Source organism: Aphelocoma coerulescens, chromosome 8 (assembly GCF_041296385.1).
Source record: "Aphelocoma coerulescens isolate FSJ_1873_10779 chromosome 8, UR_Acoe_1.0, whole genome shotgun sequence".
NCBI classification, from domain to species: domain Eukaryota; kingdom Metazoa; phylum Chordata; class Aves; order Passeriformes; family Corvidae; genus Aphelocoma; species Aphelocoma coerulescens.
The window spans coordinates 14,572,929-15,108,778 of NC_091022.1; the positions used below are offsets into that span (position 1 = coordinate 14,572,929).

Genomic DNA, 535,850 nt, shown 5'->3' on the forward strand with positions numbered 1-535,850 from the left:
GACATTAGTTGATGAAAGGATAGGAAGGCTTGCTAGGGCAACACAAAATGGGATCAGAGAAAAAAGTCAATAAGTGGATCAAATAACAGAAATGAAAATACAAGAGCAATAATTAAGACAGGGACTTGGAAGAGAGGTCAGAGACCTAAAGAGAGTAACAGTTTTCAAAGCATGCAAGACAAAAGTTATGTAGCAGTGCTTCTATGACTGACCCATGACACGTGGGTCTCTCCAAGACAGTATTGTAAACTATGGTAAAATGATGGTGCTTTGGCTGTTTCTGTCCTGTGTGATGCAAAGCCTTTTGGGAAATGATAAGAACAGGGGAAACTGAAACAGGCTCTCCCATTCCATCACCCATCATCTATCTGCTTTTCAAAGCAGAAAAAGCAGAGAGTGCACTTCCATGCAAAAGCAAGTTTTCCAGCAATGTTTTTTAATCTAAACAAAGCTGCATAGTATTCTGGATTATTTTTAGAAAATTGGTATGAGAATTTCAAAGGGAAGAAGGGGCACTGATAATCCTCTGCCTAGCCTGAAAGCCAGCATGAAAATGCCTTAAATTAGAGCAAACCAGGGCAAATGCAAATTCTGGATTGGTAAATCTCAGACTGCCCTTCCAGCTCTTCTGCCTCTCTCAGGAACCTGTGCAGTGGTTTAGGTGTTTCCATGCTCACTTGGCTCAGACCAGGTTTTTGCCTTGTCACTTGGCTATTGGGCTGTCATTCATTGAAGTATGTAACTGATTCTGCCTCTTATCATAGAGTGTTCAGAGCATGGGCAGATTTTGCACTGACTTAAGGATGCGCTGCCTCCCTTGCACTGCAGTGAAGCCAGACTGAAAAGCCAATGGGGTTCAGTAACTCAGATTTGGCTCAAGGAGTGTCAGATGGAGCTTTAGTCACATAACTGTTTTACGTTTGTGAATCAGGTGATCTGCTTTGCAAGGTGGCCAGGCTGATGCAGGGAGGCACTGCACAAGAGGCAGAGTCCTGAGGCCAGAAAGCAGAGAAAAAAAGGCACAGGTAGTGAGATGGGAAGGTGCACATGGCTTTGTGCTGGGCAGGCACATAGCATTCATAGCTCACCCACTCGCTAAGTGCCTGAGACATTTGACTAATTTGACATGGAAGCACTAATAAAATAAAAAGCTTCTCCAATTAATGCATATTCTCTATTATTTCTGACTTGTCTTCTGACCCAGTCCCTTCCATATTCCTAATTGCCTGTGCTGCACTAAGTGAGATCGCCTTCCACACACTTTTATGAGCTGTGGTCTCCTGCAAGAGGAGAGATTTGGGAGTAGCAGCCTCCATGATTGACTTGAAATGACACTGTTACTTCAGCTGGCCAAATGGAGTATTTAAAAACTATGGAATATCTACAAAGACAGACTTTAGAGGGAGGGAATGATCACCTACTGGGACAGTGGGCCTAATTCTCAGCTGGTCATGCTTGTGTATCTATCATGCTTGCTTCAAAGCTCTTCACAATGGCAATGAATTTTGTTTGGGTTTTTTGTTTTGTTTTTTTTTTTTTTTTCAGTCTGGGTATAAACCTTGGGAGAGAAAGGAATGTTGACATCAGCCAAATAGCTCCTTATTCCCTCATGCCTTTGGGACTGAAAAACTGCTGAAGTAAAACTACTGGGTGTGCTGAAACTAAATGCAGGGGGGTTTTTTGTTTCTTTAGTTCTCCATTTCTAGATACTGAGTCTTCTGTCTGGAAGGAGTAGTTGCCCGCTCAGGATTCATTCTGGAGATGAAATGTGTAGTGAAGATCTCTTTTCTTTCTCAAGGAAAAGAATAACCAAAAAATCTTTCTCCATTAGTATTCCTTTCTTCTGGTTTAACCCCTATATGGGGCAAATAATGCATTTTCAATTCAGCTTTTCTTTTAAGGAAGCACATAGGCTGAGCAATGGAAATAGGCATCCCTCAATATGGCAGGGAGCCAAAAGTAGTTCTAAATTTCCCTTAATGGACTGGTGGAGGTTCTGTTTAGCACTCCTGAAATATCTGCTGGCTTTTCAGCACTGTTCCCAAGAGACCTAGCAAAGAAGGGCTTCTGGTGGAACACAGCAGGGCAAGGATGTACCAGATTTTTGATGGCCAGAACAACCCCAGAACCCAAGGTATCTGGTCAGAAGCCAGTGGTGCAGGCACTGCAGAAATGGGCAGCCTGGATGTGCAGATACTACTCAGCTGTTTTGTTACAGATCTTCGTGCATCATCATCTCACTTTGAGAAACTGGATGATGTTTGGATCACAGGGAGTGCTGCATCTCCAGCATCCAAGAAAGGCTGTGGTACACACATGGCACCATCAAATAATGCTGCTTGTAACACATCAGCACAGCTCCTGCTATGTGGTGCATGTGTTTCAGTAGAGGGTGGCTTTTGACAGACCTGCTTGGCAGTGAATTTAAAAACTATTTTTAAAGTCTCATAAATGCTTTTATGGGCCCTTTTAAATGTCTGAGACATGTAGGAAAATGTCATCGTTTATCCCATAACTAACCACAATATTTAATTTAATGATGGCTATAAAACAAGTGCAACAAAGAGAAAACTGTTCTGAACTTTCTTGACACTGTATTCGGCAGATACTTGCTCTTTACCCGACATGCCATCATTTACTCCCTCAGCCCTCAGAGAACAGCAAGATAGCTGAACTATCAATACAGTAGGAGAAACAGACAAGGAAAGTAAACTGTGATATTTTGAAATTAATGATGTAGTTCATTTGATGCAGTGCATGCCTTATAATGAAAAATCTAGAGGGAAGAGCTTAATGGAATTTTGAAAATCCCTGCATTTCAGTCATAGACTGTGTGATGTTATTTGTGTATATTTAAGGATATGTCTTACATGATCTGATGTGGTAAGTTTATGCAGACAGTACTTTACACACACATCAAATGCTTAACTTAAAATAAATGCCCCTTTTCGCTCCTCTCTGGGTTTGGGTATGTTCATGTGTGTGCATATACATGCATACAGAGGGGCTAGGAACGGGTACCCTTTTTCATTAGGTAAGTGACATTTTCATGCTGGTACAGCATATATCTATCTTCTTTCTGGCAAAGCTGTGTGCCTTTCAGTCAGCATCTGACTAAAGATCAATGAGAGAAAGCTTTTTGAAGGTGCTTTCAGGTCCTGCGGCAAGGGAGATGATCAGAAAGCTGCCATAAGCTTCGGACCCACTTGACAAATGAGGAACTATTTTGGTGCTCTGTAAACTGCTGTCACATCAGTTAGAAACACTAATTAGAACTACTTTGCTGTTGAAAGTGTCCAGTGCATTAAATACCACTTCTGCTTATTGCAATTAGCTTATCCATTGACTTACACTTTATACCACAAGACTATCAAAGATGGAAATGCATAAGGGATTGTTTAATAATTTATGAGGGAAATTAGAACTGAATGGCAAATAGCTTTCGCCTGCTACCCTTTGACCTTTCATTCCTTGCAGAGCATGAAACTCACATGTGAAATGTGCTCATCCTTGGTTTTGTCTGGAGAAGAGTAAACAAACCAGGATGCACAAGTAAGCAAACTTCAGATTGTCTTTTTCTCAGTGATGTGGAGATAAAATGATGTGGGTAGCTTCTGAGAAGCAATAGGGCATCATGGTACCACACAGTCTGTAAAGAGAGAATTTTATATGCTTCCTGTACTGTTCTCCAAACTGGTTATTGATAAAGCAGGGAGATTTTGTTCAATAATTTATACCATGTGGAATTGGTGATAATTTTTAATGCCATTTTGTCTTTTTACAGACCAAATTTTCAAATGAAACAATCTAGTGAAGAAGTGAAGTTGTAAGGGCTGAGCCAACTTCATATTTTTGTTTTAAAGTCAACTTATGAGTCCAGAATATTTCAACATGCCTTAGGAATAAGAACAAGGAAGCAAAATTTTCTCATACTGTAAAAGCCAGAAGTAGTCCCACCATTAAGAATGCCATGACTCTACATTGTACACAGAAGTTTTTAGCAGAGAGGGGAAAAGAAAATATCATTCCAAATAGCTGACTTGCGATCTAGCACACAACATAAAATCATGAGGCTTTGTTCCTCATTCTGCTTTTGTTACCTTGGTCTAAGCACTTATTCTTTCTGCTTGGATTCCCACTGATGATATTAGTTCTTAGTTCTGCTGCCAGGGTGTTAAAGATCAGGATTTGTAATTCATTATTTTAAATATAAGATGGCAATCTTACCACCACTCATACTTCTCAAGAGCTGGAATTATTTTCTCCTTAAGTGATTTTTGGGTTTTTGTTCTCAAATTATTTTTGTTCTCTGGGACCAGTCCAAAGAGTGTCTGTGTTCTGTTCCTTAGAAATTAGTAAGGTATAACTGTAATGCACAATTTTTTTCCCAAAGTGCTCTTTTAAAGATGCAGACAGAAAACATAAAGCAGCAATAGGCAGTTCCATCTAAAAGCTCCTAACAAGAGTCACCTTCAATGATCTGATTCCAAATACGTGAAATTCTCTGTTTCTTCAAATTCCTTCATATGCCCATGCAATGATCAATGCAGAATATCTGCCTGAAGCCCTATATTTCATCAGGCTGCTCCATACAGAAATAGTTCTGAAAAAAGTAATTACTATTTCATTTTCAAAAACTTTAAATTATAGAAGATAAAATACTATTAACAAAGGAACTGGCATACATGCACTTACCAAAATGCAAGTATAAATTACAGTTTAAAATGGTTTGGTTCTTTGAAGCTATTTACAAGTTTGGTTTTTTTGTGTTTTAGGGAAGAAAAATCTCTGGAAGAGCAGAATAGAATTGCGAGATCTCAAGCCCTAACTGAGCCTCCTCAGCCTGCTAACATCAGAGAGCAAACCAGGGATCTCATTTGTGCCGTTCGCTTTTGCTGCCTGTAACTGGGAGAAGGGAGAGAATTGGTTTGTTTTTTTAAATTAGATTAACTAAAAACCAAACCCAAAGATGATGCAACAGAGCATATCTTGGTGTAACTTGCAGAGCTGTCTGAGGTTTGCTTTGGTTTGGAGCACTTTAGCTCTTTGGTCCCTTGAGCAAGCTGCACTTCCTTCAAGCGGCTCTGCACTTCTGGCCACCATAGCAGGAGCACAATGCAGACATCCATTGTTTAAATTTCTTTTCCAGAAATTCATTGCAATGTTGAGAGTTTCTGCCCATTAGGGAGGTCCAGATCCATATGGGGGTTATGGAAAACTTTTGAGGTTCTGCTGTGAAACCGCCTTTGCCACCGGCAAAGTTGCTATTGATGCCATTGGAGCCAAGAAATAATGCCTGGGCAGGAGGAGTGGAGTGTGTATGTACATCCCAGCCTGAGCCTTTGCTTTCCTTCATTTCTAATTGTCTGCTGCCTTCTTTTAAGACTGGTAACCTTAGATCAGAGGGAAAAAGAGGATTATTTTTAAGCATGATGAAATTTAACTTGTAATTGCTGTTTCCACAGCAGCCAATTGAGAGGTAAGAGCGTAGCTTTACCAGGCAGCTCCTAATCTCTAGGATTTACAGATGCTGAAAATGAGCAGGAAATCAGGGCAGCAGTGACCTACCTGCAGTGCAAGTGCAACACTCACTCAGATATTCATGCTAAAGACACAACATTCTTAGCAAACTTTGTCTCTCCTGTGCAACTTCCAAAAAATCTCATGGTTTGATGTTTGTGTCAGGTTTCACATAGTATTTTTCAGACCCTGCATTGTATTTAATGTCAATTTTGGTATCCCTCTGCTTGAGACAGGGTACCACTATATATTTCATTGCTGGAAAGCTTCAGCAGGGAAGCAGTAACTTATGCACTGACTGCTTCCCATGAGGTTTCATGTTCCTGTAAAATCAGATATTTAGAAAAAAGCACAGTATTAAGTTAACTTGCTCTTTCCCATGAAACTGCTAAGACAATCCCTGTAAAAAGCAGCACTTCTTCAGATGTCCTGTGTCTATGGCATGTGCTGCAATGCACATTTTGAGAGCCAGCACTGATTTGTGTTTGTCCTTCATTTAAAGCCCCTCTATGGTGGCTGGCTAAATATCTTCAATTCTAAGAAGCAACTTGGTTTTCCTACACCACACAAAGTAAGTAGAAAGTGTGCTGTCATGTATATGAAAGCCTGCCCTCCCATGAGATGTGCCATGCTGGAGAGTTGATCCCCTGTGCAGCCCTTTGCTCCTTGGAAGCAGTAGGTGCTCCCAGCCCCGAGCACAGATGCTGGTGCTGCTCTGCCCTGAACTTGTTTATCTGCCTGCTGTTTGCCAGCAATGCAGGTGCAGCACATGGGCTGCTCAAGGCCAAATGAGAAATGTGTATGTGTTGGCCAAGACTATTGATTCAGAGTTGCTCTGGCACGAGTGTAAGTGTTTTCTGTCCTAGAGCATTGGTAATGTTAATCAAATTCACATGTACTTCTCAGAGTGATCACTGAGCAAATCTTAAAAGGCTCACCACAAGTAGAATGTTCTGAAAAAAGTCTTTGTTATTGTCATTCTGTTCACCAACAGCTTTTCTGCGTTTGTGTAATCAACAAATATCTAGATGAAGTATTGGCAGTCTTCTTTTTTTGTGTAATCCCAAAGAAAACATGAAAGAGGAAGTTATAAAAAAGTAGCTTTAGATAATGTCTATTTCATGATATCAGGGGATTTTTTTGTTGTGCTTTAGACATTTTTTGTGATTTTGTGTTTGTTGCTTGTTTTGCATAGAAGATTCCTAGCCCAGCAGGGAGAGTTTGGCCTTTTCCCTAGAAAAAAAGGTTTATTTGTCAAATTATCTTGGTTTGTGTTTCCTTCCCCACTTGCTACTAATTTTAACATGCCCCTCACTTGAGCAGTAATAAAGCTTCAGGTGACTGTGTGGGTGTATGTAAGTGTGGCTGTGTCTAAGAGCTGGTGCAGGGACAGGGAGCTTGGCCGCTCAGGTTTGTGCCTGATGGGGGTGTCTGGGTGGTCTTTGCCCCTCTTCTCCTGCTAGAGGGCAGGATGTTTTGAGGGGCACCTCTCCAGTGCAAGGTCCCCTCCTGACTGTTCCCAGGTATTCTTCCATGGAGTGCTGCTGGGGCTCCCACTCCTGCTTGTGCCCCTGTGGCCAGTCTTATCCAGCTGCTCTTGGTGCTCAGGAGGTGTAATTACACAGTAAGGTTATTTTTCTAATCTGATAGAAAATAGCTAATATATTAGTTTTGTTTCATTTAACCAGTGTATGTATTAAAACTCCCAGCAGAAGCATGCATGTCTAGGACAGCCCAGTTGAATGCAGTTGTCTTGGAAGAGGCTGTTTTTAAATTAGAACTGAACCAGAGGTAAGTCATTTTATGCTCTGAATTAGTTGGACAGCCAAACTCTTTGTGTCAGCTTTCCTTACCTGAGAAAGCTCTTGTGAACTTAGTCCCCTATAACTTCTGTAGATAGAAAAATTCCTGTGAGAATTTTAAAATGGTATTTGAAAATAAATATAGGGTATATAAAAATACTGAATAAGCAGTTGAGCAGGAGAAGACTCTAGGAAAAATTACTATTGTGTAAAGATATATAGTTGTAACAGTGGACTGATATCCAATAATTTACTACTAAGTTCTAAAAACCAGATGACTGCAAAGTGTTTGCTAAACCATTCTTTTTCATCTGACATGTGGTTGGATTATGTGAACTGAGTCACCATTTAAATGGGGCTACTGAGATTGGTGTGTTATTGATTCAAACAATCCTTGACCTCAGGGATAACACTTGCTGTAACAGAGGAAGCTGGCTTTTAGAATACTACATCTCTCTGCATCTATGTTATTTGACAATACTGAAAAAAAAATATTAGGGAAGCAAAGAATGAGTTAATACTGGCAAAGTCAAGCAGCTTGTTTGATGAAATAGTGCTGGTACTCTCCAGGAGAAAAAAATGAGAGGTGCTGAGACTTTACTCCTTTGGATTCAAACTCTTCTCAAGAAAGCTATCAGTGGGCACTTGCCAGGATGCCTTCAGAACCTTTTCTTTGCAGGGAAACCTCAAAATAACAAATAAGTAATGTAGCAGACTGATAATCATGGTCTTAATTAACTAAAAACTTGCACTTTTTTATTTTAAGAATATCATCCCTAGGCATGTTTGTAGTCCAGGCACTATGTCTACCTTCTCAATCTGTCATTCATCAAATTCTGAACAGTTATCAATCTCCAGACATTAAGCAGGTAGCCTGGCACTTGCCCAATAGGTACTGGATAATACTGCAGCTGTTGAACAAGTACTTCATCAAAAATTATTCTTTGGCTTTTTATCAGCTTTTTCAAATCCCAGGTTGCAAATCAGTTGCTTCCTTTTTAGTTACACACAAGCAAAATGAGATGCACCTGAATACTTTTAAAAATAATTACTTCTAATACTATTTACCAAGGCAAACATTCATCCATCCTCATGTGTTCCTCTGTAGACTATAGCACTCACTCCTTTCTTACTCTTTCATATGCAAACACTATGACTGTGTCATAATCACTGAGCATAAGTCCGATAGAAGCAAAATCTGATGTATTAACAATGAAAATGTTCTTCTGAATAAAAGCATGGATTATGATGGAATTTTTGCTAGGATTATGCTAAGAGCCTCAGAACTTGTCTCTGAAAGACTTATTCTTCTAATCAAAGTGAACATCCCATTTTTTCTATGCCTTTTTCCTAAGCAGGTTGACGAATGATCTCTTTATATGTGCAGCTTTTCCTAGGCACAAAATTTCACTAAAATCATTTGGGGAAAGGACAGTTGGCAATGTCTTATGGGTGATCTTGGTTTAGTCTCTCCAGTGCTATTGAAACAATATGCAGACTGGGTTGGTCTTTGGGAGCCTGAAATCTCCCACTCTGAATGGTGTTGTGAAAACAAATCCCTTTTGGTGTGGGAGTATCTGCACAGAACAGCTGATGTGGGCTCTCCTTGCAGAGCACTGGCTGCCATGTTCACACTACGTGGCTGCAGGTTCCGTGGTGGGAGGGAGTCAAATGTGGATCCCGGTGGGATATGTGTGTGCTAGGTTTTGGAGATATTTCTCTTGGAGTTTGACAGCTCTGAGCCTTTATTTGCTGACCTTTTGAAGGATTCCTAAAGCTGTTAGTCAGAAAGCATTAGTGTTAGATGCTGGCAGTTCTGAATGGGTTACTTACAATATGTTTCATTTGCTTTTACAAGCTTAGTGCCAAGTGGTAGCAGACCAAAAATTATCAAAAATGGGTATGAGATGGATTCAAGGAAATGCTATGTGTGCTGAAATCTTGCTTTTCACCTCAGACCCAGGACCACTGTTCAGTGTCACTGCAGTACTGATAACATGTCATACAACAGGCCTGCCCATGCCCACAAAATGCAATGGCAATGTCCTACTGCCATCTGTGACTCAAGTCAGGGCACAGTCAGACAGCACAGTTCCAGTGCATTTTTCCTAGTGGTAACAAAATTCGGTAAAGTATTCACAATAATTCCTAGATGGATCAATGTAGCATAAAATAGTAGCACACTGATCAGATGAATCATATTGAAGCTGACTCCATGCTGACAGTGAAATGCTTTCACTTCAGCAAATTCTTGAAGCACCTTGTTTCCTGTGAGCTAGATTATTTTTTCATAAATTGTTGACAACAAATAAGATGAGTTTTAGCCCTTGCCTTTGTTGCTGATCTGTGAGTAATGGAGGCAAAAAGAGCAATCTGTTCCAGAGCCTCCACAAAGTTTTCCATTGTTTGGGGAACGAACCGGTCCATTCACTACGTGAAAGGGAAGTCACTCTTGGGAGCTTGATTTGTTGCAATGATCTTCTTCAATTATTGCACTGCTGGTGACATTCTTGCTGATATTGGGGTCCTTTGTATGTTTTGTATCAGTTTTATTTTCTTTCCAGGAAATTGACTTCCTTCCATATGTAGGTGTTTCAGTCTTGGATCCTTTTGAGCCCAGAAGTGTGCCTGCTAACACGCTTCAGACCCAACTGCATTCACAGTGGCACAGAACCAAGGTATGAAAAGCTTGTGTTAAGGATTTTACCCCATCTTCCTATTGCAGAGTTAAGTTTCTTCTTAATTATATGGGGAATAAAGAGTCATTTGGGAGCTCAGAGTGGCATTTGGAAGGGCATGGCTTCTGCCATGCTCAGGTAGTTGCTAGACTGGAGCTGGTTCAATGTTTCTTCTATACTGAGACAGGACTAAGGGAAAAATGTAACTTGAGTTCATGTGATTTGCTGAGTACTAACCTGAATGCCCACTCCTCCCCAAGAAGAAAGATCTGGTTTTACAGGCAATTCCTACCTGGACTATCTAAATCTAAAATAAGTAGTAGGCATCAGCATTAAGAAACCTTTAACAAGAAGAAAGAAAATGGAGACAGAATTGAGAAAGAAAGGGGAGGAATGTTGCAACCGCTGGACTCTGCCTAGCAGGCTGCAGCTCCCTGTGAGCACAGGGGGGTTTCCTAGGGCCGTGCCATCAGTTGCATCCTAGAGTCCATTTTGGACAGCCCCACGATCTGGCTCCAGCAGCATTACAACGCAGTGGTGATAAAGGAGGTAGAGAAGGGTCTCCCATGAGGGCGGTAAGATGGCTTTATTCACAGCTTGTCCCAGCCCCCTCAGAGGCAGACAGAGAGAGACCTCGTGGTCTGAGTGAGGGATGGTTTTGTCAGGGGCCCAGGGGCGGTCCCTGGGTGGGGTTGGGGTACAGGAGCAAATAGGAAGAAACCGAGGGAGTGGCCAAGGCTAGGGCAGGGAACCGGGGAAACATGGCATCACAGAATCAGGGGTTAACAGGCTGCCACAGAGGAAGAGGGAAAGGTAGTGAAGAGGAGGTGAAGTTAGCCCATAATGGCAGCTTCATCTACAAAGATGGGGAAATGGAGAATGCTGGAATTTCCTTTCTCATGAAGATGAATATATATATATATATATGTATATATATATACATATTCCTTAAAAGGATATATATAACCCTTAAAAGGATTATATTGCATATATATAAAGTCATTCACCATTGTCAGGTGTTACTGTAGCTGCTGGATAGTGTGCAAGAGCTCATTCTTCCAAATACATCAGGACCTTGAACAGGGTATGTAAAGAGTGATTAAGGAAAAGGTGGTAGCCACCATTCTTCATTGTCTAGCAATGTGGATTGCTATAGGAACTGAGTTGAAGGCCCTTTTGGGTTCAGAGGTAGGCATTTTTGCCGTCTTGTATAGGACTATTGATGTACTAGTCTCTTCTCAGCCCAGAAAAAAAACCTAATTAAATAGCTTCTCTTTCTGTGGCAGCACAGGCAAAGGCCAGGAGGACAAGGCTCATGCCATTATCCTAACCTCTGGAGTCAACAGAGTTGAAGTCAGTGGTGCTCAGCTCAAAGCTTTCATCGTCTCCTCCAGGATCTTGCCATTCTAGGGGTTTTCTTTCATGGTCAGACTAGCTGGGTGCAAGTAAATCCAGGAGGTCGAGGTTCCACACAGCATCTCTCCTGTGACTTGGGGAGGAAAGTCTGAAGTCTCAGCCTACTGGCTGAGAAATGGCAGTGTAAAGGAAAACTTATTTTCTTTAAGGTGGCTTATAAATCTTAGCAGTTTTAGGGCAAACTCACCACAGTCTGAGGCCACCCTCAGTAAGTTTGGGATCCTAGACATTTGCAGTGCAATGCCCCTACTGGCCCCTGTATGAAGCTATGCTGAGGTGGGGTGTCTCTGTTTCTGCTTGTCAGGACATCTGTGACTCTCCCAAGTCCTCCTGTTGCACCTTTTACACTTCATGGAACATTTCTGTTTGATGCATCCTACAGAAATGCCCTGGTCTTCCCGGGACCGGAGCCCTGTAGCTCCCTGCCCCTTGCCTGCTAATAACCCAGCATGTGCCTCTTTCAGCAGGGGGAAAAAGGACTTACTTACCCAAGGCTTCCCAGCATCTCAGGAACTGTGCAAAGTTGGTGCAGGGTCACTGGTGTAAATTCCAGATGTCCTCTGGAGGCTGGAAATGCCTTCCTGAGCCACTTCAGCTGAGCTGCAGCTGAGTCTGATCCATCAGCTTAAGAGACTGAGAAAGGCTTGTGAGAAGCTGCTGCTGCTGAGGAAGGAGTTAATTTTTCTCCGATTTTTTTTTCTTTTTTTGTTTTGTTTTACTTTTCAGTTTTTCTGTTTGCTCCTCGGAGAGGAATGTGGGCTCAGTTTACAATGAGTTAGGACTAGATCAGGCTCTTTTTAAAGAAAAGCCTGAGATTCCAGGGAAGGATTTTGTTCCTTTTGTCTGCTTTTCTGTAGAAGATGCTCATTAAAAGGAGAGTCAGAATTTCAAGAGCAGTTCTATTAGAGAGGTAGAAAGCAACTCTAAAGCTTGACTTTGGATCCTGATTTCCTCCAAAGTCTGCTGAAATTGAGATTTAGGCTGGCCTAATGAGTGCTGCTCAGAACTATGCCATGCAGAATATTTCTGGGCTATACCAGGCTCAATTAACTCCTGGCAGCTTTTGGTGGTCGTTTTGAAGCACATTCTGTGGGGTGTTTTTTCAGGGGTCACTCAGCAGTGTCTCACTACAGAGAAGAGCACTATTGAACTCCTTGGAAAAGCTATGAAATTTCATACACTGGCTGTAACCCCAGGAGACTAATCCAGCCCCAAACACTATCACTCTTAGATTTGTGTTTCATTCAAGAAGTCATGAAGCAATCTATTTTTCTAGGGAAAAAAAAGAAATCATTATTTTATCGTCATTCTGAGTACTTTCCATAGGAACAAAATTTATCAAAAATGCCGGAGATCTTTGAGGAATATCTCAATTGTGCAGAAAAGCATTACATTGATTGTGAACTTAGCCTTTCTTTGGGTTTTTCTGCTTGTCATTTTTACTTAAATACTAATATTAATGAAGACCTAAATGTGCCCTTTTGCTCTTGCCCTTTATTTTGCTTTTCTATAAAGATTGCTCATAATCCTACAGCTATCTTTTTGCACTTTAAAAGGTTCTTTTTTCTTATCGCTGTCAGGATAATAATGCTGCATCATTCCACCTAACTACCAATAAATAGAAATGCAGAGCCATGACATCTATTCAAAAGCATGCAGGCTCCTTTGTATGTTTTGGTATATATAAATACATCTTTCAACTTGCAGCTGTAGTACAACATCTGAATTAAATCATGACTTATTCTTTCTATTAAAGCTGTGTTGTCCTTGCCATTATCCCTTTTTCCAGTAAATGAGTACAATGAAAAATTGATTCTAGCTGTATTGGACTGCAGCAAAGTAACAAAAGATGATTGTTACATTATCAAAGTCCTCTCTGCATCCATAACATAAGAATTGAAAACACCTGTCTTTATCTTCTCAATCAATATTGCACCTGAGTCACATTTGCCTGGAAAACACTTTAAAAGGTGTCCCACTGTATGTTATTTAGATTTAACAAATGCATTATTCAGGCTGTCTTCATTTATTTTGATTACCTGAGATTGCTCTGCCATCCCTGTGAGTTATAAAAAGCCTAATATTAAATGCCACACTAGACTAGTATGTCAGTAACAATATCAGATGACTTCTCTTATGTGAAGCAGTGTGACAGCTGAACAAGTACACTTTGTAAAATGTATGTGGAAAACTTGCATTCAGGGGGGACATTTCATGTCATGGCATGCCCTTCCTAAAAGGTAGAGCAGGGCAGAGGGCTTCAGTTAAGGGTATGCCTGACCAGTATGACCCAACTGGCAGTAGATTTGGGGGAAGTGACAGTGGACATTAGTCTGCATTTGTAGAAAGGATAAGCCAGAGTTGGTTGCCTAAGGCTGTCAGTTGTGCTTTACAGACATGCTTTCTAATACTTTTAACAGGCAATGCTTAAGAGCAGCTATTTTACTGCATGTCTCAATAGCAGTCTGAAGCTGTTGAGCATCGAGTAAGAACAGAGAAATAAGTGAGCAGCTCTAGAGACACGGCCATCATTTCAACATGTGCATTTGCATATTCAATCTAATGCCTCAAGTCAGATGCCTAAAATTAGTAGATTTATTTGGATGTGTGGAAATAATTGTAATTTGTTTCACAGCAATCAATTTGTGATGCTTTGATTTCCCTTTCTACAGAATTAAATTATTAAGGGGCAAATATGATTTTCAAGATACTTTTTATCATTCTCTCTGCTTGAAGTTTTGGCAAGTTTGACACACTATAACCCAACATTCTGCCATGAGTAATAAATATTAAAAATACCCCCAATCAAAAAACAAATTAAGTATGAGAAGTGCAAAGAAATGAGGGACAGCAGGCTAGTACCTTGCCAGGAAACGTGACCATAATAGGGGTCCATTTTCCATATCCACTAATTATCTGCACCCATGTGAGACAGTAGCTGTGGTCTGAGTGAGGAGAGTGTGTCCCTTAGGTTCTGTTGGGAGTGCAGGGAGTTGGATGAAGGGTTGAGCTGTCCTTCAGAGGTGCCTTCATGTTCCTCCACACACAGACCTGCTCTCTGGCAAGTCCCATAAGGCACAGGCTAATGGGAATTGCAGCAACTCTATCCCAGCAGAGCCAGTTAGGACTGCTACAGTGGTGCTAAGAAAGGGACATTTGCTCCAGGATTTAAGGCTGCTAACAGTCCTGTCCTATGCCATGGGGAGAGATGATGGTCATCTGAGTCCTGCTCCAGCTCCTCAGTTCCCTGACCAGACCAGGAGCAGAACTTGAGGCAGAAAGGATGTGCTTGCTATTCAGAAGTCTTGAACTACACCTGAATTGTGTTTGTACTGTCCCCAAGATGCCTGGTGGTGACCCACAGTGACATGACACACACTTGGGAAGGAGGAGAAAGTTCGTTCAAGTGTTCAAATTTTGGTCAGTACCTGAGGCTAACTCATGCCAAGCCCAGGGAAACCCCTGAGCTCCCCATGTCCTGAAAAGCAAGAGGCCACCCCCTGTTCTAGCAGTGAAACCATCAAAGCCCCTGCCTACGCCTCTCTTGCTTTTGGCAGGAGTACTCATATTTTTTTCCATCCTCTGCCCTCATTTTGTTTCTCTGTTTAAAAACCTTGCTTTTTGTTTTAGCAGAGGAGTAAAAACATCTGCTTAAAAATTAACTTCAAAGCCCTTAGTCATTGCACAGCTACAAGCATAGAAATATTCCCTCTCAATCTTTTTTAATCTTGATTTTATTTTTTTAACTTATTTTTTAGTTTGTTACAGCTGAGCACAGAAAGACTGGTCTGATAAGTCCAAGCTTCACCGTGCCTGCACACAGCCAGCACTGCAACCTTGCCCTGCTGCTGCAGCCTGCCCTGGCACCACCCCATTCATGCCCCACTGACCCATCAGTCTATCCATGATCCAGGAAAGCTGTGAGATTTCCTCACTAGTTTATGCCAGTTCCTCAAGTCCCAGAGGGGTCAGACCATGCTGTGGCTGTGAACATGGGGGCACCAAAATGAGAGGAGAGCAGAAGAGCCCGTGCAAGTGCAAAGCCTTGTCTTTAGCTGTCCTGGATATTTAAGGGGATAATTCAACAACATCTGAAGTTTGCCTTGGTTTAGAGAAGATCCTGAGTCCCAGGATGCCTCTGTCAAACGTTTCTAACCTTTAACTGGCAATATCACATTGATACCTTGATGGGAGCAGGCTTTCTCAGGAGCTGTGCACATATCTACTGCCAGCACAGCTTTGCTGGTGGCATTTTGGAGCTTCTACTTCTGATCCTAGCCAGACCAAAGGTAAGGAGGAGAGCAAGAAATAAGAAATTACATGGAAAAAGTGTATCTAGATCTGGTTAAAGGCTACCCCTATTGGAAGTTGGCCTCTGTGCATCTATCTGGCCCTCCCTCCATGTGCCTGTCCCCTGCACAGAGGTGTACACAGAGGATATCTCAGCTGCATTTCTTCCTCTGCTCAGGCTGTGAGTGTTCAGGAGGCTCTGCCTGCACCACTGTGGGGTGGTGGGAGGGGGCTGCACACCTGGATCCGTGGGAACCTGCAGTCCTGCTGTCTGCAGAAATGAGCTGCAAAGCTGCTGCTTGGCTCTAATCCTTAATATATTCATGTTTCCTCATCAATGCAACTAGAGGGTGAACTAAAAACTGAGTTTATGATGGGATTCTGGCTTTCATTAAGGAATTTTGTACCTATTTAAAAAATATATGCAGGAGCATGTTGCTGATTATTTTGAAACCTATGCAAATTTATTGATTTGCAGTAGGAAAGGCTTGCTGTGAAGTGTAAATTAAGCCATTTAAATCATCTTGCATGGTAACTGGAGCACCGGCTCTGTTTATTCAATGAGTTAATACCCTATTACCTTCCACAGTTTTACAGTTGCACTTGTGATCCTTGCTGGCCCAAAAGAGCTAGCTGCTGTCCTCCTGCTTATCTTTGCCAGCAGATAACACTCCTGCTCTCTGGGCTGGGTTTTGTTTGTTACTGTTTGATGGTGTCCCAAAGTGTGCTAGCTAGGCAGGAGTGGCTCCACTCAGCAGAACAGGACATGGGGACATCAAGAAGGGCATCAGTGGCTGTGTCCAGCTGTGCTTTTGATTGCTACAGATCACTTAACAAATATCTCTCTATGGGCAGAGTTTCTACCTAAATACTTCAGCCAAGTGTGATCAGGGCTATATTTGGTTTCATTCCCATCCCAAGTCACAGTAGGTCAGATGTAACTGAAGATTAGATAGACCCTAAATTTTTTTCATGTCCCTGCATATGAACATATGGAGGCAGTTTCAAAGATAGACCCAGGGATATATTAACACATAAATCCTGTAGATAGCCATATTGGTTCTCAGGCAAACATACACATGAGCATGTTTTCAGAAACATGGAGCTGAAGTCTGAGGTAGTGAAAGATGTTCTCTGGAATTTCTAACTGAAGCTCTGCTCTCAAAGTGGGGGATAGCACAAAGTAACACGCCAGATAAATGAGGGCTCCTTTAGCAGGTGCTCTTCACTAATTGAAAAGTTGAGATGAAAATTTTCTGTGGTGAAATAACTTTTCCCTTCACCTATGTTTTATGCTAACATCGTAGTTTAGGCTTTTAATGAGTTGCTCTCAAATCTGCTTTTTCCTAACAATAGAACTAGAGTCATTCAGTAATAGAGTGATACACGAATAATGCACATATCCATCAAGGCAAAACCACCCTGACTTTTGAAGGCCTTGCACGTGATGCATGTAGCATTTGCCTGTTTAGAAAACTACAGGCTTTTAGGATAACAGACCATGGGCTGAGTCAAGTGATATTGAGTGGCTCAAAACTGTAACTGAGTCCTGGTAGGCAGTGCTGCATCCATTCAGGGAAAACACAATGTTCTAAAACTTCCAGATGAAACAGAGAAAAAAAAATTAAATGCAAATGTTAAAATGCATGTTTTAGTTCTCACATTTTACAAATTTAAGAGGTGCTGAATTTTACTGACAGTTTTCTTGGCAGCAAGCGAATTCCAAAGATGCACATGCAAATATTTGTCAAAACTGAATTTTCAATTTAGCATGCATAAGGATTACTCCAGAAGTGCTGGCATACTCACTTGCTCACAGAAGAAAAGTAATGTCATGTGGCATGTCTGGCCAATCACAGGAAAACTCTGTATTTTTAATTTTAAATATTCTGATTAATCCATAGAGTAAAAAAATATAGTGAAAATAAAGTCACTGAATATATTTGAATAATAAATTCAAGATGGTGTGATTGGCTTATATATATTCCCCAAGCAAGGAGAGACAAAATTAATCAAATAAATTATTCATTTTGAATTATTTGTTCAGATCTGTTTTTACAAGTAATGCCTAATAGTGATATCTGAATTTTGCAGTTTGCTACAAAAGCTCTTGTATCATGTGTCCTGTTGTCCTGATACCCACTGCTTTGTTTGGGTCTGACTTCTTCACACATGAGCTCTGCATTTGCTGTGATGGTGCATCTTCTGTGAAAGAGTTGCTAAAAGCAATTAGGCCCTTAGTGGCAGTCACTGAAAGTCCAAGGTGCTCGTTGACCAAAAGTCATTAGAAATGTAATGGTGCCTATTTCCACAAAATCATTACAACACAAATAGCATTCCTCTGCCTTGGCCTTTGAGCAGAATTAGATTCAGGTTAGAGTGCATCCGTACACTTATCCCGAGAAGCACTCAGTGCTGCTGTCCTAATTGCACCCCAGATATCTAGACCATATTTAGAGAGAGGATTTAATGGCTCTGCTACCAAAAGTCTGTTAGTCTTTCATTGCATTTATTTTCATCAGAAAAACTAATCACTGTGTTCTCTGAGATAAATACGCTAATTAAAATATAATTCTTCTTTCTTTGATAGTGGTGTATGGTACTTGTCTACAGTCCTGTTCCAAGCTCATATAGGAGGGAAAGCATGAAGTTGAACTACTTAAACATATATCAGTATTCTGCCATTAATAAAGCCCTGCACTGAGAAGGGGACAGCAAGTTGCTAAGCAGAACTGTGCCTCCTTGGCAGCACAGTGCTGGGCCAGGAACAGCAAACCACCCCTCGTGGTGGATGGGGAGCTAAGTGTATGCAGGCAGACTGTGGGGCCTGCGAAGGGCAGCATCTGCAGCTTGCCTGAAGCCCCAGGTCTCACTGCTTTTGTGAAGCAAAGCAACAAGGTGCTAGAGAATCATTTTCCTCCGTCCGCTAAAGGTGAGTGGTGGAATGACAATTGATGCTGCAGCACAGTCTCGCTGAGGGGAATTTAAAGTGATAAACAATATGTCTCTGCTCCAAAACCCACATGTGAAGCTGGGGGCTTTGAGCAAGAGCCTGCCAGCCACATCCTGCTGCCCAGGCAGCAGCCAGAGCTGGTGCAGAGGGGGGACTGTGACAAGACTGGCAAAACCTGGAGCAGTATGGTCAGCTTTTTTCATAAAAACTGCCAGATGATTGTGAATTTCGTTGCCAAACATGACTGTATTTGAAACACAAAAGTGCACAAATGTAAGTGGCACTGTCATCTCCCTAAAAATCACATTTTTGGAAGTCTGTAATACTTGTTCTGTTCCATATGTGGAGGGATTTTTATGAAATGTTCCAGGCAGAAAGTGAAAAACTCTGTGGCGTACTGGCACGATAAAGCTATCTTGCATGAATGCAGTGCTTTCCACTTAAAGTGACTTGCATAAGTGGAAATATTATCCCCATTTTGCTGATGAAGAAACTGAAGCCCAGCATTTCCTTTGAGTCACATCCAGTGAGCAAGGATAAAGCCAAGAATGAATGTGCTGACATGCAGGATTTCCCATTGCCACCAGACAGGTTGTCACCACTGAAAATATTTCATTCTGACTTTATAGTTGTCTTCTCCCTGATTAAAGCACCATCTTACTAACCACTTTATTTCAACATGATAGAAAAAATGAATTGTCTATATTTGTGCCAATCTGTTTTCCAAGACATTTCTTAATGTGGAGGGAGAGTTTGCAAGCTCCACTTGCAGTGACCGGGCACAGCAGAGAAGAGGCCATGTCCTAAATTAGCTGATGCAACTGGTGCCTGCACTAAATCTGTATCTGTGCAGGTCTATGATACATGGAAGGCAGCAAAATGTGGCTCCTGGAAGACTTATGTTGTCTGTAAGGAATCATTATGGCTTTGGTTAGAATTGTTAACAATTCAGCAAAATGATACGAGACGTAATTATGTGAGCTATTGATCAATGCATATTAAGAAAGACCTCAATTTATAGGTCATTATGAAGCATTATTGGGGCCTTCGAGTGCATCAATAAAATCATTTATTTCTTCACATGGATACTAAAGAAGACTTAGAAAGATGCCATGTGCAGAAAGCTGCTTGTGCCAGTAAATTATATTTACATCTGCTGCATATGGATAGGCGGGATACAGGCCAAGTATGTGATGGTGGGAAGCAGCTTGCTGCTTCTGTTTTGGGAAAGTTCATCACGGTTGAAATTTTGGACAAATTAGATTCTGAATCAAACTAGAGAGACAGCAGCAGATGAGCTCAAAACTTTAGTTGCTCCAGAAACTCCATTCAGAATAATATACTATCTCACGTGTCTTGTCTTTCCATCAGAGTTTTGAGGACATTTTCTGGTTGCCGATGGGAGCAGGGAAGAAGAGAGGATCTTGCACTGAAAGGGAGAAAACCACACATAATCTGCTTCTCTCTGAGTTTTGTGTTTGGAAAATGAGGACATGGAAGAGGTCCATCTTTGCTGCCATTTGGATACAGCAGCAAGAAAAATTAAAAAGGTGTGAAACTCAAACTACGCCAGAGGTGAATCTGGTCTTCTGCACTGGTTTGTGACCAAACACAATATAGATGATAGATAAATTCAACTATAGTTTTTGGGTAATATGTAAGGCTTGGAGATGAGGGATGCGGATACAAGCATTTTGTACTCAGAGGCAAATGAGTGCAGTAATTTCCCTGGTACAAAGCCAGAGCTGAACAGACATCTTCCACAAGGTCTTCTGGCCTGGTTTTCCACCTTTTTAGGCTCTTGTCCTGCTGCCACCTCGCTCCACTGGGCAGCAGCTGGGGGCTGGTGGGGAATAACCTGGGGTGTTACCATTAGGATCCAAGGTTAGACCTCCACCCCAGGACTTCCCCTCGGGGAGGAGCTTCCCCTGTATCAGGAGGATTCCAGGCAGGAGCTGCTGAGGCGTGGGCAGAGAGCAGCTTTTGCCTTTGCTGGTTGTGCGTTTCATTCCTCTGGATGAGTAAGAAGCTGGATCTGCCTGCCAGTGCTGTGCCCAAGACAGGATGAAAGCACCCTGACCAAAGGATCCCTGCAGCAATGCAGCCTGAATGTTGCTGTTGTGAATCAGGAACACAGTGCAGACCCTGATGTGGTTTTGCAGTGCAGAAAAAGCAGCCTTTTTTTTTTAGAGAACGTGATAAAAATGGGCTGTGGCTTAATCTCCGCACCTGAGGTTGGATTAGTGACTTAAACAAGCAGAGCTACTGCTCTGTAACCCAAATAATGTCTGAAATGCAGCTCGGTGGAAATGGCTGCACTGCATGCTTGGGGAAACGTAAACACAGAAGGAAAGGGGAAAATGAAGGACTTTTCAATCACTGTGCTGATAGTTTGTTGGCTTGTAGCTGTTCCATACGGAGAGCTGGCTGAAAGGTCACCAGGTGCTTTCAGGGTTGGCTGCTGACAGGTGAGAGGTGTGTTAAAGTGAGCAGGCTGTGTGCAGCTGTCCCTCACTTGCTGGGCATGCAAGCCCCACGTGGTGGCAGAGGGGCTCAGGGGCTTCTCAGCATTGCTGCTGCTGGTGGGCTGCACAACAGGGCCCTTTTGCAGCACTCGGCCCCTTGCCTGTGTGCAGCAGCACCCGCCCAGCTACCAGCAGCCATGGCTTTGTACAAAATCATGGACACCAACTGATCCCTGTGCTGCCCTGGTCAGGGAGGCTCTGATATCAGCATGGAGCATCCTGCAAGGATGCCACTTCCAGCCTTTGCTGCCCAGGGCATACCTGTGAATTGTCTCACAGCACCTACCTCTATTTCTCCTGCAGTTATTTCACTTTAATCCATTTTCTGAGTCAGACCCAGACAGTGACAGCTCACCATAGTAGATCACAAATGGTGAATATTTTGCAAATCTAAAATAAAATTTGCCTGCCACTGATACAGGGTGGAGACCAAAGGAGAATGAAGACCCTTTCCCAAGCCCTTGCAGGACGTGCTGCTGAGGCTGGAGCAAACATGACTCTAAAGGCAGACTTCTGCCTTAAACTCAGTGGCTCCTGGCAAGTAAAATTACAGCAAGTACCACAGTGATTTGCAGATGTAAATGTTTACTTCACCAGTAAAATGCCAATGTCTGGTGTAGTCCCCCAAAGTGCACAGTCCTGCTGATGTCACTTGTTTGTGGCTATCCAGTTTTGAATTATGTTTGCCTCTCAAATTTAATAATTTTGACAAGTTAATTTCAGCCTGTTCTTGACAAGGAAAGTAGCTACAAGGAATAATAAAAAAAAAATTTAGAAAGGGGAAGAGTGAAATGCTCAGGCAAGGTTAATAGGAAGATATTGCATGGCGAGTTACTTACATTTCGAGACTATTGAGAATGTTAACATTCAAGCGGATCTGTTCTGCCCAGAGAAAGGAACATAGTGGCAACTTAGCAGGGACTGAAGGTCCTGCAGCAGCCAGTTTGTGTGCTCTTGGAAGGTGGCACATTTAGGTTAAACCAAAGGGCCTCAAAAGAGATAAAACAATAATAAAAATTCTTAGAATAGCAACTGAAGAATATCCTAGGTATTTTCTTTCCATGCCATCAGTACAATGGCTACAGCTCTTCAGGTCAGCCTGGTGCAGCTAAAGCAGCCATAAAAACCTCTGAAGTGCTGATCCTGCAGTCTTAGGCTGGCAGCTGCTGGTTCTGCTCCATCCTTGGGCTGTTTGCCCTGCCCACCTGCCCTTTGGCCTCTCTGGCGATGCTGTTCCCACCAAACCCTGGGAACAATTGCAATTTGTTTTGATGTGTATCAGTGCCAGCCCTGGGCTCTGGAGCTTGCCTCCAAGGCTGTTTCTTTCGGTAAGGGGCACACCCCTCTCCCTCATGGGCTGCTGTGACCAGTACTTTCTCATTAGCTGGAGGGAATAGTTGAGCCTGTGACTAAAATCCACCATGCCAGAGACCGGGCAGCTCCCAGCAGATCTCAGAGGAGCCGGAATGTGGCTGCCAGGCTCTGCTCTGGTTCCAGGGCTCCCTGGCAAGCCCCACGCCCAGTGCCCAGCTCCCCTATGGCCAGGACCCCAGGCACAGGCTGCCCGCCTCTGCCTTGAGCATCTCTGGCTGCACTTACCCTATCCAACCCCCTCCTCAACAGGTGATGAATACTTGGGTGTGTAAATTAAGAGAAAATTTAAGAAAAATTGGCTAGAGAAATTAAAACTGCCTCAGGCAGCTTAACTTGTACAGCAACACATACAGTACTTAGCACCCTAGATTTCATTATTCTTAACAGCATAACTGGAGTCCTATTTTCACACATTAAATATTCTTGGATTTTTTTCCCCAATGAGCAGACATATGATTTTTTTTCTTTGCCATCAACATGCGTGTTTTGTCCTTTCAGAGACTTTTTTCAAATTGGAATACAGATTAGTTTTACCTACGATTTAAAGAACTCCAGTGCTTGGTAAGGCCTTGATTCCTGTTTTTTTTTATGGAAATGCATGGCTGTGGGGCTATGGGGAGCTGTTCACTGCTTAGCACTTCTGAGAGTGGAGCCATGCAAGAATACACTATTTTCACATCTAGGCTTTCACAGACAATGTGAAATTTGACTGTTTGCTGTGAAAAAACAATCTTCTTAAGTAGGAATCGGCATGCTCTTGTGCTCTCCCAGGCCAGATGTGCAAAAACCCGAGAGCATGAAGGGAGAGGAAGTGTCAAAGCCTGCAAGAGGCAGGGACCAAACAACCAAGGCCCACTGTATGTGTCTGAGATAGAGGCTGAGGGTGTATAATGAGGAGACTGGCAATATCTGAGATTTCCACTTGCCACTGGAAACAGTGAGGGAAGAGACCTCCCTAACAAGCCCTGTGGCAGGCAGTCTCCCAGGTAAGGTACCCACAATGTGGGTGGGAACACACCAGAAGGCATTTGCTGAAGTAGACTGGGGGGAAGCTGGGGGTGGCCAGCCTGAGGGGAGGTTGGGTGAGTCCTGTCATGGGCTTTGGGAGGGTAGCTCGCACTGGTGTCAGTACTGTCTTTGCATTTCCCCTTCTTGGGTTAAGACAGTGTGTGCAATGAAAACTTGTGTGTCAGGGTTTCAGTCCAAGGCAGTTTTTGTGTGCATGTACCCCCGCCTAGATCTTGCTGGGCTATTTCCTCACGTCCTTCTGAAGCCCTAGAGCCTTTCAGGGTGAGATTTGGGCAACAGAAAGCTATTAATCAGTGAATAGAACACAGAGAATCTGCCAGCTCCCCAAACATGGGTGTCTTCATTTGGGGGTGCTGAGCAGCTTGCTAGGCTCGTCTGCTGTCTAGTGTAAAGCCCCATGGACTGGAAAAAAGCCTGGGGCTGCTTGTGGAACTGAATCCCATCCTTGGAACTCTCTGCTGTGAAACAGAAGGTCCGCTGGCCCTTGTCTCTGCCTCACATATCTCACCCTCTCCTGGCACTCCTGGGGCTGTGGGTTGGTGCTGGTGCAGTGCTGTCCTGCTTTCAGACATACCAGGCTACCCCATGTGAAGTGTCAAGTGGCACTAGACATTAATGATTAGGAACTCAAATCCCTCCGTAACTGTCCTGGGACCAGAGTGAGTGAGTGCTCTGGTGCAGGGTATCATCTTTCCTAAGATGATCTTCAGGTGTCTCCGTCCTACTGCTCACTAAACTTAAGCCTCACCTGCTGGGATGATCTGGGCATATCTCATCTAAATAATTCTTTTCTATTCCAGGGGGCTTAGATATTCCTGGCAGATTTGTCTGTCTTGTTCTCAACCAGTGAAGCACAATTTAATCTTAGGACTTGAAATGTTTTACTCTAATGAAGTCTCTGAGTTTAGACCACGGGTGAGATGTAGTAATCTATATGGTACAAGAGGTCAAACTAAATGAACTAAGAGTCCATTTTGGCCCTAAATTTTGAAATTCACAGGATGATTTCTAATAATGAATGTGTTTGTAAAACTTGGATGCCTTCTCAGGAGTAATCTGCAAACAGAAAAACAACTTATTTTGTTAAGCAGACTGTGACAAACAGTTCTTCCAACTTTATGCTGTGCAGACGTGTATTTTTGGATATTCTTTGGGGGAAAAATCTACTGCAGTAAAATCTACATAACCTGCAAGAAAAGAATCTCAAACAAAACAAAAGATATATGTAGATTATGAAAGGTAGAGAATCAGGTTGGAATTCTAATGTAAATGTATGTCATTATCAGTAGAGATCACTTGTAAAGCACTATTTTAACTTGAAAAGCCAAGAACTAGAATATTAAAGTGAAAGTCTTTTTACATGTGCATTTAGAACAAAAGGTACCCTGTCATTAGAAATGATATATAACAGGCAGATGAGGGTTGTTGTTTTCAGTGTTTGGTTTAAATGCAATAAAGATGAACAAAATTAAAATATGTTCATTGATGCATGAGGATGAAGTCAAGATCAGAAGTACAATTTCCTAATTCTTAGATTTATTCAAAGACTCTTCCTTTGTATTAACTGCTACAGATGTTTAATGAATACTTAAAACCAAACAGTGCTTCCCCCTCCCCAACCCCCCCCCCCCCACTGTGTTCAATGTGTTTTGTACAGGCAACCTGATAAAAAGAATATCTAGGAGGAGGGGAAGGCGAAATCAGAGTTGATGTATCAGAACATCTACTGCATGTCTAAATACAATGAAATTTGAACTGTGTGGGTGTATTCACTGATTTTAAAGAATGTTCATTGATTTTAGTTTTATTATGTTTGGAATTGTGGTATGTTACACAAAGACCATTTCACTGATCTTTATGATTCCATAAAGGCCTATAACAATTTGGATCAAACTGGCTGCTCTGTATTTTTTCTTTGTTTCTGCTGTCAGACTTTATGCTTAGCTCCAGGTATAAGGACCACATGGAGCTTTCCCCTCATCTCACTGAAAATTATAGGAACATTGCTGCAGACTCCGGGGCATCCAGACGCAGGATACATCCTGGACCCTTCAACAAAGACACCTGGTTTGGCCATGTGTGGAGTTGGAACAGCATGAAGCTGACGTGAACTGAACCTGTGGTAATGACAAATGCAGAGTGTTGGAAAGGTATTGGTATCTGGAAGATTTAAGTTGGTAAAGATCTGTGACCAAATTTCCATGAGATTTCAGAGATGCGATGCCCTGTTCTGATGAGATTCTCTCCTCCAGCCACCTGTCTGAAAGTTCATTCCTGATGTGAACACAGAAAGAAGGATAAGCTTGATGAAAAGGTGAGTCAGTGTCCAAGCAAAACTATGAATTTTTCCTTTTCCCTTACAAACAGGAGGAGTGAATTGTAGTCAGAGGGAAAAGTAAGACACAATATCCAGGAGTGTCATATATAGCCAGGGAATGGTAAGAGGACTTAGAGCAGGGGAGTGGGAGTCCTGAGAGTTGGGATATATTTATAACTCTGTAGAGATCCCACTGTGTGGACTTGGACAAAGTGCTCCAGATTGATGTGAATATCAGTAGTGATACATAAGACCCCTGTTGGCTTCCAAAAGCTTTGAAGTATGTTTGAACCAGACTTCAGTGGCTCAGTACGCACTGCACTACCTGCTCCCGTTCTCCCAGGCTGAAGCACAGACCTCCTGTGTGGAGCTGCCAGGCCAAAGTTTTTTTTCTCTAAGACCCAGAGGAGGCAGAACAAGGATGCAAGGTATTGGAAAGAAAGGCTTTTGTGTTGAGAGACTGGACAGCGAAGGACTGGAAAGCGTCACTTTTATGGAAACAGACCCCACCTGGTTGGGCACTCCTTGCCTTGGGTGCCCAGGGCAGTTTTCTCTGGGCACAGCAGGGTCTGTTGGACACACTAAGACATGGCAATTAACCCTTCTGTGCCATTAGCCAGTACTTGCAAGGAAGTCTGATAGGAGAGAGTTCCCATGCAGCTGAAAGCCAGGGGGGACAAAAGGCCGGTTGCTGCCAGGCACAGGGGAACCAGGAACAGTGTAACCTCCACCTCCCGACTTGTGGTTGGCAGCTGTAAAGCTGCAACTGTTTTTCTGTTCCATGAGTGAGGTTTTACACTATGCTTTCATTTCATCTGCTGCGTTAGATATGTTTCCTATAGTTAAGTTGAACAGACAGAGCATCATCCTGGCTACATTTTTCAAGGGTGCTTTTGTGCACACAGGTTTTCCACAAGGACCCACTTTTCACTCACACTCCCATTTTGCTAAGTGGTAGCAACCAAGCCATGCTACATCCAAACTCCTAAGCTTTGAGATAAAAAAGATTTTCTGAGGAAGGGAGCTTACAGTCTAATTAGTTGATGGTGTTTCTCCTCACACAGTTTGTACTTCTGGATCGAAGGTTGATGCAATTTAAGCGCTGGCTTTCACCACAACGAGCACCCAGAGCTCAGCTAAATTCAGGCAAAGCCCAGGCTTCCCAGGCACAGATTGTATGCCCAGTAACACCAACCACTATAAAGATGGAGACCTTAAAACTGATGCTGTTTTTGCTGATCCCGGCTGGAGAAATTTTGGTGTCAGAAATAAGCTCATGTTTAAAGAGATTTTTCTCTAATCCTGGCATGTTTCAAAATCCTGGGTGAGATTTAGTTAAATCCATGAAGGGAAAAGAGATGAAATTCTAACCTCAGTATCCACAAAATTCCTGAACCAAAATGGACACCACACAGTCATTAATCAGCTTATCTCCATCTCACAGGCAGGCCAACACACACACAGTCACAGGGAGGTGTCGCACACCAGGAAGCTGGGTGACATGTCAATGTGCCAGGGATACCCGTGGCAGGACAGCAGTAAACCCATGCCAGTACAGTGAGTGCCACTGCTGCCCAACCTGCCTTCCTCTTCTTTTATTATTAGCTAAACACAGGTATTTGTTCATCTCCCGTGCCGAGACCATTGGGGTTGGGAGTAGAGGGGGGATGCAAGACTGCTGTGTGGGAGTTGGGGCTGCATGGGGCAGTATGGGTTCCTCGCCTCCTTACTGGCAACCATGCACAAATTCATGATTAATTACCACCCGGAACTCTACTATCAACAGTCTCAACTGAACTACTGTGAGAGGAGAAGAGGCCCAAAAAGGAAAGTTACTGGTTTTGTGACACAAACATCCTTCAGGAAACTCTGGTTCAAAGGGCACTGTTGGCATTATAAGCGTGGGGGGGGAGGAAGCCACATGCTGAGGTGCTCCTGGTGCTTTGCCATGTTATTTATCTTTCCCAATTAACTTCTGGAGTGCTCTTGCTACAGCAGCACCAGTTCAATATCTGTGAACAGAAAGTCAGCAGCCCTGATGCAACAGCACAGCAGCATACTGCCATTAGATTTTTCCAAAAGAGACTCTTCAGGCTTCTGCCAGAACATATTCATGACTTCTTGTGTGTAAACTGGTCTCTTTCAAGACACTGAGTCGTGTTCATAAAAAATGTCCTATTTAACCCAACAGCAGTGAAGCTGAGGGCTATGGGTCTGTTTTAACTAACTGGTTAATGAATTCTTCACCACCACTTTGTTTCACACATTGTCAAAACAAGAAGCTCGTGCTTCAGAGGGAGGCTGGGTCATCTTATCTAGACTCTTTCAATGCTAATTTTAAAATTTATTGAGGATATCTGTAAGTTTTTCTGTTTTGAAAGTAACCAATTGTGCTTATTTTTTTAATTTTTTTTGTTTGTTTTTCAGAATTCTGCCTATTAGACTCTACTTTTCAAAACAGTTTCATTTCTATATGGATTTAGTGTGTGGTGTGTCTGCTCAGGGTACTCAGTTTTCTTTTTATATGCTTGTTCTTTTGCAGGGCACGCACCACAGACCCTACATAATTTTGCTTGGTTTTAGGACAGACAATCCTGGTTTGCGTGAGAAATAAATTTATCTTACATGATGTCTATCTCAATGGCCAGTAGAATAGTCTGTAAAAATGTCAGACCTGTGGCATGTGTGATTTCTGTTCTCAGACTGGCCTTGGTCTGCAGGTACAGTCAGAACCTGCACTTGAGTAACGTACAAACAGAAACTCCTCTTCATGTAGACAGCTCCCCTGGCTGAAAACATCCATTTCCTTCCCCCTTGCCAGGAATATTGCAGTAGTCTTGCCGAGAAGCCAAGGACAGGAAAGTTCTGGTGCAAATTCTACGACGCAGTTTTCCAGGGCGGTATTTTTGGACAGCATTATTTCTTGCATTCGTTGTGCTCTCCCAAAGACATGACACTATGGAGAGCATTAGAAAGTAATATTTGTGTTAACAGCATTCAAATACACTCTGGTTTTTAGTCTGATTTGCACCCACATTTAATTGTTGCAAGATTTTTGTGCCTGACTATAATTTACTGCTGGTGCGAATGTCAAGATGTAGCCATTTAGCTCACTGATTTGTGGGAGCAATGAGGTAATTTTATGCCTAGGTCCTCTCATTTGTACCTGCCAGCAATGCAGAGGCAGTCTTTCCTAATCAAGCATTAAAAGTTCTTCTTGATTAATCTCTGACTTTGTTGGAGACATTCCAGATTTAAGCCAGTGTAATTCATTTCAGGATCAGACCCATTAAGCGTTTTCCAATGAGTAATATACTGTGTCACTCTTCTGCTCCTAAAGATTTTCAAAATCACAGAGGGATTGGTGTATTTCTGGGAGATACATGTATCTTCTGACTCCACTGGCATATTTTCTCCCATTTCCTGACTTTGGAGATTTTTCTCTAGGTGAAATTTCTTTATTTCACTTTCTTTCTGCATTCAGCTGGAAGAATTAACAAATGGTGAAGTGTGATACTGTCGATCCAGTGCTCTGTGTGGCCAGGCAATCAGGACAGAAATAATTAACACAGAAAGTGGCCTGCCAGTATCCTGCTGAATGAAATTGGAAGGAGTTCAAATACAAAAAGATTTTTTAGCTTACCACTTCTGGGCTACACATAGCAATAGCCATTTGGAAGGACAACTGCCAGCTTCCATTTCAGATTGCTTGACAGCACTAACTAGAGCACTAAGAGCATCACTCCATTTCAGCAGGAGCCGTTAGCCAGATTTGGGATGTGAAGCATTATTTCCAGACAGGGGAAGAGATCAAAGAGGGAACCAGGTGCTGCTCTGATGTGTTGTAAGAAGGTGAATTCCTCTGAACATGGAAGGAAAGGTGGTGTGGGGGGTGCCTCTGGTTTCTAGCCTGCCAGGCAGCTATGCAGGACGCATGGAGACCCCCTGCTCCCCTGGGTCCCTGCTACTTGTTGTGCCTCCTGCCACCTCCCTGTCCCTGTCTGTTGCAGTATGCCACCACGCAGGGACGATGGCTGGGCATGGGCATGGCCACACAGTGCCCAGCTGTGTTGTAGTGTCTGTGCCTGTGGGGCAATACAGGGGAGGGGAGGAACTCCTGCATCTCTGAAGACAACTCTCCCCTTCCTCTTTCTGTTGGTTTCAAAGATGGCTGATGCAGCATGAAAAAAAACAAATGGTGGCTGTAAAGGTTAAGAAATCTTCCTTAGGAGCAGGGATTTCTCCTGCTGGAGATGTCATGATCCCCTCTTCTACCATGGTGTAGCATGATGTACTGGGTATCCAGATAAAAGATGTGTTTGTAGACACTGCTGTGCTTTAGCTCATTTCTCTGGCTTTGCCTCTCGTAACGCTTGCAGAGCCATCCTGCTATAGGAGATTCCCATGCAGAGAGTAAGAAAATAGTGCTTTACTTGCTGTAAACTGGTTATCTGCACTGATAAAAACTACAGCTGTACAGACAAAAATTAGTTCTGTCCTGGCAAGCAAAGGAGCTGCTGCATACCTTTTGTGCCCTACAATTAGCAATGTGTTGCTCTGTCTTACATCTGCTTACATATTTCTATCAGGAATATGCTTGGTGCTTTCAGTGTTTGCAGAAATGGCAAAGGAGCAGACAAATAGGAAAAACAAGGGAAGAGAAAAAATTAGGAGTAGCAAGCCTCTGAAATGGTTTTCCTCTGGAAATTTTTCAGACTGGTGAGCTGCCTGTGGCAAGACTGCATTGCTCTGTGGTGCCTGCCAGTTTGCATGTACAATGAACTGCACGGCATTTCTTCCAGGATTCCTAGTTCTGCCTTCTGCCTTCTCCAGCTTAGTGGTCCTGAGATGGGCCACTTGTATCTCTGCCACTGGTATCCATCATGGACAAACCATTACCCCAAGGTCTGACAGACCATGGCCTCGCTCCTAGAGCCACTGGACACCCGAAGAGAAAAAGTGCCATGCAGAAGTTATGCATTGTTCATATTTACAGGTAAGTCATGCCCTTCCTTTACTTGTGTTCTGTGGCTCTTCTTGTTGAGCATGAAAATGATGGTCAGTCTCCTCTGTCTGTTGCACAGAGATCTCATGATGGACAGCTGAGGAGAGAGGAAGAAGCACTGGGATTTAGTTGAGTATTAAGTTCAGAAAATGGCTTTGTTAGCTCCTTGTGAGAGTAGCGTTTCTCACTGACATTTTGTCACTTGCTTCCTGTCAGACGAGCTCTGTTGTCTTGGCCTGCAGGTCTGGGGAGCTGTACTTCTTCTTAGAACAAGGCCTGGACTGAGATGCTTTATTAAAATAGCACCTCAATTACTATGAAGAATTTGACTATCCATGACTTCCATCACATCTTTTTTTTTTTTCTCAATTTGTACTGAATGCATGTATTTGCTTCTTCTCATGCATCCTGAATTCAAGTTTTAAAATGGACCTTGCTTAATTTGACCTTATCTAGCTAATTTATCTTGTGCCTGCGTTTCTAAACAATGTTAAATGGAGTACGTTTCCTTGTATCTTCCCAAGTAACTAAGTCTCCTGCAAAATTCAAACCATTAAAAGTGAGTCTGATAGGAGAAGCTCCAAGAAATGAGTGAACTTAATATAAAAATTTATAATCATGTCAATTCCACTTTTTAAACCATTCCTGAAATGTTAGTTTGCTTGAACGGCTGGTCAGAAGCACAAAGGTTAGGTTAAGCTTCCTTCGTTAATGGTTTGGCTCAATGCACCCAGCAGTATAATGTATTTTATCAGTGAGGGAAATGATATTGGTTTAAGAGGTTTCATGTAACAGTCATATCCTGGCCAAATGTAATTTTGAAAACAATCAAGGCCATTATGGCTCACACAGAAAGAAAGATAAAGACAGATAGCTGTATATGGGTTTTTAATAAGTAATTCACCCTGGGTCTTGAAACATCAGATTGCCAAGTAATATTATTAATGTATAAGCATGTTGCTAAAATCATGTATTCTTTCCTATTGGTTGACTATAGATATGTTTCTGATGCAAATGTCATGTAAGTGTATTGAATCCACGCTATGTAAATAGACTATATAGTACATCCATCAAGCAGTTGACTTGATTATTCCACACACTAAAGAGCATTTTCTGACATCAATCTACATTCTGCCTAAATAGAACATTTTTCACCAATGATATTATGCATCATTTACTGTATATTTGATACTAATTGTTTAGCATATCGATCACCTGTCACTCTGGGAGTTTAGTGATCTTTGCAACTTGTCCTGGCAAGTTACAGGCAGTTGGTTGCCCATCGTCTGTGGTAGCAGACTGAGCTTTCCTGGACAGCGCTGAAATCTTGCCCTGGGCAGGCAGCGTGGAGAGGAGTTAAGTGGGGGTAAGGGCCTGCCAAATTGGTACTTGAAAAAATTACACCCTTTTGATTTTCACAGAGATTAGGCTGTGGCAGCACACAAACACACTGCAAAGGTTAACAGATGTCACTTACTCTGTGCCTTTCTGTTTGAAAGCAATATTTCATTGAAGGGTCAGGATGAGGGCTGACCAGCACCCTTTACGTGGATGAACTGTGCCATTTTGTTCTGTGTGCTTAGGACACAGAAGGTCTGTGATCTGTTTCTCTTTCACAAGTGGTTAAAAGGGGGGATATCCAGGGTCTGAAGAGTCTTTTCTGCATGCAGAGTCTGCATAGAAGACAGTTACTCATTGAAGGACAAACATATTGATAGCTAAAGGACATGGCTCTAACTATCAGAAAATCTCCAACCACCTGATAAAAAAGGATCTGTTTTAATATAAATATGTTGAACTCTGATCAATTTTAAACATCTACTTCATATATGAAAATGTGGAGATTATTTTAAAATAAGTTTAACTGCAGCTGGAGGGGGGCTGTTAATATTGACTGTTCTGTATTTCTCACAGCACATACGTTATCGAACTCAAAAACTACTGGAAGCAAAGGCTTTATAAATAGGAGAAGAATATATTGATTTAATAATTTCATTCATTCACCAGTTCTTTTACAACATTTTTTACAGCACAGAGTGGGGACTGTCTACTTCCCATAGGCTTTATTCACCAAGCAGGTAATTTCTTTACTGTATTTTGCTTTATAACCCCTCTCTGTTCCAGGCCTTTCCCTTTTCAGGCTGTCATAGCTCCTACCCCCTCCATCTAAATTCTTTGGCTTTACTCCTCTCCGAATCTTTGCTTTAGTTCCAGGAGTGCTGGAATGCCTGTAGGGAGCCTTAGGGGCACTAGGGGCAGTTGGGCATGGAAGGACTGAACTGAGCAGCCCACAGGAAGAGGAGAGGAAGGGGTAGATAGACAGTTTTTTTAGTGGTGAACTTTAAACTATCTGGAAAACAGCATTTCAGGGAAATTAAAATAGGTTAGGATGAGACTCAACACATTCTCAGCCAGGGAAAACATACCTGGGAAGTAGCAGGTGGCAAAAAATTTTGAAAACCTTGAGACAATTCACTCTGACATTTGAAAAACCCAAGCCTGTTGACTCTTTGCTTTGAAATGCATTTCTCAATTCCAAACTGAACTGAAAAAGGGGAAAAGATTATAGAAAGGATTAAAATGATCCCAAACTTGAAGGAAAACTTTGTCTGGAGTTGAGTTGAATGACAACAAGTGAGTGATCTGATTTGAAAAAACCTGTGGTTTTTTTTCAGTTGCAGAACTCAAGTTTGTGTTACGTTCCCAGCTGCACCCATTGAGCCCCTGGTGACATATACAAACCGTACTGAATGTACATACTGGCTGTTTCTTTCTCAGTCTGACCCCCAAACTGTAGTCATCTGTTTCCACTCCTTTCCCACATTTTGCCTTTTTTTTTAGAAGATGAAAGGACTGTGTATTAACTCAAAAACTGGGCCAAAATCACTGATATTAAAAAATATATATATGCAAGAAGTAATATTAACACTGTCTCAGCGGCTTTCCTTTTCTCAAAGGCATGATCCTACACTGCTTCTATGGGGATGTGGTCTTCCTCCTGCTCTGGGAATCTGCAACCTCACAGGTGGAGGTTGTCCATATTTCTCATGAATTCCTGACTCTCAGGTTCCAGACTTCTGCAGAAGGCTTCTCTGAGTCATTCTGGAGTCATCTATAACCCATCATCAAGCAAGTAAAGGAAATTCTCATATTCAGGTACAGGATTGCCTTTGCCATGTATGTTTTGCTTTGAATCTTTTCAGTTGTCATTGTGGAGACCTTCTTCCCAGGGGTTATTTATAAAAGATGCTTTGATTCAGGCAGCGTGTGGGTTGTATGTGTCAGGTAGTGCACACAGTGCGCTCCCCACCGAGGCTCCTTCTTCCTCTCTGCTCTTCCTTCCCATTCTCTGCACAGTGCCTTGGCTTTCCCCTTCATCTCTGCCTCCTGTCTCCCTCCCTCCCACCCACTGCTTCTGTCCTCCAACACTGAAGAAATTTGCTAGATCCACAGCTGTTTTTGGAGGGAGAAAATTGTGTAGCAGCAGCTGTAGCAGCAGGCATAGCAGCGAATTACATGAGGATACAGATTATCTGAGCACTTGTTTCAGAGAGGTACAGCTTATCTCAGATGTAGACTCTGCATAAGCAGTATGGAAATGCCAGCAGCCCAGAATGACGCTGCTGCCTCCGTTCATTTAGGCTCTTCTCTGCCGGCGTAGGCATGGCCCGTGTGGGGAGGTGGGCACAGCGGGGTTGGGGGCTGCAAACAGACAGCTGTCCTACCTGCACCTCTGCTTGACCCCATGCATGGTCATGGCACCTGGAGCAGCCAGTGTAAGCTCCTCAGGGCAGGAAATGTTTCCCTTACTTACCCATGAAGCATCATGCAGAGCAGCAGTGCTTTATAAATAATAGATGTTTAGAAACACCCAGGAAAAAACCTTCTGTAGAATATACACAGTGAAACCTTACTGAGGCATCCCTGAGACTGCTGGAGCCACAGGCATGGTGAGCAAAGCCGTCATGTCCCCCTGTTCATCTCTCTAGCAGCCATCACTCTCTGCTTTACATAGCTGTTTACTTTGCCAGGCATCTTATGCCACAGCATTAAGACACAACAGGGTGTGCTTTACTGGGACATTAATAATACATCGGGTGCATTGTGAGCCATGACTGCAAAGGCTGAGTGACTTCAGTAGCCCAAGAAATGTATTAATGCTCCAGTAAACCACATCCGAGAGTGGTAATTCAAGTTTTATTTTGTCGTTTTGTTAATGACGCAACTGACACGATATTATATGTGACTCTGTCTAATGGCACACGGGCAGTGAGGGGACAGCAAGCCACAGGCAGTGCCAGGCACATCAGCTTCTGTCCCCTGCATGCAGGGAGGGCAGCTCTAGTCAGGGAATTCTAACCAGCTGCATATGCTTTGGAGAAATAGCACAGCAGTAGTAGAAATAGCCCATGCAAACCTGTCTAACACATACAGCGAGGCTGGTAATGTTATGAAGGGCACATACACTACCTGAAATGGGAAGATGGATCTTTTGCACGTGCCTAATGCTGTAACTAATCATATCCTTTAGTAGAAAAGCTGGGATACTTGTTAGTCAGAGAAATGATGAAAGATAGGAAGAAGAAGAAAGAAAATGATATCCTAAAGAATGTGAACAATAAGGAAAGACAGACACCAGTTTATAGAAGCATCTCACCTCATTAAGCATCTTAATTCCCTTTTATTGTCCATACTGCATTGAAGCCTACAAAGATGTATGCATGATTTATAAGTAGTGCTGTGCATCAGCTGAGCAGTTTTATATAGGGCTCTGAAAGGCTGAGGCACATGTGACGCTTGGGTTTGGGTGGGTGTTTCTGCAGTGTAAGAATCTTGCCTGATTTCATTCATGGTGTCACTTGGCTCTGCCATGCTTGCATGCTATTATTCTGATAAATAAAATAACCTCTATACCAAATGAAGCCAGGTAAGTATGAGCCCACTTTACTCTTATATGATTTTAAAATTAATTCATACCTGGATATACCTACATTTCACTAAAGTCCACTAAAGAAGTCATTGATGTTTATTTGGAGCCAAGAAAGCTTTATAGATAATTTTATAGTGGTTGAATATATTTGTTCTCTTTAGCATATTTTAGGTTTTCTTATGCTCTTGACTGTTTAGCTGTACAGTCATAAAGAAAATGTAAAACAACAATGAAAAATGCTGGTGTTCAGATCCCAAGATAAATCCAATAACTGCTGTGACAGGATTGATTACAACAGAATCAGCAAAACCTCTAGACCCTCTTTAACGTGGTTTGAGACATAAAGAAGATCATGAAAGATGCTATTTGGCAGTAGTAGGATCTATGTCCAGAGCTAAAAGCAAATGGCTCTGAATTTTTGGGGCTTTTTGTTGTTGAAAGGTTTTTCCTCTGCAAAATAAGGTTTTGGTTAAAATTGACATATTCATGAAATTACATTAATTTTGATGACATTTTCTTCCAAAAAAATGAATACTTTTCAAATGACCCTTTGGAAAATTCTATTTGGGAAAATTAGATAAAATCAAAAACTAAAAGCACTTTTGGAATTAAATTATTCATGTGTATTTATTGTTTCAGTGTCATTTTATGCTATGTCACTAGTGTTACTATTTTCTGTGCTCATTTTACAGAGCCTAGTCCTCTTTACCTTCTCTTTCTTCACCTTTCTGCATCTTTGGGTAATTTCATCTGCAAACACACGATCAGCTGCTGTCCCTGCACGACTAACTTGCAGATCTACCTGTGTGCTCCTGACCTGTCTTCTCTGTCCAGCCTCATCTCTGGGCTTGTTTCCCTGTCATTTCATGTAGAAGACAGTCTGTCAACTCAAGCCCAATGTGGAAGAGACAGAACTTTTAATCTTCCCCAGTTCATGTCTTCCCTGCTAGTCCCCTCTTTGATCACAGCGGACAACCTCACCGCCCTGCTTGTCACTCAGGCCCGTAATTTGTGTGTCATCTTTGACTCAGACCCTTTCTCAGGTCCTCACATCCAGGATACAGCATAATCCCGCTGACTGCTCCTTCTTAGCATCACTAAGATGTTGCCTTTCCTGTCCATCCCCGTGGCTGAGGCCCTTGTCTAGCATCTTCTATGTCTCAATTAGTGCAACATATTTTTTATCCAGCCTTGACAAATGAAATATAGGCCTTTTGGTGCCCACTTAAAATGACACTGTAAGTACTATTTTCTTAAGCCATCAATCTCCCATTTTTATGTCCATCCCTCTTCCCTCTCCTCTTTCAGCATTGCACCAAAAGTTACCTATTTGTCCTCATTTTCATGCTCTATCACAGTTTGGTTCCAGTTATCTACAGCTGCTTAGTACTGCCAGCTGGGGTAACCCTGATGCCAGCTCCATTTGCCCTTGTGCTGGGGGCCCAGATTTGCATCCCCAGCTCCTCCCACTTTTGAGGGGACCATCCTGCAAGCAGCCACCTTTCATCCTCCTCCCCATCCCACAGTGAAAGGCCCTGTGCCCGCTTTTCCTAACTAGGGCTGAGCTCTTCATTTCCTGCCTGTCCTGTTGCTCACCTATCATCCTACCTTCCCTTGTGTACAACACCATTTATTTTCTGTGCCCCACGTTTGTATCTTGCCTTATGTTGTAAGCCTTTAGTAGCATGTACCATCTTTCTATTTTGCCTAATAGTTTGAGGCTCAGCCCACAATCAGGTCTCATGGGGTAGAAGTCCATTATACTCATACACACACACACATACACATTATGATAATATAAGCCGTTATTCTTCATTAATATTATTAGTGTGAGAATATGGCAAGGTATTTATCAACCCAGGCCCTTTTATTACTTATTTAATATTCTACTGTTATCCTCAACTTTTATATTATTATTTTTATTTGAATAATTAGCTTTGATAGCTATTAAGCAAATATTTGAAGCCTCTTATTCTCTAGATCAAAGCATCTCCCACTTCTGTTATAATGAAACACTTGGATTCTTGGACAGGCTGAACAGAAAACTTAGGTAAGAGTCAAAGTGTTTCATTACAAACAATGAAGAGATGCTTTGATCTAGAGAATAGGATTTTAACTATTAATTTTTCATCTTTAGGATAAGATCCAGCACAATAAAATACATTGTAAATATAAAGTGAGATCACAGGAAAGTTCAGCTATTATATTGCATAATTTGTAGAATACGTTGGGGAAACTTACTCATCACATGAGGTGTGTCAGAAGCCTCCCTGCCCCCCCCTCAGATGCTGTGAGTTTCACTATTCAGTACCAAACTCTCTAACAAAACTTGAATTTAAAGCTGAGGGGACACTGATAGGAGCTTCCTATGATGGAAAGGTCCAGCCAGGCCAATGCTACAGTTGGTGGTGGTCCTGCTGTGCAAAGGGTGATTACAGGGGGTTTCTGTGGATCCAGCTAGTGCAATCCATAGCTGCTGCTAGCATGACACTAGAGCCTCTTTGTGAAATCTCAGGTTTGCACTGTTATAGTTGGGTTTTTTTAATTCTTTCTATTCTGGCACATTTTGATACCTGACGATGCTGTCATTTACAGTGGGTGTGAAATAGCTGCCTTTCCCATGAACCGTTGTTCAGGTTCTGGGTTTGGACCAACTCTTGCAAGTATATCATTTACACTTCCACCTAAAATACACCATTTTGCCATTTTACTTTGCTAACAGAATGCACTTTAGTGTGGATATTTTGCAATGTCACCAGAAAGTGGGAGGAGAAAAATGTTGAGGACTGCCAACAAAAAAAAAGGAAAAAAAAATACTCTGAAAGACATATTCACTGTACACACATGGAAGAGCTCTCTTCCTGCAGAGATTTCCCCTAAGCCATGGCAAAGGTGACCACTTCTTAGAGAGTCCTCTCTGTTCCTGCTGAGAAATCCATAGCTATTGCCTCTTTCAGGGAGTGTGAGGTCCATGGAGGTGCTAAAAAACTCCCAAAGATCCTTTTGGGAACCAAGAGATGATGGATTAATATATTTCATAACAATCTCCATGGAGACCAAAACCAGGCTGGCATCCTCCAGACTGATGGTGATAGCAAACCCTGTTGGCAATGTGGATTAGTGGGTGCTCCTCTCGGAGTCAGAGGCTACCCTGGATGATGTTGTTTATCTCAAGTGTAAATCAGATGTGACTCAGCGGCAGACGCTGCGCAGCCAAACATGCAGAAAAGTCGCGTCAGCGTTGAATCAAAGCCTGAAACACAGATCATTATTCAAAAAGAGTTATGAGAATGCCATGAGTTTCAAGAAGATGATCAGCACTGCTGAAGAAGCAAAAGCCAAGAATTAGAGATATACTGATAGGAAGCTCTTTGAATTTATTAACTGTTTTGTTTGGACTTATTAAAAAGGAATGACACCCATCAAAGTATATCACAGGAATGAGCTATCTACCAGCCCCAGGGCTGTGGCTGAAGGGGAGCTCCATGATAAGGTGAGGGCTATCTATTGCTCTCCAATGACAAGGCACTCCGTTTAAAAAAAGATGATTTTGCTTTATAGATTGCTTATTCAATTCAAGAGTTTTCTCAAGCAAATGGCCCAATTCTCATGAAATACATATATTTGGGCATCGGTCTGAGACACTTCTGGTGTTTTTATGACAATTCAAAGCACTCCCGTAGCTGTGTTATTTAAGGATGATGTGCACTGACACATCAGCTGGCCACTGGCCTAGTGTGATGGGGGGGGCAGGAGCCAGCCCTGCCAGGGCAGCAGGTCTTCCTGCCTCCTGAGGGGCATTTACTGTGCAGAACTTGGCAGCCCCCAAAACATTGGCATTGCTGTGGACGGACACATTGTATCACGGAGAAGTGATAGTACTTTGATCATTCCTTTTTGCTGTCTTTTCACAGTGGTATTTCAGGTTGCTGAACTGCAGGCTGTGCCCTGTGTCTGTATTTACTGAAGCATTTCTGTATTTACCGGTGTGCTTCAGGTGCTGTAGGAAACAGACACGCTCCCTCTCCTCCCCATCTTTGCACTAGCCTCCTCATGCACAGCTTGCAAGCTTTGCATAAGCAAGAGCCACAGCTGAAGCAGCTTGGGGCTGCCCCCACCAGCAGGAGTGTCCCATCCCTTTCTGTTCCCTCTTGCTGTCTCTCATCTCTTTCAGTGTTTAGTCACTTTTTGGTGTCAGCAGCTTTCTCTCAGTGCAGAAGTGAGCTGGGTACTTGGAGGTTTGATTCACTCACTGTACATACACACTCCCGGGTCCTTTCAGAGAGGTGTTTCTAATCCCCTTTCCATGAGGGTGTGTTTGCCCCACTGCTGCCCACCGTGCCCCCTGGCACCTCGCTGCCTCTGGGCTTTTCTGCTGTGTGTCTTAATAAGCGAGTACAAGTCACAAGGTAAGATAAATCTCTTCATCTTCTTTTGTTACATCTGTAATAGCCTTTGAGTCGTGTCAAAACAACTCTGGGCTCACTTATCTGCATTCAGGAAATTCTTCTTTACCAATGTACGCTTTAGACTGTGTAAAAATGAGGCAATTTCTTTTAAATGGTAACTGTCAGTGAGAACTTTGAGACACAAAAGATGCAATCCTGCTTCATGGAGGGTCAAAGAGCATAGCTTGATAGGTTCTGAAATACTTTTGCAGCTGGAGTTCCAAAATATACCTGAGCTATTTACCGTGCCCCTTCAACTAATTGTTTCTATTCAGATCATTTTCCTTTTCAGTTTAAAAGTAGTGATATGTTGAACCTCACCAGGATAACTGAGATTCAGCTGGCTACCTTTCTTTCTTGAAAATAATCATTCACTCTGCCTATGATATGGCAATGGGAGAATGTCAGATCAGACATCCTGTTTCACACTGTTTTCCACCACTGCCCCATGGGGATGCTTGGTCCTTTGTGCATATACTTTTTTTTTTTCATTTGGGTAAGCTTCGTTGCGTCTTATTATTATTGAAAGTTAGAGAAGAGATTAAAGACTGATTACAAGGATATGGTGTGCCATGGGAAAAGCCTAGTTATATAAAAGCTTTGTTTAGAGTCAACTGCTCCATGTTCTGAAAAAGCTACTGCAGACAGCCCTGTTGTTTTTATTGATCTTATAGATTCAGTACTGGGGCATTTAGATTTTGGCTTTGCTTTGGATACTGGCATATTTTATCTGAATTTGCTCAAAATTCAACAGATTAAAGTGATCTGACAGCTTTTTGAATGTTGGCCTAGAAAAAGAAATAGCAGTTTCTCATATAAGGTGAGACAGCTGTCTCCAGAGGAAGAGTTATCACTCCACATTGTCACCAGATTTCCCAATGCCCAGAAACTCTGGTCAGGTAGAAAGTCTCTGCCAGGGCAGCCTGGCAGGTAGCATTGGGTCCAGCATCCTGCTCTGCAGGCACTTCTCTTCCTGCTGGCACGGTGCTTCCCTCTGGGGCTTGGATCAGTTCAGATCAAGCACATCCTGAAGATCAGCTGGGAATCCAATCCCCAACTCCCTATGCCATGTACCTCACTTTCCAAATCTTTACTGCAGTGGCATTTTCTGTATTTTAAACTGAAATGTTTCAAAACTGTGATATTCCCAAGGATATAGAATAGTGTTGTAGTTGCTATTATATATTAAAAGGTTAAGAAGCCCATGAAAACATATAGCTATGTGGAAATTAATGATGCTTATCTCTTGTAAACTACTGCTGTGTATGTACCTATTCACTCATAATGTTTTAAAATATACATAGCAGAGTGCAGATAGTGATAACACATTTGATTTTATCTGCTACAAATATATATATATATTTGTGTGTCAGATAAATAACTTCTCTTTCTACTCTCTGCATTGATAGAATCCATAGAGGATTTAATCCGTCTGAGTGTGCTTCTCCATGTTATTCATCTCAACTGTGCACTCAGAAAATTCAAATATTTAAATTGGTTGAAAGTCAGAATATTAATAGCTGTTCTTAGAAATTCAGTAACAGTTACATTTTCCCAGTTGATGGATACTGTCACAAATGGCTACCGCAGGAGTGTAGGTAGTCAATTACTCTGTAACATTTAGGATCTTAGCCCAAATATATGAAGACTTTCCTAGTGTATGTAAAGAGAAACACTGGAGCACTCTCAGATCCTGATTGCTGTAGGAGTGTTACCAATCCTAGCTGATAAACCTTGGAGCAGCTGTTGACAAGCAGTGTTGTGTATCACCTAGGTGCTAGGTCTGGGAGAGTTCAGGTTACCCCCTCCGGAGGACACAGGATTTGGGGTAGATGAACGTTGTTTAGTCTTAAAATATCAGTCCTGATATTTTAAGAATGAGAGGACTGCCAAGGAGAAATACAGTTTCTCTCCAAAGGTGCAGGGTTTTAATTAGAAAGACAGAAAAATAAGCATAAAATTTGCAAAGAGAATTCAGCAGGCAAGGAAACAAGCCGTGTGCAATGTTACACTGCAGCTAGCCAGCTACTCTTACTGCAAAGACAGAACACGTGCTTCATTTAAAACCTGTTTTTAAATACACCCCTAATTATGAAATCATTACCCAAGACCTGCATGATAAGGAAAAAAGAATTATTATATTAACCTGGGGTCCTCAGTGCACTCAGAGGCATCACAAAGCAGCTCTCCTGCAGTCAAAGCCTGCGCACTCCCTCTTTTCTCTCATCCAGTGAGTCACTTCTTCCTTTTAATCTCCTATTAAAATCCTTTCTATCCTCTTCAGTTTATGACTCTGTTGCTGCAAGGTGGTTTGTGGCACTCGGTATGGCTAATCCTTGGGATCGCATCGTATTGAGAACAGAATAATTGAAAACAGCTTGAAGCAGTTGTAGTTAGGCACACAAATCAATGACAGATAATCATTTAAGCACAAACTGAAACAGACATTTACATGGAAAATAATCATGGCCTTGGAGTTACACCCTGTTCTTGCCATGCAAAATCTTTCATGGATTTGGCAGAGTACCCATTGGATGCTAAATCCCTTTGCCAGTGTGCCCCCTCCCTTGAGAGAGCCCTGGCAAATTCCTGCTGGAAACCTGAGCTCAGCTGTAAATAGGTTTGTGTGAAAGGCTATCCACCTTTGGGTGAAATAAAACTGACCTGCCCCCCAGGCAGTGTGAGAGTCATGGTCTGAGATGAGCAGTCTGGAGCACTACAAAGCCACAAAGCAGAGGAGTGCATGGGCCTGCATCTCCCCTTTTGGAGTTCTGCTCCATCCCGAGGCCCCACCAAGGGAGGGGTCATGCTCAGGTGCACTGTTCTGTGTATGGAAGTGCAATGATAATGAAGAAAAACTCCTACAGTGGAATGTTTCCTGGCTTGGTAGTGCAGATGGAAGCACATATTTCCCTGTCATTTTCCAGTGACAATCATATTCGTACCAGCTGGTTGAAATGTTTTAATAAATGATTACCTGATGAGAACACTTTCTCATGGCTATGGTGCTGGGGTTTGCTCATTTTTGCCGCATCCAAATAACTATTCAAATTAAAAAGCAGGGAAAAAAAAATACCATTTAAGTTCTTTCTTAGAATCTTTAGAAAGGCACTTGGAAACTTAAGTCCCAGCTCACCTAAAGAGCTCTAATTTGAAGAAAATATGTTGGGGATGTCCTCTGCTGTCTGTTGTTTGTCCTGGGGGGCGGGAAGAGCTGGGCCTTCATCCCTGTCTGGGGGTCCATTCTATAGCCAGATGAATGAGTGAGCACTGTTATGTGTGTGGCTCCCATAGCTCTGAATTTCTCTGGGTGAATTTCTCTACAGAGATGAAGTAAATCCAGAGTGAATGCTCCCCTCTGCTTCTGTGTGAGGCTGGAAGTTCCAGCTGGCCCAGCAGCCCCCAGCTCCTTCATTGCTCTCCTGGCTGCAAGTGCCTCTGCCAGGAGCTGGCTGCTCTGCTGCTGATATGATGCACACACAGAAACCAGCCCAAAAGGGCTGGTCTAGAAAGTTCTTATTATTCACATCTGCTTATAAGTAGGCAAGTGGGGGTTTTATCCTATTATTTAACCTTTTGCTTTGCAAACATCAACACCTGCACCAGAGAAGTTTCAAAAGTTTAGTTGTCAATTTTTCTTCCACTTTACAGGACTCTGGTGAAAGGGTATTATTTATCAAACTAAGCGTGTATTATAATCTTTGCAAAATGGTAAAGATCAAAGACTACCTTGCATCAAGCAGAATTACAGTGCCATAACATTTTTTCTTGTTACAGCTGATATCAATCACGGCATGACAGCAAGCCACAGAGAAGGTTTTTCAGTCGGTATCGCTGACACACTACAACATCTGAAATACAGCAGCCAGCTAGCATGTGCTCTGGGTGTGAAAGGGAGAGACCAGCAGCATAAGTGAGTGCCTTCGGTATTGGTGCCATTAAGTATGGCCATTTGACAGCAAAATGCATGCACACGACTTTAATTCTGCCTGTGGCTGGTGCATCCTCATAAGGGAAGAGATAAAAGCCTCCATGAGAGGAGAGGGCTTGATTTCAAGTGACAGTGGTGACATTTTCAGCAATGACCCCCGAGTGTGGCAGAGTCTGCTGTACGATACTCCTGCCCCAAAGGCATGTGCAACATCCTCCTCTCTCTGGGAAGAGGTGGGAATTTGGATGAGTGGCCAGGGCTGCCCAGCACTGGGTGGTGAGGCACCGACCCAGCGGAGCCCTGAGCAGTGTCTGGTTCTGGGCACGGTGCCACTGCCAGCATGAGTGCCTGCAGCTTTCCTGCACTAGCCGTGAGCCAGTTACTTTCTTCCCACAACTCGCAGTCATATCTTAGTTTAGTTTAGGCATGAGAGTCTTTTCACCGTGGCCAAAGACAGCCCAAGGAAAGGAATGAGATTTCTCTTGCTCCTCCCCAGGAACCCTGTCAGGCTGGCAAGTTTTACAGTTCCAGCATTTGAAGGACTGTATGCGTTGTGTCCCCCAGGCTTATCTCCCAGAGCATCTGGTGGAGAACAGAAAGAAGAGGGGAATTATATGAGATCTGTTTGCATACATATCCCTTCCATCTCGCCTCTTCACAACAAGAGCCAGCCCCATGTATTTCTCCTTGCAATACACACAAGTCCACAGCAGCATCTTTCCATGCTGTGCTCACAGGCTGTGCTTCTGCCAAGTGCCACCTGAGCCCCCAGCCCACGGAGGCCCCCCCAGGCCCTGCATCAGAAGCCTGCAGCAGTGGGACACACTGAGGTGCATCCTGCTGTGAGCCAGCACCAGCAGGAGCAGCAGGGACCAGCCTGTGGAGCCGGCACACCGCTGCACGCAGGTGGGAGCCAGGAGCTCCAGGCAGAGGGAGGCTGTAGTTGTATCGAGCAGTATTGATTCTGGCAGTGACTGGAGCACTTTGGTATCTGTATCAGGGTTATATTAACATTATAATTTCATAAAATGTAACTTTTCTGCAAATGGTCTTGCAACTGTTTCTCAGGCACTTCAATCTCTTTGCAATTTCAACATTGCAAAGAGAAGAAGAAACAAAGCAAATTCTGTTGGGAAAGTATAAGGTTCAACAAATTTAAACCTCTTGCATTTTCAGGATTCTTCTGCTATTTGAATAGAAAACTGCATGGTTTTAAACAAAGTGCTCATCTTCAATTTTTCAGTCTCCTTTTCCTTCACTGCTGAGAACCACACAATGTACTTCCCTGCCTGTTACTAAAAGGCTTCTAAAAATTTGAAGAATTATTTGAAAAAGGGCATTCCTATTCCTTATGCATAAAACATGCATGCATATTCATATAAAACATTTAGAAAAATTTGTACCAGTTATAATTAGCATGTTTTGTGCATCTATTTTCTTTGCTATTAAATAACAAATTTGTGGTAACCATAGTAACTGGAACATCACATGATACTGGTGCTATTTTGGGGATAACATAAGTACCTTTCTTAAAGAAGCATTCTCACCTCTAAGCTATGAATTTTAATAATTTTCATGATAAAGTATTTGTTGAATAGATTGTATTCATCCCTCACTCTAATGTTGATTTAACGTGGAATGCACCACCTTGTATTGCAGTGCCTATGACCACTTAAAAGCTGTGATGAGTCCTCTTGTTTTGCAAAAAGGCGAGTGACTTAAGAAAGGCAATAGAGAAGCTGCGTGCATTGAGGGGAAAAGTACAATAAAATGAAGGATTTCTCTTATTGTTTCTGGAGAAGGAGCTCACGTTGGTCGTGTGCCTCTTCATGCTTGAATGGAGGAAAGCAGAAGGAAGGAGGTGCTTTAATCCTGGATTGGTATAGCTCCTACTGGAATAAGCCAGAGGTGTTGCATAATCTCTACTGGACAATGGGAGAGGTCCTAAGGAAGTTCACTTAGGAAGAGACCATTTGGGCCATCAAAGCCAGTTCCCTCCTGCTGCAGTCAAGTGTGTTTTTCTACTGAATATGTGCCCTACACCACATCTCAGAGCCTTACAGCTAATGAGATAAAGACCAAGAGATCAAATGCCACAACAGTAACGAGCCATTAAAAGAGATTAGATGGCAACAAGGTCGGTATCCACATGCTAGGGTAGGGATTCTCTTAAATAAAATTTGCTGAAGTGTCATGTTACAGATAAGAGCAAAATGCCTGAAGAATCCCTACCAATGTCGTGATGAATTGAAAAATGGAAAAACATGGAAGAAATTCCCTTCAGTCTCTGAAATTGGTAATTCAGTTAATTGTGAGAATGCAGGTAAGATGAACCAAACAGGCACCGATGAGAAATGAATACTATTAAAAATATGCTGCCCACACTGATGTTCTAATGAAAAATTCTGGTTGACATGATTAATTGTTTTATCACAAAAGTGTCTGTAGAGATGAAACCCACCCTGAGCTGTCAGGATGGTGTTATCCATCTCCCAGAGCAGAGGTAATGAGGGGTCATTCACCCTGGGTGGCTCAGGCCAGTGATTTGGGTTAATACACACACCAAAGAGGCCATTAGGCTGGGGAAATACTTTGCCTGAGTCTGCCTGCCAGGGCGGAGTTTGGAGCAAAGGAATTTTACCAGAAGGTGAAGAAAGGTGCTGGGGTTGAAGAGTGGAGCCACGAATTGGAACTGTAAGGAGATGCAGGAGTACATACAAAAAATGGGGGGTTGCAGGGCCTGCCAGGGCTGTGATGGAACAGGGCCCCAGTGCCCAGGAGAGCATCTGGGGCTGCAGGATGGAGCCTCTGGTGTAGCTCACCAAACTGCAGGCTAGCTTGGGGCAAGTTGCAAGGAGTAAAAGTTAATGAGAATTTAGAGTTTATAAGCTCACCTGGGCCAAATCTTGCAAATCTTTGCCAGACTGGAGGTACTAGCCTGTGTAAAGATTCACAAAGTAATGCTTTACTTCTCACTCCACTCTGTTCTGCCTGCCTTCAGTTTTTCTCCATTCAGGTGTATCATTGGAAATTTTTTTAAAGTTTCATCCTTACTTACTACTGACTACTGTTTTATCACAAGATTTGTAAAAGAAAGTTTGAGTCTTCTTTATTTTAAAAAATAGGGCTTTTTTTTCATGAATAATTACAAATGGTCCACTTCAGCCATTTGGAAATTATGGATTTTGTTTCAAAAAGTGCTATAGCAAACAGATTGAAAAAGAAATGAAAGCAAACATTTAGATATCTCAAAAAATGGAGAGTTTTGATTACCCTCCGCTAACCCTTGTTTTCTATCTTAGCTTGTCCCCCCAAGATAAGTAATCCAAGATGGAGCAATACTTTTTCACCCCTCTCTTGCTAAGTCTCTGGGGACCTGCAGTGCTTTTTTGAGCAGGTTGTGCTGTGTAGTGGCTGCCTCAGAGAAGAGGCTTCCTGCTCCTCTCCATGCTCATTCCACGTGTTGTGTTATTGACCCTATGGGACTGGACCTGCTTCGTTCTGTATCGCTGCAGCTCTTGCTGTGCCACGCTATGCTCTGCCCACTGCCTGTCCTCTCCACCAGTGTCTGGGGCATCTTCTCCCTTTGCCTGTGCTCTGGATAGGGACTGGTCCTTGGCTTGGCTAGGGAACTCAGTCTCTCCTCATTCCAGCACTTCCCTCATCTTCCATTCTTGTTTGCTTCCAAATGCCTACTTCTTAAGAAAAAGTCTTGGGAAAAGGTCTAACAAGGCAGCAGTGTGGGGTTTCAGCTGAACACATACGCTCGCAGGAGCCCTGAGGGGTGAAGCAAAAGTAAACCCATTAGAGGCAAAAAGGGAAAGTTGCACAATGTGCTTTTTTTCCTTTTCTTGATCCATTCTGTGAAACAGGAACTTCCCATTCTACTTTCTGTTTGGAGGGGCAGCAACACAAAGAAAAAGATTTGGAAGATGCTGGCAAGTGATAAAATACAAAGACATTCTTTTTCTTATATAGTAAATGAATGGCTTTCTGCCTTGCCTTTTGTTAAAGCTCTTAATCCAGCCTGTAAATAGGCACTTTCCCTTTGGACTGACTGTTTAGATATGAGACTTAGGGCTGATCTGAAGTAATAGGATCAGAAAATAGGAGAGATATATCAAAGAGAATGATACATAGGCTCACACTACTGAACTTTCTCTTGCAGCACTTCTTGTATACTGTATGTAAATGTTCACAAGTACAAAGTGTGCTTCATTTTACTGCAGACCTAAGCTAAGACATGGGCTCTGAGAAGCCTGGCTGTTTGATCCCCGGGGGGCAGCCCACCTGCCTCAGGGCAAAGCACAGATTCTCTGCCATAAAGCAGAACATGAGAGGTAATTTTGTTGCGTGGCCTGGTTTAGGTTTACAAAATGCTGGAAGAACTCTGCATTTAAGGATGCTGGAAGTGGAGATTCATGCTCCCGGATCTCAGAAATGGCAACAGGAAGCCTGACCAAGCAAAAAAGTCAGCAAAACAGGGACTTGGGACTGAGAGAACTCTTAATCAAAAAACAGATTATCTTCAAAGAAAAGCTGTATTTCACATTCATGAAAAAACTTTTTACCCTATTTTTTAAGCTACACAAACTTTTTCAATGAAGCTATAGTGTTTCTGGCTGTTTCTTTGGGGCTGTTCCATGGCTTTCTGTGAGTAAGGCTGTGGCAAGGCATTGTTCTTCTTGGATTTGGAAGCCTTCCAATTCATATTCAGCTGCTGTGGAAAAGATCCTAAAAATTCACAGACTTGTCGTGTTTCCAAAGACACTTCTGACCCAGGCAATGTATTCTAAAATCCTTAATAATTTTCTGCTTACTGAAAATCTTCACTGACTGAATAGGAATTTTTCCCAAGTCAGATATTAAAATAGAGAAGGGATTTCTAGTGTGGTTCTTAAAGATTAACATATATATATGTATATAAGCACAGTGAAAGTATAAATATAAAATATGGTGCATTTATTTTTTTCTAAATTTAGAATGAATAAATTAATCACTTGCTTTCCATTTTGCATTTAGGAACATTTAGATGCTGTTTGATGCTATTTATATTTTCCAGGAAACCTCTTCATAAGAACAATTATTTTAATAGGTGCTACTAGGACTGTATTTTGGATGGCACTTAAAGCCATATAAAGAGGTAAACCCCCAACCAGCACCATCAAGGTCATTTGAAATTGATGCTCAGACTAGAGAGCTGCAAAAACAAACTTACTTTCTTCCATTTCTTTTATTAAACTTTTGAAAACTTTGTGGAACTTTGCAGACCAATAATTAGACCCAAGGAAAAAAAAAAGTACATAAACAAAATCTCTCCTGTGCTGCTTATATCTGCTTTATACATTAGCAGAAGTAAAGATCAGTATTTGTGAAAGTAGTGTCCTGAGCAGATTTTCTTCCCCATTGAAAATACTGTGTGACTAAATGGGAAACCTTTAGAAGAGGCAGTGCAGGATCTGCCCTGTGTCCCCAGTCTGAGGCTGTCAGGACAGAGCTGGTTGCTTGTAACACTCCCAGCTTTTCCACTGAACAGTATGAATAATAGACTGACATCCATGTCCGTGCTCTCTTTTTCTTTAAAATAGTCTTTATCCCCATTGTATACTCTTCTAAACTGTATGGGTAAGTTCTTCTGATCTGCCACTGGCTTTTGTTTTCTTTTCAATGTAAACCTGTTATCTGTCAAAACCACAAGTTACATTAAGAGCATTTAAATGGTTTGCAGTATTTGTATATAATACATTTTTTCCTGATCAGCTGAAAGCTGTAAAAAGTTTGCTTTGAATTCTTCCCTAAGATATCTTTTTAAATACCAGTAGAAGGGAAGTTTTAATTCTGTGCTTTAAGCAGTACAACCACTTGAATATCCCCTGTTTCAAATACAAAGCCATAGTATTTAAAACATTAAAATAAATCCTTTCTTTGACTTCAGGATCAGTATGACTGTTAATAAAAGGTGTGTCCTTCATTGCCTGTTTTAACATGACACTGAAAAGCTTTCATTTCAATTGAATTAAATCTCAACTAAGTTAACTAATAAACAGGAATATCAGGCGATGGCACGGCACCACCCAAGTTGCTAATGCAAAATGATGAGTGAGCACTGAAAGGTCAGTCCTGGAACTGGGGCCTGCAGATGCAACCTGATTTTCATATTGATTGTGTTTTCTAGTGGGCTTCAGGTCAGGTGCTGAGACCTTGGGGCTTGCTCTGTCTGCAGCTGTCTCACTGTTTTCTTTGCTTACCTTGAGCAAGTTCTGCAATATTTCTGTACTGTTTCTCCAAGGATAAAATAGGTCTAAGGTTTATCAGTGTTGCAAAGGCATCAATGTCTCGGGAAAGGTCTTAGGTGTTCCCTATGAGGAAGATGTTATGCACAATAAAATATTTACTCTGTGTCTGTATGTACATATATATATATATACACACGCATATATATAATCTCAAGAGTTAATGTTTCTCTGCAGGATATTTATTTTTACCTGTTATTCAATCCATTGTGAATTAATGTGCTTTTTTTTTTTAATCACAAAATGGGTTTACAACCAGGAAAAGAGAAGATACAGGTACCTGTTCAGAGAGAGGAGCAACACAGAACTGTATATGTTATACCAAGAGCATTTGTTGATACATAATGGATCAATATGCAACTGCATAATAAGGTTGAGAGATGAGATTAAATGTTCAAATAGATATACTAATTAGAAAGGACATGTACATCCATGTATAGAGAACCTGACGGTGAGAAAATGACAGAGATTCAGCACTACAGTGAATTATAAATGTCAAATTACAAGGATGCATGTAAAAAAAGCTTGTAACTGTTAGGAACTAGACTCTCTATTCATGTGAAAGCTGTTGCCTTTATCATCTTCTTAGATCCCTCTAAGGTGTTCTGTCATTCACTGTCAAATTTTCTACGTAAGATAGGAAGACGTATGTCACACAAGTGTCCAAAACTGCTCCTCTGCCTTTGTCAGGACACACCAATATATTTTGAGCGGTTTGTAAGCAGAAAGAATATTAAGCAGGAGATCTGCTTAAGTATTAGCAGTCAGTTACAGAATTTTTCCCCTTGGATGTGACACATGATCTAACACATGATGCCCAAAATGTAGGGGAAAAGGGAAACAGCAATGTGTGTTCGGATGGCTGTGGACTCAATAGGCTGTTAGAGAGCCATAGTATGCACAATAAAAAAAGATACTAACTAAATTTTGATGTGCAGGAGCATGTCTTTAATTTGCAAGGTATTTTTTTTAATTAAAAGGTAAATAGCATTTATAATTCTTCTCACAGACCGAGAGTAGCAATAACACAGAGCTCTCAAGACACCTGAAGAACTTCTTTGATGCATCTGATCAATGGGCTAGGTACATTTAAATGAAAACTCTTGACTACTTTGTCAGGTGATATTTTTGTTTTTACACAAGATTGGTTATTGCTTCTAAAAATTCCTAAACATCATTTGCAAGACATTAGTTGCATGAAACGTAAAATACTCAGCCATGAAAGTGTGGTGAAAATCCCTCCCCAAGTATAATTGACTTGGCAAGACAACATTTACCATGGTGCAAATGTCTTGCATTAAACCAGGACTTCACATGAATATGAAGGCACAAAACCTGTCTGCACAAGCTGTGTTCAGACCCTTCTGCATACAGGGCACACAGAACTGCTGCAGAGCAATAGCAGCTTCTGAAGGTTCCTTTTCTTCACTATATCCTCTTCTTCAACACAAGCCTCCAAGCTTGCAGAGCATATAGTTCATTGCCTCTAAGGTCTTTGAGACTCCACCCCCTGTTACAGGTTTTGGGTAGTTGTAGTTCCTTCAGCAGAACCCATCCTCCAACCAGGGTGCTCCTCGCTCCCCTCATGCTGAGGTGAGTCCATGGCTGTGCCCATGGCAGAAGCGCTCCAAAGGTTTCATGTATTTTTCAAACAGTGCAGCTGAAGCCCAGACAGGAATCAAGTGGGAAGGCAGGACCAGCTCAGTGCTGGGTGTTGTGCATGGCCATGTCACCCTACTCACCTACACGGCCGCACCCTGAAACCTGAGTGACAGAGCTGCTGTGGAAGGGATCTGTCCAGCTCTGAGACAGCTGCCTCTCTTGGCAGTGGTCTTTAGGGACAGCCTCTCCAGGTCAGCTTTTCCAGTGGGGAGCCCAGAAGCTCACATTTTGTTAGGTTGTTTTGAAGTGAGTAGAATGGCTGGGAAGAGATGCAGGCTGCTGACACCAATCTCTCTAATATGCTAAAGCTGGATCATGTTCTGCTCAGAGGGTCTGATGGTATCAGCCTCCAGAGAATCAGTGTCTGACACTCCCAGTCTGTTGTTCATATTGGTTTGGTCTCAGCTGAGCTGTTTCTAACAACAAAGAACATATCTGAGAGAGTTACAATTTGCTGTAATCATATTTTTCCAGTTTTTCTCTGTGATAATTACTCCCATAAATATCATTGCTTCACCTCAGCTCAAGAGAGTGCTCTCTGTTTCTGTGTTCAGTCTCAACCTTCCACACTTGGATTGCTGGGGAAGAACAATGATAGCATTTGTTATTACCAGAACCACTCCAGCTATGGGGCTGTTGGGGCTTCCAGGGTGGGTTCTGTTTCTGTGCAGTATTAGTTGATCAAAAATTGCCTTCTGAATTGAAAACCAGTGAAGAAAATGTGTTAAATTGTTAAATGTTTAAATTATTATTATTACTACTACTAAGAATAATAGTATAAAAGTTTGACTTGATTTTCAACCAGGCAAAGACTTGAAAACCAGAAGCCAGGATGCAGATTTGCAGTTAAATGTCTCTGGTTTTACTGCTGGTCCCTGGGCTTAGTTTAATGACAGAAGATGTCTTTAATGTAATCAAGGGGCTGAAGATCTCAGGAATTCCAGTTGCTAGCATGGTTACTGACTAAGATCTTTTATGATAGACCCTTAAAGTAGACTTTATAAGTATGGTCTATTTTTAACTGCAGGTTAAAAGTCACAGACACACTTGAGCTTCAGAGTGCCAGGCACCAGGAGTACCCAGAAAGGAGGTGCTTGGTCTGAGACCATACAATGCAAGTGAGTATATGGGAAAGAAAAAAAAAGCAACAAGAGGAAGATTGCTGTCCCCATTTTAAAAGGGGTGAAATGTGGCAAAAGACTAAAGGACCAGCCAAAAATACCTCTGTTGCCTGTGGCAGACCTGGCATTCAAAGCCACATCTCTAGATTTCTAATGTACTCTCTTAACTACAAGGCCATTCTCCCCCTCCAGAAAGTGATATATAGGTATATAAATGTGCATTGATGTAATGCCAAGTTATAAACCGCAAGCCTTTCAGAACTCATGTCCCTGATAGATTACAAAAGAACTTGAAGTCAGGAGAATTGTGGTTTGTCTGACCTTATGCTAATCATTCTCCCTACTTGTGTCTTGGTCAAACTGAAAATGGATAGAATAATGAACCCTTTTGAAAACCGTAATTTCTGGGTGTTGGTCATGACCCAGTTTTTATAAGTTGCTAGGATATGGGTATAATCAGGGAAATGAAGATTCTATCTTATGAGACAAGACTGAAAAGCTTGATTTAAACAAAAGAAATTATGAGAAGGAATATTAGTACACTGTGAGGGGAGTAAATACCAGAACTAATTAAGCTCAAGGACAAAATTGGCATCTGAACAAATGGCTATAAACGGGCCCCTAATAAACATAGCCTGGAAAACTTAAGCCAAGTTATGAGATTCTGGAATAGTTTTCCAAGGGGAATAGTAGGTCCAGAGAAAGTAAGGGCTTCTAAATGGATCTCAATCAGTTTGTGAACTGGGTATCACGCCTGAGACAACCAGAGAACTAGGCTATCAGTCCAGGCAAATCTAGTGTCCCCAGGTAACAGCCAGGACATCACCAAGATGTAACATCAGGCGATATTCTGGAAAACATTGTGACTGGCTACTTCTATCTCAAATTCCATCATGTGTATTTTGGTTTTTTTAGGCTCCTCTGTTCAGAGTCTCTTCAATTCCCTGATTATCTCACCAGCCTCGCACTTGAAGGGTTATTCAACATTTCCAGGTAATTCTTCCCTGCTCTCAAGAGCTAAGGCGGGAGCAGACCTGGAACAGGTCAAGGTAACATTGAACGAGGAACTCCTCATGTTGGCTGCTGAGGATGGGAGACGGGGTGGGTGCAAGCAGGGGCAGGTGGCAGGGCAGCACACAGAGCGTTCTTCTAGAGGCTGGACTCTACCCCCACCGAGCAGCCCCCTGGAGGGGACACCCTGCCGAGAGCCAGCTGGCGGTGTCTTCAGTGCCTTCATTCCCGAGGGCAGGCGACCGCTCCTGCTGCTAGAATAGGAGAGTGCAGATGCTGGCGCAGCCCCGCATCCCTCTCGCCCTACCACGGGAAGGGGTGGGTGATCCGGCTCGCCTCCTTTCCCAGCCCTGCCTGTGCCCACACCCTCGTCCCCTGGCGTCATCCCGGGTGGAGGTACCTCCTCGCAGCGGCCAGGGCCGCCGGCGCTGCGCTGCTCCCGGGGCCGGGCGGGGCCGGGCGGGGCCGGCGCTCCTCGGGCGGGGCCGGGCGGGGCCGGCGCTCCTCGGGCGGGGCCGGGCGGGGCCGGCGCTCCTCGGGCGGGCCCTGGCCCCGCCTGCCCGCCCGGCTGCTGCCCCTTGCGCGGCCAGCAGGGGTCTCCGCCGCTCCGCCCCGCGCCGCGCAGGCGGGCTGGGCTCGGGGCCGGGCTGGGCTCGGGGCCGGCCCGGCCCGGCTCCCCTCCGCGGGCACCGGCAGCCCCCCGGCAGCGCCGCCGTGCCCCCGCCTGCCCGCGGCCCCCGCCGCGGCGGCGCTGCCCGCGGCTCCGCGGGTGCGGAACGGGCCGGCCGGGCCCGGAACGCCCCCGCGCAGCTTCCGCCCGGTGCGGGCTCGGGGCCGGGGAAGCGGGACCGGCGGAGCGGCAGCCCCCGGCCGGGATGGGCGGTGGCTGCCGGGAGACAAAAGGCCGGCGCGTGTCCGCCTCTGCGGCAGCGCGGGGTGCGCGGCCGCTCCCCCTCCCCGGGCCGCCTGCGGCAGGGACAGGGTCCGCCGTCCGCCCGCAGCCCAGCCGCCCTCCCCGCCTCGCTGCGGCTCCGGGAAAAGACGGTCATATGCCAGCGGTGATAGGCGGCCGTGCGCGCCGGGCAGCGCGGCGCAGGCAGCCCGCGGGAGCAGGCGGCTTCGGTGCCGAGCTCCCGAGCTGATGCCGAAGCCCGTGTGCACAGTGTTAACCCCGGGTAGGAAGCGAAGAGAGGGTATTAGAGCGGGTCCTTACGAACCCGTGTGTAGGTGGGATGGGAAAAAGACAGGGAGCGGCCCCCTTTTATTGGGCACTGAATCTCCTGAATTATAAGTAACAAAACCGTAACTAGATCGTCGTAACACTGGGTTGGTTGAGCTTTTTTTCTCTGGTACAGCATTTTGTTCGTTACCGTGTGAGCGGTGCCGATGCGTACGGAGGCACGGCAGAGCGTGACTACCGGAGCGGCACCGGGCGGGGCCCAAAGTTCCCGCTGTCTCCGCAGGAGCAGGAAGCATCCCTTTGGGCTGGGGGGCGAGAGGCTGGGGCGGAGGGAGGGGCTGCTGCCGGGCTGCCCCCTCGCAGCCGCTGCCGCAGCCCGCCTGGCTTCCCGTGAGGTCGCCCTGGGACCATGGGAGTGAGAGAAGCAAACTCTCAAGTTGTGCCCGAAGAAAAGTTGCCCGACTGGGGAAGTCGGGGGGGATCCTGAGTGTCGCCACCGGCTCAATCCTGTCTGGTGCTGGGTTCTTCCTGCTTTTTCTGCAAACGCAGGGGAAGGGTAGGCTTTGCCTAGGAAACTTGCCGTAGTCATGTGGAGACAAGGGGAGAAAGAAAACAACACGTCTTCGGAGTGGCACCTCGCCTTGTTCTGTCTTCTCCTGGCTAGGGTTGAAATGGAGGCTGAGGACGGCCTGAGCAGTGTTGGTGCCGGCTCTCCCCACTCGTAGCCCCTCCTAAAGAAAACACGTCTGAGCCCTCGTGGTGAAGAACCAAACCCAACAAAAGTTGGATCTTTGTCGAAGAGGGGGCCGGGGGCGCCGAGCCCGGCGGCTCCTGTCCGTGGAGCTCTCGACAGCGGCGGAGCGCTCGCCGCGGCTGGGACTTGACCTGCAGAGGGCAATAGTTGGACGCAAATGCCAACAAAGGCAGCGGGGCTCGCTGGCTCGGCGCCGCGGCCGGGACCCGAAAATGCTGTGTAGGTAGGCAGCAGTGCTTAATTAATGTATATTGAAACAAAAGATCGTGTAAAGTGTTTGATTTGTCTTTAGGCTACGTTTTCAAGGCTAATCTAATTCATAACTGTTAGATTTATTTTAAAGAGATTAACACAAACTTCCAGGAGAATCATGCGGTTGACTCCAGAATTACCCTAAACGATAATTGTTTACCGGAACGCTTACATTCAGCTGCTTGGATTCGTATTATTGGCGTTATTATTCTTTGCGACTCAGACAGGAGATGTGGAAACGAAGGAGAACTTTCCTAATTGTTGTAGCGATTGTCAGGGCGACCGCGCAGACTTTGTAGGAGGAGGCGGCAGCCGCCCGGCGCCCTGCGCGGCGGAGAGGGGCCATTGTCTGCGGGGCCGGGCCGCCGTTCAGCACCGGGCGGGCGGACAGCTCCGGCCCGGCCCCGCGCCCGCCGCCCGAGCCGCGCGGCCCTGCCCGGAGCCTCCGCCCGGGCTTGGGGCGGGCGCATGAGAACTCGTCTTCGCTTGTCCTAGCAGTCCTTCTCCCCCCTGGCAATGGATTCATCAGGGAGTGGAAAAGAGCATCCCGACGGGCGCACTTTGTCTCCCGGTCGGTGTGTGTAGACGCGGCTGCCGGAGGCGTCTGTGGCTTGTGTACATACATGGCTTTAATAATTACATATAAGGCTCTGTAACCTCATAATTCAGGAAAGACTAGGAAACGCGACCAAATTGGAGTGTTGGCAGCAGGGCTGATTGCAGGTCTGGATGCATACTCCGTCTCTTCCCAACTCGCCGCCCCCTTCCTCTCCCCCCACCCCCCAAATCATATTTATCTGAGATTATGTCAAATTTCAGTGATCGGAAATGTCTTGCCCAAGAGCCATTCCTGCTGGAAAAAGTCAAAAGGGTTCCTGGCATTAAAACGACCTTGCGTCATTCCTGATGAAATTAGCAGAGCTGCTTGTTTAGAGCTTTGCTAAGGATGCACTTTGGTCACAGTAAGAAGTAAGAGATTTGGGGTTTTACCCCACGTCTGAGCAGGATCCGTCTGCTTTCACTAGCTGCAAAGCCTGAGACCAGCACTTGAAAGCGCCTTAGACCCGCAGTCCATTTTTCACTTGTCTTTAAGTGCAAGCGATGGGAATTGCTAACCTCGGCTAAGAAAATTTCATTTTCCCCATCCTGCTAAACGGTTCTGGTCGACATATGTTTGTTATCAGAGAGAGGTGCTATGAACACAGAGCCATTTTCTTAGCAGCTCTTTGACTCTGTGTTACCATAGTCCCACACGGCATTGGTCCTTTCCCGTTGGGAAGTCATGAATAAGAGACTATGAAGCTTGCACGTCAGATCTTCCTCAATTAATCCACCATTAGCATGTTCGGGATCCTCTACTGGATGGTTAACAGCAGCTTTGGTAACTGTATGCTGTCCATACCCAATTATGCTCTGCTAAAAATGAACTCTGCAGAACAACCTTCCTGAGCTGTCAGTGTCTCCCGTTTTCCTATTTTAACGCTTGTGTGTAGTGGCAGGCGACAGATGGTGTAGATCAGATCGATTTGATTGCATTAGGCGATTTTTTTTCCTCCTCTCCCCCCCGACTCCTTTTCTGGAAGCCCACATTCATCTGAGAGGCGATCGCCGGGGACATGGGAAGCAAGAGCAGCCGCCGATGTGTGAAAGCAACGAGACATGGCCAGCCAGAGGCGCCGGGGTCCCTTCACGGGGTTTGTTAACATGGTAATCCGGCACCAGGAGAGAAAGCTGCTTTCTGCTGCCCAGAGCCCATTCCCCATCACACATCAGATGACTCCCTGGCTTTACACACAGTTGGAGTTCTGCTCGAAACCTGGATTTAAAGGGTAAGCGCTTCAATAGAGGTGGATTTCTGGTGGTTACTTGGGTAGGTGGCAAAAGGAGCGAGCTTCCAGCGATTTTAAAAAGAGGCTCCCTTTGAGCGGGTAGGAATATTTTCTTCTTTCCTCCTTTCTTCTTCTTCTTTTTTTTTTTTTTTTTTTTTTCCTGTGCCCCCACCCCTTTCATCAGCGAGCCCCCTAATTCAGAACAATTTCTTACACGGAAAGACATCGTGCCCTTCTATTGACGGATGGGATCAATATTCCCCCTCCTGAAATTTGCTTTTCGTGGATAGCCCTAGCTCTGCTCGGAGCTCCGCTCCTGATAGCTTAATTGTTTAATTCCCTCCATCCGATCCCCTCCCTGTGTGTGTGTGGTGTGTGCGTCCCCCTCCGCGGGCACGGCGGAGGAGGCGGAGGTGGCGGAGGTGCCCCCCGGGGCCCTTCCCCGACCCCGCCGGGCTAGCGCTCCGGCACCCGGGCTCTTTCGGCGCGGAGCGGGGCGGCAGCGCCGATAAACATGGCTTTCCGGAGCCGGTGAACAAAGGTATTTAGTGCCGCGGCGCGCCGCCACGGGCACCTCCCGCACGCCGCGGAGAAGGTGCGAGGGGGCAGCGCGGCCGGGGCTCGCTCCCCCGGTGCCCGAGGGCGTGCGGCCGGCGGGGAGCGCAGGGGCCGGGGCGGGCAGGGGCAGGGGCGCGGGGCTGGCAGGGCCCCGCCGGCGGCAGCGGCGGCCCGGGAGCGGCGCGGCGGCCGGCACTCGGCGCTGTCCGTCGCCGCGGGTGCTGAGGGGCCCGCGGGCGGGGGGTGCGACGGGCCGGGCCGGTGCGGGGCGGCGGCGGCGGCGGGGCTGGGCACGGGAAGTTTCGGCAGGCTCTGTATTGGTGGGGAGTAGGGGGGGCTGCTGTTCGGGGAGGGGAAGGGCAGTGTCAGATGGACACAGCGAGAACAGCGCTGGCGCCGCGCGGGGCTGCTTTTCCCCGGGAATCGCATTCTTTAATATTAAAAAAAAAAACCAAAAAAAACCAAAAAACAAAACCAACAAAAAATCCCCAGAAAAACCAACCAACAAAAAAAGCCCCACGCAAAGTTTGGATTTCTGCCTAATTCCCGATGCATTTGTGGAGCGCCTCCCAATTTCGGAGAATATCGGTCTAGGGTATCACCGTAGAGTGTTTTCGCCACGACTCGGTGCATTTCACTTTTTCAAACGGCTTTTGTTCAAGTTGAAGGAAACCCACTGCATCAGTTATTTGAGTTCCAACGCCAGCTAATGGGGTTACAGCCTTCAGTTTCACAGCGGGGAAAAATTACAGTGTTTGTTATTTACTTTCCAGCTGCCATTTAGAATACGACTTGAAAGCTTGCTGTGCTAGTGGATACAGGAAATTACACCTAAAATGAGATTAAAATAGAGGAGAGTGTGTTGAAAATATTTTTTTAATTATTTAAGGTAATGTAGCTATCAAAGTATTTTTTCTCTTTCTCTCTTTTTCTCTTTTCTTTCAAATTCAAACAAGATTCAGTGATACAAAACAATTGCTGTCTTCTCGTATGTTTTCGTAGGAAGCATAGTGGTAATACGTCAGCGGAGGCAAGGGCTCATGTTAAGGAAGAAATCTGTAGCAAAAGCAAGCATCTTGTATTAATTTCAATTGGAATCTAATCAACAAGCTGGTCAGTCACCGAGTGCAGTGGATAATGAGAGCTCTGTGTGCTGTGTAATTACTCATGGCTGAAGAAGTGCGGAGTACCCCTGCTCTGCGCGGGTTCGGACCGTGCAGTGCTAATTTCATTGCCCCCTCCCCATCACTCACACGGAAGCTGTTCTTAGCATCAGGAGCCGGGGTGAAATAGCACGGAGAAGTTTCTTTAGCGCTAGGCAAAGTGTGCTGTGCCATGACGTTGCAGAGATCCTTTCTATTTAGTTGGCGAACAATAAACGTTTATTATCACCGCGGCAGATCATCAGACAAAGCTTCCCCCTCCCCGCCTCCCCCAGGCACGAGCGCTGCTGATAAGGGAACTGCTCCGGGTGACAGGCAGAGCCGCAGGCACCATTCGGAAATAACTTCTTTTATTATTGTTATTTTTTCCCCCCCGGTTCGCCTTTTGCAAACCTTGGCAGGGCGGCGGCAGGTGTCAGGGCGGAGGTGCGCTGCCGCCGCCCCCGCCCGTCGCCGCGGAGCCGCCTGCCCGGCTCGGCGCCTCGCAGCCGCCGGGCTCCGCCGTTCGGGCACACGCGGGGAGAGGAGCGCGCTGAATTTGTACTTTGAAGCCTTTTTCGCCTTAGATTTTTATGGCGCTAGGAGGCCTGACAGAGGAGTGCCTCTGCTGAGATCGGAGCCTTTGCTATTTTTTTCTTTGATTTTTTTTTTCCTCTCCATCGCCTTCCTTTCCGCCCTCCCTCCTCTTGGTAGCACATCGAGTCAGTGTGAGTCAGGACTTGTAAAATGCATTTCCAAAGCCCAGATGAAAAGTCTCTCAGGCGTGTCTGCTGCTTTATCGGAGCTTTCCCAAGCCCACCTATGCAAACAGATTTGTAATATTTGTGTGCTTAACCGTGCATCTCTTTTACAGGAATCTGTTGCTGCGTATGACATCTCTTGCAAGCTCCCAGAGAGAATTGATGGAGCATACAGCTAGGGAATAGGATACCAGAGAAGCACAGAGGAAGAAACCAGGCAATCACCAGGTAAACTCAGCCTTACTTTGATTTATTTCTTTTCACCTCGCCTGCAAGCCCTCGCCCGCTCCAGTAAGGGAGCAGGAGAGCAGAGAGACTGTTACGTGTGTGTATTAAATGCCTACTCCTCTCGTTCGCTTCCTCAGGATGGGAAGGTTCAGCGTCCACTGGATATGGGACAAGATCACTCGGCAACCCTTGTGGATTCTCCTTCTTCTAGAGGCGAATTATAGTTATGGATTTATTGTCCCGGTGCAGCACTTCCACCAGCAGCAGCAGCAACAGCAGCAGCTTTCTGACTCTCTTCGGTGACGGGTATTCTTGGGTGGATAATACGGATTACGTTGTTATTGCTTAAGAATACGCGTAGTCGAGGAGAGTACCGGCGGCGGGCAGGCAGGCAGGCAGCGCGACCGCCCCCAGCCCACCAGCTGGCTCCTCACCTCCTCTAGTTGCCAAGGTAGCACCTTTTCCATCTTTTCCTACGCTTTGCAATGTTTCATTCTGTGTCTCTGCCCGGGCGGGGGGAGCTCGAACGCCCTGTCTCTTGTGGAGGGGGGTGCCCGATGTGTGTGTGTGCGTGGGAGCAAGCCCAGAGCTGGGGAGGGCCGCGGCAAGGCTGGCCAAGCCCCTCGGCAGAGGGTGGCCGGGGGAGCCACGGCCGCTGCGGGCTGCGCCTTCGGGGGCAGCGCTCTTTAGACTGTGCCGGGGCCGGGGCAAGGCTCTCGCCCCGTCCGGGCAGCCCCGGTACCCCGGCACTCGGTCGGCAGCCCCCAGCCCGCTCCGTCCGCGGCCCCTCGCCCCTCTCCGGCGTGGGGCGCGGATGGGGGAACCGAGGCGGCCGGCGTCGCCTGCCGGGGTCCCTCCCACCGGGACAGGGAGTGCCCGCGGGGCCGGGGCGGCCCCGGCTCCGTCCGCACCCGCCGGTAGAGCCCGGGCTGCCGCCCCTCTGGCCGTCATGGCCCCCGCGCCCGCAGCAGCCGAGTCGTGCGGGGCTGGGGGTGCCCGCGGGCGGGGAGATGCCGAGCACCTCGTGCTAGCGAGGCCGGGGACACCCCGCACGGCCGCAGAGCGCCCGACGCCCGGGGAAGCCCGTCTTCCCAGGCTGCGGAGGGGTTCGGCCATCCAGCGGGGCCGCTCCTGGGGAGCAGCTTGAGGCCGGTTGCTTTCAATGAGAGCGATGCCCCTCTTGCTCTCTTATCCTCACCCTGCAACCTGGTGAGGGCAGGATTAAGAATCCACCTTCACACCAGCTCCCGCCCAGAAGAGCTTGTAAGCATCTGAGGCCCCAGGTTGAGACACGTGTTCAGGGCCAGAGCTGAGGGGATTTTTTCCCCTCTGCGGCTCAGGTGGTGGCTTATTTGTGCCCTTTCCAAGAGCTCAGGACTCCCCAAATGTTACTTGCAGCTGAACGGGTGGGAGACACAACTAAGGGAGCGTTGATTCCCATAACTGGCCAAGACATGCCCCATTGCTTTAACATAGAAGAGGTGCATCTGTCCCACTCTCCAATCTCAGCAGCAGGGCACAGGCTTTGGTTAAAAGCCTGATCAGTCTTTCAGATGTTGTGCTTAGGAAAGTCCAGGCATAGCATTCGTAGTTCCAGTCTTTTTTCCCCTACTCATCTGCCCACAAGCCTGGCAGAGAAAAGGAGCAGGGTGTGATCATCCCTGTGTTTTGCCATTCAAGACCTCTCCACATGCCCATATGATCCCAGGTCTTGTTGCCACGTAGTCACAACTGTGAGACCAGATTTCAGCCTTAAGTGAATTAGATCAGAAGCCATTTTAAAGCAAGATCAGGAGTCCTGTGATAAGACAGCCTTTTTGAATGGATCCTTCCCCAACCTCAGCTATGATGGGGCTAAGAATTATTTTTAATGTGGACAAGCCAGGCGTGGGGTGATCGTTGAGAGTGTGAGGTGGGATGATGGAGAATGTCTTTCTCTCTGTCTCTTGCTTAGAGATTGAAAGGCTGTCTATGTTCTACTTAATAATTTCCAACAACTGCCAAAGGAATCTTAGTCTGTTGCCTTTAGTAGTGAGTGGAGTGCTCGTTGTAACAGACGTGCAGATCTGTTATTCTTTAGACACATCTTTGATGCTAGCACTCTGATCCTTGTGTTTCTCTAATACCACTTGAAAGCAGATTTTTTTCTTGTAGTTTAGTATGTTCAACAGCCTCAGAAATAATGTTAAATTATGCTTTAAAAAGACACGATCAGCTGCTAAATCATAGTCAGTTCAGCACCATAACACAGCCACATTCACAAGTGCTGCAGGAACAGCGATGGAAACACTATTTTAAACATCCAGGTTTGTATTACAAACCTTTCTCTGGTCAGAGCTTTTAGTTGACATCTTCCCTTGAGTCATGACTTAGACTATTATTAGGAGTTCCCATTTCATCACATAAAGGACGTGGATTTGTTTGCTCTTTGCTTGGTTGAGTACCTTTTGTAGTATGCATTGGACTAGTACCCATAAATACAAGCTTAGCAAATGGTTCTTTATACTTGGTTTCTTCTAGTTGCTTTCTGTAAAGCATGATGAGATGGTTTTGCTGAATAATGCCTTAATGACAGGGCTGATGCATTTTTAATGCATGTATTCTTTGTCATTGTCAAAATTAACATTTTGATGATTGTAGATTTCTCTTCCCTAAAATCTTTTGGGAATTGCTATGCTATGTGGGTTAAAAGAGTGAAAGTGTAAGATCCGATCGGAGAAATACTGGGAATGCTCACCAAAATGATTCTAGAATATTGTGTAAATGCTCAATAGAATAAGGGCTCTTGGAATGATGTTTCCCAATAGCATGATCTCAGAGAGACTCCCCCCATTCATTAGCAGTTCCAGGGGTCTGTGTGTATTGAGGGACAGAAGTGGTCCTTTCTGAACAACAGACATCTAGGTAGTGACTACTCGTACTGTGGGTCTGATCCTGGGAATGCACATAGCTTCCCCAGGACTGGTCAGGAAAGCAAGCTTGCTCATGTTAAATCCAAAATATTTAGGGCCAAATCCTACTATCCAATGCAATAACAAAGTCCCAATTGATTTCACTGTGGGAAAGATTAGACCCCTAGTGAACGGGATTTTTTACAATGCTACACTTCCTACTTTTTTTTTGCTTTAGAAATTGTGAATCCCGTGTGCTAAAAGAATAACTCTAAAACCTCGCTGCCTCTAGTAGTCTAATGATATTTCATTAATGGTAAAAATTACACTAAAAGTTTATAGTGGAACATAATAAGAAATTACTTTATAAATAAGGGGGTTTAATTGTACCAGTATGAGCATTTCCTAGGACATTATAGAATGAGGTTTGTGGTAGCACCAGCTGTGCATTAACAGCTATTTTGGTGAGGGCATATTTAATTAATTCAGAATGCTAAATTTGTGTTTTAAAATGGTTTTTGTAGTCTGCATCCTGGTAGAAAATTAAATAAAAAAATTAGCCCAGAAATAATTACTTGAACTTAGCCTTGTCTTTAAAGGCCATAATCCTATGAAGATTTATATCTCTGGGTAATTTTCTCCACTGGAGTAGCCTCGAAGGCTGCTGCCATAGGTAAGTCTTTGTCATGCCAGGGCTCCCAGAGCAGCACAGGCATTAATGGCAGAGCAGACACTGGTGTGGCAGCGGCCCTGGTGCAGCGCAGGTGACACTGTGATACTGGCTGTCCCCCGCCCTGCCCGGGCCTTCCCAGAGTGGGGATGTACCCCAAGGGCTGTGTCCCCGAGCACAATGGGCACATCATGCCCCATGGCAGGAGAGAGAGAGAACCAAGAGCAGTTTTGCTCCCTACTGTCCTGTGCAGGCAGGGTCACAGCCCTGCCTGGGTCTGCCCATAATGTGAAGCTTTTCTCTGCTTAGCAGTACCCTAAATCAAGTGATAAGGACTGCCATTGGATTTCAGGTGCTCTTTCCAGAAAAACTTAAATCTGTAGCCCTTATATATGCATATATCCCTGAATGGAATAAATATATACACACACATGCACCCCTCTCTGAGGAGAGGCTAGAGCATAGTAGAAAAGCCCCATTCTCTCAGACCTGACAGAGGCACAACACCCACTCACCTCAGCAGGGGCCGTGCTGTTGCAGTGCGTATTTATGACCTGTGTTCCTCTTGCTGCGGCAAATTTGCCTAAAATAAATGCCCACAGTGTTGCATGTAGATATGTATGGTTATGCAGATGTTTTTCCTTGGGCTCAATTCTGCTTGCTTTCTGCTTTTAAGACTACACATGATTTTGAGGGGAGTGTAGACTTTCTTCCCATGACAAGTTATTGTCTTTTGTGTTAATTTAGGTGGCTTCTAGTGTTCCTAGGGCTTTCTTGAGGAAACTGAAAAGAGTAATATCCACACAGCTCTACACATACTTTGCAGCTGTAAGAATAAGCTAACTAGCCTTTTTCTCTGCCTTTCTACATCACACTAGCAGTAATGTACACAACTGGATTTTTATGCGTTTTTTAAAATAAATAATGTCTTTATGTACACAAAAGGCTTTTTCTTCTCTTCCTTTTAATAGATTACTATTTTTCTGAAAGTATCGCCCCCAGGTATTACCCGTAGCTGTTATGACACCTCACCATTTAGTGTTGTAAAGGTAAATCATAACACTCATTATTAAGAGCCATAAATTTTTACCAGAATCATCATCTACCTCCTGAAAGCTTTAATGGTAGAAACATTTCCTGGGCTAACGCCCATGATGATTACATGCTTTTTATTGCTATCATTTAGTAACTGAATTGCTCAAAAATCAAAGGACTTGATTATCACATACCTGCAATGCATAGAGCTATTTATAAATGTTGGCTCGATAATAACAATGACTCAAAAGAAATTTAAATGACAGGCCAAAAATAAGTAGTCTAAAAGTGAAAAAACAAGCCAGAATTCATAGAGATGATGGAAAGAGTCTGACTTCAAAGGACAGAGAGGATCCTGAGGAAGGTAAAGAGAAGAGTTCAGGAGGTAATGGTAGAAGGGAGATGTGACCCAGCTTTTCAGAGTCAGAGGGCAGAGGAGAGGTGAGGCACCAGGGACTGTAGGTGAGGAGATATCGCAGTGTGGCGCTGGAAGTATGCACCAGAAATGTTGAAACCAGGGCTGGAACATCACACACGTTTGGTAGTTTGCTTCCTGGAAAAACAGTATCTAGTTATGAGCAGCCAACAAAAAACTGGTTGAAATGTTCCAGAAACTAGAGGCAGTTGATTGATGGGAAAAATGAGAGCCCTGAATATGTAGCTGAAAGGCAGTTTATATATATATTAATATACATACCTAGCCAAAATTACATAATAATGCCCATATAGATAAATGAAATTAGTATCCTGCTTTTGAAATTGTTCTTCTGCAAAAAACCAGTGGGAATTTTCCATTGATTTCAGGGGGTTCAGAATTTCTCCTGTCTGCAGGAAAGCAGTGTAGCCTGGTGTGTGCAAATAGACCTAGAAATTATGCACGGAGAAAATGCAGTGTGGCTATCAAGAAGCATTTCCTTTCAGTGAACCCAATACCCCTCTAGCCAGTGGGGATGATATAAAGCAACAGAGAAATCTTCAGGCAGGAAAGCTCTTGCCTGGGAGATGTAAAATTAACTTGGCCAAGACACAGCAGGCAGTAGTCACCCCACCAGGGATGGAAAGCCATCTGGGGAGGCCTCCTTGCCTCTGACTGTTGCAACTCAGCTCCACAGAGCTGAAATGGCTCCGATAATTTTTCAACACTTTATACCACTAGAAAGAAAGAGCTAGGCCCACAAGAGGTAACTTATACTTTCCAAACTACTCAAGAGTATTTCAGATTAAGTAGATATTTATCTGCTTTGGGGTCAATTGTTACCACCGTATTGTTCTGTATCAGCTCATCTGAGTTGCACGCAGTGTACACCCCTCTCACATTATTGCATGAGGCATGAAATGTTGGAAAAATATAGCTGATTTTAATATTAACAATTGCTGATTCATAACCTTGTTTGGAATATTAGCAGTTCCCTTACTAAACCAGGACAATATCACAATGTTTATTTATGATCACAGGTCAAACCAATCTTTTAAATCACTGGAAATCAAAGATAAAGTGATCAACATGGGACTGGTCTTCTCTAATTGAGAAAGAGGAACATTCTGAACCAGAACAGTACAGCATGCAATTGTGCAGCCTGTTACCAAAAAAAGAACCATCTCACTGCATCTTACAGAGGCATTTACATAGATAATGTAGATTTCATATGACTACTTTTAGATTATCTGATAGTAATAGCTGTGCAAGTATTCACATTCTCCTAACAAGACGCTGATAAAAATTCAAATAAAAAGGCATCACTAATTACTGCATTATTAAGGATTTATTTTATTTCTTTAATTTAGGTGGCAAATAGTAAGAGCAGGGAGGGTTGATGCACTAATGCTTCCCAACTATCTGGAAACTCTTCCTTTAACAATCATTCTTCAGGAGATAACTTACCTGGTACTCCAAGAAAATGCATTTTGTATTACCTCTTCATCAAGTTTCCATGAAACATTCTTCTGTTACACAGTTTACTGCTTTCTGTTTTACTGGAGCAACCGTTATTACAGTCTTGATGCTCTGGTTGTTAAACATGACCACTATGGTAAAAACTGTTTCTTGTTCTCCTACTTTCTTCCACTGCCTCGCTGTCCTCCTTCCTGTTTACAACACATGCAAAAGATTTGAGGGGATTGAAGGGATTTTCTTTCTCAATGTGTTTTATTTTAGAAATGTCAGGATGATTTAATCTCCTAATTTCTTCTTCTGAAGATCTTGAACTATAGAGGAGAGCAGTGGAAATTTTCTCAGACCTCAATTTAAGAGGTGGTGATTTTTCCATTTTTAAGAAAAATACCTTTTTCCCTGCATGTTTGCGAGGGTCTGAGTTATGCAGAACACAATAACATAATTACTTTCAAGGTTTCAGTACAATCCTTTTCTTTTTGACTGCTCATTGTCCTTTTTTGTGTTGTGACATCATGTGGCTGTCGCACATGTGATAACATAAATCCATTTGCCTTTGGTTGTTCAAAGAGCCCCTTGATGAAAACTGGATCTGCAAGTCCTGCTCTATGAAGCAAGAGCCAAACCCACTCCCTTTTGCTCTTCTTGTTTAGATGCTTGTTATTTCTGTCTGCGTAAATTCTTACCAGCAAAGAAGACAGGGCCAGTCCAGACCCTTGGTTAGAGATGAACACAGACATGTTTAATTTTCTTTTGCTGGAGCTGCAGTGAGGCGGTGCTGCTCACTCTGCTCCAGCCTCCCTGGTACCGAGGGATGGAAAACTCCAGCGAGGGAAAGGATGCTGAATGGGCATGATGAGAAATGCAAGGGAAACAAATCAAATAAAGAAATCCACACACAATACCTATCTGGAGTTTTCAGGTTTTATTTTTTACCAAATGCAACTCTATTTTAAGTATTCCATGTTTCTTGGATGCAAAATTTAAATGTGTGCCCCATAGAGAGGCTCAGAAGAGTAGCTCTGCTTTCTCTAATAAAATCTCTCTTCTGAGATTAACTCTGGAGCTAGCAGTGAGGTCAGTGTTTCATTTCATATAAGTCAGCTCATGCTGACAAGGGTCTGGCCTTCTTAGTGATGGGCCGTTTGCTGCCCAGAAGTGTGAGGAATGGCTTTCTGAAATATCGATAGCTCACCTTCACTGGATTTCATGATCAAATTTAGCTGGCAAGTATCAATGGGCTACAGCCAGACTGCAGGGCTGAGAGGCTCAGGCTTGGGCCAGCCACTAAGGTCTGCTTCCTAAATCAGAGGCTAACTCTTCCATTAGTGCAAATCAGTGGTTTATAACGATGTCAAATGAGATTTGTGTCAGAGTAGCCCAGACTACAGCCTGATCTTGGGATTTGAAAAGGAATAGAAAAATTAGGCTGCAACCATTAGAATTCTTTTTTCATTTGGTTTTGTTGTGCATATTTTTAAATGTGCCTATACACAGACGCACACACGTGCAAAGCTGCATTTTGTTCCCAAGGACTTTTCTTGTGGCCGCATGGCTGCCATTTAACATGGACCTAAGAGCACAGAGTCTTCCTCCTGGTGTGGTTTGATTGACATGTGCAGAGATCTCACATAAAGGCTATGGGATCCCGCTTTTCATCCATAAAAGGAAAGCAGGCAAGCTTCATCCCTGGCTAAACCCTTTGCACAAGATACATCAATAATGAGGCAGCATCTATTTATACATTGCTCACTGGAAATGACTGAATTCAGACAGAAGTTGGTGAGGCAGCCTGAGCTCCACCAGCCTCCATGGAGTCTATTGTTAGTACCCAGGATGACTCCTCAGGCAAATGGGGAAGAGAGGCACGATTTGGAGCCTACCATGCCACGGGAGGAATACCAGCTTCCACACTTGGCAGGTGGTGTCTCCTCTCAGAGAATGCCTTCGCTGGCTCTGCCAGAACCCAGCAGTCATGGAGGAGGAATGCAGGAGAAATGGTCACAAGAGTGCAGCCCCGTTGCTGCTTCCCGGGAAGCTGAATGCTGACTTGGATTTACCCACAGCATGAGAGCTCCCTGCCTTTCTTCATGAGAAAAGGAGATGTCCAAGAGGGAATGGGAGGAAGGCAGTTCTACCTTGATACACTCTGGTGCCATCTTGCCATATGGTTGCAGAAGATTTTCACCAATATTTCTTTACCTAGAAAAAGAAAGATGCAGTACAAAAGCCCACTCCAGCGTTACGGCATTGGTTAGGTAGGTCTGTGTGCTGATTGTCCACCAACACGTGTCTGTGATGATGAAAACTTGTTTGTCTGTGGGATATTTATCATAAATAAGGTACTTAGAAGCCCTTAGCAAAGCATAATCCAGACAGTGCTTTTGCTCCATATCCTTCTCCACTCCTGCTTTCCTCTGTGGCTCTTGTGTACTTTGCCCATATGCTCTAAAGCTATTTTGTTTTCAGTTTTATGTATGTTTTATGTAAATTAGAAGAATCAAGCTCCTCTGGTTGCTAAATTATAAATTGAGTGGAAATTGGCCGACTCTCTTTAGACTATGTAAGTCACACAAGATGTAAGTAATCAAGCTGAGCAGGCTGGGCTGGGGAGGGAAAACACGTCAATAGCGTGGGCCACGTGAGCTGTGTCCACGTGTCTCCGTGTACTGCTGCTTGCCTTTGCAACCTCAAATATTTCTTTGCTCTAAAGTGCCAATCTAACTCCTTTTAGACCATTCTCCAAGATGCAGGTTTATTGCCTCCTTTGGTAGTTTGCTCGGTATATTCAGTATGCCTTGTATAAATGAACTGCTCTTAAATGCTTGTTTCCACTCTCTTGCTTTAGGATCTGAGTAGATTCAGACTGCCTCCTCTGGGAGCACTGATTCATTTTCCTTCCCTTCTTCCCCTGTAAGTTAAAATGCCTGTTGATTTTAATGTCTGTCTCCTTGGCTTACTCCCTGCTTTGGCTCTATTTCCCCTACCCCACACTGCTTTTCATACACCTGAGTCTTGCCCTGGGTTATCTTTTCCTTAGTAGCCCACTGCAATCTCACAGATTAGGATTGTGGTGCAAGAGCAGGAGCCTGGCAGTGGCTGGCAGCCTGTGAAACACTGCCAGGAGAGCAGGGAAGTTGGTTGGTGTCTTGGGTTTTGGTGAGATGGTGGAGAATCTGCTGCAGGGCAGAAAAGACAGTCTCACTCTGGCCTGTAACAGCACCAGTTAGACCAAGTTTTCAGAAAAAGGGGCCTAAAATCAGACCCCTAGGCCTATCTTTACAGGGAGGACCAGTGTTATTATAAGCAGATATGGGCATGGTGCTGCTCTAGTCTGAATGCAGGGTCCTCTTAAAACTGTCCATGTTCAGATGCTTGTGACACACCAAACTGCCCCTAAGAGATGAGACTGACTGCAGCCTCAGCACAGCATCCACATGCTGCCAGTGTTGGGCAGCACTGACCAAGAGCAGCCTTGTGCTGCGGCCAGCAGCCCGTCCACCCCAGGAGCACCAAGTTACATCGGGGCAGAGCTCAGGCTAGCCCTGCTCTCAGTCTTTTGGCTTCACACCAGCCAGAGAACAGAGGAAAACATCTTCAGAGAGCCAATGTAGTGCAGTTCTCAGCAACTGATCATTTTAAAGGCCCCATCATGGAGACTGAATCGCATTGCCATGGAAAATCTGGGTTAGAAATGTATTGCTGTGAGGGGGAGCTGTGGGCATTGGGTGGGCTCTGCAGGCATGGCCATGGGCACAGACCTTTAGTGGGCAGCCAGTTCCCAGGTACTGCTCAGCCCTGTGTGCTCTGCTGACTCCAGCAGGGTTGCAGCACATGCTCAACAAAAGGGGATCCCAACTGAGTAGTCAGATGGCCTTCAGGAGTCTCAGGCTAGGACTCACAGGGCACAAATGGGATCCTCTCTGCTCAGGCTCTGCCCTGCAGCTATTTGAGTTTGGGCTCTCTTTCACTGAATTCATAAAATACATGCTTTTTCTTTTAATTTATTAAATACTTTGATTCAGTGATATACCATCAGAATGTAGTTTATTCTGTGCAGTCAAATGTTTACTGAGGATGATAAAATATATCCAACCTGCCTTTTAAGAGCTGCTTCTTTTACTTCAAAGGGAAGGCATAACCTTTTGTTTCCTGGTGCTATTTTTATTAAACCTCTGCCTACCTTATTTATCAGGCCACATATAAATTTACTACCACTTGTGTTTCCAAATCAAAGACTCGTAGGTTGGTAAGTAGTCTTACTTAAGTAAGACTACTAAGTAAGTTGAGCTGCTATTCCTTGAAACTCATAAAAGGATGATTTTGATCCATGGAATCGCTAATTAAAGCTGCTTTTCAATACGCAAAAATTAAGTTAACAGTAATTAATGTAGCCAGCCTGGAACCTTAGGAAACTACTGCCAGGAAGTGTCTTTTGGTGCACTCAAGAGGATGCAGTTTGATTGTTGGCACCAACAGACAGGTTGGGAATTGTAAACATGGTAATTAGCATTAAGTTTCTGGATCTCAACTTGCCAGACTGCCAGTCTGATTCTTGGAGTAGTTGTCGCATGGGAGGAGGGAAAAACAAAGTAAGGGAATTAGAGCAACCTTGCATTGCTCCGCCAACATATGCCACTGGACCAATGTTTTTCTTGGCAAAGATCTCTGACAAGGCGCTTAAAACCAGCATTGCAGCCCTACTGCAAACTGTGAACCTCACTGCAGGCATCAACCAAGCAACTGTCTCTGGTTCTTCTGTTTAAACTATGAGTGTTGCTCCATGGTAAGGAATTTCAGAGTCTGAGATCCTTCCACTCCACCTCTGTGGTGGAGCACAGTGTTGATAAGGTTATCAACAATAATGGGATTAAAAGAGTTAAAATCCAGCTTTTGCGGTAATCCCGGAGTATTCTATTGTTGAGCCATCAAAGATTAAGGTTATAGTAACCTTATTAATCCTTGGTGTAGTGTAAATAAAAAGGAAATGTCAACCTTAATTCCACCATGAAATTAAATCTTCACTTCTCTAAATGATGATTCAAACACAGCTTACTGCAGCCAATGTGGTTTATGAAAATGCGTAACCCATGTGAATTGAAGAAATCCAATCTGAGAGACAAAGGGGTGATAAAAGATGACACTTGTTTTGTTTAATATGATTAAAAAAATAGCATTCATTCAGCTTGTATGTCTGCAGAGAATATACCTAGAGCCAAAAAAGTATGCAAAGAATAAGGTAGGGACTGAATGCTCATGGTGTACATCCCTGTGAGGCAGAGAACGCAGCCGGCAGACCACAGCAGAACAGCCATCCCTGTGCCAGACAGCAGCCACAGCACTGCTGGCGGTGACCCCATCCCTGTCCCCTGTTTGCAGGACACTGTGTGGCCTTGTTAGGGCTGCCCCAGTACCAGGGACAGGGTGCCCTGACACAAGAGCTTAACTGAGCATTGATCCACTTGTGCTTTCAGGGCCAGAGACAATGTGTTGAAACCCAAAAAATGTCAGAAATGAAATGGTTGCTGAACCTTCTGCAAACAGTGAGCCTTCACAGGTGCTGGTGTGAAGGGCACAGTTTTCCTGGCTAAGCTGATTTCCAGGGAGGTAGGAGCTGCCTCTTTTGGCAATGGATGGTTTCCTCCTCACCTGTGCTGGGCACAGCCCCTGGTTACCCTGCCCACAGAGGTTGAATATATAAGTAGGTCTGAGGCTGCCCTCTGGGATGAACTATCTGAAGAGAGGGAAGGACAGACAGACTGAGCTTTGCTTAGAAGTCAGTGGGATCTAGTCCAGGTAAATCTGTTTCTTTGTGGGGAGTGGGTGGGGAATTACAGTAAGCAGAAGTGGGCTGAGTACCCCTTGTTATGCATTTTTGACTTGGAGGAGAAATAAAGTACTGGTAAAATGGGGTGATTCAGAATGATTCTGCTTATTAAATATCTCAATCACTCACTCCAAGTCTAGCAGTGTGGTAGTTAAATATCAAGGAGCTACCTATAGCAGGAATTGAGCTCTCTGGAGGGCAGGAGGCATTGCCAGAGATAAAGAGATGGTTTTAGTGGGGCTGTTTCCAGGGAAAGGGGGTTCGTCACTTCAGCAAACCCATCTGCCCCATGGTCTCTGCATGTCCAGGAAATGAATGGGTTTGTGGACTGATAGAGCTGGAGAGTGGGCATGTTCTGTGTTTTCATATTGTTTGCTCTGGTCCTCATAAACTCTGGTAAAGTTGCATAATGAAACTTAGGCTCATAAAAGAGCTCATTTTAAGATGTTTTTTTTTTTTTTCTTCTTCACTCACGGAGTCACGCTCTTCTCTGGTGTGAATTGTCACAGCTCCAGAGTGTGCACCAGTTCAGATGTGCCCGCTGGGTCCTGGGCTGTCTCCATCCCCTCTACTGCTGCAATTGCTACCACAAACACAAATTGGCTCACTCTTGCTCTTCTTGTCTTTCTGCAGTGTAGGAACAGATAATGGGCCCATGGGGTTGTTCAGAAATATTGCTGGTTTCTAGTGCTAGCATAATGGTCCCTTCTAGGTAGTATCCCTTTCCTGGACAATTTCCCAGTAAAATAGTAAATGGCAACTGCAGAGCAGTAAAGGCAATGGCGTATTTGTTTGACTGACATTTCAGAGCCTGCAGAGCAAATGCAATTAGGATCCACAGTGCGCTGCAGTTTCCTTTCTTCATTTCCCTACCTTGAAAGAACTACTGTTAGGATCAGCTTAAGTCTGGTCCCTGCTACCTTAGAGTGGTGGCGATGCTGCAGGGATGGAGGGCAGCATGTGCCCAAGCCTGTGTGAGCACCCTTTGCTCTGGGAGCAGTCAGTACCTCAGAGGGCTCAGCTGGGACAGGAGCTGCTGCCACTTGCCTGCTGGCCCTGCAGCCCCAGGCAACAGTGATTTTGTTAGTAGGTGTGCACTTGCCCTGGACTTAGCAGAGCTCACACCAGGGTGGCCCTGTGGCACCCAGACCTGCACTTCTCACTGGGGAGAGATCTCTGTCTGTGCCCATGGATCTGTGCCAGGCAAAGCAACACAGGGTTTGGGCTACCCTGGTTTCCACCAGGGGCGACCAATGCTTTCTTTGGAATATTGCGGGATCAACAGTTGATGCGTTTGAACACTTTGATACAGACTTGGCAGCAGAAAGAAATTTGAAAAAACTGGTGGTAATCATTCAGATTTGCCTGAAGGAGGTAATTGAAAACAAATTGCTACTAAAAGCCATGGCCATGGTTAATTGTGGTGAAGCACTGTGGGTCACTCACCTGTAGGAAAGACTGCTAGAGGACAAATGGGATCAAAATTGTTTCTGCCCTGGTGGGGAAAGGGGGTCTCAGCCATATAATTTGGTTTGTAGGGTTATTCTGTAGCTCCTAGATTCTGACATGAAAATCTGTGCCTGCAGAGCAATGCTTTAATGGCTGGAAATAATGCAGTCAGTGAAGGTAGGGGCAGCTGTGGCTTGCCTTGGCGGCAGGGGGGGTGGCCAGGCTGTGTGGCATCCCTTCTGCCACGGGCAGGTCTGAGCTGACCCCCACAGGAGAGGCACAGGCAGCTGCCAAGTCCCCTCTCAGCAGGATGGAGTCTGCAATGTGCACAGAGCCACCACCCTACAGCCTGCTCCAGCTGTGAGTTTTACCTTTCACTTGGAACATTGCTGCCATGCATTGTTTTATTTGTTAGCACATTTAAACATTGCAATGTCTGCTGTTCCTGGTGCTTCTTGGATGTCTGGGCTCAGGCAGATGCCGATGCCTGTGTGAACTGATGAAGTGTTTTATAGCGGGTCCTCTGGACACAGGGGCAGGGGAAGCCAGGATGTGGGGTGGCATGGATCTGCTGCCTGGGGGTGACAGAAGGAGATCTACCCTTGCTGGGCCGTGGCTCCTCAGGACAAAACCTCTTTGTCTCTCAGTGAAGCTCTTTCCAAAATGCTAAAGCTATTGCAAGGATTCAGGAGATGAAAACAATGATGAAAAGGATGATCTAATTTTTACTGAATTGCACTTTTTCTAGATATTTTGATTCAGAGCTCCTGCAGGGTACAAAAAACCCCCAAACTCTGCAGCTTCCTGTATCTGGTGACAAATTCCATACCAGCCTCTTTCAGGACAGATCCTTGCTCCAGGCTCTTGCATCTTTGCTTTGTGCTCAGGGAATTAAGTATAGGAGCACACTACAGCCTGTGCTGCTCTGTTTGCTCCCTGTGCCAAGGTACAAGTGGGGGAAAGACAGGACAGCATGAAAAATGGGAACCAAAGTTTCTTAAAGCAGTCTAAATGCAGGACAACCCTGCTGAGTTTGTGATGTTAGATGAGCACGGACTGAAACGGCACTGAAGGTTGGGCCACCCCAATTAGAGCCTCAATTGCACCATTTCAAAAAGGACATTAAAGCATGCATACGTAGCACAAGTATTAGGATATGAATAACCCTACCTAACATGAGATATGGGAAGAGTCATCACCTGTCTCTCTTTGGAAGGGAGAACACTATCGTCCTTTGATAGTTCAGCATGCCCTTATATAGAAAACCAAAACATGTTGATTTATTTGAGTTATTATTATTGTTGTTATTATTATTATTGACAGCTTTTGGGAAGATTGATATTTTAGCCATTTCTCTTCTTTTACAACAAAAAACCCCAAATGCTGTCCATGCAGAAAAGCCTGTCCCCAAATAATGAGACTGGTGTGACAGTATTAGGGACATGCAATTGTGCTCCCTTGCCTGCACAGGGGCTGCAGGCTGTCAGGCTGTCCCCAGTGGTGTGGCAGCTCTGCTGCACAGGGTACATGAGCAATTGCTCTTGTTTTTAACAATTCGGATCATGAATTGCTTCTCTACTCGGTGTTGGGGTTGAAAAATACTGTCAAAATGAAAACACAGGAGCTGACTGAGACATCAGTGAGTATGCTACCTGGATGCTCCAAATTTAGATATCATGATTGATAAGGGATATAAAATAGGTGTCTCTTTCTTCAAGCCAAAAGATACTCTGTTAATATGATGCAATTTGAACATGTTTGTTTTAAGAATACAGCTGTGTTTTACACTCAGCGTGTGCACCTGCCTGTGCAGGCACACGTGAACGGAATAACTGCAGTGCTCCAGCACTGCCTGGAGTTAGGTGCTGTAGTAAGCTGGCAGTACAAAATGTACTATCAGCTCCCCACAGGGTCAAGCATAGTACCTTTAAAACAGCGTGGATGTCTGAGTGGTGCTGGGTGAGAATATTTTCCCCCACACAAATGTGCAGGTGATAAATTTGTAATTTCACAATCCCCTTATTTTTCTTTATTTCCTTTTATTTCTTTAAGCTGAACAGAAAAAGGGGGGGGGGGGGGGGGGAGAAATGGGTCTCCTATGGAAGGAAAAGGTCTTGGCAGGACAACAGCTCTATGCATGTTGCTAAAGGCTGATGGTACATGGAGCTGCTGAACACAAGGTGTGTGTGGTGGATGGAAGGGGTTCACAGAGGGCCAGGTGGGGTCACCTGGGGCCAGGACATTTGGGAGCTCAGGAAGCTTCAGTGGTCAGGGTGGTAGATTATTGTAATGAGCAGATACAACCTAATCCCCCAGAAAAATCACAGATAACCACCTGCTCAAATGCCAAGGCCATGGCCCCCTGGGTTTGTCCCGTGCCGCTGCTCCTCATCCCAGGGCGTGGTGCTGCTGTGCCTTGGCGTGGCTCTGCCCGGAGGCACAAGGGCTGTCCGGGGACAGGCAGTGCTGCAGCGCTCCCGCTCGGTGCTGGGGAGGGGTTTGTGCCGGGCCTGCCCTGGGTGGGCAGGGATGCCACCCAAGAGCAGTGCGGCAGCAGCCGGGCTTGCCGGGAGGCTCTGCAGAGCTCCCGGGGCAGCACGGCTCCTCCCTGCCCGGCTCAAAGGATGGCGGCCAGGGCATCAGCACGGCCCTGGGCTTTTCACCTTGGATTTTCTCTTGCCTATGCATAAAGCACAGTGTGGTGTAAGAGGGTGTCCATGGAAGGAAACTGAGGAAGCCAGTAAATTATTTTCTATGGTAAATATTTATACTAATATAATCTTAAGAGTTTAGTGATTTTTTTTTTCCCCCCCAGAAATGTAGTATTACCTTTAGAATATGAGAGCAGGAACTCACTGGAAATCATAAGAGAGAGGAGTCTTGGTTCAAGAAATGGCAGCTAAGGACCTCTCTCTTTAGGAACTTCCAATCTTTCTACTGATGGATTCCAAATAGCTACTCTAAAGCTCTGGAAGTTTGAGTATGATTTCCAGAGGATCTATCCATACAATGACTTAAACCTGATAGTCACAAGACAAAAGCTTTTGTTGCATTAAATAAATCCCTGCAGTTCTCTGGGTTAAGTTGCTGCTCAGTGAAAAGCTGGGAACACCAGATTACCAAGTGAGTGAAGAAAGGTAGAGGGAATTGGTCTGATGAGCTGAGGAGTCACAATCCAGTACTGTAACCCATGCAGCACCCTCTCTGCCCAGCGCTGTTCTTCCAGGAAGGATTCAAGCCCCTGATACCTCAGTTTTCCTGCCCAATTACATGAAATGAGATCAGGAAAAAAAACTGTTTACTACAGCATGTTCTAGTTTTTGGATCCAAACAGATTGCTGTACATTGGGTGTGAAACTCGCTAATGTTTTAGAAATTATGCTGGAACTTCTCTGACTGACAGCTCTGAGTAAAGCACTTTCTGAGGTTATGTAAATGCCTAAAAAGAAATTTAACCCCAAATCTTAATTGTGTAGCAGATTTGAGGCCTGCGAAGTCTAGGCACTGCCAGATTTTAAAGCCCTGCTGCTACCTTACATAAATACTCATAAATACTTACAGCAAGTGTCCTAAAAAGATCTTTGGTTCCCCAAGTGAGCTAGGAGGAGGCATTGCAGGGCTGCCCCATCTCTACTAGTCACAAGGGACATGCAGTTCTGCCCAGGGCTGCTCCAGCAAGAGCTGGGAACCTGCCCCCTTCACGTCCAGCTAGAACTGTGCATATCAGGGATCACATCCCAGGCAGAGGGAGGAAGTTATTTTCATTTATGATGCCCAGTAACAGGGCAAAGAGACCTTTCCTTCTGTGTCTGTGCTCTAGCATGACGCAGAAACAATTTTAAGACGTGTTTATAAATTCCACCCGGGTGTTGCAGCCCTTGCTATGAATCTCAAAAGTGTGTTCAAGATTTATTAGTATTGGGCTGCTTCTGACACAAGGGATGTGGGGGACAAAGAGCAGCAGCTTCTGTGCTATAAGGAAGCACAGAAAAACCTGTCAGTACACTTGTAATTTCATGCTTCTAGATGTCATTATCCAAAAGCCATTGCACTTGCAACTATTCTGTGTGCATTAAATCTGAGGTGCAGAACCCTATCTCATATTAAAAATGTGATAGTAGCATTATCATCTCTCTAGTGTTCTTGTGAGAACTCTTGTTAGCTCTTATTGTCTTGTCCTTTGTGTGACTTAAGGCAAAAAACCAAGTGTTTACTGCATTTTAAAGATGTTTAGAAAGATGTGCTTAAGTAAATAGAAGTCTTTATTTTCACGGTTTGAATAGGTATGTAAGAACAAGGGGACTGAATAATGGCAAAGTTGATGTGATAGAGCTCACTAAATAATGGTTGTGATTAATTTTGTAGAATTGTTCATGAATAACTGGCAAAATGTTTTCCAAATGCGGCAACTTCTAGAATGAGCTGACTCATTATTGCATTTAAGGAATGGTACCTTGAGTTGTGATCTGATGCCTATTAAAAATCGCAATTGATTAATTTTTTTGGAGGGATTGAATCAGGGCCCTAAAGGACCTGTGACATTTTTCAAACAAAATAGCTGTTGTTTCCTTACATTTTGGCTGCTTACCCCAGGCTAGGTAAGAAATCAACACTAAATTACAGCAGTACCCCCTTCTCCTCTCCTGAAGGGAGCAGAGGAGAGGGACAGAACACCTGAGCAAAGGGAAAAGATAGAATAGGAACAGGGTAGACAGGAATGACTGGAAATAGCAGACAAAGAGAAGAAATGGGGGAAAAAAGCAGAAAGAAAACAGAAGCAAAAGAAGACAAGGGAATGAAAAGTAAGAGAGTGCAGAGGCTCATGTGCCCCACGGCCGCCCTAATGAGCTGCTGCTGGTCACAGGCACTGTCTGATGTTCATCCATGTCCAGACAGCCCGAGGTCTACAAGGAACATGAGTAAGCACCAGTTCTCATAAGGCTTACTGTTTACCAAACTGTGGCAAAAGATGAAGTAATGTCCTATCTGGCCACACACTGGGCTGTAGGTCCTCTTTTCATTTTTTTTTTTTCTAAGAGGAGAGCTAGCTGATGTTTCTTGCTACTGTCAAAAAGAAAAAAAAAAATCAGTAATTGTGATTTAGAGGAGCTAAGTGTTTAAAATAAAACATACATTCAGTGCTTTCACATAAAGATTTGGTGATAACCAGATGACTGAAATCAATGCATCCTTATCCAAGCCCAAAGATTATTTTTGTAAGGTGTTTATACACTATCTCTGCTCTCATTGTACCCTCTTAAAATTACAGATGGGGACAATGAAAACACGTGTTCCATGCAATTACTTGCTGCTGCCTTATAAAAAGCCAAAGCCTAATAAACTTCAATATGGAGTAAACTAATACCGTCCTTGTGAAAGAGCAACCTGAGGAGTTTTGCCCTACTACTGATAGTAAAAGCAGACCTGTCAATGAGATTCAGCCTTCATAAAAAGCTAGGTTAAGAGAAGATTTCAAAGAGTTTGGCTTGGCATTTCCAACCTGTCAAGAATGAATTCTAGACTTAGGCTGGCAAGAGTAAAGAGCGTATCTTCTGTAAATCTTTATTTTGTGATTTGGAGAGACCAGTACAATTGTTCTCTGGTAATCAGAAACATTGTCTACCGTCACACAAAGAGTAGAGATCTGATAAATGCTCTGATCAGAATGTGTGCTTTGCTTTCCTCATCATCAACACAGTTTTAAAGTCATGTTTAAGAGGAAGTCCATGCATTCTTCACAGGGCAGGAATAACCCATGAGCAGGCAGAGTTAAGGTCCTAGACACAGTGCTTTGTACAAACCAGAGAATAAAAAGAATATTCCAGGAAAGCCATAAAGAGAGATGATGCAGTAACTGTTTCTGGGATGTTAAAAATACTGTTGTGCTTCCAAGCTGCTGCGTGAGCCTGACTGCAGTGTCTGGCTCGGGGTGACTCTGTGGATGGCACTGTCACAGATATCAGCAGTGCAGAGTAGTCCCAAGCAGGTCCTGAGATTTTAACATGTGATGAGGCCAGAAGGTAGTTTGGTGCAGTGATAATGATTTATTTAATGCAACTAATGTATGTAAAGATGCATCTGAGACAGTGTGGGGTCTGTCAAGAGCACTTTCTTGGACACCACAGTGATCAATCCAGGCTGGAGGTTGATGGCTTGAGTACAGGTCTGTGGGACCAAGCTGCTAATTTTTAATGGGTTTGAGCTGTTCTTAAATAAACTTTCATTAGTTAGGGTGGCACCACTAAGTCTACTTCCTACTGAGCAACAGGAAGGGAGAAAGAGCATCTAGAACAGTAATAGTTTAACACAAATTGATTTAAAATCATATGGCGTAATAGGAAGCTTACAGAGCTTGGATGAGGGATGAAGGAGGTGGGCAGAAAGAGGTGGAAACAGAAGAAGATCAGCTGACTGCAGACAAAGGAGAAACATGTCTTCTCTGTTTTCTTCTGTCAGCTGAAGCACCCCATGTTGCACACAGGAGCAGGGAATGCTTGTGGCACATTTATGAAGCCATTCTTGACTTTGTGACCTGTTTACAGTAACAGGTGAACAGCCCCTGGGCGAAGTGGGTGTGCTGCCTTTTACACCCTTTCAATGTCTCACTCAACTGGGACCCACCACAGGGTCCTTCAGGCTGTGGTTTACTGAATGGTCTGCTAAGGGGCTTAATTACGGTCTCAAATTCCCAAAGGTTTTTCTAGTCTGTCTAAAATATTTATGCCTGCAACAATTCAGACCTGTTTATGTCTCTTTTTTTGCCTGCTGGGTAAAAAGTAGTTTGGCTATTACAATGTGTCTGTATACAGGATTTTAGTAGCTTGGATTGCTTTTATATGTTTATAATGAAAGTAACAGCCCCTTAAAAATTGGATTATTGATCATGGGAAGACAGTAGATATTTTTAATCTTAGAAGCAAGACTACAAATAAATCAAATTATATGAAGTATTTTATTTAAAGGCATTTGATTTTATTAAAACCACTACATCTGGTGTTTGCATAAATGGAATAATTCTGTTTCCTCATATGAGTGTTCAGAGGAAACCATGGTAGGAGATAGTCCTCACTGAGTAAAGTGCACTGGTGTCAATAAGTCAAAATTAGACTTCCCAAATTGCAAAAAAAAACCACTGAAAGATTCAAAAGTAAGGATTTGGACAGCTGTAAAATTCCCATTTCAGCTGATAAATTATCTGCAGGAGTTGTGATCTTTTTGCACAGATGCATATGATGCCCTGGAAAATGCACTGAAAATGTAGGGCTACCATCATGTGTGCCTATACGTGCACCCACACATACGTACGATGTGTAACTGAGCATCTGTGTAAGTGTGCATGTGTATATATTTCTAAACCTAAATACCTGCGTACACATTGCACTGTTGTGAAGCACCAAAGGCTGCTTTTGGCCCTGCAGTCTGTGCCACTTCTGAGTATGCCCTGTCCCACCAGTGCCTGTAGCAGTCTCTCCAACTGTCCTGCTTGGAATGCGGCTCTTCCCACCCTAGCAATGATGAACTGCAGCAGAAAACACCCTCCCTGTCCTTGTTATGACCAGGTGTCTGAATTTGGGGGTTTGTTTGCATGTTCCAGATGTTTGCTCTGCCAGATTTGACCACAGGAATGTGAGGCCAGCGGGCTGAGCCTCGTGAAGCAGAGAAGAACAGCATTTAGCCTGAAGTTTGCACCTTCCATCATTTCCAGGAGTAAGGCAGAAAAATGGTTTCTCCCTGGGAGAAGTCAACCAAAGAGGAACTATGCATTCAAGGAGGTGGGACTGTGTGAATGCCAATGGTCTTTGTCATTAATCAGCTCTCTTCAAGCTGGCTGAGGAGCTGACAGAATCTGTCGATTAAATCTCATCTCTTCAAAAGACAGGAACAAAATCATCATTGTAACATTTTGGCAAAGCAAAATGTTTTTGTTTGCTGGCAAGAGTTTAACTCATGTGCAGCTATGCTGCCCTCTTAGGATGTCAAAGAAAGAGGCTTTGCAAGTCAAATTCTGCCTCCCTCGCCAGCCCATCTTACCCCAGTGATGAAGTGCTCCAGCACCAGAAGTCACCTTCTGTGCTCAGCTGAGCTCAACTGGAATTGTGCTCTCTGGCTGTGCTGTTAAGTGGCTCTGAAGATGTTACAGGCACAGAGCTGTGCTGCTGTATTTCAAGTGATCATAAAAAATCACTGGATAAGTTGAAAAAATGGGGCTTTTCATTGTAGGAAGTTTGGACTGTATAAGCAACTCCATCATTGTGCTAAGGCAGCAGATGCAGTCAGTGTTTGGAGAAATGGTTCATGACCCAATGATGCTTTCCAAGAGATGCAACCAGGAAACAAAGATGCTGGGGGCTCCTTGTGTGGGAGTAACACTGGTGGGACAGGAAAGGGAAGCAGAAGAATCAGACAGTGGGAGAGAGTGGACAGAAAGGTGCAATGCAAGCAGAAAACCTCGTTGCCATGCTTCAGGCTTACTCTTGCGTTCAAAGCTGAGGGACAAAAAGCAATAGCTGCAGAAGAAGCAGCTGAAGACCAGCAGAGAATGCCAGGAGGGTGCTGCAGCCACTGTCTCTTCAGCCAAAGAGAGGAGCAAAGTCACAATCTGATGGGGTTGGTCTGCAGGGGTCAGATTCAAGATCTGCATCACCCTGAGAGTTGGGTCCAATGGGTCTCTATATCCAGGGAAGACCCTCAGGCCCTGTCCCCACATGGGGAGTCAGTACCAGCTGGGATAGGGTACTGCTGCAGGCTGGGATGGACGCTCACCACGCAAGAACCACATCAAAGCTGATCCTTATCCAGGCAAATGTGGATGGGCTGTTACTAGAGTGTTTCAGTCCCTGAGCAACTAGCCCTGGGACTATGTGGGCACTGGTGCCCTGAGTGTGAGCTGTGACCTGTGCAGGGTGCAGGGCCAGGATGCTCCCCCTAGACCCTGAGGAAGGGCAGCTGTGAGTCTTGGCAAAAGCCAAGCTGGTCTTACACAAATTTTCTGCTGGTTTAGGCTGGCCAAGCTGAGCATGTCCCTTACCTTGGTTTCATCACAACTTTGACAGAGGTCCCAGGTGTGGGTCAGAGCTGGCTCCTGGCTGCCCCTGTACAGGGCCCTTGCTGGGGCAGGAAGAGCATGCAGACATGGAGCATATCAGTGTCAGGGCTTGGCCATCATGCTCACACGTGGGTGACTCACAGAGGAGCCCCTTGGGCAGTGCATGGACACAGCCTCTGTTCCCTGCTGACCCATTCAATGCAGAAGGCTGCACTGGGCAGCCACGCTGGGACCGTGGCTGCTCCCTGGAAGGAGGAGAGATCAGAGGAGGTACCAAAGGGAGGGGAAGAGTGTGGATTAGGAGAAAGGGAGCAGGTGATAAACCGGCTCCTCGAGGCAGGGGCTGAGGTTGATATGCTGCTGTGGTGAGCTGCAGTGCCTGACAGGACTTTTCCCATTCCAAGGGTAGGTCGTCTTTCCTTTGACTCAGGAGGGTGTTGGGGGATGTGTTTGCTAGACCCAGTAACCAGTCACTGCTGCACTGGGTCTTTTCATGGACAGTCATGGTATCTTCTGCTGCCCTGTGATCTGCAATTTCTATTTCGTTATTTACATGAACTCAGGCTCTTGCTGTCTTGGGGGAATTCCACCTAAGTAAACGCTGGGCAATTTTCATTCAAATCATAAGCACCAACACCTTTGATATAGTTTTTCTGCTACTGGGGTTCCTGTATTACTTTGTATAGGTCCTCTTAAAGAAGTTAATAAACCTGGCAGTGCAAGTCCATTGACTCTCAGCAGAACACTTTGCTCATTTGTGAGGTCCCTTTCATTACCAGTTTGTAAATTAGCACTATTAGTTAGCATCCAGCCAGCTTTTCTCTCTAGTATTACCACACAATGGTAATTCTTTTGTAGTACCTAAAGCTTGTGAGATAACTCAGTGTGCCTCCCAATGGGGGAGAAGGTATCTGTAATCTGTGTTTCGTGTCTTGAGTCTCTTGAAAGGACTAGAAATCCCAAACGCACTAACTTGTGGGTTTTCTGTCTTAGAGAATTAGGATGTCTTTGCATTACTGAGCAGGCAAACACTGAGCAGTGCTTGATCAATAAGAGGCATTGCCAGAGGTCTGGTATAGTCTACCACAGCTGCTGGTAAGTGTTGCTATAGGCTATGGAACTAGGAATATAAAATGTCAAATGACAGTAATAATTCATGCATCCTGGGACATATAAAACCAACAGCATGTCAATAGCTGTGGCATGCTCTGCAGAAAATATGCAGGATTTAGACGTTGCAGGAGTCTGCTTTATTTTAAACCACACTTTCCTTGGTGAAATATAGACTTTCCCTGTTCGTTAAAAGCATTTATTTTCGGTTTCATGTTGCTACTTCTCTATTAACATTCTAAGAGCCACACAGCTCAAAAGGTGCCCTGAGATTCAAAAAGAAAAATATATGTATTTACTGAAGAAAAACACATAAAATATTTATAAAACAGAGGGTGCAATACTATTTGAGATTCATGGACCATTTCAGCATTCATAAAAGCAAATATGGTTCTCATGTTGGAGTCACCTGGAAGCAGACTTTACTAGAGGGGTTACCCAGGAGGGACCTGCCTTAAAATGAAACTTATTACAATCATTAATTTTACATGGAAAATCATTACATTTTACATGGAAGGTAGAATGTCTTGTGAAATAAGTAAGAACTTCTCCAATATTCATCTTCTTTAAAAATACTTCAGGATAATTAATATAGCTTGTCTCTTATGAAAAGATACAGAAGAGGGTGAATTACTGCATCTGGGAGGGTACAGAAGGCATAAGAAGAAAGACTGTGTGTATCTGACACTTGTTCTCCCCTGTGCCACTGCTGCTTGGGAACTTAAAACTGATGGGTGCTGTTTTACTGGCTAATGCTCCCACAAAAATTCTTCAGATGAAACTTTAATGAGAAAAGGGAAAAAATATGTTCAAGCAGCCCCATCCTTATGCTTTCAGCTGTTTGCTCCTGTGCACCTCAGCTGTGGGTTGTCAGGCCTCAATTTCTCTAAATCTGCCTGAAAGTAGAGGGCAAGACACAAAAGTTGCATGTCACTCATGATTATATGAATATAGGCTTTAATGTACAGGTAATACTTCTAAAAGATTGTAAAATATTAACTGAAAAAAGAGAGGAGAAAAAGCATCACAAGAAGCCCACTATGCATTATTTGAATCTCCCCCTGTGAGAGGCTGACGATTCAAACACATACGAGTCGTCTGCTCTTCCATTTGACAGCAATCCCTCTGCATCAGAGTTGCACAGTCCTGGCTCTCAGTTGTCTACTTGAGAATGTTTTTTTAAGTTATATATTCAAAAAAAAGTCTTAAATATAATTTCACTTACTTGAAGACCATAAAGTGATTTTGGTGCAGTGGACTGCACCTGTGTAGACAGGCACTAATAGATATTTTGGCACATCTTGCTGGAGCTAACAGGAGACAAAGATGATGATTAAAATAAATAAAAAGCAAAATTAATCCTGCTAACTGTCTGAGACCTAAGAAAAGGGATGTCTTTGTTCTGACGAGAACATCTTGGCTCGTTCTGCTCCTTTGGCTTGGTTTGGGGAGGATGTATTTTACAGTTCTCCCATGATACTTGGCAAATATAAAGCTGTCACATTGGATCCTGCTTCTCTTTGTATTAAAAGAATGTCTATGGTGTTTATGTTATGGGAAAAAAGCACTATTTCTACTTATTGTATTTTCATTGTCTCTTTTCTTATGACTGTACTGTTTGCCAGCAGCCGAGGGGCCACTTTGATGCTTGCTTTGATGCCATGGTTTATTGTGTTGCACAGTTGAGCCTATGGTTTTCCTTTCAAATCAGGGCTGGCATACTGGGTGAAAAAAAACCAAACCAAAAATAAAGCTTTTCTCTAATTATGGTTATCTCATAAAGTCTACATTTGTTACAGTTGCTGGGGTGGTGGAAATCAGTGTTTGTAAATACCTATATATTCTGATTTGTTTTCAGTCTCAGAGGTGTTTTCTTCTGTCTGCATTCCTCACCCCTGGCCACTCATGCAAGCAGCCTTCCTGCCTGCATGCTGAGCTGCACTGCCTCGGGAAGAGAGCAGCCTGTTACCCAGGTTATCTGCATGGCACAACCTCACCTTGTTCCCTCTTCGCAATCTGAGGGATTAGCATCCAAAGAAAACCAAATTAGTCTTGTATCAATTCACCCAGGAAAATGAGTCGCCAAACCAGCCAGAACACTCCTGCTGGCAGAACTGAGTGCAGAAGGAGCCTGGCAGGGTGTGTTCTGTGTGTGCTGTGTGCTGCCCAGCTCTGCCACGCTGCTCTCAGAGGTACACAGGTCCTGCTGTGGGGAACCACACTCTCCTGTGCCCACAGGAAGCCTCACTTGCTGGCTCCGTGCTCCATGTGGCAGTGCCAGTTAGGATGTCTGTAATACCCACTTGGATGTATCTGTTACTTTTTTCCATAGGTCTTGTGGCCATCTGTGAACTGATGAGGAACCATTCTGTTTCCATTTTGCTGATGGAAAAGGAGAGGCCTTGAGAGGCTGAGTGATTTGTCCAGGATTATGCAGCAAATCAATGGGAGAAAAGGGGATCAGGCCATTCCACATAGGAGTGCCTTTAACTGTCCCATGGGCTTCCTAGGGAAAGGCATGCAGGTCCCCAAAGAGGCCGCTTCCTGGAGTGTTCCTCCATTATTTCTGTCAGATTATTGCTGTAAACAGTGGAGAAATGCAAAATGTATTATTCATCTCTCCTACTCCTAAAATCAATACCTATCAAAATACAAATACAATTTAAATCAAAGGGCACTTATTGAGTGCAGATCTTACTAATTAGGTATGATTTCCCAACAATTTCTTAAATTATTTATCCAAGGGATGGGTAGAAGGCACTTTATATGTCCCAGAGTGAATATTATAAACCTCTTGTCATGATACAGAAAATGTGAAATGTAGTGCAATGCAGTGTGATTTGTAACCTTGATGAACTAATGTAATATCAATGGACATCAATCTGTGCAAAGAAAAAAAATCTGTCTCATCATAACATCTAACAAGATATGTCAAAATTCAATAACTGTGTGAAATGGACACATATCAGTGAAGGTTACAGATTTTGCTGCTAAGAATCAATTAAAAATGTAATAACCTCTTGCAATGGAAATTACTACACCATCACCAAAAAGGAGGTTTACATCATGCATGGACATTTGTCATAAGAGCAGCTCCCTTCAGGCTGGCTGTTGGCTCTGTAAGCAATTCCACGGGAATATATGGGGTTTTTTTTCTTATGCTGGTATTGCTTAGTCTAGCCCCATAGTCAACATGCAAACAATATTTATGCCATATCCAGTTAAATATATTTTTTAAACCTGTACAGAAAATAGCCAATGGTTTTGAAGACTTTTGTGTGCAAATTAGGAAGCAGCTCTCCTGTAAAATGAAAGATTTACAATTGTCAGTCAATAATGTAGATCAATGTTCTTCAATTTTTAATCATAAGGATTTTTCTCATGCAGCTTCTTTGGATCTTAATTTTCAAACTTTATACTCCCATCCATACAGCAGATCTTAAGATTCCATCACACCAACCATGCATCAACTGAAAATTCTTGGTCCATCATATAGATGTGATACCCTCTCACCAAATCCTTTCAAACCAGTGATTGAAAGGAACACTATGAAATGGTAGATATGTTTTCTCTTCAATTTTTGAAGCTGATTGATAAAATATTCACTTTTAGGCATTTTACTTTGCCTTTGTGAGCTGATAATAATTTAAGGGCAAGTGTAACTTTGAGGCTAAAACTAAATATTTGAACAGGGAGGGAGTTCCTATGGCTTCAAAGACAGTGGTATGTGAGGGGCTGAAGTAAAACTATCAGAGAAATTCAGAGCTTAAACTTTTAGCTTAGTGCTTTCTTCTGTAGCCTTAATGGTGATCAGCTCACCAAGGAAAGCCATCAGCAGCCTGAGCAAAAAGCTGTAGTGGTCCAAAGCCTGTGTGGCTCAGCTGCTGCAGGCAGCCTGCGATCGCACGGCAGCGTCGGCAGTACTTCAGAGTGACTGTGCAACCAGGGATGCAAGGCAGAGCTGTAATACTGACATTTTAAAGCATAAGTCAGAATGCTAATGGTATTTCAACCTTCCTTATTAGTTGCACAATAAGTGTCTTTTCAGCCAGTCTTCTGCAAATTCCTACCTGATGGTCTGCAAAAGATACGGTTTGAAAGTCAGAGCATTGGAGGCGAATGCTGGGTGTGTGGAAATGGATCAGTGTGCTTGAATTGATGGCAGGAATAAGGGATTTTGAAAAAAGCACTGCATTAAGATAACATGGGATAAAAAGTATAAAAAAGCATGCCATGAGTAAATAGGATAGATAGGATAAATTTACGTTCAATTATTCAGCTCTCCTGCTTGTATTTTTGTTTTAATTAACAAAAATTTGTCTGGCAGGTATGAAAACAAAGTTCAATCCCAGAGTGTTTGAATTAGAACTCCTAGCTGTATCAAGTGAAAATAGGCAATACTACATTTAATGTTTTGCCTTTTGTCATTCCATTTAAATGTGAATGAGCTATCTGGAAGGAATATCAAACATTGTAGTGGTATATTCTTTTTATCTTCATTCTTTTCTTCTATCTAATGCCTTTCATCCATGCTTAAAAAGTGTGTGATTGTATCTCTGATCATGATTAGTGACTGCAAAGGTTACCTAAATTAAGACCATCGACTAATTTTATTTTAAATGGAGGGTAGGAGCACATCTGTTTCAAACAGGTTTGTGATATGCCTTTTGTGAGTTCAAATCACAAATGACCACTTAAGTGAGCTCCTACACACACAGCTGCTTATTTGCAACAGTACTACCAAATGCATCTATAAAATGTCACTAGCCTTTTGGTGTTCTGAAATAGGTTTGTCTTCTCCATTCCCCTGGAAAATTCAGCCCTCTGTTATTGTGTAGAGGATACTGAAGGAAAGCATGTGTTCTTCCTCACAGAGGATGTGTTATCTACTGTATAACTGTACTCAATAGATATTTTGTATTTTGCTTGGGTCTCCCTCTGAGAGAGGCGTAACATTTTTTTGGAGTTGTAACTAACACTGTTTTCTAGCCATGAATTCTTATATAAGATTATGAATATAATTGAGGTAATAAAAGCAAAGCAAACAGTCTAGATTACATCTCTGGATTGTATTCATAGGTTAGAAGTGTGTGGTTTTGCTGTCTATCACATTGATTTTGGAAAGGTGTAGTTTGGAAATGATCACATGTGGAAGACACCGGCTGAGGGGCTATACCTCACACATGAGCCTACATCAAATAGCTCACGTAGCCTTTTTCCAAAGATAAAGGTGTGTACAGCCTGCAGGTATCTGCAGTGGGCAAACTGAAAGTAAACAAATAGAAATATGTTCATTTGACAAATTTCTACTGTGAATGATTTTGCCTTAAACTGTGGAAGGATCTCAGAAAAGCTTTGCAGAACAACTTCTCCATCATGGAGCTGGGGTGGCAGAGGATTGCAGCAGTGCTGCCTGGCCTCTGCTGAGGTACAATCTGTACTGCACCTGTCCTGTGAAACAGGAAAATGCTATTATATTTAATTTTCAAAGAGAGATCTAAGACATGGACAGAAACCACAGGACTTGTCTGCGTGCCTAAGGGAACTCTGCAAAAGCTGAGGGGTTGAAGAAAACTGTGTAGAGGCCATGGGTAATAACATCAACCATTAGACCATCCTCACAAAATCTGTGTTGCCAAGTCTGTTGCCACTGAAATCTGAAATCAAACATTAGCAGCCAAGAACATCATGATAATTAATTGTCTCAGGAGGACACAATTTCCAAGATCTAATGAAAGACGGAATCCAGCTCCCATATGTCCCATTTGATAGCCCAAGAAAACATGCACACATTTTTCAAAGAAACAGTGACAAATGCCCAAGTATTTGTCTCTCAGCTGAATAAAACTAATCACCAGGCCCAGGGATAGAAATGGACCCAGCCTGAAAGGGCAGCCCAGGATCTGTCGCTGACGAACTGTTTTCACTCAGAATGTTGAAGGCAGCTTCAGAAGGTGACAGCTGAGCACCAGAGCACCTCTGTTCTGCCCATAGAACAGCATTACTCCTACCTTGCATGCAGCTACCCTGTCACAGTGCTGGTTTATTTAAAAAAAATAATTAGAAACAAAAAAAGTTAGCACGCCACATTCTTGACAAAATACCGGGGAGAAGACAGAGGTATCAGTATAGTCACAGGTGTGTGCCAGGGCTGCCTTGCTGTGCTATAGGCTTGTCCTCGCTTGAACTTGACATTCCTGTAGATGGGATGTTTGTGCCAGAATGATAGTGGTGCACAGCCCCAGGGAAACAGTGAGGGCTGGAGAGCCTCAGCACCCCTGGGAGAGGCAGGCCTGTGTGTCTGTGGAAGCAGAGCCCCATTGTGAATGGGAATGTCCTGTCTCTGTGTGGCTCTAAGCCATATGGAATTGTTCAGCTAGCTTAAAGACATAATGTTTCTTTTTAACATTCATTGTTTGAAGGATCCTTACATGCATGAGAACAGCTGGTACTATGTAAAGACCGCATGCTGTTGTGGCTGTACTCACAGCCTGCCATGTTCAGGGAGAGGCAGGTGTCATCTCCATGCACGGGAAGCTCCTGCTTCCACTCCTGCTTTGCTGGTGTGGGGTGTTTCACGCAATTCCCAGGTTTGTTTGGATAGAGTTGAACCATCAGCTTGCTGTAGCAGACCTGATCCTGCAGCATGAACATCTTTTGCTTGCCACAGCAACAGCCCCAGCCTGACTCCCATGCTCAGAGGTTGGTAGGGAACGCCTTGGTGCCCCCTGAGCAGACTGGAAGGCTCAGTGCAAACAGGGGAGGAACACAGTTACAGAGCAGGACTGTGACAGACCTTGGTGTCTAATCCAGGACTTCTGAGCGACCCCTTATCCACCCAAACATCATTAGAATTTGCTAAGTGATCAGTCCTTGGAAACATACAAAATTTTCACTTTCCTCGTCCACCTTTTACATAGGATTCATGTGAAACTGCTAATCTAAAAAAGAAATACCTTGACACCCTGTTTAGTAAAAATGGGCACGAGGAAAGCAAGTACAAATTGCACAGCAAAGTTTCACCCTAAATATTGAAGAAAATATATTTTATTCTGTCTATCCTGAGGAGATTAAAGAGCAAAAAAAAAAAAAAGGAAGGTCAAGGTAAGTAATTGTAGCACACCATCTATTGTGTATTTCCTCAAGATCGCTCCACTTGTACAGAATAATGGCATTTCTGAACTTCAATACCTTCCACCACAGAAAGGCACAGCATTTTGACAGGACTCAGTAAATCATTTAAAATCATAAGGGCCATTATGCAGACTGTGTGATAAAGTTAGAGACAGGGTATTTTTCTGCAACTGGTCTTCAATTTCGCTCTAGATTTTAGGTGACATAAAGCTCAAAAGGAGCTCCTAGTGCTACTCTCCCACAGATGAGATCAACACTTATGAGTACATGTTTTGATGACACAGCTCAGAAAATTGAAGGGATTATTATTATGGAAGGACCAAGGTGATAAGTACTGTGTTATATATGAATAACTGTCAGTCAGACAAGCCAAGAAAGGTCATAATCCATTATATTAATGTCATAAATGTTATCATAAACCAACATCAGGATGGTAAACTGGGATTCTTGCACTTTTTAAAGTGCTGCTGTTCTTAAATGATTCTGTGTCCTGGAAAGACAAGTTTATATTAATTTTTCTCTCAAAAGACTTCAAAGATTTTTGGCAAAATAGAAGTAGTATTCCAAATATTTGTTTGGGTTTTTTAAAATCTTATTTTAAAGAAACTTGCTGAATTGTCACAACAGTATCCAAGATACCATGAACAAATGAGAGGAGAAACACAATAATTTCTGACTGTTTACTGTCCCCCCTTGTTTTATTTGAACTGTAACTTTCACACACACTTTCAGACACAACTCTGGGAGCCACTCCAACTGAGGATAAGAGAAGCAGGAAGGCAGAGGTGGAAGTTCCTGGCCTGGCTGCTGACCACCCCAAGTCAGGACTGCATCCTTCTGCAATTCACTCCCTTGACATTAATATTTTCCCCAGTATTGAATATGAATCAGGGTGATACTCAGGAATGTATGATAGTGGAAAAAGACAGTGGAAATCATATTTTATGTCTTTTGTGTTGCTGAGCATTTTCACGCCCACAAGAGCAGGCAGCTCAATGGATGTCACCAGTGCATGGCTCCTCTGAATTCACCCCGGGCTCACAGAGGAGGCTCACCAGGGATTGAAATGAGACTTTCTTTTTGGCAGCACCACAGAGTGCTCCATCCATTGCTGATCAGCTATGAGCCAGGAGTAAATTACTATCGTCTCATGTAAATCTAATCTCAACACAGGCTCCCAAGTGAGAGTAAGGGAGGTGAACTCTGGGCCCATGCAAAACCAAATCCTTGTGTCCACACTCACTAACATTACAAATTCTACAAAAAAATGGTATAACCCTGAAAGGTTAACATCAGAGGTGAAACAACTATTCAGTTAGCACTGGACCACTTTGTTTACAGCTTTGGGGGGAATGGTATGATAAACTCCAGAAATGCAAGAGGAATTTAAGGTGAGTTTTCACATCCCACACAGAGGCCAAAAAAAAAAAGCAGGGTAAGTACTTCTGGAAAGTGGCCTGCTGTATTTACTGACCACATCAGATCAGAGCTATGGTTTTATGTCAGAACTTAAAATTCAACATGTCCAGCAGACTCATGCTGATGTATGGTTGTGATAACACTGATGTGGGCAGGAGACAGCCGCCTGTGAGTCACTGCACCACTTCCTGCAGGAGCTGGCTGTCTACAGTAGGCACCCATTGCACTGCTGATTGAGTGTGGCTTGCAAAAATCACCCATCTAATCTAGCTTGTACAACTACAAATAAGCCATGTTTGTACCATGCAGGTAAATGTTCAGGGTGAAACCAGTGTGGGCTAACTTGAATTGTATAAATAACTGCAAATCATTACTTCAAATGAGAGCATAATGTCTGGAACCACAGGCAGGAAAAGACATTTACAGACGATCAAATTATCTTGGGATAATAGAGTAATGCTTTTCACTGCTGTACTTTGTGTTCTTATAGCTGAGCAAAGAATACTACAGCTGGAAAAGGCTCAGCATTTCAAAGAGAAGAGATTTTATAAGTAGAGCACTTCCATGGAAGAGACTGCCTTTTCTGTGTTGTTTTAGGAGAACATTAAAAAACCCGCAGCAAACCAAAAAAGTTATTTTTTATGACTCGGAAATATACAGAATAACATCTGATGATAAACAAAACCTTTAGACAATTTGTCTATTTTATAATATAACCTGAAAAGTGCTTCCTTGTTCATATGAGGTTACTTACCTCTATGATTGCAACAAAATGCTTTTGATCAAATGTGTTTTCAGAACTGGCACAACCAAATCAAGGAGCTGAGCTGCTATAGCAGTTTGCATGCACAAGTGCTGTTTAAGTGTAGAATTTTTTTGAGCACATTTTTAGAGAAAACAGAGTGCCCTTTGAAATTTTGGAACTAAAGCTATATAAATGCCATAATGCTTTTTATGATAACTGTAGAAGTATATGACACTCAAAGTGCTTTTAGGATGCTCCAAGGTATATCAAAGAGCATTAACTTCAGCACAGCTGGGAATGTCCCCAGATTCACTTATGAATGCATGTTTCTTATATCCTGTATATTAACTATAGCTACATACAGGGCAACACTTAATATAGCCTTGCTCATTGAGAATAATCCACAGAGTAAGCCTATTAGGTAAGGTTTAGCATCTACATTTTTCTGCTCACATCTGCTTGCCTGACATATATAATCTGCCGGGATGTCACAGTTTACATCCTATTTTCAATGGATGCTAATGAAACTTGATCAGTGTCTTCATCTCCTTCTCTGTCTCTCCAAGAAATATTTCTGCTTGTCAGCTCCCCCTTACCAGGAGTCTCTGGTGTGATCCCTAGCCAGGTCCTTTATTAAAGGGTAGTGTATGCAGGGCTTGAAGGCAACCATACAATTTATCATTGTGCAAAATGGATGTGCTACTTCCAAGACAGTAAGGAAATAAAAAGTGATATAGCAATTCCCTAATCTGAATTTTTCTGTACTTCCTTTTCTCTCAGGTCTGGCATACCACTATTTTAGCAGCAGTAAGTCAGTAGTTGCTTTCTGAAGACTTATGTTTCTGCTGAAGTCTTATGAAACTGAACTGTAGGCACCTCAGTAATTTTAGAACAGCTTAGTCTGAGAGGTAAATTAAAATTAGGGAAAATTAGACCATTTCTAATGAGATGGTTATTACACTGAATAATGATGATTATTGCTTCTGCTTAATAAAACTGTCAGCCAATGCAAAATATATATTAAGTGAAATTACATTACATTATATTTCTATCAACTCAGAAATTCAGTGTGTTGCTTTCCCAAAAACCATGGAAATAATGAAATGCTAGACAGGGCTCCCTTTTCCAAATAGGATCAAACATGGAGCTTTCAGAAACAGCCCTTTAAAGCCCTGATTTAAAGCCCATTAAATCTAATGTGAAGAGTTCTGCTGACTTCTGTGCCATGTAGATCAGGACTTCACTAAAATGAGCAGTGTTCCCCCCAGTTGTCTCTACTAAATACCTAGACAACACAACACAGTAAATGCATGTTCATAGCCCCCTTGCCTCACTGAGCTCAGTGCTTGCTGGCACACCTGCTTTTCTGTTCTGATTTACCTGGCAAATTAGGAGATGGACTCCATAGGGTGAGACACACTGTTATTTCCAAGGTGAGAACAAAGAGGAATATTACCTATTATCTATCTATTATCTATCTAAAAATTAAATCCTGTTGTAGGATGCAGAAGCCCCAGACACTTAGAGGTGAGGCAGCTCTCCAGAAGCCTGTCCAGAGACATGACTGACTGGGAAATTCCAGTGCTCAGCATTTTTTTGTTTAAAAGCAGGCATAATATCAAACCCTGCTTTCAGCAAGAACTGCTGTGCCGAGGGATGAGAGCTGTCCCTCTGGGGGGTGGCTCTCTCCTCTGTGCTGGGAGTCTATATGGCAGGAAGCTGCCAAATGGGCAAGAAGAAGGGAGGTGGGAAGTGAAGAGTGCATTCCTACTATCACACCTTCTCCGTGTAGGGTTCAATCTAAAAGGATATGTTTTTTGTGGAATAATTTTATATAAACTAAGCCACATTTGTCTTACAGAAAGGTGTTTATCACAGCTGCAGTAGCAGTAAATTTTATAGATTCTGAGAGAGATTAAATAAGCAACAAAAACTGCATGACTCAATACACACCTATGCCAACTGATTCAGTGAACTAGGGCAGAGAGGTGAGCCAGTCTTTCTGTGGTGCAGTTAAAACCTGGAGAAACACAGATTTTCTCATATAATTTTGTTTTTTGAGAGCATTATTGCTCATACAAAGAGCAATGTATTATCTTAAATGACAACGATAACATGGTTAGTATGTCACAGCACATGTGGTTCTCAGGTTTTCATCATGCTTTAAAACATTTACTAATCAACAAGATTTCTCCTTTTATGAAGCCCATTTTGTAGAGTTCCATAAAATAGGTTCAACAGTCACAATTTCATTAGCATTATATTGTTGCCATGGTAATGTGGTACCAATTCAATTGATGGGCTTTTCATCCTGGGCTTATAGAATTGCTCTTCCTGTCAAAAATACATCTATATGGAGACAACAAACAGACCTTACCACTGGAGTATGAGCACAAAATATCACATGCTAATTTGGCTAGGAATGTATCATGTTATTGGCAGCAGACCCAGAAATCATCAGAGACATGGTAGAAGTTACTAAACACCATACATGGCAAAGTCAAAAATTAGGAAAGTTACTCGCATTGTTTGCTGCAGTATCTGAATGTGTTATTGCTCAAGCACTTGGCTCTACTGTGATCATTCTCTGAAATGCTGTTGGGAGGGCACAGCACAACTGGGAATATTAGAGGAAACAAAAGCAGCAACGCCCTAAAGAATAAAATGTGAGCTGAAGTTGTGTTTTGTCCTTTTCCCGTTCTGCAGCATGTTCTGGGCTAATTGCTGCCAAACGCAACACCTAGTTTCTCTGGTCTGTAAAATTGGGATAATGACCCCTCTGCCCCTGTGCAGAGAACCTGGTGTGTACCAAATAGTGAGTGATAGCTGCTACTGCTAAACACTGTCATTAAGTAAAGTAGCAATGCTTTTAACAGCTCCGGGAAAATGCACTGCACAGATCTACAATTTGAGAAATGTCACTGGGAGGATCTGGACTCACCCAGGGAAACACAGAAGAGGTGACAGACTGAGCAGGTAACAGTATATATAAACTTATAGAGGAAGGATACTCACATCATTAAAAAATCATTACAGTTTGTAGTTTTTAAAAAATAAATAGTGTAGGCTACAGGAGAAGTATCTGCAGGAATCTGAGCAAGGAAAGCAAAATCAATATAAGGCAACAGAGAGGTGGCTTGTTTATAATATGTTCAAACACTTTCTTGTATATTTTCGCTGTTTTTTGATGATTGTTTCCTATTTAGATAGGAAAAATCTTTTACCATCCTGACACATAATGTTCAGTCTATCATTTCTTAGCTTAACCATGTTGTGTCCTTCGCAGCAGCAAGGGTAAATTACAGACAGGATAGTATTCAGCATAATCAAAGATGTGTTCCACTTTACATAAGTTTTGTCTGATTTACAAAAGCAGTATCTTCTCCAGCTGAGTGAGGAAAGAGAGACCTTTACTTGCAGATAAAAAAAGTTAGAGAAGAGGCTTCTCCATTAGGAACCTATTGTTCACACACAAAAAGATAACTGCTGTTACCATTATTATCTATTTATTTACTTTTACCATGATATAGCCACAGGACCTACTTGTGCTAAGCACAGCAAAACCACAGAGAGTGCTGCAGTCTCTCCTTCAGACAATTTATAAGCCATAAGAGAGGCCAGAGAGGAAAGAAAAATAAAGAGGGAGAGACAGCTTATATAACCAACTCTCTAGGTCAGAGAAGTAGTCAATGGCAGAAGCAGCACAGGTCTCCAGTCCCTGTACCCTCAATTGCGATGCCTGTCCTGGTGGGGGAAGGATATGTTTGGAGATACCCTGCACCAGATTCTGAGGATTCACGCTCTAACTCGCACACAGAGCCATGCTTTATCCCCTAATTCCAATGGCTGCATCTGTGTTGCTGAGCAGGGGCAGCCTGAGGCAAAACTTGAAGTTGGCTGTGAAGCCCACCCCTATTACCTATTAAAGCACCTTCAGGCTGGCTCCAGGGCAACCCTGTTAATCCTCTCAGGGACAAAGGCTCAGGAATACCCTATGTTTTTTTGAGCATGTTCAAGGGCACCAGGGTCAGGGTACATGCCAGAGAAATATTAATGGGTTTCAACTCCACAGCTGAAGCAATAGGGATCAGGCTTTCTTCCTTTGCAGTTGGGACTTCCAAACCCAAGCCTGAACAGATGGAGGGAGGGGGGAAAAGAGAGGAGATTTTGGTCACAAGAGCAAGAAGTCAGTTTACACCAGAATTTGAAAGCTTTGATCAGGAAGCAATATGATGTCTTAGATTAGGAGAGCACTGACTTGGAGTTTTTCTTGCTTTCTCCTTCTCTCTCTGTCTCTCAAAATCCATATAAAGTAAACCCGTCAGACTCTGGGTGAAGAGGCATTCATCTTCTGGTCGGTAAATACTTTCATTCACTGTGTGGTGCCTGCTGACTTTACTGCTGTTGCAGCCTTTTAAAATGCTTCCAGGAAATCTCATTAGATTTTAACTTTAATTTTCTTTTATTAAGGAACCTGAAGAGAGTTTATAATAATCCCAATTTAACTTTTTAATAAAAACTGCAAATAATAGGCTAGCATAGATTTGATCTCATATACATATCTGATAAAAATTCTGATCTGTAGTAAAATTTGTTAGCCAGGAGTCTGTTGTCATCATATTAATGAATATAAAAGCTGGCAGCTTCAAAATGGCAATATTAGAGTAAGCCTACTTTTTTTTTTTTATAATGGTTTTGCCTTGTGCATTCAGTATTGATGAAGATTAAGATTTAGCATGCAGAAATAATATCCATTATGATGGGATTGTCCACAGTGAATTGAGTAGGACATTTGCTTAATTAAAAGTATTTCTCTTAGATGATTTAAGAAGTGTGTCCTACTACTGAACTGATGATGTAAATTAGTTTCTTATAATCAGTTCACCACTGATGACTCCTTATACTAAATAGAAGAAGAAAAAGGTAAGAGAAGAGTCAGAGGAAAATAATGGATGCCACTGTCTGAGAATTTAAAAGAACTTTAGAAATAATGATTAATTAACACTGTGCCTTGAGCAGGAAATATACATGATCACACCCCTAATGCAGAGACCGAACAGAGCCCTAAAAGGCTTCTCTCCAAGCAGAAAGTTTGGAGATGAAAACATGAACACATACCCAGATTCCCGCTCCTACCCACTGTACCTGTGCCTCAGAGGCCACTGGCATTTGGAGGGCAGAGCTTGGGGATAAGAGGTGGCACAGAGCCCATGGTGGTGAAGCCCTGTGACATGGTGTGGGGTGTCCTGCAGGAGCTCGGCACAGCATTTCCCCAGCTTTGAGCAGGAGGCCGGGAGCTTGAACTGTTCTGGCTGACAAATTGGAGCAGAGTGGAGAGCAAAGCCAGAACACCAGGGAGGGCAGGAACTGGTGTGATCTGCTCCTCAGGGTGCTTTTAAATGTGTTTGTAAAGACATACTGGGTGGTTTAATCTCTCATACAAATATACTTTCAAGGGAGAACCCCAATGGGTGGAATGTTTCAACCTCTCTCAATTTTACAGCCCTACAGCCTAAGTTTCCTGGACTAGTCCACCTTCCTTCCTCGCCAAATGACTCATGGAAAGCTGTAGATCTTCAGTCTGTGGAGACAATCTAACATCAGCAACTTTCTGGGGGTGCTGCTACAAGGTAGGGCCACATCTAACTCCTTCAAACCATCCCATCAACTGAGGTGTGCTACTGACATGAAAAGCTCGTGACTCCCACTGCTGAGACCTACTTGTCTGCTTCCTGGAAACCCTGCAAGGCTGCCCCTGAGACAACTGGACCTTCCATCAGCCAGACACACAAATCACTCACTAAATAGTTTTGGCTGAGGTTGTTGGACAAAATCTTCATAGACAGAGCCAAGAGGACAGGCAAGAAATATTTATCTTCTTCATGCCACAATTTGTTTTTTCATTATTTCTTTTCTCCTTTTTACACTCAAGGCATTTTTTTCTTTCTACATAGGCTAATAGGAAGAAATGCTGTGGTTTACTCCAGTCATTTAATTTACGTAATTTGTCTTGATTCTAATTATGAGCATTCATATAGCAAGTGACATTTGTTGATATATGTCACACTTCTGAAACACTATAAAAAATATCTGACCTATTCTCTGTTAATGCCTAGATGACATTTTAGGAACAGGAACCACCCTGGGAAGGGCTGGGCATGTGCAGGATGGGAGCTGTCAGTGACGTGCATGGCCATGAATCTGGTTTTGATCTGTCCATGTAATTTTCCAGGTGAGCCTTGGACTCTGCCTACTGTCTGTGCTTCCAGATGACAGCCCCACGATGGCAGATGGAGGGACATCCGCTCATCCCACGCCCTGCACTGGGTGTTTGCTGCTCTCAGAGCTGCCATACGCCACGGGACCTCCAGCTGCCGGATGCCTGACCCAGCTCGACTGCTGCTGGAGACGTGTTGGGGCTGGCTCGTCCCTGCTTGCTCCTGCCTGCCTGCCTTATTCTTCTGAGTTATGCCCCAGCCCTCTCCTGTCCTGTTGTGCTAGTGCCTCCAGGCTGTATTGAGTTTTCAATTACCACAATATACAATGCAGATGCTATGTAAAACAGCCAGCGTGGCTGAGCACGCTGAACTCAGTAGAAACACAGTTAAATAAAAGTACTGCTATAATACCAGGAGGCTGATTGGAACCACAAGATACCAGTGTCATATCCTGTGGCTTTTATGTTGGTAGATGTAGATTTCAGCCATTGGAGTCTAGCTATCCAACAGACACCCAGATCCATTTCCTTTAGTTGTTATCTTCAGTTGTGAGTAACTGATACACATTTGCCAATAAATGCAGAACTTAGTAAACTGCAGAAGAAAAAAAAAAAAAAAAATTTGAGATACCTACAAATATATCCAGGCATGTACTATGGGGTAGCATCTAACAGTATGCAACTTAAAGAAACTCTCTGGTACACACAATATATTTAAAGTGGTACATCAAGAGATCTCTGACTTCAGAGAACCAATGTGTGTTTACATTGTCAACTCCAAATTCAGACAAGGAAATAAACAGCAAGTGTAGGTCTCCACATCTGTATTTGTACAAGCAGTAACAAGCTCCCAGACGATAACGATATCATGATATCTATGTGGGGATAAAATACTATGACAAAAGAGGAAGAAAAAGCAATAAATGCAATAATGTCAATTTTTTCTGTTATTAACTTCTAGTAAAGCTTAGCGACTAGAATTTTAAAATGTTTTATGTAGAAAAATGTAAAGAGAACAACACATTAAGTGTGTTTTTCCCAAAGAAAAATGAAATTGGCATACCGAGAAAATGATTATATTTAGTACTCTCAGGGCAAATTCTAGTTAAGGATTGTGAAATAATTTGAAAATATTAATGATTAAGCCTCATTGCTAGCCTTCAGGTAGATAATAATGCTAATTATTACTGTAAATAAATACTATTATTATCATTCTTGCTCAGAAGAATATTGATGCATAGAGAATTATGTATTTGTCCAAAGTCTGTTTTACTACTGTAACCATCCTTCTCAAGAACTGTTATATATTAAGATCATCCTTTTCCAAGTACTCTTTGATATAATATTCAGTTTATCAGCTCTAAAAACCAACCAACCAAGCTGCCTTGTGAAACAGTGCCAGTGAACATCTCCATTTGCATGTGAATTCTCAAGCAGCAACAATCCTGCTTCAAAAAAAAAAAAAAAAAAAAAAAAAAAGAAGAGAAAAGGAATCACGAAAATCAGTACAAAATCTGTCAAGGCCCCATCTGTGACTGGGTATCAGAATATCACTAAGAAGCTCTAAGGAACAAAGTTCATTCCAAGTCTAACACATAGTGCTTTTTGGTCGATGAAATTAATTCAAGCAGGGAGAAATGAGAGTGCATACAATGAAAAACTCTGTTCCTCCACTGAGGATCAAAGGGAAGAAGCATCACTGCTGTGTGTGTGGTCTTGGTCTTGGTGCACATAGCCATGCGTAATCACTAAAATAATCAGTGTGCTTGTGTCTCCTTTTGATAGCCAGGTATGCCTGCTGCTCCTCTGAGGAGTGCCAGGGAATGAGTGACCTCTGGTCCTGACAAGGTGAGGACTTTGATTACATACAATTGTTGCAAAAAGCAAGATTTACAGCCAGCTACCTGAAGCAGTATGGAGACAAAATGATAGACTCCACCCTGGCCTTGGAAAATCCCTCTACAAACATGTTTATTTCCTTCTGAATGGGAATATATAAAGGCTGGGGACACTTATTTGTAGGCTATTTATATATCTCCTCATCAGGATCTGAATCTTGCATATTAATGAAACAGGAAACCAAACATTAACACCATTCTAATGCAGCATACTATTTTTCTTTCCCTTTTTTTAACTGTTAGAGTATGCAAATGTTCAGTTAACTGGTCCTCATGTTTTCTCTTTATTGAATTGCTTTCACTATGGCAAATAAATATTCATAAAGAAATGTGGACAATAAATCATTTCAAATAGTTCAAAGCCATTTTCTTTCTAGACTGCATATATTTTCAGCTGTAACTCGCCTTTAATATTTCATTCAAAAGACAGACTTGTAGAAGGACAATAGAGATAATGTGTCAAGTAGTAATTAAAACAGGGGGTAATGATTAAAACCATTTTGATCTACATTGTGCTCTGCCAGATTCATAATCTTCTGTGTTTGTTAGGATGACTTTCTACTTGCTTTATACAGAAACTCAAAATAAACTTCTGTTTGAAGACACTGCAGAATACAAAAGATTTCAACCCTGAGCTTGTGGGGTCCAGAGCCCTTCCCAGCTCTGGAGTTTAGGTGTATCTTCTGTACCATCCTAGCAAGATAAACTCAAGCAGGCACTGTCGTTCCTGCTAATATTGTGACTTCTCCGGGAAGCAGATCCAGATGCAGGGCAGAAGACAAGGAAGGGCCACTCCAGCATGTACAGGTAAATGTAACCTGTCTCACCATTTAGATTTAAGCTAAGAGCTTCAAAAGAAATGAAAGTTAATGAAAGTTAAAGATCTGGCTAACTTATACATTTAGGGATCTCAGTTCAAATCCAAGTAATAATTCTGTTCCTTGTCTCACTGTATGTTTTGGCTGTTAATAACATATTTGGCCCAAACTCATTATCTTTCCTGATATGTTGCTGACTTTAGGCTCTGATTCAACAGACCACTTACATACAGACTTAAATAAATTGATTTAGGAAAGCATTGGTCTTTGTGTTTAATCTTGGGCAGACATTCAACTTTCAAATCAATGTGACCTATGAACAGCCCTGACCTTTGGGTCTAAATATTTGCCAAATCAGTGCACTGATAGAAATATCGGAAAAGATAATATCCATATCTAATCAGAATTTTAGTCTCTACTTTCATGGGGAAATACCCATAGGTAACACATGATTCTGCTCAAGAAATCCATTTTATAGAATTTATCAGAAAGCCTTAAGTCACATTTGCTGTTTATTCCAAAAATACGAGATGAACGGTGTCATTCTTTGACAGTGCATCTGTAATATTCTTTAAATAAAAAAAATGAAAAACAGAAAAATGCTGGCACAGAAGGGCATTCATAATTATTTATCGATACCTTCTCAGTTGCCCAGCACATGGCAATCCTTTGAAGAGCAGGAAGATGGAAGGTGAGGCAGAGAGGTTCTGGTATCCCATGGACTTGAAAACAACTGTATAAGACATATCATGGGAAACTCCTTCCTAAAACCAGCATTTATAAGGCCATTTAGATACACAACGAATTTTGAGTGATCACATATTTTTATTACACAATGAAGGCAACTAGGGTAAAAACGTAGATGTTTCTGGTGTAGAGGTTACACAAGTGCACCTATAGCCAAATCTACAAGATTAGAAGAAGCAATTGGTAAAATAATAGATGTTATGATTCTATGAAATAAAATAGTCTTCTTACTGTTCTTAAAAACATTTCACACTTAAGTTTTCTTTATTATGTTATTAAGAAGGCAAAGAGAGGCTCTCAAATACTGTTTTTAGAGCAGAAACACAGACATAAAAGAGGAAGCAGATTAGAGCAGATCCCATTCTATCATGTAATTTGAAGAGTCATGAGTATGAAGATCATAAGAAGATGCAGGAAGAATCAATGGGTGCTATGTCTGTGTATAACCATAGAGGAATGCTGTGATCCACATTGTCCCACTGGGTTCTGTGGGCAGAGTTTGGGAATAACGCACAAAAAGCAGCTGTTCAGCATTCACCTGGTTCACACAATCACATGGATCTATCCAAATGCCACCTACATTCACTTTGGAGGTGGTGAGTCAGGAATGTGGAGCTGCTGTATTGTACATTCACTGCATGCAAGCTCTGGAGCAAGGCCCCTTCGAGCAAAAGGCAGACTGTAAGGGGAAAGCACAACGCTCTTACCCTCCTGTATGACTCTCATATTACAAAATAAAACCCAAAAAACAAAAGCTGAAGCTCCCCTTTCCATCTACTGTGCCCCAGGGTAGGGGGAGATTACAGCAAAAATAAAACAGTCACTTCCTCTGTTAGGTATTTCCATATTTAGTCATGAATTGGAGCTAAATTTGCTAATTTAGATCACCTGCTCTCAATGAAATCAATTAGTGCCTAGCAGGTGCAAAAAGCTTATAAAGCTCAAGGTGAGCACGAACAGGTCCTTGTTGGATGAAAGGCTTTTTCCAGTGTGAGGAGAGGATCTCTTTAATCAGTTCTTTAGGTTCTGCTGAAATCTTACTGCTTTAGAGAACTTTATTCTTGAGGTATGTTTTGCAATTGATTTAAAGAGTTTGTGATTTCAATTTTTTTCATCTTTCCTCATACCTTTGGTTAGAGTGTAGTAATGGTTTTTCTATGGTGCATATAACATAGAGGTCAGAGAAAAAAATGTTCCCCCCTCTCACTTCACTAGTATTTACACTGTTACATCTTTTGAGGAACTAGGAAAAAAGTCACCAGCTCTGCTACCAAGCATTATCCTTTCATGCCTATTCCTGTTGTCACAGTTTTTTTCCTTTTTAACTGATAAAGATTATGATTTGTATATGAAAGTCCCTTTGATGAATCTGCCTTTTGGCTTTATTTCCTTGGTTTTGCGTACCAATATTGGGTCAAATTCTGAAATATAATTGATTTCCACTGAGTTTGTCAGAGACAGGCAGACTTCTGAAATGCTGCATGCTTGCCTTCACATCCTAAGCAATTTAGCTTTTTTCATTACCCTTTTTACTAAAGAAAAGACTAGTTTACTCTTTCTCAAACGTGTAATAAAAAAAACACGTCAAGGCATGCTAATCATAAGGAAGAAAGTCCTACAGATGCTCAAATTTATATGCTTTTAGCAACAGTTTAGCACATATTATTGTAGTTCCCTATACAGCAAAAGAAGTTAATACCATGTTATACTACATGAATTCAGGCCCTGATGCTGCAGTCAAGCTAATGGGAGGTGAAATGTAACATGGATTAGAGTAACTTGATAGGGAAGAAATACTTCTAATGGTCACCCACAGAAGTCGGGAAAGAAAAAACATTTCCCACTACTAACATATTTCTTTTTTCCATGTTTACCTGGAAATCAGAAAAATACCTGAAATAAGTGGGGTGTAAAGAACCCATGTGTATCTTACATTGTGTTTGAATAATTTTATTATGTCCAAAGCATTTTTATCAGAATGGTGCTTGGTTATGAGTTATGACTTTCTTTCTTTCTTTTTTTTTTTTTTTTTTTAATTTCCCAGTCCTTTGGCTTTTCTCCAAGCAGGAGAATAATTCTAACTTACAGCAGATGTAGTCCATCCCTTAAGACTCCAGATCAATCAGACAGACGGTGATTGTTCTCTTTAACATACTAAGATTTGCTTTGGTGTAAAAGTCAGCTTTGTGTCCTGCAGGTCTATTATTTACTAAAATAAATACTGCAAAAAGCAGCCATACTCTGCTTGAAAATTAACAAAAACTAGATTGAGTTTCTATTCAAAGACAAACTGTTCATCACAAAGGAATAAGAAAACAAAAGGCTCCTGATGCTATGACAGAGTTAAAAGCAAAAGTTCTACATGGAACATGGGCAAGTGAGAAAAGAGGATGAAGAACAGGTGGTAGAATGGAGAGAAGGGGAGGGGATAACAAAACAGGGGAAAAGTGTATTAAGTGCAAAAGCTTAGACCAAAGAGTCACATGCAGCCCCAGGGGTATGTCTGCGGCACTTCAAAAAAGTTAGGAATAAAAGACCCCCAAACACTACTGTGATGTGTATATTGATAACAGAAGTGTTATCTGTATTTTAGAAATTTCAGATGCTCATTTATTCAAGTAGGAATTGAGGTGTTATGTACTAAAGCTTGGCCCAAACAGACTCATATTTTGAGTACTTTTCTTTACTCTTTATATTTGGTATGGTAGAATAGCAACCATTAGCTTAGCTGGCAGCCTCTAGGCTGCTGTGGAGTAGAAAAACAGCCCTAACAGAGTTGAGGATCTGGACCTAGATGTTCCCTTAAAATTGGACATGAAAGGTCTGGTTTACCTTTTAAGTTGGCAATAGTTAATCGAGAAATACTTTAATCAATGCTTCATGTGATTTAAACCTGATGCAACCAAGTAGCCTGCCTCTGAGAAACTTTCCAACAGAGGTTTGCAATCTTCCTAGGACTCAATGGTATTTCGATGAATAACGTTTCTAGCAGGCTAATTTTCTTGCTAATTATCATCAAACACCTAGACAGACTTTCTGCTGTAGTAGATATGCTTTGAAAAAAACTAAAGTCCCTTCAATCATGGGCAAAAGGAAATTACAAATTCAGTGATATAAAGATTTTTAAATCTTAAAGTAGTGTTTCATTACAATATCTTGGTGCTAAGATACAACATCTTATAGTTGATAGATAAAAAACCCCCCATAATTGATTTTGAAATTAAAAGTCACAATCCATGGAAAAGAGTCCTATTTTTTTTATTAAAAAATAAATTAGGTTATTGCAACTCTAAATGGCAAACTGTGTTTTCCTCCAACCAAATGTGTTCTGACCAAAGGGATTCTATGCATTTTTGGCTTTGTTGAGGGCTTTACTTCAACTTTAAAAGGAAAAATAAACCCTACAATACAGCTTACCAAAATTCATGGATCTATACCCTGTATACTTTGGGCATGTAAGTCCCAAGTGTATTCTTCCTATTCCAAAATACTTTGAGGTTACACTTAGTCAGAAATGTTTCTAGCCTACTTCTCTTCATTTCATTCTGTGCAACTAGTATGAGATGGAGGAATAGACTTAAAAGGAGAAAAATTCTTACTGGAAGAAACAAAGGCAGGTATGTCTCTGCCATAGTCTGCATCCTTTCAAATTCATCCTGCTGATGCCAAGGCTGGTCCTTCACAAGATCACAGCTACATCTGGAGAGAGTAGTATTTGCTTGGTGTCACAGTACTCAGGCAGTGCAAAATCAGATCCAAGGAAAATTGTGTTACCATGGCTTTAATGGGGGTGGGGGGAGCTTATCTGTAAATGGCTGGGATGCACTTGCAAAGCACACAACCCAAACTCAGAGCTGGCAGTTTGAGGCTATGATGGGAGAGTAACAAACAAGCGTACACCAAGCAGATGGGCCAGCCAGGCTGTTACAATGGGGTTCAACTGCAGCTCTGGCTCTGTATGTGGGAGCTCCTCAGTCAGTCTTAATTGTCAGCCTGTATTGACTTTGGTATTTACAATACCTTTGTTTATAGGATTATGATTAATTTCTTCTGTGATTGAGGAAAAAAATTTAAAAAATATAGGCCTTTTAAATCCTATGATATTCTGTTCCTTTCAGGCTTATAACAAATATCCAGTGACAGTGATATAGGTTCTCCCTGCAAGAAGTGTGAAATTACAAGTATGCATATGTATATGATCTCATTGTCAGTATTTGACAAGCTTGAAAAAAAAATGTTTTGGCTATAGAAGCCACTGATGTAGGTGTTATGAGGCATATGGGAGAGGTCTTTCAAATTTTTGGAATGCTTGAAGCAGGAATTTGCTGTGTGGGCTAAAAGGACTATATCTGTGGCCCAGGCAGGTGGAGATGACACTTTCCTAGCTGGTTGTTGTTGCAGTAGTCCACCTAAGCATTCTGCAGGAAGGTGGAATGCAGCATAGCCAAAAGTTGCCATAGCAATAGATTATTATGCAGTTAGAGTAAAATCTTGGATATGTATGTACTGCAATTAAAGTGATAACTGGTTTGAATTTTTGGGAAAGAGCTCTACTGGACATAATCTTAAAAAACACAAACAAAACCCCAACAAAAGGAATCAGCCAAAAGGGAAAAAAAGGCAAAAGAACATAAAACCTTTTGTTCACTTGTGTAAGAAGTGGGCAGTTCCACAGCACCATGATTTGTTTATTTTTTCTCTTGTTAAAAACTAAATTAGTGTGAGGTAAATGACACCCAGCATAATACAGTACTTTTTTTGTCAAACATATCTTTCAGTTTCTGTGAAAATTGTTGTTTTGCAGCACGAGACTTATATGGAATACACAGTAAAAAAACCACAAACAAACACAAATTTAGGCATGAGACTAGACAATGTAATCTTGTTTTATTTGGTGGGGGAAGATATTTTTTTAAAATCATGGTATGTATTCTATAGCAGTAGTAATTTTCAGTGGAGATAAGATGCCCTACATTGATGGATAATGTTTGTTATAAAGGGTTCATTTCCAAAAGGAATCTGGTTTAGCTCAGATTTTTTTTTTTATCAAATTGATTCTGCTTGATTTGATGTAGTGATCTAATATGACCTTGATTAAATTAGAGAGAAAATGATGATGCAGACTGTTCGTCCTATTGACAATTGCTACCTTAGGCTAGGATGGCAGTGAATTAACGTCTTGCCCATATTTTGCAGGGACCTTGGGTAGGAATTAATTTCTCCTATTCACTTTGACCTTGCTAAGAAGGCAATAACTGTTGCTGATTGTAAAGTTAGCCTATTTCACTGGTTCAGAAATAGCTTCAGGAACTTGTTCAAAGCAGTTGAAGACAGATGACTGGCTTGCCATCAGCCTAGTAGTTCAGCAAGGACACAGGGATGTACCACAAGTCATTTATATTATTTGAGCATCAGTTCCCCAGTCAACAGCTGAGATTGTGGATAGTCTTTATACATTATCTCACACCAGCAGCTGGGGGGCTACAGCTACATCTGAGATTTTAAGTAGAAATTTCCTTTCTTCTGTGCAGTGTATAGGTCCTGAGTAGAAGTCATCTATACAGCAAGGTTGGGAAGATATTTTCTTGAATTGTCCCATGGAAAACCTGGATAAGTGTTTGTTTCTTTTGTCCTGTTTGCTGGAAGGTAGAGAGCAAAAGATGTGCTGGTTAGGGCTTTGAGGGCTTCTATTTAATTTTCAGCCCAAGTACTATGTTACTTTACAGGAAATTTTTATGAAATGTAAAGCAATATAGAATATTTTTCTTCAGCTATATTTCATTGCTTGGCTTAAAGCATTCAAGTTAATTACCTGTGTCTGTTAGTGTTGATGGCTGTTAAACACTACTATAAAATTCAAGCTATAGTTGAGGTTTGTTGCACTGAGCACTGTGAAGACCTGTATAAGACAATAGCCTCTATTTGAAAATGATTCTCAATATAGTCTTTTAACTCTGTTCAAATCTTGCAGTAGGAGCAATACATTTTCACTGTGTGTATGGCCACAACTGCTGAAGTTACAGGACAGCGAAAATGAATCTTTTCCATGTAAAAGGAACTCTGTAGGAAGCAACTTGCAGGCATATGAAGAGTAGGGTTAAAAATGTGCAGAGTCCTGTTAATGTTTACATACAACACTGGTGGAGGGAGGAAAGGTTTGCTGTTTTAATGGCAATCCAGTATGCATTGAAGTTAACATGAAAAAAGAAAATGTTAATTTTTGTGTATTATAGTAACTAAATGGGAAGATGTCAAAGAATAGAGAACTAATATGTGTTTCAACACAGCTAAACAACTAATGTAACTTGTAAATCATTATTTCTAAGCAAGCATGTACTATCTCTTTATTCTTGTTTTGCTTCTTCTGTAAAAACTAAGACTTCTCTGGTAAACCTGCCTACCAAAGCTGATTTATGATGAGACTAGCATACAGCTCCTATTATTTGCTATGGCTTTCTGGTTTTTCTTTTGTAGTGCTCTCATTAGTGCTTTAATAATAGATTCCGCAATGACTGGCAGATTCTTTTGTTTGGTCACAGGGCATAGTTGGAGGTGTTTTAAAGGTACTAACCTAGCCTAAAACTGCTGCTGTTGGTCAATGGGCATTACCAAGTAAGGCTGGTGTCGTGTGAAAAGGGGAGACTTCCTCAAGCCTCAGTGTGGGGAGATTTACTAGATTCTTAATGTTTAATTTGTCTGTCAGTGCCCCAGGAAAGCTGAGACCCTTGTGCCTTATCAGTCTGTCAGCATCCTGTTTGGGGGATCCTTCACTGAGCAGTCCTGCTGGATAGGAGAGTGGCACCACTGACTTAGGGAAACACCAACAGTGAAAGGGAGACCCCTCAGCAGGTCTTTCCCTTCATTTGAGTATGTTACCTGCTGCCAGCACCTGCCAGTGTCCACAAAGGATTCACACTAACAGTTTACAGAATAACACTCTTAATATAAAACTGTGACAGGTTAAGGTTAGAAGGGTGTCAGTGATACTGTCTGACTGCAAAAATATACTTGGAGGAATAAAATGTTCAGCATTCACAGAGTATGATTCTTACCCAATAGGCACTTCTATGAGGGAGAAGACTGGTTCAGCTTGTTGACTGATCCCAGCAGTTGTGGTGGAGTCTTCCCTAACCTTTCCCACATTCCCGACTTACTTTTATACCATTTCTTTGTATGTAGGTGGAGCTTGAGTGACTCTAGTCATACATGCCTTTGTTACTGATTGGTGTAAAACTACCTCGCTTTCCTTTCAAAGATACAGTCAAAGAGAATACAGAACGCACATCCAGTGACGGGTTGTTGCACCTCGGAGGAGGGGAACTTTGGCATAGAGGGGTGCATTAATATTTTTATTAGGCTTTAATGATGCAAGTTCATCTAAGGAGAGGGATTTTGCCCCAGTCACTGGTTCAGCAGTGGGACATCTTCCCCTGTCTCCCCTGGTTGACAGGTGCTATGCAGTTTATCAGCTGAAAAGCACCATCGAGCTCCCTCTCCCTGAAAGGACTTCCCCTGAGCCTGGCCACGGTGTCTCCACTCTGCTCCATGTTCCATTCCATCTCTCTTAGCAGGTGATGGGGAATCATCATGGAATAGGCTTCAAGTCATGCCAACCACTTTCCGTCCAGGGAGCAGCAAGTGTAATTTAGCCAATCATTTCTGTACTGTTATAACTCCTGTTAAGATGCTAATGTAAGTCCTGAGTTTCCTCTAACTGTACCCCCAATTACCTGTCCTCAGGGTCCCCAGTCATTTGCCCACAGCTGGGATTTCAGCCATGAGAGGAAAGGATGTAGTGCAGAGACAAAGGACTAATTGCAATTATTTATACGGACATTGTATTACCATCAGCTACTGTATTTCTCTTAGAAAAACAAATCTGTTTGTTCCTTTTTGAACTACCAAATTTAGAATGATCCAAATGCAGTTTGTTTCAAGAATGTTAACCTGGTGGCAGTTTTTCTTTAAAAAATAGTAATTTAAAAAAGGAAACAGTCACCATTTTGTCTGTCAAATGTTTGTTTTATGAGGCATTTGGAAAGCTATCAAAGTTGAAACGAGTTATGGGAGTTATGGTGCAACTATGGAACCCAATAGTTTAAAGCTAGTAGTATTTTGTAAATAATTCAAGAGGCTGGTTTGTACCACATTAGTATCTCTGGAAAGCAACAAAACTACATAATCTCTTAAAATAAATAATTCTCCTGCTGATGCCATAGTTGGAGGGATGAATTCATGCCAATAGTTTAGTGAATATATTGGTGGTGTCTGTCTGTTTTGGAGGTTGATCATCCTCTGATCTCATTGCATGCTTCCTTTAGGAACTGCAAGCACAGAAGTAGTTAATTTTGCATGGTTATAAGCTAAGCAGTAACTCATGATCTCTAACATTTGCTTGAATGAAGAAATACTTGCTGTTGCCAGAAGTATGTAGTAAACCCATTCTATAATAGCTTGGCAGTCTGACTTTTTGGAGACTTGGAAGGCTTCTCTGTCCAGGGGAGGGAGGACTGGAAGGTCAGGCATCACTGCATCCAGCCAGCTGACATCTACAGGACTCTTGCATGAGCTCAGTATCATTTTCTCTACTCCAGTGCTGCACAGTGAAATAGCTCCAAACCAGGTCTCATTCAAAGGGCAGACCTCACCCTTGCCAGAAGCTGGCTGCCACAGGGAATGTAGAAGATGCAAATAGAACCTTGTATTGGGCCTCAATGCAAATGATCTGTTCCTTCAAAACAGAACTTACTTTTCTCTCTTCTCACCCTGAGGTGTGATGTCTGGAAAGCAGCACTCTTTGCTTCTAACACCTGGAGCTGAAAGATGAATGTGACACCCCTTCCACCACAACAATTATGAGATGTCTCAGAGGCAACTAAGTGATTTCAAAATTTCACATATTATAATGGATTTTGATTTTTTCCAGAAATGATAATTTTGTCTGATGTAACTGAGTGTCTGTTCAGAACCTCTAAAATTAAGTCTAACATACTCTTCCTATAAGGTACTTACAGCCTTCTTGCCCTCATGCTCAGTGCTCCAAAATCCCATCTTAATCTGAGATCTGTAATTGCTTGTATCCAATCATGCTAAATGTGTACACTTTTTAACTTATAAACACTCAGATTTCTTGACTATTCACTTAGCTAAGGTCCAGCAATATGAGAAGCATATTAAGACTCTGAAAATAAATTGGGACATATACAGAGAAAAGATTCTCAGAGCAGTACAAACCCAGGACGTCAATTTAGCAATTCTCAGTCTTAGCAATAAATATAGAATTTGTCTACAGATGTCATCACTGGAGACTGGAGGGGGAAAAATAGCCAGATTTTTCCATCCCCTAAAATATCCTAATGAAACATTTGGTGGAATTTAAATTGGAAAAAATATGCCATGCCAGGAACAAGTTTTACTTTTTAGTATTTCTTTGAATTTCATGATAGTGGTTATCAAAAGATGTTTGTGGTGTGAAAATGTGTGAGCTCATTTTTCGTAATTTTTTTCCCCCAAGATGATCATGTTGAAACTTGTGGTCCTTGCTACATCTTAAAAATTATTAAGCACTTTAGGCGACAAGCTTTTGTTTACACTGATACAGATGGCTGGAATAAATTAGTGGACTCACTAAAGAACAGCTCATTTGTAGTTTTAAATGCATTTGGGCCCACATGGTGGCCATTTTGTTACTTATTCATCTATTTGTGCTTTACAGTTCCATGCCCAAAGGCTATGTCTGACTAATGGTCAGAGCTTCCTCCTAAGAGAATTTATAATTGTGTGTACCTCACACCTAAAAAGCATTGGTACTCCTGCACTGTGCCATACCCTGGGTTATCCTGTGTAGCTGCTCCCTCTGAAGAGAACTGAAGAGTAAATCCATTTGTAAACAAGCAGATTAGAAAAGCAGTGCACGTCTTCACTACTGTGAATGTTTTAAGTTGAGCATTTCCCTTAAATTGGTGAAGAAATGCACGAAGTTGTAATTATATACTGCAACATCAATGCTGTTATTTGGGAGAGGTAGTCAGAGCAAGCTTCCCTAAATTAAGTCTTGAATTCAAGTCCTCCTGTATTGGATTAGGATGAGCGAGGAAAACGGTGGCATAGTTACTCTATGACTCTTCACTTATGCACCTTTCAGAAAGAGTACAGTAAAACCTCTCCTCTCATACTTCAACTTCTTCATGTGTATACACTTGTTTCCTCCTTGACACCAGTACAGTGAAGACATGCAACACAAATGTCCTTATGCTGATGAACCTGGTACTGGAATCAGCAGCACTACTTTCAACTTTAACAGTGATTTACCTTGTCCTGTAAAAGTCACCACCACTGCTGCTATGACTCATAGTGTAAGAGAAAAAAATCAAAATAAATCTGAGAAGCTGTTATGAGCCTCCAGAAGCAGCTTGTATTCTTCATGGCATTTTCTTCCTAATCCCATTTCTCTTGGACCCTGTGCATACTGGATATACCACCTTTACTTTGAATTTTGTTGAGCCAAACTAAGAGGGTTGAAGCAGTAAATAACTGAAATATAAATCTCTGCACTGTCATTGTTAGGTAGAAAGAAGGTAAAAGAGCAACTTGGGTTCAAGTCAGGCTTTCCCAAATCCCATGAATTTGACAGGTGAACCTGCTTAGGTGTAATGAGCAATCTGGACAGCTAAATTCGGCATTCAGATGTTGAGAGATGCTAGCTGTGAGACTGTAACCATCACTCTTCATCACATGCAATGAATGAGGAACCTGATCCTGGAATAAGACCAGCGTGGGATAAAAGAGTGCCCACTGGGTTCAAGGTACAACTACACAGCAAATTTAAGTCTGGAATGTCTGTCTCTCTAGCACTTGAACTGATGTGAATCAGTTCTTTTTGAAGAAAAAGTGGGGAGCTGCTTGTACCACCTATCAGTACACTGAGACCTCTAGGCTCCCTAATACATCACTGCCAGAATTTGAATGCTGAACTTTCAGAGTTTACAGTTTGCCCTTTAAACTTGGAGATTAACTACTGCAATGGCTGGAGGAGGAATCCTTTGGTTTAGATTGCAGGTTGTGTTCCTGGAACCATTTGAAATTGAGGGACATAGCTTTTCTCACCGTATGTTGCCCTGCCCTCCTTTGCCCTCCCAGTGAGGCAGCCATTCCCAGCACAAGGCTGTAGCTGCTCTGGTAGCAGTGAGTGCCTGGAGCTTTTTGGAGAAAGTTCACATGCAATTATTTCTTTGGCATGTGAGCAAATTTTACCTGACGAGCACAAGGAACAAAAGGTTAATGGCAATTTTTCAAAAGCCTATAACTCAACCAAACCTCAACAGCATTTCATGTCAGAAGTGAGTTAGGTCTTTAGTATCACTGCTCTGTTTCTACTGCTTTAAAAATCCTGCTAGGGGGAGAAACAAATTAAAATCAGAGGCTTAGCATTTCATGAAAAAAGCCCAAACTATATCCAGGCTGTGTAACACCTCTTATTAAAATTTCTTATAACTTCTACTTTAGAAAAGATGAAATACTTGTATTCTGATGCATGTTTTGTGTGTCTCCTTGTTTTTGTCCACTTATTCCTGAAACAAAGTTCAGCTGTAAACATGCTTAGTGCTGATAAAAGCACTATCTGCCACAGCTGAGAATCCAAAGTTCAGATGAGTGATCTACAGAAGGCCTGGGGAAAACTGGCAAACAGCAGCAGGCTGACACAGACTGGCTGACTGCCATGGTATAAAGACAGCAAGTTGATTCTCAGCAGAAACAGGGGACCAAAGGAGCTGTGAGTTAAAGCAGGGTATGGTTAGGTCTCCGAATCCCTTTCTCTCACCTGTATGTATTGACAGAATAAGTCTTGCTGCTTTTGTAGGAAAAATTTCTACTTCCATGAAATCTAAAGGTGTCACTGTTTATTAGTTTCACTGGTCAAAAATCCTACAGGTGTCAGGTTCACTACATGGGGGTAACCAAGGGTTTACAACTTGCAGAACAAGACAGAAGATGTGTGTAATGGACAGTTCAGTGCTGGTCTCTTCTATGTAAGTGCTCGTTTAGAACAAATGGAGACAAACTGTAAGAGGCTGGTCACAAAGCAGTTTATTATTTCATGTACATGAAAATATTCCTTGTAAAAATGTATTACACCTAATGTACTTGCATAGTCAATATAGTGCTGTAGGCCAGTAGCAAACACAACCAGAAAACTCCCCAGCTAGCATCAGACCACGGAGCTGCTCAGCAATGTCAGTATAAGTGAAATGAACCAAAGATTCTTGGATTTGTTAGAGGTAAGTACTAGCAATGAAGGAGATCCTGCTTCTGATTTTCCTGCCAACACTTCAGCTGCTTTACATGGGCGATTGTAATCAGCAAGAATTGTTATGCAATAGTGCTGAAGCAGAGACTTGAGAAAATATAGCTCTCACTTGAGACACAAAAGACCTCAACCTTATTTCTTCACATCTTACAAGGAAAAAAAAAAAAAAATCCCTCCACTGGGCATCTCTAAAGTGCTCCTTTACAGAGATGGAAAGAAATAAAATAATTACAAGGTAAAGAAAAATTTCCATGCTATTCTGTGAGAGGCATTATCTCTGGAGATGTGAAAGGAAAAGGCAAAGCAATTCTCTACTGCATCCAAAGGGTCACCAATGTCCAGAAGCTACTTACAATTTTCCAGGCATTTTGTAAATAGGAGTGGGAAGCCTTTTTTATTTTTTCCCCCTCTAAATGCTGTATTAAAGAGGGGAGAATAAAAGCTAACTGGATAAAATGAGTGCTGTAAAGAGAATTTTGAAGAGCAGGTCTGGGGTATGTTTTGAGAAGGGGAGGAAGAACCCAAGAACTTGCCTGGCATGCACACTGGAAAAAATCAAAGATTAGTTTTAAACTCCTCTATCCTTGTAAAATGGTGATAAAAGTGCTCATATTTTGAGTAATAATAGATGTGGCTAAATGAAAGTGCTCTCTAGAAACAGGTGTTAGTGTTTGGTTGGCTGGTTGGTTTGTTTGGTTTTGGTGTTGTTATTGCTTCTCCAAATGCTTTCTTTTTAGGCCTGTTGCAGTGGAAATGTTTATTTACATGATACCGTAAATATTGTATTTCTAGTGTTAAACACTTGCAATGTTTGGTAGGCAGTGACCTGGCCTTCGAGCATTACTCCCACCCGCTGGATGGCTTCTGCGAAGGGAGTCTCCTAAAGGGGTGGGAAGGCTCGCTGTCCCTGTGGGGAGGGGGTGAAGGTTCAGAGACAGCCCAGGCCAGTAGTGCTGGGAAGGGTCCACCCCTCTTTGCTGGGCAGGAGAGTGGTCCCAGGCGCAGCAAGGCTGGCTGCAGCCGTGGCGTGCAGGCTGCTCCTATGGCATTATCATGAGTGGATGAACACAGCCAGGCTGACGCTTGGCTCTCCCCGCGCAGTTTCTCTTCTACCAGCAGGGAATGAGAAGGGCAGGGGTGCAGCAGGGTGGGCGCGCACGTGGGGCGAGGCACAGGGACTGTGCCGCGGGTGCAGCGGCGGGGCGCGGGCCCCGGGCCGCTCCCGGCGGGGCGGTGTGTGGGAGCCCCCGTGCTGCGCTGCTGCCGAGCCGCGTCCCCGCCGCTCGCTGGCCGCCGCCGCCCGCCGCAAGCCCGGGAAGCGGGGCCAGGAGCCCGCCCGTCGCACGCCACACCGGCCCGTGCCCCGGGGAAGCCCTGCCCGGCGGGGCGGCTCCGGCCCGGCGCGGGGGGCGCCCGCCCACCTGGGCGTTGCTGCCCGGGCTGCCGGCTCCGCCTCTTCCCGCTCTCCGCTCCCTTCCACTCCGGGACTGCGGGGAGCCGGGGGAAGGCGGTGCGGACACCATGGCTCGTGTGCTGAGCCGGGACCCGGTGGACATTGAGGTACCCACTCGCCCTGCCGGGACGTGCGGCTGTCGCTAGCGGGGAGGGGGCTGTGCCCGGCGGCGGCGCCCGGTAAAGTTTGGCGGCGTTAGGAAGTGCCTCGCCGCTGCCCGCCGGCGGTGCCCGGAGCCTCGTCCCGCCGTGCCGACCGGCCGCGGCAGCCCTGGCACCGGCCCCTGGAGCTGTCCAGCCGCCCGGGCAGCCGCAGCCCTTGCGGGCAGTGGCTGCCGGGGCAGCGCCGGACGCACCGCTCCAGCCGTGCCCCTGCCCCGTCCTCTCGGCGGTGAGCGCGGCCGGCGCCCGGCCGAGGGGCGTGAGGGGGTGGCGCCCGGCGCCTCCCCTCTCCTCGCCTCCTCCCGTCACTCCCCGGCGAACTCGAGGGCAGGGTGTGACCGAGCCCCGTCTCCCCGGTGAGGTCGGGCTCCCGGCTCTGGCAGGGTTCCTGCGGGGCAGGGCTGCTCGGGGGCCGTGACCTGAGGAGCCCTGGACGGTCTCAAGCTGCGTGGCCGATGGCCTCGGGCTCAGCATCCCGCAGCTGCCTATGGGCCAGCGGAGCTTTGGGGGACCCAGCTCATCGCTGTCTCGCCATGGGTCAGGCTGTGTTCACGGACTGCACCCAGTCTCCTCGGACCAAAACAATTGCATGGGAGACTGAGCAGGAGGGCAGGAGTAGTTCCCTTGCTGCACGTGGCTTTCTCACCTGCGGCACTTGAGGGTTTTGCATGACATTCCTTGCTGCAGGTCGTACTGGGTGCTGGAAGTAGGGTCCGGACGTGGCCTTGGGAAGGTGGAGCTGAGGTGGAGTGTGACCAAGGCTGGTGCAGTAGCACACGTGGGGAGCTCCTGCTGATGTTAGCCAGGTTGCAGGGTTGGGCTTCAAGGTAGCATTTTCCCACCTTTCACAGGACCTCACATTTGGCTGTGAACTTAAGCTCTTTATGAAGAGTCTAGTAAAACAAAAGCAAAAATAAATCAACTTGTGGTTGATAGTCTTGTTCTGCCCTGACACAACTTTATGTTGTGGTATACCTTGAAGTGAAAAATGTTAAGTTTAGGGTGGGCTATTGCAGCTCATTGTGGCCCAGTCATAATACACAAATATGCACAGCAAAAACTTGAATATATCTCTAGGTCAGTTGTGACTGAATTTCATCCTTAGTTCTTGTATTGAGTTTTTGTGTCCAGTCCATTTTCTAGCTGAGCTACTGCTCATGACTGAGCTACTGCTCAAACCATGACTATGTCCAGAAATGGTCTTACAGATACTCTGATAAAACTGAAGCATGGAAGGGATGGGAAGAATGAGCTATCACAGAAGTCTTCCTGGCAATTAGGGAGGCACTGTGGTATGAAACCAGCACTGTCTTTTACTAGCTCAGGGGTTTCAGAGCAGCCAGATTTTTCTTCAATTGTTAAAAGTTCATTTTTCTATGACAAAGGTTTGATTTAAGTTGTACAGGTTTTTGAGTACTTAAATTTTTAAGGCAAAATATTTCTTGTATTACTTCGCTTTGCATTTCTATATACGTATGACTCATTCAAAGAACAATGTTATGGTAGGATCCTGTGTTGGTGATAGTAAGCAGTACAACATGATTTAGGAGATGAATTGATGGATTTTGAAAAGGCTAGTGTTTGCTTTATTCTGAGGTTTCAGATAGAAACTTTGGTCAGTATCTTCCTGTATTTTTGTTTTCAGCAGTGGCTTAAACTAGCAAGGAAATCAACGCAGTCTCCTTCTAACCAAGTGTATCGTCTTTCCCCCATCTGTTCGAATAAATTTAGACATTGTATGGTTTGTCTCCCAGATGAATATATCAATAATTACTGATAATCTAATTGCAGCATTGCAGCCCTCTGTGGTTTTTTTTTGGTTGTTTTTTTTTTTTTTTTTTTTTTTCCCCCCGCCCCTGCATAGGACTTTGCTTTTTTGGGCAGGGGGAAGTACTGCATTTTCAAAAAACTTATTTTATCTTTGTCTTTGAAGTAAGGACAGTGCATGCTAGCTAATCCTATCATTGTAGATAAATATTCTCAGTAATTTCTTTATTGAGTGGAGGAGTCTATCAACATGAGCACTGGCAGCACAACTTGAATGTCTTGGTCACTTTCTTGGCTACAGTATAAAAACGGAACCAGTGATTTAGTGAAACTTATCTCAGTGGTTAGTGTTTCAAATTCAAGTTCATATAATTAAAATATTAAAAACGATGTTTGAAGTCCTAGAGCTGCTTTATCATTTATTTAAATAGTTAAGGATAGATAAAAAGACATGTCATTGGTTAAAGAGGAGCCAAGAATGTGTGCTAGAAGTAGCTAAAATCACACCTGGTTCTGCAAGTTATTTTACAAAAGAAAAATTCCAGGAAACTGTCCCTGAGGAATCTTGTCCCCCTTGTTTGGCTTAGCCAGTAGCTTCGGCCTCTGGACCTAACTAAAGAAGATGAAAAAATTACATAGATAGTTGTGTTCTAAAAATCTGCTTTCCAAATTGTGGAAGACTAGGCGTGTTGTGATTTAAATATATGTTTTTCACCAATTTTATTTTTTTTTAACACTCAAACAAAAATAAGACCCAAAATACCAAAACAAAACAACAACTCCCTCCCCTCAAGTACTGGCAACTCCACAAACCCCAAACACTGCCTTTTTTGAATACAGTCAACTGTCAAAGTGTGCTGCTAATATTCCTTGGATGCAGATACTCCAAGCAAAAGGAAAGAAAGCTTATTTAAAAATAGCTACATGTGAAAGTACCTGCCTTGGATTTATGGTATAAGGACTTGCCTTGGATTTTTATTTATTATCTTTCTAAGTCTTTACAAGAATTTTTGAAATCTACACTATGAGAGCAGCATTCCCTTTCTAACTTGTAATGTGAGACTGTTAAATGTCTATTCAAACCCCAGAGAATGTTGACAGGCTTCATGTAAACTTCCCAATCATACTCTGGGAAAAAAAGTCTTCCCTTCTTTTTCCTTCTCTCTTGTTTCACCTGATTCCTGACTATCATTGTGTGTAAACCATATATAATTACATCTATTGCAATCTTCAGGATTCTTTGAAGAACTGAAGTTGTCTAATCAAGTACTCGGAAATTAATGAATTGCAAAACGGTTAAATGTCGAACGGAATCTTGAATGACACCGTTTAGTGTTGTTCTCTGCATGCTGTGTTTTCCTGACAGCATTCCAGTGTTTCTCTGCACTCTCTCGTCATTTCACTTGGTGGTATTTGGGTAGTGGATACTTTCTACCTCTTAGCCACCCAGAGAACAGCTGGGGAGAAGAGTAGGTCTCCCAGCCTTTCTTGGTAAGGGCTTCTTCGCAGCAGAGTGGAGGCGCTTTGCCACAGTGTTGTCACAAACCTGAAACATTCACCGAAAGTTAAAACCAGCTCCCCAATACAACGTAGAATGAAACAGTGTTATCATTCCTATAGTAGGTAGGCAGTATGTTGGCACTTCATAGATCTATCTGAATTATGTATTGCATATATTTAAAGGGGAATTGGGTGTTGATGAGTGGGTAATTCCCTGCTGGACCAGCATCTGGGTACCTAGAATGCTGTCACAGCTGTTTCCACCCCAGCACTGATGCCTGACTTGTGAGAATAGAATGAAAGGTGTGAAGGGCTAGAGCCACGTTTTGAAATTACAACTGGGGAATTGTTTGAGAACTATCAGGGTAAATTTACGTCACTTTCACTTACAATGTAATGAACATTGTCGCTATAACTATGTTATGCTTTCTCTTTATTTAGCTTCAAAAAGTATAAATGGATCTTAAATCATGTATTTTTATTTCAAAAGTTATATAATTCATCAAAGTATTTCTTTGGTGTTACTTCAGGGTTCAGAGGAATGTTTCTTAAGGGCCAGACTGTGCCCACTGGGTGCTTACCTTAGGGAGAACACAAGAGGCTCCAGGAATTCTTCAGTGCCCAGCAGGCACATTTGAGTTCGTTCAGCAGCAAGTTCTACACTGCTATCTGAAGGCCGTAATGGATGTAGGATGAGGTTATGGGCTGTTTGGGCAGCTCACTGATGGTACAGACAGCACACGTGCGCTCAAGGGCTGCAGCTGCTTTCAGAGTCAGCCAGGGGAGCAGAATCCCTTGTGCCATGCTTCCTCCTGCATGGAAGGGTCACTTGGGAAGTGCTCCTAAGCCTCGAGAAAGCATTATTGTACTACCTGCAAATTCCGTACTGTTTTAAGTAGCAGGTTTTATAGCAGTGGCTGTTCTTCATTCCCTGGGATATACTTAGTAGCTGTTACCAAGCATGGGCTATGGCAGCAAGGTAAGCAGGTTTCACTTTTCAGATTTTTCTCCCAACGCAAATGGACAAGAACAGTGGAAAACTGCAAGTAGAAAGGTATGTCTGAGAGCTAAGCTTGGTGTGCTCACAGGAGAAGCAGGGCAGGGATTGAAAAATAAAGAATACTGTAAAAAACAGGAAACCTCCGGCGAGATAGCAGGGAATTCCACTAGTCAGCATGGCTCACAAAGCTGTTAGGCAAAGTTTATGTGAATAAATAGCTGAAGCTAGCTTTCTTTGATCGAGGCTCAACTTTTATTTTTAAAAGCCCCAGTTATTACAGTGTCTCTCTCTGTTGTAGATACCTGTTAGTTTTCTGAAGTTCCATAATGAAGCTTTAATATGTAGAATGTTTTTATGCTACTGCTTTATAGCTTGTTATGATGATCAGATTGCTGTTCCAGATTGATGGCTGTGGCTTCCTAGGGTCATTTGACAAGCAGTCAGTGAGAAAACAAAACTTCCTGTTTAGCTGTTTTTGCTTAATGAATTTCTCAAGCCTTTTCATTGTTTTAGTGGTTTTATTGTAATAAACTCTTAGCTGAGTGGAACAGCAATTATAGCATGATTGCTTAGACCTCGTGGAAGATTATAGACCACAATTATCATGTCTGTCTTAGAAAATTGAACAATGATTTACTCATCAGGTTAGAATTTGATCTGGCAAATAGGAAGGAAAGTCTTCTGTATGAAACATTTTATCTTTTCATGTTTTATATGCAAATCCTGCTCATGCTCAAGGAATTATGTATGGTCTTGCCTCTACTGCCAATAGTCTGCTAGATTGTAGCAGTCAAGCCCTCCAAAATAATTACATTGGGAAAAAAATTGGCTTGTGCTTTTCATTTTTCTCCTGCCTTTGAGTTTTAATGTTACTTATGAGTTAAACTTCCAATTTTTTCCACATCCTTAGAATTTTACTCTTTATATAAGGTCTTTCAAGTAAGAGCTGCTGATCCCACTCTTCTCGTGGCTGAGACTTACGAGTAGTCACGGCAGTTAGCAACTCTGAAAACAAGCAGGAACTGAAATTCATTTCCTTTTAGTTACAGAAATTAATTTCATATTATAGACCAAACTTGAATTATAGTCTTTCCTCTGCTTAGTGTCACATCTTTTAAGAAAGTACAACTATATGTTGATGTAGGAAGCTGATATGCATGAGGCAGGATTTTGCTGATCAGCTCTGACAAGAGTGCAGCACTGCAGGGCAGGTATTTGAGGCACATTTGAAGGGATGCAGTTTTAGCAGCAGGGCAGGACTTGCCCAGTTTTCAGTGCAGCCCAGAGAGGTGTGGCTGTGTCGGATGGACTGGGATTTGCTTGGACCCAGGATTGCTTAGCTCTCTCCATCCTACTGGCCAGTGTACATGCATGGTGCAGTTTGTGCTACCCGAAGACACAAGCTGCTGCTTTTCAAATTAACACTGAAAAATTCTACTGCCCATCCCATCCCATCCCATCCCATCCCATCCCATCCCATCCCATCCCATCCCATCCCATCCCATCCCATCCCATCCCATCCCATCCCATCCCATCCCATCCCATCCCATCCCATCCCATCCCATCCCATCCCATCCCATCCCATTTTGCCAGTGTCAGTAAAATGACCCAGGGAACACAAAAGTAACTGGCACTGAGTTGAGAATGCACTTCTAGTTAAAATATTGAGAAAAGCTGAAATTCCTGGTGGCTGCAGACAAGCTGGATTGAATATGTCCTGTTTGTTCTGGCTATGCTAACCCTTTGACAGCATTGAGTTCAAATCAAAAACTGCTTTCTCTCCCTCCCTGGTTGCCTGGCAACTTCCCTCCTCTTATTAGCATATGATTTCTATTCCTTTTTTTATTTCCTCAGTACAGCGTTACACACTCTGCTCCCTGCCCTGTGCTGTCGCCTTTGAGAAGAGCAGGATTTGTGCCTTTATATGAGACTTCGGCAAGTATGTGATTTGGCAAAGAAATCAAACATTTGGGATTAGGAACCTTTGGCCATAAATGCCTTATCAGAAGCTCAGAGGGTGGTGTTTGTGTGGGCATGTTTTTCGAAGTCTTTTCATTTTCATTTGCTGTCATTTTTATACTAAGGGCAGAATTCTTGCAAATCAGCACAGCATAAATCTCTGGCATCTCTACATGTGCAGAGCATCAGTTTGTGAAACGTGCCAACAGAGATTGGCTACACAGATCTTTGGGGGCATTTTGTCCTCTTGGTCTGTATGCAGTTCCATAATGTAATATGCAATGCCATAATTCAAAATATAAATTTTTTAAAAAGTCATGTATATCCAGGTCAAACTGTGATTGGGAAAGAAGGCAGCTAAAGAAGTAAGTGGAAGAATTGAACTAAGTACTCAGATTTTCTTCTCCTAATAATGCGATTTAGAAAAAAAAGAACATTTTGCCTTTCAATTGGCCAGATGTATTCTTTTATGAAATAACAGGTGATTCAGACTGGGTCTGTAGTTTAAATTGCCTTTTTTATGCTCATAGACTCTTACAACTATAATAAACACCCCAATATTTTTTTGCTGTTGCATGTGGTAAAGAACGTAAGATTCGAGTAGGAGTAGAAAAAACCAACAGTAACAACAAAAATTAGAAGACATTGAGGAGGAAATGACAAAGCATTTGAGGGGTGTTTATATCAAGATATGTAAAGGAGTTTTTTCTTAATATTGTCCAAATCATAAATCAGAAATGAAATAATCTACTTTTTCAACATCTTTGGGTTTTTTTATGCTGTGGTCTGAGTTTGGCAATTTTGCTTTTCCTCTGTCAAAATACTTTGATCTTCCTGTGAAAAATCTGGGTTCTTACTGTGGTCATAGATGCCTCCCTAAGCCAATGCAGAATTTTCAGTGTTTTTAGGTCTTGCAGAGACTTCACCATTTGAATCAAGTGTAAGCCCACCTATAAAAGTATTTTGTTTTTAATGATGCTTCCACTATTTAAAGATATCATTTCAGAAAGCATTATTAGTTTGACAAATATTAATGTATGTGATGTTGGTATTTAATTTGTAGATTTAAAGTGATAAACACAATGAAGTCCTTGAAATGCCAAACCTTTCATCTCTGCTCAAGCCAAGGTTCAATTTTATTTTCAGTATGACATTTGCTGCCTGAAGTGTTACAAGTGACTTGACCTTAAAATTACGTTTATTTTAGTTCATTGAAATGGTTGGCCTTTCCAGTTCAACTTGACACCAGCAGTGCAAATGGGAGAAGACAGACATGCTTGCCTGTGACTCTATTTGAAAGCAAATTAAAAAGGTATCTAGGTGATGAATCTGAATATTTCCATTTAGATGGGATGGTAGTCATCAGTTAAAGGCAATCATGGTGCATTCTGACATTTTAATTTCAGGTTCAAAAACAATTATATATGTAATTAAGGAGTAGAGTGTCCAGGCAGCCAACCTGTCTGATTTACATGTCTTGTTGGTGTGTGGGGTTTTTTTTTAATAGATATACCTGTGCATACCACTTTGAGACTGTAGAAGGTGGAAAACCTGAAAGTTTGATGTTAGTTAATATGTTCTTCTTAGGGACACTCTTCTTTCAAGTATTAGTCATACACTCAGTGTCATTAGGTTTATGTTTATCATGGAGATTGGACTCTGTGCCATTTTCAGAGAGGTTGTTGTGGTACCTAGTTTATTTATTAATATATTGTGGCATGCTTGCCTTGGTTTTTGGTATGATTTTGTTAACTGTGCTCTGAGAAGCCTTATTTAAATTGAAACTTCTGTTGGGATGAACTGTCCTGGCTGAGCTTTTCTTGGTCAACAAAACATTTGGCCAATGTAGAGAGAATGAAGCAGGCTGCTGTGTAGGAGATGCATGTCCCCTAAGACAGGGATTTTTTCTTGTGCTGTGCACTCTGTACAGGGCTGTCTGCCCAGCCTTGAGGGAGGTCCTCATACTGTCCAATTGCTTGTCTGTCAGTTGATTAAGGAAGGAGAATATTGTGCTCTGAAGGGAGCCCTTTGCACTCTTGAGCTGAAAGGACAGAAGGCAGGATGTGCTTCTGAGAGAGGAAAAAAGTGCTGATAAATATGTGGAGGGATCTAGGGGGAAGGAGAAATAAAATATGCACTGCAAGCAAGCTATTGCTGAGTTTAATAATTACAGCATTTTCCTGTCCAGCCACTGCACCGTTAGCATCTCTACTAGCATCTTGCTCATTATAAAATGCTTGGGTTTTCCTTGATTGTGAAGGGCATTCTATGAAACCCAACTCTATTCTGCTCTTAACAATAAGCTGGCTACCCTTCCACCCAGGCATGTCTAGCATCCATGCAAAACTCCAGAATTCATTTGTGAAAGTAGGTAGAAGTGTTAGAATGAGTTATTAAAAATGTAGACCCATAATGGGAGTAAAGAAGATTGCAAGTATAAAGAGAGGTTTTACACCTGGAAGTTATTATAGTTATTTAGATTGAGCGAGAATAATAACCAATTGTTTTCTAAGATGTATGACACATTTATGAAAAACCTTGAAGGATAAATGGATCTTTTTAGTATGCTACTTCCACAAAGGACTCTATGAATAAAATAATAGTGAGAGAACTCTCAGTGGATGCTGAATACTGCTAATTGATGAAATTATTACTTATTACACTGCAACTGAACTCTGCTTAGAAACACTATTTTCAGTATGATTTTTTGAAAATGACAGCTGAAATGTAAGAGGCTTTGTATTGAAAGTGAATAGTGATAATTTCTTAAAATCTTTGAAATGAAGGATATTTCAATGACAGTTAAAACTGAAAAAAGTGTTTTTTCTTAAGTGTACAGATCATGGACTATGACTGTGAAAATAAAATGAAATTTTCTGAAATCAATAAAGTAGACTTAATGTGGATTTATGAGGCATTTTAAAAATAACTTCAAGTATTCTATTTATAATAAAGCAGTCAATTATTTGTGTTGGCAGTTTTCATATTATGTCACATTTTAAGGTTAAAAATTAGGTTTGCGAGATAGAGTGTAGCCATCATATTAAGGAAAACTCTTAATTCTAAATTAAATCAGTATTGAAGAATACTGCTGATTTACTGCTCAGGGCAAAAATGGGAATGAGTACCAGATTTGCCTTGCTTTTCTATTGATGAAATTAGGGCCTGCTGTCCTTCTTGGTGTGTCTAGTTAGGTCTATATACGAACTCTCATGGATTGTTATCAGTAATCAGTGTGAGCATCTGCACTCAAAAGATCACATATAGTGCAACATTTTGCAATATAATTACAGGTGAATACAAGATCTAATTTTAGCCTTAACAAATCTGTTCATCGGTGCTAAGATGAACCTCCCTGTTAATTTCAGCAGGCTTAAGAATCAGAGGGACAAAGTAGGCTTGTGCAAATTCATGCTCACACTTGTGTGTGGTTGTGTTTGTATGCTACAGGAACACAAGATGGGAGATTAGAGGTGGTTCCCAGACTTATTCTGCTTCCATTTTAAAACTGTGTTTGATATTGCCCTTTTTTCAGTTCCAATTGAAAATGCAAAATTTGAAAGATTTTTGTAAGCATGAACATAGCTTTTCAAAACAGATGGAAGTGAGAAAGTGACAAAAGAGTTGGGAGGGGAAAAAAAAAAAAAGCAAAGAAGATAACCACAACAGAAGCTGTTCTAGAATGCTGATGATGAAATGTAGAAATAAAATGAATACAGAATGGAAAAAATGAAAATATTATCTCTTCTCAAAGTATCTATAGTCTGAGTAAAGTTCAGTAGTCAGCAGTAACCAATACTCTGCTGAAGGGCCAGAACTCTTTCATTAGGGTAGGGTATGATAAGAAATAGTTTCTGGAAGACTGTAGAGTAAGAACTGCTTCTTAAGTAAAGCAGAATAGCTTGCGTGCTGCTAAAGCTTGGTACTGGGTGAGGAGATAAGATGAATTGATTTAGGAACCCTGAGAAGTATTTAGCACAAAAGCAAAGTTAGGTAATTTTTAACTCCCAGTATAATGTTCTTTATGCACTTAATCAATGTGCCCTTAGTGAAAAATACGTAAGAAGTCTTGAGAGTTGGGCTAAAACTCTTTTAGTGCTGGAGCAGCGTTCTTGTCATGTTTGCTCTGAGATTTGCTTTTATAATCTTAGCTGAACAGCAAATCAGTTCAACTTCTCATCCAGGTTTGCCTTCTATTCTGTGCAGGGCAAGGCAGAACATGGGGATGGGATGGAAGTCTTGTTCCAGGGGTGATTCCAGTAATGATTAGACTATTTTACAATAGTGTCTGTTGTAATTATTTGTGACTCTTCCCCAATTTTTCCCTGTTTCAAATAGAAGCAGGGAACTCATGTATTTAAGTAGAGGTAAGTGTTGAAACTTAGGTAGAGTTTCAGGCTGAGAACCATCATCTTGGAGGCAGCCAGTCGGTGTGTAAGTCTGGGAGGGTGAGAGAGGACAGCGGTTGTGGTTGTGTTCCTCTTGTCTGGTGTTTTATCACACTCAGCTAAGGTGTCCTGCTGTGAATCCCCTCCTCAGGTGCTGTAAGAAGCAGCTTAGTTTGCCTTGCAACTTCCATTCCTGGAGTTAGACTTGCCCTACTTACAAAGCTTCCCTGTGAATGTAGGCCCTGACTCAGGACAAGGGAGCAAACAATAGCTAAAAGAAAAGGGGACCTAAAGTCAAGTGGAAAGAGCTCAGCATGACTTGGCAACATGAGTCAACCATATCCTGGGCTGCATCTAAAGAAGTGTAGCCAGGAGTTCAGAGGTGGTGGTTCTTGCGCTCTACTTTGCCCTTGAGACCCCCACCTAGAGTACTGCATCCAGCTCTGGGGTCCCCAACACAAAAAAGATGTGGACTTTTTTGAGGAGAGATAGAAAAATGATCAGAGGGCTGGAATGCCTCTGCTTTGAAGACAGGCTGACAGAGTTGGGGTTGTTTGGAAGAGAAGGCTCAGGAGAGACTTTAGAGCAGCTTTCTGGTACCTAAAGAGGGCCTACAAGAAAGCTGGAGAGGGACTTTTTCTTTTTTTTTTTTTTTTTTTTTACAAGGAAGCGTAGTGATAGGACAAGGGGAATTGGCTTTAAACGGAAAGAGAGTGGGTCTACATGAGATGTTTGGAAGAAATTCTATACTGTGAGGGTGGTGAGGCACTGGAACAGGTTGCCCAGAGAAGTTGTGGATGCCTCATCTCTGGCAGTGTTCAGGTCCAGGTTGGATGGGGTTTGAGCAACCTGGTCTAATGGAAGGTGTCCCTGCCCATGGCAGGGGGGCTGGAACTGGATGAGCTTCAAGGTCCCTTCCAACCCAAACCATTCTATGATTCTATGAGGTAAAGACTAAATCCACATTTCTGAAGCTGGCAGGCACAGAAGTACAGGAAGGTGGCACTTACAGAGAATTACCTGGGTACCTTTCCTCTGTATAGTTTCTAAAAGATGTTACTTCTGTTACAACTTTTCCTGTTACTCTGCAGTATGTGCTTCTGCTCGTAACAAACAGCAAAGGGATACTGGTCTGAGACAATTGGTTTTTAATACTTCCATCCTAATTGAATGATAGCTTTGTGGTCTTGTATTCTAGGAAAGAGAACTTTGACCTCTCAGCAAGATGGGAATTTTTTTTTTTTCAAAAGTCCAGTACTTTGATTTTGATGCAGCTTGAATTCCACAGCCTTAGAGTCATTTCAGTATGTTTATAGGAGAAATACTTCACTGTAATTTTAGAAAACCTTACAAAGGATAATGGGAATAGTTCTTCCCTGCTCAGAGCTCTCACAGCAGAGATGCAGTTTTGCTTAATAAGGAAAAGAATTGAAAACTAATGCTACTACATGCAATATCCTTTATAAAGTGTTTAAAAGTAAGTTTTCTCTATAAGCATGGGACAAAGTATAATAGATCAGAATCCAAATGTTTGCTGGCATGTTTCTAGATTGGGCAGCCTTACCTCATTATTTTATTTTTTTTAAGAGTATCGCCTCTGCCTCCGTCCCACACATTCATCAGTATTTAATGTCAATGAGATTTGAAAATCAAAACTGTAAGAGTGAAAAACTCCAAGGAATTTTTATATTTCCTGTTACTGATATATGTTCCACTCTCATCTATAGCACGTGAGTCCCTGTATACTTACAGAATATCATGTGTCCTTGCTTAAAGGTGTCAACATCACTTTGTGCTTCAGCAAAAGTGAACAATGACATTTTAAAACAAAATGGAGAAATTGTCAACAGTTTCCTCTTGCCTTACTTACATGGGCTATTGAATTTTGTTGTTTGAAAATTAGCTGTGGGTTTGTTTTTTTTTTTTCCAATTATCAGACATTTAATAATATTTTAAAATATGACTTTACATATCAAACCCTCACTATTTATTGGATACAATTAACAAATCCTTCACATTTCCATTTTATTTCTACATGCTAATTCTTTTTTTCCTTTTTGATTAGGATGCTCTGGTGTATACACAAAGTTAGTGGAAAATCAGTAGTCCCATTGTCAATTTTGCATTTTACCATTGTATTAAACAGTTGCTACTGAAATTTTTGTAGAAGTTTGCACACTAGTTGCAAAAAGGTAGGTTTACTTGTTACTTCATGTCTCAACAGATTTAGAAAGTCAGTACTGATAGATAGTTGGCATGTTCTTGGAACAAGTACAAATGTTCACATTTGTTTCAAGCACTGAATGTACTAGATCTTTTGGATGTATATTGTTACTCTCATCCTTGCATTTCAAGTTCATTTATTGGACTTTGAAAATCACCTTTTAACAAAGTTTTCAGAACATTGCTTTGCTCAGCTAAAATTAGTTCCGCTGATTTTGCCAATGATTAAACATAAGCAGTATTAACTTTGCTAATTTCTCTCCTATGATCAAAAGTTAGCAGAGCATTCACTTGTCATTAACAGATGTGTCTCTAATGCAAGTTTGGGTTTTGGTTAAGCAAACACTCAAAACTGAGGGTCCAGTTTGGAGTTTCAGTTATGGAGATACAATGGCCTTTTTTTGGTTCTGACAAAGCTTATTTTCAAAGGCAACTAAGCTTGCTTTGTCTTGTGATCTGTTGGTCTTGTAGAAAAATAGAAGTGAGATGTAATTGTATGTGTATAATAATGATCCTTTTTGCTATATAAAATATAGAAAAATAATAAATGACTCTCCATTTGAGTGAGCAGTTACAAATAATATTTGTATTCCTCATGTAACAGAGCAATTTAATGTGCAAGCATTTTAGACATAGATCAATTTTATACTGAGGAAACCAAAAAGTTCTGATATACCTGTGATGCAAACCTAATATTTTTCTGAAGCTTTAAGTTTTGGTTTGTAAAGGAGGAAGGTGTTTTTCTTACAAAGATGAAAAAAGGTGACTTTTGGGGTAGTGGGTATCACAGACTGGAAACCATATATGTGTTGACTTCTAAAGTAACAGCAGTCATGAAGCTAAGAATCAAGGCTGTGACATGAGTTGCTCTGGTTTTTTTTGCACTTCACCAATTGGTTGGATGATTAAAGACTGTCCAGTTAGGGAGAAAAATTACTAAAATGTTAACTGTATGTGCAGAAGGAGATAGCTGCACAAAATTTTAAAACCTACTTTTAAAGGCTGTAAATTAAGTAATGTGTTATCCAACCAAATGAATATATATAGTTAATTCAACTCTGAGTACCTCAGCCAGAGCTGTGCTCAGCTATGTCTTCTCTGAATTTGCTGTGCAAAGGCTAATATTTTTGGATGTGGTATATTGTTTATAGTGTGAAAACGTGATCTTATCACAGAGTGGGGTGTCCCTGGAGAAGCCTCAGAACTGATCCTGTGGTATGGTGCCGTTTGAGCCTGCTTTAGGCTGTATGGTTTTGATGTATATATGCTTGTGTTAAATGCATGAATAATTCACTGATACTGGTACTACTTGGATATTTAAGTAAAGCCTGGAGGGTGAGTATTCGCTTTAGTTTTCCCTGTGAGGGTCAAGGCACTTCTGCAGAGATTAGTTGTGTCAAGGAGGTAGCATGCAGAGTTTCCATGAGCGTAATTTACCACCCAGAGCTCTTCCCATAGAGGAGAGTGGTTGGTATCGATGGGAAACAAGTAACACTTTTTGGGTTTCATTTTAATAAACCTTTTAGAATTTACAGTAATACCTAGCACAAATGCATTGCTGAGTTAGAGAAATCAAGCTCTAAATCTGACAGTTAAGGTAACAGCAGTATTATGTAAGCCATGCTTAGGGTTGTGTAATTTTGCTACTTTGTTAATGTGTAATGCATTAACTTTGTTTATGTAACGGGAAGTGCATGAGGTATAACACACTTTTGTTAACATAGACATATTCATAACTAAGACTTTCCCGACTTTTGTGGGAGTGATTTAGAAAACTGCTCATTTTGTTAAGACACAGTATTTACATATTGCAGGAAAATCTGAGGATCAAGAAATTCTGTAGTGATAAAATTGAAAATCCCATTCCTTAAGTATCTAGTAATGGATCCAGGACTACACCTCTAGGATACTGATACACTGTGAGGGTGTCACAGGGTAAATTGTCTTACTCTCTCTCTAAATACTAGGGGCTAGCAAGGAGTGCAAGAAACCAGAAAGGTCTTTGTTCTGCTATCAGCAGTTTGTCTTAGGGGGGAATTTAAAGCAATGTGGAAATGTAAAAATGAAGATACAGCACTTAAGTGCTATGCTAAAGGCAGTGACCTGGCAGCACACAGGTAGCATATGCTTATCACTAGATCGTCCACTGGCCTTAGTTCTTGCTCCTTTTTGAAACTATGAGCTTGTGTGGCTTGAAGAAGAAACTTGTCTTGTGATTAAAAGCTGGGACTTTTCCATCTGGGTTTGAGCTCCCCCTGCCCATATGCACGCCAGGATTCAGGGTCAGGCCTCAGTCCTTGAGCAGGTTGGCTTCTCCATCCCTGTCCCACAGAAGGCTGCAGTGCTGCTGCTCTTCTGGCACTGGTTCATAGGCTGGTTGTCTCTTCAAAGTACTGGAGCCCCATCTTCCAACTTGATGGACCTTGAGGACTGGTTCATAGCTAATAAGAGTATAAAGGGCTCAGGCATGAGCAGAGGGCCACCTGGAGAATTTATTGTTACTGAAAGAGATGAGAGGGTTGCACCTTGTCACACTGTGGTATATTGGAATAAACTATGTTCACAGTCTGCTTGTGACTTTGCTCATGTGTGCAGCCATTTGTCTCAGTAACAGAAAGCATATCTGGTAATATACAAAAATAATTCCTTGGGGGTTTTCCTTGGATTTTCCAAAGGCTGACCACATTCTTCCCTTGATGTTTCCACTCATTTCACATTTCATCAAGCTTTCTCTGGCTTTTGTTGCTTCACAATTAAACCAGGCCTGAACTACTGTGAAAGCATGGTCTTTTCACCTTTTTGAAATTTTTGCATGAATTCATGAATTCCTAAGAGACATTATCATCCAAGTTACATAAATTGTTTGTAAAGGTTCTCATCAGTTCTGATCTTCAGTAACGAAATATGTATTTGACACAACTGTCAATTTATGGGATATTCTGTCATAAATAAGCATGTGGGAGAGATTCACAACATTGTCCTATATTCTTTCAATAATGGAAAATAACACAGAGCTAGCTTCAGGAAAACATGACACCATAGATACTTTTCGAAATCCTGTATTTATCTTCGGGTGTCACAAACTCTCCTATGACTAGAACTTTCTGATTGGGCAATGAAACTTTCATGTATAATGAGGACTTTGCATGGCATGTAAAGTCCTGCATCTGACTGTCAGTACCTCATGCAGCTTTCCAAGAAGTAGAGTAGATGTGAGAAGCAAAATGTGAATTAGGCAATTCAAATTAGATATTAATAGGAGTTCACACCTTGGTCATCTTCTTCACTGATGTGATTTTTCAACACAGTTCCTTATTGTGGGGTCATCTAATCTCATGAAAACAAATACTTTTGAATTCTTTAGCCTTTGACTGAATAGCAATTACAAAATTAGTTTCATATTCAGATATACTAGAAAATATTAGTGGAAAAGCCCCAGGTATTTGTTTCTGTCAGTGAATTAACACTTGCATAGCTTTGAAATTAATTGTTTAATATGCTCATTATTCTTAGAAAAAATAAATATGTTCTCATTATGTTCACTTGGTGAACATATGTATCTTGCAATACATTTAATGTTACTTGCTGTGAGGGAGATTACAACTCCTTTTAAGGAAATTGGGTAGATTAATGGAATGGGGTGGGTTAAATTGCTCTCCGCATGCATTCCCTAGCATGCCTGGCCTACTCCAGAATTTTAATTGATATATATAAAACTTTTTAGCTGAGGAGGCTCTGTGAAGCAACTGGATTAAATCAGGATATAGCCTGTGTATTGCAGAGGCTGGGCTAGGGAAATGAGCTGTATGCTAAAACAAAGACTGACACATGGGACCTTGTTTTATGCCCACAATCACAGTCTGCAACAATGAACTGTTGCATTTTCCACAGCTTCACTGTGACAGTGTGCACATTGGTCTGTGGTGAACTTCAGCAGGTGTTTTGGGGCTGTTCATAGGAAGCTTCCCCAACAAGCTACAGGAAGTGGACAGAATCCATGAAACAAGCAAATATTTACTTTGTCTTTTCAAGAAGTTTATACAGTTTTGATATTGCAACCTGTGGCAGAGCCTGAAGATAGATTTTCTGATCCTTATTCTGGCTTCGAATGAGCAGTAACAAATATGAGGATTACTAAGGACTAAATACTCCTGGTGCAACTCACTGGTTTCAGTAAGAGGCTCTCCAGAAGAAGAGTAATCTTTAACTATTGAATTTTTCCAAATTTATTGTTTTGAATGAGAGGTAAAGTCCACATAAGCAGGACACCTTGGTAAGGTTGTTACTTTTGGGGAGAAAAAAGAAAAGCCAAAGATTTCACAACATAGTGCTTTAAAGAAAAGCTTTCAAAATTTGAATTAATGTCACATAATTTACAAAGATGCTGCTAGACTTGTAGGACTTTTTGATGACTGTCTTGGAGTTACTGCAGTCTCACCTATGAATTAAATTGTACCTTTTCCTTAATAACATCCCCTCTCTGCCTGCTCCTCTGTCCCCAGTGGCTTTGGCGCATTCTCAATGAGCATAGTGCTTCCATAACTTTTATATTTTATTTTGCTGAACATGCATTTAATTAAGAATCAGATTTAATTGAAATAGCTTCTTCCGATTTCAGGAGAAGAGTGGCTTTATGAGATGAGAATAAAAAGTGACACTTTTAATGAAATTAAAAATGAAATTAAATGTCTTTAGAAATTTATGTTGCATCACTGCAGAGCATGTGCCAAACCTGCCTTGATTTACCTGAAAGTGCTGTATCAGAGACAGGACTCCCAACTGGAGAGCGTATCCTATCCTGGATGACTGCTTTGGAATCACTTACTTGGAGTAATACTAATTCAAATTCCTGATAAATTACTCACTGTGATATAACATGCTGTTTTAAAACTTTTACAGCCTTTTCATTAATAGATGATAGTGAAAATTAGAGCTAGTATTTTTTCTGTAGATTTCTTAATCATGCCATTTAAAGTAGAAGCTAAGCAATAAACATCTAGTGAATAGCTTATGGTAAATTTAATCTCAGAAGCTATGTTGCTGTTGGCACAGATCAACATAACCATCTATCACTAAATTCTCAAAATTTAAGAACTGTAGCTACGACTTATACATGCTAGTCATTCTCAATGTACATTACATATGAGTAGTTTATTGCATTTTAGGATTCTTGCAACCTAAATCAATATCTATTAGACATAACAAATATGTTCCTTTCTAGAAGAGGATGTATTCAGAAATTGAACCATTCTTCTGTATTTTGTAGCTTATAATAATTGTTGTCTTTTAAAAGACCTGAAAGAAGTCATTGTCATGGGTTATTATTAAAGGAATTCCTTAAGGTAATTATATTTGAGGGAGTCATCTGCAAAATATATTTGAGTTGTGTTCCACAGAGATGGGCTACTTGGCTTTTCTCCCAAAGTGAAGTCTTCAAATTAATCTGTGGAAATAGTGAAAGAAAGTGTAATACTTTGGTGGTGCCCGTAATCATCAGTGCTGTGCAAAGCTGCAAGTTTAACTTGACTGTGCACGTTGTGCTTCTGTGCCACATGTCACAAACTCAGCATGGGCTCAGTCCACTTCTATGTCCTTACTCACAGCCCCATCTCTTTCTTCATCAACAGAGTACCACAATAGATTTCCACTGAAGTACAGCATCCTTATATTCTGATTTGCAGCCATTAATGATATTGGAGTTATATCTACTATTAATGAAATAAATGGGACCATTTCTGTGAAACTGTAAAGATATAATTCATAGGTTCTGCATTACTATACAAATAGCATCTTAATGGGAAATCCAAAGTTCATAGAAAGTATTATGACGTATTGAAAAGACGTATTATGTACCCGTATCCTCTGCTGGGGAACTTAAGTCTTGCCCTTTCAATATCTGGAGAGATCAAGCAACAGCTCATATGGCAAGAATGAGAACTTATGTAGCAGGATAAGCATATGATTCAGACAAGCAAGATTGCAGGTGCCCAAATAATTCTCCTCACCAATGAACTTTCCCCCTGCTCAGATGACCAGTGTGTTTGAGAGATTGAAGGTCTTAGGTTTTCTTTCTTTCATGTCCAAGTGGTTTATTTTTGTTTAGTTGTGTGTATTCATTGTTATTTGCAATACTAACTCTAGAACTTTCTTATTAATTTTGCACTTAGTGGCTGACCCATCTGAATTTTTAGTTAAATTTACTAAATGACTGACTAGCCATAAGCTATGAAAAGCCAACCAGGGAACTGAAATGAATAGGAAGAAAACACCCTCACTAATTTAATTTCTGACAGTTCAACTGACCCAAGAACATTTGCATTATTTTCCCACTTAAGCAGTTAACTTCTGAGTTGTTCTTAAACACCAGGGACCTCTAGCTAGAGCAGCAACTTTGGTCAGTAATCCAAGATTTGGGCAGGTAGTATATTATTTAGGTAGTGGAAATACAAGCAGTTTTTATATTGTATATGTGGTTTAGTATTTTCTGTGCCAATTTTATTTCAGATTTAATTCTGGGACATGCTGTGCTACGTAGTCCTTTTGGGTTTTTGCAACTGTTGCACTTGGAGCCATGCTCCTGCTCCAGAATTCCAACAGGAGCAAACATATGGGGATTCTTCCGTCCTTGGCTTGCCCCACCATTTGTTCCATGTTTTAAACCAACTGGTGCTGTACCCAGTGGAGTACATCTGTTACAGTTTATTGCTAGAAATTTGCAATTCATTTCAGTTTGCTAAAATAATTATAATATTCATGGCCAAGCATTAAGCAATTACAAAAGAGAGTAGACAAAATTTTGTTGAAGTTTGTATGTGATTCAAAACGTACTGCCCAGCTTGGGTAATTTGGGTACTCAACAGTCAGATAATGCTCTGACAGTTGAGTTTGATCATCCTGAGAAATTCAAGTATCTGCTGAGATATCCCTTATATGGATGTCCCTGCTCTGTTTTAATTAAGGGCAAAATAAATTGGCATAAACCACCACTGAATGCATTTGGTTGCCACATCTTGCTTGAGGTACTCATCTGGGGAACACCCTGAACGGGAGCAGAGTCTTTGCTGCTGGAATTGCAGAGGCACATCCAATAAAACCCTGTAACTCTTTCTGAAAATCAGCAGCATGTAGGCTGCTAAATAGTCTATACAGTTTTGAATGTTGTACCCCACTTTTCATCTCTTTGTGCTTCAGGCAGTCTGGGAGTTGCAGTGTTAGGCTATGTCGTTGTTTGCAGGTAGAATTTTCAAAGGGGTGAGGTTTCTGGTTTGTGGGAAAATCGGATTACCAATCAGTTCAGAGTAAAGCATTAAATAGTTGAATAGAAAGTGACTCCTTCACATTTAAAATAAGAAGTCCCCATAATCAGTGCAATAAAATCTTAATACAAGAGATGACTGTCATCATTATCACCCTCCAAAGCAGATTTTTAAAATTAGGAAGAATTACAATATAATATTCATAACTCCATCACACTCCTCATGTTTCTGTAAGTCAGTCTCGCACATCTTTGACATATAGTAACAGAATAAACACACACTACTCACCACAGTGGAGACATGTAATGCTAAAGCCAAGGTTTTTTATAGGTAAACTTGCAAACCAGTTCCAGAAGTTACAACCAGCAATGTCCCTGTGTTTGTTCTCCATCACAGACCTGAGTCTGGATCTGTCTCTTGAATGCCTTTCACACTCACCCCTTGAAATAAACAAGGTCACTTTTGCTATAGAAATCTGTCACTTGTCTGATTTGAAAAAGTTTTGGTTCCAAAAATTGGATTTAATTTGCGAAGTTACACTAGGATAGTGAACGTAGGCAAACTTCATTCTGCCTGTGGTGTCGGACCTCCACTATGACTTAAAAGCATAGCTATATTCTTGAGATTTGTTTGTGTCCTCGCAAATAAAAGATAAAGGAGTTAACTTATCAGCTCACTAGGCTTAGAAGGAGATTCTTATACCGAGGAAGTTGGGGTTCATACTGAAGTGATGAAACATTCAGAAATAACCCAGATATTTAAAAATATTTTTGCTTGTTTTGTTCTACAAGTGTTGCTTGACGTGATATAATGAAGCAGAATTATGTGTTTCTATATGCTGTACATAAAAAATATATGGGAATGGAAACCATTATTAAAGCTGCTAAATATAATTCTGTTTTCTAGTAATCCTAGAAAGGTCTTTAAATATTCATTATCTAAGTGGTGTGGACAATACAAATCAAAATAAATTTGTATGAAGTTGGGCTGTAATGTTGAGTAATTGCATTTAGTTTTACATAGCACTGTAAATAAGTGTGTAAAGTGTGATCTAAGAGCCTTTGAACCTTTATGGAAATTTTAATCTATAATTTAATATATTTTGTTCTCTTTCTACAGAACATTCTGGCTTTAAATCCCCGAAAACAAACACATGCAACTCTTCACTCAACTGCAGCAAAGAAACAAGTCAAGAAGCAATGGAAAAGGAATTCTGACAAAAACTGTTCAGTAAGTGCACATTTATTATTGCATCTGGAACATGTTTATCATCGCATCTGGAACAATCATTGAGGCTGAAATCACAGCTGTGTGAGAAATCAATTGGAGTTTCTTGTGTTATTTAGTAGCCACATTTGGCTTCTAGTTTGTTCCTGTAGATACAAAGTTACTTTGTGATGAGCTGTTTATTTTTCAGAACCAATTGAATTCCATACTTTTTAAATTTTTGGTGATTTTAGTAAGTGTTTGATGCAACTTTTGTGCCTTTTGTTATGGAGTCTGATCTGTCTCTCGTATCACATCCCCAGCCACGCAGAGCCCTTTGATTTCCCTGGGCAGCCTCTTCTGCTGCTCCCTCCTTTTCTTTCTGTATTCCAAGAGTCACACTGGGCAGAGCAGCACTTCACTATACTTTCTGAGACTTTTAAAGCTAATTTTATTTTGCTACAGAAATAGGGGAGCCTATTGTATGTACCTATTTTATATATAAATAAGTGTATAATGCTTAGATTAAAACATGACTCGGGATTTTAAATATTGTGTGTTGTATTTTTCAGGAAATAGTTGATTTTAGGATAATTTTTTTTTTTTGCTGTAAACAATCTATACTCTTCAGTATTTCTGCCATTAGATATCATCATTTTCTCTCTAGGTATTTGAATTCCTAGTCTCAGTGTGATATTTGACTAATCCTATCAGATGCTTTTTGTCTCTTTGATCTCTCATCTGATTAGAAGGTTTGTAGTGTTTTTACTGTCTTCCTTCAGGTTGTCTTACATAATCCTCTAAATTCAGAAGTCTTTTAGGTAGAGTACTATTTCCCATATGGGTCTAATGATACTGGTGTCTTTTCATAGTGTTGTCAAAACGCCTTCTCCCACTACACAGGAAAATTCAGATAGGAAGTTGATTTTGTTTGTAACTAAAAATATGTCATCCAAAACCCAACAAAACACAAACCCAACCAAAAATGCCACAAAGTTCCTCAGTTTCTTAAAATCATGAAATCCAGTATGAGCAACAAATACTTGCTGGGAGGACCAACCCAGGATATCCTTAGCATTTCAGCAATGCTCTTAGTACAGTTTCCTGTTTTATAGTATTGATTGTAAGAATCTCTTTCTTGCTAGAGCTAATATTCCTACCTTCTTGTATTTATTGGCTCAGATAATTTATGAACTAGAAACTTATGTATGTGAAAACCCTCTGTTTGTGAGCTTGGATGATTATTTTGGGATGTCTGATGCAGATATTGCCCACAACTGTCTGTTCCTGCAGCACAGAATGTTGGGCCACTTAGCAAGCGGCTTCTGGGCAGCTGCAGTTTGCATTGTTGTGTTTTCAGGTGACCTGAAATCAATACCAGGCTGTAAACGCCTCTGTTTTCAGAAACTGTTTGTTAGGAAGCTCAGGTATCCGTGCAGCAGGGCAGCTGGGCATCTGTGTAGTAACCTGATTATGTGTCCCACTGTAAATTACCCTAGTTAGTTAAACTGTAACATAGAAATATTTTATTAATGGGTGTATTAACACAGATTTTCTAAAGCATCTAGGCTTTTAAATCACTCTTTGTTAACCCTGAGCTGTTCTCCATGTCAGCCTTGTTTGGTTTTTGTATTCAGTTTATACATGAAGTGTTTGATATTTGCTGTTGATTTTTAAAGTGCATAGTTTTCTAGAAATTGTCCCTCTTCCCGTGTTCCTGCTATTAGCTGTTTTTACCTCATGTTGTCTCAAATATTCCTGGATCCCCAAGGTCTGAGCTTCTTGGGCTGTGCAAACACCTCTGATTTGGGTTCATTGCTAGCTTGCGTGCCTTGTCAGGATTTTCAGTTGAAAGAAATTCTGAATATTGTCAAATATTGCAGGATGATGTTTTGTCATAGGCTTACCATCTAATAAACAACTTGGCTTTATAGTTCTGTAATACTGCTGGGAGATCTGTGCAGTTATTAGGACCCTACCCTGACAAGGGTCTGCTCATGTGGTACATGGATTAAAGGTTAGAAAGAAACAAATGTGTACACGGGCAGATATAACTATCTTCATCACACATAGTTCTTATACTGCATTTTATGTATTATTTAGTAGAAACATCACATAATTGAGTTTGAAAGCTATTATAAGAAATGTAAAGTGCTAGAAGAAACTGTAAAGGGATAGTCCTTATTTTTAGATGGGTAATGGTCCTAGTTTTTAAAACTGACAAACCTTTCTTCACTCAGAGATAGTAGCTTACTTTGACTGTGTAAGATTTGCTACACAGCTTACTATAGCAGAAAAAGCCCTGAAAAATTAAAAAAATCAAATATTTGTCTGGTCTCCCATTACATAAAAGACATTAGTAAAAAATAAGAGACATTTTACATTCTCCAGATCACTGTTGTTGAGTGGTTTTGATAAAAAAAATAAAACAAGACGGTAGAATCCTTTCCTAGCCTCCTTAAATTAAGAAAGCTAATGTAGGAAAGGATTCATTGAGCAAAATTTTCTGTTTTGGTCTAGAGAGCCACTGGTGATAATGTTTAGGCCTGCTAATGAATAGATCAAGCTCCATTTGAAGTCCATACGAACTTTATTTGTTTCCATTTCCTTAAAATCTGAATTTGGCTTTTAGCTTTAGATTCTTTTAAAGCTGTTCTGATGCTGCCTTTGCAGAACTACTGTTGAAAGGAAGGTGGGAGTATGAAAATACAAAACTAATTAAATTAACAGCCCTCAAAACTCTGAACAAAAGCTGCATCTGCTGAGGCATGCACACAGTGACTTTGTAATGTCTAATACACTTCCAGATGGCAGACTTACATATTTCTTCAGAATAATTACACAAGTGAAATTTTAACTCCTAGCCTGCTCTGAGACACTTTGGGTTACCCATTTAATGAGTTCTGAAGTGGAAACTGAATGTCAGTATCTTTCCTCAGCATTGGACAAGTATTCTCCTAAAGGAAGGTTCAGTTATGCTTTCAATGAGTGCTATTGTCTATTTACTATCTTAGCAACCAAGTGTTGCTGTAAAAATGATACAGCAGTAGGTGCAAGATTAGTCAGCTTTCCTTCAGAAATTTTAACTCAGAGATTTATATCAGAGTAAGAAAACTCCTTATTGCTGTGTCACCCTCAGTAACAGCATTAGACCTAAGCATTAACACTCTTGTTTCTTATGAGTCATGCTGAAAAGGGGTATAAACAGATGCCTCTAGTTATCTGGGGGAACGAGATTTCTGTTGTCCAGAAAAAACTAAAAGTAGAAGACTTTTGTAATGGCTGTTCTAATAGCAAACGTTAAAGAAGGGTGCAAAATTTAGGTCACATTAGGTCATCAATTTACAGATAAAACAAAAACAAAGGAGTGAACTGTGAAACTGATTTGCTTTGATTTCAGGGCTTTCCTAAGGATTGTTTAGACTTTGGAATAATGTTTTTATTTGTGATATCTAACTCTTTATAATTCCATTTCTCTGTGTATTTTATGCTTGCCTACATTTAGATCACAAACTAGAGGGGCAGATGTGTGCATTTGCATTGCACCCAGCACACTGATTCCCATGCTTTATGAATAGGGTTTGTAAGCATTATGGGATGAGTTGTGCTTTTACCTTGTACATGTGCAGGTTTTTAATTTAAATGAAATTCACCTCCACAGGTTTTATAAATTGACTTGTCGCTGGAGAATTCAGTGGGATATTTTAGTCCACCCTTCTTTTTGGTAATGAAATCTTGTAGTTACCTACTAAGGATAGGTGAGAAGTTGATATAGATCCACCTATGTATTCAGACTTTCTTCAGTTTCTGCATTTAGAAATAAATGTAACATTTGCTCCAGATGGAAATGCTGGAAGTATTTCAACAAGACAAGAAGGTGAAAAGGAAATGGAGTTTAAATTGGTTTGTAGCTAATTGCCATAGCCTATAATAGTATTGATTTTCTGGCAGTAGTAGCATTGTTCTTTGTCCTTACATGTGCTAAGCCTGATCAGCATTGTGCAAAAAGAGCCTCTCTTCCATGAAATTTTGATGCTCACCTGTTTGTTTGTTTGTTTAAATTTTTTTTCCTTCTTTTTGGCAGAGGCATCACTTTGGGAAAAAGACTTTAACTGTACTATAGTTCTTTCCAGCCATTAGAGAAAACCAAATTCTTCACCTTGTCTTTTTCTGTACAACTTTAAGTGCAACTACCTGATTGCTTTGTGTTAATGATGGAGAGTGAGATCTGCAACTCATTGCAAGACATACCAGCTCATGTTGCTCTTTACATTCAGAGGACAAGGGTACTCCCTTAAAACAGTAGTAATAAGAGCTTGCTAAAATTTCCTGTGGCTGTAACTGCTATATATAAACATCTGTAAAAAGTAATTATTAAAAAAAAGGTGTGTAAGTACCTCTTGACATACAAATGTTCAAGCTTGCATAGAAAAATTTGTAAACAAGATGATCCTTTCTCAGCTATAATCAGTTTGTTACTCTAAGTGTTGCCTTCCAGTGAGGTGGAAAACGTTCACATGATTTTTGTCCCTAATCATGTATCATGCTTACAGAATAATCCAGTTAACATTTCACAAATAACTGATGGATTGAAGCAGAAATAGTGCAAATTGCAGACAAGTAGATATGAAACCCAGTACACCCAAGGCCTGAAATCAGGAACTTTAATGAATAAATGCTTTTTCAGTGAATAATTTGTCCATTTCTAGACATGTATTGATGAAAGATTCTATATTTATAAATAAAAAATAATCCCAAATATTGTAAAATAGAGAACACTCATTAAAGGAAATCAACTCAATTATATTTATAATCTAAATGTATAGTTTACCTTTGCAAATATTTATTTTTGTCTTCATTGCATATGAATATGCAAGTTTAGCTCTTTCCTGAATGGGTATACAATGGCAGATGTCTCTCTAATCGCTGCTCTATTCAAACATTAATTGGTAGAACATATGTAGAATTCTACTAGTCTGAATAGGTATAGGATAGCAGCAGTCTTTTTAATCACATCACTATTCAACCACTAATTGGTGTGATGATTAAGGGACATTAGAGGGAGCACTTTGACATCTGATTCTTTGAACTGATGTCTGCTCGAGCTGTGCTGTATTCATCATGGCCAGACTGATTTCTTAAATAAAACGCTCTGATTCCCAAATGTGGAAAATATTGCATTAGGATCTATTGAGGTGATTAGGGAATTTGAGAATGATTCTTATATTTAACTAGTGATTGACTGTATATGCACAAACTCTTCATATGAATAATACATGTGTTACTGAGTATCAGAAAGAGCTGAGAAGTAACATCAAGAGATTTTCTCTTTTCTCATAGTGTCAATAATTAAATATTAATACACATTTTAAAATGTACCAGTTTAATCATTTAGCAGTCAAATTCCTACTCATGCATTTTTTAGATTAACTAATTACTCTGCATTTTCTCTTATCGATAGCATATGCTGGCATTTATAACCCTTCCACTGGAATAAAGTGGTTTACATGTTTATATATATTGCTTATACTTGCTCTAAGAACTGCATATTATGAATTTCCTTGAATTTTATGTTTTATATTAGTTTCAATGTCTTAAGGTGTTTTCATTAGAATATCTCAATAGCTCCTAACTTGCCTGGCTGCAACAAATTAGTGGTTTTATGCATGTTTTCTGTGTATTAAATTGTAAATACTGGGTGATGGCAAGTTGTGCCAAATGCTTTCTTAGTACTCTTCTGGAGTGCTGTGCAAAACCACCTCTAACCTTTTAACTGCTTCTGTTCCTGTTCCTCAGGTTTGGTGTTCCTCATATTTGATTTGGATGATTCCTCTTCTATAGAGGCGCATTTGCCAATTAGTGAGCAGCATTTAGTTCCAGGTGTATTTCTGATCTTAGCCATTTCAAAACCAGAAGTGTTTCAGAGTTGCAAATTGTTTCGTTTTGCACATACTTATATGACAAAATGAAAAACGCCTGTCTGCTGAAAGTGCTGAATTCTAGGTAAATCCAACTTGTTCTCCCTCATTAAAGCTGAGTAAATGAGAGTAGAGATAGGATCAGAAACCATCTTCACTGTTAACTTTCAATTTCTGCTTAGTATATTCTTTCAGATGTGGACTTCTGTATACTTTCCTGTGGTTCCTGGATGGAGATAAAGGTGCCTTCTTACCCTGGTGTTTAGGAAAACAGAAAAAATACCAAGAAGACTAGCTTCTCTTGCTTCAGACCCTCTACTCCCACTTTTTTTTTATTTTTACTTTTTAATATTGCCTCCAACTGAAACTAAGATTGCTCTTTCCTCTACTAGACTTTCCTCTTCTATAGTGAAGGCCCCTCTCCACTCTGTTTAGAAAGGATCATGAGCTTTAGGTTGAGAAATTTTAAGTGCTTGTACATTGTTTCTTGGAGAATCCTGTACCATTGTTAGCCTATTAGTAATTACTCACTTCAGATCTATTTATAGTGTCTAAGTTCTGGACGACACCTGCTCAGTAGAAGTAAACGGAGCTGGGAGACCAATTTTAGTGTGAAGGAAGCAGGATAGCTTGCTGAATGCTGTATTTTAAGCATTGCTTGTAGCACTGTCCAATATTACATTGCACTGAAGTGTCCATTACAAGACCCCGCTTGTAGTTTGTCTGCAACTTTGCCATGTAGTTGGACGAAATTTTTCAGTACCAGTCCATTCATTCTTTTATGCATATCAGAAATGCAGTCATATATGCATATAAAAAGATTTGCTTGATTTAAGTATGAATGAACAGGGCTGGCAGAAAAAGCTGTGTCTTTTAAAAAATCGTGGTTGTGTCATATTTAAAAAGAACACTGACATCCTCATGCTTTGAAGCAAGGAAGTGTAACAGACTGGAAATTACAAAAGTATGTTAATGCAACAGAGCTGTCCAGAAGCTTTAAAAACCTTCTCTTGGTCAGTTTCTGTTGCATTTTTATCACAATGTACAGTCAGGTGCAGAGCAGGTAACTGCCTCATCGCTTACAATATTCAGTATTCTTTACTTACAGTAGTGTCCTGGTTTCAGGAACTCCTACATTTTTGGTAGTGAATCTCAGGAATTATTTGAGATTTTCATAATGATTTCTTTGTTGTTTTATAAACTGATACACTGTTTGAATATAGTGTTGAAAATAGACATAGTATCCTATTGAGAATCAATGACCAGAAATAATGTTTTGGGTTCTTCAGTATGCAGAGATGCTAGGTACTCCTTGTTGAGGCACATTCCCTCACAAGTCTTTCTGGCTATGTCCCTGTTCCAGCTGTCTTGAGAAAGTTACATGTATGTGTTTTCTGCAGTTACTCCTTCCACCCTCAGTCACTCCTGATTAATCAACAATTATCTGGAACAATCACTCAGCAGAACTTTCTTTTCTCCTCTCATGTGAAGAACAGGACTACAATGTACTGTTTCTTAATTGCTAACTGAAGTGGAAGATGTTTTCTTCTGCAGAACTAAAGATCCTACCACATGCATTCCATTTGAAAATGGAGTCAAGTTGTAATTCATGGCTTTGTTTTTTCCTTAGAAAAATAAGTTGAAGTATTGCTCATGTAGCATCTGAGAGGAATGTTATTAACATTGCTAAGGCAAGTCAATAAATTAAGAAGTATCCAAATGACTTCCTGTATAGGTGCTTTAAAGGATATGCACTATAGAGAAAAGACTGGTAAAGTTTATGTTAATAATGCAACAGATGGTAAAAAATAGAAAGTGTAAAACTGAAACTTTATGATCAAAATCACTTGAGGGGAGGATAAGAAACTCATTTCTTGTGCTAAGAATATGCTATAGCGTTTCCTCACAGCAGGTTTAAATTTGGCAATGGTTGTAAATAGAAATCAATCTCATCATAGAATCATAAAAATAAAGGTTTGGGAGGGGTAGTTAAAAGAATTTCTGGATTGAAGTCCAGCTAGACATTTCTTGACAGATATTTGTATAACCCATTTATAATGGCACTTGATATAGGAACTTCTCATTCTTGTTAGTGTTCAATCAGTGAAACAAAGTTTTTCCTAAAATATACTGTATTTTATTTGTTGAAGATCAAATCATAATCTTCTACTACTACTTGAAGAACAATTGATAATTGTTCACTTTTTGTATAAATTCTGTTATAAAATCTTTAATATCTCTCTGTCTCTGTCAATTTATCTGTCTGTGGATGCTCCATCCTTGGAAGTATTCAAGGCCAGGTTGGGGGTTTTTTGGACTAGATATTCTTTAAGGTCCCTTCCAACCCAAACCATTCTAAGATTCTTTTATATGAGAAGATTCCTGCTAGATATGCTTGAAGTTCTCTATTTTCCTTCAGCTCTTCTTTGCTAGTTGTGTTTTATGAAACTTTTTTTTTTTTTTGCTTTTCTTTAGATTTTAATTTCCTACATCTTTCTTGAATCATGATGATGAAAAATGACACAATATTTCACCTGGAGCCTAGTTAGCACCAATGAGAATGAAATAATTTAATTGCCTTACCACTGAACTATCAGACATGTGCTGTTCTTTCTGAAAGAGTGTTGGATTATCTTGTGTGTTTATGGCCCAAATTCTTACCTGTTAGTTTGGTTTGATTTTGAAATTCTCTTCTTGCCTTTTAAAATGTTTAATATCTCTTCCTTCCCTGTTTCCCTTATTCCACCAAACATTCCAACAGTAGAAACCATTAGTACATTAATTTTTTCCAATTAACCAAGTCACTGAGGTCTTGCATGAATCATGAATCACCTTGATTCTGGTTATTTTTTGGTAATAGAAAGCAACCCAGGGGTTGTTTTTCAGTTAGTTGCACAGTCACTGGGTATTTTCTTTATCTAGTCTACATTTTTAGTTGGCCTATGAAAACATGCTGTGGAATACTCAGGGAAAAAAAAAAAAATTATTCTAGATTTGTCACATCTGTGGTGCCAGTTATTCAGGAGTTCATTCATCCTCTTAAAGACAGAAAATAAGATTGATTTAACAATGTTTTTACATGCCCATGTTGGCGCTTTTTATGTCACCTTATAATTTTTAATAAATGTACTCCATTTTCTCTGCCTGGGGACATGATTTCTATTTTCACTTCTTTTATTCTTTTTTTTTTTTCCTTCCCGCCCCTCTAAAGGGAAGCATTATATCTGTCTCTTCTGACCTTTTGGAACCACAAGCCTTCTGGTGGATGCAGTTGATAGTGATCCATGCATTGCTTCAGTTAGTTCCTCGATGACTCAGTGATACATAAGCTGCATCATATCTGTTTAAGAATAATTAAATTCCTAAACCTCTTTTTTTCCATGCTCAAGCCTGCAATTTCTTGCTAAAAGTAATTTTTTTTAGTTGTAGTTATGGGTATACCATGCTATCTTCATAAAGAGAGCAGGGAGGGCTGTTGATTCTGCATCACTTATTTGCTCTTTTGTGTATAATCTGTACTTCTCTTCATTTTCTATTTGCTTCTCATGTATCTAGAACAGCTTCTTACTATTTTTTTACAATTTTTTCCTCTTCTTTTTTAACTTAAATTTGCATAACTTTCTGATTTTTTTCCACAGTGTTTATGCAGTTCATTTATACTTAGAAATTTATCTACTCTAGGTATGTCATAGTTTCCCTGCTTTTATGATTTTGATTTTCAGGCTGTGGAAGGAGAAATGGTATGATCACAAAGGTGTTTTAAGAACACTCTTTTGGGTGAGTTTTTGTTTTGTTTGTTTTTTGTTTGCTTTGTTTTGTTTGTTTGTGGTTTTGTGGGGTTTTGTTTTTTTTTCTTTTTCTTTTTTGCTTTGCTTAGGAATAGTTCCCCTTGTGAATATCTATAGGATTTGCACTTTCTCCTGCTTTCCTTTATTGATCAGTATAACTCTCAGGAGACATTACCAGAATGATCCCTAGCTCTATTGAAATTATATTTTCTGAAGTTCTCATCATCTCACCATCCTCATTCTTTTACCCTCACCACTTCTGTACTTGTAATTGATTGTAATCTATTTCAGAGATACATCATTGATTGTAAGATACTTTGACTTTTTAAATACAGCCTGGAGACCACAGATCCTAATAACGGTAAGGGTGTAGGTGTTCTTTGATGTCATAATTGACAAACTTTGTTAGTAACAGTCATTTAATCAGAAACACTAATATAGAATTTTAAACAGTATCAACTCTTACTAATTCTGGTATGGATCTGAATGAACTTTATCCCTAAATTTAAAAAAATGGATGAAGTCATAGAATAAACACAGACTATAATGTTCATTAATTTTTTTTTTAGTTAGTTCAAATAAATTCAATAGAAGAATTGCCAAAATTTGTTTTCTAGACAAAGTGAGAAGCTAAAAAAACTATTTAGATCTCTGAACTCACCTAAACAGTTCAAAGACATTAATTTTGAGAAGATTATTTTTAATTGAAATGTACAAAAGTTATTTGGAATTTGAATCCTAATTTGTAAAGAATAGTTTCACACTGAACTGTAAAACAATTTCAAAAAGAATATTAGGACTATGAGGATTACCCATACAGAGTTGAAAAAAAATGGGATTGATTGGCAAAGCAGGAAATACAGAGGAAAAAATGAGAACTTTCAAAAGTCAAGCTGAGTCACTCTGGGTGAAAGAAATTAAAACAAATAGTAAAAGGTTATTCAGCTATATAAAACAAATAGTAGAAGATTCTTAAGCTATTTAAACGAAAAGAACTAAAATAACAAGCAAAGTCAGTGTGAAGATAGGATTAAACATTCTAGGTATTGTCTTAAGTCTTTGTAAATTGTTGTCCTAGTTTTGCTAAAATGGGAGTAAAGCAAGAGGTGGCTTAATGGGCAGGCAAGTGCAGAAGTGGAAATTACCCCAGACAGGCCAGAAGGAAAACTTGGAGTGGTTTGTGTTTGAAGTCAAAGGGACAGAACAACACCCATAAAAGTGTCACAGAAAAATTGACATGTGAAATTACAAGCTTTGTAGTAGAGCAACTTATGTTACTTGATTAAAGAATAGCCAGTGCAGTTTGTGTATGTCAAAAGATAGAGAATTGATGGGCAACTCTCACTCTGTTGGTCTCATATCGGCAGCATGCAAAACTTTGAAAACAAATCTTGAAGCAGAGATTTATTAAATGCATTAAGGTAAAAAGAAGATAGAATAGGCATATTGGGCTTTATTCTTATGGATTAATCGTGACACACTGACAAGGGTTTTGAGTTTTTATTTTTGAGAATTAATAATGAAATGTTATCTGCTTAGATTAGAATAGTAGCATGGAAAAGGAACTGGCTAGAGAGGAAATGAGAGTGAGAAGTGCTTAAAAAAGATCTGCTGGGCTTTTAGCAGAGCTTGTTGTAGGATCAGTCTTCAGATTCATAGCATTTAATATTTTCATTAATGAGCTTGACATAAATATTAGGAACATGTTACAAGAAAGTCGACAGGCACTGTCAATACAGAAGGGACTAGAACATCATAAAGAACTATGTGGCACTGAAGTTTAGAATAAAAAAGATAAGAATAAATTTAATAGTGCAATTAGGAGGCTGTACAGCCAAGGGCTGAGGATGAGAATGACTAGGAGCCTAATGGCTAGAATTAAGCAGGAAGAGGATTTAGAAATACCAGCTGATCAGAGGGTGATGGTTCCATCAACTGGGTAAGAAAATCTGAATGTGAACTAAATGTGAAAGCAAGAGGTTAGCTGTGATCGTCCAAGTTGACACTTTTAGTTCCTGTATGCTTTAATGTTTTGGACTGTGGCATCTGAGCATGCTCAGGTATTTGTGCCTGAGCACAAATATGCCAATTGGTACCTGGTGAAAGGGAAAATTAATAGTATGTAGAATAAATTGCTTTTAAATCACATCAGATACATAATGATGAGTGTCATTGAAATGTTCATGGGGAAAAATAGTTCTGCCTTCAAGTGAGGATCTGAACAGTGGCCAGTAAACAAGGCTGCACACTAAGCCCGAATGTTGAAAGGCTAATGATTAAGTGAGCCCTCTCTGTTCTATATTTTAAGTCATGAAACACTTCTGTGTAAAACAGCATCTGATTGTATAATTAAAACTGGGTTTTCTGCATGTATGTGCAGGAGCCAAATAAAGTTTTGAAACCTTTTTTAGGCACTTTAAGTGCTTGCCTATGCAATGCCTGTATCTGTTTTATGGTCTGTATGATCTATGGGTTCTTCTGTGTTCTCTAGCCAATTCTGTGTAACTTACTTCAGCCTTTTATTTTTACAAGCATTACTTTGGGAATGAGGTTAATTGTGTACACAATTGTTAATTGTGAATATTAGTTTCTGTCCTTTTGTTTATCTATATGGTTCATTTGCAGCCTGTCTTGACTAAGAAACAAATTGTAGCTGATAGATGTAAATTGATGCTGTTAAATACCTTTTTAATGTATGTGCTCTCTGATCTGCTTTATTTTCACTTGCTACTGATGCTCTGCTATGCAGACATCAAATTGCCTTGAGGCCGATTTAGCTATATATAAAATTTCCAAGCAACAACACCAGTTTTTGATGCCCTTCAGAAATACAATGTTAACATTTTCATCATTTTGTGGGGCTTCATCATAGGTTTGACCTTAGCTAAATTATGTAGTTATATTTTGTTTTAGCATTTCTAGTTTTTGACTCCTCTTCCAATGCTCCAAATATCCTTAAAGTTTTAGTGCCTTGAATAAGCATCATTTCATCCACTTTATTTCTCAGAGGTAGTTGGTTGTTGAAAGGAATCTTTCACTGCTGTGGAACAAAAAAAAACAACTGTCGGTGAAACTAGCTTAGTATTTTTGAAACTCAGTCTAGCTAATGCTGAATCTTTGAGAAGTGTGGACTTAATAAGCATTTAGTTCTAACTTTTGAAGACTGAGCCCACAAACCTGCATTTAAAAGAAAAGGGTTGGGGGGGAGAGGATTCATTTTGCTTTCACTTCTGTCACATCTGAAGCAATTAGAAATTATAAATATTGAAAATCTTTTAATATTGACTCAATACATTTTGGGAACAGACTTCACTTTTTTTATAATTCCATTATATTTTTGGCCATGCTTGGACCATTTTTCCTACTCTACACAATCTGGAGGCTACCTACTATATTTTATTTAGTGTCTTTCAGAAGAAGCCAATGAATCTCAGCGGTATGCATCCACAGTAGCTATTTAAGAGTTGGTTGAATTTAACACATTTTAATTGCGTAAGAAATCTTATTTACATTTTGTTTCTCAAAGATTGTAACAGCAGTAGTGTTAGTGAACAGCAGTAATATAAAAGTTGCATGTGTTTTACAGAGTACATGAGACAAGAGGGCAGCGTGCATCGGAGTAGGTGGCCATTTCTTGTGCTGTTGCTGATGCTTTCTCTGGAGTTTTTCTTTCTCATTTATGTTTTCCTCTGCTTTTACTTGTCAGTGAATGGACAAACAATGTGAGAAGGATCTTGCATATATTTGTAGCAATAAGTCTGAAAAGCTCTGTTGCCACCAGGGCTCTAGAAAAGCTGTGGAGAGGTACAGGGTGTTGCTAGGCAACACCACATGGCCACAGATAGTATTTTTCTTTTAATTTATTTATTCTTCAGTTTGAGTGTGTCCTGCTTGGAGCCATTTGGGTAATAGTTAAGCAAGCACATAGAAATCAGAGAACTGCAGGAGTGGAATAAAGGAATGCAATATAAAAATGTAAAAAAACAAAAGCCATGACACATAATTAAATGACTGAGAGACATGAAATAATTAGTAAGGACTAGGGGAGAAAAAGTAAACAAGCATGAAGAAATAAGAGCAGGAGAGAAAAACCCAAGTTATGAAAAAAAAAAAGAAAAGATAGGGCACTATTGAAGAAAAATTAAAAATTGAAAGCTCAAACAGTGTATACACAAGGGAAACAGGGAAACTGCTGCATAGGAATAAGAATTAAAAATCAGAGATAAAAATGACTTCAAGAAGAAAAGGGAGAAAATTCGGTAATGATGTTAAAAGAATGATGATTTTTGTTTCTTTTTGATTTGCATCATCCTGTTCATTCCTATTACTCTATTTGCACATATATAATAGTAGCAGTGACACTCAGGAGCTGGGGACTGATTAATAAGTCCAATATGTTTCCCAGAGAGGAAAAATAATTTAAAGTAAGAGTTTCAGTGTTATTTAGAAATTATTCAGTCTGCCTGTTTTGAAATAACATTTTCAAAACTAGGTTATTGCATTTTATTGAAAAAATGTGTGTGATTATACTCAGGGTGCTAGGTTAAGCGCTGGTTGCATAGAGGGAGTGGGTTGTTCATACTCTCCAAGTTAAACAGAATAAGCAGGGGCAATCTGTCCTGTGCAGTGTTCAGGGAACTAAAAGGCCTTCACTTGCAATAGTTGAAGCCATTTATAGGCTTGAATAGCGTAGCAATGTGAGGAAAATTCTGTGACAGAGACAGCCTGGCTGGGAGACCCATTTAATTAGCTCAGGAGCTGTGCTACCTGGCCCAAATGTCTTGAGCAGTGTTTGTGAATTAGACTCCTCCAAAGAGTGCTAAGCCAAATTCAAATCAAGGAGTCTTGCATTGCAGTTCTCTTCTGGTGTATCTTGGCTCCATATGGCCCTGATTGCTTGGGAATTGCTGGGAAGGTGCTTGGCTAGTGCTTTGGGGCATGCTTGTATTGTTCACCTCAGCTTGAACATAGCAATTTTCAAGAGACTGACAAGAAGGGGAATACAGCAGCCTGAGCTGTCTGAAGGCTGGCCATAAGGTTTTGGGAGAAGAAAACTAATCAGATTGAGACATGGAAGCTTCCAAAGGAGTAAAAAGCTTGCAGGAGATAGTAAATGAGACACAGAACTGTTACAGTACAGATACTGCAACACAATGTATCAAACAACGAGGCGTGGAAAATAAATATATATGAACTGATTCTTGCTAGATGTTTCAGAGATGTTCATTTCTCCAGCCGCATGGTCGGGGATCTGCCGATGAACTGCTCAATCACGGGACCCGAGGGTCCTTGCCCTGGCAGGGGAACACAAAACAACCAGTGGGGAACAAGGCTGACCAGGGGCAGGGAAACCCCGTGCCTCCCCCCAGGGCCCCTCTCCCAGGGCTCCATGGCAGGGGGAGGGACCCCAACATTTCACCTGTTTATTTTTAACAAAAAGAAATTTAGAACTTAACATTGAAAACAACTGGATAAACATAACAAGAACAGTTTCAAAATAAAACAAGCCACCCTCCTGAGTCTTTAAATGCCCAAACAGATTCTCTGGAACATCTTAAGGCTGACAGAAGGGAGACATGACTCTCTGAGTATGCTTTGTGGGGAAACTGAGGTAGGAGAGGGTTTAATTTCTTCCCTCCCCCTTTTCATCCCCCCCTTGGCATTGGAGAGGAGTTGTAGGGAAAGGGAATTGTATAGGGAAGCCATGGGGTGAAAAATGGATTAGGAATAAACTGGGGATGGGGTAAACTTAGGAAAGGGTTAATATTGGGTATAGGGTAAAAGGGGAAAGTAGGTTGTGGGTAGGGAAGTTGCTGGGATGGATATTGTTTATAATTTTGTGCATAACGGCTGCCTTTGACAGGAATACCTCCAGGCCCAGTAACATTTGCTGCTTGTAAACCCTTCTTTCCTTGCACTATATCAAATTGTACAACTTCCCCATCTCCTACACTTGGGATGTATTTTTCAGGGTTATTCTTTTTAATAGCAGTTCTATGAAAGAATATGTCTTCTTGGTTGTCACATCCTGTTATAAAACCGTAATCTTGTTTAACATTATACCATTTTACTATTCCTAAAACCTTAGCTACGGTGATTTTTCCTTTTTTCGGAGTGGCTGCTGTTTTCTGTCTCGCTGCGTTTTTGCTTTCTCTTTCGCTTTCGCTTGCTCCCGCGTTGGAGATGTCGGGGCTGCTGGGGCCGTCGGGGCTGCTTGTGCCCACGCGCTCTTCCCGGGGTCGCATTTAGGGCCGCGCGGGCCAGGTCGGGCCACGCCGCTCAGCTCTCAGTGCTCTGCCGCCTCTGCTCTCAGCTGCGCTGCCACTGCCTTGGGCCACGCCCATGTCTTGGCCGGGCCCCCAAGCGATGGCCCTGCCCCCACGCCCTGCTCCAGCGTGTGTTTCGGCTGCGTGGCTCCGCTCCACTGCCACCAGCCGCTGCCCAAGCGCCACCCCTCTCAGTCGGGCGTTCACGGGGCTCGCTCCACCATGCGCTGCGCGGGGCCGGGCGGGCTCCCGGTGAGCCTCATCCCGCCGACACTGCAGCTCACGTCACTCCACCCGCGCGCGGGAACTGCCTCGCTGCTGCTCACAGAGCGCTCGGTCCACGTGGCCTGGGTCCCACAGTCCCTGGAGCAGTTTTAACTTCGCAAGGACACAGCTGACATTGCTCAACAGTCTCGGTAATTAAATAATATTCGTGAAAATATTCTTCCATTGGCAAATATTTTGACTCAAAAATGAACTGTGTCCAAACAGTCTTCCGAAAGTCTTTGGTAAGAATCAGATCCCAAGAAACATAGAAAAAGTTCTTAACCATGCCAGGAAATGTTTCAGTTCCTTTTGAGTTTGAATTAAGCTAAAATTTACAAATCGTTGTTCAAGAATCTTTTCAAGTTTAAGATAAATGTCCATATGTGGCTCTGAGAGCCAAGAGTCTTTCCACAGTTCCTCCATAGTTTAGATATGGAATAACAAAACAAAAACAAGAAGAGAAATCCAGAGTTTCTAGAGTTTACTCACAAATCAGTAGCTTAGGGATCGGGGATCGTTCTGCTTGCAATTATCCACCATTTGTTACAGTACGGACACTACAACGCGTATCAGACAAGAAGTCCCGTGGAAAAGAAATATCTATGGACCAATTCTTGATAGATGTTTCAGAGATGTTTATTTCTCCAGCCACATGGCCGGGGCTCTGCCGAGAGCTGAGGCAATCATGGAGGGTCCTTGCCCGCCCAGGGGAACACAAAACAACCAATGGGGACCGAGGCTGACCAAGGGCGAGGGAAACCCTGTGCCTCCCCCCAGGGCCCCTCTCCCAGGACCTCACGGAGGCGGGGGAGGGCCCTAACACAGAACTAGAAGAGTGCATAGTGCCATACTGAGATATTGAGTAGTTAGTGGTCTTGTCGCTAGCCTGGTAAATGGAACTGAGACCTGAGGCAATATATTTATCCTGGATGTTGTTTTCAAGCTACATGTGAATAAACAAGCATTACAGCAGCATTCTCTCAATGCTCTTTTGAATGCCTTGCTGAACGATGTAGCTACTCGTAAGTCCTGTTCATGTCTGTGTGTAGGAAAGTTCTTGTTCCCGTAGTTTCTTACAGAAAATAAATCCATACCACTTATTTTCTTAAATTTCTATTGGAAGATTCTAAAGCTTGTTAAACATGCATGGTATCTTCAAAGAAGGTTGCACTCATTTGAGCAGTTTTCCCTAATTTTTGATTATGCTTGTGTGTCTGTAAATAGATGGCGCAACAGATGGCAGTAACTTCATAGGATCTGCAACCATTGTAATAGGCTCCTGCCTCTGATTTTCTGAGTATTTTTTTGAGAGGGAAAAAAGCATTTTAAGTGTTTGTACTGTCCTACTTTGTTGTTCCTTTCCCACACCCTCCCCACCGAGACTTGACTTTCCGCCTTCTTAGCAATGAGTGTAAGCTTTTGTTTTGACTAACTTGGCTTGATGCATGATACTTAAAAATAGGTAGTTGTGTTGACTCTTAAACAGCTTGGTGATTCTTTCTGCATTCTTATTCTTGCTTTCCTTGTTTTTTTCATTTTGCACTTCCATTTGTTTTTTCTGACTGTATATATTACAGAGTCTGAGGTCTCTGTGTTACTGTATCTTTTGCAATAAGGTACGAGATACGAGTCACTGCTAAGCACAGTAAAGAATGCTTATAATTATAGTAGTCTTTTCTCAATTTATTTTTCTATATGGGATTTGAAAACAGAAAGAAAAAGATAGGAAACGTTCCTCTCATATTTAGGTATTTTAGATGGCAATTAATATATAATGTGTTTAAATATTTGGCTTTTGTGGACATCTCAGCACAAGGACATGTCTTTTGAATCTCAAAGATAATGGAAATAGAGCAGAAATTACAGCCTATTTTTTTTCCCAAAGATATGTGATTTGTCAACTCACTTATATATCTGCTTATGACACATCTCCTGTCATCTACAGTTACTTCTGAGTTAACATACAGTTAAAAACATAAGAGCTGAGGTAACATTTTGTTGGGGTTTTGCATACCAGTGTCCATAGTTCATGAATGAACTTCAGATTATTTAAAGTCAAATAATTCTTCTGGCTTTGATGAACAATGATAGTGATGGAAAATTTGGAACAAAATGCCAGCATGTTACCCAGCTGCACCAAGGTCTCGATACAAGGGTCGTGATTTACTCTCTGCAGCCTTTTTCCTAATACTTATTTCATTGACTTGGATAGATACTTCTCAAGTGAGCTGAATATTTCCAATTATTCCTCTGAGGAAATTTAGTGTCAATTTCACATTTTGCTTTGTTTCATTGCTACCTAAGTAGCAATGTGATACTGATGCTGCAATCCTAATTTTAGATAACACGGTAAGCCAGAATAGAAGTGTATATACTCTTCTCTGCATAATTCACCTGGTCAGATACCTGGTGGTATCTTAGTAATATTTTTTGTGGACTTATTTTAGTCACAGCAGTGAAGTATTTCACATGTTGCTGTTTTCTTCTGCTAAGCTAAGCAGAGAATGGGATTTCCCCCACTCCTTCTGCCAGACAGAAACACTGGGTTGCTTGGAGCCCAGAAGTCATAAATCCTACAGTGTTCACTCTATATGAGTCTAATCCTTTGGTACTGTGACCAGTTACTCAGATGTTGGCATTGTATTTAGCAACTCTTCAGGCTCTTTCCGGGGGAATTAAATATTATTTTATGTAAGTCTTTTAGATGTTGGGGAGAATTAGGAGCACACATGGAAGGGGGTGGTGCACATGTTTCTATAACTGTCCATAGATACAATCTAGGTGATCTGTAAGATCAGGAGAGACGGACCTTGGTATGACCTTGCTGTTGTGGCTTAACCCCAGCTGGCAACTAAGCACCACACAGCCACTTGCTCACACCCCCCTGGTGGGATGGGAGAGACAATCAGAAGGGTAAAAGTGAGAAAACTTGTGAGTTGAGACATAGACAGTTTAGCAGGTAAAGCAAAAGCTGCACATGCAAGCAAAGCAAAGAATACATTCAGTACTTCCTGTGGCAGGCAGGTGTTCAGCCACGTCCAGGAAGGCCAAGCTGCACATAATGGTGACTTGGGAAGACAAACACCAATCACAGAATCATTAAAGTTGGAAAAGACCTCCAAGATGATCAACTCCAACCTTCAACTAGATACCACCCACTAAACCATATTGCAAAGAGGAACCACTCTGAACCTCCTTCCTTCTTCTTCTTCCCCCAGCTTTATGTGCTGATGATGACTCCATCTGATCTGGGATATCCCTTGGGTCAGTTGGGGTCAGCTGTTCTGGATGTGTTCCCCTCAACTCCTTGTGCACTCCCAGCCTCCTTGCTTGGGGTCTTGATGCTGTGTAAGTGCTGCTCAGCAATAGCTAAAATATCGCTGTGTTATCAACACTGTTTTCAGCAGAAATCCAAAACACAGCCCCAGAGCAGCTGCTATGAAGAAAATTAACTCTCCCCCGCCCAAATGCAGTTTTTTTTTGGCAAGAATCTTATGCGAAGCCATGAGAAATAGCTAAAGCAGATTAGTTTCTGCAGAACTTGTTGGGAAAATTATTATTTATTTTTTTTTACAATTGAGGCAACAGCAAGATGAAAGAAAATGTTTTGTTGTAGCCTGTCTGAAAAATACTGCTGTTGGACAATAAAATGTGCCATGTAAGAGATGAGAGGTGGCATCTTGGGCTGAGGAAGCAAACCTGTTACATATAATTTGCTTTTATTCCACTACATAAGACAGGACCATACTGTTTCAGGATGGTGTTTACGCCTTTAATTATAAATTCAATTTTTAAAAAACTTTTATATTTGATAATTCTTTATCTATTGCATGAAAAATAAGAGGTATCCTGTAAGTAGGTTCTCTCAAATATGTGGGGTTAATTCCTTAAATTCTTGGTCATTTGGGTTCTAAAAGAGCAAGGGCTTTTGGGTATGAGTGTTTCCTTATGCTCTTTGTTGAAGGTCAAGAACATAATCTGTTCCTTAGGAGTACAGTTCTACCTACCTTTTAAAGATTCTTCCTTTTTTTCCCAGGTTATGAGCTCTGTAAATGTTAATTCTCAATATGAGTCTGGTCTTTACCTGCATGCTCTCATTTTATTTAATCTCAATGAGTCAAGGGAATATTTGCCTAAGCAGAGTAAAGAATCCCAAGAGAAAAGCAAGCAGGGTTGAGGTATGTGAAAGTAATAGGAGGGGAAGGGAGTACAGCATTTGGGATGTTTTTTTTCTTAGTCATTAGTTATATTTTCACTATCAAGTGGAAATAGTATATTTAGAAATTCTGTGAAGAGCCTGTGTCTCTTTATTTAAACTTCATGCTCTTAAAGAATTAGATTTTAAATTCATGTTGAGAATATTAGGGTCTCCAAGAGACAAAAGGCAGGACTACAGCCACATTAAAAAAGAAACTGTATTTAGATGAAGCTTTTGATACTCTTAAGACATGATGTATATTGTTCCCTGCTACAGAACACTATCCCATAAAGGGAAGCAGTCTTACAAGTGTCCCTTCAGATGCAGAGGGACCAGTAGCTTGTTGCCAAGTCTTCTCATTCATCTACTGATTAAGTTTAACATTTGTTTTAAGAAGAGAAAGAAAAATGTGAGTGAGGCAAAGGTTTTCCTTTTATTTTTTTTTCCTCCCTGAAAGTTTTCTCTGTCTTTTAAAGCTGAGTCACAAGAGAAGGAGCATTATAAATTGTCCTGTCTAGTTAGTGGCATCACCTGTGTTCTCTGCTCCATTATTATTTCCAGCTGTGCCTCTGGTTTCTTGCATATCTTTTGTAGCTCTTTATTCTTTTGAGTTCCTTGCTCTACTGTTCTTTGTGTTACATGCTTGGTCCTTTCAGAATGTTTTTTCTCACCCTCCCTGTATCACTACTATCTGATGTGTTACCCATTGCCAAAACACGTGGTGTCTGCATCTGCTCTGACAACAGCAGGTTGAATTCAAGCAAGATACCATACCCTTATGTGAACATGAAGGCTGTGATAAATTTGCCACTTGAAATTTGTGCGTGAAACAGCATGAAAAGGAAGTTAGCAGAATGCCATCTCAGAACTGAACATCTTTCACAGCCCCAGTAAAATTGCAAACTAAAGTGTTAACTACGTTTAACAAGTAATTAACTTCTATATGATTACCCGTCTTTAAGGATTAAATGTGCCGTATTTTAAACTGGAAAGAGTTAAAAAAATCCAAAATTTCTGCTTTCATTTCAGAATTTCCAGTTGCATTAACAGTATTTCTGGTAATTATTAACAAAACACCACACTTGCAGTTTCAGAAAATAGCACATGCATCAGTATTTCCTGGTATCAATCCCGTATTAGCAGTATATTCCCATTTGTGGAGAAAATGTGATACTTGTTCTTGAGTTTGCATGCGTGCTGTTTTTTATAAGTGCCTTAAATTAATATACCTCCAAAAAAACTCTGAGAAAGCAAACATGGTTATGCTAATAAGGCATTGATTAAAGCCTCCCACAATTCTATTCAATGATTTTTTTCTATTGATTTTTATTTGATTCCTACCACTTAGGCTGGTTTTCTGTTGGAATTCAGCTTTTTTGGATGTACTAATATCTATATTTTTCTAAGAGCTTGTCTGGCCAATATGGCTGTATCACGTAATGAAAATTTGTTATAACGAATGTATTGTGAATGGCATGCTGTCAAATGTTGTGTAAATACCTGAGGGCTCAATATACTTTCTGCAGATATTAGAAATATGTGTGTATTTAAAAATTTTTTTTAAAAGGATCTGTGTTTCCTTTGTGAACAGCTGGTCAGTTTGCAGTTTTAAGCTGCTTTTTTCCCCTTTTTGGAAAAAGAACCCCTTGAGAATGAGTCACAACAAATAGGAAGAAGGAATTTAGTAAGCAGATATTGCAAAGATCATCATATGTTACAGATAGGATCAAACAGTCCTTTTACGTGTTTAGTTTTTAAGACTGCTCTTAAGGTAGGGCCCTCTGCAAATGGCATCAGTTTTGTTTAGTTGCTCAGTATGAAGACAGTTTCAGGAGGCTTCCTGTATGGAATACAGCTATTGGTTCTTGAATAACATTAAAATAAATGCAATATTTGTAAGTCATTTTACCCTATAGCAGATGGGTGCTTAAGTCTGTGAGAGAAGATCAATGGAACCATTTAGCTTTTTGTGTTGTTTCAGTGTAGAAAGACAGTCTGTTCCAAATCAAGAGAGGAGTCTGCTAAGAATATTTAGGTTTCATTGAAATAAAGCACAGTTCACATCAAAAGAAGTAGATGTACTATTTCAAATTCATAACAATTGACTATTAGTCTGTTTTTAATATTTTTTTTTGGCATGTAATCCTGTTTAATTAGATTCTACTCTCTCTGTTGTTTCAAGATTCCATAAACTGGAGTCTTATATACCAGCTGCTAAAGCAGGAGTTACTGTCTAAATGATATTCACAATGAGTATTTGGAAGGTTTACAATTATACCCTTGCTAATAAATTGTGCTATTTTCCCCAACAGTTTTAAGTGCTAATCTTCAGAAGGCATTTTAAAATTAGCTAAAATTCTGTCAAGAGATTTACAAAAATTGTAAGCATGAAGATAATTATGTCACAGTCCTTGGACTCCATCTCTGATTGTGTGCATAAATCAGAAAATGTCAGCTGTGTTTTCCCTTAATAATTATCCTTGCAGCAATATATTACAGTTTAGATTACTATTATAGCGTTGCTTTAGGTTTATAAAACACAAGTTAGTTATTTCTGAAGTTTTCTGCTGATAAATAATTCACATTTCTAGAATAAGGAATTATTTGTGTTAAGATTTCATATATATTGATAAGAAGATCAATATGAAAAGCAGCTCTCTACACTTTTTTACGAAGTCCCCTGAAAGTACAACAAATTTTGTTACAATTTTGTTAAAGAAGATCACTTCTGCAGTATGGCCAACATTTGCAGAAGAGCTAGCTAATGTGGTCACCCTTGTAGCATGTGTGGAACTTGAAGTTTTAGGGACTTTTTGGACCAAAATTTGACAATCTTCTTGCTGAATCTGTACGGGATGTAGGTATTTACAGTAGATTCTATAGGTCCCCAACAGTTTTGGTAATCTGTTGTTGGAACCTACCTCCTTAAACATAATGAATTAAAATATCAGAGTGAGCTACTAAATCCTGCAGAATATGGACCAGGTTATTTCGTTCTAAGGACTCAGAAATCTAGGTACAAATACACTTAATAAATTAAATTTGTCTGCATAAACAGTAGGAAATAGTAAATAAAAAATTGTACAGTTGAGAGCTGTTCTGTCTTTCAATTACTATACATTCCTTATGTTTAATACACAGAATGTTTGACATTAAAAATGTGAGATTTACTCAAGCTAAGAAAACGTTCTAAAACCGTGTGGAAGCAACAAATTCCAAGAATTCAGCAAGCCTAGTACTTACCTTAAAAACCTTTTTCACAGATGAGAGAGATGGTGTTTCAAGTAGGGCTTTTAATTTGGCAGTGTATCAACGAGGATAAGAGATCTACTTCAGTGGTGCAGGCTGCGTTAGAATAGGTCTTACGGTGTTGTCAGTACAAAAGATGTTATTTCTCAACTATCTCAAAATGTGTGTAGAGACATTATCTGTAATTTTGAAAGTCTTCTGTAAAGTATTTCAGGATAGATTTAAAGTAGCAAGATATGGCTTAGTGTGATCTCACTCTTGTTTTGATGGTTAGAGGAGTTACGGTTGATTTCAGTGGAAGTGGGGTCATATTTAGCCCTACTGTATCACAGAATGAGCAAGTTTGAGTTATGGTCTTCTGAAGACTCTTGCTCCTGTTGTGGCAGAGCAGAGGCAGAAGTGCTTTTGTGGTTTAGGAGATGCTCACTGGTGACACCAGGCAATAGACTGCAGTTGGTTTCTGAGCTACTTCCGCAAAGTTCTTCATTTGACCCAAGGGGCCAAATGAAGAATTGCTTTTCCAGTAAGTCAACAAAGAAAGCTTTTTCATCTAAGACAGAAACATATGCAAGAAACCTAAGATGATGAATGTTGAGAGATGGGTTTTAAAAAGTGTAACTTCACTTTTGCCAGACTATCCGAGGCTTTTATTTAAAACTAGACGGTTTCTTTATTTCTATTCTTACTTGAGCTAGATTGTTACTTCAGTCAGTGTCAGAGTATTTTGGCCTTGTCACTTAACTGAAAATACAGAATTGCGAGCACATAGTCTTTGCTCCCAGAGCTTGGAGTTTATTTTATTAACAAAAATAAATTGTAGCAGGAAAAAGTTGTATTTTTGTGGTTATGAGAGGAAAACTTTTCAACTTGTTCGTTAATCTTCCTTCTTCCTCATCTTCGAAGATACACTCATTAGTCATCTTTCTCATTTCTGATTATACATTTTACCAGTATGCTGTGTGTGATGCCACAGATAGTTGTGGATATCCAGCCTACATCTCCATTTTTAACTAGTCATGAAGCTTAAGATCTCATATGATAAATAAGCCATTTATTTATATATAAAATATCAATACTTGCTTCCCACTCTTGCTTTTTGGTACACTAAAAAAATTCCAAGTATTTATCCTAGAATCCTATAAGAAGCAGCATTTAGACTTCTGTGGCATTTTTACACGTAATGGTATTTCAACTTATGATGACCATGTCCCTAATTGCAACTCTCTACTTATTTTTCCTCCCAGACTTCTCAAGGGCGATATTTAATTCAGTATCATACAGAACTATAGATCTACCAAAAGGGATAACATATAGATTGCTATATAATTATTGAATCATAGAGTTAAAACTTCTAGACTGTATCTATATCCCCAAAAAAAATCACTTGGCAGTGAGCCACCAAAAGCAATTTTTTCACTGCTTGCAATTTAATTTTTTACTTTAGCTGCTGCTCAAAATGAAACACCTTGGACTTGAATTGCTCATTATACTTAAGTCTGTGAAATATTGTGGCCCACAATATACTGCCCTATGCAATATGTTTATACATATGAGTTATTTGATAGCACGGATAATCAAATGAGCTCAGTTTTTGCTACTTCAGAATGTAAAGCTCACCCTGGTCATGGTCTACTGAAATTTCCTCATTTCCCAGACATATTTTTCAGAGTACTCTCATGCTTACAATTTCACTGGTATTGGTAGCCTTTCTCAGAAACTGATATCCTTTTGGATGATCTACAAGTATCGCATGTGAACTGATACTCAGACACATGAAGTGCCATCTATGCACCTGTAGCTATGCCTGCATTTGATATTTCAGACACCCTTTTCTGCTTCCTCTGAGAGGATCAGGCATGCTTGGATGAGTGGAAAAGCCGTGGGTGTGATCAGCATTTGCGTACTCTCCTGTTCAGTATGTATGCAGTAACTGATGACATGGTCCTGTGAGGTCATTTTCTTTCATGAGTTTGCTTCTGGCTCAGGTTTTAGCACATTTTCTCCTAGTGACTCTCCAACTGCTGTACCTTGCATGAGAGCTATTTGGCTGAAGTAGTTGAGGAAGATTCTGTGCAGAAACAATTCTCAGAAATGGTAGAAGTAAGTTCATCTTCTTGCCAAGTGAATTGGTACATCATCTATTCTTTGAGTCTGTAATTTTTTTTCCATTTTTTTTTGTTCTGGGTTATCTGTTCATTTTTGCATTGGGTGTATAGTTGATATGGAGTATTTTGTGTTTAAGGCTAAATGATCACAGCATTTTCTTTAGCTATGGGCCACCTTTGTTGTCCTTCATCCAATTAATACAGTATAGTCTATATAGACAAAGAAATATCAACTGAATTTACTCATTTCAGCATTTTCTACATGGACAGGACCAGTTATTTTAACTTGTACAGTCTTGAGACAAGTTAGTTGTATTTGATAAAAATCTGCTTTGGATTGTCTGTCATTTTTACATGCTTTATATCACAAGGTCAGGAATGAATTGTGTGAGGCTCAGATTTTCTGAACCTGTCCTGAGGTGCTGGAAACAGGATTGTTAAAACATTGTCCTTGGAGCAATATTCCAGATTATGTTTCCTTTGGCTTCTATTTTCCTGGAGGATGGGAAGTTTAATTTTGCTTGCATAGGTACTTTTAGCTTAGTATTGATGCATCGAGGATCCTTCAATGATTAGTACTGTTGATTTGGATTTCTTTTATCTATTTTAAATGACTGGCCTGCCTGTGCGTGCTTGGAGCTGAAGGTCAGTGTATGCTGATCTGAATAATGGAATACTTCATTATACAGCTTCCATATCTTTATTTTGCAATCCCTTTGACTCTTTGAGTATGAATTTGCTTTGCAAAGGACAACTGATGATAATATAAACAAACAAACAAACAAAAAAATCACATTAACCATGGGAGAAGAATTACTGTGACATACATAGTTTTTTACAAAGGAGAAAAAAGATGTCAAAAGATCCAAATATGTGTAGCTCTGTTAAATTTTCTGCTCAGAAATGTATTATTACATTAAAACTTTGTATTAAAAGGTCTGTAATCTTATCTAAAAATAATGATAGTTTAAATGTTAATTGGACAAGCTAAAATATCTTGCTAGGTCATTTACAAGAATCTAATAATTTCCTCTACAGTGATGCTTTTGTAGCCTCAGATAGAATGTAATTATAAAAATAAAGAATCAATGCAAAAAAGAAAAAACAAAAGGTAACTCTTACTGTATTTATTGTAACTAGTTTTAAGATGTGGTCTTAAAAATTAATTCACTTATTAAATACTATGAAAGCAATGTGACCAAATAATAGTGTCCATAATTTCTTTAAAATTATGGCTACATACAGAGCCTGACAATCCTGCCTTTGAGGTTGTTAGCAATAGGAACTGTTCTGCTTGCAACTTGTTTCTTTTACACCCATATGGCAAAATTATGCCTCCCAGAGGTAACTTTTGGTATTGGAGAAAGTTGTTGTGGAAGACAGGGGTAACCTAAAAGCCTCCTGTATTGATTAAGCCTCGAGAGAATATAAAAATCCTATGGAAGATGCAGATGATTAGAGAATTTTTGTTCGCTGGTATTTCAGATTCACTTTGCACAGACACAAATTACTGCACTTCCCAGCATCTTCTGAATCAATTTTACTGTCTTTGTGGCAGCAGAAGAAAAGGATCAGTGCTCTGAAGTAATGAAACCAGTCACACATTTAGTAATAAATTACAGAATATATCAAAGTTTTAATTCATTTATTGTGACAAAATTGTTGGTTTCATATTACTTTTAGAAATATTGGTGAACTCTAATCTGAAAAAAAACATTGTGGTTGAGGTGTCTGTAAACAATTAATCTTTTCAATTTCTGTTATGTTTTAAAAATTAAATAAGAATGAAATATGACTGTTTTTTTCCAACAACACTGTTACATTGGGACAACATTTATAACTTTTATTATAATTCTAAAACACTCATTTAGATTTCTGTTCTCCTGTGTGTATAGTAGCATTGTAGCCTCACATAGAGATAAATGGGGAAAAAAAAATTAAAGAAGAAAAAGTAAAAATTCTATAAATTTCATTACGGAACATTTATAAGATGATTTCCATGACAACCATATAATAAGATTCATGTTTACTTTAATTCTGAGTTCTCAATGTCTTTTTAATGACTCCCATGTAATTAGAACAGAATGCATAATTTGAGGTAACGTAATATGAATCAGTTTTGTTTGCGTGATGTTGAATACTGTTAATACATGTACAATGAACTGTTTAAGACCTATACATGGCTATGTCCATTTGTTGCAGAACTGTGAGAAACTGGAAAATAATTTTGATGACATCAAGCACACGACTCTTAGTGAGCGAGGAGCACTTCGAGAAGCAATGAGGTAAGTCTGGGTCACCATAGCAACAGTCACAGATGTGGTAAAGAAAGAGTCATTCTTCATTATTGGGGGAACAAATGAGTTCATTGCCACCATTCAGCTCTATTCTCTAAGGTATTAATTTGTCAGTGGAGAGGCTTCCCTTGAGGCTGTACTTTGGTTTTGAAGCTGCATAAATGTTAAGCCTGACTGCACAGTAAAAAATGTAAATGTTTAATTTGTTATTTAAAATGCTTAGGGGGTGCCTTGCTTTATATTTATACTAAACTGTGAGTGAATGAAAATATTGTTCATCTAAATTCTGTAAGTGTTAAAGCAATTGTACAATGGTGTTTGAACAAACCTGTATTTGCTTTAAATTGAATTTGATTTTTATTTATATAGTTCCTGTGTACTCTGATTTTATCACCAGATTTACATGATTTTGGTTTTGGTAACGGAATGTAAAAATCTGTGTGGTCCATTATATGTTGTAGAGATGTATAGTTTGCTTAATATCCTCATATTGTTGCACTTAATACTTATTAGAGGAGGTTAAAATTAGTCAGAAGATGAATTATCTGCCATCCTTACTTGCACTGCAGAATATCTGGGTACAGGACTCTAAAGAAACTTGCCAGCTATAGTGTCTGGAAAAGGGAGTGATTACTATGCTGAAAGGTAGTGAAATTGAAGGCAGATTTTCTAAAGTAACTCACCGAATAATCAGGAAGATGTTATTTATAGTACTGTCTGTGAATCAGAAAATTATAGTAAGCTGCACCTTTAAAGATTTTGAAATTGGATAGTAAAATGTAATGATGCAAACATAGTGCTTCATCTCACTTGCCTGATATGAGAATAACTTCTTACACTTGAACCAGTGCAGTAAAAAGTAAAAACAACAACAACCCCTCCCCAAGAATCTACTTTAAAAAATAAATACACCTATTTGCTTTGACTGTGTTCATAATCTCTTTAAATTTATGGATGTGTATGAATGACTTGATTTGCACAACTCTGACTTTATGTCTTTATGCTCATGATGCTCTTCTCTCGTATGCACTGACCATTTGAAAACATATTCTTACCTACAAGTATGCTGAACATTTCAACTACCAGTGCTGTAAAAATAATGGCATTCATTCACCTTTCTAATTGTGATTTTTGCTTTATGCTCGTTTTGCTTCATACGTTTAGGGTTTTCTCCCAGTGTGGTCGGTCATCGGTGTATCTAAATCTTGCATGTAATAAATGGAAAGTGATTAAAAGCAAAGATTTGGGGAATTTTTGGCACATGAAGCTACCTTCAGTATTTCCAACAAATTGGATTTCAAGTTGCTGCTGTCCTGTAACAGTGTTCAGGTTTGCGACATTTTGCAATACATGACTCGGCAGGGATAATATTTTAAAAATTTGGGAGCTGGCAGCTCTTTGGTGATCAGCATTGAATAGCAAGGGGAGCTTTGGCATTTCAAAGGTCATGTTTGTGTTATAAAGACTGTTTAGAAGATTCTTGTGATTCTTTTCTGTGCAAAAGCGCTTTACTATCTCATAAATTTGTATCCTGGCTATTTCTGCTAGCCATTCTGAGAAATAGTTATTGATTGTGAAGTGTGACAGATATTGTGCAATGCTGGAATTCTCTTAATTGCAGTCAGCATTAAATGGCTGTTTCCTTAGTTGCTTTTTTGATTTAAGATAAAGAAAATACCTGACTTACTGAATTTATACTGTAATGTGTTTTTATAACATACTCGAGTGGCACATGAAAGGTGGAAAATGTTAATTTAAAGAGCTATATGCATGTAGGTGTACATATTTTTCTAAATGTGTGTAAAAGACACTTGTTATTTTAGGTTGTACAGTTCTTTCAACTGCTAAATTGTCGCCTTATTTACTGGGTGGCTGCATTTTTCTGTTTGGATCCCAAGATGATCTGTACATATGTAATTCAAATGGTACATTTTTATAGATTAAAGTTCACTTCTCCTTTTCATGACAAGAGTGGACATTGGACCAGGCATGGGAGGACATAGATTTCCTGACCTCAGTATTATGAGGTACCTGCCTCCTTTTGGTAAGGGAACCTTGTGAAGAGGGTTGCACATTGCACAAAAGCACTAAAATCATGTGGGCATGAAAGCAACAACAACAAAAAATCCTAGTTGGATAGCTAAGGGGATATATGTGGATCTCAGATGAGCCTTAAGTTGAGTGGGCAGTCTGCCCAAACCCTCTTTGATTTCCCAGAGTGGTACTACTGGTCTGCCAGATGAGAAATACAATGAACCTTTTCCCCCAGTGCTCTTGTTTGGAATGAGACCTTCCATTTTAACTTCATCTTTGAGAAAAATGGTCAATTTAGTATGGGTTTCAGTACACTTCTAGTCTGTGAGTATCACTGTGCTCTGCATAAACAAATACTAATATCCAAGAAGGGTCTTGTTCTGTTTCCAGCTCTTCAGTATTCAAATTAAGGATTACATGAAAATTATCTTTCTTGTTTATGTATATAGATGTATGCAAAATAAACTTTCTGAAGGGTTTTGAAATTATCACAAAGCCTATGAACTTTCTCTACTTCTACTGCACATTTATTTTAGATTTTGAATGAGATAATGAGCTGATAGTAGTTTGCCATTATTCAGTATATAGAGAGTGGTATTGTAAGAATTTGATTTACTTGTGATTGCACATAAAATCATAAAGCATTCAATTTGGTTAATGTTTTGCTTATTTTGTTAATGTACTCCAAATGTTTTATTTATTACTATACTTTAATGCAGCTGCAAAGCTGAAGTAAACAATAAAAATCCATTAGTTTTTTGAATTGGAGTTTATAAATGGACAGACTGTTGCTTTGCTTACCTTGAATGTGTATACGATAAATTAATTGAGTATTTTATGTAGTAACTGGGTAGAAAAATATAGCTATATACCTATAATGTCAGGTTGCCTAAGTAAGAGCACTGAGCTTTTGTTGAACAAAGCTCAATTTGTTTTTAATATGTAATCACTGAGAAAAATCTGGATTCAAATCATCAGTAAAGCTTCATCTAGAATTTTAAAGGAGCTTTTAGACTGGTTTGTCTGCTATGAGACGACAAGTATTTGAGGAGGAGGAAGTGGTGTAAGCTGAGGGCTGACACTGGTAGTCTTTTCATAGATGGTGAAACCAGAATGTGGAGTGCTACAGTAAGCATTCCTCTGGGGAAGTAGGGTACAGTAGTCTTGAGGAGTCTTAAAATTAGGCAAACACAATAATGAAGCCCCTGCCTCCTCAAATTATAAAGTAACTTTTAGGAGAAGTGTGGCAGAAATCCAAAGTCTCTCTCTTTTTTTTTTTTTTTTAATGTGGTTTCTGTAGGCCTGTTCCTCCAGCCTGTCCAGGTCCCTCTGTAGTGTCACCACTCAGCAGGTGGTAGATTGCTTTTGAACACTGCATATATGTTACCATGCGTTTTAGACCTGTGTCTAGTGTACATTTCATGAGCCTGGTGTCAGACAAACTAAGCCATAGTGTTTTAAATGAAACCTTCTGAATCTAGTGTTGCAATTGCTTGCTTATCAACTGAGTTGGTAAGCCACCATGGTGGGTTAAGGTGGTGAGCAATCAGCGAGGCTGGTGAGGTGTTAATATGTAAATGGATCCTACTCGTAGGTGGATATGGATATGGTCTGTCTTGTGAACACTGACTGAGTATGTGTGAAAGCTTTGCAAGTGAAAATTAAAGCTGAGTATTTTTGTATAGTCTTCTTGTTATTAAAGGAAAATTTAAACATATTTATTCGTACTTTGAAATGGGAAAGGAAAGAGAAAGTTTGCTTATCTGTTTGAATCGGTATAAAAGATACCGAAGTTCATTTAGAATTTTCTTTTGCATTCATATATTTGCATATGGTTTCGGATAATATGAACAAGGGAGTGAAGCTTCAACTGTGATTTCCAGTTTGCTAGAAACAGTTTCTGTTAATGATGATATTCACTGTTGTCTTGACAACTGTGCAAGCTGGGGTTAGTAATAATCAGGCTTCTTTTAATATGGTCTAGACTCTCAGATGTATTTGACAAATAGTTTCTATGACTGGGCAAAACCCAAGAAAATTGCAGTGTAAGAAGTTCCAAGGTTTCACAAATATTCATTAGTTTGCAGAGTAAAAGCTGGGATTTTAAACACGTAAACAAAACAAGTCTGCAGTGCAAACTAAAAAATACGTAGTAACCAACTTGTTTGGGCTTTGGCCTGAGCCGTGGCAAATACGGGTTCATATTTCGGTTCTGAGTCAGGCAACTTGATTTTCCCATTTTAAAATGCGTCATAGAGCTCTAAAGTTAGAGAAGCACAGACATGAAGTGTAAGGTAATAAGGGCAATGAAAATGTCATGTTAAATGTATTTTTGCTTTCCTGTATTGTTCTGGGAGATGGGACCAGTCTCAGGTAAACTGAAAGGGAAGGTGAGTTAAGAGAAGTAAAGGCTTCTGGGTTCCTGATCCAGCTCTCAAGAGATTGTCTGTTCAAAGAAATCCTTTGTGTTCTGGGAAGGTGGGAGTCTCTGAAGCAAATTCCGGTATTCCAAAGTTCTGTACTTCAGTAAAGCCTTCAAGACTGTCTTCCACAGCACTCTCCTGGGGAAGCTGGAAGCTCACGGCTTGGACAGGTGTACCCTTTGCTGGGTTAAGAACTGGCTGGACAGCTGAACCCAGAAAGTGTTGGGGAATGCTGCTGCATCCAGTGGGCGGCCGGTCACCAGTGGTGTCCCCCAGGGATCAGTACTGGGCCCAGTCCTGTTTATTATCTTTACAGATGATCTGGTCATGGGGATAAAGTGCGCCCACAGTAAGTTTGCAAGAGACCCCAAGTTGGATGGGAACGTTGATCTGCTGGAGGACAGGAAGGCTCTGCAGAGGAATGTGGCCAGGCTGGATTGTTGAGCTGAGGTCAATGGTGTAAGGTTCTATAAGGTGAAGTGTCAGATCCTGTGCTTGGGTCACATCAGCCCCTGCAGTGCTGCTGGACTGGGGAACAGCGTCTGGAAAGCTGCCCAGTGGGAAAAAGCCTGGGGGTGCGGGTAAACAGCAGCTGAACATGAACCAGTGTCTGCCCAGGTGGCCAAAAAGGCTAATGGCATCCTGGCCTGTATCAGCAATATTGTGACCAGCAGGACCAGGGCAGGAATTGTTCCCCTGTACTGGGCACTGGTGAGGCCACACCTCGAATGTTGTGTCCAGTTCTGGGCCCATCACCTCGAGGAAGACATTGAGGGGCCCTCTGGAAAAGGGCAGCGGAGCTGGGGAAGGGTCTGGAGAGTGAGTCCTGTGAGGAGCGGCTGAGGGAGCGGGGGTTTAGTCTGGAGAAGAGGAGGCTCGGGAGAATTTACCATTCTCTACAACTTCCTGAAAGGAGGGTGTAGCAAGATGGGAGTTGGCCTCTTCTACCAGGCAAACAGTGACAGGACAAGAGGGCATGGCCTCAAGCTGACCTGAACCAGGGAAGGTTCAGGATGGTCATCAAGAAGAATTTTTTCCACTGAAAGTGTGGTCAAGCATTGGAACAGGCTGCTCAGGAAGGTGGAGGAATCACAATCCCTGGAAATGTTTAAGGAACAACTGGATGTGGCACTTAGTGCTGTGGTTTAGTTGACAAGGTGGTGTTTGGTCAAAGGTTGGACTTGATGATCTCGGAGATGTTTTCCAAACTTAATGATTTTATGAAAGTAGCCACTAGCCTTGTGTTAGTGTGTTTGTTTGGGACTGAGGGAGTCAGTCCAAGTTTCTCTTCTACCTTCTTCTATATTTACATTTATCTCCAGTGCGATCACTTGAATGCTTCCTGGGGCATGCTTTTTGGGGAAAAGCAAGTGATTGCTTCTTAAATATTTAACAAAAATGTTGTGCTGCTTCCAAACTGCAACAACACTTTGCTCCTTGGGTGACCAGCTCATGTTCCTCTGATGTATCTATCTCAGCACCAAGAAACAAACACTGCCTGCCACAGAGGACATATTAATTAGGTAAGCCACTGATTGGCTTATTGATTTAGACCCTTATTTTGACTGCATTAGGCTTAGAGATATTCCTTTAAAAAATTAACTACAGAGGTGTTCTCAGACTGAAAACAAAGACTCCCACAAAACTGTGGAGTTTAGGGAATGTTAAACTTGCTCGCCTTGGAATTTATTTTCTATATATGCATCTTCACAATTTTATAAATTTACCATATTATTAATAGCATATGGAGATGAGGAGATGCTGCAAACTGCGGGTGTTTCTATTCCCGTTTGGTGTTGCATAGAAATGCACACTGAATGTTAAAGCACTTGAGAACTTTTAGTAGTACTTCCATTGTAAAGACCCATGTGGCTAATATGAGTTCAATTTTGAGTGCTGTTTTGAAATCAGAACTTCACTATCATTCTTAGTTTACATTACAGATCAAACAGATTGCCAACATCACTTGCATTGACCAAGCGTTAGCCATATGCCTTCGCAGTGCAAGGCTGCCCCGGATAGGGAGAGCTATGACTAAACAAGCTGCTTATGTGGTAGAAGCTGTTTAGTTGCATTAACAAGGCACTGTTAAGCTGTGTTCATGCAATTTTACCATGCTCTTTGTTGGCTAACTAACTTCTGAGTCACCCACTAGCCACCCTCTGAGAGCCTAACAGTGCCTGGGATGAATTGCTCAGATCTGGCCATGATGCAGTAATTTCTGTCTATAGACAGAAGCTGCAACACCAAGCATGTATAGGAATGCATGACATTAATGTAATTATTTTTGTGATAATTATTAAAATTTTTATTGTCTTTGTCATTTCTATGGAGAATTATAGAACTTCATATTTCATTTTGCAGTTAAAAAGAAAAAGAAGGTTCTGATACATGTCAAGACCATTGTTTCAAGTGTCAGGTATAACTCACACTGAAAATTTTGGGAAACTAGTGATAATGCTTAACCTGTGCACTACAGAATGTAACTGCATTGCCTTATATATATTTTTCAAGTATAATCAAGAAAATTAGTAAGTGCCTTGTTTTGGGCTTGACTGTGAGATGGACTGTTCTGTTGAATATCAGCTTCATAATACCTTCCCCAGAAATTTTAAAACTGAAATAAATTTCCAAGTCTGTCAGCTGATTGCTGTACATACATTGTTCAAAATACTGTATATAATTTCTTATTTTTAATTCATGAGTTGTAATTTTCATTCTGGTCCAGTGATTGGCTTGTTTATTTAGATGTTACAGGGGAGGAGATCAAGATAATTAGATTGTTTTCCTTTAAATGTTCATTTAGTCACCTAGCGGGGATAAACTGACAAATAGAGCTTTTACTGACCTAAAATAGTGGATTGATGATGTTCCTGAATGGCAAATGTGAAAGGATATTGAATTTTTTTTGCTATTCCAATTGACAATGTAGATTTGCAGTTACTTTACATCACAGGATTGAATTATGCCTTCTAGTGTTTCTAACCCATACATGGATATAGAACAAAAGCATTGTGAGCAAAAAGCAAGCAATATAGTAAAACAGCAAAATAAATAATATTCATAGATTTGGAAACTGCATTATAATTGCTACTTTTGTTGATATACTAAAATGTGCTTTAGGCAACATCTTACATGAACATTTTTGATAAAATCTTGTATGTTTCTTATATGCTCTTTTGTATATATTACTGTGACTGAAATATGCTTCGGGTCTAGTCTGAGTGTGGTAAGTACATAGTTTCTGTATTTGTGTATAGCATTCCCAAGAAATACTTCAGAGGAGAGAGGAGAAAAAAACCTCCACTTTTTGTCACTTCAGCCAAGGAGAGCCTGGTTTTGGTTTTGAACCATTTAGTTTTATGACTTAAAGAATTGGATAAGAGTCAAAATTTTGCTTCTTTACAAACTGCAGGAGATGATGTCTGATGCTGGTGGTGAAAGAGATTTTGAAAACCACTGTGGCAGATGGATTACCACAAAGACTCCAAAGGTGGTGTGCAGGGGGTGCAGCATCGTACTTTTCAGCGACTAACAGCCACTCGTGTGCAAACAGAGTAGAAAATTGCACTGCAGAATTTTGAGTTTACTCCATGGGTTCCCCCTTCGTTACTTTTTAAAATGCAAAAGTTTTAAAATATTTCTGAAATTTCTTTGCTGCCAATAGCATTCAGGAAAATACTCTGGATTGCCAGGGAGAATGTATACAATATGGATTACCAGCCTATACACTTCAGAAAAGGTTTTGGTTCATGAAATATAAATAAAAGAAAAAAAGTACAGATATGAGTGAAAAAAATTTGCTGATGGTTTTGCCATGAGCCATGGCTTTTTTTAGATTAATGCTTGATTTTCTGTTTCAGGGCTTTGGATGGTTTAGGTAGAAGGAGTATTGTACCATTTTAAACCATAAAGAAGGTCTGGGATGTATGCAGAAGCTGGGTGTCTTGCAGCTTTGGCAAAGAAGTCAGATGTTTTAGTTGAAGATGTTGAAGCTCATGCCATTTTATTTAGAAGTTATTAGTTTAATCTGTAGCCAGCCTGTTGAGAGTACCACATTCCACATGTATTTAACAAAGCCCATTTCCTACTGTTTTGTCTACAGTCAGAAACCAGTCTGTCTTTACAAATGCTGTTTTACATATATCTGTATTTATTTTCATTTACTATACTTCTCAAAAGCCTGAAAAAGTGTAATCTTTTCTTCCTCCTTTGTGTTGTCCTTGGACTTTCTGTTGCCATGGGTGTCTTTGAGTACATTCTCTTTGGAGTTCAGGATACAAAGCAAAGCTAAGGGTTTGAGGAAGAAATACTATCTTCATTCAAAATTGCATTATTAGGTAGCGTGTCTTTGCATTGTATGTTCACTGTGGCCAGGTAATTATTATCTTTTCTGATTATGGTGGTGTGCTGATTTGGGTGGATAGAAGTTAGCTTTCTTCACAGTAGCTGCTCTGGGGCTGTGTTTTGGATTTGTGCTGAAAACAGTGTTCATAACACATGGATATTTCAGTTATTGCAGAGCAGCACTTGCACAGGGTCAAGGCCTTTTCTGTTCCTCAGCCTACCCCCTAGCAAGGAGGCTGGGGGTGCACAAGGAGATGGGAGGGAACACAGCCAGGACAGCTGACCCCAGCTGATCCTAGGGATGGATATTCCCAGACCGTAGGGAGGGGGAAGAAGAAGGGTGGGGTGGAAACTCAAGAGTTACGGTGTTTTGTCTCTTCCCAAGACACTAGCCTGCCAGTGTGACATAGTGAATGCATGCCTTGTTCTGCTTTGCTTGCATGTGCAGCTTTTGCTTTACCTACTAAACTGTCTTTGTCTCAACCCGTGAGGTTTGTCACTTTTACCCTTCTGATTCTCTTCCTTATTCCAACAGGAGGGTATGAATGAGTGGCTTGGTGAGGCTTAGTTGCTGGCTGGAGTTAAACCATGATATATATGTGCTTAGAACCCCTTGGTTATAATGACTATTATTAGCTACTGATACTTTTTTTGCTGCCTCTCAAGAGTTCTAACTTTATTTTATACTGGCTGTTGTGGTTTTTGGATGTAAGAGCAAATATCCATTTTCCTAGAAATGTGTTGTATGTTGGGGTGAGGATGTTTCAGAGATTAAACTGTGGGTCCAGCTGTGCCCTAAGATATTTACCTTCCATCAAAATTAATCTGTCCTTCCCCTGTAGACCTTTGAATTTAAATTCTGTTTATTTACTTGAGGCTATTTGGGAGACCAAGAAAAGATTATCTAAATTTAATTTTCTAGTGGAATCAACCTGTTTATTGAAAGTAAGACTGTAAATTGTATTGGCCTTTTTTCAGTAAGACAGTTGTTAAGATACACTGGAATCAGTACCATAAATTTAGCTAATTGGATACAAAATTTCACAGAAACAGTTTTCCATCCTTATTTCTTCAGAACAAAGATTCATTACATAGGCATCTGTTTCATTGGAGCTTGCTGTTGAAAAGTTGATGGGCAGCCATTTAAGCCCTAGACCACTTTAGGTCTTTCAGGACACCACCCAGAGGCTTTCACTGCTAGTGCCTAAGGCAAAGCTACTAAATTTTAGCATCTCCAGGACTGAGGAATGTTAAGATCGATCCCAGGCACCAATTTGTACAAAGAAGCTGCTTACAGAGTGAGACAAACATAAGAGGTGTAATGGAGAATAGAGGAACAAGCTATTCTCAAGTGACATCTCCTGCCATCTTGAATGCCCAGCACAGCTTGCCTAGGGTGGGCTTTGTAAGGTGCACAGAGTATTGGCAATGACAAGGTTCTTTGTGGAGCAGGTGTTTGCAGATCAATTTTTATGTATTTAGTGTAGTTAGGTTGTTCAGCATTTAGTTCTGGCTTGGTCCAATACCAAAAATCAAGGTGATTTGTGGTTTTTTGTGGTTTGTTAGTTGTTTTGTTTTTTGTGTTTTTTATGATGATGTTGTTGTGTGTTTGTTTGTTTTCCCCAGGAAGAACAAAAAAATGGTCTTTTCTGTATAATAAACCCTGAACTGTTCTAAATATCATCACAGAATTGCACCCATTCAAATGAGTTTTAATAATTGATCTGTATATGGAACAGAATGTAATGGAAAGAATTATAATGTGATTTCTATCAGAATACTTACAAAAGACTTGATTTATTATCTGATACCATTACAATACTGTATGTGTGACTACTTTTTAAACTCCTATTTATTAATAGTATTTAATATTTCTACTGTTACCACATTAAAAATTAGTGATTACTATTACTACATATAATATTTTTTAAATTTAATAAAGTTATTATGGCTGCTATCTTTGTAAAGACTATTACTTTTATTACGACTATCAAATAGTAGTGTTTAGTGGTACTGATTAAGGCTACAAATACTTTTCTTACTGCTATTTTGCCTACTGAAGATTTTTTCCACATTTGTGGTCATTAATTAGTATTAACCAAGCATTTGTTTTGTAATTGGTAATGTATCAAATGAATTAAAATATTTTTAAGTTGGTATCTGACAGTATTACTAAAAAGACAAGAAAACACACTTTGAGGAGCATTGTAAAATAGAAAAAAATATATTTATAAAATAATTTTTCTTTTTCTCCTACCTGATGTATCTTCCTACTTGAGCAAAAAGTGGCTTTTCTAGTGACTCTTCCTGCTTATTTGTGTTTTTCTAATGAAGAGAAGATGCACTTGAGCACATGTAAAACAATTTCTGTTCCCCGGGAGCTACAGTGACTTGCTTGGCTCATGCCTGGCTGTTACGTGTTGGGCTGTGCCTCAGAGTATCCACCCCTCAGTCTTCCCATTGCAAATTTGCTTGCATGGCAACTGCTAGTATTGTTAACCCTCTTCTGTCTCCAAGGGTATTCCCTTGTGCCTTCTCAGATTAAATATTTAATTGGGGTGGGAATTGTTCTTCTTGTAATTAAAGAGCTATACGGAGCTGTTTAAAAATACTTAAACAGGAATGGTTATATATTTAAAAGAGATTCTGGGTCCATTGAGTGTGTTTTACTGAAGAGAACTGTGGCAGCATGGCTGAGAACCGCTGGCCACGTGGCTGCAGTAGCCTAAACAGAAGATGTTTCTTGAGTCCATCTTGGAGCCTGCACTGCGATGCAGCTGCACAATTAGCAGCATCTGGCCTGACTGCTCTTTTTGAGTAGTTAGACAAGCATAAATGGCTCCTGTGTGGAGTCACACGTTTAGTCATGGCCTGCCTGTAAGGTGCCTCGCTGTCACCTCCCGGACGCCGCTAACAGCTGTGCAGGGGCTGCAGGGCAGCGCGTGCCCGGCGGGGGATGCGCTGCTCCTCCAAGTGCTTCTCCTGGCTGCTGTCCCTAGCATGGCTGGCACAGGGAGCTGTGATGGGGAAGCTGCAGGGACACTCATGTCCCTGTCGGTTGCTCAAGCCTGCAGGACTAGGTTAGAAGTAAGCTGAAATAAGCACTTTTCAGGAGGGGTTATGTCAGCCTTAATGCCAGTTGTTTTGTTGTAGAGACCCTTTGCTTTTGGGCCACACTGCTCACAGACACAGTCATTTTAGGGTATCTTCTGCTATTAGAGATGTAGCCATTCTAGGCACAAATTCTTCTGTGGCCAGAATCATAAGGAAAGGCTGGTTAACATCTCAGAGGAGAGGGGAGAGACCCACTCTTCACCCAATTGCAGATGAAATCCCTGATACTCTTTTTATAGTACAGGAAGGCGTTTATTTAAGCAGGGACTATAGAGAATGAATTTTTTTCCCTCTTTCTTAGTTGAAATAGATCTGTTTCTGTAAGTGTAAAACCAACTCCCAGCTTCTTTGACCAATTTTTATTCCTTTATTCTACTTGGGTACATGGGTGAATGAAGACTTTAATTCAGAAAGGCCTGAGTAATCTTTTTGCTACTGGCATTGCTAAACATTCTTTCTCCTGCTAGTATAACAATGTCATAACATATGAAATTTATTTTGTTTTAAAACTAGAACTGCAAGCAGAGCCTTGAAATGCAACTTCTCTTAATATTTTCTCTTCTATCATACTCATTTAATTCTTGATGTAAAACAAGAATTCATTGCTTTTATGCTGGGAGCACGAAGCCACAAGTTGATAATGGTAACTCAATGTTTGTAATACAAAGTGCTGTTCCTGTAGTGTGGTCCAATTACACAATAGTAAAGCAGGGATGTAACACAGCAATGCTGCTTTCCTATTTGTTTCAGTAAGTTTAGCACAGCGGGAAACGTGGCATTCTTCCAAGGTAATGCGTCAAGCTTACAGTTGGATGAGAGAGCAATGGAAATTATTCCAAGACTTCGCATGCCAGCTAATAACTCTCGCTGAATGTATGCGACAATTGTCTTGTGAAATGTATTTGATGTCTTTTCATTGCAAGGATTTTATATTTCAATTTTGAGATATTATGGTATTCTGGAGATATTTGAAAAAGTTTCTCTGTAGGTGCTACATTTGCAGCACTGTAGTTTTAGTAATCAAATGCAATTTCTATCTGGTTAGAGATCATGTACACTCTTTTTCAAAAATCCTGCTGTATCTTGTGAAATCAGAAAGAAGTACTCCATTAATGAGATCAAATAATGTACATTGTTCCTCCAAAAATGTCCTATTTTTTGAGGAAGAATATATCTAAAACAAAATCTTAACTGAAAATATATGTGTGATATCAACAGAATGTCTCCTTTCTTTTTGAAGTGTGGAAAGTAATAATATATCAGCCATTTGGCATCTGGGAGAAGCCAAGGCATCTTTTTTGGTAGTAATTTTGCTGTAGAGACCTGGGGGTTGGATAAGAATCAGAATTTTTGCAGTTGGTCTCATTCTTGACTAGTTTCACATTGCTTTAAAGCCATTCCCCAAGTCAGTAGGCATCACTGTTGTACTGTTGCAATCAACCCACTGCAACTGTCTTAAAGATACGTTGATATTCTTTACAACTTCCCCCCCCGCTCATTTTTCAATCAGTATTCTTAGAAGAGTATCTGACACCTCTTGCTCACAGCCATTTTATCTGTGGTGGTAAGTTTGGGCTTACAATAAAGATAATAATTACTACTAGTGTTTAAAGCTTTCCAAAGGTCTTTAGTTACATACATCCATATACCTTTCTTGAAGCATTTAATGTCTTTAGCAGCATTGATCCAGCAAATGAAAGGTTGGTTGTCATTGGTAGTATTTGTTGTTCCAGAGGGTGTGTTTGTTCCAGCTGGTTGGAGTTGTTTCCACACTGATATCTGAAGAGTGTATAAGAGAAAATAAAGAACAGAGGAGATACACAGAGGTTAGTAAGCCAACCATCAGCCTTGACCCATGGTCCTGCAGGCAGAAGTAGGGTCAGGTTTGGGAAAAAAGACTACTGAGCTAGCTGAGCATCAAGACTCTGCACAGGTCCAGCAAAGCCAACTGCAGACAGTTATTTATGGGACTGAAAATGGGGATCAATCACTACTGATATCCTGTAGTAACTCCTACTAGCATCAAGAGCGCCAGCAATTTCTCCATGCAGTTAATATGGTGAGTTTGCTGACTACAAATCTGTGCTGTGTATGTTGTCAGCATTTAATGGTCCTTGTGCATGAGAATTGCTTCACAGTAGGGAGTGAAAGATGAGTGTGTTGAGGGGACGAGGGTACATGCTGATTTGGCAATGGATATAGGATGAATTCCTGGGTCAATAGTGATAATGATCAGAGTGCCTTTCTGATGAATAATTAAGTATGGGGTGGTCAAAATTTTCCTCTCAGTAGTGACATGATTTGGCATAGTATATGCCAATATTTAATGAAGAATACATATTTGGGATTGTCCAAGCTGGTTTTAGGCTCTTACAGCTGCTTTCAGAGCTTTGAAAGCTCTAGTTTGGATTGCAAAAAGAAAGCCAAACCAAAAACCCTCCCACATTTGAACATCACCTGTTAGGGGTTTTGGGGACAGCAGTCACAAAAAGAAGATCAGTCAGAGATAAAGATCAAAACCACAGAGCAACAAAACATGCTTGTCCCTGGATATCCTGGATCAGAGTATCTGCTCAACACTTTGGTTTGCTTTGATGACTAGTGCTGACACTGAGATGGTGCTGCTTTTTCAGTAAAAAAACTCCAGCTGAATCACTGAGTCAGTATATGTGACACGCTGTGATTTTTTTTCACCTATTTCCTTGCACACAAACCTACAGTGAGAGAAAAAGTCATTACAGTATGCATTTCTAATGCTACAAGCAGGCCTGAATTAGAAGTTAAAAAAAATACCCAAGTTCTATGAAAATAAATAGCATCTTTTTTAAATCCAAAGCCTCATACATACTGCTGTACAAAGCAGAATGACTAGAAAGTTTAAACTTGGTGTTTTGTTTATTGTTATGAATCAGTCATAAATTCCCTCATTAAATTTCATAATTTAATGTTTTCCAGACCTTCAATTATTGTGGCACTGAATTTTCACCAGTAAATTTGTAATTTCTCTATGCATTGTGTGGCAGTGTCATCTTTTATATTTAGTGTGGAACTCCTTTTTTACCGTAGTATTGCAAAATAATTTTGAATGTTCAGAGGTGAAAGGACTGTACCTCTCAGATGAAGTGAGCATTATTCCTGAAAGCATAACCTACACTGTTGTTGCTGTCTTAAATATGTTGTAGAGCTGTATTTGCTTTTATATTTAAAATTACTGTTTGATGGTTAACGTAGGAAATTACTACAGGAAGTGAAAGGAAACTTTCAGCTTTTTTATACTGCATGTTGGCTGCAGTTGGAACAATGGGTCAGTGGCACTAAATACAAAATGGTAGTTTGCTCATTTTATTTTACCTTTCTTCCAGTGGATGGATAACAGTCAGTTAATACCTTTAACTCTTTTATTTATTTTTTTATATTAAAAAAAAAAGTAAAAGAAAAAAAAGGCAGTGGGGAGGATTTTTTCTCATCATCGTCTCTGATTGTCAAGTTATTTGTATGTAGAGGAAAGAGTCTTTTGGTATAATCAATCTGCTGCTACCCATTTTACTGCCAAGCATTCCTTCTCTATGGTAGCGTAATGTTACCTAGGGAACAGCTTAAAGCTGACACATACAGTGGTGCCACAAATTAATTTCACAGTTATCAGGATATAGGGTGATAACAACAACATGAGCTACTGTGAAATTACCATTGTTCCTATTGAGTTACAGTGTAATTATTACTTTTGTGGCAACTATGCAAATAACTCATGTCACCACTGTAGGATGGGATGTGCTTTCCTTTCTCTGATTCAGTACTTTGTGCTTCAGAGACATCTTTATGTGCTATAAACCAGAGCTCTGCTTTGAATTAAAAGCTAAGTATGGTTATATCTTCACAAAAAAAAGGTGAAAAAGAGGGAAGCAATACTTAGGAGACTGAAAACCAAAATCCCTTGCAGTCTGTCCATTATCACCTGGAATCAGGTCTGCAAATATGTGATAATTTTATAAAATAAAAATCAAACTGTTTTTCTTCTGTTACTTCCAACATGAAAGTGCAAACCTTCCTTCAAAAAGGGAGCTTTGAATTAGTTACTTTTATTATGGGACATTTTCAGGTTTCTTTGCTGCCACTTTGGTTTGGTAAAAGGGACAGGTGAAGAGATGTTGATTACATTTATTCTTATTGACAGGTAGGAAAAAAAATTCTGGAGCAAGGTTAAGATACTGTTTCCAGTATATAAGATGCAACCTTGGTCTTGAAAATTGGACCCTGGTTATAACAAAACATCTGCTGAGGCTTAATAGTGGGGGAAGACCAGGTTGGATTGTTTGGTGAGGTTGGCACAGGTGCTCCTGTAATGCTTGGTTAGAACCAAGAAGAAGCAAGTATGCTTTGGGGGCTGGAGGGCAGCTTACATGTTTTCAGAAAGGTAAGGTCTGTGAGGTGGTTTTGGTTTTATTTTTCTATTCATAGGCTGGGATCTTTGACAGTTCTTACAGAGGGCTTGGATGTGCAACTTGCAGTTATGTACAGATAGATCACTATAAGAACCTTTCAAAATTTTTATTCTAGGTGAGTGTCTAATGACCAGGTTTTCAAAATTGCTGAGAATTCAAGAGCTTTTAATGTTTAAATGCTAAAGAAAGAATATTTTTTGAGATGTGCCATTTAAAAAACATCACAGCTACTATTGCATGAAAAGAATGAGCAAATGAAACTTGAGTCCATAACCAAGTGAAAATCTGTGTAAGATAGCTCACTATTAAAAAAATTGAGGGCAAGATAAATTTCCCTGAAGGACAAAATTCTGATGATGAGCAAGTTTTCTTTCTATTTTAGAGTTTAGTGAAACTTCATTGACAAATAATCCTAATGGAATGATATCCTCTGATTTTTTTTTTCCCAATTTAAATTCTGAATTTATTTTTTATAGTATATAAAAAGATGAAATTGAAGAAGGCATTTTCTCATTTTAGTTATGACTTTTCAGATATTCTTTTGCAAAAGAATGTTTTTAAATTAAATTCAATTGTTTTAAATTGCAAGTAGCTTCCAAAAAGAATCTGTTTCCTCAGTTCTTGTTTCACTGCATGAGCAGAAATACAGAACAGCTTGATGAACCCGTTTCTGTGAAGGAATAAATATGAACAACATTCTGAAGGAGCTGTGTCCATGAGCATTTCTAAAATGTCTGTCTGTATTGTATCACCAAGATTTGCACTGTAATAGTTGGGGTATTTTTCAGTAATTTGATGGTTGTAAGTCTGTCTCTAGAAAAGCAATGTTCAGTTTCTTCCTTGTTCTGAATTTTTTTCATTGGGTCAACAAAATCTGCTCAGGTTTTGTACTGATGGAATATAGCAGTACCATAAAACCTCTGCAGCTGATGATCTAGGGGGAAGTAATCACAAGATAAATAAACCTTATATTATGGCTCATTTATTATCCATGTGATGAATAATGGTGGAAAAGTATGTGGTAATTAATAGACTGGCTTAGTGGAAAGACTCCTGTTTATCATATGATTATTGCTCTTTTTAGTGGTTTGCTGACAGGTATATTTATTGCAGTATGAGGAGGTCACTAATTAATATGGATATTAGTAAGGCTTTGTGAAAATACTCTGAAAAATCTGATTGTTTAAGACTTTTCTTTCTGTCCCCCCTATGCATTGAAGAGCTACGTCAGTATTTGATGCCACATTATTGCCCAGGTGCAGTAATCTTTAATCCATGTAAGTTACATCTGAAAGAAACAGCTCTGGAAAATGTGTTGCAATCCTTGCATGCTTTGTTAGGAGTCAGCCTTGTGGAAGCAAGCGTTAAGGTTTAGAGCCACCAGAGGTGCTCATTGTCCCGGTTTTGGAAGGACTGTGGGCTCAGAATGGGTAGTTGTGGGACTGTGGGGAACTTCTACTGGTGCCAGTAGTTACCCTGAAGCAGAAGTTTATCATAAAAATCAAATGTTGTGTTTCGTATTCCTGATGACCCAGACACTGCTTAGGATAAGTGTTATGTGTTGACAGGTTTTTTAATATAAGTAGACAAAGTTGTTGAGGGTTTTTTTTTGTTGTGGTATTTTTTTTTTTTAAGGAATGTAGTTTTGAACTATATGATGGAATTCTTGTTAAAATGGAACTACAGTCTACCACCAAAACTGCTGCATAAAAATCTCTGGTAAGCCATAGAGCAAAGAGCAAGAATAATTTTCTTGTAGAATATGTGGTGTAAGTGATTTTATTGCTTTTCATGTAACTTATTTATGCCTTCTTAGCTTTACTAGACAAATAATGATAATTCTGTGCTGCATGTTGAGATATCTGTTGTTTTAAAACAGCAAGGAAGTTTAGATCTCTTCCCACCTTTTCAAATAAGGGGATGATCTCAGCTGGTTGTTTTGATGGATTTCTTCTCCCTCACCTGTGATGACCAGTTTCAGCTATCCTGACAGGGAGAAAAGAGTGGGTCTTTTTTAGTGTTAGGCAGCTAATTTTGTCCCCTTTTGTTCCCTTCTTTGAATTTTGTCTCCAGGATACTTTTTAGTAGTTCCCTATGTGTCCTACTAGCACTTCACTATGGAAAAGGGACCAAGCAAAGTCTTGTACTGTAATCTTTCTTCCTTTGCTTATGGAATAGCTGTAGGAAAGGTTGTAGCTTTCCAGACTGATCTTACTTTTTCTTCTTCAGTCTCTGTGTGACTGATGAGTGGTCAAAGTTCTCAGCAGAAACGGCCTGAAAACTGAGGTCCAGCCCTGACTGCCTGGGAAGCTGATTAGGATGTGGTAGTTTACAAAGGGTCAAACCCTACATAATAACTGAATCACTCTCCTGCTGTATGGTCAGTTTAAACCTCTGAAGTGAGGTCTATAAGCAGAGTCCCGGGAAGGTCCTTTGACAGGTTCTCATGACCCCTCTCACATACAGGCAGCCTAATCTGAACTGGAAAGATGAGCTATATTATGCACTGTAAGTACAGATGAATGGATATGGTATTGGAATGGCGGTATGTAAAGGTGTGTAAAATCCTTTTTCGGGAGTGTCACTGGAAAGGGCATCAGAGGACAAGACGCCTGTTGTTTTTATTTTCTCACAACTGACATCACTTTTTGCTTCATGCTGTGACTTTATCCTGGAAAAAGAATGAACCATGTGAGAATGGGAGAAGTCCTTAGTTATGTTTCTCTTGATGGAAGGTGAACTTTCAATGTGAAATTTGCATCCCCCTTCCTGTTTGTCACAGGTGCTGGCGCTGAGAGACATGGCCATGTCCTTACTTGAAAAAGCTTTCCTTGGAAGTTCCACCTACTGGAAAAGACCTAAAATGGCTTGACTGAAATTTACCAGATTGAAAACTGTGGTCTTCTTGTTTCAAAATAAAAACCCTACTATTTCTTTATGCAGGGCCACTGAAAATTAACAGTTATCATCTGTGCTCTGAAGAATATAAATAGTTCCTCCAGGGAAAAATACATAAATCAGTGCCAAATCTCACTAAATTAAAAAAACAAATAACCTATTTCATTTTGGCAGGGTTGATAATGTTCTGATCCTTGGCTTCAGGGCCGACATATTTTTCTAGATCTAGATAGAAAGATGTTCATGTCATTTCTGCCTCTACAGTAAATAAAAAGCTGGATCAGCTCTCCTATGTTGTCTGTAATGAGTTCCAACTGGAGTACTATCCCTCCATGCTTGGCAGCTTAAGCAGCTTTTCAGTGGAGAATTTTCTGTTTTTCAGAAAGCAAGATTTTTAACCTCTTCCTTGCTCAGAAAGGTACAGACATTGTAACATAAGAGATTACCTTAAAATTAAAAACTGCATCAAAGTTTTGAGATTTATGGACATTAGTATATTTTGTGTTTATCCATAGAAGTCCTTCAAGTTCTGACATGTCTTATTTCTTGTTTGGAGAATCAACTTTCAGCTTTGTTCTTTGTTGTAAGATAGAGGTTCTGGCATCCTTTGCATCAAATAAAGCCTGGTACTATGAGTTGTCTCATACCAGCTACTTCTATATGACATACATTTCTTTATCTCTCTTTCTTTCCCCTCCATGCAATTACTTTGCTCAGTAGGCTTTCTTAATGTTTTTTTTTCTCACTGAAATACTAAAGCCTGCGAGAAGTTAGTTCATGATGAAATGATTTGCCTGGTCAGTTCACCTCTGACCAAGGAAACAAGTTCAGTAGTAATGAAGTTTTAACTGAAGGCAGTATGTGGCATTGCGTAGTCAAACAGTGCTAAATAGGTAAAACTGTATTAGAGCAGAAATGTGATCTATACCAGCTTCCCTAGGAAATTATATGTGATTAAGGAGTTCCTTGGGGAAGAATGAACCCTTTTCATTGTCCTTCATCAAGATCTGTAACAAGCTTGCTTTATCTTCTTATTTTGCCGGTTTTCAGAATCTCAGAGTGGATAAATTAGATCTGCCACATCACTATGCTATTTTACAGCTATGAATTCCTTCCCTCAGCACACATGGAAGACTCAGCAAAGTCCTGAGCACTTTGGCCAACACTGAGAAAGCTCTCACTCTTGCATTTAATTTTAAATGAAGCCAAATTCTTATGCTTAAACTTGAACATGAGCTTCAGTGTGTGCACAGCATAGAGCAACAGTGCTTGTGTCTGTAAAGGTAATATCTATACTTGTTGTATTTATGTTGGCTCATGGAAACAGACTCAAGCCCTGGGAATTCAGCTGTTGCTTCTTTTGAGATGATGCCCTGCCACAGGGCCAGTGACCTGCCCTGAAGCAGCTCATTTGCTGGAAGTTCTCAATGGATCAATCCCGAGTTTCATCCAGAGACTACCTACTAAGAGTACTAATGCTCCTGTAACACCATGGATAGTCCTGATCTTGTGTGAGTACATTTCTGTGAGGAGTAGGATTAATAATTAATGCATGTTCCCTCTGTGTAAAATATGATAATCTCTGACAGATGGTGGTTTTTAACAAGAACACTGCAGCAATTTAGATCAGACTAAGCATGTTTTTTTCTGTGCCTCAAAACTAAAAGATGCTTACATGGAACTATGTAAAACCTGCATGGTTTTCTTGTACTGTGTTACTAGTTTTGGATCATGGATACATTGGTTTTTTGAGAAGTTGTAATAATAGTGGTGGTAAATACGTCTAAATATTCAGACATAAAAATGTCTGAATACTTCCTGTCAGTTGTGCCTATCTGTAGGTGAACAGCTGAGAGAAAAAACAATTTGCTACCAACTTATTAAAAAAAAGGTCTTTAAAAATATTTTTTATCAGTTTTACTATTATGGGTAATATAAACATACAAAAGTTGGGGGTTTTATTCCTTAAGTGCCTTCTATAGTGCTGTTGAGGAAACAAGATATTTAATGAGTTCTTAATCTTTTTTTACTATGAAATGCTCCCCAGAGATTTAGAGGTCAAACTAGGCACCCATCAGTACAGTCAAGCTGTGCTGGTCTCCAAGGGAAGATCTTCTGTCTCTTTCTGAAAGCTGCAGAGATATTACTGAATGATAGAATGGTTGATATGCTGTCAGGAGCTCATCCAATATCAGAACCAGGCTGATGTTCTAGAAGGACTGCCTGATATGCTATAAACATGTTGTATGTTTGGATTTTCTCATTGTATGTAAAGAACTGTTATAAAAAAGCATGCACCATTGCATACATCAGATGGATGGGTGTCATTGCTTAAACAAAGGCTTTGAATCACAAATGTACGTGCAACTAGCTATAACCTTCCTTTTGTAAAATATTCAGCTAACTATTTCTCAGAATGAGTAATGTACCATATATAGCACCTTACAGTGTCTTCAGTGCTTCATATCATGCTAAGCAGAAGCAGATATGTTTATTGAATACAGCATCTAGTTTGCATCCTTGGAAGTATCCATTTGGACTTTCTTTCTCTGGAAATGGGATTTTTGAAATGCTGCACATCTGTTCAACAGAATATATCCATTTTTCAAGTTTATTGAACAGTATATAGTATTTTTCAAAGAAATGGACTGATTATTTAATCAGTTTTTATGTTGAGAAGGCTGAGAACATGTGCAAATAACTTTTTGATTACCAGGTCAGATAAAGTACCTGGTAGTTATGAGAGGAATTACTGTAGAGGAATTACTAAAGTCACTTAGGAGTTGCCTTTTACCTCCTAAAGCCTGAGAGCCCCTAAAGGCTGCTGGAGTACTTAGGTTGCACTTCCATAAAGGAGCTTCTCAACACTGAACTCTGCAGTAGGTTTCCAAATAGGCTCTCCCTGTTCCACGTTGATTCAGTCCCTACAGGTAAACCAAGCCAGATGTACTGAGGGAGCTTAGAAACTCTCTGATACTGAAAGCTAACAGGTTAGAAGTTTACCAAGTATTTCACGTGTTAAATATGTGAGTTCAAATCCCTGCTCTTCTTGATTTTTGAGTAAATGCCTGAATTTAGTACTTTCACGGCTTAGGGCTCAAACATAGTTTGTCTGATAACGGTTGCTATGAAACTGTTTTGGGTTTTTTCCTATTTTCGGATGGAAAAGCAGAGCTTAAATTTATTCCCTCATGAACAAATGCATAGTGGTAACCCTTGGAATAGGAAAGGTATGGCTCTGGTTTGTCTCTGACCATGTCAGATATTTAGCAACTAAACTATTTGCAGCTAGCATCTTGGCTGGTTTTTGAGAATCTCTTACATATACCCTTGCCTACTCTGTCCATTCATTTAGTGTGTGTTAGGAGCCTGAATATCCAAGTTGAGTTGAAGAAGTCAGTTTTAGTTAACTTTGGGTCTTCAAAGCCCAAATCTTGCCTTTGAAGATGAAACAGCAGTCAAAAATATTGCTTTAGTACTTGCATTTTGAATTCATGGAAAAGGAGTAGCATGTGCCTGAATGACACAAAAGATCAAGCAGTCAAAACAAAACCTAGTTCTCTGAATGGGAGGGTATACTGCTGAATCTAAGGTTTAGGATATTTTAAAATCCCTCTAAAGTTTTGGAACTGTGAGAAGAGCCAATCTTATTTCTGTATCTTCAAGCTTGACCCTGTAATTAAAATCACTTGGGTGATTTGAGGAAACATAATTCTGATTTGTGTAGAAATGCAAGTAGATATATTTCAATTCTCAAGATAACTGTTATCATTCCAGTCCTGTTTGTGTTGAGGTGAATTAGAAACAGCTCAAGGGGACATCTTTTAGGAGGCTGGGTTCAGTTTAGACTTCAAGACCCCTTAGACTTATAGACTTATACCCTTACCTTAGACAGGTGTTTTTTTTGTGTACCCATTCACATCTCTCCATTTTGTATACAAAAACCTCTGTTTTTCACAGGTGTAAGCAAATGGGAGAGGATAACCACAGAGAGTCTAAGAGCTGTGTTAGAAATTGCATCTTTTTCAGGAACGCCCAAGAATCTCCCTGCCTTGGGCATATTTGAGCTCTTACTCTTCTTGATTGAATAATTTGATTCAGAAATCTTCAAATGAGAGTGGATCAATAACTGGGTGTCTGCCTGGGTAACTTACTTTGTCTCCCTTGAAGTAAAATGAGATGTAGTTTTGTATTCTCTGGATTTTGAATACACACATCTTCTAATACCTTGTTTTATATTATCATTTCAGTATTAGCATTAAGTCATTAAAATAATTCCTCTGGATACATTACTTGTCCCTGGATCATGGGAGAGAGATTTTATGATAGGAGGCATCCCAATATCATCTCTGTTTTAGACTTCTGTGAAGATTTGAAGCAGTGTAAGGAATGTCTGGGAGATGTGTATGCTGCTTCCCACGCTGGTATCACTGGAATGAAAGCCTAACAATTGCTTTAGGTGTATGTGTTATTAGTTTATAGAAGGTGTGGTGTATGGATTTTTTTAGTAAGTGATCTTCTCACTGGATCTACTGGACAGAGACTGGAAGTGGAGTCTGCACTGAAAAGTGAGAACTGTAGCAGACAAATCCAGAAATACTCCACATTGCAGAGCCATTAGTGAAAGGGAAATAGTACGGTAAAGCATTGTTCAAAAAGGGAGACGTATATCTGTCCCTTCCACGTGAGGGGAGTGTGATAACGTGTTACTGAACAAATAATGGTGGTAGTCTGTAAGTTCAGTAATCTGCAAAATCTACTGTCTCTCTTTAGTTTTGTATATTACCCCATTGAGATTGACTATTACAGATTGAGAATTGTCAGCTTTACCTTTTGTGTTTACGGACTGAGATAAAGAAAAGTTGATCTTCTCTGCAGAGTAAGTTTCATAAGTGTTTTACATCTGAAAGACTACTCTCACCTTCTAGAAAATCTTTTAAAAATCCTAATGGCTACAGATTTTTGTGGAACAGTTGTCTGAAATCTGGTTTCTTTTTCCTGTAGAAGTAGATTGACTTGTAAGAACATAAAAAATTTTGAAGTTCCGAGTTATGTTAGTACATGGCATTAGTACTACAGTTTCTAGTATTCAAGTTAGTTATTATAAGAGAGTGGAAATGCTCAGAGAGTATTTTCTGTAGCATTAGGAAGAGGCTAACAGCAGTTTATTGCAAGAACAAGGAAGATTGTTCTTGCTGCACCGGTTTGCAGCAAGATTATTAAATGTTATGAGACATACGAGGCTGCACTGTTATTGCAGTGGATCTGGGAGATGTATTGAAGTTACCACCCTTGCACTCTGTGTTTATTTCGTAGCATTCTAGTATTGTGAAGTTGATGGAAACATAAGTAGTACTTTACTTTTTGTTACTCCAGATTCCTGGGCACATTTCTGATGAAGATACCTCTCTCATGAACCTGTACTGGGATGCTAGGGCTTTGGAAAGGATTTGAGTAAATGAAAACCTGGGAGTGATGATACTGCTTTGTACCTTTTCTGCCACTGTGGTGTAGTTTGTCGATATTAGTGTTTATTTCCATGCAGACAAATTGAATGGGAATTTAACCTGGAAAAATTATCATTATTAGTATACCATTGTAAAAGAAATACCAATGAATACATGTCTAATATTTTAAGCTTTTGCTTGTTATTTTTTGTGATTGTACGGCCTTCATGTTGGGAGGGCTGCAGTGCTTTTTTCTACTGATCCTGCTGTATTTATAGCTCTATAGCTCACTTTGGGGAAATTTGCGATGCTTGTCTTGCAACTGGGATGTGCTTTCAAACAGGAATATAATGTTAGTCCTTTGTTCCAAGATTGGACTGGTGAAGGATGAACAGTTTTCTGTAGCGTCCAGTATATCTTCATTGGGTTCTTGTACTAATGTTTTCTCGTTTGTGCCTACCTTTTTGCTTACAGTTAGTAGACCTGCTGAAAAGAGAAGTCATGAAAATATGTTCATGTAATAAATATTTTTCAGTTTTTTGGTTGTGGTTTTAAACAGAAGTTCTGTTAAAATTTATGTGTTTGAATCAAAGATGTTGCGCTGTTAGACAGAAGTTACAATGTCACCATGAACGGTATGATTTTGTTAGTGGTACATCTGCCACATGAAACAATTGCCAAATCAAGGTCTATACCCATGTGACAAAATTTAAAGCTTTAAGTACATCTCCCCAATGAGTTCTGGTATTTTTATCATATGGCAAGTCTGTTCTCAGTACAGATTTCCTAGTGTTCTTATAGACTGTATTTAGGCAGAGGGAGTGTGGGTTTGTACAATGCTGCTGTCTGGTGCAAGTCAGAATATGCCTCCTCCTGAGTTGACATCTGCTGCAGTAATGTCAAGAAGACTCCATGTTACCTTCCCTGTGGCTTTTCCAGGTGCTACAATGCCTGAAGGAGGTAAAACTTTTACAGATGTTAGCATCTGCACCAGAGTAGGACTCTGTTGATTAAAACTTGAATAGTCTAACCACTTCAGCAGTAATTAACCCAAAGTACTTGTGCACGATGCAAATGACATTTCATGTTACCGATAGCTTCTTTCCTCCTCCTCCTCCTCCCTATGTGTTTTAAAATAAATAATCTGTTTCCTCTACTGGTAGGAGCCCTTGACTTGGGTTTTTTTTATATAGTCAAACTACTGAATGCAGTCATACTTTGAAAAATAAAAATATTAGGGTTAAACTCCTATACACTAGAATTAGGTATACCTTTGGGGACTGTGGCATTCACTTTACAGTCCAGATACATATCACTTAATACTACATAGAGTAAACAGACCTGTAGGCTGTAACTTGCCTTCTGGATGGACATTACAGTGGATGCATGGTCTGCTTCACTCCTCTGTGAGCAATAAACATGGTCCTCATTTCAGAAAATCTGGAAAGCATCTCTTTACTCAGTGTTGTGTATTTTCTGTATTCCAGGACAAAATTTCATTCACTTCTTTGTGTAGCAGAGACTGAAGCACCAAAATTTGTTTCTGGAAAACCAAAGAAAAAGGATGAACCTTATGTGTAACTGACCTGCAAGTCTAGCTATGGTAGGGTAGGATGCAGGTGAGGTTTGTGAGGACTGGCTGTGTGAGAACTGCATGCTGGCAATTCCTTCCCCATCTAAGAGGTTCTAAGGATATGAAAGGTATGTACAATTGGAGGTAAATGGCTCTTTAGTTTCCAAACTCTTCCTGGCAGCATTTTGTGGTAGACGTATTTCCAGGCAAGCCTAGTTTTAGGTTTTAAGAGAACTACTTTTGGGATGAACTTTCTTAGTCACTTCATGTATTTTTGGTAGTGAGGGTTACAGAGTCCTACTCTCTCTGTGTCTTCTGTTAATTGGCAACAGCTTTCATTTCATACTTCTAACTGTGACTTACACCTGGCAATATCCTGGTTTTTATATTTCCTTGTTTTTTGTTCTTGATAGCAGTTCTTGATAAATGCTTAGTGGTGAAATCTGTGCATTAACTACTCATTTGTGGAAGCGGGGAATAACTGCATCGGTCTCCTGCAAGCTCGTTAGAAACTCATGCAGGACATGCCTGCATGCCACTTACCAATATAAGTATTTGCCTGGTTTTGGACAGCATTTCAGATGTGCATGTACCTATTTTAGAGAGATTTATAAGCACCAGTGATTTTTAATTAGCTGGCAAGGTGATGCTGCTCTTCTGAATGTAGCAGTACAGCACTGCTGTCATGCTGGGCAGTCAAGGTAAGGGACCATCATTCAAGTGAAAAGCTGCTCATGTAATTCCTGGGTCTGCCATGGCTTGGATTTGGTGGACTTCAGAGCATCCTATAAACATCATGTGCGTCACCAGACTTTTTCTGGAGCGGGGGAAAGCTGGCAAGAGCTTTCTGTTGTGTTCATTCTTATAATTTATTTTTTTTTCACTAGGATTGATATGTTAAAAGGTGATAAAAAAATATAAAGAGCAGGTAGGGTTACATTATGTATTGTAGATCAAAAGAATGTGCAGGTTTGTGTTTGTTTTTTTTTTTTAAACCAGGATATGAATCAAAGTTTTAGTTTATAATGTAACTGCTGATGTTAGGAACAGTTCAAAAAGTGCAGAAAATTTAGCTTCTTGCATTTCTTCTGGACTACATATAATGTCTTGCAATTTGAGGCTTCCCTACTGTAGAAGCCTCCCACTACTCCTCATAAGGACATTCTTAGAGAGTTTACCCTCTCTTAGTGCAAAGTTTCATTAAAACACAGACTTTGCAGCTCACTTGGTACTGCAGGTTTAAAAAACTCCTTGTCACCTAGCTTGGCTGCCTGTAGGCTGGAAGTACTTTGGAAATTGTAGCACTAAAAGGCACCTTTCAAGAAGGGACTGATAGTCACAGACAGGAGGGCTTCTTCTCTGGAGTACAGTTGCATTTTGGCAGTGTGGCTCTGTCAGGAAGATTTGTTTAACATGCTGGCTAAAAATAGGGGAACTCTGAGGTCTAATATCCCTGAGCCTCTCTTTATGCTACAGATGGTTTAATTTAGAGATTGCTGAAGTATTTGAAAGAATTTAAAAGTCTGATTAGGTGGAAGGGTCTTGTTTCCTTCTAACAAGTTCCCTTTTATTGAATACTTTTGGAGTCATTCAATACAAGTATTAGATACTATAGTCAAACTTCAGTTTCACTAGGTGTGCATCAGACAGATGGATGCTTTATGTGACAGTTGAGAGTGGAGGTTTCCTTCAGAATAGTTTCTTTTCAAAGTTGTTTATTTACAGGCTGCAGCCTTGGGATAGCATTAATGCTTTTGTTAGCTAATGATTTATGCCAGCCCCAGTGCAAATAAAACATTTGATTTGTGCATTCTATTTTTAACACATGTGCACATGCTTGCTCTCTTCAGACATACTGTATTTTATCAACATGAGGGGGACTTATTTCTTTTATTACCGTGTGTAGTGACTACCAAGAGACAGCAGTGTAGTAAGAAAGTTACCTAACATTAAATTCAGACAAGAAGTGAGAGTCTACCATTCAGAATACATCTTCAAAGTGTTTCATACAGCTGGAAAATATTTCATTTGTGTTAATCTCTAGAAAAAACTGAATACTGTGAATATTATGAATTTTGAATATTGTTTGGATTCCTATTTAACTGAAGATCACAGCTTCATTTTAATACTGTTTCTGATATATTCGGCCACATACTTGAGCAGGTTAAATAATTTTATTCCATGTGGTAATCTTAGTGTACAGATCCCTGTTTTGTTCAGTGTATTTTGAATATAGTCTTTAGGGTTAATTAATCTTCAGGGTCCCTGTTTTGTTCAGTGTATTTTGAATATAGTCTTTAGGGTTAATTAATCTTCAGGGTTTTTTGTTTTGTTTTGTTTTGTTTTGTTTTTTCTTTAAAACAATCCCAAAACACCCAGACTCAGAACTTAGATGTAAAATAAAACAGCTATTTAATGTTATGATGCAGTATGTACACATGCTAAATTACACCTTATTTTCTTCATGAAAATAATGCAGAATCTACTAGATACTCCCTGTATGATTGCTATTGCAGGTTGATCAGAGAATTATTAAGGGAGAGACACTTTAAACAGTCCTCTGTAGAATTTCTCATTTGTGTGTGAGTATATTCTTTATTGCAGTAATTACTGCTGTACTTAGATGTAGTGGAGAACAATGTAAAGTGAACTGAATATTGTGAATGTGTAAAGATAGCCAGTCTTTCCTCATTATTGGTAATTTCAAACATACTTTGTGCTTTTTGCTTAAAGAACCACACAAATAAGACTACTTAGTTTTCTGAAAGTGTAAAATACTGAATATGAATTTAATACTAACAGGAATTTGGCATATCTTCAAAAATTTTCAGGGAATTGTAATAATACGGGTCATAAGACCTCTCTGAGCAGTACAGAAAGCAAAATTCAGGGACTTGAAATGTCTTGACAAGTTACACCTCTGTCACCTTAAACAGAAAAATATTTTATTGTATGTCATTATGCTGATTTTTACTGTTGAGAATTCATCTGTATGTAAAAGAATTTGAAAAAAGGTAAATTCTGTACTATGAGATCTTATACAAGAAAACAACTGTTTCTTTTGACATGCATAAATATAGGGTTTTTAATAATTGTATTCAATTCATTTTCATGTAAATGTTAAAATCCATACAGTTACCTTGGTGCTCTGGTCAGTGTTCATTCACAAATATATGACATAAAAAAAAAGGTGATGTAACAAAATTATTTATTAAGGAATTTTCTTTTATCAAAGGAGATTTTAAAAACATCATTAAGGAAATGAATCTCTTGACTTCTAAATGTACTGGTTCTGTTTACAGGTTATTTTTCCTTTAAATATGTCTAATCAATAGGCCTCCGACTTCAGCAGCAGTCTAAAAATAAAACTTTTCTTTTTTACTGTCATACTAGTGTCTATGACAAGAATTCTTTATCTGACACTCAACAGTCTTGCTGGTGTTCAGTGACAGCCTAAATTCCAGGTAACTTCTGAATTGTCTGTGCTCTTCAGAAAAAATACAAGTGAAAGTAACAAAAATGTTGCTATAGCTTCACCTTGGGGTACACTGAAATTGAAGACAGGCTTCTCATTGACTTCCTGGGATCATGATTTTGTTTGCTTGGAGCAACAGATTGAGAGTTATTCTCTTGATCGCTGTAGCTTTTAGATTAAAATTTTCAGAAAGCTTTTGTTAACTTAAGACAGTATCATCTAACTTGATGATCCAGTGGAGCACCCAGGAATGAGAGAAAACTTGGTGGTTCTGGAATTGCCTTGGAAGCTGGGATGCAAGTGGTTTCTGTGCAGCAGGTTGCTGAAAACTGCTAAAATATTCTGCACCTTAGTCGTTTGTTGTCAAAACTGAAATAATGTTTCTTTGCCTTATATCTTTGATGGGGAGAGGAGTACAAACCAAGAGTGAAAGATGCTCGGGTGCTTTGTTGAGGGTGACTGCTTAGGTAAATGTGAGCAGATAAACACAGTCTCATGTACAAGTGTGAACTTGCCTTGCCTGAGTTCAGTGTTGTCGGGGGTTAGCATAGCTCTGGGGACCCAGGGAGGGCAGGCAGAGATGAATGACCTTCAAGCAGATGGCTTCATTATCTCTTGTAATATCAGAGCCACTGACTGAGATTGGAAGGGACACAGGGAGGTTGTCTAGTCCCATCCTCTTACTCAGAACAGTGTTGACTAGAGCAGGTTGCTCTGAGCTGTGTCCAGCCAGGTTTTGAATACCTCCAAGGATGGACATTTCACAGCCTCTGTGGGCAAACAGAAAATGTCTCAACATTATGCCGAGCCTCAATTAACTGGCAGAATAAGAAATGGACAGAACTAATTCTTTCGCGTGTGTTTATGGGCACTGACCTAGTTATACCACTTCCAGATGCAAAGTGAAGGGTAATGAATTTGCTTTCACCTGGTCCACTTCCCCAGGGATGGCAGATCTGAGCAATGCTGAGGGTTGGGCAGCACACTGAGAGTCAGTGATGTTTTTAGGGATGCTTAGATGTCTCAAAACAAGTCATCCTTATATTTTAAGGAACTATCTTTCTGCCTTCAGAACTGTAACAGACCATTTTCAGGTTGAACACTAATCACAGGAGTCACAATGCAGCTAAGTTTTATGTTGGCAAGAAATCATAGTTTACAAAATAACATTTTTGAAAAATGGCTCATTGATTCATGGTACTTGGTTCAGGTGTCTGTGCTTTTGTCTCTTGGTTAGTGAGGTAAAAGTTGTGTCATCTGGTTTTTTTAGATTCTGGTGTAAGGCTGGGTTCTGAGCTTGCAAAAGAAATGCTGCTGGTCTCTATTAACGGAATAGCAATTTGTAGCTGGGCAGAAAAGTTCAGACCAGTTGTGTCAAAACAGTATTTAGAAGTAAGTTTGTCATAACCTAAGATGTACCAATATAATGCTTTAGTACAATACAGCATACATGTTCATAAAACACGATGCAAATTTAATATTTGCTTAGTGGAATATGACTCAAATACCTTTTTCATTTAAAAGGAAAATGTGACATTCTGAAAAATCAGCAAATTAATATTAGTATTTTTGCAGCAGAACTGTAGGTTTCTCTGCTGTAAGCACTGGTCCCAGAATTGGTGTCTGTAGCATTCTGAAACACCTGGCCACTTGGAATAGGTTTGGCATGAAAAACTTGGCCTAGCAAGGTGTTTGTGTTTCGTTAATACTCGCTGTTGTTGAGTTTTTGTTTTCTTTTCCTTTTTCTTAATCGACATTTTTCCCACTTATATTTCCCCACCCCTGGATACAGTGTGTCAGTAATTTAATCTCTTATTTCTCCAAGAATAAGGTAGTAATGTCATACTTTATATTCATGATAAATTCATAAAATATTTAATAGATACTAGCAAGAGCCATTATGAACTGACTATGTAAAAAGATGGAATACTTGCGGGCATTTGTCACACATAATTCATGGCTGGCGACTAAACTAATTTCAACTCTTCTGGTTGAGTTGGGTTGTGTCCCACACCTTACATTGTATGTATTGTAAGAATATTGAAAATGCTAGAACTCATTAATTTTTTGTCTTAATAGAAAGGTAACATTAAATCACAACATCTGAAAATAAGTCTGGTTTTTTTGTTCCTTTGGAACATAAAAGTTAGTTAAAGCATTCATAATATTATTTGTAGTGTGTATATTGTGTAAATAGTACACATACCACAGTAATGAGGTAGATGCATTAAGAAGAACCCTTATTCCTCCAAAAATGATGGCACAAAGCGATACTGTGAACTATAGTTGAAATGATTTGGCTGAATCTAAAACCAAAATATGATGTTTAAATTTTTTCATGGAACCTGCATCTATTTGAGGTTTATCTCTACACAGTGACTTAGGCTTATACTATGGGAAGAGTGTGTGTTAGAGAAGGATTAGGACAGGCAGAATGTTACTGGTGTGGCAGTAATAGGATTCATCCAGTGAAGAAATGACTTCAGTTTAAAATACATGAATAGGTAGTGCTATCAGGAGCTATTCAGAAAAAATAGTTTTGTATTTTCATGCTAAGCAGAAAAATGCTGGTGAGTGATATACTCCCACCAGGCTGATGTTGAGAAATATGTCAGGAGGTTTTGTAGAGCTATTTTCAGGTTCAAAATAATCACCCAAGAATTTCATTTGACCATGTAATATTTTTTCATTTTCCCAAAGGCAACAAACATGCAATGTATAGTACAAATGTGTATTTTTAACTATGTGCTAGAAAATTACTGATTTGCACTAATGATAGGGAGACGCTTTTATGAATTACTGAATCGTGCAAATTAGCAAGTGAACAAACACAATAAAAAAAGAATAATGTATCACATAATGTTCTTAGTCTGTTTTGACATTTGTGGTTCAGTGTTAACTGCTTATGCTGGAACATCATCTTGTACAGTGCTAGTAAACATATTCAAGTTTATTTTAGCAAAGATCGTGCTGAGCTATCAGTAAAGCACTTTTCCAGAGCAGTGTCACTCCTTCCTCTTTGCTGAAAACTGAGATGATTATATTGCCTTACATAATGTATTGTGCATATTTCTATTGCTTTTGTTTTGAATTGAGGACAGAATTTTGCATCATCATGTTTTGTAAGCACAAAAGAGTGTAACTTAGGTTGCTGAATGTTAGCACGTGTAAAGCACCAAAATGGATTGGTAGAGACATCTTCCAAAATACTGTCAGGAGTTCTGCTCTTTGAATTGCATTTTGGAAATTGATTTTTTTAAATTTTTCTCTTTGAGTGATAACTGTCAAACTCCTGCCTCTCTGAAAAGCTCCTGTGCCTTTGAAGGGGCTGAAAAGGTTGGTCCATTGATAAGGAAATGAAGGGATGAAGAAAAGGTAGAGCTTTTACTATTCTTCATTCCTCTCTTAATTTCCAGAAACACAAACCTCTTTTCCTCTTATGATTGGAAAAATATCCTATCTGGTTATGCGAAAAATTACTTCACTGTAGGAAACAATAAGTAGAGGCTATTTCCAAGAAATTGTTTCCAGTCATAAAGCAACTAGTAGTACCTTTCACATCCTTAGTGAAATGGGAAATTAAAGAGTGGATAATTCTATCTTTCTGCTATTCTAGGCTTGCAAAAGAAAAACAAATTGCATTGACTAAATTAGAAGTGACTAAAGACCCCTTAGTTGCATTTGTTGTCCTCTGTTTCATTGCTTCATGTTACGTGCTTGAACACATACTGGCAGCACAACGAACACCCAAGTGTTGGTTTGAATTTATATTGATATTCTTTGTTGAACTGACTAATTTCAGTCAAAACTTAGAGGCTGAAGATGAAACCTATGTAGTTCTAGTATCCTTAGGAGCCTTTCTTGACTGAACAATGTTTAACACCACCCAGCCCATCACAGAAAATACAGTCCCTTAATATACCTGAAATGGGGTTGGAGTGGGATTCTAACACAAATTCTCTTTCCTTCTGCTTAAAATTTGGAAGCCAGTATCAAGATACCTTTATGGAAGTGAGCTAACTGCTTTTAAAATTGCTAATCAGGTAATTGCTAATTTTCCTGACAGAAAGGAATCTGATAAAGCAGCACCATCATTCACAATCAAAACTCTTACTGGTCTACAGTAACCCCAAATTGGAATATATTCTGCTGTGATCAGATCCTGGCCAGGGACGGGGGGGAACAATAGGTAGGCTTGCCTGCTGACATCCTGGAGCCAGGGATGGAGCAGCCTGACAATAGTAGCTGTCAAGGAGGTTTTCTTGTAGGCTTAATTTGTGGGCATGGGTACAGAGCTTCAGGATTTTTACTGCTGCGAAATTTAATAAGAGCTGTCTGAGTTTGCAGACAGCAGGCTTGGGCATTCACCTGGAGTAAAGAAAACAATAGGCAGCCCTCACTGTTAAGGAAGAGAGACACTGGTAAGTAAGCTATATTTGTGATTATGTTGATATCATAGGCTGCATTGTAGTATCCTATAAATCCTGAGGTATGAAACTCTGGAAGTTATTGGATGCATTCATTAAACCCTAATGGTTCTGGGTTAGAAAGAGCAATGCTAAAATCAGAGCATCTAAGTCTGGGATGCAGGAACTGTTGGGAAGTTGCTAATGCGTACTCTGTGATTTTTTGTAGGGGAGGTACTAATGGAGAGTAGAAGAGAAGAAGCATTTTGTACTGATTCCTGTGCTTTCTGAAATGTCTGTGTGACTAGTCTGAGAAATGCAGATCTTTGTGGAGTATTTTTTATATATAAATTTTAATATTTTTCTGTAATTGTTTTCAAATAACTGCATAAAAAAGAATTGCCAAAAGGCAGACATCTGCTCATTTGTAGCAAGCGAAACTATCTACCAAAAGAGAATATTTAAATCCTTCCAGCAGGTTTTTGAAAATGCAGTGCCTTTGGGAAATGGGGGAAGTGTGCATTTACAGCCACACTACATTTACAGTCCTGGGATTGCTGTATTTGATGTAGGTCTAACAATTTGAGCATGTACAAAGAGGAACAATGCCACAAATTCAAAAACAAGTGATCTATCAAACTATGGTGAACCAACAGATTAATGATTTTTTTTATGCATCCTAAAATTTCTTAAAGCTGTGTTTCTCTGAAAAAAAACCCCATTTCTTTTAATATTTTCCAGGCAGCACTTAACTGCTGAGCCATCACAGAAAATGTATTCATTCTTATGCCATTAACTTCAGTATGAGAGGAAATGTGACAAATACTTTGTCTTTTATATAGTCTTCTTGAAAGGATGTGAAAATTCTTCCTTCTTAGCTTGTAAGGGTAAAAACTAAAATGCAAGATTTTTGTGCCTTCCTTTTAGCAACAGATATTTGTCTTATTTTTGGAAACACTGGTTATTCTCTAGTTGCCCCACCTAAGCCTTCTTGACACTGAGAGTCCAGAGTCTTTTCTATGTTAGCTAGTAAACGGAGTTTTCTTTGCCAATATACATTGACCCAGAAGGCCATGCTGTAGTGCTCAGAAATAAAACTGTTTTTAAAATATTTTCATGTGGTTATATTTGAAAAATCCATGTATGTATTTCATATTTGAGATCTTTTGAGTATGGTTATTTCAACTACAGTCCTTTTTATTTATCCTAATTTTGGGGTGCCTGGTAAAGTGCTAAAAATAAGGATTTAATTTATAAGGAAAATGAATACTCATGTCACTCCTGTAGTTCTACATGACTTGAAGCAGACATAAACTCTTAAATTTTTAGAGTTTGCTTGTCTCTGTAGGAAACCTCAACTGTAGATAGATAAGCAGTCATAAATTTGCCATTTTAGAAGGCTGTTACTAAGCATACTAGGAGAAATTGCAGAGGTAGTGTAAACCTGTTTGGTCATCTAGTCCAGCCTTCTGTCCATGTAGTCTGGTGAAACTGTAAAGCTTGATCAGCTCTCTCCAATTAAGTAGTTTGCATGTAAGAGATTTCTACACTGGATGAATGAAACTGTGATAAGGTACAAGTATACAGTGGGGTGCTTCTGTGAGGCAGCCTTGCTGCTGAGGAGGTCAGGTGTTAAATTTATTTGGTGATCTATAGAAAGGCTCTGTCCATATGGGTTTTTTTTTGGTTTGATGTTTGTTTGTTTGGTGGGGTTTTTTATTGCTTTGGGTTTTTTTTTGTTTTTTCTTTTTTTTTTTTTTTAGTTGGGGGAAGCCTTTTGTATTTAAATGATGTATCGGTTTCACATAATGTGAAGTCTGGACTGTGACTTTCAGCTATGTCATTTATTCATATTATCATACTGTGAATATTATAAAATTTTTCTCAGTGAAGGTGGCCATAGCAAAATCTGGATATAGCACATTCAAGACCTATCATTTATTCTTAATGAGTTAGTGTATTTCCCTCTTGCAAGCAATTAAGACTGAATTTTCAACTATATACTATTGAAATGTTACTTATATCAAGGTAATTATATATCATATATATCATTTTTTTATATCAAGATATAAAAAAATGCAACATTGATTCTTAGTGTAATTTGTTCAAGGTTTGTCTTTACTCCGTGCTGACCTCTCTAGTTTCCCTCTGTGATTTCTGTAATTATATCATAAAGCACTTTTCATTTGCTGAGGGAATACTGGTTTTGAATGTTTACTTTTTGAGTAAATTTGAGGTAGAAAATCAAAGCCAAATAATTATCTTAAAACATCAAAACATGCAAGAAAATGCCACCATTTTAACAGATGCCGATGTATTATAAACAGGGTTACATTATTTTCTTATGACTAAAAAAATGTATCAATTATTTGCAGCATAGAAAATCAGAACCAAAATAGCAGGCTGATTTCCTTTTTTCTGGGTCTTGATGACTGAGCATATTAACAAGTTACAGTATCACTTATTAAGGTATCTTAGACAAACCTCTTCATTTGAAAAAGAGGATGAAAGACAGTCCTTGTACACATGCAATTTCTAGACAAAATATTAAATCTTAGAATCCACTGCTGAATTCTTGCAGTTTCCAGACCATTATTTCCTCTCAGGGAAAAGACAGGAGTAGTAGCACATGGTTCTCAACTACGTAGCAATTTTAAGGTGAGGACCCTGGAATGCTGAGAACTCACTTCTGGAAGACTTGATGGGGCTGGCTTAAGAAATTGCTTAAGCGTTTTCCTTGTAAGCAACTGAATGATCTGACTGAGTCCCACTGGGGACTACATATATTAAAATGAAGGACAGTTAAGCAGTTTGACAATGAACTGGAGTGTTCACTGTCTGGAAGGACTGAGCTGTATTTACTAAGGAAGCTCTGGCTTTCTTTCCAAGTTTTAAATCTTGGAAAAAGGTGGTCATCTGGGATCAATGACTTATCTCCTCCATTGGAAGAAGCATCTTTACCATGTTCACAGTAGAAAGGTGACTGACCTCTTAATTTTCTCTGGAGTTCTAAACTGTAGTTGCAGCCAAAACGGATAATTATTTTTTGTTTCTGCAAATCTGAAAGTGAGCAATTGGAACCTTTGAAGTTTGTTTTTTTTTAAATCCAAAATTCAGTGACTTAATTTGTGCTTTTGTCTGCTTCCCGAGTATGCCCTGTGTAGGGTCAAATATTCAGGTGACACCAACAGCAAAGCTAAAAAACCTCCTGGTCTTTTGCCCTCTTTTCTGCCTTTCTCCCACATTTCTACCCCTTGCTAATAGCATCAGGAGTTCGGAATGGTGGGAACGCAGTGTGTGCAGAGAGCAGTGCAGCTGATTTGTGAGTGGCAGGGTAATAGATCAGCATTCGATCAGATCTGTGGATAATTGCAGGGTGATGGAAAAGAGAGAGGTGGGGAAGTTTTTGGTGCTCAGACCCTAAAAAGGGAAGCTTTAGCTTATTATGCTGTTACTGCCTTTCCCAACACTAATTCTCCACAAAAGTTCTTTATTTAAATCACTCTTCTGTTAATTGTGGTAGAATTGCTTAAATTTCTAGACAGGTTGTGAGTAAATCCATTTCTTCTGGGTTTGTAGTTTTCAACTGAGAACATTTTCTTTAATTTTCAATTAATGCATTTTAGTTAGGTTCTGTTGTATCATAGATTGTTTATGTATGTTATTCTTAAATGTAATCAATGTTTTCAGTGCAAATAAATGGTAGATGTGTGGTCCTGATATTAATGATATATTGAACAGAGTGGCATTTGTAAGACGTGCATAGATGATGAAGGCATTTTGGGAGAAAAAAAACTCTTTGACTAAACTTGTAAAGTATATCTTCCCTGAACTGAATCCAGAGCAGTTTTATTGACATTAAGATAAACAGACAACAGGTGTTTGGTATTTTGGAAAGGTAATTTACACAGGACAAGAGTCATGCCACATAAAAATAATTTCTTATCTCCTAAAAACCCTAGAAATGATCGTTGATGTAAGTCAAAAAATCTGTAACACTTCTGGGAGAATAGTCCAGGCGAAAGAAGATTATTGTGTACAGGACAAGCCATAATAAAAACTGTCAGTTCTGTCAACCTTTCTGGCTATGGTCTATAGAGGATTAAAAGGATATTGAACATCGTGTAACAGCTGTCTCTTATGTGAAAGGGATCACTGTTCTGGTGAACATAAATGTACCTGCTTTAAAAGCTCCGTAAGGCGAGGTGTGGCTGGGCCACAAGTGGCTGGTTTGGCAGGTAAAGTGCTGGTTTCAAGGACTTGAAGAGCACAGTCTGAGGTATAAATAGGTACTATCAGTGTTTTATCAACAAGTGTGTTTCTTGTGTGTCTTTTGCACTACTGGAATAGTAAGGGTACTATCAAGTTTATTTTTATAATTAGGAAACTATATTGTGTTCCTATGATGATGACAAAATACTAATTAATATGTAGTGTTAAATTTAATCAGTGTTAACAGAGAAGTTTCAGATTGACTTTTAAGCATTTTGTTTTTGTAACTCTAAAAACTCTAATATATAAATAAAAATTTGTTGTTGGCAACAATAAAACCTTTAACTAGACATAGTTTTTCTGGGGCAGTTTAATGAATATTGAATGTTGGTTAATACTGTTGAAAACATAGCAATTTCATAATGCTTACTATGAAATGAGAAAAAGGGGACCATGCTTAGAATTAATGTAATGGATGGTTGAAATGAGTTTCATCATATATATAAAAAAGTTTTGATTTCTAAAATGTTAAAGGGATGATACAATTTTTCTGATTTGGCCTCAGCTGATAGACATGCTTTGTGCTACAGTATCCTGTAAGCTGAACTGTGTTTTCTATTTTTAATCCCTCTTATTTATATAACAGCTTTATTCAGCAACATTATAAATTGGTGAAATACGATTAAAGTAATGATATACAAGTTATATAAATGAAGTGGTTGAAAGGCAGCAATCTTTTAGGTTATATTGCAAAATGATTGGTGAAAAATTCTGTGTCCCAGTAAAATGACAGGAGGAATTTAAGGAGAATATCATTTCCCATGAACTGACTTGGAGCAGGCTGCTCCCTATGGTGCAGTGTGGGCAGAGGCCGGCAGTGTTCCTACTGCTCAGAAAGGGGTTAAGGGGAAATCCCACCAACCTACTTTTCCTCTGCTAGCCTCCATTTGTGTGTCTGATCACAGACCAAGACAGCTATGTCCAGAGTATGCAGAAGACATGGTGTTAGGCAGTGATGGTTTTAATGCAGAAATGGAGGTTTCTGAAGGGCTGGTGGTAGTTGGCAAAAACTCAGAAAATGGACTGTAAAGTGACTGGTGCACACTCTCCTACACCACTGTCATAGATACCTGATGTCAGACAGTGGCTTCTTTTTTTATATTATCAACATTGTCCATTAAAATGAAGTTATGATGAAAGATGATAAAAAGTTATAGGACAGAGAAGTGGAAAAGTTTCAGATGAATGGGGAAAAAAGACTACAGAAAACAGGAAGACAGCCAGGCAGAAGCAAAGAGGAGAGGAGAGTTCCTGCACTCAAAGGGGATTCAGAAGTAGATGAGAAAAGAATTATGGCTGTGTGGAGAGCCAAAGAAGAAAAGAGAAAGATGAGGCATTGATGAATAGAATGATTTGGAGCCTATGTCCATATGATTCACTACCTCTTAAGTGTCCAAAAATAACTTTGTCTGTAAGTGCCATTATTCTGCACTAGGGTAGGAGGTTTTTGTGTCTGAAGACTAACTTTCAACTCTGATCATTTCTTCTTTTCGATAAAAAGCACCTCCCTTACACGTCCTGTTACTGCCAGCAGCAATGTCATGTCTGTCTCTAATCCTGTAGAGTGCCTCTATTTAAAATTTGCTTCCTCTGGTCATGTGAACTTACTGACAGAGAAGTAGTGCCATTTTATTATGGATCTGCAGAAGGCTTAAGGGACTTCAGGTGACTGAAGAGGCAACAGTGACAACGTGGGAGTCTTTCCCTCTTTCTTTAGATATGAACTAGTATTGCAAATTTACATGATATTGAATGTTTTGTTTGTTTCTTATGGCTCCTGTGCTAACAGGCTAACAGGCTGGGCATTTCTCACAAATAGAATTTGTCACATGTAATTTTGCAATATAACCTGAAAGACTGCTGCCTTTCACCCAGTATTACATATCCAGGACCAGGATATCTACTTGCCTGTATTTCTATGTTTTGTAGTTTCTGGTGCCTTTTGGGTTCAGAGGTATTTCTTGGCAATTAGATCTGTTTTTCCTATAGCCCAAAATTGTTTTCATAGCCAATTCTAATTTAAGATTTTGTCATCTTTGCCACATTGCACATACACAACAGAGCTTGGCCTTGCATGTGAGAATTCTTTTTCTGTTTCTTGACTTTGAATATTCCTGTAAGTATCATATGTCTTTGGTACTCATCAAACCCTTATATCAACTTTTGTGGTGTTTTGGTATTTACACCTGGCAAAATATTTATAATCCTTTTCTCCTCTTCTATCCAGTGTGTGCAATGAACATGAAGACAGAAGGATGTGGGATTTTTCTCTGTGAATCTTAGTTTAGGGTGTGTGGTTGGTTGGTTGTTTTTAATTAGGAAAACAATGGCAGCTTTTTTTTTTTCTTTTTACAGCTGCCAACAGTAGGTTTTCACCAGTTGCTTACCATTTATGTAGTGGATCTTTCTTGGATCTTTATCCTGACGTCTCTTACCTTTCTGAAATGAGTCTATAGATGTTGAAATTTCTGTTTAGGTTTGTTCTTGACCCCATTTCAGTGCAGCAAGAAGCAAGTCCAAATGGGGATAAGGAGGCCTAAATTCTACAGAATTAGCCATGAGTAATTAAAAGATTGAACCTCAAGAGAAAAATCTATCTAATGCTCTTCACCTTTGCCGTCAAGGCAATGGGCATTCAACTTGGGATTTAGATTTATTTGGGAATAATAGATTAATTTCTTCCTGACATGCAGCTTTCTTATCTCAGTACTTACTGTCCCCAGTTCAGAGTTTAGAGTGGTGCAAGAGACTTGGAACCAAGAAGAGCCTTTGTTGGGTCAAAGTTGGGTCTCCTGTTCAAACTGGCCTGTTATTTATTGGGTGCAATTAGCTCTACTACTTTCTTAACGTTAATTGACCGAAGCTTCAGGAAGTACATATAGAACATCATCTGGGCTATTTCTCTGAGCAGTGGATAAAGTTTTAGAAATTTCTACAAATAGTAGAGCTGGAAGCCTTTTTTCAAAATTACTATGTCCTGCAGAAACCTGCATAAATGAATTAGGATTCAATTTGCTTCTAAACCTCTGCCAACAGTAACCATAATAAAGGTTATTTGGTCTGTTTTGTGATACATGAAGATTTGATGGGTTATCAGTACAATTTGCTGTGGAATATTACTCAGGATTATCTGTTGCACGCCCAGCCTTTCAGCATTCATGTGATTGCACTTCAGGTGATGTTATTGCCAGTTGTATAGAGAATTGTTTGCTGTATTTTTACATAACAATACAACTAAATTGCCCTTCTTTGTTTAGAAGCAAAAGTGTGTTAAGAGCTGGTCTGTGCCTGGAAATGGTACTGTTGGTCAGAGATCTTAACTTTAAGATAAAATATTGGATAATATTTCAACAACTATTCAACAAAAGCTATTAACTGAAAATTAGTCTTGACTATGGCTTCCTTTTCTCTTTTGCAGTGCAAAGACTATGGTGTTGCCTTTTATATGGAGATTAATATGCATGTGAAGTGAATGTGGTGTTTTTTAAGATTCAGCACAGCTTATATGTTTCTAAAGGAGATGCTGTTCCATGAACAAATGGGAGAAAAATTCATAATATAAGGTGTTTTCTGATAGTCAGTAGAATTTTTCTTATATTTTTAAGAAATGCTGAGATTTATATTCTCAGATTAGCACAGGTCCATATGTAGTCCAGAATGCTGTTTGGTTTTTTTTCAGTAGTGACCATGCACCTCTTCATTTAATTTGCTAGGAGTTAACAGGTGAATTAGAAACATTTAATCTCAATTTCTAATTTGTTATTTACAATATTTTGAACCAAAATCATAGTAATAAAATAACCTTGTAAAATGAAAGGTGGGATTTCACAGGGTGGGAGGACAGCTGAAGAAAAAGGAAGGAAGTGTAATACTTAATGTTTCTCCATTGCAGTATATGCATGTGGAACTGAAGCTCATGGTAATTGTTGGTGTATTCCCTTAAGCACGGTATTTTGCCTGTGATTTTTGAAAGGATCAATCACTTACAGCAATTTATGTAATAACTTTCTGGTGTGTGACTCAACTACTTTATTTATGCTTTCTGCCTGGTTCACCAGAATGCAATACCTTTGCTCCTTTGTACAGTAAATGCACTCTGTAATATCTATTATGGTATGGTCAAAAGATAATTTATTGTCATATAGAAAAATAGGTCAACACTTATGTCACTTGATGATCAACCCCCCAGGTTTAATAAAACACCTCACCAGCATGCATTCAGCACAGTGCTTGATGTTTTATTAGGACTACTGTACCTTACAGTACCTAGCTATAGCAGGAGTGTAATTACTGAGCTGTCATGGTGATAAGTGGGATTAATGGCAGCCTGGTGCACTTTAGTCTGCAGAGTGCCTGGAAGATGGTATTATTATAAGAGAAAGTCTGGACTGGCATATTCATGGTGCCCTCCCCTCCTCCCCAAAGCTCACATTCAAGTTTGCATTATCTGCCCCTCCCAGTAGCTGACATTTTCAACAGCTGTTATTTGTGAAGCAGCTCAAAAATCAAAAGAGAAATAATTTGGTAAAGATGCTTTCTAGTCTCAATGAGTAATCTGTACACAATTTATCCTTCCAGGTGCCATTCTAGTCAGTTTTGACTGACTAGAGATTGTTCTGTATATGGTCCACAGAATGTATTTTATGTTCAGTGTGGTTCCTTTGATTTTGAATACAGGACTGTTGTATTTTAAAGAAAACCACACTGAGGAAAGTGAAGAGTAAAAAGTTGTAATGGAATTGATGTCTTTTTTAATTGTGTGATTTTTGAGTTCTGTTATTTCCTTACTGCCTACACAGGCAAATTGCTCATCTGAGCCCTTATTGTGGTGTTATTTTGTCTAGTGCATCTCCTTTTTTTCTGGCTTCTGGTACTAGAACTTTACTTTCTTTCAAAGAAGAGAAATTCTTGTCTTCTTAGAATGCTAAAAGCATCCTCTTGACTCAGTGTTCTGGTCACAGCCTTTTGAGGTCCCCCAGTCCCACCTTTGCTTGTTAATCCCCTTCTAACACGTACCTGTCACAGGTAGTGCTGAGCAGTGTTATGTTCACCTGCCACAGCTAAACCTGCCAATGCTTTTCTGACATCCCAGCTAGGTGAATTAGAAACCCACTGTGGTGTTGAACCTGGGTTTGGCTTTTGCAGGTTTCCCATCTTTTGCAGCCTGTGAGCCCTGTTTGCTTTAAGTATATCCTCTGGAGCCTTTTGTCCATGACTAGTCTTATGAGAAAATCCAAACAGCCACTACCACATGTACCTTCAGATTTTGCTGGTGCCATATTGTCTGCAATACCCGGCTAGAGGATAATGAATAATAAGATGAAAGGCTAATTAATCTTTTACTTAACTAGCTTTCCCTTGTCTCGTATTCCACCCTTAATTGAAAAAACAACAACAAAAAAACCCTGGTGTGTGTGATTGACAAAGTCAGACCAGTGTTTTGCTGCAGGTATTCCAGTAATTTCCTTCCTTTTAATGTGCTCTTCATGTCTTTGTATATAGTCCACTGGACTTTCGCAGCTTTTATGTGTTTTAAAATATTCTGTCCCAGGCAGTTCCACAATGTTCTTACCTAGTGTTGGGGTCCCTCCCCCTGCCATGTGGCCCTGGGAGAGGGGCCCTGGGGGGAGACACGGGGTTTCCCTGCCCCTGGTCAGCCTCGTTCCCCACTGGTTGTTTTGTGTTCCCCTGCCTGGGCAAGGACCCTCGGGTCCCGTGATTGAGCAGTTCCTCGGCAGAGCCCCGGCCATGCGGCTGGAGAAATGAACATCTCTGAAACATCTATCAAGAATTGGTCCGTATATATTTCTTTTCCCTGGGACTCCTTGTTTGATACATCGTGTTACAGAATCCCCACTGTAACAACCTAGCACTGAATAACAATAATTAAGGTAGACTTGTGGAACTTATGTAAGTATCTAGGCTCAAATAATATGTAAAAATCAAATTTTATTTCATCTTCCATGGATTGTTAAACCCACAATTTACATTAATTCTGTATGTTACTAAAGCAGTATCAAAAGAGCATCTGGAATAACCCAACGAATTCTGAGAGAAGTAGTGAGGCATTTGACCTATGATAATCATTGATGTATAAAACCAAGGCTGTGTGCTAATATATTTGTGCTTAATAGAGAACCATTTTACTTTTTCAGCTGACATGTATTTTTTTTGGTTAGGTTTGCTTAATGCACATTGTGTAGACTGTCTTGAGGACTTAATCCTTAGATGGGACTTGTGCAGGCAACCAGATCATTGCATCCCCATGTATGACTATGCAGAAATAGAAAATCAATCTTTATTACTTAGGATGTTTTAATATACAGTTAGGTTTTGTCATTAGAAATGACAGGAAGATGGACTTAGGGATTTAGGTTGGGAGTATGTATAAGACTACTGAATTGTTTTCAGAAGTCACAGACTTATCACAGGAAATTCCTAGAAAAGTGACCTGAAAATTTATCAGCTATTCTTATTCTTTGGACATACAGTAAAAAGTAATTCCGTCCTCTGTGGAAATACTGTTGCTTTTGTATGTCTGATTGTCCAACATTCAGAATTTAATCCATAGTGAGACTTCCAGAACTTAATTAATAAATTTAGAGTCACAGCACGATTTTTTTCAAATAGTAAAATGAACTGGTCAGAAGTTTAACAATCATGGATTCCAGGGGAAAAAATCACCTCTATGTAATTTGACAGTTTCCTAATACTTTGACAGGTGGAGTCTGTGTATTTGTAAATGGTACCCTCTGCCTTCCTATGTAAAGTGCAGTCAACAAAGCATAACTAATCTGTGTTTTGATAACAGTCAGTAATGATAATGTAGTGCTTTGAGGTTTTAAATAGAAGTTCTATGAAGGTGTTATGGATTCTTACTTGTGGCTTATCTTTTAGCGTGCTAACTTGAAAACCTTACGCTATTGGCAGCACTTGTATTCTATGTCTCCTTGACACATTTTCTTTTATTCCTGTAGATGCTTAAAGTGTGCAGATGCCCCCTGTCAGAAGAGTTGCCCAACTAATCTGGACATCAAGTCATTCATCACAAGCATTGCAAACAAGGTAAAGTCGGGCTTGCAGTTGTATGTGGCCAGAGAAAACAGCAGTTACTTGCAGTTTGTGGGTGAGATTGCATTTCAAGGCTTATCTTTGTAAAGTCTTCAAAATAAAGTGTTTAGAACAGATATTTTTAAGTTTGAGCTAGCTAATTTTTGATTATTTTTACTTCTGTTCTGTGCCTGTACAGATAGTGTATAGTGCAGATCTATTTCTTCATGTCACTTTTTCTATAAAGTTTTTGGTATTAATGGTTTTCAAATACAATGCTATTCAAAAACCTGAGCATTATGTCATTATTTAACCTTTTTGTTACCTGAGGTATTACAGTTACAAACCTCTCCTTTCATTAAAGGTGGGGGGGTGGGGAGGGTTGGTGGTTTTCTATTATTTTTTTTTGAAGTGATTATGGTTTAAATTTCCTATGGGCAGAAATTTGGTATAAAGATAATAATCTCAAGGAATATTACCTTGTCCTTTATAGTAAGAGGCTCTGTTTAATGCAAGTGTAGTCACTCATTAGGACTGTTAATAACATACTACAGGAAGAAATGGGCCACCCTCTTTGGAGGTACTGTACCTTTTCTTAATAGGCTACTATATGATGATCATAATGAAATCTTAAAAACATTATTCTGAATTGTGATTTACAAAGACTTTTAATGGTCATAAATAGAAATAAATAAAGGTTACTGCATAGTTGATGTGACAAGATTAATTATGCTATCAGGGATAGCCTAGAGATGACTGGATATTGGTTGCCCCGTACCTTTTAAAGCTTACTTCCCATCTGATGGAATCATTAGCTGCCATGGGACTTATGTCTGCATGAGCCCAACTAGACTCATAATCTACTGAGGGTGCTATAAAGATTATCTGTCTGCTTTTTGTGCTCTAACATTTCTCACTGTTACATGCAGCTGAAAGGGCCAGCACAGGTAACGCTGAGTGAAGTGTGTGGGGAACAGCAGCACTTCCATGTGCAAGTGAAGAGCCATGTGGCTTTCACTAAACTGTGTGTGGTATGGAGAAGACACCAGTAAATTCTGCACCTTAACAAGAAACATTAGGATAAGAGGCGATATTAAAATGTGTGTATCAATTATCATGTAACTACATGTTGATGTGGTTTGCAGTAACTGGCATTATGCCCAGTATATGCATATAGGCTGTTTTCTTATATAATCTGTATGCTGTCACTGCTGCATTTATTTTCATGAATGTAGGCATCTGTTTGCAACCACAGTATAGTTTGTGGCATATTGTTGCTTATTACCTCTTCAGGCATCGTGAAGCAGGCAAACTGAGCAGGGAAGGTATGAGACAGTAATGAAACTGTTACTCTCTGTCTCATCATTGTGCTGTATTTGTTTAGGAAACCTAAAGCAAATTTTATGGAAGTATTTTACCAGGATGGTCTTTTTTTATGGAGGATTCATTATGCTACTGCTTTGGGTAGGATAGGGTGATATGTTGTTGAGGAAAGAAAAGGGGCCTAGTTATCAAAACATGAAGCTTGGAATAAGCAACCAGGGAAGATGGATTGAAGACTACAACAGAAGATGTCAGGAAAAGAAGTAACACTAGCAGCATCCTGGTACAATAAATTTGGTGGGTCTCTTAGACTCTGACAGCCTCCAAAATATGATGCCCCTTTGTAACTTGACAAAAAGGGTAAGTCATTTTAATGGCTGATTCATTTTGAATTCTGTGCTTCTTTTACAAAGTAGAGACAATAAAGGTGGGGTGACTGTAGAGCTTTGAGAGTTGTGTTTTGGCAATGCTATACTGGAATAATATTAGTAAACTGCTTTGAAGGTTTGAAGTAAAGCCTTTGCCTTGCTGAAGCCAGTGGGTACACTCTTACTGATTCTAATAGGGCCAGATTTAACCTGTCAGATGGTCAGGGAGGTGGATCAACCCTATGGAATTTGGGTTGTTTGATGATGGCTTTTGAATTCTCTTGGAAGCTGCAGATGCTTGGTAAGACACTGTTTTTGCAGGGTGACCTGATCACTTGGTGTTTTATCAGAAAATCCTGCTGTAGAAAAGAATTGCAGCTTATTACTATTCTCTGAGGAGATATAGTGTTGGGCTTTTTTTTTTTTTTTTTTTGTGGAGAACCCAAAGTATCTTAAATTACTGAAATGTAGTCATAGCATGTCTTTTTTGGCCCTATCCCTACCTATCGATATCCTCTGTATTCACTCTGAAACCTTTTATAAAAGGTATACCACAGCTTGGGTAACTGCTTTTACCTCATGTAGATGTCTGGTTGTTGCAGCAGGAAGCATTCACATACAGAAGTTTTGAAAAGTCAGATATTTGGTTTTTGCTGCTAAAGACGTTAGGATGGAAAATTGCATGCCTAAATCAGCACTGCTTCTGTTAAGTTTCAGGTGTGAGTTTACATACAGTCTTACCCTCTTGTTTCTCTCCTTACCATATCAGAAGAAATCTTACACAGCATGGTTGTGGAAGCATTTCTCTGCAACAGCTCTAATGCTGACTTTAAAATTAAAATCCAGAAAACGAAACCAAAGGAACAAACCCCCCAAAATTAGAAGTGAGTAAAACCCCCAGTGGGATATGCTTAGCAAGTAGCTGATTTCATGGGCTGAGGAGCAAGACCAGAGAGTCCTGCATGCCCATGGCAGGGGGTTTGGAACTAGATGATCTTCAAGGTCCACTTCCAACCCAAACCATTCTGTTTTTGTATTTGTAGCCTCCATGTCAGTGGCTATGCCTCCTGTAATTTGTGTCCCAAGCAACTTAAGGATGAGTGCATAGAGGGAACCCAGCCTTGACTTGATGGCTGCACTCTGCTGGGCTGAATTTTCCTTTTAATGTATTAGTTTCTGATGCCTTTGCTAGAAAATCTCTTATAAAAAATACTGTTTTTTCAGAAAATAACAGGAAATTCTTCTGGTTTACTTTATTAGTGGAATTGTTTTATAGTTATAGGTATGTCTTGCTGTTTTTACAGCACTGCACTTTGAAACTCCTTGCTTTCTGTCAAGCAAGCAATAGGTACAAGGTAGAAGTTGAGAGCTGGGTACCAAAAGATGAAATGATTCACCTGAAGTCATGACCTGGCAGAATATGTGTGAGAGCCCACTGCAAGAGCTGCTCCTATGGTGTCCTCTGCCATCTTTCATTCTGCTGCTGTGGTGGTACCTGCTCTACAGACTTTTAGAGCAGATAGGAGACAAGAATGGTGTGCTTTTGAACACTAAAATGTATCATTTATAATTTTGAAAGTCTTTAATGGAACTGGTAAGTAATTATATGAAAATGGTTTCACTTTGTTATGCATTTTGCTAAACTTCTATTGAAATAGTAAGTTAGATATTATCGTTCAGCAGTCTGAATATTCAGCTTGATGAAATTTTTTGCATTATTGTCACTGAAATTCTTGCTTAAGATGATCAAGGATATTTTGCATGTCACCGAAGATCGTTTTCAATATGATAAATTTGTTTTTGCTGTTTTCATCTTATAAATAAACTTCCATTTTTAATCTAAAAGCTTGTAAATATGTATGGTAGCTTCTAGAAAAAAATAAATAGGTGAAACATAGAATGTTCAGGTGTTTGAGGTCAATAAATTCAGGGAATTGGGGTACATTTTTCTAGACTTACTGCAGTCCATGTCCTGCTTCTGAATCTCTTATCACCCACTTGAGTAACTCACTTCAGCTGGTTACCCTTCTGCTTGTTTAGAGAAAATTGTGTTCAATAAATTCCCTGTCCTTATCCTTGTGTAAGCAGTATTGCATGCAGATATTTATTTAAACATGATTCATTATTAATATATTTAATATTATATATTAATATATTTAAACTATTTAGACAGTAGTATGCTGAAAACGAATTACTTTGTCAGGTATTTAAAACCTCTGTATTGTATGCAGTTTGTTTTGTTGGGAAATGGCAATAGCAATCATAAAGGGTCAGCGATTCTTGTTCTCTTAAGCCTGAGGCTTTTTAGATGTTTACAGGCCATGTACAATGTAGCTGTTTTGGCTGTTCTGCCATTAGACCTGAGCTCTGGAGTAGAAGAGGGACAGGGGAGGAGAGTTGTTCCTGGGTTGAGAGGGTAATTGAGTTGCCAGACTCAATGAGCCTTGAGCCTCTTTGAGAGAAAGGATGTCACTTACACTGTATTGTGTTAGCTGCTGTGACTCAGTAGAGTTTAGGCCACAACTTCCACTCTCTTTTTCCATACAAACTGGATTACAACTCCACTTTATAAAGGTACAGTCTATTCTATTGTGTCTTCCCAGTTCATGTTTCTCAGTTCACAAAGACCGCTTGCAATTGTGTCTCTCAGACCAGACTTCAAATTCACCAGGCATGCATTACTATATTTATTTCTAAACATCAGAAGATGGCAAACAAGTGTTCTGACTTCCAGCTGTCCTCTTTAAATACCACCACACTGCAAAATGTATATTCCTTGTTTTATAATGAACTAGTGCTGTCTTAGTTGTTTATTTCTTTAAAAAGAAAAAAAATACACTAAAAGAATCCAAACGTGTTCAGCTGCTGCAGGAGAAGCTTTGTCCCCTAGCCCTGAAGGACTACCAGGAATGATTTTAGGATTTTATGCCCTCCTTTCCCTGTGTTGATATGTCAAAGCAAGAAGGAATTTGTAAAATGGAGCTTTAACATTTGTCATCCTTTAGGACTGGCACAAACAAATGTTTTACAGCAGCAGAAATTCCTACTATTTCCCTGAAGCATCTCTCAGCCTGAACACTTGTAGGGTGTCCAGCTTTTCTCCTGTTCAGCAAAACTGTGCCAGAGAAGTGGACCTTTAGAAGGCAACAGCTCCTCACATACTCTGCCTTTGAACTGCTCAGTGAGAGTGTCTTGGAGCTTTTTGTTATCAGACACCTTTATGGTTGAGTAGTAGATGGAAAAACAACTGTTAATGCACATGGGAATATTAACTTTTTTTTACACAGCACAGGCATAAGGAGTGAGTGACTCAGCCTTTATAGTCTCAGTCTGTAATGAAGAACTGGGGGTACAGGAGTATCTTTTGTGTTACCTGTACTCGTAGAACTCACTTTGTCGCTGTAGCCCTCTGTTACTAGCGCTCATATTTTCATTTCAAGCTATGCATTATTACAGTGATTCCTGACATTGACTCAACAGTTCTGTGTTCAGAAAGACCATCTTCTCCTATATCCCTTAGTAATAAAAATAAGCTCGTTTGCACTGACACGTCAACTCTTTTTAACAGACTGTATGGAGGCTAGCACTAAAAAAAGAGCAACAGCAAGAAAAAAGAACCCAGTGCCCCTCAAAAAATCCCTAAACCAAATAAAAACCCCATATTGAAAAACAAACTCAAAAAGCAGCCCAACCCCCAAAATCAGCGAAGCCATGCTGCCCTCTGGATAAAAGGTGAAAGGTTGTCCCTGGGCTGTGCAGAACACTGGCAAGGGAAATGGAGGAGGGAGAAATGAATGTCAGGAACAGTAGAGAGAAACTTGTGGAACACGAGGGTAAGCTTTAGGATTTCGGAGGAGTCCTTAGGTTTAAATGAAACCAAAGGAAATTCGTGTGGGATTTTCAAGAGTAAATTCTGCTTTTTTAAAGGAGAAATCATAGAGGGAACAAACTGGATGATAGAGATGGATACCAAGGGATAAGGGTGAATCTGAAGTTTGGGAGATAGAGGGAGTAAAGGAAAATGTGTTTGTGGTAATACATTAGAAATAAGAAAAATGAAAAGTGTGTAGACAGAGGAAAACAAGATACAAAAAGTTGTGGAATTTCCTAGAGAAAATAAATGAAGAGAAGATTGCCACAGAGAACGGGTGTTGAGAGACATAGGATTATGACAGGTGAGAGAAACAGAATGATGGGTTTTTTTCTGGGCCAAAGGACCTCTGATTAAATTAACAAAAGACATCCATATGCCATTGCAAAGACTGTAGAAAACGACGAGTCACTGTTCTTATGTAAAATACTGTAGGTGGGATACTGTTAATACAGTGAAAGATTGTGAAAGTCAGAAAGCTGCTAGGTGACTGGTAATAATTATATACAGCTATGCATCACAATTAATCTTTAAGTACTACTTTGAGGCTCCAGGTTTTTCGAAAGTGCTGTTTTATTCATCTTTCTCTGTTAATCTTAGTGTATTTCAGGTCACTAAATAAAATAGTAAAAAAAGAAAAAAAAATTTAAAAGGAAAAGTAGGAATGATGTTAAATTGATGCACATGAAGCAGTGACTTTTCTTGAGATGTCTGTTTGTACTTAGTGTAATGGAATGGCTGACAGCTGGTTTCAGTTGCCGTAGTGTAATTATGTAGAATAGACTTCTGCGATGACACTATGTCAATTAAGGAATCTCTCACATTCTAGACTACAAAGGACAAAATGACAGTACAAGATATTTCTTCCATTCTTTTTCATAAAAAGATAGTGACACTGTGTGAAATTACAGTCCTGTTATGATGGCACAAGTCAAATGATGTGAAAGATTTCTGGATTGATTAAAAATCATCAGCATTATAATATAGAATATGTATGATTTGGTAAGTTGCTGTTATGTTTTGTTCATTCTTCTTTGGAAGATATTTGGGGGGGCTGACAGACTGAGGGCGTTTCTTGTTATATCTGAACTGGTGTGTGTCAGTGTGAAAAATGCTCCTTATATAACAACATACTTTAAATAGGGACTCTTCGGTCTGTGGAAATATTTTAATCCAATACATCTTGAGTAAATTTTAAAGCCATTGCAGAACATGAACTAGAATAGGAGGTGGTGATATTTTTCCATGTATTCTGCTATGTCTCCCTTTTTTTAAACTTAAATCCAGATGAAAAAGAAATTATGACTTCTTTCTTCTTTCTTTTTAAAGTATTCACACTGTCTCCAAATTCTGATAAAGTCAGTGTATTCATTTTTATTACAGAAAGCATAATAATGCATATTCTTCATTGTTTTTGAGAAAACTGCAATATCAAAACACCCTGATGCATAATGAATTTCTTTAAAAAGCTCTTGAATTGAATTGAAAGAAAGGATGCTATAAGCATTTCCTGATAGTAAATGCAATTTCTTCTGGTCTCTCAGTATTGATCCTATGTGTTTTAATAGGTTTTTTTCAAGTAAAAAACAGTCTAATTTGCATGCAAATTATATAATGCTTCCAAATGATACATGTGGAGATCCTCCTCTGCCTGTTTTCCTCTGATTATTGATATCTGTTTAAGGCTTGTTTTTGTTCCCTGTGTTAGCAATGTAGTATTTATTGACATTTTGATGTAGGAAACCATAAAACATCTTACCCAGTTAGATTAATTTTATTTCTATGGAAGTGCACAGGAAAAAAGATTCTATGAACAAAGGCAGGAGCAGACATTTATCTCATTAAAAAATTCAGAAACATTCTAGTTTTAGACTGGCTTCCTCTGTGACGTCTCTAAGTAACTGGCCAACTGAGTCATCTTATTATTTAAACATCTACAGAAATTACTCCAAACTGTTAAGGTAGATTGAATTATTCCATGAACTGAAGTAACTGTGTCATTTTAATGAAGCCAGCCTCCCTTTAATTGTGATCCTTTCTCATGTACAACATGTGTGCAGTTACCAGCCTGCCAGGTCTGCATCTTGGCATGTTTATTTTATATGCAGCCTACTACACACTAATTTTCTGAAGTGATCAATATTTTTTAAAAAATGTGAATATTCTGTGAATATTCTACTTTTAATGTCACTGATAAATGTAATGATCATTAATACATGTTTTCAGCTTAAAAAGGATAAAGCTGCATAAGCACAATGTGTTTGTGTAACTAAACATTTAAGACACTGTATACATACTATAAACTCATTTATTACTGTAGTAACACAATGCTTTGCAGTTTTTTAACACAGCTTGTATAACACCACTCCGTGTAACTTACTAGACTTACTCTATCTGCCAGTTTTTGTCAAGTATTGTAAAACATTTTTCTAATTGTTGAATATATTGGATAATTACACAGTAAAGACAGGATAAATGATTAAATAGAATAGAAGGATAAAGAGATGAAGCAACTCACAGCTGGGCATGTGAAGTCCTGCCCAGAGCCCGGCCTCACACTGCACTTTGCCCTGGCAGGCAGGAGGTTTGCAGATGGACTTGCTTTTGAGCCACTCCACAGCTGTGGTAGCAGCACATGGTGATATCCTTTCACTGGTAGTGAGCAGAACAGTTGTAATGGGAACAGTGGTTGCACTGGTCTTCAGGAAGGTAGAAGAGGAGAATAAGGGAACTGCAGCTCTTCTGAGAGAATGTTCTAAGTTTACCTATGGTAAAATTAGCACAGAGTAACTATTGTTTGACAGACCAGGAAACCAAGTCCACTCTGATCCTGTGCTTCCCTTTCATCTCTAGAGGTGTCCATGTTAGCGCAGCTGGAACACACTAGGGAAGCAGTGCAGAAGCCTTGCCCTGCTTTTCTCAAATGTGACTGTCTTTTAATTTATAGTTAAAAATATTTTAGTTGCTAAGATTAGAAGATATATACTGTTTGATACAGTTCAGTTAAGGTCTTAATATTTAGTATGCTAATGTGTACTATATACTTTTTGATACTCTTATTTGAAGAGGATGTAATTCCTTTTTTCTCAGGTGCCACCGCTACTAGTGGCACTGCAGGAACTCATGATCATGACAGCAATATCTCAAAGCTTCCCAAATCAGGTCTCTACCTTCATATACTCCATCACATTTCCCTCAAATTAAGAGTAAAGCACCTGGCCTTTCCCCCACTGGGTCTTCAGTTCCAACCTCCTTCTTACCAAGCTCTGGTATGGTGTTCTGAGGCAGATTTCCTTAGATATCCCCTTAACAAACTGTGATCTTGATCCTATACCCATAGTGACCCTGGGCCTGTCTCTCTGAAGTCACTTGTACTTCAACATACCCTGTCTTTCTGTAGCATAGCTGTGCTCAAAGTTTGGTTTGAGCTTGCAAAAGAAGTAAGATGTGCCAAGTGTGTTGACATTGCTTGTATTGGCACAGCTCAAGTGTGAGAATATACTTTGTATATGTAAGAAAATTAATTTTAAAAAGGTAATATTTAACAGCTTTGCTTTCTAGGCATAACTAGGTCTGTATATTGATTTTAATTACAAAGCTAAAAAATGTAGAAAATCCCTAATGAAGTTGCTTAAATGCAAATGCACTTTTTTTTCCATTGAACCAGAGTTGAAGATACTAAACATAATAATCCTGGATGACACAGGAAGGAACGCTATAAGTCTAATATGTGTGAAACATAAAAGAGAACAAAAGTTCATTGAAAACCATTTTGTCTTTGAGTTAGTTAGAAAAATCACCAGTACTAGTTTGTAATTATTCCTTTAGAGTAGAAAAAAGGAATGTCGGGATGTAATTGCCAGAGGAACAGGCATTTAGAGCCACTTAAGATGCTGCAGGGTATCTGGGCTGGTCTCCCAGTGCTGCTTCAGAAAGGTGTGGGTCTCCTGCACTGACTGTCACTTCTGCTGTCTGCAAATTTATGTGTCAGTGACATCTCCAATATAACTGGACTTCTGTATTTTGCTGCCAAATTGAGCTTGCAGTGTCTTTACAGGTTTTTTTTAGCATCCCTAATAATCTCTATATCAAAACAGTGTAATTCATCTGGAAGAGCAAAAATATTTTCTAATAAATACAATTTCAGTGTAACTGATACTCCTTTACATTGGAATAAATGAGAATTGCAGATAATAAAGTGTTTCACTAGTCACTGCAGGGGAAATGCTTGAAGATTCTCTCCGAATAGGTGTATAAAGGGATTTCCTGTTCAGCCAGGATTAGAATTTCAGTGGAGTTTAATAGTGTCTAAGGAAATCCCATGAAACTAGTCCTAGGCAGTTGGTTTGTGTTTCCAGGTGATGGACAGAGGCTCATGATGTCCAGTAGACCAGTAACTGTAAGCAAGAAGTCCAGTTACATTTGGAAATACATTTATTGAAGGTCATCATTTTCTTGGTAATCTCTGTATGTGTCTGTATCATCTGGTTTAACTTTAGAGAATTGTATGCTCAGTCTTATAATATGCCTGTAGTGAATTTGAACCTCCCAAATCAAATTCTTGTTACCCATTGTTGGTTACATTGTCAGATCTTGACACTGTTCTTATTCCTTGGTGAGTTCTTACTCTGTGTGGCAAAGCACTTGCTTTGAATAAACACACAATGTCCCAGGCATTGCACTGCTATGACCAAGTACTTAGCAGTGCTTGACCACTACATCTTCTCTCTGTTCTGGGTCAGCTGTCCTGGGACAGGACAGGTGAAGGTACTTGTTCTGGAAAACAGTTTCTTGCTGGTGGTGGTTGCTGAAGATTGGAATATGGAATAGGTGGTGGAAGAGGAAGGAGACATACTGTTTTTCAGCCTCTCAGTTTCTTATAGTGTGGAGAAAGTTGGAATGACATCCCAGCATTAATTTCTCACTGAGGAAACTTTGTGGAACCTCAGCCATGTGCTGGTTCTAAGGGGTACTGTATTGTCTTCTGGTTTTAAAAGGTAACTCTAGATTTAACCATCTTCATGGACTTCCCTTGGTGGGACTTCTGGAGGGGTTGGGAAAAGTGGTAAAATGAAGGAAGAACTACACTGTACTATTAACTACACTTCTATATTGACTATACACAAGAAAATACAATATGTAAAAAGTTTGCTTTAATTTCACCATGATTTCATTAACATAGGTGCAGAGCTGACATCAGTAGTTCCCTCCCTTTAAATGACACTTCAGGTCTCTCTTGGAATTTCCTCTGATGCTCCCTCTTAAGACAATTATCCAGCTGAAAAAAACATGAGGGGTTGTTTTCTCATGGCGTCAGGCACTTGGAACTTGCTAATGGCCATTCCTTAGAGTTTTATTATGGAAAGAAATCTTGCTAGTCCTTGTATATCACGTGGTTATTCATTTTCTGAAGAAGTCCACTGAATATTGAGAATCTTTGAAGTTGTGAATTGTACGTAACATCTTTAATCAGCTCCCTGATTTGCTATTTAAAGAAACTGGAGAATAAGTGTTTGCCCTGATCAGTGTGTGCTGAGGAAAAAAGAGTTCAAAAAAGAATTCAGTAGTGCAATATCTGCAGGTGGCTACGTGGAAAGTCTTCTCTTCATGTGTCTGGGAAAGTTGGTGCTACTGCTCTGGTATGAAGGACAGGAATATCCACAGAGATGGTCTGCACAGATGTGTAAAATAAGCCTTTCATTCCTGTGTCATAAAGAGCTGATAATGTAACTGGCACTTTCTGGTCAGACCTCCAAGGGTTGCAACTCAGCTACTGTCCAATTGACTTAGAAATGAAGAAAATATTTTCAAGTACATAATGCAGCAATTTTAGTTTGTGAAGGAAGATTTGTTAAGCTACTAAAAATCCTACAACCGCTTCAGACTGAAGATGCTTTTAACTATTTTGCAAGCTAAAAAGCTAAAGTTTATCTTTGCACAAGCCACAGTTTTTGCTGACTTTATTCTCAGTGTCTTTGATGGAATTTTGCATAACATGTTAGTACATTTGAGTAATATCAGTGTTATTTAACATATGTATTTATGTATTATTCTACTACAAAGTTATTATCTCTTGAAGGTTTTAATTTTTGCTTCATTGGTATGCAACTGTCTTTTTTATTTCTTCTTCCTTTCTCTTTTTCCTTCAGAACTATTACGGAGCTGCCAAAATGATTCTTTCTGACAATCCACTTGGCCTGACATGTGGAATGGTGTGTCCAACATCAGATCTCTGTGTTGGTGGCTGCAATTTGTATGCCACTGAGGAAGGACCAATTAATATCGGTGGATTGCAGCAGTTTGCTACTGAGGTAGGTAGGACTTGCAAATGTCTTAAATTCTTTGTATGTACTATTGAGCACTACCAGTGGTTGCCTTTGTTAACGTATTTTTTCAAAAAAATGGTTGATTCTAATAAAATAAAGGCATAGAAAGCTAGAATAATTATCATTTTTCTTACAGCACACTCAAAAGCTTAGGAATGCTTTTGTAATGCAGTACATTATAGGAACATAAGGAACATTATTTGTGAACACAATGATTCTTTAGACATACTAGTAGTTGAGACAATTTCTTTTATAATGAAAGATTTATCTCAGGTGAAATTGTGGATGTTACTCGAGTAGGCTGCATAGGGGAAAAGATCAAGTGCACCTGTATCTGTAAGTGCATATTAAGGAGATGTAGAACTGTTCCGGGCATAGGGTAGATTCTATAGCAGAATTCATGTGTGTTTATACTGGCTTTGAGACAAAGATAAGCTTCAGATGATTTTTTCTTTTTATTGTCCCATTTTGCCAAACCTAAGTAAATACGTAGTTTGAGGCTGACCTAAAACATATGTCCATGTGCATCTACTTATATAGATACAGATTCACACATGTGTACGTGTAAATTTCTTAGTTCATAAGGGTAGGTGCATGGTTTGGCTACTGAAGCAGACATTGTTACTTGCTGCTTCATGCTAGGAATTCTTCTCATGGGTTTTTGTTGAGGTTCTTGTGCATTGCTTTTGATTATGTAGTTTCAATGCTCCAATTTCCATCTGAAAAAAGAGGCAACTGCTCATTTGTTAACTTCTTTTGAGGGCATGGAGAATTTTTACCTAACTCAAGGTCTCAGATGGTATCTCATCTGATCTAGCTTAAATATCATTGGCTAAAAATTGTGATTTTGTGAAAGTGAGGGAGTTGTGGCTATATTAAAAACAGCATATGCCTGTGGTAAGATTGCACATTTCTATACAGTCCTTAACAAACATGCATGCCCCTATTTTGTATCATGAGCCATTTGGCTGATCTTATTTACAAACACACAATGAAGTTCCAGTCAACTTTGCAAAGCCTGGGGAAAAAAAAAAAAAAAATCTTTGTAGGACAGACCAAAATAGAAATGCAAATTAATTTGGAAGTAACAGATGATATCTATAAGACCAGTATTTTCTTCTGGTGTCATGCACAGACTTCACACTCTCTTCTCTATGGCTGTGGGTCATGATTTGATGAGCAAATATGCTACCTGCTGCTGCTGCTCTCCTTTTATCTGTTTTTCTTTTTATCTCTCCAGGAGACTTGTAAATCTTCTGGAGCACCTGATAAACTCTTCTGCTAGCTGTTGCTGAATCTTCTATCCTCTCTGTCATTTAGGTAGCTAACCACTTCATTTTTCTTGAGATTTGAATGCACAAGTATAAGAATCAGTGCAGCTTAGACCAAAGTTCTCATTTACAGGATGAGACTAGAGACACTGGACTGTGTTAGCTTTATGTGTATGTTCAATAGTTGGGTTTTATCTGTCAAAAGGCACTTTTCTTAGCTTTTCTTCTCATGGCCTTTATTCCATATTGTGAAAAGCTAGTATCTGTTGCACAGCAGACTTCTTTTTTCCTGAAACCCGCCACAGAACCAAAGATAAAACCCCCAAACCAACTGACCAAACAAAAAAGATTAAGCAGTTGTCAAGTAGATCATAAATACAATGGTGAAATATTACTGTTTAGGAACCAAATGCAAGTAATATCTGTTATCATTTGATTTGTATCTTCTTTTAGCCCTTATGCTATGATTAATAGAGAGGAATTATGGCTTGATAGATAATGCTAAATATCTGCCATTTTTCTTCAAAAAATCTTTAGAAATCTATTCAAAAAGCTCAGTGCTAGCATAATGATTGATATGAAAACTGCAGAGGATTAATAGTTTTGAATGGCTTTGCTCCTAATGTTTCAAGATTGTTTAAAATTATATTAGTTTCAAGAATTCTAGCAAAATAAAATTGTTATGTAGTTCTATATGGCACTCCCAACAAAAAGAACATTTCAATAAATTTTATTATCCTTAATATTTTCATAGTAGCTCTATTTCTATACATCTAGCATATAAAAATGTAAAAGAAGGTAAAAAAATTTGTTGTTAATAACCTTTAGGTTTACTGCTGTTTAACATAGAATTTGTATTGTTGCAGCACTCCTAATTAGTAGTAATAGGCAATAACTTTTGCAATTAGTACTTTTTTACTTTTCAGTTAAATTTTACGGTGAAAGTGGTGTAGTTGCAAAAATAAAATAGTGCTTCCAAGTAACAATCATTATAAAAATATAGATTATAATATTGAAGAAAATTGTAAGGTACTACTGTTCATACAAGAATTGGTCCAGATACTGCAAACAAAGTGTGTTCACAGCTCTACCTATACAAGTAACTTAGCAAATTGTGTAATTTAGGCATGCAACATGTGTTAGTCTTAATGAGAGCTGCATGGTGATTCTCATGCATGGTGTAATATTTGTCCCACAGGGGCTTATTTACTGAAAACTCCATTGTGCATGAAGCCAGTTTTAGGCTTTTTTTTCCCTTGGAATTAGTCTGAGGATCATACACTTGATGCATTACGAGAGTGAGCAATAATAAAAGGACACAACTGGTAGCTGAGATAATAGATAAAATTGCAGTAAAGCAGGAATGTGGATTTAAAATGGAAAATATATGGGTATGACGTATGCCTGTTTGTGCTCCTGAACAATGACTGATCATCTGTTCCTACTGCAGATAAAGCTCCCTAATTGTAAAATATTTGTCTTGCATACGGTAGAACAATAAAAAAAAAATGGCACCTTATGCCACCTGCATTTTCCTTCTGCCCTTTCATATAGTTTTGTAACTATGTTTGGCTCGTTCTCAAAGTGAATTGTAATCCAGCCTGGAAAAATGTGAATTTTGACAATTAAATGTTTAAGTGGAAAAAAGGAAATATCCGTTTGTATTTATGATGTAGAATGTGTATACTGGGATGCAGTTACCATGGTAACTGTTGCATCTAGAGAATAACATGGAGTAAAAGCTCACTATTATAAATGACGAGTGTCAAGCTCAGGTTACACCTGCTACTGCGCAGGTCAAAATCATATTAATGTCTTTATCTGTCTCCTTTGCCCAAATTCTTCAGAATCAGGAAACATCCATTTTTTGAACACAAGTTCAGTGAAAATATACTGAGATTGCAGTGACAATACATACAAGCTTGAGGTATATGTCTGTTAGTCCCGAAATGAACTAAAATCACTGGTTATTCAAGTACAAGTTTGCAAGCTTGTAGTAAAAAGGAAGCAAGATCTGTTACATTATCTGCTGTAGTATTAGTAGGAAACTCTCAAATTACTACATTTTTGGATAGACTTCATTGAATCTAAAGGTTCTCTTCTGTTTCTATTTAATCATTCTGAATGGTGCAACATAAGCTAAATAGAAAATGTATTATTTTAATCTCTGCATACTAGATATAAACACTAGATCATTTAGTACTGTGGCTCTTGTGCCAGCTACAGTTCTGGTGATTTGTTCCTCTTTGCAGATACATTCTGACTACTGCTGCAGCAGAAAGAAATCGGAAAAGGAGATTAGATATGTGTTTTTCCTAAAAAAGGCATTGTATGAGCTTACCTGCTGCTCACCTAGGGACATCTCAGCAGAGTACCTGTGCTGGAAGGAGCATTCTGCTTAGGAACCTGAGTGCTGAACCTCCCTTCTCCCCCTGCCCACCACAGTCAAGGAAGAAATGTCTTCCCTGAGGAATTGCCATGGAGTGGTGCACTGTGCCCTTGGGCTTAGGGTCCCTCTTTGAGTTGTTTATTGACAGCTCTGACCAGTCTGTCGTGTAGGTGAGGAGAAGGTGGTTCTCATGGGGCTGCCACTCCTACAGGTGGATGGCCTTGAGATACCAGCCTGGGCATAATCACCACCATGGATACATGTGCTGCATCAGCAGAGGAGGGTTGTTCTGGGGAGCTGAGGCAGCAGGACAAGTAGAAAAAGCCCTTTATTTATCAGTATTAATTTTAATACATCTTTAGGTAATTTTATCTTTTAAATCATGTTGAAATCCATGATAAAAATAAATAAAATTTGAGGTTTGTAGAAAGCTACACCACCCCCTTCAGACAATAGTTCAGGGGATGAACCTGGGGACTTCTAATTTCTCAGTCCAATGCTGAAAGATTTGCTGGTATTTGGGCAAGTTATATAAACTTCTCTACAGCATGTTTTACAGATATTAAATAAGTTTTGATTTTTTAAGTCATTTGCATGAATGTTGCTATGTCTGTTTAGTGGTGGGATTCATGAAACGTTGAGATTTGGACTCTGCAATGTCCTAGATCTGTGGGATATCTTTGAACTATAATAATGGAGGTTTGAAGTCTTTAATAAGATGTTTTAGGCCCTAGTTTTGTAAGCACTCACTTCCATCAAAACTTGAAGTATTGCAACTTTAGCTCTTAAATTGTGGAGGGAAAATCAAGGTTTCGTAACTAGCACATGTCTGTGGAAAAAACACTTCTTGTAACATCGTATGCTATCCACTGCAATTAAATGGAATTAATTGGGTGATCATGTAATTTGACAACTTCAACAAGATTACTGTGCATGCAATTTTCTTCATTTCGTATTAAAATGTGTGCAGAATATGATTTTCTTCTTTAAATATTCAACTGCCCCATATTGATATAAACCAGCCTACAGATAAATATCCATGGAAACCAGTGGGAAAGTGTGAAACTAATAAAACCAGTTCCTAAATGTTCCTGATTTCATTGCCTGTATTTTACTGTCTGTGCACTAGTAAAATCTGGTAACAATTCAGTGTACACTGATACATTTCACACTAAAATAAATCCCAGCTAGATTCTAATGTCTATGTCAGTAGCCATTTGCTATCACACCGCCTTAGTGAAGGATATTTAAGTGTAAACCTGGCTGATAAACTTATTTCTAGAGCCTTTTAAGCATGGGACCAAGCATTATGCCTGAAGAATATAAAGGACTTAGTTATGATTTGTATTACTAAAAGCTTAAATTGTCCTTCTGTTTGTCCTTCTGAAATGTGTCCTTCTGTGTATATCTTGGATATACAAAGTAAGTATGTTTTGATAGTCTGGTTTTGTAGGATTAGACAAAGGTTTTTTTTACATTTTAACACTGAGATTAAGCTTTCAATCTATTTACTGTTTTGTTTAATAAATTTTTTTGTCATAGTCCAAAAATAACTTTAAGCAATCATAGAAGATTAGAACAGCTTGTATTGGAAGGGAGCTTAAAGATCATCCAGTTCCATCTACCCTGCTATGGGCAAGGACACCTTCCACTAGACCAGGTTGCTCAAAGACCCATCCAGCCTGGCCTCGAACACTGCCAGGGATCATAGAATCATAAATGTCGGAAAAGATCTCCAAGGTCATCAAGTCCAACCTTTGACTGAAGACCACCTTGTCAACTGAACCATAGCATTAAGTTTGACTGAAATTAGTTACTTTGACTGAAATTAGTTACTTTATTTAAATTACATGAAATTTGAGGTAAAAATCCTAAATATAATTTATAACCTGTTTTAAATGTTTTAGACTCATTTAATTCATTCTTAATATGCCATAAAATTATTTTCATCTGATTAGCAAAATACATTTCTCTGAATCACCTGCTACTCTTTGCCAAATGTCACCACTTTTCATCAAAACATGCTAATACAAGAGTGGTGTAGTGTAGAAAAGAACCAGGATTTTATTACATGAGGGTAACAATAAGCTTATCTCTATCTGCATTCTGAAAAGCAGCTAAAATGAGTTGGCTAAAACTTTCCAGGAAATTTAAATTGGAATCAGTTGCTCAGTGGTTGAAACCACTGTAGTTCGCTTAAGTGGAACATCTTGTGGAACCTGAATACAAACTTGTGTTATGAGTTATTTTTATATATTTTGGATTATGCTCTTTGGTGAATGTTTTGGAATATGAACCAACCCCTTTGCAGTAAAAGGATGCTTTATTTACATCAGAGAATACAACAAACTTAGATTTCTTACTGTAGAGAATCATGCTGTAGGGAGCATTGAGCAAGTGCTCTCACATCTTTACACATTGAAATGATGCAAATAGGAAAACAGTAATATATTATAGATGTGTGAATCAAGAAAGGGTTTTTTTCAGTTGTTAGAACTTAGCAGAATTGATTGGCTGTTTTGGTTTGGTTGAATTGAATCTCACTTGAGTACCAAGTTTTATAAGCTGGGATATCCTGTCGGAGGACCCTAATGGACATGAGGCATAAGAAATGGACAGAATCAGTGTGGGTTTAATTTGAATAGGCCCTAGACAGTGAAGTAATGATAATTACGTCATATTTGATAAAAAGTTGAAGAATAAATGCCTAATGTTATTAATGTCTATTATTAATCTATTTAATCTCTTTTGACTGTGTATGAGAAGGAGCTAGAAGGAAAGGCAGACATGAGGACGATGATTGAGTCTTTTCACTCAGAGTCTGCTTTAAAATTCATCATTTGTTATCATTTTCCTGAATGGGTCTTGGTTAAAAAGCCCTCTAAAACAAAGGAAAAACTCCATCCAAACAAAAAAGAAATCATATTGTTGAAGGAAAAGTGAAAAGAAGGGTAATAGTATTAAATTTTACCTGCCTCCTGAACACATTCTGAAGAGATTAGAAGCAGAAAGGACAGTTGCATGTAATGTGCCACTGAGCACTTGCTTGCCAGTTACTCATCTCTGGCCACCAAAGGATTTATACAGAGGAATTCAGTGATATTTAATTAAGTGAATTACAATATAGGGAGACTTCACCATTAGGTGAGTAAAAATCCTTTGAAATACATTAAAGCAGTTTGCTATTTTCACACAGTTACCCTGCCAGCCTTAATATGCAGAACTGCCACTGAATTCCAGATGGCAAGATACTGCCACACAAGCTGGCTGTGCTGCATAAAGACAGTTTCACCCTGTTTGCAAATAGGCAGAATTAAAGCTGACCATTCAGCCTGAACTCCTAGGATTTTCTGCATGAGTGCTTGGTTTCTGAAGCTTAACACTTCACTACAGTAGTGTGGAACTTCAGTGTAACATTTATTTGATGGGTATGACTATTCAATAATACATATAAAAATAGTTATGTTAACAGTAAAGTAAATTTAGTAGTAAATTTGTTAAGCATATGCATATTCAGAGTGCTCAATATACACATACAATACGCAAGTTATATAATTTTTGTTACTGAATAGCCTTCTTAAACAGCTACATGAGACTAACGTAAATTGGGTATGATTCAAGCACATTCTTATGAATCTAACAAAGCAGACATTTTAGAAATATCATTGCATTTTGGTTATCATAGTCTAGTTTCACAGTACAATATGAGCTTTTCAGCCTGTGAAATCCATTAATAACCACATTAAACTTTCCCATATTGTATGAATTGTCAGGTTTAAATGATTCTTTCTTTAAAACAATTATCTGTCTCTTGCTTCATGCAGTTTGTTAAACCGCTGTGTCAATTTACAAAGACTGGGGGAGTTTGACACAGAAATTTTAGAAAGGGAAGGAACTAATCATTGGTTTACCTAGCATGAGTGCTCAAGTGCACATGAAGAAAATGAACATTGATTCAAAATATAAATGAAAAATTCTAATCATGAGTGGAATTGCCAAAGTTTAACTTGAAAACCCTTTGCTTCTTGCGTTCTAAGGAAAGTAAAATCTGTTGGTAAGCTTTTTAAATAGTTTAAATATGATATTTATTAAGACAAATGACAGTGTATGTATTTTAGAGGACTAGTTAGTAGTTATGGAACACAGCTCTGCATTGCAATAGGTGGGGAGCAGTGTGGTCTCCTGGTAGTTTTTGAGATGCTGCATTGAGAGTATTTGTGATATGACTGAGAATCCCCATGCAATGCTCTCTTGAATCCTTTTGTCTGCTACAATTATGTACTGTTTGGATTAAACATTTTTCCCTGTAATGTCCAAGTAAAAACAAGATTTTCTGTGCTCTTCCGTGCTTCTAATATTTAGTAGCCTCTGAGGCTGTAAGTCTATTCTTTCCTTTTGTAGCTCATACAAGATAGAGATTCAATTCCTCTGTGCAGAGGACAGTGAAGTCTAGCTTGGGGGATGCAGAATATTTCTGCCTTCACCTCTTACCTGTATGCCTGAGTAAAGAACTGATTTAATGCAGATCTGAAAAACTGTGTGACATTACAACTAGGTTAGCAGCCAACTGTGTTGAGTTCTGTAGAAATGCACAACAGTGGGCAGAGACTGTTCCAAAGTATTTTAAATAGTCAGGACAGATTGGAGCAGATCATCACCATTAGGCAGGTGAATTAATAATTGAGGCATAGGGAGAACAGTCTAATTTTCAGGTATTTCTACAGTTATTGGAAACCCAATTAAAAAGTGGACAAGATATGAAATAGATAAGAAACTAAAATAAAGTCCTATAAAAATTATCTAAGAGGAGGCATCTAAAGCATGGATTGCCAATGAAAATACTGAGGGTGGTTCCTTCAGCACTGAAGACTGAGGGTGGTTCCTAAAAAACATTTCCAACCTGCGTAAAGTTTGTTACCTACCACCTCTAAAAATTCAAGCTGTAAGTGATTTTTCTAGGATCACACAGGTTGTCTCTTGAAGAAGCAAAGCCCCTTTACTGGCACTATAATCCTTTGCACTATTTGCGGAAGTATTTTTCTACTAGTAAGAATAATTTGTTTGCAGGGAAATTTTTTGGCATTGCAGAGATTCTCTGCCATCTGGCTGACTTTGCATTCCTATTCTGTTACTGGTAGTCTGGCTCTGTCTTCTCTGTAAAATTTACAGGAGCGAAAGATCTGACTTCAGAGATTTTTAAGACAAAAAGACCCATAAAAGGACCAAACCCTGCAAATACAGCATCCCTCACAAATGCACACATCGTGTCATTTGGATGCTGTAATGTTGCGATGCAATCTGCTATACTATATCAGCTATGTGACAGTACTAGCAGAAGCTTCCATCATGTCATTCATAATAAAACGTAGGGAGGGTATGTAAAGTATTTAACCTGTTGATTGTGTTGCTTTTCAGGTTTTCAAAGCCATGAATATTCCTCAGATCAGAAACCCTTCCTTACCTCCTCCAGAAGATATGCCTGAAGCATATCAGGCGAAGATAGCTCTTCTTGGTGCGGGACCTGCGAGCTTAAGTTGTGCTACCTTTTTGGCTCGATTGGGCTATTCAGACATCACCATATTTGAAAAGCAGGAGTACCTTGGGGGCTTAAGGTAATAAAACAATGATAACAAAGCACTGTTTCCACTTATTGTAGAAAACATAGCAAGAACTGTTGTACATTCATATATTATATGTGATCCCTCTACTTTTAGCAAAGGAAGAGTGTAGAAAATTTCAGATCTGTAAAAGTAACTTTTTATTTAAATCATTGATCATTCACATTAAGAGAGATACAGTTACAGGCAAGCTTTAACTGGAAAACTGTTGGCTATCTCCTATATTCTTTTCACATGACCTGTTAAATTTCAGGGTGCAATCGTTGTTGCCAAATTAACATATTAGAAAATGGTGTCAGGAACCATTTTCCCATACCCAAAACTTTTAAAACAAAATTAAGTAACTGTAGCCATAGTGAAACAATGTTTAAAAAGTTTTAGAGACATACTAATTTCATGGAGAATTTTAGGTTTAGAATGCTTTCTTGGACTACCTTGTGCAAATAAAGGTGACAGTGACAGTCATGGGTGCAGCTTTAGCAGACCATAGAATATGGGTGAAATAAACCCCCTGCAATTCTCAACCTTCAAAGAGTTACAAATACATAAAGGAAGGTACCTTTGCAGTGTTGCTGTGTGGTAAACCCTTGGCTGATATTTGCATTGTGTCAGTCCTCTACACTAGAAAATGAATTTTTGCCACTGCAGCAATGGCTGTGATCAAATCCAGTAGGTTTTTTGGAATCCCTGTGTATAAGATAATTCAGACACTGACTAGTGGGTACCAAGCCATTCAAAATCAAAATTAAGTTCTACAATGTAAGATGTGAAAGAATACAAAATGTAGTCACAGAATGTGTTTAAAAAATACAAAATGTAACGAAACAGAGAGAAGGAAGGGTGATGCACTTACATTTCTTAATGCAGCATCACTGAAATCAATGGAGTTGACACGGTTAATGAATTTGATCCATAATGTCATAATGTCAAATACTTATTCAGTGCTCTGCAAGAAAGAGAATCAATTCTGGAGAAGTTGAACTGATTACTTGCATTTTTCCCAGTGAGGTTCAGAATTATTCTGCCTAATTACCAACGTGTTAATCCATAGGCATTTAACTGTGAAGCTGTTTTACTTGAACTAGTTACCATAGAGGATTGCAAATTTAGTATGTGAAATACCTATTCACCTGTTGAGTAGCACATGCTATCATAAATACCAGCTTAAAATCAGTTTTGTTGCTGTAAAGTAGTCAGAATTAATAAGAGGTTTTTAACAAAAAGGCTTTTTTTGGTAACAGGTTGGACTCAGGTTGGACTTGGCAATACAAAGCAGGACTTCCTTCAGCGCTTATAGTACAATGGTCCAGCTGCTTAATATGTGCTTGTGTATTTGAAGCAGTGTGATCTTAAGTTCTTCATGGTTTAAGTTGAATTTAAAATAATGTTTTGTCTGTTTCTCCTATTGCAAAAACCCTTACACGGAGTTTTGCCTGTTCTGTTAGTATCCTTAATGGTTGAGGAGTGTATTTTAAAATGTATTTCTTTCTTCTGAGTCTTAAAGAACACGTCTCAATCAAGGTCAAATTTTACTTCCATTCACCGTAGAAATGTTCATGTGTGGTTTAAGGGCATCAATTCCTTTTTTCCTTATTTTAATCTTGAAACAGAAGGGGGGCTGGCCTGTGGCAGCAATCATCCATTATTGCATTTCTAAGTCTTTGCAGCACATCTTTTAACAAGTGTTTTCAAGCCTTCATAAACTATTGCAAATTGCTAAGAAGACCAAATCAATTTTGTATTTGGAATCAGCTGTTTATAATGGTCATGTTTGTACCTTCTTAAAGTTTTTTCCAGTTGTTTTTAGTTAGGATGTTTCTTGCATCATAGCTAATTTTCATAATATTGTGACACTGGAAAGGTGCCTAGTGATTGCAGTTCCTGTGGTCGGATATTTAAATGTAACATAAATCTGTGCTTCTCTGAATGCGTCTGGATTTTCATATTTATGGGCAGGTTTTCCTACATTTCACCAGTTGTGTAAAATTTATGCTTTATAGTAGAGTAGGCATGAGTACACCATGCTCTTGCTTAGAGACCATGAACAAGCTTTACTACTTGTACTTCTAGCTCTGGCACTGCTTTACAGTGTACCAAGAGCTGCCCCTGGAGCAACAGTAATTTGAGGTTGCTGAGAAATGCCAGGCACCTGTCCAAGCACCTCTGGCTTGGGTCAGATTTGAGGTAGAGGTGAATTTGTGGGACACTTTGCATCCACTGCATTCCTCCTCCATCTCTGCCCCGTTTTCTTTTCCCCCTCTGTCTCTCCATTGCAGAGTCAGAAAGCAGCTTCTGCTGCTGAAAGAAATTGTTTCAGAATTATTGATGTATCAGTTGACTTTCATAAAAAGCCTCTTTTCATAGTTAATGTGCATGCATGTGGGTATACCTCACAGCATCAGACTAAGTAAATGTTTAATGAGAGCAAAAAAGTGTTTGCAGATTCTGACAGTGATGTAACACAACCAGTACTGTTCTGGGAGCCTGTTGTGGAAATGACAGGCCTCCAACAAATACATAGGTGGCTTGGAAAATAGCACTTTCCTTTTTTTGATTAGGTTTCTTTATTGAATCTCTGTTGCAGAATCATGTTGATACATTGGTTTCTGCCTCAGACACCTTTATTTAGCATGACCTGTGAAAGTTGTATTGACACATTCATTATATCTGATATTTACAACACTTCTCATTGCACACTGGTCAAGAAAGGTGTAAAAAGGGCAGTATTACAAATAAGGAAGAACACCAGTTTCTTATCAATATAATTAAAGTTGATGCAACTTAAAATAAATAAAACTCTTCTGGCCTGTTAGAGTTAGATGCTAAAGATGGTGTGGTCAATATCAATATGTAAAATAAGCTGCAGTGAATCTCTTGTGCCAGTGCTTTGTTATGGATATTTCAGATTCATTAATTTGAGAACAGATTAAACCGTTTGAAGCTTAGAAGTATCCGGGGAGAAGCCTTTACTTTTCTGCATATTTAGGTTTTTATCTTCATTGAACAAAAGTATCTAAAATATAACTTCACTGTGTTTATCTGCAACATGTTTTACAGTAGAGATTTTGAACCGGCATATATAGATTTCATTTCATTGGAGATAAATATATATTTATTAGATCTGTAAGAGTAGATATAAACTGAGATCCTATATTGGCACTGCAGTTTTCCTCTTCTGTGATTCTGGGAACTTGAAGATGTCATTCCTAATCTTCCCCAGGAGGAAAAAATGCCAGTTAGTACACATTAAGTCAAAAAGCAGACATGAAATCAACAGCTGATAGTGTTTGTCCATCCTGAAAAATCATAAAAAATTTATGAAATAGAAATGGAGGTGGGTACAGTTTTAGTAGCTCATAGTTCAAAATAGCATATGTAACACTTTAAAAAATTGAATGGGAAATTTCATTCTCTCTTATTGGATAGCTTAATGAAAGATTGCTATGTCACTTTGCTTTTAGTAGCCATGAGGTCCTTTTTTAAATGGATATCTTAAGTTTGGTGTTACATATTCTGGTGAACAAAAGGAATGGAGCTGAAGTCCTTTAGAACTCAAACATGATATATGTTAAATAGTTACCTACAGGTGTGGTCAGTGTTGAAGGTACTGCCTTCCTGACCTATATTTTTAGCATTGGATGAATAAAGCTTTTTTGTTACTCTAACAATTAAAAAAAGTCAAGAGTCACATTTCAGCACATTTCCATTCATATATGTCAAAATTAACTAAGGTGTGTTATAAGTATTTTGGCTAATAGTGATAATAATAAAAAACAAATTTTAAAACCCTCTTTTCCTAATAGTTATGAGTATTTCACAAGCATTTTTATTTATTTTAGTATGTCTGAAATCCCCCAGTTCCGATTGCCATATGATGTAGTGAATTTTGAAGCCGAGCTTATGAAGGATCTTGGAGTGAAGGTAATGAAAAATATATCCTGCCTATGTATAGCTCAAAGAAAAAAAAAAGAACAAGAACTCTGCCAAAGATTAACAGCAAAATGTCATGCATATTAGTAAAGAACGATTAAAAGCTATGCTAGACAGAGGCAGGAAGATGCTTCCTCTTGCTCAGGGCATTTGTCTGTCTCCTGTCTGAATGCCACTAGTTTGGAAAAGGGCAATCAATAGTTCTCATCTGGCATGCCTGCATGTGATTAATTGTCTGTAAGAAACAAATTCCTAAATTGCTTTAGGGGTTCAGTGTAGCTATTGGAATGATTTGATTTTTTTTTAATCAAGTTTGGCACTACTTAAACCATTCATATTTGATACTTCTTTTGTTCCTTCTCCCTGATTTTTTTTTTCTTTATGGTTTATCATACAGTCTTGCATCCAAGTTAATTTTATAATAAAATGCATCAAATTAAAGTGTTAACATGATCATCTGTTATAAACAATAACAGTCTATTCAACTTCTTGGAAAGCAATAGTTATGCATTATTCTGTTAAATAAATGTGTGTTGTTTATAGATAATGGGAACAGCGATTTATTGTTAATTTAGGACTTGAGCTGAAGATTTAGATAGTATTTACAATTGCTGCACATTGTAATAGAAGTTACAAACTTAGAATGTATCACTAGATCAAATTTTTGAGTAACAGGAGGGATACTTTATTTTTAATACATTACTAAAACCTTCAGTGAAGCAAGAAATTCTTCTTGGAATCTTTCATGTTGATTCATATTATAAAAGCAGTAGGCAGTTGTCACAAGACCTGAGTGAGAGCATTGTTCTGCCCAGGTTTTATAAAAATGCTGGTAAGATGCAAGATAAGGTTTTAAGTGCTAAAGGTCTGTTTTTCTACTTTAAAGTTCCCTTTGAAACCCTTGAAAAAAGTTACAGAATGGAGGTTTAGTTAGGGATGGGTTAAACAGAGCACTTAGACAACTTTAGTGAGACAAAAAAACTGCTGGGTACAGACTCCTGAGAATCCTCTGCCAATCTCAGTTCCCAGGGCTTTGTGCTATGACAGGGTCTCCAGAATGGACTGATGGAGCCACCATGTCATCTTGACCTGCAGGTCCTCTGCAGTTCTGGAGTGCAGCAGAGAATCTCAATGTAAATTTGCTTCAAAGCTCTGCCATTGGTTTGCAATTGACCCTTTGGCAAGCTGGTTAAATAAGTACCTTAGGTTTATACCTCTCTAAGCTGGAAATATTTTCTGGTGTTTACTTAAAGCATTTCGAATAGTGGAAGGTACTGTGTTGAGTAAATGCTCAGTAGTGCTGTTTATTCAAGTAATTCCACTGAAATTAGTAAGAATTAGTCAGCTGAATAAGGATTGCAGAGCTAGGCCCTAGATGTATTATGAATCCTCACATAAAATAGTATTGCTGTTTAAATTCCTTCATTAGGTTTTCATAACGTATGTACACAACAGGATAAGAAAATGTAATGCCAATTTATGGAATGTCTTTTGTTGCAAGTGAGGATGGAGTCTGTATTGTTTTAAGGATTGCAACAGTACATGGCTTCTTCGCCTCAGATAAAATTTGTACTAAATATCCAAAGACAAAGAAAGTCAGTGTTTTAAGTAGTGTAAATTGTATTTTACCTCTGCCTTTTTTTCCCCACCAACCTGAAAAGTATATTAAATGAAATACAGGCAGATTGAATAACAAACAAGATACACAGTGGCTTGAAGGCTAAACTGTTAAGATCACAAAGTAGAGAGCTTACACAACAGCATTTCATTTTTTAAAGTAAAATCACAAGTGATATAAAAAACCTGGGGGAAAGCATTCAAGTTCAGAGAGTCTAAGATGCGGAGATAAAAACACACATACCTATGTCAAGAAGTATGAAATATCAGAAGAGGAATCACACACACTTTATGTGCTCAAAGGCCTTGGGGTTAGGAGTGATGAACAAAAGGTGTGTGTATCTCCAGCTGCATGACCTCTGCACAGGGACTGCCATCGCTGGTTGCCTGAACACACAGCAAACACTATTCCCTATCCCTTACACTCTTGCAACTACTCTAAGTGCTCAGCCTGTGCAGTGGCTGCTCAGAGCAGGATTGGTGGTGGAGCATGACTCTGGAAAAAAAATTCAGCTTTTGCTTCTGAAAGTAAAAACTAACTGAACAGAAACAAGTATAGATTATAAGTGTGTTTTGATTGCTGTGAGTTATTTCTTTCAATAAATGAACACCTATCACTGCACTGTGGGCATTGTTGCTTGTCTAAATTAGAATTAACAATTGCAAGTCTAAATCAAAACTTATGTCATTCATAATTTTGAAAACCTCTGTTAGTTTAGCCTGCAGAATGTGCTGCTTCATTACAATTGAGCAGGGCACACTGTAATTTGCGAAGAGTATTCTTTAGACTTACTGTCATCTCTGACCCTGTCTTTTGCAGGCAGGTTTTCTGAATTCACAAAAGCACCATTGGCATCACTGAAGGTTTTTTGGCATACAGGAGTTCTAGATAGTGATCTCAAAAGTTGGGCTGTGAGCTCTGAGTATGCAGCAAAAAGCAATACAATCCTTCCTTGGTTACTGGCATTGCATTCTGCACATCTAGAGGCCTACCAAGTACCTGATACTGTGCAGAGAGCATTGCTTGTTTTTCTCTTCAGAATAGTCTCATGTCATAGTTTCACTAATGTTTGTGCAGTAACATAAACTGATTGGGTTTTGGTTGGAGTGCTGGCTATCTGTTCAGTGCATATTCCCTAAAGGAGGTTCTTGCTTCCATGACATGTTTCTTATATTCAGGTTTTTGCACGGGTGAAACTACAGCCTTTTGTAGTCAGCACTGAACACAGATATTTACTCACGGTAGAAAACTGCTATTTTCAGCTCTACTTCAGTATTTTGTTCCATAGACAGGCGTTATCTGTTTGTTTAGTTTGCTTTAGACCTTTTAGCTTACAGCAGAAACCAGCCTGTGGTGGTCTCCATCTGAAGATGATCTGAAGGTACCTTTTTACCCATTTGTAGTTTGTGCCACTTCTTAAATCAGAGGAATCTGGTCTTTAAAGCCTGGTTTGGGGGAAAACAATTTGCTTTGTTTGCTCACTAGATGATCCTGTGAGGTGTCTGTATGCAAGACATAGAAATAGAAGAAGAATAGAAATTATTTTCAAGTTGTCACATTGAAACAAAACAATTTTTAATTCTTTCAGATCATTTTTAGGAAAGGCCTTGCAGTGGATGGAATGACACTCCATACCCTGAAGGAAGATGGCTATAAAGCAGTCTTTATTGGAATAGGTAAGAAGAGCTCACAGTCCCGTGTTTAGTCCTGTTGAAATTGAAGGACTGGAATAAACTGGAACCTGTATGTTTGTTAATAGCATGATGGGAGAAAGCTTTAATTTGATGAGTTATGGAAGTATGGGATATAAGAAAAATTATAAAATCAGGAAGCTACAGGTACTGGCCTTAAGACAGTTATTAAAATTTTCACATTTATATTATAGATCTTTAAGTAAGATGTGAATGTAGCTGAATGGGTTGATTTATTGTTTGCTTAAATAGTTAAAAATGGATGAACTACAAATTTGGTTGTAATTAATTGCCATATTGGCCTGGAGCGATACACGAGTTTAGTTTTCAATTTTTGCGCACAGCTTATTACACCCACGCAATTACTGAGTCTATATGTAAGCCAGTGATATCATGCTTGGTTGCTTTTTTTCTTTCATCCATATAAAATTTGTAACATCCTTCGGATAGGCTGTAGTGAAATGTACTTATGGAGTGGGTTAACAAAATAAGCTGATTTTGACTTATACTGAAACTGGCATCATATGTCTGTCTTCTCTCATGTACTAGAGAAGTCCTGTTACCTCTCTGCTGTTTGAATCATTGCTTCTTTTTAATGTTAGATTAGAATTGTTATCCATTTACAAGTATTTTGAAGTGCAGCTGGACCCATTGCTGCCATATGATAGGCATGTTGAGCAGGCATTGTCTACAGTTGGTATGAGGCTTAATGCTCTTTATTGATCTAGACGTTGCCTAAGTGAACATAATAGGAAACAAGTTGTCCAACTGTTCCTCCTTCCTATTATTGATTACAGAGATGTAATTCTTAGTACAACGACAACTGTTGTTTACCATCTGGTTATGCAGTATAATAAGCTTTGCAGGTCTATTCTGTTGTGTAATGATAGCACAGTGTTGTGATTTATGTAATCCTAAATCCTCACATTGTTAGAGAACTTCCGTGTATAGGAATTCTGATGTATCATATTTTGATGTTATTGTATACAAGGCAAATGGTGTGACTTCTACTTTTCATTGTTTTCATCTGTGTCTTTCAAACTGCATTGCAAAATCTCACCAATGAGGAATTAATTCATAAGCATTTGTTTTCTGTGAGTCTAGCACTTAGGAAAAAATTCTCAGTAATTTTTTTAACATCACCATCGTTCCTGTGCATTTCTGACTCAGAAGCTTAGAATAACAGTTCAGTTTAGTGTCAGCTAAAATGACCACTGAGCACTTCGCATAGAATTGGTGTTTGGTTTATGTATGTAGGTTTATTTTCTGACCTTAATAAAGGTATTCTAATATAAAATATATTTTGGTTAGAAATAAATAAATAAATAAATAAATATATCTCCAGACAACATTTTGCCATACAGATGCTAGGTAAAGGGACACAGCCAGAATTTTAATAAACAAGAGAACCATAATTCTCCTGTAAAGCATGTGTTCATTGATTGTACTAGGAAACAGAGGGTATAAATGCTAATGAAGGATTATGTGTACCTACAAAGTTTTGTTATTGGAAGCTTCCTTGAATTTATGATGTAGTTGGTCCCTCTCTGTACCCCCTTGTCTGCCTGTCATCTCACTTTTGCAGTACTGTGTAAGACACTGGACAGTCATGTGGCCTTGCATACTGGTAGTGAGAGGGGGAGGACATGCCAAGGGGTTGCATATTTATGGAGTTAACTATATTAATGCAATACAGCATTTATAAGCTCTCAGCAACAGACGCTTTTCCATAATGAGTCTGAACTGCATTTCTTTTTGTGTTCTTTGCCCACTGAACAAACATATTCAATGAAACATCACATTTGAACATTACCCTGAATCATAGGGGTAAAATAATTATAGAGCTACTTACATAAAACAGAAGATTTATTTTTTGTTGTAATTTGCTTCTGGATGAATTTGTACCTTGATGGAAAATAAATGTGGTAGTTTTCAATTTTCCCTGTTAGTGGAAAAAAGAAAAAGTAAATGAGTGTAAAAAAATATGAAATCCTTGATGGGACGAGAGTACAGTGTGAGAGGACTTTTTCACAGCAATGTGGTTTTTGAAAAGCACACCCTTTAGTCTTGCAAATGAGATGAAACTTGAGATTTTATCAGTTGGGATTGTATAAAAGTCCATGTGTGATTCATGAAACGGAAGAGCACTTGTAAGTAACTAGCTACCTGAGGGCAGGTGGAGTTGCGAAGAGAACGTTGAAAACTATTTTTCACACTGTTATGCATCAGGGAAAATCTATTGCCAGTGGGAAAATTGTGTGCAGTAGGGAAAGTGCCCTCCACTGCAGGTTCTATCGATGCTAAAACGTAGGCGACTGAGGTCTGAGCCTTCTAGCGAGTGACCATATCGAAGAAAAAAGAATAGCAAAGGCTTTTTGTAAGAGCTGTTTGGACAGGTTAAAAGTGTGCTCTAATCAGCTATTTGCTGTGTTTCTGACATGAGAGGTAAAGAATTCCTAAGATGTTCACAAAAGGATACAGGTTAATAGACTTATTTGAAATGAATAATAATAAAAAAGGATGCTTCGCTTCAATTCTTTGCTTACTGAGGCATTGAGGCTGTGGCGGTTTATCTTAAGGGGAAATATGCTCTCCAGCCAGTAGGTCTGGTGCATTTAGTCACTATTTCGAAGTTGAGAATAGTACCTTGTTCTAGCCTTGGAAACAAACAGGTGGCCAGTATGTGACACCAACCTTTGACAACCTCTGGGGGCTCAGTATGAGTCACATCTTACCTCCATCTTACCTTTCCCAATTAGGCTGTGAAGACTGATGTGGAATTTGGGGTTATGCAGACATATGTTGAACTAGGAAAAACTTTCATAGTTACCTGGATAATCTGTAAGGATCCAGCTGGGCAATGGCAATGTAAGAGATACACCATGTGTCTGGCTTTCTCCAGCAGTCACAATTTCAGATTACAGCTAACGTAAGTATTAGAGGGGTAGTCCACAATTCTCAGTTTTTTACATTGAAAGTAATGATAGACAATAGCATGCATGATAATTATTATAGGTCAAAAAGGTAGCAGCTAAACAATGGGAGTAACAATATTCTTGGAGTCTCTACTTGTTTTTCTAGTTCCTTTTTTCATCGTCATTTAGGTAGCTGCAATTTCTAAACTTAGTCTTATTTCATTGGGCAATTAAAAATGCTAATTAAGAATTAGAGATGAAGAATTAGAGTCCTTAAAATTTTCATCTTAGAATTCTAATTCTCTTCCAGTTACAGAACTTTTGGGTTTGCTACTCACAAACATTAATGAATAGGAGTTAAATCTCCCAATTAAACATTCAAAGTTTTAAAACCAATCTGTAAAAGTACGCATAGAAAAAAATCCCATCCTGTCCTGATTTGAAAGATTACTCAATGTACTCTAGCTTGAATCAGCTCTGCTTTTTGATAAGAAGGGTTTGTGAAGAATTTGTGCCTGAACTGACAAATCAGTTTGAAAATTTTGCTTTTAAAGAAAAAAATCTTGCATCAGTTGCTGCCTTCTGTAAACACCATAGAGTCTCAGGGCAACAGAGAATAAGCATGCTGAGAGCAAAAGGAGAAATCAATGAAGGGGTGAGGGGCTAGAGGAGAGAGCACATGGTCCTCAGAGACAGCAGAGTAAGGCAGCCAGGGTATCCTACGGGGAGCAGAGCAGTCTGAATGCTTTGTGTTACTGTGTCTCTTCCTGTGTGTATGTGTCTCTCATGGCTATCAGAGCAAATGCAGAGATACCAGGCTTTTATTACTCATCCTTCTAGAAGTTCTGCTGCATTCTTTGGAAAACATGATTCTGTGGTTCTGTCTTTTAAGACTTCACAAAGCATTGTATATTCTTTTTGAAAGAGAAAATGCAAAACAGTTTCTTTATAGAACTACTTAATTGAATAAAAATGTATGAACTAAATATTCAAAGTATTTAAGGACATTTTTCACATGACATTCAAATGACTACATAAAAATGCTATCACCATAAACATATTTTCTGCAGACTTTTACACAAACCTCTATCCTTATTCTGTAATATTTTATCATAATGTAAGTGTTTTATGGAACATTTACATTCTCCTTAGATGACTATCAGATCAAAATAGATCCTCAAATATTGTTTTATTTAGTTAACTTTTTACAAAAATCCGAAGCCTCCATTCCCAGAAATTGCTTAGCCACTTTAAACCTACAAACACTAAAGTTAAACTTGCAGCACTAGCTAACTTTGTACTTAACTTCTCAGTGAGTAATGAAGATTGTTGTTTCTTCCTCCATCTTCTGACGCTGAATTGCTGTAAAGTTCGTTTTGTTGTATATGGGTATTCAGAGGTCTATTAAATTCTGTGAAATGGTGGGTTAGATGAGTGTACCAAGTAAATCTAAGCAGATTGTTGCTTAAATGTGCTCTAAATAGTATATTCTGCTTGCAAGGGTTAAAAATGTACATTAAAAAAAAAGGAAAAGAAAATAAATGAAATCCCTTGTGGAAAGAACCTTTGTCGTAATTGCAGTCATTCATAGTTAATTAACATAGCATTCAAACAATGATATAATCAGATCATGTCATTGATTGGAGTGAAATTACACACCAAAAAAAAAAAAAATTAAAAGTGCAGGCATTAATGTACCTTGTTTTAAAAAAAACTCTGTGAGATTGATTTACTCTCTCTTCCCCAAAAAGTAAGTAATCTCCTCATGCCTGTTATTATCTTCTGATTAACTATGCAGTGCCACCTGGTGTGCAGATGGGAGGACTATTACACATCAAGAGCTCTGTTCACACCCACCCACACAGATATAAACCTACGTGGCAAAAAGTGAACAGATGTTCATTTTGCTTGTGCTATAGGAAAAAATTGTGCATCGTACTCCTGATTCATAAACTAAATTTGGAGGACATGAAATCTGCATATGGGGCCCGTAGGCCCATGGCCAGGCACAGACATTTATGGAGGAGATATGTCATGTTCAAAATAGTTCTCATTTCAGGTTGTGAGCAGACATTTATTTGCTTGCTTCTCTGGTTGTGATTTACCTTGTATTTCTGAGTTTTCTTTTTCTTTTCACTTGTGATTTCAGTTATCTCCTCCAAAGGAGGAGTTTAGAAGCAGAGTCATTCGAAAACATATCCAGGATTTATCTGTTAGTTGGTTGCTTTTCAGAATTGATTTGTGTGTCTTGGTGTTTGTGATGTTCCCAAATGTTGTGGGAGGCTGTTAGGCCCTTTCATGAAGAGCTGTTTGCCTCTGTGGTAATGTAGCAAGTCATGTAAATGGCACTGCACCTTGGTTAAAGATAGAGCTTTAGGACAGGCATTGTGCAGCCTTAGGCTCTTAGGATCACCAGCTCTATTGCTGGAGTATTGTTTTCTGGTATTGTTTTGTATAATTTTATAATTTCATAAATATTTTGACACTTTATAGGTAGTATAGGTTTTGCTGCAAGGAAGCCAAAGCCTAAAGACAGGCAGATAAAAGACAACAAATAAGGGAGAAAAATAATACTTTGGAAGGTAGTGCAGGAAAGAATGATGTCGTTGGAAACATGATCAGCTAGATACTCAAAATAAATGTGTGCCTGGCTTAGTTTCTGGGTTTTTTTCATTGCCCCTTGTAGACAAGGGAGATCAGTGTTTTAGAAAGTAAGTGCTTTTCACCAAGGATTTTAAATGGTGACAATGGCCTTTTAAGCATTGGTATCCATATACAGTCAAAGATATTAAAGGCTACAGAACCAGGAAAAACACTTGAAATTATATTTTATTGTTGCAAACCAACCTATTCAAATTCATATATCTGCAAAAAGTTGTGAGCCTTTGGTATTAGAAATAATGGGAATGAAATAATCAAGATGAGTCATGAAGTCAGAGTACTTTGAACAGTTTGAAGAACAGCAGAGATGAAGAGCAGTGGCAGGATCTGGGTAAAACCAATTCAAAATATTTCACAATTGCCTTACAGTACTAATTTTAAAACTAAATTTTTAAAATGTTGTTTATAAAATAAAGATTCCATGAGAAGGGCAGTGTTTGCACTTAGTACAAAACAGGATCAAAACTGCACATTGAACTGCAGCTGCATGAGGTAAAGTCCCAAGGAAGAAGGTCTGCACAAGTCTGTGCAGTCAAGTATAGGAGTTCTTTATACTCTGCCTGCTGGAGAGCCTTAGCTCATGGCTCACAGCTTGGAGAATAAATGCATCCTTCTTTAACACTACATTTCTTGTTTCATGTCTCATGTGAATAATATTCTAAATTAATTATACAATCAATTGGTTCTAATACAAAACTTGTTAGTCCTTATTTTATTATCTTCTGCTACTCTTTAATCTAAAAAGCATTGTTATTAAAATCCAAGTACATATACTAGAAAAGGAACTCTGTGAAAAGAACCTGTTCTTACATTCTATAGCAGGAATTTGAACTTGCTATTATTCCCGATGCAGCATCTTTCCTGTAGACCAACCACGTACATAAATCCAAGAATTTTTATGCTTGAGGCATTTTTTCCTACTATTGGCATTTGTAGTAAGCTGTTATTTCAGCTCTTTAGTTCTTGGTACTGCTCTTGATGTTGGTGGAATATTCCTATGTACTCATCGGAAGCACTAGGCAGTTGAAAGCTTTTAGGGCTGAGATTCACTAAACAGCTTATTTATTATTAATAGTCTTAGGACACATTCAAAAAATACTAATAATCTGCCCTTGGGCAGCCTTATGATATTGACTTGTAAATTACACAGATTTTTGTGCTCTTACTTACTTATCTTTCCTACCAAAACTACTTAGCATAACAATCTCTCTTGCGTATGTTTTACAAAACACTCTCCTGTCTCTTTCCATGATGCTGGAGAATGTGCCTGAAGAAATGCTCATCTAAATATAATGACAAAATTAATTTGGTTCCTATTTTTTTAAGAGTAGTTAATTTTTTAATATCTTAGCAGATTATGTAATCTAAAATTATTTAGCACTTTTTCTTATTCAGGCATATATTTTTAAGCATTTTTGTGTTTGAGGTGTATAAAAAAACCCCACTGAACAAAATGGTGATGTTATATAGTGTATTCTCATATTTGATGTTACTTGAATGCTTTACAACTAAAGAAAAGAGCTTTGCTTATGTGCATGTTGTTTCCAAAAGTTCACTCCCTGACTCAGTTACCTTTATCCTTTAGATGAACCAATATTAATTATGCTGCCATCTTTTTATTTCTGCATTAATATTCAGACACAGAATGAACAACCTACTAAAGTGCAGTTTGTGAGTTGATCCATGTAATTTACTTTAGCTGAGCTCTCCTTTTTTTGTAAGAAAACTGTATGTGGTCCCATATGTGTTTAATGCAATCACTCTTTGAAATATTGTTCTACTTAATACTATAGGAGGACTGACAGAATAAAAAATCTAAATAATATTTTTGTAAATTCCTTACTTTCCTTCGTCTAGTTTTCAAAATATAAAACACTGGTTAAAAACCCAGCCTTGTTGCATTTAATTTTTTTTTAAAGATTATGTACAAATAGAGTATCAAAATCTCACTTACTTAGTGCCAATTATTGGTGAGAAGATGGCAAGCAATTTTTTGTGTTAATGAATAAAGTTTTAAGCAGTCTTCCTGTCACATTTATGTCTCATAAATATAATGTTCCTGAATTCATGTTCCTTTCACTGGCCACTCAACAAGGGGTGTATCTCCTTGTTGAATTGAATTGACAAAGCTAAGTAAACTGGATTTGTGCTGTTGATTTGGAGTACATGTTGAAGGACTTCAAGGGTTGCTTTAGGAGATCTTCTTGCTCTGCCATTTCTCTACTTCATGAGAGTGGTGCCTCGGAAGCCACGGCTAGGCATGGGCAGGGCTCAAGGCCTCCATCTGATGCAGTGGTTGTGCTTCTCAGTCATCTGTGACACATCTCACACATCTGTGTCATCTGTGCTTCTCAGTCTTGTGCTTCTCAGTCATCTGCTTCCTTTTCCATCATTGCTCAGTAGTCAGGCCTTTGTTGGTTTAGGAGTTTGATGTAATGAAAGGCAGTTACCTCATTTCCGGAGAAAACCCTGGGAGACCAGTTTTGGTTCTTCCTTTAACTTGGAGCACACTCATTAGTGATTGTGTTACTGGGTGGGATTTCTAGTCTGAGGGCCTTCTGAGTCCTGTAATGGCCTGCAATGTGTGCCCAAGGGAATCCCTCACTCCTCCCTTCAAGCTCAACACATTAATTGAAAAGCTTTCCTCTTCCAGAAGCATTTGTAAGGTTGTTGTCCAATACAGTAGTGTCCATCATCATGGGAAGGCACATCCCCTGCCCTTCTTTAGTTTTAATCCCATGGACATTTTTAAAGGGAACAAATATCTGAGAAAAAAATTTTGCATGTTCACTATAACAGGTATTCTTTAACTAAGCTACCTAAATGTTTGTGCTGCTGTGTCTCTGATTTTGAATACATTCAGATTATGCAGGCTTTTGAACCACTTGCTATTGTCATGATACTTGAAAATTCTTTTTTTAGTATTCTTATCTATACTTTTCACATAGGCCACTCATATGGTTGCTTTTAGTATGAAATTTAAAATAACTGTGCAAATACATATATTTATGAATACAAAATGAAAGGCTAACAGGTATGCAGATATTTCTCTGGGTTCATGGAATATATTGGTGTCTTCTATAGACTTGAGATCAGCTTTGTCATTCCTTGTGCATAAAGTCACTCAGATACTATAAAATGCACACAGAAGACTATCAAACCATATTCAGAATTTGACAGTTGGTGATGTCACAAGGTGTGCTTTTACTATTAGTGTTTTCAGTGTGTTAATGCTAAATTTACTGCAAATTGTCTTTATAAAAATTGTTTACAAGACTAAAACACAGAAATAAGCACATTAAGTACTTAGAGTGTTTGGATAATGCTAATACAAATTACATGTTTATCTAACAGAGGAAATTATTTTCCAAATGTTGTCCTTGACACTGTCTTTTTGGAAATTCTTTGGTTATTCATTATTTTGTACTAAAAATGTACTGAGCCGAATATGAACCAATAGAGAAAGTGAAAATGCATTCGACAAGCTAGTATGATAGCTTAATATTCTCTCAAATCATCTTTGGTGATCAGTTTCATGGGAAGAAAAAGGAAGAATAATAAGAATTTAAAGATCAGCAGATTTCAGCCAATTAATCCTTAATGTTAACAATGCTACTCTCTTGAAATGCTAGTCACCAAATAGAAACTTACATTGTATTACTACATTTCTAAGAGTTGTCAAGGTTTTATTTGTTACTGTTTCATTTATGTAATAGAAGATGGTGTAACTCACTCAGATTTCATAGGATTGTTTTTGTTAGAAATGATTGTTTGTTTATTTGCCATCATTGATAATGGATAATTGTTTATTTGGATGTGATGCATATATTTAAATAGATTCTAACACTTTAGTGGATAGTGGAATGTCAGCACCTTATTGTTAATTAAATTGAAATTAGATTATTAACCATTATTAAAGATAATTTCTAAATAATACAATATTTACAGCTTTTTCTCTAATATGTTGGATTTTTTAAATGAGAACAGAACTATCTTCCAAAGGAAACAGTTATTCTAATTTTATAGATTGTATAGTGTTTTGTAGTTAGACATTGGAAATAGCACAAATGATTACTTCAGTATCCGAGTCACTTAGACATGATTGCATTTCTGTTTGTTGATAAACACAGGCTTCATGCTTCTATTATGGCCCAGCACAAATCTGCTTTAAATGAAAAATGATGGCCAAATTTTTATCTGGGAGAAGTTTATGACCTGGAGATTAGCTCAGTTGGTCAGAACATGGTGGTAATAACACCACGTTTATGGGTTGAATCCCTTTATGGGTCATTCACTTAAGAGTTGGACTTGATGATCCATGTGGTCCCTTCCACCTCAGAATATTCTGTGGTCTAGAAATATTTATGTTTTGTTAAACTTTACCAAGTTAGATAACAGTCACTTCAAAACAAAATAAAAAAATGCTCTCAAAAAGACTTTACATACTTGGGTGACCAAATACGCACTGTTTCCATTTTTTTATTTCTTATCTCCTTACATTCAAAGTTTGAGTTCTTGACTGAAGGAAGTCTCTTGCAGAAAGAAATTTGCAGTTAGAGGAGATAGAGGGACCATTCTGTGCATGAAGCGTAAGGTGCTCGGTTCTGGTGTCTGTACTAATCTCTGGGATAAAGTTCATGCCTGTTTTCTTTCTGTAGTAGCTGCTTGATAAAAAGGCTTTTTGTTAATTTGTATTAAAAAAAAAATTCCTTCCAACAGTAGATAGAATCTGAAGAAATCACCCTGAATTGTTACAATCTATGCCTTCTTTGTGCTTTGTTCCTTTTTTCTGGAAATCCCAACAAAACTAAGTAAAGGAAATTCTGAAATCTTAGCACTTTTTAAATTGTAGGGACATAAGAGTCTTAATACAACCTCTATGTTGACAAGTTGGTTTCTTATTTTTCAAATGCAAATATGGGCCTTTGCATGTGCTGAATGTGCCCTTTATTGTATTGAGGCATAGAAAATACACATAGTAGCTCAGTCACTTCTGTAGACCTGCCAAGAATGGAATATGTTTAATCAGCCTTGGAGGGTGAATAATCCTAGATACAAGTGTGTTCAGTGTTCATTCAGAAAGATGTAGAAAATGCAAGCAAAATGTTTAGTTAAAGGAGAGTTGAGCGAATTGCCACCGTGGTAGGAGATGGTAGTTGTTTTTTACCTGAAGCATGCTCATTAATTTTTCACTTTGTTAATAACAAAAACATAAATCATGCACACCACAAGGGATCACTGGAAGGAAGCAGTGTGGTGGTCTGCTGAGGGTGAGACTTTTGGGCTCTGGCTACTGGCGTCCTGGCCAAGTTCGTTCTCTCTATTATCATATTGGAACAGTGAAATGTAGCACTAAAAGGACTGAAAGTGCTCAGTACTGTAAAATGCTGTGGAGAAGCCATACTGTGTTCTTGCTGGCAAATGTTCAGGCTGTTTCTTGAAGCTACAGAAATCTTCATTCCTAAGCACTTGCAATTTTTGTCTGCATACCCAATTTCATTTATATTGCAGCATTTTGAAAAAGATGTGTAGCAACCAACAGAGCAGATGAAATAATGCAGATTTTATTTTGCATTATAGGCATGCATCCAGCAATATATCAATGATCACAAGGAAGTTGAAATTTTTTATTAGATAACTTCTTACTCACATTGAACCATTTTCTGTAGATTTTCCCCTGCAGGATTATGCTGGTAAGGATGTATTGTATCAAACATACTGTTTTCTGAAATGAAATTTTAAAAATTTATCAAAAATGAAATGTATCTTGTGTAGTACCTAATATATATTTATTTCAACATTTCAGATGTGAAAAGATCTAGACCAGAAATAGTTTACTTACATGGTTATGTTTTACTTAGATGTTGGAAAAGAGCTTTGAAGACAATTTGATTGCATTTGTGTTGCCAATTTGAAGAGCAGCCTGACTTTGTTTCCTTCGGTTCTTAATGAAAAAGTACTTCTGCTTGTATAATACCCATTCTAAAACTCCATGTAGTAGGATCTGCCATGCAGTAGGGGTTTCTAATAAGCATGCAGTAGTGGAAGGGTCAGGGACTAACCAGTGAATAAAAGTCAAAACTCAAAATGAGGTGCCTTTCCTGTTAGCACTGGGCAGTGATAGATACTGATAGTGTTTGATTAATGAGCAGCAGACTTGCACTGGGTGAAAACATCTGTAAGAAATGATTTATTATTTCAAAGGTATTGGAAGCTCACTGTATCTTGTAGATTCAACTATGTGTGCCTGAATAAAATAAATGAGATGCAACATGTGAAAAATGAAAACACATTACTTGTAAAGGATATGTCACAAGCAGGGTATTTTTGTTCAAGTACACTTTGTCACTTTGGGGATTTTTAATGTTGGTGTGAATACAAATCATTTAACTGGCTCATAAAATCAACCTAGTTGGAATTCTTGCATCTATCATTGAGACAGAAATGAGGGTTAAACTTAATATGCTGGAACATCCCTTAAATTTTTGCATTTGGCATTATACACAGCTGTTCCAACTGTATATGTGAACAGAAAGAATTCTCTTAGCAATATAATAGGAGTGAAGAAATGTACTGATGCAGTTTTAACATTGAAATAAGGAAAATTAATGCATTTGTAGTGTCATTAAAAGGTAGGGTCATTAAAGTTGGTTAAATTTGCTGTATATCCGTCTATAAACAAGTCTGATTCTCATCTCCCTACTCAAGCTGTGTGTTTGAAAATGAGCAGTGACTTGTGGATGGAGGTTTTACTTTTGTGTAGTTGCAATTTAGTCTTGTAGTTGCTGGGTAGTCTTTTAGCCTGCCCTCGGTTTATAACGTGACCTTATTCTGTGCTGCGTGTTCGTGGCTGTCGATCTGGTGGCGTCCCTCGGTTCTGTTCAGAGCTGCCATGGAGTGGGAGAGCTGGTGATGGTGCTGACTCACCTCTATCGAGCTGCAGGGTGTGTTCAGACAAGCTAGAGTGCTCTGACTCCAGGATTAGAGAAAAGTGCCTTTTCTCTAGTTTTGGAAATAGGAAAGGTGGGACAGTGGAAATGTAGTCTGCTCTCCCAGTTTGTCCTCTTATGCTGGGTCAGTGACTGTGGGACACTTCCCTGTAGTGGGTAATGTTTAGAAATTCTGATATATGCTGTTCCATAAATCTACACCTATTACATATCTTATCCACTTTCTTACTTTTCTGTTCTGTTGAATTCAGTAGAAAGCTGAAATATTTTTCTTCTTGGGATTCATCACTGATTATTTATATGAGTATAAACAAATCAAAAAAATACATGTTTTTATGTTGTGTAAAGAAAGTAGAACCTTATAAAGGTCTTAAAGTTGTGCCAATTTTTGGTAAAATTGGATCATGCACTGCAATGTCCCTAGAACCTAAATTCACACATATTTGTCTGTGCAATTCAGTACAGAATGGCAAAAACATAGTATTTAGTTACTTAGGATCAAAATTCTTTATCAAAAGTTTTGTTTAAGATCTTTTTTGTTAGATTCTGTTCATAGCATTTGATCTGTTCTTCGTCTTGTTTTGATCTTACAGGGTCCGATATAGTGGGAGTTAAAGAGTAGAAAAAAGCATCTTTATCTTCAATTATTTTTTCATATTATATCTGAAATAGAAAGAAAAGTAATCTTGGCTTCGGACCATGCTTCCAGCCAATTCTTTAGGGTCCTTTAGTAATGTCATAGCTTTGGGTTAGAAGTTTCTCTTGTTCATGGAGGGGTTGGCTTATCCTGTCACCAGGCCCTAGAAGTTACTTTTCTAAGGTGTACTGGACAGTTAAAGCTGTTATGAAGGTGGAGGGCATCTGGTTTTACCATCACGGGATTTCATAAAACAGAGCTCCAGCAGTGACAGCAACTCTCTCTCTTCAATGTGTAAGCCACAAACTGACTGCATTAAAGGAGTGGCCTTTCAACCTATGAGCTGAGTGGAGTTAGAGCAGCTTGCCAACTATGAGATCTTGGTAGTACCTCTGCAGCAGGTGTTGGCCTAGAGAACATATGAATCAACAGCTGGATACTAACTCTGAGCACTCTCAGGATCCTGACCCATGTATATCTACAGAGGGAGAGAGGAAAAAACCCCAAAACCCAAACCAATCAAAGCTAAAGAAGTAGATAACCAGAATTTATAGTGATGCTACATGGATGTTGCAATAATTTAGTCTAGCAGCCAAATTGAAACTTCAGAAGCAAAAGCAGTCAAAAGCATTGTTAATGTGATTTCTGCACTGAAGGATTCTGAACTGAAGAATCTGGATCCAGATTCTTTGGTCAGGCAGCTAAGTCTATAAGCTATGAGGCATGGAAGAAGTCAGATCTGGTGCAGGCCTATTTGGTGGCTTCTTTTGTACAAAGTATGCAGAAAGCCAAGCATGGTTTTTCCCTTTCCCTTGTTGTCCACCAAATGTAAAAGAAAATGATAGTACACCTTTGGTTAGTACATCTTTTAATGTCCTTTTTCACTGTTTTGTTTAGTGATTACTTGCAGCTTCTGAATTAAGCTGGCTAACTGTATTGCAGGTGACCTCTAAAATGCCACTGAATTAAGGTTATGGTTAAGGACAGAACTGTTTAGTGCAGTCAGATTTTTACATGCAACATGTATTTATTTTTCATCCTTTTTTCTTTAGTATCTTTGTAAAAAAGTACAGTGAAATCTTCTTGAGCAAGTGCAAGCTTTTTGAGCTGCATTATTACACAGTATTTACAGCAAGTTTGATGCCTGGCCCTTTGTATATATGCAGAAATAGAAAGTATAAAAGGAAAACCTATCATGGCTTTTCCTTGCAGTGCTGAACAGGAACCACACAAAATACACTATCATTGCTCTCAGGAACTGTGAACTACTGCTTCTTGGCATATCACCTTTTCTAAGCACTAAATACAATTATTTGATCATCCTCATTTTGTGGCAGAGACCTTTTCTAAAAGGCACAAGATAACTTTAATGGTTGTAGAATAGGCAAGCAAAAAGCAAGACAACTCAAGGATGAAAAGACAAGTTCATTCTCCACTTGTAAGTCTGGAAATTCAGTCTTTGTTGCTATGACTCTGCTGACAACAAAATTTGTCCCAAGACTGACTTCTGGTTATGTGGCTTAGAAGATGAGGCAGGAGAACAGGAAAGGAAAAGCCTGGTTTAGGCAAATTTGTGCTTGCTTGATATAACGAGCAGACCAAAGAATCATTTAACAGCCTCTCTCTCCAGTTTGTCAGAATTCAATTTAAAAAATGGATTGCCTTTCCTCATGTATGTGTGCATCTGTGAACATGTTGGAAAAGGACTTCTCAAGGGGTTGGTCCAGCTACTATTTCAGTTTCATCAATGCACAAGGGGAAGGAACAGTGTCACATGTAGGTAAGGGTTTGAATCCATGATTTATGCTCCGTGTGTTTTGCACAGAACAAGCCCAGCTCACTAGTCAAAGCAGGTTTCTGGTACATACTTAAAATCTGTGGTTGAACATATTGGAGCTATTTCTCATATTTTAGTTAAACAATAGTAGTGCCTGATTGCATAACAAATGCTGTGTCTATAAAGGAAAAAATTTATACAAGAACAAAAAAGTATTCTTAAATTTTGAGATGATTTTTCACTATTTAAAAAAAAAATTACGTTCATAAACTGATTCATGTTTCTAAAAATATCTTATTAGGGTTTGTTTTATGGTGCCTCTTGAAGCTTCTGCCACTTTAGAATCTATACATATGTTTTATTAGCATTTTTAAATTTGAAAACAGATCCAGGACTTAGTGCTTCAAATGTGCGTGGAAATGAGTGACTAAGTATAAGGATCCCTCCTTAAGTCAGGAGTTCTTCACAAAGTAAGTAGTATTCACAGATGCTGAAATACATTTTTGCAGTCATCTTAGTGGCTATGGTATGCAAAAGTCCTGTATTGAAGCCACTGTTATTTTGAAAAGTCACTGATTTGGGGTCCTTCAACTGTCATTGTTTTCCAGCACAGTGAAGCTTAGATAATAAACTACCACGTGCAAGAATTATAAACTAATGCTGCAAGATAAAGTTCATTTATGCCACTGTGTGCTTTTAAAATCCTATGCTATTTTTGCTCATGTTCTTCAGCTGGGATGGAAGTGTACCTATAACAGTATGACTAATTATCTTTACATGCATTTATCACTAAATAAACTTCACACAAGACAGCAAGATTGTTTACTTAAGCAGTATAATACTGGCAATGGAAGATAGCACTAGAACATAGGATTACATTGCCAGAATGGCACTATTTATTAAGCTATGATAACGCTAATGTTCCTTTTTGATGTATAGCATGTGTGACTTCAGCTGAACTTGTAGAGAGCCTTAAGGATGTTTCATTGAACATTTAGTATGGCAGCAAGCCAGAATACATTTAGCCTAAACCCAGATGACAGGTTGGTAATGAGGTAGTGATTGATGACCACTGCTTCCATATGAAAACCTGCTTGATATGCTGGGGGGGAAATGCATTGCTAGCTCTTTTTATTTCATTCCCTCTGTATTAGTTATTCTTACTATAGAGGAGCAGCATTGGCTGCTGGTTATTCAATCCTGGTTTCACTTTTGGATGAGAATTGAGTACTCAGCTGAGACTGTAGAAGCACAGCCTGATGGCTACATTTATGTGTAGTTCAAATCCTAATTTCAATGGATTTTTATTGTCAAAAATAACTGCAATTATATCACCTATGAAACAGCTTTTAATATTAATACCTGCCTGTGTAATATTACAAATCTTTATGATTCACCTTCTGTACCATCTAAATGGCATTGTTTCCCTTTGATAGAAAAGGAGAGACTTGGCCCAAAGGTTGTGGCACACGGGTCAGGCAGACAAGCCTAAACAGAAGACTGCTGTTTATTTTGCCTAGTCTTGTTTAATGCTTCCTTGTAAAGACACTGCACTGCTTATTCAGAGGAGGGGCAAACTGTGGTTCTGTGCACTAAGAAGGATATTTAAGCCATGCCCTTCAGCCAGATTCCAGCCTGATGTCTGGATTAGCAGTAAGAGTTAGGAGGAGGCAGCAGAGGCCTGTAGGGGTTATATCCATAGCTGTACACATTCAGACAGAGTGGATGTTAGATGTCCCCAAAGCTGGAGGATAACTAATGGGATCACATTAAGGCCTAGTTAGAAATCACCCCGGGATGCAGCAAAGGGCACTAGGGCAGCATAAATATCTAATGTCAGAAGAGAGTTATTATTAGTGTTTTCCCAGGCAGAGGTGACTTTGGTCAGGAACGGGTGAGGAAGCTTGTCACCCTAACCAGAGTGACATTGCACTTCCTCAGAGCAAAAATATGAGCAACAAAAATTGGGATCAGTGGTAGAATCAAAAGCCAGAATAAGGAGGTAGTGAAGCTGGGCTGGGGCAGTTTCCATTCTTCTCCTTCTGCTTCCAGAGATGTAAGGGAAGTTTTCATGCCCTCTGGGGGTGAAGTGGCTGACTTTTCAATAAGGAATGAATGCAATATTAGAATGGCAGATTTGTGGGGTGAACATGCCTTGGACCCAAATGAGGGAGCCTCTGTGACTGGGATTTGCTGATGGGCCTTTATGGCAGGATGGGTTTTGACTTCATCAGGGTGAATGTCTCTAAGGCCAATTGACGCCTGTCTGATAGCGCTCGACAGGGAACTGTAGTGGTTACTGGATGTTTGAGCTAGTAATGATGATTTTGGGCAAATCCAGGAGTGCTTCTGGCATGACTGCAAGAAGGGGAAAATAAGCAGACAAGTCAGGAAACCACTGGACTGCCATGATGTATGAACTGGTGACAACTACGTTTACAAGAGGTTTGTTTGGTACTGCTGTTCATTGGGAAACGAATACACCTTCCATTTTGGGTGGGTGTTGGGTTAAACATTTTTATCTGCTTGGGAATGGGTCCAGGAGTGTGCAAAGTAAGAGCTAAAGTAATCAGTAATGCCTCTTGGTGGAAGAGATGGTTCTATTGGAATTGCAATAGTCCACAGAGCAGACAAAAAGGAAAGGGATAGTTGGTCCTGTTGTCAGGTGGTGGGAGAAAGGGTGGCCACAGTGCAGGGCTGGATTCAGATATGCAGAGCAGAAGTTCATCTCTCTATGCACAAATGGAGAATGGTTATGACAGGAATCATCATCTGGTCTATCTAGGTCATTTACCTTCCTCAGAAGCAAAATTAACATTGTTTTTTCTTACTAAACCATACCGCTCTGATGTTTTCCTTCTTCTTGTGGCTTTTGCTTTTACACTTACTTGCAATCTTTTTTGCAAACCTCTGTTTATTGCATAGTAAGCTCTTTGGGGAGCACCGGTCTCCTTTTTTCTGTTTAGAAGGTATCCACATCCTGCATGTTCAGTACCAAAAATTACTATCTTTTAGCTTAGATATGTCATTCATTTGAACTTTCCATTCATTTGGCACTTCCATTCCATAAATTCCTGTGTATAGCTGTAGCATCCCCAGGCAGGCATCCTGTGAGCTGCAGAATTTGTCAATTCACATTTGGGTTAAAAAACTGCTTTCTTTTGAATGTTTTGAGTGAGTTTGTCAAATGTTCACACCCATAAACTGTCCCTAATTGAGACAACCACATTCTGTTGTTCACTGACCAGTGACAAGATGGAACAGGTCCATTGATTTTTGCCCTTTTCCTCGAAAGATCTTAGTTTTAAAACGTAGTGGCAAGTGAGGACATAGTCTTTTGGTGGAGATTAATGGCCATATGGTGTTGTTGCTTATACACTGGAAAGCTTAGTTATTTACTGTAAAATCTGACTCTAAATTCTATACGCAAATCAGAAACTCCTACTTGGTTTGTTTCCATAACAACACACAAAACAACATCAATCACTTATAGTAGAGCTCCACACTCCATAATTAGGGATGCAGTTTTAAGAAGTGTGGGAGGAGTTCTGTAAAGTGTTTTTATGTTAAAAACAACATTAAGCCTTGTTCTCACAAAAGCTTATGCACAAACTTCACTTAACAGAATGTAATTAATTCCATTGGCATTTATGGCTATGTCTGCACAGCTCTGATGCAGTGTCTGGAGTGACTACGCATGCCCTGCTCTGCGTCCTGTCTGAATGACTGAAGTATGAACAAGGTTTGCTTGAGGGCAAGTTTGCCTTCTGTATAGGGAGCACATGTGGGGTTTACCCCAACAGACAGTGTTGGCTGACCACTTTGCCTTACCAGGCATGGATTTCAATATGAGAGTAAATGCTTGCAGTACAGCAGCAGGTAATACTGGAGAAAAGTGATATCAAGAAAAAACTGCTTAAAGCACTTCATGTAGAAAAAAAATTATAGAATTCGCTGTGTAACTTTTTAATATAGAATTTAAGGCAGTGGGACATCTACCATATATGATATTTTTCACTAGTATCAGGAGTATTCATACCATCTCCACGCTGTTTTCACTACAGCAGTCAAGGACAGATGCCGCCATAAACAGCTGTTACAACATCTTAACACCTTCAATGAGGCAGTCCCACAACCACACTGATGCCTTGCAGAACTCTACAGATTAGTTCAAAATAATCAAATACAAAGTATTATTCTCCACCCTACTTACTGCTTGGCTAGAAAATGGGGGGAAGGAGGGGGTGGTGTTGCATGTGTTTGGATTTTTTCGTTATTGTTTGTTAGTGTTTGGGGGTTTTTGTTGGGTTTTTTTAAATACACATTATCTATATTTTAAAGAACCAACATAGCATACTTTAAGTTCTTCTGGCATTTTTGAGGCACTAAGTAAGTTGTAAGAAAACATTTTCTCTAAAGCATCTTGTAGCTGACAAATCCCTGGGCCCTTAGGCAAGCTGTGTTTGAGTCTTGTTGCTTTCAGCTGCTCCAGAGACAACACGTGGTGTGTGCCTGGGAAGGAAAGGCTGAAGGAGAAAACCCTGAGCAAAGTGAGGGACAGTTCAAAAAAAAAAAAAAAAAAAAGTAGATAAATGGGAGAGAAGACAGTAGGACAGTAGTAGAAAAATGGGAGACAATTTCTACAATGAAATGGAACTGAAAAAAATTAAGGAAAAAAAAAGAAAGAAAAAGTAGATAGAATAAATAAACTGGGAAAAAAAGGCAAATTGAGGAAATAAAATCTGAAAGTCATGAAATTATCCATAAAGATGATAAAAATGGGACGGATTAAAATAAGACAAAAGCTCATATAGTTGTTCTGGCCACATTTTCAATAGTTTTCTTCCTTTGATAACCTAGATGTCAGCTTTTTCTTTAAAGAAAAATGAACAAGTGAATGGAATATATGTTTTACTGAATTTTGATCCTTTCTGTTCTTTGTAAACTATTGTCATGTGTATCAAATAAGTAAGATGTAAAAGTTAAAAAAAAAGTATTTATATAAAAACCTCTCCTGGCTGGTCAGCTGCAGTAAGTTAAAAGATGAGGAAATGTGTATATTCTGAGGATTTTTATACCAGTTTTGATTATGTTACTTATTCAACTCAAAGAATAAGCATATTGTTATGTCAGTGAATATATTATGGGATTTTAAAAAAAAAAACATAATTAAATCACAGCTAAGGTTGCTAGGTGACAGGTAAGAGAAGCTATATAATTAGACATGTCCAAAAAAAGTCAAATAGTGGAAAGTAGTAATCCTGAAGAAAGGTGGCCATTGTCTGTGCTGACATCAAATGACCATCTCGTTCAAACGTGCAGTTCATTAAAGAGTCACCTCCCGCTCGGCTTCTGCAGCTGAGCTCTTACTACTCTGTGTGGAGTCGGTGGAAACAGGGAGACTTTTAATTAAGTGTGAATTTTGATTTACTCTCTGAATAACCCTTTGACAGCATATTATTCCTTGGTTTTTAATATTAGCAATCAGATGTTTCCCAAAGATGCAGTAGCTGCCCACTGATACGTGTGAATCTTTCTACCTGTGTCAAGCCTGTACAGGCTACTGGCAAAATAGCTATGATGTGACACAGTCTGTAGGTGTAACCCATCTCCTTAAAACAAGGAAGGGGAAAATAGTTGCAAAAACAAGCATTTTACAGTAATTAATAGATGTCAGAGGCTTGATTCCTGTCTCTAGTAGTTGAGAAGCTCTCTTGGTCCCCAAGGCCTTTCTAAGAGCATAGAGAGTGGCCTTTCAAGGACATTGCTCCCTTTCTCTCAGCACCTTGATTCCTGTGTGGGGCACAGGTGGTCTGTGTTGCTCCAGTTGCAAGGAGATGAGTGTTCAGACAATGCTTGCACTAGCACCGTTGGAGGCAGGAAGTATTCTGCATGCTTCCCACACCATTAAGGTTCTAGTTACAGAAAATCCACTCTTCAAGCCTTTTAAAATCTTATTATGGGAATTGCCCAAGAGCCATCACAACCTTGCTTCTATTCTATGGTCCTCAGCAAATCACTTACATTTCTTTGCACATCTGTAAAATGCAGGGATAAATGTTGATCTCTTATCTGGATCCTGGGTATTTTGAGGATTGACTGTTTGTGTAGCACCTTGCAAATAGAAAGTGCTACAAACACTAAGTGCTATTTGTTACTCTTGGTATCAAAATAACTCATGCAGCCAAGCGCAGAGTATGGCTTGCTGTCTGCCTACCTGATTTGCATTTCTGCATGTAATGAAAATAGGAAGGTGTTGCTATAATATCAATACCTACATTTGATAAAGTTTATGGATCTTGATGTATTGTCAGAAATTCTGCATTACATCTGCTATACATTTAATTACAAAGCCTCCAAAATTTTAAATATTATATTTTCTTCCTTTCTTCTTCAGTGTCACAACAGCATTCTGTTTATGGCAGCTTTCTGATGGCTTCATTTTCTGAATGCACAGTTCTGTTAATTTCTTCCCAGGTGTTTAGTTGGATGTATGATTTACCCTTTATTAATAAATGTTCCCCCATTCTGTAAAATTTATGCAATTAGGAATTTTGGTTTCAGCCAGTATTCTAAACTATCTGTGTAAATGATTGAATGAATATATAAGTAGATAGTGCAGTCTCCAAAACCTCCCTTATAGCACTCAACAATAATATCTTTTTATCTTGCAAGGACTGCATTTAGAAACTGTTTCACTTCTTGCCCCTTCAACAGTTTTTTTATTCAGATATTCTGAAATGTGGCTTAATTCATTATTTTTTCCCTGAGCTACAAGTCTCTGAAAATGGCTTTTTTCTTTGCTGTTAAGTTGGTGATAGAGATGAGTGTGGCAAAAAAAAAAAAAAAGCTGTCTGATATATAAATGTATAACTGCTCAGCATTTAATTTTAGGCTCAAGAGTTATTATAATCATAATCCATCCCTCCAAAAATTGGAGGGCATGAGCTTTTGGAAAGACATGTACTTAAAGGTATGGAGCTGTATCTGTGTGTATGCTTGGTGATGTGGTTGTCAGTGCAGGGTTAAAAAACTTTCATCCCACATGCTGTACCTTCAACATGCAGATTTGATTTTGCATTTGAATGCATAAGTCAATACTTGTTTTCTATTTATATGTATACTATAATCAGAAATAAAGAATGCAGAATCAGAGGTAGACTTTGTTTTAGCACACAATTCTGTTTATCTGAGTCTCTCCTCACACAACTGTTGTTGTTGCTAAGGTTAATTAAAGTCATTCTATGTCTAATTTTATATGTAAAGCAAAACTAATTTATAATTTAAAATACTGGTGTAAAAGTCTTGGTTGCATATAACTGATTTGGTTATGCTGCACTTCTAAAAGATAATTTTATCAATAGGGCAGTGAATGTACAAGTCAAGTTTTTCCATCTGTGTGATGGGATTTTTACATGGACTTTAAGGAAGCTCCAGCATTGATCAGTATCAGTCGTAACCTGTTATAAAATGACATGAGAGGTAGAATTACTGTTACATGTTGCAAACATCCACAGCTGTAGGTAGTGATATTTGAGTTGTTTTTAAATGCTAACGACTGAAATCATCTGTGAATGGAGGAAAATTGTATTCAGTTTTTGGTTTAAAGTCACTGTCCTTTTCCGACACTCTGATTTTACAAGATTATTGAGTCATTTTGTTGAATAAGGCAAGCCCAATTCCATCACTTACTAGGAAAGGGACTGTGTAGTAAGATGTGCTTTCTGCAAACAAGTATGTGTGGTACTAAGTAGAAGGATGGAAGGAGGTTTTGGAGGGAAGACATTTCAGAAATTAGCTCTCGACCCTTGTGTGAGATCTGTGTTTTCTAGTTCTCCATGGCTGAGCTTTGTTTCTTTGTAGCGTGGGTGGAGGAAGAAGGGGTCTGAATCCTGGTATCCTGCCACTGGCTAGGAGAGCTCTGTAACTGATAGAAGCATACCTGCTGTTGAATTTCTCTGTTCTATGAGTGTCTGGTCACCTGATAGGGAATAATTTTCTTTTACCTAACTGTAGTAGTGGATTTTTTAAATCGCAGATGAAAACCTCAGAAATCTTTCTGTGGCTTAGGACCTCAACCAGGGCATATTTTGTAGAATTGTAAAATAATTGGAAGGGACCTTTGGCAATTGTCTAGTGTAGCCCCCTAGCTCAAAGCAGGGTCAGCTGGAGCAGGTTGCCTAGGACCATATCCAGTTTTGAGCACCTCAGAATACATAAGAATGCTTGCTCTGAAAGTCTCCTGGCACTCCTGAGGTTTTCTTTTCGTCTGCATCAGTAATGTACAGGCATACAGATCTTTTGGCAGACAAGGGATGTGTCCCAAAGGTACTTAGGCCCAAGTCAATGAGAGTATTTAGATGCACACCTAGGAAGGAGTTTGTTTCAAGTACTGTCCTGTTTGGTCCTTAACACCTGCAACTGTGTTACAGTTAATGTCAGATTTCTGCAGGAAAACCTTTTTCAAACTTGATTTTATTGTGAGTGCTTTCGCAAACATATCTGATTTTCACTACCCAACTTGCCTACAAATCCCTGCTAGAATTTTCTTCTGGCACATGAGTAGTCACAAAAGAATTCCAGTTATGTTTCTAGATGGGTTTCTGTCTTCAAAAATTTCTGTACTAATGTGAAAGTAAGCAAGTTTATTATTTTCTGATCTGTGTATTTTTGTTTCAACTCTAAACATGTTACTGTGGTTGTATTTTATAATTGCGTATAATTATGTAATTATATCAATTTTTTTACTACTGTCAGAAGATTTTTAAAAAAAAGTTTGGTGCTTGTTAAAAATTGAGTTTTACTATTATTTATAATATTATACTGAAGAGTTTTTTCTCCTTCATGCTTTGCACAGAAAATATTTCTGGTAAAGCAGATGTAGATAGAATGTGGCAATGTTTTAGCATAAAGAAATTGAATATAATATCAGCTTTCCCAATTTATTGATTAGCCCAGGAAAGTCCGATAGCTAACTGAGGGTTTCCAAACTGTCAAAATTTTCAGTGGCAAGTTGATGTTGACATAATTGATGTTGAATGTATTAATTTTGTCTTAGTGATCCAGAAATCAATACATTTTAATACTGACTTTGGTCTGGGCTGGATCCAAAGTGCAATGAAGAGCCTAATGCTGTGAACAGCTAAACTTTTTCTTTAATTGTGCAGCTCTCAGCCATTTCAGATAGTGGCAAGCATATCAAGCAGGTAAGTCTATCTATTGACAGAGAGCAGAAAGTTTCTTGACAGTGTGAAGAGATTAATTTGTGTAAAGGAAAAAAAAAAGAATATTTAAAATTAGCTTAGGCTTAGTCTGTGCTTAAATGTTGGCATTATAGCATGTTTTCGAAGCCTTTGACAGTTTTGAACAAAAGTTACCTTTTAGTTCAAAACACAACAGCAAATCAATATAATTCAGTAGATCCCCAAATAGTCTATATTCCAATGAGCCTGGTTTTGTGACTCTCACAGAAATCTGTTCTCAGTTTTCTTCTGATGGATTAATAGAAAACCAGCATTTACTAGAACTGCCAAATTCCACATTTGACAAGAAATTAAATCTTTTTTAAAAAAGAAAGAATAGCACAAACTGCATCTTAGATTTATGCTAGTGCCATTGGATTTAGGCACTTGAAAGCAATTTCAAGAGCAGATTTGCATACAACAGAAACATGTGAGCAAATTGAAAGTGCTGCTTAGGATTCATAGGGGAGCAAAATGCATACTCCATCTCTGACATAATTTGTCTTGAGGTTTATGAAATAATTTTTCATCGGATTATAATATTTAAATTAATTAAAGATACAGTTTGCTATTTAATAAACAATGTGTTTTGTAACTTCATTAAAGATGCTGCCTTTCTTAATTGTAATGGTCCAAAAAGTTGTCAGTGAACTGTACATTAACTGCAGAGATAATAATGATTTTATATGCTAATAATTTTTAAATTAACAACTCATGTAGTTTTTCAGCCACACAGGGAAAATAATTTGCATTCTTAAAGCTTACTTTGGTATTAACCACTTTACTTGGGGAGAGTGGATATCCTTGTATAAAATGTTCATTTGTTTTACATTAGCACTAATGCAAGCATGTAGGACCCACTGGTGTGAAAGGATTAAAAGCAGCAGCACTAGACAAGCATGAACATTTCAGAGAGAAATCCTTGTTAGAGAGACCTAGTGGGACTGTGTAATATGATTTTCTATTTATTGATCTGGTTTTTGTTACCATTTGAAACTCTTTTGGGAGAGACTCTTCCTGTTGTAGCACTGCAAATACAAAAATGTGCACCAAGCAGACATTAAGGATTCATGCTCACTCCCAGGTAAATTTGTGTGCCTTGGTTGGCGTTAGCATGGGTTGAATGCCATGTCAGAGGAAATACATGCTCCCTTGGGAGTATTTGCATCATCACTGCAGGTGATTTGAGGTGTCTTGTTTTAACTTCCTGACATGTGTCATAGCCATCTCTTCATGGAGTGAAAAGGGACATACAGTCCTACCTCACTGATGCTTTAAGTATCACAAAAATTTGCTGCTTAACATAAGTATAAATTTCCCATTTTGAGTGTTTTTCTTCCCCACCAAGAGCATAAATTTAAGAGGAGGAGGAAGCTTCTGTGCACGCCTGTGCAGGTATCTGAACCTACAAGCCAAGTACCTGACCCATGATCTTCAGTGACTGTGTTTCATTTCATGTTCCTGACTGTTGGTCATTGAGGAGGCATTTGGAGATGTGCACCACCATTTCTCTGTTTTCTAGATAGTAACTATAAAGCATCTGAGGTTCCACTGCACTGTAGTTCTGATGCAAAGTCTCAGATTTAGTGCCCTGTCAGCAGTATGAGAAGTGCCCAATGCAGGCATTTGATGAAAATTAGTTAATAAAGACACTCTGTCTTTTAAGTAAAATTTTATATGAAATACCGTATATGCTGTTGTTGAGAAAGGAATTCAGATTTAATTAATAGATTAAAAAAACTTAAGACAATTCATGAGTTTTTTCTGTCATTTACCCTTACTCAGAATAGGATTTGGTCGAAGTATGAACTTGCTTTGTTATTTCCAGTATGTGAAAGTATGAAGGGGTAGCTGTGCAGTCACTGTAATGTTTCTGAGCTGATCTACTTGTGTAGGAGAATATCACTTTAACAGAATATTTACATGAAACTCCTTATTACAGTTGCTTTTAAAACGAAAGGGAGATAAATATGTGCTTAATGATAAGGACATTGATGTGTAGGGGGTAAATCACCTGAGTGAGAAAGCTCATTGACCCTCCATCATGTTACAAGAATGTCATATTTTTTGCAGGGTATTCTGTACTGACACACAGTGTGTGACAATCTGAGAAGATAAAGCCTCTGATGACACATACTTATTATTCACCTGCAATTATAAAACTGTGTGCTTTTTTTCATAATTGATAGTGAACACTGGAGCATAATCATGTTGAAAGTGTCTCTTCAGAATGTTGCTTTAAAGAAATGAGTAAGAAAATCTTCTCAAATGTTTTGATAGATGATTCATGGCACTGGAGCTGCTGATGAGGAGCCAATATAACCAAGTCTATAAATATGCAGTTACGAGAACTCTGGAAACATGAATTCTGGTAGTGTGACAGATTCAAAAAGCACTTTTTCTACTGGAGTAGGTTTCTAAAGTTACTCTCTTCCTGTTCTACATTCAGATGCCGTTGTCTAATTAGTCTAATTGGCTGGCAAAATTGCCAGCTTTTAAATAAAATTAGTTTGGAGGTGAGAGAACAAATACCATCAGAAACCTGATTTATTCTTTCTTTCTGAAATAATTGTTTCTTTTTAACTCAGCAGAGCTGGCTTTATTATTTCTAGGGAATTTCTGTTTAATTTACTGTATATGACACATTTCCAGAAGAAATTAATATTGGCAGCCTATTCATAAACCTTTAAGCAAAGTAATTGTAATGGAAAGACTGACCTCCAGCTTACCTGGCAGTAATGCATAAAGCTCTAGCAAAGAACAGTTACCTGATGTTATTTTAACAAAATCAGCTTGCCTAAAGTCAGTACATGTGCATTTTCCTGTGTTTCTTATTGCTTCTGAAGATCCAAAATGCACTGAGGGTAATGAGAATGAATGATAGCTTAGATGTGTTCTTTCCTTGAGCTGCTGGTTGTATTAAACCCACAGCTCCTGTGCAGACTTACAAATCTATAACATCCGTTTCAGATGAATTCGGAAACAAGGGGGCTGCGTTCTTTTATTCTTGGTGCAGAGATTAAAATTGATCACAGCAGACACCAGGGAGCAGATTTGAGTATCACAGCTCAATGTGGTTAACTGGGATAGTGCACGGCTCCTGTACTACTTAACTGTTGCCACACAGGTTACGGATATTATTGATTGCAAGGGTCAGGGGAGGCTGCAGGGAGGTTATGTTGCATGATGCTATTTGGTAATTTTTGAGGGAGAAGAGCTATGAAGTCTCCTAGCATCTGGGACAGGTACAGTTTAAACCTGACAAATGGAGATTTATGTTTGTGTGAGCTGGCAAAGCCCTTCAGGTAGAAATAATAAATGGAAATTTGATAGGATGGTTTTTTTTATCGTAGGTCAAATATTGTGCTGTAGAAAAAAGGAAAAAAAAGATGTAATTATTACCTTTTCATCAGAATGCACTGATGATAGGTTTTCAGTTGTAGATCTGTGCTGCAGGATAATGAATAACATTTAAAAGTCTTTTCTTGAGGCATCATTTTAAAATATATGTAGAGATGGTTTACCTGAAGTGAGTAAAAAATGCAGTGTAGGCGGAACAACACAGGAGTAATTACTGAATAAGTTTTATAGCATCTTTTTGTTCTTTCATGTGGACAAAACCAGTATATAAACATGCTAAGATTTAAGGTGAGACAATATAATATATTAACAAAGAACTGGGAAAAAATATTTGTTTCCTGTATTGAAATTTCACAGAGTGCTAATTATTCATTAGCTTTTGGAAGACCTTGCTGAATTACACTGAAGACTTCTACATATGAAAAAAGAAAAGATGAATCCTTGTAATGTTTTGAAAATAGGAATGACTGGAAAGTGCTGTGCTGTATTTTGCAAATATTACTTAGCATGTGGGATTTTTTTCCTAGAGAAGTAAGTTTTTACAAATATTTAATATAGATCCAATTATACAGGGTGCAAAGCTGTGATTGACTCAGCCTATTGTTTCATGGTCACTATATTGAAACAGAATGGGAGCTATGGAAGTAGTGTGAAACAGAGGAATAGTTGTGGAGAAATGGCTGTAGTTAGATATTTCTATGATTCTTTGCTGCTTTATTCCATCAAATTTAGGAAACAATATTATAAAAATCAGTGTTTAGATTTCAAACACAGATACCACCTATTGTCTATTATATTCCTAATATATCAAAAATGCAGGTTGATTTTAGGTAATATAAGTTGATGTTGTCTCAGTATACCTCATAGCAACTTCTTCCTGTACAGTGCCTGAGATGTAACAAAGGTGTTATTACAGAATATTAATTGCTTAATTAGTCCTCATATATTTCTACAGAATGAATTTGCTGCCTTTGATAGTTTGGTTTTTTCAGCTGTTGCTTTGCAATACTGTAGAGGCCTAGTATTTGTTTTTCTTCATGATGCCAACTAAGTATTTGTGTTTTTTTCTTTGTGAATGTTTATCACCAGTTTTGCTCACATTTCTATTCTCATTGCTCTCATATCCATTCCCTGTCTATTTATCGTATGTAGCCACTATTGATCCAGCTTCTCAAGATTTTTCCCCATGTTTTGAAATGGGGAGACATATGAATACATCTTTGCTATGCTAATGTTTGATTTTCCCTATGTAAATTTTTGTTTGCTTAGATTATTTCAGTATAGCAGCATGACTGCTTATAAACAGGGCATATTAGACAGTTAAGTTATAATGAGTCTGCTTGGGGAAAGGCATGGGTTCCATTGCAAACAGGTGTGGTAATATTTTCTGCTTTCTTTTCAGGAGTCTGTTACTCCCAGTCTCACCATCCAGTTTATTTTGCTTTTGCTTCCACATATTTGGATTTTCTGTGCTGTATAAAAATCACTGTGACATGCAGTTTCTGAGATGATAGATTTTTGTGTGTCCTTCAAGTTACTGCTAGATGGTCCCTGAGGAGGTGATCTTGCTTTGTGGCCACTTCAGCACTGTTTACTGAACACGAGTAAGTGCTGGGTCTAGCTTCTTTTCCTCTAGGGTGGTGCAGTGTATCCCACTGGCAAATATTATCTTGGTGGTGTCTGGAGGAAACACAGCCCCCTGTCTTTCCATTGGCAGGTTACTGCTAGGAACAAGCTTGTAGAAGAAAGAGGGGAAGGAACTGGCAACATTAGCATGTCAGATCTGAAACTTCAGCGGTCCTGGTTCAAGAATGCTCCTGAAAAATGACAGCTCAAGTCCATGGTGGGAAGTGACCAAATTCCAGCCAGGACTAAAATCCAGTTTAGCTCTATTGTAAGCAGACTGAAACAAGCTCTGCTCCTGGGTGGAGTGATACATTCTTGAGGTAGAGATGGATTGGACTCAGACTTCTAAATGCATTTTCACTAGTGACCTTTTCAAATTTGTCGCCAGTATAATAAATGTTACCAAGATGAGTTAAGAAAGGTTTGCAGCAATATTCCACTTTATTTTTTACAGCAGATGTTTCTTCAGTTACTCTGTATTACAATTTACAGAACTCTTATGTTCTACAAATCAAGATTCATAGCAAACAGTTTCAGTGCTTTAAGTCCTACAATAAACAACAACAGGCAGAACAGAACCAGAGGGAAGGTAAGGAGATATCTGCATTCATCTTTTTCTGTGATAAGGTTTACTTCACAGTGATCTTCACATTCCAGCAAGTTCATTTGCTGGGGCTGCCAGCTAACTTCCTAGCATCCTCAACTCGACTACTTCAGATATGGTGAACATTAAGTATCAGTTTCCAAACACAGAAGAAAGGCTAGAATTACCATCTGTTTCTTAATTTAGAAATCTGTATATGTTTGTACAACCTAGTATCACTTCTTCTGGCGTGTCCTTTAAAGAATTATGTTTTAAAAACACTTAGTGATACAGTATGCTTCAGTTCTGAGGTATGCATTTTAAGAGTTCTCTTAGAGGATAAATGCTCAAAACCTTGAGTTCAAAATCTTCATGGTGCTTGCCTGAATAGCCAGATATTGAGATTTGAACAATTATTACATAATTTCTCCAGGTCTTTGTTTTACCATCTTGAAACACAGATGTTTTTTCATTAAAATACATTATTTTAGTCATGCTTGAGTATTACCCCATTAAATTTCAAAGTGCAGCTCCCGTATGTTGACCATAATAAAATTAAAAACAGCGATTAAGACTAGTGGTAGGCAGTGGAGGGTAGGCTAAAGCCTTGTCTAAGGCTGGACTGATTACAATAAAATCAAATTTGGGGTGGAGTCTATATCTGATGGGGCTAATGAGTTATGGTTCACCTTTGGACACTTTGGTCGACATTAAATGTCAGTCTGATCTGATCATGGGATCACTAAATGTTGCAAGGGCAGACCACAAGGCTGCAGTGTTTTGTATCCCATGCTCAGACAGGCAACACTGATTGTGTTGTCATAATCCTAATTTCCATCACTCACATGGATTGATTCTGCCTGTGATTCCCATCTGCACTTTCTGATGTCTAGCTCCTGTGAATTTTGGCTACCTCTAAACTGGGTTTGGGCAATTGATAGTCAAAGAGAAATTGGATTATAAAACCAAATTTAGTTCTAAGTAATCTGACTCCTTCATTCTTATTATTTTGATACCATTTGCAAGAGTTCATATATTTGTCTCTGTGTCTAATTTAGCAAAAAAGTAAGGTGTGAGATCTACAGACTGCATTGCTTCCAGGTTCAGCTACTTATTCAGATGTTTTTAAAAGCCATGGTATGGATATAGGTGTTCAATTTAGAATGCACTGCAGCAGCTGTGTATGGCTCATGCTGTAGATGGGAAGGGTGCTTTCACATATGCTTTACACACTGTTCATTCTAACTTGAGGGTAAGAGAAGGCTAACCCTAGTGTAGTTCTTTTACTTTTTTCCCTTTTATTTTCTATGAATGAGGTCTTTAGCCATCATTAGGGAATTACTCCTAAAAATCTTGCAAGCATACCTCTTCCAATGAAAATAAATCATTAATAAAAAATACAGAAAAGGAGCAGTTATATTACAAAATTAATCTACCAGACTTACAGAGAAAACAAATTTGAAGGAGCCCCCTGCTGTGGAGATGAGGCAGTAATCTCAACAGCAGGAAATAAAGGGAGAGAGGGAGAAAATACAAAAGCATAGACATTAAAAAAGTAATTAAAACACTTATCTCCATCGACATACATATCAAACAAAAAAAATCAAGCACCTAGAAAACATACTGTATTGAACCTCACAACAGGAAGTAACAAAGCTGTCCCCATAAAAAAAATCTCCAGCAAAATGAGAGAGATTGTTTACAAATACGAGCCTCAAAAGTATTTACTAAAGTGTTAATCACTGATGGACTGACCTTGAGAAAAGCTGAGCAACTACAGAGTATTTGCAACTTTTCTGAAAGACTAGATTCCCAGTATCAAACCCTTAAAACTGTAGAGAGAGTAACTCTTCAGATATTAATGGTTGTCTGTTCCATGCATGGTGAATGTCATAGCATGAGTTGTAGTGGTGTGTTTAGTATAATCAGCTGTGTGGCACAGCTTAACTACCATATTTGGATTATTCATTTCAATATAGTTCATTTCTAATGTGTGCAGTATTGATCCATGGACAGCAATGTTAGCAATATGGATATAGTGAATGTGGCTTCTTAGAAACAAATCGGTAGAGGATGTCCCAATGCATACAAGTAGTTTCTATCATGTCTAGGTAAAACTGTAAATTTGACAGTTATGAAAGTTTGCAGTTTCAGTGTTATTGTTCAAGAAAATACTTCAACATACTTAAAACTCATGGTCCAGTTTATACATATGTTGGATTGTGTGACATTAAATAAAAACTGTTTTAAATACATAGACTTTGATCTCCACTTCCCCAGCCCACAAACAAGACTTGTTCAAGAAGATCAGAGCATTCAGAAATATTAAAGCAGTGCTTATGCACTTAGATTTTACAGTCTGCCATGTTTCTTTGTAGTCACAGTCTAACCATATGGTACCTGTAGCTGCAAGTCTCTGGGCAAGTGTTAAATGTCATCAGACGTGCTATGTCTGAAATATTTTTGTATGGGAGCAGAAGAAGCGGGTTGGAACACCCTGTGTGTAAAAAGGCAGGTTCATGGGGCAAAATGGTGCTTTTCTGTTAATTCAAAAGGACCCTTTCAGAAGACAAATGGTGGATTTAGAATTTACCTTAAGAGGGCAATTACCTTAGCTCTGTAATCTACTTTAGTGCATCCTTTTAAGAAAGTTAAAAAAAAATAAACAAACTTTGTTAACAAAAAACTAATTTATCAGACAGTGTCATTTCCTCTCTAAAACTCACATCAGTCTCTGGCCATCAGCCTTCCATGGCTCCTTTGCCCAGGACACATGAAGGGGCATAGCCTATTGCTGGCCAAAGGTGAGGAACTGCTGGTGCAGAATCTGTGCTGCCTCCTAGCTAGACTGTGCTCAAGTTTCTTATGCTGAGGAGCAGGCTGGGACTCAGCTTGTCTAGGCTTGGCCTCTTGGATATTATTTCAGAAGACTTGCATTGCCACCAGAGCAGATATTTGGGTAATCAATCCTTTGTTTCTTCTCTCCAGTTTTGTATGAGATTCATGGATTTTTCTCCTCATTCTCAATATTATCTGACAGTTAAAGGCTTTCCACCCAGTCCTAGGATTTCCTGTAATGGAGGCTGTGGAGAAGAAGAGTTTTCCTTGTAAATGTGGTTTTTTGAACTCTGGTTTAACTCTGAAACAGAAGCATGGATATGGTAAAAGGTGGAAAGATGTCCTTGCTCTCTAACTTTCTAGCTCCAGATGTGTATGGCAAGAGAACATTAAAAAAAAATCCATAAATTGGTGAATGGGGTTTGATATTTGGCTTCCTTGTTTCAAAAGTTAGAAAAAGGAATGTGCATAGCCAGTCAATCACATTTTATTTGGGTTTTTTTTGATTGAATTTGGATAAATTTATGAATGCATGTCATTTCAAAACAAACTTGAAAGATTGAATGTACAAAGTGTCAGCACTTTTAAAAGGTAACTCATGGTATTTTCAAACATAGTTTGCATTCACCAGCAAAATTCAGTATTATCACAATTAAAAATGAAGGCAACAAAAGTTTTCAGTGTTCAATGTGAGGAAAACCAGGAAAAAATAGTGCTCTAGTTAGTTTTGTCCCTGTAGGCTACTGTATATTTACACTTCACCTTCAGCTCCTCTTTTTTTTTGTTTTGTTTTGGTTTTGTTTTGGTTTTTTTTTTGGTGTGTATCTGGAGATGTGTTTTCAGTCAGCTGCCAGTGAAAACTACATTTGGCCCTTATCAAGGACAAGGGCTTATTTTCTATGTCAGTTATTAAGATCAGTTGAGAAGTTAATTTGAAACTGCAAATTTGCCCAACCATGTCAGATTTAAGTAATCCTAACAGTAGGTTCAGGCTCAGAAGCATAGCTGTTTCTGGGAAGAGGGGATTTGATCAAAATAGGAGATAGATGTGCAGTGCCTGTACTCTTGCTTCAGTCTCCCTTTCCAGATCAGGCTCATAGTTACAGTAGTAGCAGACTTAGCTGATTGATGTGTTGACATGCCTGGATTTACTTGGTGCAGTAGCTGAGAGGACTTGGTGCCCTGTTGTGCAAGCCAATCCCTTACATTGTCTATGCATCGTTCTGGTATATTGCTATATCTGGTATATTGCTATTGTATATCTGACAAATTTGCTCTGATCACTTAGCAATTCATATCTCAACTGGACTAGGGAATTGTACCTAAATTTTCTTTAAAAGGAAACAATGGGCTTGACACTGTGCATGAAGAAAATTGACATGCAACAGTACTGTGAGAACAGAGAGTACAAGATCTTGATAGGAGACAGATGATGGTTTTTTCTAATACATATGTGCATGTATATATTTATATGTATCTATAAAGGACACAAAAATGGGAAGTTAGAGTCTGTATTTTCCAAAGCCACTATTACAGGGGCTAAGGACTTTGGAAAGTATATGGTGTGGCATAACTGGGAGAGACTTTGGTGCTGGGGTATTGCACACTGAAGAAGGGGTTGTGGGGACCAAATGAAGGAAAGAAGCAAAGCGAGTTGTGATGCCTACTGAGAGACAGCTGGAGCACCTGTAGATGGAAGGCAGAGCACGGCAAACCAGAGGGTCAGGAATCAAGATGAATTGCTTTCTATGCTGCACCTGACCCAGATTGGGACTGTCTAGGTTAGCTTTTGCAAAGTTGAACTAGATCTGTCATGCAAGCTGTTATTTTCACAACATTTCTACTTTCTCTATTCTTAGTAAATGCAGTTTTACACAGCCCATGAGGCTTCATTGCGTGGTTTGGGTATCAGTTGCTTCAGAAGCTTGTTTCCTGTTATCAGCAAGCAAAGGAGCTGAGGCTTGAGGAAGTCCAGGGCTTTGGATGCAGAAGATGAGAGGCTGAGCATAGCCCTCTGCTTGTATGAGGGTGTGCAGAGGCCATCCAAACATCACCAGGGGAGCTGCCTTTCTAAGCTGCCTCCTCTTGGTTGCCCTTCAAAGGAGTTGTTCATCAGTGAAGGGGAAGGAAATAATTGTTATCGCTAGATTTTGATATAGGTGGTTTAAAGACAGGAAATGTGGAATACTGATAGATTGTTTCAGAACAATCAATAACAAATAACAAATAAAAAAGTCTTTTTAAATGGCTTGCAGTTGGATTTAGAGAACAGACAATTGACTTTCTTGGCTTCAGCCTAAAAGCCAGGGAAAAGACCTCATATTTTTCTAAGCATTTTTTTTTGGGTGGCTCTTGGCTATTTTGTATTAGTGTGTGAATTCCCTTTTTCTAAAGGATCTCTCTGATTTATCTTCAAAGGGTATTTCTCTTGGTTCATTATTTTGACCTAAATTGTGTCTTTCTTAGGTGACTGGGTTTTTTTAAATTTTATTTCTTCTCTAAAACCATTTGCTCAAAACTGCATTTTTCCTCTACAGCTGTTTTTTCGTTAAATATTCTCTCTCCCAAGAGGCTGTTGGCTATTTATCAATATTTGATCTCTCTGTAAAACATACTTCTGTTGGGTGGATGTTTATTATGAAATGGTGTCTCTGAAGTGAATCTTATCTGTTCTTGATCTCTTTCTCTGTCTGCCTCGGTCTGCCTCTTTCTTAGCTTGCCTAGTGGCTTTAAGAAGTACTCAGTCTCTCTATTTTAACAAAAGTAAATGCAGTCATTACAATGGCAAATCCTAAACAGCAAAAGGCGATGCATCAGAATCCAGTACAATACAACTTCCAGCAGGTGCTTAGCAAAGAGCTTGAATCTGTGCTAAGAAATCCCCTGCATTTCCTTCAAATATAAACATCACTAAACTTTTTCAGGGAGTTTTCACAAAAATGAAAATAGTAAAATAAATATTTAGCTAATGCCATGTAAATTGATGACCTCTTTGGCAGTTGTTTGGTCATATCAGCCAGGCAAAACGTTTTTGAATCCAAGGCATTCTTATCCAACTCCTTTGATTTCGGTGATACCAAACTGGTGATGAACCTGGACCAAGAACTTTGCAACATTCCCTTTATTATACTCTTTATTCAGCCTATGGGAGCCAAATTACTGATGCTGTTAGAGACCAAATAGTTTTCATTAGGAGATGATAAAAGCAGCAAAAATAAGTGGGAAAAAATATTTGTGAGGGTTTCTCCTTGGGTTTGAATGGAGATACACATTAGATAGAAAAGAAATTATCTTTAATGCAGGCTGGACATCTCACTAATGACAAGAGTGTTTCTCCCAAGAGTAAACTGGGGCCTCTGAGTTGGTTTATGGATATCTCAATAGAAATAGTTGCATTACTCTGTCCTCTGCCTGCAGGCAGTCACTGAGAGCTTTTTCTGAGGTACTCTTTCCATAGATGATTTTGCAATATATACATAGAGGAAAATCTATGCCCTTTTAAAAATAGTTTCTTTAATGCATTTTACATATTGTACTAAGAATTTCTGGCAGCCTCTTAAGATATCCATTATTCATTATTCATTAGCTGAAATTCCAGTCTACCCAGAAGGTACAGCATTTAAAGGTCTTGAAGTTCAGGATGTGCTAGTATTTTTTAACCTTATTTTTCTCAATATCCAACTATAGATCAGTGTTGGTTTCAAAGTGAGGTATTCAGCAACTGAGTCATGATTTTCTTTATAAATAGAGATCAAATTTCAGGATTTTTTTATTTGCTTTTTGGCTTGTAAGCATTTTGAATTCACTGAGAGTGTATGTTGTTTTGTTTCACTGAAACTATTAAATCTAAAAATGTATTTTATTTTTTTAGAATTACAATAATTTCATTCAGAGTTCTAGAAGTTTTAATGAACTTCATATAGGTAGCTCATGAAAAAGTTCTCAGACTTCTCGTTACTTAATTCTGGTTGTATGCTGTAACGAGACAGATTTTTGCTGCTTAATTAATACAAAAAGACCTCAAACCTTCCCTGCTTGGAAGAGCACACCTTAACGTGCAATCCTGAATTATTGTAGATGCCAACATTTTGTTATTAGGATTTTCCAGACCAGTATGTCTCAAAGAGGAGAAATACTATTCTGCTGCCAGCCATGCCTGAGAATGGAGGGAACACAGATTGCTTTGTGTGCTCCATTTCTTCGTGCTTGCTGTGAGGATTCCTTACTTCTAGTGTATTTTCTTAGAAAAATTGTTGACATTTACTTCATTCCAGTATTTAATTATTAATTAGCATACTTTTGATAATATTTTGGGGTTTTAGATGTAAATATGAAAGTTGAGACTGTTGAAAATACCCTGATTGCATTTGCATGAGTAAAATGGTTTAACTGGTGTGTCAGCTGGGCTGGCTTTTTGTGCTGTCCAACCATTCACACAGAAATGAGAAGATGTTCTTTGGTAATTGGAAGGTGCTTTTTGCTGCTTTCCTTTAACTGAAAGGTATTTGTTGCTATTAATAGTCGTGAAGTAAATCCTTGTCTGCATCCTACAGACTTTGTCTAAATGTGTGCTTTTAATAACTAGGAATAAATTTTAGCCAATCAAGACTTTGAGGTCTTGAGAAAATAATCAAGAATGGCAAAAAATGATGGCATACAAGTACTCACAGATAGATCTACAGCACTGCCATTTTTCCTCTTCCCCTTATCAGTTAAGCTGTTTGTTACTGCCTCATTTGTATTATCTGCTTTTGCAACCTGTTCTCTCTAATCCTTTCCCCTCTGCATTTTTGTTACGAGTCATATGAGTACACACATTATCCAATAACCTGATTTTCAAGTGCCTGTACTATTAAACAATCACCAGTTATATAAGCTGCAGACTACAAATGTGGTCATTTGTGATACTCTTTTGGAAACATCCAAGGGTTTGTAAAAGTGCTTGTATTGACGATGTTTTTGAGAATGTATGTGTAATTCAAAATATATATGGGTCATTAAAATTTCCTGTGTAATTCTGGTGTGCCATAAAATATCTTATTTCAGGTTTGCCAGAACCAAACAGAGACCGTATATTCCAAGGACTGAGAATGAATCAAGGATTCTACACATCTAAAGACTTCTTACCTCTGGTAGCAATGGCAAGTAAACCAGGTGTGTGATACTCTGTTCTTGTTGTAATCACATTCAGTAAGTCATTGGCAGTTATTAATATATCCAACTGTCTACACAGCAGCTCATCCAGTTACAAAGTACCTTCCACTGAATATGTCTGGGACGGGGGTTTCTCTTGTCATGGTCAGGAAAGTTAGTCCCAAGGCTTATAAACTAAATGATCATATATACAAATCTAAACGTATGGCAAATAATTTCTCCTAACAAGTTATATTTGTTAGTTTGAATTATATTCGAAAGATGACAAAAGCTTCACATTTGTATAAAGTATCTTGAAAAAATAGCATATTTAAGATGGTCCTCTAAAAATCTGATATTAAGGAAGGTGTTTCTGACCTATATAAGCAGCTGATTTGTAGACTGTTGATAAATTCTTTTACTCGATCCCGAGTCACGTGCTGCAGGTTTTACAGACACATTTAAATCGGCACTTGTTCCCTACCCAATGAATTTACAGTCTAAGACTCAGGACAACAGGAGTAGGATAGGAGTTAATAAGAAGGTGCTCAGTTCACTGCACCAAATGCAGTCTTGTTTTATGGTTTTACATCTTCCTTTGAGCACAGAGATGGCTGCATTTGCTTCCCAAGGAGTATAGCTGCTTTCAGTGTCCCTGAATATGAACTCATAAGCCCCAAATATGTGGTTTCTATGCCACATTTCTTCATGGTCTAGATTTCTCTGGCAAAAGAGAAATTAATGTACAGTTTTTCTTTTTACTTAGGACAGAATGTGGTATTTTACATATGACTTCATATAACTTGTTTTATCTACAAACTGATTTTCATTTGAGCATTCAGAAATTTCTTTTAGTATCATATAGGATTTCCCACTTATTTAGTAGATTTTTCTTCAACACTTTTGAGGAACATATATTCTGTAGCAGATTATTCCGCTTATAAAAGTAAAGTTTATTACCCCATTTTATGCAAAATATTTCAGGAGTGAAATTCTGCATTCCATCTGTCCCATCTCTCTGCTGTTTTCAACAAATGCTCATTTCTGTCTGTTTTCTTAAGCTTAAACTAATCTTAAATGATTTGGGAGAAAAGGGTGGGTTTTTCATTTTCTTTTTGAAGACAGAGATGTTTAAAAATAAAACAGATTGAGAATTTGCAGTGCAACACATTCATAGATTAACAAAGGAAAAGTAAATTCTGCAAAACAATTTTCTCGAAACAATTTGACTAAAAATACTTTGTAGAATTCTGTGGAGCAGAATGTAGCAATGTAGCACTTGTGTACTGTAGGTCACCTGTCTGTATGAGGATCTATATGTGATCCACATCTTTCAAAATAGTGCAAAGTAGCACTCTTGATTTGCTAGCATATGTGATATATGGGGTTTTTTATGTTAAATCTACAATGGGAAAAAGGATGAACTTGGAAGAACTAACCTTTTCTGATTGACAGTAATAGATACCTCTTTGGTGTTGTCTGTTAATTAACATGGTCTCTTTTACTTAATTTTCCTAGTGTCTGTCTGTAGCTATAGCCACCTTTTGCTCTCAAAGCCATGGAGTTTTAAAATAAAATATACACATACTACATCCTACTCTATCCTCCTTTTTTCACTATGACAGTTATCTAAATAATAGACATAATAGACTTATTCATGGTAAAATACATATTCTGCCTGCTTATTAATTCTGAATGCCACTTGTTAATATACTTTCCTCCAAAAAGGGTTCCCCTTGCAGATACACAGATGTGAATTTACCTTGGGAGTGTGTTCCCTAGAGCAAAGAGGGCTGCTCTGACTGATCCCTTCTAGACTCTTACTCTAATGGCACTCTGAGCTGCCATTCCCCTGCTTCACTTGTGCTTTTTCCACTGCTCAATTTGTATGAAGTACTAAGTTCATTAAAAATAAATGAGAATAGTTTAGAGAGAATTTTAGACTAAGAATCCTATTAAATAAACACCATATACATAGGGAGGGAAAATTACAGCATTTTTTATACATTAACCATTTTTCAAATGGAGAGAGAATAGGTGTTGTTTCTCACTCTGCTTGTATTTCTAAATTAAAAGCATTGTTTACTTCAATAATACTTGTGTTCCACAATTACATGTGAAAATCTGCTGTAGTAGGATATTTGAGTTAAAGTACAGTAGGTAAATGGCCAGCTTAGTGCCTCCTGACTGGAACTGTCCTGGGCTCATGGAGAATATGGCTTTGTATTATTTATGTCATTCTTTTTCAACTTACAACCATTTGCCTAATCAACAGTTAGTTGTACTTAAACATGTGATAAAGTGCAGTCTCATCCAAGGAACAGACACAGTTCAGTTTTACTTAAGTATTTCTATTTTAATTGAATCATCAAATACAAGCTGTAGATGATAACCTCATAATGTTGTTGTTTCCTCCATGTAACTTTTTACAAATGATTTGTAGAAAGCTACTGTAGGTTAAACATTTTCTGCCAATGGAAGAACTAGGAATTACTGTAACAATATTCTTTCTCTTCATGTTCAGCTGTTGAATAGCCTTTGAGAATCATGTCACAGCCAGAACAGTGTCAGTGCTTTATAGAAATCTGACTGAGGGGACTGATGTTGGTACACTATTACACAAAACTATCAACAACTGGTCATCTTTTTTTGTTTGTTTTGGTTTTGGTTCTTTTTTAACTGGGAGGATAATGAATCTGATGAGAGAGAAACTTAATTTTTGAATAAAAAGATCTCACAATTCTAGTTTCAACCTGATAGGACCCACAATCCTAAAAAAAGGTTGTCATTTGAGTTCTTCCTCAATAAAAGATGCAGCTGCTTAGAGTACTGACTATGAAATTATGTATATGAGCATATCTTAAAAGGGGGAATAAAACTGTCTTTCAGTGGAGCAGAATAATTTGATAGTGACACTCCATGCTTGGAAACTGTAAGATGCAATTTTACACTGCTTTGAGTACAAGTACCTTTTGAGCTGTCATGCAGAAATGGTTTCTCTACTCGAAAATGGGGTTTTCCTTTTATCTTTCAGGGATGTGTGCCTGTCACTCTCCGTTGCCATCAATACATGGAACTGTGATTGTACTCGGGGCAGGAGACACTGCTTTTGACTGTGCAACATCTGCTCTGCGCTGCGGAGCTCGTCGCGTGTTTGTGGTCTTCAGGAAGGGATTCACTCATATCAGGGCTGTCCCAGAAGAGGTAAAATGGAATAGCAGCATTTCTAAGAAGGCATTTTGGTTATTTCTATGTTGTCTGAAAGTGTACTATAGATAGTTAACAGACATCTCCTAAAGGTTTTGTTTATAAAAATGCTCTTAAAATGTATGAATGTTTATTAAAGATCTGAGGCTCACTTTGTGTACTCTTTATTTAAATAATTTTCCACTGTTGTATCTGTTTCCTGACAAGTCAGAGAGATGCATTTGCAAGCAGGGGGTAGAATTTCTTGTAAATTAGAAAATGAACTAAAATTTTTAATCTTGGAATCAAACAGCCACTAGAGGATTGCAGATGGCTCTTCAGATCATGGTTAGATCCTGGAATGATACCTTCTGGTTGTTGTTTAAGGAATCTCAGTGATTCTGACATTGCCTTTTGAGCCTATAAAAGGCTTTCTTTCTTTCCTTTCCTTTCTTTCTGGTAAAAAAATTACTTACAGTGATTTTGGCTTTGAATCACTGCCAGTGACATTGAAGCAATGATATTCATCACATATTTTAGCATTTAGTCTAATGTTTAGTTTGGCTTTGGACTTCGGCATTTATCAGGTCATCTGGACATTTTGAAACTGATTCTCCTTCCTCAATTTATATGTACTACAGGAGTTTTTTTTCAGATTATGTTTTCTTATTTTGGTGGTCTTTTTCTGTTTTCATTTATTTGGTACATTATGCTTTTATATACCTGAGGATAGCAGGCCATCTAATACATCTTTATCATGAGATTTATGGTAGTTGGTCATCTGTTTCTAGAAGGTGGGCACCTTAGATCTTCCCGAGGGGAAATGGAGCTGCAAAGAAAGTAACAGAGGATTTCTTGGTGCATGATTTACTTCTGTTGCACTTCAGTCAAGAGTTCTAGACACAGTGGGATTATGGAAGCCAGTGCACAGACTCGTGTCTATTCAGATTCTTACTATAATCAGTTGTCACTCTGAACCAAAATCTTTGGTAGAAGCCTGGGTAAATTTCTAAAAGTTGTCAATGTTGGTACTCGTCCAGTCATGCAGTGGGCCTAGAAAACAGTAAAATAAAAGCAGATTCATTTAGTAATGGCCATGCTAGAATCATGTCGGGTGGGATATTACACATTCAAAAAAGTTCTGGTGTAAAATAGAGACAGTCATATTCTGAAGGCAATTGACTTAAGCAGTTTTACCACAGCAGAGATTCAGAAGATCTTAAGTCTGGATTGTCACTCAGAAAACTGTTGCTTTTTAAAAAATCCTAAAATCATAGTAAATACAAGTCTGGGCATGGACTAAGTTAATACTAGGCCATTTCTTAAAACACACAGATAATTACGTAAGTGAAGTCTTTTGCCCTCAAAGGAGTTAAACATACTCAAAGTAATGGAACAATAGTAAAATATATTGGAGAAATATTTGCCTTGAAAATTTGCCTACTGACCCTGCTTGATTTAATAGCATGAGAGGCTCTGAAGCTGACAGTAAGGTGACTTTGTATGTACTGGACACTGCTGATTTCTACCATAGAAGAATCCATGGTAGCCTCTTCAGTCAAAAAATATTTTCTGGTTGGTTTGCTTGGAGTTTTTCTTTATGAAAACACAGCATAGTTAAAGTTATATATTTTATTGCTTCTACTCTACAGATGGAACTTGCAAAAGAAGAGAAGTGTGAATTTCTGCCTTTCCTCTCTCCTCGGAAAGTTGTTCTTAAAGGTGGACAAATTGTTGCTATGGAATTTGTTCGAACTGAACAAGACAGTGATGGAAACTGGAGAGAAGATGAGGATCAGGTTGTCCGTCTGAAAGCCGATGTGGTGATCAGTGCCTTTGGCTCCATTTTAAGTGACAATAAAGGTACCCTAACTAATGCAAATACTGATTGTTATTTTAGCTGCAGCCATGCCCTGTCCTTCGACAGTTTTGTGAAATGGGTCTTGTGGAGGTTACGCAGCTTGTGACTGCTGGTCCTCTTACAGGAACTTGTCCTTCAGGCACACCTATTAGAAAAAATCTTGAGGGTCTGGTAACTAGGCAGTTCTCTGCATATTGCTGTGTAGAGCTGGAACTCAGCATAGAAGTACAGTTCCAGCATATATTTTTCTTCTCAATGCAAGTGGGATCTCAGAGAAACTCTTGGGAATTTCTTCTGGTCTCATTAATTAACTCTAGAGAAACTCATTATATTACATCTTTAAGCTGAACTGATCTGATCGTTGCGATCTCTTTATTTTTTTTTTTTTTTTTAACCTAGCAAATTAAACAGGAATTGAAACATTCATTATTCTGGTTCAGCTGGTCTGGGTATTACTTCTTGTGCATATATGAGAGACTTTTTTCTTGCACAATATTTCTTAGTTGCACTTTACAAGGTTTAGTCTTAAAAATTAGCAAATACTTAATTCTGTATTAAAGATACAGAAATTGGCACATTGATGACATTTCAGAGATTGGACGAATTGTCTGCATTTAGCAGAGAGATGAACATGCAATACAGCTAAGAACATGGGAACTGAGCAAGATTTATAGAGTGTTCTCTTCTAACACTAGGTTAGACTTAGAGTTCAGGCAAATACACTGAATGTGCCTCAAAAGTTAAAAACACTGACTCAGCAGAAGACACATTGATAAAATGAATAGGTCTTCAGCTTGGAGACGGTCATGTAGGTTAGCAGGTTCTGAAAGCCTTAGTGATCAATGTGCCTGCCTCTCCAGGGCATGGTCATGCCAGCCAATTAACCTATGACATGTTGTCATGGTCCATTGGGTATAAATGCTCTGACAGAGGACTTGGCAAGTGCGTCACATTGCACAAGACCAGAAAATTTGGTATTCAAAATTTCTTAGCATAATGTGCTTTTGTGAATCTTTGCAGTCAAGGAAAAAGGTAAATCTAAAGTGATCTAAGCAGGCTCTAAACCTGAATGATGTACTCAGCACTCCCTGCTCAACATCCAGTTGTATAGAATGGTAAACCATCATGCAACCATGAGAAGAGTCTAAACCCTCTCTTACAGTAAAAACAAGGATCAACCTGGTATTTTGAGGAACATTATCTTGTGTGTGCTACTATTGCTTTGGGATAGTTTCTTGCATCCTAGGCTGTTTCTAGATAGCAACTGCACCCAGCTACGTACAGTGCTGATTACTCAGGGCTGCCTCCTGCCCTGCCACTGCCTCCTGCTCTGCAGGGCACAGGAGGTGCAGGCTGTGTCTCTTTGAGAGAACAGACTCCCATTCCTCTTGGAGCTGTATTGCTGTGGAAAGACTCCGGCATTTGTGTGGGTCATACTTCAGGGCTCAGTCTAATTTCCAGGAACCAAGGAGAAGATAATTTAAGATTTAAGAGATTCGTTAACTGCTGTGATAGTGCGGCATTGATTGACTGAGAATTTTGGAAAATTATTTTGGTGTTGTTTTTAAAACCCTGTGTTTAAGGGTTTTGGAAGGTTTTCTAGCCCCTCATGTGGTAAATCAATATTAACCTATGCAATCAGTGTATTTTGTTGTGATTCATAGACCCTATGATACAGGAGTGATTCTGTTTTCTCCCACATTAAAAATTACCTCAGTTAAAAGACTGAACTTACTGTGTTGCTTAGCCTTAATACTGTGCCAGTCTTGTATTTCCTAGGGTGCATTCACAGTCTAAATTAATTGTTGAGAGGTTTTTAAATAGGAACATAAAATGGGAGGGGAACAAAGTCATGCAGTGAGCTGATCATGAGAGAAGAGAGTCATTTACTTTGGGGGTGAGCAAAACACCTCAGTTTCACGCTGTATATTGGGTGAAACTGCTGTTAGAAAAGCAATCAAAAAGGAAAAATGCAAGTCATTTGTTTTGGATGTTGTGAAAGTGAAAAGAAACTAAGACTTGAGTGCATAAAGTGCTTATTTTGAGCATACCATTTCAGTTGCTTTTAAGTCTTTTTTTTTTTTTTTAAGCTATCTTAATGGAAGTCAAATTTGCTTTTCACCATTGAGCTGGATTACAACCAAAACTCCAGACTACCTCAGTGTATGTAACAAAAAGAAATGAAAAAGGAAAAAAACACAGCACCAAAACGTCTTATCTTCTTAGTGCTTTGTTGTGGATTTTTGTTTGCATGGTTCATTGTTTTTTCTAAATGAAGCACACTTCTGTATTCAAGAGATGAAAATATTCAGGTATTCCCCATCAAAAGATGGAGATGAAAATATTGGAGGTATTCAAATCTGGACAATGCCATGAGCAAACTGATTTGACTTGGATCTTGATCTAACTTTGAATGGAATGGACTAGGCGACCTCCAGAGGGCCCTTCTAGTCTCAATTATTCTGTGACTGGGTGACTCAGGTGCAGGTTGAATAAACATGTTAATTGCTGCTCATACAAAGAGCTCTATTAATTGACCTAATTCATAAGGCACCTCGGGGAACTGCAGATGCAGTATTGGTATGGGCTAAGACAGCAGGTTATGTCCTATGAATGCTGGTTCTACTGATACAAGAATAAAGAAAATACTGTCAAAACCAAAGCGATTAAAATTAGACAGCCCCAGTTCAACAAAGTGTTCAGGGCAGCTTTGATGCTCGTGTTTGAAAGTTTTATGAGGAGCCATAAGTGTGTGGGTGACAGCAGAAATAGCTCAAAGGTTAGAAAGTTTTATCTAGTCTATTATCTTCAACAAGATGTTTCCTATTCTTGCATGGTAACTATTAAATCTGCAAATGAGATTCCATGCATTCACAATAGGTATTTAGTCTTTTTTATTTCTTTAAAATAAAATGTTGATTGTGTTTTTAAGCAACAGTTCTAGTGGTTATTCATCCTCCCATTGGTAATCATATAAATGCATCACTTACTTAAAAAAACTGACTCCTAGGTTCATTTTATGCTCCTGAAGTTGCTTATAGACGAAACAGGGGAGGTGCCTTCTAGACTGTTTTAAGAAGGTTACCATTTTATTAAAACCAGTAGAACAGCCCAACAAATTGTTTAAATCCAGCTACTGCAGATGGAATAAGAAAAATGTTTTGCTTCTTGAAAAAAATTTTTTTGCAAGTACAAGCTGCTTTATTTTAACTGCAAAGCTTACCAGAGCCTTCAAGCCATCATAACTGACCCACAAAATTAAAGCGCTATGAGAGGAATTTTGTACTTTTCCTCCGGTTCCTGCTTTTTTGCGGTTTGTTATTTTTGAGGCCTAAAATGTATTAGTGAATTACTGAAATACCTTCTGTCACCATTCCAAATTGCAACTCAACATACACAATTGCAGTTCTGTGTACTCCCTCACACTGTTTTCAGCCTCTACATCCTACTTAACACCAATCCACTTGGTTTTAAAGTCTGAACTTTGAATAACCCTTTTCTAATCTATTTCCTTCTGATTAGCAAAGGGAACGATTTTTTTGAGACATTCATTAACTACTGTGATAGTGGCATTGATTGACTGAGAATTTTGGAAAATTTTTTTGGTGTTGTTTTTAAAACCCTGTGTTTAGGGGTTTTGGAAGGTTTTCTAGAACCTCATGTGGTAAATCAATAATGTGGTAAATAAATAATGGACTGCAAAATTTTGGAACAAATGCCCTTGTTCTGATTTATTTTCATGAATTTCCAAGGAGAACCGTGGAGAAGGTATGGAAAACAGTGCTCAAAATGCACTGCAAAATTCAGTGCAGAACAAGGGACTAAGCTAGAATAGGGAACTGGCAACCTAAGTTTAGTTTGATGCTCTGTTTATCAGGCAGCAGTAAAGAGGAAGAATTCCCATGTAACCAGAACACTGAATCTTAGCATGATAATGTCTATTTTATTTTCCTGGAGAGGTAAAAAAGAGAAATGCAAAAATATCCAAGAAAACTCCAAGTACCGCCTTTGTAAAAAAACCCCAGAAATAGTAAGTTATTTGTGAACCAAAATATGATTTATGAAAATGTTGGTAGTAGCTAGCTCTTGCATCGTGACTGAAGAGCAAAACTTTATTTCTTAATTCCAGGAATCAGTCACAACTTTCAGATATTTTGCTTTTGCTTTTAGTACAACTGTCATCTTGCTTGGAAACTGCAGCAGCTTACTGCTCCCCTAGAATAGTTCAACATACAGTAAAGATAACTTTTCCCAAGTTGTTTACAATTTTATTCTTTAACCCACTCATACTTAATTTTTATTTCTACAGTTTGAGAAGCATTTTCTAGGGAACAAAGGAAAAGAGGTTTGCAGAGCTCTGACCTCATAAGTGAAAAAGATTTTAGTTTTCCTTTGAACAAATATAGAACTTCAAATGGCACAGAAACCAGGAGTTCCAGAACTTGGAAGGAATGTTGAGTTTCTTTGTACAGCCTGCTCAGACCACTGGGTAGCTTTGACTGCAGAGCACTGAAGCCTTGACTATCTAATGAGAGTAAAGGGGAGGAAGAGAGGCTGTGATACCCCAGCTGGGAATGCCCTGGCATCTCCCTGGTAGCACAGCATCTGCCTCACACCAGCAGGCTTTAAGTCACCAGATTTGTAAAAAAAATTTTATGTAAAACTGAAATTTATATACATTCAAAAGATTCGTATTGAAATAGGTAGGAGTTTTCCTGCTGAGTGATTTGGAATTGGATTTTTCTCCACAAATAGATTTATTGAAGGAGTTCGGGTGCAGCAGTTCCACACTGTCTTTCACACTTTCCCCCCTGGACAAGTTCAGAAACCAGCTGAGGTGGTGAAATATCTGAAAGAGAAATACAATGACAATTCTAATGAGAACAAGCTCCTTGCAGTATGTTGGGCTTTGGCATATGCCTGTCGCACACTGCAGCATGTAATGGTAGAGAGACAGGAAGATAAATCAGCAAAGCCTGCAGATACCCCAGTCACTCAGACTGCAGCCATACCAGACAGCAAGCCCAAACCAGATGGAGAGTCTAAGCCATTGACAGTGGCTCCTGTCACAAGGAAAATACACAACCAAACTGATCGCCCAGTGAAAGATAAGGATAATGCAGGGGAAGGAACCTCAAAAGATGCAGGGGAAGGAACCTCAAAACCACCATCTGACTCAGGCACAGAGACCATTACTGAGTGCATGTCCATAAAGGACCTTCACAGCCTAAGAAAGGACCACACCCGAAGGTCTGATGAATCCATAATAAGTTGGATGGTCCGTATTTGGGATGCTGCAGGTGATGGTGTAATGCTGGATGGCGCTGAAGTGAGGCATTTGGGATCCCTTTCACATGATCCAGTTATTGACCAAGCTATGATAAGGGGGGGGCTGACTCTGACAGTTGCTGGAGATGGGTTTTGACAGGCCTGATTGAAAGATATATGTGTGGAGATGATCTCTACATGCAGCAAACCCAGTGGAAGACCATAGAACAAGGATCCAGAGCCTGACAGAACTAGGGGTGGTAGAGATTGTCTTCACAGATGACCCAGGATTGAGGAGTCCAGACCGGGTCAGAGTTAATCCATTCGTGTGGCGAAAACTCATACGACTTGGGCCACAAAAATACGCTTCTGCTTTAGCAATAATGAAACTGAACTACGGTGCGAATGAGGCCGTGCAGGATATGGCAGTGAAGCTCCGAGTATATGCAGACTCTGTGCATGGCCCAACACATGCAAAAATTGCAGCTGTGGAAACACGTGTGCAGAAAATAGAAGATAAAATGGAGAAGAGTCTCCAGGATATTAAGAAGGAGATCTAAGAGGGCCTTCTCCAAATCTCCAAATCTCAGTGGTACAGATCAGAGATTCCGATACCAAATGCAGATGTTCCCAAGAGAGAAAGTACATCCCACGAAGTGAGCTGTGGGATTTCCTGTGTGACAGTGGGGAAAACATGAGGAAGTGGGGTGGACAATCTACTTCTGCTTTGGCAGCACGAGTGTGTGAATTGAAGGAGCGCAAGTCTCAGAAAGGAATTTCTACCAAAAAGGAAGTAGCTCCAGTTGCCTGTAGCCAAACTGCCGGAAATGATGGAAAAGACGATGACATGTCCGATTCCCATGAAGGAACCTCTAAGATGCAAGCCCGGGGAAAGAAGGATAACTAGGCATAGAGGGGCCCTGCCTCTAGCCAGGTAGAGGCCAGGGAGAACCGTGTTTTTTGGACTGTGTGGATTCGTTAGCCTGGTACATCAGAACCACAAAAATATGATGCCTTGGTTGACGCTGGTGCGCAGTGTACAATAATTCCATCGCAGCATGTGGGCGTAGAATCTGTTTCTATTGCTGGTGCAAGAGGTGGATCACAAGATTTGACCTTGGTGGAAGAGGAGGTGAACCTGACCAGAAATGAGTGGAAGAAACATCTCATTGTGACTGGCCCAGAGGCCCTGTGCATTTTGGGCATAGACTTCCTCCGAAACGGGTATTTCAGAGACCCAAAGGGACTCAAGTGGGCTTTTGGAATAGCTGCTGTGGAGATAGAGGGCATTAAGCAATTGAACACTTTGCCTGGACTATCAGAGAACCTATCTGCAGTAGGCCTTCTGAAGGTGGAAGAACAAAGAGTGCCAATTGCCACCTGAACAGTGCATCGCCGACCGTACCGGACAACTTGAGATGCTGTGATTCCCATCCACAAGATGATCCGTGAGTTGGAGAGCCAAGGGGTGATCACCAAGACCCACTCACCCTTCAACAGCCCCATTTGGCCTGTGCGCAAGTCTGATGGGGAATGGAGATTGACTGTGGACTATCGTGCCTTGAATGAAGTTACTCCACCGTTGAGCGCTGCTGTGTCAGACATGTTGGAGCTCCAGTACGAGCTGGAGTCAAAAGCAGTGGAGTGATACGCCACTATTGACATTGCTAATGCATTTTTCTCCATTCCTCTGGCAGCAGAGTGCAGGCCTCAGTTTGCCTTCACCTGGAGGGGTGTGCAGTACACCTGGAACCGACTGCCCCGGGGTGGAAGCACAGTCCCACCATTTGTCATGGACTAATCCAGACTGCACTGGAAGAGGGTGAGGCTCCAGAACATCTGCAGTACATTGATGATATCATTGTGTGGGGGAACAACGAAACAGAAGTATTTGAGAAAGGAGAGAAAATCATCCAAATTCTCCTGGAAGCCGGTTTTGCCATCAAGAAGAGCAAAGTCAAGGGACCTGCTCAAGAGATCCAGTTCCTGGGAGTAAAGTGGCAAGATGGACGAAGTCAGATTCCCACCGAGGTCGTCAATAAGATCACAGCAATGTCTCCACCAACCAACAAGAAGGAGACACAAGCTTTCCTAGGTGCCATAGGCTTTTGGAGAATGCATACTCCTGAGTATAGACAGATTGTTGAGTCCTCTTTACCTGGTTACCCGCAAGAAGAACAATTTCCACTGCGGCCCTGAACAGCAGCAAGCCTCTGCCCAGATCAAGCGGGAAATCGCTCATACAGTAGCCCTTGGCCCAGTCAGGACAGGACCCGAAAGTGAAGAATATGCTCTACTCTGCAGCCGGGAGCCATGGTCTGTCCTGGAGCCTCTGGCAGAAGGTGTCTGGTGAGACTCAAGGTCGACCACTGGGATTCTGGAGCCGAAGCTACAGAGGGTCTGAAGCCAACTACACCCCAACAGAGAAGGAAATCTTGGCAGCCTATGAAGGAATCCAAGCCGCCTCAGAGGTAATCAGCACTGAAGCACAACTCCTCCTGGCACCCCGACTACCAGTGCTGGGATGAATGTTCAAAGCAAAGGTTCCCTCTACCCACCATGCCACCAATGCCACATGGAGCAAATGGATTGCTCTCATCACACAGCGCACCTGTATCGGGAAACTGAATCACCCTGGGATTTTGGAAATAATCACAAATTGGCCTGAAGGTGAAAACTTTGGTCTCACTGATGAAGAGGAACAAGAACAAGTAACACGTGCTGAAGAAACTTCACCATACAACCAACTGCCATCAGAAGACACACGCTACGCTCTTTTCACCAACGGTTCTTGTCGCATCGTAGGGATGAAACGAAAGTGGAAAGCAGCCATATGGTTTCCACACGACGGGTTGCAGAAACTACTGAAGGAGAAGGTGGATCAAGCCAACTTGCTGAACTCAAAGCTGTTCAACTAGCCCTGGACACTGCTGAAAGAGAGAAGTGGCCAAAGCTATACCTCTACACTGATTCATGGATGGTAGCCAATGCTCTGTAGGGATGGCTAGAAAAGTGGAAAAAAGCTAATTGGCAGCGTAGGGGAAAACCAGTCTGGGCTGCTGAGGAGTGGAAAGACATCACTGCCGGAGTAAGAAAGCTAGTTGTGAAAATCCGCCATGTAGATGCCCATGTCCCCAAGAGTAGGGTTAATGAGGAACACCAAAACAACAAACAGGTAGATCAGGCTGCAAAGATAGAAGTGTCACAGATAAGACTTAGATTGGAAACATAAAGGAGAGTTGTTCTTAGCTCGATGGGCCCATGATGCCTCAGGTCATCAAGGCAGAGATGCCACCTATAAGTGGGCACACGACATCGAGGGGTGGATCTGACCATGGACAGTATCTCCCAGGTGATCCATGACTGTGAGACATGCGCTGCAATCAAGCAGGCCAAGCGGGTGAAGCCCCTGTGGTATGGTAGGCAGTGGTCGAAATACAAGTATGGGGAGGCCTGGCAGATTGATTACATCACACTGCCTCAAACCTGCCAAGGCAAGCGCTATGCGCTCACAATGGTAGAAGCCACCATTGGATGGCCAGAAACCTACCCTGTGCCTCCTGCTCCTGCCTGGAACACCATCTTGAGTCTTGAAAAGCAAGTCCTTTGGAGACAATGGTACCCCTGAGAGAAGTGAATCTGACAATGGGACTCATTTCAAGAATGGCCTTATAAACACCTGCGCTAGAGAACACGGCATTGAGTGGGTGTACCACATCCCTTACCATGCACCAGCTGCAGGCAAAGTGGAACGGTGCAATGGATTGTTGAAAACCACTTTGAAGGCACTAGGTGGGGGAATGTAGCGGGTTCAGTTTGTAACCAGGCGGAAACACCAATTTAGTGTAGTGGTGTGGTCCAAAATACTCATTACTGTTTACCTTCTGTGAGATAAGAATTAGGAGAAACACAAAGCAGGTACCAACCTTGAAAGAATATAAAGAAGTTTATTAACAGACCTAAAAGAAGAAAAAAAATCATACCACACCTTCAGAACTCTTTCCCCCACCTTCCTCCCTTCTCCCACTGACAATGTAAAAAGACAACCCTTAAGATGTTCAGTCTGTTTACCACTTCCATAATAACCTTGTTCAGTCCATTTAGGAAGAGGAGTCTCTCTTGCCCATGCTATGAAAACATTATCACAACGAGACAGCCGCCCACTTCCAAATAACTTTGTTCAGTCCATTTAGGAAGAGGAGTCTCTGCTCGCATGTGAGTCCCTTCCCCCAACTTGCAGCTTTTCCCACAACTGCTTTCGAGGGTCCACTCTTGAAGGTTTTTGGGGTACAATTTTAAGGTTGAGCCATTCAGAAACAAAAGTTCTCTTCACCCATCTCTGGGAGCATTTCATCTCTAAGAACAGAGGCCCTTCTCCTTCCCTGGGAGCAAAGGGTCTTACTCATCTTCATCTCTAGGACTGTCTCTGGGAGCATCTCTAGGAACTGAGGTTTTCTCCTTTCCCATTTGGAGCAAAAGTCCTCATCGCTTCCATCTCTCCCTGTCCAAACTTCTCATGAAATTACATCTGTGTCAGCATCTGCCTATCTCAGCGCAGGTGCTTTTGCTCACGAGTTGAACACTCCACCCCCCAGATCTTCATGAAATTACAATGGGATACTCTGATATATCATAGCTTCACAACAGAATTTCAGCTTTAAGCATCTCCTCTTTCTCTTCCCTCAGGTTTTCAGCTCTTCACAGCAATAACAGGGTTAATCTCACCTAGGCCTTGCACCTGGAATGTGGCTTATCGCAGTGGAGAGGGGGGGGAGATGAGCCACTCTGGCTTCCCACAGCAGCGCTGTGTGGGGGGTTCTGTGGGTGGAACAGGGCCCATCGGCTTCAGGATGGCGGTGGCCCGGCCTGGCCTGGCCCGAGCAGGGCCTGGGCCAGGCCCACTGGCCCCCACACGGGGCCCGCAGCCACCTGTCCCAGCATCGGAAACAAGAGAGAGCCTCTGCCTCGGGGTTTCTATTCTTAAGTGTGCATCACAGAGGCGGTCACAATTTTAAGTGGCTTAAAGAAATGTCCATATTCAAACTGGCCAGCTGATAGGTTCTATCAGGTCATAGAGGAAGCTGTAAGAAGAACATCACTTCCGAGACTTAGCTTGCTAACCTATGACAGGGAACTTCCAAAAATTGGGAGCAGCATCTGGCAAAGGCCACCTGGTTAGTTAACACCTGAGGTTCCACCAATAGAGCTGGTCCGGCCCAATCTGAATCCCTGCATACAGTAGATGGAGATAAGGTCCCAGTAGTGCAGGTCAGAGGTCTGTTAGGAAAGACTGTTTGGGTTAATTCCACTTTGAGTACAGACAAACCCATCCGTGGGGTTGTCTTTGCTCAGAGACTGGGTTGCACGTGGTGGGTAATGCAGAAAGATGGAATAACACGTTGTGTACCGCAGGGAGATCTGATTGTTGGGTGAAAACCACCTGTAATGTGGAATGCCTGTGTACCACTGCTTGCTGAGTGTCACTGTTCATACATAGCTGTGTATATATATATATATGTATGTATTGGTGTGTGTGTAGAGTTAGAATATATTAGTTTGGGCACTGAGCCAATGATATGGGATAAGGGGTGGAATGTCTTGGGGTGACTTTATGATGTGTATCCCATATCGCTGCCCTATGCCCAGGAATTAATTTTTAAGCCTTTTTATGCCTTTAAACCGAGCCTGAGAGGGGGAAGGAAAAACTGAGCAAAAATTTTTCAAAGCAGTTTGCAGCTTGTTCAAGGTCACACAGAGATAGGGACTTTTCTTTCCAGCTGCAGCAGGGGAGGGAGGAGGCACCTGGCTTGCGGTTGCCCGGTTTTGGCCAGTAGTTCAGTTTCTTTTTCTCCGGAGAGAGACTGAGAGTTGAACTTTTTCCTTCCATGGAATTTCGGATTTTCTCCCTTTTCTACTGGACTGCTTCAATATCAGAGCACATCGGGAGGACTTTCCACCAAGCACAGAGGGCCTGGCCCTGGGCCAAGTCCCAGCTCCGAGGAGAGCAAAGGGAGGACTCTTAACACTTTCCCAGGTTTTTTCTCCTCAGTGAGAGATTTTATTATTTAGCATTATTATCCTTTTCCTGTGTGTTTGTTAAATAAATAGTTTTTATCTCTTTCACTTTCCTTTGAGGAAAATTTATTTTTTCCCAAACCTGGTGGGGGAGGGGTGGTGACCTGCCTTCTCTCAGAGGATATATTTCTAAATTTGGCCAAACTGGTACACACATGCTGAAATGATTACCCATTTCCAATATCCAGAAGTGGCTTCATGATGATTTCTAAAGCCCTTTTTACTTAGGGCAAAAACTCTGATAGACATCCGACACTTTTGCTTGCTGGTGACAGAAAACAAAGTCAGTAGCAGCTTGCAGGATGACCCTTTCCAAGCGTAGCTGGACTCAGCTTGGTCGAGTCAAACCACTTTTTAATCCTGTTCAGTACACTAGTGGGGTAGGGAATGTTGGAAGCATGATTATGCCTTTCTTTATTTGCTGGGCATTTAGACTGGGCAGTGTCAGCAGTTAGTCTGTTAGTGCATGTGACAGCTGTAATTATACATTTTAGAATCAGAAAGTTACAGTATATTTGTATTTTTCAGAAGTAATGCTACTATTCACTTTAAAGGAATTCTGTAAGATGGATATCAAAAGTAACATTAATGAGCTACTAAAGCTAAAATTATAGGAACTTACGAAATTGGTTAAACATAAAAACCATTAAACTGTTTATTGAAGCTTCACAGATATACTGCAGCTAATGAGCATTTCTGCTATTTAAATAAGCCCAAATTGAACACACATTACATGGATGCATAATTAGTCATGGCAGTCACACAGAGACTCACTTTTAAAGCTTTATTTGAGGAATCTTTTCCATTTGATTTGTTTTGTTAATTAAAATATTTTTTCTGTATTCACTTATATTTTAATATTGCTTTTGTAAATGCTATAATTTGCTGCTGTGTTTCCATTTGTGTTTGTTTGCTCTGTGAATATAGCAAATTTGGAAAATATATTCAGCACTGTTCTTTTGTTTGGTGTTATTTGTGTTAGTATTACTTGATAGCAGTAGAATAATTAAATTGTATGTTGTCTTTCATCCAGAAGGATCTTTTCAAATGATATATAATGTCTCACTAGACTGTGGAGGAGAAGGCAACACAAACACAGGATTGTAGCTTAAATTTTCAAGAGAAAAGCTGTGTTAGTTTTAAACTTTGAGGACTGAAACTGTGAGGGTGAAGGTTTTAAAAGATACTCTTTACCTCTGTCGCAAATTGTGCACCAAACATTAAATATCTGGTTTGCTTGTTGTTCATTGTCAAACACCAATTCAGAGAACCAATAGTTCAAGCTCATGTTTGGCTCTTGGACTCTGTCTCACCCTTGCAGGGACAGAGAAGGGACTTCCCTTTGTGAAGACCAAAGTTCTCCCCTTCTTTGTGCAGGTGGTCTAGGCGGTGGCCCCTTCAGCCTCTCAGTTGCACCAGGTATCAGATCCAAATTGTGAGGATGTTAGGAACTCTTATATAAAATGCTGTTGAACCATGCCCTTTTTTTTAATATAACCTAAATCTTGGAGATTATGAGAAAGACAGAAAGAAATAGCAGTTGGATGCCATGTCAACCTTGCCACCAGGGAAATGTTCTATCTCAATTTTAAAAATACTGATCAGACAGACAAATCCCCAGGCCTGGAGAGAGAGCTGTTTCAGGTGAACATATGTTGGGCATTCTTCACATTCAAAAAGCTTTTGGTATAATTATGTCCAGACAGCTATTTTAGAACAAAGTAATTCAGAGAGATTTGAGAAATGTAATAGATCCAGGATAACAGAGGTAATACCCTATTTTTCCACAAGATGAAATAAGTAGTCAGAACTTCCAGTTTTACATCATTTTGTCTGAAAAACTACCTTTTCGACAGCATGTTGTCCTCAGACACCTTTACTGTGGTTCAGTCCTGTCTGAGAGAGACATAAGTCATCTATTAAATCCCCACTACCAAATCCTGCAGTACCAAGCTTTTCCTCTGTTTTTTTCCAAACATGTCCTTACAAGCCTGTACATATTTAAGTTGTGAGGGTTGTCTAGACCACATGCTGAGACAGTACAACTGCATGTAATAAGTTATCCTATATATGACAAATGTAAGATGATCAAAAGCTTTCTTGAAGTACAGACAGTCTGAGGCACAAAGAGAAAGTTAATGTATTGATTTCTGAAGGATTTTTAATAAAACTGCTATCAGCCAACTCTGTCCTTTAAAAAAACCCACACAAACAGAGAAAGCCCAAACCCAACCAAACCAAACCCCTCATTTTCCAGACAAAAATGTCTCACTCTAAAGGTTGTGTTTCATGTGATCTTGCAGTAATTTAGATATTTTTATAGGAAATAATTTCTTAAGTTTTTGAGTTTGTTGCTACCCGAATACTTTTTTTGTTAAGGCACATGTATATGCCAGGTGGAAGAGATTGTGCAAGCAATAGGTCTTGCAGATAGATTAAATACTTCTGGTAGAAAATCTGCTACAGTCTTGCAGCTTAAAACTGTCTTCTGTGACTCAGGCTTCTGAACAAGTTGCAAAAACGTTTTTTGAATTTGAGTCCTCTTGATATGTTTGTAAATGGCAAGGGTGAGGAGGAGAGCATAGGTGGGACAAGTAGGTGACAATGATTGTGCCTTGCTTCTGGTTTAATAATTTTGCTCCTGATTATGCACAGCCTCCACTTTGAAATACACTCCTAATATATGATTTGGACATGAAAGGAGACACAGAGCCTTGGAGGAAATCCCATCACTGCGATGCACAGGAAAGCTGCATTTGAAGCTTGCTCTGTACTGGGACATGTGCTGGGACAGTACCCTGACTTTGCCCTTTGTATTGGAGAAATCTTCGCCTTCAACTGGCAGATTTCTCTTTTACGTTTATGACAATGCAGCTACATCAGTTTAATTGACCTTGGCAATCTGCATCTGCCAGTGGTATGTCCCTGAGGGACATTGCAAATTTAAGCTGCATTTTATTGCAGAATCTTCAGTACTGCAGACAAAGCTATATAGCCCCCCCTATTTTCATAGATGCCATCAAAATTTGCTAAAAATATTTGTTGAAAACATGAGTTTCTTAATGAAGCTCCTTTGAAGTGCCTTGTGAATATAATAATTCAAAAATATTAATGGAATATTTTTCTGAACATTTATTTGTATTTAATTACATTTATATAATGCCATGCAGTATAAAAGCATTTTTTTATTTTCACGTCTACATTATTTTGAAGGACAGTAATATTTCACTTGCAAACTGCCTGTATGTGCTGTTCACTAATAGCATGAAAAGTATTAAGATCTCCTAATGCATGCTTTAAAAAACATTCAGAAATTGTAGTGAAAAAGATACAAAAATGTATTTTGTTCATGTAAGCATTTAATTTTGATTGTGATTTTATGGTTTTATTCTTAATATGTGTAACAGGTTTTGAAGTGAGCCTTTCTTCCAGGATGTTCTGAGTTTGAATATTGTCAGGATGGTTTTGACTTTTATGAGAGATATCTTTTTCAGCATTAAATTTTGTTATTGTTATAGGCATATATTTGAGAGATTTTAGCAACAGTTATTTCTTTCTTTTATTAATGTATTTGTCATTTATTTAATTACAGTCAGAGAGGCCCTGGCACCTATCAAGTTTAACAGATGGGGTCTCCCTGAAGTAGACCCAGAAACTATGCAAACGAGTGAACCCTGGGTGTTTGCAGGGGGTGACGTTGGTGGTGTTGCTAACACTACAGTGGAATCCGTAAACGATGGAAAACAAGCTTCCTGGTACATGCACAGATACATACAGGTGACTTTTTTTGAAAGTGTTTTTCTCTTCCCATTTTTATCTGCTTTTAGATACTTCTAAAAATAATGTCATTGTGGTTTTGATTAATTATACAAATTTTGAGAAACTAATACCTAGATTATCTGGTGATTAGACCATTACAGATTCATTCAGCTTGGATCACATATTAGAGTTTGGGTAGATGAACTCAGCTTTTCTTACATTATCTTAACACTAGAATTCAAGCAACATTTTCTTGGCCCCAGCTCTGAATTACACTCAAGGGTAGTCAGCCTCCCTGCACAACAGACACTTCGAGCAGAAGCCCTGATTGGGTATTTGGGAAAACTAAGCTCCAAAAGTATTAAAAAGTAAAATCTTCCAGTAGTCCATAAAGTAAAAATTAACTACTGCCAATGGTGTTACCTGGGGAAAGCATTTTTAGGTTACTAACAGTTTACAGAACTCTCAGGTTGTCTACACTGGAACCCAAGTTTGCTCTGATGAGACTGATAAACTGAATACAAGAGCTTGACAAAAACTGAGTGCACACAGGCAAATAATGCAATGGAGAATTTTCCTCAGAAATGTCAGGCATACAGACTTGAGAAACCTGGTAACTACGTGTCTCCCTTTGGTTCTCCTTTCATGTTGCTGACTGAGCACCTCTGCCCTGATTTTTCTAGTAAAAGAGCACTCCTCTAGTAGAGGAGCTGCAAAGGAACCTCCTGAGACACAGAGACAGCCTGGAGAACCAGCTGACAAGAAGTGTGTTCATAGTGCAGGGAACTTTTAAGAAACATGATACATGATTCATTCTCCCACATAAAGAGATTTGAACAACTGAAGTTGGGACTGTAACAGCTCAATGTCTTTCTCCCCCATCCATCTGCTCAAAGCCTCTCTGATTGCATGTTTGTGCAATTTCATGCTGTTGGGGTCTGATTTCACTTCCTAAAAATACTTCAACTGAAAGCTTGTTGTTAGTATCTGTGCATATTTTTTCTCACTTGTTCTAAAGCACTGTTTGTGTCCTGCCTTCTTAGACCCTATGAAAATGCTGAGTGCGAAACATCTTTAATCCCTGACCTGCTTGCTTAGTTTCTCAGTGCACAGTGATTTTGGGTAACTGTGGTAGGGGAGAGAGGGTGTCTCCTCTTTTTTGTCTTCTTATTCAACCTCTTAGAAATACAGACATCACTTATAAAACCCTCCTTTATCATGTTGCTTCCTTCTCAAAGCTTCCCCCCCCCCCCCCCCCCCGGAATGTATTTAATACTTTGGAAAAAATCTGAATAGTCATGGCTTGAGAATTAGAATTTTAAATCAAGCAGACTTGTGATATTAGAGCATTTCTGTTACCCTTTGCAGGTTTCAAGGCAGCTTATTCAACCTTACAGTCTCACCAGGAAGCTAATGGGAAAGCCTTACAGCAATCTTCACAGGAAAGTTTCCAAATGTCAAGTGTCACCTTTCCAGCTGTTAGATGAATGGGTTGCCCAAGGGCATTTATTTGGATGTGCAGCCCTTGTAAAATCTGGTTGCTGTGGTGCAAAATGCTGTAATTTGGCAATTTACTTCACCAGTGTTTGGACCTGGTAGAAATTTTAGTGACTGGAGGAGAGTTTGGTTTTAAAGAAGTTGTTTAGAGAAGGATAGCATTACCCTACTGTTTATAGGGACAGGTGTGTGCACGTGTGCGTGGCCTTGTGCACTTGTGCATGCACTCAGTTCACAGCTGAACTGTATTCTGGAAACTTCCAAAAGCAAGTGAAAAAATGTCCTTACATACCACCTTATTCTCTCTCTGCTGTGAGATTCTAAAGCAGGCAACCATCCTGTGACCTGAGCCTCTGAATCAAGTACATGTTAAATTTTAAATAAATGCATTGATACTGTCTGTGTTTCAGTTAAGGAGTAAGTAGCCATTTCCAAAATCACCAACTATCTCAGCAGCAGGATTTATAAATGATGCAGTCAGTCTTCATCAAAATAAAACTATTCCATAGGATTTCTCAGCTAATCCAAGACCATGTCAAAGTGTAACTCAAACCCACCATCCTGACAGTAACTTGCAGAATGCACTGTTTGAACAGCATGCTGCTTGTATCCCAACCTACTCCAGGCAAAAGGCTAAGCGAACAGATGGGCCTGATATGTGCCCTGAAACTCCAGTCATTGCAAGCTCTGGCACATGGTCAAGTCAGGCGTGAGATCCAGACTCAAGGACTCTTCAGCAGAAATGCCTTATGTTCAGTACTGAGAGTTATTTACAGAAGCTTCTTGGCTGCTCTTATGCTGGAAACTTTCCATCATTAGTTGCCTAAATATCTCCTGCCTCTTAACATATTCCTCCCACTATATGAGGCATAGGTTCATCTCAGAAATTGTTGCCTGCAGCTGTGTCAGGTTAGTTTCTGTAAACATGACCGGTCAAAGCCTAACTAAGGATAGTTGTAGTAGAACCTGTTAGGAAATGCAGTCAGTCTTCCTAGAACCGTTCCTTGCAAGTCTTTGGAGATCCAAACAGAATTAGCCCAATTCATGCAACTATCCACTACTCACATTTTCTCACAATTCAACCTTCTTGTGTTATTCCATGAATGATGTAAAAATTTCAATTAAATAATCTTAGTGATTTATTTAGTTAGGGGATGGTAGTCCTTAGCTTTTGTCCAACAGTGACTTTATGATCTTGTGCAGAAGCAATATAGGCTGCTGTTCTCTTCTGTGCCTCAGTTACCATTCATTTCTTTTTGTTCAGTGAATGGATTTAACAGTATAATAGTTATATTCAAGGTAACTCACAATTATTGCAGGATTAACTTTTAATTTTCTATGCCTATCTTGAGAGCAAAGATGCTCCAGTATTTTCTTCTTGGATGATTGTGCCAGTCTTAATGCCTCACTCCTACTCTATTCATACATTTACCCGTGGACTGTTTTCCCATATATGACAGTCAAGCTTCTTCTTCTTCTCACTAAAATGCCTCTTTAAAAGTGACTTTTTTGTTCTGGTTCACAGTAAGTTTTCTTTTATTTAAATCTATTCTTCTTTACTGTAATCTTCCAGTGTGGAAGTTTCTTTTATGCTTCTCCTAGACTGAAATGTACATGATACATTTAGAGAATACAGGTCTGATATAAATTGCACTTCACTAAAAACATTATTCAAGATGAACTTTGAGCACATCACAGTGTTATTTTGAACTACTATTGTATATTTTCTATTTTTTCTTTACCTATGCTGTCAGAAAATATGTGGGCTTTTTATCTGAAAAGTATAGTGTTGATTCTTTATCAAGATTGACCATTCTCATGTATTCCTTGAGCATATATGGATATACATTATTTCATAATCAATACCAGAATTGGGAGGTTCCCAGGAAGCTTGAATTTGAAGCCATTAGTTATGTTGTCTGTTTCTTTTCAGGATAACTGCAGGAAAAAAATGAATGTCTCTTTGTTTAGCTAGAACAACATATGAAACAATAGCATGCAGCAATAAAGCACCATTTGCAAAAAGGTGGATTAAAGGCAAGTTTAGGAAGCCTGGTAAATTAGTTGCTTGCCTCTGAATAAGCAATATGTCTGTTACAGAAAGAGAAAGCTAGGACTTAGAAAATCTCTGTCAAAGTGGACAGAGCCCTGAGCAAACCTGCTGTAGCTGACTCTGCTTTGAGCAAGGATGTTGGACAAGATAGTCCCCAGGCATCCCTTCCAACCACAACCATTCAGAGACTGTATGAAATAACATAAGCATGTTTACCACAAAGTTAAATAATGAATAACTGGAGAGAGGATAGCAGAAGCAAGGGAGAAAACACGTTTTAGGATCAGACTTTAAGAAAGCCAGAGTAAGATGGAAGTATTCAGGAAAACTCTTCCAGGCAGTAGGATTTGTGGAGAAGGCTCTCTGTGAAAAATAACAGTAATACAGCTACTCGCTTTCACAGTCTATCTTTGTTTAAAGGCCAGGAAATGCAGTTAGACCATATCACTCTGGTTAAGAATTTTCTCCATCTAAAGAAACTTAATGTTAAAAATTGTATCAGGTCTAAAGCTGAGTTCCTGTCTCTCAGCCCTGCACTGCAGCCCATGTGCTTTTGCCTTCAGGCGAATCCTGTTTAGGGTAAAGTAGACCTACTGCTTGCAACATGATGGGGATTTTTCACCACCCTGTTCCAGTCTCCAAAAAATTGTCATGATTGCAACAAGTACCTGCAATATTGTTAGCTCAGCTGGTTGGCATCAAATTAAGAGGAAGAATGGGCCACACTTTTTGTCCTCTACTTCTAAAAATCAAGGGAAGAGTTATTATAAATAAACTCTTGCCTGTAGGCTTTCTTTTCCAATTTGTTTGTGCAGTGTCAGGGAAATCCTTCATTATAAAGATGATTTCACTTTCAGGAAGCTATATAACATTTCTGTTTGCCAAAAACTTTGTTTTGTAGAAAACAATGCATCAAGGTTTATAAAATACATTTATTTTATAAGCATTGTGCTGAAATGAAAAAAACAGCAAAAAAATACAGCAAAAAAGGAAGCGATAGGAAAGAGGGAGATAAATCTCCAAAGATGTATTGCCACTGAGTACTGAACCATCAGCTACATCCTTCCCCTGTGTGTTTTTAGCTACTTGGTTTATTCCATTCAAACCTTTTGTAATTCTCCCCCTGCCACCTGTGCTTGGGTCACTTCATCATTAACAAACCATTAGGCACATTTTGTGGGGCTGAGTGCATGTGGGTGGAATTCTTTGTGGTTCTGCTCTTTGGGAGGGGGAAGTGAGGCAGGGAAAATGGGCCCTTATATATGGTTTGGGAAGTGGCTTTAGACTGGTTGGAATGACGGCATGCAGGAGGCAAGGCGTGGGTTATTTTCAACCATGTGCTTCAAAAGTCTTCCACTGCTTTGGAGGAATTTTTTTTTTTTTTTGTCTTGGATAGGATTTCTTTCTATTTTACAGCAGAAAGGTCACTAAGAATCACATTTAAGCAACATTCATTTTAGATGAAAACAACTTTTAGAGATTTAATTGTCCTTGAGAAAAGAAACACTACAATGGAACTTCAACTTCATATTCAGCACTGTCTGCCTATTTGTCTATAGCAAACAATATTTACAGTTGTACAAGCTATGAATAGTGTGTGAGCAATCCTCAGACTGAAATTCAAAGAGAACATTTGAACAATCCTGAATAGCAAATTAATTTGAACTAGAAAATTAGGTTTATTGCTCAGATGTGTGCAAAGAGTGGAGTTGACCAAATCCTTTTCCTGAAGTCTTTTTTTGACGTCATTCTTATGTAATGAAAATCAAAGAGTTTTTTTTAAGATTTCAGTACATCAGTGTTGATTTCAGGAGATTTCCCCACTTTCAGATGTGTAGGAGACAAAAAGTGGTAGCATTCTAAAAATGCTTTAATTTGAATTGTGTGATCCAGAATTTTCTGGTTTGGCATTGCAAACAACATTTTGCAGTTGAAATATTAGTTGAGGAAAACAAAAAAAAAAAGTTAAAAAGATGAAATAAAACTCAAAGTAAAAAAAGATTAAAAGAAAATACTTTTTTTCATTTCCCCCCACCTTTTTTTTTTATTTGCCAGTCAACAAAAGGTTTTGAGATATAGAATGCCAGGCTGTTTGGTTTTTGAAGAACTCAGATTCTCCTGGTGTAGAAAAATAGCCCTGTGGAGTATGACATGGAGGAAGCGGTGAACACTCAGGAAGGAGAAAATGTGGCATGTTTGGCTTTTTATAAAGTGCAAATGCATTGGCCTCTAGCTGAGAGAGGTCGTGATACTGAAGTGAGTTTGGTCCCAAGTGTTAGGGATCTTTAGAAATTAGCTTTTCTCAAAATTTCCACCATTAGGGATCCATTCAGGTTCGCATAATTCAGGCTAGGACAATTCCACTGCTTTCAGTGCTTTTAAGCCATCAGAAAAATTGGCCCCAAAATGTATTCTCTTTGTCTGAAGATTCAAAGATCTGGGATCAGAACAGTGTGATGGAAATCCACACAATCCCAAAACCAAACAGGTCTGAACTCTCAGGTTTCAAACCAGCCTAGGAAACAAAAGGCACTAAAACAGACTCATCCTATCTGTGCTTATCAGTTTTCACAGGTAAAAATTGATTAAATAAGTTCCTTAAAAAAAAAAATCCAAAAAAATCCAAAAAACCAAAAGGCAGCAATTTGTAAGTGGCTGAGGTTTTTACTCTGCTACAGAAAATCTTCTCCAAAGTTCAAGTACTGGTTCTTTTTGTTCTGCTGAAAAAAATCTTTTTAAAGATAGAAGAAACTGCTGTGCTGTTACCTGTGACTTATTAGGAACACAGCCAGTGTAGGACTTCTCTGTGTTGGAAATTCCTGCTTTATTTCTTTGTGATTTTATTGAGTCAACCATTTGAGTGAGCAAACATTTAAATTCTACCCACCACAGCCTGATTAGGATGCTGTTCAGTATCCATACATGGGAAAAGCTTTTCTCATTACAATTTTTATAATAGATGCAACACACATGTTGAATGCTTCTCACTGGCTCTTCAGAGAAAAGGCACTTTCAAATGAAAACAAAAGTGACCGTGGTGGCAGAGCCCTAACATGTATGATATACTTTGATGTCAAATAAGACTCTTAATTTTTTTCAGTCTTGAAGTATATTCATACTAATACAAATAAATATAAACCCAATATTAGTTTTGCATAGATGTGCTGCTGTGTAGGCTATATAAAACCTTTCAAAGTAGGGGAAAATGGTTTAGAGGTTCACAATACATGGAGTTAGGGCTGAGTAATCCTCCACATGGTTTCTCCAAATGATGCTTTCCCTCATTTTTCACTATTTCCTACACTTTTTATAGATTGGTACCTGAGAAGAAAACTAGAAAGGGTCCGTCTGCATACCCTGGGTTTTTTCAGTCTTTCTGTTACTGGCTGCTGTAGGGAACAGAGGTAACTCTTCAGAATGGCTGAACAAACCTTTGGACTGAACCAGGCTTATCAGTACAGGATGTAAAATAACTGTTTCTTTATTATTGTTGTTACTGTCATTCAGGTTTTTCCAGCATAGCATGGTATTTCAGCATGAATACTATTTGGGCAGAAGATGTTACATAGGCAAGTGTTTGCATGTTTTGCTGATTTGCAAGTCTGAACACAAAATAAAATAAACTTCGGGTTGTTATATATTAATTATTCCCTTATCAGGATTAATAATAAATTGTATAAAAATAGATTAGAAAAAATTCTGTGGTTTTGTGGTTTGTTTTGTTTTGGTTTTTTTTTTTCAGTCCTTATATGGTGTTGCAGTTTCTACGGTTCCAGAACTCCCACTCTTCTATACTCCTATCGATTTAGTGGATATCAGTGTAGAAATGGCTGGACTGAAGTTTCCAAATCCTTTTGGCCTTGCCAGTGCAACCCCTGCTACGAGTTCTTCAATGATTCGAAGAGCATTTGAAGCTGGATGGGGCTTTGCTGTCACTAAAACGTTCTCCCTGGATAAGGTGAGGAAATATTTTAATGTCCATTTTGCATATAGCCATTTCTTTGTATATTTGAAAAATCTGAATCTTTGGGGAATAGCTCTGTTATATCCAACTAGCGTAAAGATAGCAGGGAAGGGTGTGATACATTGTGTAGTTCAACTAGTCTGTGAGGTTTCCACACCGCAGTGACACAATTTGTGGTTTTGTTTGTTGTTACATTCTTCCCTTTTATTGCCCCAACCTTTAATACTAGCCACCTATTAAGTGAAAAAATCCGTTTTTTAAGATACTGCAGTGAAAGTGTTTTCTGTGAAGGATCAGAATGCAAAGGGAATGAGTAACAGCTTTGTCACATAACTCACGAAAGGCGGATTCTGTGCCAGAGGCTGCCAAGATAAGCCATTGAACTGGAGGTGCAGTTGCAATGTGATAATGTGGCTGCAAGGAGGAGGCTAGGTGGGTAGTGGAAGAGAAGGATGGAGGCAACATAAAACAAGCCTATAGAGAGAAAAGCACAGTGACATCAACCTTCAGTAACATGTAGTGGAGGAGGAAGGAGTTAGAATTCTAAGTCTTGAGGGCTATGGCTCAGTGTGGCACCATAAATAAAGCATTTTGTGTGTTTTTAAGCATGTAATTGCTTGTTTGAATTCAGGAGAATTGCAACTCCTTGTTGCTACATTCAAAATGGCAAAATAAGACTGAGCAACAAGTTTAGACAGTGGAAGAAAATAACAACTTTGATAAACAGATCACAGAGAAAAGAAAGAGGTTTTGGGCTGCAATGTAGATATGGTTTGACTTGTGGAGAGAGGAAGAAAAGCAAAGGTGAATCCTTGGACATAGGCCTGAGTAACAGTGTGAATAATAGCACCATATGGTCAACCAGTAACAAACAGCAGTGTGGGCTGAAGAAAGCTTTTGAGTTCAATTTGAATACAAGAGCCTTTATTCTTGATTCAGAGGGGGGATATACAAGTGTGCTGATGGATGGAGCAGGAGAGAAATTGTGGATTTGTTCCTCCACCACCTTTCCATGGGTAAGTACTACAGGTGAATTAACTATAGTGGGTGCCCCTCTAGTATGAGGAAGATCTAAGCACAAAATGCTGCTGTATTGCAACAGAATACTGTAAAATATGTCAGGCTAGATTCTGCTGTCACTTACACCTAAAGTAGCCCTGAGGAAGTAAGTGTTCCTCTGGATTGCAGAAGATTCCAATATACTTCACAGGGCTTCTTATTAAAACACTTTTTAGGACATAAATGTCTCTCAAGTATGTTTACAACTGACTTACATGTATAACATGCTATCAGCTGTAATTATTCAGTGCCTAGGCTACAGGCAACCCATAGCAAGTACTGAGACTTATTTTTTTATCAGTTTTATTGCTGGTATGCTGGCAGTCCTGCCAGACTGCACGTTGATTACTGTGCATCTCGAGAGCTAAACAGACACAGGCTGAGTTCCAGCTTGGGTGGGAGTTCAGGAGGAAAGACATGCATGTTGTAGGAAGTGATGTTGGTGCTATACTAAGCAGCAGACTCTGAGTCATTCCTGAAATGGCGACTGCAAAGTGTTCCACTGGATGCCATGCTCTGGAGGTGTGACTCAGATGGAGATCTTTCAAATTTTTTTTAAGTATTTGTTTCAATAAGATGTAGAATATTGCAGCTATTTCTTTTTTAAGTTAGTAAGTTCAGAAAAGTGCTATCTAGTGAATTCTAGTTCAGTGATTGTTATTTCTACCAAAGCTTCCTTCTAGTGTTCATCAGGAGGCAGTACTCTTTCTCTGTGCCTAAACTCTTGAATCATGTGTTGTGTTTAGCAGAACTGTGTCCCACCCAAGTGCTGGCTAGATTTCTATTATTGTGTTCTTCCTAGTACTTCACTTCCCTCAGGTGTGTTAAGCCTTAATATTTGTGACATTATTTGAGATGCGTGGCTGAGCGCTGCTGCAGAAGCAAAATTGCTTTTATTTATCAGAGTAACATGGTACTTAATGCTACAAAAATAACTATTTCAAATGGGAAGAAATGCTCAATTAGGTACAGCAGTTCTTATGTGAACAGAGTATTACAGAAAGGCTGCTCATGTTGACTTAATGCTGGAGCAAGTTGTTGGTAGAGAGTTTGAAGTATTACAGGTTGGCATAATGTGCTAACTTTTTTTTTAAACTTAGGTTCTGATTACGTAGACATAAATCTTGTGCGGTGTTAACCAGGGATCAGAATGTTCTCTTGGGCTGTGGTACCAGTGGTGGGGATTTCAGACTGAGCTGTTCTGCCCAGCTAGTCAAAGCAATAGACAAGAGGATGAAGAGTGAAGATTTCCTGATGTAAGGCTACAGAGTTGGTGGGAGGAGGAGGAGCAGCTCCCCAGACAGTACAGTTCCTAAGAGTGGAAGAGATTCTGGGAGGGAAGAGAGTTTGCTAGACACAGCTTTTGGCAGCTGAAGCTTTTTCACTTCAGCCTTGATTGTATGTGATACAAGTAGTATTCTGTGTTCTTCCTTCATCTCCTCATGTTATGTGTCCTGGTGAGGCTTTACTGGTGGGCTTCTTTCTGATTTGCCTAGTGTAAACTGCCTGTGTGGCCATGGGGAACTTAGCACCAGCAGAAATCCTCCCTTTTCCAGAGCCAGTGACTGAATTGACCACTGTGTTCAGACACTTGACAGTGGAAAACAGTGACTTCCCTGTTTAACACGGGCATCCTTTGACAGTTTAGCAGAAGTGACTGATGCAAGCTAAATTAGAGTGACGTATAGGTAGTGAAAAGCGTATACAGCCCAACCACAAATTTCCATACATTACCTGTGGTGTGATGGAATAAGGTCAGAGAGAAAAGCATGATAAATCTTGGAAGACGGGGATCCAAGGACAGAGATAAAAAGGACTCAGGCTGGATTCTTGTAAGACACGGAATTTATTTCATATGAGCTACTTCTCCTGTTCTCTCTTTCATCATCTAGCACAGAAAGCTTTTCTAAGAAAACACAAGGCTAGGGATCCCTGCAGCCCATGAGAGGCCTTACTGCCTCATACAGAGGAACTGTTGGGTAACAGTGCTGGATTTCAGCCTCTGGACCGTAATTTACTCCCCTAGTCCTTCTAATCCTCATATGTCATGGCCTCACCTTGAAAGCATCACATGCTGTCACAGAGGGAGTTAGCACAGAGCTCACTGTTTCGTGCCGTGCTCACTCTCTTTTTAAACACCCACGTACCTTGCTCATAATTGTCTTCATGACAGCCTTGGTAGCATTTTCTGTTTGTAGGGTGAGCATTTCAACTGTGAGTGATTCAGCAAAGTTTGTTCTTGCATACTACTGTACTATTGTTGAAACCTACAAAAAAGCTAACGTGAGCAATAGCTGAATTTCCTTCAGAGTATTTATACTTCTAAATATACTGCACTCTAAATACTTTAGAAGGTGCTGGATATTATAGTGTAGTGCAAATGTTAATCATAGGGGACTGTACCTGTATGTGTCTGTTGGAATCTGTGAGGGAGATAGTGACTTGTAGAACGTTACTTACTAAATTAAACATCTTTGCACAGTTGCTTTAGTATCAGCTAGATTTGATTTCTTCCAGAAAAGGGAATAACTGCTTTTAAAATGGACAATCACTAGGAAAGACAAATGATAGCAGAATAGAAGTGTCCCTTCACACACCTTTTTGTACATTCATGTCTTCCCTTTTTGACTGCAGGATCAATAGCTCATTGCTCTGTTGGTTCAAATAGTATTTCTGTCTTGTTCAGATAACTGTGTGCAGCAACATATTATTTATAAGTTCTGTTTGCAAGGTATTGAAGGGAAATGGGGGAGCTGCATATCACAGAGTCCACAATAAATGGATACCAATTATTATGTCCTTTAGAGCTTAGATGAACGGAAAACTACACGCAGAATGACAGATACTACATTAATTAAACACATAACTGTGAGTGGGAGGGTTTTAGGAGAAGTGTTATAGTGAGCTGGTTTATTTACTAAGAATTTATCAGTGAGTGTTGTTTAGAACACGAAATTTGCATTAAAACCTGTAATCAGAAAGTTTGTATAAACATAGTATCAAAATAAGTCAGAGGTTGTATGATGTGTGTACATCCCTATGCCATATTCACTACCACAGTGAGGAGCTTATAGCAGAAATTAGGGTTTTATCAGCTGAATTCAGGCTTTGTTGTTTTCTCACTGCAGTGTATGGGCTGTTTAGAAAGACGAAAAAACAACTGGGTTAGCAGAAATCTTTGCTTTGATTTTTAGATGCTTCCTTCACTTCTAAAATTTAATTCTGATTAATCAGATACATCTGTCTTTATTTTGTTGTGACATGCATTGATTTGTGATGCTGTCGCTTTCAATAATGCAGAAACAGTTGCCTTTATTATGAGAACCAGCCGAAATCAACATGCAGACTAACTTCATTTTTAATCTTTAATTTTTTTTTCATTATATATGGAGCAAGTTGCGTGGATGATTTTAAAAGCAAAGCTACAATTAAAACTAGATTAAATTTGAGCTAAACCATAGCGGAGGAAACTTTCTAGCCATAATATATGTTTATGCAGCTCACAGATGTAGATTTCACAATACATTTTCAGAACCATTTCTGAATAAAACCCGTTGCTGGCAGAGAATTAATTAATTTGCCCAGTATATATCACATTTCTGTGTGCTGTTATTACAATATACATATTCAGGCTCCAGCTAGTTCTTTCTCTATACATTTGCACTGTGTGCACCTCGCTTCATAATTGAAGGTGGTAAAAAAATCATGGTACAATGATGCATTGTTTTCCATAACATTAGTATTTCACAGAAGTGAATCTGTATTACAAAATGTATATTTTTGTATGATATTACAGCATAGTAATTTAGATTAAACTAGTTATAATTTATGGTGCCAAGCCAAAAAGCTATTTAAGATGCATTAAAATGCAGAACCATGACATTTGAAATTCTGATGTTCTTAATATGACAAAGGTTATTCTATGGAGTTTTGCTATAATATGAAATATTAATATTTCACAATACAGTTTTGATGAAGTACAATTTGCCTAGCTTGCATATGATAAAGAAATTAAATGCTTACCAAGGGAGTTCAGTGAGAATTAGAGCCCCGCCTGAACATCTGCTTGAAATGTTATTATCCTGTCCTACTGACAGCATCACTCCCTCATTGTTTTTGAAGATTGACAGCTGAATATTGTACTGATTTCTGCAGCAAATACGTCTAGGTGAACTTTGTTTGGTTTTTAGGAATTTAGAACATGCTTTTGATTTCCATCCTATAATTTTTTTTTTTATAACTTTGACATTTGTAGATGCCAGATTGAGGCCTGGTATGCTGTAGCAAAGATAGACCATTGACTTGCAACGAAATGCCAGTTGATATCTCAGTAAACAGAAATATTACTATTCTTTATTGTGTGGTCTGTATGAAAGCTGTATAGGCTTTCTTTGGGGAGACAAATGATCAGATTGTTAATGTCAAATATAAAAGGGACTGTTTGCCTTTCTACTAAATAGCATTAGACAACTTTTATTAACTACATTTTTTGAACAGAAAAATGAGCATTTTATGGGATTCCTTAGCACACAACACTCTTAAGTTAAATTATTTTCTTGTTTTACAAGTTTTAAAATTACTATTATTAGTTTTACTATTCTTAGGACTACTTTGTCCTTCATTTTGTTCCATATTTCTGAAAGAATTTTAGTAAGAAATACCATCCTTATTGTTTCACAATTTTTGTATTTTTAGATCAGTGCATAAAATCAGAGAAGTTTAACAGAAGAGGTAAAAGGCTATGCTAGGGAAATGCTATAGAAAGTAATTATTATCTTTTAAAATGCTGTAGTTATGCCATTTTATTTTTATACAGAAAATGTGTTATTTAGCTACAAAAAAAGAACAAATAGTTCTGTGAATCTGAGTAAGTAGCAGGAGAACACTTTCTTTCTTTTTCTCTGAGAAAAAGTATTTCTCTGATATGTTCTACTTAAGGATCAGATCTCATTTCTCTACTTAGTTTTACCCTACTATCTCTGACCCAGTGTAAAGAAGGCTGGAGACTTCTTTACATGCAAATAACTTCAAAAGCTTCAAAGTTGCTGTCTGAGGAACTGGAAAGGACTGCATTTAACCATTCTTTTTCCTCAGTCCATATACCTGATGATATCAGGGTTTGGCATATCTTCACCCTGGAAGGATCTGTCTGGAGAGATGTAGCACAGCTTGAACACAGTGAAAGAGAGACCCAAGATTCCAGAACTGAGAGCTTTAACAAAGTTATTATTGATAAGCCAATGCCTTTCTTACCGCAGCTGAAGTCTGCACCAGGTAAATGCACACCTTAAATAGTTGCAGGTGTGCATCTTGACACCAGAAAATTTGTAAGTGAGGCACTTCAGGCCATTTAAAATCTGTTTTTACCGTCAATAATTCTGATTATTTTGGCCAATTAATATTTCTAATGCTGAAGATAACAAACCACATTTTTAAAGCTAGAGTTTAACAACAATCTGTAAAAAGTCTCTCTTTCTCTTTGTGTTTGTATTTACTACTTTAGAAATTAAAAACTTCTTACAAGTTTGTGATAAAAATTAAGCCTCTGAGGAAATGTTTAGTCCCACTCTTCCTGTAGCATTAAATATCACAGAAATGCTGCATTTCTTCTGCAGTGAGAGTCCGTCTTCTGCAAAGTCTCTCATGGAGAAGTCTGTTATCTCAAGGTGTGGAGCACAATGTGACAATTCATCAGTGGAAGACAGGGATCTGTCATGCAGGGGTGTTGAACGTTGGGTCAGTAAACCTCATCTGTGCTAAAGGGCAGGATTTTTACAACCAGAGGATCTGCAATTTTCTTCCCCTATTATCACTTTTCCTGCATTCCTCATGGGGCAGAGTGAGTGTGGCTGTAACTTTTCTGCCACAGAGTCTAAGCTGCCAATGGCTTACCTTCCTCAGAGCTGCACATGAAGCTGGCCAGCAAAGGTAAAACCACACATGTGTCCAAAACTGGTTCTTGATAGGCTTCAGGATTCTCATTTATGTCTAAAGGATTTGGTTTCTGTTCATTTGGGGAATTTTTACGCAGTATTTAGAGGTTGTTTCTTTTTCCTGTCTTTTTGTTCTGGAGTTGGTGGTTCAAAACAGTGTAGCCAGAGTTCATATACATATATGAACTGTAAGTTTGAACATTAATCTTCAGCTTGAATATTTTAGGCAGATTATGTATAAAAGACTTTTAAATCAGTCTTTAAGTTATTTTTTAATCTGAAAACTGTAGCATGTTGTAATGAAACTTATAGTGCACTTAGATTGGCATAATTGAGGAGTTCCTCTGTAATTCTGAAGCACCATACAGACTGCAACACTGGGTATTTTCCTACATTAGCCTTTATATAAAAAATAGCTTCCAAAAGTAGGAGCGTTCATTCCTGCTCAGTGCAATAGGTGCTGTTCTGGTAGTGACCAGAACTTGAGAGGATGTAGTTTCTATTCATAGTGCAACTATTACCAAGTTAGTCAAACAACATATATGCAAATTTTACACTGGTTAAAAATCAGAACAGTATTTCTTTTTATATTGAAGAAGCTACTTTGCTCTTTACTAATTTTGCTTTATTTACCTAATTCTTCTGAAAATACCTGCAAATATTTATTGAGAGAGACAAGGAGAGCACACATGCCTGATTTTCCAGTCATGCTGAGGATCTGCAAGTCCTGTTGGCTGTGTCTGAAGTACTCAACATTTTTTGAATATCACATCCTGTATAAACAGGATTCTAAAAAGCAAATATGTAACATACTTGTGTAAAATATTGTTCAGCTATATTTTTCTGTAGTTGTTTTGTATGTCCTTGGAAGGTTGTTGATGATTTTGTCAACGACTCATATAAATTTTGTCTGAAAGGAATTCAGCTAAAAAGGCAGCTTGAATGTAAGCTAGAAATTGGTGTGTGTAATTCTGAAATTTAGAATTTTCTCATTTATTCCATTCTCAATTCAGATTTGTTGCAAACCTTTTAGTATTGTTGCATCATATTAGTTACATGCAACCAACTGCATCTAACTTTCTTAAGTGGCATATATTTTATAATTTATTAGAAAAGGTTCTAGGAAATTGTTTTTAATAGTTGTATTTAAAACGCAGCTATCTAAGACAATCACAGCATAAGGACATATTTAACATTTTTTAGTTTCTTAGCATAAATGAAGAACTTCCCTATTTTTTGAAATTGTTAAGATACACTTTAATAGCTAAGCACAGAGATTCAGGAAAAAATGAAATCTTTATTTTGTCATTTTAGAATTCAGAAGTTTCCCTTGTTTCAAGTCATTGAGTTTTTGACTCTCCCCATTTGGTTAAGGGCGTCTGAGAGAGTTTGGGGTTTTTTCCCTCATTTCTACATTCTAATTATAAAAAAAATCCCAAACACCATCTAGAATTCAGTACATCTACTGAGATACTGAAGTGGAGTAAGGAAAATGGTCGTCATGATTCAGGTGCTCTCATTTATAGTTCAGCATCTTTGCTGAGGTCTGCATTCATTGCTGTGGTCAAATGCTGGCTTCTGCAAAAGCCTAGGTGACACTTTGGGACCCCACCTCTGCCCACTGCCATTTTAAGGCTGCAGATGCCTTGGGGAAGACCTTCCAGTGCTGGGCCTCCTCCCCTGGCACCAGCTGGTGGCTCCTGCTTCAGCTGGGCACGTTATAAGGCAGCCGTGCTGTTAGGTGACTGCTGTTCTGCTCTGCACCATGACAGGCTGAGGAGACCTGAAGCACCTCATGCAGCAGCTATTGTCCCAAGATTCCTGGTTGGTCCATGGACTCTTGCAACATGTTTGCGGAAATGTGGTCCCGAATTGACCCTGCAGAGACACTCTTAGATCGGTGTCAAGCATGTATGTGTGTATAGCTCGTGTTAAGAATTTTGCAGGCAATAGCTGAAATGATGTAACTATCTCAGAACTGGCTTATGTTTCCACACACAGGTTTACAGGGTTTAGCTTAATCACTTTTCAAGGAATTTTTGGTTATACCAGTGTAGCTTCTATGTAAGGGCAATACACTTCTCCTAAGTGTTTGAGTTATCTCAGGTCTTGAGTTCCTGCTTGGTAAATGAAAAGGGTACGGCTGTGTTTAACATCTGATTTGCCCACACAAGAAGTTAAGAAAGCAAAGAGCTGATTTTTGAATCTCATGGTGATATAATTGCATTTACTCCTGATTGACATTGTTGCAAAAGCAGAATGAAGTCCCATATGTTTAAAAAAGCTGACAGGTTCTTGTGTTAAAATACCTATTACTAATCCAAATATGTATGTGAATGTATTCTAAATAACATTTCTTATCGTTATTTGAGATACATAATTACCTAAAGTTCTCACTACTAATTGCGATTGTGGGACTCTATCCTTCAGTCAGGAAGCATAGGATTTTTGTGAATAAATCCTCTATTTATTCAAGGAGGAGACAAGTGAATCTATCCTGTGAACTTTGGAATTACTACTTTAAGAAATATCCAAAAAGCTTTTGTCATTGCTAATTGCAGAATCCAATTTTTGGTCTATAGAAAAAGGAAATAGGAACAGACATTTTCAATAATCCTTTAATATTCATGTTATATTAGTTTTTAATTGTAATTTCTCACATCATGTATTATAAGGTCATAACTTTAGATTTGTGTGGAGGACTTGATACTACTTCAAAAATTATTTATACTGAATTACAGTAATGCTGTTGAATTATTATTGAGTATTGACATTTTATACTATAATCTATTTTGGCTTTCCTGGTGCATTTTGGATTATGAAACAGTTAATTACAATGCAAGTATAGGTCTCAAAAGTAGCTATCACCACCTTTTCACTGTTCTAGAACATATATTTAAACCTACAATATGTTAGTAAGTTTAAAAATTATTTTTGTCCTTAATTTCTACTTGCCTGACTACTCTGATAATTTAGTGCCATATAAGAGTTTAAAAAAATTAAATTCCTAAACCGCATTACAAATGAAAAAGACATAAACTAATGTTATTGCTGAATGTTTCTTTGTTAGCAGCTGACCTTCCATTCCTAGAGAAAAGAAAGTCTTGGCTAGAAGACAGTTCAATAAATGAACAGGCTATATATTGATTTTTCTCCCTCTTTCCTTGTTATGTAATATGATTTCCCTTCCCTTGCAAGGGTTGCTGTTGTACAGGATAGGGCTGGGATCATGGTCATGGAAGCGTATGGGAATGTGTAGACTAAGGAAGGCTGTCACAGCAGTCAATAAGATCTGAGAGGTGTTGACTAATTGCCTGCTAATTACACAGTAAATTGTCTAATTAAGCTGATGGTTAATTAGGGTACGCTCGCACAGCAGTCTTATGGAATTTTTGTCTGATGTCTGGGAAGCAGCTTGTGTAATTGGCAAACTGGTAAGGACTGGCAGAGAACATGACTGGGAAGCACGCTGCCAGTAGATGACAGAATAAGGATGCGTTTGCACAAAGGTTGTCATGTGAACACGCAGGGGTTTGTTAGCCTTCTCCAGCTACGTGGCAGCCAGCACAACGAGGAATTGAGCTGAAAGCTGCTGGAAGCTGTAAATAAAATAAGGCTTAAGCATGTGATATTAGAAAAGCAGTGACATGTGCTCTTATATTTTAGTCAGTTTGAACTTTAGATAAACACAGGGTATCAAAATTCTCATGTACAGAACTTCACCAAACTGTGTGACTTGACCATGGCAGTAATTATGGTATTTTGATCTATTTAGTGGAGTCCTAAAGTGATCCTGTTTCCAGGGACATGCTTTATGTGTTGTTGTTGAAAAAGTATAGCTGTTAATAAGGATGCTTGCCAGCCATCATAACCGTCATGTGTGGCATTCTGAATGCACTTTAGTTTGCATTGTGTCCATCCCTAAATGTGACAGAGTATGAGCAGGTCACAGTGGTGCTCTGAATAAAATATGTGTGCACTATGCATAACCATAATATCATTAATAAAAATCTAGATTCCAGATTCTGACCCAAAGGCAATGGAAATGGTCAGGAATACTAAGCAGAGAGAACCTGGACAGCACAGGAGTACAGACACCAAATTCTGCCACACATCAGCTTGCTGTGACTTAAATTTTTCATTCGGTAAAATGACATGGCATGTGGACTTTCTTAAAGTTAATTACAAATGTAATTATCCTTCAGAATCAAAGTTGCACAACACAGGATTGGGTCTTCACATGACATTGTGATGTAATTTTGAGTTACGTATCTGCAAGATCTATGAAAAATATAGCTCTTTGTACATCATGAGCTAAACCAAAGAAGGTGTGCATGTATATATGTGCTTATTTGTTAAGAATGTTTTGATGTCACTTGAGCAAAGTGAAACTTAATGTCCACTTTGTTTCTTGGAAATCACATTTGTTTCAGTGGTCCCCATCATTTTACTTCTAAGCATTTGAAGTATGTGGTTTAGACACAGTGTCTTTCTGGAACAAAAAGAAAAATTAAGTGAATTCCAGATCCGGTTTGCTGCTGAAACTGTTGATTTTCATTTTTTTTCTTTTAAATTTAAAGCACATATATGTTTCTTCTCCCATAGAAAAAGAATTTCAAAACAATCAAACTTTGAGGGATTAAATTGTACTTTCTTTGAATTAATAAAGCCAATCGTATCCTGTGATCTTGCTGCTTCTACTTACCTGCACAGTTAATAATGCCTTTATGTAGCACCCTCTATGTTGTGAATGTTTATGATTTTTCCTTCAAAAATAATTGAGTAAAATCACGGTACGCTAGGAGCATTCTCACTGTGCCAGCCATCAGACACAGGACTCCAAACACACAGGGGCTAATCTGGAAGGCCTTAAACCTGCTCTGAGGGGGATTATAACAATACCTGTAATGTTGCTCCTCTGCATGTATTTCCACAGAAGAAAATGCTACAGTTCCCCTGCATCAGGTCCCATGAATTATTGCATAAAACAAAAAAGGTGAGGTACATTGATTCAAGTCAAAATCATACAGGGAGGCCCTGTGTACATAATTTTCTTTCAAATAAAATATACTTTAAATTTGTATTTAATATTTACATGTATGGTTTTTCCACATCTGTCTGCACATATGAAAAAACAAACCTCCTCAATTAATTTTTCCTTACTGTTTTTAAGGATTATTCTTTAAAAGTATTGGAGAAACTATTGTTTTTGCTTCTGACAGCATATTCAGGAGCAAAGCTCACTTCACCAGCCAACTGCAACTGAAAGCATACGGTGCAACCATCACAGTTGCTTTCATTTTCTGTCATGGGGCAGCAAATGGATACATTCTAATGCATTTTATTCTCTGAAGACAAAGAAAGGAGTTCAGAGGATAATTGTTACCTTATTATATCCTTCAAAAGGAATTTCTGGCACATGCTATTATGATTTATGTTTTAATAAATCACACAAACATAGGAAAGCATGTCTCCAGTAATTCACATGGTATACTAAATGTAGGTATATAAAGCCCTATTGCAATATCACGATCTGCAATAAAAATTGTATGGCAATAATGCTGCTGTTAAACAGCATCACTAGCCAACTTATTTTAGAAATCAGTTTTTTTTAAATGTACCAATTTTTTTCATCTGCATTTATTGCTCTATCTTATATGACTATGGAATCTATCAAAATTGGGAGCATTTCCCAAACGTCCCTAATGCAGTGTGTCCCAAAGCATCTTCCTTGTCTATTTTCAAGCCTCATGCTTAAACAATGGAGTGAGAGGACGCTGTTGGCGTGGTGTCGGCGTTGTGTTCAGCTTTATTGCCTGTGATGGTTCTCTCCCTGTGCAGTTCAGGAGGGTTCCTGTTTGCACCCTTTTATTTAATGTGTGTATCAAGCCATAGAGAACGTTTAGTAAAGTGACATTGATTGAAGTGTTTTCAATATGTTGAAACTCAGCTTTATAACTCTCAACTGATTTAGCTGGAGCAGCTGATTGTATTGTTCAGTGTTTGTGGGAGACTGGGGCATGGTTGAAAGCACGCTGAGCAAAAGTCAATCCAGACAAGATAGGAGTGATGCTGGGATCATTAGAGAAAACTTCCAGAGGCTACAGCAAGAGAATTATCAGTCCTTCTGGCTGAGGGATGTAGTTCCATTCCAGGCTGTAGCTGCAAGAACAGACAAGAGCCAGAAGCCTACACCCCTTTCGTTTTCTGAATACAAGCTTTGCAATGAGTATCCATGCTTTATATTTCAAGATTAACCTACTGCCAGCCCATGCTATATTGGACTGGGTCTTCAATCTACCCAAATATTGTTAGTCTTCATGGCTTGAATTCTGCAAGGGGAATCAAAACTGCCCCCAGCCCATAGTGCCTGTTTGGGGAGCAGAAGGAGATGCTGGCAGTTCACAGAACACTGTTGTTGCACGTGCTTGGAGCTCCTGCCCAGGGTGATCTGTAACAGCCCAAATCCCTTAACTGCAGCACAAACTCAAAGAGCTTGTTTTTCCTCCCTAACTTTGCAAGAATTGAGGAAAGGATGAATACTGGGTTTCTAGTTACTACTGGTTTTTTATTATTCTGTTTAAGTTTATACTGCTGCCAAGAGCAGTGTTCTCAGAAGGTCAGTTGAGGGCTGCTCTTGTGTAGGAGGTATATTTTAAAGACTGACAGGAGTACCTGGAATAGGTGATTTCATGTGGAGGTAATGCAGGTCTCGAACACATAAATAAGCAAAATTTTATTTTCCTATATTCTGGATATAGTCAAACTCAGATGAATTTCTCTGTTGACATTCATGGATTTTTTTGTTTGATACCCAGAAACGATTTTTGCCTTTAAGAAGAACAGAATATTGGAGTCCATGTCCAAATTTTTGGAGTATGTATTTCTGAGTGTCACATTTCTTTTTTCATTTCTTATTCTAGGCTAAAAATCTGCATTTATCTTGGTTAAACTGGAACAAATCTATCAGCCAGAAAATTCATAATAGTATATTATAATTTCTTTTTCTAGAAACAGCAATGCCAATTTAATCTTCACTTTACAATAATACTGTATATATCCAAATACATGGTTTTCTTTACTTGAGCAACTTTACTCTCATAATATAATTTACATTTTCATTTCTATTTTAACACTATGGTTAGAGAAGGCTCTAAAAATGTATGAGAGAGAGAGCAAGAATATATCTGAGAGTAAAGTATTAAAATGATAAACCAAGGACCATCAATCTTATGACTTCTTTCTTATGCCCCTCTCTACAATACTAAAAGTGATGCTTTGCTACTGTAGCAAAAATTGTTCTTACTGTGTGTTGGGAGTTACGTACCTGTAGATATATAAGCTCTGTCTTGTGCTGTTTATTTCCTTGCTTTTCGGTGGTGTTTTTTGTATTTCTTTCATTCCTTCTTTTACACAATTTTAAAAAATTAGTTCCAGAGAGTGCAAGGATTTAATGAGGTTTTAAATGACCAAAAAATAACAGTTTCTACAGAAAGAGAGTGACGTATTTCAAACTTTCTTAAAATTAAATCTGGTGGTCAAATTTATGCAGAGGAGAGACTTGATTCTTTGTCCAACATCCTCCATGTCTAGCTTGCTTCAATTATGTTCCAAGGGTTCACATTCCTACCAGGTCTCCTCCTCATGTGTTTTCCTTGTCTTTTAGGAAAACTTTTTCCAGCCAGCCGTTTCTCTGCCTAACTGAGCTGGTATCATGGGCAGTGGACCATCCATAGGTGTTTGGCTTTTGCAACATGTGCTGGACTGCTTCCTGTTCCTACTGTAAATGTTGGAACACAACATCACCCAAATTCCTGCTTTTCTATCTATTACTCAGGAGTTCACAGTGTGCTTGCTGGTATTCAAAGCCATAATGTTAGTGCCTGTTACATACAAAATAATATGACTTAATAGTGTAATTGAGGATGTAGCACTTGCATTCAGCACGTGTATTTACAGTGAAGTGTCTTGATATAGCTGAGCTCTCAGGGACAGAAACATCAAGTTCAACAAAGAAAAACATTTTTTTCCAAGTGGTGGAAATGAGAGTTGTTTATTTTGAGAGATCTTATGTAAACGTAACTGGGGGAGGAAAAGTAAGCCAACGTTTCCAGCCAATCCACGCCTGTACACGCACATCTCTGCTGGCTGGAGCTTTCCCCTTTGGTGCCGTTAGCATTTTCATTTCAAAAAACGACTGTCTGCAGTGGAAGCAGTAAAAATGTTCAACCTGTGGTTTAAATTATTGATTTTTTTGAATATTGAAGCAGTATTTCAAATGGGTTTTGTTTGAGTTACTTCAGGGTAGAGGGTTCCAGAGGTAATTTGATATCTAAAAGCCTGTGTATTTCAAAGCCATTTCAGTCTTTTGAGTTCCTTCAGCTGATTGGGTAAAATACCTTATTGTCTCTTGAATTGCAGGCAATAGATAAACTGCAGCTCAAGGTTAGCGCGTAGACCAGCGTACAATGCTCCTGGTGATTTATTATGCGTACTCAGTGTCCAATCAACTGACAAAAAATACCTCATTTATTTTTAATGCAGTAACTTATCTTCACTTAAAAAAGAAAAAATCTTTTGAGATGCTAGTGTTCACAATTGAGATGGGGGAGCTCTGTTTCCTGTATCGCTAGGCAATGATGCATAATTAAAATTAGGTGAATTCATGGTATAAAATCCAGTATGTGTAAATAAGAAGTAGGTGCATGTGTTTTCACAAACAGATCATTAAGTTACTGCAGAATAGAATGGCTGTAGGAAAGAGAAGTCACCTTTAAACAACTGCAGTAGAAGCAGCGCTCACTCTCTTTCACAAAGGCTGGGTTATTGGTGGTTGTACACATGCAGTGTTTAGGAAATGAGCCATTCTCAGAACCCTTCTAGTCACAGGGGGGAAAAAGGTAAAAATGGTATTACTTTAATAAGGCTCAGATCTGGTGGTGAAGCCATATTGAAATGAATATTGGAGTTGATGGGAACTGTGTAAACTAAATTAGTTGCAGGAATGGGCCCAGTTAAGAAGGGTTATTACCACTAATGACACTAAATATCACAGAATAATGGTGTGAGTTAGATTTTAAACAGGTTTTTTGCCTTAAGGAGGCTATGGTTTAAAGAGTACCAAAACTAAAAAAAAAAGCAAAAAAAACTTCACTGAAGTATGGATTATGCAAATTTAAAAATTATGCAATTTGTTTTGCATATTGGTATATATATGGCATATATGTTTAAATAAAATTAAAATATATGAATATAAGTTGTGAGAAAATGTGTGGCATAAAGAGTTTATGTAATGCCCAATTGGTTTCCATCTTAAAATAACTCTACAACTACAATACAATCCTACAATAACTAGTTTCTGTGAGTGTAGTTTAAGAATTTGTCAGATTTTGTTGATCCTCTTGGGATCTGCACTACAGTGTTTTGCATTGTAGTTTACAAAATCCCCTTTAAATCCCACGAGTTCCTGCTGCACTAGTGTGTGTACAGAACAGTTTTATCCGTCCTGTCCTAGGTGGGCAGCAAAGAAGTCTGCCCTGCCCTGTAGTACTGGCTGCACTAGGGGAAGGTTGTCTAAAATAGCTGAGGTGTAAAAATCCAGACCCGTAATTCCTCCAAAACCAGAAATGTGCTGTCTCTGCCTGCCTATATACTTAATTGTTTGGCGCATTAATTGAGCATAGACTATGCTGTATAGATGAGTCTCCGTATGTGGGGATAGGCTTTGGGCTGAGAAGAGCCTTGGTAATTCCTGGGTGTATGAGGTAACGCTGGGTGTCGGTGTTGTGGAGCCCTCCTTGGCCCTGATGCAAACTTGGCTTCACCGCCCTTGGAGTGAGATTGCTCCTGTGATCTGGCACGTGGAAGTAATGGGTATATCCTGTTTCTTAGTGATGTTTTGCAGTGAGCTGTGCTTTAAACTCCACGTTTCCATGGTAGGAAGAAGGAGGCAAAGGCAATCCCTGTTCTGCCCTCTCTAGCTCAGGACAGACTTACTCTTAGTATTCCAGTTTTGAGCATGTACAAGCCTTTTGTAGCAGGTCTCAGCTGGCTGTGCCATTAATGGTGCCAGAGATCCAGCCCCAGCTGTCATATACTTTCTTGCACCCCTGTGGCAGTAAGAGTGGGAACATTTACAACAGATTCCCAAATGAAACCCTAACTCAATTATAGTGTCTAACAACCATCTTCCTATTGATTTCAGGGGGAATGGACTTCATATCTACCTTATCTGTGTGTGCCTGCTAGATCCTCTGATGAGCATATTTACTTAACTGACAGACCTGAGCAATGACTCCAGAGAGGGCTGGGGTTTGGGACTTGTTATACATTTGATGAAAAAGGACATGCCTAGCTTAGAATATTGTTTTTCCTTGGTGGTAAACAGGAGAATGGTCCTGCTAGGAATTTCCATGTATCATGGCTGCTTTTGGTTCTTACAAGAATATTTTAATGAGCTTTGATCTTTTTGCTGTATTAAATTTGTGCTTTATGTCCCACAGGGTGGATTTTTGAAAGCCAATAGAATGTGTCATTTTTCATGGGCATTTAAAAAAGTTAATAGGCATTGACTAAGCTACTGCTATGAAAACTTCAGGTGAATGTAGAGGAAAACCAGACTTGAGATGGGGCCTCTGTGTCTGCGTCAAACCCCGACAATCTGCCACAAGCAGATGGGAAACAGAGCTTGTCCTTTGGCATAAAAATTCTATGTGCACTTCAGCACTTCTCTACATGGATTTCTGCCTGTCAGAGAGGGTATAACATCTGCAAACACTGAATGTTTATTTATTAAGAGCTCAGTCTGGAAAAGCAGAATCAGCCCATCAGGCAGGAAATCTCCACTTTGAAGCTCTCAAGTGGAAAAAGCCATTTCTGTCTAGATTATTGAGCCCATGTGTGGTACCCTTGTGATGACTGATGGATGATCACACGGTGCTCTCAGAGGACTCAGATCTCCCGATGACAGACCCGGGTATGCTGGTTCTACCCTTCCTGAGCTTGGTCCACCCAGGATTTGCATTTCCAAATGCACTCCCTGGGATGTTTACATCCTCCCCCAAGTTCTGTATGAGCCATCCTGCTAAAGAATGCTTATCAATCAAAATATGCCAGCAGAGTTTGTTCCGTGATTCAGGGGGTCAGAAAAAACCTATTAGTCATTACAAAAATGGTAATTAATTCAGGATGATAGTTTTATTTTCAGTGCATGATTTGAGATTCCTTGCAAGTTGATTCACAGAAAAGTAATTTTGAAAGAATGTTGTCAATTAATTGATTTTTTCCTCTTTTTAGCTTGAACCTATTATGGAAAGTAGTTCAACTACTTTTATGTCTATGAACATAAAATCTAAAAGTTTTCATGCAATATTCTTATGTGGCTCCTTACTCTGTAGCCAATACAAAGAGGAAAATGCCAGGGTTTTTTCATGAATTTTAAGGTAGATGAGGCCTCCAGCAAAAATCAAAATCTATTTTAAAGATCCCGTCTAAAATGTAGTGCTGAATTAAAATTGGTTTGAATCTCTTACAAGATGTTCAAATGCTGAGCTAAAATTCACAGGGACTGATATTTTCATGGTTTGTTTATCCCCATGATTTTTGTATCCAGATCTCTGTATAATCAGGCTCTGAGACTGTGGCTTAGCCTTGAAATCCCTGCTCTTACAAAAGACCCTTTGGCTTCCAGAGGATTTTTACATAGAAAAAGATAAAAGGAGTATGTTCAAAACAAAGTTAATGTTTAAGAGCTCAGTTATCAAAGTAGTAATCTATGGCTAGATTATCTTGGAATGCAAAGCAAAATATTCCCTTAGATATTTCCATCTTCCCTGTACCTCTTTTTCTATGACTTGAAATTGTTTAATGCTACCTGGAGAATTGATACTTTGAAAGTTACATATGTAGCTATTTAAATAGCATCCCAAACAGAATTTGTATTGTCCTTGCATTTCGCACCCCTAAATACACACAAATGTTAATCAATGCTTATAGTACTTAGCATCCTTAATCCTAATGGAAAAAGAAAATATGAAGGTAGGTTCAAGACGTACCTCAGTATTTGCAATTCATCCCCAGCAGAAAATTTAAATACATGCTTGAAGGAAGTAATGTGACTCTCATCCTAATTACTCAATCCAGCAATAAAAATATTTTGGATTATACATAAATTTAAATATAACTTTGGTGATCTGTAACTCCCTGATGTTGATTCTTTGTGCAAGAATTTTAACAAGTCTTTAAATAGGACTGTAGTTAAAAGATTTTTATTCTTGATTATTGAAGAAATCATTTATTTTTCCCCTGAAGGTAGGCATCTAGTCTCCCCTCCTCCTAGGAGAATATAATAGTCTTGATTTACTTAGAGAAATCTGGAGGAAAATATTTTAGTGATGGTTCACAATTTACTAATGGAGTTTTACAAAACAGCCTCTAGGAACAGCTAGAAATACATTGATTATATGGCTTCCCTGTGAGAAAACAGTAATTAAAATTATACCACAGATTCTATCAGGACATGTTAATATTTAATTAGGCAATAAATGAGCTTGGTACAGGTGTCCAGAGTTGTTGACAGGAGCTTTTTTAATCCATGTAGTATTGTCTCTTAGATAAATAGTTACCTCTGTGCTTTTTCCAGTGTGAAGTTACATGCCTAATTAGCAGCCATTAGTATTGCTGTGTTAGAATTATGAGATGAACTGCAATTCTTTTCTATTTTTCTTCCAGAGAAGCTCATTCTGTGGTCTTGTGTGTCTTGGCTTCTAGGTCATCCTGTTAGGAACCTCCCGATACTGATGTTGCCCTATTGCCTTCCTACAGTATTTTGTTTAGCAATTAGAAAACAATGTTATGGAAACTAACATTGAGTTTTGTCTAATGATGATGTTTGAAAAAATAATATTAATTTGGTGTCCCCATCAAGTACAAGAAGAGAATTTGTATACTCCTTGTAAGCATGTCTCCCTTTAGTGACTCTTTCAAACTTCCTGATGCAAATATATAATGTATATAATATTTAATGCAAATTCTTCCTTCTCCTTCCTGGATCTTATTTTTTTAAGGGTTCTTCCCTATGTTCCTCCCTGATTTTCTTAGACTCACACTTCTTTAAAAGTGCCTTTTTATTCCCATTTCATGGGGCCATTCAGTAGCACTCATCTAGAAAGTAGTCTTAAGAATTGCTGCTCCTTTATTTGGTCAATTAAGTAGATTTACATCACATCAAGTTTTGACCACTGATTAGAGGATGATATTCCCTAACAACTGAAAATGGACTAATATTTTTAGATGTCTGTAAAATAATTAATCTGTTAATGCAAGCTAAGTTTTTATGATCTAAATCCACTGTAGTCCCAAGGGTAAGCATTATAGACTGAAGTACTGTATTTCAGTTATTATGCATTAATTTTCCACCTTTGTGAAGGTACACAGGTCCTTAAAAGCCATGGAACAGAAATTTCAGGTTGGGATACAGATCAAAAGTTGCAATCAGTGCAGGTATTTTATTTACCCATGTACTGCTATTTTATTCCATTTTCTTCTCAAATGGTTAGCATTGCATCATTTGTATTGTAGTTTTCTGTTCTTGTGACCTCTTACTGAAAATTAATTAATGTTTTAAGGAAATTACTGAACATTTTTCTCATCAGTCAGCTAAAGCAACCATTTGTTGATTAGGTAGTTTACTATATCAAAACACCAAGACTCAACAATCATAGAATCATTTAGGTTGGCAAAGACCCTTAGGATCGTCAAATCCAACCAATAACCCCGAACTGCAAAAACAGATCCAAAAGTGAATATCTGCATACAGATACAACTTTCTTTCAAGAACTGTAAGTTCTACTTCTCTCTTCTTTGATGGGTGTAGTTTTTGACCACAATACAGTTTGACAGCAGAAATTTAATCATGTCCTTCTGCTTAGACCTTTATCAGAAAGCTGATAAAATGTGTGCTCACACTGAACATTAGCAGGAAATTTTTCAAATGTCCTTCAGGTTTTTTTTTCTTTCTCTTCTTTCCATCCCTCACTTCTCTGTCTCTCACAGAGAAACTGATATAAAGCTGATGAGAATTTGGATTTGCTTTGAAAGCATCTTTTGTTCAAAGACTAATTTTAACCTTCTGATAGAAATTGCTTTTTGTATTCTGTTGAATGTGATATCTAGTAATTGTTTGTCAAGACAAAGTGCTGTAGGAAATAATACATTTTAAAAATTATCTTTCGTAATTACAGTAAAAGTGCCCTTATATTCTAATGCTTAGAAAACAAGCAAATATGCAAAAAAAGAGAAAAAAATTAAATGCTTTAATTTTAAAGCAATGTGGCCTTGTGTTGTAAAAAGTGGGGTTTTTTTAAACCGCTCAAGCAAATGTAATTGTCAGCAAAGATCAAATACTTCATTTTCTTATGAAATACACAACTCAGCTAGAAAAAAATTGTAGATTTGACATAAATATTATAGTTGTTACTCTAATTTTTTGTACTTCTTCTCATAGTTTGTATTGGTTTTGAACCTCCTAATTTATTATTTTATGAAGCTTAAGTTGCAGCTTAATATTAATTAATTAATATTAATTATTATTAATTAATATTAATATTAATATTAATATTAATATTGCAGCTTCTAGATGAACTGTCATGTCTGAATGAACAAAGTTTGGGGGATGGCTGTTGTTTTAAGCAAGGGCAGCAAACCATTTCTGTTTGACTTACAGTGGGGATGGGATTGTTCCACAATTATTCTCAGGTAAAGAGAGCAAATTTTATTTTTTTTTTTTAATACACTGATCTAGTAAGATTATCTGAAGAGCTTGGGGTTTTGCTGTCTTCATCACAAGTTATTGTACTGATGGCCTTCTGTCTGGGAATTGCATTAGTAAGGAAGGTGTGCTGAGCAAGCAGCAATGATAACAGCTTAGGTAGAAATGAAGTTCGGTGTCTGTAAATTTTGAAGTTTCTCATGCGTTCTCATGGTTAAATCTTAAAGCACTAATGAGACAGTATAGAAACACATCAAATATGTGGTAACTAAACCTCTTACTTGTCATTTGTCTTTCACACACAATATGAGTGGTTCAGCAGTTTTTCTCCAAAGTCCTGACGGCGCTGCTTTTTCCCTTGAGGGGCTGCAGTTTTCTGTGCTAACTTAGTGATTTGGAAAGCCAGCTTACTCGCTGAAGCTGTAGTGTTAAATTGGTTTAATAAACACAAATGCAATAGTTTAATGTTGTAAAAGCATTTATGAGGTAATGGACTATTATTTTTTAAAAATAGTATGCATAACTCAGCTTAGTCAGTCAAGAAATAAAGCAGGATATTAAGGAAGATTTACAAGCACTGTTTGTGTTCCACACTTCCGAAATATAAGTACAGATTTGGGTACTTTCATCTTTGCAAACACAGGACAGACATCAAAAGACAGATAAGAATATTTTTAAGGTATTCTTTTCCCCTCTGTAGCATAATAGATCTTGTATGTAAAAGCTGCAGAAGCACAATTTGTAAGTTACAGCAAGGTTCCTTTTCAAGATGTGTTCTGTACTAGTGGAGAGATCAGAACACTTATGCTTTAAATCACCAATGTGAAAAATGCTGGAAGGCTGAGGAAGTACTATATTTTTAAATTCAGTTCTTATTTTGGTGAAATAACTTAAAAATAATTATTTTACCTCATATTATCATGATATACTATCTGTCTTCAAGAAAAGGAGAGCAATGAAGAGGAGAGAGAGGGCTAGGTGTAGACAAAGCAATGAAAAAAAAGAAGTGTCTTTATGGTACTTTATTTCTCATACCTGGTGGCAGAGAGATTAGAGCAGTTTCTGCATGGTGGGAAGTTCTGAGATAAGTTTTTCTGTCAAGGTGGTTTTCATTTTTAAAAAATGCCTCTGTGTGCACTGAGGGGAAGAGAAGGAGAGTGTGAGGAAGTGACATGGATGAGGTTTTGTGCTCATATGGGAAGAATAAAGTCTGGCCTATTCCCTCACTAAAAAGATGCTAAATGCAGGTGTTACAAATTCAACAGGCAGCATTGCATGCAACATAGCAGTGGTTTGTGCACTGGAAGGTGCCAGCCAGTGGCTACATCAAACCTCCTTGGGCAGAAATCAAAAGCAAATTTTCCTGCCTTTCTTCATGAGCCACTAAATCTTCCCATGTTTTGCAAAAATCCTGCTCTACTAGATCAGGTCTTCACAGTTGTAACTGTTGGAATGGTTTTGTGTTTGTAGAGGTCCTTGCTGAGCATTTATCTTCCAGTTCAGCTGGAAAATCTGACTTGGGGAAATTCAGGAGAGCAAGTCAGTGCTTTGGGCCTCATGAAAGAAACCCTGCAGAGATGTAGTATGTCTCACTTCTGATGGAGAGGAGGGGAGGCAGCAGTCGGAAAGGTTGTATAGGAACAGTGCTGTGTGCAGTGGTATTGTTGCTTCAGGTTTCACTTGCCTTTTGTGGATGGTTAAAGCTCCAGAAGGGGTGATACTAGACACAGTCTGGCTAGACAGCTGAGTCACAGAAGAGGCAAATCATCACAAGACCTTGAGTGAGAGTTGGCAGGGAATTACGAGGACATAAGTCTGTGATGCCGTTCGTATCTATGAGGGTGTGCAAACAGCAGTGAGCCAGATTTCCAGAATGCTTTCACTGCGATATTAGGCAGAAAAAGGCAATGTCTCCTCCATATTTTCATGTAGGTGAAATTGTAATAAAGTTCTACTGTAATTAGGGAAAACTGAATCTTGATGTTGGGGGGTTGATTAAAACATTTAGAAAATAAGCTCAGAAAACATTTCACACACACTAGATTTTGAAGTCTATACAACCTTTTGGATATATTTTTGAAATGTTGGGGAGAAAAGCACATCATAATTTGGTTAAATAACTGCATATTTCAGCTACTGTACTTTGTTATTCAATTAAAGAAGGTGGTGTATTGAACATAGTAAGGTAGAAACTTATGTTTGAGCTGGTTTTTCACATTGCAGTTTATTGTGTACTAACTTCAGGTGTGCTGTTTTGACATACTGGACTAAAATACCGTAATAAGGTATTTATTTAGATCTCTCCTTCACAAAGAGGCCATTGTGGCTGCTTTGGTGCTCACATTGACGTTTAGTGAGCAGCAGCCCCAGGAACGTACAGATGCATACTCTGCTTGGCAAGTATAACGCCCTCCTTTCCTAGAAGAAAGAAAGGTCAAATAAATTAACTCTGTTAGAAATAGTAATCTGCTCATTGTGTTTAATCTTTTTTCTCATACTAATGAAAAAAAACTGACAATGGTCACTAATTCCTATCTGCTTTCATATGTTAAAGCTGAGAAAAGCTTAATTTGAAGTATGAAGTGACTTTCATTGACTTTGGGGGCCAGTGCTGCAAGGCAAGTTCTCTGTGTCTCTCAGAGTGAAGTAAGCACCTGTTATAGTATGATTAAATGTATTTTTAAAATCCAAAAATCTTAATTGTGCGTCAGCCATTTACATTGCAGAACAGCTGTATTTCAAGAGTGAATAGTTGTACAGTTGCTTAATATATTAATTAAAGCTACAATTCATTTATTTTCTTTCCATATCCAGAATAAAAATGCCCAGGTGTTCTCTTAAACCACTGTCATGTGAAAGGGGTGATTTTCTCAACCCCTTTGTGTTTTGATTAGTCTGTCAGTGTCCCAGGAAAGCTGACAGCCTTGTGCCTGCCCAGTCTGTCAGTGTCCCATTACGGGGACCCTTCACTGAGCAGTCACTGGATCAGAGGGCAGCTCCTCTGACATGTTCAGGGTCACACACTGACAGCATGAGAGACAGCCCTTCCTGGGGCTCCACAATTGAGTATATGACCCACTGCCAGCAACTGCCAGTGCCCTTGAAGAACTCCCACTAACAGTTTACAGAATAGCATTCTTTATTAATGTAATAGAAGATTGTGACAGGTTAAAGTTCAAAGATGGCTGGTGATAGTATATGGCTGCAAGATTGTATTCAAAGCTATATATGGATAAGCTCTAATTCCTAACAAAAGCTAGCTTGGAGGTAATCAGTGTACATAAAAGTACAGTTCTTACCCAATAGGCATCCCTACGGGTGAGAAGATGGCTCCCTTCAGCTGATCCCAGAAGGTGGGATGGAGTCTTCCCTATCTTCTCCCCAATTTTAACTTACTTTTATACTATTTTTTATGTTTGGGTGGAGCATGTATTGTGTGTGGGAAGTTGGGTATGTTGACTGCATTCCATCCAAGAAGTAGCAACCACATTTTCTCCCTATAATTTTCCATACTGTTATAACTGTGTCTGTAATTTTCCACTCCTCTCCATATTCTGTTTCATCCCCCTTAGCATGTACATTAACTGCAATTTTTGTAACTTTCCAGTTTTCTTTAATTTTACCCCTCTTTTCCCCACAGCAACCCTGTTATTTCAAGTGTTCATTAACGTACTGTTAGCTGAAATATTTTGAAAAAAAATTGGTCAGAAAAAGAATGTTTTGAGCTCTGCAAATCAATAGAAACACATTAGAACTTTGATAGGAAAAATCATAGAGATTTATTCTCTTGGTTATTTTTGTTATATATCTTTTATTGTATTTGCCTAGTATAGCTACATCAACTGAACAGGCATGAGGTGGCATACCTCTTGGGAGACTGCTTTTCTGCAACTGGTCTCAACGTGCTTTTCTCCAAATACTTTTTTTTTTTTTACCCTTTTTTTTTTAGTTTCTGAGGGACATGATTATGAAATAAAAAGTGAACTCAGTTAATGAAGTGCTATCTTCTTGGTTCCCTTAAAACAATAATTCTGAGAGAGAGGCGAATGGCTTGATTAATTTCTACGTGTCATTAACTTCCATGCCCTCAGATGACAGTGTTAATATTCACAATGTGAATTATTTCTCTGCTGATTGGTTTAGGAGAAACACACAATGGATGTACTTATCGCATGATCTAGCACTGCGCCCAACAACCCTTTGGATGCCCTAAAACTTGAAATGCCCCTGCAGTCCTGCTTTCATTGGTCATTATAGGCAGCATGGTTGCAATTTTACAACACAAAAATCTGTGGCAATTACCAATTGCAAATGTGGACAGTGTGAAGCAAAACAAATTTCAGAATGACTAGTAAGGTATGGACTGATATATTGATACATGCCCTTATTTAAATTTAGCTGACTAAAAGCTGCTCAGTGTCTGGACTTTAAAATGTTGCCTCAAATCTCCCAGCCCATTAGACTTAAGTAGTTTAGAATTCAATGATCTGATTGCAGAGTTCAGAGATTATTAGAGCAAATGGGGCCTGATCAATGCCTTGGGTCGTCTTTTCAGTGTGTTAATTAATTAATCAACAGGAACAGAAATATATGTGTAATGCAAATTAACTCAGTCTCAGATTACTAGAATACCAGAATTGGTCATATGCAGAAGAGGGGAATCCAAAAGCAGCAGGATGTTAGTGCTTTTATCTTTGTCACACCACTTTCTTTGGTGATGTCCTGAACTAGAGGTATTTGCAGGATTAGTGTGATTGTTTCTGCAGTGCTTTCCTGGAGAAATGAATAAGCTTTTGAGGCAATGAAAGAAATTCAGTAACTGAAATATTCATGATTCACGGTTGGCCCTTGATTCTATTTGTTGTCACTGTTTCTCTTCATTTACATTAACCCCAAAACAGGTTGTTTTGCTGTAATCTAGTACTGAATACAGTTTCCTTAATCCCCAAATCCACCTTGAATTTCAATACTTCCCCATGAAACAGAGTAATTTTATGTGGTATTTTCTGTTATCTTTGCCAATTATTTCAATTTTTCTTTTTCTTTTTTTTTTTTTCCACATGGCTTTGTTTTTTAGTGTGGAAAGATAGAAGCTTTGTTCTCCCCTAGCTCTTTGTTAAAAGTCTTCTGTCCTTGGTCTTCAGAGTACGTGAAAGTGCTGTTTTTCTCAAGGACCATACATTGTCTCCATTGAATGGGGGAGTTAGATCCTTTATTTGTTTTGGACACTGGGGACATTCTTCTATTCCTGTATGTGGACCTCTCCTCTCACCTGCATGCAGGAATCAGACCAGCTCATTGCTCAGATCATCTCTTTGTTTAGAACCGATAAAGTTTTGAGGTTCAAACCCTGAAGTACTTCTTGTCAGGCTTCTTATGTCAGTTCTGTTGTGGCTTTTTAGGCACACAGCAATTTTTATTAACAATAAAAGGGTTGTGTGCATAGTTGGGATAAAAGGAAAAAACTGGCGTTTCAGAAAAGAAAAGGAATTATCAGTGCCAGCATTTGGCCTCACAATTCCTACAAACAGGAGAAGTCAGTGCTCAATTAAAACACCAGCAGGTGGTTTGTCACAAACCCCATGGACTGGAGCACAAGGCCTATGTCAGCTGCTCTGCCCTTATCTGCTGGTTTTGGAGAAAGCAATAGCGATTGGCTAGCCACCAGAATTTCCTGTTTTAGTGAAACATGATACCTGTGGTACCATGTAAAATTCATTCCTAAGACCAAGGGTCATGAAGTTGGCTAAGCCCAGCCAATAGATCCTTTGCCCAACTCTTTCCTTGTTCAGCTTTCTCATAGCCATGTCAGGAAACAAAAGATGAAGAGGTTGGTAAGGCAAGTTCCTCAAGTGTAGGTATTTCACACTCATCTCAAAGAGACAATTTTCTGTCACTTGTGTGATTTTATTTTGTATGTACATAGACAGATTCCTTGAATGATCACATAAGTTATAAATTCCATTTTGTTTCCATGAACTGTGAGTCTCCCAGTGTCTGGGGCTGTCATGTGCTAACGAGAGACAGGAGGAGTGCCAGAGTGTCAGTCATTACAGACTCTTTCCATTTAGTTTAACTCTTAACTATGAGGGGCAAATGAGGAACGAGATCTTAAATAAGGACAGCATATTCCTCCCGGGAAGAGCCAAGACAAAGCAGCCAGGTGGTAATGTTTGGATTTCAAAGCCAGGAAGGATTTTTGGAAGCAGAAACAGCTTGGTCAGGAGAGATAAAGTGATGCATGGACACACCAAAGAGGTCTTGTGACACAGAGGCAGTAGGGAGGCAGTGAAGCTGCTTCTTCATTGGAAGAAACTGATGTCTGTGCTGCTGGGGAATGGGAGGAGAAGGTCCCTGAGCACCAAAAGGGATCTCACAAAATCTCAAGGAAAATTCTGCAGTGAGGAAATGTAGGCAGAGAGATGTATGTGTGTTTACTATTTCACATAGCTCTGTGTATCTCTTGTGGTCATTAAAGTGAAGAATGTCTGCTTTTGAGACAGTTTGCAAAGTCTGTGCATTCTCTGATTCAACTCTGTGGGATCCTGGAGAGAGAAGTTGTCACTCAGATGTTGACTATAACTGAGCTCTGGGAAAGAGTGTGTCAAAGCCATGTGGCTTCAGCAGCAGTTGCAGGGTCTGTGCAGGGGTCTCCATAGAAGGGAGAAGAGATTGCCTGGAGACCCAAGGCAAAGAGGAAAACTTGGGAGTGCTTTTGCATGGAGGCAGACAGAGGCTTAGAGAGAGGCCCACAAGAGGTATAATCTAGGCAGTAGTATCTCAGTCTTTGAATTCTTACCTGTAGTAAAATGAAAGTGAGTGGAAGAACACCAAGGCTTGTGCAGAGTGAGATAACAAACAGTACCATCAGTGGCTCTAAGCATTATCTGGCAAACATGCACACAAGCGAGCCGCAAAATGGAAGTCAGACCACGCACATGATCATAATTTGCACTAAACCCAGGAGTTTATTCCCACCAGCAGACAGGCTGTTCACTCAGGCTTAGTGCCATGCTACAGTAGCTACGTGGCTGCTGACTGCTTTGGAGCAGGGGAGAAGGCAGCCCGTGGTTGCTTGCAGCACGGTCAAGGTCACTGCCAGCTGCACGTGCCCACGTGCACCCTGTGCCCGAAGGACTCAGGTCGCACTGCCAGTCACCGGCTGCCTGTTTCCTCACAGGGGGTGGTGGCCAGTGTGCATGAACAGCTTTCTAGGATGAAGTCAAAGCACAAGCTCCTCTGAGGCAATTTAAAAGAAGCGAAATGCTCAAGAGGATAATGTGGAGCAAACTGATGTAAATGGTTCTTCTGCATAAACTTCAGTTTTCGTAATTTGTTCAGGGAGCAAGGGAAGTGCATTTTTCTGTATGGTTTTGGTTTGCATAAATTCAGAAAGTGTTCTGAATTATTTTTTTCTGAAAATATAACTTAACTGTTGAGAGGGAGGTGAAGCTTTTGCAATGAAGGGAAAATATTATAATAGGAAAAATGGGCATTAATGTGGGGTCCATGCTCCAGACTTACTAGGTCTGAAAATAGATGAACTGGTGAGATTACCTTGTATGATTTTTACATATGAAAATGGACATATAATTATCTATCAATATAAAATATTAGTGCGTATTTACTGTGTAATAATTCAACTTTATTAATTCAATTTTATAAGCAAATTAAGATTGCCTCAAATTTACATACAATGTGAAGAAAAGTCCCTTTATCCTCTGTAACTGCAGCATTTGGCAGATTCAGGAATAAATAATCTTTTGTGGCAAGGGTATGCCTTATCAAACATATGCAGATCAGTGCTAATTAATGCTAATTAAGGTTTCCTGTCTATCTAGCTGGAAAAACGTCCAAATGTTATGAAATCCAGTTAGTATGCCTATTACCCTAATTGTTTTATATGGGATGCTTCTTAATTAAAATATGTAAATTTACCTTAATTGCTATATACTAATAGAGGTTCATGTTATCTCACTAAAAATGACAAGATGGTTAGGAGGGGTACTTAAACAAATAATTCTGATACGTTTGTAAATAAATGACCTTTACTCAAAATTATTTTTAATTGGAAATTGGCAAAAGGAACATTTTGCCATCTATGTTTCTCTTTAGTTTTAAATAATGTCAGAATTTACGGTTCTTTGTTAATATAGATCTGGTGACATCGTAGCTTAATTAGGACTACTAAACAAGTCAACATTTTGTGTGTTTACTGTATGTTTCAAAATTGTTTGCTAACCTCACACTGACCTTCAGAAATGTCATACTTTACAATATTAATCTTTATTTTCACTATTTTTGTGTTTTATGTTTTGATTTTTATCTCTTTTAATCATACGGTTTTACTTGTGAAGTTTGATGTATTGGTGGACTTTTGCTCGTGCCTGGCCCCTGCCTTTGCAGCAGAGAGGCTGGTGAGCTGCACCTCTCTGAGCTTCACCTGTGAGTGTAGGACATGAACTTTGATCACCTTTGGGGGCAATAGACTGAGGCCCCCACAGGTTTCTACACAAGGTCTTGTATGCCCAACACAGAAGCACTATTTGAATGATATTTTGTATGGCTGTTCTTAGGTATTCCATATTGGCATTTCCTTCATGATTATCATACCATTTCACACACAGAGCAAACATTTTTCTCCCCTGACGTAAAGAATTTAATTGGAGAATCTGCTAATTTAGGGAACTGCCCAGTAGTTGTAGCTTTTGCTCATAATAGTAGTAGATTTTTAACATACCTGTTACATTTTAGCTTATATTATATAATATGTATCATCAACACATGCCTCACTTTTCAAAATCCATCTGACAGAATTTGCTGTTTTGCAGGATATTGTGACCAATGTTTCTCCAAGGATTGTGCGTGGAACTACTTCAGGTCCTCTGTATGGCCCAGGCCAAGGCTCTTTCCTAAACATTGAACTGATCAGCGAGAAAACAGCAGCATATTGGTGTAAAAGCATTACTGAACTGAAGGCTGACTTTCCAAACCACGTAAGTGCCACTCAGTCATAAAGATGCAACATACTTACTTGGAATCTCTAGTTTACAGATCCGTGGAAACACATAGTATTTATTCAATAGAATGCAAATTGCTTTACTGACATACAGGTACATTGTTAAGAACCAGGAAAGCCCATCCAAATATTATTTATGACAGAAAATTCTGTGAAATTGCTGTTATGTAGAGGACAATAATGATTTTTTTAGTTAGGCTGATGTTTAGTTTCAAGTAGATAATATCAAGGAAAAGAGTTGATCCAGTGTGGATGCTTGGCAGTTCTGTTGTGAATAATTTTGTATTTAAGAGCATATGTAATTTATAATAAGAGTTATTACTGTGAATTGAATTTGATCATGAAATGAATGTGTTCTTTTCATTCTTAATCCAGATATGTAAGATGCTTATGGGATTTTTATAAGCAATTGAGTGCTCTTGGTGAAAAAAACCCAATACTTAAAGTTAACTTCACTACAAGGATAGAGTTTTGTTAGAGCTTGTTTGGCTCTGGGGAGTATCTGTCTCAAAGATAGTAATCATGGTTGGGAGCAATGACACCAGCTAGCTGGCATAAATGGCTTTCAGCTACTGTTCTTGTGAATAAGGACAACGAGGTAGAAAGTAAAATTCTCCTCAGTCATTATCTTGAATGGATAGAACTTGAAATCCCAGAGCCTGCATGTCTTCTGTCTTGAAGTTATTACCTCCATGGTTCAACTATAAGCAAAATAAGTGAACATTCCTAAATACATTATGACATGAAGATAATCAAGGGGTTTTTCTTATCCCTGGTGTTTAAATGTGCACATCAGCAAGTATAAAAGTGTTTAAACATTTCATATTGATAGTAAAAGTAAGGCATGTTTAATATCCTACTTACTGTGGATAGACTGTGTTTCTCTGCTGAGATTCTTGTCATTTTATTAACTGTGACTGAGCTTCATCATAATGAAAGCATGAACCGAAAGATAATATCCCATTCCCTGATTTTGATTTTAAGTGAAAGTCCTGGGTATTGCATGCAGGCAGACTGTTGGCCATTTCTTCTGTGGGAATGCTATCCCACTGCAGTCTTCACCAAAAATCCCTCACAGCACTTTATGCTTGAGATCAAACCATTCTCTTCTGTGAGGAAAAGCACTAGCAGCATTTCAAAAGGAAGATTTGAATTTTCTGAGACCTAGCGTTGTGTGTGGGATGAGGAAGTCCCACTCTTCTAGAGTTCCTGGGGTGAACATCCTCTGATCATCCCTCATTATATGTGAGTTATTACTTTGAGAATGTGAATTCAGTTTCTGCACATTGACTATGGCTGCTACTGTGGCATCTTTGAGGCTGGCAACACCTGCGTGGGCATAGGGGAAGCAGCACCCAGCAGTAGACCTTGGCATTGCTTACAGGGATTTTTAAAACATGCCTGTGAACTCATCTAAGAACTGTCATATAATTATAATGGTAAATTTGTTGCTAACTGAAAACAGAATTTTGTTCACTGAGGAGAAGTCTCTTGGTGTTTATTTTGAGATATTCTATATAATTACAGCTTGCAGAATTTTCTTCACCCAATTGCTGTTCACTCCTCTAGAAAGGCTTTTTTCAGCTTTGTGTGTTTTGTTAAAACCAAAACCAGTTTCTGAGAACTGTTCGCGTGAACTTAATTAACAACCAAAGAATGACATTTTCTGCTCAAATGAAGGCCAAACAGATGAGGATACAAGTGATTACAGTAAAAAAAACTTATCTTACTAAGGCAAATTTTAAAAGCCCATCAAAACTTACACATAATTACTTTTACTGTGAAATACAAGTTAGAGTAAGATTTATGTTACAGATGAAAAGGATATGAGCAAAATAGGCACCTCACTAGAAGATGATCCCACAACAGCATTCTATCTTGTGCCATTGGGAAGAAGCAAACCATAAAGGGCAGCTAAATTCCCCCAACAGAGGCTAGGATGAAAACTGAATTTTGCAATGGGTTATGCAAAAGAGGACCACCAGTCACAGCTCAGTGGGCAATGTCACTTAACTGTGACATGTTGCCTCTATAAATCAGGAACTAGCATCTCCCTTGTGCTGTCTTCACCCCTGTAGTGGGTAGCCTCATTCTTTGTTTCTTCTGCGTCCTGATTCTTGCTTGTAGCTTGCAAATATTCTCTGCCTGGCAGTCTTTCCTGGTCTCCTATTAGCTTCTCCCTTCAACCCCAAATCCACTTCAAGTGGATGAGGGAAGAGCTGCCACCACCAGGAACTTGCTTCAGTTCCACTGGCAGTGAATAAAATATTGTAAGGGTCCAAGCAGAGGAGAAAGCAGAAGGTGTCTGGATTTTTTTATGTTAGCTGGTGAAGTATTATCAACAGCTGCTTACTGGGGTCACCCTCCCACAGGTGTGAAATGCATAAAGTTGTCAGTTCATGACTAGGCCATAACTGGGATGCGCAGGGGTTAAAGTGCTTTAGTTAGTGGGGTAAAAGAACTAACGCTAATGTCACAACAAGTCCCACTTTCATATTTTATTCACCAAGGAGATACCTGATTATGTGGTGTGTTGGTGTACTTTTCAGCCGAAATGTGGCTGGAAAGATGACAGTTTATAGTATATTCAAGAAATTAATTTACCTAGGAAATATGAGTTTAGCTGAGTAGAACTCACCTAATGATATGAACAGGAATGAAAACTGTGCGGAAAAAAACAATCAGTTTTACATTAGCAAATGTCTACAAAATTTAATCATTGGGAAGTGGCTGAGAAAGTTTAAAAAAAAAGTTTAAAAGCCTGGGGGGAGAACTTACTGCTAAAATTTTATATTCACATACTTACAATAGCTACAATCTGGCCATTATCTGTGCTGGGAACTGTGTATACTGGTGGTGGCAGTATGTCTTGGTGAGCTGGTAAAGCAAGGAGCTGTAAACTCTTTAGCATTTGCACTGAGGAGAACAAGCTTGAGAAGAGCAAGGTTTGAAAATAGTAAAATACTTCTCTGCAGAAAAATGTGTACCAAGGTTTCACTTAGAAGGTGATGAACACAGTTGCTAAATAGTCTTTCTACACCTTCCTATAATTGGTGCCCTGTAGATGGTAATAAGGTAAGCAAATCAATTAAAAACCTCAGTATGCAAATTAGTTTGGGTCTGAGTATGCGCAGGAGGTCACAGCAATACAAATAAGGGCTTTGACAGGACACTTCATAAAATAGATTGAAGGGGAAATGTCATTCCCTACCAGACTAAGAGAAGTCCATCACAAACAAGAAAATTTCTGAGAACTTTGTACCACAAGAAAGAACTGGGATCTTGGAAAAAGATGCCAAATTGAATATTTTTTTAATATTTCTATGCTAGTATACTGAAGTCTTAAAAGTAAGTTTTTGGCCTCCTAGCTCAACACAAATTAGTTTGATCTTCTGCATGACTCTAGGGAATGTACATAGGATACCAGATTGTCAGCTGTGACACTGAATCTGTGATTCAGATAGCAGTGTCATGATGCGTTGAATTGAGAAACCTCTTCTGCTAGAAACATTAGTACTCATGGACCCCCAAACTAAGCTGAAAACTCTTGTCTTAATGTTTGTTCTGCTGCTTGCAGAATGTTGCTGACAGTCTCTCTGACAGTTACTCAGCAGAGAGCAGCTTTTCAAGGCTGGAACTGTTAAAGATGTATTTTTGTTCAACATTTTGTTCAGAATGTCCCAGGAACACCTGTTGGGAGTAGCCATGCTAGAGAGTGTGAGAGAACAGATCACTGGATCCCAGGCTGGTAACCAACTTCTTTGTAGCATTGTGGGGGTTTTGTTGGCTTTTGATTTTTTGGATTGTTTGGGGTTTTTTTTTAATCTCTTGGAATGGTGTAATTAGTTTTTTATAATATGAATTTTTTTTCAACCACAGCAGTATGAAATAAGGCTGCTGGTTTTGTTTGGATTTGGTGTTTGTGTGTTCTTGGTTTAAGATAAGGGGCTACAGAGGAAGAAAAATGCAGTCTTAACAGGCATATATGAGTGCATTTCTCCTACAAATAAATTTTGGTGCAGAAACATGCAATGTTCAAAAAGATGAAGTTATAAGGTGAATAGAAATAGACTTGCAACAGTTATTTGGATAGTTTACATGGGGAAGTTTAATGGGTTTGCCAGTGTGATCCCTGAAGTGGTGTCCTATATTTCAGTCTTATATGTTGGACCTGCTTGGGTTTTAAGAACGGGTTTTGTCTATAGACTGGGACCAGCATTTATCTGTTTATATAAACCTTTTTCCTTGCTAAGTCTGCACTAATAGTAGACCCTGTCATCTGGTTACTGAGAGGAATTGACCAGAATATCTAAAATTGCTGTAGATCTCCTTTGAGACTTAAAATTAAGGGACATTAGGTGGAAAACTTTTTTAAGATACAGAGGAATCATACACCTCACAGCTTTACTGTGAGAAGGTCAAAGTTGGATTTCTCACTAGCGGTATTAGGAATACTTTGTTTAATTTTGCAGGTATTATTATAGCTTTTGCTTTTAATGGATATTTAGAGGCCTGTGGGATGTTGTACATAGTATTTGCATTTTGCGAAACCAGTCATGCACTTGCTTCAGGTTATAAAAAGTAATAGTTTTGCTCTTCCTAGGGCTAGTATAGATAGCTTTACCTTTCCATCACAGGGAAATGATACTTTGTACTCCAAATACCTACTGTATGATAAATCGCGTGCTTCTTGACAAGCTCAGTATCTACAAACTTGGACTAAAACATTTCTAAAAATCAGGTAGGGCCATGCCCATGGGGACCTCACTTGGTACCAGTGTCGAGTCACCTGAATGGGGAGGGTATGTGCTGTGCATTCTCAGGCTTATCAGAGGATCCTTGCTGAAAGTCCAGATGCTTCTCCACATGAACTGAAAAGGGCAGAGCACAAGGGGAGAGAACCGCAAGCTGGGCTGTCTAGAAGCCTGCACACTCCCAGAAGTGCAGAACAGCTACCTGGGTTACTTCATCTGAATTTCAGGCCCACAAATCACGTTTAAAAAGCTCCAGAAGTTGTTATTGCTGCAGCTTAAACTTCCCAAAGCCAGCCGTCATGGATGCTTGGTAGGAGGTGAAAAAACCCACGCAGCAGTTGTTAAATTCACCATATGGAAAAGATCCCTTTCACTACAGAAAACTGGAAGCAGGCCCATTCCCTTAACATCAGAGGAAATCCTAGCTGAAGAGGAAAGGTAAGGTTGGAATAAGGCACTCACACTGATTGCCTTGTCCAGGAACTAAATCACTTGGCCCTAGAGAGTGTGGAGCACAAGAACGGCCATAACTCCTCTGTTCCAGTGACTGCTGCAGTGGGTAGAAAGGAAGACATCTCAGAGCATATTGACCACATTCCCTTTTTCTCTTTGTCATTCACCACCAGAAAAAGGGAGGATGAAAAACAATAAAGAAAAACACTTTTTAGAAAAGAGAAGGAAAAAAGCTGACCAGAAAGAACAGCAGACACGTTGACAACGTACCTCTGCATGTTCCAGGGAAACTTCCACTCTTCCCCATCCTGAGGGTGTCCTCATTGCTCCTGATCCAGGTTCAGCTCTTGGTGAGCCAGCAGGATGCATTTTTTCCATGTTCAGTCTAAGGAGGAATTTGGCAAGAAGTCCAATTTTCACAGTGAGCAAAGCAGTCTGGTAACAGAAACGTTGATGTATTGTGTATTTGAGATTACATTTGCTTATAAGGAAGGAAATTTTTCTGGAAAGGCTCTTCCACAACACATAAAAAATGCTTAAGTCTCACATGACCTGAATATTAATAGAGATGGGTCTGAGCTAAAAAATATGGTGGTGTAAATTTTCACTCCTTGAGGCTTAGGTGTTAGTAAAAAAATGAGAAAATACAGGAAAATTCTCATCTATCACCAGCATGTTTTGATAGTCATGTTGGCTATAGCAGATCTGCTTCAGGCTTGAAAAGTAGCAAAGAAGTGTCATGGAGTCCATGTAAAATCTCCTTTCTGGGAGAGATCTGGGGAACTACAGGCTTGAAATCTTTTATCCAATGCAAATTGGTAAAAGCTGTTCTAAAGATAGAGCTAGTAAAAAGAAAACAAACAAAGAGTAAAGAATCCCCTTTGTAGTATGTTATGCCAAAAAAAAAAAAAAAGTTCTTTGAGGACATCAAGAGAAACTCAGATGATAAAGTGAGCTTGGGTTTCCAGAAGTGTTTGATAGGGTCCTTCACTGAAGAATTTGAAAGTAATTAAGTTATCATAAGATTAGAGGAAGAAACCTACATGAATAAATAACCAGTTAAACATAAGGAAACAATGTTAAGGAATAAATGGGCAATTTTCACCATGGATAGAGAGCTGCAGAAAAATTCTTTAGGGATCTGTACTGTGTTCTGTGCTATTTAAAATGTTTATTAACAATCTGAAAAAGACAGAGAATTTTAAGAATGTAAACTTTGCTGATAATAGTGTGTAATGTAGGGAGATAAAGATGAGAGCTGACATAAAAGGGTTGTGAAGAATCTTGCAGTACTGAGTGATTGGCCAATGAACTTCCAGAAAAAAAAAATGAAAGTAGTATGCACATGGGATAAACCAGTGATAAATTTATATGTACAGTGAGTGATAGCAAGCTAACTATACTGGGGTTACAGTAAGAGAGCACTATGAAAATCTCAGCTTAATGCTGAATAACATTGAAATAAAGCTTATCAAACACAGAATTTCTAGGAAAGGAAGAAAACATAGCAAAACCCATCACTATGCCAGCGTGTTGATTCTTTTTTTTTCCCCCTTCACATTTTGAATATACTGTGTGATTCACATCTTTCTGGATTGGAACCAGAAGGGTGATAGGTGGAAATGAGTGATAGGAGATTCTTCACCACATGGCTCGGCAGCTGTGGAGCTCATTCTTACAGGCCACTGCCAGTCCCAGAGGTACATACAGGTTGAGAAAAACCTACTGGAAAAGCTATTTGAAAGCATCACCTCTGACTCAGGGAATTCGTATGCCACAGATTTCTTAAAAGCTGGGCAAGTTTTCTAGGGAAATACTACTGTGAGCTTGCCCTAGGGAGCTGCTGCTGGTGCATGTGGGAGAAAGGGGACTGAGCTGCGTAACCATTCCTGTGGATTTACACTGTCAGTGCACAAAGAGGAGCTGTTAGGTTGGCACCCAAGATTAGAAGCCCTCTCTGCCTCCCAGTCCTGTCTCAGCCTTTGGACCACTGTTCCTGTATCACGTTTTGACAACCTGATTAGCATGTAACTACATTACTGGAACTGAAGCTGATATGTATATATTTTATTTTGTACTAGTCTGAAATGATGTGCTAACGGGTTTGTAATTGAGATGCTGCTTTCAATTCACTAAGATTTGCTCCATTTCCAGAGGGTCACCTCAGACAATCCAGTGATACAAGAAAATCTGCTAAAAATTTACCCAGAGACAATGTCTGATCATGCATGTTCAAATGACTGTGCAGTACATGTCATAGTGTTTGATCCCAACTGCACAATATTCCCACTGGGGGATTTTTTATTCTAAATTTTTAAAAAATACAGTTACTAATCTGGCAAAGAAGTGGAAATACGTATTCTGGCCATCAATTTGAGGGAATTTTATTTTAAGAAAGCACGTTATCTGTTGCTGGAAACTGCAATTTGTAACTGAAAATAGGACAACATGGTAAGTTCACGGAGATATTTACAATCAATTTATGATTCAGATGTACATGTTTGTGGTGACAAATTAGGACCTTGAGGAAAAATGTGAGGTCTTTTATGTTTTGCACTTGGAAACTATGGCTTTGTTGAGAAACGTCAGACTAGTTTAGTGGAGAACTGTAGTTCTTTCCTATGCATGTTATAAAGCCGTGACTTATTTTGTTTGTTTTACTGTCACGGCTAGGGTTTGAAAAATAGTGAGTAGTTCAGTAAGGCAGAAGACTATTTGTACATATGCTAAGAATATCCTTTTTGATTTAAAAAGTGATTTATTGATCCCTGGAAAAAAAAGAACAATTTTCACAGTTCTGTGAGGTCTATGAACCATCTTTAAAACTTTAGCCTTAGGGTAAAAAGTAGGACAAAATTAAAGCAGTTTCTGAAATAATTCACCAACCATCTCCTAGAAAATGACCCAATCTGCTTGATTACTGGAAAAGACAAACTCCTTAATGGCTAGCATCAGCAGAAGCTGCTTCAGGATGTGCTTTGGCAGTTGCTGCTAAAAATTCCTTTTCTGCAGAGATATGTGAGCGGTCATTAAGTAGGAGTATTGACAAAGGAAATGCCCTAAACATAAAGACAGTGTGATTAAAAAGATATTTCTAGAATGTAATTCTGCTGACAGTGACATGAAGAGTTGCATATTTCTTTTCATCTTATTAAAGTGTGAATATGCAGGCTATTATTTAGAGGGAAACGACAATCTCTTAAAAATCCTAACTGTTTTCTCAGTTTGGTGAGTTACTGTGTGCGTAATAGAGTGCTCCAAAACGATCTGTGTGATCTGGATGGGAATCAGGATTGTAGATTGTAGAAATGTCCTCCATAAACTGCAACAAAGGAAATGGCATCATGCATTAGACCCCCTGTATGCTCAGATGTCCATTTCACCCCCTTCAATCTGTGCTTAAAATAGCTATAACAACCTTGGTGCAGGGCATTTCCTGGCGATTAATGACTGGCCAGGGTTAATGGCCCTCAGCAGTGCCTCAGGCCATCAACTCCTCCCAGCCAGTCATTACTCCCTGGGAAATGCCCTTTTCTGGGTAGTTATTGTTTTAATATTAAGATATAGATGCCGTTAGATGGAGATAAAATGACCTTGTGGCAATGTTACAAGATAAATCTTAAAAATAAAATAATGGCAAAATTTAAAAATTATTAGCAGTCAACAGTCCATCAAAATTAAAATCTAAAGTTTGTAAAAATTACAGCATTCTGCTAGTCTGGTTATCTGTGCAAAATATATATCCCCTAAATACATCTTCCTAATTTCCATTTCATGTTTGTCATAGGCAATTGGATAAATTATAGAATTTTATCTTCTAAAATGCACAGTACCTTTGACATTAATTTTACTGTCTGTGATACGATTTTAGTCTTTTATGAAGCACTGAGCATATGTGATTTAGATAATTCTGCTTTTTTTCTCTTTTATGTAGTGTATATTACAATAATAATAGAAAAGTGAATATATACCTGAGCAAAGTAGTAAGTATATGCTGTTCCTGTAGCCCATATTCTGGATATTCTGTGATGTGGTTTACATTTTAGGCATTCTGCTAGAGCTCTAATGAAGAAAAATATGAAGGCTAGGTCTATATTTAAAAGGCTTGCTCGCATACTTATGTAGGCTAGGAATACTAAAAATAAAATGGCATCTAACTGCTGTCCTGGCAGAACCTAGTGTAGATGCAGTTATACCATCAAACTGTTTATTTTTGTTCAGAAGCAAGTGCGGCGTTTGCTGCTCTGAACTGTGCTGGTAGTAGGAGAGCTGGCTCTCTGCAGACTTGTTCTAGCTCAGACAAGAAAGGCAGAGGCACATGCTTGAATCTATCACAATTAGAGCCAGCTCTTCAGCATGATTGACAGCAGCTGGACTATATCCCAGCCTCCTGTGCTTTCTGGGGAGGGGGGCTAGGGAAAAATCTCAAATTCTGAGCGAGATGTGGGAATAAAGTGTTCCAAGATGTTTTTTTTTCTTTATCTACCAAGAGGAACATGTAGATTAGCAGAATTCTTAGTGGGCTCTGAACTGATCTTAATCTATACCCTCAATACTGCTGGTAGCTTCTAAACTTTTTATGCACATTGTGTTTAAGAACTATGATCATCAACTTTTACATAGTCTTCATCACTAAACTTCTCACATCTGTCATATTTCCATATTCTAGATCTCAATTAACCCTCATATTTAATTTTTTTTTTTTTTAAGCAATCTTGTTATCTTCATATAGTCTTAGTCTAATACAGGGTTATGTGTACATGGACATGCCAGCCAATTACCTTGGTATAGCAAACTGCAGTGTGCCAGTGGGGTAACTACCACGGTTGGGAACTTGCAGCAAATACAGGCTGATTCAAGTTAATATGAATTTCTTCCATTTTGGATGTAGCAAACCAGCCTTACCTCCTATTTTATGGGTTTCAAAGAGCACTAGAGCAGGCACTGGCTGCAGGTGTGCCCATGAGTGGTAACTCATAAATCAGCATTAACGTGTTTGTTGAAACCTTGTATGCAGAGCTAGTGGAGATGGTCTTTTAAGTGTTGAAGGAAGTGTGTGACAGCAAGTACTTATTTACTGAACACTTAAACCCAAATAAATATTTTAAAGACTTGTTTAAGGGAGACTTAAATACATCCTTTCTTGTGAGCCACGTAGGTTAAATGTAAACTAAGAAACCAGCAGAGTGCTTTTCTCTCCTATCTCCTGCCACTACCCTTCCCAGTCTCACAAATCTCAGGAAGAATGCTTTTTCACTGGTTTATTTTTACATCTTTCTCTCATTTTTAAGTGCAGTGTTCCTAGTCTATTTCAAGTTTAATTTTCTTTTACTCCTTTTTATGTTTAATATTTTTGTTATAAAATTGTACTTATGTTATTTTTTTCTGTCTATACATAATAGCTAAATAAAGTCTTATATTTGGAAAAAAAATACTGAAGCGCTATTCCTAAATTTCAGGGTAGCATTTATAAAAATCTGCTTCACTATTCTTGCAGTGTAATGAGATAAACTTCTTAGGCACACCATTCTTGGCCACCTAGCCATTTATGCTCTCTATCTAACTGTATTAAAATCTGAATATGCTTGCAGAATGCTTCATTTAAGTTATATCCAGCTCAGATGAGAGTATCTAAAGATTGTGTGATTTTATAGGTACCTCAGATTCTTACCTGAGTGCAGTATGTGCATCTTAAAGCAAAGGGTGGGTATTAAAAATGCATGTGTGTTATATTTGCATTCTCTCAGTGTGCTCTCAGCACGCCTCTGGTTCCTAGAAGGACTTCTGCCTTTGATTCTGCCAAAGGCATCCACACTTCACGTGATTTATTTTCAGTTTATCTTTTTGGGAACACACATACTCACAGCTGGGTCATTGATAAAAATCTCACCAACATTAGGTTTTTCAGTGCTTTCATTTAAATGATCATTTGAACAAGGCTATAAACCTGTACAAAATTCAATGCATTTTAATTTTAAAATGTCCAATCACATAGCAATATGCTGAACAAGTTAGGTAACAATTTTATTAAATTTCCACATATACAGTGAAAATAGTAAGGCCTCTTTCAGTTTCTCAGCATCTTCACATGAGCTTCCCTAAAATATGAAGAGGTGGATCGAACTGGCAGTTGAGGAGGAAAGATTAGTCAGAAGGTAACTGCCAACTTACAGCCCTTAATTTTGTATCTTCTTTGCTGCTGGAGTGTAGCCAAAGAACTACTTGGGTCATCAGACATAACAGCTAGCTACTTAAGTAAGTTCTAATGTCTGCACAGAAAAAAAAAGCTACCCACTCATGAGACTTTTCTGATCATACCACAGATGGGAGCACTGCAGACCTGCCATCAGGAGGTTCAATGCATAGTGGCACTCTTGTTCACTGAATTTTTGGCCTGGCTGGGAAATACCAGGGGATGATAGGAAAGATATATGAAGAGATCAAGTTCAACAGAAAACATGGATTTTCATCTTCACTTCTTGAAAAGTTCTGTGCCTGCCAGAAAGCAGAGTTCCTTTCTTTGCTAATGGACTATTTTACTGTAATTTTCACCATAGAAATATTTATACATGAAACATTTTTTTCTAAATGAAAGGTTTTGGTGGGGATGGATCCCACTGGTCTTGCTTTGGCCAGCAAAAAGATCCCATGCTTTTAACCATGTGGTATTTGCAGGTTGTCTCCGGTCATGAGGTGAGCCTGCTCCGTTGATCAGGCAGGTTTGGGCCTGTGAAGAACCTCTCTTCTTTGTGAAGTCCCATACCTAGACCAATACCTAGGGAAATAGTATTTATATACTATTTATGTATAGTATTTAAATACAAATAGTATTTAGGGACTGAGAGGTCTCCCCCATGCAGCTGTCATTTAAAGCCATTAGATAATTTCCTGAAGATAGGACGAGCCTTAAAGCCTGTTCCTACACATCTTCTTAACTACCATACCCTCACCTCCCAGAACAGCCTAACTGAAGAGTGGTTGTACAAAATCAGGTAAATTATCAGTGCTTTTTAGTGCAACACTATGAGGATGATGGTGCACAGAGAGAGAGTGGGTGAATTGTGGAGGATGCAACCTGGCTGACAAAATCATTTGCTCCATCCAAGCATCCCTCTGGCACCAGCAATGTCACATGATGAAGTAGATCACAGGGCTCTGAAGTGTAAAAAGGGAGGGGTTTTTCTCTCTGCTCTCTGAGTCACAATTTTCTCCTCGACTGGTACTGGTACTTCTAGCTTTCTGGAGCCTTCAAAATCCAAGGAAGTGAATTAAAAGAAGCCCTGGGGGTGATGGAACAAGAGAAGAGATAGGATGGACTTCTCAGAGATGCAAAGAGACAGATTTGACCTGGGGAATTGATAGCTGACAGAGGGCAGGGGTTAGGAAACTGATGAAGTTATTCATTCTGTATTTTGTCTCTTTATATTTTCTGCTGAATTTGTTTTCCAGTAAGTTAAGCAGCTTTGCTGCTAAGTAATAGGGGAAATACATCTGTATGTATCTAGAAGCAGCCAAGGTCTGGAAGGGATCTTAGGGTTCCTTTCAGTCAACAGCTGCTCGTTCCCTCCGTGGGAGCAGCCTACATGCCTTGAACATCTTTTTCTCCAGTTGGCTTCCCCTCTCAGAGGGGCACCCTGCAGAGAGTTGCCTGTGCTACTGTGAGAATAAAGAGCAACAATTAGCGAGGTGCTCAAGGAACTGTGGTAAAAAGGACTGTGTGTACCTGGGCAGAGAATTTGATAAGAGAAAAATTTCTAAAGGTGGAGGAAAAAATTCACAAATTTGTGTAGCCTTTTGCCAGCCTTGTCTTCCTTACGTGGTGTTGAGAATCAATAATGTGTCAGCACCCTGGTGTAAAGCTTTTGCTACAGGTCATAGCATGTGTCTGAAATATCATAGAATTAGATATATTCTTTTTCTGTTAGCTTCTCCAATATTGCTTTGGCCTCCTCTGCTTTCTCTTTATATTAAATCAGTGTGGAAAGTACAGAAATACAGCAGGGGTATGCCAATTCCACAAGGACTTTCAGGCATTGTTAGAAAGAAGTGCTGCCAAAAATTAGTATCTGTCTTCACTCTTCTCTTGAATTCAGCCTTTATTTCCATTCACTCATGTATTTGTTTTCAGTCATTACCAAAGAGACTAAAGGTTGAACTAGGATAGGTTTCCTATGAAAAATAAAATCCCAGAGATTCTATCAAATTTCCAGAGAAGTCTTTAGCCACATAGGTAATTTTCAATGTAATTTGAAGGGTTTACCTGAAGTACTAAAATTTTCAAGAGTCTGTCATAAAATTGACATACTTTTTCTAATCATGTTAAATATTTGAGTTTCCCTGAAGTACTCCATACAGGTGCTGTATTCCCTTTCATTGTACGTATGTTTTGGGGAACTCTTATTCCATGGTTGCTTTTTCACCCTTCAGAAGTTACCACTTCTTAATTAGAGTGCCCTGAGTCATGAGAGATGCACCAGATCTTTTTTTTTCTTGACCATTCACTTTTTTCAGTTGCATTGTGAATTAGTAGGCCTCTCATTAGGTGAGCTTTTGAATCTGTCCCCACTTTCCATGTCTGTGATCTGTGCCTGTACATTTCTGTGTAAGCAGGACCAAGGGCACAGTAGCTCAACTGCTGCCCTGGTAGTGCTGATGTGGTGCTGAGTCTGACGTGGTAGAGGAGCACTTAAGAAACCAAGTACTTCCCTTGTTTTTCTACAGGTGCATCAAGTTCTAAAGAGCAGCCTGCTTAGCCTTGTGCTCCCATCAAAGACACAATGTTGTGTCATTTTGCAAATAAAAAGGTTTGTTCATACCTTTTGGGTTGTGTTTGTCTGAGGGTGTTAGAACCTAACAGCTCTAGGCCTGATTTTGAAGTTGTAGCCCAGTGTACTCACAGAAATCCATAAAATAATCTCATTAAATAGGTGGGTGTCATTGATAGAAGCAGAGTCATCATGTGAAAGTGTTTGCCTTTAAGCATCTCCATTTAGCCTGAGAATCGAATCTTTGCCGTTTTCTGCTTACTCTGATTTCTTTTATGTGATACAGAGCAAATCATAGTATTTTCAAACTTTTATCAACTAGACTTAGTTGTGTAGTGATAATGTTTGGCCTGTTTTTGTGTTGCTCTGTTGTATCTAACTTGCCCTTCACTTTAAAAAAACGTTCGGAGATCTCACTATAAAGTAACAAGGCAGAGAAAGGGTTTGCTACAGCTGAATAACAAACATACTAAAATCCCCTACTTGTCTTATTTTCATTTTCTCAAATATATGTCTTTTAAGTGCAAGTGAAGGAGGAAAACAGTGGATGGTTAGAGATTGTTAAATTATTTACTGGAGAGTAAATTCCCTGAAAAAAGAAGAGAGAAGAGAAGGAGAATTGCAGGTCAGCAGTGTCAAGACATTCTGCATTGCTTGGCTTTATCATCATGCAGAATCTTTTTATTAAGGCAGTGCAGAAAGAATAGATTTATGGACTGAAGGTACAATGTTTCATATGTCCATATCCATCTAGATTGACAGTTCCTACCAACATGAATTTCCCAGGAGAGACAGTGTTACTGGTGTCAGTGGATGGCATCATTTACTTCGGTGTTCCATTATTAAATTGATAACAAGATAATTCCTCTGCTTCTCAGAGACATGACAGGTTTTACAATTGTTAACTTTCTTATTGCATGGGATTTGATGTTCTAGGTAGTTTTTAATAAGAAGCTTATTTTTATTTCAGTTCTGCAACAAATCAAAATTTACAAGAATGTACAAAAAAAGAGAAACCAGGCTGAGTGTACACGGCATCAAAATCAGGCTGGTTTCCAGAGGGTTGTTTTTACAGCAGCAAATGTTTGTGCTCCCGTTGTTTTCAGTACTGCACATTTGAGCATATTTGTGCAGTACAGAATGTTTGCTGCTCTTGTACTCTTGTCTTGTACAGTGGGTGTTAGAAGTGTTCTGTACATTGGTAATTCTGGCTCTATTGTTTTCAGGGTGATCATTTCATCAGCCAGTGGCCATTTTGGAAAGCAGAAGGCAGCCACAGGCAGCAGTGAATAGCATAAAGCCTCCAAGAACTTTTCTGCTGGCATGATGTGACACAGTTGTGACTTGTCCTGAACCTGATGCTGTGCAAGAGGCAGAGTTAGAGAGGAAGGCTCTTGGTGTGAGTTTCGAGAAGGCAGAACATGGGTACCAACCCAAAAACCCCATGGTGCTGTTGTTATTACCTCACTGCTCTTTGCTGTTGAGACTGCATCTTAAGAGCTGTTGTGAGGGCAGTCTGGCCTGTGGCCCGCATGTTTGACTTACATGTGTGAAGAACTATGAGAAGTCCATCTGCAGCAGGTGTTTTTTCCATGTTGATATTTGCAAGGTTATTTATTGTGTCATTGAAATTGGATATAGGAGTGCCCTATAAACCATTCTTTGTTAACTTCTCACCAAGCACCTGGTGGACCATGTGCTCTCATCACTGCACTTGTGCAGGACCTTCAGGAAGGTTCCCAGTGCATCAGCCTGTCCTGATGTGTGGGTGAGAGGTGGTGTGGGTCACAACTGAGTGCATGTACCCCACATTCTGACAGATAGGTGATTTTATTCCGTGAAACAGTGGTTCAGCTGCCCAGAAGTTCTCCTCTCCTTGTGTGTTTGTGTAGATGTAGGTACCTTTTCCACTGGTGAATGGTGAACTGAACATCTTATTTTTGCCATTGTCTAGAAAGATTATATCTTCACTGCCAAGCTCCTTCTTAGAAAATGCTCCCTGAGGAATTTTGATTTAAAATGTTTGAGTTTGTTCAGACTAAGCAGGTCATGTGGTAAGGCTGTACTGTGTTGTTTTAGAAGAAGAAACATGTCTTGAAAGGAAGACTGAGGTCTTTCCATCTGAGCCAAACACAAATACCTTTTGAAATTTAGCTTGGTCAGCAGTAATTTTTTGGGTATTTAAATCTGGTTCTTAATAAAGTCTTCCATCTCTGCACCCTCTCTTTACACACCAATTATCCTGTTCCTTATCTCTGCTTCCCAAACAAGTAGCTGTTAAAAAACCCAATCCTTCAGCCTTCTTGAAAGCTCCTCTTGATTTTACAGCTTTCAGGGGAGCGCAGTCTTTTAAAGATGATGCTAAGAATCTCTTTCTATTTTTGCAAGGACTGTGCACATAAAAAATAAAATACTGTGGATTTTTGTCAGTTTTTGAGAAATCAAAGAGGGGTGCATGTTGTGGCCAGCAGCAGAATCTAAATAGAGCATCTATGAACATGATGCAGAACTGCCCTCAAGTCTGGTACAGCAATGGGAGGGGAGAGGCAGGGAAGAGAAAGCAGAAACTATATGGTGGCTGTATTTCCTGAAGTGCAGGGAGATTATGCACAGGCCTGGAAGGGTAAGTTAGGAACAGATACAGGCTCTGGCCTGTGTGAGATGACCAAAATAAATTTTGTTATCATGGGCATGAGGGTAGAGGATTGTGATTTCATTCTATATGTTGAGAATTTTTCTTAAATTTGCAGGAATTGACAGTGTTCACATTTAAATCCAGACCCCTGAGACCTTTTTTTCAGACCATCTGAGTGTACTGAAACTCCCTTACTCCCTGCACAGCAGTGCTGGACAAATGGTAGTTGTCAACATAGAGTTTTACTGCTCTCTGGCTTTAAATAGATGTGACCCAAACTAGGCCCAGTTTTTGGTTTTTTTCTCCTTCCTTTTGTTTTGCAACCTCTTGCAGTGAATTCCATGTGTTAGGAAAGAAAGATCACTAAGAAACATATGCAGTGGCAAACCTCATCCTTTTTATTTCTTTTAATGATATTGCATTCATGAGACATCCACACAGAGATAATGGAAGAGAAAAAAAATCATTCACAAGGGAAATAGATTCTACTTGAAGCTTCCAGGGGATTATTATAAACAGGGAGAAAAATATTTTAAGGATTATGAGAAGTACCTTGTCACTGTTCTTTTAAGTAGAACAACTACTAATGCATTAGTCACAGAATTGTGTGAAATGTAGCTTTTTACTGCTTTAGCTACAGTATATTCATCTTATAATGGTGTCCTAACTGGTACATTACATATCCTCCCTCTTCCATCTCCCTTTCCTCCAACAAAAAACAGGCTTTATTGTGGACCTTTTTGTTCCATGAATTATCAGGAAAATTCTGAACACAGAACAGTGTGTGTTGTTGCAAACAAGCATTTGTCCCTTTGTAGGCGTTTGGAGAAATTGTCTCTCACCTTGTGTGGTGTCGGGGCGAAAAGCCCTTGTCTGGTGACGTCTGTCACAGTGATCGTCAGGGAGGGACAGAGTCCGCAGGGCTGCTCTGCTCCCCGGGGCAGGGCAGGGCAGCAGCATCTCCCACACCAGGCAAAGCAGCAGTTTGGATGGAGGAGAAGAGGGAACAGCAAATACCAGCTATGATTTTGATCTGTGGTAAGAAATGGGCCAGTGGTCCCCACTGTGCTTCAATCATGCACGGTTTGCAGGCAGCCCACACTCCAGCTATGACAAAGCTGCAATTTAGTCAACCTTCATTTACCACTTACTACACTTTAGCAGCAGCTTCATTGTAAGATCTGTCAGGAGTCTACTTTTGTAAGCTGGGAAGCATGGTGCAGCCTCACACTTGTGGCTCAAACCACTGTAATTAAGTTCATGTCAGGTTGCCACTGAAAATTTCAGGAATCAAAAGAAAGGATGTGCCCTCTGCAGATGCTCCTGGGCTGGGCCATGTGCTGGACTTTCATGAGATACCAGCTGTTTGGGGCTATTAAAGTTGCAGGGGTGGCAATGTGGTACATGGCATTGTAGGCACTGAAAAAATGAGTGAGAAGAGACTAAGAAGCTGAAATGTGATACAATTCTTGTTTATTACTTTCCAGTAAAACCTCTGCATTTTATCACTTCTAATTCTTACTTTCTTCTTGCTATTCTCTTTTAGGTAGTAGGAGATAATAGTCTGTATTTTCTTTATAAATTTCCATGTGTGATTTTAGGAGTAGATCCAAACCTCAGGCATCACAGATAGTTCCCCTAAATGTTCACACGTGACAGTGATTATTTTTTTGTCATGGGCACTGATTCCAAATGAAAAGACTGTGAAGTTGTTTTGGGGAAGGACAGTTTTGTTAACACAGAGTGCTGTGGGATATTTTTCCACCTAGGAAATAAGTTTATTTTCCGGTTATAAGAGAACACTGAGAAAAAAAAAAGAATAAAATCCCTACTAATTCTAAATTTTCATTATTCCCTCTGAGATCATGGCTCTCCTGTGAACAGTCATGGCAGAAACATAATTTTTGTTTTCAGTTATTTTTGTTATTGTAAACTAATGCTTCTGTCAAAAAGTATTGGCTTAATTTTAAATATGAATCCTAAAACTAATCAGTATTAAATAAGCATGTTGTCTTAATTAACAGCTCTTTGAAACATCACAGATCGTGTTCCTCCTCTTTTGTACATTCCCAGCAGAATTTCCAAATTTCATTAGTAGCACTTGATGTAACCTAACTCAACTACTTATGAATATAGTCAGCCACCCTTGTCTTACAACTTTTCCCACTGAAAAATTTGGTTTGTTTTAAAGCTCAATTGTGCAGATTTCTGATGTGCTTTGGATTGTGACTGCAACTGTGAAAATCCTTATCATGTTGTCAGTGTCTGAGCTGCTGGGTTGTTTTTTTGCTTTAGTTAGTTTTAAAAAGCATGAATTTGACAAGATGTGGTTTCTAGATAAATTCCAGTTGCTTTAAATTTTTCTCATATATAATTTCTTCAACAGATTTTTCACAATTTTTGCTTTTAAAAATTAAAGTTCTTTAAAAGAGATTTCTGTTTATTTCCAGAGCACTCAATTTATCTTGAATATTCAAACAGGACACAGAGCAAATTTTGTTTCATTAACATTTTACCTATATAGCTATAAAAGGTTTTTCCCAATTTAAAAAATTATGGTGTAGGAGAGAGACACTTTATCCCTGTCAGAGTGGAATAAAAGCATGGGCAGTGATGACTGTGTGTGCTTAATGAAAAGTTTGGTCTTATCTTTTTGCCAGAGGTGAGCACAAATGGGCACCTGCAGGCAAGGCAGGCACTTCATCAAACACTTCCCTTCTCACCAGATTCCTATCCTGCAAACAGCAGCCAGAAGGAAGGGTGGGTGGGTGGGCAGTCTGCAGGTATGTGGGTTGATTGTAGAGACTCATCAGAGCAAAACAATGGAAATAATGATGATAAGTGGTATTGTCCTTTTAAATGGGTAGAATGTAACCTCACCAGGTCCAATTTTCTCCATACCTGCCTTACTTTTCAAGGTGTGTTTCCTTCCATTTTGAAGATGCTACATATCTCCTCCTTCTTATGGAGATAATTTGGGAGTTTACAGTTTCAGCAGTTGTGTGTGTTGGACAATTTTTCTACACCATGCTTTTCAGTATTTGTTTGAAGTGAATGAGTCATTAACCCTCAGCATTATGGGAAAGTTCAAGAGAAGTGTTAAAATGAGGGGGTGACAGATTAAGCCCACCCTAGATATTAATGATGACAGTAAAACTTGTTTGGAAAACAAAAAGATTAAAATCAAATGTCATGTTACCTGTCGATCAAACTTTCATGTGAAAGTTTCATGTAAGAGGGTGAAATAAATAAGAGCGTGGCCAGATGCTTCTCTGTTCTCCTCTGCTAGTGTTGCTTTGAACACAAACTGAGCGGGTAGACTTCTATTAAGTTTTATGATTTCTTTTCTGATTTAACCTTTCAGCTGCTGCAATATAGTTCTCTGTTGTTTTTTCCTTCCAAACATCATTCTTCCAAGAAGTTCTTCATGCAGGAATTCCCGGGCTGAATTCTCTGCTCATCTTACCTCAAATGTATCAACTTCAGAATTTCAATGTCTGATCTTTGGATGCAAAATACATGATTTTATTTTAGTCTTAAATAGAAATTAGCAATGTCACTTGAACTGGTCATTGACCAGAGGAGTAGTTAACATTCATTTAACAGTAAATAGCACTGTATGCAACTGGTAAGTTGTGTGTCTAGCTGCCCCTCCACACCCCGAAGAGTCCTAGTAGAACTTATTTTACCTAAAAACATGAACCTCAAAAAAATACATTAGAGGGAGCAGCAGCTAGAGGCAGTTGTTGTTGCCTCTGGGACACAAAATAGTTCTGGCTGGCTGTCATTGTCCTAAAGTTGCACGGTATGAGACTCCAGAGGTCAGGGTTTGGTGTGTGCTGGATTCCTGAAGTCAGCTGGAATATTGTGTTCATACACTGCCACATTAGAGTGTAAACTCACGCACTGATGTCTCACCTACCTCTGAATAGTCAAAATGCTTCTTTCATTTGTATTTATGGTGAATAACGACTTCGTTCCTCTGACCTCAGGAACAAGTATGTCTTGACAGTTCCGTGGTTGGCTCTGTGTGTAGGACAGACTTTGTTCTCACTGTGTCACACAACAAAGAGAATGCACATGGATAGACCTTCTTTACAGACCAGGGATACAATAGATGAGTTTGTTCACTGTTTCTTGTCCCCAGTGAAGTCTGCAGCTGTGTTTCACTCTATAGCTCCTGGCAGACAGCTGGTAGTTCCCATATGCAGGCTGTGCAGTCCATGTCTAGAGTCACAGTAATGTACAGTATTACAAAATCTGCTAACATGGTGTAAAACGATATATAATGCATACATGCTCTTTCCAGGTTCTGATTGCCAGCATCATGTGCAGCTATAACAGGGAGGACTGGACTGAACTTTCAAAAATGGCTGAGGTAATGGTTTCCTAAATGCGTTTCTGTGTATTTTTTTTTTTTTTTAATTCTCCTTAAAAACAAGAGCTGCAGTAAGGAATTTCTTGAAAGAAATAGATTCAAAGTGAAAAATGAGAATTTAAAACATGTCCATTATAATTTGTTTATTCTGCATTTTCATTAAAATGATGGAAATGTAAATTTAAAGGAAATCTGTTCCATAAAAATGGTCCCTTGGATTTTTAAGCAGTAGCTGGAAAGCCTTTAGTCTTTGAATCTATATACTTTTTATTTGCATTTTAAGCAAACTGTATATTATGACAGATGCCCTGATAAAATTTAATTCTGCCTTTGAGAGCCTAACTTGATCTTACCTTGCCTACAGGCGCACTAGTTTGACAGCACTAGAAGAAATTTTGAATATAAAACTCTTGAATATTTAAAGTATAAAGGGCTCATTTAATGCTATTCTAGTTTTAATACAGACTTTCAAAAATGATAGCTGAGAAAGTCAGCATATATAATAGCAGTCATCAGGTTTTCTATAATATAAATCCAATCTTACAGAAAAGCAAACAGACTATGCACCTGAAATTTCTATTCAATTTGAGGAAAAAACTATTTAATAACATGTACCTGTGTCCATAGGGAGTAGTATAAGAGATACTTATCAAGACTGCACTAATTTCATTCAGAAAGGTGTCTATACCTGAATGGAAAGCAAAGTTGCTATGTTTAAATCAAAGTGTGTTTTCCATATAAAGTATCTAAAGGAAATTAAAAGCATAGTATTAACAAATTTAAGCAAAGAAAAAATTAGCTTGTCATTATTGCTAGCATTAGCTCAGATTTAAATGTTTAAATTTTAAATATGCTTTTATATATGTATGGATGGAGGTGTGGATACCTTGAATTTGTGTTTTCATATGGCGGAATGTTTGGACATCATTGTTTCTTTATTCAGTGTTCTAAGCCCTCCTGTGGTTATGTGGGATGACACTTCTTGATTTTCTTTGAGCATTTTAAACCTATGAGGAAAAAAGTCACTTTGTGGACTTAGAGAAGTAAAATTAAACATTATCAATAATTAGCTTGGTGATCTTCAGCACTATTTCAATTTATACCTTTATTTACCTAATAGACCATGAAATTATATTTTGGAATCTGTGCTTGACAGAAGCAGTACCACTTTTAAACTGACTGAGACGGATGGCTTTATTGTGCTATTTGCTCCTGATTTTTTAATCCAGTGGTACTGCTGTCCAACTTTAAGACACATGTTTCCAATCTGTGCTTGTATTTATGTTACTCCTTTAGAAAAAAAAAGTGGTTCTTTAAATGCAGTCAATGATGTGTAACCTATGTGATAAACATTCTTCTGAGAAGTAGTTGTTGGTGTCTGCCCTGTGGAGAGCAGCAGTAGTTTGGGGTGCCTGGGAATGCGCAGCTGAAGAGCAGGAATGTTTAATGGCATGCGTAGCATCCTACCTAGGAGGTAATAGATGTGGCTTTCATCAGAGCAGAAGCCCCAGAAGGTACCACAGTGTCTCAGCAGGAGGACGACCTATTCATCCAAAAGGTCAGCTTGTCAGGGCGGCCGACAGCACCGGCAGCAGCGCGGCATGGCCGGGCTCGTGGAGCCGGCCGGAGCGGGGAGCGTTCCTGGGAGTGATGGATGGCTTCTCCCCTGCTCACGCACTTTGGGAGCTGCTGAACCATGGCCACACAGCAGGCAAAGTTACTCCAGTTCAATAAGCAAAAACAAAATGCAAATGCAAAACAAAACCCTAGTTAGAGCCGCTGGAAGGCAACAGGAGAGATGTTCATGTCAGGCTGGAGCAGTTCAGCAGAAAGGAAGAGGAGCGTGTCTGTGCACTGCCCTCGGACAGCTCGGCTCCTTCCCCTTGTAATTGTAACTAATTGAGGGCGATGAACAGAATTAGCATGAATAATATGTTTGTATAGACTTTTTTTTTAATTGCTCTCTTGTTCTTCAGAAACAAATTTATTTAATGACAAAAGCTATGGCACAGTACAGGCACCTGCAGAAAATTTGGAGACTAAATCCATTAAAGCAAAAAGGAAAAATTTACTACTGAGTTACAGTTCTTCAGAGCACAGCAACACCTGTGTAATACTGACTGCCAGACCTCTCTCTCAGTGCTGCTCTTAGGCTCTGTAATTACATTTCATTTTTTAGCATTTTCCAGAACCAACTCTTTATTCTTTTCCTATCTTTTTACTTTGTTTTTTACTCTAATTCCTTAATAATTTTTGGAAACCACATCGGTTTTTCAAGTTTTTATCTCTAATGATCAACATGCTTGTTTTTTAGGATATCATAACCATAGCTTTTTCTCTTATAAAAAAAAGAAAAATAAATCAAATGTCTAAAGAAATCTATAAAAATGAACAGTAAGTGCTACAGGAAAGAGTACATTACTTGAAATTAATTTTGCAATTTTTTTCCTTTTTCATGTTTCATAGGTTGCTGGTGCTGATGCGCTGGAGTTAAATTTATCATGTCCTCATGGTATGGGGGAGCGAGGCATGGGACTGGCCTGTGGGCAGGTAGGATTGTAACCACAATCTCTTTAATGTCTCTCCAGCTATCCTGCACTGCCACATTGATAGTTGCACCTCAGGGGGCAAGACACAAGCAGCAGATTACCAGCTTGAGATTTTTAGGTTGAATGTGTTTAAATATTTAGTGATGAAAGGGAAAAAAAAAAAAGAAACTGAGAATGTACAAAATGCTTAGTTTTGCTGAGAACAAAAATGCATTATGTATTTGACAAGGAACATGATGAAAACAAATAATTTCAAAAAAGCACTTGGACAGAATTTGTTGATTTTCATTTCAGTGGCCTGTAGATATCTTTTAAATCACAACCTAGTAACTACTGCATAAGTCAGTAATGATTTTGAAGGACATGAGGTATATACACATTTCATTTCACAATTTTTAACACGTGAACCTAACTGTATTTCAGAATCACAGAAGAGACCATACATTCTGGTAGTACTATGTTCAGTTAACATCTTCTCTTATAACAAAAGCCTGTGTTCTGTAACCTACAGATCCGTTGGTTTATACTGTTTATATTGGAATTACCATGCCTGATGTCTGTGCCATGCAGAAATCTGTTGCAGAGCTTATCGATACATCCCATGACTTCAGTTAGGAGAACGTGTGTTGTTTTGCCCATTGAAAGAAAAGATACACATACCAACCCTAATTCTCATACTAATAGCCTTTTGAAGTTTGTAGATTTTTGCATGTTTTTGTTGTGGTTTGAAATTTGTTTTGGCTCTGAAAAATGCCCAAAGGTGGTGAATGGAAAGTCTCTGAAAAATCTTGGTTCACAGTCTACCAGGAGAGGTTTTCTAGAGTTTGACTGTCAAAGTTTCAGAATTATGAACCTTGCTTGCTTTCCCATCTTAATACATTTTGGGGACAGGGGGAAGAAGAGGAGGAACGGGATGCAGAGTGGGAATCATGATTATATATCCCAAAAATTGATATAGTGTTATTTGCTTGGCCCCTTTGTAGAGGGCTAGTAAGCATCTTACTTCATCCTCACTTCCTCAGTTAAACACAAAACTTCTAAGAACTGAGATGTGGTTGGATAACTAAATCATTAACTTTCTAAAACCCAGCAGGCAATAGGAGCTGTAATCAGTGCAATGCTTCCAGTGGACACACTCCCAAGTATAGCTTTATCATAGCATAGCAATACTGTCAGGCAGAGTGCACTGGGCATTTTATTGTTTTCTGTGAACAAAATTATGTCAATCTGGTCCATGCCATAGATTGTTATTTTTAATGAAAGTAATCTGGATGCTTTTTATGGCCAGTGGTCATTTACTCAAGTTATGATTAAAAATGGGAGAGAATCACAAAAGCCCTCCAGGATAACACTAGCACAACAGTAGTAGTTATTACTGTTTTTTTCTCTGAATTGCATTCAACAACAAATTGCTATTTTAGCCATCTTTATAAGTTTTTGAAGAAATTCCCACCCTTCAGTCTGCAGAGCGTAACTCAGTAGTTTGGCTTACCCCTCCCTGCCTGAGAAGGCAGGACGCTGTGGAAGGTTCAGGCTGGTCAGGGAGAGCCCTGGAGGTTCCCCATAGAACCTGAAACAGGCTCTTTTCAAGCATGGGGTTTTTTTATTTTTTTAAGTGTGTGTTATTTCCAGCTTTCAGGGGTTGGAATAATGTATGCATGTGAAGTTGCTTAGATGTATAGTCGGTAGGGAGCTGTCTGGCTACGAGAGTTCTTACGTATCTTTCAGTTATCGTAAAATCAGAGAAGCAATTGCAAAATCTGGGCACTCAGGGCTATTGTGTGGATTTGTGACTCTCCATGGAGGAGATCAGATCCATAAAGAAAGAAGATTACTTTATATATACATATATGTTTTTATAATAATAAAATTTCTGTGTTTCCCATACAATATGGATATCCTGTGGAATGCTTAATATATACTACTCTTGCTTAAACATTTTCTTGTGTTTTCTTAACTGTCTTATCAAACTGAGAGCTCAGAAAAGAATCAACTTCTCTAGATGAATAAATGAATAAAACAAGCCATGTTTAGAGAGCTAGATCCTGATGGTCTTCCTCAGAGTTGGCTAAAATTAAGTCATAGTGATTTTAAATGTAGATTATCGTTGCAAAGGGTGGGGATAAACTGGATTAAGTAATGATATGTGCAACAAGATTTATCAGTAGCCCTTCAGGGGGTACAATGTGTGGTGGCCCCTGGAGGCTCCATCAGAAGATACAAAAGTGCTAGATAGTATTTTGGTCTTTTAGTATTATTTATTTTTTTCCCCCAGAGCTGAAGTCAAATAGGTCATACATGGGTGCTGTGGGGAAGACAGGGCTCAGATATGCTCAGGAAAAAAAACACCACTCGATATCTGGAAGTCAGGGCATGAGGCTTTGAGAGGCAGAGCAGCTTTCCTGGTTGTACAGTGAAGCAGGTTTTCTTAAATCTTTTTGATAACATAATCCATGTCTTCATAGGAAATTTTTTCAAGGATTAGGCCTCTTTCATGCCTAAGCACATTAAATCCTCAGGAAACTACAGAAATTGCTGAGATGAAAAATAATGGCAGAAAAATGGGTGTTTTTACTATTTATAATGTCTAACATGTTCTGCCTTTTTGTTGTTTAAAAAAAAAAAAGGGAAAGGAAAGGTTAATTACACTGTCTACTTTTTCTTCTCATTCCAATTCCTATGGTATGCCTACAGGGTAAGTGTAGAAATCTGGGAACATCAGATTTATTTTTCTCTATCCTATTTTGTTATCTAGTCTCAAACACTTTCACTGTTTTGTATCAGCTGCAAATTAAAAAAGGTCCTGGTGTATCCAAATTATATATATAAAAATTGGTACTAAGTATGGCTGTTTCTTTTATACTGAATTACAGTTCTCAGCTTTTATTTGATTTTAATTCCAAGTCATTAGTGCAGACACTCTGGCGCCCAAACAGCGTAGCTAGCCAGAGGGTAATATTTAGAGGCATCTGTATTGCTGCCAATAAGTTACTTAAAGCTGGTTCTGTATAAAATGTCAATTATATTTACTAATGCCGATTAATGATAATAAAGTTAAGGTTTGTATTCTTTCATAACGATCTGCAACTGTATAAAAGTAGATATCATTAAAAATTTGTCATTAAGTTTACCAGCACTAATGCACAGATTTTCTTTGAATCAGATAACCTATATGTACAAAACATTTAGTATTAAAGACAATATGGTGAACAGCAGATTATTTAAAAATGACAGTATCCCTTCCCCACTGTACTTCATTGCTGTACTAATTTTAGCATAAAATCCTGAAAATAATAAATCAACCATGTGAGATGGTAGCGCTCACATTTCAGTGTCTAACTTGTGGTGTTGTATTTGTGGTGCATTTTTTGTCCTTCACTCCTTCACTGGAAACCATGCAAAGATGTTTAATTTCTTTTGTCTTACTATCTTTCTAAAAAGTGGCATTGAATTCATTCAGAATTATTAATGTCATGAAATCAACAAATTTAAGTGTTTGCCTTTTTGATTTTGGTTTAAAGGTCAACAAGTCTCTGCAGCTGCTCTGCCAAGAATGAATAAATAGCTAAATTGAGTTGGTAATCTGGATTTACTTTGCATTCCTGCTACAATGAAACTTCAGGTCTAAGAGCTTTAATGTGCATCTCCCTAGAACCATTAGAATAAGATCGATTAGGACAAATGATACCCAAAGTCTTCTAAAATATCAGAGAGTCTCCTTGGCCTAGTGGGCAGTGAAAAACGACAGAAGGAGGAAAAGAGCAGCCTGCAACTACCTGAGAGGATGTGACAAAGATGCTGCAAGAGTAGCTACAAAGAGGGGAGGATTATTCACTGTCATGTCAGATGATACAGCAAGGGGCAAATTGCAGGCTGAATGTTTCAAATTGCACATTAGGGAAAAAATTCCCCAACAAGGTGATGCAGATCAGGAACATGGTGTCATGGAGGGGCTGTGTATTCTGCATCTGGAGTTTTTAGGGCTCAGGCAGGCAAAGCTATGGCCAACCTCACTGGTGTTGGTGGTAGTCCCACTCCAAGTGGGAGCTTCCAGTACCTGCCCTCCTGGAGTCCATTCAGACAACCATTTCTGTGGATCCACCCAGTTCAATTCCTAACCAAAGGCACGGCATTCTTTGTACCGGGGTAGGAAATGAGTACTGGATAAAAGGAAGCACTAGGACTTAGGTGTTGACATGGAGTAAGATAATCAGTATGAACAAGGAGATCTCAAGTCAAAAGCAACAAATCTCATATTCAGAGATCTCAGACTAAGTGCAAGAACAGAGATTCCTCATGCTATAAGCAAATATTGTAAAAGTTAATAACATCCTGGCATATAACTCTTTCTCATTAATTAGTCATACCTTCAAACCTCCAAAATATAAAAACTCTTTGCCTGTCTCAGCAATCTCAGCATTTAATCTCTAGGTCTGGGGAATTGTTTGATTTTTTTTTTTTTAGTTTATATTGAAGAAGGAATGTATATGTCTCTTGTGAACACTGAAATCCAGATCCTCGTGGTTTAACTATTCAGATTATATGTAAAATGAACTTGTTTTGTGGTTCTTTTCGTACCTTTATTTTCATTTTATTTCAGCTGTACTTGCTACAGCCTCTGCTGCTGGCTGTGCTTATGTTTATTGCCTGCAATTAGGAGACAAGTTTCATAAAAGCCTACATTGCCTCATTCAGAAGACGACAAATCTGTCAAAAACAAAAAGAAGAAACACCCCAAAGCCCTGGTTACTCTGCAAAGATGAGAGCTGACTGTGTGGCACAATTAGATTTGCTCTGCTGTACCTTGGATATAGGAAAGATGAGGCTGCTTTTTAATTGAGGTGCACAGCATAGCATGCTAATTCGCTGTTGTTCTGCCAGCAAGGAGCTTGAAGTATTTTAAATAAATGATGCCCCAAACAGAATTTGATTATATCTGTGTTCATGTGACATTCTACTATCAGCCTACAATAATATGCTGGTTAAGTATAATTCATTGAGTCCTGCAGGCAGTATTAGTTCTTGCTCTTCTCTTCTGTAGCAGTTATTGCAACAAATTAATGCAAAGTACAGCAGAGTGGTGCTACAGTGGGCTGTAGCAGCAGTATGAACATCGTCACCCAAAATCCAGTATAAACCAGTGTGAGTGAGGTTTGTGTTGGTGTTTGGGGTGGAGTTTCAGGATTTGTATGTCTTCTTGTTCTCTTGCGCTGGCCACTTGCATGCATTCTGGCTGGTTCTTAAGAATATAAGTCCTAGCTGATCTCAGTGCCTTTGTGTCTGCCACTGGCCTCTGTTGCTTTGGGCCATATTTTGACCAAATGACCTCTTTCAGTCGTGTTTTTCAGAGTGCAGACTGTTTCAAAGGCACTGTAAGTTCCATAAAACTGGGTGGCTGGGGAGGGGAATTGCCTGCTGCCCAAGCAAATGGATATGAAGAGGAGCCTTGATAGTTCAACTGAGGGAGAAGCTCAGCAGAGGCAAAAAATTCAGTCCCTCAGAAAGAAGGACTCCTTGGCTGAGGAAGTGATGCTGTTACTCTGTGTGTTCAGGGATGAGCTGCACTGGGCAGTGTTTTGCTGGGAGGCAATCTGGGATGTGCAGGAAGAAGGGATGCTCCTGATTGCCTCCTTCAACTCCTGCAAATGTTGACCTAAGCACACATTTTCACAGGTCAGGAGATGTGTTTTGTGGACTTATGTTCATAGTCTTTTATGATAATTCCATTTTGTTGTTCAACCTCTTTGGATTCCCTTTTTCATCTTCTCTGTTGTCAGTTGTCTCTTTCTTTTCTTTTTCTATTCCTTGCTTCTTCAAAACTCTCCTCATAAACTAAACCCTGTGCTGAGTTGCTTTCAAAGTAAAAATTGACTCATGAGCTATTTCACTTGAAATCTGAACAGGAAAAGCTTGCTGGCTTTATGGTCACTCCTGGGTGACATCATTCACCTTCCTTCATTCACATTCCTCCAGTACCTGATAAATCACTTCCTTTTCTGTTACCATTGCAGGATTCAAGTGTGATTAAATGTTGTGATTTAAATGGATTTCTTGCACGTGTCCTTTATGTCCTTATATATTCTATCTTTTGTAACATGTAGAAGGAGACAATACTTAATAATGAGGTATGACAGTTAATTGGTGTTTTGTCTAAAGAATTCTGCTTTTCATACACTCAAGGAGAAATGAATTGAAATGCAAAGTTTAATAAATTCATCATCAGAACACTGTTCTGTAATTTTATATTGTGGTTTGACAACATTTAATCCACTGTTATTGCTTTGAAGGATTTCTAATTGAATTACTCAAAAGACAAAATGGAAAATAAAAAGGGATTATAAATACGGCAGTAATGTTAACAGCACTACCAACTTGCTGAAACTTTTTAATGATATGCTATGGCTGCTAATAAGGTTTTAAATACTGTTTATGTGTGGTGACTTATATTTATGTAAGGAAAGTATTCTCTACAGAATGTATTTTCTTAGCAAATGTAAAAGTGATTCTGTTTCCTTGAAAATCATGAAGACATGGAAGCAATTTGGGTTTACACTTATTTTCAATCTTACTATGGTGGAAGCGTTTCTGCTGAAATTCACATTATGGGTGACAGATTACACAGAGAAGGTTATTTTGGTCACAATATCAGTGACCTGCCGTTGTGTGGCTGTTTTAATGACACTTCAAGATTTTGGCTGTTTTAATGACACTTCAGTAGCCTAACAGCAATGAAGTATATAGTGAGTGCTTCCCATAAAGGAGCAAACCCTTTTTGTTTTTTTTTTTTAAACCAAATGGCAACCTGTACTTGTTCTTGAAGTTGTATTTTAATGCCCTGAGAAGTTTTCAGAAAAGGGAAATGTAGGAAACTTGAGCAAATGTGCAGGCCCTTTGGATTGCCTTTGGATATGTGATTGTGCCATAAGGCATTGCAGTTTTTTGTAACCATGATATCTGGTAAACAGGATTTAGTGGAAACAAAATCATCACCAACAAGTAACTGTTCAGGAAAAATGTAATATTTTAAGATTGTTTATGTTGGTGCAAATTAATAATTTTTTCTTTTTATGGTTTCAGTTTTATGCCAGTGTTTGATAAAGTTAACTAGCAGTGTATTAACTAATCTCTTCACTGCCTGCACAAGAGTTTTCAGGACTACGTTCATATTTCTTTAAATTTTGCCTCAGCTCCTAGTAAACTTAGACACTTTGTTGGGAAGCTTGCTCTTTACAGTAGCCCAAATCTGAATACGTGCCCACTTGATGACCATTTTAAAACTAAGTGGCAAATTCTTCTCAGAGCATATGTTTTAAATTCCCTAGTTTCATGTTTCAAATGTTTATGCTTTCCTCAATTATTTAGTGTTTTCTGCCTTAATATTATAGGAAGGGACAGAGCTTGCCTACCTGACCACAAGAGAAAGCTATTTGTAGCTGCAGCATTCACATATTCAAGTTCTGCACTTCCCTTTTACATATTTCATATATGACATAAACCTAATCAAACCTTTATGCCTCCTAGCAGGTGACCTCTGCATGAACTAAAGAGCTGAAATATTATTTAATCATGCTGCATACCACTTTTTACAGTGCTGTGAGAAACATTAGTTTGGCTGGCTAGGAACAACCAAGATAAAATACTTTGTTCTGTCAGGGTTAAAAAGACATTTTTATTAGTGAATGCTTTACATATACCAGCGCTGTTGATAAATAAATCCTTCCAGTCAGTGTGTCCAAGAAGTTTCCTAAAGGTAAATGTGACAGTTTCCTATTTTTCACTTGGACTGTTTAAGCCCAGTTAGTATTGGAACAAATAATTTGTTAATTTGAACTGCCAATCTGTGCATCAACCTTTCAGGCCAACTATTATTAACCTTTATTCTGACAATCAAAGAAAATAATCTGATTTAAATGCCTTTAATATTGCATTAAAATCAATAACTATAAATACTCATTGCTAAAGTTTTAACAGACCTATCACAATGAAACAAAAGGAGATTTTTCCCTATCATGTAAGGTAACCATAAACATATAAAAAGCCTTATACATAATTGTAAAAGTAGAATGTTTTCTAACAGAGATACTTCTTCTGATTGCTTAGATTAACATTTTAAAATTAAAAATAAGTGAAACAAACCCCAAACATTCAGGATAAGGAAAAACATTATGACACAACCACCTACACAGAGAGAGGAATCAGTTTTCAAAAAAAATTCAGTTGTTTTTGTCTTTGTGCTGGGGAGAAAACAAAAAGCTTTTCTGTGATCTGAAAATGGAGTAATTACAAAGCTGACTAAAGGCAGCCACCAACCTTTCAAGTCCCAGTTGTGCTTGATCTTGACCTCCCTCTAATTGTTGTTCTTACTCCCAACACAAATATGTGTTTTGTACTTCTCTCTACTGGTCAGTCAAAAATCTCCAGCTCATTTTTGACCTTGTCCACACACGGGTGTTCAGTCATGAGGTGCAGCATTATCTCAGAGGGGATGTAGGAGTGCCGTGCTGCTAATAAGATGCCCAAAGAGGATCTCCCACACAGCACTTTGATAAATGTATTCTTGAGTTTGGATGCTGACCTGTGTTAAAATTGGCAGCTTTTAGATTAGGTATGTTAAAACCCATTGGAGCGAGTTCTTTTTGTTTGGCTTATTTTTGTCTGGTTTTTGTCATACGTTAAGCATCATTCATTTGTGTAGCTCCAGTAGAGTACTACAATAAAGAAACACTGTAACAAGTTATTCTTCCCATTTTTTTAAATAAAATGAGGAGATCAAAGGTTATTTGTCTTGTGCTTTTAACATCTTTCAAATGTTCTAATTAAAGAGCTGACATAGGGAGAAATTGTGATACTAGTAAGAAGGAGAGTAAGAAAGAAAAGGGAGAAAGGGATCTCCTAAAATTGAAAAATTTCTTGAAATTCTCATTCTGTAGAAACCCTGTATGTTTCTATAAGGTTTATTTCGTTAAATGCTTTTAAATTTCAAGGGGGTTTTTTTATGTGCACCAATTTGTTCTTTCAGTTTTTCACAGTAGTCTGAGAAGAGCCTGTGACCGCTTTGAGAAGTAGGAGTCCCAGTCCCTTGTTGGCTTTTCTCAATGCCCACTGTTATCTCTCTCAGTATAGATAGGGTCTCAGACTTTTGACTTCTCAGTTCAGCCATGACCAAAACCCAGACCTAATCCAGAGTGACTTGATTTTGCCCAGTGACACATTGATATCACTGGAAGAAAAGGAGAACCTCAATTAGGCTCCCCCAAGTGGAACTTGCAGTGACAGATCTGAAGGAGCAGCTGATCAAATTTTGACACCTTGCTTGCAGCTTTACTTTAAATTAATAAAGTCCAAACATCTAGGAATGGAGCTAGGTGCCAGGAGTTTTTTAGTTCTTATAACTTACCACAGGAAAAAAAAAGTTCAGTCAGGTCTCTCAGTTCTTGCTTAGATTTTTACTTAGGCAAAAACATCTATGAATTGGGAGTCATTACTCTCTAAAAATCTTGGGGTTTTAAAAATTAAATTTAAAGATAAAAATGTGTTCTTTATGTGGTCTTCAAGTGGTAATGTTTTTGCCTAATTGAAAAGACTGTAACCAAAAGAATTAATGTAGTCTACAAAAACTAATGGGAATTTTCCAAGCTGTACTTCTACATCTTAATATGCAGTATTTTGTAAGCAAAAATGTTCTTGTTTCAGTAGTAGGACATACTTAGTTATATAAGCCATATGATATCTTTCCAGTTTAAAAATACTACAGTTTTGTTCAAATTATAAAGAGAACATTTTGCTATGTAGAAACAACATAAATGTGTTCATTAACACAGTAGACTTGTTTCAAAAGACTTTTTCAAAGAAAGGAGCATTTTAGAGTTTGTAAGAGAGTAGAAAATAAGCATGTCTTTGAATTAAATCAGTGAACAATAGTCACAGTGCATATTGTTGCTATGGTAGTTTAGTTAAATGGTAACTGTGGAATTTGATTAATTTTTCTCATCTGAATCTCTGATCATTTAGAAATGCTTCCAAAAACCCCACCTCTACAACCTCCCTTCATATTGAAAAGACCTCTTGTTTCAAAGTGCAAGTTAATTAATAAAAGCTGAAGGCTGAAATGGGATGAAACATTTTTATTCTCCTAGAACATAATATGACATTATTCATGTTCGGATGTTTTGAATTTTTACCCTGAATGGGATTTTCCTGTACCATTTTATTGAAGATATTTAATGAGATTTTGGAGTTTGGGGGTTTTTTTTGCTAAACTAGTACACTTTGGATCTCATGCCAAAAAGAAATACAGTATTGACTGGAAAAGAGTGCTGAATTCACATACTATCATTATCTCTAAAAGTTTGTTTTGTGGCATTGGTTTCACATCACATCATGGAGTCTTGCTGGAGGGATATAAGCTCTCAACCAGCAGCTACCTTTTTGTGAAGCTGACCAGGCTAACCCAAAGCCTCTGATGTAATTTAGGCAGTTTTTAAAAATTTTTCCTAATATATATATAGATAGCTTCACATACAACTGTGAAAACTGTTATTCCTGCCTTAGGTTAAACTGCTTCATTTCTTTCTTTTTGACAGCTGCGGTCAATAGATGTTGACCAAAAGCTGTCAAATTTCCTGAGAAATGAGGAAGAATTTTTACTCCAGATGAGAAGCGGAGAGTTATTCATCTTCTGTCCTGGGAAATCCTTCCCTTATTTTGACAGGCTTTAAACAAATTGTTAGCTTTAATTAAGTTTGAATGGGGACAAATGCACAACCTGAACTGCTCCTTTTGGGATGTAAGAAGGCAGTAAAATTAACCATGAGTTTCTGCAATGGTGACTCTTGCTATAGTGATTGACTGTAATTCTGTATTTAGGTACGGTCGGAATTTTGTGTAGCTTTAGAGAGAGTGTTTTATGAAGACAATGTTCTCATAGAAGGAGGGAGAAAAGATAGCTGTGGAAAGGATAAATAGTAAAATACACATATATATGTATAAAAGTGGTGAAGGCTACAGATACTGATTTACAATGCTTTAAGATGGAATTCCCATACTTTTACTTTTTCTTCATATTTTAATGAATAGCAAAAGTGTAATTCTTCACACGCAGAGCTGGGTTTTTTCTGTTGGTAGGGTTGGGGGGGTTGTTTTGTTTTTAAGTTACGATTTTTTAATGGTTTTCTGGACAAGAAATACTGGATAGACATATTTAAACTAACAGCTTATCAGGCTAGTACATCCTCATTTCATTTATGGGATCTCTGTAAAAGGTGCAGATCCATAGGTACACATCAAGCCAGCAGAGTGGATTGAATATGTGAGGAGTCTCTAGAAATGATCATTACTCACTTTCTAAACCTTCTCCAAATGCATCCTGTCCCTGCCTTTCCACACTGCAGGTTGTGGCAGGTAGTGCCACCGTAATGTTCAGAGGGAGAGTAGGATGGACCTGCTGCATGGAGGTTACCTGCAGATGGGCAGATTCTCTTCTCCTTTCTTGCTTTTCAGATGAAGGTGCATTTGAGTCCTCTTGGGCTTTCAGACAGTGATTTGACTGAGGATAGGTTTAACTCTTCCCTAGCAGACTACTGTTGAATGAAACAGTAAAGTGAGAGAAGTATGTGTATTAAATTTAACAGCTGAGTCTTGCAAATTCTCACCTAAAAACACTTTCCTACACTACATCATTCTTGTAATCATAAAAGCACTCCCTCCTTTTCCCACAGATATGGTACTAGTTTGAAAAATGTATCTACTGCTCAGAATGAGGGACTTAACTGCAGAATATTTTTTCATCTAAAAAATTTCTCCAATGCTAATAGGTACAACAGGAATACAAGATTTCTTTCTGAAAAATCAGTACAGAAAGAAAATCTGCCATGAGAGGAGTGCTCTGATGAGGGACTGTTGGTGCCACTTGCCTACTCTTGCCTAGCTGTCAGCTTCATGGGTGCTAAGTTAATAAAAAGACAAGTCCTCTGTAACTTGCTATCAGCATTTAGAATTGAAAACATGCTTACATAATGCATTATTTTAACCATAAAATTCATAGGCAAGAGATATATATGAGAATAGTCTTGTGGCCATCAAAGACTTGAGGTGTATGAGGAAGATCAGACTTACTCTTGCATTAAATATGATAAAGTATTTTAATTTCTGAAACTTTGTTGTTTAGGTCATTGTAGTCAGTGATAGATGAGATTTAAGGACTTTATATGCAAGGTCTTACTGCATCTTGCAACACTCTTTTGTGCCATCTAGAACTTCCCATCATCACGGTCAGGATAATGGACCAGCACAAATCATCAATGTGACGTGGGGTGATAAATCCAATAGTCCTATGTAATGAAGCGGTTATACATATGTAAAGTCAGGATTTTGTCTGAGAAAAGTTGCATTTTCATTCTTTCCACAAATGTACGAGTCCTTGTCCTGTTCTTAGTAAGACAGAACTGCCACCATTATTTAGGGACAGCCTGAAGATTGCAGGATATGGTCTATTTTCTGTAGTACTAATTAGACAAGATCAACTAATGTGCTCTACTGAGTGTTAACCTTTCTTATGAAGTTCTTAGGGAAAATCTTGTAACAGATTGTTCTTTTTTATGACATCTTTCAGACTGCTCTTTGTATTCTTTATATATGCATGCATGTATATGTACGTGCACTCACACACATGTGCTTCCCGAGGACTGTTTGCGTAGTTAACAAATGCGTGTTAGTTACCCTAAAGAAGTTGTAATTCTATCTTTTGCATTATTCAAATGCTCTGAAAAGCTATTTAAATCCTAGTATTAAAAATATTTCTGTTGTTAATGTGGAAAGTATCTCATGGTTTAAGGTAGTCCAGAGAATCAAATGCAGTTTTGTGCCAGGCAAACCTTTTCAGGTCATTATTCAAATGACTTTTGCAAAACTGGGCACCAAAGCAAGGTGAGTTGTAGGAGGTGCACCTCAGGCTGTCTGTCTCTCCTCTCTCCATTTATTAAACAGGCATAATAGTAATTCTCTGCCTCAGAGAGGTGTTCTGAATACAGTGTAAAGATTGTGCAGTAACAGGATAGTGCAAAAATGAGGGCCCTGCAAGAACACTGAAAATAGGTCACAATAAAAATTTCCAAAAATCTGCAGCAAGACATTTCTGTGGTAATCTCATCGTGGTTTTGTTTCTTTCCATGAAACACAAGGAGAGATGACCTACTCTATGCACAGCATTTTCACGCTTCTTTTTAAACGGGCAGGATGTATCTGCCTTGGGGGTGATAGGACAGGGGATTCATCTCATTACTGATGCCAATTGCAATCATAGACAACTTGCTGCTTTAATTTCTGAGGACTTATGCTCATAGTTATGGTTGTAGTTAAGCTTATCATGTGATCATTTAGAAAAAAAGGTGAATAGTTGTTTTTCCTCTAGTATATCTACCCATTGGCAATGAGTAGTTAGGATTAAAAGCTTCATCTAGCCCAAGGCTATAATGAATATTCAGGAAAAATGGTTCTGTACTGTTGCTTAGGGAAGTAAAAAGACAACCCCTGTAACATTCAAATCTCCTGTGCCTTTGGAATAAACAAGCAGTATTTGATTAACAGGAAGACAGACGACACGCTGATGTACAGCTTATACCAAAAGAGACTTTATATGGTATTAAATTACCAACAGATTCCTGTAGGTACAGTGCATGAATCAATATTATGTTTTAGCTGATGATAATTTTAGCAAGCTTTTATTTAGATGGGATTTGTTTAAAAAAAAAATAAAATACAGCAGATAAACAAAGTGTGCTAGCAATGGATGTTACAGTCCATTGGAGCATTTGTTCATTCTTCTGGATTGACACACAGTGCAAAATTATGCTACACATTCTGTTACAATCACACTGTATCATTATTAATGAGAGAACCAACAAACCCAGTTATGTGTAATGTAAGAAGGTAATTTTTAGCAACATGGTAGACTCTGAACCAAAAGCATTACAATCCTGTACTAAATTAAGCAGAATAATATTTTATTTAGTTCATATTGTTGGTTTTGTGAATACAAATGCCCAGCTGTTTTTACAGCTAGTAACATTTTACACATCAAGCCTTTTAGAAAATATTTCTTAACTATGCAGACTTTGTCAACCACTTTATCAATGATAAAAGCTGCAGGCACTTTCAGAAACTTAGATGGGGGTGAAAAAAGATATTTGTGTTGTATTAGCAGTGACAGTATGTTTTATAATGTGATTTACAGGCTTCGAGATTCATTCTTTCACAAGTTTTATGCTCATCCTTGAAGGTTTTATAAATCCAAGAAAGAATGGGTAAAAGCAATTTGTAAATTGGGGTCAGTCTTTCAGAAACCTAAGTAGGTGGGAGGTCCTCAGTCAGTCAAATGAATTAGGCAAAATGAAGCCTGTACATAACCTCTTCAAAACTAGTTTTTGGTATCGTGCTACTCGCTTTATTAAATTTGCACCTGAGTTTAAAACTTTTGAATGGGACAAATTAGTATTCTCAGAAATCTGAAGTTTTGAACTGCATTTCTTTAGTCAGTGATTGCATTTAGAAATTAATTCTCATTTCTAATTACTTTAGGGTTTCTCAAAATTGTGTTCTTGTGTGACCTCTGCAAACTGGTCTTAGTCTAAAGGCAGGCAAGCTTTTATGGAGAGGTTGTGCACCAGCCAGTGAACTTCCCATGGATTATACAAACGTAGTTTATTCATTTCCTATGAAAATTTTCTGTCTAGTGACATCAGCATCTTCTGGTTTCAGCCATCTGATTGCTTAGAATGCATTTCTCCAAGTCCTCAGTGCAAATAGAGAATTATGAAATTTATAAATTAACTTCTCTTAATGATCTAAAGAAGAAAATGTGAATTTTAAAAAAAATCCTAAAACCAGGTGAGGATATTATTCCTCTTTGAGAATACATTAGTAGTCTGGAGAGCACAAAAGCTCTGGTACTCTCAGGCAGTCACTTCATGACAGAAGTCCCTCTGGGAGCAGGGACACGTGGGCTGTGACCACTGGGCACTGCCAGTGCCACTGCTGTGAGGGGAGAGAGGATGGGCTGAGGTGACTCTCTGGTGTTCGCTCCTGCACCGGGAGGAATCTGAGCACGAGGGGCTGGAGGCAGAGCAAGGAGGAGGAGGGTGGAAGAATGGATCATCTGGATGTTCCAGCACAACTCCATTGTAGGGCTCGCACTGAAAGGGGAAGCAGTGAGGTGCATCACATGGGTGTGTCTTTGGGGTGTGGCACAAGGGTAAACTGACATTTTTTTAAGTTAGCATTATCTCCGTATGATATTTACTTAATGTGCAAATTAGTTCGATAAAACATTATGGGGAAAAAATAATCTTTAGAAATACCTGTTTCAGTTCAGAATTCTCAAATTTAATGGGAATTCTAATTTTTTTGCATAAAATTAATCACCTTTCCAATTTCTATCAGTAATTGTCTCGCTATGCAACAAAGCACTGTTTTAACTTTTGTTTCATTTTTTCAATGTTTACTCACTAAACATTCCTTTTTTTTTCCTTGGAATATTAAGTGAAATAGTATGAAAGATTTTACCTCCTTCACTTGAATTTTCAAATTATTTTCATATTAATTTACCAGTGATTTTATGGGTACCAAAAATGGGCAATTTTCCAAGGCTCATACAAGTGAGCCTTTCAAAAGGGCTTTGTCTAATCATGTGCTGTGCAATCACATATTTAAAGTGTTTACTAGCATGAGAAATAGAAGACTATTCCACTGCATTCATTGCATTAATCTTAGTGTGTGAGAAGTAGAACTGATTGAAAATAAAGATCTTTACTTACTTTCAGGGGGAAAAAAAAAGTCAATTATTATTTATTACAGAAGAAAAACTAGTTAAATTGTCTTAGGTAAGATGAAAATTGGGGTTTTATGAAAGACATCTCCCAGCAAGTTATTCAGTGTGGATTAAAGTAATTGTATTTTTTAAGGCATTAGTGTGTGCTGGGGTAAGAATTTTTATGGCAGCACTATAAGCACAACGAAGTCAGCATAATGAGTTATGTGGTGCCAACATCCTGAACATTATCACAAGGATTTCTAAGGAGAAGAATTAACATAAAGGATATACAATTCATGTCTTCTAGAGGGTCTCTCATTTCTGCATTGGGCCTCAAGGAAATTCAAAACAGAAATGAAAGTCAAAGCTGCAACTACTTTCATACTGCCAGTGCAGGGTTCATACATATTTCATGGCAGCTGCATGGGCGGGGAGATCACCGTTTTTATTGGGATGCCAGAGCTAAGTCTTAGGATTTTACTATTCATGTCAAGCACTGTGTACTTTGTAGGAACACAGCCTGTGGGGTTTTTGTTTGTATTTAACCATTGGTGTAAAAAAGGAAAAACAACAAGGGGATATTTCCTGTGTGTTCGCTATACTGGCAACCTTGGTGTCTTCTGGATTGTTTTAAATTAATTTTCATTTAGTCTCATCCCATTCTCAGTTACTACATAGCAATGCAGCGTTCTGAGTTTTTACAATATCCAAATGGGAGAAGATTATTCATATATGACAGATTTAATTATCTGAGAGAGTGATAAAGACTTAGTAAATGTAAATAATTGCTGCAGTACCAATTAGCCTACCCACAGGTAATACTTGTACTAAATCTTGTAATGGTACCATTCAATTTTTAACCAGAACATGCAGTACATTCTACATGCATCAGTATTGCAAATTTTAAGGTATTTGTGGAAGAGCATTATCAATTGCCAACAGAAAAATGAAACGAGTTACATTGAACAAGAACCCCTGTATGTGCCAGATGCAGGTGTTCGTTCCACTGAGCTGTCCTCAGTGGAAAGGCTACTTGATTACTGTCTACATGAGATGTATTCCATAAGGGAAGTAAATGACTGGAAATCAGGAAAAGGCAACACTTGACGATTTCGATTTCTGGCTTTAACAGAGAAGATTTTGATCTTTCATTTACACTGTGGCCATCCCAAGTTGTTCTCAGAGTTCAGAAATGCTGAATTGTATTCTGATAGCCCTGCAACCTCGGTTCATCTTTGTTGTTCTGATCAAGGCATGATCAGACAATGCTTCAGATTCACATTATTTTATAGGATACTGCTTGTTTTTAATGTACCTTACATAGAATGAGTCATTAAAACTGAAAAGTAATTTTTAAAATAAATGGGTAAAGTAGTCTCTGTCATCCAAAATGGTGTTTTCCTCTCTCTGGGAAGGCAACATTTTGTGAAATCTTTGTCTTCTGGAAAAAAAAATTCTTTTTTTCCATGAAATAGCCTTTCTGTAGTGGATTTGCAGTTACTTGATGTGTCTGAAATAAGTTAACTAATGAGATGAAGTTCAGTCTGATGTGCAATTTCACAAAATTGCAGTATAGTCACTTAAAAAAAAAGTTTTCTATTTCCTTAATGTACCTTTTGTTCATATTACTTTTAATTATGTTCTATATTTATCTGGCCTATTTGAACAGGATCCAGAGCTGGTACGGAACATCTGTCGCTGGGTTAGACAAGCTGTTCACATTCCTTTCTTTGCCAAACTGACCCCAAATGTCACTGATATTGTGAAAATTGGAGTGGCTGCGCAGGAAGGTGAGTGACTCCAGTGCACAAGTTGTGCAGATTGCTAATTTGCTGGATGAGGTAAGATAGGAATGTTTCAGGAATAACAGATAACAACAAAAACTAATACTAAAATATTTTGTTTGATGTATTTAGAATAAGCAGAGTAATCAAAGGTTTCCTAATTTTGGCCATGCATCTAGAACAGAGCAATATATGAAGAGAACCATGTTAGACTGTGAACAATAAATTGTATATGTTTTTGTGTGTTTCCCTGAATGCTCTTATTTCTGTCATATTTATATGTTTACCAGACCACTGTAAATCCCGCTATTCCCATATTTAGTAGTGAAAATGATGTGTGTGTTCTGAGAAAACAAAAATACACCATTTGAAGTTATATATGTATTTTTTTTTTCCTTAGAGCTTAAAGTACAACATGGCAGCAAGTAAGTTTGCAAGTAGGTGTCCATCACTTAGAACCATGGTAATTGTTTCTTTGTCACATTGCTACTTTTGTCTTGCTGCACAGAAGCTTGGAGGAGGTGGCCGCTGTGTTGGGGTACCTTTGGGTGTTGAGCACCCACTGTAGCAGGTTCTGTCCCACACATCTGAAGGGCAGAGATCTGCCTGTCAGCCCCAGTGTTTGCACATGCTGTCTTATAGCCCTTACAGCTCTTTCAGCCGATGCAGCCTGCCTTGAAGCTAGTGCTAGATTTATTATCCCAGGATTGGTCATAAGAACCTTTCTGTGTATCCCCTTGCAGTTTGTTGCTTTTGCACACCAGCTGTTTATTTGAGTTTCTAGTTATTTCAGACTTTCACAGGTTTTCTGCTGTATTTTATCCTCTCTTGTTCATATACGCATGATTTAACAAGAAGCGGCTGACCTTTCCTTTCACAGGTGGCGCAGATGGGGTTACAGCCACCAACACTGTGTCAGGACTGATGGGACTGAAAGCAGACAGCACACCTTGGCCAGCAGTTGGTCGAGGACTGAGGACCACATATGGTGGCATGTCAGGTAGGTGTTGCCCTTTTTGATGCATGGTACTTCCTTGGAGGCTTTCAAAACATCAGGAGGTCCTTGTAGTGGACTAGAATATCATGTCTGCAGTCTCACCGAGTCCTTAAAGCTCACTGCTGGTCAATGTTTCTAAGTCATGACAGATGGAACAGATTAAGTGTGAAGGCTCTTGGGTTGCCCTTTCCTTAATGGTAAAGCACTGCATCAGAATACTGCAATAGGGTCACTGCAGAGGGAAGGAAATCTCTTCCCTCGTGACCCTCTGTTTTCCTCAAATTTTTCATCCTGTCACAATTGTCAGGCCCCACGGTAGACAGAGGCTAATGAAAGGGCATCGCAGGGGGAAATATCAACAATCCAAATGCAGTGTATGTTTCATAGCCCAATCTCCAGCCTTCCTCCCTCCTTCCCACTAAGTGCACCTTTTCCAGGAAGGTTATTTCCTCCTCACTGTGGTAAAAATGATAGACAGTATTAGGCAAATATATGCGTATTTTTTAGCCTATTACTCAAGATATACAAGAATATCTTATGTAGGCCATATTTGCAAGTCCTGCTTCACAGTTAATTTTCAAACCAGTAGCAAAACTTTTACACTCCAGTCCAGTGCCGGTACACACTAATGTATTAATCTATTGACCCTGTGAACTCTGCTGCTGTGACAACACAAACTTGGCCCTGCAAAGACAATACTATGAGCTTCTTGACTTCACTGGTATGGACATTTGTCTCCTTTGTGATAGAGGTAGCAGTAAATATACATAAAAGTAATAGCATCCTCCTGATTGAGTCAAATGTTATTCTATTGGACCCGCCTCCTACCTCACCCCAAAAACATAATCAGAGACCAGACAGGCAAAAATATTTTTTGTGACTGGTGTTATCCTTAGAGAACCACAGGAAATGTAGCAAAAGATGACTTTTAAACAAACTTTAATTCAGATGAGTGTATTCAGTGGCAAATTGCATTCTTGCCTCAGATAATTACATAGAATTTGGAATTTTTTAGAGAACGCTGAAAAGTAAGAAAGTGATAACAATCAGAAAAAATCTTTATGCCCATCGCATAATGATTATTTCACAGTGACAGTCCAATAAGATGTTATATTTTAATATTATGCAAAATGGGAGGAAGAGGGGAACAAGAAGAGAACAGCTACAGCCCATTTCAATTTCTCTAGCCTGCCATGTTGACAGGAAAAGAATAAAGGAGGTCACAGTGGGTGCTGTGCATTAAAAATTAATAAAAGAACTATTGCAGTAGTATTTTATATAAGTAACACCATTCACATTTTCTCATTTAAGTTGCAATTTCTGAATATTCCTTCCTACCATAAGTCTGCCTAATAAAATCTGTAAAATGGCTGCATTATGAGAAGTGTGTCTCTTATGTCACAAATTTGAAACATGTATGTGGCGTAAATTACAGTGGCACCTGCATGCCCAGCTGTGAGGATGTACCAGAACTTCTGTGGTTTACAATACTAAATGGACCAGAGGAAAAGTTCGTTCTCTATTTTATGTATATGTATGTGTGTGTGTATGTGTGTAAGTATAATTTTTTTTCCCTGAAGTTTTACGTGCATCAGAGGGGAGAGAAAATTACATTTTAGGATGCACCATTACCTATGATGCAAATCTGCTTATTTAAAAAATATGTAAAACACTGAAGTGCTGTCAATTTATTATGTTTTGAAAGAGCAAAATGCAACAGACCAATATATAAACATTTCTTTCTGATAGTTGGCATTACTGGGTCCCAATCCCACAACTCCTTGCACAAAAGAAAGCCACAGAGCCAATAAAGTCAATAGCTCGGCAGCATGCTGCACTACTTTCTGCTCAGCAGTCAGGTATAGCGGTATACAAATTTCCAAAAGCAGGAAAGCAATTTTAAACCAGGAGAGCTAGCATGCTTACAAGAAGACAAAAAGTGGGAGAGCGTGTCATCTTGTCAGAGCAAGGGGCAGGGTGGCCGTACTTCTGTTCCCGGCTGTGCCGCGGCGCAGACGTGTGGCCTGCAGCCAGACACTTGACCTTTCCATGCTTTATTTCTCCTGTCTGTGGAATGGCAGGAACACCACTTACATGCCTACAGGCTTGGTGGGAAGTGCTCTATGGCATGAAAGTTGCTCACAGTGTAACATATTGGTTTCTATTTTGATGTGTGTAAACTTCTTGTTTTATTTTATTATCTGATAGAGTCAGTAAGTTTTTGTTGTTTTTTCCAAATAATTCCTCTCAAGAGAGAATTAATTTTTGAAATGAAAGACAGCACTATTATAGAAGCAATAAGTCTGCTTCGTTTTCAGTGTGTTTTCCCAAAGCACAGCTGGTTCATTGTTGTTCTGTCGTGCACAAACCTAGGGCAGATACAGCGCACAGCCAAGCTGGATCAGGCTTTCTGGATTTTTCCATGTGTGTAAATTCTGGACTGGCAGTGATGCTCACATGGCACAGAGGTACGGTGAGTGAGGCAGGAGTCCCTGTCCTGCAGGGTGCCACACTCAGGGTGCTGTGTGACCGTGGGTGGGGTGGGAGCTGGCTCCAGCCCTGTGGAGGTCTCAGCACAGGGTCCCCTTAGGTGTCCTGGTGGGGTCTGAAATGCACCTTGACTCAGCACTGGTGACCCTCAGCATTATCCAGCCCCTGTGTCTGCCTGCTGGCCCTGGCAGCGACCAGGTCATGGGACGAGAAGTTGGTCTACTAAAGGACTGAGGTTCTCCAGGTATTGATAAATGCACTGTGTCCACAGTTTGTTAGGGCAGTGCAGGTTGCCTTCTCCAGGTGAGTGCAGACTCCCTCCTCTGAGTCTGATGAAGGTTTCCAACAAAAAGCAAGTAACTGAGATGTGTTAGTGACCTGGCCTAGCAGCTGCCCAGAATTTTGACTGACAGACTTCCCTGTCCTCCAGTGTTCAAAAGTGTGCTCCTACGTGGCCATGTACTGAAAAAGTATTTTCCACATAACATTTCCCCTTGGCCTCCTCATCCCTTCTGTTCTTGTCTGCCTCATGCAGAAGCAGCTATATGCAGGAGGTTCATTCATTTTTCTAGATGAGAGACATTGAAGCAGGATTTTTTTTTTTGTAATTCCTTTTAATTTACTAAAGGACAGGTAGTTTCCTATGATTATCTAACATACACAAAAATAATAATAATAAAAAAGTTTATTAACATCATTACCAAATCCTGAGATGTTTTGAGAACAGATTTTTGTCTCTGTTTTTTTTTAAACATTTTTAAACAATCTTTCAAAGAAGAAGAGACTTAATGGGATTACTTTGAAACCCCCATTTAGTTTTGAGTTGTCACAGTGAGTGTTTTCTTGCCAGCCAGTGCTCAGGCAGTGACCTTCCTGTTTTGATCTAATCTGATCGGCTGAAAATTGCTAAGCTGCAAGAGGCATCACTGTTTCCTCCTTCCTACCCTCCTGTTTCTTGGGTGGTTTTGACAGGGAAGGATCCCAGTATCCCAGGTGGATGTGTGACTACCAGACTGTAGGATTAGTCTCTCTCTTCTCCACTTCCCTGCAAATATTGAATTATTAATACAAAGTGAAACAGCTCTCACAGGATACACACTCACACTAACACAGCCTGCTGACCTGCTCATGAGCCTTACTTGGGAGAGCCAGGTTTAAATCCCAAGTGTGAGCCCAGGTTATAGCTGGGCCCCCTGGATTCCAAGTTTACCCTCCAAATATTGAGCACTATAAAATCTCACAGGTTTTTCTTCTTCTTTTTCCTCTATCCTGGTGACAAAAAAAATATATTCGGGGAAAATTTCACTTTAATTTTGATAAATTTCTGTTTTCTAAAGAAAATTAATTTCCAATTTGCACTGTGGAGCATCGGATGAGTCCAAAGGCTATGGTAGCCCTGCAGATTTTTGTGGCCCTGTTATATGAGAGGACATTGTGCTTAGAGGATCCCCCAGTCTTCATCCATTTTTTAAAATAAATTTATAGGAACTGCCCATTACTCAAAAAGTGTAAATGTCCTAATGAATTCTACAAAATATGGTTAAGGAAGTAAGCCCTTATGATGAAAGAAAAATATTTAAATTAAGATGCAGTTTTTCAAGCTGTGTAACTGTCATATGTGCTTGCAGCATTAGAGACAGTTTGACTTCCATTAAGAAGCTTTTAGAATGGATCTAGCAGTATTTGTATAGTTTAAGAATGTAGAATACATGAGATTTTATCCTGAGTTGTTCTTATACATGGGCAGAGTATTTGCAGGGTATTTGTTTTTTGAAAGGAGGCTAATGGTGGGGTTTTCATCCTCACAAAGAATAAGGACCTCTGGCTCTGAAAGAGATGTTTTAGTTTGTATAAGTATAAATTATTTTAAAAATGCTTATTCTGGTATTTTATAGATACCAGAAAAAGATGCCAGGTTTCTCAGAGAAATGTTAATATACTGTCAGCAGCTGCAAGCTTCCCTAAGATTTCTTTCCTTGAAATGTATTTTAAAATTAAAAAAAAAAAAGTTTTTTTCCATGAGCTTTCACACTGTGCTTCCATATTCCAGATGCGTTTTATAAAACACATCACATTGCAGCACAATAGGATATCTATTGCAGGCAAAATAGAGCAGAGCTTCTGTTTGAATTTCCATGGTTTTTTGTTCTTTGTCATCTGTTTGTTTCTTTGTTTTTGTCTGGAAGCCAAATCCTTAGGGGATAAATTTATAAAACCATACACTGGACTTAGCAAAAACTTAGGTTAAAAGCAAATCTCTCTATGGTGCACTCACTATGTATTCTTTTAATGCTTTGTTTCAGAAATATTGCAGTATTTTACAGTAGCAGTTCAAATACCTCATGTCTGTGTGCTGTTATTGCTTTGTCCATTTATTGTATACCGTAGTACTTTGGCATTATTTGCACAAATGTATGGGACAGCATCTGCTAGTACATGAGCTTGTTTTCCAGAAAAGGAGAGATTCAGGAAGCTGTGTGTTATGACTCCATAGCTGCCCACAAGGGGTATCAGAAGGAGGATACCTGGGTGGCAGATTCACTCATTAAATGCAGGAATGTATAATTGTTGGAAACCAGCAGAGGCAGTTAATTTTAGTTACTTTTTGAAGTTAGCGGAGCTGTCTGTTTTTACAAAAAAACACTGTCCAACAGCAATTGTAACATTTAAGGGAATGTTTTTCAGGAGCTATTAAATTAAAATATATATTGACATTATTAATTGAGGCATATATTCTAATCTGAAATGTACGAATTATACTGAAAGAGAAAAAAATTGAAGTTATAGTAATAAGGGCTGCCTTTTAATTTTAATTCGATGACACATCATTAAAAGAAAAGTGAAAAAAACAGCCAAGAGCATTCACTTTACTCATCACAGTTCTGTCAGTGACAGTGCAGTGTGGATTTTGGTCAATAGAAATGAATGAAAAGCTGCCCATCACTGGAAACAAAACAAAATGTATGTATGCATAGGCACTTCTGTTTAGTATAAATATTTACCAAGAGTTAAAGACTATTTACATTAACATATATTTATAAAACAGTGTGGAAAGGGGTGAAAAACAAATATATGCAGTAGTACAATTTTAATTTTGTTTTATTATTCCTGTTCAATGTAGCTCAGCCATTAAAAGCCCTTATTTGCATATATTATGTCAGGATTCACAAAGAGTCCTCTGTTTTCTGTCGTGTCCTTGCAGCAGTCTGATTTCTCTTAGTGTGCTGCCGTCACTGGTCTGTGCAGGAGAGATCAGAGCCCTAATAATAGATTTTTGACAGGGAGCTCGCCTGCTACCTGCCCTACACAAATCCTCACTGTTCATGTTTGCTTCATGGCAACAAAGCAGACAGAAGGAAAATGCCAAGTGCTGAGTTTGAGGTACAGCCCTGCCATAGCTTGACATTTCAGCAGAATAGCAGTTTATGAGATGCATAATTTTTCATCTGGGACTCAGCTGCCATTTTCATAGAGGCTTGCAGCTCATCGACTGACTGCAAGTAGGGCAAAGGTTTACAGCATAGATCAAGGTCTACATCCTTCCTATAGCTATTTAAAAATAAGTATTATTCTCTAGATAAGGTCAGAGAACTAAGCATATTTTTTTCAATTTTTAATATTTTCTAGCCGATTTCATTCCAACAAAGAAAACACTTTATACTTTGAGCACAGGTGCCATTTGTAGTTGATTAAAAACGATCATAATTGATTTCATTCACCAAATGATTAAATGAGTCCTAGAGAAAGAATGAAGGAGGAGTCTTTAACAGAGCATATGAACAAAGCTGTGTTTTCTCATCCTCTTACTTTGAAAAAAGCCTGTTCTGAGCTTGAAATGAATGAAAAGTCTTTACTCCTTAAGTGTAATTGGTTTGTGGTTTATTATTGTTAGAGATTGGATTTAAATTTTCACATTCATGCACATGTACTTGGGAAACAAATGCAGTGTAGGTACATGTAAGTGAGTGTTTAATTTAGAATTACACATCTCTGTGAGCTTCAGTAACAGTTCACCATGTCAGAGCCTCATATAGAACAATGGTACAGTACATTGGATTAATTAAAGAAGCCTTGCAGAGAACTGAATTCTCAGTATGTCAAGATTTCAATTTTATGTTAAATATTTTCTAAAGGCCAGACCCTTAAATCTCAGGGGCTGTACCAAGCAGTGAGCTGTGAATTTAACCATAGGCTAACTGCTAATGATAAGGAAAAGAGTCCAAGTTGAGGCAGCTGTAATACAGTCATTGGATTAGGCTATCAATCACTCGGTTCCCTCAGGAACAGGCAAAGACGACAAAACAGTGAAAAGGGAAATTAGGAAGGGAGGGCATGACTAGAATGAGATTCTTCACCAAATATATCTGTTAGTTGGCTGAATCCCCCAAGCATCAGACAGGAATGTCCGGCATTGCTCTCAGACTAAAAGCCAAGTATTTGTTCCAAAGTCCTAGAAAACCATCAAATCATCATTAAATGTTGCTGTTCTGTGCAGGCTGCTAGAAATGCAATTGGCTATATTCTCCTGGTTTAATAGCCTGTAATTAGGTTAATCTCTAAACTGCTGCTGTTGAACACTCTGGATTTACTGTTTATATCAGAGCTCATATAGAATATGTACGGTTGAAATAACTTATTTCACAGTTGATTGGGGTTTTTAATAATCAGATAACTGTTAAGCTATCAAGTCTTACTCATGGCAACCAAAGGCATGTGTCAGAAAGCAATTCAGATAAAATCATAAATTCTTCTCAGACATAATATGGTAAAAATAAGAGAAAATCACTGTGGCGTAGATTGGGGGGAAAAGAGCATGGGAGAAAGAACATGAAGGTTTTTTCTGGGTGCAAGTAGATAAAATGGGAAATATGTTCATATAATGGTATGGCTTAGCATGATTAAATAATGAGTGCTCTCATAGTTAAGATCTTGAAGACATAGTCTGATTAACAAAGAAGGAAATGAAAAGGTAAAAGAGATGTCCAAGCATTTTAAAGCAGGTTGGTGGAGCGGGGGCTTGTATTTAAACCTGGTCACAGCAGTGGGTATAGGTGAATGTACCACAGGTAAACTGTGGCCTGATAAGGAGGTATAAGTCAGTCAGGAACAGAAATGTTTTCCTTCTGGTAATATCAGCCAGATTGAACCCAGTGGTGGTGTCTTTGTTGATTGTCTTTCTGTGTCTGTCAGGTCTGGGGAAAAGGTGTCTCTTTCTTGTATGGTCACCTCTTCTAATTTTAAGCAATGACTCACCAAGAAAAAACCTCTCTGAGTATTTTTGTGTCATGTCTTTTGGAGATTATTGTGTTTAAAACTGAAATATTTCTGTTGTAAGAAGATTGGTATAGTTAATTTCAGAGGTCATTTACGTATAAATACTTTTAGTATCTTAAGAATTTCTTGCTTGAAAAGTACTTGGCATTTAAGTACTTTTCAGTTTATTCTAACACAGGAATGAAAATATTATCAAAAATTTCAAATGGACATTAATTAAAACAATAAAAATCAAGAAAAGCTGTGGTGAAGTCTACTCCTAGGTTTGTTTGCCATTAAGTCTCAGCAGGTCTCTCGGTCTTGCTCACTTCTCTCCACAGATAGTCACAATGAAGTCAAAATTTCTTTTGACTTGAAAATGATGCTTGAATGATGTCTAGAGACTGTGATAGTATGCAGTATAGCTCTCCAGCCTTTCATACAATTGAGAGGCTACTACTCACTAAAAAAATATGTCTAAACTGAGAGAACTGTGTGCCCTGTTGTCCCAGCAGCTGCTCAGTGACTGGTTGGAAGGGTCACTCTGGCTGCTGACCTTTCTCTGGTGATCATTAAGTTAGAGTTGGCCAAGCTTTCCTCCCTCAGTGTGCAGGTGATGCACATGTACATTCTGTCATTCCAGAAGAAGTGAGTAGGCATGTGGTTGTGGACTGGAGCGCAAAGAAGGTGGTTTTGGTGGCAGTGTTCAAGTTGGCCTGTAGGTCTACAAAGCTTTGTTTGCAGTGTATGTGTATGATGCATTAAAACCTGTATACTTGTTATGAGAGTTTAGGGAGCTTCAGTATAGGAGGCTGAGGAAAGACCTGGCAAAGGAAATAGGCTCCCAATTGATGTGATTTCATGTCAGTGTTACAAGCTCCTATTGTTGATCATGCGTGGCCATAATAATCTTTTCTGCTGACTTGTTCCATAGCCGAATCAACAGCAGGGTTGGTGGTACAGGTGGTACTTAAGAGTGATCAATGAGACAAGTGCCTTCTGCTGAAATTATTAACTGTACCCGTCACTCAGAGCAGAAGCTCTAATTATAATCTCCATCCCTCCCAAAGATGACCCAAAACCACACCAAGAATCTGGTAGAGTTTGAAAACAATTCGGAGTAACAATTGTTACAGAGCAAAGGTTAAAACCCCTGAGTTTGACCTGGTGTGTCTCAAGCATGTTCATTTTTTTCAGTACCTTGCTTTGCATATTGATTTGCTCTAGTCACCAAGTGCATATGTTGTCTGTAGAGCCCATCTTTATTCTGTGGAGGGCATGTTCTCATGTGAAGAGTAAACATGTTTTTACATTTATGAAAAAAAAATTGCATCACATTTACAGATCAAAATATTAGCTAACAAATAATAGAAAAATGACTTCTTATTTAACATTTACTAGTTTGGAGCTTCTTCCCATTCTTCTTTCTCTCTGTGGGACAGCTGTGCTTGCAGAATAGGCTGACTTACTACTGTCTTCTCTCATCACTGTGGGGATCCTGCCACCGCTGACAGAACACCCCAACTTCTCTATTGTGTGCGAGCTCCTCCCTCTGGATCAGTAGCCTTCGTCACCTCCACAGCTTACGCATCTCCGTGAGGATGTTGAGGCTCTCACCATTCCCAGCACGTACAAAGTGCTTGATTGATGTGTTTTAGAAAAGGGTCACAAAGTGTCTTGAAGAGAGGGTTTCACAGTTACGTGAATGTGTGCTTGCTATGATTAATCCTGTTGCAGGATATTTTGACAATCAGATATGGGGGTTTAGGGAAAAAAAAGCCAAAAGAAATTCTCCTTGGAACAAGTTTAAACCTAAGGCATTGGTTTATACCAATCAGCACCAGAAGGATGTACTTAACATCATTACTGCTGCTGTCCTGCTTCTATGTAGCCTTGGAAAGTTCTACCACTGGTTAGCAATGATTTGTTATGAACTCGCCAGGGAATGCATCTTTATTCACCTAAATCCTGCTAACATTCTGTATTTTTTAGTATCTTACTTGAATAGGGAATAAATCCTAGTGCCAACTTCACACATAAAATACATAAGACAAAATAGAGCAGATTTGTTTAATTGGGTAGACCCTAGATTTGTATTTCACTGGGTATCACATCATCCCTAGTGAATGCATGCCAGAAGCATTTATGGATGTATTTCACAACCATTAGGACATTTTTTTTTACCTTTCAAAAGAATGCATCTAGTATATAGTAGTCAGCTAGGGAATCTGCATTTTAATGTGCCTTTTCATGCAAGCACCTCATTGTATACAATGAGCTGTAGAAATGTCCTACTCACACACAGGATATACAAACATATCCTACAATATCTCTTAGGGAACCTGCTGTAGGAATTCAGTTTTCCAGTTTATGATCAATTTGCAGTTTCTACATTGCTGGGTAATTGAAATTGGCTTGCCTATTAACATGCACTGTGTAACCATCTTCCCTAAGTTCCATTTGAATCCCAGAAGACACTCGTAGTCAGGGATTGAGCCACTGTTATTTGGGTTAAGTGAGAGCAGAGAGAGAACTGTTGAGCACAATGTCCCACTGTTTCAGAATAAGAAATCCATTGCAGATACATAGAGAGGGTGTTTTTAATGGCATGAGGGCTGTCTGTAGAATGTGTGGTACCACACCTGACTCAGCACCAAGGTAAGGCTGGTACTGTGAAGAACTTTGTTTCAGGCAGCTCAAAATGAGGAGAAATCTGTGTGGTTTTGGCAGGTAGGCATGCCAGTGAAGACATAGCTAACTGTGTTAGAGTTGTGTTCGTCCATTCCCAAATGTTTTGTGACCCTATTGAGTAACCTGTTGTTTTTCAAAGGAATGTATGCTTACTCTAGTCTGTATTTTGATTGGGCTGAGCTTACCTTACTCCTGTCAGGTATCACTCTACTTACACTGGTAAGGCTACATCAGGTGCTCACCTATTTGAATACCCCAGAATTGGCAGTGTTTTCACCAATTTTTGGATATGTATGCCTGCTCAAGAGCTGCTTAGCTTTCAATAGTGAGTACTCAGAGAAATCTTCTCATTCTAGGCCCTGATAAATTTTGTGCACTTGCAGAGAAGGTACTGCCAAACAGTACTTAAAACAATCTGTTCTTTTTTTATATATAAATGGAGAAGTTTCTTCAGAACTTACTGAAGGTGGGATTTGAAGAATTCAGACCTCCAAGGAAAAACTGTTGGCAACTTACTTTCCTCAAGAAATATTAGGAAAAAGTCTACTGTGTGGTACATTCTGATTTATTGGTATAATGGAGAGATTGTTTGCATATTTTTTGTTTATAAAAACACACTAGAGGACCAGTTCTTGGCAGGTATCCAGAGAGGAGGTAAACCCTGCCAGATGTAGGGGAGTCTTGCTCCACCTTGGTGTGGGGAATTTTAGTATGGATTTCCCTTCTGCGTGGGGCTGCCATACAGATTTCTTTCTGATGTGTTTATTTTTCTTTTGTTTCAGGCTTAGTGTTTTACAGCTCTGAGGGCATCCCTAGCTTACTCTTAGAGTCAGATAGTGGAAATGGGTCCTAAAAAAAACCTGTCACTCTTAGTCTCTTTTCCAAACTTGGGCTTTTCCAGGGCTCCCTCCACTGTCCTTTGCTATTTCTGTTTCTCATAAATGAGATGCACTGAGCCAAAGGTTAGCACAGAAGGCAGACAGCAGTGGTGCTCTCTTTTGCCTTTGCTACCTGCATTGCCTTCCTGAGATGCACTCCACGATGAGTCTGTGTCTGAGAGCCCTCTGGGGCTGTCCCAGGGCAGCCAAGCTCAGATAATACAGCAGATGTCAGCAGAGGTGCTAACCAAGTACAGCTGAGGGTTATCCCCTAAATGTCAGGCACTTCACCAGGAGACTCTTAGGCTTCCCCCTCATACCTGTGAGGAGTCAGGCATTCTCAGAGGTGGCTTCCTTTCTAGCTCTGTTGACGCATCAGAAATCTGAGGTTAGTATATTCCTTACATATTAGTACATGTACTGCTGTCAAATGCCTAAGACAGTGTGTGCCTACATTTTGTGGTGAAATTCCAGTGGTTAGGCAAGTAAATGAGGCAGGGTTTACTGGTGCAGCTTAGATTTCTCTTTTTGAAAACACAGGTGCATGTTATTTTATCCTAGTCCATTTTCTAAACTGATGTTACAGGAGAAAGTGATATTTTTAAGCTTGACATTAAAATATCTTCCAATCATGTAAGTTAATGTAAGCATCTGGTTTTTTATGTATTTTAAAAAGCCTTAATAACAGCACTGCAGTTCCTTAACACTATTTCTCACATTCTTGTTACAGTAGGTATATGAGACACATCTTCTGGTTTAAAAAGCTCAAAACAAATTTCAACAATTTAATCTCCATGTTAGAAAAAGGATCACAGCAGCTGCTATAGTATTTTGTATTTATGCTAGTTTTTGTAAAGATTCGTGGCATGCTCCCTGGGAGCTAAATATTGACAAGCATGCTCTGGCAAGCAAGATCAAGCTTGGTGAGTTAGCACAGCTCAAGTCTCTGCATTGACACTGTAACCCAAGTCTGGAAACTATTATCCTACACCATTCATTCTGGCTTTATAGGTGATACTGTCCACTTGAATTAGGGATTTCTGCTGTATTTTTAATACTGTAACTGTGGATTCATATTTGATTTAGGACCACAGTACTTGCAAGATTGGCTGTACATTGGTGTTTGATGACATCTTCAGTAGTGTATTGTGTATAGAATCACAAATGACAGCATAAAACCTACATGATTTCAAACCTACAAACCAGAAGTAAACATTGAGTATAAAATAATTTTAAAATCACATTTATCTTTTAAACTATAGAACACACCATGTTCTAAAACTGTGATTTTATGAAAGTCATTGATCAAAAGTGAAATTTGGACATGTATTCATTATGGGAAGTAATTTAGGAGATTAATTTTTTTGTGTGTTCTGTAGGTAAAAAGAAAATTCCACTTTTTTACTAATTGTAAGATCACTGTGTTTGTAATGCTTGTAGTTTGCTTTTTGAATTTCTGAGTAAAGAACTTAAGCCCATTTGGGCTTCTAGTAAACTTGGCATATACATTAAATTGATTACCAGATGCATTGTGCAACATATGGCATTGTACAGCCTTTGTGTGCTTCATAGTATTTCCTTAAATTACCATCATTTGTTTTAATTCCAAAAATGCACTTGTCTCTGCTTTCTAGTGCTTTGGACTTAAATGCAGGCTTTCCAGTGCTGAACAGATGTGTTAGAGTTTCACATGGAACATTTATGCTTTTGTGAGTCTTCCTCTTTGAGTTTTCCACACGCAGTGTTATGTTAGTGATAGCTCATGCAAATGGAATACCTTCATTTTGGTGTGTACATTGGCTGCCTACAATAACCTTCAGAATTCCTAAGAATTCTACATGACCAAGAAAAACAAGGAAGCAACACAGTTTTGCCCGAAGATACTGCCCCCGAAGTGAATCAGATATGTTTTCTTTTAGGTTAGAGAAAAACAGGAAGGAATGAGAACGTAATTCCTTTGTGGGTGACAGCAACAGTCCCAAATGCTTATGTGAACCCCTGTATTTCCATGCTTGAGGCTGTGGTGTGAACAGGCATAACATTTCATCCAGGAAAACACACAGAATAAGGCTTTTTGCACATTCGTATGTAATTTACTTCCGAGAGGAGGCTGCTTGAGCTGATTTACAAGCATACTTCTAAAACGTTATCCTTTAAATTACAAACAGTTTTAGAGAAAAGGGTAAGAGGACATTCTGGGACAAGGGATTTGTGACCAGGAGGGCTGACTGCTGCCTCTTCTGCTCAGGTGGAATTACTCTATACAGATGGCCAGGCCTCCCCTTGCTGTCTTTTTCTTCTGGGAGAGAAAAATATTATATTTTTGTATAGCATTTGGATATCCTTTCCTAGAAGGCACTATGTAAGTGCCAGATACTGCTGGTGTGTGTTTAGCAGTAGCAGTGTGTGTTCTGATCAGTATTTTAAAATGAACAAACACTTTGTGGGCCCCTGGCTTTCTGTTAATTGGCCTTTACTTTGATCACTGAAGACCAACAAATGCAGCTTAGGAGTTGTGTTGTTACCATTTTTCTTCAGTGGAAGCTGAGGGGATGAGTAACTACATCAATTAAGTCCCTTACTCACCCTCTGAGCTGCCCTCATTGGATAATTAAAGTGATCTGACAGAGCAATACGCTAAATTCCCTTGCACCCCCTTCTGTTGCTCAATACATGAAACAAATGAATATTTAGGCCTATTAATGCTGTTATTTTTCATTAATGCAGAAAGCAGAGTTATGATACGGGTATATAATTTCTTCTTGAATTCAGCACTGAGTTGTGTGACTGGTCGCAAGCAGGACTGATATAACCACGTTTTAATTACCAGCCCTCAGTAATATATACAGAGCTAGTAAAGGCCTCTGCAAATAGGGTTTGGGCTTCCTTTATGCCATAAATAGTTTACACAGCATGGACAAGCAATTATTTTGCTTTCCATTAAGGGACTGTACATTCTTCAGCTTTCTGTACGTTCTCAGCTAAAGAAATGGCATGAAATTTCCTATAATTGTGAAGGTTATTTAAAAGGAGAAAAAGAAAACAAAATTTAAAATTGTCATCCATGCACATCTAAGGCCTCAGCTAAAGCCAAGGTATCAACTGTCAGTTGGAGGGGGGGTTCTTTTTCATTCATGGAAAACTAAGGATTGTCCTGTAAATTTCATTTTAAAAAAGATCACAGAATCACAGTATATGCTGAGTTGGAAAGGACCCTCAAGGATCATCAACTCCTGGCCCTGCACAGCACCATCCCCAACAGTCACACCGTGTGCCTGAGAGCACTGTCCAAACTCTTCTTGACCTCTGCCAGGCTGGTGCTGTGACCATTGCCATGGGGAGCCTGTTCCAGTGCCCAACCACCCTCTGGGGGAAGAGCCTTTTTTTAGTATCTACTCTAAAAATAATTTGAAGTGTAAGGAACTAAATATTTAGAAACTTATGTACCTAGTTATGGAACCATAATAAGAAAGCGCACTTGTGTAATGAGCACGGCGTGTCTGTCATATGGTGTTTTAATGTCTACAGTAGTTATTAGCTGAATATTTCTATTATTACCATTCTGTGAACAACTGCCATTCTTGAAACTGATTGATGTTTATGAATAAAGCTCTCTTATTATGTGTTGCCAACTTCTGAGGACCAATCTTAAAACCTACGGTGCCTTCAAAGGAGTGATGATACCTGCTCTTTCTGGAACTAATCACATTTGAAGAAAGTGAAAGGGTGAAAACATTGTGGGTTTTTTCTGGAAAACTTTAATTGCATTGTAGATTATTCTACTACAAAATGGTTGTAGTGTTTTATCTGACAAAAGTGACATGGGGAGAAAATAATTTTACAGGAAGAGAGATGTTTGAATATAGGCACCTAGCACTGTGAAATGGCTTGGCTCGAGGCAGTGAATTTATTTGTGAGTTGGTGAAAATGTGGTCTCAATTTTTCATTGTCTGGGTGCAAAAGTCTTTTTATAGGGCATGCTGGTTGCAAAGTCTTCAATGACCTTTCGTTAGTTTGTTTTGTGGGTTTGTGCTCTGTCCATTCTGGCCAACAGATCTGCAATTTCAGGGAAGAAAAAGTACAAGAAAAAGAAAAGAGAATGCCCCTCCAAGTGTTTATCTTCTTAAGGCCACACTGTCTTGCTGGGGCCTAGACAATCTCTAGTCATGCTTTTAAAGTTTTTCAAAGCAGGGAAAGCTGTAAGAAAACATTACAGGCAAGTTAGTGGTAAATATTGCTCAGAGAGAAGTCGAGGTTTGTGGAGGTTCTGTGCATGTTTTGTGCATTATTTAAATTTCTTAATCCTCATCCTGTCTCTGTCCCTTCGAGACAGACCTAGAAAGGCATAGTGCCCTCTGGCTCCAGCAGGAGCTGCCAGAAAATGGGAGCTTCTTGTGCTTTCCTCCCAAAATAAAGCAGAGAAGGAAACTGATGCTGGCTTAGCACTGGCCTATAATGTAATGTCTGAGCTCAGCTTGTAGGAGTGAGTTCAGCTGCTGACACTAATCTAAGTGCACCAACAGGAAGCTCCCAATGACTATATTTGTACTTTAGAGACCACCTAATGGTGGAAAATTGCTGCTCCAAAGACCCTTCAGGTTCTGTATTAAAATTAATAAGGCAAGTCTTGAGCTGAAGAATCCTCCCAGTAAACTGTTTTCAGCAGGTAGAGTAAGAACCCAGATGTTCTCTAACTTGTAATTTGATCAACAAATTATAACTGGTGCTCCAAAAATCACGTCCCATCCAGCCCTCAGTATGAACAGCTCTAGGTTTTGCTCTTGATCACATAAATCTTTGTCTGCCTGGATGCTTCTGTGTCAAAGTCAGAAACAGCAAAGGGAAATTCTCAAAAGCCCCCATGCTTCGCTTCTTTTCCCAGCCCTACCCTGGTAGCGGCAGCCTGCTTCCCAAATATCTCAAAAGACTCTGGTATGGCCCTTCTTTCCAAACAATGACACAGCCCACTGGCTTACAGGCACATGCAGATCCCCACAAACAGTCAAGGTAGGGAGTTTCCATTTATTGCTGGGAGGAAAAAAAGTGTCAAGTAACTTCCTACTCATCCTGTGGCAAGCAGAGTAGGGCTGTGTGCTTCAGCTACCTTAGGTATAGCTATCAGTTCTCCTACTCTTGGTTGTGTGAGTCTTGAGAAATGGGAAGTGTTGAAATAAATGGCTATGATACACATAGTGTTGAAATAAACATTTATTTTAACACATTGTATGTGATGAGCCATTTATTTTAACACTTTTCACTAGAAGTGTTGAAATAACAGGTTTTATCAGGGGACGTGTCATCCACTGTTTTATGTATATGTGAATATGGAAATACATCTACTGAGTGTGCATATATATATATACTCACACGGACTATATGGATATGTAATAATAATAATATAGTAGATGTGTATGTAGACACTAATGCACAGGCAAATACAGTGTTTTCTACTCAAACAGAGTCTTTTGTTTTGCAAAAATTTGTGTTTGTGCCATTGTATTTTTAATATCTATGTATCCATAAATGGATCTAAATATATTGGTACATAAAATTGTTTATTACTAGGTAACAGCAACTGGATGAGATAGATAAATAGAGGGATAGACAAAATAAGATAGATAAACCTCAAAATAGGACAATGATGAACTTGAGTTATGTAAAGTGAGGAAGAAATACTTTATCTGAGCTTTCTAGTTATCTAGACCTCATTTCTTTAGTTTGCTGTAATTCCTGAAGTTCTGCTTCCCTTTCTGTGATGGACTTCCTGGACAAGTGGTTATTAAACAGCACAAGGTATGAATCAGATTTTGTAAATGACCTGAAAAGTTGTTGTACTGCATTTTTCAGTAATTCTGGCTTTTTAAATACAGTGTAGGAGCCTCAATTCCCTGCTCAGCAGGCAGTCACATCTCTTCCAGTGTGTCCTTAGTTGTACTAAATTAACTTTTTGCGGTTAGAATTATGGATGTGCTAAAACACTGGCACAGACACGTGGGCATACACACACGTCCTGGTTCCAGGGTCGTGTTGACCATGGAGGTTAAAACCAGCTCAAACAAAGGTAGCACTGCCAAGCCTGACAGAGGCAAGGCTGCCTTTGACCAAATCTGCAAATAGCCAGCACCATTTCTACCAGACTCCAGGTTAAACACATCTGTCTCTGCATCGGAATAAAAGGGCAGCAAGACCTACCCTGTGATAAAGTGAACCACTCACATCTTTTGAGGGGAAGAATTTGGTAGGAATGCAGTTGTCCCTTTGTGATGGCTGCAGTGGTCTTGTCTGGTAACTTGGCAATATTTTCTAGATGGGCTTTTTGGTGGCTGTTACGCTGGTCCTATTCACATGTCCTTTTCTTTGTATTATGCTGGGAGCTTAACTCGGCTATTTTATTGCCTTTTCACTACTGTTGTATTGTTATTTGTTTTACTGATTATCTCTGGCACTCTCTGGGTAGCAGGCAAGGTTTGTCCTGGCCAGAGGAGGGTTGCAGTGCAAAAGGTGCCAGACCTCCTGCAGCAGAAGAGGATGCTCAGCCCCGCCACACCAGAGCAGCTGGCTCAGGCTCCAGGTCATGGTGGGCAGCAAGAGCAAAGCAGTCAAGGGAATGAAAGGGCTTCCAGAGCCAACCAGAGAACATGGAAAGCACTGTCAGACAATTTCCAGCTCCGAGTCAAACCAAAGTAGGAACCATGAGTGAAATTAAATAATGAACGTTTGATGAATTGCAACAGAAAATGCTTTGCTAGGTTTCATGCTGACAACCAGAAGTATTGACTTCTAGTGAATCTGTAGTTTTCAGTGAGAGAATGGCTTTGTTAGGAAATGATTAACCACTTCTTGCAGCATTCACAAAACAATCTATATCTGTCCTTTTGGTTTTTCCTACGGAAGTTTGATATGAGTGAAAATTCCCCCAGGTCTCCATGGATAAATAATACTTACAGATAAGAAAAATTTAATTTTTCCCTCTCTCTTTCTCTGATTCTAGCCTTTTTTTTAATTGAGAGAATTCTCTGATGAGTACTAAACATTTATTGAATGAGAACTCTGGTGATTTTTTAAATTTTCAGCTGAAAGAGCATAAATAATCATTTATATTAATTCAAAAATAGTAAAATTAAATCCTAAAAAGGACACCAATTTTTCTCTGTGATTATGGAAGTTCCAGCTTTTTCTTCTATTTGAGTACAAATTTACTTTCTTTTAAAGGAAATATGAAGCAAAATGATTGCCTCTTTTTTCTACTCAGAGGTTGGGTTCAATTCTGTATGTATCAGAAACAGAATCACATCTGATGTAAGCTTTGAAATTAAAAGGAAGGGGTCAATAGTTATCAGAAGAACTGTTGACACACTATCAGTGTATCAAGATAGTCACGATATGCTGACAAAAATCCCGTCAATTGATATGATTTCAAGAGCCTGCTGTAGCAGAGTGAGATAGAAATTGTTTCAAATCGGCAGAATCATTAACTTTTTTCTAAGTCCTGACTTCTCTGTAGTCAGCAGAACCTTTGCCATTGATTTGGTAGAGTTGGTGCATCGCCCATCACAACTTTTGAATAGCATGAAACATTAAATAGCCATTGGTTTGAAGGTGTAGGCTGACTGATGTAGAGACATTCCATAAAAGGACTATTCCCTCAAATTCTCCATTGGTGCATGAATAACTGAAATTTTTGGTTGAAAATAGTCAGAGCCTGAGTAAATTAGTTAGTGATTTTGGCAAATGGCTGTTCATGAGTAGTAATGGACTGAAGGACTGACCAGGCAGGGAAATAGGGAGCAGTGAGAGGAGTCATCTCTGGATCTTGAGAAGTGCTACGCTCTGTACCATTTAAGTTGTGGCAAGGTCCACCCTGCTCTTGCTTTCTGGGAACTTCCTATATTTTTTCGTGCACTAAATATTTTGTGTCTCATTGGCAGACCTCATAACAACTGTGGATAGTCTTTCTCTCTAAACACGTCTGTTCATTGGATTTTCTTCTGCATATAAATGCATTCTCTGGTCATTTTGAAGGATGTGTCTGCTACACTGTTTCATTAAACTGCTGCGTTATCGGGTAATTGTTTAAACATAATGCCATAGCACTATCAAAAGGAAAGGTGAACTAATGGCATTTGCAAATGTCAGGGATTATCTTAACACTTTTATTATAGTTTATAAAAAGTAGGTTCAGGGCATTCCATGGCAATTATTTCCACAGAAATTGGGTATTTAAATAAATTGCTAATTATCTGGATATGACAGTATTGAAAACCCTGCTAATGAGTTATTTGATAAGTGTAGCTTATGGTGGCCACCTACAGGTGGCAGAAAGAAAGAACGAGCAGGATAATTGCAATCAGAAGGAATGTGATGCAAATAGTTTGTGTGTAACCTGCAAGTTTCCCTGAACTGCTTCAAAATGCAGATTATGTAAAGTGCTTTGATCACCAGCATTAGGCAGCATATACATTATGCAGAAAATGTCTTAATAAAGAATTATGTTTTCTGATGAAAACAAAGTTTTCTTATCTCCAAATTTTCTTACCTACTTACTTTCTGAATCATTTGACTGATTATCTATGGTGCCTGAACTTTTCCAGACCATTTTCCTTGTATAATTCTTTTCACCCAGGTTTGTTATTTGCTGTCATTATCATGATTAATTTTAACAGTCTGGGAGATAACCATGTCAGTTTTCTTCCAAGAAGGTATCTACAGAGGGACAAAAGGTGATGTTGCTTAGATTTGGGGGGGTTACATTTCTTTAGCAGCACAGACTTTAGTGGTAATTTATTAGTAAAAAATTATGTATCAGCTGTTTTTTCTTTGTAATATTTAGGCTCAGTGGTTTAAATCTCATATTAAATTTATAATATAATATAATGCAAATTAAAAAATAATTTTACTTGAAAATGCATGGAGTGGGGAGAATTATGACCCAAATTCATTTTTATTCCATCTAGTAACCATAGGTACAAAAAATTTGGTTTTAGTTGATCTGCTATCCAAAGGTAAGAGAGTTTGCTTTCCTTTAGAATCTGTTTCTTTAGTTGATAGAGAGTTCAATAAAGATCATTCAGACTTTTTCAAGATTCAGTCTCAGTAGTACCAGTCTGAATTGACTCTGTTGGCTGTTTTTTAATGGACCTGGATCATCTTTACTTAAAGGCCTCATTAGAGCTGCTCCATACATGCGTTGAAAACCTTAAACTATCAAGTTGGTCCAATATATTGCAAGTGAGAAGGTAGCCCAGTATTGAAGACCTTTGAGATTATTTTTCTCTGATTGGTGGATCACTGGGGTCAGAGGTCTGCATTGTTTCTGCTAGGAGCTCCCAAAGCTCCTGGGTTGCTTGAAACTTAACACCAGGCTTCTTGAAGAAGGTTTGGCTCTCAACCCTCAATCTAGTGAACATTTTTGGTGTTTGACAGGATCACATCATCTGGGGACTCCAAGTACTTAGGAAGTCATAATAAAACATGTGTCTTCTGGCATTGGTAAAGGGTTTTTACTTCCTAAGGAACTATAAACAAACAAACAAGCAGGTATAATATCTTTCATCAGTTTGTCATCAGCCTGCTGTCCTCAGTGGACAAGAGCAGCTCTGCCTATCTCTGATCAGGGAGACACATTTGATTGATGTATGTTCTGTTTCTCCTTCATGTTGGATTTTGGCTATTGGATTTCCTTGACTGATAGTCTGAAAAGTCTTACTTTTTATTTAAAAAAAAAAAAAAAGAAGAAGAAGAAAAAAGGAGAAAGCCAAAGCTCTTTGTTTTAAGGCAAGAAAAAGGTCAGGGACTTTCACATCTTGTAATTATTTCATTGTTTATGTCTTTCTATAATAGCAAATATTTATTCCATAATTAATGAGGTTTGAAAGAGCTTTCAGCATAAAGTAGCATGTCATCTCCACAAAGTATTTTTCTGTCTTTCATTTTTATATCTCACTCCCCTGCCTGAGGTCTTGATAAATGGACTTTGTTTATTAAATCTCATTATTTTACAGCAAGGTAAATGATAGCCAGATCTAGCATCTGGTAGCAGCTGTAGCACTTCTATCAAGAGAGCACCATATCAGCAGTTTCCTCAGCTACGGGTGCTTAACTAGTGGAATTACAGATCCCAACGTGTCAAAGTATGTGGTAGATGCTTATCTTTTAGTATGTGAGCTGTCTTTCAAATGCATGCTGGATTTGGACCTCAGCTTCTTAAATACCTTTCGATTTATCAGAAAATGTTCTGCAAATTCCCACTACTACTTACAGATCTTTTAAAATTTGGCATTAAATCTCCTTTATTTCAGCCTTCTAAAAACTCTTTCTCCACAAATCTCTATAATGGAATTTATTACCTTCCTATAGTACTTGTATGAAAATACAAGAAAACAGAGACTGTAAGTCAAATTGAGTGTTCATTAACTTTTTTCTTTAATTTGCCTTCTTTTTTAATAGCTTGGCATTACTATCATTTCTATGGTTTTCATTCTTTTTTTTTTTTTCCTTTAATCTGGAAGGTTGTTTCACCAATTCATTAGGCAGTAGGATCTCTATCACAAGCAAATCACATGGTATTCCAGCCCAGCAGCTTTTGTTACAGAGGGACAAGCTTCTGAACCGTTGATGAAAAAATGTAAGGGAGAATGGCTGCATCTTATGTTGTGCTTGTTCCACGTGATGTAGACTAATAAAAAAAATGCTGGGATGAATGGTGAGACCTTAGTGAACCCTCTGATTGTCATTACATCCATTTATTTACTCTCATCAGAAGCACTTCTGAAATGTTTTTAAATTCATTTGGGTGAATTATAAATGAATTGAATACTTTTGCAATCATACCAATTTATCACTAATTTACTAATCACCAAATGTAAGTAATAACTCATATTATGAATATCAAATTCAGCTACTACTAAAAAGTACCTATGTTCCATAATAAATTCTAAGTCTCATTGCTGTTTCTGCTAGACTTCATTGAATCATATGCTTGATTTCTTTGGGCTGAATGAAGGCCTTTCTGATTACCTGTTGTGCTGAAACCATAAATAAGCTGTCATCTGGTCCTGTTCCTGTACTGACCACTGTACAGAGAGAGTCATTTAAGTGAGAAGGGTGCTAATTATATTTTCTTGTGGAACTCTTTACTACAAGGTATCTTTAAGGCCGAGGGTCTACAAGCCTTTAAAACTCATTGAAAGCAAACTCTAAAGAGTTACATTGGGGTTAGAAGTGTATAAACCTTCATGCCTCAAAAGCAGATTGGGAAGAAATTTCCCTGTAGTCACATAATTTCAGAGTTACCCGTGTCTGTATTCTTTCACCTTTCTGAAAACCAACTACCTCATCAGTGAGATTCTGGAGCTATGTCAGCCTGAAAGCAATATAGCAAGTCTGCTGCTTACTGCCAGCTTCAATTTCAAAAACTGAGTATTTGAAGAATTTAATGAACTACTGGTTTTGATAAGATTACTTTCAGTGTTTTTGGCCATGTATTGTATGTTTTGGCCTCCATGCCTTCCAAAAGGCTTTATATGTAAATCTGTCAGAGCAAACTGCATGGTTTCCATTTTTTTTTCCTCAAGCATTTCTCTAAGACGGGACCATTAATTATGTCATAATATTTGCTCTTTGGACTCTTAGCAGTAATCCTCTTTCAGAGGATCATTCTGTTCCTTTCAGACACGATACAATCAATTCAGCCCTAGTGTCCTAGGAAAAATTCCTGCTCAACTCCAGCTCCTTTCTGTGATCTGTTCTGTTGGGATCTTAGATTCTTTAAAGCAGTTTTGGTGAGATTTCACATTCTTATCAGTCAGCCTCTAATTTTCCTGAAAACACATCAATAGTGCATCTTGAGTTAGGCTATCCCTTTCATGTGCATAAAGTTTAGTTGCTGCTACCTCATACAGTACTGAGGGGGGAAAAAACCAGCCTGCCAGCCACAGCCATTCAGGTCCTCTGGGTGTGATGTGTCCTCCCTTACACTACTGTATTGCTGCCCAGTTATAGCAGCTGTGCCAGTTTGGGCAAATTTGGAAATATATCCTCTGAGAGAAAGCAGGTTACAACCATCCCTCCCCCCACCAGGTTTGGGAAAAAATGAATTTTCCTCGAAGGAAAGAGATAAAAACTATTTATTTAAAAAACACACAGGAAAAGGATAATGATGCTAAATAATAAAACCTCTCGATCTGCTGAGACAAACCTGGGAAAATTTCAGAGTCCTTCCGTAGTCTCTCTCTCCCCCTCCTTGGAGCTGGGACGGGGTGGTGGGCCCACCTCCAGGGCCAAGGCCTTGGTGGAAAGTCCTCCCCAATGTATTCTGATGTTGAAACAGTCCAGCAGAGAAGAAGGGAAAAATCAGAGTCCCAGGAAAACAAAAGTTCACCTCTCCATCTCTCTCCGGAGAAAAAGAAAGCTGAAAGCTGGCTGAGAAAGCAAGCAGAGTGCTTCTCCACTCCCTCTCTCTCTTGCCGCAGCAGGAAAAAAAAAGTCTCTATCCCTGTGTGACCTTGAAGAAGCTGCAAACTGCTATGAAGAAGTTTTGCTCAGTTTTTCCTCCCCCCTCTCAGGCTCAGTTTAAAGGCACAGAAAGGCACAAAACTAATTTCAGGGCATAGAGAAGCGATATGGGATACAACATCATAAAGTCACCCTAAGACAGCATCAAATTAGGCTAAAGGTTCTCTAAATTAAGTAGAAATTTTAATAATGCAGGAGTTCTCTAGAGAAATCCCAACTAGCCTAAAAAATAACTGGCATTGTCATCTGTGTATGCTGTCCATCATTTAATGAGCAGCATCTCTAGGCATATTTTTAATACTTGCATACCATCAGTGGAAGGTAGTCAAAACAGATGCATTGCAGACACAGTGTATCGAGACTTTAATCATAATCCTCTAAATATAGCAGGGGGTTGTCTGACTCAACCTCTATGTACTATTTGAAATACAAGCTGCAGTTTTGGAGACATTACCATAAATGAATATACTTTATTCTTTTGAGAATTTGACTATCATATTAATTGTTAGAGGGGTCTTACTTAAAGAATTATCTGAATCTACAAACATCCAGAAGGAGAAACAAATAAAATACGAAATGTCAAGTGCAGTGAAATGGCACTTTAAACAACTTTTAGTTGAACATAAATAAATGAGATGTTTGCTCTTACTTGGATAGCGTTTATGTTCAAAAAATCAACCTGATTCTTTATGTAGAAACATAGATCTCTTTGTCTACAGTGTACTGTATGGTAAAGTATTGCTTTCTGCCTCAGACATTGTTAGTCTTTGTTTTGAGCATCAGCTAAAACGTTCAAGCTGACTTTGCAATGTTTATCCAAATGCTCGTGCCATTTTCTGTATTCCAGCCACATGCATAATTTGCTGTACAAGTGTTGATACCACTTGAAACACACTTGGTGTCAGTTTATAAATGAATAGGACCTCTGTGCCTCAGAATTAGATGTTAGTTCCTGACGTTGCTATTCCATGAGGGATGTGCAGGTTCCATCGGGGTCTGTGGGGCGTTGCTAACCCAATGTCCGGGTTTTCTGTAGGAAATGCTATCCGGCCCATCGCCCTCCGCGCAGTGTCTGCCATCGCCCGTGCCCTCCCAGGATTTCCCATCTTGGCAACTGGAGGCATCGATTCTGCTGAGGCTGGGCTTCAGTTTCTGCACAGTGGGGCTTCTGTCTTACAGGTACCGCTTCTTTCTTTAAAACGTTAACGTTCAAGTAATGATGATTAAGATCATAATGTATCTTCCTTTCAAACATTTGGATAGTGTGGGGTTTCTACCATTGAAAAGAATTTTCATTTTTTTTCACTTCATGCTGCTTGCTAGGAGACATTCGTTTCACATGGAGGAGGAGGAGCAGTTGCCAAAAGAAAACTTTGGGTGTTGCAATACCAATCTGGGAAAAGGCTAACCATGAGTTTGTTAGTACTTTTTATCTCTGGCTTAGAGGATTTAAAATTTAAGCATCTCTCACTTGTCATACAAACAGGGTTGACACAGAGGTAAGCTCGAGCTATCTGTTATTGCTGTATTTTCAGTTTTTGTTTTCTGCAAAGAGCCTTCTCAAGGTGAGAGGGCTTCCAAAGAGTACTGCATTGGTCTCACAGGGAGCCAGTTTAAAGTAATGCTTGTTTATGCAGGCATCTGTGTCCCTTAAGCATGTTCATTGAGGCAGGAGGTGTAGAGCTGTACCCCCTGCATGAGGTGCTGGCCTTGCACTGGAGTGAGGGGTTGGCTGCATTCAGCAGTCAGGCTGTTGGCATTGCCTGAGGGTTGGTTTGAGGTGCTGGCCAGACTGGCGTGGTTGGGTAGTCCCTGTCATGCAAGGAAGCCTTGGTGGCCTCGTATTACAGGCACCAGAAAATTGGCTGGAAATCAGCCCCTCACCTGCTCTGCCAGGCATGTCAGGGCACCATTGCAGCATATATGTTAGAAGGGCTGAGGAGCAGGTGGCCTTTATGTTATATTGCTCCATTGTATATTGTTATATTCTGGTAGATGTTCAGCTCCTTTATCTGTCCATCCCACTACAGACAACAGCAGCTGTGGATCCTGTGAATATGGGCTTTGTGTCACTCCATGGGATGACTAGAGTGGTTTCATTCCCACAATTCACTTTGACGTTGAAATTAGATTCAGTGTGACCATTCTTTTTACACAGCTAGAGTAACTGCTGAGATTAGTCATTTGTTTGCTATGTTTCACAAAAAAACAAAAAAAAACAACACAGCCAGCTCAATGTTTTGGTTTTCTTGGGTTTTTTTAATTGCACATCAAAGCTAGCATCTCTGGGAGCTGAAGCAGAAGGCTGTTTCTTTTTTATATACTTGCTATGTTCTTTGGATTTATTAATATAATTTCCTTTTTTTTTTTTTTTAGTTCTGTTAAAGTGATTCAAACTTTTTTTTTTGTGGACAGATAAAAGATGGACCTTTCTTACACAATTGGCAGCTTCTTCTGTATAAATACTAAGTAATGGTGCAAATTACAGCGTTTGACTACAAAAAAAATTAGGATTGGCAAGGAAATGTTTTTAGTGCTCTAGATGCATTTCATTTGCTATTGCTAATAGAGCTGCAGTTTCGATGGCTTTGTCTCAGCAATGTTACATGATCTCAACTGCACTGAGTGAAATAATTTTCTGTTCTATCTCTGCTGTATCTGTTTCTGGATGACTAAAAATCAAGAGGTTTAATGTCACTTTTTCACTTCTATTTTATATAGACAGTGTAGCTGTTTGTTTTTTTATTCTTTCTTTTCTTTTCCTGTTAGTTTGGCCCAATGTTAATGGGAAATTCTGAAATATAATTTAATGCAGATGTCCCAGTCAGTGCTCAAGAGAAAGACGATTTGATTTACAAGACATTAATTATTGTTTTCTTTTTAGTAGTAATCAAATTCTCTGAAACTGTCTTCCACAAATGACTTGGATCTATACAGATCTTTTGCCCTTTACAGAATAATTTCTCTTTTCAATGAATTTTTCCCGGAGATGGTGAAAAAGCTCTTATTTTGTCCTTAAGTTTCACCAGTATAACTTAAGTCATCTCTATAACTGATTTTAAACTCCTCTGGATCAAAAGTATCCTCAGTTTGAGTGGTTTATTTCTGTTTCACTAAAGTAGGGAAGTCATTTAAACTAACATCAGATAAATGGATTCTGAAGTGGCTGTGTAGGTAAGGATCTGAACTAGTTCAGTTGCATCTATTTTAAAATAAGCCTTTCGTAAACTTCATGCAAGATTGTGAATACAGGCCATAAGTCTTTCCCTCATGATGGGAAGGACAGATGGAAGGGAGAAGGAAAGGAGTAATCTCTGTAGAAAGTCATAGAAGAGATACACTTGCTGGGACTAGACTGAAACTGCTTCTCAGATGAGATACACTGTGATAGACAGAAGAAGACAGCCTTGTCTTCACAGGTCATCTTTGGAACCTAATTAGGATTATGAGAGTAATTTCCATTGTTTTCCTTCTAAATGAGGTCATACAAATAGCCAGCTAATATTCTTTTCCCTGAATCCCAATCTCTCTCACATATCTTTGGTATCTAATGCCCAACTTTCTCCTTCAGCAGTCACAACCTCTTTTGCTTACAGCTTTGACATTCACTTCTGCTTTCTCAATACCAACATACAGACCAAGTACAGAATTTGTAGATAGCATCAAATAAAGTGATCCACTGAATGGTTCAGTATTTAAGATTCATTGCATTCACAGCAAGTCCCTGAGTTAAGCAGGTAGAAGCTAGGACTGTATTGGGGTCATTCTATATGTGTCCCATAGCCTATCTAAAATATCTGTTTTGGACACTGTTGGAGGTAGTTCAGACTGACACAGTACTGCACATTTTGGGATCTGACTTCACATTTCCAAAACCACTTATATGGTTTATGAGGACTCCTTATGACTGATCCAGAGGCAGGAAGTGAGCAGCCTGGGCTTTGGCAGTGATGGAGTGATCTCTGTGCTCAGCTGTGCCAAAGAGGCAGTGGACTTAAAACTGGGGTGTGTCCCTGCTATCACCACCCTGTTACCCATCAGGATTTGTAAAGGGTAGGGATTGTCAGATCATCCAGCATTAAACATGGTCCCATCCCAAAGAGTAGCACGGACTGTTCTGATCTATCCATGGAGCCCAGCTCAAGAGCCTGGGACAGCAGCCCTTGCTTGACCACCGGGCTTCCCTTCATTGTGTCTCAACAGGAGTCCTGTGTCTTCTCTGCCATGGGAGCAGGACATTCATGACCTAGGATAATAAGGAGGCTTTGTGTGACTTGATTTAATTGCAATGTAGCATATCTGTTAGAGGAAAGGTTTATGAATAATAAATGTTCTTCCATTAAAAGCAAGATCAGGTTTTTCTCTGCAGCTATTTCACCTGCAATCAGTTCTCCATTATTTTTTCCAATTGCTTTTATTTTTGAAACACGGGGATTTATTTTCCATTTGCAAAATCATCATACACAGGAATGCAAGTCAGGAGTCAGGAGGTAAGCCATATTTTGCTGTATGCCATAAGCACCTCAAGTGGTATTAAGCAGATATATTAGGAAATGCAGTGGGGAGAGAGTTTCAGTAGTCAAAATATGTTCTATCCCCTCCTTTCGAAGATGGAGGGCAACATCTTAGTATTGTTACTCGCAAAAAGGTTTGAGTGTAAGGAATTTTGCAGCAGGTATGGAAAACACACTGGATCATTGTAGTCAGTAGTAGCTGGGCTTAATATTTTATACAGCAATTTAACAGAGCGTTCTTCCACTTTATGGACTTCAGAAACACCTGCAAAAAGACCCTACTTGTTTTTTAATCACTCGTTAAAGATGCTGAAACATTTCAGTCATTCCTCAGCTGATTCCAAGCACTATACTTTTTTAAACATACCTGAATCTACCAACCCCTTTTCAGTACAGGCATGAAATTTAAAAAAAAAAAGAAACAATTTTAATATGGAGATAATTCTGCACTCATTGTATACCAGGAGCTCCAGAAATGTCTAGAAGCATCTTTCTGTGATACATGTCATTATTACTTCCACTGAGGCCGAGGTATTTTATTTCTAATTTAAGTAAGCTTTTTTTTTAAAGCCCAAATTTATCGAAATTAGATGTACATCAAATTTTTTTTGCATGTTTTGCAACATGTGTGTGATTTACCATGTCACACTGATGGTTTGTTAGATTTTTGCAAGGTTATGAAAGAGACATACATTTTTTAAAGTCATCTTGATGCAGGAAATTAAAATGGGAAACAATTATAGAAAATTCCAGCGGAAAGAGAAAATGCATTATGGAAAAAGCAATAAAAGTGTAAAAATATTAAAGTAAAAATCACTTCACAGTAGCCTGTATGATTCAATTGTAGATCAATATTGTGTAGTTAATGCATTAGCAGTAGAGCATTAATTTGCAATTACAGCAGGTGATCTGATCCTCTGTGTTCTGTCCATTGACATAAATGACCTTTTGTTGAAAGAGATTCTGCAGTCATTATTTCTAGCAGATGTAACTAAAAAAAAGAGGTAGAACAAAGGGGCACTTTCTGAAGTATACTTGTTTCATGGTAGAACCTTTTAGGATTATATTCTGGTATGGAATACTTTGTTCATCTGGAATATTGGTCATTTTCATGTAAAGAATATGAATTCCTTTTCAAATAAATGTCTTTTCTCACGAAGTATGGAGGTCACACACATCCCCTGCTGCAGACATGGATGTCTGTAAAGTTTTCTACCCAGCAATGATTTAAAATCCACCCATGGAATGCTGCTTCCCAGTGGGGCAGCCTGTGGCTTTGCCCTGAGCCAGTTTTCAGACCCACCTTCCTCCGCCTTCATCTCCCTCTTCTCCTGGCTGGGATGGAGTGCCTTGCAGTCCCGTCCTGTGGGCACTGTGCTCTTGTCCTCACCGTGTTGTGTTCAGCCCATGTGCACTTGCTGCCTCCAGGCCTTGCCCCGTGACCCTCCTCATCTCTCAGGCAGGGGAAGAAGGTGGGAGTGTGCCCCCACCACAGGCAGAGCTGCCATGAAGCTGGATCTGCCCCATACCCTTCTTTCCTCCCAGCACCAGTGGGACCTCAGGGATGTGAGGAAGAGCAAAACAACTCTGGAAATGTGGCAGCCCATGACAGGAAAGCAATAGTGATGAGTTTTGCCTCTGTATGATAAACTCTCTCTCCAACATGGAACACAGTTGTTTTTGTGAGACTGCTTGTGGACTTTTAACATTTTGAGTGAGCCTTCTTGTTGGTACCTCTTTGGAGCAAAAGTCTCAAGGGATTCAGAACAGTTTGATTATTATTTTTTCTTAAGCAGGCTTTTTACAGAAGCATTTAGCTGAGAAATTTTTATAACAGCAGGATGGCCCTTTGTGTGTGAATAAACAGGCTTTTCCATCACAAAATCGTGGGACTTGATCTATGAGGCAGCATTGTTATTGTATTTGTGCAAATGTGAAACCCTGTAAGGAACTCTACTTTTTTTATGGCTACAGAACTGCAAAGTAGGGATCTGGTTCTCCATGCACTTCATTGCTATTCTTTTTAGCCCGTGTCAGTGTCTGTTGAAGTCAGTGAAGACTCTGATACCGTAGCTAAGTGAGGACTAGATCAGGCCGGAAAATTCTCATCCTGGGATTGCTATTTGTGCCATTTAATGCAGAGTGGAGAACTAAAAGACATTCAAATCATGGGCGTGCAGAGCAGGGGAGTGAGGGACTGGCCCTGTATTTTGAAGTTCCAGGTTAAGTTTATACTGACAACCACTGGGAAGAAAATACTTTGTCTTGCAATGAATAGCCATGATTTTGAATACAGACAAAGAGTTCTTTGTCTGAGCCCTGTATGAGGAGAATGAAGTCCCGTGGATTGCTGCAAGTCTCAAACAGCCACAGGGTGCCATCGGGGTGGCAGAGCAAGGCTGTGCTTCTCCTGCCTGGACTCCCAAAGACCCCACCCTTCCTCTGCCCCCTGCCCACACGGGGGGAACACAGGCTGCAGGCTTTGCTCTGTGCCAGGCAGAGAGTGCTCCAAGGGCGGATGAGCCCAAGAACAGGCACACTTGGGCACCAGCTGGACACTGTGAGGTTTTTGACACAGGCTGTAGCTTGAGGGGTAGAAGAACAAAACCTTTCTGTACAAAGCTGTGCACAACACAGAGAAGTTGAGGTGCTGGACCTAATTCTTCTCTCACAATTAAAACTGATGAGGGAAGAACAGGTTGCTGGATGCAGTGTCAGGCTACCAAAATGATACGAGACAAGATTCAAGGGATGGTACTTTAGACCCACCAAGATTTTTAAGAAAAAAAAACGCCACTTAAGGCAAAACCACTTTTCAGATGTAAGTCCTTTGATTGAGATAAGTGTAGTCTCCTGTAGAAATAGCAGTTTTTAGACTGTATTCCCAAAGAAACTTGATAGGTATTTGTACATCCATTTGAGTATCCTCCACCACATTTGAGCTTTGTGGCCATTTTCACTGAAATTTGCCAGAAGGTGGAAAGTGTTTTACTCTAACAGATTTTGAGAAACGAAAAAAGGCAGAGGAGAGAGAGTAGCTGCATTCCTTCACTGTAAGCACAAGCACACTATGAGCTCACCTTTATTAGACCTCTGAGAACCCGCATGGGACAGCGCTGTTAGGACCGTGTCAGCCACAGGAAAGGCTTTAATTGGCAGTCACACCTTATTAGACGTCAGAGAACCCAACCAGGAGACACAGAGCTGCTGGAAGCCAGATATCATTAGCTCCACTGCTCACAGAGCCACGCACTGAAAAAAGTCTTCAATGAATGCAGCACTGAATGGAGTGGCCGTTCTCTGCAGAGCTGAAATTTGCAGTACATGCAGAAACAAAAGAGGGAACAAAGTGCTGTTTGAACATGTCGACATGAAATCCAAAGAAAAATGAATGTGAAAGAGAGGAAAGAGTTGGGACAGACATACCCAAGCATTCACTTCTGAAAACATTTCATTATTTTCTGGTTTTTTCCTAGCCCGGTGCTAATTACAGAAATTCAACCTGTTCTCAACTGTCTGTCTTTGCTAATAAAAAAAAAAGTAATTAGAGGACTGCCACACTTGCTCCATTACAGATGATTGGGAGGGAAATTGCTAATTGATAGTGAGAATTTTCTGTGACAATTTCTTCTAAAGGAAATCAGAATTTGTCAAACAAAAACAATCTATGAAGTTTTTTGGTTATAGTAGTAAAAACCATCAAATTAGAACAGGTTTGTGGCGGTTTTCATTACTGATTCTTACATATTATTTTGCCATTTTTAATGAAAAGTTGCAATATTCAAATCAGCACATTGTAAAGTTACGGACTAAATTCAACACTAATAATGCCTTTTATTTTGTGCAGTTTTGCATTAGTTCTGCATTTTATTTGGAGCTGCTTAGGGGATTTATCTATTAGCTTTCCTTTATTTCTGCTCATTTCACCAGCTAGTAAATGAAGTCTGCATAGATAGGATTGTTATTTCATAAATTCATAAGAATGAATTAAAGCTCATTCTGTAACAATTGCTATTTGTCATTCTCATAATGAATTCTCATGCAAAGTAGTTTCAACTATCACTGTGTGGTAATAATTATTTACTAACAATTAGGTCTCAGTTGGGCATCAGCTCAAATGCTGTCCTTACACCAGTCACTCATGGCCTCTGCAGGGGGATTTGTTCTCCTGGGGACACTGGGTCTGCTCCCCTTTCCTGGGAGTTTGCCCTGCTTCCCTGGGGCTGGTCACACAGGGACTTTAAGAATTGAGGCAATGGGAAGAATAATTGCTTTGGCAACATGCTTTTCTCCATGTCTCCCAAGGAACCACAACATTGCTTGTCCTTTGAAAACGCAGTACTGCTACACCTATTTTTAATGTGGATTCACACTACTGATGTGGGTTCGTGCTGCTGCTCTCTTACATGAACACTCACAGAGCTCTTCTCCATGGAGATAAAAGCGCATTGTGTGAATTGACACCGAGTGAGTTTTGTTTAAAGTTTGCAAACTAAATGCAACATGGAGATGACTCTTCACTAGAGGCTTGGTTAATTGTTGATGAAATTGTAGGCAAGTTATTTTACTCAGCTCAGGTTGCTTTCAGACATGAAGCTAGCTCTGTTGCAGACTGAGTTCCCTTGAGTACGTGCAGAGGTGACTGAAAATTGAATCTGGGAGTGTACCCAGCTCCTTGTTGGATATTGAAAATAAATAGAAGGCAAGATAAGCACAGTGGAAAATGCTGTTTCTTTGTTCCTTTCTGCCATCTACAATAATTACTTAGGAAAATTCTTGTGGGGTTGCTTTTTTTTAATGTTATATGTGTTGTAACTGCAGGGGACTTGTTTTCCAAAAAGGGAGAATGTAAAGCATTCAGTTTTGCAAAGCTCTGCCGTCAGAGAAGTTCATCTTGGAAACATTGTCAGCCATACAAAGAAAATACATGTTTTAGAAATTTTCCTTTTTGTATCGTAGCAGCTCTGTTGATCTTTCAGTCAGAGGCTGTACCTGGCAGTGAAAGGAAGAAAGAGAAAGCAAGCAGTGGAAGAGGCTGTGCTCAGGGAAGGCATGGTCCTGGGGCCCCCACTGAAACAGGGATGCACTGCTGTGCAACTCAGCTTGGGGTTGGTGCTGGGCTAGCTGCAGTTTGGTCACTGATCTGTTGCTTTTCCCAGTGTCAGAGCAGTGGGTTTTCTGCCCAGGAAGGAGGGAGCAGTAAGTTTTTTCCTGCTACAGCACAAGCCCCCTGACACAGCTTGATCTGGCTGAGGACAGGTTCTTTTATCCATGCAATTAGAATAAGAGAAACAGAGAAAGCATTTTTCTAAGCTGGCATTTCGGAAGCTGGCAGTACATTTTAGGAAGGGTTTAACGTCCTTCAATATCCTGAGTTATGTTGCTGCTTTTCTTGCTGATATTTCTTATTTGGACTGAGATAGGTAAAACAATCCCTAAGGAAATGTGGAAGTGGGTTTTTATCTCAGACACGAAGGATTCACAGGGTCAGAACTATTTTGTTCACATGAATCTCACTCTTCAATGGACACAGCAGCTGCTGCACAAATTCGTACAGGCAAGCTGATAAAGGATGAAAGTAATTTTAGCTGAAATATAATGTGAGAGTACTAGAGGGAAAGACTCACAAGGATGAGGGGTTAATCATTGCAGGACTGAATTGAGGTTCCAAAATGGAAAAATTTCTTTTCTGTTTGATTTTGAGAGGTCTGCAGCTTTCAAAATTCTGGTCACAGGAGGATGTCCCTCAGTAGATGGTTCTCATTAGAATTTGTTGAAAATTTCTTGGAGGAAACTGTTTTTCATTGACAGATTTTATTCAATCTAAATAGATCTGGGGTTAAGTCCCTGCTGAGTCTTGATTCAGAGTGTCCTGGGATGGACACTGAAGGTCTAGCCTGGATCTGTTAAGCGTTAATGAGCCTGACTATTGCCAGTGATCAGGGAATAGTTATTCTGCCATAGGAAAGTTTAAGCATGGAAAAGTTTTCCAGTTTAGACTGATAATCAAAATTCTAAAAACGTGGGGAATTAACACATTTAAAGAAAAAAATATTATTTGGGTGAATCAAATCTGTTTCAATCTTTTTGCAACATATTTTGGTTTTGACCTTTTCATTCCAATTAACTTGGATTGCAAAACAGACATTTTCAAGTTAAATGTAGCCATTGCATTCCATGTTGTCAAACAGCACATATTGGTAATTCTGAAACTCTTTTCCCCACGTTATTCAGAACAGCGTTGTTTTCTGAAAAGCATGCTTTCCTAGAATCATGCTCATCTCTGACAAATGCACCTTTCCAAAAATGGGATGACAGACCAACTTGATTCCAGAGATGATGGTGTTCCTGTGGCTGGCTCTTGGATAACAAAATATTAAAAATACTGCTAACTTCTGTGTCATGTTAGTTGATGACCTTTGTCATCAAAACACCATATCTGAGTGACTTAACTGGTACCTGCTATAGAAATTTCTTTGGAGCTGGAAATGGGTCAGATAAATCTACATCTACCTGACACAACTGGTGATGCTGTCCCAGCAGCTGAAGAGAGCTGGGAGAGCTGAAGGATTTCATTTCCACAACAGTACTTGTAAGAGAGAGACGAGACCTTTGGGTGTTAATAAATGAAATATGATGTATTAATATGAAATATGAATATAAATATATTCAGCATATATTTAAAGATAGTTGTAGAGCCTCTATATGTGATTGGACTGTTTACACAGGGGAGTTAGTTCATCTGCTTTCAAAGCTATCTTTCATTTTGTAGATCTGCAGTACAATGATACGATTTGCTATACATGGCTGATTATGAAGCTGTTTCCCAGACTCCTCAATGCTCAAGGCATGTGGAATCATATTTGTTTTCTTAGGAAAGATGATCACAATCAGCACTTTTATCGGGGTGTGTGTGCCCACCTACTGCATAAAGGTCCACTTTGTAGTTCCAAGAACTGACAGAATGCTTTAGTGAGATAAGGAAATATAACCATTCCTCTAGGGGTGGTTGACAGGGAAAAAACCCGCAGTTACCTCAGGGAGCCTTCTGAAAATTCTTGATTTATTCTGCATTTCCCCTCTCAAAGACACGGGATACAAAATTGCTTCGTTCAGGGTCCCTTGATAAGTACCAGTTTCCCACTCCCAAACACCCAGTTTAGCTATTTAGATCAAAGATACATTAATTGGCAATGGAGAACTTAAGGGGAGGAAAGATAGATATGAATAGGCTAGGAATTAATGTGTTGGATAACATTCCTAAAGGATCCCTTATAGTGCTCTTATCTCCTGCCGTGCCCTCGTCTGATAAGTGGCTAATGGATTCTCGACTTTTTTCTCCTCCTTCACTGTTGGCCACTCACAACTGCCCAGGGTTGCTGGAGTGCAGTACATGAACAAGATCTGTCTTGCAGCCCCCAAAATCAGGTACTTCGAGGTCTCTCTGCCAGGAAGAGTAAGCCATCACCTTGGTGCTAGAGAAGCTTCTGAGTAAGCCTGTGTCAGGAGCCTGCTGTGGCTTCAGCACATGCTGTGGGCTCTCCCTGCTGCCCAGCTGCTGCATCCATATTTCCGTCCCTGCGGTGCCTGCCTCGATGCTCCCTAAGTGCCAGCTCAGCTCTGCTTGACACCATGTCAGCATTTTGTTGTCCTGTTGTAGAGAGGACCCAAGCTGTTGCAGGAAATACAGTGTTTATCCCATAAGCTTGTCTTGCGTGGGCTGGAGACCTTCTTCTCCTTTTAACTAATTTTGAGCTCCATTATTTACTGACATTAGCCTGTACTTCTGATTAGAATGACAAATTTATCTCAAGATTGTCTGATAAAATTTCTTGAGGTATAACAAAATATCTGAAATACTTCACTGACTTACTGAGACCCACATGGCATAGGACTATCCAGTCTTTTTTATTTTTTTCATTATAGATTTTTTAAACCTTATGTGAATGGTCGCCTACTTTGCAGAGCCTGGAGTTATTAGCATCTTTGAATCTTTCTTCTGTGCGTTCTCCCTCAAAGTGTCACTAGTAATGAAACACAGAATTTTAAAAGAAACATAAAGATTTAGTTAGAAAGTTAGCTGCGCTGAATTTAGTTAAAATAGAAGTGAGTTTAGGCCTGGCTAGAATTAATTAAAGGTTAATAGTTAGTTAAGAAGAGCCCTCAGCTCATTAGGACTTCAAGTCTTGGACTCAGTAGAGTCCAAGATTAGTTGGGCTTTTTTCCCCATAATTCAGACAATTCATAGATGTAATATTTGAGTCCTTGAGACTGCTCCCTGAAAGCTGTACTAGACTCTGAAACAAATAGTAGTTCATTAGCTCATGTATATTGGTTCAATTGTAATCTTTTAAAAAGGCTATCAGCTATCATGCAATTCAGTTTTGTGTCTTGATCCAGTATCTGAAGACTTGTTAAGTAACATCCCATCTGCTAACCTATATCTCTAGAGTCATTTAAGCAGCTAATGTGAGTGAATCAAATCATTCCATCTGTACTATATCAATATTTTGGAAGCATTTTCCTTTCATAAATTTGTCCTTTAAAACCAAGAGTCTCGAGGTTTTTTCCTGAGACTGCACCACATTGTCTGATAAACCACTTCCCCTACTGTTCTTAATCCTACAACCCTGTAGCAGAGGTAATAATTAGATAGAAAGGATAATTTAGGCGATGCATTTAATGTTCTGGTAAGTTGGTGTTCAACGAGACATGAGGAGGAGGAACCATCATTATAGAGGCAGCCTTTCCATAGACATTGGTATCCTGAAGATTGTACATACAGAAACCTCTCTCAGAGGAGATTTTATTTGTCTGCATGCTCTCACATTGCAGCTCTTGCCACATTATTATGAGCACTGTCAGACAACCAATGCAGTGTCTGCTGCTTTTTGCTGTGGAGATCTGGGCACATCTAAGTTATTGTACAGGGGCTAGAAAACCTTCTCATTTCCATAGGCAAGAGCATATAGATTGCATGGACCAGAAAGAGCTTCCTCTAGTCAAGTCAATTTTTGCTACCTGCTTTTGAGAATAAATTCTAATTTGTATATATGACTCACCTAGATTATCATAATGCTGTTACCCACTACAATAAAATTAATCATCTTAATGTTGGCAATTCCTATACATACACAGGTGGGCACAAATAGAATCTTAATCAATAGACACTAATCAAGAAAGCAGTAGCTTCAACTATACATTAAATAACAGCTCAGGCATTCATAAATGTTTCTCCAACGGGAAGGTGAATTCATGTCTTCAATACTTATCAGGAAGAATTTTTAATAGAAAAAGCTTCTGTAGAAAGATGATTAATGCTAAAATTGAAAATATATTATAATACAAAACAGAAAACCTTTTATTTACCATTTGAGCATACCAGTAAAAATATTGCAAAGGGAGTCAACCAAATTAATGGAAAAGCACAATTGTTAATGCATTGTAAACCCTCTCACAGGTATCTCAGAGGAATAATAGTTCTTTATCCCTTTGCTATGGTCAGAATATTAGAAATTGTGAAGTCAAAGGCCAATTTCTTAATCAAATGACATTTTGAGAGCTATTTTATTTACAAATCCTGTGCAGTTTAGAACCAAAGCTGAAATAAGTCTCCATCTTCTGGGGAAGCAAGATGGCATTCTGCTAAATGCTAGAATTTTATCATTTGAAGGGGAAAAAAGGCAAAAAGAAAGCAGCCAGTGAGACCTACGAATATAAAAGCATTTGAGATCTCAGAAGGAGCTTAAATCAATGCACTGCCACAGTTACAGCACAGATGAAAGAGCCTGCTGTCTCAACTGCCAGGAAACTACTTAGAAACTCTCACTTTGATTTTTTTTTGGTAGTCCGTTACATTACCACTAAATGCAATATACGGAGACATCACTGCTTTGATGTTGTACAGCTACAACAAATGGAAACTAATATGGTAGAACAGTCAAGCTATGTAATTTGCATTTGTATATACAAATATATACCCATCAATCTTCTTACTTCTAGACCGCTTATCACTGCCACCCATCTGCCTCCTTACTGATACTTCTGTTTTCATAAAACTGACAATTATTTTACACCCATGTCCTGAAGAGAGATACATGTATTTCAGAGGGGTGTAAAAAATTAAAATTTTCTCCAAGCTATTGTCTCCCAGAACAAATTCTTCACTTGCAAAGGGTTCTAAGAGTACTTGGAAACAATTTCAAATTGGAGCACAACAGCTGCCAGAGCTTACAGAATTTTTGTTCACACAGATCTTGTCACACTAAGAATACTTACTCTCTTCTTGAAAAACAACACATTATTGAACAGGCTAGATTCTCTGACCTGCTCCAGTCTATACTGATCTAGCAGTATGTGAGATTATACACAATAGCTCTTGTTAGGTGAAAGTAGTGTAGGGAAAAGTACGCAAGCATGTCTAGATCTGCATCTCCTCTGTGGCCTCTGCTGGAATCCCAGTTATTGATGGAATAGGAATAATGCAGATAGGGACTAGGGTTCGTTTTTGGCACCATCTTCCCCATCATCACCTCTCCAGCTGGGATTTTGCTATATAATAATGAGTTTCTGTAAAAACTGAAGGTCGTGGGGCAAGAGAGAGTGCACAGCCTGAAGAGGACTTCACTGTTTCCTCTTCTAGTGTTACTGAAAAACATTTCTCCTCTACAAGATCTCCCAAAGGGAAAATGCAGTGATAGCACTGAGCGGGAGTTACTTTACTGGGTGATCTGACTGGAAATGCCTCAGGCACATTGTCCACATCCTGCATGGATGGCACAGGTCTTCCACACAGTCCCTCAGGACATGCCAAAGTTTGGACAGGAACCACATCCATTTTTGTAGAGAGTGGAACAAAAATAAAATTTAATGTCTGGGTATTTTTCCCATTGCTTCTAGAACGCAGACTGTGGACAAAACTGAAAGGTCTTACACAGACAGAGCTCTCAATAAACAGTGCAGGGGATTTACCTCAGTAAGCACTTCAGAAACTGGCATCTCTGTTGTGTAGTGATTCTGCTAACAGCAAAGGCGTCTACAATGTTTTGTGGCCGGCGTGGAAGTACTTGTCACCAGTAATGAACTTTTTCTTCAAAATATGTGAATTAAAAGTTTCAGATTCATGTGAATGTTTAATAACAATCTTGTAACATGTAAAAATTATTTTACACAATAATGATCTCTTTACAATTTGCTCCAGTTCCTCAAGTAAGACTTGTAATGTCTCTAGATCCTGGGACTAAGTTAGACTCAGTTTTTACGCTTATTTAGTAACAGAGCAGACTGGTCATTTCTTATGAAAGACATCAGCAGGGACCTTTGCATGCCTCTCCCATCATTGCAGTTTGCAGAATCGTTTTACTTAGAGCCTTAACCTGTGATTCATTTCGCATCACCATTCCCCAGTGAGGTAATTTGGTGTGTGTTTACCAACAGCAAAGCAGGCATTGTGTCTCTTAGTATCTCAGACATGTCTGTAAAGATTAGAACTGTAACTTACAGTTGCAACTTATGCTGAGAAGTTTTAGATTTCAGAATACTGAGAGCACATTATAATTGATCATACATTGCACGTTGGCCTACATCTCTTTTGGGATATAAGGGGCAATCATTGGAGTCTGGATCTGTGAGAAAATGAGGGAGATCCAATGTTAAAATTTAAATTGTAGCAGTTCTACTACTGGGACAGAGCCAGGCAATGCAGTAAAACCAAGCTTGTGCAAACTTACCTCCCTGCATATTAGTGCAATGTGAATACACGTTACCTTCCTAAACAGGAAAAATGTAGCACCTTCCACTTCTAGTCCAAGTTCTAGTCCAATGCTAGAGACCAACACAAGCAAGACAGCAGGACAGCACTTGTCAGCAGTACAGCTGACAGCTTCATTGTGACCTGGACTCTGTCCCAATAGGATGCTCCACAGGGCCAGTCTCACATCTTCCACAGAAGATGCTTTCTACCTAAATGTTTCAGGTGAAAGTCTGGGTCAGTGAACAGCTGAATGTTAATTTACTCATTAAACAGATCCACTTGGATTATTTAGGATTAAGGGATATTAAACAGGTGCCATCCCTGCTGTGCAAAGTCCCGGCACTGCTGCTTGCCAGAACCTGGGCTGATAAACCCCACAAGCAGCGGATCCAGGCGCGCTCTGTTCCGTGTACTCGTCCATAAGCAGCTTCTGTTGGCCACAGGATACAGAGCACTGCTCTGGCACAACACGGCAGAGGTGTGTTCTCACTTGTGAAGTCTCAGTGCTGTTCAGGTTTTTGCTTCAGGGTCTAAAGGGAAGCACATTCTGCTGTGCTTGGTGGGTACCAGCCTGATGCTGAGGAGAGGGGCTGAGCGGGCAGGGCTGGTTGCAGTTCCGGCTGCTGCTCCATGGGTGTGTGAGGCACAGACAGCAGCCCTTACCCAGCACTTCTCGCCTTTATCTCCTCTTGAGGGGGTTTAATAAGACATTAAAGGAGAGGTGGTAGCAACCACTTTGAGTACAGCAATATCTGGGCTGCAGCAGAGGGGGCTTGGGCTCAGCATTGAGCTTTGCAAGGGAGGCAAGTGCCTGTTCCCAGTGCAAGCAGGAGCAAAGTGGGGGCATTAATGAGGTGTGGAGATGGGTTGGTTCAGTTCTTCTGTGATTTTTCCGGATGCCTGAGTTTGAGTCTCACCTGGTCTATTGCCCTGCCACTTCTCTTGTGCTGAAAAGAGTCATTTAAACTGGTGATTCAGAGGCAGCCAGGTATGATGCTAAAAACCTCTCTCTGTGGTGTGGAAATTGTCATGGCTGATGGGTCATGGTGACCTTTTATCCTGACTTTGTTCGCCACCTTTTAAAATTCAGCAAAGGCTTCTACACTGATTGATGGAAGATACTGTAAGCCTAAAATACACATCTCACTATGTGATATGTGCAACATAAGAAATGTTAAAGCTCAGAATTTTGGAATTTGCCAAAAAAATGGCAAAACAATTTCAGTTGGTTTTGTATGTGTTAATGCTTGAAGCTGTCTTGTTCTAGGAAAGGCCCATAAACATAAGCACTTGCTTTTATCCAGTGAAATCAGTGAAAGGCATGTTTGGCTAATTATCCACACCACTGGGCGCCACAGTCATAAGGTTTCTACAGAAGAGGAGGATTGTTTGAGATCACTTGCTTGGTTTAAGCCTTTCCATTTCATGTAACATTTTTCTTTGGTGCAGAAATTTACATTTTTCTTAAAAATTGCACTTTGCCTTCTGTTCTGGAACTTTCTTGGCTTTCCAGGGAAAGCAAATAGTGCACTGCTTATAGAATCACATGGATCAAATAGTTAGCTCTTAGTGTGTTATTATCTTCCACACATTTTTATATTATTGCAGTTCATAACACTGCACCACAAGCTGGAAAACAGTGAAAGCCTCTTTATTTATAAGGTTATTACAGGTATCCTCCAGTGTATCTCATGTGTATACATCCTGTCAAAATATTTCAGGATTTTGACAAAAGTGTTTGAACTTGTTTCAAGTGACATGACATGGCTTTTAACTGGCTTTTTTTTACAGTTTTAGTATCTTTAAGAGTAGATCATAAAAGTGTTACCCATACACAAAAAAAACCCAGAGAATTCCTTGCTGTACAAAAAGGTTTAAATAAGCATCAGTGGAGTTTTACAGTTAAATAAATTGTATGGGAAATTATTATGATGCTCTCTATAATTGCTCTCAAAAAAAAAAAAAATCTTGAAGCCTGTGGAAGGTGTAACAGACCTAATTAATACCCACACTGTTTCTCCAGAAAAAAATTTTTTTTTTAATGTAAATGGGCTGCATAGAAAATGTTACTGTGCTTGTTTTATAGCTTGCCCTTATTTTTTTTTCTTATTCAGCTGTAGTATATGGTATTTCCCAATGTGATGTGGAACTGTCTTCAGGACTGCAAGTTGTATTGTCATTTGTGAAATTTGGAAAACAAGAATATATTTCCTGTGCTTTTTAAGTGTTGATGTCAATTATGATCTAAAGTGTGTTTTTACATCCAGGAAGTGTGGATGTGTTTGTGCATGTCTGTGTGCACCAGTTCATGTTCTAAAGTAGGTGCTATTTCATTGTTGTGTTCACTATGTGTGCATGGAGTCCAGGTATCATCAAGAACATTCCTTTCAGCTTTTACAATAAAAGCTGAATCAGAGGCTGAAAACACTGACACATCTGGAATTTCAGAGCATTTCCAGGGACTGATAATTAATGGCACTCAATCAACCCTGTACCTCATCACTGATGGCTGATTAGAGTTTAGCTAATGAGAAAGTATTCAGAGAACAGTCAGGGATTTTTTATTCAGTTGTCATTTTGGTTGGGGATCTCTGTGGGTTTAAGCCTGAGCTGATATCCCCGACCTGCCCTAGAAGAACCCATGTAAATGGTCAGACTATTTTCTGCTGTCATTAGTTTTGTGTTACACATTAAGCTCTGCAGGTCAGAGATCACTACTTTATATGTTTATAAAGCTATATTTCTGTCTGTGTTTCTAAAGTATCTAAAAGACAGTGGCCTGGCCTCCCAGTTGCACTGAATGGCAGAAGGGGATTGCTCTGTTCTGTGCCTGGCAATGCTCACCCATAATAAGTCACCTTGATGAGTGCTGTTTGCTGAGACACTTCCACTGGATTCAGATTCATCTCAGGGCTATCCAGTGGAATGGCAAGAGGCAGTGGGCACAAACTGAAATACAGGAAGTTCCATTTAAATATAAGAAAAAAGCTGCAAGGGAGATGGAACACTGAACCGGGTTCCCCAGAGAGGTGTAGTCTCTGTTTGGAGCTATTCAAATCCTGACTGAATACAGTCTTGGGTAGCTTCCTGTAGCTGACCCTTCTCTGAGCTGGAGGTTGGACAACACGATCTCAAAATATGCTTTCCACTCTCAGCAAGTCTGTGGTTTTGTGATTTGCTGGGCTGGGACCTAACTGGCTATGCCTGAATAGAGCAGGCTGGGGGATAGCACTGAGTGTCTGCAGGCAAAGGGCTGAGCACAGGTGGTAGTTGGTATGCCAGTGTGCTGGTGTGCTCAGTATCAGCTCCCCAGCAGGCACACCTGGGGCTGGGCTTGTCTCTGAACTGCCCTCAGGTCTGGTCCAAGGGCTGCTGCTGGTGTTACTAAGCCCTTTCTTTCCCAAACTGCAGTGGTGGTATCATGACATAGAATTACGCAGATGATAATCCTGAATTCTTGTAGTTCTTTCCCAGTGGAGGTGCAGGAAGGGTCACCTGAAAATCAGTAAATCCAAAGAGCTTGCTAATTCTGTATGCTTCTCTGCCAGGATGGTGCTGATAACTGACTTACATTTTGTAGGTGTGCAGTGCGATCCAAAATCAAGATTTCACTGTTATTGATGACTACTGCACTGGACTACGAGCTCTTCTTTACCTGAAAAGCATTGAGGAACTTGAAGACTGGGATGGACAGAGTCCTGCAACCATGTGCCATCAGAAAGGAAAACCAGTACCGAGAATTGCCGATCTGATGGGAAAGGTATGTTGTTTTATTGCCATTCCTGTATAATAACACCATGTCTTGGTTTTGAATGTAATTCCATAATCATTGTATGCAGTTTCTGCTACTTACCTTGATTAATCACTGCTGCTGTCACAATTAGTCACCAAGTCATCTTCCTTCTGAATATTAACAAATATGTAGGCAGCTTAAGAAGACAAACTTGAAATGATTTGATATGGGCTAACATTTTTACTATAAATACGATCTCTTCACGTGATTCATAATAGCATGTCTTAAAAAAAAGTATAGGATGTAAAATTACAAATGCATTAGAACAAGTTTTGGAACTGCTTGTTTTAATGAAACTCAACTCACTTCAGATTGATCCCAATATTGTCCCAGAAGTTCCTGGGTGTTCCAGCCAGGGTGCAGCATTCAAGAGACATGCAAAAACCCCCTTGCACTGACTCCAACCAGCTGAGACAGGTAGTCACAGACCAGGTGCTAGTTGGAACACTAGATCGGGTAGGAGTGGTCCTTCAATCACCATACCTGAGCATCTCATGGTCTTTCATGTGTGCTGATGCCCAAACCTGCAAGATAGTGGAGTTCCAGGTGAGGATCAGTGACACCAGACAATTTAATAAATTCTACAAGCTCATTTAAACCTAGAAAGTCTGCGATGAAATAGGAATGGAAATGATGGTCAGCATGAAATCCTAACCTCTGGACTGTCTTTCCTCTCTGCTCTAGTAGTTCCCTGCTACAAAAGCATTTTTGGAGGTTTTTGACAGATGCAATGGGTTGCAGCTGCCCCAGTCCTGCTCATCCCTCCACCAGGGCACCTGCTGATCCGTGCTGAGAAGCAGGGAGGTGTAACTGGCTTCCTGCTGATGCCCAGCTGCCTCCTGCTCTAAGCAAAATACCTGCACAGCAGGGAAGCCAAGCTTTTGTTTCTGGTTACTAGAGGGGATCACTTTGAAGACTGATTTCAGTTATACATCATGCCTATTGATTATCCTTCCAAAAATCTGATGTACGACTGTTGAAAATGTTGTAAAAAGTAAAGAATTACAAAAGAATAGGATTTGGAATGTCAAATGCCTCCAAATCTCTGCTTATCATTGCTGATGACTGGAATTGGATTTAGCAGGAGATTAGAGACTCCTATATTGTTGTTGTTCTCTGTGGAGCTCTGAAAATTATAACATTACCTTCAAGGAGGAAAGACAATCCTATTCCTAAAGCTCTGGATAATACACTGCTTAAAAATAAACCAAGATATAAGCAGTTTCATTTTCATCTACTTATGTTAAGCAGTTAAACCAGGCTCAAAGGGTTATAGCTAAACTTCTTTCCTTTAACACCTGTGGAAACCTACACAGCATTTCCAAGTCATGTTACAGATTTGTTGTAATTCTTCTTTAAAGCTGCACTCGGTGTTCTTTGTATTACCTTTGTATTTTACTAAGCAGACAACCATTGACAAAGATGTTTCTCATGTCCTTTTGAATAAGGAAAAGAAATTGTAATTCTTAGTCTTTTTTGCTTGTCACTACATCAATAATTAACTTTAAAAAGGTTACGAGAAAATATGCTTTAAGGAAGCATTTAATAATTCAAAGGAATCTTGACTTGAAACAGGTCACATGAAAAAGAATAAAAACAAAGCCCTATGTAATCTTGTCTGGCTGGCTCTGTTAGACATTTAAAAGACATATAGAATATAATTGTGTATTTGTATTAGCACTGAATTACATCATTGTAACGTTGCTACTAAATAACAGGATTTAAAGTTAAGCAGGATGCATCGTTGATGAGCTATTGATACATTCTAGGCATAAGCTCAGGATGTCCAGGAATGAACAAGGGAAAAGGAAGAAAAATAATATAACTCTGGTAACTGGAAATACTATGATAAATGATCCTACTAGGGGCAATCAAATACAAAGACTTGATATCATTAATATTTATAATATCATAATTAGCAAGACTGTGCCTAAGCAGTGTTATTAGTGTAACTAATTATGTTATCATAAACTAAGTTTGCAGTATTGTAGGAATCAGTATTCTTACTTTCATAAATTATTATCAATATTGGATTTCATGTACTTGTGCCTAGTAAATTTAGTTAAGTACTGTAGTTTCATCTCAATTCAAACACAAATATCTAACTTGCATGGCAGCAAGTCATAACACCCATTTGTGATTCTCTTCCTAAAATGAATTCACTGAAAAGCATGTCCTTACTCTTTATTTGGAACAGAGAAAATAACCTATTGCTATCTTCTCATTGATAAAATAATGTGTGGGAATGTGTATGTTATATATGAAGTAAAATGTGACAGCCAAAATCCTGCCTCATAGAAACATACAAGGAGCTGTGCCAATTTGTACTGGTATATACTATGAGATGAAATGCAGTGAGACCTTGTGAGAAGCTAAACAGCAAATACACGTGAACATTGGCATTTAAAAAAAAAAAAAAGTGAATTTGCTGATTTGATGTGTTGTGGGTTTGGTGCAGTAAATTTAAAAATATACAGGAGTCATCCCCCTTTTTGTTACAAGATTACTATTATTTCCAAATAGAATCACAGGGATAGGAAGTTCAGACATTTGACATTTTAATAATAAGGAACTGAAACAGAATTATTTTCCCCAGCATGAAGAACCACTTGCTTTCTGATTTTATACAAATTCATTGAGCCTCCACAGTTCTAAACACAGTATGGATTTAGGAGCCATTCTGTTCCTGGATAAGTATGTTCTCAATGGTATCTGTTTTGATTCACAGTGCAGTATTGAATGTTAATGTCTGTAGTTTTATATAATGGTGAACTATTCTTTTTCTAATTCATTTTCTGTCCTGGTTTCCACATCAAACAGATGCTGAGTGCAGAGTGTTGCCACAGGAGAGTGACACAGTGGAGTTTTGTCATGAAATATTGTAGTATTTGATGACTGGAGTAAACTAAAAGATAAATACTTTCTTCTAAATGGTACACCTGACCTCAAACTGAAGCTGTCTTGCCATGCAGTCACCAGATAAATGATGAACTGAGCAGTTATCACTGTCCGGTGTTACATTTATCACAGTAATTTCCTTCCTAAACAGAGAGAATACTGAAAGTACTGTGCTAAATAGTGTAATATAACAAGCAGTTAAATAGCAAACATAAAATTCTTTGGCTGAAAAAGAGATTCATGTTGATTAGTATCTGTTCATCCTCCTGCATTAATGAAACTAATACTTCCGATAATTTATAGCCCTTGAAATATCAGAAGCATCACAACACTGGAAAATATTTTGGAAACTTGAGTGCTCTTTTTCTGTTTTTCACTGTTGCAGAATGTATTTATTTTTGTATGTACACCCTAAATTTATCATCTTTGAGCCAGTGGTATTTATTTTCTGATAGTCTTTTCAGTAGCTTTTCCCTTTTGCTAACATAGCGGTTGCTGCCGGAGCCATTGTCCAGGATGTGACCTGTGGTACTACACTACCTGTAACAGGAGTGAGATTTCCACTTAGAAATGCCAGCCTCACTGGTTTCCAGTCACTGAATGTTACAGTTTTCCATAGTTCTACCAACTGTACTTATTTTTTCCTGTGGCTGTAACCATATCCACAACAGCTCCAAAGAGAGTCCTAGCACAGATGCTGTGTCAGACTCACAAAGATGGCCAAAGCCAGAGTTCTGGGCTTCCTTCCTCATTGCTCTTCAGATGGCTTATTTAGTTGGGTTTTGGGTTTGTTTTTTTTTCTGTGGGAGGACCTGACACTTGAAACCTTGGCTCAGATGACTGTCATCAATATCAACTGTGAATCACCTTTGCATGGAATAAAACTTGTCAGCTTGTCTCAGGTTTAATCTCGGTGTGCAAATCTTGATGCTGAGATGAGAGAATGGCAAGCTAATGATGACACCACACTGCTTCTCACTGACTCCTTCAGGGAAGAACTTTTGTAAAAGCACACTTACCTCAGAATGAATTTAGGACTGAGATCAAGTGCATGATGCAGTCAGGAAGACAGTTGAGATGTAGTGCACACTCTTACAACCCAAAGTTATTAGGGTGACTGCATCAATGAGAGTAAGGGCATAGTTGGTCTCCTTACAATACAAAATTAACATAATTATGTTTTAAAATAATGTTCACAAGTTTCTCAGGAAGATACATGACCAGGAGCGATAAAGAGAACTCTGTTCTCACTAGGTATCTGAATGAGGTGTAGTATTCCCCAGAGATGCAATCTGATCTCCTGTGTGTCTCACTGTCTCACCTTGTCTGTTTGTTACAGGACTCTCTTACTAGTTGCTCACTGATCTTAATCCAGATAGCTGAAGTGATTATGTCCCAGAAATGCACTGGTGTCAGCTGGTGATCACAGAAGTGGTACAGTATGTCTCTGTAAAAACTTCCATTAATGGCAGCTGTAAAAATCACACCTAAGGCAGTGGCTGCTATACATGCCAGGTAGCTAAACAAAAATATGGCCAGTTATTCAGTTGGTAGGTGTGGGTTTATAGGAAGAGAGAAATACATACGGATGTTTCATACTTTCAGCACCAGGAGTTATGCAAAAGTGAATTTTGTTTGATCATGTCTAAATGATAAAAAATTAAAAATAACAACAACTAATCATTTAAGCATCTTGATTCCAGAAATATACAAAACTCCAAACAAACTGTGGACAGTTCTCAACTATTAAGGTTGTGCTGTACTAAAAATGTTAAACTTTTATCTAGTAAAAACACATTTATAGACAGTGGCTTTATTCCTCAGACAGATGAGAGAGAATGATGCTGTACATGCACAATGTATGACTTCAGTGAAATTTCATCATCTTAAACTTCACAACCTTCTGATTTTCTTCTCTGAATGGACTTCCCATTGAAACAGACAAAAATACTCACTTCCTTCAAGTATCTGTAGGTACTAAAAGCTGAGTCTTCTGAACAGTATAAACTTGCTAAATTCTAACCGTACTGCAGTGAAATCTAAATAGTCTTTTGTATGGCAGAGAAAAAACCTTGCTATACCAACCAGATTTCATACAAAATATTAAATTAACTCTTAAATAAATAAATGGGAACTCACAGCTCTGCAAGAACAATGTTGTTTCATAAAGTTTTGTCTGCCTTCAGATTCTTCAAGACCTCTGACTGCCATCACTGAACAGAGGTTTTCACCCTTCAGAAGTGCTCCTTGTTCTTTGGGAAAGCTAATTTGTCCAGTATGGTAAAGAACGGTCCCCTTGTTTCCAACACCACATTAAAAAAGGCAGAAAAAAATGGTATTTATGGCTGGAAATATGGACTGTTTCATCATATGTTGATATAAAGATTGCAATAAAATAATTAATATTGGTGAAGAAACCTTTTTTCCCATATTGCTATCACCAGTTCTGAAAAAAATTCAGAGGGGAAAAGAGTTAGATTTAAGCTGGGCTGGACTGATCCTGGCTGAATGCCAGGTACCCACCAAAGCCACTCTCTCACTCTCCTCTGCAGCTGGACAGGGAAGAGAAAATATAACCAAAGGCTCATGGGTTGAGATAAGGACTGGGAGACATCCCTCACCAAATACCATCTTGGGCAAAACAGACTTGATTTGGGGATATTAATTGAATTTATTACCAATCAAAATCAAGGCAGGATAATGAGAAGTCAAACAAATCTTAAAAACACCTTTTCCCTCACTTCTTCCTCCCTTCCAGGCTCTCCTTCCTCCCCACAAGTGGTGCAGGGAGACAGGGAATGGGGGTTTTGGTCAGTTCATCACATCTTGTTTCTCCTTAGGGAGAGGAGTCCTTCTACTGATCACTGGATCAGTGCAGGATCCCTCCCATGGAAGACAATTTTCCGCAAACTTTTCCAGCATTAGTCCTCCCTACGAGCTACAGTTCTTCATGAACAGCAGTTCCATGGGGTGCAGCCCTTCAAGAACAGGCTGCTCCAGTGTGGGTCTCCCACAGGTTCATAGATCCTATGAGGAAACCTGCTCCAGCTTGAGCTCCTCTCTCCACAGGTCTGGAGGCCAGGAGCCTCTTCCAGCATGGGCTTCCTACAGGTTCACAGCCCTCTCTCAGGCATCCACCCGCTCCAATGTGGGTCTTCTCCGTGGGCTGCGGGTGGATCTGTGCATCCCTATAGACCTCCATGGGCTGCAGGGGCACAGCTGCCTCACTATGGTCTGCACCAGGGACTGCAGGGGAATCTCACCTCTGGTGCTTGGAGCACCTCCTCCCCCTCTTTCTTCACTGATGTTGGGGTCTGCAGTTGTTCCTCTCACATATTCCCGCTCGTCTCTTCTCTGAGTGCAATTACTTCTGTGCAATAACTTCTCTTTCCTTCTTAAATGTGTAATCACAGACTGTACTGTAATTCCTGATTGGCTCGGTCATGGCCAGCTGCAGGTCCATCACCCTATCAGACATGGGGGAACCTTCCAACAGCTTCTCACAGAAACCTTTCCTTTAGCTCCCCCTGCTACCAAAACCTGGCTTTGCAAACCAAACAGAGCTGTTTGATCCTCTTTCCCATTAACTAAAACTTGGACATGAAATACGGCTTTCAGCCAGACAAAGCCTTTTGATTATAAGCCAGTATTGATCAAGGAACCTCTAAGTTTAGGATATTATGGGAACTGTACATCAGCATGCTCAGGAACTCTTGTTACAGATGCTTGTTGGGTTGCCCAAAAATAAGGCTCTGCCAAAATATGTCTGCACCGTTATCTTCAGGCAGATGAGGAAATAAGCCCTTTCCTTCTGCTCCCCACTTAGTCTTTCAGCTCCTCACCAGATGATGAAAGGTCTCCACAGGCATTGCTCCAGGTAAGAGTCTGATGGTTCTCTGTGGGGTATCACCAGCAGTGTTTTGGGGAGCACCAGCAGAGCAGACTCTGCACCCCACTGCACAAGTCATATTTACGACGTTTGCAGCCATTGGTGAACCTCACAGCCTTTCAAGCTGAGTTCAATCATGAGTCTGACCAATTTGTAGGAAAAAAAAGGACTGCTTTAAACCCTTTTTTTCCCCTAATTGTTCTATTATAGAAGTTTATGTTGTGATTACCTACAGTGCTGTTTCTCACAGAGAGAGCAGGCTACGTAAAATGTACCTTCCCTAACGGTGAAGCCATTTGCAGTAGAAATTTATAAAACAAAAGGAACTAGGATTATTAAATTGTATTTAAAGTAGTTTAATCTTTGTGGGGTTTATATGCACTGTATGCTGAATTTGCTTTGAGCATGGAATTTAAAGTTTCAGATGCACAGGCAGTAAATGTGGCTATTAAGAAACCGTGTATTCATGTTAACTCCTTGGCTGTGGCAGTTTTAGTGCATTCACTGCTGGCTATGGACATTAAGCCAGGAAAATCCAACTCCTGATGCAAAAGGATTTAAAAAAAAAAAAATCCAGGCACTGCCAAAAATACATAATTCTTTTTTGTACTCTGCAGTTTGTTTTACTTAGGGAAACGGCCTGGTCATACCCTGCAGCATGCATTCATTACAGTGATCTTTGACTGGCAGATGCAGAGTAATAAGATGCATATTTTAGTGCTTATTATAATACCCTGTCCAAAAACAACTTGACAAATTTGTGATTTCGACAGTATCTCATTTTGCTGGCTGCAGTGCTCTGTGATTGCCTGGTCCACGTGGCTTCCAGATTATGCATACCACCAATACTGCTCATTAAAATGGCCACAGTTCACCAGTTTCGGTAGCTTGGAACGAACTTGGAATGAATTATTATACAACAAAGAGGCTGCTGTCATGCAGAACAAAAGACAAGCAAAAGAGAGCTTCGGCTTAATGAGGCTAAGTGAGTGTCTCCCCTGCATCACCAGCTACTTGACGGCCTTTGAGCATGGATTTTTTTCTCCACAGGCCAAAACCTTTGGTCTATTATTTTGTGTTTATGCACCTTGAGGCTAATATACATTTTAATATGCTGCACATGGAGAAAAAAATCAGCCATTAGATTAGAACATGTGCACTCCCTGTTAAGTTAATGACAGCCGAACATAGAGATAAATTTAGGTTTTCATATTTAATTATAGCACAGTGCAGTACGTTTAGCAAGGATAAATTGCACTATTATTATGCTTCATTTTTTTTGACATCTTTTCATATTAACCATGCACACTTACCCCCACTTCCTCCCCAGTGTCACACATAATGTCTCTGTGCATCATTCTTCTCTAACACCATTAATTTTTTATTCTGTACAGTTGTATATGTATTGTTGTATTTGTTACTTAGGGTTGGCTTTCTAGTTGGATAAAACCATTCAAAACAGCCCTTGTGTTAGGTGATCTACATAGGCAGTAGAGACAGAAAAGACATAAAAAGAACTGGCTTGTGTGGCCAGAAATGGCTCCTCATTCTGCTCCCAGAGCAGGGTTCCCAGCCCTTCTTCCCTGGATGCTTTCAGTGTGGTGTACACTGTCTGACTGCAGAGGGGTAGCCCCTTTCTCTAGGAACTGTATTGGAAAAAACAGAGAAATAATGTGTGGAAGGTTAAATGAGTTCTAAAGCGTTTTGTAGTTGGATAATATTAATATGGATGATGTGATGTTAATATAAAATGTCTCTAGAACTTTATAGGAACTAAACCAGACCTAATGTGGTATTTGTTGGGGTTTTGTACATGTGTTACCTCTGTTTGTCAAAGCTGTTGCTCCAAGAACAGCATCAGGAATTAGGCCAGACATCGGCCTTATAGAAGACAAAATGAAGTTAAATATGGAGGCAAGCTGGCATGCAATTCAGTCTTTGCATGTTCTTATCAAGTTTAATGTGAATATTTGATTGCTTCTGTGCTGCCATGGATTTGATGATGATGCTGGACTATTTGTTATTTATTACCTGAGAGAGCTTTAAGATTTGCTTTCAGCTCTGGTCTGAGCTATTCAGGTAGCTGTAGTTTGTGAAAAATATGTTTGCATGCTTCACAAAATTAAGGAAATACTGCTCTTTTGCAAAGTGGATTAGAGCAGGTAATAACTCACAGGAAGAAGATTTTCCTCCTCCCGCTGTGTGTATAAGCAAGCAGAAGATATTATGCTACAGGCTTATTCCTAGATTATTCCTTATTGGATAGTTGTTTCGTGACAAAAGACACTGTGGCTTGATGACCAGAGGGTCATGACAGGAATAATAATCACCATATGAAAGGGTGTCTGGATCTGGGTGATAAAGCATTCCTCATCACAATCAGTCAGCACTTGCTGGTGCAAGAATTTTCCTCAATGGCAGAGATCAGCTTTTTCATATTCATTGAGAGCAAATCAGTATCTCTGTCTTTTACTCTTTCTCTCCCCCCTCATTCTCCAACCTTCAGCTCTGTACCAGCTTTTACTGCCAAAGAGTATTTTCTTTGTCAAGTGAAGACAGATTTTGGGGATGTTTAGGATGCTGCAGTATTTGTGGGATTGGTATTAGTTGCAGAGTCTTGCTCTTTGTGTCCTCATTGAGTAAAGCCCAGGTCAGTAATGATTGATAGCTAATTGTCTGCAGTTCAAGCACTAGAAAATGGGTTGGCAATTAATTTATGTGTGCAAAACTCTTCTCCCTGATTTTGTAAGTGCAGATTTTGATGCAAATTGCATTCATGAAAGCAAGGTTGTGGCTTTCAAAATGTAAGCTATAATTACTAGTCTGAGAACCTGATGATATGAAATTCTTCCTCTAGAATCTACCCCTAGTGAGAGAAGACATTTATTAACAACACTGTGTATTTCTAAGCAGTACTTCTAACCATCTTTTGATTCATTAAGCCCTGGTAAAATGCTTGATATAACATGAGGTGTAGTCTTATGGAGTTGCAGGCTGTATCCTACAGACATCCAGATGGCTTAGAAATATCTGTGCAATCAGAAAGGCCTCTTCTGTATCTACAAGAAGCTATTATTAGTAAAACCTGTTTTTATTTATGTGTTCCCATTTTGTTTATGGTACTAGTCATAGACACACATACTGATGTGCAAGAAAAGACTTGGACTTTCACCTTCTGAAAGAATCATTGTCCCTTTAAGCATCTCATCTAAGAAAGTTGTTTATTTGGATAGCAAGGTACTCTGTGGGCCATAAAGTCCATGCAAGAAAACTGCAAAATTAAGTAGGTGGTATAGGTCATAGATGGCAGACTTAGAATTAATTTTCAGCCTGTTTCCCAAGAATTCTTTTATTCTTATGCTAGTTTTGAGAGGAAGTTTGCAAGAACATCTCCTAATTCTCTCAGGAACAGATTTAGCCCATAAGAGTAGCCCTAAATGTAGTGACATGCACATATGTATGAGAAATATAGAAGGAGTTATTTATGGGGGGAGGCTGAAGAAGCTAAAAGTCCTAAAGTGTCCTACCCAAATGATGTGTGTAAACATAAGAGGTGGAGAACTCAGTGATGTACAAATATTTGACTTTTGCAATCAGTGAATAAAGGGGGATTTTCTGATTTAGAGTGAAAACTCAACCAAGACTGATGAGTTGAATTAGGAGGTGGGGGGGAGGGAAGTATTCAGGAAAAGTAGGAGAAAAATTATCCTGATTGGAAGAAAAGTGTTTTAGTAGAAATGATGGAGGTTTCCTGCTGTGCTGTTGAGATTAAAGGTGGGGAGGACTTTTAAAACTTGAATGCATGGAGTCTAATGGAAGTACTGCTGGGAGAAATTTTGGGTTGCCAGGACTATGTGCTGAGTTGCAGACTTTTCCTGTCTGCACCAGCTGGTCCCTGGCCATTTCCAGCATTATAGCTGCACAACAGGGGCTACCCATGGAAGCTGCATCCTTATGCAGTGTTCAGATAGTGACTTCTTGTAAGTCACTGGAGCTGTAAGTATCTAATAGTATGCAACTGAAATGTCTTTTTGCCTAAAGAATAGGATCAGACTTTACAAACATGATTATGACCTTTCCCATTTTCTTCATTTTTATTGCTATAGAAAGCCCTTGAAGGTTTTTCTGTAGTCTTGTGCAGTTCTGAGTCAACCACATGGGTGTCTGAGCAGTCAAAGCTGTACTTCCTGAGTTTTTTCTGGACAAATGGACTAAAAATGGCTTTCTGTTCCATTGTCCATGAGTCATACAACTGGGCAACTGTCCCCAGTACCTGAACAGAGCTGGTGACACACCATTTCTACATGGACAAGTTGACAAAAGAGGTTTCTGCACTCTGCTGACCTATTCATGCTGAACAAAACTCATTAAGGCCCAAGAACTGTGTTTGGGTTGTTCCAGGGAAAAATTACAGCCAGCCTGTAATCTGGTGCTCCACACTCAGGCTCGGTAATAGTTTGAAGTGGCCTGGCAAGAATTTTATTGATTTCTTGGGATCTCATTCAGGCTGATTGAACTTGGGGGCTCTCATGGTTGATTTTTATGAACACCTACCCTAGCTCTTATTAAGAAGGTGGGTCTAATCCTCACACAGGTAAGACTTTGTTTGCCCTCCATTCAACTCAGCAGGTAAGTTTTAATGAGATAGCTCCTTTTATATTTTATGCTATGGCTGTGTTTTTGATTTCCACACTTGTAACTACCCAGTGTAAGTAAGTCACTGTATAACCCATGTATTGGTCAGGATACATCATATATCTGTTCTTTTGTTTATCATTTTGTGTCTTTCCTGTTTGACTGCTTGGAATAATTATTACATTCTTTTCTATTACTATGTTGTATTTTTTCCAAGTTGATGATTTATTTATATAAAAGCTATAAAATACCTTGTCTTATACATTATGTCTGAATTCATGAGAAATACAGAAACACATCACTGAAATACAGGGGGTTTTTTAGATTCTTCAGGACAAGTTCTTGCAGTTGAGTTTAAAGTAGTTGAAGTCTAGAACCTATAAACTATAATTATATTTATTTATATTAACTATCATTACATCATATTATATCATAGGTGCTAATCATTACTTAATATTTTCTGAATATTTGCTACTACTAATAATAATATTAAATATATGCCAAGTGGCATATTTTCCTACTCCAAACCAAAAGTCCAATCCAGTCTCTCCAGCAGTTTTTCCCTGCCTTTACTGAGCCTTCTTTCAAGCGCTGAGCACTTCTGACATTTTGAAATGTCCATTTCAAAATTTTCCATTTGTAAATTGACAATAAGAAGACTCATTGTAAACAGAGAAAGCTCTATAAGCACAAACATATCTGTATTTTCCCTTTTACTAAAAATGTACCACCAAACTGTAAACAGCTCATATACCATTTCCATTAGGAAAAATTATATTTTAAGCCTCTAAAGTTACCAGTTAAAACAGGAGCAACACGAAATCCTTTGGTGGCTGTGGCATGAGTGTGCCTTTCATAATCACCATTTCATAAGGAGCACCCAAAGGAGCACAGCCTTGGGGCCATTTTGGGTGGTACAGAACAAGGCTAATAAATGCCTCACACTTCAGAACTCCCCTCTCTTTCTTCACAACAAAGTCACCATCTTTCATTTGATAGACTGCAGCCATTTTCTTATCAATTCTGTCACAGCTTCATTTTGACCTTCAGTCCCTGGTCTGTGGGTGGGCTTTTGTGCCTGCTGCTGGATTTTGGACTTAATTACCAGGATAAAGCAGATGGAGGAGAAACAGTATTTACATTTTTCCACAGGACCCAATTTATTTCTCTGTTGTTTATTACTGAGTTATTTTCGTCTGCATAGTGTGAATAGTTTGCAAAGGTATTTTTAACAACATTTGAGTGATGAACATGCAGTCTGAAAAGCTTGAAAGTCTGCCTCTCTGTCTCCATTTAAAAAAACATTTCCTCTCTGTCCAAACTGTGTCTTTAATTGCCCAGTTCCTAAGTGGCAGTTTGGGAGGGGATACCTCTGGTTTTGACCACTGTTCTGACTGTGTGAGTACTGGCACATAATTCAGCACACACTGGCAATATAATTTTTAGTGCAGAACTTAGAATTTGTTGAGATGTATTTAGGTGAAATCTTAGCAGTCTATTTTAAGACTCTAACTTAGCTCTCCAAATACCATCCCCAGCTCATCCACAGAGAAAGGTCTCAATTTGAAGTGTCTGACTGGGTGAGCTGCCCTTAGGATTCTCCTGCACAAGGAGTGAAGTCCCTGACCATAAGCATTAGCCAGGACATGCACAGTTGCTGCTGTGAAAGGGACTGTGCCACAACATAACTTGCTTTCAGTTTCAAGCATTGAGAGGTTGTCAGTCCAATACAAGATAATTTTGTAAAGCAACTGCAGTGAAAACTTGGAGACTAAAGAATTACATAGGTAGTAGTGGATACATCAAAATCCAAGCTCATAACTGTAGTGTCCCTGCCTCAGTCCCATAAGGGTACTTTAATTTTCTTCCTGTCTTGCAGCTCATAAACATGCTTCTTTTGAGACCACACCCCAAATACTGTTGGAAAAGGGCTGTAAAGTTTTATAGATGTATTTGAGGGTATTATAAAAGTATAATAAAGTAAAAATACTGCAAAGAAATAGAAGTTATTGAACAACTGGTTTAAAATTTTAGGCTAGGGATTGTTTTATTGCATATGGGTTCTACTTGGCTTTTGCAGTCAGGAAGGGATAGAAATTTTTTTTGGAGATAAGAAAATTAAGATTTTTGATTTTAATGTACTGATTGATTTTAATGTAACATTTCATTTTAATGTACTTGTGAACATTTGCTTGAACAAATAATTTCAGTATATTGCTGAAGACTATTCTTAGCTCAGTCAGTAAAAAGCTCAGTTCGGATGTTTACCTATTGAAAATGTTTTACTTGATTTTAAGGAGATATTTCTAGATCAGAGATGAAATTGTTTACTCATGCAAATTGAAATGTAAAGTAATTAAGTAGCATTACAATGAAAGTAATAGTACAATAATTGTGAGCAAATGGCATACTTTGTTTAATCTGAAATCAGTAACTCCCCAGAATGTGTCCCCTTTCTCCGAAAAGCTGGCAGAGAAAACAGCACAGTTGATCTCAGTAGTGCTGCTCTCTTTATACCAAATGGTCATCTCGAAGGCAAAGGAGCATGGCAGGAAACTCTGCTGCCTTGATGAGTACCAAGGCTTCCCTACATTCTCACAGAATGTACAGTTCTCATTCTAATTCGTGGGGATTTTTCTCCTCCAAAATCAGCTGGAGTATGAGACTTTGAGCTTTTCCCATGGTCTCTCACTCTCTAAGAAATAGTTGCAAAGAAGTTCAAAATATTTCTGGGTTTTCTCTGCCACAAAAGCTCCACAGTGGCTGTTCCTGGCCATCAATGCCCCACTTGCCACCCTGTGCCCATCTGGGCGATGCTCTGCAGCACAAATTCTGCCCCAAGCCATGCTCCAAACCTGATAACCCTCATGGCCAGGTCCTGGCCACTGTGTGTGACCTGTGCTGTGAAACAGGCAGGATAGCCATGAAAATTTTATGGTGTGGTATTTATCTGGGCTTAAGTTCTTGAGGAATTTTCGAAAGATAATACATAGCTTAGTGACCTACACTGGAACCAAGCTGCAAGTTGTGAAGTGAGCTCAGCCAGAAAGTTCAACTTTGTTTGCACCCCAGATGGCTTTATATGCATAAGAACAGTAAGACTTTTTGAAAGGCCTCTGGAAATTTTACTGTGATCTATTATAGCTGATGTATCTTAAATTATTCTTCAGCCCTTATCGCAGCAATCAGGAACTTCAAATAAAGGTTGAAATATGCTTTGCTTTGCCTTGCTACAGGAGCACGTTCTTTGCCCCAACTTGAAAAAAAAGGGAAATCTTTTAAGACATACAAAAAATACAGCATGAAACTCAGTGTCTCTATCTGGTCTTCATGGGGAGTGCTTGAAAGGGATTAGATTATTTTCCAGGGGGAACTTATGGCAGTGTTTGCGTATAAATTAACAACAATGAAAGTGGTAGATTAAAATTGCGACATCAATTTCATTCTTAGTTCTGCTTTGCATTTCTATAGAAGAATTTATTATTACTGTGATTTACCTTCTACTAAGAGGTAAAAGAAAGGAAAGAATGAAGTAGCAGCAGTTATAATTATCTTCTGAAAAACTTCAGCTTGTAGAAAATGCTGCAGCATGTCTGCTCAGGGACTCAAGTTGCTGTGAGCACACCTGGCCATCCTCCCTCCATTTTCTAAACTGGATTTCCAGAATCTTCCAACAGAGCAGCTCAGCTGTAAGGTACAGCACACACTGAAGGAAAGATCTATCTTCCATCTCCACCATTCAGGTGAAGCACTGACCTTCTCTGTTGCCTCCTATTTTTTTATTTATTTTTTTTTTCCTCCTGGCTCCCTGCATGTGCTGGCAGTGAGGAGTGGTGTGGTGATGTGGAAGCCCCAGATGGGCCATGCTGGCACAGAAGAGCAAACCGTGCTTGGCTCTTTTCCTCAGCACTGTGAGTACAAAGATCCTTTCTACCTCCTGTGCTGAAACCCCAGGGAAGACTACACTCCACAACTCCCTTCATTCACTCCTTGGCTTGCTGGATTTTCAGCAGCACACTTTCTATAATTGTGCTGTGTGAGGTGGCTGAGTTGGCTTAGGGGCATGTACCCAGCTGTGGAACAAGCTCCCACGGGACCTTGGACTCAGGTAGTGCCTTTGCCTTTCACCCTGACAGCAAAAGGCGCTCTTCCAGCTTTACCTTCTCTGTGCAAAAGTGTATCTATGTTGCTACTTGCTTTTCTTTTTACAGGAAGGAAATTATTAAAATCTTAACCAAAACCAAGCAGCCTGTCCCATACCCAAAGAATGAGAGAGCAGGTGAGACATGCAAGATAGGTGGAGTTCAATGAGAGACACTGCTGGGATATTTTAATAATGAAGGTGGCATAAAAACTTTACAAGGGAAGGCAACAATGGGAAACAAGTGTCCATTTTATCTCATTTCTTTTGTCTTCTGGAACAGAAACAGAGGCACTTAGAAGCAGGCTCAAGGAACCTAATTAAATACGGAAAGGAAATGAAAATGAGTTCACAGTTCTGTTCCCGAGACTCATTCTGTGAATATTCAGTTTGTATTATTTTCAGAAAAACATAAGACATTATAATTCTCAAGATGCTTCTCATACTTGAAGAGCAAAACTAGGTGCCTGGGCTGGTCTTTAAATACGATCCATACTCCCAGTAGTGCCATTGAGACCTGCTGTTTGGCATAAATCAGTTTCGTTGTTACAAAAAAAGGAGTCAGTGGATCCCTCAAATCTACTAATTTCTGTTGGGGAAATGTTTAAAGACTTTAAAGCAAAGTTTTCTTAAGGGATAAACAATTGATAGCAAATTATATTAAAGAAGCTGGAAGTAATCATCAACAGTAACTTCTTAAAGCTGTTATTTCACTTAGGAGCAAAATATTATCATTTTACTAACTGTCTGTACCATTGTCAGTATCAGTGTCTCTGGTATCAGTAAAGTGTCAAAGAGAAAACTCTATAGCATCCTGAGATTGCTTTGCTTCCTCATTAAGACTACAACAGGATTTTAATGAGTGTGAAAGGAACCCTGTGTGGCATAAAGTAGCCATAGAATGGAGAAACCATTTATTCCTCGTGCAGGAACTTGCTTTAAGACTAGGCTGAAGATACAGCTCATTCTTTGTCTCATGCTGGAACATTGTTCATTTTCTTGGTTTTTTGAAGCTGTAATTGTACTTCTCCTATTTGGGGGGGGGGAGAGAGGGGAAGAAAGAAAAAAGAGGTGTTCTTAAATGTAAAAAAAATGCAGTGATACCTGTGATAAATAACTCCATGCCACGACATATCTTTTATGGTTAGCGTTAAGCTTTGTCTCTCTAGTTCCAGGAAGTCCCTTTTGACAGAGAATAGCATTTTTTGAAACTAGTTGGATGTTACACTGTTCTACTTCATTCTGCCTGGGCACTGACATCAGAAGTGATTAGATTCCTATAGGCACCTAACTTCAGAAAGGAGAGATATGTCTGTACTTCCAAATTAAATGTACCCAGGAATATTCCTAGGTGCTCAGGCCAGCTGGCACCAAGCAGCCTGTGCTGATGATCAGAAGCTGTTAGTCTCCAAAGCAGGTTGGCTGCAGGCAGGCTGCCTGCTGGGAATGGCTCCTGGAGCATGCCGACTTCCAAAGCCTCTCCAGGAATTGCCTGGGACACTGATAGTCAGCACAGGCCAAAAGCAGGCAAAAAATGCTGTAATGCTTTGTTAGGATAGATGAAAACATCCTTGTGCCCAGGAACATTCCCAGACACTGATTTACCACTGTGGATATAGAGAGTATCTTGGAAAAGACTCTGAAGGGAAAAAAAAAGACAAGTAATTGCAGTGTGTGATTGGGAATGAAAGATGGACAGATGGACATGGAAATGGGCTCTATTAGATGTTAGTGAAAATTGCAGTCAGGAAAAAAAGAGCTCTGACAGCCTGAGGCTCCAAAATCAAGAAAAGCAGTGAGAATTTTTAGAAAATCTCCAGAAATACCTAAGATATAATAGGATGTAGTGTAATGATATAAATGTGTGACTAATACATATATTTTTGTATGGTGTGACTAGTATATATATATGTGTTATCCAAGTATGGATGGTCTGAAAAAATGGTAAGTCCTTGTCTTTCCCGATGCCATAAAACAGCTAACCCATGAGTTGCATCCCAGAGGCTGAATTCAGTTTGTAGGTGGGACAAAGTTGCAATGGTTCAAATGAGAGCACATAGAGGTTATGTTTACTGTAAGGAATAGTGCAGACAAACAGGCCAGGTAGGAACAGGGTAGCCGAGTGAAATGGTTGATGCTGCAGACTGGTGTCCACACCGTGGTTTTCTTACTGTGTTCTAGCTCTGGTCTGTTCTCATGTGCTAAATGCCCATTAGCAGCTGGAGCTCCTTTCAGCTGCACCCCTGGAGCACATACTGAGGTTTCATTTCATCCAAAATAAAATGCAGTTTGTGCTCTCTGCAGCTGCACTGCCATAAGAAGTGTGGTGCAGTGTGTGGGGACAAAGACAAGATTCACATCAGAGATGTGCTCTGGTCTAAACTAAACCATGAGTGCAGAGCTCGGCAGCAGCATTGCAGCAATGCAAGGCTCCAGGGGATGAGCTGAGGCCACCAGTGGAGCAGAGGCAAGCCCTTAACCACCCAGGAAAGGTTTGCATAGGCAAGGAAAAATTTTGTGCAAACATAAATGCATTAGCACAAAGCAGAGAAGAGAAATCGACTGGTAATGGTCTCACATATGGGATTTTTTGCATTGGCAAGAAGATTGTTTTGCCAAAGCTTGCTTACAGTAGCAAAAAGGAAAAATTCACCACATCAGGAAAACAAACTGACTCAGAAAATATAACTTTACACATATCTGGCTTTGATGCACTACACAAGAGCAAAAATAAACTTTTGGTGCCGTTTGCAGATGCATGAACTTTAAACTAAGAGCAGCAGCACTAAAGCAGAGACGAGTTTGAATGCCAGCTGGATAGTTAAAACATCAGTAAATGCTAGACAACAGAGACTTTGTTGGCATTTTCTGGGAGTCTAAAACTGCTGACAAAAATGTACAGCATAATGTGGCATGATAGAACAATCAAAATACCAGCAGGACAATGTTGATTACCAAAAAAAGCTGAATGAATTAAAATACCAGGAAGTATAGGTAACTCACAAATACTCTGCTTTTAACTAAATCAAGTGAATGAATGAAAGAAGCATGTGAGAAAACTGGGGCAAACAATTCATTAAAGTTACAGAGGAAAAGTCAGAAAACTTAGCTGAAATGGGTAGTAAGCCCTAAGAGCTCCCGTAGCAAAGTTCTTACATGGTGTTATAAAGGTCTGGGATGCCTTCTAGGCAAAGAGAAGCTGGAAATGGACAGAGCAATGCAGCCAGGAGGGCACTTGATTGATACAATGTTCTTAGCACTCAGAGAAAAAGCATTAAGGCAAGTAAGTGAAAGTAAGGAGAGCGTAAGTCTCATAGCTGATGTTTTCCAGAGCCACAGGTCAGATGGGCAGCCAGCCATCTGTAGAGAAGATGGGAAGCTGTACATATGCATAGTTTTTTAGCAATCTAACAAGGCATTACACAGACCTGCAGGTGGTAATATGCTCTCCATCTTTAAAAAGTCTTTTCAGTTTCTGATGCAATATTAATATATTTGCAAATGTATTAGATGTAAGAATTACAGACTGTAACTACCTCAGAATCTTTTGAGCATCTCTTAGTATGGATACCAGTGGAAGAAGATGCAATTTGATATCAAAACTGTGGTTGAAGAATGCCAACGGTATCAGCAAGAAGAACTAATGGAACTGGCTGGGATCACTGCCATAGCTGTATAGGTGCAGAAACAGAACAGCATAAGCTGTAGCTGATCATGATTACATTCTCATCTATCTGCTTGAAATGACCAAGGCAATAAATCTAAAATGAAATAAAATGAGACGAAATTGCATTTGACTCCTGGAGCACTGGGATAATTGCTGACCTCCTAAAGGCTATTACCTAGCTCCTAAAAAGTAAAAACCATGCAGGATAGACCCACACCTGAAAATGTCAGTTTGAAGATTAGTGGGATTCATAAACCATCTCACAATACTTTTCCACACTTTTCAGATCTGTACAGTCTCCTGAGGTGATTACTAAACAAAAGCGTGCTATGAATACAACTGCTATAATTTGCTGAAGTCTTCTCCTCTGTAAAGGAGCTGTACAAAACACCCCACAGTGCAGCACTGCAGCATGTAAATGCTGAGGCCATTACATTGCACAAGGTAGGGCAGGGGCATGAAGCACACACGGGACAAAGCTCCGAGGAAGAGGCTGGTATATCACCAGCAGTGTAGGAGCAGTCCAGCTCAGATACACTGGAGTAATGTGTGCAAGTGAAAACATCAACCCTTATGTTCTAAGGGCAGGAAACTGTATGAGTACAAAGTGGCCATCAATTATTAGAAGGGATTTTATAAAGAACTAGCACCCCCTCAGTAGCCACAGCCTGTAGTGATGCGCCTTGCTCAGCATCTGGAAGGGATTGAGATGTACACCCCTGAGTTCTTACCCAAGCTGCTGTACACAAAATCAGGACAACTGAACAGTTGCTGCAGATGGTGCAGTCAGGATGGGCCATCCTGGAAATCCCTGTAGCAAGCTGCTTTTGGACACAGTAGAGCCTGGACTCGTTCATTCACACAAATAACCTGGGAACAAAATTCTAGTTCAGTTCTCATGGCTGTTACCACTGCCATTGCCTCTCAGCAAATTGCAGTTTGCAGTGGTGTCATGGCTTTTTGGAGTGCTCTGCACACAGAAGGACTGGATATTTGGGAACAAACTTACACTCATGCATGTTCTCTAGAGGCAAGAAATGGCCCAGCCTTCCTGAGGAGAAGCAGCAAATCTTTTCTGTATGGTGACTGCTCCTGCCTGTGTAAGCTGCTCAGACTGAAGCTCTCCTAGGAGCTTTATCCATTGAAATACACAGCACCTCTATAAAATATGGAGAAAAAAAGTCAGGCAGACAGATGACATGGATTATCTATAATAATATAAATTATGTCATCTGTGACCTTTAGAGCAGCACTGCTGTTGTAGACAACATTAATGTAGAGAAGCTGCACTAAGTAGAAAATTTTGTTTCCCTCTCTGTCCTAATGGTCGAAATGGCCAGAGATTTTTTTTTTTTTTGAGCTGTAGGTTGAATCACTATAAATATCTGGCATAATTTTAACAAGTTGAATTATGGGAAGAAATAAAAATCATTTTGTTTTTACAATTTGAATGAGGATGAGATTTTTAAATATGGGAGAGTTTTGAGTAGCACAGCTCTGTAGGGCTCGTGGGATCACTGATGTGTTAAGAGGTTATCCTCTGGTTATGTTATCTGGAACTATCTGAGTGCAGAATGGCTGGAGACAAGGCAGTTTATTCAAGCAGCCCAAAAGATGTGTCCACTGTGCACTCTGTTTCACTTTTCATTGGACACATGCAGCTCCTGGGATGAAGTCGGGTGTGTCTGCCCAAGAAGGGTGGGTTGGCTGCAGTCAGCCCATGGGACATGGTTCCCCCAGTCACTGCTTGGAGCCTTAACCTCAGTCAGTGTAACTGTTAGAGCGGGGATACTGCAACACGTGTATCAGACAACAAGGCCCGTGGAAAAGAAATATCTATGGACCAATTCTTGCTAGATGTTTCAGAGATGTTCATTTCTCCAGCCGCATGGCCGGGGCTCTGCCGAGGAACTGCTCAATCACGGGACCCGAGGGTCCTTGCCCAGGCAGGGGAACACAAAACAACCAACGGGGAACGAGGCTGACCAGGGGCAGGGAAACCCCGTGCCTCCCCCCAGGGCCCCTCTCCCAGGGCTCCATGGCAGGGGGAGGGCCCCAACATTTCACCTGTTTATTTTTAACAAAAAGAGATTTAGAACTTAACATTGAAAACAACTGGATAAACATAACAAGAACAGTTTCAAAATAAAACAAGCAACCCTCCTGAGTCTTTAAATGTCCAAACAGATTCTCTGGAACATCTTAAGGCTGACAGAAGGGAGACAGGACTCTCTGGGCATGCTTTGTGGGGAAACTGAGGTAGGAGAGGGTTTCTTCCATTTGTACCTGTTGGAACTCTAAACAACAATAGTTAATTTCTTCCCTCCCCCTCTTCATCCCCCACTCGGCTTTAGAAAGGGATTTTTGAGGAGACAATTGGCAAAGGCATGGTTTTGTGAGGGAAAACATGGGTGAAGAAACCGATTGGGAATACCCTGGGGGGTAATAGGATATAGGGTAAAAGGGGAGGGAGGGATTAGGAAAGGGAGACTGTAGGGGGGCTTATAATGGAGATATAGTCTAACATGACTATGATTTTTAGCATATATACTGCCTTTTACAGAAACACCATCAGGCCCAGTGACCTCTGCTGCTTGTAACCCTCTTCTACCTTGCACAATTTTGAACTCTACTACTTCTCCATCTCCTAAACTTGGGATATATTTTTCAGGGTTATTCTTTTTAATAGCAGTTCTATGAACAAATATGTCTTCTTGGTTGTCACATCTTGTTATAAAATCATAATTTTGTTTAACATTATACCATTTTACTATTCCTAAAACCTTAGCTATGATGATTTTTTCCTTTTTCCGAGTGGCTGCTGTTCTCTGTCTCGCTGTGTTTTTGCTTTCTCTTTCACTTTCGAGGCTGCTCGTGCCTGTGCGCTCTTCCCGGGATCACGTTCGGGGACGTGTGGGCCAAGCCGCGCCACTCAGCTCCCTGTGCTCCACTACCTCTGCTCTCAGTTGTGCTGTCACTGCCTGGCACCGCGCCCACGTCTCAGCCGGGCCCCCGAGTGGCAGCCCCTCCGCACCCTGCTCCAGCACGCGTTTCGGCCTGGCGCAGCTCCACGCCGCCGCCCGTGCGCCGTTCCTCTCACGGGGCTCGCTCCACCATGCGCTGCGTGGGGCCGGGCGGGCTCCCGGTGAGCCTCATCCCGCCGACACTGCAGCTCACGTCACTCCACCCGCGCGCGGGAACTGCCTCGCTGCTGCTCACAGAGCGCTCGGTCCATGTGGCCTGGGTCACACAGTCCCTGGAGCAGTTTTAACTTCGCAAGGACACAGCTGACATTGTTCAACAGTCTCGGTAATTAAATAATATTCATGAAAATATTCTTCCATCGGCAAATATTTTGACTCAGAAATTAACTGTGTCCAAACAGTCTTCCAAAAGTCTTTGGTAAGAATCAAATCCCAAGAAACAGAAAAAGTTCTTAAACAACCATGAAAGGAAGTGCTTCAGTTCCTTTTGAGCTTGAATTAAGCTAAAATTTACAAATCGTTGTTCAAGAATCTTTTCAAGTTTAAGATAAATGTCCATATGTGGCTCTGAGAGCCAAGAGTCTTTCCACAGTTCCTCCATAGTTTAGATATGGAATAGTAAAACAAAAACAAGAAGAGAAATCCAGAGTTTACTCACAAATCAGTCACTGTCCTTAGGGATCGGGGATCGTTCTGCTGGCATTATCTACCATATGTTACAGCGGGGATACTGCAACACGTGTATCAGACAACGAGGCCCATGGAAAAGAAATATCTATGGACTGATTCTTGATAGCTGTTTCAGAGATGTTCATTTCTCCAGCCGCATGGCCGGGATCTGCCGAGGAACTGCTCAATCACGGGACCCGAGGGTCCTTGCCCACGCAGGGGAACACAAAACAACCAGTGGGGAACGAGGCTGACCAGGGGCAGGGAAACCCCGTGTCTCCCCCCAGGGCCCCTCTCCCAGGGCTACATGGCAGGGAGGGGGAGACCCCAATATGTAACTCCCTGCATGTTGAGCCACACAGAAAAGCTTTGCAAGCATCAGGACAGGAGTTTCTTTGCAAGTATCATTTATATGGTTTCTTGTGCCACGTCAGCCCATTTGACCTGCAGCACAGCCTGCAATGAGTACACTGTGCCATGATAGGTAAAGGTTTATTTATCTCCTTTGTTTATCTGCAAGGAGCATGTGAGCAGTGAAAAAGTGGATGGCCTGTTCAAGCAATATGTGATTGTGGTTATACTTAATAGCAGAGGGCAAGCTGAATGCATCTACTTGCAAGCCTAACTGTGCATACAAATCAGTGAAGTATTGCAGTAACAAGATGATCAGAACTCATTTTAAAGCTATTACAGTAATTTAAAACAAGATCGTTTTTTAAAGTATAGTGATGTATGCCTGTTATCTGTATTTCTAATGATTTGCATGTTAGATTTTTAAAAATCACATTCTTCCGCTGATTGACTTGAGTGAAAATCTAATCAAATTAGCATTTTAGAATATATGACCATTGTAATGCCATATTCAGAATATAATGATATGTTAGATATGTTAGCTGTTATAAAGACAGATAAATATGTAAGAGAAGCACTGTGGGGGACTTGGGCTCTAATGAGAACTCTTCTGGTTTTATACATTAGGTTTTTATATGGTTTCTCTCACATTAGTACCTACATATTGATGTCTCCTCACTACCTGATAGTGATATAAGAAGCAGTTATATCAGTTTAGTGAAACTCACTTTTGTAATGTATTATTTATATTTTATTCATAAGTTTGAGGTAATATTAATTTAAAAGTGTTTAGCAATTACTTATTTCTTTTCAGTTCTAAAAGTTTTAATAGCTTGAAATTATAGAAATTATTCATTATCACTTTCCTTTAGTGCACTATTCCAATTTTTCCATCTAGCCATATATATATTTTTTTAATGTCATATGTTATATGTTGCTTTGTTGCAGTTTCAAAACTGTTCAAAGGCCTTAATCAAACCAGAATAGCCAAACTCTTCATAGGAGATTATTCAGCATTGCCTCATCCTTCCTCTCTCCAACTGAAGTGGGAGTTTTGACTATCAGGGGTGGAAGTACTTGCTATGAATGCTAGAACTATTTGTATTATGACTCTCTTAGCATGAGATTTAGTGAGTTTAGGATTCAAAGGTGATGATGAAAAGCATTGTATTATTGAATTTGAAGACTAAAAAGCAGTGGTAGGCTCCTTGGTCATAACTGCAAGAGTCGACTAGAGCTCTTTTGTCTGCATCAAATACTTTACATTTAAATTAGGATTGTGTGAAGTAGAGATGGAAGGATTACATGTGTGAGAGATGAATGAGGTAAAGTATTGTAGTCTGTGCAGGAGGAGGAGAAGTGCTGTAGTTCATCTGCCATAAGAGATGGATTACTATGAATCTGAAGTGGAAGAAGGCTTAAATAGGAATTATTAGCAGTGGTTTGCATTTAAGTAACCTATTAGTGCAATAATATATGTATAGTTATGCAGTGTGTAGTCTACCAGGGAAAAATGGAGTTTATTTCTACATACATTGAAAATATATGCTGTTTACAGTATAGACATTTGGTAATAAGTCTGGAGCTTCCATGCAAAAAAATAGATCAAAACAAAAAGGCAGGATAAACAAAAATCAAAACAAAACAAAAATCTGCAAAGGATCCAGCAGATGGGGAAAGTGTAGGCTCTTTTGGAAGGTTTGATTGCTAGCAGAAAGTACTTGACAGGCAAATTTGCAGCTGAAACACATACAGCAATGGTGGCAATGCATCTTCTTTTCACACAGGGGAAACAGTGGTTCTTTTACTGAATGTACTGAAAGCCTTGTAGGAGTGGCTTTCAAAATCTCGATTTCTTCCGGAGTCTGGAAGAGGAGGTTGCTGGTTGCCCTCTCTGTTTAGTCATTCTCTGAGAGCATGAATTTGGTGGGCAATACTGATTGGACTGTGTGTGTTTTATATGGCTGTGGTGCACGCATAGGCTGTTGATGAGTAAGTACTGCAGGGTGCCTGGAGTTGTATTTCCAGCAGGGGGGTGCTGGATTGGAGTGTGGAAGAGCTGAGGCAGATGTAGACACTGTCCTTTTCACCTCCTCCTGGCCACAGGGGTAATTTGCTGGGCTGTGTGGCAACATTGAATTGCTCAAGGAGCTCTTGAACAGATTCATATGGGTCATGTAGGCAGCTTAAATGCAACCTCCTTGGCCCTCACAGTTCTGGAAACAGGGCTGTGCTGCTCCTGGTACCTGACCCAGCTCATTTAGCACAAGTGGAATTAGCAAACTCAGCTTAATGCTCACCTTGCTGGGTCAGCAGTATCTGTGATTGACAGGTCAGCTGGTAACCAATAGAGCAGCAAGGATATCCATGCTTTCTCATAGTTGTAAGAGAAGATTTATTCTTCCCTTTTAATAGTCTAGCTGGCATCTCTGAGGCTTCTTTGAAAGGGCCTGGAAAACAGATGGTCCTAGGTACTGCTGGAGTTAATCACGACAGTACATGTAGCCCCAGAAGAGAATGGTTAAATCCAAACAAACAGGTGATTTTAGCATTGGTCTCAACAGCTCAGTGACCAGCCAGCTTGGAGAAGGTGGTTAAAAGTATCTAGCAATGGCATTTTCCATGTAGCCATATAATTAACAGCATTGATATAATAAGTGCATAAACTAAATGTATAGATACGTGTACAAATGGTATATAGATACACATGTAAATGTGAATACCAGACTGATTATTTTTACTTATGTATCAGTAAAAGTACAAAACCCTGTTTGAACAAAGTTTTTTCCAACACTAAGGCTCAATTGATACTGATTCCTGTTTCATAAACACATTTGAATACAGTTATATTTGCTTGCCTGACAGATATTTGTTAATAGCCATTCTGCTGACATCTTCTTTATGCTGCTGCTTAGCTGACAGAGAATTTCATCTGCATAAATGGGTGGAAAGTCCTTTCCTCACGTGTCCAACAAACTGGAGACAAAGTGCCTGCCAATGTTTTAATTTCTTTTCCATGTTCTGGTTAGAGAGTGAGAAGAATGCTTTCACTCCACAGTGTCATGAATATGGTAATCTATGGAAATCACAGAAAGCAGGTACTTAAGTTAAGCACATACTGTACTACAGGAATCCCTGATGAATTCAAGTCTATTCTGTTTAGAGAAGATGTTGTTGTCTATTAAGTGACAGACTGCCAGATGTTCGTGAAGTAGCACAGTAATGTGTATCAGTATCTTCTTTTCTGTACCCCAGAAGGTAACATTTTCTTTATCATCTATGTCATCCTGGCTTTTGATTGTAAATGTCTAAGCTTGCTTCAAATATTAACTCTTTTTTGTTTTATTGATGAATATTTCATGACTTCAGTACATTTGTAGAATGTAAGTTGTTGCTGTACTATAGTAAGCCTATAATTCTAAAATCTTTTCCCTCACTTGGTGTATATAAACCAAAAATTTGAGTAAGAACATGAAGAATAATTCATTTCTGATTTGGATCTAGATGAGAAAATTTTGGAGGTGTTAGAAAAATTATGAAGAAATAATTGTTATTGTAAATAACATTTTTATCTGCACATTCAAGCATAGTGCTGTATATCTCGTGGTGAGGTCACTGCAATGTGTTTTCCTAGAACACACATTATTGTTCTGTTTAGTCTCAGAGTTACTGAAGGGCTGGGGGTTAGCTCACCCACTTTAAATAATCATGGTTTAAAGAGCAGGCAGAATAGTTGAGTAACTAAATGCAATGGTATATACACACACAGTGTGGGCAGCAGAGGTTACAGAACAAGTATATGTGCAGTAATTGCAGATTACTGAGACAGCGCTGCTTACCAAGCAAATAAAAGTTCCAAGAAAAAAAAAAAAAAAGAAAATAACTGAAAGGCAGAGTACATTTTTTTCTGAATAATTGTTGTGTTCTGTCCTTTATTTTGATGGCATTCCTGCATCATTAAAGGCATTGATGCCAGAAATGTCTCAGCTCTAAGAAACAGAGCCATGAGAATGTGTGAACCCTTTAACACAAGGGACAAAGTCCTTGTGGCTTCTTGCTAATACAACTGCAGCAGCTCCAGGGGCTGCAACAACTGATGTTGGCCCAAGAAACTCTCTATCAGGTGGAAACAGGTAGAGTGAATGATCCCGTCCTCTGCATGACACAGCTCCTGCCCACATGCTGCGGGGAGGACTCCTGCAGACTCCCTGCTGGAGGTGTTGCCATGAGCCCTAGTGCCAGCTGGATGGTTCCTTCCTGCCATGGGCTCTGACCATGCAGTGTATGGGACTGACACAGAGAAAAGCAGCTATGTAAGAGGATTTAGCTTTGAATGCCTGGAAGAATAAGAATGTCTAACAGAATAAGAATTCACAGCTTCACGTTCTCTATTGCCATACATAGTTTTCATTAGTTAGGCTTTTTACCTGTGGGGAAAGCTTCTGCAAAACATTCTCTCCATATATCTATGAATATGAAAATATGTGATATTTGCCACCTTCAGAGGAACAGAATTCAGCTGTTGGTGTTATTGCTGGGGTTTGGGTTTTTTTTTTTATTTTCCCAGAAGGAACACAAGCTACCTTGACATTGTGACAAGATTTTGTTGTTGTTACTGGTGCTGCTCTTGTTACTGGGACCTTGTCTTTTCTTTCTCTCTGGAAATGTTGGAGTCATATTTCACTGTATTCTTTGAGAACAAGGAAGAAAGCAGATACCATTTCAGGAAACTTTATAGTAACCTTTCTGTTGGTGGTGGTGGTGTAAAGTTGCAAGAGGATGGAGGCAGACTACTGCTTGGAAATTGTAGCACAGTGTAAAGTATGTCACATGCAAGTATTACATATGCATGCAGTATGTAATAAGGATTCAATTATATGCAGCCATTTTGAGCACATCAGACTTTAGAAAGAATAAATAAGTATTCAGAAGTAAGTGGGGGAAAAAAAGACTAAAATTGAAACTGCTTTCTCTGGAAAACTTTACACATCACATACAGAAGTTTTCCATGAACAAATGGAGGTTAAACATTACTAAAACCTTTGTACTGAGGACATATAATATTACCTATACAAACCTGATTTAAATTCTTGTAGCTCTTGGGCAGGGCAACTGTCTACCTCACTTAAATGTTTCCTGTATCTGATTGCCTTTCCATATCATGCTCTGACTTTCAGAGATCCTGCTTCACCTGTTTTACTCTCCTCAAAGCTGTTAATTTGTTCTGTAATCTTCACACTTTTAACTGTGTCTGAGGTAGTCACTTGGCTGTGTAGCCTCCCAAGGTGTGTTTCACTCTTAGATTTTACCTGCCTTGCTGTTTGTCTCCCCAGTTCTCTGAAGCCAATGAGAAACTTTCCCAGATGTACTCCCACCAAGGCAGCAAAGGGGTAAAGCCCAGCTTTTCTGCTCATTTACAGAAGAAAGTGGTATTTGGGGAGGATAGCAAAACCGACCACAGATCAACTGCTCTTCATAGGAAGGGAGTAGTCAGCATGGATTTATGGAGGGGAAAATGACTGGCTTGGTGGATTAGAGGGCAGTAGGTGTTACCTTTAGCAAGGCTTTCAACACTGCCTCCCATAGACCAACTGGTGAAACCTGCTGTAGCTGATGCTGCTCTGAGTAGGGAGTTGGACTGGATGGCCTTAAGACATCCTTTCCAATCTCAACCACTCCGTGATTCTGCCAAGGTAGTTGACCACCTTTTTCTTTCCAATCATTTGAAGAATTTGTATTTTCTCCTCCTTTATTCTGTCCTCTGAGGGAAAGGTCTTGCTAAAGTGATTTCAGAGAAAGATCTATTCAGAAAAACAAGCCATAGAGAAGAGTCACCTCTTGTTTGATTTCTAAAACACACTAGTGCTTGCCACTACATGGCAAAGTTTTGCTGTGGCAATTATCCATCTATTTACATAGCTGTTAAATATGTGGACCTTTGTTTGGTGCATCTCCACCGCAACCAGTAGAGAATATTTCAGCAGTGCAGTCTGTACTCTCTTTAAATAGTTCAGTTCATCAGGTATTTTTCAGTCTTTATTCTTGTTCTCACCTATTTTTGCTATGTGCAAGTAGAGACTTCCACACTTCAAAAACATAAAGTACATTAAATAAGACAATTTGGCTTCAGTTTCATTTCCAGATTCATGAGGGACATTGTGTCACTTAAAATGGTTTACATGCTGAAAGTGCAAAAGAGGTATTTAGAGAATGAACACATACACACCTTCATACCTTAGTCTGGAGACAACACTCAAGTATAAAAGGAATGAGATAAAATTACATTCAATGTGGGAAATTCACATGTGAGAGAAACAGTATTTTTTTTATATGTTGCCTCATGGCTAATTTATACTGCTACCCAAAATGCCCATTAGCCAGTGATCCCTAGAATTGTTTATATAAGTTCTTCCTTTACCTTGTGACCACTTTTCCCTGAAAATCTTTTAATTAAAATTGCTATGTTCCAGTGTTCTTTTTGGTGCCATCTCATTAGCATATACTTCAAATGCACTGGAGTACCATCGGAGGCTGTTGCTTATTTTTGATTTATGATGATACTTAACCATGCGTGGTGAGCTGACCCTGGCTGGATGTCAAGTGCCCACCAAAGCTCTATTGCTCCCCTCCTCAGCTGGACAGGGGACAGAAAATATAACAAAAGGCTCGTGGGCCAAGGCAATAAGGTTGGTTAATCATGATTTTCCTTTGGTGAATCCATGCTGACTACTCCTGATGGCTTTCTTGTCTTCCCTGTGCTTAGAGATGGCCTCCAGGATCAGCCATTCCATTGCCTGTCCAGGGTTTGCGGTGAGGCTGATGAGCTGGTAGTTCCCTGTGTACTTCCTGTTCTTTTCAAAGACTGGTGTGACATTTGCTTTCTCCCAGTTCTCAGGCATCTCTCCTGACTGCCATGACCTTTCAACAATGATCAAGATGGCAGTGATCTGTGGCAGTTCCTCAGTGCTTGTGGGTGCATCCCATCAGAGTCCATGGACTTGTGGATGTCAAATTTGACTAAATGGTCTCTAACCCAATTCTCCTTTAGTAAGGAGAAGTCTTTCTTTCTCCAGACTTTCTCCCTGGTTTCCTGGGTCAAGGATTCCTGAGGGCTGGATTTGGAGGTGAAGACTGCAAAGGTGTCCAGTATCCCAGCCTCCTCTGCAGCCCCTTGCAAGGTTTCTTTTTCCATTCAGTAGCGGGCCCACATTTTCCCTCGTATTCCTTTCCTTACTGATGTATTCATGTTATCCCAGAGGCACTACCACCACTGCTGATGGGCTCGGCCCTGGCCAGTAGCAGGTCCTTCTTGGAGCCAGCTGCCCTTGGCTCAGTCAGACACAGGAGAAGCTTCTCCCAGAACCCCTGCAGCCACCCCACAACCAAAACCTTGCCATGCAAACCCAAAAGACTGTGCCAGCTGAAATCTGTGTCTTCTAACAGTAGATGGCATCCAGCCCCTTAGTAGCAGACAGGTCCCAAATAAGCAACCCATGACTACATCATGGAGACATACATGGGTTTTCCCAGAGTAAGGATCAGATCAGTTTCCAAGTTAGAAATAAAGCCTGGGTCGTCTGATGCCTATTGCACTGCCCTGTTCACCAGCCTGTTCCACTGCTTAGGCTACTTGCTGGTGTGCCCATAAAAATTGCAGCAATCTGAAGTGGAGGATTCTCTCTACTTTTAGCCATTAGGAAACAAGCACCTTTTTTAGTTCATAATATGCTCAATTACCTTTAGATTGATCCATGAATAAATTATAATCAAAACAGACTTACTCACCTTAAAGCTCTCTGGCTTAAGGTTTCATTGTTGATTCATTAAGTTGTCAGTTCTCTATTGGCAGGGTAATGCTTTTTTATATCTGAATAGAGACAGGCTTAGTGGAAGATACTGTTATCTTTAAATGAGCAGGATTTAGGTTTTTTGGTAAGAACAAATTCATCAATGATGAATCCCTGGAGAAAGTACTGAAACAAAAATCACAATGTTGCTGAAGATTTATACAGTTCATCACTTAAAAGGCAGCTTGTGGAGGTGGGGGGAGGATTTGGATTTTTGTTTTCTTTGTGTAAAATATTCCAGCAAAATATTTCAAGCTTCCAGTTTTGTGATAATGCAATTATAAACAATGAAATAATTCCACTTAATATATTTATTTAGACTCCATTCTTGATGTTATCCCTCCAGTAGAAACACACTGAATTATGTCTATATAGAGACAGATGGATACAAATAATGCAGCTATAGACATCACTGATACAGATATATAAGTAGACAAGAATTATCTAATTACTCTGCTTGTTGCAATCTTCTAAGCACTTGCTATGCTCCACATAGTCATATGAATTGTTTTTTCTAGGCAGATGTTGATATGACAAAGATATCAGTTTATGGAGAGTTTAGTGACACTGGAATATCTGGAAATTAAAAAAATAAAAGTGCTGTATAAATATTTCAAAAGCAAACAGAGTTAAACACATCAAGCTCTGAGCTTATGCTTTCATTGGGAATTTTGTTGTTATATCCCCCATGTGCTTAGGAAGTTATCCCCTACAAAGGGGTATTTTAATTTTAAAATCTCTTAAATACCCATCTCTTCTGCAGCTATTCCAACATTTTTCCACTTTTGCTAGATCCAGTAACACACTTCATTAAAATATTTTTTGCCATTTCACATGGCCTTTGACTGCAAAATGTTTGAAACCGCAGCTCTGAACAATAAGCAGTCTCCTCAGCATTCCCTATGTCTGTGCATTACTCATAAGGGGAACCATCAATAAGTCCTTCCTAAGCTCCTGAGGCTACATTTTCATGTATTATTTATTGCTATAGAAAAGATTGCTGGTTTTCAGTGTTGTTTAATGAAATTTGGCTTGGCTGCTTGTGAACTACTAGACCCCAAACACAAAATAACCAGGCCATTTGTATGGCACACAGTCACCTTCTGTGAAGTCAATGCAAGCTGATTGTGTATGTGCCCAAGCCTGAACCAAGACCTACATGTTTCCTTAATTATCTTAAATTCCATTTAGCCAGGTTCTTGATGGAAAAACAGCAGTGCACAGCAAATATGCAGGTTGGATGGCCATTTTCTAGACTAATCATAATTCATTTTTAAAATATGTGGATTATATGGTTTAATTTAACTGCACTCATGTCATTACAAAACATCTGAATTATGGAAATGAAGTCGTTGCACACTTCTCAAAATGCCTGCTGTACATTCCAGCTAGCAGCTATGTTAGATACAAAAATCTGAATGCTTCCATCTCACAACTATGAAAATTAATTAACCTTTGTAATTCCCTTTTTGCCTATACACAAAAATGGATTCTTTTTCCACACTTTTCCTTAGATCACCTATTTAATTTCAATATTCTTAGTGTTTCTGTCTGTAGAGATTAGGATATTTGGTGTATATCAAGAGAACAGAAAAGTAAAGGATTTATTCTGCAAAGATTTGGCTGGTGTTCCCAAAGATGATCTTCAATCAGTCAAGTCGTGAAGAACTGTCTCCTCTCTCTACTACTTCAGTTAAAACCTCAGCAAAATTAGCTTTGCTACCTACTCTCAAAGTCAGCAATTCAATTCCTGGCCAGACAGGAAAGAATCCAAAAATGCTTTGTCATCAGGTCTCCTGCCCTCTCAAGCCAAAGTTGTTGGCATCAGCACATAAATTATGGAGAGGAAATAGTTCCTCAGTGACACAGCCACTACTTATTCTTAGCCAAAAATATATTTCTAATTGATTCAGTAGTAGTAGTAGACACACAAGAACACTTTTCATCAAAATTTTTATTTTTTAAAATTCTGCTAAAAGTTTATGTTTTCTAAGTTGTATAGAGAATTGAGTTTATGTGTGTGTGCTTTAGAACCTATTGATTAGATTGAAATTAGACAAATTCTTCCTTCTATTCATTTTGCTGTTTAAAATAATTCTGCTTTTATTGTCTTATTTGTCTGTGTGTAAGGCCACTAGCCTTACTGCTGTTTGCTGGAATTCTCAAAGCCTGGTTTTAAGATGTCCTAGAACATTTCATGTACAGCAACTGCACAGAAAGGAAAGTTTGATGTCTGTAAGGAAGCCCTTGAACATGACATGCAGGAGCCAAGTTCCCATTGAACAGACAAAATAAAAGCCCTCTGCCAGCGGGTAAACTCTGGCTGCCTCTGCATTTGGGACACATGGGATCTGCAACACCCCCAGTCCTGCCTTGCTTTTGCCCAGACCGTGGCTGTGACCCAGAGCAAGGTTCAGTCCCAGCCTGCGGGAGGCACCTCCTCTGGAGAGCTCTGGGACACAGCAAGGCTCAGGCTGACTTGCTGTGAAAAATGTGTTGAGACCACAAACCAAGTCTCAGAAGCAGGGGAGCGTTTCAAGGACCTCACCCTCTGGCTGTATGCTCAGAGTGCCCAAAACCCAGCAGCCAAGAAAGCTTTTGTTTGTCATAGCAAGAAGCCTGAGGTCCCAAGGTTGGGTATTGTGACTGACGGAGATCATTGAGGAATATTTCTCCTAAGGATTAGCAGAAGAGCAGAGTAACCTCTTCTGGATTTACTTCATTTTAAAAAAATAATAATTTGTAAATTTTTAAATAATTTGGGGTTTAAAATTCACATTGAAATTCCCTCTTAAAAAATTGATAAGCACAGCAGTACTGTATCTTGTTCGATATGCTCTTTGAGGTTGTATTATTAGCGTGAATTAATGCCAGCAGCTGCTCAGGCTATGTATCCCTTGTTACTACCTGCTGGTTTCTGCAGTACTGCTGTAGCTTCTGAACAGGCTTTAGTTAGGTGGATAAAATACTTCTGCAGAATAAGGAACTAGTTTCAGGGGAGGAAGGGCATCATCTATTGCATCAAGCAAAAATCCATTTTTCTACCATTTTTCACTAAATCTGTGATTGTGGCACACTACAGTTGTCCATACCTCTGCTAGGTAAGCAAAAGGGGGTTTTTTTGTCAGGAAGATGAGTGTTCTAGGAAATCTGATCCAGCTCTTTCATGTTCTTGGGTGAGATACGAGTTTTGCAATTCAGTGAGATCTTCCTCTAGAGTTTGCTTAATTGGGTTCAAGGACTAAATGTTGCAGAAAAGATTGCAAGTGGGACGTAGAGGTAAATTAGGAGATTATAATGTGTTTCAGTTCATTTGGTGTTTGTTAGCTTTACTTTGACAGGTCAAAACAGCCTTCTGTTATCACACTGCCACATACATGTTTGTAAGCTTTAAGAATATGTATTGATATATTCAGGTATTGATAAAAATAATCTTAAATACTGGTGGAACCCTTCTAAGTAAACTGATAATTTTATGATACCTTTCCACATAATATAAAATAAAACAGAAATAAAGTTACACATTTGAATTATTTAGCATGATACATTTTTATATATAAGCGAGTATGCAATGGGGAAATAATAGACTGTTGGATACTGACCTGCAATCCAGCTATTTTTCTCCTGTGAAATATTAGTATTTTAATATTCAGTATATATTTCCAAGTCAGATCCCAGTGCTCATATTTGGTTTTTATTCACTTCTCATTCTAGTGCAGTCTTACTGATTTCAATTTCAGCTTCCTGAATAAGAAGCAAGTTGCAGTCAGCATGGACTTAAGGTCTCACCCTTGGGATCAGACTCATCTTTTTACTACACCCACTTACTAAGCATAATCCTGTTTACTGGTTTTTGTTTCAGAAACTGCCCAGTTTTGGACCTTACCTGGAGCAACGCAAAAAGATAATAGCTGAGAACAAGATTAAACTGAAGGCACAGAACATGGCTGCTGTGCTTCCCGAGAAAAAGCACTTTGTTCCAAAGAAGCCCATTCCAGCAATCAAGGTAACAAAAATACATGCATGAGAAATGATAGGCAGTTGACATGCACAGTCATTTCTAGCAGTATGAGTTGGTTATTACTGCTTTTAAGCTTGTTAGAGGGCATCAAAGGCAACTCTTTATGCAGACTTTCTAGCTTTTAACCAAAATCGATGGGAAATGATCTGTGATGTACATGTATAGGTATTTCCCTAATGTCATTTTTCAGAATGAAGATGTTCAGGCAGTGGAACAGTAGCTGCAGATCAAGCAGGGGTGATGCCTTGAAGAACAAAGCAGGACTGTTTAGAATTTCTTTCAGTTTGAATGCTACAGTACGAGCTGTTTTGCATGAGACCTTTTGATTACTTGCAATGTGCTAAATGCCTCCATCCCTCATGTAGGATCGATGGCAAAGGCTGGTGCTAGGAACATATAAAAGCTGTGTCATAGGTTTAGAGTTTGAACTTTTAAAGCTGAAGAATGTTTGTCTAAGTAGCTGATCCACCGTTTACAATGAGTAAATGTCAAGGTAAAAATAAAACCTGTGACCCCTATCTACTGCATAATCCATACACTGAAGCTTTTCTCTTCCCTTAGGTAGTCAATAAATATCAATAAAATGAAACGGCATGAGCTAATTATTCTAGGTGTTCACTTTAGAGTTTACTTAAACTTCAAATCTGAATAAGAAAAATATTTTTTTTTATATCAGGATTCTCATGTAGACCATTTATAAAGCAATATGAAAATTATCTCTGTTGACCTTGTTGACTGTCTTCTTCATATAGGGGAGAATATCAGATAGCTGCATGATCAGACATGTAAGAATTCTTGAAGAAATAAGGCCAAGCATAAAATACAACGTGAGCTGTGGCTCAAAAACCACATAATTGCCAAGAGAACTTTGCACTTTACCAACACATCCAGTATTCCAAGCTAACTGGTAGGATGGCAAAACCAGACAAGGAGAAATTTTGAATTGTCTTCCTGTTTGAGTTAATTAGTTTGGCACTCTCTCAGGTTTTTGGACTGCTTAGTTTGGTTTATGTCATGCTTTTGAAAATATCTCTCCTCCTTTTGTGCTGGGGTTCCTTTCTGTATATATACAAAAAGTTCCAAAGAACAGCAATCTACTCTTTTTTCCTCACTATGATGAGCATTTTCAAAGCCTGCTTGACCTCAGAGGTTTCATGGTTCTGCTCTCCTTGCAGGGAGAGTACTGATGTAGGGAAAAAGAGAAAGAAGAAGCAACAGCCAATAACTGCATTTTCAATGAGATGGCTTGCTTCTGAAAACAGCAGAAAACCAAAAAACTGATACCATCCAAAAGCAAATAAACTGAATGAAGGAAAAAGTTTAGCAAGAGGGAAAAATGGACATGAAGACTAGGAAAAAAAAATTTAAAAATTGAGGTCGGTAATTTATCATGCCTAACTCCAAGCATAAAAGCAAAAAAAGATCCAAGTAGTAGGAGATAGATTAAAAAGAAGAAAAGAGACCATACTGCAGGGAAGAGGAAAATGAATTCCCCCAAACACAAACTTTTGTTTGCATAGATATTGAATACTTCTGACTGGTGTCTGAGGAGCTTCTCAGCCAGGGAAATCAGGTTAGCATCTTCTCCACACCTTCAGTTAAATGTGACTGAAGCAATTACAAGATAGGCATTGCCAAAGCTGGCTCATGGCAGTCTTTCAGTGTGACCATCTCTTCAGAAGGGAATGTTTTAGCCATAGTGACCAAACCAGCAGTGAGAGGTGGTGTGTTGGGTTTGCCTGGCACGGTTTGATAGAGGTGGGGCTACAGGGGTGGCTTCTGTGAGAAGCTGCTGAAAGCTCCCCAGGGTCTGACAGAGCCACTGGCAGCCAGCTGCAGGACAGAACCACCACTGGCAAGGCCAAGCCCATCGGCAGCGATGGCAGCGCCTCTGGGATAATGTATTTTAAAAGGGGGGAAAAACAGCAACTTCAGCCACAGAGAGGAGGGAGAATATGGCCTGTCAGGAATCTGCATGATAGAGGACCAGGAAAGATAGCCCTGGAGGGAAGAGAGGCCCAAGCAAGCTGGTGATATTCAAGAATCACCTCTTCCAAGCTCAGGAATGATGCATCCCAACAAAGAGGAAGTCGGGGAAAAATTCCTTGAGGTCTGCAGGGATGCTGCAGGCCTGCTCCTGGACAAACTCAGACGCAACAAGGAAGCCCTCAGAGAGCCACCAAGATGATCAAACAGCAGGAGCACCTCTCCTATATAGACAGACTGAGAGACTTATGATTGTTCAGCCTGGAAAAGAGAAGGCTCTAGGGGCACTCTAGAGCCAATTCCAGTACCTAAAGGAGAGATAGGTGTCCTTGAAAGACCTATGACCCCTGCATTGGCTGGCTGTATTTTTGGAGGGTTGCTATAAATTTCCTGATGCCTCCCCAAAATTTCCTCATCAGTCTAATCAGCTGCTGGGTTGGTGATACCTAAATTCCAACACTTATATAAATTCCACATGCTGTCAAATTACCATTTATTTGTCAATTTAAAACCCCTCTGTGATTTTTTGATGTCTTTTCCCATGGCTTTTCTCATTATTTTCTCTATTTTTAATATTAATTGAAACTGCATAGTTTGATATTCGGCAGAGTTGTTTATTCTTTTCTCACTTGTCTGTAATACCAGAAATTGTGCTGTATGTGGATGTGTGCCCTGGATCTTTTCAGTTGCAGCTTTGTACACCTCCCACAGATGTATTTGCCTACCTCAGGTTACCTCCTTATTACTTTAATTTCTTTCCTTATATGTTTCTGTGTTTTCTTTCTAATAATTTAGTTCTTTGTCCTTCAGGGCCTATACCACAATATTCAGTCACCATTTATCTGCTTATTTTATTCCTTCCTTTTTTTATTCCAGAAGTCTTGCTTTAGAGATTGTCTGGTAGTTCAAACATTCTGGCATAGCTCTCTTAGCTAGGGCATGGCATGCTGTTCGACCTGCTGGAAAAATATCCACAGAGATCCTCAAGCTTAAATTCCTTGTGTTTATTTTTCACCCTTGTTTGTACAGATACATTTACATGGTCTTTTGCACATACATAATATGCAAGTCTTTTTTTGCTGATGTGTAAGCACCCGTCTAAAAGCCAGCACTGCAGGAGGCATTTAGCCACATTTAGTCCAGTGCTGTGCTAAATCTCTAAAAGCCTCTTGAGAGGTGAGGAATATTAAAGTAGGGACAACACTATTTTGCTGTTGTACCATTTGGATCCTTCTTGGCATGTCTCTGTGTGGTTTAACATGAGTGGTTTTACCTTGTGCTTGCCTGCCTAGAAAAGGCCATATTGTAATCTTCATCATAAATGTGGAGATGTTGCATATTTCAGGTGGAGCTATGCATGTCTCTCCTCTCCTCGCCTCTCCTCTCCTCTCCTCACCTCACCTTGCCTCTCCTTGCCTCTCCTCTCCTTGCCTTGCCCCTCCCCTCCCCTTCCCTTCCCCATCACAGTACCTCAGGAGGTATTCACATTATATATACAGGTTAAGTAAATTTTAGTCTTCAGTTATGGGGAGAAATCCTAGAAATCCAAACTTCCTCTTTCCCTGGAAGCTGTAGAGGACAGACTACAAACTAGACAAACTCAAAGTCCTTTGCTGCTCCTCATAGGACATTTCAGCCCTTTTCCCAGCTTTGTTGCCCTGCTCTGGATGCATTTGAGTACCTTCACAATCTTCTGAAGTGGTGGAGCCCAGAGCTGCAGGCAGCACGCCAGGTGAGGCTGCAGCAGTGCCACACACAGTGAGATGGTTGCCTCTTTTGGCCATTTGTGCCATTTTTGCTGCACCCCAGGACATGGTTTTGCCCTCTGGGCTGTCTGGGCACAACACTGACCCACACCCAGCTGTGCCCACCAGCACCCCCAGATCACTTCCTGCAGGGCACTCTGCAGCCCCTCCTCTCCTGGTTATATTTCTGCCTGGTGTTACTCTATCCTAAGTGCAGAATCTGGCATTTGGACTTGTTAAATTTCATCCCATTAATCATTGCCCAGTGCTCCAGGGCACTGTGCTTCTGTTGGTACGACTGCAATGACTGCATATTCCACATCATGGCTGGTTAATTAGAACAGCAGCACTACAGTAGTTATGGGGCTATTTTCTATCTTAACACCTTGCTAGTTTGTTTGCCTCTGATCAGGACAGTTCCATGAGCTGTCAGTGGGGTCTCCTACCCTGTTTTCTCTTGCAGCTTTCTTTAATCTAGAATGTATCTGTTGGCAAGATCAGCAAAAGTTACTTACTTTGAGCAGCTGCTTGTTGAACTGCATTTTTTCACTGTGATAGTACCTGTTCATCAAATTTTATAACATACCTACAAGTTCCTTGGATTTTCTTAAATTTAGTTTAAATGAAAACTTGTATCAACCAAAGTCTTCTGGTTCAAATCTTTTCCTGAAACACATTCAAGCATATTAAACAGCATCATAACTAAACCAGAAAATTGAGACACTTTGTTCTGCTAATATTTTTCTGAACATTGATCATTTTATTCCGACCCTTTATTTTTTGCTCTGTTTAGCCACTTCATGGCTAGTGAATTTCAGAGCTCTGTTGTGTCACAGGCCACTGTGAGAGGCCTTGTCAAACATTAAAATTACTGGGGTTTTGGGGTTTTTTGGGGGTTTGGTTTGGGGTTTTTTTTGTTTTTTGGATTTATTACTTCATGGTCTTCATAAAGAATTGTGATCGATACACGAAGCGTAATTTCCATTATAGAAAACATATTGACTTATGTCACCAAGGTTCATCTAAGTGGACAACACTCTCAGGCATACAGTGTGATTTTTTGGGATTGTCCTGTGCACAGCCAGTAATTGGACTCAATGATGTGGGTCCCTTCCAGCTCAGGATATTGTATGATTCTACGATTTGAATTATTTTATAAGTCCCACTTTAGCTAGTGCTGCTGCTGTTACACTGAAAATAGAGGTCCCCAAATAAAGTGTACCTTTAGTAGCCTTTTTTGAGTATTGGCAAAACATCTGTAATCTTTCAAGAAAAGTTAATGTATTTTTGTTATCTACTTTACTGTAAATTCACCTTGGTCATGTACCCTCAGCTTCTGGTGACTTTAATCCATAGTTTTCTTTCTAACATTTCTTCTTTTCATCTCTCGCTCTCGGACCGTACCCCACCTTTATTGCCAAAAAAGCTCAGGTGGAAGGCAGGTACCTCCCTCATGTGTGTTCCCTTTGAACTTGCTTTATGACATGCAGTACCTGCACTGTGTATGGCTTTCTAATGAGAGGCCTGTGATGTTCATCATCTCTAGAACACCGTGTGGTCTTTCACAAAAGCATCTGCATGAAGAGGGACACAGCAGGTCTACAAGGACCAGAGCTGAACCATTAATTGTATTTGCAAATATAGGTTTACTAATATGATGACTAATGAAAATCTAATCACCATAAAATGTTTGATACATTAACATTCAAATGCAGCTATTACAGAACTGTAAAAATAATATCCTGCTGAACAGATCTTCTCCTTGTGTATACTCAAACCCACATCTGCTTAGCTTAGTGACAAAAAGAATTTTTTTTCTGTATTCATTAGTAACATAAAACTAATGGATTCTGCTCTGATTCTCTCCATAGCAACTGAATTCCCTGACAGTTCCAGTTGCAGGACTACATTCCTTTCTCAGTTTTTTCAGTACGGTTTTGTTGAGAAGAGTAGGACAGCACAACAGTAATCAAAAAGAGTACTCTGGGTCCCTGCTGTCGCAAAGGTGCAGCTTAGGACCAAATTTAACTTCCAGTTTTGGTTTGGTTTTGTTTTCTTTTAATTGCTGCTGGTAATGCATAAGCCAGAAAGAACACAGCTTGACTTTCAGAACCTGGCTTCTGTTTGCAGGTCTGGCAGTTGGCAAAAAAAAAAAAAAAAAAAAAAAACACCAAAAAACAAACAAACAAAAAACCACAAAAACAAAACCAAAAAAAAAAAACCAATTAATCTGTAAACAGTGCAAATTTGATCCAGAGGCCATTGAGATATACCAAGTGTGGAATCCCATAGTGCCATTTTAGACAGTTGCTTTTTGGAGTGAAACTGCTTTAAACAGGGAAAGCTGATTATTTCTTGCTGCACTGTTTATTTTGTTCCAAGCATTTATGATTTGATGAAAACAAGAAGCTGTAAAAGAGTGCACCTGCAGAACATCTTTTTAGTACCATTGCTTTTTTAGCCAATAATATCTTGAAACTTTGCAAATGAATAAAGATACAGTTTTTGCTTGAGAGAAATAAGTGATTAAAAGACACAACACCAATGAGTGTAAATGAGCAGTAAATCATTGACACAGTCTTTTGAAATCACTTTCAGGCCTCTAAAGTGCCATCATGCTCCCTATTTGGGATTCTGAGTCCCCAAAAGTGTATTTTTGTGATTTTGTGAGAAGTGAGACTTGGTTAAAAATGCAGAAATCACCATGCCTTATGCATTGTTTTCATTATTCCCTTTGTAAGTTTGTAGCTGGAAAAATCAATTTTGATCACGTTGTTTCAAGCAACCATTTCCTGAGCCATCTAATGCTACCCTAAACCTCGGACTGTTTCCCCCCTCTCCTCCAGCTGTTTCCCTAGAAGGGTGTTAACCACCTCACTCCTTTCCCATTTAAAAAACCTTCTATAATTTCCAGCCATGAATTTATTCATGGCTTGCTTATAATTGTGTGTTCTTGTGCCAACATTGTCATTTAACTTAAGTAGTTCTTTTTCCTCCCTGATGTGTGTGTGTGTGTATATATATACATATATATGGACATTATATTCCTGCTCAGCCATCATCTTCCTAGGCTAAACATCTTGTAAGGTTCTTTCTGTCTTCTCTCACAAGCAAGGCACTCCATTCCATGGTTATGTGAGTAGCCCATCTCTGCAACCCACTTGAGCTCTGGGTTTTGTCAACATCCAAACAATATTTAAAGAATACAAATGTGAATCCAGAACCTCCCTGAGAAAATTACCTATGCTTTTTAAACATGTGCTTTTTTTTAGACTGAAAAGCTCTTCACTATCAGGAATCTCCCCCTGTTGATACTTTTGCAACACAGGCAGGCAGTGGAAAGCTACTTAACTGTATGTTGTTCAGGTTTTACATCATTTCTTTAAATTCTTGAGCACACAGCTCATCCATTGCAGGCAACATGCATTTTTGGCAGTGGAATGTTTGGGGGCTGTATACACACAAGACAGGTTTAAGGACACCTAGCGTTGCTGAGGGCAGTAGATCACACACAGACGTGTATTTTGAAACCTGCAGCAGGTTCAAAAGACAAGGCTTGTCAAGAGAGAAGCCTACCTGAGAGCTGAAACAAGCTGGAGCTGAATTCTACCACTGCAGTATTTCAACTGACACAGAAGACTGCAGACACCTGAAAACTGCTGTAAATCCAGTAAATACGTGCATGTTTCTGAGTAAGAACTGGAAGTGAAAAGATGGGGGTGTAAGCAGTTCCTAGGAGATCACATTTTATTTAGTTACTGTGGTTCATCAGTGGAGTCACAGTAAAGGGCTCTGTGTTCAAGTCTCATTCTAGTAAAAAGTATTAACTGAAACACTTTCATAGTAGTTAATTGACCTTTTACAGTAGTTTAAGCAAACAGATTTTACTTCAAATTTGCACTGAATTTGGACCATGCACAAAATCAGCTTGCACAGCTCAAGTGATGAGTGTTAACTCATTAAGCTGTGATAACTCGCTCACAGTCATCTGTCCACGCTCATCATGCTGCCTTTAGCAATGTGCCATAGCTGTTTTATGCTGAAAGAGCATTAATGTTCTCTGCATGTTGCTGAGAAGAACTGGAAAGGTTTTAGCATTGAATGAATGCAACCAAGGTATTTCACATGGCAGCAACTATGGGGTTTGGCAGAGAGAAAACATTTGAGTGTTTTTGGAACAAAGAAACATTACAATTTGCCAGTCTTTCTTCCTGGGCATAGGATTTGGTTGAATTTTCTATCTCAACAGTCACTAGGAGCAACTTCATAGATCCTGCTGTTGCATCCAGTGAATGTAGAAATTTGTCTCTGCATAAAGATATTATTGTACAGGTGCTGAAGACCAGGTAGATCTCATTCTTTCAGAAAGTAGTGCTGAGTTTGCAAGTTCTTAGCAGACTAGGAACACAAGGTTGGGCTCATTTCTGCATTTAATTTATGTAGCAGAGCTTTCCTTTTTGTGGTATGTACCCATGTGCTGTGCTGCCATACACCTTTTGCAGCACTGATGTGTGTAAGGTTGATGCCACAAGTTCCTCCTTGTGAAGTTAACAGATCTTGTAGGATTAGACCCAGAGCCTACTTCTGTACAGTATTTGCAATAAACTGATGATCATGTCATTTGTGCATCTTGCTAAACAGAGAAGAGCTGTTTTTGTTCTCTTTCTGTTTTTTTCTTTTCTTGCTGTGAGTTCTTAAATCTGTGCTAGTGAGAAATGACCAAAGATGATCTGATTGTCACTCCTGTTTTACCTTCCATTTTGTTCCTTGAAGTTTCACCCAATCATGGCAAAACAACAGCACATGCAAAATCGAGTACTAAATGTGTAACCTATTTGCAGAATGTGTTTGTACACAATGTATACTTCAAAATGTGTCTGTGTGGAAGATTCTTTTGTGTTTTACAGGGGATATGAAGGTCAGCCTCTTGGAAATTTAAAAGAAAAAGCCTAAACATCATCAAAATGCATGGCCAAATCTTCCATGTTAAAGTACCAGAGAGCGCTCCAGTGCAGCTATGGAGACTGCCTAGGTAGCTCATAAATGAGTTGATAACTTTTTTTTTCCCCCTAGGATGTAATTGGAAAAGCACTGCAGTATATTGGAACATATGGTGATCTGTGCAACACAGAGCAAGTTGTGGCTCTGATTGACGAGGAAATGTGTATCAACTGTGGCAAATGCTACATGACCTGTAATGATTCTGGCTACCAGGTAAGAGCACAGCTGTAATTAGCAGGAAGGCACAATGAGTTATCTTTCTGCTGCTGGGAAGAAAGAATTCACCTTCTGTTAATGAGCAGGTGGCAAAAACAGATGCCTAAAATGTTGAATTCAAAGCCTGTCATGCTCCCAGGCTCTGGCTCACAAGCTGTGCAGGACCACGGCTGGTCCAGAGGGGCTGCACAGACCACATCACTGTCACAGGGCCCTGACTGCAAGTGGGGTTCTTTTTAAGAGGAACAAAATGAAGGAGCCCCAAGTTGAATGGCAGTAAATATAGTTCTTGATGCTTTTCAAGTACACGAGGGAGAAAGGGAAGAACACGTCCCTTCCCACCAAGGGGATGCAGGGATACAAGGGCTGGTCTTATTGCCAAATGCTTTTTAAGAAACCCAGTTCTTGTTCCCTCAGAGTAACCAAACTAATTCAGGTTTCAGGCAGATGGGGCTTTGTTTTGATCTTGATTGAGTTACAAATCCTTTCTCCAGGATAACTGCCAGGGTTTAGAGCAGCAGGTTGAAGTTTGCAGAAATCATTGTGACCAGAAAATGGCTCAATTTTGAGCTGAGGCTCCTGTTTGCAGCAAAGTATTTTTCTGATTGCTCAATATGGTAGCAAGTTGTATGAAATATATCAGCATGTCTAGGTGCCATCTCATGCCATGTCCACTGGAGACGATGGACTGGTCTGCAGTAAAAAAAGCAGTACAGGAGGGCTCATCTTTTTTTAGAAAACTAAAATATGGTCTAGTATAACTTCCATGGAATCCAGTATGCACCAAGCAATAATTTCTACATGAATTTTTCCATAAGTCTTAGTCCGAGAAGAGCTTGTCAAAAACAAATACTTTAACTGAGCACCAGGGCTCCTCTGGACACCATCCGTTTTTGCTCCTCTTTAATTCAGTCTAATCAATAATAGGTCTGATGACTTGAACTACATAAAGTCACAGAAAGAAGTCTTCCATTGAAAATCAACTGTAATTGAAACAAGTATGTCAGAGCAAAGGTTTTTTCCACTGATACAAGAAAATTAATGCTGTATTTATACCAAAATAGATTACTACAGTAGCCTTTTAACTTTCTAAATTTCTTCTTGACATTGCAATCTTCACCTCTTCCCCTTCCATCAGATTTCTCAGGATTATATTTTTCATATAATCCTTAGAGAGCAAAAGATTGGGTTTAGATTTAATAAATTTTATTTTCTGTAACTGGAAAAAAAATCAGCATCAAAAGAACCAAAGTTTAAACCCCCAGAAGGTTTTCTAAGCACAAAAGAAAGATGCTCTTTCCTTATTTATCTAAGGAAAATGAAAATAAATTAATTGAACAGAATTGCAAAGGAATTCTTAATTGCAAACAAATCAACAACAACCCCCCTCACCTTCAAAACAGCATCTGCTTTATGCTTCCCTTTGTTTCAGAAATATCCACGCTGCTCTACACAGCTGTCACCTTGTATGACTCCAGCAGAAAAGCTTTCCTTAATTTAAAGTCAGCACTGTAGTCCTGACTTCCTCTCCCTCTTTGAACTCCCTTTCAAGATGTGCATTGTTGTTAGGGAGAAAGAAAGGAGTCCTCCTTAGATACTCACGAGCCAGAGCTCTCTTTGTGCTCGAGCTAAAGTAAAACTCAGAGATCCAGGGCAGTTACTTCAGACTTCCTGCCCTTGCTGGTTGCTACAACAACTTCTGTGCCTTCCTAGTACTGAAACCCCAAATGCCTCAAATCTGCCTTTGGAGCCAACCTACAGCAGCACCAATACTTCCCATCACCTCCCTGCCCCGCCCCCCCCCCCCCAGATGCTGAGAGTGGTCAGGGAGATTTGCCTGATTTTCCCTCCTAAACTCTTCCAAGTAGATACTCAGTGTTTTTGGCGTTTTTTAAATGTTTTGACTTTTTTAGTCTTGCTTCTTAGATACTGACACTTTTGCAGTTGTGTGATGCTTTTGGTTTTGCTTTTAATTGCCTTTTCCATTATAAGCAGGAGCTTATATCATTGAGACTGCAATTGTTATTTCACATTCAAATACACTTATCACCCTAATTGGTAATGAGGATTCACTGCATGGAACGTGAGAACTAAGGCAAGCTCTGCCTGCCCCAAACTCTGATATTCCTTTCAAAGATTTGCAAAGGAAAGTAATCACATGAGGCACAATGAGCTCTGTTTTTCTCTACTGTTTATTAAATTAGATTGTTTATGCTGTGCTGAAAGTAGAAGTCAAAAGAATGCCTTGTGACGGGCATTGTGCTGAAGCTGATCAGGTGTGATCTGGTGTCTCCTCTAAACCAATAAGCCCAGCACACTGATATCTTAGGAAATATTTCCTTCACGTGAAGGAGAAATACCCTCTGGGAGTTTAAGTATCATGGAGCAAACTCCTCCTTTCATAACCAGCCCTTGTGACCCTTGAGCATTTGCCGAGGTGTAATTTGGCCCACCTCTCTAATTCCACAGTGTCTGGAGAGGGGGCTCTTTTGTTCCCGGCCAGTGGAACAGTTGCTATAGCTGCAGTGCAGAATCACACCAAGATGTCTCCAAGTGCTGTAGCGCAGGAAATGCAGACACTGGAACGGGAGCAATTCTGACCTTTTCTGTGCGTGACATCGATAATGTTTATTCCCGCTCGCAGGCTATCCAGTTTGATCCCGAAACCCACCTGCCCACGGTTACTGACAGCTGTACAGGCTGCACCCTGTGTCTCAGCGTGTGCCCTGTGATCGACTGCATCCGCATGGTTTCCAGGACAACCCCCTACGAGCCCAAGCGCGGGCTGCCCTTAGCCGTGAACCCCGCGCACTGAGGTGCCCGGCCCGACAGCTGATGCCAACTTTACACTTGTTTGATGCAATTGATTTGCTTTCTAATTAGTCCTTGCAAATCTTCTCCTATAAAAAAATGTAATACTGGTAGCTTTTACAATGAGCACTGCTTTCCAATTACTATTTTTGCAACAATTAAGTTTTGAAATTACAGAAAGGTGGTCGTGGCTGTCAGTGGTCCACTATTTGAAGTGTAACTTTCTTGTTACAGTTCATGCTGTGATTTCAAAACTTCTCTAAAGACTCTTTAATCTCTGTGTATTTTCTGGCTGGAAATATAATTAAGAAAGCATTTTTAATGAACTACATATCAATGTACAAGCTAACTGTTTTCAGGGAGAGCATTTTGTAATTAAACATTACATTTAGTTTTAAAAGAGTTTCTTAGAAGATGTAATTAACTACATAGCATTCAAACAAAGTGATGTGGCTTCTATTTTTCTATAGACAGAAATGAAAAGGAGTTTAAAATAGGATTTAAGAACTGGATTAATCACTTTCAACTACTACAACATATGGTAGTGTATTTTTATAATCCTTTCTAATTCTTTTTCACACTAGTCACTTTATAGAATAAATTTGCTTTGCACTGACACATGCTGGACTCTTCAGATTTGTGTGTTGCATGGGTGGTTTGATCATTACTTTCCCCCCTCAGTGAACACTTACAACATCTCTCTGCAAACAGTTCAAATGGCTTATTAGGAAGTACAGAATCCTGCGTTTCAGGATTCTGAGAAGCAACAACATTTTTTGCTCCAAGCTCATCCTCTAAATAACTTTTTAATCGTGCCAATTAATGTTCCAGAATGTACACGTTTCAGGTCAGAGATCTGATTGCGTGCAAATGGACTACACACCCTGCAGGCTGCGTTTGCCAAACACAGACACACAGGGCAAACTGGCAAGGTGATTTCCCCCAGTGCTGGTTCTTCATACTTAGCAGCTATGTATAGTTCTAGTAGTTTCACAGCCAAAAATAAATACAGATTCATCTGTCTTGCTAAACAATATCTCAGATTTATTCCATTTTTCACTCACAGTAGGAACTTTCTAATATGAACATATTGCTGTCTGCTTCACTCCACTTAAGAATATAAAGCCTTTAGTTTCATAACAATAATAAATGATCTATCAGTTCAATTTCTTATAGCATATATTGTGAGCAGCAAAAGCTTTGATTAAAAATATACCCTGGCTTTTGTTTCTTGATTTATGAATTGTACACTGAATTATAAATAAACGTTGAAACCAACTTGGGTTTGTTTGTGATTTTTCTTTTTGCATTTACTAAACAGAATTTTTTTTTTGTAGACCCTTGTCAGCTGGTGTTTCATGATCTCTAAGATTCACTCCAGGAACCATTAATGAATTAATTCACACGTACATTATTCCATTGATTGCCTACAGTGCAGAATGTATCGTGCTCTTTGCCCCTCTCTGGCACCTCTTTGTCTGCCTGTGACTTCCCTTCCTTCCCCACACACACGGGGTGCACGCATTTGTAAATTCGAACATTTTCAAATGTCATTCCATTTAGTGCCCTTGCTCCACCAACACTGTTTTGCTGGTGCTTTGGGCTTGCTTGGCAGGCTCAAGCCCAGTGTCTCCACTAATAGCTTTCTCTTCATATTTTAATTTTCCTATTTATCATTGTGGATTTTTCAGACTCAGATGAAACAGGAACAGATAGTCACACTGCTTAGAAAATATTTGCTTGCAACTTCTTTAAAGCTCCTAGTCTTGCAGTAGTTTCTTATCTAACATGAGCTCCTGTGGACTCACAGGAAGAACAAGCTGTTTCGTGAATGTCTGTGACAAAGTTTGGAGAGTCTCTGCGTGTACTGCTTGTCCCTCTGCCGAGGAGCTGCCTAACAGGCAGCATGCCCTTGAGTGGGGCAGAAAAAGACATCAAAATCAGATTGTCTGAAAGTAACATTCTATGTTCCCAGACAGCAGATGCAAGGAAAAGGAGCTGTCTTCTCCCGGGCTGTTACCGTGTACTTCTTACTCTGCATCCTGCCTACCACGAGCCCTGCGGGTGAGAGGTGCTGTGTCACCTGTGACTGAGCGGGGCAGCCTCTCCTGCTCTTCTCTTCCTGCATGCCCAGACCTGATTATCTTACTGTCCTGAAGGCATCACATGTGGTAGTGTGGCTTCTTTTAAATACAGGACAATGCCAAGAGACCTAATTTAAGTATCTAAGCACAAGAACCTGGTAAATGTAGCAGTAAAATTAGAGCTTTTCCAAGGATATTGAGTAGGATATTCAGGATTCTGCAGTGGCTATAAAGTAATCTTTGGAGAAGTAAAGGCATTCTTTGTGAATCAAGACTATGATCAAGACTACAATTTGTTTACTAAAGAAGGAATAATGGGTTATGTTATAGAGGCTTCTTACTACCCACCCTCTCCCCCACTCTTGTTCTGTCAAGTCTGTTAGCAGTTTCAGGAAATGCTTTCCCAAATGCATTTGTTTCTAACTCTGACACTCAGCAATAAATCTATGTGTTGCAGGAACTCTGAGAAATAGCTGCATTTAGGTCTCCTGCAGGAATGTCTTAAGTCATCAGGGTATGGTGAGGTGTAAACAGGCAGGGGAGAGAGACACAAAGGACATATTCCTGGGGTTTATATGTTTTTCACATTGGTCTTGGGGAACCCATCTCATTTAGTGCATTTAAGAGACAAGGAAACTAGAAAAATCTGGTCAAGTCTGCAAATTCTGTAACCAGAATATTAAAAAAGAGATATGAATTTTCAAAGTGTAAGAGGTTCCAAATTAAGCTCATATATTTCAGTGATTTAGTTGCACATTTAAGGAATTATGTATTATTAAAGACATGATGGTTGACATCCTCCAACCCTAGCCCTTGCAGTTTTTAGACATGTTGTGCTATTGATTATTATTATAAAATACTGTAAACTATATTTGACAAATTAAATTATGATAGAAGTGCCATAGCTCATCCTCCAGTAGCACATTCTTATTCATATCATATTCCTGAACAGAAAAGGCTCCCCATGTTTAGTGGATGCTCTGCAGGCCAAGAATTACTTGAAAAAGCTGCCAAATATGCTTGTGTGAATCCCAATGCACCCATACATGTTCATTGGAAAAAAGAGATGTTTTGCCTTGCTAACAGACTATACAGGCAGTTTGGGTTTTGGCCTCTAGGATGAACTGACATAATATTTCCAAGGCACTGGATTGGCAACATTAATAGACACATTTGAAAAATCACACAGGATTTTTAAAGTACATAATTTCCTGATTTAAAATGGAATATTAATTTGATCTCATAGCATAATTAAAACTACTCTTTCCATGAATCTGTTGGGCAGCCTGTGTCTCCAGTGTTGAAGTGCTCCTTACTCGGATACTTTACCAGTTGCTAGAGGAAGCCTTTTTAGCAGCCATCCATTTGCTCAATTAATAAAATTTGGCAGGAGCAAAATGTAAGCTACCCATCTAGAACTGCTGCTCCTCGTTGTTGTGTCCTGGGGGACCCAGAGCTCTGGGAGAGGTGACTTGGCAGCCACAGAGTGGCTTAGTGTCATTTCTGCAGCCTCCCCACCTTCCAGTGCCTACTACTGTCACCTCTGGCTCCTCCAGCTTTGTTGTCTTTAAGCCTTTTATGTCAAGGTGGTAAAAGTGACTGCTAGATTCAAGGCAAATTATCCAAACCCCAGATGAGTGCCATCAACCTCATGCCTTATAGAACCACTTTGTTTAACACAATCCAAGACTACAGCCTTAGAAATAAAATGTTAAGCACAGATATTTCCTATCAGTAAGATCATGCTAATGCATTCTGTATGTATGTTCCATTATTTATCTACTGTAACATAGGGTTGGACATGTTGTTAAAATTCTATATTTTTCCACGTTTCCTAGTAGAAAATATTTTTTAGATAAAATACTCATTTTATTGGCAGAGGTTTCACTTCACCAGGCAGCTCCACTTCTTTGATGAACTGTGGAAGATAGGTTTTCATTGGCAACATCTGGCAACCTGGCAGACACTCTTGGCAGCTGGATTGGTAACTTCAGAGTTGCTTCTGGGTCTTTCACATAATTAGTCTGCTTATGGGCCATCTGGGTTGCTTTGTTTTTGCTGTTGCCATTTCCTTTCTTTTCTGAGAAACTAATCTTTCCAGTTGTTACTCCGGGAGATCAATTTTTAATAACTCTTCCTCAGGTTAGTCTGCTGGGTCTTGTGCAAACGTCCACACTGGCCTTGCCCAGGTGTAGAGTTCCTGCTTTTATCCCTTCTTTCTTGGAGGTCTGAATCTGCCTATCATGATTTTTGTGATGTGGGAGCAGATCTCATTGCTATCAAGCAGTCAAGCTGGAAGTCAGCTTGGCAAGTGAACACTTAACACCTCTGCACAAAGAAAGCCCTAAACAATCCAAATCTTAACAGTAAACACACACGTGCACTCTCCCCTTTTCTAGCTTAAGCACAATAAAGTTACCACAAGGAAATACAATTGTTCCTTTTCTGTAAAAGGACTGCAAGTTATTAAGCTTTACCATGACACACCTACCTAGATGCTGGGGCAGTGTATGGGAGTTAGCTTGGACTCAGCCCTGAGCAGAACAAAGTCCTTTCTGCTGTGGCTCAGCAGATGAACACTGTAGTCCTTCAGTTTAACTGTCCCTTGGCAAATGCTAACAATCCTCTGAGCTACTGGGGTTCCTTGTGGTGCTGTAGAAATACCAACCCTCCCACGTACTCTCAGCACTGCAGTGCAATAGGTGCAGGAGGACTCCTCGTGCTCTGCAGGGAGCTGCCTTTGCACCTCATGGCAGGGACACTACAGCATCACCTTCTGGAGGTGGAGGTTACACAGAGCTCATCTGTCTGCATTACATGGGCCTTTCCACATATATTGGCAACCAGGATCCTTAAGGGCAGCACATAGTTTAAAGCTGTTTCTCGTCTGGTTTTGAGGTACTGTGTAAGGTTCAGGAGAAAATAAATTCTTTTCATACAAGTTGACTAAAATAATGGCAACCATTGATCTGCCTTGTCTTTTTGTAAGACCAAACATTTTACTTCAGCATAGTGATGCAGTTAATGTTGCTGCTCACTATTTCTGCCTCCAGTGGTGAGCTCTCTTTTATTGCATTTCAGCAAGAGGCAAGCAGTATCAAATGCCTCCAGTGCCAGCTCACAGTCACAATTGCTGATTAGAATCACATGTCACTGACTGGAGCTAATTATCATCCTAAAGGACATTATTCTCACCTGTTTAGTCTAGAGACTGCTTATCATCACAGCTTTTACTTCTGCCTGTTGCAGACAGGTTTAGGCCTCAGCACTGAAAGTGTTATATTCAGTTGTTGAGAAATTATGTTTCTCAGGAACATAACTGCCACTATCATGCAAATCAGGTGGCCTGCAGATAAAAGTCACCCATGTTGCTTGTACAGGTGTACAAGGCCACATTTTGTAAGTCTGAGTTCGACAAGGGGAGCCAGTGAATTCTGTTTCTCCTGTGAGTGTGCTATATTGACTTTTATTTGTCACAGGCAGAGTGAGTGAGGGCGTATTTGATAAATCTCACTGTAACAAAAGGGAGCCAAAGGAGTGGAAGTGATCCTGCACTTGGTGAAGGGCTCCAGCCTGATGAAAGCATTGGGGCTGGGCAGCACCATGACCCTCCCCAGCAGCTCCTTTCCCAGGGAGGCCTGGTTGAGCAGGGGCTGCTCCAGGCTCCTCTGAAGGGCAGAGTGGGCACTCCTCTTTCCTTTGCTTTGCATAGGCTTCAGTAATTATAGTCTGTCCTCTGGCTGTTGAACATGGGTCACACTGTCCATGACTTTCATGTTAAACAAAAGCAAGCACTGCAGGATTCCTCACTGAAACCTTATGGAATTACTGTTTTTAATCAAAATCACATGAAATGCAGGTGAAAAGAATACAAAGTCTATTTTCCATAAGGTGAAATAGCTATCAGCACTGGGCTAGTGCTGCAGAGGTTGCCCCTTGTCATAGGTTAGCAAGCATAGTCCCGGAAGGGATATCCTTGCTAAGGGGTGCTTACAGCTTCCTCTGGGACCTGATAGAACCTATCAGCTGGCCAGTTTGAATATGGACAATTCTTTAAGCCACTTAAAGTTGTGACCGCCTCTGTGATCCACACTTAAGAACAGAAAACTCCCCCCCCAAGCTCTCTCTCGTTTCCGGCACTGGCACAGGTGGCTGCAGGCCCCGTGCAGGGGCCAGCAGGCCCGGCCAGGCCCTGCTTGGGCCAGGCCGGGCCGGGCCACGGCCAGCCTGGAGCCATGGGCCTGTTCCAGCCATGGAACCCCCCCCCACTGCCTTGCTGTGGGCGGCCAGAGAGGCTCGGAACCCCCCCCCTCCACTGCGGCCGAGATTCAGCAAAGCGGCACCTCTGTCCGGCAGAGGCCAGGTGACCAACTGCGATAAGCCACATTCCAGCTGCAAGGCCGAGGTGAGATTAACCCTTTTATTGCTGTGAAGAGCTGAAAACCTGAGGGAAGCGAGAGAGGAGATGCTTAAAGCTGAAAGTCTGTTGTGAAGCTATGATATATCAGAGTATCCCGTTGTAATTTCATGAAGATATGGGGGGTGGAGTGTTCACGTCATAAGCAATAAGCAGATGCTGCCGCAGCTGTAATTTCATGAGAAGTTTGGACAGAGAGAGATGAACCAGATGAACCAGATGAGGACTTTTGCTCCAAAGAGGAAAGGAGAAAAACCTCAATTCCTAGAGATGCTTCCAGAGATAGTCTTAAAGATGATGACCCTTTGCTCCCAGGGAAGGAGAAGGGCCTCTGTTTTTTTTGTTTCTGAACAGCTCAACCTTAAAATTGTACCCCAGAAAACTTTCAAGAGTGGACCCTCGAAAGCAGTTGCGGGAAAAGCTGCAAGTCGGGGGAAGGGACTCACATCGTAAGCAGAGAGACTCCTCTTCCTGAATGGACTGAACAATATTTGGAAGTGGGTGGCTGTCTCGGTGTGATACTGTTTTCATAGCATGAGCAAAAAGAGACTTCTCTTTCTAAATGGACTGAACAAGGTTATTATGGAAGTGGTAAACAGACTGAACATCTTAGGGGTTGTCTTTTTACATTGTCAGTGGGAGAAGGGAGGAAGGTGGGGGGAGGAGGAGAGTTCTAAAGGTGGTATAATTTTTTTTTCTTTTTCTTTTCTTCTTTTAGGTCTGTTAATAAACTTCTTTATATTCATTCAAGTTGGTGCCTGCTTTGCATTTCTCCTAATTCTTATCTCACAGAAGATAAACAGTAATGAGTATTTTAGACCAAACCACTACACTAAATTGGTGTTTCCGCCCGGTTACAAACCCAACCCGTGACACCCCTGCAGGCACCTGCTTCCTGACTGTAGGAGCTGCCCATTGTAACGCATTTGCTGGTTCACCATCACACACAGAACACTCTCTTTAAAGCGTCCCACACTGCACTCTGTGGATCCTTTGGCATAACTGTGCATAGGTAAACCCCTTTCATAAGTTTTATGAGGTGCCAACATATATGCTATTTTGTGCTATTTATTGGATTAGCTTGAGGATTTGATGCAAAAGCTGATGGTATTGAAAATACACATCACTTCTATTGTGGCTAAGAAAATCAGCTTTATTAGAGAGACCTTGTATCTGGCATTATGTATGGCCCTTTAGCTTTTTAGCATGGCTGTTCCTTGTTGCTACAGCAACCGAATTAACCATTTCATTAATATAATGGAATAAAACACATTTATTCATTTTTGCACTCACGGGTAATCCACATTCAGCTTTCAGCATACTTGTCAAGCTGTGCCCCTTTCACCCCAGCCCCAGATATTTTCTCAGGATTGCCAAAGGGTTTCTATTTGTATTTTTCCTTGTTGGAGAGGGAGCGAGCTGTTGGTTTTGAAGAACGTTATGTTTTTTATAATTAAATTTACCTTCATTTCATTGGTTAGCTTCTGCTTAGCATCCCTTAAGTGGAAAAGCAGACTTCACAAGCAGCATTTGCTGCAGAGAAGAGGTGTTCTTCGCATCAGAAAAGAATAAATCACTTGAAATAATGAAACCCCGTGCCTGTGATCAGCTTGTAGGCTAAATTTGGCATGAGGTGTTCTACAGTAAATACTAGCAGTACTCAGCTCTGTGTGCTGCCCAAACAGCCGTGTTGCTGAACTGTGCTGTTAAAAGCAGATGGAGTGCTACACTCTTTGTTTACCTTGGGTTTAATGCTTCCCAAGCCATGCCCACACACGTAACAGTTATTGAAATAATAGTTTAATTAAAATAATATGTCTGCCCATCAGGAGAGGGAAGTAGGATTGTTCCTGTGTGTGGCACAGCAGGGGCAGTGACAGCCCTGCCCACATTGCTCTTCTCAAGCGCTGCCATTCCCAGTGCTGTCCTTACACTTATTCCACAACTCTGCAGAGGCCTGGGATGAAGTGGGGTTTGGCTGAGACCCCACAACACCCAGTGCTCCCCTTGGCAGCCAGGGGTTTGGCCAGCAGTAACCAAAACAGGCCCCACAGGCAGCTGGAAAAGCTCTTCACAACACACTGGTGCCAGGTAGCCATGGGGGCTGCCACGATAGGTAGGTGTAGCCAGAGCTGAAGACCCTCTCAGCTCCAACTTGCTGTCTGCCAGTGACAGAAAGGGCCCTGGTGCACGCCAGAGACACCCCAAGACTGGGCCTGCTGGGACACTGAGTACAACAGAGGCTCTTGGCCATTTTTAATCTGTCCTTCCAGCAGCTACCAGTGCAAAATGACACACCAAATTCAGCCCATTAAATCTATCATTATTAGCAATTCCACATCTGAACTCATTACAAATGAAGTAACATGCCTTATACAAAGAGAGGTTTGGTTTTAGTTTTTTTAATGTAACTCAGAACTTAAGAAACTGAAGTTTTACTGGAAACAGAGCAGATGTGTAAATGATTTTGAGAAATGAGTTAATTAACTTTGAAGGTATAAACTCCTTCATTAAAAAGACAAGGCATAGAAGTAACAGCACAATAGCATATTGCCTGCTATAATATTGTTCATTCACTGCTGTTTGAGTGAATGTATAAATCATATCGTCTACAAGGGCTAGTAGAGTCTGTATCATTCATGTGTGCTGCCTTCCCTACCTGAATTAAATTTTAAGTGCTTCTTCCTAGGCAATTCATTGTCTAAGAAATGCCCAAAGACCCAGAAGGAGAAAGTTATGTAGCTGGCAAGGTGAAAGACCTACCCTGGACACAAAAGCCTAAGCACAGAGGCTCTGTGCGCATTGCAGATTGTGCTGGTGCCATATTCTCCTCACGCCTTTGCTTCTCTTTGTGTATGGAAAGCATCCTCCAAGCTGTCTAGAAGTAATACAGTACTAAGTTCATTTTGCTATTACATGTCGTGATGTTGTAGGCTAAAGGTTTGGCCTACTAAATATTATGGTGATGTTTAGCCTTAGCATCATTCGGTTTTGGGCGACTTGTCGTCTGGTGTAAGTTTAGCCAGAACATCCTATCAATTAATGGTTAGCAGAGAGCTTGTGGATTCAAAAACTTTGCATCCAACACTTTTTCCCCCACACAGAGGTTAATACTGGTACAAGAATTAATATACATTACTTTTTTTTTCCCCCTCAAAATTTCTATCCTTTACTAGAACTTGGCTTGCATTAAAATGGCAGTTGGGTACTTTATACATTCAACAGATAGGATGGAGTGATTTGGGGGGTACCCCTAGCTGCAAATCACTGAAATTCCTCTTGTCCAACCATGAGGAAAAATGTATTTCAAAAAACCTGTGTGTTTCAAACCAACCAGGAGCCTGGCCTGGCCTTCCTCTCCCTATTCCCCTGCTGGTGCGAATAGCTGTGTCCCTGCCCCTCTGTGCGAGCCTTTGTGGCTGAGGAAGGGCCAGCGGGCTCCAGAGCGGGCTCAGCCCCGCCGGCCGCCGCTGGGCACCGCAGGAGTCCCTGTCCCCTGCTCACCTCCCTGCGCGGGCTATAAAACAAAGGTTAAAATCTCGCTTCCCTCTCTGCCGAGGGCTGTTCTGAGGTTGTTTTGCGCTTGAACAGACAGCGGTGTCTGTGCCGAATCGGGTGTTGTTTCACCCCTAGGGCAGCGGGGACTCCGGAGCCGACACGGAGCGAGCGCCCGAGGGCTGTTTGGTGGTCGGCGAACAGAGAGAAATCATGGCCAATTTGTTGCTTCCAGCCGCACCCGCGGCTGCCGGGGCTGCGGCGGGGATCCGGGCTCGCAGGGTCCCTGCGAAGGGACGGGACGGGCGGCGCTGCCGCCGGCTCACCGAGGGTTCGCATCGTCTCAGAAATAAAAGCCGCAACACGCCGCAGCCCATCGTGTCCCGACGGCCCGCTCGCACCCCCAGCAGGAGCTCTTCCCATCCTTACCCCTTCTCCTGACAGCCTGCGGAGGGGGGTGGTGCGCTGCAGCCCAAATGTTCCACGCGTCACTTCTGGTGTCAGCTCGCTCCCGAGTGCCACGTCCCAGGGCAGCCCGCGGCTGCCCCTCGCCGATGACCCCGGGCCGTGGCAGCGAAGCCGCCGCCCAGCCACCGGACTCGGGGGGAGAGAGGAGATTTGTTTTTCTTGGATGCCTGGCTTCATCCCAGTTACCCGTAATACGGATCGGAGGTCTTAAAAGTGAATCATTTAGCGTTGGTCATCTCCCCAGAGTACCCGTGATTACTAGCATTTCTTTTTGTCCCACTTGAATAACAGCACACACTCGGCTGCTGTGATACCAATCACAGCGCATTCCAGCTTTCCAGCGGTAAACATGGAATGGGAGGCAGAGCTATTGCCAGAGATACTCTGGGTACCAGAATAAAATCAGCATCATGAGAAGAGAAGAGAAAGTATTACTGCTACCCAAGAGTGGCTGAATTAACCAGATAAAGCTAAAAATAGATTGGAAATATCTATATTATAGCCAAAAGAGTACAGCTTCATATTATTTAATCTAAAATGGTATTTTGCTGCAAGAAATTTTAGGCATACAAACAGTCCTGTATATGTACTTGTCTGCAATACATTGTGAACGTGTATATATATATATATATATATATATATATATGCTTTATATATTGCACATTTCATATACAAGTCTAGACAGATGCTAATTATTGCTTACAGTTAAGTTTCTTTTTCTAAGCATGTCATGTGAGACACTGATAAAAGGCTGGTTACCTCCAAATCTGTTCCAAAGGGATGTGTCTGCAGCACATATATCTTAAAGCCTAGCTGGGCAGAGAAATGGTGTTAGAGGTACTGATGGATGCACCCCTAAGATCCATAGCAGGATGTGTCTGTAACTGCTGGGTTTTGGCAGCTGTGCTGTGGGGGACAAGGAACAGTGGGCAGGAGGTTCCAGCAGCCCCTACCCAGTGCATGAGAGCATTCACCTGGTGTTCAACCACAAACCTTGTACATCTGCTCTGCTTTCAAGGAGTCTGTTCACAAGCATACAGGAAATCTGTGCTCTTCTCTGCATTCAGAGAGCTGCTTTGGGATAGAATTCATCTGTGCTGTGTCCTTACACACCGACACGCACCTTCACTGCCATCAGCGCCAACCCAGCCACGTATCTGGGCAAGGTCAAGGGAGAGGAAGGTGGCCTTAAAGCCAAACCACACAAGGGCCCTAATTGCACCAGAGTGGAGGTACTATAGTTATTTTCCTATTGCAAGGACACAGCCTCAAAACCTGTCCCCCAGGACAACAGGAATCCCTTGGGGTTTCTCTGTTACAGGAGACCCAGGCAGGTGTGACACCTTGCCCCTTAGCTGATAAGCCACAGCCTTTGTTGCCTGAGAGATCCTGTCCAACAGGGCTTCATTATTTTTCAGGATTTCCATTGTTTTCATTTCAGTGAAAAATATATTGGCTTACAAGTGAATTCCTCACTATAGATTCAGAAGCACATTCCTGTAGTGCAGATGTGTTTGAGGGGGTGAATACAGGCACTCATCTGCCCTTCATTGCTCTGAAGACAGTAGCTCCCTGTCTCCTCACTCTTGCACATCATGGCTCAATGTCACGTCTGGAAGCTGGATGGGGAGCCAAACAGAATATTGGCTCTGTTTGGAAATGGCTCCTCATCTCTCTGCCTGTCTGCTCTGAGCTGTGAGCAGAGCATGCCAGAGCCCAAATGGGCCCTGTGGTCCAGCACAGTGTGTATGCAAATCCTTCTCCTGGCTGGTGTGCAATAATTACCTGTGATTATTGCACAGTTCAGCTCATGAGTCAGCCTGGCATGCTCGCTGCCTCTGAAACATCACTTCACCCTGCACACCTTTCCTGACCTTGCACATCCTATTTCTTTACAGACGCAAGTGCCTTCTGTCAGCTTTATGCATTCATCACACTGCTTGCTCATTAGTGCACACCCCATATCAAAATTAAGGTCACCTAAAGCATTTTTAAAGCCCTGAGCTGTCTCAGGGCAGGATATCTCAAGGACTCCCTCTGTTCTGCTAACCCTTGACAAGCAGCCAACACCACTGGCCCGAGCTCTGCTTCTTTCAAGCCGAGCCCCCAGCCCTGTCTCACAGACGGCTCTGAGCTGCTCAGCCAGCCATACCATGGTGACAACAGCAAGCAAAAGTCTCACCACTTAAAGTTCTTATGACACATCCCAGATCTCTCTGACCCAGCTTTCACACAGGGAAGCCCATGACATCAGCCAGTTGATCCTTTAAACCTGGCAGAAAACTCCAACAGCCCATCCGTGAGGTTGGGTTTCTCCCTCCTCTCCTCAGTAGTTCTGTCCTGGCCTGTTCCTGCACTTGAAGAGCAGCCTGGAGGCATTTAACGTTGCTGGTGTGGTGTGAGCAACACACCAGGTGTTATTACACTGCACCTTTGGTTTGCATAATTAGTTACACATCGTGCTTACCAACAGGCCAAGCTGAGAGGCAGGAGCCCTGTCTGGATGAAGGTGAGCTGGCACTGGAGATGAGCAGGGGAGTTGGTCACTGCTGCAGGATGCACCAAGGACACAGCCAAGGGCTGCAGACAGCTACAGGGAGATCTGCTTGGTGTCAGCACTCTGAGCAGCCTCTGTAGCATCTTCCATGGTTGCTGCAATGAGTAAGGATGAACAGCACCCAGTGAGCCCAGCCTCTGGTTCCTGTTTGGTTTCTGTTGTGGAATTCAGCCTACTTTAAGGCACAAGTCGCTCCTTCACGCTTGAGTTGTTAAATATGTGTGTTGCAAGGGGGCTGCCCCACTGCTGGGAGGGCTGTAACTCGTTTGTGACTTGCTTAGAGCCACGAATTAGGCACTGACACTCAGGGTAGCCTCTTGACACCCTGCAGGCAGAGCACAGCCCAGCCATGTGTGGCAGAGCAGGAGGCCCATGCCTGCTACCTCCCCCACAGCAGCAGGGTGGAGACAGCACAGGGAGAGGATGCTCTGGGAGGAAGGGACCAAGGCACATGCCAACCATTTAAGAATTTTCCTGACAGCCAGCTGAAAAGATGCAGAACTTATTTCCCAGACATGAGTGCTGTGATTCTGGTAAGAGCTTGCAAGTTTTAGTGTTTACAGATGGCTTAATTTGACAGTCATAATCATTATAGGAGCTACTAATCCAATGGGACTTAAAGACTGCCAGAAGAAAAGCATGACAATTGGAACGACACCCCATTCCATGAGTGCTCATAACTTAGTGCCATTACAAACACCATGAGGTGCCCTAATGCATAAGCATCAGGTGTTTGGTTAATTGCACTTCAGTTCAAGCAAGCACTAACACCAAGGAATAAATGGACAGTGAAAATCACACCTTCCTCTAAACCTCCCCACACAGCTCCTTGGCCATGCAGCTGTCGTGATATCAGGCTCAATGGCTTTCAATCCATAGGAAAAAAGCAACACATGAAATCTAAGGAGTAGCCACAGAGCACACAGCCAAAGAGCCTGCCATGTGAAGACATATTCAGAGTGTGCATTGAAAGCTTTTCATTATTGCACATGTTCAAAAACACATATCGTCTGTGCCACCAAGGGCATAATCACAGACTAAGCCGATGACTAAGTCAAGGAAAGATGCCCAAACCAACCTGCACTGCCTGGCATTCACTAGTGATGTGCATGTGTCCAGCTGCAGAGAATCAGCTGATGTGCATAACCTGCTGACCTCTAAAAGCTCCTGGGGGTGTGCAAAGCCCAAGAGGCATGAGCACAAACACACATGCACACACAAACCACCCTGTTCCTTTTTGTTTACTGTTCTCCATCTAGTACACCGGCTGCCTGTTTTCTTTTTGCAGAGGCCCTGCACTGCTGGAGATATTCTTTGGACTCATTTTGAAAGCAGCTTCAGAAATCCTGTAATGTCCGCATTATAGGGATGTTGTATTTTCCTTTGACATAGCCCCATCATTATCTATTATTCCTGCTCTTAAAATCCCACCTGCAAGGTCTGCTGCAGAACCTCCTGCTGTCATGGGAAAGGCTGATTACTAAGTCACTTAGTAATCTGGTTGAAGGCTGGACAAAATACTGCTGCTGGGATGATGCTGACATGCTGGACTGGGACATTTTCAGGGGACTGTACCTGCTGGGGCAAAACCCCCTTTTGCTGAAGAAGCTTTCTCAGGTTCAAGATGGGGGTTTTTTGGCAGAAAGAAAAATATACTCTGCATTTCTCCCATAAGTGTCCTGAAAATATCCATTAAGGATGGAGACGAATAAAATTCAAGTTGAGGGCATTGGATCTCTGCAATGAAAAGCTGGTTCCTCTCTAGGGTTGGAGTGTTGTCTTTTAGTTTCTCCTACTACCTTTCCTCCTCTGTACCAGGAAGAATCATAGCCCACCTTAGGCTCAGTAGTCACATAAGAAGGGGGAGGTTTTAGTATTGTCCCTGCAGCAATTAATAGTTAATTAGTGATAAGAGGAAAAGCTGCAATAGTCTATAATGTGTGTGAAATCCAGCATTTGGGTGGGTCTCCCCAGAGAGCCACGATCAGCGAACACTTATATTTTGAAGAGAGATTAGGTCAGGACTCCTCAGTCCAGCAAAGTAGAAAGCAGCAGAAAAGGCTTAATTTCTCTTGCTTTTGCTAGAAGATGTTTCCATCAGCAAGAGGGGAAAACAATTCTCAACCACAGACTTCAACATAATAGTGGCGGTAACAAAACAAGCTCCATTATTAAACTAACTCTTGGTAAGAGCCAGATGATTTCTACAGACAATTTTGCATGCAACTGCTAGATGTAATTTGAAGAGTGAGTGCCAAATTGCCATACTAATTATTTCTGGGCTGATGTTCCCTCTGTGACATAGTGGCATTTGGAGAATGGGGACTAACCAACAAGTGAAGTGCTGAAGTGGGAGATCACTAATAGTGTTTCTGAGAAAGAGAAATATAGCAAATACCAATCTCCCTCTTCATATGCTCACTCTCAATTTGCACTGAGACCATTTAATAAGCTGAACTGTTCCATCTAGTTCATCTCTATTTCTGGCACCCTTCAAAGCAAACGATGCCCACCCCACCCTGGGCCGAGGGCAGGTACAGCTGGGGGGGGCCCTGGCCCTGGGCGATGCTGGGGCTCAGGGGGTGACCCTGGCCAGGCCTCGAGTGCCCTGCAGGACACAGCTTGCTTAAATCTCTGATGTGCTGGGGGGAGGGCTGGCAATGAGCTCACTTAATCTGGTCTGCGAGCAGTTTTGTGTCTGCTTCCACGCCTGCTCTCTCACTAGCAGTTTGCTCTGAGTCAGGTTTTCAAATTGGATACTTTTGCACACTGCATAATGTGAGATGGAAAAGAAAAGCCTGCCTGACATACTATGAATTTTTTTGCTTTCCATTCATTTCTCTGTCGTAGTTTCCTTTTTTGTTGTTGATGCAGTACTTTATCAAGTTTAAGCAGCATAATTTTAGTCTGGCACTACAGACGTGTTTAGTGAAAAGCAATAGGAAAAAAAAGAGTAGGTTGGTTTCAAAGACTTCTAGGTCATATTTGCTTCTGTTAAAAGATAATTTAAATGTGTTTAAAAGACTAATTACTGAAAGTAGAACAACCATTTCATATTTGATTGGAAAAAAAATAGCAAACTTATTTAGATTTTGAATATCAAAAGTTGATGAATGACAGTGAGATTTGGCCAAAGAAATAAAGGGTCCAAGTGGTAGGAATGTAAATTGTGTCTGCTAAAATGATGATCATTTGCCATTTGCAGTTGCTTTGTGTATTCCTGTAGCAGAGACCTTGGACTAAGGGAGACATTTGAGCTATTCCCAGTGGGACAGACTGGATGGATAACACTGAGCTGGCATGAAACCACCACCACATCAGTTCTGCATTGCAACAGCACTACATGGACAGATTTTAATTTAATTTACACTACCCTAAGACCACTGAGACCTAATGAATGGTTTGAGTGTGTGGGATGTCAGAACTGGTGACTTAGAATACATCAGCAAATACAAGCCTGTCTGAGGCCCAGTCTGCACACTGCATGTCCAGCCCTTATCCAGCTCTCCCCAGTGGTACTATGCCTTCAGTGGGGACACCCCAGGTCTACCCTGAACACATTTGGGTCCACTCTCCTAAATCCCTGCTTGGGTTTATGCCTTTTGGTGCTGTTTTCTATGGGAGGCCCCCCTAGAGAAGCTGTATGCAACACACTGAGAAGATGACGTGGAAATGCAGGACTATTCCTCTGAAGCCAGTGACTTTGCTACCAGGCTGCTCTTTTCTATTCCCTGTATATTTTTACTTGAACTAATAACTAATTTAATCCATCCCAGACAAAATCTGTTTGTTCAAGGACAGCACAAACACATGCTGTCAGGTGTCTTGTTCCAGCTACATTTATTTAAGGCGGCATTAATTCCCTTCCCTGCCCCCTGTTAACATCCATTCCCATGTCTCCAGCCAATACCCCCTGGGGGGCTGCAGGCCACAGCAGGTGCCCACTACCCCGAGTACTGGTCAGTGCCTGACCCCCCTTGGGTCCCAGGAGAGGCTCCATATGCCCTGCCCTGCCTCCTGCTGTTCCCAGGCAAAACCCAAAGCTCCCATCTCTGTCCACTCGGGTGCCCCACTGCCCAGCACTGGGCACATTGCTGACAAACCTCCTGTTGCTGGGCAGGACACATGGCACCTCACAAATATTTCCAGCTGTAACTGCATTCATTTTCACCAGAAATGATCCTTTGAAGCTCATTACATCAATTTGCATGACATTCCTACAGCGAGGTGCGTTACTCACAGCCACCCCTTTCCCAGTGGCAGCTGTCTTTCCACCCAAGAAGGAGAAGCCACCACCTCCTGGCACGGCCCTGGCATGCTGGGACAGCCAGCACCACTTAGATCCTCTCTGGTGCTACAATTGCTTCAGGATTGCCTCAGACCAAGATGAACTCATCAATGGTTTAGTCTGTCCAAGGCTAATCTCATTATAGGTAATCTTATTTACCACGTGTACTGGCCATAAAACAATGTTAGCTGTTAACTCTTGCTCACCCCACAAGCCAGCCTGGCAGAGACACAACCCAATGAGTGCCTGTAGTCACCTAGCACATCATCTCAATTCCTAACTGTCACATCCTGACATCACATCTCACTGACAGGTTGTCAACATCTTCACTTCCAGTGTGGATGCCCTTTGTGATTAAGGTTAACCCTGCTACATGCGGCATAGCCTCATGTGAAAGAAGGATGCAAAACTCTGCCCCACTGATGCCTTAAAAATACACCTAAAACACACCTCCCAAATGCCTTCCCCATTCTGCTTCCACAGACTGATGCAGCAGGGATGTGAGAGGGGACTGTCCCACACTGCTGCCACCAGCCCCTTTCAGTGAGATTTCCAGCTTCCTGCTGGGGTATCCATGGACCACACGCACACACACATCCAGTTACAGGTGCTGCAAATCCTGCTGGAGGAGTGTCCACTACAGCTCCAAGTGGGTAGATGCCATCAGTGCTGTGACTCTTCAGCCTCTCCCAAGCAGAGCAGCTGTAGGGGAAGCTCCACCTTTCCACCCACTGCAGGAGCAGGACTGCTGCTCTGCCTCGTCCTTTCTTTCCCATGATTTCAAAGCTGGTGGTCAGTTTGGGTCAATCTCAGCTCAACCACCCTGTCACACTGCCAGCCTGTCACATGTAGGACATGTTTACTGGTGGAAGTTTGTGTTTGTTATATATCTATTTTTAAAAACTAATGTTTTCTTTGTTAATGTTTAAATTATTTCCCATTCCTAAAATGACAGTAGTCAATATTGAATTGAGAAGTAATTTTTAAATAAGTATTCAGAAATTAAATTTTCATTTCCTTTTCTGTAACAAAAATAACCCAAACAAAATACTAAGTTAGGTTTTTCATAGTTTTATCCAACATAAATGTGTCAAAAGCCTGTCATTTCTGTTAAACAATTTAGTTTCACCAAAACACCTTTTTTCTTGCCAAAACTTTCTCCTCACCCATGTCCCAACCAGCCCCACTCACAGTCTTCCCGACAGAGGGAATAGAGAACATGAGCTGCCCCAAGGTTTAGGCTGCAGAGGAACAGGACATTACGTATTGATGCTGAGAGACCTTCTAACACACCTGCCCCTGGCTTCCTCTTAAAAAGACATCCTCTTTCCTCTTAAAAGACACACAATTAAGGGGAAACATGATTAAACAGGAAGAAGAAAAAACCATCAGTTCAGGGGATGTCATCACCAGCACTGTGTGAGTGACATCAGCTCCAGCCACTGCTACACCAATACCAACACCCTCAGTGCTCAATTGCCATGGATTTGTCCAGGGCCTCAGCCAAAACCAGCAAGTGTTTCATAAATATTCCACAAGACAACCTGCTGCCTTCTGCACTGTTTCCACAGACAGCACAGTAAGTTAATTTTCACCCATAATATTTGAAAATACCTTAATTATGAACTTAGCAAGTCTGCTTGCTAATGCAGTTTTCCCTAAATTATTTCATGGTTGAGTGAGAATTCAGTCATTAAAAAGTAGTAATGAACACATAGAGTGAAACCAACCTGAGGCCTTTGGAAGTCTGCCTTGCAGAGCCAGGGGAGGAGGGAAAGCTCCTGTCTCTTTGGGACAAGGTCTGAGCTGAAGATACAGATTTGGTATTTCTAACATTGCCTATGAAGAAATGCTTCAACCCTCTCTCTCCCTTACCCCAGCCTGCTCTACTGCTGGTCCCTGAGCACTGCACAGCTCTTACATGCTCTCTGCAGTGGGGATCAGGTTTAATGCCATGTAGGATATTACGCACTGCAGCACCAGGAGTTGGAAGGACACACGTAACCCAGAGCACCAAGAAGTGCAATTGGGCAATCTGTGACATGAGGCTAATGCCCAGAGCTGGGCCAGTGGTCACTCACACGGTGCCACACACTGGTGCTACCTCACTAGATGTCTCCTCAGGCCAACCCTCTACCCTCCTTTTCCTACATTTGGATGTTTTGTCCAGGCTTAGTCCCAAAGGTAGCAGTCCCAAGTACAACCCATCAGCTCTCCTTTGTTTCTCTAGCTGTTTGATTAGTGAGAGACTCACATGTACCACTTGGGTCTCATGCTACCTTCCTCAAGCCCTCCCCTCCCCGATCCAAGTTACAGGTGACATTAAAGGGCACAAAAGGAAATGTCACACAGTAGACTGTGGTCTCTGATTTTGGTGGGCACGTTACAGGGAGGAAGGTGCTACTCACACACACTGAAGGGTCCATCCTTCAGGCCTGTTCTTTGTCATACTGTTTGATGCAGACTTGAGCATCTCTCCAAACAGCCATAAGCAAGACATGCCCAGGGTGTAAGCACAGCCAGGGATCACATCCACAGACCAAATCCCAGTCGTCCATTGCCTGAAGCCACTCGTTCTTTAATGCACTAACAGGGACCAATCGTATCCTAGAGTTTCTCCAGCTTTGCCAAATGCAAATACTGTGGTGCCTTCAGTCCCTGAACAACATAGGAAATTAAAATCAGAAAGCAGTTGAAGTATTAACTTCTATACTGAGCTACTTTTAATTTTTTCCAAAATTCTGCATATAACACAAACAATTGGCAAGGGTGACTGGGGCAGTGATTACCAGGGAAATATTTGTAGGAACTAGTGATGAAAGTTTAGCTGTAAATCCATCCTACAGAACTTGTGGATTGAAATCTAGAAATAGTTTGACAAATGTTGTTGTTTTCAAAGAGTGGAGACATCATTCTTTATATTCTGTTTTATCCATTTGTATGCATCAAACAGTAACATACCTTAGTTTATATATTTTTAAGATGTCGTTCTAAAGGATGATCAGAACCAAGGATATATCTACCTTGGGAATCAACTGTAAGGTGTTGAATAAATTGACAAAGACTGGTTTGTATATAAAGGGTGAAAGGATGAGTAAGTCACGATTGTTTGCTACTGTTCTAATCATCCATGCAATGGAGACAGGAGATAAGGAGACAAAGGTTCAAAAGTCCCTCAAAGCATCTGTAAATCCAGCTATAATTTGAAGTTCTAGAGACTTTTTTGCAGGAGAAAAATATAACAAGCCCTGTGAATATATCAAAAAGGTTTTTTTTCTATTACAAATGCATTGCATCGAATTTGTCTCTATTTCTTCCCTTCATCTCCAGCAAGGAACTGATATTTGCATAGAATCAGAATTGGTCATTCCTGTCAAATATCAGCTAGATATAAAACACCAGTATTTTTCTTTTCCCATCTTAGCTTTAACTATAATTTTACACGTCTTGGTCTCCACTGACTGATATGAAAAAAATATGGATATTTAAAGGAATTATGCTGGGAACTACTGTGGCCTTTCTCTGCAAGTGTTACCCTCCCCTCCCCCCAACCTCAGACCCATTCAGTCCCTGTTTGCAGCTATTCCAAGGTAAGCAGAAAACAAAAAATAACAGAAGTGGCTCTGGCAAGTTGCAAATGAGTTTAGTGCTTAGCATTCACTACATTGATGTCTTCCCCAGGTGGAATGGGAAATGAAGAGAGAGTGATAGATATGCTTGGTGGGTAGGGCAAGGGAAAGGACAGGGCTTGCTACAGATAAAATTTTCCTTTTAGAAATTCAGAAATATTTCTGCACACTGACCACCCTGCCACACAATATGAAATGAAGGTGTAGAGATGACTAGGTGAATCTCATGAGGACAACTTGTCAATCTTAAAAGGACTAAACATAGACAGGGAGTAATTACCTTGTGTACATTACTACCCTGGCATCCCTCATTCATAAATGCTTGGGCATGTACTACTCTTCTGCCAAGATGCCCCATCAGCATTGCAGATCTGAAGAAAAATGTGTGAGAAACAGCAGGATTAAACCTGGGACTGACTGTAAAGTCAGGGGTACAAATGAGTGAAATAGAAGAGACCATGATGAGATTCAAAATGTAGGCCAAGCCTATTCAGCTCTTGCAATCAAGTGTTTACCGTCTGCCGTGGCATCATTCTGCTCCCATCCTCTTCCCCTTCATTCTGAACAATGCAACATTTCAATCTTCTTTAAATTCAAGGACACCAAGTCCCTGAGTGCCCCTCTCACTAGCACTGAATAGGAAAACAAACCTGCCCGGCCTTAACAGCATCTTGGCTTACGTCAGTGATGCAGAACATATTGCTTCAAATGCATACTCTTCTAGGGGTGCCATCCATCCATGCTGACAAGAAATAGAGCGTTCCCTGCCTTTATCATGTCTGAGAGAGGGGAATGTGTGAAGCAAAGCTGAATGTGTGAAATGCAAATGCAAGCCGCTACATTCCAGTCATACATTTCCTACGATGTCTGGGAGCATTGCAGGGCTGTGGCTTGGGGATGCCGATCCCCCCAACAGATGGCACATCGGCCCTACCTCCGTAGCAAAGATGCATTCCTGAGAAAGCCAAGAGGCAGGAGCAACACGAAGCATGTGAGGGGGGCAGAGCCATCCTTCCCATCCACAGTCTGAGTATCCGGGCTGGGGATCACAATGGAAGCTAAGGCAGCTCTATCCCAGGTGTTCTGTCAAAGCAGATACAGGCTGTAAGATTTAAAAAAAAAAAAAAATATATAAAAGAGATACTTGGAGGGTTTTAATTGGAAAAACCTTTTTTTAATATATTTTTTGGTATGTATAGTAGAATGTGGACATTTGCATCCACACTTGCTTTACACACAAACACTTCTGCGCATATGTACAACATAAATTTCATATACAAGAAGAGTTTGCCACATCTAGGCAAGGCAGATACACACAAGTATAGCTGGTGGCACAACAGTTCTATTGAGATACCTTGTTTTGTGCCAATCTGGCTATTTGTCAACAATAAATAAACCCTAAGAGAGCCCTGTTCTTGCTTAACGACATGCACTGGGCATGGCATTATTGCATCTGTTTAAAACAACAAAAAAACCCCCAAACAATCACAACTGAACTGAACAACTGATAAAAACTTGGAGTTTATAAAAGACCTAATTTGAACCAGCTCAATTTTCTAGATATTTCCAGTTGATTACATTATTATAATGCATTCTCTTTCCCAAAATAATCTGAAAACACTGTTAAGTCCTGTGTATGACTTCAGTACCACGGGCCTTTACAAATACATCATGAATCACCTTGAGAAGACACCGCAGACCAGCCTGGACTCCTTGCTGGGGCCTGCTTGTGTATCCAGACAAACAGTGAGGCAACGCCAGCATCAAGAGGCAGCCATGTGGACATGGTCTGTTCTTCTGGAAGTCTCTAAGGCCTCTTTGGAAAATAGGTCTTCATGCATGAACAAGCCATTCCAGGAGTGGCAGGAGCTATGCACTGAGTTCATATGTTATCTCGGGGTGCTGTGGCACTGCTTGTGCTCCAGCTAGAGCCTGTCCCAGAGCTGGAGCAGCTGCATGGCTTGTTCCCCTTCCACGTGTCCTGCTGCTGCAGGGACACTGTAAAACCTGCTGTCCCTGAGTGATGACATCGAAGATTGCCACAGAGCCTGTGGTAATTTGATATCTTTGAGGAATTTTTACTGTCAGACTTATTTGAAATTGGTTGGTATAGTTGAAAAATCCAAAAGGAAGAAAATCTGTGAGTTAACACATCTGTAGCATGAGTATAAAGATTGAGTTTCCTTGGGAAACCCAGTAGTAGTACCACTATGATCAGTGAAAAAATTGTATGAGGATAACTTAATTATGTTAAGGTATTTGGGGATTCAAAGTTTTGCTAGTGGCAACTTGAGAAATGTCAATCATTTTTATCCAGTGGATAATATTATATTTAGTTGGTGAATGAAAAAAAATGAATTACACTGTCAGTACTTTGAGAAATTTTTCTGTGATATGTGAAACCTGATGCAACCTTGCAATCTATAAACAACCAGTAAGAAACAGCAGATGAAATGGCCAGTCCCAGCAGAAGCTCCACAGCCTTCTGACGGAGCTGACTTGATTCATTTTCCCACAGACAGTTGGTGAGGTCTTTCTTACTACTTCTTACTCTGAGCTGCAAGTATGACAGCACCTAGCAATGTGCTTGTGAGATATTTTCTGGATAGCTGCAGTTTGACCAGTCCCAAATTTCCTTTCACAGTATCATAGGCATACCAGACAACCATAACACTATTTTTATTACTAAAACCTGCTTTCCTAATAGATGACCAAAAGAAACCCCCTACAATTTTGCCAATCTAAAATGTGATCACGTTTTTGATTTCCCAATGTTGTTAATAGTTACTCTGCCTTGGGCAGTTTGTAGCCTTTTGGATGCTGAGCTATAAAAGGAAGGCCAAGAGGCAGGACAGAGCCTTAGAAGTACACTGCAAGTGGAAAACTTGGTGTCAAATTCAAACCTTTAAGGAAAGTTCTTTCAGCTACAACATAAAATGAACAGGACAGGACACTTATCTTCCAAATTTTTACTGATTTGCATCTGGTCTGAACTGAAGTTAACCTAGGAAAGAGTTGCACTGTCTCACCTGGATTAGAGCTGTCTATCCCAAACACTTTTGTTTATAAACTACATTTGTTGTGTTTTCACAATGAACTTTATTCCTGAAGTCCAATCAATTTGAGATCAAGGGGAAAAAAAAATCAGCAGCATCATTAAAATCTGAATTTCCACAAGGATTATAGATTTCTATTACACCTAAAGATATTCTCCACAAATTCTGGATAAGAGCTGGAAAAGACCCACAGAGAATATTTGTGCTTCAAATATTGCAGTGACCCCCACCTGCTCTGGACTTACCAGGATTAAACCTGTGTAGCTGTCACCTGACTCCTTTTGTAGTTATTTAACTTCAAAACTCAGAGCCTCCAAACCTCCTTAAGCTACTAAGTAACTTAAGGAAGATGGCTCCCAAAATTTCATTATAAATTTTTTGGCATGAAAATGCTGTCTTTGGGTAAAAACCTTCCACATCCTACCGGGTTGAGAAGTAAAACATGAAAAATTCCCAGAAGCCACTAGCCAGTTTTTCTGCCTGTCCTATTTTGAAAAAAAACTAAAAACCATTTTGAGACAATTGTATACAGAAAACAATTTGCATGTGCCAGCCTGCTTACAGGTCTCTTCTGCTGCTCCTAAAGGCCACCAGTGTCTCGGCTTGATCCAATTACTGCACTGCACAGCTTATCATACTGACTCTTTTCTTTTCCTTCTTTTCTTCAGAGCCTCATTAAGGAGAAATATGACTTGTCCAGTCAGTGTTAAATCCAAGCTCTTGGGTTAGTTCTGTATTTGGAGGCAACCTTCAGCTGAGTGAACTTTCATTCAACACAAAAGCAGCCTCCTGGTGCTCACCCTTGTTAATGGATTTGTATCATTTACTGTAGTTGTGTTTGCCACATTGTTTTCACCATTTTGTCACTAATAAAGATTAATTATTATTTATGTGTTTCCACATACACATATTTCCATGAAATGTCTTTCAGCACTCTGGTAAAACACCAGGAAGATATTTTCCAATGGATTGAAAAGATCTTTGGGGTTTTTTTCACTTTGCTCCTCCAAAATGTCAGAAATATCAATGAAGTGATGCTTGAAGTGAAAATGTAGCAGTGCCTTATCTTTAAGCTGGAATCACTCTGAACAGAGGTCCTATTCCTTTAAATTCTCCCTGCCCTTCAATTTTAACTCTGTTGTACAGCCTCTCAGACATACAATAAGAAATAACCTATAGTTTTATTTCCCTACAAAAGCATTCAAGAAAAATGAATACTCTAGCTTCTCTGGGTCAGAACGTTTCCACTGGAACACTTCAGCATAAAGACAGGGCAATGGCTCACATACGAATTTAGCTCCTTGTTTAAGATGTAAAAGCAAGGCTTGCAGAAGCAACACACTTGGTGAATGCCAAACCTCCAGTGAAGCCCAGCACTGCCTGCCCTGACCATGGCTCTTTGGTGCCCTTCTCCACATGCGAGGCCTTTCCCTGCTGCTGCCCAGAGCTGGATGCTCCCTGCTGGCTCTTAGTGCCCTGCCAGCAACCCACTGCTGTGGCAGACCCTGCCTGTGCTCAGTGGGGCTTTTTTCACTGTCAGTGCCTTTCACAGCCATCTCATGCACCCAGCTGTCTCCTGGCTTTTTCCTGACTGTGGCCAGCCCTTGCCCACACGGCTCTGCCCTCTGCAGCAGGATGCTCTGCCTGGGATGGGGTAACACAACTCCAACAATGCCCTACTTCACAAAGCTATCAGTGGGGAACTGAGAGGGCGTGTCATACTGCTTTTGGTGTTAAATCATGGTAAAACCAGTCTGACTCATCAACCCCAAAGTTAAACATCCTGATAATGAGGTGAAAATATGGCAGATATGGGAAAGTATCCTTATCTAAAATGCTAAGCTGGCACAACTGGCCTGGAGACATATCACTTTATACAGTCAATCATTTTATACTACAGAAGTCCAGTCCCACTTTCATTGGCAAGCTCTTCTGACACACCCTTCTTGGACTGTGTGTGGAGATTCCTCCCTTGGGGGGGGATGCCCTTCAAGGTTAGTCCTCCAGGATGAGCAGAAGAGATTTGCCTACAGTTGTTGGTATGGGTGAGTGGCACCACTCTACTTAATAATTGGGGGGTTTTGCTAGCTTTAATATAATTGCTTTAACATAGCACACTATTCTATACTATACTAGTAGTTTTATCTTCTATACTGTGTAGTAAATAATTCTGATTAAGATCTTTTTGTCTAACCATTTATCATCATAAGTCATTCTTTTTTATATAAATATATCTTGGTTTACCATCCTTAAACCCGTGGAACAAAGTTGTGCAAGGCTTCAATCACACCTCTAATTCCTTAGACTTAAACTGTTGGCAGTGTCTGGGGCTAAGATTGGATCCAGCCACTCCCAGGCTCCTCTCTGAGAAGGAGTTTAGAAAGCAAGGGGGTCCCTTCTGCACCTTGTGGCTCAACAGGAGGGCTTCTCTAACACACTTTGGCTGAAGCTCCCACTCCACCCGTGACACCCTCTGCCAGAGCAGCCAGCTCAGAGCCTGGAGCTTGGCACTCACAAAAGATGCTGTGCTGCTCCCTGACTCCTCACCACACCTTATCCAGGGATCACATTCTCTGGTAAGACACTGCCTGAGAGATGCCTTGTATTGCCAACATCAGGTACACCAGCACGCCCCTCAGGGAAGCAATGACGCGGGTAATACCTTCAGCTCTGTCCATTGCCAGGATGGCTGGATGGAAGGACTTCCTGGGCAGTACACAGCCTTCCCTTGAGTCTCTGCTGAGCTGATTAAACCTATGGCATGGCCATCAGGCTGGCATTACCCCACATTCACTGCATTCATGGAGCATAGCACCTTCCCGAAGCCAGCAGAAGGGTCTAAAATAATAAAATAAATACAAATACAAATAAAACTGTGAAAAATAAAAGCTCAGGATCCTGGGTTGGGCTGCTCCTCAGCACTGGGGACAGCACTGCAAGAAGGATTTATGGAGCTCTTCAGGAGTCAGCATGTGGCTCGATAGGCTGATTAGCCTTGCAAGAGATCCAGTGATGCCAGATCCAGGGTAATTTTCAATACAAATGGAAACACAATGCAGGAAGCCACAACCCATCTGTACGGAAAGTTAGGTCTGCAAAGTTTATCAGTCTGGGCTCCTGGCCACAAGAAAATACCTAATTTGCTTCTGGACTGCAGCTATCCCTGGAAACCACACAGGAGGTTTTTGCTGGGATACGTGTCAGCAGTGAGTCAGTGTCACCTTTATTATCCTCTGTTATATATATCTTTGAGCAGGACATGCTGTTTTGCACCAGTAGCATTCATGATGCATAATTAGTACAAATAAATAGAGGATGAGGTGGGCAAGCATGTCTTACCTTTGTTCTTACATAGATGAGCTGTAACTTGAACTGTAATCATGCAAAAGGACCTGTGTCCAGTCTGACAAACAGCTGGATGCCATGTCTCCCCAGGCTGGACAGCCCATCTCAGGCTGGAGTGAAGGAGCATGGGGAGTTAAAAAAGGGTGCTCAGTGGGACCAGGGGAAGAGGAGGCCAAGCTGCTGTGCACCACCTGTGGGCAGGAGCAACCCATGCCAGGAGCAGAGGGGTCGTGCCACAGGGAGCCCACCGGTGCCCATGCCAGCGACAGTCACAGGGCCCTCTTTTACATGGCCTTGAAATTAGCTGCAGAAAGGCAAACAGGGGATTATTCAACACCCTGCCACAATTCTGGGAAAGAGTGCACAGTTCAGGCTTGCTCCTCCCTTCCATTAGTATGCTGGGAAGGTGCAGAAAGGATTCAGAGCAGTCTGGCCTTGAAGGGATGAGACCCAGATTTTGCTGTCATGGAACATTAGAGCATTGGGTTCCTGTTGCAGATGAAAGTACAAGTTAGATACCACATTGCTCAGTCCTGACAGGACTGTGGCACTTTTAAACATGACCAGAAGCAAGATTTCAGATACCATGGAAGCTTCAATGTCAGAAATACGGGTGCCTACTAATTTAGGCCCATCAAGGGCTGAGTATCTGCTCAGTGTGCATTTGGAGGAGCACAGTTTGACAGGTGGAGGTGCTCAAAGTGGGACTGAGGTGTACAGGAAATCTGGCAATACATGCAAACTTCATCCTCGTGCAAGTCACTTACTTAAAGTTATTTTTTAAGCTCGAACTCTCCAGTATCTCCCTGTAGTAGAATTTGCATGTCATAATAGTAATAAAACACACACAAACCAAACCAACCAAAAAAACTGCAACCAAAAAACACCGAACACAAACTGCAAAAGTGTGCATTCAACTTTTCCTGTGTGAAATCTGGGCACTTTGTGAGTTTGTATGTTCCAGCCAGCTGTGCAACACAAGTGCCAGCAGACACGTAACCCCCAGCTCCACAGTCTGGGTATTTTCAATCCAGCAGCAGCAATCTGGAAACAGGGCAGTGGCAGCAGAGTCTATGCACTCACAGACAGGTTGTGCTTATCATACAACTCTTTCAAATATCCCTTCCAGTTGCTGCCTTCTTCTTACCAGTGTGCCTGGTGCAGTCTGCCCCAGGACCGTGGTGCTGTGTGTGGGTGGTGACCCAGCACTGATCCTGCGAGGGCCGGAGTGCCCCAGGAAGGTTGGATGGCAGCAGGATGGGCCATAGCTTCTGTTGCCCTTCTCCACAGCCCTTCCCACGCAGCCTTGCCTGAATTTCCCAAGCTGCTGGTCTCCATTCACAGCCCCATCCATGACTCCAGGCTGCTGGGGGCAGAACAGTCACTGCTTTCCTACAGAAATTGGTGCAAGGAGACTTTTTTCCCACCAAAGAAATGTTGCCCTTCTTTTAGACTCTGCTTCTGAGGGAAAGCATGCTTAAAGCTGTAAAGAGTGTTGAGCAGTATCCCAGGTTACCTTTTAACAGGAGAGCATTACCATCCTCTTTCACCCTTCTGTTACTCTTACAGTCCTTGGAACACCTAAAATTACCGCTGTCTGTTGTGGAGCAAGCCAGAAAAGTTGTGTCTCACATGGTGATGGACTGGATTACTCCACTGACTTTTATCTTCAGCAAAAGGCTCCATGTATATCAGGACACAGTTTAAAAGGAATTATCATCTTTTTAATAGATCACATACTGAGTCACAAGCTACATATTCAACAGAAAATCAAGCTAATTGCTCACTTCTTCTAAGATATCCCTGAAGGATAATCGACGTCTGCAGAGCTGTTTCTTAGTTGGAAACTAAATAATTAAGCTGAAGAAATGCATTTCTCTTTCAAGCTTCTCTCTGTATTTTCTTTTATTCTTCTTTGTACCAAATACATCAGAATGAACATAAGCTATTGACTTTAATTAAAAATTAAAATTAGCTCTAGTTTTGTTTTGTTAAATCCACAGCTGAAAAACAAAAGAGACTGTCAAGACAGAACAAGAAAACAGTTCAACCTTTCTGCCAGTTCCCATCCCTACCCACTTACCCAGCAAATCGTACACACGCCGCACATCATCTTCTTCCTGCACGTAACTTCAGCAGGATTTACTGCACTTGGGCTTCAGCTTATAACCACAGCTGGGAGGAATATAAATAAAGAAATGGACAGTACCACTACATGATAGATTTGCGAATCCCCCAAATTTGATAGGAATCTTCTTTATTAATTTAACCTATTACTGGCTAATTGCTTATGTACTGTAAATCTGCAAAGGTCAATCACCAAACAATAAGAAGGTATGAAACACTAACAAGTCCTAATACAGTAAGAATGTAAATCAATAGTCTAAATGAAGCCTTGTATTGCCAATGATGCATGAAAATGTATTATTGTCAGAGACTACAAGCATGGGTTTCACTGAAAGCAATAAAATAAAAAGCCATGTCTTTTGAGAGAAAGACAGTATAAACAGCATCTATAAATACTGAATGTACAGTGAACTTTTTCAAAAGGGCAGCTTCAAGAATAGGCCATTTCACTGAAAGATACTTTCTTTGACAAAAGGTAAAAGGAAAAAGGTGCTGATACAATAAAGAAATACTTGTCAAAGGCTAACTCTGAACTATATGGATGTAACACAAGAACAAGTTTTATATATGAAATACTGCATTTTAAACATATGTAAATAACTATTTCTATACATTAAACTTTCATGGAGCTGTTTATAAACCTACATCCTACATAAACACTCCAGACAGAATCCTACAGTTTTAACTCCATTCAAACAACTGTGCCAAGAGGACAGAGTTACTGCAGATGTGCACAGCTGTAGGAGGAAGCAGACCCCTCACCTGGAGGCTTGCTGCACTGTATTGCTGTATGCCCATTTAGAAAACTCCTGCCTTCCTGAGTTTCTAACTGGTTCAGATGAATGCTAAGGAAAAACACTACTTTTAAACCAGCTCTTACTTCCAAAAGGCTGCTGAATGGTTTTGTGTTTGTAGGAGCAATTTAGCTTTATTAAGCAGCCTGCCACAGACTGGGTGAGCTCAGAGAAGCTTTGTGCAGTGCGTTGCAGCAGCAGAAGTCAATCAGTCTAGAATCTGATTACTGAGAGCTGTGCTGACATGCTGCAAGGAAGGGTGTTACACCCTCATCCCTCAAGCCAGACATCCCATTTCACCTCTGATATTATTGAAGGAATTTCTCAGGGCAGCAGAGGTTTGGTAAATATACTTCTCAAAATATTTTTGTATTTCTCAATTTTCATTAAAATTCTATGCCAAACTGCCAGTTGTGAGGGTCATTTCACTTCCATGGCATTGTTAGAATGTATTTCACAAGCAATGTAGACAGCACTTACTGTGAAATCTGTATTTCTTATTTTCCTGCTGGTAGGAAAATAGAACACTTAAAATCAGTTGGGAACCTGAAGAGTTAGACCTGCTACAGGCAGGTCTAAATTGCTATTATAAAAAGGTCCATTAGCAGGTTTGATCTGAGCAAGGAGGGTGTGCTAGTTTACCATATTAGTGTGATTTCTTCCCAACCAAAGTCTGCTCATGAATTGTAGCAGTATTGAATTAAAGGAATCTGGTTTTAAGGCCAGGCATGGATACTGGAAACAGTCATATAATAATCTACTCTTATGGTTTAGGCAGAAAAAAAGGAAGCATTATTCTTTCTGAACATTTCCTTCTTCTTTATATCTTCAGATACTCTGCTTTTGCTAAGGTCATTGCATGAATTTAAGATACACCATTCTGGAAACTAAATTAGCCCTCATTTACTGGGAAGTTGAATGCAGCCAGACTAATGGTGGTGCAAATATAATTGGTTCCCAACATGTGTCAGTGTGTATACTCCTCAAGCCACGGAAAAGATGCATTATGGGACTAATTTTTAAATGTTAATGGATATTGGATGTTTGCCAGACACCCAGCTGTGCACAAAACATTGAGATGGTAAATAGCTCTTGATCTGTTTAGAAACAAATTATAATGGCTGTTTGGATTCCACATGACTGAAGGCATGGTAACCAGCACAGGCTCACAGGCTGACCCTATTAACTGCACTAAGGGGAATGCACTGATTTTTAAAATCAAAATAAGAGACATAAAATAAGGCTATTAAGATGCCATTTAAATTATTTTAGATTAATATTAAACAAACAACATCTCCACAACTACCCATAGCACCTGTTACCATTGCTTACATGAGCTGACTTACTTAAGGGACTTGATTTTTTGCTAGGTTTCTTTGGGAGGACGTAAAAAAGAAATGCTTTGATCACACAATTAATTTGGTTCTAAAGCTGAGGTCTAAGTGAAAAGCTTACCTGCACTTGTAGAATAAAATATCTCCTGCCACACATCAACAATGGATCTCAGTTAGATGCACCAAGGAATAAGATCTCTCTTCATTTGATATGTAATTTTACATATCATGGTTTTAATTTAAAGTCTATGAATATCAGTATTTGCAGGAAATTCCCTACTTGAAATGTCTTACTAATTGTATTCATTTGGTCAGCAAAGCCCAAAAGGGAATTTTTAATCAGCTGGATTAGGTGCTTTTGATTACTCTACTGTAGCATTAGCAGAAAGCACCATTTTGCGAGTGAAAAATGTACTGATTGTCAGCAACACAGGAGAGCTCTTTCCCATAAACCTGTGTGTTCAGCAGTTTGAGACTCCTCTTCACAAATAAATAAGACTGTCACATCTATATCCAGGAGAGCTTCCTCTTTAGGATTTTGCTGCTGAGTTTGAAAAGTTCTGAAAAGAACCTTCATGCCTAGCCCATACCAAAATTTCTCCATTAAACCCCACAAAACAGTAGGCAGTTCCAAGCAGAAGAGTACAGTGTCATTGGATCAACAGGGAATGACTCAAGATTGCCTAAGAGCTGACTGTGCAATGTCATTAAATCACAGACTGTCAATAATGCAAAATTTGTATTCCCAAGTAACTTTGAAACTGCAGCTTTGTATCTTGAATTTTTTCTTCTTAGCATCTATTCTGTAGCTTGGTTTTTAACTGGATGCTTTCTGCTCATTTTGGTACCTTCCACAGGTCACTCTCTATGGTCTGAAATACATTCATGTATTAGGAAAGGAAGCCTGAGAGTCCCTCCTCAAAGTTCTTCAAAATTATTTTTCTCTTTCTCAGAAAAATGTTGCTTTCTCCAGATGTAGAACATCTATGAAAATAAAAGCATCCTGACCATTAGGAAATGTGCTATTCTTAGAGGCATCATCAAAACATGTCAAAGGAGGATATTTTTTCCTGACAGCTCAGAAGTCTTGATCCATTCTTACAGAGTGAGTATAGATCTGGGAGGAATGTTTTCCCCACTGCCAATTTCAAGTGCCAAGAAAATGAAGTGATAAAACAAAAACAAAGCACACCCCCTTTCCTCAGCCCTGCAAGCTGACAGGCCACAAGAGGAGGTCTGGCCCCACGGAGACATGGCTCAGGCATTCTGCCTCCCCACTGCAGGCAAGAGAGCATTGCTGCCATCCTCAGCCTGCACAGCCCTGAGCACATTATTTCAATGGCATCAGGGTACCCACAGGGAGGAGTTTTGCTCTCCCAAATAGTCCAGGCATTCACAGGATGGGAATATCAACACAAACAGCTTTACCTTCTCCCTGCCAGCAGAATATGGGAAAGTCTCAGCACTGTCTGCAGCTGCAGGAATATGGGTGAAGAGTCTGGGTTTGGACATATGAGCTTTGGGAGTGAATTGGTCTTGGAAGAGGGAAGCTGAGGTGGTAACCAGATCTCCTCTGAGCTTCAGGAGGGAGGATTTTATGCCTCTGATGCTGAGCTGAGAAGATCTGCTGTACTGCCAGCTCATGTTTCCTCCACCGATGTCAACAGGCAAATCACAACGAGGTGCTGTCCCACAAGAGCAAAAAGGGTGGAAACAACCTTGTTTCTCATTCCTCATCCTGGCTGGGGGTTTAGGAGTGTGGCCACAGCCAAGGGGATTTCACACCTTTATAATGTGGTAATATCATCCATACCAGTTGCAAGCAGACAAACAACTGGAAGTTCTCTTTCCTAGTAAATCACTGGTTCAACAACAGAATTCAGACAGCACAGCTACTTCAAAAACCAACCTATAACTTCAATTACGTTAGCATAAATCTGAAATAATTCTGCTAAGGCTGGAGAATCTATTCTTAATTTTCAAAAGCAAATGAGAACAGTCTGACCAGCAGCATTCAGGGTTTGAATGACCTACATACAAAGTGTGTTTTTGCAGATACAGAGTAATTTCATTAGAGTACCCTGCAAAATCTTTTACTTGCACAACTTGTTTCCATTTCTTTTTAGTGTAATGAGATTTCATGATGAAAGACAAATACAATCTAGTATAGCAAAAGTGCATGTTACACTGATCCTAATAAGCCCAATGAAAATCAATAATGCTGCTAGTTTCCCTGAAATCAGCCTACATAAGCTCCAAGCACCATGTTCTGCCTAAAGCAGAGTATTAGCAGCTTATATAAAACAGATATTCCCTAGTAGAAAATCTGAAAACAACCACAGTTCAGAAAGAGAAAATAAAGTAAATAGCTGTTACAAATACCACAAAAAAATTGGGGATCATTGCCTCCTGTCCTTAAGGTGTGGGTGAAAGATCAGTTCCCTTCCCTTTTGATCCAGTCACTGGCTGTACCAAAGCACTGTGCTGGATGCAGCCTGCACAAGGGGGAGTCCCCAGGCCCTGGCTTCTCTGTCCCCTGCAAGGGAAAAACAACATTGTCCACCCATTTGCTGAAAAAGGATGAGAAATTTTGCTCTGAGAGCAGAAGCCCCATTTTTGCTGGCATAGAACTGAGGGTTATGATAACACTGGGGGAAAAAAGTCAAGCCCACTGTATCAAGGAGTGGTATTAAAAGTTCAGGCAACCTGATGCAATGAACTTTGCCAAGACCCACATATCACCTATCATATTTCTTCCTTTTCCTTGCAACTTGCCCTGCCTTCAGTAATGGGAAATGCTGAGTTAAGAGGGGAAGAGAGGCTAGGTCTGAAAGCAAAGGCAAGAGCAAGGAAACATCAAAAGACAGAGACAATTCATCTATATGTTATGCAGTATATCTGAGAGCAAAAGCCATCATTATGTAGATTTTTACTCTGCATGTATTTCAAATAATATCCTTCTTTGAAGTTTGCCTCTTCTTAAATAAGCTAATAAATGTAGGAAGCTTAAAATATAATTTCCATTGCATTAGCAAGCTATTTTTTATTTGCATAAGAAAACGTTTCTCTGTAATGATCTACCTTATGAATGACCTGGGGAAATAATTTCAGGTTGCTTTAAAATGCAGCCATTTGTTTCTTATTGGTAAGTTCAATTTCACTAAAAGTTATGGAGTGAATAGCTATTTGCAATATTGGATAGCCAAAGGTGCATAATTATTTCCAGTTTACTATTAAAATAATATTTAAATAATTCAGCATGCAGTTGCTTTTTTCTTTTAATGGTGTACTATTAACAGGTTGGCAGATTTGCAAGAGGGAGGCATTTTATGAATTTTTTGAATTAGGAAATTCTTACAGAAGCAAATGTAAGCACAAGCTTTTATTTTGTGTAATGTTTGCGTTGGAAAGTCTTCCCTCAGGACAAGAATAGATTGAATTTTTGCAAGTGTTCAACTTCATGTAAGTAGCATATTTGTATTTATTTACCAAATGTAAGTAGGGTAATCCTGAATAAAATGATTGTATATAGGGAGCACACATAGGTAGCATATAGGAATATGTGCCATGGATACATCAGAGATGCACTTCTGCCTTCCACGGGGGATGGAGCACAGCTCATTCTGCCTAGTTCAGAGGTTGTAACAGCTTCTGCCTGTACATCACAGGTGTACAGTTCTGTTGCTATGGAGACAGGCTCAAATGAGCAGGAAATTTCATTTTGATAAAGTTCTATTCTTGGGCAGAGGAAGAAGGCTCTATATTCAGCATCACATACGGCATTGTTTAATGCTTGAGACACATGTTCTGTAAACAACAACAGACTTGAAGAGCGAGTCACATTTTCTCCTCCTGATGCCAGCACCTGAAAATATCTCCTTGGAAGTGGGTGGTGCAGCTGGGAACATCCCTGCACCATGGATCTGCTCTGCACAGAGAGCACCAGCAGAGGGGCAGGGTGTGGGTGGCAGCTCCCGAGCTCACCCTGACCCCACCTGGCACGGCCTGGGCACCCCCTGCCTCGGGAACCAGTGGCCAAAACCAGCAGGGCTTGATTCAACTGAAAAGTGGGAAATGGCAGGTGAAATGGTTCGTTAATTTTAACTTACATAGAAACATTCATGTTTGTTCAACAAAGAAATCACACTTTTTAAAATTGAAGATCTTTCCAACGCAATCAATCAAAACAGTGTTTTGAAAACAGTGAAATTTAATATTTTCACTTTTTCCACTTCTCCACATACCAGGATTTATCAACCCTAATAATTCACTAAGGCTGACAGAAATTTGCTAAGCAATTCCATAGACCAGAACCTGCATTTTTCAGGGGAAAGAGGATTTGACTGAGAGCTGCCTCCCAACTCTCCTCAGTAAGGTGAAAACAAAGACAATTATCACGGAGTGGAGAGCATCTGAAGTAGTTGCCTCTTCTTTTTCTTTAACCCCCAGCCCCCAGTAGCACCTCGTGCCCTCCAGGGACATTGCAGGGCGGGGATCCCAGCCAGGGAACAGTGGCTTTCCTCAGCGCCTGCCCAAGCCTCGCAAGCCTCCTCAAACTGATGCGTGTTCCTCCCACAGAAGGAACAAAATCTAATTATGGGCAAAGCCAGTGGGGAGATTAAAGCAGGAGTCAGGGACTAGCAGAGGTCTGGAGGTGGCACAGGGTTGCTGAAGGGCAATGGAGCCCCTTGCCTGGGTTGTGGGGGAACAAAAGTTCACAGCTCATTTGGCAAACAAGGATCAGGAGGTATTTTTGGTGGTGGTGTCTTGTTGTTGTTTTCGTTTAGTGACTTGTGGTGGGTTTTTTTTCCTTTTCAGTTTAAACCTCCGTATCTGAAAGCTCCTAGCTATTTACATCTAGCAGCCTTATTCAAACAGCTAATATACAACAACCTTTTTGGGATTGTGGGGAAATTTTTCTGCTCTAATTTGTAACAAATATAATTTAAATATTACAGAATTTGCTACTACTCTTAGACTTTGTGCAATGCTTGGAAAGTACAGAGTATTAAAAACCTTTTACCTCAGGAACACCTTAACATAACCAATGTTTCACTCAAAAAGCCACGGTGAAATCAATTCTGCTTCTGGCATATATTAAGCACTACTCATAGCTGGGAAGGCCTGTTGGCAAAACTGAGCCCTTAGCTAGCATATGTCTTTTCCTAAACTGTATCTTAACTTCCATAAATAACCAATGAAGTGGAATCTCCTTTTGCACCTCAGTATTGTGTTCTTTTATTATTAAAAAAAAAAAAATCTATTTCGTACCATAATAATATCACTTGCCACAATAAAATACAAGGATTAGCTTCTCCCCCGTCCCCTCCTGCACCAAGCACCTAGACTGCAGTAAGATAAAGAAAAGCCAAAGAAAATGAAAAATATCAATAGTTACACTGGTAAATTGAAATACTTACTATCTTGGGGGGAAAAACTTGATATTAAAAAAAAATACCTGAGATAGTGTCAGGCAGTGTGACAATGAAGATGTCATTACTAAACAGGACTCTTTGGTCCCTTAGCTGTCAATAATTAATACATTATTTACACTTGCACATTCTCATTTCCCAGCTTTCAAGATTTCATTTACACTCTGATCCTTTGCTTAGCAGAAAATTTAACATCATTGTGACCTTCTTCTTCCTGACACTGTACACCTATCAAACAGAGAAAGAGAATAGCATCTAATATGGTATTTATTAAAGTAGAAAGCATCAGTTACTGGAAGAAGTGACAAATGCCAGTGTTTGCCACAATAAAATGGAAGAGAACCAAATTGCTCCCCAAAAAAAACAAGAAACCACCTTAATAATACTGTTTGGCGGGGGCTCAGCATTTTCATATTTAAGGGAAATGTAGCTGAAGTGTTTCTAATTAAAACCCAAAGGAATTAGCAAAGTTATGAAAGCCACGTCACAAACTGTAGACAACCTTATGTTAAAGATACACCATTTTGACTATCTGAAATTAAAATATTCTGTTTGGTTGAAATAGCATTTTCCTCATCATGCTGAGGAGATGCAGCCATTCCTAGGAGAAGCAATGTCAGATGGTCATATGAGATGTAAATCACTGTTACATGACAGTGTACATAAATGTACATATTTATTTAGTATAAGGATATGCAAACTATCAGCATAAAATTTAACATATGTTAAAACTGTGCTGTAAGCAAGGATTGCCAGAACATAGATGGCTGGGATAATCCTTCTCAAGTCAGTGCCAAGTTTCATGTTGAAGTTAATTTTTCTGTTTTGAAAAACAAGTATTCTGGACCTATCCTGGCACAGTGGGGCCAGACACTGAATGATCTTGAACTGAGAAAACCACATAAATTTGTAATTTGGGCTCTCAGGAAATTTTTCTGTCGACTTTAGTGGATTTTGGAGCATGTCCTCAGTGCAATCAGAAACTATTAGGAGTAATGGCAGCAATAATCCTACTCCAGTGGAGGAAGGGCTGGGAAGATGAGATAACCCAGAGATGCTTTTCCACATACCAAAGGAGTTACTTTGTCATTTTTTTGGCTGGATTGAGTTTATGGTCATCATTTAGAAGACCTTCTAAGTGCATAGAAATGTGAAGCTCTGATGTTACTTTCTGGTAACTTTGCAGAAGGTGGCTGAATTGCCTTAACCAAGCAGGCACTTCCTCCAGCTGGAGTTTGTCCATGCTGCCAAAACAACAGGGCTGCATTGGGCAGAAGAGATGATTTCTATGACAGGTTCAGAATTAACTGTACCATTGGCTCTCTTGCTCACTCCAAGCTCCTCTGCTGAGGTGTTGCCACAAGTTCTTGCACTCCTCTGTGGTGGGGATGGCATCCTTGTTAGTCATACAGAGGCCTGGCTGGATCTGGCACTTTCTGAAATTTCATCTCAGGAGCTGTAACGACAGAGAAAACACAGACACACTGGACAGCTTCTGCAAAATGCTGTACCATCTGCTTGGCCAAAAGGAGCATACCAGCCAGGAGGAAGCACTGCAGTGATGCAAACATGTTGTCCTATCTAAGGCTGGGCTTTGTCACTGTGTTCAGGCACTGTAGACACAGAAATCCACCTGAGGTGAACTTAACTTCAGTTCACCTAGGCACAAACACAACAGCCAGTCCCACGGTACCATAAAATGACAGCAGTGGTAACCATCTCCCACTTTCTTCTTGTATAGCCAGCATCCAGCTGGCACTGTCAAAACCATGTAAAACAGGGAGGTCTGCATTAATTATTATAACCACTCCGAAGTTAATATCTCATTAATTGATTTGCCATTGCATGACATATTGACTCCAGTTTGTATAGTCCTGTCTCTTCCTCATCATCAGCTGGTGATCTCCAGCTGGCACTGGAGTGGGCACATGTTACTGCACCCATGCTGCCTGCTGCATCCTACATCCCTTTCTTTTCCCAGCCAGCTATAAAAAAAAGTAGTTAATATACAACAAAAGGAAGTTCATGCATTATTTTGCATTCTGAGAAATTAGTTATCATTCTCTGCAAATAAAAATCTCCAGGATGAATTCAGGCATGCCAGTTCTTAGCCAGGAGCACAAAATATTGGTTGAATTGTGCTTTCTTGTTAGCGATAGGGATTTTATAGCAGAGGCCCTGGCAGTCTCTCTAATGGAGGAGCAAACACTACTGCATCCACTCTGACATAAAAAGTAATCATTTCTGGAAGACTCTATCACAGTGAAAATTCCAGGCTGTGGACTGGATTCAAATTGGTGAGCACCCAAACTGTGCCCAAATGCCACCCAGTTGCAAGATCTGTTCTGAATTCCTGAGCTATTAGGGGAATATAGTGTTTATGAGACATGCCAGATTGATGGCATCTGCATGTAAATTCTTTTTTGCTTGCCACACAACAAATACACATGGAAATCAGAATGAAAATTTCCCTCTGCTGTCCCTTTCTGTAAATATCTCCTGGACAAGTGATGGGCCAGCTTTATTGACTGAGTTAAGAGAATAGATCACTCTCCCAGTACAATTGTTCTTCAGTTCTATTTGCTCTCATTTTTATGATTAACAGAAATATTACAAATGAAGAGTTTTGCAATATGAGTAAATCTGAAGAAATTTCATTCACTCATCAACTTAAAAGGGGAAAGTCTAGCTCTCCCTTCATCACCCTGCCCCCCTTTGACTGTGAGAGATCAGTCTCGTAAGTCTAACAAGAGATTCTCCAAACCACAGGCATTTTCTCTTTTTCTTTTTTCTTTTGTTTTAATGCTTTGTCTTGGAGATAAGAGGAAACAGAAGCAGCTTTGGTTTATATGGTCAGGCTTGCTGGTTTTGATAGTTTTGGAACAGAGCTGCTGATACATTTAGAAAATACAGTTTGGCAGTGTCAGCCCACGCTGTGTGCCGGTCTGTCATGTGGGGGTGGGGATGGCTAAGGATCACAACACAAAATGGGGACCGTGTGTAAAACCACAGTAACTCATCTCCAGAAGAGAAGTTTATGTAAATTACCACTAAAGCCTTTACTCTTGTTTGCTGATAAATTTATAGACATTAGCATCAAGGTAGCAATCAGGATTCATCAGCTTTACTTTCTTATAACCTGTTAGTCTCTGATAACTTCTCTCTTCAAGTGACATACTGTAACATTGTGCAGTATTAAATGATATGCACAAATAAGTACCTAATGGTAGATTTAAAGATGTTGCAGCAGTCCAAGTTCTTTCATTTTCCTGATTATAATGGCATTTGCATAATGTATGAATTCAAACATTATTGCTGTTAAATAATGCATAAATATTCTCCCATGCTGAAATACATCTATTTCCTCTCCATGAATTATTTTGAATGTATCATTCAGTTGTTTTTCTATTTAAAAATGTAGTTAGAACTCTGCATACATCAGTATTATGACTGGAAGAAGCATCATCACAAGGAGTTGGCTAACACTCCAAACTGTAAATGAAGTATACATTATTAAATGGGCCATTCCTTCCTTCTTCAGAAAGCATTATGACCAGAATACAATATTTAGCATTTCTGAAATGTCAGAAAGAAATGCAGGTACATCTTTGATTATCTGCCAGGTCTTAGGAAAGAAAAAAAGAAGAACAACATATTGCTACCTGACCTGAAGGGAATATCAACATGGTCATATATAAAGAGATAAATCTGTAAGACGGGATTGTGTGAGTTCTTGAATAGGTCTTTGTGAAACTAAGCACCTTCAACACCCATTGACTTCCAATCCCATATCCCCCAGGTGATGGACCCTTTTATTTATATTTGATTCTGTGAAATGTGCCATCCAGCAAACTCTTAGATAAATTCTGTCAACACTGTCGCAGAAGTCAGTTACATCAATGACAGATGACGGGATAAATAAAAGGACTTCAGGACTCAAGTGGCTAAAGTTGAGCACAAAAAAATTTAAGTCTGCACAACACTTAACCGTAAAAATGTCAAAATGAAAATAACATAAAATGTATGTCCCTCCTGGGTCTATAGCCCAGCTGAAATGGTCAAAGAAGGTAAAGAATGTAATAAACACCCAAGGACACAAAACTATCTTGTCTGTATGCCTACATAGAAATGTGCAAATGTACAGATTTGCTTCCTTCTCCCTAGTGTCTTCCCCCCCGCTTTATGCCACTGCAAAATCTTATTTTGAAATATCTGCTTTTTGCAATTGCAGTGTTTAAGTAAGATTTAGGTATTGACTTCTAATTGTGTTGCCTCTCTCTTTTACCTTCTCTAAAACTGGTGACTCTTTTTTTAATTACTTTTTACTTGCCATGTAGACATGACTTAGTGTTTCAATTTGGACTCTAACTTGCTGGATTCTATTGTCTCCGTCAATTTTCTGTTTGGTGAAGATAGGAAATAACCAAGTCTCCAATAAACATAATCTTTTTTTTAACATGTGTCATCTTTTACAATTTGTCATTATAATGCTAAAACATGTCTGCTTCATCAGTGCCATCACCATTACTTTACCCATATAAACCCACACACCTATATATACATATGTGCAAAGAAACTATTTATTCTGTCAAATAGATTTTCTGTCATTGCTCCTCCCTTTTTCCCTTTACTGCTGTCGATGGTAGAGTGGAAATGCACTTTTAAAACCTAATAAATTGATCCAGTGGTAAAATGAACGTATTTTGCTTACACTTATTTAAAGTGAGTTTGCATAAAATGGAGAACAGTCTGAAATAGATTTGATCAACTTGAAACTATTGCAAATAAAGCAGAGAAAATGTAGTTTCTTAAATTCAATACACTTGTTAACCCAAACAAAATGACTGTGAAAATTCATGTCAGTTTCTAATGCACAGATATCTCAAAAAAAAAAAAAAAAAGGAAAAAAGAAAACTTACGGCACAAATGCTTTACTATGAATAAAGTCTTTGATTTACAAGACTGCCTATTACTACAAAGATTGTACCACGGTGAAGCATGGTTAAAAATACTGCTGTTTTACTCAGTGAAGGTATTTTTGTAGCCCAGCTGTAAATAAGACAAGACCCCACCTCATAATACCCACCCAGATACTGCCTAGTGAGAATTAACTCTTCCTTCCCCTTTACTATGGGTGTTTTCTTTCTGCAAAGAGATGGTTTTTCAAACCACTTTGCACCTGCCTCCTCAGTAGCACACCAGCGTCCTGTGGGAGGCCCGTGCCCAGCACCTTCCAGGGAGCTGAACCTCTGGTTAACTCTGCTCAGACCAGCAAGTGCCACACGCAGGGCTAAGCTCCCAAACCCACTTAATAAATCTGGGTTAGCTGAGCTGGAATACTCTTCTTTCACCTGTTTAACCAAATTGTCTTGATTCCCAACATACAACTAGCAAAAGGCTGGAGGCAAATGGGCTCCTAGAGCAAAGCTGTCCTATGTGATATGCTGGACTTCAGCTGTTTTCACAAGTCATAAAGAAAGGATGAGGCAGGTGGAAAGTTACACACTCAAACGAAAAACAGCTTTGTTTAATTCACAAATGAATTGATGAAGTATGAAACTCGCCTCCTTATCTCATCGTGGGTTTGCTGTCAGGAACAGAGGGGCATAGTTCAGAGCAGTGACAAAAAGAGCAGCAGTGTACATTAGAAACGCTACTTCCCACAGGTCCTGTGCTTTTGATTTCTGCCTTTAATACTGATAAGAAGTGACAGTAGTTGGATAAACCAATCAAAATTGGAGTTGAAGAGCTTATAAACCTCCTGACACTTCAATAAACCAAAAGCCAATACAAACCTTAAAAAAAATCATCTATCCATTTTGACTCTGCAAGGCCAAATAAAGCAGAACTGAAACACACTTGGAGGGCTAGAAGTTTATCTCCTGATTTATTTTACTCTCATTTCATAAATTTTAAATAAAAAAAATAAATGTTAAATTCTACATGGAGAAGTAAAATCTTTTATAATCTTTTAGATAGTTAAAGCCAGTTCTCAGAAGAGCTTTATGCCTGCTGCTAAATGTCTACAAATCAATATTTAATATTTTGGAAGACAAAGTCTTAATTATCCATCTCCCCTTTAAGCATCAAACCAACTTTCATTGAAAATACAACCATTGTGCTTATTAGCACACCTTTTCCTGTGGGTAAGAGAGAAAGGCTTCCAAACACATTTCTTATTTGCCTGACTTTAATTTCACCTGATTTTATTCATCTATAAGTTGATCTCAGATAGTTTCTAAGACTCCTGCCATAGTCAATAGCACCTCCAAGCATTTGATTCAGTGTACCAGGCTTCTTCCTCAGGGTACTTCCACTTTGGGCAAGGGTGTTGTTTCAGGTAACACCTGAATCGAGATTTGCTGTCAGACCCCAGGCCCCCCAAACTGGCACTTAACCACACACTCATTCTTACTGTGTTTACATGACACCTCCCACAAGCACCTTCCTGCAGAACACCCTTCTAAATGACCAAGACTTTTCCATAAGAACTTGTGGCCTTATGTGGCTAATATGTATTTTAAAGAAGTTATTAAGAAAAGATAAAATCCCAACTCAGGGCACCAGTTCAACCTTGCAACAAAAGGTGCAGAGAATGGGCTTCATGGTGACATAGCCATGGCCAGGTGGCCAGCCCATGAGAAACACCCTGGTGCAGCTCCCAGCCAGAGCAGACCTCTCCCAGGTCTTACCTTTTGGCAACCTCAGATCCCATTGCCTGCTTCTCTGTGCCATGTGGGAAGCATTCCCCAGCTATAAGCAGCTGCCAGCAAGAACTGCTGCTGCTCTGCCACAAGTGGGAGGCCGTGAGATGGGATGGTGTCCACAGCACCTCTGAGAACAGAGACAGGCAGCTACTCCAGACCAGCTGGTGTGTGGCATCCTGGCTCCCTTTGAAATGATAACCCCTTGGCAAGGTCTTTCCGTGATCAAAAAACATCTGAGACATCTCACAGGGAAGAAGAGGGGGAAAAAGGGAGCCTTCAGGGCATCATGCCTTCAAAGAACCCAGCTGAGCAGCCTGGCAGTCTGCCTAGTGCAGGGAGGGTTTCCCTGGCAGTTCTGTGATGTGCACACCTTTAAGTCTCCAGCCAGCTATTTTTATGGTGGCTTCAGACAAGTGGAGAGTTTATTGAAGGTGCAAAGCTTTAGCAATTGTCTTTTCTTTGAAGAGTTTTGGTGGAATGGTAACATCTTTTTACCCTTTCCTATTTCATACTTGTGTTCAGGAATTGAGAGAATTCCATTGCATAATTCAATGACAATCACAGGTGACAGCCATCAGTGCAGCTCTGCTGAATCCAAGAGCCCCATGCTGACTTACTCAAATTTCTGGCCACAAGCTACTTCAAGGGATTTAATTTACTGCACAGAAAATTTCTTCAAAAGATTTTTTTTCCTCCAGATGGAAACTGTCCTCAATACCACGAGTGCACAGCAGCTGTATCAAACATTTGGTCCACTAATTAGGAGAACTAGAATAATCAGCTTTAAAGCTCTAATACCCATCTCTAAATACCTCTAAATGAATTCAATCTGATTTCTACACAAGCAGTAAAGAGTACTACTTCTTACAGAAACATGTCATATTGGTATAACCTGAGGCGTTTTTACTTTTTCTGGTTTAATTTTTGGGGGGACAATCATTAGCAATCTGATCCTGTCCACTTAGGGTTAAAAAAGACACTTTTTTCTGGCATGAGTAGAAGCAAGATCAAACCCTAAATACAGGCCTTCCCTAGAGGACCAGGATATGCTGATGTGAGAGATTGCTTCAGCAAGCAGAAAAATGAGCTGGAACTTCTACTTTTGCTTTGTCCTTTGCATTTTTCATACTCTGTATTGACAGCTTCTAGATGTGCAGCATTCTGTGGCTGGTGATCCTTCCTACACCTATGTACTTGGCTGTCTACAACCCTATTAACCTCAGATTTATTAGCTAGTTTGTCAGCCACTTACACTGTCAACTTCCCAAAAGGCAAATGCATCCCTATGTGAAGATGCACCAAAAAGACAGCAATGGAAAAAAGTGCAATCCAGCTCACCCTTTAAAACTCTAAAACCTTTTAAACAACAAGTGAATAATATAAATGTATTTTAAATTTATGTAGCAAACTTCAGCATTCTTCTTACCTTCAGAAAATATTATTTTCTTACTATTTTGTATTGCTTGGGGAGGGACAAATATGTTGACTTACCGAAAAAGATCACAGTGGATATTTGGTAGGAAAGTAATATATTAATAATGAAAAAGCTATAATAATGAAAAGATTTTTTTGTGTGATTAAGGCTTGATGAAAAAATACCTCGAGGGGGGTCATTCTGTTTGTGCTTCAGACTCCATACAACAATGGGCTAAAATTTCAGTGCTGGGCGCAGTATCTGGTGTATGGACACAGACTTGCTTTATCACCTACTCAGGGAAATGGCTGTGACACCAAAGCAACATGTAAGTTCTTGAACTTCATAAAAACCTGGCTCTGCATACTAACTGGAGATGGGAAATCAAACCAGCAAGGGTACAGTAGGAGAGCCTATGAAATATTTAGATAGGTAGAAACATGAAGGTAGATTTTTTGCTCACACGCAAGACAAGAAAGGAAACTTTACTAAAAGGTAATGAACACCTTATAAGTTTTCTCTGTGTAAATCACTGAACACTTATGTTTTTAGGCATATTTCTGCAGTTAGGATACATCTGATAAATAACGAGTTCACCAGGCAACATAATAAACCAGCAGTTGCCTCAATGTTGCTGAGGCTGTTTTAAACAAAAAACTCCTCCTGTGTTTTCCCTGGTGTGGCTCTTGGAAATTTAAGAGCAGGGAAGTGTTTTTATACTTTACCTTGTGGCAAAAAGTATGAGAATGCATGTAAACCTGGCTAAAAGGGAGGCAAGTGTGGGGAAGGATGTAACAGGAATTTCAGGAACCAATGCTGAGTACCTACCCATCCTATGTTTTATCTCCCCATGCCATCAAGAACTCAGTGGTATCTATTGCACTAAATGCAAGATGTACTTGGGACAAACAAATAATTTGCAATAAGCTTGAATGAAAAACAGCCTGACAAAATGGATTTTTTAAAGTAGCATGATATAAAAAGCACAACCAAAATAAAATCCATGATGGACTACTGAAACAGTCTATTTCACTTATTGAACAAGTCTGTTATTTATTGAGAAAATAAAAGGAACAGAAAAGGGAAAGTAGAAATACTGGAAGTTTTATTGCTGTTTACAATGATTGCAGATTAATTCTAATGGATCTTCTCTCAACCGTCTCTTTTTATCTCAACACAGCTCTTCAAAAATGGGGAAAAAAGGTGCAAACATGCTTGCATGAACTAGCTGGGGTGTGCTTTTTTTTTTTTCCTTATATTTCCTTGTGAAGATGTTGAATGCACCAACTCTCATAAAATGCAGAATAGTACAAGCCTCAGATTGTCCTGGTAGTCCAGGGTACCTACGGTTATTACAATGATGCTTATCAATGAATTCAGAGTTTGCAAGCCTAGTCCTCACAAGGACTTAGTGCAGACCATCCTGCCCCTTTAGAGACTTCTTAACTACAGGACTAATTTGTAGTATGTTAATTACCAAGAACACTCATTAACACTGTGCTGAGTGCTGCCGACAGCCCTGTGGGTTGGTCAAGGTCTGGTGAAGAATAAAGGTATCAGTTCCTCACTGCACTTGCTCAAGACAGGCCATATTTTACAATTGACCTCCTTGCCCCAGCACAGAGGAGGAGGAGGCTGCTGCCATGCAGGAATGGGAAGGCAGCACTGCTGGCTCTGCTCTGTGTGCCCCAGTGCTGCTGTGCCAGCAAAGCCCTCACAGACAAATTCAGCCAACGCTGCTGGAAATGTGGTGCACAGAGCAGCACAGCCCCCCAGATTCCACACCTCCAACTCTGCTTCACTGGACACTGAAAAGCTGCTAGTTTGGGTCAGGACTACCACTGGATGAAAATGGCTTTATAAGTTGTTTTGTTGAGAAAGCTATGGAGAACAGACTGATGGGGTAAGTTTTTCTGACTTTGGGGAATAAGGGTGAAAATATTTTCAGAGAGCATTTCTGCAAACTCAAATGTTACCTCTGGATAATAGGCTGGAGCTTTGTTTGTACAAATGTAACTATATGTGAGGTTTCATGAAGCTTGGAAGATAGAAATCTGTGCTGGAAAACACTGTTTCTGCAAAATAGCTTCTTAAGACAAGATGGCAGAAGTGTTCCACATGGGGATGCATATGAGCAGATATTTACAAGGGTTAATTCTTTAAAGTGCCATAGCCTTCTCCATTTGTGCATAATATTTTTAATAAAAGGTATTAAAAGCTTTTAAATAACAAAGTCTGGCCCAGTACTTTCCCTGAAAGGTAGTCACATGTGCGGGTAGAATGCAAGTCTGGGAGTTCTGTTACATCATATCACATCCACACATTCCTTTTTCTTTCTTCTACCTATTCTACACAGGAACCTTTCTGAATATAATAGGAGTAAAGGTAATTATTTTGATTTGTGGTGTCCCATTTATGAGCCTTTTTGTAAGATTTTATCAGGCTGACTCTTTATGAGGTTGTGATATAAAAGCATTCTTCATTTCAAAAATAAATTACACATTATTAATTCTGCATGTTAATTTGATGGTCAGTGTTGATTACTATGTAAGTACACTTTATTAAAAAATAAACAAATGTACTAATCCCAGTTTTTTAAATTTATTTCTAAATACTTACTGTATTTGACATTTGCAGCTACATACTTACAACCACTTACTCTTCACTATTGTGTTTCTTGATTGAAATGCCATTCATTTTTGTGCAGATAAAAGAAATGTATCTTAGCCTGTTTATGTTTATTAAGATAGGAATTTCACTTCATTTTAAAAAGCTCAGATAACACTTTCCTTGCATTTGCTTCATATATACACTGTTTGAAATTCTGAAGAGAATTATTATAGAATGCACTCATTCACCTCTGTTTAGCTTCCATGAGCACAATGGCTTCTGCATTCCTTTTTGCCAGTAGTTGTTCAGTGATTTACATGTTCTACACACATGTACATAAACTGTAGTATTAGCTTTAACACACCTAAATAAAAGATTGTTGAAGAAAAGTGAAACAAGGAATTTGGGAAAGTTAGAGAGTTGTAGAATGCAGCTCTTTTTTCCAACCAACCCATCAGGACTTCTAACTTGAAACCAATCACAATCTCTTTAATTGCTATGGCTAAATAGGATTCATTCCCCTCTAGTGATTGAGAGGGAGGATATAAGACTTTACTGCTACTAGATAACAAAGCAGATTGAAGTTCAGATTGCATGGCTCATACCCACTGATAATATTCAGTCAAGAGATCACTAAAAAAAAAGATGTATTTTAAATGTTATAGCAGAACTTTCCTCAAGAAGAAAATATCACAGTTAAGAAATAATAACGAATTCTTCTGGAACATCACTAGAGATACAGATATGGTAAGAAAAAGCAAAGGAACAGAGTCACAAATGTCCCCAAAGGTCAAGATAAAACCTACAACTTGATACTGCAAAAAAACCAGAAAAATATGAAATGCAGGAAATTATTAGTTCAAACCAATAAGCTTCTGTATTTTTCTACCATGGTAAGATTTTTGTGTACATCAAAATGATCAAAGGAAGAGAATTACAGGAGTGGAGGCTGAGTGCCTCATAACCAAGAAGTTCTGAGGCAGCAGCAGCAGCAGCAGCATCGGGGCTCCGAAGCACTCCCACAGCATGACCCTGCTGGGCACCCACCAACAAACTGAGCCCCAGAGAAGTACTGAAATCACTTTGCCACTACCACAAAATCCTAACTTGCAAAGGAGCACTGATGTATAATGGGATAAATAACACTGAACAAGAACTGTTCAAATGCTAATATTGCTTTAACTTCAGAGGGACAAAGCAATATCCATAACTGAGTTAGAAAAGGATCATGCTGTTTATTTGTCTATATCCACAACATTAGCTGTTGTGTACCACTATAAAAGTTTCTTCTTAACCTGCTTTCTGATGCTCAAGTTTAACCACAGAGAAGGAGACAAATGATTGTCAACTCCTGATCCTTTGGAAAGTTATTTAAGTTAGCATAAATCCCTTGTGATCCAGCCACGATTTATTAGAAGTTTGGAAATGAGTGTTGCACATCTCCTTCCTCCATTTGCTATCTTCTGCCAGCTGTATAAGGACTCAATAAAAGAGTCATCCATCCTCTTTTGTCAACCAATAGTTCTCTAGTCTCGAGCTATAAATGAACAGCACAATAAATTAAATGTTTGACAGGGAAGATGTATGGCTTCACAATACTCTGATCTATGCTTTTAAGGAGAAAGCACTGAAACCCAGAGTTCCAGTTATGCTATTGATTACTGGAAAAAATGTGTTTAAATAAAGAATAAAGAACATTTCTTTTTCACCCAACCTTGGAAATTATTCTAATTCACAATCAGGAGAAACTACAAGAAAATAAGAAGCAATAACTTAAAATCACGGCAGCAAATCCAACTTGGTGCTTCACACACAAAGACATTTTTTCATAATTAAAAGGAAGGATATTGGTAGCTGAAATGGAAAGGATGCTTTTGAAAAACAGAGCAAAGAATAGAACTTCCCTTGCCTTGCTGTCAAAACTCACTAAATTAAGTCAGAAAGAGTGGAGACAAACAGTTACATCCAGAGATGGCTTAACCCCCTACCTCTGCCAGAAACCTCTCTTGACACAGGTAGTGTTGAGCTGCTTATCTCTGATAACTAATTTTGAGACTATGGTAGATGACTGGTTCAGATGAGGTGTCTAATATTTAGGCAGCTAAATTTAGGGGAGATGAATTACACAAAAGAGCTTGCTTAGCTGCTGTTAACAATCAATAGCAAGACAAGTTTTATTTGACTGGTGCACTATGAATGGCAAACTGGCCATTTTAACAGCTCAGCCATGCTACTGTCACGCTGTAACACGCCGTACCAAAACCTGCAAGCACTGAGCTGTTTCCAACACTGCAGGATGCCTCTAATCCGGGTTAAGCAGAGCTTTCTGTATTTATCATCTGAGATAAATTGCAGCCCAGGAAGCCACGGATGTGGGCAGATTGACTGGGTTGTTAGAATGGGTTTCAGACAAGTAAGAGAAGGAAATTTTATGGTTTAGTCATTAAAACCACTAAAGGTGTAGAGTCCAAGCTGCATTTGGAGGAACTTTTATCCATGGTGGATATATGGACCTGTTCCTGTGAAGCTGCTGTACCTTACCTCTGTGGATAAGAAACAGCAATAAACACAGTGGCTGAGAGAGAGGTGTCAATAGCTGGCACTCAGGAATGAGCTATAGTTCCAGGAATCAGGAAAACCTGTGCACAGTAGTACTCTGTCAGCCTTTAGGGGGACTTCAGCACTACTGGAAAAAATCCTGCTCTGTGTTTCAAGGTCTCGAGGAAGACAGGCCCAGACTGAGTGTAATGTCCTTTTCAGTGAGCATCAGCAAGTCCAAATTAGACCAAGATCACACATGCACAAAAGATAACTACCCCCAACAGGGCAGCACAGGGGATGTCTTTTGTAGATAAAAAAGTCTGTTATTTCCATGTCCGTCTTTTCTTGACATATGAACTTTCAGCTTCCAGTGCTGTGTGAAATAACTGCAATTTTCCTTCAAGCACCTATTAACAGTGATGAGCTGACAGATGGGAAGCACATGATCAGCCCACTCAACTTTCTTCATACCTGCCAAAACAATGATGCTACAGAATGAAACCTGCCCTCATCTTTAGATATTTTCTGAGAAGCTGGTGTGAAAACTTTTGGAACATCTGTAAAGTAATAGGAGAATCAGTAGTAAACAATTTGTGAGGTGTCAGCCTGACATTTGTTTCAGATAGTACATAAATAATGGAGCTAACGGGAAAGTAGATGTTTTCTGCAATTTAAAGTTTATGCAAAGCGTAATTTTTAAGAAACTTTCCTCTACCAACAATTCACTAATCTGTCCGTAGGAGGCAATTTTCAAGTACTTCCCACACACAGACACAAAGATTACAGGGCTATCTCTCTCTACTGCAAACCTTAGGCTCCTTTCTATTGAGCACGTTTTTCTTGTAAAAGGAACTACAAAAGACTGAGTAATCCTCTGTTTTAAAAACAGCTTTTTAATCAATTTAGTTATCTGACTGGAAGGAGTAACAGAAAAAGAAAACATCTCCACTCAAGTTAACTTCTCCACCAACCACAATTTTTTCAAAAGTTCTCTCTGAAAACAAGAGTCATACTCCCACCTGACACTGCAGGAAAATCCTGAACTCCTGCAAGAAAGTGTGCCCAGGTGCATAGGGTCAGGATAACCTCAGCCACATGTTCTGTACAATACTTACAACTGAACCATCATTGTGAGCTCCTGCCAGACTCAGCCCCAGACACAGAATGTGACACCTACTGGACACTGCTGCAAGTGAGGAAGGAGTTAAAAACATCACAGGGAATTAACCACCTAGTTTCCTGCCTTCCAATGCAATCCCCAGTCCAGAGCCATGCATATACCCTGCTTGCACTACAGGTTTGTCCCAGTTTTTAAGAAGGCCTAAATACTGTGTTTCTACGTGCTCTCCTATCAAATGCAACTGAACCCTTTTTACAGTCAGAAAGTCATCACTCAAGCCTCTACACCAACTTCAGTAGAGATGTGCCACCCCACAGCCTTCACAGCGCTCCCCAAACTGCAGAGGCACCAGCCTGAGGTACTCAAGAGCACTGCTGTGCTCTCTTGGACCTGCTTGCTCCTGCTCTCCTGCAAGAGCAGAGACAAGGTTGCACTGCTCCTCTTTTCTGGTCTCAGCAGCGCACATCCTATTCAGCAGGAATTTAAGGGCAGACCTTAGACTGGGTTGCATGGGCACAGAAAGGTGTGCCATGTGAACACTGAAGGTCTTACTTCTTCCTCACACCAAACATGAATTAAAATATCTCAGTTTAAGGCCAGTGCAAACCATGCCATCAATAGGTCATGACACATTTGCACAGGTGGGATTCAGCTGAAGTGGACAAGAGCTCTGAGCACGGAGCTTGCCCTGGGCTAAGCTGCACGTTTCTCTTGTAAGGGAAGCAGCCTGGTGAGTGCTCACCTGGGTGCCTTAGCACCACATTTCAGACTGTAGGGGGGAAGCCCCAAAGCTCATCTCCTCCAGTTTCACCACTGCATCCTTCCTGCTCTTACCCTGTATTACTTAAAGAATTATTGTTCTAGAGTCATTTCAGTCAGAAAACACTGATGCACCACCAAGAAAATGCATTAATCCTCCAGAGCAGGAGTCCTCCCAATGCCCCAAAAGGGGCTTTTTGTAATCGGTTAGCAACAGGGGACACTCACCTCTGCCTGTTTCTACACTGCCCCACAATTCATGCAGTATAGTCCTTGTTCTGAACTTTTCAGATATACAATAATTTGGCCAAAGGTCCTACCCTCACATACAGACCAGGTGCCAGGTGCTTCAAGACACAAGAGCCTGAAATTTAGAATGAGAATCATCCAAAGTCTTCAAACAAATGGCAATTAAAATGCATAAAAAGTGTTCCAGAAAACCCAGTGCCAGTTGCTCCTAGGTTTGTTAGGGAAATACTGTGGTTTTTTAAACAGTAGCTGGTTACCTCTTTAGGTAAATCCTCTCCTGTTATCCTCCCAGGACGTGCTGTGCATAACCCCTGTGCTGCTCTTCAGGAGAATGCAGGACTGGGTGCAAGGTGGCCAGGGTTTCATCCGAACAGCATCATGGGCCTCAGGAGCTTGCTTGGTGGCAAGATGACCAACAGTTGGCAGGATGTGTGTAACAAGAATGACAACAGTGAGATTCCTGGAAGAAACACAGAAGACTGGGTGTTTGCTGCAATCCAGGAGTCACTGCAAGCTGCTGTTGGTATCCGCCTGTACCAGTGGGGTTAAGGGCCACACAGATGTGCCACATGTGCTGTGTAAAGGTATCAGTGTTTCAAGAAGAACTCAGCACTTCTTAAAAAACAAAGTAACCACCCTTAACCACCATCTCATATCCTACAATAGTAACCAAGATGTTTTTCCCTGATGCAGAGCCTGGAAGACACAGTAAAAAGAAAAATCACGATTTAGAAATGGAATCCTAAAAGACTGCTCTCTTGAAGAGAGCTCAGTAAACCTCTCTAAATTAGCTTCTGAATAGCTTTAAATTAAATTCTATTCAGTACTAGATTAAGGCACACTAGGTTCAAAAATGCCTTATGAGAGAAAGCCACCAAATGATCCTGCAATCATCCAAATAATCCACCTGGGATAGCCGGAATGACTGAAAGCATAGCTCAGCCCCTTCTTCCCTCTCAGGAGCACTGCCCAGGTCTGATGTCTTGTCTGAAGAAGGGAAACCTTCATTACCAAGAGGGTAGATAAGTTCTGGTGGACACGTGGGCGAGGCTGATGACACTGCACCCCCTGTGACACTCCCCAGCCTCTCAGTGGCATTTCAAGCTGCTCTGACTCTGGTAGGCACCATGAAATGTGCTGCAGCTTCAGGCTCTGGGGAAGCACAGGCAGCTCAAGCAGTGTCAAGCACAGGCTACATTTCTGACATCTGCTTATTTATTGCTTGAGACATAGTGGCACCATATGCCTTTGCACTGGAAGCAAATTGTAAAAAAAATATTTGCCTATAATATGGTAATTCCTTAATAGCTTGTTCAAGATTTCCAGAGCATCAGTGCTATGTTTAAGCAGAACTAATATCACCTACATCTGAACTCCCAAATAATTAGATTACATTCACTCCAGAATATTCATTTTATATTCAGCTTTACATGATTTTTTGCTATATCTTGCAGCTCTTACATTCGGAGGTGATTCCTGCATTTTGCAGTAAAATGGAGAGTTTTGCATACCTTACCATACCTCTTCCCATTATTTGACCCTGTTTTCTCTGTCTTACCCTCCCACAAAATAAACAACCTTCCTGCAATGACTTCTTCCCTCACTGGTGCCAGTTTTGCTGATTTCTGTGCCCCAGGCTGGTATTTCTGACATATTTTCCTAGGCAATCCCAGCCTGACGTGGCATGACTGACAGGGTTACCTGGCTGCTGTTGGCCTCGCCAGACTGTTCCCCAGCAGAGACAGTTTTCAAAGATGAGGCCTGATCCCACTTCCTTGTGTCCTGTGAGTAATGTCATTATTCAGAAGCAATGATAAATATATTGAAAAGACACTGTAACTGTCAGCTCTTTGAAACAAGATTCAATTTTAAATTGAAGTGGTAATTTCAAGTATCATATCACGTGACTAAGATTTGACCGAAGGAAATGCCACACTGTACATTCTGCTTCTTCTGCATAAGAAATGGACACCTCAAATCATGGAGGACTAACAATTGTGATTAGTGACTGATATTAGAAAATCTTCAGCTTTAAAAAGTGTTAAGGCAATAGCTTACCCCCGCAGAAAACTGCCTTGACATAACCAGCATCCTGACTTATTAATATTTACACACTGACAGGAAAGTTTGAAATGCTAAATACTATAGATGGTCAGAACGTGCAGAAATGCAAACATTTTCATGAATATGTGCTGCAACTACAGAAAATTTTTTTGTCAAGTGACTTTTGCTAAAACCATTTTCTCTTTTGAGTATGAATCATAGAATATGCTGAGTTAGAAGGGACCCACAGGACCATCAAGTCCAACCCCTGGCCCAGTACAGCACCATCCCCAAGAATCACACCATGTATCTCAGAGCAGTGTCCAAGTGCTCCTTGGCATCTGCCAGGCTGGTGCTGTGAGCACTTCCCTGGGGAGCCTGTTCCAGTGCCCAGCCACCCTCTGGGTGAAGAACCTTTTGCTGATATCCAGCTTCTTCCTGTTACACTGACACCAGCTGTAAATATCTTAAAGCAAAAGAATCACCAAAGAAAAGCATCATGCACTTGGAACCTGTGTTTCTTTCCTGTTAGCACAATGATCATCTAAGTCTCTGTGAATTTTCTGCTGTTTCTCACTCTGGGTTTTTGTTTAATTTTGAACAATTCTTTCTGTGCACCTGAGATCCATACCACTGCAGTTGATTATTCTTTTCAGATGGTTTCCTTCACTAACATCCTGAGACTTAATTCTTGTTACAGTCCTCCCTACCCTGAGGAGCAAATTTCCTATTGACCAATACTCAGCTCAATTCTGATTATAATTGTAAAGGCACTGCACTGAGATTAAACTTCCTACTTCCACATCTCATGCACAGCAATCTGAGAGGGTTATTAAAATAGACTCCCTTCTGATCATCTCTGTAGACGTTTTAATCTTACATTTAGTGTTTTTATATCCAAACCTTGTTCCTTACACACAGGGGGAAGGGAATTAATTGAATTGAGTGGGAGGTTGATTTGGTGGAGTCCATTGGAACTGAGTAAAAGTATCTCTCATCTATTGAAAAGCATTTACCCTGAATTCTAACAAAATAAGCCCATTTTTAAACTGCTCACTTCAAGGGGAAGAGTGGGAATTGTTTGTGCTTTGTCTTTCCCCACTAGTGTTTCTATTATCATTTTTCTTAAAAGCAACACAGGCACCTGGGAAGGGCTGATACTGCTGCAATGTATGGAGTGCAGTGTGGTTGGGTTTTTTTCCCTGTAATGTTTTTTCTGGTACAGAAATGTGAAAGGCTTTTTTTTTCCATGTGGACTCATGGGATGAGAATGGACTGAAGGAGGCAGTGAGGGAGGCAGTTAACAATACTTCATTTTCTCTCACTGCCCACTGCATGAAAGCAAACAGCCTGGGGCTTGGGTTCACTTGCTGATTTTCTCACGTCTTCTCTTTTGTATGTAAAGGACAGAATAAGTAACAACAGTAGGAAAAAGCATTTGCCTAAAGCCTCTACTCAAGATGTTAGTGCACAATGCAAACTGGAGCTTCCCCGTTAGGACTGTGAAACCCACAAACCCCAGCACCTCCCCAAACACAAGGTGCTTTAAAGAACAGACTACAGGGTTTGCTTTGGAAGAGATGAGGATCGTGAATTCTGAGCACATGGTGTGTGCTGCTAGGTTTACTCTCATGACCTGTCAGCATCAGTGGAAAGATGTGTTCATCAGGAATAAAGCAGGATTTGCATGAGAATGCACAGGTATCCCATATCCTGCCCTCACACTGCGGATCTTCAGAAAGAAGGCAGAATATTTGCCATGAAGGTCAGAGAGAAGGATGTTAACACTAATGTTAAACACAGGGGTACTCATGTGTCTGACCCCCAAGTCTGCAGCCAAGGCTGGGAAACAGATCTGTTAAATCCCAATATCCTTCTACCTCTTTCAATAACATAAATGTGACAAACTAGCACAGTACCTTAACATAACATGGACAGCGAGCTCAAAATCTCCTCTTCTTTCCTGGGTCGTGTTAGGACTAATTAAATACAAGCCTGTAAAAAACGTCTGGGTGCTTGCAATCTAACTAGAAATTCTGGGAGACAAGATATTATTTTCTGCTCAGCTTCAGTGGCTGGATCAGTGTGAACAAAATCAAATGCTGAAGCACAAGAGGCCCCTTGAATCAAAGCTCTCTCTAGCAAGTAACAAGGAGTCACAAGTTCATGCTTAACTTCAGGAACATCAGGAGTTCTGTAGCCTCTTGTTCTTCCAAATGTTAAAGCTCCCCTTACTTTTATTCAACCTCCTCACTATTTTCAATTAATTGCTTTTATTTACCAGATTTTACATTTGTTAATCTGATCAATATCAAATTAACCTCACCTTCAAGGTCACTAGAGAACATGCTGAAAGAAACTGTTTTAAGAAAACCCTGAGAGCAGCACGTACATTTTCCCTGCTCATCACTAGCAATCACCCTTTCTCCTGTCAATTGATCCTTTCTCATTACTAGCCCTTCCTTTAGTATATCAGTAGATTTTGTGATCTGAAAAACCCAAACTAGCAATTCTGCCATATCCCATAGGTATCTTACCTGAGAAACAGGCCCAGACAGATGGGAATGTATTGGGTCAGAACCTTAAAAAAAAACCTCATTTGGCTTTGCACATCATCAATAAAATTGAAAGCTCTGGAATGTGTTTAGAAGTCCTGCCACCACCATTATAACTATCCAGCAAGATTTAAAGTCTGATTTCTACCTACATCCATAGAAAACACATCCTCAAACATTCCCACCCCTCAATTCAGAATTAAGACTGTCACCATTACCTGGACATCTTGCTGGTAAATCCTGTTATGTTCTGAACAGACAACAGGTCTTGCTCAAGTGCCCCATTGCACAGTCTCTGATGCACTCGTAGGTGAGGTCTCCTGGGCCAGTACTCCATACACATGAAGGATAAGGATGGTACTTCACAAGGCAGCACTCTGTGCTCAGGTTTAGAGCCACTAAGTCCTCCCAAGGTCAGTTTTGGCTGGAGAAGACAATCAGCTCCTTAAACTGCTCCCAAACCCAAGAGTTCCCAGCGTGCTCACACCTGTAGAGGGCCAACAGCAACATTTGTGTGCTGGGTTTGCCACAGCACCATTACACCTCCAACAACAAGCAAAGGGAGCCCAAAGCAAGAATGTGGGGATCATTCATTGGGGAAGGGTGGTGCACAGAGGACAAGGAGGCAGCAACATCAGGGGAATAAGGTACAAGGATGCAATGCTGGATGGAGAACAGATCAGGAGAGCAGCTTTCAAATCCAATCAATGTAAACAATGCAAATGCTCCAAACTTGGGGCAGGTGGTGTGATGACAGGCAGGTGTTAAAGTAGAGAAAAGAAAAACATTGATTTCATTTAAGGTTTGGTGTATCTAGGCTGAGATAAACGGAAAATGGAAAAGGAGACAAGATAGATAGAACAAGGAGGAAAAGAGCTGCAAAGTTTCAGAAAAGAGTAAACCAAGTCTAGCAGAACTTTTTAAATTCAATCTTCAATCTGCTTTGACTATAAAGAACAGAGCTATTTAAAACACTTCAGAAATTTAGTACAAGAACTAGTCTACAGCTACCTTTGCAGCAATGTAAGAATTACCTCTGCAGTGTAAGAATGACACTGCTTATCACCTTTACATTGTCATTACACATAAACAGAAATATTTCAGTCTCAAGAACCTACCTTATTACAGCTTCTTAAAATATTCCCATAGTAATGAATCAATTTGGTAAAACAGCTTTATTTTTGGCTTTCTCTGACATCCAGATCTGTGTTAATATACATGGCAATTATGTTCTAAGTAGAAATGCCACAATATTTTACTGTATTCATTACTACATAAATATGTAGATTTATGTGCATGGCTCATAAGGAGTAAATATTACCATTATCTGTCACCATAAAGCAGTAAAACCCTGGCTCATGAAGCACCATTTTTTTGCCTTCCTCCTCTTATACTACAGTGATGGGGCAAAAATCAGAAGTGTTTCTTTGAGAATGCTTATGGCCTTTACAACATGTCTGATACCTCAAAGTCAAAGAGAGCCTTCGCTGTAAGAAACGTATGGCATAAATGTCAGCCCAACTCCATCAAGTAAAAGCAAACATCATTCTCAGCATGATTAACAAGGAAATAACACATTGTTTCAAAAGAGCATGTCTGGAAACAGAACAGGAAAATCCCACCCAGATAATAACCAGAGACTTTAAAAGAGCCATGCCCAGAGAATCCTTCTTGGATCTAAAGCAGCAATGACAGAAACACAACAAAAGTGGCATGATAGGCACAAGGTAGGGGAAAAAAGCACAACCCCCCAAAAAACCCCATGCAAAATAAACAGCATCCCAGAGATCATTAATCCATAATTAGAAGTATTTTTTCCTGCTTCTCTGATGGAAACATTAAGAATTTAAATAACATAACTTCAGCAAAACATGTCACATAGCCCGTGAAGCTGATATAATCCACTTATTTTGCAGTGTGTGGCAGACCATTTCCTAAGATGCTGTTGTAAAGTGATGGATTTATTATGTCAATTTATGTTACAGTTCTGTGTAATAGACAGTATTTTAGTAATTATTAATGTCTAGAAGCTAAAGAGATTCATATGGGCACTCAGGTCAATAAACATCACAGTGTGTATTAGCTCAAGTCATAGAGCGACTCAGTATTTCCACCCGTATCTAAAATTGGTGACAGTTCCAGCCTTTAGGGCTGGAACAACTATATCAGCATAAAGGGTTTTAAATGTGAGATTTCGCTACATTTTAGCTGATATTTGACTTCTGTTGAAGCAGGCAGCATTGTTTTCCCCCCTCCTCCCAGGAGTTTGCTCCATTTCCTTTAGTATTTCTCTAACCATTCAGTGACCAGGTTCAGTCCACTAAAGTGAAAAAACTAATACAAAAACGGGGAGAGGGAGAAGACAGTGGAGAAGTTTGACTTTTTTGGTAGAGATGCTGTCAGTTTAGCAGGTTGAATCATGCAGATGAAGGGCAAGAAGACAGGCATCAGAGCTGGTAGAAGGTCCCAACCAAAAATGGCAGGAGCAGAACTAATCCCTTGAATAGCAGCAAGCCTTGAGAACAGCCCAACTGTAAAGTGAAAGCACCTCCTGAACGATTCCTGGCTACTTCTCGCAGTGCAAGAGGAGCATTTGGAGCACCTCCCATCCTTGACAGCCTTGTTAACAAAGGGATAGGAGAGAGGAATAGGTTACTTTATTAGTACCAATATATTTAAATTTATGTGTCTATTGTGTGTAGCTAAATCTTTCACTGCATTTTGTACAAGGAATTAGGCAGTTGTACATGTTAGACTTTAAAAATCCAGTTGCAATTCTTCAAGCATTAACTATCTTAAAATCAAATTTGGAACAAAGCTAACATCCAAAATATTTAAAACTTTTAACTGTTCCATCTTCCTTACTGCTTGAAATGATTGCAAAAGAAGGCGCTTAAATGCTAACAAGTGTAAGATATTTTGACACTTCAACACTTCTAAAATTGCCAAACACAGAAGAATTAAGTCTCTAACAAACCTGGTAACTCATACAAATCAACCAGTTCAAAACATCAGTTCTTTATCAGTGGAAGGAGTTGTTAGCGTCTCTGAATAAGAGAATGGTGGCAAATAGGCATTCTGTTACCTGACAGAGAAAGGCAACTTGATGTACACATACTTACTCAACAGGAGATTTTGTACTATAGATTAAGGCAGCCCAAAGATCAGGGTTCTATTTGTGACAATTATTAAACCGTAAAAGTGAAGTCTCAGCTAGATTCAGTGTCTTACATTATTTCCAGTTTTAAGTGAATCACACCTGGCCTCACAGTGACACACAGCTCATTTCCATAGTGCTGCTTGACAGACTTAAAAAAACCTTAAAACACTGCAACCTAAATTTGCAAATTCATTTTTGAAATTGGAAAGGGAAGAAAAAGCATTCTCACAGAAATGAGTGCAAGGACATAGGCTGAAACTGACTGAGAGAGGGTACAGCTTTGGGCCATGTGCCCTGCAGTAGCCACCTTGCACACAGTATGTGCAGAGGAAGCTCTCGGCTACTTGTCTCATCTCTAGGGAGCTGAAGTTCTTGTGTAGCAATTCAGTATTTACAGCATTTTCCCTCAGTTTCATTTTCTTTGCATACTCAGTCATTGCATCTGGATGAACTTTCTCTTCTCCCTAGGAACATGGTTTTGGCAGGGCAGATGTCTGCACAAGAGAGGATCTTGGCATTCAGTAGCAGTTGCCTAGATACCACCTTTTAAGTGCCAGAAGCCTGGACTCGTTTTTTCCAGCACAGAAAACTAATGCCTATTGTTCCAAGTGGTAATCCTCCTGCAAGTTCACCAACTTCTGCATTGACTATTATTAAGTTCTACTAAAATAAATGTAAATAACATTTACTACAGACATAACAAAAAAAAAAATACAAAGTAGAGGACTGAAAAATATAACTTTTTTTAATATTACAAAAGAATTATTCAGAGCATAACATTAAGGTCCAAAAACATTTCAAAAAAAATGAGGCATTTTAACAGCTTCTCTCTGAATGTAACAAGGATGTTGGTTACTCAGGATTCAAGCAGGTTGCTAAATACTAAGTGAAGCTGAAATAACTTTCAATATCTCATGATTTCTTATGAGGGAACTGTCTCAAAACAGACTGAAGGGCTCCCAGATTTTTCTGGGGCTACTCATTGTCCTAATCCAAGAGCCTTAAGTGCATGAGCCCCAAGTGTTCTGAAATCACGGATGCAACTTGCTATGGTTACTGAAGGGTCTCAGAAGTGCTGGAGAGCCCTATAAGCACTGAATCTGCAAGGCCTGAATTCCTAGGAACCTAACAGCTGCAGCAGATAACCAGGTTTTGCTTCAAGTGTGATGGCTCACTGAGGGAAGTTCAGGGTTTATACTACTGTCCAGGTACACCAAGCACAATACATTTACTTTCCAGTTAATCTGTCTGGAAGCTTACCAAGCAGTTCTAAGCCCAGAAGGCAGCTGGGTAACTGCTCCCAACACAGAAGGATCTCTGTACTTTTCTTTAGCTATGCAGGAACATGTCACCTATGTTGTTTGAAATCACCTTGGGAAAAAAGCTCTGTTTTACAGAATTCCCATCTTTAGACATCGAGGAAGCTGCTGTGGACTGAAAAAGGGCATGTATGAAAGGATGTATTATTTCAAATCAGCAAAAATCCAAGTTTACAACTGGCTCAAAACTTGCAAAAGCTGGAATTAGAAATGAAATGAAATGTGGAACCCCTTTCCTTAGGGCAACATATTCAGAAGACCTGTGTAAAACTTACAGGTCATAGCCTATACAAACCAACAGTCTACATTCCTGTGAAAAAAGTTCTGATACTTTACATGTTTGCTTTGGAGAGCAAACAACTTTTAAAGATTTCCAGGTATCCTTAAGAAAATTGCAAATAAATATTAATATTGATCTGTTAGCAAGATCACTTGCATTCTACAGACTTCAGTTTTACTGAGCAACTCCAGTGTCACTTGTGAATGATAATGGGTGGTGATGTGGCAATTCTTCCATTGCTGCAACTGAGAGCACATCCCTTGGGGGACTCCTACTCAAAAAAGCTATGCCACCTCCAGGAAAAAAAATCTTCAGAGTTCACCCAGAGCAATGCAGAAGGGCTTGCTGTTACCATTCTCTAATTAAAAGAACAATTCATTCATTTGTAACAGAATGGCACCACAAATACCTGTGTTTGTAAGAACTATTTTGAGTGAAGAGCCACCAATAGAAAAAGGTCATCTACTATTAATCATGTATTTTAGTGTAACTACACATGAAAGAAGATGAGGTATAGCTCCAAGAAGAACTTGAAAATGACCACACTCTAAAAACCAAAGTGGACTTAAATTGCAGCAAAAGATTTGGGTCAAGATTTTTTTTTTCCCCCTGAAGTCTACCAGTAAGCATGGCAAAGCAGTGATACAGACTAAGGAAGTTGTGTGACTTCTACCATCAGAGTATAAACAAGTTAGACACACTTCTGATTAAAATGATTAGGGTCGACCAAAATTTGCTTAAGAACTCTAGTTTACTTAATGGAGACCTCTAGTTTATTTTCTATAATCAACAGGAAAATGTCCCTATCTCTAAAAAGAGAGGAAGAAAGGAAAAGCCCCCTCATTTTGAAAGATAACCGTTGTTCACAAAAAAGTTTACTCAAATTATCTAAGTCAATACCTGAAGGCTGATGTTTAGACAACAAAGCACAGCATGATGAAAGGAGTACTTTGTTGACACAGCACTAGGACTCTTTACTGAGGATTGCCAGCGTTTTAAAGTGGAAAGGCCGGTGTCCCACCACACGCTGCAAATCACTGGTGCTTACCAGATGCAGCTGCCAAGAAACCTTTCTTGCTTCATGAAAAAAAGACTAGTCCAGCATGATTTCAGCTGCACAGCTGAAATCTTCAAAGGATGTTGATGCTGTCAGAGAGAAGCCCAGGGCATTAAGGAACTAGGGGGAACAGGGTTAGCCCAAAGGATACTGGTGTACCCTGCCATAGAATAAGACAGTCAGAAATTTTACAGTTTCTATTTTTCATCAAAAAATGCCAGTCCCCACATGTGTCACTTGATGACTCCTCTAACAAATCTCTTCCTGGATCCCACTAGCTCACTTTATCTAGCTCTTTGGCAAGCCATCAGTGTCAATCATCCTAAACTACCCTGACACATAGCCTATCCTAGGGCTAGAGGCTTCAGGTTTTCAGTCTTGCTGGTTTCCAGGGATGATAAGTACTCATCCTAGGAAAACCAGCTTCCACAGCAGTCTGCATGCAATTGCTAAGTTCTGACACCCCCATGCCAATTGAGCTGAAGTGAAAATATATCACATTTACCTCACAGGCTGGACTAATTTTGTCCAGACTTGTTTGTGAAATACCCCTACAAAATTATTCAGCCAACATGTCTCACCTTGTCAAAATTTTTCTCGTCTATTTATGCATGAAAACAACTGAAAGCAAACTACTCGAACACCCTCAAGGCTCCTCTGTCCAGTACTCTGCTCCTCCTGCAAAATATCCCTTCCCCTTCACTTCCAGTGGCCTGTACCCAGTATGCCCAGGCCATGTTTGCTACCTCACACGCTGCTGCCTTTTCACGGGGAGAGAACCATGTCCATGCCTGTTTGAGAACTCCCGGCAAAAGACAAGGCATCAGATCTTCTTCCCTTGCCCATAGCATTGAAAGTAAGGACTTTGACTAGCAATCCTCAATCATGAGGACAGGAACAGAAATACCTTACTACTGGAGACCTTCAACCCCTCTGACAGGAAGCCAACCAAAGGGTGCAGGAATGACAAGGAAGAAACAGGGGTTATCTCGGGAACAGCACATTCACATGGAGATGGTGCAATTACACACGCCTCATTTCCTCATGAAACTGGGCTAAAACTCATAAAACATGCAGAACTCTTCAATAATAGGAGTGTTATTTTCAGCTACATTTTTTGAGACATTTAATTCAATCTGCATTTAATTCACATTTTTTCCAAGGAAGAAAAGTTCTTCATTTTTCCTTGCTGGCTTCCTGCCTACAGAACTAATCAAGAAAGAATAGATTTTAAACATCACATGCTATAAACTTTGAAAGTGAAAAAACAAAGCAACGTAACCCTCTTCCAAATTTAGTTTGTTGATCAGAGGAAAATTCACTGAACTCAGAAAACAACAAGAGATATAGCAAGCTGTAAAATTTTTTTGAGGTGAAGAAGGAACTCACCTATCTCATTTTGTTAACCATCCTGAAGACCAAACACATGGACTGGAAAGAATTTCAAAGCTCAAGATACTCAGATTATGCAATAATAAATATATTCTTACATTAAAGGAAAAAACAAGGTAAAGGCATTCTTTAAAGCTTCATTATTGTGGCCTGTAATTCCTCAGCAGGGCAGAAACTTAGTGCATTGGCTTGCTAGAGCCAGTGACAAACAGAGTAATTCTTAATGGTTTATCATTCTCTATGGTTAAGATTACTGCAGTCTACTGACTAACTTTCCCAAGGCCCATTAAGTAGAAAATACCATGCCAAATCCCATCGTTTCAGAAAAATCATTCTTTCTCCTTATCTTCTGTGTGGATGGAACCAGACTAGCAGGCTGCAGCTGCTCAGCTCCCCAAGAAACCAGGAAGGTAAGAAATATTGCAGATGTTGCCATACACACACACACATACATATATATATATATATATATATATATATATATATATATATATCCCTTTCTACACACATCACATCAGGACTACAAGACATGGGGCATCCTGCCTTAATTATTTAAAGAAAATTTTTTCACCTTAGCAGAACTCTGAACTTCAGGTTGTCCAGCATCTGGAACAGAACAAGGACTCCAGCCTCATCCCTACCTAACACAATCAAATCTTTGAGCAGCCTTGCTCAATGTAACACATTTGATATTGGAAAAACCATTTCTTGAGATGGACTAGTTGAGTTATATTCCTGCTGGCAGAGAAAAACATAAATTCTTCTTTTTAATGTTTTGACAGAAGTACATGTTATCCAAGCATAGAATTAGACAAATTATCTGGAGTAAACTACAGTTTGAAATCACAGTGCCTTAAATCCTGCAGATAGCAGGATCTGATTCATCCTGTCACGCTGTAAGATACTATAAAACATAAAGAAACTTATAATGAATCAAAGAAACCGTTTCTGTAAGATGGCTTATAAAACTGATTATTAACGTAAAACATTAAAAACAGCAAGTTACAAATAGTTGTATGAACTGTTATTCCTGCAGGGAAAAGGTACCCTTCATAACATGTTAAAACACAATATGCAGAAATACTTCTACGTGAATTCACTTAACTTTGAGCTTTTCCCCCAAATTCTAGCTAAAATGCTAAAAGCTTTTGGTTTATTTCATTTACATACTATATTTGCCAGTGGACATTATCTGATCAAGGAATCATTTTTGGACTCTTCCAACCAATTTCACTGCTCCACCAGAGAAAAATACAACAATTCACAAAGGAAGAAAAATTAGCAACTGCCTTCTGACAAAATATCAGAATTATTTTAAAAATCTGAAATTGAGTTTGGAGAATCACCATGCCTACTGTAAAGCTTTACTAACAATCTGAAAACTCACATTCCATGGAGTGTAAGAAGTTATTCATGAATCTTATTTTTAGTAAAATTTTAATAAAAGTGATGTTTTTCACATTCTGAAGAGCTAAAAATACAGAAACTTA

At 39.7% G+C, this 535,850-nt stretch overlaps 1 protein-coding gene and 3 long non-coding RNA genes across 14 annotated transcripts in view; all 4 read left to right on the top strand.

The window, feature by feature from the left end:
* The window catches only part of LOC138114144 (uncharacterized), a 17,029-nt gene extending 12,025 nt beyond the window's left edge, over positions 1 to 5,004 (top strand). The window contains exons 2-3 of the long non-coding RNA XR_011152502.1: positions 3,478 to 3,552; positions 4,776 to 5,004. This is a non-coding gene — a long non-coding RNA (uncharacterized lncRNA). The remainder of the gene's footprint in view (positions 1 to 3,477; positions 3,553 to 4,775) is intronic.
* A 25,632-nt stretch (positions 5,005 to 30,636) lies between these two features.
* LOC138114145 (uncharacterized) lies at positions 30,637 to 44,279 on the top strand. Its single transcript, XR_011152503.1, has 4 exons — positions 30,637 to 30,900; positions 32,940 to 32,987; positions 33,976 to 34,065; positions 44,065 to 44,279. It is a non-coding gene; the product is annotated as an uncharacterized lncRNA (long non-coding RNA).
* A 17,112-nt stretch (positions 44,280 to 61,391) lies between these two features.
* Positions 61,392 to 103,064, top strand: LOC138114182 (uncharacterized). The gene is made up of 3 exons (XR_011152511.1): positions 61,392 to 61,460; positions 99,730 to 99,856; positions 100,459 to 103,064. It is a non-coding gene; the product is annotated as an uncharacterized lncRNA (long non-coding RNA).
* A 1,799-nt stretch (positions 103,065 to 104,863) lies between these two features.
* Positions 104,864 to 471,406, top strand: DPYD (dihydropyrimidine dehydrogenase). 11 transcript variants are annotated; one of them, XM_069022641.1, is made up of 25 exons: positions 123,947 to 124,033; positions 125,261 to 125,365; positions 139,040 to 139,150; positions 149,124 to 149,193; positions 167,120 to 167,202; positions 212,623 to 212,710; positions 224,407 to 224,568; positions 233,659 to 233,855; positions 237,701 to 237,782; positions 240,998 to 241,085; positions 278,736 to 278,843; positions 281,857 to 282,026; positions 283,661 to 283,871; positions 298,805 to 298,989; positions 306,264 to 306,479; positions 337,076 to 337,240; positions 358,180 to 358,248; positions 360,715 to 360,798; positions 378,272 to 378,392; positions 379,267 to 379,386; positions 404,245 to 404,387; positions 423,055 to 423,234; positions 458,211 to 458,354; positions 467,174 to 467,314; positions 469,962 to 471,406. In XM_069022641.1, exons 3-25 carry the CDS (start codon positions 139,074 to 139,076, stop codon positions 470,130 to 470,132), a joined length of 3,075 nt encoding a protein of 1,024 aa, XP_068878742.1. In that variant the 5' UTR covers positions 123,947 to 124,033; positions 125,261 to 125,365; positions 139,040 to 139,073; the 3' UTR covers positions 470,133 to 471,406. The 11 variants fall into 11 exon arrangements, 10 of the variants coding, with proteins under 10 accessions (XP_068878747.1, XP_068878745.1, XP_068878748.1 ...); XM_069022644.1 differs by lacking the exons at positions 125,261 to 125,365; positions 149,124 to 149,193 and adding an exon at positions 104,865 to 104,972 and having other exon boundaries at positions 123,949 to 124,033; XM_069022640.1 differs by lacking the exons at positions 123,947 to 124,033; positions 125,261 to 125,365 and adding an exon at positions 117,682 to 117,773.
* The last annotated feature ends 64,444 nt before the right edge of the window (positions 471,407 to 535,850 follow it).

What these genes read in the sequence shown, in the direction of transcription:
- DPYD (XM_069022639.1), top strand. Translation starts at nt 117,735, where the DNA reads ATGGCTCGTGTGCTGAGCCGGGACCCGGTGGACATTGAG. An exon ending in ACATGCACAGATACATACAG is followed by an intron (nt 298,990 to 306,263) that starts GTGACTTTTTTT and finishes TTTTTTTTTCAG; the next exon opens with TCCTTATATGGTGTTGCAGT. An exon ending in TGGGACTGGCCTGTGGGCAG is followed by an intron (nt 360,799 to 378,271) that starts GTAGGATTGTAA and finishes CTATTTGAACAG; the next exon opens with GATCCAGAGCTGGTACGGAA.